The sequence below is a fragment of the Echeneis naucrates genome, chromosome 5 (genome assembly GCF_900963305.1).
Source record: "Echeneis naucrates chromosome 5, fEcheNa1.1, whole genome shotgun sequence".
Classification (NCBI taxonomy): domain Eukaryota; kingdom Metazoa; phylum Chordata; class Actinopteri; order Carangiformes; family Echeneidae; genus Echeneis; species Echeneis naucrates.
In genome coordinates, this window is record NC_042515.1 from 2712711 (window position 1) to 3222522 (window position 509812).

General features: G+C 42.7%; 37 protein-coding genes, 1 long non-coding RNA gene and 6 pseudogenes across 79 annotated transcripts; 17 read left to right on the plus strand and 27 right to left on the minus strand.

Annotated features, from left to right (window-relative positions):
• Positions 1-17646: 17646 nt before the first annotated feature.
• ccdc71 (coiled-coil domain containing 71) lies at positions 17647-39011 on the minus strand. 2 transcript variants are annotated; one of them, XR_003840736.1, is made up of 3 exons: positions 38840-39011; positions 19268-20726; positions 17647-19152 (listed from the first exon to the last, which is right to left on the minus strand). XR_003840736.1 is itself a non-coding variant. In XM_029502113.1 (2 exons), the coding sequence occupies exon 2, from the start codon at positions 20714-20716 to the stop codon at positions 19655-19657; it is 1062 nt and encodes a 353-aa protein (XP_029357973.1). In that variant the 5' UTR covers positions 20717-20726; positions 38840-39011; the 3' UTR covers positions 17647-19654. The 2 variants fall into 2 exon arrangements, 1 of the variants encoding a protein (XP_029357973.1); XM_029502113.1 differs by having other exon boundaries at positions 17647-20726.
• A 3751-nt stretch (positions 39012-42762) lies between these two features.
• Positions 42763-49182, minus strand: kctd6a (potassium channel tetramerization domain containing 6a). 2 transcript variants are annotated; one of them, XM_029502114.1, is made up of 6 exons: positions 49060-49182; positions 46520-46629; positions 45579-45748; positions 44553-44805; positions 43891-44049; positions 42763-43762 (listed from the first exon to the last, which is right to left on the minus strand). In XM_029502114.1, the coding sequence occupies exons 2-6, from the start codon at positions 46544-46546 to the stop codon at positions 43652-43654; spliced, it is 720 nt and encodes a 239-aa protein (XP_029357974.1). In that variant the 5' UTR covers positions 46547-46629; positions 49060-49182; the 3' UTR covers positions 42763-43651. The 2 variants fall into 2 exon arrangements, with proteins under 2 accessions (XP_029357974.1, XP_029357975.1); XM_029502115.1 differs by having other exon boundaries at positions 43635-43762; positions 43972-44049.
• A 7358-nt stretch (positions 49183-56540) lies between these two features.
• pdhb (pyruvate dehydrogenase E1 subunit beta) lies at positions 56541-61377 on the minus strand. The gene is made up of 11 exons (XM_029502392.1): positions 61313-61377; positions 61147-61206; positions 60113-60220; positions 59869-59931; positions 59698-59733; positions 59322-59512; positions 59022-59116; positions 58621-58731; positions 58361-58452; positions 58142-58283; positions 56541-57579 (listed from the first exon to the last, which is right to left on the minus strand). The coding sequence occupies exons 1-11, from the start codon at positions 61349-61351 to the stop codon at positions 57434-57436; spliced, it is 1083 nt and encodes a 360-aa protein (XP_029358252.1). The 5' UTR covers positions 61352-61377; the 3' UTR covers positions 56541-57433.
• An 800-nt stretch (positions 61378-62177) lies between these two features.
• On the minus strand, positions 62178-81099 carry pxk (PX domain containing serine/threonine kinase). Of its 13 annotated transcripts, none has more exons than XM_029501170.1 (19): positions 80980-81099; positions 78565-78615; positions 77704-77751; positions 76662-76848; positions 76137-76214; positions 75734-75807; positions 74243-74317; positions 74056-74160; positions 73721-73822; positions 73489-73650; positions 73234-73351; positions 73036-73114; positions 72553-72601; positions 72370-72447; positions 71443-71529; positions 70951-71014; positions 70754-70813; positions 70657-70665; positions 62178-65824 (listed from the first exon to the last, which is right to left on the minus strand). In XM_029501170.1, exons 1-19 carry the CDS (start codon positions 81079-81081, stop codon positions 65616-65618), a joined length of 1737 nt encoding a protein of 578 aa, XP_029357030.1. In that variant the 5' UTR covers positions 81082-81099; the 3' UTR covers positions 62178-65615. The 13 variants fall into 13 exon arrangements, 12 of the variants coding, with proteins under 12 accessions (XP_029357030.1, XP_029357028.1, XP_029357029.1 ...); XM_029501180.1 differs by lacking the exon at positions 70657-70665 and adding an exon at positions 69730-69758 and having other exon boundaries at positions 65689-65827; XM_029501168.1 differs by lacking the exon at positions 70657-70665 and having other exon boundaries at positions 62178-65827.
• Positions 81100-81595: 496 nt separating this feature from the next.
• On the minus strand, positions 81596-84786 carry rpp14 (ribonuclease P/MRP 14 subunit). Of its 2 annotated transcripts, XM_029503163.1 has the most exons (6): positions 84698-84786; positions 83763-83919; positions 83382-83466; positions 82917-82993; positions 82695-82773; positions 82327-82524 (listed from the first exon to the last, which is right to left on the minus strand). In XM_029503163.1, exons 2-6 carry the CDS (start codon positions 83852-83854, stop codon positions 82468-82470), a joined length of 390 nt encoding a protein of 129 aa, XP_029359023.1. In that variant the 5' UTR covers positions 83855-83919; positions 84698-84786; the 3' UTR covers positions 82327-82467. The 2 variants fall into 2 exon arrangements, with proteins under 2 accessions (XP_029359022.1, XP_029359023.1); XM_029503162.1 differs by lacking the exons at positions 82917-82993; positions 83382-83466; positions 83763-83919; positions 84698-84786 and having other exon boundaries at positions 81596-82524.
• Positions 84787-84914: 128 nt separating this feature from the next.
• LOC115044231 (abhydrolase domain containing 6, acylglycerol lipase) lies at positions 84915-90299 on the minus strand. Of its 5 annotated transcripts, none has more exons than XM_029503156.1 (9): positions 90187-90299; positions 89200-89328; positions 87651-87810; positions 87186-87299; positions 86759-86891; positions 86520-86677; positions 86345-86399; positions 85759-85859; positions 84915-85510 (listed from the first exon to the last, which is right to left on the minus strand). In XM_029503156.1, the coding sequence occupies exons 2-9, from the start codon at positions 89316-89318 to the stop codon at positions 85331-85333; spliced, it is 1020 nt and encodes a 339-aa protein (XP_029359016.1). In that variant the 5' UTR covers positions 89319-89328; positions 90187-90299; the 3' UTR covers positions 84915-85330. The 5 variants fall into 5 exon arrangements, with proteins under 5 accessions (XP_029359016.1, XP_029359020.1, XP_029359017.1 ...); XM_029503160.1 differs by having other exon boundaries at positions 89200-89320; positions 90152-90267; XM_029503157.1 differs by having other exon boundaries at positions 90152-90247.
• A 1394-nt stretch (positions 90300-91693) lies between these two features.
• On the minus strand, positions 91694-103940 carry lmcd1 (LIM and cysteine-rich domains 1). Its single transcript, XM_029502618.1, has 8 exons — positions 103559-103940; positions 103200-103380; positions 98568-98659; positions 98166-98421; positions 94998-95147; positions 94651-94902; positions 93901-94119; positions 91694-93735 (listed from the first exon to the last, which is right to left on the minus strand). The coding sequence occupies exons 2-8, from the start codon at positions 103224-103226 to the stop codon at positions 93625-93627; spliced, it is 1107 nt and encodes a 368-aa protein (XP_029358478.1). The 5' UTR covers positions 103227-103380; positions 103559-103940; the 3' UTR covers positions 91694-93624.
• Positions 103941-107351: 3411 nt separating this feature from the next.
• Positions 107352-108809, plus strand: LOC115043075 (tripartite motif-containing protein 35-like; annotated as a pseudogene).
• Positions 108810-110216: 1407 nt separating this feature from the next.
• On the minus strand, positions 110217-121608 carry LOC115043069 (tripartite motif-containing protein 16-like). 2 transcript variants are annotated; one of them, XM_029501160.1, is made up of 2 exons: positions 119769-121608; positions 110217-110566 (listed from the first exon to the last, which is right to left on the minus strand). In XM_029501160.1, the coding sequence occupies exons 1-2, from the start codon at positions 121378-121380 to the stop codon at positions 110508-110510; spliced, it is 1671 nt and encodes a 556-aa protein (XP_029357020.1). In that variant the 5' UTR covers positions 121381-121608; the 3' UTR covers positions 110217-110507. The 2 variants fall into 2 exon arrangements, with proteins under 2 accessions (XP_029357020.1, XP_029357021.1); XM_029501161.1 differs by lacking the exon at positions 119769-121608 and having other exon boundaries at positions 110217-112187.
• Positions 114440-116593, plus strand: LOC115043073 (E3 ubiquitin-protein ligase TRIM39-like). The gene has a single exon (XM_029501165.1). It carries the CDS (start codon positions 114636-114638, stop codon positions 116028-116030), a length of 1395 nt encoding a protein of 464 aa, XP_029357025.1. The 5' UTR covers positions 114440-114635; the 3' UTR covers positions 116031-116593.
• Positions 121609-122178: 570 nt separating the features above from the next.
• On the minus strand, positions 122179-130581 carry LOC115043070 (tripartite motif-containing protein 16-like). 2 transcript variants are annotated; one of them, XM_029501163.1, is made up of 2 exons: positions 129048-130581; positions 122179-122190 (listed from the first exon to the last, which is right to left on the minus strand). In XM_029501163.1, the coding sequence occupies exons 1-2, from the start codon at positions 130579-130581 to the stop codon at positions 122186-122188; spliced, it is 1539 nt and encodes a 512-aa protein (XP_029357023.1). In that variant the 3' UTR covers positions 122179-122185. The 2 variants fall into 2 exon arrangements, with proteins under 2 accessions (XP_029357023.1, XP_029357022.1); XM_029501162.1 differs by lacking the exon at positions 122179-122190 and adding an exon at positions 125023-125658.
• On the plus strand, positions 123909-126072 carry LOC115043071 (E3 ubiquitin-protein ligase TRIM39-like). The gene has a single exon (XM_029501164.1). The coding sequence runs from the start codon at positions 124108-124110 to the stop codon at positions 125500-125502; it is 1395 nt and encodes a 464-aa protein (XP_029357024.1). The 5' UTR covers positions 123909-124107; the 3' UTR covers positions 125503-126072.
• Positions 130582-138967: 8386 nt separating the features above from the next.
• LOC115043074 (tripartite motif-containing protein 16-like) lies at positions 138968-140960 on the minus strand. Its single transcript, XM_029501166.1, has one exon. It carries the CDS (start codon positions 140949-140951, stop codon positions 139275-139277), a length of 1677 nt encoding a protein of 558 aa, XP_029357026.1. The 5' UTR covers positions 140952-140960; the 3' UTR covers positions 138968-139274.
• A 4846-nt stretch (positions 140961-145806) lies between these two features.
• Positions 145807-154615, plus strand: LOC115044206 (E3 ubiquitin-protein ligase TRIM39-like; annotated as a pseudogene).
• On the minus strand, positions 148286-150301 carry LOC115044202 (tripartite motif-containing protein 16-like). The gene has a single exon (XM_029503115.1). The coding sequence runs from the start codon at positions 150265-150267 to the stop codon at positions 148588-148590; it is 1680 nt and encodes a 559-aa protein (XP_029358975.1). The 5' UTR covers positions 150268-150301; the 3' UTR covers positions 148286-148587.
• Positions 154616-157297: 2682 nt separating the features above from the next.
• On the minus strand, positions 157298-159744 carry LOC115043869 (E3 ubiquitin/ISG15 ligase TRIM25-like; annotated as a pseudogene).
• Positions 159745-168204: 8460 nt separating this feature from the next.
• LOC115044210 (E3 ubiquitin/ISG15 ligase TRIM25-like) lies at positions 168205-170164 on the minus strand (annotated as a pseudogene).
• Positions 170165-178171: 8007 nt separating this feature from the next.
• LOC115044209 (tripartite motif-containing protein 16-like) lies at positions 178172-180161 on the minus strand. The gene has a single exon (XM_029503122.1). The coding sequence runs from the start codon at positions 180150-180152 to the stop codon at positions 178479-178481; it is 1674 nt and encodes a 557-aa protein (XP_029358982.1). The 5' UTR covers positions 180153-180161; the 3' UTR covers positions 178172-178478.
• Positions 180162-182444: 2283 nt separating this feature from the next.
• LOC115044204 (E3 ubiquitin-protein ligase TRIM39-like) lies at positions 182445-184541 on the plus strand. Its single transcript, XM_029503117.1, has one exon. The coding sequence runs from the start codon at positions 182650-182652 to the stop codon at positions 184042-184044; it is 1395 nt and encodes a 464-aa protein (XP_029358977.1). The 5' UTR covers positions 182445-182649; the 3' UTR covers positions 184045-184541.
• Positions 184542-190612: 6071 nt separating this feature from the next.
• On the minus strand, positions 190613-192091 carry LOC115044211 (E3 ubiquitin/ISG15 ligase TRIM25-like; annotated as a pseudogene).
• Positions 192092-193851: 1760 nt separating this feature from the next.
• On the plus strand, positions 193852-195550 carry LOC115043875 (E3 ubiquitin-protein ligase TRIM39-like; annotated as a pseudogene).
• Positions 195551-208808: 13258 nt separating this feature from the next.
• On the minus strand, positions 208809-220544 carry LOC115044201 (tripartite motif-containing protein 16-like). The gene is made up of 2 exons (XM_029503114.1): positions 219202-220544; positions 208809-209844 (listed from the first exon to the last, which is right to left on the minus strand). Exons 1-2 carry the CDS (start codon positions 220134-220136, stop codon positions 209115-209117), a joined length of 1665 nt encoding a protein of 554 aa, XP_029358974.1. The 5' UTR covers positions 220137-220544; the 3' UTR covers positions 208809-209114.
• On the plus strand, positions 215667-224812 carry LOC115044207 (E3 ubiquitin-protein ligase TRIM39-like). The gene is given in 3 exon segments (XM_029503120.1): positions 215667-215684; positions 222872-223464; positions 223466-224812. Coding segments are annotated over 3 exon segments (1392 nt in total). The 3' UTR covers positions 224247-224812.
• Positions 224813-227599: 2787 nt separating this feature from the next.
• On the minus strand, positions 227600-238221 carry LOC115044203 (tripartite motif-containing protein 16-like). Its single transcript, XM_029503116.1, has 2 exons — positions 236899-238221; positions 227600-228107 (listed from the first exon to the last, which is right to left on the minus strand). Exons 1-2 carry the CDS (start codon positions 238219-238221, stop codon positions 227754-227756), a joined length of 1677 nt encoding a protein of 558 aa, XP_029358976.1. The 3' UTR covers positions 227600-227753.
• LOC115044208 (E3 ubiquitin/ISG15 ligase TRIM25-like) lies at positions 228232-229434 on the minus strand. Its single transcript, XM_029503121.1, has one exon. It carries the CDS (start codon positions 229432-229434, stop codon positions 228232-228234), a length of 1203 nt encoding a protein of 400 aa, XP_029358981.1.
• Positions 234413-242583, plus strand: LOC115044205 (E3 ubiquitin-protein ligase TRIM39-like). Its single transcript, XM_029503118.1, has 2 exons — positions 234413-234430; positions 240631-242583. The coding sequence occupies exons 1-2, from the start codon at positions 234413-234415 to the stop codon at positions 242011-242013; spliced, it is 1401 nt and encodes a 466-aa protein (XP_029358978.1). The 3' UTR covers positions 242014-242583.
• Positions 242584-242799: 216 nt separating this feature from the next.
• Positions 242800-248903, minus strand: gmppb (GDP-mannose pyrophosphorylase B). The gene is made up of 10 exons (XM_029502298.1): positions 248804-248903; positions 247776-247970; positions 247572-247652; positions 247148-247196; positions 246893-247035; positions 246514-246672; positions 246296-246374; positions 244971-245098; positions 244704-244886; positions 242800-244562 (listed from the first exon to the last, which is right to left on the minus strand). The coding sequence occupies exons 2-10, from the start codon at positions 247902-247904 to the stop codon at positions 244431-244433; spliced, it is 1083 nt and encodes a 360-aa protein (XP_029358158.1). The 5' UTR covers positions 247905-247970; positions 248804-248903; the 3' UTR covers positions 242800-244430.
• A 1132-nt stretch (positions 248904-250035) lies between these two features.
• pde12 (phosphodiesterase 12) lies at positions 250036-254115 on the minus strand. Its single transcript, XM_029502373.1, has 9 exons — positions 253909-254115; positions 253112-253757; positions 252074-252486; positions 251618-251723; positions 251333-251477; positions 251090-251168; positions 250856-250978; positions 250554-250759; positions 250036-250422 (listed from the first exon to the last, which is right to left on the minus strand). The coding sequence occupies exons 2-9, from the start codon at positions 253681-253683 to the stop codon at positions 250303-250305; spliced, it is 1764 nt and encodes a 587-aa protein (XP_029358233.1). The 5' UTR covers positions 253684-253757; positions 253909-254115; the 3' UTR covers positions 250036-250302.
• Positions 254116-254860: 745 nt separating this feature from the next.
• On the minus strand, positions 254861-260714 carry atp6ap1la (ATPase H+ transporting accessory protein 1 like a). The gene is made up of 7 exons (XM_029502654.1): positions 260629-260714; positions 257553-257628; positions 257227-257295; positions 256983-257137; positions 256193-256243; positions 255646-255883; positions 254861-255118 (listed from the first exon to the last, which is right to left on the minus strand). The coding sequence occupies exons 1-7, from the start codon at positions 260712-260714 to the stop codon at positions 254861-254863; spliced, it is 933 nt and encodes a 310-aa protein (XP_029358514.1).
• Positions 260715-261993: 1279 nt separating this feature from the next.
• Positions 261994-264165, plus strand: rps23 (ribosomal protein S23). Its single transcript, XM_029502483.1, has 4 exons — positions 261994-262031; positions 262916-263075; positions 263582-263702; positions 263977-264165. The coding sequence occupies exons 1-4, from the start codon at positions 262028-262030 to the stop codon at positions 264121-264123; spliced, it is 432 nt and encodes a 143-aa protein (XP_029358343.1). The 5' UTR covers positions 261994-262027; the 3' UTR covers positions 264124-264165.
• A 312-nt stretch (positions 264166-264477) lies between these two features.
• asb14a (ankyrin repeat and SOCS box containing 14a) lies at positions 264478-269988 on the plus strand. The gene is made up of 13 exons (XM_029502224.1): positions 264478-264602; positions 265018-265184; positions 265646-265698; positions 266512-266646; positions 266722-266880; positions 266968-267213; positions 267654-267825; positions 268076-268181; positions 268328-268507; positions 268624-268752; positions 268841-268969; positions 269048-269201; positions 269282-269988. Exons 2-13 carry the CDS (start codon positions 265042-265044, stop codon positions 269455-269457), a joined length of 1782 nt encoding a protein of 593 aa, XP_029358084.1. The 5' UTR covers positions 264478-264602; positions 265018-265041; the 3' UTR covers positions 269458-269988.
• Positions 269989-270873: 885 nt separating this feature from the next.
• Positions 270874-296479, minus strand: ip6k1 (inositol hexakisphosphate kinase 1). 2 transcript variants are annotated; one of them, XM_029502225.1, is made up of 10 exons: positions 296293-296479; positions 293608-293705; positions 283307-283543; positions 282193-282338; positions 281777-281903; positions 277098-277338; positions 276249-276430; positions 274842-275017; positions 274488-274721; positions 270874-274396 (listed from the first exon to the last, which is right to left on the minus strand). In XM_029502225.1, the coding sequence occupies exons 4-10, from the start codon at positions 282307-282309 to the stop codon at positions 273872-273874; spliced, it is 1602 nt and encodes a 533-aa protein (XP_029358085.1). In that variant the 5' UTR covers positions 282310-282338; positions 283307-283543; positions 293608-293705; positions 296293-296479; the 3' UTR covers positions 270874-273871. The 2 variants fall into 2 exon arrangements, with proteins under 2 accessions (XP_029358085.1, XP_029358086.1); XM_029502226.1 differs by lacking the exon at positions 293608-293705.
• Positions 296480-297486: 1007 nt separating this feature from the next.
• Positions 297487-299381, plus strand: LOC115043195 (ADP-ribosylation factor 4-like). Its single transcript, XM_029501442.1, has 6 exons — positions 297487-297879; positions 298112-298192; positions 298268-298377; positions 298468-298539; positions 298685-298807; positions 298898-299381. The coding sequence occupies exons 1-6, from the start codon at positions 297813-297815 to the stop codon at positions 298994-298996; spliced, it is 552 nt and encodes a 183-aa protein (XP_029357302.1). The 5' UTR covers positions 297487-297812; the 3' UTR covers positions 298997-299381.
• Positions 299382-300329: 948 nt separating this feature from the next.
• appl1 (adaptor protein, phosphotyrosine interaction, PH domain and leucine zipper containing 1) lies at positions 300330-309856 on the minus strand. Its single transcript, XM_029501441.1, has 22 exons — positions 309685-309856; positions 308288-308386; positions 308064-308123; positions 307723-307794; positions 307453-307540; positions 307101-307142; positions 306686-306744; positions 306295-306441; positions 305829-305911; positions 305474-305635; positions 304826-305014; positions 304670-304712; positions 304520-304576; positions 304199-304290; positions 303880-304059; positions 303694-303746; positions 303203-303377; positions 302947-302983; positions 302674-302814; positions 302530-302580; positions 302341-302430; positions 300330-302154 (listed from the first exon to the last, which is right to left on the minus strand). The coding sequence occupies exons 1-22, from the start codon at positions 309736-309738 to the stop codon at positions 302002-302004; spliced, it is 2127 nt and encodes a 708-aa protein (XP_029357301.1). The 5' UTR covers positions 309739-309856; the 3' UTR covers positions 300330-302001.
• A 488-nt stretch (positions 309857-310344) lies between these two features.
• LOC115043900 (kelch-like protein 10) lies at positions 310345-312981 on the minus strand. The gene is made up of 5 exons (XM_029502673.1): positions 312902-312981; positions 312257-312746; positions 311449-312060; positions 311096-311245; positions 310345-310689 (listed from the first exon to the last, which is right to left on the minus strand). The coding sequence occupies exons 2-5, from the start codon at positions 312674-312676 to the stop codon at positions 310345-310347; spliced, it is 1527 nt and encodes a 508-aa protein (XP_029358533.1). The 5' UTR covers positions 312677-312746; positions 312902-312981.
• A 1990-nt stretch (positions 312982-314971) lies between these two features.
• il17rd (interleukin 17 receptor D) lies at positions 314972-337609 on the plus strand. Its single transcript, XM_029502878.1, has 16 exons — positions 314972-315102; positions 326552-326606; positions 329190-329312; positions 330414-330532; positions 330610-330730; positions 331208-331252; positions 331835-331986; positions 332479-332544; positions 332639-332693; positions 333152-333262; positions 333630-333814; positions 333919-334034; positions 334460-334711; positions 334968-335510; positions 335703-335947; positions 336043-337609. The coding sequence occupies exons 1-16, from the start codon at positions 314983-314985 to the stop codon at positions 336165-336167; spliced, it is 2433 nt and encodes an 810-aa protein (XP_029358738.1). The 5' UTR covers positions 314972-314982; the 3' UTR covers positions 336168-337609.
• Positions 337610-339003: 1394 nt separating this feature from the next.
• On the plus strand, positions 339004-361144 carry arhgef3 (Rho guanine nucleotide exchange factor (GEF) 3). 6 transcript variants are annotated; one of them, XM_029502619.1, is made up of 12 exons: positions 339004-339190; positions 345123-345187; positions 349236-349298; positions 355305-355412; positions 355943-356209; positions 356306-356368; positions 356473-356569; positions 356895-356971; positions 357069-357326; positions 357718-357888; positions 357974-358163; positions 358404-361144. In XM_029502619.1, exons 1-12 carry the CDS (start codon positions 339169-339171, stop codon positions 359084-359086), a joined length of 2064 nt encoding a protein of 687 aa, XP_029358479.1. In that variant the 5' UTR covers positions 339004-339168; the 3' UTR covers positions 359087-361144. The 6 variants fall into 6 exon arrangements, with proteins under 6 accessions (XP_029358479.1, XP_029358483.1, XP_029358484.1 ...); XM_029502623.1 differs by lacking the exon at positions 349236-349298; XM_029502624.1 differs by lacking the exon at positions 345123-345187.
• Positions 361145-362562: 1418 nt separating this feature from the next.
• Positions 362563-381470, plus strand: LOC115043475 (protein TASOR-like). 4 transcript variants are annotated; one of them, XM_029501994.1, is made up of 28 exons: positions 362563-362996; positions 366051-366196; positions 366435-366527; positions 366897-366969; positions 367186-367277; positions 367786-367917; positions 368246-368376; positions 368827-368858; positions 369019-369124; positions 369816-369919; positions 370058-370161; positions 370336-370408; positions 370561-370635; positions 370915-371096; positions 371325-371624; positions 371745-371931; positions 372697-372825; positions 373096-373250; positions 373390-373567; positions 373880-374443; positions 374646-375934; positions 376112-376234; positions 377089-377248; positions 377455-377563; positions 377959-378134; positions 378223-378372; positions 378673-379312; positions 379519-381470. In XM_029501994.1, exons 1-28 carry the CDS (start codon positions 362732-362734, stop codon positions 380018-380020), a joined length of 6270 nt encoding a protein of 2089 aa, XP_029357854.1. In that variant the 5' UTR covers positions 362563-362731; the 3' UTR covers positions 380021-381470. The 4 variants fall into 4 exon arrangements, with proteins under 4 accessions (XP_029357854.1, XP_029357855.1, XP_029357856.1 ...); XM_029501995.1 differs by having other exon boundaries at positions 378769-379312; XM_029501996.1 differs by lacking the exon at positions 372697-372825.
• On the minus strand, positions 380550-387876 carry ccdc66 (coiled-coil domain containing 66). 2 transcript variants are annotated; one of them, XM_029501999.1, is made up of 20 exons: positions 387727-387876; positions 387232-387290; positions 387001-387023; positions 386659-386886; positions 386298-386562; positions 386049-386169; positions 385694-385788; positions 385285-385334; positions 385111-385200; positions 384896-385030; positions 383814-384104; positions 383574-383732; positions 383370-383430; positions 383201-383278; positions 382924-383110; positions 382634-382832; positions 382487-382539; positions 381289-381455; positions 380872-380999; positions 380571-380785 (listed from the first exon to the last, which is right to left on the minus strand). In XM_029501999.1, exons 1-20 carry the CDS (start codon positions 387735-387737, stop codon positions 380693-380695), a joined length of 2493 nt encoding a protein of 830 aa, XP_029357859.1. In that variant the 5' UTR covers positions 387738-387876; the 3' UTR covers positions 380571-380692. The 2 variants fall into 2 exon arrangements, with proteins under 2 accessions (XP_029357858.1, XP_029357859.1); XM_029501998.1 differs by having other exon boundaries at positions 380550-380999.
• A 1046-nt stretch (positions 387877-388922) lies between these two features.
• LOC115043647 (A-agglutinin anchorage subunit-like) lies at positions 388923-391791 on the plus strand. The gene is made up of 5 exons (XM_029502279.1): positions 388923-389453; positions 389655-389804; positions 390354-390634; positions 390797-390924; positions 391105-391791. Exons 1-5 carry the CDS (start codon positions 389072-389074, stop codon positions 391286-391288), a joined length of 1125 nt encoding a protein of 374 aa, XP_029358139.1. The 5' UTR covers positions 388923-389071; the 3' UTR covers positions 391289-391791.
• Positions 391792-391877: 86 nt separating this feature from the next.
• On the minus strand, positions 391878-406112 carry dennd6a (DENN/MADD domain containing 6A). 2 transcript variants are annotated; one of them, XM_029502278.1, is made up of 19 exons: positions 405747-406112; positions 404481-404519; positions 404185-404227; positions 402455-402567; positions 401837-401917; positions 401230-401335; positions 400913-400992; positions 400607-400666; positions 400220-400290; positions 399929-400051; positions 399312-399407; positions 399001-399095; positions 398833-398898; positions 398592-398656; positions 398133-398222; positions 397764-397927; positions 397498-397600; positions 397165-397239; positions 391878-396491 (listed from the first exon to the last, which is right to left on the minus strand). In XM_029502278.1, exons 1-19 carry the CDS (start codon positions 405975-405977, stop codon positions 396360-396362), a joined length of 1833 nt encoding a protein of 610 aa, XP_029358138.1. In that variant the 5' UTR covers positions 405978-406112; the 3' UTR covers positions 391878-396359. The 2 variants fall into 2 exon arrangements, with proteins under 2 accessions (XP_029358138.1, XP_029358136.1); XM_029502276.1 differs by having other exon boundaries at positions 400220-400275; positions 405747-405977.
• A 4044-nt stretch (positions 406113-410156) lies between these two features.
• Positions 410157-454330, plus strand: slmapa (sarcolemma associated protein a). 9 transcript variants are annotated; one of them, XM_029501762.1, is made up of 26 exons: positions 410157-410665; positions 411764-412073; positions 425578-425725; positions 426674-426746; positions 433687-433723; positions 436269-436331; positions 436807-436902; positions 437106-437177; positions 437285-437425; positions 437517-437654; positions 438178-438346; positions 438721-438771; positions 440197-440343; positions 441625-441690; positions 443729-443788; positions 443885-443959; positions 444745-444825; positions 445234-445293; positions 445524-445649; positions 445900-445974; positions 446085-446185; positions 446444-446648; positions 446770-446887; positions 448180-448351; positions 448449-448583; positions 452254-454330. In XM_029501762.1, the coding sequence occupies exons 2-26, from the start codon at positions 411876-411878 to the stop codon at positions 452347-452349; spliced, it is 2703 nt and encodes a 900-aa protein (XP_029357622.1). In that variant the 5' UTR covers positions 410157-410665; positions 411764-411875; the 3' UTR covers positions 452350-454330. The 9 variants fall into 9 exon arrangements, with proteins under 9 accessions (XP_029357622.1, XP_029357621.1, XP_029357626.1 ...); XM_029501763.1 differs by adding an exon at positions 449908-449995 and having other exon boundaries at positions 410158-412073; XM_029501761.1 differs by having other exon boundaries at positions 410157-412073.
• A 1436-nt stretch (positions 454331-455766) lies between these two features.
• Positions 455767-505383, plus strand: flnba (filamin B a). Of its 2 annotated transcripts, XM_029502989.1 has the most exons (49): positions 455767-456239; positions 473246-473355; positions 473466-473601; positions 473823-473920; positions 475752-475899; positions 476294-476412; positions 476535-476609; positions 476715-476877; positions 477301-477501; positions 477588-477725; positions 478015-478141; positions 480180-480316; positions 480751-480944; positions 481039-481152; positions 481334-481477; positions 485376-485499; positions 486643-486803; positions 486897-486987; positions 487076-487230; positions 487302-487419; positions 487611-487690; positions 487998-488183; positions 488648-488962; positions 489069-489186; positions 489804-490004; positions 490300-490473; positions 490572-490734; positions 490833-490993; positions 492605-492896; positions 493298-493451; positions 493579-493768; positions 493861-494108; positions 494614-494697; positions 495332-495437; positions 495666-495806; positions 496612-496740; positions 497257-497430; positions 497535-497693; positions 497803-498006; positions 498219-498371; positions 498468-498590; positions 500023-500289; positions 500379-500516; positions 500618-500733; positions 502376-502508; positions 502592-502768; positions 502923-503141; positions 503554-503766; positions 503856-505383. In XM_029502989.1, exons 1-49 carry the CDS (start codon positions 455948-455950, stop codon positions 504041-504043), a joined length of 7851 nt encoding a protein of 2616 aa, XP_029358849.1. In that variant the 5' UTR covers positions 455767-455947; the 3' UTR covers positions 504044-505383. The 2 variants fall into 2 exon arrangements, with proteins under 2 accessions (XP_029358849.1, XP_029358850.1); XM_029502990.1 differs by lacking the exon at positions 494614-494697 and having other exon boundaries at positions 455948-456239; positions 489069-489147; positions 489801-490004; positions 503856-504043.
• Positions 505384-506159: 776 nt separating this feature from the next.
• LOC115044213 (uncharacterized) lies at positions 506160-509637 on the minus strand. Its single transcript, XR_003840766.1, has 3 exons — positions 509548-509637; positions 507699-507841; positions 506160-506464 (listed from the first exon to the last, which is right to left on the minus strand). It is a non-coding gene; the product is annotated as an uncharacterized LOC115044213 (long non-coding RNA).
• Between the last annotated feature and the right edge of the window lie 175 nt (positions 509638-509812).

Here is a 509812-nt window from a genome sequence, read left to right on the forward strand (position 1 = left end):
AGGATCTACATCAAATAGGACGAGTTTACATTTTAACGGCAAAGCCAGCATACATCTAAATAAATATTCTCTTTCTCCGTCTCCTTCTGTAGTTCCTGTTGGATTACAGCAGCTCGGCCTCAAATGGAGAAAAGCTCATTGAATTTCTGTCTCACAGGAAGTCAGAGGTCACGCTCTTTGTTCCACATAATTCTGGCTTTGCACCAAACCAGGTGAAGTCCAGCCTCCACAGCTCCACACACCATTACCTTGATTACTAAAGAACCAATTGGCCCTAAACACAGACCGACGATTAAAAAGAGGTGGCTCCTGGATTGAGCCCTGAGGTACTCCAATCACCCTGTTAGTTCAGTCTGATTCGTATTTTCCAGGCTAAACTTTGTTTCCCTGTTTAACCCATTAAAGACCTTTGAAAGAAGGTTCAGCTCAGGTTTAAAATGATGCAAACGTATATTAATTTTGCGTAACTTCACTGTTTTCAGTGAACACATCTATTGAGGCTTTTTGAGTTTAAATACACACATTTTTACCGATTTCATGTGTTGCCTGCAAGATTAACCTTTTTTTTTTGGTGGATGGAACCACACCACACACAGATGAAGCTTTGAAAATGAATTTCCATCTGAATAGCAGGTTTAAAGTGACAGATCTGTTTCTTCTCCGTTTGTGTGAATAGACACTTTCTGGTAGAGACCTGGAATATCACATCTCAGCCAATAACAGCATGCGGCCATTCAGGGAACTGAGACACGAAGAAACCATCACATCGTGGCTCGGGTTCAACCTGACTGTTACCCATGGCAAGAACGAGGTCAGAGACAAACAGACGCCCCATCCTCGTCCTTTAATGCAAGCTGAGATTAATACAGAAATGTAGTGACTTTAAACATGTTTGTTATTACTGGTAATATATTTTTTTTGTCTGTAGTTCATTTCTAAGCAGCATTAAGAACATTTGAACTATTTATGACTGCAGAGTTTGAGCACAGCTGAGGGCTAAAGCAGATCCAAGCTGCAATTATTGTTTTAATTAATGGTCAATGAATACTTTACTAATATTTGCAGGAGCTGTGACCCGTTAATCAGAGAACATTTAGGTTGCCTGTTGGTTGTAATCTTTGCTGGAGGGACTTTGCTCTCATTTGAGATAATTATGAGATCTCAGATCTGCAGTTATGTTGTCAAGACTTTAATGAAGGCTGTTGACTCAGTCGGTCCAATGAAGTGTAGGCAGTCAGTGAATAATTAATAAAGAATGATTATACAATGACCATCAACAAAGAAACATTTTGGTTTTCCTTGCAGCCCTTCCTATGAAGTCATCCATAACTGATCAATAAAAATGTTAATATTTATTTTTTTATCGTTCATTGGAGCTTATAAACTTTTGTAAATTGTGCCTTGTTGGAGAACTGGTGCCAGAATAACTTCTTTGATGATGACGTTTTCGATAAAATATTTGTCTTATTGTCTAATTGTTGAGTATCAATTGTACACCAGGTCAAAACGTTTGAATCACATTTAATGTTTTTGTTTATTTTAGACCTCAGAGCTGTAAACCTGGTGAACAAACGCATGCTGTTGGAGTGGGACATTCCTGCTGTGACGGGATCATCCACGGTCATCGAGGCCCCGCGGACGGCGCCCCCGGTGAGTGACGGTGGTTTAACCCTCAGCATGAACCTGAAGCACTTTGTGTCACTAAAAAACTGAAACGTTAAATACATGATGATGAAATGGCACACATGTTGAGCTGTGGATGAAGGTGGAAATGTTATTCTCTGAATCCGTCCACAAAATCCAGGCTGTTTTTAGTTTTCGGTGTGCAATTAGATTTTATTGATAAACCAACTTTCCCATCTCAGCCAAGCCCGTTTTTCCAGTAAACAAACTCTTTAATTCACTTATCGACACCACATTTTTAAAAACCTCACACACCCACTCGCCCATACTTCAGTTTTCAGTGACATTATCGAATGTGTCCATAAATCCACTTTTATGACTCCGTCAAACGTGCACACAGCAGTCGCCGCTCTCTCAGGATCCCGATCCTGACGCCAGATGGACTGATGGAAATCGTGAAGAAGCTTCAGGAGACCCAGATGTCTTAAGGAGAAGAACAGATATGAAAAAGACAGATTTACACTGAAGGACGTCCTCTGGCGGTTTATTTAAACCGAGACAAAACTCGCATAAGTCTTTCTACAAATCAGGAGATTCTTTATGTTCCAGCAGCTGCAGCCTGCTGTGTGAAGATTTTACTGAATCACGGCCACCTGTGTCTTGTTACGTGAGGAATCTCAGGGGAGGACAGCCCGTCCCCGAGCTGATGGACCCCTGCGTTATGAGTAGTCTCTCCCTCGACCGTATCTTTATGACCTTGGTTGTTATGGCAACGGGGCCAGCCGGATCCTGGTAACCGGACCCATCCCTGACATAATACATTCCCCAGCTCCTCAACCAGAACCCGACCTTCACCACACTCACCCCCCGAAAAACAAAATTAAAAAAACCCAAACGGCTGTTTACCTCCACAAAACTTCACAAATAACCAGGGGCTCGTACAAACACAGTACAACAACCGCAGACGCACACAGACACACACAGAGGGGGAGCTCCCTATTTTCAGCTTGTGGGTGTTTTTTTTTTTTTTTAAATGCCTCTCGATAAACGATGAGGGATGAAAATATCCTCTGGAATACATCGGCAAGTTTAGAAGGCAGATTGCATGGCTCCATTCAATATAATGGCCATCAGGGGGCGACTCCACTAATTGTAAAAAATTAGTCATATTGTATTGAAGTCTATGGGAAAATGGCCCTACTTCTCACTTGCCTCATTAGCTCAGAAAACGTTTTCCTACTGAGTTTATGGTTTCAGTCTCCAGTTTCAAGGCTTCTTCAAAACAACATGGTGTTTATTTTTTGAATTATGATTCCATTTAGAAGAAAATGGACCATAAAGCCAAATTAAACACACAGGAGCTCATAAAAATTACCTGTGACGACATTACTCCAGGATTTATTTCCTGGTGATATAAATATAACACGGCTTTTGAGTGGCTGCCGTTTGAAGTCGGTTTGTGATGTCAGACTCTTTGTCAGTTTCTTCACAAGCTCGTTGTCATCAAGATTAAATATTGTCTGCGTGGTGCTCGGCCATCAGGGGGCGCCGTGGCAGCCTTCTCTACGTTTGGCAGGGAGCAGATGGCCGACAAACTCACAGATGAATATTTATGATGTGAGAAAGAGACCACGCCAGATTAATCTGAGCTAATCTGATCTTTGGCAAAATTGTGTCTTTATTTAATTAAGATGTGCTGTTATTATTTCCTCTTGTCCCTGAACACTTCTGGTCTCAGGGATGGTAAAAATCAACCCCTGCAGCGAAAGGACATTAAAAAATTAATATTTGTTCAAATGTACAGTTTGTTATATTTCATGAAAAAAGAAAATCAAATCAAAAAAATGTTTACCTGCACCCACGTTCTCTGTGAACACACTTAAGTTCTTCTCTATTTCAGTCTGCTGCTAAATGAAGCGTGAAAGCCAGAAGCCTGCCGATGTTGCTGCAGTGTGATGAAACATATTTCACACTTTGCATTTCAGATTCTGTATGACGGCCTGATTGAAGCGATGCTGCAGGTCTTGGCCACCATCACAGGTCATGTGGTGACGTCCTGCTGTGATTCACAGGAGAAACAGAAATGACTGTATCACTCAAGACAACTACATGAATAAATAATTCAATTAATTATTGCCCTGCTGTGCGTCAGTACACTCCAGCCACAATGGGGACACCTCTATTTGTGTGCTTTTGCATTTTGCGTTTATTCAGCAGCAAGTTTTTAGATTTCTTTTCTTTTTTTAGCGCTTTTAATCTTTAATTTTACAGGTTAATGCGGCATAAAGACAAATATTGTTTTGACACTTGCTTACACAGTTGCACAAAAGGTTGGAGAGGTCAAGTCAGAGCAAGCTGAAATTAGAAAAAGCGCAGATTTGATTGATTTAGGACGCCAGTCTTAAAAAAAAAAAAAATCTGCTGACACATTTATGGAGGAGCAGATTTATCAGACTGCACTTAACTGAGCTGATAGCTATCAAACATATCAGTATAAGGATGCCTTCAGCCTGTGGGAAGGCGAGCATCCTTATTTTGGTCAGTCGGGACACTGGAGGCTCCAGGAATAACCAATAAGAGGCCTTAGTGCAGCTTTTTTATGGACTCAAGGTCATCGAGTTCTCGGCGGCAGCGACATTTTTCCCTCTCTGTCTGAAAAAGCACGTTCACGGGGCCGTTGACCACGTCATGAATAACATCAGGAGACTTTCTGAAAACCTTCTGACTGCGCTGGCTCCCCCGGGGAAGTTAGTAGCTTACCCAGTTATTCTAATAAAAATACTGCACAGTTTTGGCCAACGTTGATCATTAATCCTTTGAGATTTACATTCAGGTTTTTTCTCTTGTGCTTTGTGTTTTTATCACCAAGTCTGCACAAGCTCAGATAATTATATAATTCACTCAATACATATGTCACTGTAACGGCTCATAAAAGGAGAAAAAAACATTGAAATTGAATTTTTATAGATAAAATACTATAAACCAAAATAGCCAAAGAAAGCACCAACACAGAAAGTTACACACAATTTATTTTCTTTTTTTGGAGGAGTAAACTCCAAAGATCTTATTGCCTGTTTTTATTGTGTTTTTTTCTCTATCTGAGGTCAGAAGAATACAGGATAGGTTGATTTACTCCAGGCCTCTAAGTGAAACAGTCTGATTGGCTTTTACTTCCCCTGTTGGAGCCAATAGGAGCGTCTGATAATGAGACGCGACTCTAGACATCACTATCAAAGATGGAGGAGGAGGATTGATGGATAAACAGTCAGACTGATCCAAATTTTATCTAACAGCAATAAAAATATAAAAAAAAAAAAAAAAAGAGGAAATACCAAACATACGTACTGTAGAAAGCACATATTTGTAGTTTTAGGAGGAAAAACTAGCAAATAGTTAGCTGAAATCCCCACACACAGAGCAACAGTAAGTAAACCTCAGCTCGGTGTGTAAATGTAGATTTACTGTGACTCAAAAATCAGAGTGATGTGTGGCTGAAGAGAAACGAGGAAAAAGAAACATGTCAGACATGTTTGTTTTTCCTTCACAGTGAAAACAAATCGGATTAAAAGTTTTTTGTTTTTCGTTGATATCGAGCTGCTATGATTTCTAATAAAGGGTTGTCGGTGAAGTACCTGAACGAGTTGGGACACGTGAGCTGTGTCAGCGGTCGGATTGGAAGTTCAGCATGAATTCATAATTTTTCACTGTCTGAGATTTTATCCTCCTCCTGGAGAAATAGCGTCTCCATGGCAACGGTGCATCAAAGTGTAGCCGTTGCCATGGCAGTTAGAGCCGGACAGATGCAGAGTGAGTGTGAATCTGACAGCCGGCGGCGAGGATTAAAAAGCTTTAATCTGATGTCCTCACATGTGTTTGTGTTTGTCCTATCTGTCACCCTCAGATTTCCCATGGTGCCTCCAGAGGCCACGCCCACTCCAGTGGCACAGCATCGGCCATCTTGGTGACGCTGTTGCTGTTGTGCGTGTTGACCGCACTTGGCTACTACGTGTTCAAACACAAGACTGACGCTTTCCGCTTCCACTACTTCAGAGTGAGACACACACACACACACACACACGTGCTGATGGCGACCCAAAACTGCACTGAATTTGTAAAAAAACAAAACAGCGTGAAACTGATTTAACATTTAACAAATTAGTTACCATATTACAGGATGTATTTTAACTCTGATTTATAAAGACATCGAGTCATCGTGAATTTTTTTCCAGCACATTAAAACATGAAAAACTCCAACCGGTTCAACATTTTCAGATTACAAACCATCTATTTCCAAGTTGCTTTACGATTGACTGCTACTGATGTCGTCAGTCTGCTCAGTCCAGAACTAAAACATTCCTGCAGGGCTACAAAAAGATCGACACGATGGACTGATACAGAATCTTCTACAGACATTAAAGCTGCACAACTAATCAAAATATAATAAAACTTGCTAGCTGGCCATATCTGGATTGCGAGAGCTGCGGAACTGTGTGTTACAGACAAAAAGTGTGTTTATTTGATCAAAAAAAATCCATCTGAAATCACAATTATTTATTTTTTGCACATTGTGTCGCCCTCATAAGCGTTCAGCGTTCACAGAAGGTCTGAATGATTGTGCTGGTCAGCTGGCTCCTGTAGGTCCAAACTTCATAGTCACAAGAAGGATTGGTATGGAAATGATATACTTTTAGATTCCACAGGGAATATAAATGAGGGATAATCCCTTCAGTTATCCTTCGACTTCCTCTCTGGTGTCTGAGCATAACCATTACGGCTCAAACGTCTAAACCTTCCTTCTCCTGTCGTGCTCACATCATATTGGAGATTGTATGTGGATCTAACTGAAAAGCTGCCTTTTGACATCCATCTCTGCAGAGACGGACCCCCCCGCGATGAACGTGTTGATAATTTCCTTCTCGACAGATTAAATTACAGGTTCACATTTTCCATTCATTCATCTTCTAAATCAAATCAAATCAGATCAGATCAGATTTATTTCTGTAGCGACAGATCAAAACAAAGTTACATGAAGGCACCAAACTCTTCATCATAAAATGATTGGATGATCTGTTTCCGGGTCACGGCGGATTCTGGAGCCAATCCCAGCTCACTCTGGGCGAGGGGCGGGGTCAGCCTGGACAGACCAACAACCACTCAGAATCACCGATGAAACCACACGTGAAGTCTTTGGACGGAGGGAGGAAGCCCACACAGGAACGGTGTGGTGGGGCCGTGGAGGTCAGGCAGCGGTGCCCAACATGGACCTCCAATCCCAAAAATCAGCGGCAGATGTTTTCCAATGTTTCAGGGGAAAAAGATCTGAGTCTTCAGAGTCCGATGATGATATAGTTTATTCAAAACACAGCAAGTATCTGAACAAACAGCTGAGTGGCTTGGCCCACTTCCTTATATACCCCGAGGCTCCTCCCCTTTCCTCTCAGGGGCCACAACCCATTCCTTTTTTAAACTTTATTTTGGGCTGCTACCATTTGCATGAATTTTTCAGAACTCTGTTCTACCCGTGGCAGATATCTCCTGGCTTAAAGTGGGCCGAGGTTCTGTGGTCAGGTTGAACATTTCCACTTTTAAATGCTCGACCCGGGTCAACTCTGGGCCACACCTTCTCTTATTGGACTACCAATGTGGCGAGGCCCGGCCATGACCTCTCTTCATTTCAAACGGGTTGTGGCCTCCTTCATTTGCATTACAATGTGAGCTACGTGCTCTTGTTGTGTTGCAGTGTGTACACGTGATGTCCCACATAGATGCTTATCCTGCGTGTGTTGTGTGTTATGCTCCTTCAACAACGGGGAGAACATGGCCCCAGACTGGGAACCGAACCCACAACCTTCTTGTTGTGAAGCAGCAGCCCTCACCGCTCATTTTTCAGTCTGTTATATAAAAGAAACTCAAAGCTTGTCTGAACCCTGAAACAGGTTGTTTGTCGCTCCTCCCGTCACCACCAAAACATTCTTGCCGCACTTTCAACAGAGCTGAAGGGGACGAAATCCACAAATCCTCCTGATGTGAAACTGTGTTTTATTTTTCCAGGAAAACACAAAGAGGAAATCAGGCTCCAAAGGCTCCTTCATTCTGATTCTTGTGTAACTCAAACTTCTAAAGCGTCACATTAACTCTTATTTATTCAACCTACAACGTCAATTCTGTTGGAGGGATGGCAGACAGACTGCTGCTAATAATCTGGGATTTAAAGTGAGGGAAAATATTCTGCACCTGAAGGCAGTTCGGTTGAAATGTTGAAATGCTGAAATGTTACTGTGTGATTCAGCTGCTGGCGGCTCAGGGTTTTCTTGCTAACAGCTGATGGCGCTTCCTGTTGTTTCCCTCTGAGACAGAATGAGGACGAGGACGGTGCAGCAGGCGGCAGGACCAAACCCACGCTGGTCTCCATTCCCAACCCCCTGTACAGCGGCTCCAGGGCCTTCACCGAGCCGTTTGGGGTGAGTTGGCAGATCAAATGGGCCTTTAGATGGACTACAACAAGGCTAGCTGTTGTGTTCTGTTGTTGTTGTTTTGGTTCAGGCACTGATGAGAAATTAATACAATCCAGAAAGTCCCTTTGGGTGACAGATCTAATGAAGATTTAATGAATTAGGCAGAAAACAATCAGCGTTGCTCTCACTAATGACTGCCAGGCTCTACGCCGATCTGTCCAGTGGTCTGATTTGAGTTCATATTTTTACTTTGCCTGAACTCAGAATCGTTTGCTTTCAACCGTTGAAACAACTTCTTGTGGAGCTAAAATTGAGCTTTGAGCAGGAAGAAGCTCCGCTTTGTAACATCAACCGCTTCCTGAAGTTTTAACAAGCGGCCCCGGCAGGATTATATTTCAAAGAGCCCGCCTGCCTGAGGGCCACCTTTAGCTTTCACACACACCAACAAATGTCACGCAGGCAAGAGAGAGATTGATTAAAGTTCTGATACAACACCATCAAACTCTGTTTATCAGTATATGACTATTAAAACCAAACAACAGCGAGATGAACTAAAATATACTATATTTACTATCACATGTAGTAAAAGTCGATGTTAATCAGGCAACAGATTCAAGTTTATAACGATATAAAGAAGCTGCCGCTGCTGCTTATAGCTCTTCGTCTCTTTATCACGTTTATTGTTTTATAGCTAAATTGATGGAACCATAAATTATTGTTGCTATTAATTCCTTTTCATTATGAAGCTTTTGAATGTTGCTCTTATCACTCAGTAAGAGGGAGGACTGGATGTCTCCTGACTCAATAAGATTTCATTTGATTTCATTCTTGATGATTCTCAAAACCAATGTTGTGTAAAGCGTTCCTCAGAATTCAAAAAGAGAGCGACTGAATATGAAAACGAGCGTCCGAAGCAATAAAATGCATTTCCGTGTTTTGAATCTTTGGACCATAACGGGACAAATCCACAGTTTTTTTTGGGGATCCAAATGTGAAAAACATTCTTTGATATCAACATTATGCATAATTTTAAAAATGAAAGCTGTCACATTCAGCCATGCATGAGCTGTCAGCGGCGGACGCTTCAACTTCAAAGAGATCCACTTTAATTATGACGGGAACTGAAAGTCTCGGCACTAATTCATCTGCACCGTCCGTGTTGACAAGAAGCTATCCTGATAACTGCAGACAGCTGTCGGTGTTGCTCCCCCGACAGGGACACACTAAATAAACCAGTAACTTTATATATATCTATATAGATCTAAATATATGAGATATCCACAGTCACAGTTCTGTGGTGCAAAAGTACAAGTTTGGTGGTTGTTGTTTTTTTTTTTTTTTTTTTTGGCATGCTAACACTTGCCATGTGGCAAAAGAAAAGATGAAAGTCCACTAAAATGCTCAAAAATAAACAAGTTGGCGTATTTGATGTTGATTGTTGATGCAAAAGTAAAAACCTGTGGTGGTGTAACACAGTAAGCAGGCTGAACCAGATCATGGTTCATAGTTTTTCAAACAAAAGCTGATGAGATAAATGAATTAAATGTTAAATATTTGCAAACAGTTTCGGCCCTTTTTGTGGTGAAGGTCAGCTCTTATCCTGATCAATAAATCCATTCAGGGTTTACTAATGAAGTGTTTTTGGGCTGGAAACATTCATTACTCATCTGTTGCAGCTGCCCAGAGCCAACGAACAGTCTGTCCTCGTCCCCAGCAAAGCGACAAATCGTTGTTTGTTTTCTGCACAGATTAAACAAACAAGATGTAAATTGTTAATTTGTGTGCTTTAAAGATCTCGGCAAGATAAATTCTCTTATTTCCCATGAGTTGTTTCCTTTTATTTCCCTCCTCTTAAATTCTGAAAGCTCTGTGTGATTTCAATCTTCAAATGCTGCCAGAAAGCAAATAAGTGTATTTTAGAAAATGTCAAGTATTTTGCTTAAAGGACACTTTGACCTGTGAATCTTTCTACTTTTTTAAGCAAATTGAATCGACAGTCTGAATCCGACTTGTTCAATCATTTCTGATTTCACTGAGCTGAAAAGCTCTTTGCCTCATTTTAAAGGTTAACGGTGAAGAAGTCCATAAATCCAAACCACTTCCTTCAGTTTGAGGTCCAGCAGGATACAGAAATATTCAAAAGGACGCCGTTAATGCTGTATTTGGTGTTGGTGTCCGGCTTTGATCATTTTCTCTCCTTTCAACAGGAGACCAATCAGGGGGCGGAGCTAACAGAACCCGAAGAACCTCCAAAGATCCTGGATTTGGACCAGTGAAATCAGCTGAACCAGTCAAACTGGAGCTTTCTGTTTACAAACCACGTTAACCTGCTGGCTTTGTGCAGTTCTTTTATATCCACATAAAAATGAAAAGCCGTCACTGTATCCAGATGTTCTGTGGAAAGAAAACCAAATCAGTATTTGTACTATCAATTAATCAATCAAATGATTCTGTGTTTAAAATGAAAATGTCTCTGGTAGCTACGGACCAATCAGGGAATCTCTTTTGGTTTTATGGCAGATGTATGATCGAACGTGAGCAGCAGCAGGCGGCTGTTTTCACAGAGAAAATTCTGAATAAACCAAATGTCCACGTGGCTCCGACAGTGTTAAACACCAGGCTGAACCTGAGGGAGCTTTTATCAGCTGGGCCAGTCTTTCCCTCCGGAGCTGCAGCTAAAAGAAATCAACACTGGACTTAAATTTTAGCAGTTGGATACAGACAGCTGTTTGTAGTAATAAAGTAGTCACAGCTACTTCATGTTTATTATGAAATGAATAAATTCATAAATATATTCTGTGATGGATGAAAATTAGCTTGTGGCTCGTACTTCAGTTTGAAGGGGGCTTTTATTTTGACAAAAACTTGAACAACACATTTTCTCCTGAATCAGTAGCTCTGATTTGGTCTCCACCATCTCCGGAGATTAAGATTGTCTCTTGACCTTTGACCATGACCTTTAAGGCTGATATTCGTCTGTCTCAGAGCTTCATTACTGTGAAAAACTATTAAAAACACATGAATGAGTCGAACTGCTGCACTGGATGAACACACACACACACACACACACACACACACACACACACTGGTTTAGTTTCACCCAACTCTACAAACACTGTCCTGCTGGTGGAAATTCTGTGATTTAATCCGTCATTGAAAAAAAGTCTCTTTGAGTAACGTCTGATTAAAAACTGCAGCTGTCTCAGGAAGTTACCTTTTGTTTGTCTGTTTTTTGTTGGGTTTTTTTTTCTATTTGTTTTAGGAAATAACACAATATAAAGTTGTTTTTGAAGATTTGTGTCTTCGGGTTGAGGAACCTCTGACTCGTCCTTTAGTTCTTTGATGGAGTAGCTACATTTCTTCTAACCACCAAAAATAAGTCAGTTTGTCAGTGTGATGGCTTCCAGTTTCTGTACATGAACCTTTTCTCCTGTTTGTCGTTCTCTGTGGATGTTCTTCCATAGTTACCTTTAGGTTCATTGGTGGCTTTAATCTGCCTGGAAATGTGAGTGTGACCACCCACAGCTGCAGGTGATTTAGTCACCTGCTGATCCAAAGCTGCATTAACTGAAGGAGGAAGCCCGAGTTTCCACACAGACGTTCAAACGGTGACTGACTGGTTTAAATATTACTGAAGTCATGAAGAAAGTGGACCGTCAGAAGGCCGGGATGGGGGGGGGGGGTATCTGTTGGCCAGATGGAGAATAGAAGAGAGACTGTGGATGAAGATCCAGAAACAAAAAGTTGACAGGAAGCATTGAAACAAAAATCAGCTGATTACATTGATCTTTCTAATGACAGCTGAAACGCAGCCATCAGGGATGCATGAAAGGTCGGTTTACTTCTGTTTGTACAAAAGGGCCCTTCAGATTGACAGCCAAGCTGCTGGACGTGGCATAAAGTGTGACAGATTAATTAAAATAATCACTTCCAGTGCCGGTGTCACTGCAGTTGGTTCATCAGGAACGTTTAAGTAACTAATGAATGTTAAGCCAAAGACTCGTTTCAACAACAAAACAGGAAGTTATGAACGTTTTGTTGGCTGCCAGTTTTTGTTTTTTTAAAGAAATCCTTAGAAATATATTCTAATTGGGTTGTTTGTGTCTCCCGTTGGCTTCTACAGCTCTCCTCGTCCCTTTTGGCTTCGCCACGTGGCTGCCCGAGCGGAGGAAATGTGTTTTGTTTACTCAGCCAGCTGGTTTCTTTTTTTCACCCAGGTTTTTTCCGGAGTGAGAGCAGCCATGTTGTTTACGATGGAAGGAACCAGTTTGTTTCTTCTCCTTCCCCTCTCCGACGACTCTGCTCAAATCTCCAGGAAAAAAAGAATCCAAATCGTTGTTATTCTGCTGCGTCTACAGCTGGCTCACTCTGTAAAACCCCAAATGCTTCCTCTCCCTCTCCCCCTCCAGACCTTCACTTTAAATAGCTTTCCTACACAAAACCAGCCTGATCTCCCCCCTCTGCTGTCCATGTGACTGTCAGACACTTTAATGGCCTGACAGCTCAGCAGAAATCGGCGCAGTCTTTGAGCAGCGTGACTCCACGTCTGAGTCATATTGAGATTAGAATATCTGTGATGAAGTAACCTTTCCAAAATGGAGAGCAAGCGGTTGTGGAGGGAACTGATTCAGGCTGTTTTTCTGCCTGCTGAGCTCCCTTCCCCCAACGCTCAAAGAGCTGAGCTGGAGGGCTGGCTGCAGAGCGGAGCAGCTTGGAAATGGTTTTGCCTGAGAAGCTGGAATGGGGGGGGGGTGAAGACCGGAGACCATGACCTCTGCCGCCTCAGGCTGGCTGTCGCCATCGCAGACATTATTTAAAACCTGCACGGGCTGTTCACATGCGACCTCCATTCTGAAGAAACGTGTCCTTATCAGATCTGAGAGCGAGCCGAGGTCTGTCCTTCATAGAGAGCTGAAAGTGACAGCTGGTTACCTCGGAGACAAGACCGAGAAGCCAATCTGTCTTTTGTCCCTCATAAAGGCCTGTAGCCTCATTTGCATACTAGACTCTGATTGGGCAGTCATTTTCACATCTCCAAACCACAAAGACCTTTCCTGAAAGCATTTCTACAAAAATTAGCTAAGTAGAAAAAAAAAAATCAGGCACTCTCCTCGATTTCTAGCCACAGCTTTTCTATTGGCAGACCAAGGATACTCTGAATGGAACTAACTGATGGTGTTTGGCGGATTCGACACTGTTATTTATAGAATACGATAGTTAAGTTTTAAGAAATATTCTCTAACAGCAAATGGATAGCTTGTCTAGAACAACTGCTCAGTTTTCAGAGTCCTTGGAAAAAGGAGGGTGGACCTGAAATTGAACCTTGTGGTACACCACAGATAATCCCAGGAGTTCAGTTGCATAATAACCCACGAGGCGCTGAAAGTTAGGAGTTAAACCAACCAATTTCAGTATCCTTGTTGCCAATTCAGGTTTCATCATCAATGTCAGCTGATGAAAAGAGGCCAAACCTCTTCATACTTCAAACACTTAACTAGAATTAAATAGTTCTCCCCAAATCTTTGCATCTTTAAATTATTTTAGGGAAGTGCATACTGAGAAGACCCAGTGACATGTGACCTTTTTAGCCAATCAAAAACCAGACAGACTTCCCCATCCTGGATGGATCAGCGAGGGTTCCACCAAACCGAAGAGAGAAGAGCATGGAAGAAACTGAGAGAGCTGTGGAGTCAGGTAAGGCCTGGAAAGGGGACCCAGCATGGTCAGAGAAGAACATGAAGCCCAGGCTGGCTTCTCCTGACGCTGATTGGAAGGAGGGATGATGAGATATGTTTGATAATGATATTGTGATGAAGAGAGAGATTGCAGTTCAGACCTAGAGAGGCGTAGTTCAAGGAGACGTTCCTTCATCCAGGCAGATGTGTCAGAGATCAGGCTGAGGTCTGAGGTTGGCCTGTCAGGAGCAATGAGGGTGCGTTCATTGTCGCCTGCATAGAAGTGATATGAGAATGCCAGCACATTTTTGACTCGTACTGAGCTTCTGTATTCCAGTCGGAGTGCTCCCTGTAGGGTACCTGAGGGAATCCAGTTTTCAGCAGACTGATTAGGGATTTTAGCCCTTGCCATGACACAAAGCAGCAGCCAGTGAGCTTGGATTCACTCAGACAAAGGGCTTGGCCATCATTATAGATTCTCGCTAAGAGGGTGCAGAGGTTTGCTGCCGATGGGTCCAAAACGTCGGTAATGAGCACTGAGATGCACCTCTGGCTCCCGGCAGGACTTCTGATACAGACAGCAGTCGTTTCAGCTTCTAGTCCGAGAGCCCGGCTAATTTGGGTCAAGGTTGGTCGCTGTGTAGTTGTGTGGAAAGTGGACCATTTCTCTGCCGTTTAGCACAGTGATCATTTCTACTCAGCCCTCAGAGCTCAGGGACGGATGGAAGCGCCGAGCTACAGACCTAAGTCAACATGAAGTTTTAGTGCTAAAGGCAAAGAAGGCATTTTGGGTTGAGGATCCGTGAGCCTTCTGTTTGTGACGGTAGAAATACAAAGACAGGAAGGATTCTTTGTGTGTTGAGAGGTGAAGCCCCACTGAGAACCTGCAGAGACTCACAGAGACGGCAGTCAGCTTTTTAGCTGTTAATGTGTCCAAATTGTGTTTGTTTTATATCACAGAGCACACACCAGGAGCAAAACAAGCAGTAGATGTCACGATCGCATCACCGATCTGATGCCTGAAAAACTAAACCCATAATCTGGTCAGTACACCGCCGTTGCCGGCTCCAACCAAACACAATAAAGACCCTAATCACTCTGAAACATCTGAAAGTCGTCAACTCTTCTCATTCTCAGACGTTTCCGCTGGTGCCAATACAGTTTTTTTTTTCACAAGCTAACAATGAACATAAACAAATAACCAGAGTTAGCCTTTTTTATGTCTTCTCTCTCCGTCCCAGATTTCCATTTTTATTTTTACCCTTTATATGGGAAAATAAAAATATTAATCATAGCAAAGTATATTTACTTAAATAAAAATTACCTCAAATCGCTGCTTCCTCAGATGGAAATGTATTTTTTATAACATCATTTGGTAAAAAAAATTTCTGTAATGTCCTGAATAAAAAAAAAAAAAAAAAAAGTTACTTCCTGCTCTGAGAGGTGTGAGGTCGGCTAACAAACATTACTGAAGGTAGAAGACTCAGGAAATGCCAGAACAGGCTGTTCTGAAAACACGAGTCAGGCAGCTGGTTTGTTTCAGGCGGTTGATGTGGACGTTTCAGTCCCAGTTTAACTTCAGCATTGTGGCCTCAAAGTGTCCAGATTTCTGGACCTGGAGTGTTCTGACAGACTGAATGTATCAAGAATATTGATATTAAAAAAATCCAACCTCTGTACACTAACTCTGAACTGCAAATATATTTAAATTGACAATGTTTGACCTCAGTCATGTCTTCATTGGGTCAAACATCTAAATTGGATGGAAACGCTGGCTGTTCAATTAATAGTCTGGCTTTGATTCAACGTGCAGAATTCATTCTTTTAATTTATGCCGATTTCCAGTGACCCAGTGGCAACACATCCTGCTCATTAATCTAACAAAAAGAGACTTTTCTATCACGGCTGCCGGGTCAAAACGTCTACTCTTCCAACACTTCAGGATAAATGTAAAACTAACGGCCAAATCACAGCTGTACTCTCACAGAGATATGAGCAGCTCAGGAAATGTCTAAATAAAGGAAGAAATGTTTTAACCGCTTTGTAGAACTTCTGCCAAGGATGTCACAGAACATGTGGCCGTAACCGCACACCTCAAAGACCTCTCTGAAACTTCTAAATAACAGTTTGTTTAGCCTCCGTGAGGTTAGCTGTGGAAAATGAGGAGCGAGCTCTTATAACAACTAACAAACAAACATGAACTGATTTGGCTGCCGTCAGTTATCATCTGTTAGCTGCTTCCTGATGCAACTTGGCTGCCCTGCCGTTTACCCAGATTTACTAACCTGCTTTCAATAAATTACTAAATACAGCGTCTCAGGCAGCGTTTCAGAGCTTTGGGGAGACAACTGAGTCTGAAATTAAGACCAGAACCCGACCTGAGGTTGACCATTAGTTCACCAAGCTAATGCAGAACACTCTTTCCATCTGCAATTATGAGAAGATTGGCTCAACGGGAAGAGAATAAAACATTTCGTCAAGCTAATTACATTTGAACATGAACCCAAAGCTCTGCTGTCGCTGTTGAAACTCAGAACCTTTAGGGGAGTCAGCAGATTCAGGTTCAGAGCAGCAGACGTGGATTGAACCCCGGGAGGTCTCAGAAGTTTCTATGGGAATTTTGACATATGTTCCTACTCTGTGTCTGGATTTCCATTACAATCCTCTGTAGCTGCAGTGAATCACAGATTAAGAACCGTCCAGCTGAGCGTCCTGCACTGCTCCACATTTTCCCCCCTGACTCAGATATCTGCCTCTCCACCTGCTCCTCCTCCCACAGGAGACGTCCAGCCTTGAAGCCACAAAGACACTACAGCGTGACCCAAGGCCACGGCCAATCCCCCGAGGATCACCCAGAACCATTGCTACGACATGACGCCACATCTACAGGGTAAGACCGTCACCTTGGTAACAAGATCTCACATCAACAAGATGCTTGAGGTGTGTTTGGACTGGTCGAAGACAAACACGTTGAGTTACCGTGAAACAAGTAAAGCAGATCAAATGGAGCTCAAGCTTTTAAACTGAAATCAGATATCAAGGCGATTTTTCCAGGACTCTATTTTTTTTTAAATAGAGAAAGCTACTCTTTCAAACCTTATGATGCATTTAGTCCTTATGAGAAGAAATCTTTCTAATCCGGAAATCTGGGCAAGTAAAACAAACAAACAGAAAAACTACCTAAAAGCCAATTTCAAATTTAGGTACTTCCACATTTGTGATTTACAAACGGAGAGGAATATATAATATCTGAGATAAAAGCTTTCTCTCCTAAAATGGACCAGAGTGCAGCAGGGAATCTGGTTTTCTAACCCTCTCCTGGTCAAACGGGGATTTCTGGACTGCATCATCGACTTGAACTGATTCTGCTGTTGTCTGGCACAAACACGCTCTGAAAACAGATTCGCCTCATTGGGGCCATTTGGTAGATTTTATATTTTGTAGATTATGAGACACAATCTTACAAAAAAACAAGAAGCAGCAGCTGTGAGAGTAAACGAGTGCTTCACTCAAATAGAATTTGAGGGATTTGTACTCCACTTCAGTATCCCCATTTCAGTTACTCACATTTGCAGTAATTGCTCCTGAGCATTAGTGTAATAATGCAGTAATAACAGAATTAGCAGAGAAATGACTGCTCAGTACTTGTGTATTAATGCTTAGTGCTCCTGTAAATAGTATAATAAAATCTGATTTATTAACATGGTAATGCCAACTGTGTACTAATGTAATACTGTAGTAATACCAACAGTACTCGATTCAGCCAATAAGACCACAGCGATGAAGTGAATCTTTCTTATTGTTACACCTCACCAGTCCTGAACCTGCTGAAGGCTCCAAAATGATTTGTAGCTGAGAAAAAAAAACAAACAACAACAAACAAACAGTTCAGGTTCTTTTCAGGTTCTTTTATTGAACAAAAAAGTTTTTTAAAGATCATGTAGCAAATACAGTATTATACAAGTGTTGCACAAACCAGACAAACAAAGTTCTACAAAAGGGTTGGTGGGCATGAACGTGACACAAAGATTGGGCTCAGGGAAACAAAACGTCTCCTCCTGAACTGATGTGGTGTCAGTTTCAACAGAAGAACAGCTCAAATTCCAGGACAGAGCAAAACCTTCACAGCGGAAAGCAAAGAGTTCGACATTCGGCTGAATTTGTTCTTTAAACTGAGTGGCCCACGACAGAGAACAGTTGGTTTAAACCCAAAAATTGAGGTTTGGAAATTCTGTTTTATTCTTATTCCTTTTCATGGATTCTACAAGACCTTATTTAGTTGAGTTATTTTAATGGTGAATATTTCTAGTGTAAAGTTCCACTTCATGAAAAGCTAACACGTAGAACAATGGGTAAGATTATTATATTCTTGAGGCCAAAAATAAACGCTAGATCATGAAATGATATAGCTCAAACTTTTTTCCTCCAAGGGAACACACAGGAGTTTGAACAGATGAAAACATGAAAATGGATTCAGGTGAGCCCTCACAGTAGAAAGCCTTTAGCGTGGTCATCCCAGTGTTATCAGAGGAAAACCCACAGGAAGCCGCTGAACTAGCTGAGGAGACGCAGGATGACAATCTAAATTCAGCACCAACGTTGCAGAGTTAGCATACGTAGCAAAAACAAGTCAGGGCCCGAACAGGAATGAAAAAAAATTGAGATTTCAATTGTAATAATAATAACAATAATAAAAAAAATATCAACATGTGGCAGCAAATGAAAACATGAATGACTTCTGTGATCAGGAGGAGGTTCACTGCATCACTGTCACAATCTCAAAGTGCTTTTGTCTGTTTCAAAGGAGTCACAACTGCTGGATCATTGCTGACAAACTGAACAAACTACAAAGTGGATTTCATTGGACGACACAAGCTCTGAAGGGAGGTCAGACTTTCTTATGCTGCGGTTTCAAATTTAACAGGTTAGGAAACAAACAGGCCTAACTCAAGTTAAACAACTTTTACCAAACCTTCGTGAACCAGGAATCAAAGTAAAGAACTTTATTGGACAAAAGTCAAACTCGAGCGGATTCAGACCTGCAGCTGATGGCGTTTTCTAAACCAAAGGAACACTTTGTGAAGGACTGTAGTTCAAACTAACTCTGTCTCTGTGCAGCGTGGATTCAACTCCCTGCTGTGCTAACTCAATCAGCCTTCCTGATTTCCATACAAAAAAGGAAGACAAACTAAACACTTTTCTTTTACCTCTTTTTGTTACGTTCATTTGTTTTGCTGGACACACCAACCACCACGTCTGCTCGGCTGAAGACTTCACAATGGTCATCCACCAGTTCCTCGGGGTGGAGGATGGGATCGGCCAATCACACCGCCAGCTTCATTTCATCCTTCTTTCCAGTGGAAAATACGGTAGCACAGTGACAGCACTGTTCTTAAACGCTACATGTGAAAAAACAAAACACAACAACCAACCTTGTAACCAACAGTGCGATACTTCAAATGAGTTATAAATACTCTCCAATCACACCCAGTCATTGAAGGACCAAAAATTCACCTTTGACCTCAACGCCACGGTGGATGCTGTGTCCATAAACTTGTCAGAAGTATCAGCTAACTGCCAGTCAACTGAAACAGAATGACGGTTGGTGGTTTTGGATAAAGTAACGTTGACAGTGAAAATGTACTAGCAATCAGCTGATAGTCATTTCCCAGCCTGCTAGGAAAAGCATCATCTAACTTTTAAATGCTTTCAGTGTCTAGTCCTGAACCAGAACTTTCTGCGGACATACTAACTTCTCTTCCTGTAGCAACCAGCAGAGGTCACAAAAACCCATGAAAGACGTCTGCCATGAACTCTGGGGCTCAGTTGGGAAGAGGCTAACGTATGAGGAGCACTAACATCTGCAGGAGGACATGAGGTTTGTGGGTTTGGGGAGAACTGTCACTTATTCTGGTATCTGAAGTCTCTCAACACGTGGTTGAGAGGTTGGATCTGAATCACTGGAGACAGATTGACCTGTAGGATCTTTTGCGCTTTCCTGCGGGCATCAGCCACCGATCGAGAGTCGTCCACCTTTATCACTTTCCATTTAAAACTGTTCTTGTCCTTCCAGCCGTTTCTCTGCCGGGTTTGGTTGTTCTGGTCCTTGGGGCCCCGGCCATCCCGGGGGAAGCCATTGCTCCTCCAGCCGTTGCTGGTCAGCTCTGTGTGAGTCTGTGGAAACGCCCGACCGTTAGCGTAGAAGACCGGTGCAGAATCCCCGATGAGAGCACCGTCCAGTCGGACAGGACAGGACAGGCTCTTCTGGCTGAACAAGGCCACGGCTTTGGTGGGCGCCCCGCCACCGTTCTGAGAAGGCTGCGAAGGTATTCCTGAAAGTGTCGGAGGGTGCTGCTGCCGTGAAAAGGCAACAGACGGGTCCCAGGCCGTGTGGATCTGGAGTCTGGCTGTGTGGAAGCCTGACAGACCTTCAATGTTGGTCAATCTGAGACACGGCTGCACCTGCAGCACTTGTGGCATCTCTACAGTCCGAGTGGGGGTCCTACTGCAGACAATGGCGTTATGGTCCACCAGCAGCTCTGGAGGGCGGACCCCTTGAATCCTAGGGTTGCTCCTCTCAGACGTGTTCCAGGACGGATGTACCTCTCTTTTCTTGGCTAGTCCCTTCTTTCCCCTTCTCTTGGCAGTGGGTCTGACGTTCCTGTTGGTTGGTTTCAGCATGTCTTCGGTCAGGGGTTGGTTTGTGCAGGAGCGGTAGCCATACACGTCCTTGCTGCGCAGCACGATGGGCTTGTGGCCCTCCTCACTCAGCTCCTGCAGGAAGGTGACCAACTCCTCCGTGCTCGAAAGGTCACGGGACATCGGGCTGAGGATCTTCAGAGCATCCAGGAGGACGTTGTGCCCAGCTGACGAGATCCGAGACCAGGAGTGAACCGCCCTTCGCTCTTCATTGCAGAACGCCAAAGGCCGGCCAACCACAGGACCTCGCACCGCGTCAGCCATGTTTGTAGTCCTGGTGGGGAAAAAAACCAAACCATTTTATTAAACCAGTTCAAGCAAATGAACTATGTAAAAGCCAATGGTCCGATTTTTTTGTTCCCATTTACAATTTTAGGGCTGGAGCAGTCTCGTTCTACTTATTTCAGAAGAAAGTTGGGTTGGAGGGTGGTTCCATTGTTGGATTTAGAAGTCCGATCTCACCTGGAAAACTGGTACCTTAAAATAAATTAACAGTATGTGGATTTGTTCTAGCTCAGATATCCCAAATGCTTCACTATAAGAAGAAAATGATCTAAGACTCAGTGTAAAGGTGAAGTACCACCAAAACTAATTATACGAACCTTCTTAATCAAAAGCATTAAAAAAAAAAAAAAAAAAAGTTAATAAACAAAATAAAATTAAATAAAAGAAGGTGTAATAGTCTCAGAGAGAACTGAACTTGGCAACAAAAAATCTGATGGGTTCAGTGGGAATCCTTAACCCAGACTCATGAAGTCAATAAAAGTAAATAAATTCCTTTTCAAATACTTAATTATCATCAATATATAGGACAGTGTGAAAGGTCATTATGAGAAATGATGAACAGTCAAATTGCTCCGATGTGTTCACTTGCTTGGCCAACAATGTTGGTTCTGAAGGTAAAGTTGTTAAAGACACTAGACAAGGCTTGAAATAGATCGATTCAATCAAAACAGTCTGAAGATAGGAATCATAGATCAGTGTCACCAATTCAGTGTATTCCCATTCGTGAAAAATAGCCACAGTTGCTTTATTCTACTCAAGTGAAAGCGTTGAATAATGGCCAGAAAACTATTTTTCTAAACATGGTAAAGTCGACCCTTTGGGATTGTGGGATTTGTGTTTTGTTTTTTGTTTTTTTTACATCATCTATCAGACATTTGTATGAGATTTCTTGATACTTTGCACATGAATTGTGCCGTGACCTTCGGTTTTGACCCCCGAAATCTAACTTTATGTTCCATTCACATTAGTGCAGACATGCTCTACATTTTTTTTTTATTTATTATTTTTTTTTTTACCAGACAAATATTTCTCTACCATAATGATCATTTCTGCTGGTTCTAGGTTCTGGAAATTTCTGGCCAATTGTCATTAAATGTGATTCAGAATGTTAACATTTATTGTGGCAGCTGTAAACACACAAGCGGTAGATTAACGCTCAAGGGAGAAGCTAGTTTACTGTCAGCAGCAGCCTCATCACATTGTCATCACATGCCTCATATAGTCTGACCAGCAGACAGTAAGACAGCCTGTATAAGGAAACAGTAAAGCCTCAAATCTGCTGAGGATGACCACAGCTGGCTCGTTACTCTGAGTCGACGAGCAGAAACCGCCGATTCTACACCTTTATACCCTTAATCTCAATGAGCCTCATTAACCGCCATGGCCGCTGGGAGCAGAGGGACGGGAGAAGCAACGCCCCAAGAACAACTGGTGCTGGCAGGTAGAGTCTTATGGAAAAGAAACAATCGTTACACTTAATTTGCAGCAGCAATGACGAAGAGAGATCACGATCTATAAGAAAAGCAGGAAAGGCAACGTTGGAAAGATTGAAGGCTTTGTCTTGACCGGCAGACAGAAACACAGAATATAAAGACTGCTGACAACGACCACAGCTGGTTCGTTACTCCGAGCCGATGAGCTGAAACCATCGCAGCCTGCCCTCGTTTCACCACCAGTTCAACGCTTTCACACTCAGCCTCTCAGAACTTGCAGTAATTTTCAGCTGTAATGACCAATTCAAAAAATAAAGGAACTCCCACTGGCTGCCTACAGTGGTAAACAATCTTTTCTTGATGTTTTGCCTTTGAAAAAGCCATTATTATTCCACGATATTCAATCATCCACTTTTTTTAAAGTACAGACTATAGCCAGGCTGGATAATAAATCAAACCTCGGTCCAGTTTCTTTTCTGACAGCGGTGCTTCGGCTGAGACCTGCCCCCTGTTACAGTGGCTGAAATTTCCTGGTTAAATAGTCAATGCTATGACAGATCCTGTTTCCATGCAACAGGTGGGACCAAGTTTTCAGCTGCACTTTATCAGGCTCAGTTCACCATCCGACCCTTTGAGCTGTCCTCTGGGTAAACATGATCACAAATGCTTGAGTTATAAATGTTAACACGCTAACAGTCTCCTAGGTAATGTGAAAGCTAACGATGACTTTCCAATTGTTGTGTTTTGGAAACCAGCTTTGTGACATTTAAACAATGGGGTTTACCAAGGGGCCTTAAGCATGTCAAGGAAACACTCCTTATACCATTACACCACCAGCAGCAGCCCACAGCTGACACTAGGCAGGTTGGATCAATGGATCCCAACCGCTCACGCCAAATCAGGCTATACAATCAGAGAGCCTCTGCTGAAAAAAAACAAAACAACAAAAAACAGCGCCATCAGACTGTGTGCTTGCTGCCGTTACAAGGAGTGGTAATCAGAGCATTTCTCCCACTGGTCTGAGTAAACTCCAGAGGCTAGAAAATCCCCGGAGATCAGCGATTCAGGGGCACTAAAAGCAGCCCATCTGGCACCAACAATCACTGCGGGCTCTGATTGGCTACATGATCACCTGAATGAGCAGGTGTACAGGTGTCTAATTAGGTCTTCCAGCTTTGAGGAACAGGATTACAGCCTCTAGCTGCTTTAGGAAGTTACTGATCCTTTTTGAAAATCAATCTTTATATGTCCGCATTGTGCTAGCAGCTAGTTGTCACAGACAAGAGATGTATTCTAACAGATTTCACTAGTGACTACTTTCAATCTACTCACTTGGAAAGTAAAGATGGATTTATTGAAAATGATGTACCTATCAGAGGGTGCTGCTGGAGGTTGTAAGTCAATGACGTTCAGCAGCACAAACAACTACTGTTGTTCTGAGCATTAAACAGAAGATAATATACTTAAAGCATAAATACACTGAGTCATGTGTTCTTTAACCTGTGTGGACAGCTGGCTTGATTAAAATAGAAAAGATATCTCCTGCTGTAAGAAAGATGTGGAATAGAACCAGACTTATCCTCCCAGTTTACAGCCATCAGAATTAGCGAAATAGTGAATTTGACCTGCAAAGCTCTGACTGGTTGACTGATTTTCAAACCACAGAGAAAGCACACTCGAACCCTCGGCCCAAACACTGAAGAGACAAAATCTTGGCTGTGATTCAGGAGTCTGGAGTCAGACTACATCTAGGTAGAAAGTCACCATGATTCACCCTCTGGGGGTTAGGAACATCTGCACAAAATGTATCTATTTTATGTAGATGTGTCTGGGATATTTCAGTCTGAACCAGCAGATGGCCCGACGTCATTGTGATCTTGAGGCTCAAAACTCCACACCAATTCAGGCGGACCAACAGTCTTTAATATAGTTAACGAATAAAATCCTCTGTAATGGAAAAACAGGGACTGTATGAGAACTTATCAGCTGAGACCAAAAAGCCATCAACACGGTCATGAAACAGAAGAAAAACAACGAAGACCTCCAATCTGGGGAAAAATGTCCCATGAGAAAAACACTGGAGCTGGAGATGCTTATTAGCTGCCGGCTAGAAAAGAAAGTCCTCAGCTCCACGATCACAGCATCTGGGTGGATGGTGGTAATTTTCAACCCAGGGCACAACATAATATTACAAGCCTTGTTCTGGTTACCTTTTCTCCAATCTACAGACAGGGATGAGATTGTGTCTCCATCAGGAAAAAACACAGCAACCAGAAATAAGTAATTCATCAGTTATTGATTTAACAATTAATACAGCGCAGAAGACGGATGCAGTTGCAGACCAAGGAAATCTCTGGCTGCTGCATGGTTTAACATGCGCACCATCAGGCCTATTAATCAGACGCAGCAACACAGAAACCAACAGTCCTGCTTCCAGACAGCCAGAAGGTGTGCACAACCCCCCAGATAGACACACAGGCAGACAGCAGCGTCACATCAGTTCATCTAGAGACTGCAGACTTCTCTTAGATCCCACCTCCAACCGCCGTTTACATGTGATCTGGATTTGAATAATTACAACCGATCACCAATTTTTACATCACTTCAAGTTAATTTATGTTTTAATTATCAACATTATGCTCACATTCTGTCTGTGTCTCAATTAGGGCTGAAACCCTGAATCAATTCTTTGCATCGAGGCTTCCACATCAGAGCGCAGGAGTCACCGATCGAGATGAGACGGTTACCGGTGTCACGCTAAATCACAGTAAAGATGGCAAATCGTTCGAAATTCACTTGATTAAATTATTACTGTGACTGTGGTCAATTGCTGTTAGTACTTTGTTTAATTTGATTCCAGTCAGGTACAGCCAACAACACTCTCCCGACAAACAACTTGGGGTTTGTTTTTGTCCTTTTTCATGTCCTAAAAATCCTTTCACATCAAAGTTTGCGGAAAACCAGCTACACGGGCGACTGATTCCTTTTATACTCCCAGTTTGCCTTGATGTTTGGAGTGATGTCATATGACCACACAGATCGAGGGAGTCAGCTTTAGCCACCGAGCCTCCTTCTACCAGAAACCAGGGCTGTTCAGAGTGTTGTTGACGATACAGAGCAGCCTCTTCACTGTCTTAACAGAGCTTTTCTTTTTCACATGCATATTTAGATATTTTTGTTATATTCTATAACACACACAAAAAAGTATTTCCAATGATTGCTCAGTTAATTAATGGACTGCTCAACTGCTAAAATAATCAAAAGCTGCAGCCCTAGATTTAATATTCCAAGGAAAGACTTAGTGGACATGATGCACAGATATTACCATGGAACCAGTTTGTACATGCACCAGGTCCGCGAGCAAAAACCAAATAAAATACTGCATAAAAATGTATTTATTCCTATGGGATTACTCTGGATTAGAAATTCTGTATTTTTACTTTTTATTTACTTTACTGACATGCCCCACGTGTCACAAGTTTAAATGATTGCAGTTTCTGTCTAAGCTCCATCACACCCGAGCTCAGTAAGTCAGTGTAATAAAACTAAAAAACTTCAGCAGAATTGCTGTCTATTGAATGTGGACATGACTTTTTCTGACACAATGGCAGCAGAGGATGCTTAAAATAAGAATGATGCTGGAAAAAAAAAAAAAGCTCCAAACTCTGAAATGTGGATGACTCACAGGTCAAACAGAAGATGAATGTCGTTCCAGATGTAATTAAATTCCTATGGGAATGGCAGCGCCCTTGAACTTTGTCCTTTAACCTCTAAAATCAAATCAGTCAATCTTTGAGTTCAAGGGAAAAGAAAATCTCTCAATTTGGTATTGAGATAACACTTTGAAGAGGCCAAAGAGGTTTTGTGAGGTCATTGTGACTGTGAACTTTGAGCTAATCAGGTGAAGACAGCAAAGCATCCAAATATAAAATCAGATTATCTTTGCATCAAAGTGAATTTGTGTGCCAAATTAGAAGAAACTACCTCAAGAGGCTACTGGGAGACAGACAAACATAAAGCCTGCGGCTCTGGCTAGCACAGAGGCATAAAAACGTTTTTGTACATTTCAGAGTTATACAGACAGAGCTTACTCATGTATTTTTTATTGTCTGAGACTAAAAATTCATATTACTGTGGCAGCTAAGCAGAATTGAAAATGAAGAGGTTTTGAGATTGAAGTCGGGATTTTATTTTCCTCCCTGGCAAGGTTAATATGAGCATCACATTTTGCCGTTGTGGCCTAAATATGGTCTGAAATGGACATTATCATCAAATGTGAGAATTATTTAAGATGCAAGATAAATTTTTCATTGTCAAAAGGTTAACAAGAAGAGCATGGAGAAGAAAGAAGAAGGAAGGACATTAAGATTAGAACAACAATAGACAGAAATAAGAGGAGACAGACCAGTAGGAAGAGGAAAAGGATGAAGGGGACAAAGATCCATGTTGTAGCTGTAAACAAGACAACTTGTCATGATTCACCATGACTGAGTGACACTCGCAGGAAGTCTCTCGATTAGCAGTTTCCGCCCTTGGCAGGCAGCGAGAGAGGTTGAAAAGAGGGGGTGGGTGGGTGACGGCGAGTGGGGTCATGTGGGGTGATGTGCATTATTGACAATGACGACTATGTGATGGACTGCCTGTATTCATTTTCAAAGGGTTGTGTAAGTCATCATTGATGTGTTTACATGTTAAATGTGACTTTATCTACAATGATCTTTCCAGATGCACTTTCCTGTCAATTGTGGATTTGGGTTAGCCTGGTCTAGTTTTCATACACAGCTGTTTCCCCAAAAGGCCAATTGGGGCTTTGTCGGCAGGGAGAATGGAGCATCACGATCCCACATCGATAGCTAGCCAGCTGTGCCAATGAAAAAGAAAGCAAAACTGCTAAATAAAAATAGAAAAATAGAACCAACTGTTTTCTCACCTTGGCACGGTGTCAATGCAGATTGTGACTTCCAAGAATATCAGCTGTAACATTGAAATATTTTTTCTTGGGCTCTCATAATTTTGTCAGTTAAATCAGATTTGGCTATTCAGTATCAAGATTCGACTCCTCTTTTTTCTTCATACAGACTATCTGCCAATCAGATGAATGGTTGACATTCGTTTCAGTGATGATTTCGACAGAGTTAACTTAACCCTCCTATTATCCTTCGGGTCAATTTGACCCCAATCAATGTTTATCATTCAAAAAACAATAGTTGGCTTTTTTTTTTTTTTTTTGCTCCATATTTCATGACTTTTCCTAATTTGATGGGGACAACTGATTAAGCGTAAAATTATCATGATAATATTTTTTCAATGTGCTGAACGCATATTCCACGCATCGGTGTTCCTCTGGGGTCAATTTGACCCCAAGCTGTTTTAGCTGTGTAAAACTTGTCTGTCTGTGTGTGTGACCTAACATCCCCACACCTGCAGGTGCAGAGTTGATACTTTTGAGTTGATACATAATGGGGGGAAACTTTCCCGCTCTGGGGGGGGGAGACTTTCCCGCTCTGTGGAAGGGGGTGGGGGAACTTTCCCGCTCTGTGGAGGGCGGGGTATTCCTGCAAGGACATTGGTAGTTCATGCAAAATAAGGGAGGAGCAAACATATAAAAGCTTGCATTGCAGCCCTCTATCCACATCATTCTTCTTTGTGCTCTGTGTACACTGCAATCTGCACGCTCTCTCATTTGAAAATGTCTTCTGGGAAAAGGTTTACTGTCAATGACGTTTTGGAACAGCTCTTTGACAGTGAAAGTGACATAGAGGAGAATGTTTCTGAGACAGAGGATTGTGTTGAGGAGGACCCTGATTTTGAGGCATTCTCATCTGATGAGAATGAGACTGTTGACCCTCCTGTTGCTTCTCAACCACCAGCAGACACGATCCTTTCCAAAAATGGAAAGATAATATGGTCCCTTTCCCCACTTAGACAGCAAGGTAGACTTAGCGCTACTAATATTATCAAAATGGTTCCAGGCCCCACCAGATATGCAATCAGCCATGTTGAAGACATCAAGTCATCATTAGAGCTCTTCATAACACCATCGATTGAGAATATTGTACTTGGGATGACAAATTTAGAGGGGAAGCGTGTGTATGGGGACAGTTGGAAAGACTTGGATGTAGTCGACTTGGAAGCCTACATTGGCTTGCTCATTTTGGCGGGAGTTTATAAATCAAAAGGTGAAGCAACAGCAAGCCTTTGGAATGCTGAGACTGGAAGGGCAATATTTCCAGCCACCATGTCTCTGAAGACATTCCAAGTTTTGTCCCGTGTCATACGCTTTGATGACAAACAAACAAGGCACGGCCGACGCGAACGTGACAAACTTGCGGCAATAAGGGATGTGTGGGACAAGTGGGTGCAGCATTTACCCCTGCTTTACAATCCAGGCCCCCACGTGACTGTCGATGAGTGCTTGGTTGCGTTTCGTGGGCGCTGTCCATTCCGACAATATATGCCAAGCAAACCTGCCAAATATGGCATCAAAATATGGGCAGCATGTGATGCACAGTCCAGCTTTGCATGGAATATGCAGGTTTACACAGGCAAATCTCCTGGCGAAGCACCGGAAAAAAATCAGGGCACAAGGGTTGTGCTTGATATGGCTGAAGGACTGCATGGGCATAATATTACATGTGATAATTTTTTCACATCTTATGCCCTGGGTGAGGAACTGCTGAAAAGGAAGGTAACGATGTTGGGGACAGTGAGAAAAAATAAACCAGAGCTTCCCTCTGAACTTCTTGCTGTCAAGAACAGGAAGGTAACATCTTCAGTGTTTGCCTTCACTGATAAAGCAACTGTGGTCTCCTATTGCCCCAAGAAAGGGAAAAATGTCCTGCTGCTTAGCACCATGCACAAAGATGATGCCCTGAGCAGCAGAGAAGACAAAAAACCACAAATGGTGCTGGACTACAATGAGACAAAGGGAGGGGTGGACAACCTGGACAAGGTCACAGCCACATACAGCTGTCGACGCATGACTGCCCGTTGGCCCCTTGTCATCTTCTTCCACATCATTGATGTGAGTGCATACAATGCGTTTGTGATATGGTGTGAAATAAACAAGGACTGGAACAGGGGAAAACTGAGCCGCAGGAGGATTTTCCTGGAGCAGCTTGGTAATGCACTGGTGAAACCACAGATTGAGAGAAGACGATGCCTTCCAAGAGCATCAACAGCTGCTGCAGCTATTGTGAGGGACATACAGACAGAGACAAATACCCCAACTCCTCCAATGGTACAAACCGCAGGCAAGAAACGCGGCAGGTGTCAGGTTTGTCCCACCCGAAATTATTCCAAGACCAGCATGACCTGTTCGCAATGCAAGAAATATGTCTGCAAGGAGCATGCACACACTCTCTGCACATCCTGTGTACAGTAGTGCAGACTAAAAGCTTGACTGTGGGTATAAAGAACTGTTCCATGTTCTGACTATCTGACTGTTGTTCTAATTATGGTTTCTGTTTCACAAATGGGTGAATTTTCAAACATGTAACCCCCCCCCCTACACACACACACACACACACCAAAAAAAACACCAAAAAAAACACAAAACAAAACAAAACAAAAAAAACACCAAAAAAACATAAACAAAAAAAAAAAACAAAAAAGGAAAAAAAAAACTCTTTAACTCTGCCACTGCCGGTCCCAAGCCCGGATAACAAAAGAGGAGGGTGAGTATGACTTCATAGTGACTAACCACAAATATGTTACAAGAAAAGGAGATAAAAATAAGTAAATAAATATGTTTATGAGAGGGAAGGGGGGCTTATCAACATCAGTCAATATGGTTCATTCTGTGAGAGTCATGAATGTGCACCCCAAATTAGAAAAGATTTGGATGAAAGATTTTCAAGATACACTAACTCTAAAACTGAAAGTTTGACCTGATGGTGGCGCTACAGGGAAGGTCATATCATCACCAAAACCAATAGGATTCATACTCTTGTGGTCATTAATGTTGTCAGTAAATTTGAGAAGATTTGTATGAAAAGTTTTCAAGATAAATTAATTCTAATTTAAAAGTTTTGCCTGATGGTGGCGCTAGAGGGCAGGTAAACTCACTGATAGGTTTCATTATCAAGGGGTTATTTATGTATTCAACAAATAAACAAAGTGCCTGACACAAAAACTTGGTCAACAATTTTCTGTAAATCATTTTCTGGAGGCAAATATACCTGGGGTCAAATTGACCCCAAGGGTAAAATGTGTTAGTAATATTTGAGGATAATACGAGGGTTAATCATACAACAGAATCGTGGGAAGAAATTTTTGAGCATTCAAAAATGAACTGGAAATTTGCATATCATGCAAGATTTGAATCGAAAACAATTATTACAGATTTGAACCACAACAACCTCAACTAGTATATGGCTGCATCATGTGTTTCCAATGGCAATTAACTACATCATTTAGCAGACAATAAGATGTTTAGAGCATTAGAGGCTTCAGAACTCATTTTTTGATAATTTTGATCAAACAAATGTTTGTCAAACTTTGTGTTTAGTTATTTTTTGTTACTATGGATTATGCTAATATGTTCTATAAAACAAGGAAAAATTCATCACTTTTTTCTTTTTTTCTTATGCGCTCCTACACCCTATTACAGTTAAGAGTTAACATTTAGTGATGTACAATTAGCTGAGGCATGCTGATTCTGGATATACAGAAAAGCACCACCCGAAAAAAAAAAAAAAAAAAAGACAACTGAAAAATCCAATGCTTCAAAAGTTCTTTTGTCATGTGGAATGTCACTTGAACTGAGGCCACGTAATGAAATGCTCCTCAGTTTCTTGCAGGTCAACTCCATCGAGAGAAAACGCAGCTGCTGCCTGCAGGTGCAGCTGTGGGTTTACTGATCAGCTAATCAGACCGTGATGACAAATGTTTGTGATTGGTCAGCTACTCAGTGAAAAGGGGGCATTTTACTTTATTCATCACAGCAGAAACTACATACGAAGACAGATCGTGCTAATTATACAACTTATTCTACTTTATCACAAGCAGAATGGCTTCCTGCTGCAGCAATTTCAATAAATGTGTCTGGAAAAAAAAAAAGATTGGAGAACGATCCGGAGATAACACTTAACGTAAGAGTCAGGTACTTAGAAAGGCTGCCAAATGAGACGTCACATAACAACAATGAAACGCAAAATTAAGCGCTGTTCTTATACTATATCTGATGCGCCTCTATCTAAATGTACATTGAATGAACATTAACAAAGCCTCAAACAGATCGAGGAAAAAGACTTGAGGTTTATACGTTACAGAGAATCAATTCCAAACTGTCTAAACTTTAGTAATTTTATGTCCAAACTTGAACATACAGTTTCACAAATGTGTAAATGCTAACTTGTCTGTAGCCTTTTGAAAGCTGGTTTAGCTCTCGACATAATAAGCACAGCACATAACGGCGACTCCATCAGACTGATTCATGCCTGTTTCAGATGACTCTAAATTTGTTGCATCATTTGAGCTGTGGCTGTCCACGGTTTGTCAGAATTGGATTTTGACCAGTCACATCTTGCCACAAGGTTTCGCAAACATTTTTACAACAACAAACACAACAGAACACTGTCGGAACATGAATGGGCCTCCTAACTTTGTATGTGGCATCACTTTGGCAGTAACAGACAGTTTAATGACAGCAGCAGCTGCGATGTCGTCTCCTGGCTGGTAATTTTACCAGGTGTATGAAAGAGATTGTGGAGGGGAACAACAACCCCTCTGATCTCTGATAATTCAAGCTTGACTGTGATCATTCAGAGGAAGCAGGAGAATTTTGTTCTGAATTTTGAATGATGAAAAAATAAACCTGATGCCGACTTAATTCAATATGACGAAAGAATGTGGAGTAGAGAAAGCTTTGGTTGATAATATTCAATATTTTATCACCCAATTCAAACTTTGTACTATCATCTTTGTTGGTTGTCTGATCACCAATTGAAAATACAAATGTGCTTTATTAAGAGCTGACTATGTGGGATCAGATCACTGAAGACGCAGATTTAGACAAGGTGCGAACCATAGACTGTACATAAAAGTAGGGTGGTTGCTATTTTAATAATCAAGTATTCTACTGAAAATTCCATCGATTAATCGGGTAATCGGATAAAACATATTTTTGTTTAGTGAAAGAGCAATTATAAATATACGATAAAATAAGGCATTTACTTAATAATGAACAATTACTTTCCTTTTTTTAGACAATCAACATTTATCTTCATCATCGCTTTTGTTGTCACATCTTTCCTCCATAGAGATGGAGTGCAACACGTCATACTCCAAAAGCCACGCCCACAGGGGGGAAACCAATGGTGTAACTTTGTTTTGCGTGAAGGTGTCTGTTGTTGCTCTCTGTGTGCAAGCAAACACAAACAAATGCTCAAAAGCTGCTGTGTGGTAGGGTGATCTACTAACAGGGTAAAGATCTAAGTTTTTAGAAGCTGCCAAACAGAAGAGGTTTGCCTTTAAGATGAGAAGTGGATACAGGCAGTAAGACGAAAGCCGCCGTCGTCGGCTACGCATCAGTTTTAAAGACTGGAGCGTGAAATACATGCTCTGTAAAACTTAAACAATTCCTCGAGATCATTTTTTGTAATTGAGGTACCCGATTACAAAAAAATTCAAGGAATCGTTTTAGCCCTCCTTAAAAGCACTTAACACGTTCACTCTGTCTAATGACCATGAGAGGGTGACTCCACTGGTTGTTAAAAAGAAGCTATGGGAAGGCTATGGGAAAATAATCCAACGTCCCACTTGATTTTTTAGCTCAGAAAACATTTCCTTAATTAGTTAATGTCCTCAGTTTCTAGTTTCTAGCCTTGTTCAATACAACATTATGTTGATTTTTTAAATAGCCCATAAAACAGAGTATGCATCAGAAGATGGCTGCCACACAATTGAGAGCATGTACAAGACACAAATGCCTACCAATCAGGATCGAGCATAGCGTTCACAATACAGCAGGTTATTATGCTGCACTACTTCGTCATCACAACCTGGGATTTAGTCGATCGGTACCAATAATTGCTGAGGCAGTCCAGCAAAGCCAGAGCCAGTAGAGGAAGGACAACTATAGCACTAGATGCAACAACAGTTTAATCTTGTTTTAACCAGGACCAGGAACCAGGAAAAAGAAAATTGGAACAGAAATCTGAATTTATCCAATTTTAACCATCAAGCATGGAAATATACATCAAAATCCAATGCAATCGCACTTAAAAGGTTTTGCCAGTAGGCCTTAGTGGAAGTGTTTATACTTTGTTAAAGGGTAGGTATAGGGAGGGTTATATACTACCCAACAGGAATAAATATTTTTTTAATGATTTAAGCAAATGTAGACTAAAATTTATGACAAGTACAGTTGCCAAATTATGTGAAAAACTATTTTAATAATCAAGATTACCTTAAAAAACAATTGTTAATTTCAAATCAACCATGAGACCGTGTTGATGAATTTGATCACTTGGAATTAAAATGGTCCAAATGTACAATTTGGTTTGTTTGAACACACACTGCAAGATGAACAAAGATGATATCACATATATATCTAACAATTGGGACAGTCGTGGTGAAGCTCAGAAACAGCAGATACATTGAGGTAGATTGATGCTCACTAGCTGCATTGTCACAGGAAACCTTGGCCAACACAAGAGAATAGGATATTGAGCTATTAGCAGCTCTTTGCGAAAATTCAAGCATCCTCGGTTCTGATCAACATCATCCACAACCATATTTTATAGATGTAACTCTGTTTGAAGCAACAATGAAAAGCTGATTCACTGGAAGTGAAATCCAGACTTTGCCTGCAGCTCCATGATGATGACAGACAAGCTCTCTCTGGAATTACTTCTCTCTGTAGCCTTTATTGTTGTGTGGCGCTGAGCTGCTATTTCTTCATAATCCACAATGAGGTTTGTTTGTTTTTTAGCAATAAGCAAGAAAACATCTTTTAAACTAATAAAAGGGCCAAATCTATAATTGTCTATTAACAGGTATCAACAGCATAAACAGCAATAGCTCCTCACTGATAGGTGACTACTGACCTAGCTAACTAACGTCAATTTATACTGCAGCTATTGTTGAAGGAAATTCTTGAGCAATATGTAACACACACGAGCATTTAAAATGTGTGCCTAGAGCATGATGTAACAGCTTTAATCATTATGTCACTGGAAAACATGTACCACATCTCGGAATATGCTGAGACAATTGAAAAACATATGGTACCTATTGTAAAAGCATATTTAGAACATGTAGCATGCACTGAAAAATAAGAGGCAAATAAAGGAGGTCACAACAATGTTAACCCAATCAGTGAAAAAACAGAAGGTGTGAAGGGCCAAAACTTTGAGACACATTGGCTTACGTAAAAGGGGGGCCAGAAACCCTTTTAAAAAATCTTAGCCAACAGAAATTTGCCATGGGTGAAAAAGAGTTGCCAAAGACTGACTCTGTTGGTGGCAAATTTATCAGGAGGCGAATGGACCAATGAGAAGGCTTCTCTATTGGTGGTAAATCCAAGATGGCATTTTCAAAAGAATGGGTTGTGGCCTCAGAGGAGATAGGGCCTTAAACTGAGAAGGAGGGACCTCAGGGGTATATAAGTAAGGGACTGAAGAGATACCATTCAGTGTGCTTTTCAGACCCTGGGGTCCGAAGCACTCAGCTGTTTGTTCGGAAACCTGCTGCATTTTGAATTAAACTACAACCTCCAAAACTCTGAAGATTCAGATTTTTTTTTTCTCCCAGAACATTGGATGAACTCGTTGGGCACCAATGCCAGACCTCCACTGGCCCACAACCAGGTAGTTGGGAGCCATAACACCATATGTTGATATTACTAACAGCAAATACAGCAAATAGAAATGCCTGATGCCATTTAAAATCAAAAGAGTCATATAAATTTTAAGCATTAATTGCTTATATTTGATATCTTTTTTGCCAGTGTCTAAAAAACCCCCAGAATGCCTAAGACAGAAAAGGCTGGCCATTTACATATCAACATCCAGAGGTCATATACACACCATACTCACACCCATCAAAAGAGTTAGAAAATAAGTGGTCATCCCGGTTTTCTGTTAACACAAACCTCTGACTGTCAACTGCAGAGCCATTTGTCCCAGTCTAAATACCTACTGGAGCTGTTTCCATTGCTAACTAAAGCTACGTGGTAGCAAATGCACAGACTCCCTTTATTATAAAGAGTCACAAGTAATCATCGCTGACATGACTTGAACTCTTATTTTGTCATTGTTAGCATTATATATAGCCAAAAGATAATATAATATAAGAATATATATAATAATAATAATAATAATAATAATATATATAATAATAATTATATATATATATATATAGCCAAAAGATACAACTTTTGATGAAGCTCAAAGGCCTAAGTCAACTGCAGGCGCCATTGCCATGTAGTTGTCGCTATTGCTGTGCTTCTTTCCCCCTTTTGTCCCCCTGGTGTTCACTTGAAGAAGTACATGCATATTTATTTAACTTTTAGCACAGTCCACACATACTAATAAGGGAAAATTGTGCAGTCAGCAAACATCCGCAGACGCTTGTGTTATGTCCCTCTGTCACTTACTGTTCCTCGTCACTGCTCGCTCCAACTGACGGTCATAACAGCTTGACATACACGCTCTAATGAATAAACTCAGATGACATTGACCCTAGCATATTTGCGTAGTCAGGGATAGGATAACACTAATATCACTGACCACTGCACAGTGTAGCACAGTGTTGGTAATCAGATCTTTAATCAGAGCTAAACAGCCACTAGACATTTTTGTTACACCTGAAAGACAACCTGTGTGATAGCTAGGTTAGCACATCTGCTACAAGAAGCTATCAAACATGTGTTACTGTCTGTATTTAGCCATAGTCCTGCTGTTCATTGCATTTAGGTTACTATACAGCAGCCATGCAAATCTGGTTTAGCTCTGGGTATACCGTAGTTAAAGATGGCCCAAGTGTTGTGTTTACTGTTAGAAGAGAGAAAATAAATTTTGGCTAATTTTGCAGAGCTACCTAGCTTGTCTTCTTGTGGGTATCAGCAAACACTAACAGGTATGTATAATTACATTTACAGGAAAAAGCTACAGTTTCCCATTTTTAATTACCCTGATCTTTGTATCCACATTGGCCACATGCCATGCCGCAGATTCTCGGTCTTTGAAAAACACTGCAGATTTGATTGGTAATGAAAAATTGTTTAACTAAATGAACTTGGATGTGGACATGGTTCTGAGTTAAAAGATCAGTTACCAGCTATGTTGTTATTGCACAGCTGTGTTTTTTGTTAAGCAAGAGAGGGTATCCTGTGATTGTACTCTACTACAGCCTGTTACTGTTGTTGACACTTAATGACAGAGATAGGTTTATTACCATTTAATTTAGGTCATCTCTTACATACTTTACTATTAACATGTATGTCTTCCAGCTGCATATTTTTGAGGATAGAATCTCATCCAATTCTAAAATAAAAGCTTCTGACATCTTACATGCAATGTAACCAACTTTTCAAAATTAATAATGATATATGTTGTATCTCCAAATTCAACCCAAAAACACAGCAAATGTTTGAAGTTGACATCAGCTAGCCCTAGCCTACTTTATAGAGTAAATCAACACGTTTTTTTAATCCAAAGCTTCCCAGGCAGGATGTACCTAGTTACAGGACAGCTGCTGTTCAAGTGAGGGGTTAACAAGGGGTTCAGCTTCCTCCATTTTTGATTCTCTGGTTCTTTGCTCCTTAGGAAGTCTGCACCGAAGCAGAGGATTACTGCACACAGCTCAAGAGAAACAGTGTTTCTGAAGTGAAAACCTCAGTTAAAATCCCACTCACAAAGCAAATAACCCAGATTAGTGGAGAAATTATCTTTGAAGAGAGTCTTCCTCGTTACAGAACATTGCATGACTCACTTCCTATGTAGAAATGGGTTCTCCTTTTTCATAAAAAAAAAAAACAAAAAAAAAAAACAATGCTAATATCTTGATCAAATATTTATGGTCTTTAACAGCCTTTAACACAGAGTATTTCCCTTACACCCAACATGACTGAAGGTCGAATGTTGAACGATGTGACTCAACAGAAAAGAAGGTCAGAGCTAGCTTAGGCATGTCTCTGATAACAGCGGGACAGGGGCCAAAGCACTAGATGTTTAAGACAGAAGCGTCAAAGTGACCACTTAAAATCACAAAGGTTTTGTGTTTCTCAAAGAAACTGTCTCCATGGATGCTTTTGTCTGGAGAAAGAGAGGAATGTTGATTGAAATATCTAATTCAGTCATGGAGGCATATTGGACAGAAGCTAGCCCAGATCTGACACAGTGACTTCAGCGCTTCTTTCATTTACACAATGAATTTTCCTGTCAAAACTAATCAACATTTAAGTCAATTTAAAGGACTGCTGCCACTACCCTCATGGGAGTTGAAGGAAAACCTACCCAGAAAAAACAGTGTGTATGTGCTAGCCAGAAGGCCAAAATGCTAACTTTAACGTGAAGCCAACCATCAAAGGAACTTTTTTTGAGTATTAAAAGTTTACTTTTATATACTTCTTAAACACTGTAGCAGGTAGTTTGTTTGGAAATAATAGAAGAAAGACTAAAGACTGAACTTGAATTGAACCTGAGCACATTGCCGACATGTGACACCATTAGAACTCAGGAAAGTCCCTGTTGGTCAAGCCAAGAATTACATCCAGGAAAAGGTGACACCATTATGTCTGGAGAAAGTGAATATTGGATTTTACACAAAAGGGGGTGAGCCTCCATTCCTTTGGGTAAAAAGGACAGACCTTTCCAGGCAGAATATAAAGACAAGCACAGAAGTCCGCAAGTGAGTCAGGTCTGGAAGAAGTACAGAAACTCAGTCTGTCTCAGCACCTTTAGGCCATATTTTGTTTACATACCAAACAGCATTTTTCCAACATATTCAACACTATTAGACTGTTAGTTGGTAATACCGAACTAACCCCCCCAACATTATCAACCAAGAGGAGACCTTCCTTTGAAACCAGACCCCTCGACAGTTCACAAGCCCGTCAACAGCAAAGCTCCAACATTAATAGTCAAGTTAAAAAAAACAACCAAAAACAGGCGACCTGATGTTTATGTGACTGCGAAGAACAAAGAAGCTGATGACAGTGTCCTCCAGAAAAACTGCAGATGAAACCAGATTAACCCGGCAGAGGACAGGAGGAGGGGGTTAGCTACAAAACCTGCGCAAACGTAAATCGTCGCGTTGCTCTCGAGCGCCCCCTTTACGACAGCAGCAGTCAATTTAACGTAAAGATGGTCGTTGCCTGGCACCGGCACCGTCTGGCCAGATGTGGCTGCTGCTGGAGGAGCCTTCATTTACAACTTTTAGGCTGTTTTTTTTTTTTTTTTCTTTTTGGGTGAAAGACGTCGCCATTTTTCACACCGACTTGTTAAGTGCTAGCTACAAGCGGAGCTCCGCTAACACTCCCCCCGGCTCCCCTCGCTCTCTTTCAGGCGGTTACTTGTTGGGGCTCCCCCCTTTTTTTTTTTTTTTTTTTTTTTTTTTTTTTTTTAGCCACCGGCCCGGTCCTCCGCTCCGGGGATAAATTTGCGGTGTGTCCGGAAGTCGACACAAAGGAAGAAGGAGGAGGAGGACGAGAAGGCGGAATTACCTCTCAGCGGTGCTGCCTCGGCATCCTCCGGCGGCCGCTGAGCGCTCCACGGTAAAATGGCTGCAACAACAGCGGAGTGGAAGACAGACCAGGGGCGGAGAGGCGGAGGCAGCCCGGGGAGAGGGGTGGAGGGGGGCGGGCTCCGCCGGGTGGGGGTGGGGGACGGGCCACAAGCGACGAATAAAATTGTATTATAATAAAATCCTGCCCGCAGGCGAAATCTACGGCGGATCGTGACTCGGAGTAAGCCACCGTTTGGTTTTTCCGGCAGGTAAACATACACAAACTCCCCGCCGTCCTGACTGTGGACTCTCCCAAACAGACGGTGAGTCGACCGTGACGTCACCGGGGGGCGGGGCCTGGTCGTCTACTTTTTTTTTTTTTTGTTTTTTTGCTTTTTTTTGCGTGGCTCTAAGCATTAGGCAATAGTTAGCCTAGTTAGATTTTAGATTATCTTTAGATAATCTGTATTATTGTTGCATCATAAAGACAATTACCTTTTCGGTCTGCAAATGGGACCAGCAGTTCCCGAAAAATAAGGTTTCTTGACCGTAATTGCTGGGAAATATGTCGAAGAGGTAAACATAGCAAAAACGTTGACCAAAATTGGTGTATAGTTATATAAATGAAATCCACCCCTTAAATAAGTACTTTAGTTGCGTAGTAATAAAATAAAGGTAATTTTAGTGCCACATATTGTTTATTTTTTGTTTTTTATTCAACATTTTATCACTCTTTTGCTCATAACTATCTAAATTCTGTTTGGGAGTGTGTGTTATGTGGAAATAAACCCCTTAAACTGGGTAGTAATGATCATACATTACTGTGGCTCCCCTTAGTACAGATGAACAGTGTAAACTAACTACTTTAGCATCAACAGCCAGTAAATAGTATTAATAGTGGATTCTATTTTGACATAACTGCCAGTGGAGGTGTCTGCCAACAGTTTGAAAATACTGAGGTGATAATTATAGTTTAAAGTATCTGCAGTCATAACCACCCTACCATTAGCCTAGCAAGCCAGCATGTATCTATGAGATATATTTTTATCATGGCTAGTCCTGTGTGATGACTGACTGTGGGCTGGGCCCCTTTAGGCATTCATGCTCTCCATTTCTTTAAAGGTCATCACTGTCAGGATGGTTTTCAGTCCGTTAATGTCACATATTTGTTTGCTAGAGCTGAAGAGTGGGGAAGCGAAAGACAGGAAGACCAAAGAGGTACCATATAAAAATGTATGATAATAAGACAAAAGTAGGTAATCGAATCAAATAAGAATAACGGTAATAATAATAATAATAGTAGTAGAAATAGTAGATTTTAAAAAAGTGATCACAAGTCCAGCTAGAAAAGGCCAACAAGACTAACTGTAAAGATAAGAGTTAATCAATCCAATTAGCCAATCAGAGTCAGGTTACTCCACTTCTTCCCGGCAACCAGTGAGACACCAACAACAGCTGGAGCTATGTGAACGGGCCCCCTGAGGGAGGGGCAAAATGAATAGACAAGCCACCATTTTCCCCTATTTTTTAAGCCAAAAAGGTTTTCTCAAAATTGTCTCCATGAGTCCAACTGACGTTTTCTTACTGCGAGCTTTATGAGGCTCCAACAAAGCCAACGGTCTACGTGGCTGTGTGCATGTGTACCATCTGTTTGTAGCGTAGGAGCTATTGCAACGAAAACTCCAATCATCACAATTTTTGCGTGTGAGACTTCACAGCTCAGTTTAATTTGATTTTGCACTACAACCATTTCACACACACATTTATAGAGCACTTTCTTCCATTCTACATGGCGCACTAATGCTGATGAAACAACCATCAGAGGCAGCTCGGCTTAAGCATTTTGCCAAAGGAGTTGGAAATCAAACCACCAATCTCCTGACGATTAGACTTTTATTGTACCGCTACTTGCCGCGCCAATAGGCTGGTAAGAATAGACATTTATTGATATAAATTGGCCATGAAGGTCTGGTAGCTTGGGGATTGAGCTCCTTCTCGACATTCTTTGTGTAACAACCCCATGAAAATAAAATCTAATTAGGGATTTTGAGGTTCGTTTTCAAAACACAGATTTAACTGAAGGAAGTAATCAGTTTTATGACCCATTGAAAGTTTCAACCATGTTTCTATGACAAGGCAATGTGGCTCAATGTGGCTTGTGTGATCATTTTCATTTTTCCTTCATGGGTTTTTTTTTTTTTCTTTCAATTTTATTCACTTATTTTCAAAGCTAATCTTAAAAGCAGTTTTCCTCAGTGGATGGAGGCTGGAGTTGTGCAGATGAGTTCAGAGTTTGGTTTTTGTCCTTGCCCGCAGTATGACATTTTGAACCTGTTGAGGTTCCAAATGAACAGATCTTGACCTGAGAGTCATGAGGGTAATATAACGGTTTATTGGCAGATGTGAGAAGGTTATTGGAGAAAACTGAAGCCGATTTGGTTTCAAAGCCAAATTGCTCGAGGGAAAAAGCTGCCTTGGAGCGTGAGGGCAGTAGACAAGAAGTGACAGTCCAAGACTGGGGCCATGTAGGTAACAGAGGAAAGAAAGACCGCAGCAAAGAGATGGTGAGTGAAGGACAGGACAGAGGGAGTAGAACACCAAGGCAACAAATTACTGAGGTCCAAATGCTTGAAACGGGATCCAGCAGAAGATAAGTCAGCCAAGGACATTATCACCTTTGGGTTCAACAAACCAACTGGCAAAGGCTGGAGAGAGAACGGCCAAGTTCAAATCAGAACAAGGTGTAAGTGGCAATCAGTGATAATGAGCCACAGGCTCTGTAGAGTAGATAGCACCCAGCCGAAAGAACTTTCCAATCAATGTAATTTGCCCCAAGTAGACTCTAATCAAGTTCTACACACATCTCAAGGATAATTTGAATGATTGAACCAAATTTCATGACAATCTTAATGGTTGAGACCATTCAGTCTGGGTTTGAATTAAAATAGTTGACCAAGTGATAGTTTTCAGAGACAGTCATTGAAAAGAAGATTGGTGTTTGGTTCAAGGTTTTTGATTGTTCGCCTGAGATTTGGACAAGTAACTGAACCCAGGACCAGAACTGATGGTTCAGACTGGGCAGGCCACGTAAAGGTTCTCAGGCTGGTGTTTGAAGATGAACCGGTGAACCCGGTAGGGCAGGAAAGAGGACGTGAGTGTATGCAAAAGGCAGTTAAACAGAAAATCCCTAAATGTCAAAGTTCATTGTGGTTTACCTCGCAGGTACAACACGACAATATAGGACAGAGTCGAGTGAAAAGCTGGTCATTATCTGCTGAGTCGATCTTTGTGAGCCAATCAGCTGGTCTGGAGTAGGTGGAATAACAAGAAGGAGCTGGAGAGTCACACCCAGCAGACACACAAATGTAGGGAGAGAAACTGGATAACTGACGAACACAACAGACGCACACAATGTGGAAAAAAAGCTGCACACTGCTCATCACTGAAGTTACTCCTGATAATTACTACCTGTATTCTCTTCCATCAAGCAAGAACTGGAATCTCTTTAAAGTACTGCCCAATCCAATGCAGCCTGTGTCTGCAGGAAACCGAGTTAATGTCGCCTTCATCACTTTACCGACTGAAACTACTGGAAATTGTGAGGCAGAATATTCTCGTATAGTGATGTCTTGCTGTGATTTGACCAAAAGTAACACTTGGTCTGAGTTGGAAGCAATGAGCTGCTTTATGTGCAGAATTTGTGGGAGGCTGGATATAAATATTGTGTTGTTGGTGTGCCAACTCCATAATGCTGCTATTTGATTTGCTTTCAAAACTTGTTAATCTAATTTATTTGTAAAAATCAGAAATAAAACCTTTGACCCTCTTTGGCACAGGGAGGATTCTAAGTCTCTGTTAACCAGAAATATGCTCATTATCTCTCATTCTTCTGTTGCCGAGTCACAGTATTGAATTTCTGGCAAAATGACATCACTTCATTGTTTCTCCTCAGCCCCAGAGCATAGTGAAAAAGATGTATTCATAAAGATCAGTCAGTCAGTCCTGCAAAGTTAATGAAATTTATGCGGATGCCAAGATGAACATGATCTTCTTTGCCCATTCAGTTGGATGTTTATTTAACTCTCACCGGATTTAACTAAACTCAGCCTGCGCCTGTGTACCACACAAGTATATTAAACATTTGATCATTTAAATTCTGTCTACAATCATATACAACAAGCTGTGATGTCAGCAACACCACAGCTGCATTCAGACCAACAGTAGAAAAGCATCATTACATTACAGCAAGAACAATCAGGTCAAGTTTTCAAAAATGAGCAACAAAAATTTTAGGACCAAGTCAAAAAGTCTAGACTATAATCCAATTTGACAGTTAAGCATAAAAAACATAATTTTTCAGATTGATGTTTTATTTACAGATACTCCTTATTTGCCAGATATTAAACTACCACGCGCTGGCCGAAAGTCTGTGGACGCCTGGACTTTGCAGATATATGACAGATATATGACAGCTATCGGATGTCTGGCTCACAGCCCTCGTACAATTTCATCCAAAGCTTTTGGATAGGATGAGTCCAAGAAGAATCCATCTTTAGTGTGCATGAGGGCTGTCCACATACTTTTGGCCAAACAATGTATACGTTACAAATGAAGGTAACACCTGTAAGAGGATCAGGATAATGGACCATCCACATGTAGTAACTTGGCCATGTGTTTTCACTTTGAGGGGGATGATTCAAAAACAGCACGATCGTGCAAAACATTAGCATGCAACAGCAAAACCACCACACACGCAAGTCTCTGTATGCAGACAGTCATCTGTCAGTAAGTGTATCCTTCAGTTCTTCAGTCAGTTGTTGACTTTGCGAGTTCGTCGGCAGAACGTCCAGTTGTGTTCCACCGTGTTCTCATTGGCTCGCTCGCTCATGTGGTGAACGCGCGTGTTGCGTATTGTGAAACCCTGAAAAAACAAAAACAACAGAGAAACGGAGTTACATCAGTATATATCTATTCTAAATGTCATGTTCAGCATGATAAAAAAAAAAAAGCTTTTAAATGCTTTTTGGTCAATCGATTGATGTTTCATACAGCTTTGGAGATGAAGTCAAGCAGGTGGACACGCAGACTGACTTCCTGCTGGTGGTCACATGGTCCGAAGGTGAAGGATACCTGGTAGTCTCTGGTGTCCATCATGTGTTTGTTCCACTTTGTAAAACTGCTTGAGATTGACTCCAACACTGCATGGACCTAAAGAGTACACGTTTACATGTTTACAACATTTGCTTTAAATTGTAAGATTCCAATCCTTATGTGAATTCCCTGATTTACTTAAAGCAATTAACTCATTGCATAGATTGTTACTGTTGTGACCACCACCAATTCTGGTGTACACGTCTACAAATACCAACAACACAGTGAAATATACACACTGACTGCAAATAATCACAAAGGAATTCACATTTTCCAGAGCTAAGACTTAGATTTAAAGTTAAAAGCCTCAAACAACTACTGAAACGATGTCTAAAGAAGATGTATTATATCTGTGCATATGTGATCAATGAACTATTAAATCTGTTGGTTTGTAGTCTGCAGTATCTGCATTGAGTTGACCGATGGACACTCCCGTTTTAACATACCACCATGTGTCATTTGGATTTTAAGCAAAAAGCAGGTGTAATTGTTTGTGTTTTTCTGTCTGGGCCACTGCATCTACTTATCAGCAGAACTCTCCTGGACCTGTTCCCACTGACCTTAGTGGTGATGGTGAGCTGGGTGATGATGACAGCGACAGGATTGGAATACTTGGACAGCTTTCTGGTGCTGGAGAGCTCCACCACTTCCTCATAGGTGTCAGTGGGGTAAGGCAGCACGGGTTTGGGGTCTCCCAGGCACTGGATCAGGGGCTCAATCTGATAGAAGTCAGCCTCCTTCCTGAGCAGCTCGGTCTCCTTGAAGTTGCACGGCAGCGTCAGCTCTGACGTTCGCAGGAAATTGAGGATATAGCTGAAACAGCAGATACCCAGATAGGATCAGTACTGCTGAGCTGCCAGGAGGGAGAGAGCTGCTGTACATTCACACTTCATTCATTCATTCAACCATTCATGGTGGAATCAAGTTTGTTTCACTTTTCTGACGTTTGAATATGATTCACTGCTGTCTTTGGTGTCCCAGTTCTGCTGTGGCTCTGTTTCTTCCCTCCCCTCTTTTCTTTGTAGCTGCAGCCTCAGTAGCTTCTAACCACACCAGCGTCTCAAGTAATCAACAACAGACACAGATCCCCCAGTTTGTCTGTCACTTGTTGCCAGATTGCTTCAGCCTTTGCAGTTGTTTACGCTCTTGGGCACTTAAATTCTTGTCTGAGTTTTTGATGTCTTTTGTTAAGTTGAAATTCCTGTACCTTCTCCAGCGTCAGCTCAACTTTAAACCATCAATCTATGAACCTTCTGGGTCAGTACACCTGCATCATCATTGTAGAGGGAAAATACCTGAGTTCTGCCTGTTTTTGGGTCCAGTCTTATATGTTGACATTTTGAGTCTGTCCTTTAACACGTTGACTCTCTTCCTGTTTCCAGGCCAGCCGTTTCTTACTGAACACGTAAGTGATCATCAGTCATAACACTTTGTTAACATTTAGCATGTTTATAACGTAAAAAGCCAACAAGTGACAAGTAACTTTTGATTACTGAGTTAACAGCAAGATAAATGTGATTTGATGGGCTAGCTAGCTGCAGATGTCATTATTTAAAAATCTATTATTCCACCACGCACAAACTTACCGAAACAACGGGCCGTCACGATCAATAAAGTAGTTTCCATGTGTGTCCCTCACAGTGGGGAGGTCTCCTCTGAACATGGCTCCCAGCATGGAGTCTGGGTAACGCTGCAGTGTGGACATGGACGTGCTGTACACACAGCCCCCCACGTTCAGAGTCACTGGCTCCCCCATCTGGACAAAGCAGGAAGAAGAGCCATCAGCGACAACGCAACATTTATCCACCTCGCCGTCATGTGTTGGAGCGCAGAGTTATGGCACAGTTTAGGTTTAGGGAACTTGAATCAATATGAATAATTACATGCCAAATTGAATTCTATGTGGAAATGTTGACTTCCCAGCAGGTTCTCATGCCTCCAGGTCATATCAGCTGTTGTACCTTCATAATGCACCCAGCACTCAAAGAGCTTAAAGAAAAAGGGCTGTTCCAACCTGAGGCATCCTCAATAAGTAAATCAGATATTGCCTAATCCATTACATGTAGTTCTTTTTTTTTCTCACTGCAGAACAACAGCCACTGAAATAATTCATATTTAATATTCAGTCAAAACTGGAAAAAAGCACCTCTGTATGATTCATTACAATTCAACAGCACCACAAACTGCAGTACCTTTATAAAACAGCATCAACAACACAATAACCTTCATCAAGGATGATTCATGTTAGGACTGTTGTATTAGAATGCATTAGTTTTATATTAGTCGGTGTAACTAATAAAGTGACTGAGTGAATAAATCAGCTTCCACTCTAAAGTAATACTAAAAATTATGAAATAAATGGAAACATGCCAGCGCGCGCACACAAACACACACATACACACACACACACAAAGAGCATTTGCCATCATTCAAATGTCAGCAATTGTTCAAAGGCAAAAGGCTGAACTGCCAGAAAGCAGGAAAGTTCAAATACAAAAATGTCGGCAACAAAGGAAAACGCACACACCATGTGACCCAGGTCTCCATTCTCCATCTGCAGCCTTGGGGCAGCTGGCTGTGTTGGTTCCTTTCAGGTCAGACTGTTAGGAAGATCATTTCTGCGTTTCCAACCAATACCTGCAACAAGAGGAATGAACAGCTTGTGAGATGGTTACCATAGAGATCAGTAACCAGCTGATGCAGCCGCGTTGCCGTGGCCCAGACATCATCTGGCTGATTAGTCTTGCGTCCCTGATGTGTCCGCACACTGCCAGGCAGAGAGAGACAGGAGGAGGAGCTTCTTAAATCTTAGAAACAAACCCAGATTCAGAACAGATGAATGAACCGCCCCGTGGCCGATAGACAAAACTCGCAAGGCATTTTAATGAGCCGTGACTAAATTGTGCATCAGCTGTGCGTTAAAAGGTTGGAAATTTCAGTTTTAATTTTAATTTAGCAACTGAGTACAAACCCACACTCTATTCACTGAGAGAACTCATTCACAGCAGATCGAGAGATGATGTTTCATTCAGGGCTGTAACCAAGCATTATTTTCATTATCTCCCTATCTAATGTCTTGACCAATTATTTTTGTTGAGTAGTGTTTTCAGTTTTCTTGTCTAGTTAAATGGTAAGAATCTAAATTTAATGTCACATATAAGAAACAAAGGCACCAAACCCGAAGTGAGAAGCTGAACCCGGAGAGTATTTGATTCAATAATTAACTTTAATCAAATCATTATAGCACTCCTTTTTGAAATGATTATTCTGCTCTGTTGTTCATTCTTTCTCTTGCTGCAGATTTTTTTCCTTTACCAGGTACATCCGCCGATAAAAAAAAAAAAAAAAAAAAAAATCTGCCTGGCCAAGGTCAGTCATACAAACACTGAAGATGAAACACAGCACAAAACATAAAATATCAATATACACTGCATGAGAGAAATTGGAGCGATTAATATTACCCCTATAACTTAACCACTGACAATTCAGCCAGACATTCAGACCTACTGACATTAAAATCCACACCCACATAGCAAAGCTACATGGATAGATCGACGAGGATAATGAAGATATATTGGTATCAGCGTACATGTTACCTGATAAAACACCAAACTGCTGCAGAGAGCTGCAACATAAAATTGAGGTCATTTATAACAGCGTTCCACTACAAAGACAGAGGGTGTTTTTCTTTTTTTACTGTAACACTCTCAGAACAGATCTTGGTCACAGTTGTTTCAATAAAATTTATCCAGGCCATCTGCATTACAATTGTCATCAAATACATAGAAAATATGTTGCATTAAGAAAAATATTACCAGCTACATATTGTAATTGTATTTTTCACCAGTCGGTAATGGTCTGGGTTGTTGTGAGCCACATAGTAAAGCTCAGTTCTTACTGCAGTGGTTTGACTGCAGTCCAGGTTCATACTGCACGTCAACCACAAGCTCTTTATGAAAATGGACGTAGAGTACAGGCACTAAAATTTAAGCCAATGTCGAGGCGCTTTAAACCTGCATTCTATTTAAAGACCATCAGAGGGCGACTGGACTGGTTGGAAAAATTAGTCAGGCAACCATGTGACTGACAGAGTGGGTCAAAATGGGTTCCCTCCAGGTTCTCCAGATTCTTCCCACAGTCCAAAGACATGCAGGTTTAAGTTAGATAGTGATTCTAAAGTTGCCAGTAAGTATGAGTGGTGACCTGTTCAGGGTGAACCCTGCCTTCACCCACTGTCAGCTGGGACTGGCTCCAGCCCCCCCAGTACATGTGACGGGCGAAAGGGCAAAACCTATGAGTAACATCACAGAGGGTTGCCGCTCAACCCCCCCCTCCTCGGTCATCTCTATTAATGCTATCAAATCATAAAAAGTCTCCATAAAAATTTCCATAATTTGATGATACTTAGTGTAATCTGGAGGTTGAGCACTGTAAAAAAGGTAATAATTTCAGTTGGATTTAATTTTCTCTGAAAAACATAAAAGATATGTTATTTTTGATCCCATGTCCGGAGAACATGATACACAGGCTGGGCAGCCTCTGTAACAACACAGCACTTCATCTAACTACTGATCATAGAAAAGTGAAGCTCCTGCAGTTTGATGAATTATTCAGCACCCAGTTGAATCCATAATTCTTTCCATTATCAACGCATCATTTCCTGATGCCATACAACCCCAAACAGATATGCTTCACTCCTTTAATGTTGAATATTTTCTAAAGAATAATAATAATAATAATAATAAAATAGAAAATAACAGATCATGAAAGTTTTTAACTCCTCATGAAAGTCAGTGTTACAGGGTTTAGTTATTCAGTTTTCTAGTGTTGTTGCCTTTTACACAATACCAATATGTGATATGTGTATATGTGATTGCTTCTGCACAAAATTTAACCCGTGAATTGAATTCAGCACATCAGAAACACCTGAAGGAGATGAAGATGAAGATGAAGATGATGATGATGAGCTAAGCTACACAGCAGCTACACAGCTAGCATGATGCGTTACATGAAGATGACACAGGATTACAATGGTGGATTAAACTTAAACAGCGTTTAAAATCCAACCTTTGACTGCGTCCTCGCCACTGACCGACGCTGTGACACCAAACGCAGCCGGAGTTTGGAACCTTTAACTCGGTTTTCCGTCCTCATCCATCGTTTAGCCGTCCAGCTGGACGGAGGCTGTCAGGGAGCTTCCGGGAAGTCCTATCAAAATAAGAGTTGATTTCAAGACATAAAAATAATTTCAATCATAAAAAAAATATACATATAATTCTGGATTACTTCCATTTTCTTTGATCGGACATAGACATATTTTATTCGTAATCAAAGTCAAAGTATTTTTCCATATGATTCCATATGAATGTAGTCTGAAAACGTAAAAATATAATATAAATGTGCCTTTTCGTAATTCAGTGTGGAAATTATCCTAAAAATAATCGCCATTGCGTCAGTAAGATGAAGACTAGACAGATTTTGTCGTAAAGCTTTTCAAATACTGCAGATAACGTATCATTTAAATTATTATTATCAAGAAGAAGAGAAGGAGAAGGACAACAGTTCTACTACTACTACTACTAATAATAATAATAATAATAATAATAATAATAACAGCAATATGCATACAATCATTCTTGCATGGAAAGCGGCATTAACAACAATATTTTGTGTATTCCCTGTAAAGTTATTTAATTTTTAAAGACCTAAAGTCCTGTACAGATATATTATATATAATATAAATACTCTATTACAGTTTAGTTTATTATTATTTGTTTTAACGACGGGACGTGAGGGCGCATTTCCGGCCTTCCCCCCTCCGACCACCGGGGGCAGCAGCGTCCGGCAGCCCGTCCACTGAAACCGGAAGCCATTTTGTTTATGAGCCGCTCCGTCCGGTCGGTCAGGGCGCCTCGGTTTCGTGTGCTCCGGACACATTTCCGTTAAAAACCTTCCTCTGCCGTCGGCCCCGGTGGAGACTGCCCGGCTCTCGGCCGGTGTTAGCCGTTAGCTTTAGCCCGCCGCCCCAGCAGCCATGAAGGCCGACGGACTCTTTCTTTCTGCGTGTCTTCGCTGCTGACTCGATCCGGAGACTCTCCGCTCATCATGGCGAGCGAAAACAGCGACCCCAACGCGGGGAAGGCCGCCGACAGCGGCCACCCGTCCGACGCCAACGACCACGACTACGCGCACGCCGCGGACGCGGCTTCCTTCTCCGGCTGCACGGCGGCGGCCGACAGCGGGATCTCCGCCGAGGGAGGCTTCGCTGCGCCGGCCGAACACGAGCGCTGCACGCCGGAGCAGCCCAGCGCCTCTTTACCGGTGGAGCTGCCGGGACCGGCGGTGGGCGCGGAGGTGGACTGCCCCGGTGGACCTTACGAGGGGGCTTCCCCTCCGCCGCAGCAGACCGACGAGGACCCCCCGAAGGCGGCGGCGGTGGTGGTGGTGGAAGCCGGCACCGCGCTGCCCTGCCGGAGCGGCGGCCGCCGGCGTCCCAAGCGGCCGGAGGACAAGAACTGCTGCTGCTGCAAGGCCGAGTTTGAGCGGCAGGGCCGGAGCTTCAACCGGAGGGCCGTGTACACCTTCACCAGCCCGGACACCGTGCACTGGGCCTTCCCGGACTCGGTGGTCCACGACAAGTCCTTCCTGTGCGAGACCTGCGCACAGGTGATCCGGAGCAAAGGCAAGAGGAAACAGACCGGGAGACGGTCTCTGTGGCTGAAACCACCTGACACCAAACAGGTGTGGGTGTGTGTGTGTGTCTGTGTGTGTGAGAGAGAGAAGAGTTTCACATCTGTCATATCTGACAGACAAATCCATGTTTAGTTAAAAACTGGATGTAGGCTGGATTTCTCCAAGTTGAAACTTTATTTCCCTGCATAAGCAAAAGTTGGATCTTTTTCCATACATAATACAGTATAATAGAAAATAAAAATGTGGAATATATATCTTTTTTTTTTTTTTTACAAGATTAGGGAAGTCACATGATAAAGTTACAAAACTGGTAAAGAGAGCTGCAAATAACGATTACTTTCGTTATCAGGTCATTGAAATGAGAAACTTAATAACACAGTTTGATGGCTGTTAACTAAGAAGCAGCACAGCCTGAACTTCTTCAGCTTTTCTGTAAATCTGACAGTACTGCACATTTTAACCTGAAAGTGTCACCTTTTACTATTTAGTTTGTCATAATTATTATATCATTATCTACTCAAAAAGAGGGAAGTAAAAAATATTTCTCATATTTTTCTCTCGACTCTTAATCAGCTTTTATTAGCTTTAAAAATCCAGTATTAATCATGATCGATTAAAATAATAAAGTGTTCAGTAAGGAAACTGAGATCTGTCAGATGAAAAAAGTCTTTGCTTTTGCCAGCTAACATAATGCAACACTCATACACAGCTGTTGAATTTTTTTTTTTTTTTTTTAGCATCGATGGGCTCAAACACAGAGCTGCTGACATGACTGTGTTTCATACTTAGAGAAGCTGTGAATAATATTTTTCTCTTTGTGCCGGTTTGGTGCCTGCAGTCAGACAGGAAGGACAAGAAGAAGAAAGGCCGCAGGATGGGGAAGAAGAGCAAAGCAGCGCTGCTGGTTAGCAAGTCCTGCTACAAGGCAGCTTTCAAAATGCTGTGGTCCGCCAAAGGAGCCAGGAAACCCATGATGGAGTTCTGGAGCAAACAGCTGAAGGAGGAGGTGAGGATGGTCCACTCCGGACTGATCAATGGTGTCGTCACACCAGCACCTGTTTTCTTGTAATTATTTAGTGTCCATTTGTTACCTGCTGCGCTGTAGATGAAGTTGCTGTCACGGCACGCAGAGAGTCCCTTCCACCAGAAAGTGTCAAGCAGGAAGCCGCTGACATCTTTCCCTTGGCGTCGATGTCTGAACTGGGCTCAGGACAAAGCTCCACTCGTCACCGCCTGCCTCCGCTCACTGTTCCCAGACATCAACGCTCTCTCCAAGAGCAGCCAGTAAGTTTCAGTTCACGATGTCCGCAGCGCCTTCAGGTCTCAACTTGAAAAGTTACAGAAGAGCCTCTTGTGTTTGTCTGTGTGGCAGCCAGCTGTCGGAGGACCAAGCACAAACGCTGCTGGAGCGCCGGACTGTTGTGGCGCTCTCCGTCCCGCTTTTCACCAGGAACATTTGGAAGAATAACTTCATGCAGGCTGCCCTGGGGGCTGAACTCCGCCAGCAGGGCTGCTCTGGCGCTGCCCTCGATGCCCTCAACACCATGGGACTGTGTCAAAACAAGGATACCGTCAGGTTACTGCTGCACAGGCTCAGAAATGGAAAGAAGTTGGTGAGTAACACGATCAGGGCCCTAAATAACCTTTTTACAGAAACACTGGCTGCAACCAGACGATTCAGATTTCCCAACACAGAAATGCAATTAACCCTAAAAAGCAGGAGAGTGCGGAGTTCGTGTGCAGTGGGTAATTTCAGTATAAAATACAGTTCTGCTCTTTGTTGCTGCTGGTAAAGACCAAAAAGGAGCTAAAAGGGGAAACTCCAGTTGGCAGCAAATTGGACTCCAGATGAATCATGTTGCTCTGTAGCTGCTGCATGTGCAAATAAGAAAAAGTAAAGAAGAAAGAAATTAGTTAATGCTGTCATTCAAGATTTCATTTATCAAGTTCTGATTCAGCTTCTTATTACTTTTCTGTCCTTCATTTCATGTCCTGGGGTGTAATTATTGCTTCAGCCACACGGGGAGGCTGTTCTGTGTGTTATTCTCGTTTCCTGAAGATGTGTTGTTGTTTTTTTTTGTCAGACAACACAGAACGGACGACAAAGAATAAAAGTGAGACAAGGACACATGAGAGGAGAACAGATGACAGATGTGGAGGAAGAAGACATTGAGGAGGAAGAGGAGGAGGAAGAAGAAGAAGAGGAGGAGGAGGAGGAGGAGGAGGAGGAGGAAGAAGATGATGATGATGATGATGATGTGGAAGTTGACTTGGAAGAGGAGGAGGCTGACGAGGAGGAGGAAATAGAGATGGGAGTGGAGGAGGAAGAAGTGGAAGAGGAAGAGGTGCAAGACGGAGTGCAGGAGGAGGACGAGGAGGAAGAAGAGGATCGTGCAGCAGAGGAAAAGGAAGAGAAGAAGAGGAGGAAGAAGGCAAAGAAGCAGAGGAAGGAGGAGAAGAGGAAGGAGAGAGGAAAGCGAAAGGAGGAGGAAGAGGATGACGATGAGGATGGATCGGAGCAGAAGAAGAGGCGGGTGGTGGTGGTGAGGCTTGGCCTGCTGAAGGGACATTCAGAGGTCGGGCGATCTGACCTTTCAGCTCCCTGAGACATTGGTAGCTCCGCCCTCATCTCAGAGTGATGTGTTGAAAGGCATCCTGGGATATATGAGGTCAGTAAGTTAGTTTTGTTCTTTGGGTGATGTATCGTCAGTTTGAGCTCAGAAAAACCCTGAAATGCAAAACTGTTCGACTGAAACTAAAATAAAACCACAGCTGATCGATCGCCTGATTATCTGTATTGTTCTTACGCCGGCGGTTGCGTCTCAGGTTCGCTTGACTTCACATTCATGTCCTCTTCCTCGTCGTTCCACCTTCCAGGCAGACAGTGAAAGCAGCTTCCAGAACAGATTGTCTTTCTCAAGGCATCATAGTTTTTTTTAGTAACAGAAAGATCTGATGTGTAAATGTAAAATCTTCTGAACACATCTGTGTGATTTAGTAATAATTTTAGACAAAGAATGGAGTGCAATTACAAACAGCTGATTTTTGTAGAAATAAAGTCACAATTAGAAATGTCATGTTGGAATTTTACAAAAAGTGAAGTACAAATAAAGTTGCATAAAACTTATTTTGTTATATTTAGAGAACATGTTAGTATTGTAGGGAGATTAAAACGACTGCAGGACTTTAAATATTTGGCCCATAAAAGTTGTTGGTTTTTATGTTGTGTTGGTCTGACGCCACCTGAGTGCTTTAGTGTTTATGCTCTTCCAGTGTCGTGCCATGTTTGTTTGTTTTGAACGCTTTCACCTGTTCACCTGTTCACCTGTTCGCCTCCCACCATTTAAGGATTGTTGCTCTTTTTGGGTCCTGGTTATCGTTGTCCCTGAAGTCCTCTGAAGACGAGAGTTATCACAAAATAACATGAACACATTTCCACAGAGGAAAGTTCATTTTTCATCCAAAGACTTGGACAGTTACCAGATGATCCTCAATCAAACAAAAATCTAACGGTACTTGATTTATATGATACCCGACCTATTTTTTTATATATATTTAGAGAACCTGTTAGTCTTGTAGGGAGATTAAAACGACAACAGGACTTTTAAGTATTTGGCCCCAAAAGCCAAATATTCACTGTAAGCTGTTGGTTTTAATGTCATATCGTCTTGAGTGCTGAAGTGTTTATGTTCTTCCAACGTTGTGCCGTTTGTTTGTTTGTGAGGACAAATATTGGAAGACTGAAGGAAAAAGGTGCACTTGTGTCCGACGTGGTTGGCCGGCTGGTCTGTTTCTGCAGCCTCTGTCTCCTCCCTCTTTGGCAGACAGTCAGAGCTCTCTGTCGTTTCCTGCTGAGCTTCATCTGCTGCTTCAAAACATTCAAACTCAAACACGCCATTTGTTTCATTGGAGTATCTTAAAATCTGTAAAGAAGATCTGCTGGTTGAAATATCTTCAGGCTGTCCTGAGCTAATTTGTCTGGAGCTGCGGTGATTAGTTGATTTTATTAATTAGATAATTGACCAAAAATGACTCGTTTGAAAATTGATTTGATGTTGTTTTTTCTTTTTCTGTTGTAAGTTAAAGGCTTTTGAGTTTTGCAACATTTGGGATATTGGACAAATTTGTTTGCTTTTTATATTTTGTATAATTGAAAAAGATTGATTGAATTAAATGAGCATATTAATCAGTCATTATTTCATTTATAACAGCTAAAATATTGATGAAAATGTTTAATTTCTTTTATTCTTTTTTGCAGATTTTCTTCTCAAACATTGATCTTTTCTGCTGATAAACCTGCCAATTTATTTCATACTAACTTTCCTTTCTCTTTTTCTTAAAATTCTAAAATTCCCACAAAAGAAAAATAACCTAGTAGTTATGTAGTTTTTCCGAGCTGTCCTCAACAGGAAACTTAGATATGATAATCACATGGACTCCAGATGATGTTTCGTTGTTGTTGAATTACATTTTTTGGCATTGACCCGTGGCCTTAAAGACTTTAATGCTGGTTTGGCTCCAGAGAAAATGAAGGACCCCGAACAGACTTGAAAAAAACCATGAGTTCCCACTTTAATGTTTAAATGTGAAAACGGTTTAATTTGTTTATCATCATTGAGGCTGAACAACTCTTTCAGTTTAAGTTCAGCTCAGCATGACTGATGTGGAGTTTAGACAGGAAGTGATTTTTTTTTTTTTTTTGGACACTGGAAGTCTGCAGCTGTATTTTCTGTATGAGAATTTAGATCAGTTTGTTTGTTTTGGGTTTTTGTTGTTGTTTTTGTTTGTTTGTTTTTTTAGGGGGGGGGTTGGTTGCAGTGAACCCGCCACAATTCAAGGCTCCAGTATGACCGACACTCTTTATGCTGCGTTCACATCACATGGGACTTTTGTTTTAAAGAGAATTGTTTGATCATTTCAGGCTTTAATGTTTCCTGACAAATCAAGATGGTTGTAAAAAGTCACCACTCAAACCCGTTTTTGTTAACGAGTGATATCAGGACTATTTTCTACTTTCATATTTTGACAAAAATCTTATTTAACCACAAAGTTGCTGTCACGCCAACGCGACATGAACGCAGCGATAGAGCCACATAAGAACTGGAATAAAAGCTGTATTGAAGAAATCTGAGAAAGAAAAAAATGGAAACACAAGTTTTGTTTCTCACGACCCAGATTCATTATTTTTGTTTTTTGTGTGTTTCATCAGTTAATGGTCACTTAAAATTTGAAAGTAATTTAAATGGCTAATTTGGTCAACATGCAGCATGTTGGAGACTCACTGCAGATTAACGTGTTAAGTTTTGTTTTTTCTCTGTTGTGCCAGAAAAACTTTTCCTTTGTCACAACTTTTCTCCTGATTGGAAAATATTTGTGAACTCAGACGAAGCATCAGGTTTTCCTTTCTTTTGCAAAATGGTTTTATTTTCATATTCGAGTTGAGTGGCTGATGTTTTTTGGCCGATGAGTTCAGCTCTGATGTTCAGTGACTTAAATCCTGTCAATAAAAAATGTTTTAGGCTTTTCACCTGCTCTTCTTCTTCACAACGTCCTCTCCTCTGCTGTTGCATTTTTAAATTTCATTTTTTAAATAAACTTAGATTGTGAGGATTTAACCTGAAACAAAATGTGATAATCTTAAAACAGCTTTAGATTAAATTTAAGACGAATCAGTAAAGTCCTGTAGACAAAGATGAAAAAAGTCAGCATCTAAAAATCAAATAACACATTAGCTCCAGTGACTTTCAGTAATTTTATTCTTTTTTTTTTCACAAATAAAAGCTCAGGTTCTCTAACTGGACAGTCGACTGAGTTATTAGAGAACTGAAATTAATTTGTCGGACTGGAGCAGCACGGGGGATTGAAAGGTTTTTATTTCTGTAACAGAATCATTTACAGCAACAAAAAAGTCCACAGAGCTGCTGCTGTTACAATAAATATTGTTGACAGGCGCCACCTCCGCTGCTCGGCCGCTTCTCTTCTCTGCTGATTTAAGAGCTGAGAATTTTAAGTTAACATTTAACCTCAGGGACTGAGTACAGTACAGGACGTTTTGGTGAGTATAAATATGAGTACACAAATGCACAACAGAACTACTGAGAGCAACAATTAAAAGTGTCAGTCAGTCTGCAGGTAGAAATCTGAGCATGCAGGGATTACATCCATCGATCTTCAGATTCTGTGCTCAGTCTGAAATGTTTTGAGTTTCTAAATTCTGCACTTTGTGGAATATGAACATAAATAAAGTTTTAATAGACGAGGAAATATCTGATTTCATTAAACTCTTCGAGAATCTGAAGGAACTTTTTATCTAAATTAGATGCTGGATTCTTCGGTCAACACGGGGTGTTAAGATCTAAACACAAAGTCACGTTAAACCTTCAGACTGATCGAATCCTGACTCTTTTGTGCGCACTCAGCAGTTTGGTGGTCACCAAACGTCTGGACTTTTAGGTTGAAGGGGAAAAGCAGCCAGAGCAGCACACAGCTCGGTTCAGGCCATCGTGGAGTGCCGGGGGTGAAGACGTGACCGGACTGTGTCCACTGTTCTGGGCGCAGGTCTAACAGATGTGCATTCCTCTGACCAACATCTGGCTGGATACTTTGTAGCTGGGTGTGTTTTTAGGAAACTGACTGACTGGATTTAAACCTAATCAAATATTTGAAGTTTGCAGATCAAGTTTCCACCTTCTGTGTGTTCGGTTGGGGGGGGGGGTTGTGCGTGTTTGCTTCCGTGTGTGTTTGATTCTCAGACATTGAGGGTCTTTTTCACGGCGAAGATGATGTCTTTGATCTGCGGCATGGTGTGTTCCTCCAGGATTTTGGCGTACGGCATGGGGATGTCGACGCCTGTTACTCTGGTGACCGGAGAGTCCAGGTAGTTGAAGGCAGGACCTAAAAAAAATAAAACACACAAACAGGATGTCAAAGATTTTATTGTGATGCTTTCAAATATGGATGCTCAGATTGATCTACCATCGATCACAATTCAAAATTCAAAACAAAGCCGATCATCTGACACCAAATCCCCAAAACAGCGTGAAGGGAAACCAGAAGGCAACACATTCGGCCTATGTGATGAACGTGACATCTTAATGTGTCATCAACAGCATTTTAATACGTCCAACCTCAGACAACTTTTGCCTTATTGCTTATTCATCTTATTATTTTAATTATAATTTTTTTTTCTATTTAATAGAAATCTGTGAAGTTAATTAAATGGGTGTTACCACACAGGCAGGAGCCAATATAAGACGAAACAACCAAAACATGAGTCAGTTTATCACTCCTCTGCAACCTGAGAGTGATTTTATTAGCCCGACACAAATTTTTATGTGAACATTAAATAAATCAGTGGCTCCTTCACACAGAAACAGCCCGTGTGTTCATTCATGTGCTTTTGAGATCATCGTGGGAGATGACTCAGAACTCAGATTTCCAAATATTCTGCTCGTACCTTCCATAATCTTGGCACAGATCTCGGCTCCGACTCCAGACTGGGGCCAGCCGCCCTCCACCGTCACCAGATGGTTGGTCTTCATCACGCTGGTCTGAATACACTCCACGTCCAAAGGACGGATGGTGCGCAGGTTGATCACCTGACGCGCAAAGAGGAGGAAGTTAACCTGCTGCTGAGCACCGAGCAGCTGCTCAAGTATCGAGTGCGTTTCTCTACCTCACAGTCGATTCCCTCCTTGGCGAGGACGGCGGCGGCATCCATGCAGTTACCAACGTCCCGAGAGAAAGACACCAGAGTGATGTGACTCCCTGAAACACACAGTGGACCCGGCCATTTAGATCACGTTTCAGAGCAAACTTCTAGTCTTCTAAGCCAATTTCCATCCAGGACATGACCCGATGCTGTGACTAAAAGAACTGTTCAGAAGGAGCACTGCGGAGCTCTGTGTCCTGAGTGTGTCTGTCTGTCTGTCTCACCTTGTCTCTCTACCTTGGCCTTGCCGATGGGAAGGACAAAATCTTTGGACTGTGACTCTTCTGACATCTCAAAGGAAACACCGTACAGCAGCTCATTCTCCAGGACCACCACTGCAACACAGCAGGTCAGAGTTCAGTGCAGGTGATTTAGACTTTATATGCATCAAAGACTGCTCAATGCTCAGGAGGTTATATAAAATGAAAACAACTGCCTCCTTGAAATGCACATGTAGAAGTAATTATTTCAGTAACAGCAGCAACGGCGACAATGAGATGATACCCAAACTACTTTACAATGTGCTGCAACAAATATCAAACTGTAAAAACTCTCTGAGCTGCTGGAACCATAAATATTTGGTCAAAATACTGTTAGAGGACAATTAAAAAGCAACGTCTCTCACCAGGGTTGTCGTCTCTGACGGCTGCTTTCAGGAGACCTTTGGCATCTTCTGAGCTCCAGGGACTAACAACCTTTAGGCCTGGACAGTGAGCGTACCTGCAGGGACACAAGAAATCCCACTGAGCACAGTTCTATGAGCCCTCCTTCACCGTTTCACCTACGCCTCCCACGTTTACGGATTGTTGCTCTTTTGGGGTACTTGTTATCACAGTGTGACACATTTCATCTTTTATCTCCATAGATCTCGGTTTTTAAATCTGAGCATACAGAGTCGTTTTTACTCAGGCGTCAGTGAACGCACCACGAAGCAAAGCACTGTGAGTGCTGCGCAGCGACACCCATTGCTGCTCCGTTGGGTCCCCTGAAGACGATGGGCACCGGCTGCAGACCAGCTGACATGTAACAGGTCTTGGCTGCAGAGTTGATGATGTGATCGATGGCTTGCATGGCGAAGTTGAAGGTCATGAACTCACAGATGGGTCTCAGACCGGCCTGAGGGGGGCAACACATTCACATTACTGAGAGTCAGTAGGACAAAAGCGTTACATTTTGGTTCCAGTTTCTTTCTATTGTTGAAAGCCGAGTGTCAAACAGCTCATTGTGAGCACTCGCGTTCTTAATAAAATAATGCTGTTTGACGTTTGTGTGTGTTGGAATGCAGATGAACAGTAAATCACCATAGCAGATCCCACTGCAATACCAGTAAAGCCCATCTGAGAGAGAGAGACAGAGAGAGATCAACACAGTTAGCTGAAAATCATTTCCTGTGTCCAGTTTACTTTTGTTTTTTTGACAAAGCAAAGACAAAACTCTCAGAGAAAAATATTAATGAAGGTGGACTGCCTCACCTCTGATATTGGAGTGTCCATGATGCGTTTATCTCCGTACTTCTTCCACAGTCCTCTGCTCACCTACAGTCAAACACAGATATACAGTCAAAGATTCCTGTGAGCGACGAGTCTAAAGAAAAACGACTGCATGGCTGAGGTGAAAATGTTTCCTATCAGGACTGAACATTATCTGGGCAGCATTCTCAACAGAAACAATCTGAGGAACGTTTCATCCACTGTGTTGTAACGAGGGTTTACTCACTTTGTAGGCTCCGTCATACTGAGCCACCTCTTCACCCAACAGGTAGACACGCTCGTCCCTCGTCATCTCCTCATCAATGGCCTGGTTGATGGCATCACGGACCGTCACCTGACAACAGCGGCACAGTCAGCACTGACAGCTACATCCCAGATGACTAGAATATGAAAAGAATGCCACCTGACACAATCCAGGTGACTTAAGTGTAGTTATTTTATTTTCCATCTGAGGGAAAAATCCAACAGGACCACAAACTTCTGTCCTACAACTTCAAGTTTAATCAAAATCTAAAACAGGTTAAACATTAACTTTGTATTTTATAAAAGCTCTTTTCAAATCACCATCTATGTACGTCCCATAGACAACTTCCAAATTTACAAACACAATTCTCTTTACTGACAAGCGGCTGGACATAACAACACATCCTGGAGCAACCACATCCCTAAATCCACATCTGAAGAAGAACTGACACCCCCACGCTCTCAAAATGAAAACTGTCACTAACTTCAATCCAAAAGTTTCAAACATTCAAAACTTTGGACACACTTTGCCATTCAAATGAATGAAAAGTGTGACTGGTAATATACATTAACCAAGATTTGATTTTCTTTATATGTGCTTCTGTATAATAGGAACAGATTAACAGACTTCTGTCCTCCTTCAGTACACCTGGGAAATGATCTGACACCACTAAAAGTCCAGCTGAGCAGCTTCATGAGGACAGTAATGGTCGGTGGGGTTTAGGGGGGAGAAGGAAGGAGAAGGAAGGAGACAGACCAGCGACACAGACATAAACATGAGCTCAGTCATTTCGATGTCTGCAGACCTGCATCAGCTTTAAAGTCATGGAGGTGGAGAGGTTTATCTAAACCACCAGGAAAACCTCAGTTTAACCTGGCAGGCCCCATCTCTCACACACAGAGACACCAGGGGAGGAAAACGGTGTCAATGAGACGTTTAATTTGAGTTAAGAACACAAAAAAAGCCCAAACGGAAGAGAGGTGCGGCTAACGTTAGCCTGTTAGCTGCTAGCTGACCTGCACCGCGGCCGCTGAGCTCCGGTGAAAGCCCCGCTGCTGCAGCGCCGACACGGCATCCTGTGAAGAGCAAACAGCGAGACATTAACCAGGTCAGGTTAAGAAAAACAACATCATCCTGGACCAAACAGAGGGGGAACTTTTAGAGTAAAAAACCAGTGGCGACCTTTCCTGAGCGGAGAAAGCACCTTAGAGACGCCGCCATCTTGACTCTGCCTTCTGCTGGGGAGCGGGCGGAGACTGCGTATAACTCCGCGGATTTCCACCAATCAGGGTAGAGATGTGCCGTCGCGTCAAGTGCGCGTCACGACATGGAGCCAATCGCAGCGGCTTCGGGACAGACGGAGGCGGAAGAAGGCGGAAGGCGGAAGAGGACTTCCAAGGACACCTGCATGTGTTTGGAAGACAAAACCTGCCGAAAAGATGTGTGTTTCTAAAAGTGAGTCTGTTTTTGGGTAAACTAACTTCTGTCCTCAGCGTCCTGTGTGACGAGGCGAGCACAAACCTCTGATACATGGAACAAACGTTTAGCCTTCAGAATCCACTGCACTTTATCTTCCACAATGTAATTAATACAAACTGCAACTTATTTTTAACTAACAAATGTAATCAGCAATAAGCTACAACATATTTTAGAATAAAAAAAATAGATAAAATAACAAATCACCTTAACTGTGTCGTTATTTTCCGAGTAACATGTTTAACATGTTTTTTTTTTAAACTATCACAGTATTCAATACAAAATTGCCTCTGTGCAAAAATAAACGTCTTTTAAAACGTGAATAACTCCCTGTGAATAAATAGTTTATTTCATTTTAAGCTTAAAGTTTAAGCCATAAGGCCACATGCAGCTGTAAGCATGACATAAATAAAAAATAAGTAATAAGTAAATAAAAGAGGGGAATGAATGAATCCACATCTCCTGACTGACTGTCTGACTTTTGAAGGTAAAGGCAGCAGTGGACTGTGTTTGAGGAACTGCTTGTGTCAGTGAGTGCACTAAAGGTGTTCACAGTAAATTCCACTCAGTCTCCTCTTTTTTGAACCGTTTTTATTCAGATGTACACTCGGTTGTTACAGGTGTCATTTCATCACGGCAGACTTGCTGCAGTTATTTCAATACTGATAAGGAGGAAGGTCATTTTACAGCTGCAAAAAACGTAGAGCAGATGTTTTCATCAGGAGATGACAGTCAGACAAACTGTGGAAACATTTGATGCATCAGCTTTGTGGTAACTGAAAATGGGGACTGGAGGTTTTCCCATTGTATCGTACTTGTGGTCTTACAGCATCGACGGCAAAGTTTTTTATGGACACAAACACACCTCTGGCCACCGGTCACGGGTAAAGTGCTGCAGAGAAAACATTCTGATAGAATTTAAATGGCCATTCAGGACGTGAAGACCGTTGCATCGGACCGTATTGCACTGAACAACAAAAAACAAATGCTCAGGATGCTAAACTGGAGTCATCAGGAAAAACAGCCTGCAAAAACACTTCAGCACATCAAAAAGCCAAAAAGATCAATAATGGAAACATCACATTCTGTCAATCCAATTTAAGAGTCTGAGGCCGCTGTGTCTCTACCCCTTTCATGGAATAATAATAATCTGACTTAGAGAAATCATTTTATTTGCTCTCTTTTGCAGCATTACATGATCAGACTGTGATTTCTCTTATAATTATCAATCAAATATAAAGCTAGAGCTGGAACTTAGTTTAGCATGAAGCCTAGTAAAGAGGGGAGAAAGAAATTCCTTCCAATGGTGATAAAATCTATCTTTAAATCAATAATTAGATTATCAAATGTCTGATTAGAAAAGAAGAACATTTCATGTCAAATAAGTTTAGTTTTTTTTTTTCTAAGAATTTGACTAAATTCCGTTTCACACATTTTATCTTTTGCTAAAGTCTCCCCTTCTTGCCTTTTAGTCCAGAAATATAATCGATCTCAGCAGTTTGTTCCCTTTTCTTTTTGTATTTTACAAAGTTCCTCCTCTACCTGATTATTATAATCTCCATAGTGACTTTTTATTATTTGTGCTATAAATCTGTGGTATTTACATTTTACACCATTTCCAGGCACTTTATAAACACTTTAAATTAAAAGATACATTTTTGAGTTTAAATAATAATGGGTTGATTTAGGGACACGTCTCTGATCGCTCTAAACTCCCAGGCCAGTAACCTCCTGTGTGCTAAAGTCTTAATCTGCTCACCAGACAGCTTCACACATACAGCTGAGCTGATGTCAAATCATCTCCGTGTATGTTATTGTCTCATGCAATTTTTTTTAACCCCACCCCCCAAAAAAGAAGACATTCAGAAGTCCACAGGCACAAAGATCCATATGGCACAATAACATAAAAGAATCTCAGCTGTCTGACGACAACAAACATTAAAATACAACAGAATTAAAAGTGAAGGAAAACACTTAAAACATATGGAATCATCATAATTAGAGTCTGAAATCAACCCTGAAATAAAAATAACTCGGCTCTGTGGACGGTGAACATGTTAAAGACACCTTTGTAATTCTAAATCTGCAGGTTGTGAAGGGCAGACATCCCCTCTCTGATCACTGCAGGTCTTTCCTTCAGAGAGATCAATCTATTTTAAAATATTGTTTATTTCATTTTATGTTGCGTTATTGTCACACTGAATAACAGACGTGAGCAGGAACTGTTTTGAAATGATCTCTTGATGCAATAATGGACATTAATGTGATAAAACTGTGGTCTTTTTTAAAATTTAATCACATGCTTTTGGTTTCTGCGGTTTTGGTTTTATTTATATTTTTATTTTCAACATTACAGAGTTATCCTCACCATGAATGAACATGATTCAAGGCGTTGGCCCAGTTCAGCCATAGTCCACATCAGATTTCTAGTCAAACAAATAAATCTTCTGATTATTAAACCCAAACATACTCATGTGGGAGCATTTCTGTTCTGATATTTTTAAGTTTAGTTCTTGCCACAAATTGTCCTTAGAATCATTGTAATGTTTAAGTGTGAACTGATGGACGCTTTGACTTTCATAGAAAATTATCAGCACTGGTTCCTCTTGTATGTGATTTTAAACATGCTCTTTTTTAGCTTCCTGCCACAGAAGCTGATGGAGAAGAACATGTTCTTTCAGTTTCATTTAAGATTACTGATTAACTCAGAGCACAATCACAGCAGAGAGCACCTTTCACACCAGATGTGACAGGCTGACATCTTGTGGAGCGAAAGCATTGTTGTGTCTCTGACTTTAAGGACAACCTAACCCTGAACTTCACACGTCTTGGTGGAGGATTTGTGCATCTCTAAGCTCCTGCAGTTACTGCAGAGTAGCAGACGAGGAAACCAGCCCAGACTTCCCTCCAACTCTTCAGAAAATTTGCTGAAGAAAAAAGGATCTGATGCACATTCCCATCCATTAGCATTGTGTGAACAGCAGAAGTTAAATATACTGAGATATTGTGAGCGGTCAGCAGGCTGCCGGTAAACTGCTGCAGGAGAAGAGGACGTCATACCTCAAACAAAATGTGTAATGTAGCATCAACATTTACAGGTTCGTAGGAACAAAAGCTCAACTGACCACTGTCACGTTTGGTACGAAAAAGTTATGTAATCTTTGTAGCTGGAATGAAGCTGCAGGTCAGGACTTTAACTACAATCTAAATGATGAATTAAGAAGCCAGAAGCAGCAGAGACGGTCTGATCTCACTCTTCATATTCAATCATTCATACCTGTAATGTGACTTTTGTTCTATTATAAACAAGTGAAAATAAATCTGCTTATCCTGAACGTTTAAAGTATTTTTAAACATTAATTTGAATCTTTCTTGCTTCAAATGCAGAGATCAGTCTTGTTCTTTGTTTTGAGATTTGTTGACAGGTATGTGGGTTTTTTTTCCCACTTGTTTAAAAAGATGAAGCTTTTAGGACTTACAGACGATAGCTGCTCTCTTTCTGCAGACGTTGACAGTGACAGAGCAGCAGAGTCTGGACGCTACAGGTCGATGGTTCAAGATGAATTAAAGAGTGAAACAGGACCAGGGGCCAGTTCCTGCTCTGCTCCAGGATCAGGACTGTACATTTCCATGACACGCTCAGAGCTCTGACCAACGGTTGACACTGCGTCTTTTAGAAAGAAGGAAGAAAAGCCCAACAGACTCACTTTGAGTTTTCTGCCTTCTCTTGTTTTTTCAGCGATGAAGAGAAGTGCCTGGGATTGTCACAAGATGTTCAAAGAGCAGACTGGTGCGGCACATCTTCTATTCTCTAACCTCGGCAACAGATTCAACATTTTAAAAGCAGGAAAAAAGCAGAAAATAATGATAAAAACTAAAATGGTACTTGGATTTTTTTTCTTTTTCTATTTTGTTAGCGATTCACATCTCAAGGAGCGACAGCAGGAACCGGTCCGGACCACAGCACAGAACCAGTGTGCCATCATGTCTCTGTACCGGACTGGCGGGGTCAGATGACGGGTTTGCTGCGGTCGGTGGTCTTGGCCTTCTTCAGTTTGCCTTTACTGAAGTTCTGTATGGAGCTCAACAGGGCGCTGCGACCTTTGCCTGCTCCATCAGAGGACAACAGAGGTGGAGGAGCAGGGGGACAGGATGAGGAGTCCGGCATAGGAGGGGGTGGAGGAGGAAGAGGAGGTGGAGGGGGAGGAGCAGTCTGCGCTCCTGGATCAATGAGAGCAGAGAAGAAGAAGTGAGAAAACAGCAGCAACAGTTTCCAGTGACCTTCAGTTTCTCCAGCTGCTGGTTGCACAAAGATACGTCGGGCTGATTATTCTGTGTTTCACTCTAAGACGAGTCTGATGGGCATGAAGACACATCAAACTCTCAGGGGCCAGGAGAAAGGCTTCACTTCCTGTTTTTGCCCCTGAAATTTGATGAGCCGTGAAGGTGACTCATCATCAGTTGACTGTCAGAGGTTAAAGAATTATTCTTCATCTGATTGGACTGGTCACCGTCAGTTTCATGAGAGAATCCATCTCCTTCTGAAAAGGCACCTCTTTATAAAGTTTTGAACTAATAGCTTTAATATTAATAGATAATTTACTAATTACTTCAAACTTCACTTCAAAACCATTAATGAGAACCAGTTACAGGTCAAAATATGAAGACAGGAAATCTTCCTGTTGACTAAAAAGCTAAACAGGCAGGAGGATGATAATGGAGGGTTCTGTCTCACACACGTGGACATTTGTTTGTGATAAATCACCTGCAGTGTGAGTCACATTGAGTTTAAAAATGTTTCGTGTGTCTTTGACTGAGTTATGCTTGAAGCTCTCCGTTCTCGTTAATGGCTGAGACCGGCTTCTGAAGCATTAGTAAATGATTTATCAACCACAAATAAAGCTATTAGTCTCAACCTATGAACTCCTCATATAAAAGCTGACTTCAGGTTATCTTTGTGGAACCAGCAGCTCACCTGCAGGTCAGTGTCCAGGCTCACTTCACCATCAGCTCAACCCAACCTTCAGTTCTGGGACCAACACAAACAACACAAATCCTGAGGTGTGTCTGAATGAAACTACACTTGCATGGGATTATATTAACTTTATGTTCTGAGGTGTGCAAAAGTTTTAGGGGACTTTAGATTCTTGTCATTGAGGGATAAAGTCATGAAGAACCATCCTCAGCAGGTCCGACCAGAGAGTCCTGTAAGCAGATCACTGAGGAGAACTGGGAGCCCCCTGAACTGGCCAATCAAAGCTTTCCATTATCATCTACATTCTGTAGACGTTTGCACAGTAATGTCATCGTTAGAAATGTTACCCCTGTTCCTCAGTGATATTTCTAAATACTACAATACCCACGAGTCCTGAAGTGGTCAGATTAAACCTGACGTAATTGTTTTTATCATCCAATGAATTCAATAAAGCTCAACCTCCGATGCCACCTCAACAGCAGAATCTGGAGCTCTGTGATTGGATGATTCTTACAGCAATGGCCTCTGGGAGTTGTAGTTGTCCTGTACTATTCCAGCTACTGCCACTGAGTTTAAAAACAACCAGCTGTGCATTTGTGTGTTTACTGTTAGAATCGCTTTGACAAACAGGGTGAACTGATGGTGAGTTGAACATAAACCTGGTGCATCGCTCACTTGTGCCCCTTCACATCCCAGACTGAATGAACCTCAGGGATTTACAGGCAGAAAAGCAAAACGTGTAGCTGAAGCAGAGGCCAGAAGCTGCCAAAAATCTGCTATGTAATGAAGGACGTCCATCAGCCTGAGGGATGGTGACCAGACCAGGAGAAACCCTTCACCAGAGGAGACAAGCAGCATGTCTGAAGGTACGGTCACATGTTTATGGGACTAACCTGTTTTTGATGAACATTAGAAGTTTAACAAGAGCAAGAAGATAAAAAAAATAGATTTCAATCACTTGATAGGTGCAGGACTACTACTGTCTGCAGTGGTGACAGTTTGTTCTCCAAGATGGTCGAGGAATAAACTGTCTTTCATTACATTTAGCTGCCGCCGTGGCCTCGATAAAATGATCACAACATCGGCAGCACTAAAAAATAAGTCAGCTTGGAGAGGAGTTGCATGTTTATCTGAGAAGAGTTGACCAAAAAAATTATAATTTAAATCTCTGGTGTAAGTTCATCTTTTAATGGACATGAGAGCCTGGAAGGAAACACTGAGACTGGTCCCATATTTATCAGTACAATACTGTCTGATGTTTCACCAATCGGACCCAGTTACTGTTTTTTTTATGGCCCCTTCACCCTGGTGGTGAAATTCAAATTGTAGAAAGAGCAGCGATCTTTAAATGTAGACAACTCTAATTTTAGATGCATAATGCTGAAATGAATGCACAGTTTTGCTGGTGAGCTTCTTGCATAGAGGGTTATAAGAATACACATGAAACCCGGTCACATACGGACAAAATAACCCACATGTAGGAGGCAGAACAGGATCCTGCAGGAATTTTGCTGCATTTCATACGATGTTGGAGGTCTTTTCCTCTCGCTCAAAGAATTTGTCATTAGAATTTTTTCTCTGTAGTATCAGCCGACCTTAAGAAATAAACCAGATCAATTTTATCGATCTCTAACTAATACATCCGCTGTATTAAAACGTAAAAAGTAAAAATATTACGTTTTCTACAGGACCGGATTTCATGCTGAGGTGGGAAATTCATTCTGACTGACAGCAGTTTTGTTTATTACTGCAGAAGCTGTTGGCTCAGGTCCAGTTGGTCAGTGTACTAACTCCAGTAGAATGGAAGAAATAGAAATAGAGGTAAAATAAAATACGGCTGCTTTCCACAGCTGTAAACAGCTCATGGTGAATTATAGAATATATAAATAGAGAGCTGTTGATTTTAATGTTGGCAATGTAGGATTATCTAAACTTTCAAATAGTTCCTTTATGATAAGCAAAACTATGAATGCTTTCCTCGACAGAAAACTGACTTCTTCCTCCTCTCCTGTCTCTGTGATTAAATACGGGCCCAAATCTAAGTAAATCAAATTATTGTAAAGTAAAGAAAACAACGACAACAACAACAGTAACTTGGGCAGACAGAGGAACAAGTCCAAAAATATTTCTGCTAGTCCTGCTGCACAGAACTGTCTGAATATTAAAAGAAAACACAAGAAAACGTTTCATAACAACCAAATGAAGCGTTTGTTGAATTTGTAGAGCAGCTCTATAATAATGAGAGGAAACAATCAATACACTCAAAGATCCGACATGTTTCCACTATGACACCGTCCCAAACACAAAAAGAAAAGAACAGGAAAACAAAGAGAGAAACAGACGGACATGCTGACTGACTGACAGATCACAATCTCCAATGGGGGGGGGGGGGGGGCAGCAGCCAGACCGTCTGGATGTTTGGATATCATTGTAGATTGTGAGGTCTTTGTAAAGATGTGCGTTCACCCTGCTCCGACTGCAGCGACGTGCTTCTTCACATATTTATCTTTATTTAAAAAAGTGTTTAGATTAAAAGAAAACTAAAAACACTCCTGCTGAATGTTTCCCATTCACCTTTTCTCTTCTCCTGATCACCTTCCCTGTCACTCCAAATGCTCTTATCTGATAATAAAGGCAGCAAATGGCCAAAAGAGAATATTTTTTAAAAGAAGATGCAGATTTTGAAAAAAATCAGCACTATTTTATTGCAGCTGAGTGTTACTTCAAATTTAATGCAAGTCGGAACTGACCTGCTGATTAAAAAACACACAAAACAAAATGAAAAAAGAGAAAAGGATGTGAATCATGATTGGTTTTGTAATAATTACTGAAATTCAATTTATTATTATCAGAGCTTGCACATTTTTAAATCCACTTCCAAAATTTCAGTATCAGTTCAGCTGTCATGTGAAGGTCTTGTGTCCGCACTCTAAATGAAGGACTTCCTCACACAGTCTGAAGTTTGGAGCTGCTCTGTCTTTAGTCTGTGTCTGAACCGGCGCCGTCCATTTTTACTTTCAGTTCTTTGGTCTTTTTATGGTGACCAGAAGCTCGCAGCGAAGCCAGGGTGTACGACAGCTTTCAAAAGCCACCAGAGACTTTCATCATCATCATCATCATTACCGACATCATAAATCTTTTACTTTACCCAAAGACACGGTCAGAATGGAGCATGCTCTATGGTGGAGACGGCACAGGAAGAAGAGAGAGAGGCAGATGACGGTTAACCGTTCAGTGGACCAATCAGCATTTACACAGTATCAACAGGACCAAGAGGAAAGGAGACAAGGAGAGGAGAGAGGAGAGGAGAGGAGAGGAAACAAGGAGAGGAGACTAATACCAGGGCAGGAAACTGATGTCGCTTTTGTGTCAAAACAATGAGGGTCAATGTTTCCATTTTGTCATAAAACAGAAAGCAGCTGATCTACCAACCACATCTTTTCCTTAATCATCTGATAGATATTTTGAAATATATGTAATAATATAAATACACATTTTAAACTTAAAAAAAAGGGGACAGGAGACGTTTTAAATGTCCAAAAAAAATATATATTTTTTTTAACCCTCTTTATACTCCTACAATTTTACTCTCTACAATATTTCTGACCAGATAATTCCTCCTGGAGATTACTTCAGTATTTCCGACTATGATATCAGATGGTACAGTCTGGTCTTTAATCTCTTCCTGAGACCTGAAATCTAAACGGAACAGAGTATAAAACGTAAGGAAATCAGGTTGACTAAGTGAGTGACCTCTTTTAAATTATAATTTGCTTTTAAAAATATAGTTTAATCTGTTTTTAAAGTCTAATCTTTCGTTGTTGGTCTGATTTAACGTGACCACCTGTTTTTTGAAAACAACACGAGATATTTTTTGTCACAGTAAATTATAGAACATCCGTGTTTCCCACCCTGTGATCAGCTACTTATCGACACACAGCAGAGACAGATACCTGTCTGAAAACCAGGTAATCACACGGTGAGAGAGGACGTGAAGAGACAGACAGGCAGATTAAGTCAGTGACTTTTTCACGTTTTCATAATCAAACATGCAAATTTCGCATGAAAAATAAACAAGACAAGCCTTTAAAGTTTGCGACACAGTTTGTTATTGACCCTCTGAGACAGACTACAGTCTGCCCGATTCTTCCCTGACAGACAGACAGGCTTACCTGTGGTGGATGGGGGAGTGGGAGAGGAGGGGCATGTGGGAGGGGAACTGGCTCCAGAACCTGGAGACGTAATGAAAAAACTGAATAAATAAAAATCACAGTCAAATGTTTGAAGAAGCAACAGCTGAGAGCTCAGCTGGTTCGTTGTGGACTCGTTCTCTAACTGATGAGACATCAGGCCGACTGACTGAACCTACCAGAGTTATTGTTGTTTCTGGTGGAGATGTCTTCTTCATTTTCATAAGCTGACTGTCTGGACTTCTGCAAAGACACAAACAACTATTACTATTAAGACATTATTATCAGCACACAAGATTTTCTAAAGTCTTATCATGACACATGACCTGACAAATGCACAGACATGGCCAAAGCATGACCGCTTGTTTACTTGCTGAGTTGGAATCTGACTCAAATTCAAAGAAACAGTTCTGTTCTGTTTATTCTCAGATAAACATGTAACTCCTCTCTAACAAAGGCATGACAGTCACAGCATATCCCATGATTCTTAGTCACGGACTCATGGGGTAAGTGGGTGTTTTTGGGTGTTTTTGCACTGTAATTAAATGGCGTCAGAATCATTTGTTTTACTGTGACATTGACGAGGAGCCGTTAACACGTTTGTCCCTGCTGATGTTTACACGTCAGGAGGTTTCTTTGTGTTGTTGTTAGAGAAGCACTCTGCTGCCTACCTTCCTCGCCAGGATCTTCCTCCTCTTCTTCTCCTCCTCCGAGCCGTGGTGAGACTGAGCTCTGGTCAGCCTCCTGTGCTGGTGGAGCTTCAACCAAAACAAAACAGCAAACTTCATATTTACAAGCTGCACTTTTCATAAATAGAGCGATGAGAGGAGTTAACAGTCTCTGCCAAAGAGCAGAATCAAGATGCTTTCATTGGATTCAATTTCAAAGAGAAACTCTGGTAGAAAAGGAGATTCTTGCTCACCACCTTTGATTTAAAGCCTTTAAGACTTCAGTGGTTCTCACTAACATTCCATAAGTGTGCAGCTATTACCTTTTTTTTCCATAAAGATCCTGAGCACATCTGTACAGAAAGCATCTTTTGCCTTTATCGAAACTGAAAAGTATAGACTTGATCTGCCGCCTCCATTTCACACAACTAATTCAATCTGAAGTAACGCTGTCTGGGTCTATTGTTGTGTTGTCGCTGATCATCGCAGCGGCTCAGCTTTGCTGCAGTGAGCCTGATGAGCGTGACAGTCAATACTGACAGAGGAACGATCAATAAAACAACTGTGTTCTGCTCTTTTCTGTCTGCATCACAGATACCGCCGAGATATTGTCAGTCAAGAATTCAGGTCTGTAGAGGCAGCTTCTCTACTACCTCAACATTAGAAAACATCAAAGTGTCTGTGTGTTGCATTTACGGCTTCACTGCTGCATTTGGTCAAATCTACAGGAAGAGCAGCTAAAAATAATTCCACATGAATGTCAGCACTGAGCTTTCCTTGTTGCAACATGGAAGGTTGTGGGAAAACTGTGCCGAAAGGTTTTCCACATCAATTTTGTCACAAGAGCGTCACAGTTAATCCACCTTGAAGACAGGACGTGACTCAAATGTCTCCATCAGAGACAGTTTAAAGAATGAACTGCTGACGCACCACTCTCTGCTCCTCCTGCAGTCTCTTTTCCAGACTCTCCTTCGCCGTCTTCAGTGCCTCCTTTAGTCTGCTGGGAACCTGCAGAAAAGGAGAAAGGCTCATTTATGTAACTATATTTAGATATTGATATTATTATTCACTCTGGCAATGACAGACCCTGTGTAGAGATGAATGACCTCTCACCTTGATCTGGAGTTTCTCAGAGTGTTGGAGCTGAACGTCACTGAACAGCCTGAAAAACACAAACTGTGACTCAGCAGCAGCAAAAATAAACGATAAACTCTGGCTCCTGCAGATTTTCAGACACTCCTCTAAATTAAAGAGAATCTCGACCTGATAAGCACAAAGCAGGCAACTGATGGTCCCTCAGCCTGTAAGAGTAACTTTCCATTAGTCAGTAAATAAAGAGCATGTGAGCCACTTAGACATGCTGTCAAGGCCTATTGGGCCAGTTACAACATGAGCACAGTAAGCATACATTCAGCTTCAGCGTCAAAGGATGGCCACAGTGAAGTCAAAAACTGAGGATTAGCTGGTTTAGTGTGGCTTTAGAGAGAGAAAACAAACTCAACCACAGCAATAATGTGTCATTGTGTGGTTGTACATAGACCACGTGCTTCAGTGTCCTTCAATAACTGATGGGAAATTTAAAAAAGCAAGACTCACGATGTCTGGATGAGCTCAGACACTGTCGGCATCTTGCTCTTACAGGCTTCTGTGGACAGAATGGACTGCAGCACTGAAACTGAACACACACACACAAAAAAAATCAACTGAGAACAGGACTGTGCAGACATTTTGTGATTTTTATTTAAACATCTGGAGGCAGAAAATGGACACGACAGGATCTAAACGCATACGAACCCACAGCTGTGTAGGGGGCAGGGGGGAACTGATCCACAGGGACTCTGTCCGGAGGCCGGCCATACGTCATCTCATACAGCAAGTGTCCGAAGCAGAAGACGTCAATGCTCACTGTGCTCTGCAGACACACACACACACACACACACAACCACATAAACCTCCAAAGAGCGGTTTATCTATTTTATAAAAACACAAATAAAACCACGTGATCCATCCAAATCTGACCTGACTGGATTAAAGTCACTGTTTACGTACGTTGATCTTCCTGAGCTGGGTGAAGCTGGGTCGTAGAACCGAGGGAACTCCCAGCATGCCGTTCTCCACGTCCATCAGTCGACACACACCGCCGTCCACAATGACGTTGGAGGCGTGAAGGTGACCATAAAATATACAGCCATCATGGAGCAGCTTCAGGCCCTGCACACATCCACACAGACTGTTAACTGATGAAGTCTGTGTGTGTGTGTGTGTGTGTGTGTGTGTGTACCTCCAGGATCTGACGGCCGTACAGTTTGATGTCTGACAGTTCGAGGCCCTGGCTGTTCTTCGGGTTGCCGTACTTCTTCAGGTAACTCTCTCTGGGCTTCACCTGGAAAGAGAGAGAGAGAGACGAGCTGTGAGAGACGGTGAGCAGTCCTTACTGGATCTACTTCCCGCTGAAAAAAATAGTCCCAAACGGTCTGCAGCATTTTCTTTGAATAATCCAGATTGACAGAGAGTGTTTTTGTAGCATTAACAGTTGACGTGTCCTCACAGACAGCTCTGACTGAGTTTCCAGTGTCGTAGAGTGTGTTTTCAGTTCTGTGGGTTAGATTCGTCTACCTTACAGATGTGGTCTCTCAGAGAGCCTTTCTCACTGAACGGCCGGATGAGCAGAGCGGAGGACTCACTGGTGCTGGAGAACAACAGCGGGCAGAGATACGGAGTCTGTGGAGGAGGAAGACTTTACTTATTCACAGTCCACAGTAAGTTCATGGGTTAGTGTGCGTTGACTGGGTGTTGTACGTACAGAGAGGCTGGTCAGCAGCTTCATGGCAGACTGTAGGTCTTTGTCGGACAGGAACTTGTCAGGACCCAGATCCACCTACAACAGACACATTCTGCTGTTAATGCTTCAGAGAGACGACAGCTGAGAGCTTCTTCTTGTTTTATGAGATTTAAAGGAAATTTTGTTTTCTCTCAGACGTTTTGCTGCTTCAGTCTGAGCTACTCGTGTGTGAGTCACGTGATTTCGGCCAATGTCCTTCAGTAAATCAGGTTTAATCCAGAAATCCACTTCAGTGCTTTAAAGAGGAACCTCTTTAACTCTGTTTTAAATTCAACAGAACAAACAAACAGTGTCACTGCCTTCACGGTCAGATGACTGCAGTCAATGTTTACAGTCTCTCTCTGACTATAAGATTTTCAATCAGTTATTTACATTTGAATACATTTTCCATCAACTCAAATGTCTTCTTCTCTGTGAATTCCCTCAGAAGGCCACCCATTCCTGTTCAACAGCAATCAGCTGTTGAACAGGAAGATTACTGCAGATTCTGGAGTATTTTTCTTTGTGCTGTTTCCTGAACTCCGTCGCTGCCACATTAGACAAAACTCCTCCTGCTCTAACTGCGATGAGACTCTGTGTCTGTTAAATGCTTCATTTGAATATGAGAACAAGTCGTAGCCATTTTAATACACTTGTGGTAGGGCTGGACAAGTAAAGGAATTTTGATTTTGGTTTTTCACAATCATAAAAACGTGATAATCTAAGTAAGACGATTAATGTGCTGCATGGCGCGGCATGCCCACTTCCCCTCTGTTACAGAAATTTAAGGAGCGGTGTGTTTAAACTTGAAGTCAGTTAAAATGGCAGAAAGGCTGCCGGTGGTTGAGAAGAGAAGTAAAAGATCTTCTGTCATAACTCAATGTAACATAACATATATTTATTTCTGTTTGCTTTGTTTACTTATATTTAAAGTTGAGTTCCTGTTTTTTTAATCAATGCTTATGTTTTCTAAACAATTAACAACCATGTCAAATAATCATGATGTCAATTATCAGTCAAAATAATTGTGATTTTTATTTTTGCCAATATCGTACGGCCCCAGTGTGTGGCAGGAAATCATACACTATCCTGACAAGAGAATAAACATGCTCAAATCGGCCAAGCTTGAAATTTTAATTAAAGAAAATAAGGTTCAGGAAGTGTGACTGAGGTCGAGCTCAGTTTTATACACGTAGGTTACGTAAGATGAAGATTTTACGAGCGTCACGAGTCTCCTCTCTGTTTTTTGCTGGAGGTCTGACCTCAATTCTCCTGATTTATGACAGACCTGACAGACTACTGAGGAACATTGAACGGTGGGTAAATCACTGCGACTACACGCCTCTAACAGGACAGGGATGGGACATCCAGAAGTCATCAATATAAGTAAATCAGTCCAGGTTCTTTAAACATGCTTCATATATTGTGTGTATTAAACAGGAGTGTGTCAGATTTTTTCCTGCATTGACTCACCCAGCTCAGCAGATACCGCTCTTTGGGCTGCTCTTTGTTTTTAATTAAAAAATATTTCTTCCTGATCCTCCAGCCTGAAATAAAAAAAATGTATAAAATTCATGTCATTTCTACAAATAAGAATTGAATATTACAGTCTTTTTCTTTTTTTGGAACTGAATTATTGAGAACAAATTATTCTGTTGGCTCAGTGATAATAAAAGCGACAGGAAGAGTAGGTGCAGGTTTCATAACAACACACTGTCTCCATTCCTGTTTAAAATGCGGAGAAGAAAACAGCATATTTACATCCACTCATTATTTCACTGAGTTAATATTCAGACTCAGGATGATGTTGACTCTTCCTCTGTAAAGAAACAGTCTGGTGTACGCTGACTGTGTGAAAAGTGCTAAAAAGTCTCACCGATGTCTCTGAGAGGCTCCAAGACTTCCCACTTCAGGTCCGACCTGAAGAACATGGAGACCTGCTGCAGTGCGATTTCTGAGAGAGAGAGAGAGAGAGAGAGAGAGAGAGAGCGACGTTAATGAAATCAAATGTAGAAATCAAGAAAAGAGTCTCCTTTCTTTTTTAGCTCATAATACAATCAGTCAACAGTCTGTAGGAATTCCACGTGATCACAATATCAAGTCTGACATTTTTTTTTTGACAATTGGTGTTGAATCTGTGTGGCTGCTATCATCAATAACCACCATCACAAAAATAAAAGCTGATTCATTTATGTCATTAACCTTTTTTTTGTACGTCACCACAAATCGCAGTTAGCTTCACATGTTTAATGCATTTTTTTGCTTTACAAATGTATAAGTGTAAGAAAGGTAGTAAGGACAGACATTCAGAAAGATCCAGGTTTTCATGGTTATATCATTTTGTGTTCCTCTGAAGCTGCAAGCCAAATGACAAGAAGAAGAATTCCAGGTGACAACAAACCTGTGTAGTTGGCACAGTAGTTGTTGGGGTCCAGGAACTTCTTGACAGGGAGGGAGCTTGAAAGCAGGGGATGCTGGGTAATGGAGTCGAGATAGGCCTGCAGTCCTCGCTGCCTCTCTGCTATGAACTCCCTGTCCATGTTTCCGATCAGCTTCTTTGGAGGGAGGGGGAGACTAATGCCGCAGACCTGCAGAGAAACGGACAGAAACACTTTGACATTTCCCTCCGTCCTTGTTAGAAGCTGTCAGAATGGAAGAACAGAGACAGGCAGACTTTCAGGGTTTCAGCATGTTGTGCTGGATGCTGACTTCAGACCAGGAGCTTGATTGGAGATCAGGGTCAGTGTGAGACCTGAACAGGAAATGAGCGGACACAGCCTCAGCAGAAAAGCTGCTCACTTCCTGTTATCCAGGAATGATGTGACCTGACCAGAAAAATCTGCTGGACAACACAAACTCAGCTCAGCGGTTTATGGAAGAGCAACATGACACTGAATGAAACCTCACGTTGACGTTCAAAGTTTAACGTTGTCCACATCCTCATAGCTGAACTGAGGTTGATCTGACTGTATGACCACACTAACACGCAGACACACGTCATTACAGTCATTAGGTCGATCATCTGAGGACCACGACCACAGTTCACAGAGAGCACAGCGGCTGTTTGAACAGTACTTCAACTTCTACTGCAGAACAACCTCAACCAGCTTCCCAGGACAAACAACCACTGGCCTCTCACCGGACCAGCCGGGGCTTCTGGGAAACTGATGACACAACAGCAGAGCCCTGAACTTGGCGTGACGTGTCATCATTTCCCAAACAGAAAGGAAATTTGCCAAGATGCACTGAAATGTGAGGCAGAGATTGTGTGCATGTGGAGACTTTTTAATGGGGCTGACGTTTTCACATGGAAACCAGTTATCTACAATTCAGTTACCCCTCCTTGTTTCTTCATCCTGCAAATTAATCAGCTTCTCTGCTCTCCTTCAGCTCAGTGTGCTGTAAAACACTGCTGATGTTTGACCGAAACACGTGAAACTCACCATCAGGCTGCTGTTGAGGACATCGAAGTCACTGTACCGACGAATCACCTGCAACACAAACACAAACCTGTCAGTTACTGATTCATCCATTCATCTCATCAACAGCTGGTCCAATCATCATCTTGTTGAATTGAAAGAGAATGAGTGGAAGAAAAAACAAGATTAACAGTGAATGCCGTTGGGTTTCACCCCTCAAGTGTATCTGTCTGGGTTCTAAATTATTCTCCATTACAAAAAAAAACAAAAACAGATCCATTCATTCATTAATATTAGATGGTTTGGCTTTTTTTGCGATTTATTTTCAAGTAACCGTCGAGATTCACAGCAACCAAATGCGTTCAAGCCTCCCCAACTCACTCATCTCAGAGCTAAAAATATTTTCTGTTTGAAGGACAGTTTCCGGCATGCTGTAAATTTAGTGAAATGAAACCACAGAGAGACAACTCCGAAAATACATTTGGGTCCGATTTGGGCCTTTGTTCTCGAGTCCAGACATTTTAATTGGTCCATATTTCTGCCAGAAGAGCTGATGAACTGGCTTTACAGTTTTAGCCACCCGTAGTAAAGTTTTATTTCCTCCAGATGACCTCCAAAGGTCGTGTGATTTATTATGACAGGAGTGGAAGAGGAAGGTGATGCAATATCAGGAATTTTAGGAGGAGGAAAAAACACAGGCCTTCAAGGAGGCTGCTGCTCATTTCCTTTTTGAAAATAACAATCAAGGTTCTTTCTTTTGTGACTGTAACACAACTGTAACCACCTGTTCATTATTGTAACCATGACAACAAACATCCACATTATGGGACTGTCCGAGGTGGCGACCATGCTGCTGACATCTGATGTTGTGATTGGTTTATTTACCTGCCAGTTGTTGTCTGAAGACACGCCCCTCTGGACTCGGATGATGTATTCCTGTGACAGAAGAAGAAAATTTCAATGTTTTAAGAATCAATATTAATAAATAGTAATTAGATATGGTTGAAGGAATAATGGGGGGAAAAAAATCAGTTAACATAAGAAAAACACGTATGTTATGAAAATAAAGATGAAAACAACATGAAATATATCAAAACTAAATATTCATTCTCAAGAAATTGTAGAATAATAAAAGACATAATTAGATAACGTTTTAATTTCACAAACATTAAGCCACAATATTAAACAGTTAAATGGAATCTGATGAAAAAACATCATAACAGTGATAATACATGATGACTACGTTTAGATGAATCTAATTAACATGGACATCCCAGAATAATGGAATCTTACTGTTATCAGAATGAGATAATAATTCATGGAGAAATAAACTAATAGGAAATTAAGTCATAGTAAACCAGGAAAATCTGAAATATTATGGATATATAATAACAATAATAATGATTAGAACAGCCGTTTGGTCACACAATTTTATGACTTGATTCTTACAGCAGCAAATTGCTCCTGATTAAGTCTGAATCAGCAGGAATCCTCCGTTAAAGTGCAGCGGAGGAGGTTCCATGTTCACTAAATACCGCAAAACTAAGTGACTGGAATGATAAAAATAAAACACTTTGCCTGATGAATAAGAGGGAATTTTTAATTTGTCAGCTCCGCCTTCTTAACAAATGAAAATTTAAATCAAGTCTTTTCCTTTCACTTTTGAGTTTCTCTTTCAATTCCACATAAATGACTCTGATGAGGATCCGTCTCATCATGTCTGATCTGTCATGAAGCTTCTGAGTAAAACTATTCTCATGACCAAGTGGAGAAGAACAACGTAAACAGGGAATTTTCCTTCAATCTAATCCTCTCAATCCCTTTACAGCCATCTAATTCATGTGGACAGACTGATTTCTGCTCTAATCCGGCGTTCATTCAAGAGCAGCTTCACAAACAGCCGAGCCTCATGACCGTAAACAGACCTTCAGTCTCCCTGCTCCAGACTCTCACCGGGGATTTCTTCATCTGTCTTTCTCAAACCAACCACAGTTAAAAACAGAAATGTTACACAATCTGGATTAGCAGTCTCATCAGCCTCGTTCAGTAGATCAAGTATCTGCCAGATGTGACTAATTTATACCTTTTAAATCCGTGCTAGTGTTTCAGCTACACTCATCGTCTCATGGTACTTTATAAGACAGTGAAAATAACAGATTTAAATAAGAACACTGATAACAGCAGAGCCATATCCTCTTATCCTCTTAGCGCAATTAAATATACAACATACTGGGAAACAAGGTTATGAGTGTTGTTGTGGATTGATACTAGGTTGGTTTTGATCAACTGAAAGACTGTCAGTGTTGAACTGGTTTTAAAAATGATTCCTTATGAAGGCCTGTCCTCACAGTACTGAGCTGCCCACATTTTCTGATGAGAAAAGATTCGATTTACTCTACAAATCTTTCTTTTCTAATTCTTATCTCCGATGAGATAAAGATGATTGTTTCTCCTGAGCAGCTACTCCAACACTACCTGGCTGATTCCAGCCGGACTTGTCAACAACAAACACACAACATGTGCGCCCATTATCGGACAGAGGTCCTGCCTCGTTGCCCTATAATATGATCATTTCAGTGACACACACATTGTGTAGACCGACTCTGAAGGGACACACTGGTTCAAGGTGCATAGCTGGAGGTGATTAAACAGACGCCAGACCTTTTTGTTTGTTTTCGTGTATTTCTACAGAAACTTGGCGTCCAAACCAAAAGTCTGAAAGCTTCACTCACACGTTTAATTCGGCAAAAACAGCGTTTATTCGGGTACAATGCCAACGTTTGCAGGGAGCTCCGGGTGATGGATGAATAACATCATAATCTAACACAGATGGATGAGATTTGGTCCCTTTACCACCAGAGACGGTTCAGTTTTATCCTCCTGGCTGAAGATTTGATTCCCAATCCATTCAAATCAGCACTTTTGCTGACAGAATACGAGCTTCCAGGAAATTGCTTAATCAGTGACAGCACAACAAACCGTGTCAGCCGCCTCTGTGTCCGATAATGGAGGCATGGTGCAACTCTGCGTTAAAGTGATGCTGGTTTTGTTTTAAAGAGCTGTGTCGTGTTTTGTTTTTGTCGTTTCACTTCAGAGAAAGAGACGGAATAAAGCTTTACAGCTGCGTCCGATAATGGAACCAGTGACGCAGCAATAGTCTTAAACGCCCTCCCTCCTTCAGAAAATTGTTTTTTTTTTTTTTTGTATTCACACCGGTGGAGACACGTCTGTCAGCCCCACAGGAAGGTACCGATGACAGGCTGACTTCCGAACCGGAGTCGGTTCTCCGTAAACACTCACCGTGTGTGACTGCAGGTTTTGGCTGGCTTCGATCACCGCCGTCAGGGGGACGGTGTCGTCCAGCAGCACCCTGCCCGGGGCCGGCTTCTCCAGGAAGGACATCCCGAAGGATTTACGGTAAAAAAAAAAAAAAAAAAGAAAAGAAAAGAAGAGAAAGATACGTCCGATGTGAGCGTCCGTCTGTCGCCGACTGAGGCCGGCTGGAAGTGACTGAGGCGGAGCCCCGCCGAGCGGAGGAGGAACAACAGCCCCGGAGAGCTAGCTGTTAGCTTAGCTTCACCGTAACCAGGAAGCGCCGCTCGGTGACGTCATCGGACTAGCCCGCCGTCGCGATTGGAAGTCGAAAAAGGACGCAACGTGCGTCATCACGCATTGGCCCGTTGTTGCGTGACGTCGATGCGATACCGGAAGTTAGTGGGACGTAAACACAGGCGGGCACATTCAAGGAAAGATGCGTTTTCTTCCGTTTTTACTATGAAATGTCTTTGTCTCAGTTATTTTAGCTTTTTATCGTCATCCCGGACAAATCGACACTCCAAGAAAAATACAACAACCATCGAGAATTATACAGTTAAAGCGGTGAATCCCATTTCAGAGTACATAAATGGACTGAAGAAAATCTGCAGATGATTTTATTTCCCACAAAGACACACACCAAAAACAATAATAATAATAAATCACATGCTAAACAAAATACAGAGCAGAGACAACAAAGAACATAAACTCAAAGTTAAATCATGAACTGACTACGCGTCCAAAAGCAATTCTCCATCTCGCAGTTCAAATGCATCATTAAAAAGCAAAAAAACAAAAACAAATACTAATAAATACATTTCAGCATGAAATAAACATGTAGCAATCTCCAATGACTAGAAAGGCTGCTGCAAACTTAACATGGCATCACTGCACAGTGTGAGCTGCACCACGTCATCTGATCTGGCTGCTGTGACCTCTGACCTCTGCCATTATCTCCTGTCACATCTTTTTCTGCTGATCCTCAGGCATCATCACCATCACCTCCCCCGCCATCACTACTTTGTCCTTGACCGAGCACGTAACAGTGATCAAGGCAAATGACATCTTGATCTTGAAGACCTCGGCTTCAGCCAGCACCTCCTCACCGACATAAAGTGGTGCTGGGTAACGGATCTCCTGATGCAGGAAGACGCAGCCGGGGCCGGGCATCTTTGTACCGAGCACAGCAGAAATCAGGCCATTGATCAGGACACCGTGGACGATGGGCGCCTCAAAGGAAGTGGTGCTGGCGTAGGCCGGGTCCAGGTGCAGGGGATTGGTGTCGCCCGTCAGCTTGGCGAACAGCTCCACATCGTGGGACGTGAAGGCTTTGGTAAGAGATGCTCGCTGACCAATGTGGAGGAGCCGGAAGAAGGGAGGAGCTGCTGCAAGGGAAGTGATGCAGAGCCTGGGTTTGTTCAAGACACTCTTCCATATGAAATTCATCTTGTAGAAAACCATGTCCCGCCTCCTTCAGTCCAGCTGCAACTCTCGGCTGTTTCCTGTCAGGGCCAGCAGGAAGGGAGACACCTGAAGATGATGAGAGAAACTGTTGAGGTTTACCGTTGAACTCGGGTCACGTTTGTGTAATTTAATAGAACTTTTGGCCATTAACATACTAAGTGTCTCATCTCATATAAGATCTATGACTTATCAAACCACTTTCTAATCTTAAATTAACCAAATTATGGATTTCTGACCTGTAACACCCTGAAGGCACAGGCCTGGTTCTGGTAAGAGCCCAGCAGAGTCAGGGAGCTCCACAGCTTCACCAAACCACTGAAAACAAACAGCCACACATCAACAAAAACATCTGTTCTTATTCAATGACTTAGAGCAGGTATTTCCAACAAGAAAATGACCCAAGAGTGAGAGTTTGTTCTAATCCTGCTGATGTTGACCTCAGGGAGAGTAAAACTCACCGGCTATAAACACGCAGAAAAGCAGTGAGGGTGTCTGCATCGTACTTCAACACATCAAAGTTCAGAGCTGCACCCACCTGTCAAACATGTAAAATATATGATAAATAAAGTAAATATTTAAAAACAAAAAATTCTAAGTCTGCATTGGGGCTGTTATTCTGTCTGGCCACAACTTCCTCTTTTTAACTCCAGCTAAGGTGTGTCAAATCCAAACACTAGTTCAATTCAGCTGCAGCTAACTTGCTGCTAACACAACACACTGAGAAATAAAGACAGGTGTCTCAGAGAACACTGTAGGACTGCAGACTTGCCTAAAGGCCTCCCATACACTGAGGCAGATGGATCAAGAAGAGCAGCAACACTTAAGACTTACAGAAATTACTCAACTATGAAAACTGCTTTTGTGTATTTTCTGTTGTTGACAGTGATCACACCACCATGTTCAGCTGTGGTTCTTAATCTCACCTCTCCATACAAGCTCTTTAGACCTGTGATGATGAACTGCTTCAATTCAACTGCACTCAGCCTGGTGGACTCATTCTCCAGGACACTAAAACACACACCATTGAAATATAATTTGAGATGAATGTAATGGAACAATAAATGCACAATGATACGATGACACTATGAAAATGTTGCTGCTAAAGTAGTGAGGACACTTTCAGCTATAAAGAAAAGGCAGTTTTTAACTCAGAATCAGTATTTTGTTATCACTAAGAGCACCAGTTCTCTTCAGTACACCTGCACATAGCTCTTCATTTAGTTAGCAGACAGGTTGTTCCATCATCCTGGATTTACTCTGCCTCAGTGTCTCCATCTCTCTGTGGCAGGGCAGGACAGACTTACAGGCAGACCTTCATGTAGTGGTACGGCGAGGCGTTCTTTAACACGACCCGTTGGTAAACAGGAGATTCGTCCTTCTGGTCAGCAGGTTTCATGATATTTGAGCATCAGTGACTTGGCCACCTTCGAGTGATGAGCAGCAGGTCACACACCTCTGAAGCTAAGAGATGCAGGAAAAGATCAGGCAGGTCTGTAATTTTACACAAACTCTTTGGCCCCACAGAAGGACCTGCTCAAACAAGTCTATCATGACAGCGTGTCTGCTGATTAGAACGTGATTGCAACTTTAATACATAAAAAAAAGCATAATTTAAATTAATATGGTGGTTTATGTCTAAATGTGACCGTTATCTGATTCCAATTCACTTTATTTGTACGTCACATTATGAAAACAGCAAGACTGCCAAAGTGCTGCTCAAAAAATAAAATACAGCAAAACAGAAACCAGAACCAAATAAAAATCAGCGACTCAAATAGAAAGTTAACACCCAACTCCTGCTGGAAGTGGATCAACACCGCCCTTCTCAAAGTGACAGGCCAGTAATCAACATCTGATACAGATACAACAAACAACTATTTATTTAACCCACTCTTATTTCCCAGTGTGGGATTTCATTTACAATATCTACATATTTTGTTTTGTTTTTTGTATTTGCAGGAAATTAACGGATTTCCCTTCCTGAGATAAATAAAGCAAATGACCCAGTTTTGCTGGTTTGTGGCACCTTTAAACACAATGTCACCGTGTTGTCGTTGTTGTGGTCGAACTGCAGTCAGCAGTCAGACACATGGTGTTAGCACCAGAGGCTAAAGTGGCTAACAGGAGATCACACAACGACATCACGCAGCTGCTGCACTGTGTGCTCCACACAACTAACGACGAACAGCGTGGTGTTTCCTCTGAGGGTGACCGATAAAAGCGACAGTGTTTTACTCACCAGCAGCAGAAAAACGGAGAAATGTCCGAGTTAGCTACAACATCGCGCTTCCTATCGAACGGGATCCGCGCATGCGCAATATGCGTGGTGCGTTCGCGTGTGCGTGTGTAAAGTGGGATTTTTCACAAACAAGAAGACTCAAGGTGGAACTGAACTATCTGCTGATTAAAAAAATAATAATAATAATCAAGGTCCAAGTTGTCAATTAATCAACCAGTCAAACAAAAATTCGTTTAATTCTGCAGCTCGTTGACAATCTTTGTACAGAACTGTTGTAATAACTTCATTTATCAACCTTTTTTACTTTCTAGGCAAACATATAAGATAAAAATCACACAGCTCATTCAGTTATAACGTTTTACATTAAATATGAGCTCAGGTCCTTGCAGAAGACTTAAGACACAAACATATTTTAATAACGTGGAATGCTTTCATTCAACATCTCTACAGAAAGAAATGTCCAGTTGTGGTAAGTGTAATTTTTGTGCGTTGGTTTAACCGTCCTGCATGTAAACACTGCTGTAGAAAAGTCTGAGAATAAAATTTAAAACAGAATCATCGTGGCCAATCATCCTCCTCTCCTTCATCATTCATCATAAGGTCAGGTGGCAGGGTCCAGTGCAAACGTTTACTTCAAGAACGCTTTTTAGCATCATCTCCATTCAAATTCTGTGCAGACAAGAAGTCTAAGATGAGTTTTGCAGCTTTTCTGGGTCGCTCCAACACTACAGAGTGACCGCAGTCATCCAGCAGGTCGACCTGGCAGCTCGGCAGCGCCGCCTGCAGCACTCCTGCCCCCGAAACATCCAGCACCTGAGAGAGGAGACAGGCTCTGATGCAGCTCACCTTCTTTGTCATGATTTTTAGATAAATTATTAGTCCAGACTTAAATATGTTAAAGGATAAATCCAACTGACATTGGTGTCCTGACCATTTTTCTTCTGATGCCGCCGTGAAGTTGTTGTGGTTATCAACAAAGCTTACATTGGATGAATTGTGATAAAATTTGGAATAGACAGAAATAAACCTGGTAAATGACCAAATGGCTGCGATTTATCTACCTGGTCGTTCTTCCCCCAGATGACCTGCACAGGTGCTGTGATCAGGTGAAGGTTCTCCTGCAGCGAGTGACGAGACTTCTCTCCGATGAGCTCCAAGAAAACTGAAACAAAAAAAAGCATTTAATTCATTTTAGAAAACAAAACATTTTCCAGAAAAAGCAGGGATGTGCATCTCCACTGTGCCGATTCCACCAAGAAAACAGCTGAGTTAGATCATGGTCACCACCATCTGCTGCATTTATCACCGTTTGATCAACACTCATCCACAGTTTTCCCAATTTATAAAACATACCAGGAAAAGGGGAGGATTATTCAGCTGCTGCAGAACTTGTTCAGTTTAACTGAGCCAGCACAGCAGAGCAGGAACCCAGCGTGGGGGGTTTATTATTTTTGAAAAGGTAAACTGACAGCAGTCTGAGTGCTGAGTATGACATGGCACTGATGATTTACTGATTGAGCTGGTTCTACACAAATGGATATCACAAACAGTAAAACAAAGCTGAAGCAGATCAGGCTGGTTCTCAATACTCTATTATTGACCCATAATAAAGGAGGAAGACGAAGAGCAGTGACTTCACTGACTCACGTTCTCTGTAGAAGCCATTGTTGGGGATCCTGTTGTCCAGAAGACCCTTCATGACCTGAAACACACACACACACACACACACAGCAAATGAATGCTGTGTATCAAAGAACAGCGATGTGTGAAGCCTTGAAAGAGTCCTAATCTGGATTGGAGACCCTGAATCTCAGTCCTGTACCTGCTGGGGGAGGTTGAGGGGGCGGTGGCAGCACAGCCTCAGCATGTTCTCCAGCTCCTGACAGGTGGAGGGAATCAGAGGAATCGACTCCGGCTCTTGATTCTTCTCCATCTCCCTCAGCTGGCTGATGAACTGGGAGTCTGTGGGATAAACCAGACCTGCAGGACGGAGAGGAAGAGGATGAGGAGGCCACGTCACGTCTTAAGGTTGGGGGCGGCTCCCCCGGCTGCTGGATTTACCTGCAGGGCACACCAAGCTGACGCCAGACAGCTGAGCAGAGTGAGAGGCAGCGTAGACCCCTGCGACGTTCCCACCCATCGATGTGCCGACCAGGTGGAAGGGTCGTTTATCCAGACCGATGCTCTGCACAAACTGCAGACAGAGAAGAGTCACCTCTCTGTGCTCAGGATCTCAGGGAGCTGCACGACCTGCGACCTTTGTGTTCTGACTTAATGAACTGATATTGGACCTGTGATTTAGTTTTAAAGATGTATTTTTAAATGCCTGTCAGAATGAGGCAAGCTGTTGCCTACTGTGTTCAGTGTTTATGCTAAGCTGAGCTATTTTAGCTTCTCAATAACTTCACCCCCCTCTGTTTTTTTTGTTTGTTTTTTTTTGACATTTTCCAACTAACGTCTGCCTTCCCTGAACCGTGTAGGCACAGACCTGGTGGATCCGGCCAACCTGGCCAGAGATGCTGTAGTCCTCAGCACAGGTGCGGCTCGTCCCTTCATGTCCCGGCATATCCAAACAGACCACATGCTGGCTCCTGGGGAGATACTGCAGCAGAAAACAAACACATCCAAGACTGACAGAAATGAGAGAGCACAACATGATCGCAACACTGAAAAAGTGAGAAAATATAATGGAGTGCATGTGTGTTGGCGTTTGTCTGTACAGTCACTGTTCTGTCCGTGTTTATTTTTAAAGCACATTTGGGCCTTTTTATGTCATTATTGGGAAATGACATGGCTGGCGGTCTCACTGACCACTTTTTCGTTCCATCCATTCATTAATCTCTCTTCACCTTCACTCTCGTCCTTCTTCGGTGTGTCTGCTTGCACACATTTCTGAGTGTCATTGTGTTTCTTAGTTTTGAGTCGGGCTTGACATCATGTTTGTATACGTTACCTGGATGAGGGGCAGCCACATGTCCTTGCTGGCGGAGAAGCCATGGAGCAGCAGCAGTGACGGCGCGGCGCCTCCTGGTGTCCCGCGGCTGGAATAACAGTAGCGGTAACTTCCACTGTGAGCGTAGCGGACCACCATTCCCAGTTTACAGCGCCAGTACCTGAGCAGGATTACAACAGCAACACAAGTTCTGTTGGCAGCCCAGAGGATGCAAAATTTAATACACACCCAAACAGTAAGCTGCTGTATCTGATGTTAGTCTGAAAAGATGCAACATCTGTGCATCGCCCCCTTCAGCAAATCCCTCTGAAGTATTACAGACTACATCCTTTACATCTTCAACATCACCTTTGCTTCACATTGGGCTCAAAATTATTCATTAGCTGATTGTGTTTTGGTGGTCAAAGGTCAAAGTCGCTGTGAGATCACAAAACACGGCTTTGACCTAGTGGGAATTTTTTCAAAATGGAGGAACTGAGGTCAGTGTCAAGGTCAAGTTCAATGTGACCTCAAACACACAAGAATTCACAGGGCATTTTCATTTTTTTTTATTTCACCAGTGTGAGTGCACAAGGTACAGTGGAATGACATAAATAAACTTGCCTTGCCGTAATATTAAACAGGAAAATAATGATGACGATATAACAAACCTATCACTGTGTCTGAACATAGATGTGCATTGTGTTGGCAGGCCTTGGGATTCTGCACTACACTTCATCAAGAGATCACGTTTATAATTCCAGACTTTTTGAGTCTGCGTGTTCACGATGATGTGAAGCTGAAGGAAGAGTCAGCTTTCTTTATTTATGTTGCTCAAATTGTTGAATTGAAAGCCCAAAATATTGTGAATACGTGTTCATCCGCTGCACAAAATGTTTTGGTATATTTCTCTGATTGTAGTCAAGTCAAGCGTCCTTGTGTCCGTGTCCCTGTTAGTCATATTGTCACCACATTTTAATTTTATCTTGTGTAAATATTTCAGTCACTTTAAACTTACATGAGTTACAAAGCTGCTGATAAAACTGTTGCATGACAGTGACTCAGCTCTGTGTGTGTTTTACAACCCAGACAAAGTCCATCAGACAAAGTCACAGTATTAACAGTCCTCCTTCATAAGAAGGAGCGCACCAGGCGACGCATTAGTCAGGGATTCACCACCAAACACTTGACCTTTGTGTGATGCAGGGTTTGGTTTGGTTTATATAATGGCCTGTAAAATGAGCAATACACTTTTTACAAAAAAAAAAAAAAAAAAAAATCCCTCTCAAGTACTTTTGTTGTTTCTACTCTTTGTCCGGTATTACTAAATTAAGAAATAGAAATGTATCTTTAACAAGTAGATCCAGGTAACTAACTTTGATGACATCAGTCATTTTTATGTTATTTAAAAAGTCAGATCTGTCAGTTAATTATGCTAATAAAGCCAACAGTTGTTTGTGAATTCATATATTCCTGTCTCCAGCTAAAAGCAGCAGCATTCCTGGTACCGATCCATTTACTGAGATTTATTAGATCGAAGCAATCAGAAGGCGAGTGTGAGTGTTTTTACCAGTTGTAGGCTTTGAGGAGGACTCCAGGCCAGAAGATGAAGGAGGTGATGAAGGCGACGATGGGAACAAGCACAACGCCTCCAGCCAACATTACTGATCTGGTAACACTGAGCTCCATGACTGCACTCCTTCCCAAACAAACACACAAACAAACACACAAACATCTTAATCTCAGTTCGCTTTCTGAATTGTAGAAGCTGATTTTTCACTCCAGGCTGACTAACTGCTGTTGCTTGTTGTTTACAAGTTTCTAGTGACATGTAGGAATTTTATACAAATAAGTTCATTTATCAGTGTCTATAAAACTCTATAAATGATATTTATCAAACTCCTTATAGGGTTTTATATGAATGACACAAATTATATTAATATCTCGATTTGAACCATTTATGGGGAGTAAACATTTTTGAAACATCCCAGAACAATTCAACAACATTTCATAAATCATTTTATAAATTCATTTTTTAAACTGTATACATATAATGCATATGCAGTAAATATTCAGGAAACTGGATCCTGACGTCAGAATATTGTCTCTGTTTCCAAGCTCAACAATGAACTTGAATAATTTATGAAGAAGATCGTGACACACAAAAGGAAATTAAAGGACTTTAAAACTGTTGATATCAAATTAAAAGTTGGTAATCATCAGCTGCATAGAGAAAATGTAGATTTTATATGAAATCAACGACGGAGGAATTCATCAGAGCCAAAACTGTGTTCGGTTTCCTGTTCGTTTAAAAGAAGTTATTTTACATTTTATTCTGAAGGCCCTCAGGAATAGATTTTATTTCTCAGACATTTTTTGGGGGGTTTTGGACTCTTTAAGCTTCTTTTCGACCGAGTTTGTTGGACACAGCGTGAACACAACACGGACACAGCAGCAGGTTACATAAACACAACACAACACAACACAACACAATCAGACCAGTATGAGCAGGTTATTATCACCTGGACCGGGACCGGGACCGGGACCGGGACCGTACCTGACCGGCTGCTCTTCAGTCTGCCCTCGTCTGCCCTCCTCCTCCTCCTCCTCTTCTTCTTCCTCTTCCTCTTTATCCTCCTCTTCCTCTTCTTCTGTCACCCAAATTACACAACACACACTTTGATCCGCATTTAAAGGGGAAGCACAAAGGCAGCGCAGTGCTGCGTTCAGGGAGTGCAGGACATTCATGTGAGGGCAGAAACAGCCCACAGGGGGGCGCCACCTGCCTCTGGCCACATTTACACAACTTTCCTGGGACCCATGTTTATTTATGGGAACAGTCTGACAGCACATCTCTGATCTGAGATGATTAGATGATGAGGGATTATTTTTGAATGGTGATTAATAGTTTATAACATTGAAAGAAAAAACAACAACAACAACAGCTAGAATATATAATTTCTGTTTTTCCCAGTTTTCTGACCGTAAACTCATCATCTCTGTGCTTTTGACAGTCAGATAACAAGTAATCTAAATTAAACTGGAGTTTCAGGAAGTAATGAAGGCATGCACACTAAATAATCAATTAACCGATGAAGACAACATGAGAGTTGCTTTAATGTCACAGAGAATTCCTTTAAGGTGGCAGATGATGTTTAATAAAATGATGACAGCTTTGCCTTACTTTCTTCTATTTTATGTTTTGGCCTCCATTCACTTGAGCTTTGCTCTTCTTGCATATGCAGCCTTGTATAGTCAGAAAATTAAATCATTAAATTATCTGATTAAGTTCAAAACAGCAACAAAGCAGCAGTTTTTCTAAGTTTTTCTAATTCATTCGCTAAACGTCATTTATCTCTGTGGATATGAAAGTTTCCACAGAATGCCAGCCAGGATGTGACTCTCACATTTTTATTTATAAAAAGAAACAAGACAATTTAAAACAGTGAACTCATTCAGACCGAAGTGTGACATCATCAGAGGAAGTAAAGGATGAGTCTTACAGATGGACTGTAAATCCTCCTCCATGATGCAAGCTGCTATTAAAGTCCATCACACTCAAACCAAATAGGTTTGTCTCAGTTTGGGACTAAAAATATCCTTTTCTGGATTTTCTTTCATGCTTCAGGAAACAACTGTCAGACAGTCAGCTGGCGCAACTGCCCAGGAACGCTGTCTGAGGAACCGCAGGAATACTTCACATTCCTGCAGGTAGTAGGTCAGTGTGCGCGCTCACACACACACACACACACACACTGCTGGATGGATTCAGATGAAGTGTGATCTTAACCTGGATCTTAATCTTTAGCCAAAGTTACAAGTGAAATCTTTCAATGCAACTTTGATTTACACAATTAAATCTCGTCACAGTTGGTCTTTATTGTTCTTGAAATGGAAACGCCGTCCTTAATTGTTAATCATTTTGTTTTGTTGGCTGTAATTCAACATGGAAAAAAAAAATTACCTTATTTCAAGTCAAGACACACAAAGTAAAAACTATTCAACATCTGCGGTATTCATTTGATACCTTCTCTTTGGAATGATGACCAAAAACAGGATTTCATTCAGAAGTAGCTTTTATTCTCAGCCAATCAGCTTTGAAAACATAATTTCACACTATTCCAGCGGAGAGACAACGTTGATGCGAGAACAAAAAACATATCCCGGTGTGGGCTTATCACCACAAGTGAAGACATCCTGACCTCAAATTTTACTTTTAAAAAGTGGTTTCTGGAAATGCACCGTTTCTCTGGATAATTCCAGTTCATGTGTAGAAAAAGCAGTGCGAAGCTCAAAATCGGGGGAGGATACGGGCTTCATCAGATAGAGCACAAATCTGAAGTTTATCAGTTCGTGTTTGGGATTTTTTTGGAGCTAAATTGTTAACCAATAAACATCATCCACAAAAGAGCCCAGATCCTCACTGCAGACATGGTGGACTGCCAGAGCTTTGCAGATAGAAGTGACAATAAAAGCAGACAGCCTCATATCTACCAGAGAATGTGGTGAATGAGACGTTTCAGCTACAGCCCTCCCAAACTGTAAACACCAAGTCCTGATTACAACCAGGAAAATCTAAATATCAGATCTAGGACACCTGAAAACCAAACAAACCAGCACAGCACATATCAGACAAAGACGTCCGCAATCAGACCTAAAGTTAACAGATACAGTGTTGTGTTGTCATTCTCACACACACAACAGTCTGTATAATGTTTCACTGATGTGAAGAGTGTCATTAACATGGGAATCTTCCTTTTATGGCATAAACACAGCCGTCATAAAATAAGTCTGCTTCAGTTAGCTGCAGTTTATTATTATTTTAATTCCTCCTTGTCAATTGTTAGTAACTAATGAATCTAAAAACAGAAAATGGACTTCACGCAGCACATTTTCAGAAATCTGTGTGTGTCACCTCAAATAGAAAGAAAGCAGCATCATCTCTTGAGCTTGGCAAAGTTCCTCTTCTCATCCAATTTTCATGCTAAGCTAGGCTAAACAGCTCATTAAATAGATTCACAGAGATGAAACAACTATCAGTACAGTTACTAAAATCTATTCTGGCACAGATTAATTATACTGACGAGTATTGTCTATAAACTATTATTATGCAATTAGCGTTTCCCGAGCAGCAATCCATTAAAAATGCTGAAATAAAGCTTTTAGCTTCATTAACTAAAGGAAGTCTAAGGCCATCTTTTTTCTCCAACACCGCCCTCCCTTCTATGATACACAGATTCATCTTTTTTAAAAACATCCTTTTTAGTCAGAATACAAAACAGGAATACAACTCGCATAAAGCAGCAGAAAAAGATCGACGCTCATTAATGTGACAGAGCTTTAAAGCAAATGAATGCTGCAGCTTCACTGAGCTAACAGGTCAGCAAAATTAAATTTTCGTTCCACAGTCTGACAGCTGGTGGATATTAAACGCTGAGGATTGAAATCTAGAAAGAAAATGAAGTTCAGCAGAAATTCAGAGTGCTGTTAACTGCTAATTAGTTCTATGCCTCTTTCAGCTTTCCAGTTGTCTGTTAACACATAAGATTGTTTTTCTGCCTGAAGTAAATATGAAGTAAAACACAGATTACATTAAATGGCAGCTCTGGGCTTCCATACTCTGAGCTGCTCGGGCTGAAACATCTGGCTCACTTCACTTGTCAGAACTTTAAGTGCTAATAAATCAACAAACTGGGACTTTAAGTACTTTAAGCTCTTTTGTGTCAACTAAAAATTTCATTAAGTACTCGAGACACCAGGAGGCTCAGCCAGATAAATCTCTGAGCTCTTCAGCGTCGGATGAACGTCTGAAGTAGTTTAAATACAAATATATCAACCGGAAAATTCTGACTACTTGTTCTTTAATGTGTATTTATTACTTATTTCTTTCATATAAAACAAGTCAGCTAACCGTAGAAAATGAGGATGTAATTTACTGTATCTGACCCTGTAACGCTCCTTTTCTAAAACTGAGCACCGTGTTGTGTTTGGTGTCTCAGTGCTGGCACGGTGTTTCCAGGCTTTGTCCGCACTTCCAGCAGCAATAGTGATGATGGTGCCACGTCTGTCCGTCCTTCGCCGTGTGAAAAGACTGGCAGAAGATCAGCTGGAGGATAAGAAAAGGCGGGGAGGTGACATTGCAGAGCTTTAATAAACTAAATGTGGCCTTACACAGATTAGGAGTCATGTGGTATATTGTGCTGTATCGTACAGGATGGTTGCTCTGCCAACACATTACATCACGCTCCTCTGTCTGATGATGTCATCTCACCTCATCGCAGCCCAAGCAGCGCGGCCGAACCGTCTCACAGTAGTGTCGTCCGCACATCAGCTTCTGATTGGACCAGAAGTAGACCAGGTCCACCAATCCCTGGCCACACTCTGAGCACACGAAGCAGGTGGGATGCCACAGGGCGTCGTGGTAACCTGCACGCTCAGCATACACAGCTGGTCTCTCCTTGTCCACCTCACCGTGGCAACCAGTACACCGCTTGAAGAGAGAGAAGATACAACAATTGAAAGCCATTCCCAGGTTTCTGCATCAGAGACACCTTTGGTTCAGATGTTCTGGGTGGGAAACCTTAAAATGAGGCATTTAGGGGGCAACTTTCAGCGTTACACAATCTGGTAGGAATGTGATAAGCAAAAGCAACTTCTTTGGCTCAGGGAGCGAGTGTTGGCCGGTGTGGGGAATCTGTCAGGGGATAGAATGAAGTGGTCTAAAATCCTTTTCAGAAATAGAAGGTGCCTATTTATATCCAATCCATTTCAACATTTATGATATTAGTATTGATACAGATGGGTCCATTTCTGTGTATTCATTCTTGTCAATACTGATTTTCTAAAATCAGTATTGGACCGTGTCTGTCGAACAGAAGAAACCAAATGTTCATATGGTGACATACTTGGTCTTCCTGCTGTTTTGTCAAGTGTTTGGTTTTTTGTTTTTTGGATTTAAATGGGGGCTTTTCAATAATGTAATTTATACAAGCTGGATTACCAGAATTTAAATGTCACTCACATATTCGGCCTTCACGCTGTTGTCTGTGCCGTTGGTGGAACCAGTCGGAGGGGAGATGCTGCTGTCGGTCATGCTGTGGTTCTGCTGCTCTGGTGCATCCTTCTTCTCGCTGTTGCTGCGATCCTTGGCTTCCTTCGCTGTCCTCTGAATGGCTGCGTCCCTCAGAGCGCCACCCTCGCCAGGTAAGGCCACCTCCCCGACCCCAAGCACTTCCTGTTTGTAGTGCTTCACAAACAGCAGCATGGAGGAAATCTGCCAGAAGATGTTGGAGAAGGCGAAGATCAGACTTTTCCTTCTCATGCAGATTATTCATTGTTTGCGGGGGGGCTGAAAACAGAGTACTCTACCTCCTCCTCACTGGCCAGGCTCTGACACCTCATGGGGTCCTGATCGTAGGCCGGGAGCTGGCTGAGGAGCTGCCTGCGCCGCTCCAACGCTCCATCAGTCCCTGAGACTGGACGCTGATTTTCCGGGATTAGCTCCATGTACTGCATGGCCTGGGGGGGCGGGCAGGTTGGTGTGAGCTCCACTTAAAACACCAACCGGCTGAGAATTAGCAGAAATGTTCTGCAGAAAATAATTTTGCCCTCAGATCCTCGATGAGTGCTCTCAAACACTCCTAAAGCTGAAGCAGTCCGATATTTTGTCTCATCGACCTACACTGGCCACTCATGGATGACCAACCCAGTTCTAACAGGTCTGTGGAGGTGAACTAGTCGGTTGTCTATTTCTAAAGATGCAAAATCACAAAAACTGCTAATACATTTTATGAAATTCTTTCACTCCCCCCCAAAAAAAATTAAAAATAAAAATGTAGTCTGTGAAGAAACTCCAACGAGCATTTATTGTTCTGCTAAACTGAGACTGGGTTGATTGGAACAAAGATTTTTTTTACAAAAGTTCAAGAGGATATTTTACTTTATTGACTTTAATGACAAAATTGTGTTTAACTGTATTTTTTTGTGAAGTCCCTCCAGTTCGGATGTGGAGGAGACAGTGATGAGTTCCAGCATTAAAGGCATCAAAATATTGAAAAATTCAAGTCACTAATTCCGCCTTCTGGATCTGCACCATCTATTTGAACTCAGCTCCACCAACATTGCATTCCTCTGTGAATGTGGTCTGGCATCACTATCCCTGCAAACAAGACCACCACAGTCCAGACTGTTCTGGTCTGGTTCCCCGATTATGGAACCAGCTCCTGAATCATGTCAGAGCAGGAAGCTTTTGGAGACAACACACTCTCATAAAACCCCCAAAAACGGGTCTACGTGGCGCTTTTGGTGCATTTCCACGTACAACCTCCTGCACTCATCTTTAGATGTGGAGGTTCATAAGACCTTTAAACAAAGACCCCTCATTGTGAGTTTGGATAAAAGAGCCGATAACTGTAAATGTAAATTTAAGGGGAGAATAATCAACTAAACAAAACTAATCTTGGAATGTGTTGCTTTTTTTTTTTTTTTTTTGGCGCCGTTCTAACGGCAGCCTGCAGCCGCAGCTCCTCTCGTGTTTCCTGTAAACTTGTTAATTTGTTGGTTCGCTCTTTTCTTGTTGTTGTTTTTTTTTTTCTGTTCAATCACAACCTTTCTGTTAAAGTTGTTTGGTTTCTCTCCTACTTTTCCTACTTTTTGTGACTTGGAGGATCGCCGCCGGCAGTTGTGGCAGTTGGCTGCGCTGTGTGGACCCGCGCTGTTGCCTGGAGACGGGCCTGTGGTCCCGCGGGAGCTGCGGAGGCGACGCCGGGGCTGCAGGTCCGGAGCGAAACGGAGGGAAAAAGAAGGAGAAGACACAAACCGGCGGTCCCAGCGATCATAACGGGGAACGTGAGGTCTTTGGGGAACAAGACGGACGAACTGGCAGCTTGTGAAGACCCAGAGGGAATACCGTGACTCAGTGAAACATGGCCGCAGCGTTGAGGTCCCAGGTTACAGTTTGGTACGGGGAGACAGAGCCTTTTCCAAATGTCATGAAGGAACGTCTCTATAACCCAGACATCAAACTGCAGGCTGCAGGAATGCGCCCTGTTATTTACCAAAGAAGTTCACGTCCACCATTGTTATCACTGTTTACATCCCCCCGCCTGTGACGTCATCAGCTCCACCGCTGCCAAACTACTGACTGAACACCCAGATGCATTCATGTTATATATTTTATTCCCTTTGTGTAATGCTGCTGTTACACTGCAGTTTCCCAGTCTGGGATAAATAAAGTATCTATCTATCTATCTATTTTGTTGTTTGTTGTCCCTTGAAAGTATGAAGGTAAACAGGATCTTCCTGTGAAGACTGAATTTCAGTAAAACATCATAACACGACTTCTGCTGTTAGCTGGCAGCTAAATGGTTTCTATGTGTTGTGCTGAGAAACACAACATTACACTTTGGAGGTTGTGCTTGCTGTGTTTTGTGGTTGTTTGTCAGCAGATACTTAATTTTCACATTTTTTTGTGTTTGAGGAATTACAATTCCAGCAACTCATCATTCGCTTTAAAGTGAATAAATGAGAAAAAATTCTTGTCAAATTGCAGGACGAGCTTTTCCAGAAAACACGGATTTGTTATTGCTTGCCTCCCTCTCCTGTGGCTGGACGCCAAACTTCAGCTCCAGAGAAAACGCTGACACAGCTCCCTTTCTGCCGTCATCACCTCTCGGTCCAGGTGTTGTCAGGCGACCGCAGTGACTAACAGACCGGACGTGTTCGCAGCACGGAGAAGCAGACGTGCTGAGGAAACATCTGCAGTGCAGCCACAGTGTTGGGTCTGTCTCTGCGGGTCCGACCACAGTCATGTCCCCCACAAAACTGCAGCGCTCAGTAATCACTGCCATCATCATAATTATAGGCTGACAGATCTGAGACATAGTTGGGCCCGTTCTAATGAAAACCACACAGCCGAGACAGAAACTGAGCTGAACTGAACTGAACCCTGTAAACAAGAGCAAACTAAACACTGCTGCATCTTGTTATGGACTTCAAAACAACTGAAATAATGCAGGAATGTGTCCTGTTCAATGGTTATTTATTTACATATGTTAAAGTTTTTCTGTTTGGTTTTTACTCATTACTTCTTTTTGATATGTATATTAATTCAACAGCTGATCTAATCTCAAATGGTCATTAATATTATGTATCTTACTTTAGTAATCTATCTTTTTATTTTTACCTTATAACTTTTGTTGTGTCTTCACTGCAAATTTTGTTTCTAAATTAACAATAGCGTTTCCCCAGTTCCTCTTTTAATTTACTTCTTCTTTCATTGTTTTTTATCACCTTTATTCTCAGAAGCTTCTTGAAAAATAAAGACAGATTGATTGATCCACTGATAAAAGCTAAAAGTTTGAGGAATTATTACTGATATTTAATTTTAAACAGAGAACAAAATCATTTTGCACAATTAGAGTCAATGAAATCAAATAGGTTTTTATGAAAGATGGGGTTTAAATTGTGAGTTTATGCAAAAGCTGATTTATTTTCTGTGGTTGCTTTGCATTTTTAAAAATAAATCTTTGTTCTCACCAGTTTCTGGTTGAGGCCAGCCGGTGCCCAGTCGTAGGTCGTGGTGTTGAAGGTCGGGTCTTTGCGTGAGACCACTGGATTCGTCACAATCATACGGTTTCTCTTGTACATGCGAAGGCCGCCGCCTCCTTTAACCTTTGCTGTCAAATGGGAGCAGGGGGAGTCTGAGAGCAGGCGTCCCATCAGATGGTCGTCCTCCAGATCACCTCCAGGAGCGTGGGCAACTGTGCTGCTGCCACAGGCCACACAGGCCTTCCTGCACAGAGAAAAGACAATACTGTAAAATCAGATCCCATCAGAAACACAGAAACCAGAGGCATGCTTCATTTAGTTTCACTCCTGTTTTTCTTTTTAAAGTGGAAATAAATCATCTTAATAAAGGGGCTTAATAAGGGGTTGTACCTCCAAGAATGTGGCTGAAATCCAGAGCAGCTCTCTTTACACATGAGACACGCTGCTGCTCCTGGACCTCCTGCGCTCTGCTTCACAGATATCTGAGAGGAGAAAACATAATCATGATGTACTTCTGCTGTATGCTCAAAAGTGGGAGTAACAAAGGTCAGAGGTCAAAGCAGAAACCTGAAATTTTAGGTGTGCCAAAGAGCTCAGCGTTTCCTCTGTACCACGAACACACACTGAAATTTGGTTCCTGACATAGTTTCTCAAACACTCACACATCCACCAAAGGCACACTTCCTCCAGTCGGTTTCAGGAAAGTTCTCAGTCTTTAAATTAGAGCTGCTGTTTTGAAGGGAGGAAGAGAAGGTAGTTAACACTCACACAGACGTAAAGTGTATGAGCTCACCTGATCCACCCAGTGATGTCATCCGTACTGACTAATCCTCCAGAGTTTTATCTGTGAACCAAACATTCATTTCTCATCTCCTCCTCCTCCTCTTTCATGATTCTCACTCGTCGAATTCACTCCTCTCCTCGTGTCCTCACCGTTCCCTTCCATGAACATTATCTCAGAGGCCTTTGGTATTTTCTTTTCTAATGAAACTGTCATTTTTGGCTGTGAGAGTTGGAAAACTGCGCTACAAGTTCCTTCCTCTGAAACCAGATCAGGTCTCTTTGTATAATAATGACAAAGGGGGTTGGATCCATAACGGATAAGAAATAATTCATCAATTTTTGTTAAAGGTTCAGGCTTAAGTTTAATACCTAAACGGCCTGAAGCCTTTTCCATCTCCTCCACAGGGTGTGTGCGTTTGTCTGAATGAAATGAATGAAAAAAAAAAAAAAAAAAAAAAAAAAAAAATATATATATATATATATATATATATGCTCTTTTGGTTAAAAAAAATAAAAATAAAAAAAATAAATAAAAACAACATGGCGACAGCCGAATTACAAACTCCAGGCTTCAAAACAGCCAATGACCAATGCTGCAGCATGTTACTACTTAGTGCGTGTGTGTGGGGAAAAAAGATATTGCGGATGACAATGTTTTTAAAACCTCTGGTATGAAACCTGATGACTGTTCTGCTAAAACAACCTCCTGACAGACGAGGTGTCCACCTGTCCGTCTGTCAGCAGGTATCAACACACCCATCTCTACCAAGGGTGACATTCAAACGCCCAACCTGCTGTATATTTATAGAGCACCATGATGAACTACAAAATCGGTCGCTACAACAGCCTTCACTGGTTTTGGTATTTGCTGCACAGATTTGCTCCCATTGGGGTCAAACTCTGACCTCTGGCTTGAAGAGCTCAAGGTGTTGGATGGGGCTTGAGGTTCCACGCCAGGCAGCCAATCCCCTCCATGCCTAATCAGGAGAGCCATATTTTTATAGACGTAGTTTGGGAGACAATAAACACTGTCGTGATCAGGAGTCTGTTGACTAATGCCCTGCAGCCTGATAGAAAATCTTCTGGACAGGGGCGTCCACATACTTCTGGCAAACACAGGAGGAAGCTCCAGCCAGTTGTGTTACTGATATGCCTATTAGTGGGTTCGATTGACAGAGAGGACAGATTAGTCATTGTGACAGATGAGTGTGTTTGGAGGTGTGAAGCGTGATCAGCCCGTGTTGAAAAGGTCACGGCGTTGACGGCTGAAATAGAAACAGCTGAAGGAGAACATCCCTGCGGAATACACCGACTCACACAGTGTGTGGGTTTATTGTTATGTTGCTGGACTAACACCAGCACTGAATGGCACCCACTTTAAAACTAAACTAAAACAGGAAGTGCTAATGAGATTTACATCCAAGGCAACAACTTGTCCACTTTAAGTGAAGCCCAGTTTATCTAAAAAGGGATTTGTTTACTGGTTTTGGTCAGTGACACATGATGTGACTCAAAACTTCCTCCAGATAACTGAACAGAGCTGACAGGATGCAGCTAATGGTTTGTCTTGGTTGTGGAAAATAGAAACAACTTCTTTCCAAAGTGACATCACTAAAGTTTTCGCACAGTAGGAGACCTTTAATTTTACATCCATTATAAATATAAAATAATAAGGAGTGCTAACGGTGTGAAGAGAGGAGCTTTTCTCAGAAGATATGAGTCTTAAAGACATTCGGCAGCTCGTTCCACCATCAGAGAAACACAGACCAGGACAGTCTGGATCTTGATTGTCCTGTTTTCAGGGATGGTGATGTCAGATTCATTCAGTTTCTTAGATTGACTCAGTCTCCCAGAATCTCACCAGCAGACAAGCTGCCTGACCGTCTCACATCCAGAGTCCTGGTTTAGGTGAAGGTTTGGTACATTGTGGTTTTGGTTCATTACTAATAAAAACTCTGCGTCTGAAGTCACTGTGAACTATTTCTGTATTAAAGCAGACCTGGTCTTTCAAAAACCTGAACCATATAAATGTTTAACAGGATTGTGTCATTATGTGTGTACATTTTATGGATATGTTCAGTATCAGGCTGTATTTTCTCAACATGCAAACTGGAATAACTTCAGAGAGGCTCCCTACGTGTCAGGCAACACATTCAAAATGAGTTTTATGAGACACATGATTGTTTTAATACCTCCCTCTGCTTCGAAATGCTGAGAAAGCGTAAAATTTGAATAGGCGTAGGCAGAAATCTCATGATTACTTACATTTACATTTACTAGGATAAAAGTAAGATGAAAAACAAATTATGTCTAAAATTTGATCAACTTTCACCAAAAGACCAAAAGAGCAAAATTAGACAAGTAAAGATCTCATCAGCTCTTACTGACAAAGGTCAGTCAGTCCATCAGACTTATGCTGAACTGGTCTCTTACAAGCTGCTCTGCCTCAAAGTTTCATTGGAGCCCAACTAGAAAAGCATTTTTTCAGAAAGAGGGAAACGTGCAGCAGATCTATATTTGGGATTCAGATAAGACGAGCATGTTGTTGGTGGATCGGACTCAGTTCAGCCTCACTGAGTAACTCCAAACATGTCAGCTATGTGAAGGGGAAACTGCAGGAAACGCGCTGAGATAAGAGGCTGGAGGTCAAAGGCAGTTGAGTCAACCTGATGTAGTTAAACATCTTGAGTCTGAACTCAGACCTCTGACTAATGGCATCAGTTCCTGTTTTTTTCCATTCAAATCAGAAAAGGCAGGAGAGTAAACAAACAGGTTATCAGAGAAGTAAATAAATATTTATATATTTTTGACTAGATATGATGTATGTTTTCAAATCATCAATTAAAAATGTATTTATCAAAAAAGTTTTGTATTTATATGATGAAACGCGCCTTAGATATTTATTGATTTTAAAATTCAGAATAACTTGGCATCCGTTGGCTGGCATAGTACAAAAATGTGTGTGTGTGTGTGTGTGTGTGTGTGTGTGTGTGTGTGTGTGTGTGTGTGTGTGTGTGTGTGTGTGTGTGTGTGTTGGGGGTTATTTCTATCCTGCTGATGGCAGATTTTCCATCTCCGGAGTATAAAGTGGGACAAGGGGCTCAAAGCCGGACAGGTGACACTGATCCGTCAGGTTATCTGCCTCCGACTGAGGTGACCTCTGGACAGAGAACCAGAGGGGGGATGAGGAGGGATCTCTGGGAGACAGATCCATCCTCATCGCGTGCCAGACCAGAATCCAGCAGGCGGATCAGGTCCTAATGATCCTGGATTTCCACCGACTGAATTAGAAATGGAATAAAATGAGCTTCACCCTAATTTTACACCTTAGAAACAGAAAAAAAAAGGATGATTGAAAACTTTGCTTGGTAAAAATTATTCGCTCTTCTCCAAAGTTGTTCATCAGGAAGGTCTTTCCTTTCCTGCTGTGACCCGTTAAAATATAAGTGCTGCCATCAGACAGTGGAGGGAAAAAGGGATAACTCAGTGATCACTCAGGAGAGTTCATTTACTGAGAGCTGCTTCAATAGAGACCTGATACTGACACACAGATAACTGCCATGTTCACGTTTAACTCTCATTTATTTGGGAACTTCACACAAAAGCCTCGAAGAGAAGCCGAAGAGAGCTCATTTAACTATAAGTCTTCAGTGTCATTGTCCATGATTTATGAATCCTGTTGTTTTGAAAAGTGTAAAAGCTCTTTAAGTTGAGTTCATGTTTGGACTTTCTCTTTTTGAACGGAGTGAAATCTCTTAGGTGTATTAAAAGCGCACTAGATATTTATATTTAAGTACATCTGTACTCCTGGGTTACATTTTTCAGTATTTTCCAAAAATAAAAAGCTCATCTGGGCCTGAATTTATCGTTTCCTGTTGGCTGAACACAATCATTCATCCATTCATACATTCAATCAGTCAAGGTTGTCACGTAGAAATGTTGTTCCCACAGCCTGAGTGTCGACTGATGTTGACCCTTTGAACATTTTTGTTTTGGCAAACATAAGACAGAAGAAATGAATCACCATCAAAAGAAACAAAAGGCTACCTGTGTCAGACGATCAGGTTCTCTGTCTTCTGCAAATTAATCGGCATTAAAGTTCACTGAACTCACTTTGTTCAAGTCAGGTGTTTCTCCAGATCTGCATCAGTCTACATCACTCCAAACCCTCTGACCTTTGACCTCCAAAGGTCATGAATAAGCCTTCCAGCTGTAGATGTGTAAATGTTTCTGTCCTACCTTGGCCATGGCGGCACTCACGTCCATGTTGTCCGGCGTCTGTCGGCTCCTCGGCTGTCTCTGCCTCTGCTCCACCAGAACAATGGGCCTTTAAATTCCTCTCCTGTCGGCCCCACTTCCTCAGTCCCCGCCCACCGCTCGCTCCTGCTGCCGCTCTGCTCCGCTGGCTCTCCACAGCTCACTGAAAATTACCCATCCAGACTTTCATCTCATTCCTTCTGAGCAACATCAGCTTCTCCTCTTAACTTTAAAATCTCTAAAATCTCACTGCTGAATCTTTTGTTGTTGTTGTTGTTGTTCACCCCTTGGCTTGGTCCTACTCAGGTTTCCCTTTTTAAAGTCCAAACAACAAAACTCACCTTTCTCGTCCTCGGCTGCAGACTCCCTCCCCTCTCCTCTTCTCCGTCTCAGTCCTTTTTCCTCTTCTCTCTTGCTTTCTCTTTTTGCCAGCCCTCCTTCTCCTCCCTCTGCAACATGAACTGAGCAGGTTTCTGCACCAACACGCTGCTGAGGGGAAACTTTATTTGTCTCCCAGCACTTTCTGCCTCACAGCGAAAACAGCAGCTGGGGAGGGATTTTACTCTGTTTTGTTAAATTCAACAGGTACCTGCAGCTGTGGATAAAACAGCAGCTGCACTGTTGAGTGTTGTTGAGTGAGTGTCTGATCCAGGACAGATCAGACTTTTAGGTCACTCCTAGTCTTGGACTACCTGGAGCAACGAGGCCTGACTGAACTGTTTGTGTTTTTAATCTGAGACAAAGACAGAGAAAGCCCTGAGGGATTCCCTGCTCACACCCAGCCAGCCAATCAGAGTGAGTATGAATAACTTCTCAGCCAATGGGAGCACCAGAGAGTCCTCCTCCTCCTCCTCCTCTCATTCTGCAGAGTGGCTCAGAAGAATGTAGACCACAATGCCAGGCTGGGCCAAACCGGGCTGAACTCAGCCGGGCAGGGTGTCCTACAGATTCTGACCCAGGCAGATCCAGGTCTATGGGGATCCACGCTGAGCCCGCTGAGACCAAGCCAAACAGGGATAATTAAACGAAGTGGGTCTCAACACAGCCAGGTTGGGCTGGACAAAGAGCTGACTGAGGACTGACTCCCTGTCACGATAGATCCAAACCACATCATCAGTCTGCACACAAATATTTATCGTTAATATTAAACACCAGCCAGAGGTGTTTCCTCACCAGGGGTGGACAGGAAAGAAGTACATTTACTTGAGTAATGTACTTAAGTACCACTTCTGAGTATCTGTACTTTACTTGGGTATTATTTTTGAAGATACTTTTACTTTCTCTTCTCTACATTTGAAGGACAAATATTGTACTTTTTACTGCACTACATTTCTATTGATGCTCTCGTTACTCGCTACTTTTGTGCTGGTCTAACTTTACTGTTCATTGTTTTTAAATTGTAATTGTTGTTGTAACACACACACCTCTGTGTGTGTTCCAGCTAAGAATATGACTACGATGTATAATCCTCATCCTACCTGGATTATTTGTCCACAACGATCGGCTCATTCTTCATTATACATCGCGGCCGTATTATTACCTGAACACACTTTAGCTTGTATCCAGAGTTTGGATGTCTTCTGTGGACATCACTACAACACGGTCCAACTCCTCATCAGTCACAGCTGAATTCAGGTCTGTCTTTGTGCACAAAAAAAAACAGGAACAACGAGTGATTTCCAGGTCCTTGTGTGTGTTGTGTGGAAATAAGGCCAACAACTTAAATAAATTCCTCCTCTCTCTCTCTCTGTTAGCTGACTCAGCTGGAGTCCTCTCCTCTCCGTCTCTTCCTTTCTGATGGAGCTACCAAACTCTGTTTCTGTCAAAGATAACGTTTTTTGTCGGCTTTAATACAAGCTAGGCTAACGGACGTTAGCATTAGAGCCGGACAGTTAGCTTACGTTACAAGCTAGCTGTGCTGTTTCTTACCTCGCTCTACGTTTCTCGTCGCAGCTTCACCGTCTTCCACCTTTTTAAAATATTTGTTCAAAATGTCTAAACCATTTATTTGCTTATTCTGTTTTCTTTTCCTTTCTGGGCACCGGACCGAACTTCAGACAACAGGAAACAGCCTGGCATGGCAACAGTAACCAAGGGGGGCGGGGCTTAGCGAAGGATGGGTGAGTTTGACAGATTAAATAAATTCATTAAGCAACAACACCATGAAATAATTCATGAAATGATGAAATGATGACAAGTAATTTTACATCTAATGAGCTAGTATAAGTCAATAAGTCATCTCAGTGGGTGACTCGTTCTGGTTTTTCCTGGTCCATATTCTCTGGTCTGAGGGGTGTTGTAGTTCCTTGCTGTAGCCCAGTCTATTACTGTAACCAATTAACTTAGACTTGTTCAGGTGCCCTCACCGGGAATTGAACCCCGCCCTCCTTATTGAGGGCGACTTGTGCGTAATGTGTGACGTAGTCAGCACGTTGTGTTGCGTGTTTGTCCCTCTCCCCGGTGAGGAAACTCCTAAAAGTCCTGTGTTGTGATGTCTGAATAAAGCCGGTCCATGTGTTCCACTACTGTCAGTTACCATGGTTACTGGCGTCAACGAGCTGAGCCTTACAGCTAGCTACATTAGCATTAGCTGAGCTAGCTAAAGTGCGGAGCCGCGACCCCTCCAGGTCTCCCAATCCGGTCCTGGATGTTTCCTGATTCAAACGAGTGACTCCTGATCAGACTTCAGCAGAGCTCGATGACGAGCTGTTTGAATCAGGTGTGTTGGAGCAGGAAACATCTAAAACAGGACCCTCCAGGACCGGACCCTCCACAGACCGGTTCTTGTTGGGCCTCTTTAACTGAAGGTATTTTTGAAATATCAACACGTCTGTAGCAGAATAACATCATTGTATTGTATAACAACAAAACTACTTTCCTTTCCTGTATTTACTGAGGTATCTTTTAATATATACTTTTACTTAAATATTTTAAGCAAATACTTTTATACTTTAACTGAAGTAATGTTTTGACAAAGCTACTTTTACTTGTATTGGAGTCATATTTGACAAGGAGTATCTGTCCTTTTACTCAAGTAGTGACGTTGTGTCCTCTGTCCGCCTCTGTTCCTCACACAGGAGAAGTTATCTGGGTTTGACTCCTGGGTACTCCAGCTTCCTCCCACAGTCCAAAGACAGGCAGGTGTATGTGAATAGGTGATAGGCTGAATTACGACCTCCTCCAATGTCTGCTGGGACCGACTCCTGCCGCCCCGCAACGGATAAGCAGTTTGGGAAATGGATGGATGAAATGAGCTACAGCTTCTGCCTCCTGTCAGAGAGATAAGACAAAAGGACAGAAGGGAGGAGGAAAGACAACTGAAAGCAGGAGTGAGACATTAAGGCGGAGAACAGTGATCCCACCAGACAAAGCCCAGACTTTCAAAATAAAACTAGGTGACACAAGAAAACATTTTTAAATAATTCTTACTGTCCTTTTGGCTTCCATTACACTGATTCTACCAATATTGTCATTATGGGATGCCTTTATGTGGATCTTAGAGCTAATTGAATTTATTTAATAGGCTCTGGCAGGCCTGTTCGTTATAATATTTCAGTTTAATTGTGTATATTTACTGTGACAAAAGGATGCTGAAAGATGAAACTTTATGTTTTTGGCTTTAGAGCTTCTAGAAAGGCCGTGTAGAGTCAGAAAGGCGAAAGTGATACAACCATAAAAAAAGTTTACCAAAGAAGACAGAGGGGGCAGATAGAGAAGGCCTGGGCAGGGTTAGGGTTAGACTCAGACGGATGGAGCCACCTAGAGGTCAACAAGCTGATGCAGACTGAAATATCGACAAGTAGAAATTCCATTGCTGTGTAATTGATTTTCCCCGGTCTGCAGAGATTTCCTTTGATCTCCTGACTTATTCTGCAGCTCCACCAGGAGCTTAATTTAAAATGTTTATTCATCCAACATTATGGCTCGTGACCTCATAAAAACAGCCAAAACTAGACTATTCTTTGTGTTGAATGTCTATTCAAACTAAACTGTTGACTCACTAAATATGATTTAATGTCTGACTAAAAAAAAAAAAAAAAGCCACTAAGTATACAAGTTGGTCCGGTTGTGCTGCTCAGTCAGGTGGAAAAGAAATGATCCCCGTCATACTTTTGTAGATCACAGACTTGATCACTAAACACCTGCCACCACACCGGAATAACAGGTGTGTCCATGTACAGTGTGGGTGATCAGACACTGTGGCACTTTACCATCAGTGTGTTCAGTATTCAGCATCGGACCGCTCTGATATCAGACACACTGGTGTCACTGGGAGTGCTGGATTATTGGATTACTGGACTCAACCTGCTGTCGATTCCTCATTTCAACATAAACTGGATATTTACAGGAACTAGGACTCAAACAGAAACTAACTTTCAGTGAGCCTCCTGGATTGACTGTTCTGTTTTCTGCGAAGTGCAGTGAAAAATGTCCTCTCAGTTGGAAAATGGTCTGTCCTGTTCAGTGTGCTGTGACATCTTCAACGATCCTGTTGTCTTATCCTGCAGCCACAGCTTCTGTAAAGACTGTCTGAAGACCTGGTGGGCAACAAAACAAGTTCGTCAGTGTCCACTTTGTAAGATTATTTCTTTTCAGAATGATCCTCCTCGTAACTTGGCTTTAAAGAACCTGTGTGAGGCCTTTTTACAGAGGAGAGATCAGAAACCTTCAGAAGGATCTGAGTCTGTCTGCAGTCTGCACTCTGAGAAACTCAAACTCTTCTGTCTGAATCATCAGCAGCCGGTTTGTGTCGTCTGCAGAGACTCAAAGACTCACAAAGGTCATAAATTCAGGCCCATCGATGAGGCTGCAGAGGAACACAGAGGAGAGCTGCAGAAATCCCTGAAGCCTTTACAGGAGAAACTGAAGCTGTTTGGAGATGTTAAAGAAAACTTTGATCAAACAGCCAAACACATTAAGGTCCAGACCCAAAACACAGAGCAGCAGATTAAGGAGCAGTTTAAAAAGCGTCACCAGCTCCTACAGGAGGAAGAGGAGGCCAGGATCAAAGCTCTGAGGAAGGAAGAGGAGCAGAAGAGCAAAGTGATGAAGGAGAAGATCGATGGTCTGAGCAGAGAGATAGAAGCTCTTTCAAACACCATCAGAGACACAGAAAAGGAGCTGAGAGCTGAAGACGTCTCATTTCTGAAGAACTACAAGTCTGCAGCAGGAAGAGTCCAGCAGCGCCTCCTGGTGGAGGATCCACATCTGGTCTAAGGAGCTCTGATAGACCAGGCCAAACATCTGGGCAACCTGACCTTCAACATCTGGAACAAGATGAAGGACCTGGTCTCCTACAGACCGGTGATTCTGGATCCAAACACTGCTCATCCAGACCTCCAACTGTCTTTTTTCCTGTTTTGCTGATTAATATTTGAGAATTAAAAGTAAAAAAAAGAAAGGCATAATTAAACATTAATTGTAAGGGAGTTTCACAGATATTAAGATTTATATCATTTACACCTTCATGTGAATTTTATTTCTTTGAACAAACCTGGTAGAAACACACATTGACTGGAAAGCGACAGTAAGAGCTACAGCTAACAGAAATTTAAAAGTGCACAGAAAAAGGTAATAAAAGTGTGAACATGTGATCATGTCTTCTTAAGTTTGTACAGTTCAGTCCATTCAAGTCTTTATATATCTGAGACTGTCCGAGTGTATGGGAATGGCTATACGCTCTGTGATTGGCTTGGCGGTAGGTCAGTTGTGAAAGTCAATATGTTTTATATCCAAACAGACAAAAACTAACTTCACCAATTAAGTTTGTTCCCCCTTTTCCATGACAGTGACCAGAAGCAGACAGAGGACACAAATTCACTACTGGAGTAAAAGGACAGATACAAATATTACTCCAATATAAGTAAAAGTAGCTTCATCAAAATATTACTTAAGTAAAAGTATATATTAAAAGACACCTCAGTAAATACAGGAAAGTAACTTTACTGTCATAATACAATACACTGATGTTATTCTGCTACAGACATGTTTACAGTTCATAAATACCTTCAGTTAAAGAGGCCCAACTAGAACCGGTCCTGGAGGGTCCGGTCCAGTCTGTCGTCTCTACAAAACATTTTATATGGACACAATAAACAATCTCTCCTGATGAGATCCCAGACAGCCAATCAGAAATTAGGCCATGAGGCCGTCACAAGTTTGCCTGTTCTATTTTCCTATAATTTCCACATTTCCATCCATTGACAGAATGAATTCAGCCTCATTCTACGCCCCTCTAAGGAAGAGGGTAGAAATGAAACTTCCAACTGAGCACAGTGACGATGACCGAGGACGAAGTAGTGACGAGGGCGAGCTTAAAGAATACTTGCCAGGAGAAAGGGAAACTGATGAGGAGGATGAAAGTGACATGGATGAGGATGAGGGCAGCCAAAGTGACAGTACAGTGATGGCTATTTCTAATACGGCACCAGATTTTATTGAATTATTCTGTATGTTTTTATCAATGCTCAGCAAGTTTGTTTCTTCCAGAAGCAACAGAAAAGGCCGAGGACCTGGAGTGGAAACAGTGCAGTGAAAAAGAGCATCTGAATCTCCAAAGAAATAACTATACAACGAAAAAAATAAGTAAATAAGATAAAATAAATGAATTGGCCATTAATTGTTCCCTTTTTTTCTAAATGAGCTCGCCCTCCGGAGCCACATCAGGGGCCCGACCCCTGATCTATGGGCTGCCAGGATCCCTGATGCATTTAGCCAAGAAACCTTATTGTTCTTTTTTAAGATGCTTTAAATTAAAAATGAATGAATTGTGACTTCTAGATGTTAATGAATATTTTTCTAAATGGATATTAAATAATCAATGTTCAAATTGGAAAAAAACCTTCTCTTTCACTTGGAATTCCTAAAACTTCCAAAATAAGAAATAAAAATACACTTTCTTCAGATTATGTTTATTTAGTCTATTTTGAGATAAAAACACTCCAAACATTTTTCTCTCACTGGCATCATAATGTGTTTTGTTTTTTTTTTTTTTTTTAAACACATAATAGTACAATTTCTTTATCAAACTGAAATATACCACACCTTAATGACACTATCAACCATTGCAGTGACCAATAACACAAAATAAGTCATTCAAACGGCATAAAAAATAAATTACATGCATCTTCTCAAAGCATAACATGTAAATTCAGCTTTAGCTGAGCGATTAGCTTTAGCATCAAAGCTAGCGATCTTTTCTAAAAAAATAAAATAAATGAACAATGACTCAGCAACACAGACACACTGAATACATTCAGGAACTAAAAGACACATTTAACTCACTGATGTCTATTTCAGTTTACAAAACTCAGCTGTAGCTCCAGACCCGTAAATCCTGAATCCAGCATGTAGAGGCTGACTGAATGTGGTCTGGACTCTGTGGAGGAGAGTCATGGTTTCAGAGACGCTGTAGAAGGACAGAATACCTGCTCTGTGATCCAGGTACACTCCGACTCTGGAGGACGGAGGACCTGAGACTGCAGTCTGGATGTTGTTGGACCAGAATGTAAAACTGTTTTGGTCACACTCTAAAGCCCAAGAATTGTTATTATGTCCAAGCCAACATTCATCAGAGCTCCCTGCTCTGCTGATATTCTTGTATGTGACTGCTACATAAACTCCTCCTCTCCTCTCCACCTCCCAGTAACAACGTCCAGTCAGACTCTCTCTGCTCAGGACCTGATACCAGTATGTGAATCTGTCTGGATGATCAGAATAAGACTGATCTTCACTCATTCGTGTAACTTTTCTGTTTCCTTCAGATAATAACAGACGTCTGTCTGCTGTGTTTGGATCCAGAGTGATTTCCTGTGAATATCTTAAGAACTGAGTTCTGGTCTTTGGTTCTGGTTGTGGCAGTAAAACATCCACTTCAGTCACTGTCAGTGAGACGTTTGTCCATTTCTGTGTCAGAACGTCCTGTAGCTGATCTCTGAGCTCTGACACAGCTGCTGTCACATCCTCAAAGTATCTCAGAGGACGGATGTTGATGCTGGATGAGTCTGTAGCTTCACTGAGAGCTGACACTGAGGGGTAGTTGTGTAGAAACTGGTTGTGATCCTCTGTGTGTGAGAGCAGCTTCAGCTCAGCGTCTTTCCTCTTCAGCTCAGTGATCTCCTGCTCCAGCTTCTCCTGAAGCTCTTTGACTCGACTCACTTCAGTTTCCTGCTGGGATCTGATCTGCTGCTTCACATCAGACCTTCTTCTCTCCATGAGACGGATCAGCTGAGTGAAGATCTTCTCAGCGTCCTCCACTGCTTTATCAGCAGAGCCGTTGATGGCCTCCACTTCCTGTTGAAGCAGCTTCACATCTTTGTCTCTGTCCTGGATTCTCTGCTGGATTTGTTGTCGACTCAGCTCCAGCTCTCTCTGCCTCTCAGTCCTTTCTGCTGCAGCTGAGACTGTGTCGTGGCCTTTATGTTCCTCCACAGAGCAGAGATAACAGATACACTGCTGATCAGTACGGCAGAACATCTTCATCACCTCATCATGACGAGAGCAGATGTTCTCCTGGAGCTTCTCAGAGGGCTCCACCAGCTTGTGTTTCTTCAGTGGAGCTGATTCATAATGAGGCTGCAGGTGTTTGTCACAGTAAGAGGCCAAACACATTAAACATGACTTGACAGCTTTCAGTTTTCTCCCGGTGCAGACATCACAGGCCACATCTTCAGGTCCAGCATAGCAGTGATCAGCAGGAGCAGCTTGGAGTCCAGTCTTCTTCAGCTGCTCCACTAAATCTGCTAACATGGTGTTTTTCTCCAGAACAGGCCTCGGTATGAAGGCCTTCCTACACTGAGGGCAGCTGTAGATTTTCTTCTCATCCTCTCCGTCCCAGTGGGATTTAATACAGTTCATACAGTAGCTGTGTCCACAGGAAGTCGTCACCGGATCCTTCAGTAGATCCAGACAGATGGAACAGGAGAAGGTTTCCTGGTCCAGCTGAACTCCTTTCTGCTCCATTTCTCCTCTCAGTGACGGCCGTCTGAGTTTCTGTTATCAAAAGTGAAACTAGTTTTCTGTCTGCTGTAAAAATGTCTCCACCCCCTTCAGACTGTAGCTCTGAGGAGACACGTGATCAGAGCAGGAAGAAGAGGGAGGATCATCAGGAGGAGGAATGCTGTGACAGCATAAAGTTCACAATGTGACCAATAACAGTGGAGCTCTGTGTTGGTACATTTTGAACAGATGACACTTCAATATGCACAAATAATAATACACATTAACAGCTTGGCTGTATTCTTATTGACGGAAATAACCTGCCACAAAATAAAACAAAGAGTCCATAGAAGTCGAGCTCTCCAGCTCCACATGCTGCTAAGTTCAGTTGTGTATCAATGTCCACTCAATGACTTCATCCTCAGTTTGTACTTCTTCTACCCAGGTAGGTGAGGAGTGTGTGTGTGTCTTATCTGTTCTCAGAATGTGATACAGATGATCTGGAGTCATCAAGGTAGGTTCTGCAGCGTCTCCAACTCTGTCTCTCTGAATCACTGAGCTGGACTCACCATCTTAATCGTCTCTGTTTCTCCGACAGCAGATCAGACTGCAGAAAAAACAAGTTGTCAGGATCTTCATCTGATTCTGTCTCAGTTTCTCACTTCAAGGCATGAAATGAACTAAAAATATTAGTTTTAAACAGAAATGTCACCAATTATTCATGAATTACCAGACAAAATATGATTTTTAATAAACACATGATTCATTTATCCTTTTAGAACTGTTTGACTTATATCATTAATTGTCAGCTATTTTAATTCATCTTTTGAATATTTAACTTAACATAAAATGAATTATTTTTTATACACAATAATGCAATTTCTTGATCAAACTCAAATATACCACACCTTATGACACAATTACCCATTGCAGTGGCTAATAACACAAATCGAGTAATTCAAACGGCAAAAAATAAATAAAAAAGTAAAATAATAAAATAAATTAAATGTATCTTCTTGACGCAAAAACATGCAAACTTAGCTTTAGCTTAGCCATGCCAGGCTGTTTCCTGTTGTCTGAAGTTCGGTCCGGTGCCCAGAAAGGAAAAGAAACCAGAATAAGGAAATAAATGGTTCAGACATTTTAAACAAATATTTTAAAAAGGTGGTGACGGTGAAGCTGCGACGAGAAACGTAGAGCAAGGTAAGAAACAGCACAGCTAGCTTGTAACGTAAGCTAACTGTCCGGCTCTAATGCTAACGTCCGTTAGCCTAGCTTGTATTAAAGCCGACACAAAACGTTATCTTTGACAGAAACAGAGTTTGGTAGCTCGTTTCTCGTCCTAAATTCACAGTCACAACCTTTTTAAAAAACATTTGTATAGAAAATTTCTCAACCCTTTATTTTCTTGTTCTTCTTTCTTTTCCTTTCTGATCAGTGATGCTAAACGGACATTTTCCTACCCAACTTCAGACAGCAGGCTAGCATAGCAACAGTAACCACTGGGGGCGGGGCTTAGCGAAGGCTCGGTGGCCAAACCATTTGTTGCGAGAGGGGGGTGGTTAAAATTAGGAAGAAAACCAGAAAATATACTGAAATATTACATAATCTTTCACTAAAATAGTTCATTTCAGTGGGTGACTTGTTCGCTTTACTGGTCTAGTCTGTGGACGCGTCCTGTCTCCGGTCTGGTGTGGTTCGGCCTAGGTCCTGGGGGGGGGGGGCCGTATCTGCATTAGCCCAGTCCATCACTGTAACCAATTAACTCCGTAGTTCAGGTGCCCACACCGGGAATGAGCCGATCTTTGTGGACAAATAATCCAGGTAGGATGAGGATTATACATCGTGGTCATATTCTTAGCTGGAACACACACAGAGGTGTGTGTGTTACAACAACAATTACAATTTAAAAACAATGAACAGTAAAGTTAGACCAGCACAAAAGTAGCCAGTAACGAGAGCATCAATAGAAATGTAGTGCAGTAAAAAGTACAATATTTGTCCTTCAAATGTAGAGAAGAGAAAGTAAAAGTATCTTCAAAAATAATACCCAAGTAAAGTACAGATACTCAGAAGCGGTACTTAAGTGCAGTACTCCAGTAAATGTACTTTGTTCCTGTCCACCGCTGACAGTGACTGAATATAAAAATGTTTTCTGTTTCACACTAAAGAACATTGCACATCACGGCAGCTCAAAATGAGCCATTTGGCTTTCCATACTTGTGCCTGTGTGGGCATGAAATGAACCCCGCCCATCACACATTTTCACATTGTAAGTGACGAGTTTGACCTCCGGACCAGAACCAGGAGTTCCACCTACAGAGAATACGGGGAGCACTGAATCACTGAAACTCAATTCACTGCTCATCGCACATTTGAAAAGGAAAGACAGAAAGTGAAAGTAACCCGCAAGGAACTTCCTTATTTACTCTCGTTGTCATTGTTCTGTCTGCTGAGCTTTCTGCTGCTTTCAGTGACAAAATGGCCTTTCAGTCCTTAAAGGATCTGTCCTGTTCCATCTGCCATGACATCTTCAACGATCCTGTTGTCTTATCCTGCAGCCACAGCTTCTGTAAAGACTGTCTGAAGACCTGGTGGACAGAGAAAGTAGTTCACGAGTGTCCGGTTTGTAAAGAAATTTCTTTTCAGAGTGATCCTCCTCGTAACTTGGCTTTAAAGAACCTGTGTGAGGCCTTTTTACAGAGGAGAGATCAGAAACCTTCAGAAGGATCTGAGTCTGTCTGCAGTCTGCACTCTGAGAAACTCAAACTCTTCTGTCTGAACCATCAGCAGCCGGTTTGTGTCGTCTGCAGAGACTCAAAGACTCACAAAGGTCATAAATTCAGGCCCATCGATGAGGCTGCAGAGGAACACAGAGGAGAGCTGCAGAAATCCCTGAAGCCTTTACAGGAGAAACTGAAGCTGTTTGGAGATGTTAAAGAAAACTTTGATCAAACAGCCAAACACATTAAGGTCCAGACCCAAAACACAGAGCAGCAGATTAAGGAGCAGTTTAAGAAGCTTCATCAGTTTCTACAGGAGGAAGAGGAGGCCAGGATCAAAGCTCTGAGGGAGGAAGAGGAGCAGAAGAGCAAAGTGATGAAGGAGAAGATCGATGGTCTGAGCAGAGAGATAGAAGCTCTTTCAAACACCATCAGAGACACAGAAAAGGAGCTGAGAGCTGAAGACGGCTCATTTCTGAAGAACTACAAGTCTGCAGCAGGAAGAGTCCAACTTCACCCCCTGAAGGAGGATCCACATCTGGACTCAGGAGCTCTGATAGACCAGGCCAAACATCTGGGCAACCTGACCTTCAACATCTGGAACAAGATGAAGGACCTGGTCTCCTACAGTCCGGTGATTCTGGATCCAAACACTGCTCATCCAGACCTCCAACTGTCTGCAGATCTGACCAGCGTGAAGTGTGGAGGGCCACAGAAGCTTCCTGACAATCCAGAGAGGTTTGACTATCATAAGTGTGTTGTGGCCTCAGAGGGTTTGAACTCTGGGACTCACAGCTGGGATGTTCAGGTTGAAAATCATACAATCTGGGCCGTCGGTGTGATCGGAGAGTCAGTCAAAAGAAAAGGAAAGATAACGACTGGAGCCTGGGAATTATGTCTCTATGACGGAAAATACGTGGCCGCTTCTCCACCACAACCAGATAAAGTTCTCTCAGTGAAGAAGAAGCTCCAGAGGATCAAAGCTCAGCTGGACTTCACCAGAGGAAGTCTGTCCTTCTATGATCTTGATACGAACACACACATACACACCTTCAAACACACTTTCACTGAGAGGATGTTTCCGTACATCGACGGTGAAAATAATCTCCAACTGAAGATATTACCAATGAGAGTGTCTGTAAAAGTAGAATAGTGCACACCCTCCATCAGCAGGGCCTTTATCCTGAGCTAAACCTGCTGTATGCTCTTCATTTCAGGTCAGGTCAGGCTACTCTGATGTACAGAACCACTGACAGGTCAGGTGATGACATCACAGTTTGGATGGACGCAGGTCCACAGGTCAGGTTTTCTGTAAATCAGTGAAGAAAGGAAGAGTCGCTTTGTCAGAGGTCGTGTAGATTTATGTTTTACTTTTTACATATCAGAAGATATTGATGGTAAAAACATAAGATTAAATGTATTTTTAGTTTAGTTTAAGTTTAGCTCATTGGTTATTTTGGGTTGAGGGTCTAAATCAAAATGAAGAATAATTTCTGAAAAACTGCTTTAAGGGTTGAAAAAAACTATAAACTGATATTCGTTGATTCTGTAACGTTCCTTTTCATGTCCTGTGAATGATGACAGATCAGAGCAGAACTCTGAGCTTTTGAAAGCTGATGATATATGATCGATAAAATCTGATTTATAGTAGCATTTTTTTCTCACTGTAGGCATAAACTTTATTTTAGTACTAAAGATATTATTTTTCCTGATCTTTTTAAGATGTCACATAATTTTTTAATCTGTTACAAACAAAAAAAGAAAAACAGAATAGGTAAATTCTTAAAATGAACAATAAACTGCTATTAAAGGAGCAATTTGTCTGTTTAGTTATTACTTCATTTGGATTGTTTCCATTCATTTCACAGGGCGAGCTGTAAACTGATTTCATGTTAGTTACACTTTGATGAGAGAAAAAAAAAAACAAGAAGAGACAAGATGTGGTCAGTAGATTATATTACTCTCTTAAAAAAAAAAAAAAAACTTATTACAAGAATTCAATGTTTTGGCATTGAACTGACCAGTCTTCAAATGGTAAACCTTCAGAGAAACACAAGAAACTTGTGCGAAAAAAAAATGGACCAGACTCAGTGATCACCTTCCTAGCAACAAACTTTCACACTGCTCTAAGTTCAACTATCCAACTAGGCCAGTGAGCAGTGATAGCTATCATGTCTTTGGGGTCATCAGGTGGGAACCTCCTTTCACCGGTGTTTTGTCTAGTTAGGCCCACAACACCTCCAGGAGGCTAGACCGTGAACACTGGCGTCCCAGAGTCACCCCCCTAATGGCAGCCATCACCACTCCTCACACAAAGACAACTATCTCAAACAGCACCACTATCAACTATTCTGACCTCTCACCAACTGCACCAGTGAAAGCGGGGTGGGGATACAGACCCTGGTTCGGGTAGGGGGCATGAAATTATAGAGGGTGCAGGAGGTGGAGGCAATACAAGCTGCATTAGTAGATTAAGCAATTAAACTCACCTAAATGGTCCTATACTCAAACAACACTCCAACACAGGCCAGCTCACCTGTACTAACTACATGGTGTCAAAGACGCACAAACACAAAAGGAACTATCTCAAACACCACTGTCGACTACTCTAACCTCTCACCAATTGCACCAGTGAAAGCGGGGTGGGGATACAGACCCTGGTTCAGGTAGGGGGCATGAAATTATAGAGCGTGCAGGAGGTGGAGGCAATACAAGCTACGCTAGCACACTAGCAGATTCAGCAACTAAATTCACCTGAACAGCCAAAGCCAACACTCCAACACAGGCCAATTCTCCGAGGCTAACTGCATGGCGTCGAAAAGGCACAAACACAAAGAACTATTTCAAGCAACACCACTGTCAACTATTCTAGCATGATTAAATATCTGTAAAGACAAAAAAGCCACTAAGTATACAAGTTGGTCCGGTTGTGCTGCTCAGTCAGGTGGAAAAGAAATGATCCCCGTCATACTTTTGTAGATCACAGACTTGATCACTAAACACCTGCCACCACACCTGAATAACAGGTGTGTCCATGTACAGTGTGGGTGATCAGACACTGTGGCACTTTACCATCAGTGTGTTCAGTATTCAGCATCGGACCGCTCTGATATCAGACACACTGGTGTCACTGGGAGTGCTGGGTTATTGGATTACTGGACTCAACCAGTAAGAGCTACAGCTAACAGAAATTTAAAAGTGTACAGAAAAAGGTAATAAAAGTGTGAACATGTGATCATGTCTTCTTAAGTTTGTACAGTTCAGTCCATTCAAGTCTTTATATATCTGAGACTGTCCGAGTGTATGGGAATGGCTATACGCTCTGTGATTGGCTTGGCGGTAGGTCAGTTGTGAAAGTCAATATGTTTTATATCCAAACAGACAAAAACTAACTTCACCAATTAAGTTTGTTCCCCCTTTTCCATGACAGTGACCAGAAGCAGACAGAGGACACAAATTCACTACTGGAGTAAAAGGACAGATACAAATATTACTCCAATATAAGTAAAAGTAGCTTCATCAAAATATTACTTAAGTAAAAGTATATATTAAAAGACACCTCAGTAAATACAGGAAAGTAGCTTTACTGTCATTATACAATACACTGATGTTATTCTGCTACAGACATGTTTACAGTTCATAAATACCTTCAGTTAAAGAGGCCCAACTAGAACCGGTCCTGGAGGGTCCGGTCCAGTCTGTCGTCTCTACAAAACATTTTATATGGACACAATAAACAATCTCTCCTGATGAGATCCCAGACAGCCAATCAGAAATTAGGCCATGAGGCCGTCACAAGTTTGCCTGTTCTATTTTCCTATAATTTCCACATTTCCATCCATTGACAGAATGAATTCAGCCTCATTCTACGCCCCTCTAAGGAAGAGGGTAGAAATGAAACTTCCAGCTGAGCACAGTGACGATGACCGAGGACGAAGTAGTGACGAGGACGAGCTTAAAGAATACTTGCCAGGAGAAAGGGAAACTGATGAGGAGGATGAAAGTGACATGGATGAGGATGAGGGCAGCCAAAGTGACAGTACAGTGATGGCTATTTCTAATACGGCACCAGATTTTATTGAATTATTCTGTATGTTTTTATCAATGCTCAGCAAGTTTGTTTCTTCCAGAAGCAACAGAAAAGGCCGAGGACCTGGAGTGGAAACAGTGCAGTGAAAAAGAGCATCTGAATCTCCAAAGAAATAACTATACAACGAAAAAAATAACTAAATAAGATAAAATAAATGAATTGGCCATTAATTGTTCCCTTTTTTTCTAAATGAGCTCGCCCTCCGGAGCCACATCAGGGGCCCGACCCCTGATCTATGGGCTGCCAGGATCCCTGATGCATTGTGAATTGTGACTTCTAGATGTTAATGAAGATTTTTGTAAATGGATATTAAATAATCAATGTTCAAATTGGAAAAAAAAGTTCTCTTTCACTTGGAATTCCCAAAACTTCCAAAATTACAAATAAAAATAAAATTTCTTCAGATTATGTTTATTTAGTGTATTTTAAGATAAAAACCCACATACACATAATAGTACAATTTCTTTATCAAACTGAAATATACCACACCTTAATGACACTATCAACCATTGCAGTGACCAATAACACAAAATAAGTAATTCAAACGGCATAAAAAATAAATTAAATGCATCTTCTCAAAGCAAAACATGTAAATTTAGCTTTAGCTTAGCGATTAGCTTTAGCATCAAAGCTAGCGATCTTCTCTAAAAAAAATAAAATAAATAAACAATGACTCAGCAACACAGACACACTGAATACATTCAGGAACTAAAAGACACATTTAACTCACTGACGTCTATTTCAGTTTACAAAACTCAGCAGCTGTGTCTCCATCAAAACAGTAAAGTCCAAGTCCAGCATGTAGAGGCTGACTGAATGTGGTCTGGACTCTGTGGAGGAGAGTCATGGTTTCAGAGACGCTGTAGAAGGACAGAATACCTGCTCTGTGATCCAGGTACACTCCGACTCTGGAGGACGGAGGACCTGAGACTGCAGTCTGGATGTTGTTGGACCAGAATTTAAAACTGTTTTGGTCACAGATTAAAACCCAAGATTTGTTATTATGTCCAAACAGACATTCATTAGTGAGCCCTGCTCTGCTGATATTCTTGTATGTGACTGCTACATAAACTCTTCCTCCTCCTCTCCTCTCCACCTCCCAGTAACAACGTTCAGTCAGACTCTCTCTGCTCAGGACCTGAGGCCAGTATGTGAATCTGTCTGGATGATCAGAATAAGACTGATTGTAAGTCATTACTGTAACTTTTCTGTTTCCTTCAGATAATAACAGACGTCTGTGTGCTGTGTTTGGATCCAGAGTGATTTCCTGTGAATATCTTAAGAACTCAGTTCTGGTCTTTGGTTCTGACAGTAAAACATCCTCTTCAGTCACTGTCAGTGAGACGTTTGTCCATTTCTGTGTCAGAACGTCCTGTAGCTGATCTCTGAGCTCTGACACAGCTGCTGTCACATCCTCAAAGTATCTCAGAGGACGGATGTTGATGCTGGATGAGTCTGTAGCTTCACTGAGAGCTGACACTGAGGGGTAGTTGTGTAGAAACTGGGTGTGATCCTCTGTGTGTGAGAGCAGCTTCAGCTCAGCGTCTTTCCTCTTCAGCTCAGTGATCTCCTGCTCCAGCTTCTCCTGAAGCTCTTTGACTCGACTCACTTCAGTTTCCTGCTGGGATCTGATCTGCTGCTTCACATCAGACCTTCTTCTCTCCATGAGACGGATCAGCTGAGTGAAGATCTTCTCAGCGTCCTCCACTGCTTTATCAGCAGAGCCGTTGATGGCCTCCACCTCCTGTTGAAGCAGCTTCACATCTTTGTCTCTGTCCTGGATTCTCTGCTGGATTTGTTGTCGACTCAGCTCCAGCTCTCTCTGCCTCTCAGTCCTTTCTGCTGCAGCTGAGACTGTGTCGTGGCCTTTATGTTCCTCCACAGAGCAGAGATAACAGATACACTGCTGATCAGTACGACAGAACATCTTCATCACCTCATCATGACGAGAGCAGATGTTCTCCTGGAGCTTCTCAGAGGGCTCCACCAGCTTGTGTTTCTTGAATGTAGCTGATTCATAATGAGGCTGCAGGTGTTTGTCACAGTAAGAGGCCAAACAAACTAAACAGGACTTGACAGCTTTCAGTTTTCTCCCGGTGCAGAAATCACAGGCCACATCTTCAGGTCCAGCATAGCAGTGATCAGCAGGAGCAGCTTGGAGTCCAGTCTTCTTCAGCTGCTCCACTAAAACTGCTAACATGGTGTTCTTCATTAGAACAGGCCTCGGTATGAAGGCCTTCCTACACTGAGGGCAGCTGTAGATTTTCTTCTCATCCTCTCCGTCCCAGTGGGATTTAATACAGTTCATACAGTAGCTGTGTCCACAGGAAGTCGTCACCGGATCCTTCAGTAGATCCAGACAGATGGAACAGGAGAAGGTTTCCTGGTCCAGCTGAACTCCTTTCTGCTCCATTTCTCCTCTCAGTGACGGCCGTCTGAGTTTCTGTTAGTCAGAAGTGAAACTAGTTTTCTGTCTGCTGTAAAAATGTCTCCACCCCCTTCAGACTGTAGATCTGAGGAGACACGTGATCAGAGCAGGTAGAAGAGGGAGGATCATCAGGAGGAGGAACGCTGTGACAGCATAAAGTTCACAATGTGACCAATAACAGTGGAGCTCTGCAGACTTCCTCAGCACACACAGACAACAACAGGACAAAGAACTGATCCCTCTGGAGGCAGCTGTGGACCAAACAAATGTCTGAATGAGAGCAGAGACAGGAGGAGCTTCGGATCGGTCTGGATATGAACTTGGTGTCGCACCTTTAGTCCTGACTTTTAGGTTAAAGAGATGCTCACATCGCTGTCAGTCCGGTAGCACCAGCAAATTACTCACAAAAGGAGTGTGTGTTGGTACATTTTGAACAGATGACACTTCAATATGCACAAATAATAATACACATTAACAGCTTGGCTGTATTCTTATTGACCAAAATAACCTGCCACAAAATAAAACAAAGAGTCCATAGAAGTCGAGCTCTCCAGCTCCACATGCTGCTAAGTTCAGTTGTGTATCAATGTCCACTCAATGACTTCATCCTCAGTTTGTACTTCTTCTACCCAGGTAGGTGAGGAGTGTGTGTGTGTCTTATCTGTTCTCAGAATGTGATACAGATGATCTGGAGTCATCAAGGTAGGTTCTGCAGCGTCTCCAACTCTGTCTCTCTGAATCACTGAGCTGGACTCACCATCTTAATCGTCTCTGTTTCTCCGACAGCAGATCAGACTGCAGAAAAAACAAGTTGTCAGGATCTTCATCTGATTCTGTCTCAGTTTCTCACTTCAAGGCATGAAATTAATTAAAAATATTAGTTTTAAACAGAAATGTCACCAATTATTCATGAATTACCAGACAAAATATGATTTTTAATAAACACATGATTCATTTATCCTTTTAGAACTGTTTGACTTATATCATTAATTGTCAGCTATTTTAATTCATCTTTTGAATATTTAACTTAACATAAAATGAATTATTTTTTATACACAATAATGCAATTTCTTGATCAAACTGAAATATACCACACCTTAATGACACAATTACCCATTGCAGTGGCTAATAACACAAATCGAGTAATTCAAACGGCAAAAAATAAATAAAAAAGTAAAATAATAAAATAAATTAAATGTATCTTCTTGACGCAAAAACATGCAAACTTAGCTTTAGCTTAGCCATGCCAGGCTGTTTCCTGTTGTCTGAAGTTCGGTCCGGTGCCCAGAAAGGAAAAGAAACCAGAATGAGGAAATAAATGGTTCAGACATTTTAAACAAATATTTTAAAAAGGTGGTGACGGTGAAGCTGCGACGAGAAACGTAGAGCAAGGTAAGTAACAGCACAGCTAGCTTGTAACGTAAGCTAACTGTCCGGCTCTAATGCTAACGTCCGTTAGCCTAGCTTGTATTAAAGCCGACACAAAACGTTATCTTTGACAGAAACAGAGTTTGGTAGCTCGTTTCTCGTCCTAAATTCACAGTCACAACCTTTTTAAAAAACATTTGTATAGAAAATTTCTCAACCCTTTATTTTCTTGTTCTTCTTTCTTTTCCTTTCTGATCAGTGATGCTAAACGGACATTTTCCTACCGAACTTCAGACAGCAGGCCAGCATAGCAACAGTAACCAATGGGGGCGGGGCTTAGCGAAGGCTCGGTGGCCAAACCATTTGTTGTGAGAGGGGGGTGGTTAAAATTAGGAAGAAAACCAGAAAATATACTGATATATTACATAATCTTCCACTAAAAGAGTTCATTTCAGTGGGTGACTTGTTCGCTTTACTGGTCTAGTCTGTGGACGCGTCCTGTCTCCGGTCTGGTCTCGGTCCGTTCCTGGAGGGGTGCCGTCACCGGTCTGGTGTGGTTCGGCCTAGGTCCTGGGGGGGGGGGGGGGCCGTATCTGCATTAGCCCAGTCCATCACTGTAACCAATTAACTCCGTAGTTCAGGTGCCCACACCGGGAATGAGCCGATCGTTGTGGACAAATAATCCAGGTAGGATGAGGATTATACATCGTGGTCATATTCTTAGCTGGAACACACACAGAGGTGTGTGTGTTACAACAACAATTACAATTTAAAAACAATGAACAGTAAAGTTAGACCAGCACAAAAGTAGCGAGTAACGAGAGCATCAATAGAAATGTAGTGCAGTAAAAAGTACAATATTTGTCCTTCAAATGTAGAGAAGAGAAAGTAAAAGTATCTTCAAAAATAATACCCAAGTAAAGTACAGATACTCAGAAGCGGTACTTAAGTGCAGTACTCCAGTAAATGTACTTTGTTCCTATCCACCGCTGACAGTGACTGAATATAAAAATGTTTTCTGTTTCACACTAAAGAACATTGCACATCACGGCAGCTCAAAATGAGCCATTTGGCTTTCCATACTTGTGCCTGTGTGGGCATGAAATGAACTCCTCCCATCACACATTTTCACATTGTAAGTGACGAGTTTGACCTCCGGACCAGAACCAGGAGTTCCACCTACAGAGAATACGGGGAGCACTGAATCACTGAAACTCAATTCACTGCTCATCGCACATTTGAAAAGGAAAGACAGAAAGTGAAAGTAACCCGCAAGGAACTTCCTTATTTACTCTCGTTGTCATTGTTCTGTCTGCTGAGCTTTCTGCTGCTTTCAGTGACAAAATGGCCTTTCAGTCCTTAAAGGATCTGTCCTGTTCCATCTGCCATGACATCTTCAACGATCCTGTTTTCTTATCCTGCAGCCACAGCTTCTGTAAAGACTGTCTGAAGACCTGGTGGACAGAGAAAGTAGTTCACGAGTGTCCGGTTTGTAAAGAAATTTCTTTTCAGAGTGATCCTCCTCGTAACTTGGCTTTAAAGAACCTGTGTGAGGCCTTTTTACAGAGGAGAGATCAGAAACCTTCAGAAGGATCTGAGTCTGTCTGCAGTCTGCACTCTGAGAAACTCAAACTCTTCTGTCTGAACCATCAGCAGCCGGTTTGTGTCGTCTGCAGAGACTCAAAAACTCACTCAGGTCATAAATTCAGGCCCATCGATGAGGCTGCAGAGGAACACAGAGGAGAGCTGCAGAAATCCCTGAAGCCTTTACAGGAGAAACTGAAGCTGTTTGGAGATGTTAAAGAAAACTTTGATCAAACAGCCAAACACATTAAGGTCCAGACCCAAAACACAGAGCAGCAGATTAAGGAGCAGTTTAAGAAGCTTCATCAGTTTCTACAGGAGGAAGAGGAGGCCAGGATCAAAGCTCTGAGGAAGGAAGAGGAGCAGAAGAGCAAAGTGATGAAGGAGAAGATCGATGGTCTGAGCAGAGAGATAGAAGCTCTTTCAAACACCATCAGAGACACAGAAAAGGAGCTGAGAGCTGAAGACGTCTCATTTCTGAAGAACTACAAGTCTGCAGCAGGAAGAGTCCAGCAGCGCCTCCTGGTGGAGGATCCACATCTGGACTCAGGAGCTCTGATAGACCAGGCCAAACATCTGGGCAACCTGACCTTCAACATCTGGAACAAGATGAAGGACCTGGTCTCCTACAGACCGGTGATTCTGGATCCAAACACTGCTCATCCAGACCTCATCCTGTCTGAAGATCTGACCAGCGTGAAGTGTGGAGGGCCACAGAAGCTTCCTGACAATCCAGAGAGGTTTGACTATCATAAGTGTGTTGTGGCCTCAGAGGGTTTGAACTCTGGGACTCACAGCTGGGATGTTCAGGTTGAAAATAATACAATCTGGGCCGTCGGTGTGATCGGAGAGTCAGTCAAAAGAAAAGGAAAGATAACGACTGGAGCCTGGGAATTATGTCTCTATGACGGAAAATACGTGGCCGCTTCTCCACCACAACCAGATAAAGTTCTCTCAGTGAAGAAGAAGCTCCAGAGGATCAAAGCTCAGCTGGACTTCACCAGAGGAAGTCTGTCCTTCTATGATCTTGATACGAACACACACATACACACCTTCAAACACACTTTCACTGAGAGGATGTTTCCGTACATCGACGGTGAAAATAATCTCCAACTGAAGATATTACCAATGAGAGTGTCTGTAAAAGTAGAATAGTGCACACCCTCCATCAGCAGGGCCTTTATCCTGAGCTAAACCTGCTGTATGCTCTTCATTTCAGGTCAGGTCAGGCTACTCTGATGTACAGAACCACTGACAGGTCAGGTGATGACATCACAGTTTGGATGGACGCAGGTCCACAGGTCAGGTTTTCTGTAAATCAGTGAAGAAAGGAAGAGTCGCTTTGTCAGAGGTCGTGTAGATTTATGTTTTACTTTTTACATATCAGAAGATATTGATGGTAAAAACATAAGATTAAATGTATTTTTAGTTTAGTTTAAGTTTAGCTCATTGGTTATTTTGGGTTGAGGGTCTAAATCAGAATGAAGAATAATTTCTGAAAAACTGCTTTAAGGGTTGAAAAAAACTATAAACTGATATTCGTTGATTCTGTAACGTTCCTTTTCATGTCCTGTGAATGATGACAGATCAGAGCAGAACTCTGAGCTTTTGAAAGCTGATGATATATGATCGATAAAATCTGATTTATAGTAGCATTTTTTTCTCACTGTAGGCATAAACTTTATTTTAGTACTAAAGATATTATTTTTCCTGATCTTTTTAAGATGTCGCATAATTTTTTAATCTGTTACAAACAAAAAAAGAAAAACAGAATAGGTAAATTCTTAAAATGAACAATAAACTGCTATTAAAGGAGCTATTTGTCTGTTTAGTTATTACTTCATTTGGATTGTTTCCATTCATTTCACAGGGCGAGCTGTAAACTGATTTCATGTTAGTTACACTTTGATGAGAGAAAAAAAAAACCAAGAAGAGACAAGATGTGGTCAGTAGATTATATTACTCTCTTAAAAAAAAAAAAACTTATTACAAGAATTCAATGTTTTGGCATTGAACTGACCAGTCTTCAAATGGTAAACATTTAGAGAAACACAAGAAACTTGTGCGAAAAAAAATGGACCAGACTCAGTGATCACCTTCCTAGCAACAAACTTTCACACTGCTCTAAGTTCAACTATCCAACTAGGCCAGTGAGCAGTGATAGCTAACATGTCTTTGGGGTCATCAGGTGGGAACCTCCTTTCACCGGTGTTTCGTCTAGTTAGGCCCACAACACCTCCAGGAGGCTAGACCGTGAACACTGGCGTCCCAGAGTCACCCCCCTAATGGCAGCCATCACCACTCCTCACACAAAGACAACTATCTCAAACAGCACCACTATCAACTACTCTGACCTCTCACCAACTGCACCAGTGAAAGCGGGGTGGGGATACAGACCCTGGTTCAGGTAGGGGGCATGAAATTATAGAGGGTGCAGGAGGTGGAGGCAATACAAGCTACACTAGCACACTAGCAGATTCAGCAACTAAATTCACCTGAACAGCCAAAGCCAACACTCCAACACAGGCCAATTCTCCGAGGCTAACTGCATGGCGTCGAAAAGGCACAAACACAAAGAACTATTTCAAGCAACACCACTGTCAACTACTCTAGCATGATTAAATATCTGTAAAGACAAAAAAGCCACTAAGTATACAAGTTGGTCCGGTTGTGCTGCTCAGTCAGGTGGAAAAGAAATGATCCCCGTCATACTTTTGTAGATCACAGACTTGATCACTAAACACCTGCCACCACACCTGAATAACAGGTGTGTCCATGTACAGTGTGGGTGATCAGACACTGTGGCACTTTACCATCAGTGTGTTCAGTATTCAGCATCGGACCGCTCTGATATCAGACACACTGGTGTCACTGGGAGTGCTGGATTATTGGATTACTGGACTCAACCAGTAAGAGCTACAGCTAACAGAAATTTAAAAGTGTACAGAAAAAGGTAATAAAAGTGTGAACATGTGATCATGTCTTCTTAAGTTTGTACAGTTCAGTCCATTCAAGTCTTTATATATCTGAGACTGTCCGAGTGTATGGGAATGGCTATACGCTCTGTGATTGGCTTGGCGGTAGGTCAGTTGTGAAAGTCAATATGTTTTATATCTAAACAGACAAAAACTAACTTCACCAATTAAGTTTGTTCCCCCTTTTCCATGACAGTGACCAGAAGCAGACAGAGGACACAAATTCACTACTGGAGTAAAAGGACAGATACAAATATTACTCCAATATAAGTAAAAGTAGCTTCATCAAAATATTACTTAAGTAAAAGTATATATTAAAAGACACCTCAGTAAATACAGGAAAGTAACTTTACTGTCATAATACAATACACTGATGTTATTCTGCTACAGACATGTTTACAGTTCATAAATACCTTCAGTTAAAGAGGCCCAACTAGAACCGGTCCTGGAGGGTCCGGTCCAGTCTGTCGTCTCTACAAAACATTTTATATGGACACAATAAACAATCTCTCCTGATGAGATCCCAGACAGCCAATCAGAAATTAGGCCATGAGGCCGTCACAAGTTTGCCTGTTCTATTTTCCTATAATTTCCACATTTCCATCCATTGACAGAATGAATTCAGCCTCATTCTACGCCCCTCTAAGGAAGAGGGTAGAAATGAAACTTCCAGCTGAGCACAGTGACGATGACCGAGGACGAAGTAGTGACGAGGGCGAGCTTAAAGAATACTTGCCAGGAGAAAGGGAAACTGATGAGGAGGATGAAAGTGACATGGATGAGGATGAGGGCAGCCAAAGTGACAGTACAGTGATGGCTATTTCTAATACGGCACCAGATTTTATTGAATTATTCTGTATGTTTTTATCAATGCTCAGCAAGTTTGTTTCTTCCAGAAGCAACAGAAAAGGCCGAGGACCTGGAGTGGAAACAGTGCAGTGAAAAAGAGCATCTGAATCTCGACCCCTGATCTATGGGCTGCCAGGATCCCCGATGCATTTAGCCAAGAAACCTTATTGTTCTTTTTTAAGATGCTTTAAATTAAAAATGAATGAATTGTGACTTCTAGATGTTAATGAATATTTTTCTAAATGGTTATTAAATAATCAATGTTCAAATTGGAAAAAAAAAACGTTCTCTTTCACTTGGAATTCCCAAAACTTCCAAAATTAAAAATAAAAATACAATTTCTTCAGATTATGTTTATTTAGTGTATTTTGAGATAAAAACCCTCCAAACATTTTTCCCTCACTGGCATCATAATGTTTTTTTTTTTTTTTTTTTTACACATAATAGTACAATTTCTTTATCAAACTGAAATATACCACACCTTAATGACACTATCAACCATTTCAGTGACCAATAACACAAAATAAGTAATTCAAACGGCATAAAAAATAAATGAAATGCATCTTCTCAAAGCAAAACATGTAAATTTTGCTTTAGCTTAGCGATTAGCTTTAGCATCAAAGCTAGCGATCTTTTCTAAAAAGAAAAATAAAATAAAATAAATGAACAATGACTCAGCAACACAGACACACTGAATACATTCAGGATCTAAAAGACACATTTAACTCACTGACGTCTATTTCAGTTTACAAAACTCAGCTGTGTCTCCAACAGACCAGTAAAGTCCAAGTCCAGCATGTAGAGTCTGACTGAATGTGGTCTGGACTCTGTGGAGGAGAGTCATGGTTTCAGAGACGCTGTAGAAGGACAGAATACCTGCTCTGTGATCCAGGTACACTCCGACTCTGGAGGACGGAGGACCTGAGACTGCAGTCTGGATGTTGTTGGACCAGAATGTAAAACTGTTTTGGTCACAGTCTAAAGTCCAAGATTTGTTATTACGTCCAAACAGACATTCATTAGAGCTCCCTGCTCTGCTGGTATTCTTGTATGTGACTGCTACAGAAACTCCTCCTCTCCTCTTCACCTCCCAGTAACAACGTTCAGTCAGACTCTCTCTGCTCAGGACCTGCCACCAGACAGTGAATCTGTCTGGATGATCAGAATAAGACTGATCTTTCCTCATTACTGTAACTTTTCTGTTTCCTTCAGATAATAACAGATATCTGTTTGCTGTGTTTGGATCCAGAGTGATTTCCTGTGAATATCTTAAGAACTGAGTTCTGGTCTTTGGTTCTGGTTCTGACAGTAAAACATCCACTTCAGTCACTGTCAGTGAGACGTTTGTCCATTTCTGTCTCAGAACGTCCTGTAGCTGATCTCTGAGCTCTGACACAGCTGCTGTCACATCCTCAAAGTATCTCAGAGGACGGATGTTGATGCTGGATGAGTCTGTAGCTTCACTGAGAGCTGACACTGAGGGGTAGTTGTGTAGAAACTGGGTGTGATCCTCTGTGTGTGAGAGCAGCTTCAGCTCAGCGTCTTTCCTCTTCAGCTCAGTGATCTCCTGCTCCAGCTTCTCCTGAAGCTCTTTGACTCGACTCACTTCAGTTTCCTGCTGGGATCTGATCTGCTGCTTCACATCAGACCTTCTTCTCTCCATGAGACGGATCAGCTGAGTGAAGATCTTCTCAGCGTCCTCCACTGCTTTATCAGCAGAGCCGTTGATGGCCTCCACCTCCTGTTGAAGCAGCTTCACATCTTTGTCTCTGTCCTGGATTCTCTGCTGGATTTGTTGTCGACTCAGCTCCAGCTCTCTCTGCCTCTCAGTCCTTTCTGCTGCAGCTGAGACTGTGTCGTGGCCTTTATGTTCATCCACAGAGCAGAGATAACAGATACACTGCTGATCAGTACGGCAGAACATCTTCATCACCTCATCATGACGAGAGCAGATGTTCTCCTGGAGCTTCTCAGAGGGCTCCACCAGCTTGTGTTTCTTGAATGTAGCTGATTCATAATGAGGCTGCAGGTGTTTGTCACAGTAAGAGGCCAAACACATTAAACAGGACTTGACAGCTTTCAGTTTTCTCCCGGTGCAGAAATCACAGGCCACATCTTCAGGTCCAGCATAGCAGTGATCAGCAGGAGCAGCTTGGAGTCCAGTCTTCTTCAGCTGCTCCACTAAAACTGCTAACATGGTGTTTTTCTCCAGAACAGGCCTCGGTGTGAAGGCCTTCCTACACTGAGGGCAGCTGTAGATTTTCTTCTCATCCTCTCCGTCCCAGTGGGATTTAATACAGTTCATACAGTAGCTGTGTCCACAGGAAGTCGCCACCGGATCCTTCAGTAGATCCAGACAGATGGAACAGGAGAAGGTTTCCTGGTCCAGCTGAACTCCTTTCTGCTCCATTTCTCCTCTCAGTGACGGCCGTCTGAGTTTCTGTTAGTCAGAAGTGAAACTAGTTTTCTGTCTGCTGTAAAAATGTCTCCACCCCCTTCAGACTGTAGCTCTGAGGAGACACGTGATCAGAGCAGGAAGAAGAGGGAGGATCATCAGGAGGAGGAACGCTGTGACAGCATAAAGTTCACAATGTGACCAATAACAGTGGAGCTCTGTGTTGGTACATTTTGAACAGATGACACTTCAATATGCACAAACAATAATACACATTAACAGCTTGGCTGTATTCTTATTGACCAAAATAACCTGCCACAAAATAAAACAAAGAGTCCATAGAAGTCGAGCTCTCCAGCTCCACATGCTGCTAAGTTCAGTTGTGTATCAATGTCCACTCAATGACTTCATCCTCAGTTTGTACTTCTTCTACCCAGGTAGGTGAGGAGTGTGTGTGTCTTATCTGTTCTCAGAATGTGATACAGATGATCTGGAGTCATCGAGGTAGGTTCTGCAGCGTCTCCAACTCTGTCTCTCTGAATCACTGAGCTGGACTCACCATCTTAATCGTCTCTGTTTCTCCGACAGCAGATCAGACTGCAGAAAAAACAAGTTGTCAGGATCTTCATCTGATTCTGTCTCAGTTTCTCACTTCAAGGCATGAAATTAATTAAAAATATTAGTTTTAACCAGAAATGTCACCAATTATTCATGAATTACCAGACAAAATATGATTTTTAATAAACACACGATTCATTTATCCTTTTTGACCTGTTTGACTTATATCATTAATTGTCAGCTATTTTAATTCATCTTTTGAATATTTACTAATAACACAAATCGAGTAATTCAAACGGCAAAAAATAAATAAAAAAGTAAAATAATAAAATCAATTAAATGCATCTTCTTAACGCAAAAACATGCAAACTTAGCTTTAGCTTAGCCATGCCAGGCTGTTTCCTGTTGTCTGAAGTTCGGTCCGGTGCCCAGAAAGGAAAAGAAACCAGAATAAGGAAATAAATGGTTCAGACATTTTGAACAAATATTTTAAAAAGGTGGTGACGGTGAAGCTGCGACGAGAAACGTAGAGCAAGGTAAGAAACAGCACAGCTAGCTTGTAACGTAAGCTAACTGTCCGGCTCTAATGCTAACGTCCGTTAGCCTAGCTTGTATTAAAGCCGACACAAAACGTTATCTTTGACAGAAACAGAGTTTGGTAGCTCGTTTCTCGTCCTAAATTCACAGTCACAACCTTTTTAAAAAACATTTGTATAGAAAATTTCTCAACCCTTTATTTTCTTGTTCTTCTTTCTTTTCCTTTCTGATCAGTGATGCTAAACGGACATTTTCCTACCGAACTTCAGACAGCAGGCCAGCATAGCAACAGTAACCAATGGGGGCGGGGCTTAGCGAAGGCTCGGTGGCCAAACGGGGTGCCGTCACCGGTCTGGTGTGGTTCGGCCTAGGTCCTGGGGGGGGGCCGTATCTGCATTAGCCCAGTCCATCACTGTAACCAATTAACTCCGTAGTTCAGGTGCCCACACCGGGAATGAGCCGATCGTTGTGGACAAATAATCCAGGTAGGATGAGGATTATACATCGTGGTCATATTCTTAGCTGGAACACACACAGAGGTGTGTGTGTTACAACAACAATTACAATTTAAAAACAATGAACAGTAAAGTTAGACCAGCACAAAAGTAGCGAGTAACGAGAGCATCAATAGAAATGTAGTGCAGTAAAAAGTACAACATTTGTCCTTCAAATGTAGAGAAGAGAAAGTAAAAGTATCTTCAAAAATAATACCCAAGTAAAGTACAGATACTCAGAAGCGGTACTTAAGTGCAGTACTCCAGTAAATGTACTTTGTTCCTGTCCAGCCCTGGTTTTAGCTCACAGCTGGTCCAGCTCTCTGAAATCAGTGAAACCAGCTGCTGAGTCCTGAACAGCTCTCACACACATCAGGGTTAAATCTCAGCCATCCCGAATGTCAAATATCCTGTTTTTAATCATCCACAGTAAAAAGAAAAATGGGTTGATGTGATTAAACCTGATATTTATTCAGTACGAAGCCACAGAAAAGAAGCTGAATGAGAATGTGACAGAGATCTGTCAGACCTGGAGGCCTCTCTGGTCCGAGGCTGAGCTGCTTTCAGGACTCGTCCTTCCAGTTTTCATGACTCAGCGTGTAGAAGTAGAGAAAGCAGAGCTCTGTGTTTCCACCTTAAAACTCTTTCAGGGTCCACATCAGAGCTCCGACTGAATCTGCCTTTGGACAGACGGGTAAAGTCTGCCGATGGAAATGTATTCAGTGATTTCATCAACAGATTCACTCAGGATTTAAAGGATTCTGCCACCCAGCCAGATTTCCTGTGTTGGTGAGTGAGTCCTGAACGAATCGTTTGAAACTCCAGAGTGGTTTTACCGACTCAGGAGTCCTGATCTCTCCTTGTTTGACTCGTCCCTGCTGCCACAACCAGCTAACTGCAAAGATGACTCCAGACAACAGTAGTCCCGTCCCTCACAGTAGTCTCGTCCCTGACAGTCATCCCGGTCCTCTGACCGTTGTCCCGTCTCTGACAGTAGTCCGGTCCCTCACAGTTGTCCCGTCCCTCACAGTAGTCTCGTCCCTCACAGTAGTCCCGTCCCTCACAGTCATCCCGGTCCTCTGACAGTTGTCCCGTCTCTGACAGTAGTCCGGTCCCTCACAGTTGTCCCGTCCCTCACAGTAGTCTCGTCCCTCACAGTAGTCTCGTCCCTCACAGTCATCCCGGTCCTCTGACAGTAGTCTCGTCCCTGACAGTTGTCCCGGTCCTCTGACAGTTGTCCCAGTCCTCTGACAGTTGTCCCGGTCCTCTGACAGTTGTCCCGTCCCTCACAGTTGTACCGTCCCTCACAGTTGTCCCGTCCCTCACAGTTGTCCCGGTCCTCTGACAGTTGTCCCATCTCTGACAGTAGTCTCGTCCCTCACAGTAGTCTCGTCCCTCACAGTTGTCCCGTCCCTGACAGTCATCCCGGTCCTCTGACAGTAGTCTCGTCCCTCACAGTTGTCCCGTCCCTGACAGTAGTCTCGTCCCTCACAGTTGTCCCGTCCCTCACAGTTGTCCCGTCCCTGACAGTTGTCCCGTCCCTCACAGTTGTCTCGTCCCTCACAGTCATCCCGGTCCTCTGACAGTTGTCCCATCTCTGACAGTAGTCTCGTCCCTCACAGTTGTCCCGTCCCTTACAGTAGTCTCGTCCCTCACAGTTGTCCCGTCCCTGACAGTTGTCTCGTCCCTCACAGTTGTCCCGTCCCTGACAGTCATTCCGGTCCTCTGACCGTTGTCCCGTCCCTGACAGTAGTCTCGTCCCTCACAGTTGTCTCGCTGTGGGCCTGTGACATCATCACTGTCCCACTCTGAACCAGAGTGAGGATAGTTTGGCGGAGGTGACAAGATGAAGATGCAGTCCTTTAAGATGCAAAATGAAAAAGTTTATTCTAATTCAGTCTTCTTTTGCCAAAATAAAAAACAGCACATTTAGCCTCCACAGCAGCCCTTTTCCCACTGGCCTCAACACAGAAACTTCAGAATTTAAAGGCTAAGTCCGTCCCACTGGACTGTACTATCTCCTGAGGGCATCAATTCATTCATCAATCTACTAGCAAAAGTTGTTTCCCACAGCAGAAACATTTGGACCTGTTATGACTGGAGTCATTATGTTTGTGAGAAGTGTATGGTAGTGTGGGTTGGACCTGGTGTGTGTGTGTGTGTGTGTGTGTGTGTGTGTTCTATCCCCTATGTAAATAGGTGTGTTCCATAGTCGGTAGCCGATTGGTGGATGAGTTCCAGCCTGGCCTGTGATAAGCTGACGACCAGAGCCACCTGATATAAGAGGAAGCAAGGCGGCGGACGTAACGAGGCAGCTGGCATTCACTCATCTTCCTGCTCTCCCACCCGGATACGCTAGATTTTTCAGGCCTGTTCACTTCATCTACACAATCAGTTAATGACGACTCATAATCTGTTTGATTAAAGCTCATAGACCCTTTTTCACAACAACACAACAACAACATTTCTTTGTTTACACGTCAACACAAATATCCAACAGACATTCAGGACGCAGACAAGTTTGTGTTTTCATGGTGACAAATGTGAGTTTAGGTCAAACTAACAGCATGAGGAGCAGTGATCTCCTCCACGGCTCCAGCTCCACCTGAACACACTCAGACATCAACACAACAACAAATGATAGCAGGTCAAAGAGCTGACAATGACTCAGCAACACACAGACACACTGAATACATTCAGGAACTAAAAGACACATTTAACTCACTAACGTCTATTTCAGTAAAACACAAAAAATGAAAAAATGCCTGTTTTTTTATATTTCAATTTTAGGCTCAGATCAAAAATACCGGTATTTCAAAAAAATATCTCCAGATGTTTTTCTTACAACTGCTAGGCCAAATATAGCTGTACACTCAACACTTGCACATATACGTACTTATAATACATCTTTTTTCACATCTAAATATTTATTAATTCTGCATATTTTGCATGTATACACAATATATTTATCTTACTGTTGTTCTACTGTACTGAATTACCGCAAGGTTAAAATATAGAAAATAAACAGGCAAAGTTCTATTTCTCAACTATCTCAACTATTCTCACTCTACCCTACTTGGAACCGCAAAAGGTAGTCGAACCTACATTTTGCATAAACTCTACGTTTTCAAAGGTTCATGGCTCCAGTCTCTACATCACTGATGCCGTCACATCCCCCTCCACAAGAGCGATGTCCCACCTCTGACCCTGCAAAAAAAATAAAAATATTCAACTTCATTTACTAAACACCTGTCTAATCCGTTATTTACCAACCACCAGTGAAACATTTTCTCTAAATGCAGATCTTAAATCAAAAGGGCACGTGACAGTGCATCTGCAACCACATTTTGCTGGTTCCGATTCACCCTTTGTTTCCGCAGTAGAAGCTGCTAAAACTGCTTGCTCGGTTTCAGGGACTTCTTGAGATGACAAGGAAGCAACAGCTGTCTTACTTTGTTGGTTTGACACCTCAGAAAGCTGCAGGATATCAAATTCGACATCATCTGGCCATATCCGATGTCCTGCCAGGTCATTTCCCAGAATGATGCCAACTCCTTCCACTGGCAGTTGAGGGCGAACACCAACTTCAACCTCCCTCTGTACCAGATCACATGACAGGAACATTTTATGTACAGGCACAAAGAGTGTCCAAACCCATCCCTCTGACCGGAGTTCAGCCCCCTGTATCTGAACATGGGAAAAAAAAGCACAAAATTGCCTGCCTCACAAATGTGCGTAAAGCTCCCGAGTCCCTCAGTATTTTGACTGGAACCTTTTTGTCACCTCCACTTAGCCTGACAAATCCATCAGACATGACGGGGGCAGAACCCTCATCAGTTTCAGTGGATTCTACGTGTTTAACTTCCATTTGAAATGGAGCTGACAGATTTTCATCATCTCCAAAAATGGGAGTATGAATAGTTGAAGCCAAACCAGCTGATTTCACATTCCTGTGACCCTTTTGATGGCAATAATTACACATATTTGGATCACCTTTCCCAATAGGTGGCTGATCCAATTTTGGGGAAAATGACCTGTTTTCTGATATTTATCCTGGCTACGTCGCTCACCAAAGAGGCGCTTGTTTTTAAACACACATTCATCGGTCAACACTGCAGCCTCATTAGGACAGGTGACTTTGTGCTCATTAATATAGGTGGCAGTCTAATCAGGCACAGATTGTTTAAATTGTTCTAGAGCTACTAAATCACACAGTTTATCGAGTGTTGTTACCCCAGATGAAGAGCAGCAGCGACTGAAATGTGTCCAAATCCTGTGCAAAGTCCACGTGTGTTTGTTTACCAGTCTTTCTCCAGCTCCTAAAACGCTGACGATAGGCCTCAGGAACTAACTCATAAACCTTTAAGACAGATGATTTCACGACACTGTAATCTTTACAGTCCTCCAAAGAGAGCACAGAATAGGCTTCTTGAGCTTTACCTGTAAAGACACACTGTAACATTAATGTTTTTACCACATCAGGCCAAGATCTGGAATCGGCCACACGTTCAAACAAACAGAAGGAGGTTTCAACATCATTCTCATTAAACTTTGGCAGCAATCTCAAATTACTGGCAACATCAAAATGCGAACCAGTGGCTTGCCCATTTAAAGCAGATGCAGAAATTTTTCCTTCCTTAATGCCAATTTTTGTACTTCCAACTCCAATTTCAGTGAAATCAACTAGCTAACTAAAACTCATCCCTAGTCTTCGGACAGGTACCGGTGGCAGGTATTTATTCACTAAAACCCAGTGGCCTTGGAGAGAAACTGCAAAAAAACAGCGACCCCCCCCCAAAAACCCTGGACGTGATCCTGAGAGACAAACGCTCTAACCACCTTCCCCGACACCATCCAACGGACCGGCTAGTGGAGCCTGCTGCTTTGGCTAACCGAGGAGAACACCAGTTAAAACACTGCCACATCAAACAGTTTATCACAGTTTGTTCAAAATGATGAGCCCCAAAATAAGAGTAAAAAAGAAAAACTGATTAGAATAAAGCTCCTCCAAACCAACAAATCACGACAGCTATGTGCAACACTCCATCCAAAATTAACACAAAAAGACGACCAAAACACACAACCTGCTCAGAGGTAGGACAAAAGATGGAGACCACACGTAACTATAAACTATAAAACAGACATTCATTTAATTAAACTACTTAAAGATTAACTGTGTATGTCAGTTCATCAGTAATGTTTATAATGTATGGGTGTGTGACAATATGTGTAAATGTAAGATAAAACTAAATATAAGTAACCAAAGCTCAAACAGGAGAGAGAGAGTGAACGCTCAGAGCTCTTCTTATAACTGAGCATTTACACCAATTCAGGTGTTGACCATCTCTCCTGATGAGATCCCAGACAGCCAATCAGAAATTAGGCCATGAGGCCGTCACAAGTTTGCCTGTTCTATTTTCCTATAATTTCCACATTTCCATCCATTGACAGATTGAATTCAGCCTCATTCTACGCCCCTCTAAGGAAGAGGGTAGAAATGAAACTTCCAGCTGAGCACAGTGACGATGACCGAGGACGAAGTAGTGACGAGGGCGAGCTTAAAGAATACTTGCCAGGAGAAAGGGAAACTGATGAGGAGGATGAAAGTGACATGGATGAGGATGAGGGCAGCCAAAGTGACAGTACAGTGATGGCTATTTCTAATACGGCACCAGATTTTATTGAATTATTCTGTATGTTTTTATCAATGCTCAGCAAGTTTGTTTCTTCCAGAAGCAACAGAAAAGGCCGAGGACCTGGAGTGGAAACAGTGCAGTGAAAAAGAGCATCTGAATCTCCAAAGAAATAACTATACAATGAAAAAAATAACTAAATAAGATAAAATAAATGAATTGGACATTAATTGTTCCCTTTTTTTCTAAATGAGCTCGCCCTCCGGAGCCACATCAGGGGCCCGACCCCTGATCTATGGGCTGCCAGGATCCCCGATGCATTTAGCCAAGAAACCTTATTGTTCTTTTTTAAGATGCTTTTAAATTAAAAATGAATGAATTGGGACTTCTGGATGTTAATGAATATTTTTCTAAATGGTTATTAAATAATCAATGTTCAAATTGGAAAACAATTTTCTCTTTCACTTGGAATTCCCAAAACTTCCAAAATTAAAAATAAAAATACGATTTCTTCAGATTATGTTTATTTATTGTATTTTAAGATAAAAACGTGGTTAATGGTTATTAATAAATAAATGGTTATTAAATATTCAATGTTCAAATTGGAAAGAAACCTGTCAGGTTTTGGGTTAATGCTGGTGTTTAGTGTTCTGTCATGTCACTTCCTGTTTTATTTTGTAGTCCTGGTCCCTTCGTGTTCCCGGTTATTTACTTCCTGGTTGTGTCCCCTGTTAATTGTCTGCCCTGCCCTGATGTGGATCACCTGTGTCTTGTTTACCATTCTGTATTTAAGTAAGTCCCGTTTCAGTCTTGTCCTGGTCGGATCATTGTTGTTATTTCGCCGTGTCCTTGCCCATGCCAAGCTTTGTTGTTTGTCATATTGTCATTTCGCCTTGTCATTCTGTGCTACTTCGTCCTTGCCTTGTCCATGCCCTTGAGTTTTTGCTCTGTCAGTTCATGAGTAAAGTCTTTTTTTTCACCTACCTGGTTTTCCGGCTCCTGCATCTGGGTCCTCCCAGCAACACGCGCGCACCGCGTTTTATTCCCCTCCTGACAAAAACTCTCTCTTTCACTTGGAATTCCCAAAACTTCCAAAATTAAAAAATAAAAATACAATTTCTTTAGATTATGTTTATTTAGTCTATTTTGAGATAAAAACAAGCTCACTGGCATCATGTGTTTTTTTTTTTTTTTTACACATAATAGTACAATTTCTTTATCAAACTGAAATATACCACACCTTAATGACACTATCAACCATTGCAGTGACCAATAACACAAAATAAGTCATTCAAACGGCATAAAAAATAAATGAAATGCATCTTCTCAAAGCAAAACATGTAAATTTAGCTTTAGCTGAGCGATTAGCTTTAACATCAAAGCTAGCGATCTTTTCTAAAAAAATAAAATAAATGAACAATGACTCAGCAACACAGACACACTGAATACATTCAGGAACTAAAAGACACATTTAACTCACTGACGTCTATTTCACTTTACAAAACTCAGCTGTAGCTCCAGACCAGTAAATTCTGAATCCAGCATGTAGAGGCTGACTGAATGTGGTCTGGACTCTGTGGAGGAGAGTCATGGTTTCAGAGACGCTGTAGAAGGACAGAATACCTGCTCTGTGATCCAGGTACACTCCGACTCTGGAGGACGGAGGACCTGAGACTGCAGTCTGGATGTTGTTGGACCAGAATGTAAAACTGTTTTGGTAACACTCTAAAGCCCAAGAATTGCTATTATGTCCAAACAGACATTCATCAGAGCTCCCTGCTCTGCTGATATTCTTGTATGTGACTGCTACATAAACTCTTCCTTCTCCTCTCCTCTCCACCTCCCAGTAACAACGTCCAGTCAGACTCTCTCTGCTCAGGACCTGCCACCAGTCAGTGAATCTGTCTGGATGATCAGAATAAGACTGATCTTTCCTCATTACTGTAACTTTTCTGTTTCCTTCAGATAATAACAGACGTCTGTCTGCTGTGTTTGGATCCAGAGTGATTTCTTGTGAATATCTTAAGAACTGAGTTCTGGTCTTTGGTTCTGGTTCTGACAGTAAAACATCCACTTCAGTCACTGTCAATGAGACATTTGTCCATTTCTGTGTCAGAACGTCCTGTAGCTGATCTCTGAGCTCTGACACAGCTGCTGTCACATCCTCAAAGTATCTCAGAGGACGGATGTTGATGCTGGATGAGTCTGTAGCTTCACTGAGAGCTGACACTGAGGGGTAGTTGTGTAGAAACTGGGTGTGATCCTCTGTGTGTGAGAGCAGCTTCAGCTCAGCGTCTTTCCTCTTCAGCTCAGTGATCTCCTGCTCCAGCTTCTCCTGAAGCTCTTTGACTCGACTCAATTCAGTTTCCTGCTGTGATCTGATCTGCTGCTTCACATCAGACCTTCTTCTCTCCATGAGACGGATCAGCTGAGTGAAGATCTTCTCAGCGTCCTCCACTGCTTTATCAGCAGAGCCGTTGATGGCCTCCACCTCCTGTTGAAGCAGCTTCACATCTTTGTCTCTGTCCTGGATTCTCTGCTGGATTTGTTGTCGACTCAGCTCCAGCTCTCTCTGCCTCTCAGTCCTTTCTGCTGCAGCTGAGACTGTGTTGTGGCCTTTATGTTCCTCCACAGAGCAGAGATAACAGATACACTGCTGATCAGTACGGCAGAACATCTTCATCACCTCATCATGACGAGAGCAGATGTTCTCCTGGAGCTTCTCAGAGGGCTCCACCAGCTTGTGTTTCTTCAGTGGAGCTGATTCATAATGAGGCTGCAGGTGTTTGTCACAGTAAGAGGCCAAACACATTAAACAGGACTTGACAGCTTTCAGTTTTCTCCCGGTGCAGACATCACAGGCCACATCTTCAGGTCCAGCATAGCAGTGATCAGCAGGAGCAGCTTGGAGTCCAGTCTTCTTCAGCTGCTCCACTAAAACTGCTAACATGGTGTTTTTCATTAGAACAGGCCTCGGTATGAAGGCCTCCCTACACTGAGGGCAGCTGTAGATTTTCTTCTCATCCTCTCCGTCCCAGTGGGATTTAATACAGTTCATACAGTAGCTGTGTCCACAGGAAGTCGCCACCGGATCCTTCAGTAGATCCAGACAGATGGAACAGGAGAAGGTTTCCTGGTCCAGCTGAACTCCTTTCTGCTCCATTTCTCCTCTCAGTGACGGCCGTCTGAGTTTCTGTTAGTCAGAAGTGAAACTAGTTTTCTGTCTGCTGTAAAAATGTCTCCACCCCCTTCAGACTGTAGATCTGAGGAGACACGTGATCAGAGCAGGAAGAAGAGGGAGGATCATCAGGAGGAGGAACGCTGTGACAGCATAAAGTTCACAATGTGACCAATAACAGTGGAGCTCTGTGTTGGTACATTTTGAACAGATGACACTTCAATATGCACAAACAATAATACACATTAACAGCTTGGCTGTATTCTTATTGACGGAAATAACCTGCCACAAAATAAAACACCACCTACTGGTGCCACACATCATTACATTCCCTTTCCAAGATTGTTGGTTAACCTCCAGTAACAGAGTCACTAGAAACAACATTTTCACTTTGATAACACTTGGTATCCAATAACCTTAGAGTTGTTTATTTAACAGATAAGAGTGCCAAACATATCAATAACCTTCTTATTAACTTCAAACAGGCAGATCTCAATAGTTAAACAGAACTCCTCCATGAACAGTCCAACACTTCTACCTGTTCAATCAGTCTCTCTGGTGGCCTACTTGGCCTTGTTGACCTTCTCAAGACTGGTGTTGAACTAGTGTTGTTTGGTAAAGTATGATTACCCACATCATGTGTGTCAGCAGTCTCTCTGCATCGCTCTCCTCCTGACCCCGTTCCTGTGAGTCCTGCTCCTGAGTCTTGAGTAAACTCCTGCGGTTTCTCCCGAGTACTTGTCCATCATCCGTTTGTACCTCATATGACCTGGGGCTCACATCCTTGAGGACTGTGGCCTTTCTCTCCCACATGCCTCGATCCTCAACTCTCACTGTTCTTTCAGAGCCCCCAGCCTCCTGGCTGCTTTGTCATAGTTCTCTTTTTGTTTCTGCTTGAGCTGTTTTTGCTTTTCGGCCAGCTTTTTGGTGTCAGTCTCTTGTGGTATGTGTGGCAGCGTTGTACGCAGCTTGCGACCCACGAGGAGCTCAGCTGGGGAGAAGCCACATGCCAGCGGTGCAACGCGGTAGCTCAGCAATGCAAGGTGAGGGTCAGATCCACTGTCTCTTGACTTCTTTAACAGTCTCTTAATGATCTGGACACCCTTCTCAGCTTTCCCATTTCCTTGTGGATGCAATGAACTGGACGTGATGTGCTGAAACCCATCGTCCTGTGAAAACTGCCTGAATTCTCTGCAGTTGTACTGTGGTCCATTGTCACTAATGACAACTAAGGGAATGCCATGTCTGGAAAAACAGCTTTTCATGTGAGTAATTACTCCAGAAGCTGATGTGTTACGAAGCTGGGCGATTTCTGGAAAGTTAGAGTGATAATCTATGATTACAGGATAGTCTTTTCCATTCAGGTGGCATAAGTCAGTTCCCACTTTCTGCCAGGGTCCTGTGGGTACGTCTGGGACCAGCATGGGCTCCTTTGCCTGTTTATAGTGATGTTTAAGGCACGTGTCACATGTGGATATCATATTGTCAGTGTCATTATTGATCCCCGGCCAGTACACTGCCTCTCTGGCTCTTCTCCTACATTTCTCCACACCAAGGTGCCCCTCATGAATGCGGCACAGCATATCTTGTCTCATTGACTTTGGGATAACCATTCTGTTCTGTCTGAGCAAAAGGCCATTTACCAAACTCAGGTCAGCTCTGACTGGATAATATTGTGGACAGCTGCCCTTCTTCCAGCCATCTTTGAGGTTGTCCATCACTCTTTTCAGAGTAGTGTCTTTTCCTTTTCCAGTTTCCTGTTTCTTCTGCAGCATGACATCCGACACCGGCAGGGATGACATCACTGTGTCCACGTGTACAACAACATCATCAGCTGTGGAGGGAACTTTTGCACCAGTGTCAGGTAAGGAGGCCCTGGACAGTGACAGTTTTTTACAAGTGAAATCAGCAGTTTGTGATCTGTCCATAGTGAAGGTAGGTAATCCATACACATCGCAGTGAAACTGCCCAAGAGTCTCTTTCTCTATCTGAGCATATCGTTGCTCAGTGTCCGTCATAGTTCTGGAGGCATAGGCCACAGGCTGCCAGGTTTCATCGACTGGTTGCAGTAACTCTGCACCTAAGCCATTCTTTGTTTATTCAGAAAGGCTCATCTCCGTCACATATACCACTATACACATACATTAACTCAGATTGTCAAAGACAGAGTTCAACAAAGTTTCAGTGATTCTGTCCATAATATTGCCCTTCTGGAGCTTTCCTTTATGGACCCAAATTTTTAAGCAATAACACAAAAACAACAGAACCGGGGAGTGCACCTTACATACACCATATAAAAAATCTAAATAAAAAAAAGGAAAAAAGGGCAAATTCACACAAAGCATGGATATAGTCAGATAAAGTCAGATCTGATTGGTTTTACATATTCATGATCTTTCTCAACTTTAAGGGAAAAAGAAATCTTTTCCATAACATAAATCTCATAAACGATCCATTCGTCGATGATGGGAGGTTCCACTTTTAACCATTTCCTAGTAACACATTTCTTCCTAGCTGCCAACAATATCGTCAATAGTTTTTTGTCTTTAATGTTCCATGTTTCAAACATTATATCACCCAAAAATTCACTGGGATGTTCACGTTAAATATATTTTCTGTTTGTGGATCTCTTCCCAATACGGTCTTATTACTTGGCAGTCCCAGAAAATGTGGAAGTGGTTGGCTCCATCGGACCCACAGAGTCTCCAACAAGCGTCCTTGATGGCGTCCTTGATGGCGTTTTTGGATTGGTGTGATAAAGAATCTTGTTATACTTTTCCAACAGAACTCACGCCATATGTTTGACCCGGCTGAGATCCACTGTAGCTGACATATTTTCTCCCACCTCTCTTGTGTGATTATTATCCTTATTTCTGTTTCCCATTTCCTCTTTATGTATTCTGTATTCTCTTGTTTGGATAGTTGTATAGCTTTATATAATTTGGAGATACTTTTGTTGCAAATCTGGACTTAATTCATGACAAAAATACACCCATGAACCCTGATTCATCTTTTCCTAACCCCTCTTTAATGTTTTTGTCATATTAATGTCTCACTTGTAGGTACCTAAAAAAATCTTTCCCTAGACCATGATCTTTCTGTCGGCTCTCAAAACTCTTAAGTGCCCCCTTGTGAACAAATGAATAATATGTAGTTAAACCTTTTGTGATCCATGTCTTAAATTTACCATCAGTTTTATTTGGCATAAAGTCTGAGTCATAAGCACACCACCTCATAATCCTAGATGTGTCTTTTAATCTGCAAATTTTGACTATTTCCTGCCAGGACTTCAGGAAGTTGATTGATATAGAGTCGTCTGGGACGTCCTGTTCCTCTTGTAGTTTATTATCACTTAATAAAGCTGTTATTGGAATTCCCTTAAACATCGTTCCTTCTATTTCCTTCCATGCTGCAGTGTAAGTAGGTGAGCACAGGCAAACCAAAGGCCTCAGCTGGGCTGCGTGGTAGTAGTCCTGTAAGCAGGGAAGGCCCATTCCCCCCTGATCTTTTCTTCACTGATTTACCTGGTCCAGAAAAGCATCAGTCCCGTTGTCGTTGTTTATCTGTGCTTGTGTATATAATAATCTATAGTATCTTTGAAAGCACTCTCTAGGTTGGTTTCAGAGTTTCTTATTTTATACATAGTTCTACCCGCTTGTTGTTTTCTTAATCTACATGATAGAAGTTTCAGTGATTTCCCACCTGTCTCATAGTATTGTTGCTTTGTGAAAAGGAGCTTTTTCTGGATGTCCTGAGTTTTTATTTCGTCTATTTCTTTCTTTCATTCTTTTATCTTGTGTTTGTCATCCTCTTTGAAAGACTTTGCATGTTCTTTCTGTAGTCTCTTCAAGTCCTCTTCTGATTTTTGGAGTTTTTGCTCCCTAATTTTCTTCTCATATGAAGAGATGGCTATTATTTTGCCCCTCAACACCGCTTTTAATGCGTCCCAGAGAACGGGTGGGGTCACCTCTTCATTATCATTATTTTCTAAATACAATTTAATTTCACTTTTCAGTTTATCTGTAATAACAGGGTTATTCAGAATGTTTGAGTTCAGTCTCCAGAGAGTGGTTTTCTTGTTATCATTCAGATGGACTGACATAAAGATGGGACTGTGATCTGAGATGGTACTAGGTCCTATTTCACAAGACCTCCTTTAAGCATAAGAAAGTAGTCGATGCGTGAGTAAAAAGGTGAGCGTCTCGAGAGTCGTCTCGGTTTATCTCTCTTCATACGTCCACAATCCCACTTCACGCATCCAAGTATTTCATCTTCTGTTCGTGTTTTTTGCGTCAGATTTCCCGTTTCATGAGTCAATTCTGGGATTTAATCGTATGTTAAAGTCTCGGCCACATATTAAAATCCCTTGGCTTTTTGTTGCCATTAAATCAGCCATATATTTATAGAAGGACCAGTCACATACACGTTAAGGAGACCAGTCACAGTACCTTCTATTTTCCCTGTCAGCATAACAAATCTACCCTCCTTCTCCTTATGTTCTGTTATGTGTTCAAAATTTACTGCACTGGATATCAGAATCACCACTCCTCTCCGCCTTCCCCAATCAGGTGAAGAAAAGTAAACATGTTCACATCCTGATTTATTCAGTTTAGCATGTTCGGAGTCATTGAGGTGTGTCTCCTGTAACAGAGCGATTTGGATTTTATCTTTCTTTCATTTTGACAGGATTTTGCTTCTTTTAACCGGGTTGATTACTCCATTTATATGAAATGATGTTATTTTTAAAGACCTGTTCTGCATCTGTGTGATTTCCCCTTCTGTCACATTCAAAAACCCGGTGCCCTTCCCCCTCCCTGTGTGAACCGGCAGGGGATAAACAATGAACACGCTGAACAACGTGAATAAGAACACAATCGGTCCGTGTGACTCCCCACGTAGGGGTCTGATAGTCCGACCCGGCTCGAAGGGAACAGGATTTTCACCACTGATTACAGTCAGTGCTTTATAGGTTATTTCACCATTCACTCCGCCGTTAAATTGTCTAAGTCCCGGAGGGGGTGGTGTCGGTCTTCTGAAGGTCCAAAGCTTCTCCTTGTAGCTCTGCTCCCGTTCGGCTGGACCCTTCTTTGCTCGTCTGTCCACTCTCTTCCAGCTCAGCCGCTGCACCTGCTGCATGAGCGTCTCCGGAGGTGTGATGGCTGTCTGGGTGTAGCCTCTCCTCCGTAGGTCCTCTGAGGCCTCCTGTCTCGTAGGTTCTGGTTCTGGGAAGAGGGTCTGGAACTGAACTCTGTTTTCCTTCAGCACTTTGCGGATCTCCGTGTATTCTTTTCTTCTCTTGAGTATTAGAGGATCCAGGTTTATACGCTTTTCATGCCAGGTGAAGCCCTTCTTCTGCCATGCCTTGCGTAGCAATGACTCTTTTGTTTTGAAACTCTGACATTTGATTATAATGGAGCGAGGCGGCTGCTGTCCCAGCGACCTGTGGGCTCTTTCCATCTGCAGGTCGGGCATGTCCTGCGTCAGCTCGAGACCTTTGCGGAGCAAATCTTCCACAAATGAGACCATCGTGGCTGAGTCCTTCTCGGATCCCTCCGGCACTCCATAAATCCTTATGTTCCTTATAATCCAGCAGCTTGTCCTCCATCTTGGTGTGCAGCTTTAGCCTAGCCGCGACGACATCTTCTACGTTTGCATCCTCTCCTCTGCTTTCTCGTCTAGTCTGGTATTCGCCTTTACAATTTCTTCTTTTATTGACTCCAGCTGTCCTTTGTTTTCTTGGCGAAACCCTCTTAACTCTTGCAGAATTAGTTCCCAGTCGGCCATTTCTTTGCACTGCTCGGCGTTGTTTGCTAGCTCTAGCCTGTTAGCTGCTAATTGTAGCTGCGCTCCGTCTTCAGACGACGTTTACTGCTCAAAGCGGGGATATCGCTTTTTATCCCCTTTCTCTGCGCTTTTTGCTGAATGAATTACTTGGTTTGCCTGGGGATATTTTCCTAATTACTCTGGCTCAAACGTGAGCTCTCTCGCCATGCGGCCATTTTGGCGGTGTTCCGACCGGAAGTCTATTCTGTATATTTTTATGAATGCTCGGCAAGTTTGTCTCTTCCAGAAGCAACAGAAAAGGCCGAGGACCTGGAGTGGAAACAGTGCAGGAACATCCTTCCAGTCCAACAATAGAAAGGTCTCCTCCCAAAAGCCACAAAAGTGAAGACTCCCATGGAATACTTCAGGATGATCTATGAACCCACGGCTCCACTGACAACACGGTCGCCTGCCATGAAATGGAGCCGTTCATTGGCATCTGTTTCTTTATGTCCATCTATGTAGGGGTCTGCAACCTTTAGCACTAAAAGAGCCGTTTGGACCCATTCCCACCAAATTAAAAGCCACTCAGAGCCACAAAACCTATTTGACCACTAAATTGAAGCTATTACATGTAGTTTCTTTAGACTGATGCTTTATGAGAGTGTGTTACCGTTAAAATAAAATAAAGCATGAACAGAAAATTCCTGACTTTTTTCATTTCCATTTATTAAAACCAAAATTCTGAAAGAAACTAAAAAACACCGGCTATTATACTTTTTCAACTAATGCAGGCCTGATGGATTCATTGTAAAATCCTAAAATAATATTAATAAGGGCAAACAAGAAAAGCCAGTTTAAGTCATGTGCCGTAATTCTTTCCTCAGGTGACGTGCAGCAGCCAACAGCCAACCTGAACATGAAACACAAATACAGGACATCAGTTCAGAAATATATATTTTCAAAATAATAGCCCATGAAATGAAATCTGCTCTCACAGGTATGTGGCTCCAAAGATCGACAGGACTTTTTCATGTTCCCATAAGTGTCTCTGTGGTTTTTCAGGTTTGGGGAGGCTTTCAATGTCGCTCCATTTCTGTTTCTGTGCAAGCTGTTCAGCTATTCAAATAAATGTTATTTTAAAGTCACAAGAGCATCTGAATCTCCAAAGAAATAACTATACAATGAAAAAAATAACTAAATAAGATAAAATAAATGAATTGGCATTGATTGTTCCCTTTTTTTCTAAATGAGCTCGCCCTCCGGAGCCACATCAGGGGCCCGACCCCTGATCTATGGGCTGCCAGGATCCCCGATGCATTTAGCCAAGAAACCTTCTTATTGTTCTTTTTTAAGATGCTTTTAAATTAAAAATTAATGAATTGTGACTTCTAGATGTTAATGAAGATTTTTGTAAATGGTTATTAAATAATCAATGTTCAAATTGGAAAAAAAAGTTCTCTTTCACTTGGAATTCCCAAAACTTCCAAAATTAAAAATAAAAATAAAATTTCTTCAGATTGTTTATTTATTGTATTTTAAGATAAAAACCCACATACACATAATAGTACAATTTCTTTATCAAACTGAAATATACCACACCTTATTGACACTATCAACCATTACAGTGACCAATAACACAAAATTAGTAATTCAAACGGCATAAAAAATAAATGAAATGCATCTTCTCAAAGCAAAACATTAAATTTAGCTTTAGCTTAGCAATTAGCTTTAACATCAAAGCTAGCCATCTTTCCCAAAAAAAAAAAAAAATAAATAAATAAATGAACAACGACTCAGCAACACAGACACACTGAATACATTCAGGATCTAAAAGACACATTTAACTCACTGACGTCTATTTCAGTTTACAAAACTCAGCTGTGTCTCCAACAGACCCGTAAAGTCCAAGTCCAGCATGTAGAGTCTGACTGAATGTGGTCTGGACTCTGTGGAGGAGAGTCATGGTTTCAGAGACGCTGTAGAAGGACAGAATACCTGCTCTGTGATCCAGGTACACTCCGACTCTGGAGGACGGAGGACCTGAGACTGCAGTCTGGATGTTGTTGGACCAGAATGTAAAACTGTTTTTGTAACAGTCTAAAGCCCAAGATTTGTTATTACGTCCAAACCAACATTCTTTAGAGCTCCCTGCTCTGCTGATATTCTTGTATGTGACTGCTACATAAACTCTTCCTCCTCCTCTCCTCTCCACCTCCCAGTAACAACGTTCAGTCAGACTCTCTCTGCTCAGGACCTGAGGCCAGTATGTGAATCTGTCTGGATGATCAGAATAAGACTGAACTTCTCTCATTACTGTAACTTTTCTGTTTCCTTCAGATAATAACAAACGTCTGTATGCTGTGTTTGGATCCAGAATGATTTCCTGTGAATATCTTAAGAACTGAGTTCTGGTCTTTGGTTCTGGTTCTGACAGTAAAACATCCACTTCAGTCACTGTCAGTGAGACGTTTGTCCATTTCTGTGTCAGAACGTCCTGTAGCTGATCTCTGAGCTCTGACACAGCTGCTGTCACATCCTCAAAGTATCTCAGAGGACGGATGTTGATGCTGGATGAGTCTGTAGCTTCACTGAGAGCTGACACTGAGGGGTAGTTGTGTAGAAACTGGGTGTGATCCTCTGTGTGTGAGAGCAGCTTCAGCTCAGCGTCTTTCCTCTTCAGCTCAGTGATCTCCTGCTCCAGCTTCTCCTGAAGCTCTTTGACTCGACTCACTTCAGTTTCCTGCTGGGATCTGATCTGCTGCTTCACATCAGACCTTCTTCTCTCCATGAGACGGATCAGCTGAGTGAAGATCTTCTCAGCGTCCTCCACTGCTTTATCAGCAGAGCCGTTGATGGCCTCCACCTCCTGTTGAAGCAGCTCCACATCTTTGTCTCTGTCCTGGATTCTCTGCTGGATTTGTTGTCGACTCAGCTCCAGCTCTCTCTGCCTCTCAGTCCTTTCTGCTGCAGCTGAGACTGTGTCGTGGCCTTTCTGTTCATCCACAGAGCAGAGAAAACAGATACACTGCTGATCAGTACGGCAGAACATCTTCATCACCTCATCATGACGAGAGCAGATGTTCTCCTGGAGCTTCTCAGAGGGCTCCACCAGCTTGTGTTTCTTCAGTGGAGCTGATTCATAATGAGGCTGCAGGTGTTTGTCACAGTAAGAGGCCAAACAAACTAAACAGGACTTGACAGCTTTCAGTTTTCTCCCGGTGCAGACATCACAGGCCACATCTTCAGGTCCAGCATAGCAGTGATCAGCAGGAGCAGCTTGGAGTCCAGTCTTCTTCAGCTGCTCCACTAAATCTGCTAACATGGTGTTTTTCATTAGAACAGGCCTCGGTATGAAGGCCTTCCTACACTGAGGGCAGCTGTAGATTTTCTTCTCATCCTCTCCGTCCCAGTGGGATTTAATACAGTTCATACAGTAGCTGTGTCCACAGGAAGTCGTCACCGGATCCTTCAGTAGATCCAGACAGATGGAACAGCAGAAGGTTTCCTGGTCCAGCTGAACTCCTTTCTGCTCCATTTCTCCTCTCAGTGTTGGCCGTCTGAGTTTCTGTTAGTCAGAAGTGAAACTAGTTTTCTGTCTGCTGTAAAAATGTCTCCACCCCCTTCAGACTGTAGATCTGAGGAGACACGTGATCAGAGCAGGAAGAAGAGGGAGGATCATCAGGAGGAGGAACGCTGTGACAGCATAAAGTTCACAATGTGACCAATAACAGTGGAGCTCTGCAGACTTCCTCAGCACACACAGACAACAACAGGACAAAGAACTGATCCCTCTGGAGGCAGCTGTGGACCAAACAAATGTCTGAATGAGAGCAGAGACAGGAGGAGCTTCGGACCGGTCTGGATATGAACTTGGTGTCGCACCTTTAGTCCTGACTTTTAGGTTAAAGAGATGCTCACATCGCTGTCAGTCCGGTAGCACCAGCAAATTACTCACAAAAGGAGTGTGTGTTGGTACATTTTGAACAGATGACACTTCAATATGCACAAATAATAATACACATTAACAGCTTGGCTGTATTCTTATTGACCAAAATAACCTGCCACAAAATAAAACAAAGAGTCCATAGAAGTCGAGCTCTCCAGCTCCACATGCTGCTAAGTTCAGTTGTGTATCAACTGTCCACTCAATGACTTCATCCTCAGTTTGTACTTCTTCTACCCAGGTAGGTGAGGAGTGTGTGTGTGTCTTATCTGTTCTCAGAATGTGATACAGATGATCTGGAGTCATCAAGGTAGGTTCTGCAGCGTCTCCAACTCTGTCTCTCTGAATCACTGAGCTGGACTCACCATCTTAATCGTCTCTGTTTCTCCGACAGCAGATCAGACTGCAGAAAAAACAAGTTGTCAGGATCTTCATCTGATTCTGTCTCAGTTTCTCACTTCAAGGCATGAAATTAATTAAAAATATTAGTTTTAAACAGAAATGTCACCAATTATTCATGAATTACCAGACAAAATATGATTTTTTAATAAACACATGATTCATTTATCCTTTTAGAACTGTTTGACTTATATCATTAATTGTCAGCTATTTTAATTCATCTTTTGAATATTTAACTTAACATAAAATGAATTATTTTTTATACACAATAATGCAATTTCTTGATCAAACTGAAATATACCACACCTTAATGACACAATTACCCATTGCAGTGGCTAATAACACAAATCGAGTAATTCAAACGGCAAAAAATAAATAAAAAAGTAAAATAATAAAATAAATTAAATGTATCTTGACGCAAAAACATGCAAACTTAGCTTTAGCTTAGCCATGCCAGGCTGTTTCCTGTTGTCTGAAGTTCGGTCCGGTGCCCAGAAAGGAAAAGAAACCAGAATGAGGAAATAAATGGTTCAGACATTTTAAACAAATATTTTAAAAAGGTGGTGACGGTGAAGCTGCGACGAGAAACGTAGAGCAAGGTAAGAAACAGCACAGCTAGCTTGTAATGTAAGCTAACTGTCCGGCTCTAATGCTAACGTCCGTTAGCCTAGCTTGTATTAAAGCCGACACAAAACGTTATCTTTGACAGAAACAGTTTGGTAGCTCGTTTCTCGTCCTAAATTCACAGTCACAACCTTTTTAAAAAACATTTGTATAGAAAATTTCTCAACCCTTTATTTTCTTGTTCTTCTTTCTTTTCCTTTCTGATCAGTGATGCTAAACGGACATTTTCCTACCGAACTTCAGACAGCAGGCCAGCATAGCAACAGTAACCAATGGGGGCGGGGCTTAGCGAAGGCTCGGTGGCCAAACCATTTGTTGTGAGAGGGGGGTGGTTAAAATTAGGAAGAAAACCAGAAAATATACTGAAATATTACATAATCTTTCACTAAAAGAGTTCATTTCAGTGGGTGACTTGTTCGCTTTACTGGTCTAGTCTGCGGACGCGTCCTGTCTCCGGTCTGGTCTCGGTCCGTTCCTGGAGGGGTGCCGTCACCCGTCTGGTGTGGTTCGGCCTAGGTCCTGGGGGGGGCGTATCTGCATTAGCCCAGTCCATCACTGTAACCAATTAACTCCGTAGTTCAGGTGCCCACACCGGGAATGAGCCGATCGTTGTGGACAAATAATCCAGGTAGGATGAGGATTATACATCGTGGTCATATTCTTAGCTGGAACACACACAGAGGTGTGTGTGTTACAACAACAATTACAATTTAAAAACAATGAACAGTAAAGTTAGACCAGCACAAAAGTAGCGAGTAACGAGAGCATCAATAGAAATGTAGTGCAGTAAAAAGTACAATATTTGTCCTTCAAATGTAGAGAAGAGAAAGTAAAAGTATCTTCAAAAATAATACCCAAGTAAAGTACAGATACTCAGAAGCGGTACTTAAGTGCAGTACTCCAGTAAATGTACTTTGTTCCTGTCCACCGCTGACAGTGACTGAATATAAAAAATGTTTTCTGTTTCACACTAAAGAACATTGCACATCACGGCAGCTCAAAATGAGCCATTTGGCTTTCCATACTTGTGCCTGTGTGGGCATGAAATGAACCCTCCCATCACACATTTTCACATTGTAAGTGACGAGTTTGACCTCCGGACCAGAACCAGGAGTTCCACCTACAGAGAATACGGGGAGAACTGAATCACTGAAACTCAATTCACTGCTCATCGCACATTTGAAAAGGAAAGACAGAAAGTGAAAGTAACCCGCAAGGAACTTCCTTATTTACTCTCGTTGTCATTGTTCTGTCTGCTGAGCTTTCTGCTGCTTTCAGTGACAAAATGGCCTTTCAGTCCTTAAAGGATCTGTCCTGTTCCATCTGCCATGACATCTTCAACGATCCTGTTGTCTTATCCTGCAGCCACAGCTTCTGTAAAGACTGTCTGAAGACCTGGTGGACAGAGAAAGTAGTTCACGAGTGTCCGGTTTGTAAAGAAATTTCTTTTCAGAGGGATCCTCCTCGTAACTTGGCTTTAAAGAACCTGTGTGAGGCCTTTTTACAGAGGAGAGATCAGAAACCTTCAGAAGGATCTGAGTCTGTCTGCAGTCTGCACTCTGAAAAAACTCAAACTCTTCTGTCTGAACCATCAGCAGCCGGTTTGTGTCGTCTGCAGAGACTCAAAGACTCACAAAGGTCATAAATTCAGGCCCATCGATGAGGCTGCAGAGGAACACAGAGGAGAGCTGCAGAAATCCCTGAAGCCTTTACAGGAGAAACTGAAGCTGTTTGGAGATGTTAAAGAAAACTTTGATCAAACAGCCAAACACATTAAGGTCCAGACCCAAAACACAGAGCAGCAGATTAAGGAGCAGTTTAAGAAGCTTCATCAGTTTCTACAGGAGGAAGAGGAGGCCAGGATCAAAGCTCTGAGGAGGAAGAGGAGCAGAAGAGCAAAGTGATGAAGGAGAAGATCGATGGTCTGAGCAGAGAGATAGAAGCTCTTTCAAACACCATCAGAGACACAGAAAAGGAGCTGAGAGCTGAAGACGTCTCATTTCTGAAGAACTTCAAGTCTGCAGCAGGAAGAGTCCAGCAGCGCCTCCTGGTGGAGGATCCACATCTGGACTCAGGAGCTCTGATAGACCAGGCCAAACATCTGGGCAACCTGACCTTCAACATCTGGAACAAGTTAATGGACCTGGTCTCCTACAGTCCGGTGATTCTGGATCCAAACACTGCTCATCCAGACCTCAAACTGTCTGAAGATCTGACCAGCGTGAAGTGTGGAGGGCCACAGAAGCTTCCTGACATCCAGAGAGGTTTGACTATCATAAGTGTGTTGTGGCCTCAGAGGGTTTGAACTCTGGGACTCACAGCTGGGATGTTCAGGTTGAAAATAATACAATCTGGGCCGTCGGTGTGATCGGAGAGTCAGTCAAAAGAAAAGGAAAGATAACGACTGGAGCCTGGGAATTATGTCTCTATGACGGAAAATACGTGGCCGCTTCTCCACCACAACCAGATAAAGTTCTCTCAGTGAAGAAGAAGCTCCAGAGGATCAAAGCTCAGCTGGACTTCACCAGAGGAAGTCTGTCCTTCTATGATCTTGATACGAACACACACATACACACCTTCAAACACACTTTCACTGAGAGGATGTTTCCGTACATCGACGGTGAAAATAATCTCCAACTGAAGATATTACCAATGAGAGTGTCTGTAAAAGTAGAATAGTGCACACCCTCCATCAGCAGGGCCTTTATCCTGAGCTAAACCTGCTGTATGCTCTTCATTTCAGGTCAGGTCAGGCTACTCTGATGTACAGAACCACTGACAGGTCAGGTGATGACATCACAGTTTGGATGGACGCAGGTCCACAGGTCAGGTTTTCTGTAAATCAGTGAAGAAAGGAAGAGTCGCTTTGTCAGAGGTCGTGTAGATTTATGTTTTACTTTTTACATATCAGAAGATATTGATGGTAAAAAACATAAGATTAAATGTATTTTTAGTTTAGTTAGTTTAAGTTTAGCTCATTGGTTATTTTGGGTTGAGGGTCTAAATCAGAATGAAGACTAATTTCTGAAAAACTGCTTTAAGGGTTGAAAAAAACTATAAACTGATATTCGTTGATTCTGTAACGTTCCTTTTCATGTCCTGTGAATGATGACAGATCAGAGCAGAACTCTGAGCTTTTGAAAGCTGATGATATATGATCGATAAAATCTGATTTATAGTAGCATTTTTTTTTCTAACTGTAGGCATAAACTTTATTTTAGTACTAAAGATATTATTTTTCCTGATCTTTTTAAGATGTTGCATAATTTTTTAATCTGTTACAAACTAAAAAACTGCTATTAAAGGAGCTATTTGTCTGTTTAGTTATTGCTTCATTTGGATTGTTTCCATTCATTTCACAGGGCGAGCTGTAAACTGATTTCATGTTAGTTACACTTTGATGAGAGAAAAAAAAAAACAAGAAGAGACAAGATGTGGTCAGTAGATTATATTACTCTCTTAAAAAAAAAAAAAAAGAACTTATTACAAGAATTCAATGTTTTGGCATTGAACTGACCAGTCTTCAAATGGTAAACATTTAGAGAAACACAAGAAACTTGTGCGAAAAAAAATGGACCAGACTCAGTGATCACCTTCCTAGCAACAAACTTTCACACTGCTCTATGTTCAACTATCCAACTAGGCCAATGAGCAGTGATGGCTATCATGTCTTTGGGGTCATCAGGTGGGAACCTCCTTTCACCGGTGTTTCGTCTAGTTAGGCCCACAACACCTCCAGGAGGCTAGACCGTGAACACTGGCGTCCCAGAGTCACCCCCCTAATGGCAGCCATCACCGCTCCTCACACAAAGACAACTATCTCAAACAGCACCACTATCAACTACTCTGACCTCTCACCAACTGCACCAGTGAAAGCGGGGTGGGGATACAGACCCTGGTTCAGGTAGGGGCATGAAATTATAGAGGGTGCAGGAGGTGGAGGCAATACCAGCTGCATTAGTAGATTAAGCAATTAAACTCACCTAAATGGTCCTATACTCAAACAACACTCCAACACAGGCCAGCTCACCTGTACTAACTACATGGTGTCAAAGAGGCACAAACACAAAAGGAACTATCTCAAACACCACTGTCAACTACTCTGACCTCTCACCAATTGCACCAGTGAAAGCGGGGTGGGGATACAGACCCTGGTTCAGGTAGGGGGCATGAAATTATAGAGCGTGCAGGAGGTGGAGGCAATACCAGCTACACTAGCACACTAGCAGATTCAGCAACTAAATTCACCTGAACAGCCAAAGCCAACACTCCAACACAGGCCAATTCTCCGAGGCTAACTGCATGGCGTCGAAAAGGCACAAACACAAAGAACTATTTCAAGCAACACCACTGTCAACTATTCTAGCATGATTAAATATCTGTAAAGACAAAAAAGCCACTAAGTATACAAGTTGGTCCGGTTGTGCTGCTCAGTCAGGTGGAAAAGAAATGATCCCCGTCATACTTTTGTAGATCACAGACTTGATCACTAAACACCTGCCACCACACCTGAATAACAGGTGTGTCCATGTACAGTGTGGGTGATCAGACACTGTGGCACTTTACCATCAGTGTGTTCAGTATTCAGCATCGGACCGCTCTGATATCAGACACACTGGTGTCACTGGGAGTGCTGGATTATTGGATTACTGGACTCAACCAGTAAGAGCTACAGCTAACAGAAATTTAAAAGTGTACAGAAAAAGGTAATAAAAGTGTGAACATGTGATCATGTCTTCTTAAGTTTGTACAGTTCAGTCCATTCAAGTCTTTATATATCTGAGACTGTCCGAGTGTATGGGAATGGCTATACGCTCTGTGATTGGCTTGGCGGTAGGTCAATTGTGAAAGTCAATATGTTTTATATCCAAACAGACAAAAACTAACTTCACCAATTAAGTTTGTTCCCCCTTTTCCATGACAGTGACCAGAAGCAGACAGAGGACACAAATTCACTACTGGAGTAAAAGGACAGATACAAATATTACTCCAATATAAGTAAAAGCTTCATCAAAATATTACTTAAGTAAAAGTATATATTAAAAGACACCTCAGTAAATACAGGAAAGTAGCTTTACTGTCATTATACAATACACTGATGTTATTCTGCTACAGACGTGTTTATAGTTCAAAAATACCTTCAGTTAAAGAGGCCCAACTAGAACCGGTCCTGGAGGGTCCGGTCCAGTCTGTCGTCTCTACAAAACATTTTATATGGACACAATAAACAATCTCTCCTGATGAGATCCCAGACAGCCAATCAGAAATTAGGCCATGAGGCCGTCACAAGTTTGCCTGTTCTATTTTCCTATAATTTCCACATTTCCATCCATTGACAGAATGAATTCAGCCTCATTCTACGCCCCTCTAAGGAAGAGGGTAGAAATGAAACTTCCAGCTGAGCACAGTGACGATGACCGAGGACGAAGTAGTGACGAGGGCGAGCTTAAAGAATACTTGCCAGGAGAAAGGGAAACTGATGAGGAGGATGAAAGTGACATGGATGAGGATGACGGCAGCCAAAGTGACAGTACAGTGATGGCTATTTCTAATACGGCACCAGATTTTATTGAATTATTCTGTATGTTTTTATCAATGCTCAGCAAGTTTGTTTCTTCCAGAAGCAACAGAAAAGGCCGAGGACCTGGAGTGGAAACAGTGCAGTGAAAAAGAGCATCTGAATCTCCAAAGAAATAACTATACAATGAAAAAAATAACTAAATAAGATAAAATAAATGAATTGGCCATTAATTGTTCCCTTTTTTCTAAATGAGCTCGCCCTCCGGAGCCACATCAGGGGCCCGACCCCTGATCTATGGGCTGCCAGGATCCCCGATGCATTTAGCCAAGAAACCTTATTGTTCTTTTTTAAGATGCTTTTAAATTAAAAATGAATGAATTGTGACTTCTAGATGTTAATGAAGATTTTTGTAAATGGATATTAAATAATCAATGTTCAAATTGGAAAAAAAAGTTCTCTTTCACTTGGAATTCCCAAAACTTCCAAAATTAAAAATAAAAATAAAATTTCTTCAGATTATGTTTATTTAGTGTATTTTAAGATAAAAACCCACATACACATAATAGTACAATTTCTTTATCAAACTGAAATATACCACACCTTAATGACACTATCAACCGTTGCAGTGACCAATAACACAAAATAAGTAATTCAAACGGCTTAAAAAATAAATTAAATGCATCTTCTCAAAGCGAAACATGTAAATTTAGCTTTAGCTTAGCGATTAGCTTTAGCATCAAAGCTAGCGATCTTCTCTAAAAAAAATAAAATAAATAAACAATGACTCAGCAACACAGACACACTGAATACATTCAGGAACTAAAAGACACATTTAACTCACTGACGTCTATTTCAGTTTACAAAACTCAGCAGCTGTGTCTCCATCAAAACAGTAAAGTCCAAGTCCAGCATGTAGAGGCTGACTGAATGTGGTCTGGACTCTGTGGAGGAGAGTCATGGTTTCAGAGACGCTGTAGAAGGACAGAATACCTGCTCTGTGATCCAGGTACACTCCGACTCTGGAGGACGGAGGACCTGAGACTGCAGTCTGGATGTTGTTGGACCAGAATTTAAAACTGTTTTGGTCACAGATTAAAACCCAAGATTTGTTATTATGTCCAAACAGACATTCATTAGTGAGCCCTGCTCTGCTGGTATTCTTGTATGTGACTGCTACAGAAACTCTTCCTCTCCTCTCCACCTCCCAGTAACAACGTTCAGTCAGACTCTCTCTGCTCAGGACCTGAGGCCACACAGTGAATCTGTCTGGATGATCAGAATAAGACTGATTGTAAGTCATTACTGTAACTTTTCTGTTTCCTTCAGATAATAACAGGCGTCTGTGTGCTGTGTTTGGATCCAGAGTGATTTCCTGTGAATATCTTAAGAACTGAGTTCTGGTCTTTGGTTCTGGTTCTGACAGTAAAACATCCTCTTCAGTCACTGTCAGTGAGACGTTTGTCCATTTCTGTGTCAGAACGTCCTGTAGCTGATCTCTGAGCTCTGACACAGCTGCTGTCACATCCTCAAAGTATCTCAGAGGACGGATGTTGATGCTGGATGAGTCTGTAGCTTCACTGAGAGCTGACACTGAGGGGTAGTTGTGTAGAAACCTGGGTGTGATCCTCTGTGTGTGAGAGCAGCTTCAGCTCAGCGTCTTTCCTCTTCAGCTCAGTGATCTCCTGCTCCAGCTTCTCCTGAAGCTCTTTGACTCGACTCACTTCAGTTTCCTGCTGGGATCTGATCTGCTGCTTCACATCAGACCTTCTTCTCTCCATGAGACGGATCAGCTGAGTGAAGATCTTCTCAGCGTCCTCCACTGCTTTATCAGCAGAGCCGTTGATGGCCTCCACCTCCTGTTGAAGCAGCTTCACATCTTTGTCTCTGTCCTGGATTCTCTGCTGGATTTGTTGTCGACTCAGCTCCAGCTCTCTCTGCCTCTCAGTCCTTTCTGCTGCAGCTGAGACTGTGTCGTGGCCTTTATGTTCATCCACAGAGCAGAGATAACAGATACACTGCTGATCAGTATGGCAGAACATCTTCATCACCTCATCATGACGAGAGCAGATGTTCTCCTGGAGCTTCTCAGAAGGCTCCACCAGCTTGTGTTTCTTGAATGTAGCTGATTCATAATGAGGCTGCAGGTGTTTGTCACAGTAAGAGGCCAAACACATTAAACAGGACTTGACAGCTTTCAGTTTTCTCCCGGTGCAGAAATCACAGGCCACATCTTCAGGTCCAGCATAGCAGTGATCAGCAGGAGCAGCTTGGAGTCCAGTCTTCTTCAGCTGCTCCACTAAAACTGCTAACATGGTGTTCTTCATTAGAACAGGCCTCGGTATGAAGGCCTCCCTACACTGAGGGCAGCTGTAGATTTTCTTCTCATCCTCTCCGTCCCAGTGGGATTTAATACAGTTCATACAGTAGCTGTGTCCACAGGGAATAGCCACCGGATCCTTCAGTAGATCCAGACAGATGGAACAGGAGAAGGTTTCCTGGTCCAGCTGAACTCCTTTCTGCTCCATTTCTCCTCTCAGTGACGGCCGTCTGAGTTTCTGTTAGTCAGAAGTGAAACTAGTTTTCTGTCTGCTGTAAAAATGTCTCCACCCCCTTCAGACTGTAGATCTGAGGAGACACGTGATCAGAGCAGGAAGAAGAGGGAGGATCATCAGGAGGAGGAACGCTGTGACAGCATAAAGTTCACAATGTGACCAATACAGTGGAGCTCTGTGTTGGTACATTTTGAACAGATGACACTTCAATATGCACAAACAATAATACACATTAACAGCTTGGCTGTATTCTTATTGACGGAAATAACCTGCCACAAAATAAAACACCACCTACTGGTGCCACACATCATTACATTCCCTTTCCAAGATTGTTGGTTAACCTCCAGTAACAGAGTCACTAGAAACAACATTTTCATTTTGATAACACTTGGTATCAAATAACCTTAGAGTTGTTGTTTTTTTAACAGATAAGAGTGCCAAACATATCAATAACCTTCTTATTAACTTCAAACAGGCAGATCTCAATAGTTAAACAGAACTCCTCCATGAACAGTCCAACACTTCTACCTGTTCAATCAGTCTCTCTGGTGGCCTACTTGGCCTTGTTGACCTTCTCAAGACTGGTGTTGAACTAGTGTTGTTTGGTAAAGTATGATTACCCACATCATGTGTGTCAGCAGTCTCTCTGCATCGCTCTCCTCCTGACCCCGTTCCTGTGAGTCCTGCTCTGAGTCTTGAGTAAACTCCTGCGGTTTCTCCCGAGTACTTGTCCATCATCCGTTTGTACCTCATATGACCTGGGGCTCACATCCTTGAGGACTGTGGCCTTTCTCTCCCACATGCCTCGATCCTCAACTCTCACTGTTCTTTCAGAGCCCCCAGCCTCCTGGCTGCTTTGTCATAGTTCTCTTTTTGTTTCTGCTTGAGCTGTTTTTGCTTTTCGGCCAGCTTTTTGGTGTCAGTCTCTTGTGGTATGTGTGGCAGCGTTGTACGCAGCTTGCGACCCACGAGGAGCTCAGCTGGGGAGAAGCCACATGCCAGCGGTGCAACGCGGTAGCTCAGCAATGCAAGGTGAGGGTCAGATCCACTGTCTCTTGACTTCTTTAACAGTCTCTTAATGATCTGGACACCCTTCTCAGCTTTCCCATTTCCTTGTGGATGCAATGAACTGGACGTGATGTGCTGAAACCCATCGTCCTGTGAAAACTGCCTGAATTCTCTGCAGTTGTACTGTGGTCCATTGTCACTAATGACAACTAAGGGAATGCCATGTCTGGAAAAACAGCTTTTCATGTGAGTAATTACTCCAGAAGCTGATGTGTTACGAAGCTGGGCGATTTCTGGAAAGTTAGAGTGATAATCTATGATTACAGGATAGTCTTTTCCATTCAGGTGGCATAAGTCAGTTCCCACTTTCTGCCAGGGTCCTGTGGGTACGTCTGGGACCAGCATGGGCTCCTTTGCCTGTTTATAGTGATGTTTAAGGCACGTGTCACATGTGGATATCATATTGTCAGTGTCATTAATGATCCCCGGCCAGTACACTGCCTCTCTGGCTCTTCTCCTACATTTCTCCACACCAAGGTGCCCCTCATGACTTTGGGATCACCATTCTGTTCTGTCTGAGCAAAAGGCCATTTACCAAACTCAGGTCAGCTCTGACTGGATAATATTGTGGACAGCTGCCCTTCTTCCAGCCGTCTTTGAGGTTGTCCATCACTCTTTTCAGAGTAGTGTCTTTTCCTTTTCCAGTTTCCTGTTTCTTCTGCAGCATGACATCCGACACCGGCAGGGATGACATCACTGTGTCCACGTGTACAACATCATCAGCTGTGGAGGGAACTTTTGCACCAGTGTCAGGTAAGGAGGCCCTGGACAGTGAATCAGCCACAACTGTGGTGTGTAAACAAGCTCAAAGTCATATCTTTGCAACTTCATCATCAGCCGCTGGATTGGAGGAGACACATCATTCAGATTTTTTTTTACAATTGAAGAGTCTCTTTCTCTATCTGAGCATATCGTTGCTCAGTGTCCGTCATAGTTCTGGAGGCATAGGCCACAGGCTGCCAGGTTTCATCGACTGGTTGCAGTAACTCTGCACCTAAGCCATTCTTTGTTTATTCAGAAAGGCTCATCTCCGTCACATATACCACTATACACATACATTAACTCAGATTGTCAAAGACAGAGTTCAACAAAGTTTCAGTGATTCTGTCAATAATATTGCCCTATTGGAGCTTTCCTTTATGGACCCAAATTTTTAAGCAATAACACAAAAACAACAGAACCGGGGAGTGCACCTTACATACACCATATAAAAAATCTAAATAAAAAAAAGGAAAAAAGGGTAAATTCACACAAAGCATGGATATAGTCAGATAAAGTCAGATCTGATTGGTTTTACATATTCAGTCCACTTGGTCCAGATCTTATAAAAATGATCTTTCTCAACTTTAAGGGAAAAAGAAATCTTTTCCATAACATAAATCTCATAAACGATCCATTCGTCGATGATGGGAGGTTCCACTTTTAACCATTTCCTAGTAACACATTTCTTCCTAGCTGCCAACAATATCGTCAATAGTTTTTTGTCTTTAATGTTCCATGTTTCAAACATTATATCACCCAAAAATTCACTGGGATGTTCACGTTAAATATATTTTCTGTTTGTGGATCTCTTCCCAATACGGTCTTATTACTTGGCAGTCCCAGAAAATGTGGAAGTGGTTGGCTCCATCGGACCCACAGAGTCTCCAACAAGCGTCCTTGATGGCGTCCTTGATGGCGTTTTTGGATTGGTGTGATAAAGAATCTTGTTATACTTTTCCAACAGAACTCACGCCATATGTTTGACCCGGCTGAGATCCACTGTAGCTGACATATTTTCTCCCACCTCTCTTGTGTGATTATTATCCTTATTTCTGTTTCCCATTTCCTCTTTATGTATTCTGTATTCTCTTGTTTGGATAGTTGTATAGCTTTATATAATTTGGAGATACTTTTGTTGCAAATCTGGACTTAATTCATGACAAAAATACACCCATGAACCCTGATTCATCTTTTCCTAACCCCTCTTTAATGTTTTTGTCATATTAATGTCTCACTTGTAGGTACCTAAAAAAATCTTTCCCTAGACCATGATCTTTCTGTCGGCTCTCAAAACTCTTAAGCGCCCCCTTGTGAACAAATGAATAATATGTAGTTAAACCTTTTGTGATCCATGTCTTAAATTTACCATCAGTTTTATTTGGCATAAAGTCTGAGTCATAAGCACACCACCTCATAATCCTAGATGTGTCTTTTAATCTGCAAATTTTGACTATTTCCTGCCAGGACTTCAGGAAGTTGCTTGATATAGAGTCGTCTGGGACGTCCTGTTCCTCTTGTAGTTTATTATCACTTAATAAAGCTGTTATTGGAATTCCCTTAAACATCGTTCCTTCTATTTCCTTCCATGCTGCAGTGTAAGTAGGTGAGCACAGGCAAACCAAAGGCCTCAGCTGGGCTGCGTGGTAGTAGTCCTGTAAGCAGGGAAGGCCCATTCCCCCCTGATCTTTTCTTCACTGATTTACCTGGTCCAGAAAAGCATCAGTCCCGTTGTCGTTGTTTATCTGTGCTTGTGTATATAATAATCTATAGTATCTTTGAAAGCACTCTTGTATTTTCTCCGGACTTGGTTCTATTAGGTTGGTTTCAGAGTTTCTTATTTTATACATAGTTCTATCTGCTTGTTGTTTTCTTAATCTACATGATAGAAGTTTCAGTGATTTCCCACCTGTCTCATAGTATTGTTGCTTTGTGAAAAGGAGCTTTTTCTGGATGTCCTGAGTTTTTATTTCGTCTATTTCTTTCTTTCATTCTTTTATCTTGTGTTTGTCATCCTCTTTGAAAGACTTTGCATGTTCTTTCTGTAGTCTCTTCAAGTCCTCTTCTGATTTTTGGAGTTTTTGCTCCCTAATTTTCTTCTCATATGAAGAGATGGCTATTCTTTTGCCCCTCAACACCGCTTTTAATGCGTCCCAGAGAACGGGTGGGGTCACCTCTTCATTATCATTATTTTCTAAATACAATTTAATTTCACTTTTCAGTTTATCTGTAATAACAGGGTTATTCAGAATGTTTGAGTTCAGTCTCCAGAGAGTGGTTTTCTTGTTATCATTCAGATGGACTGACATAAAGATGGGACTGTGATCTGAGATGGTACTAGGTCCTATTTCACAAGACCTCCTTTAAGCATAAGAAAGTAGTCGATGCGTGAGTAAAAAGGTGAGCGTCTCGAGAGTCGTCTCGGTTTATCTCTCTTCATACGTCCACAATCCCACTTCACGCATCCAAGTATTTCATCTTCTGTTCGTGTTTTTTGCGCCAGATTTCCCGTTTCATGAGTCAATTCTGGATTTAATCGTATGTTAAAGTCTCGGCCACATATTAAAATCCCTTGGCTTTTTGTTGCCATTAAATCAGCCATATATTTATAGAAGGACCAGTCACATACACGTTAAGGAGACCAGTCACAGTACCTTCTATTTTCCCTGTCAGCATAACAAATCTACCCTCCTTCTCCTTATGTTCTGTTATGTGTTCAAAATTTACTGCACTGGATATCAGAATCACCACTCCTCTCCGCCTTCCCCAATCAGGTGAAGAAAAGTAAACATGTTCACATCCTGATTTATTCAGTTTAGCATGTTCGGAGTCATTGAGGTGTGTCTCCTGTAACAGAGCGATTTGGATTTTATCTTTCTTTCATTTTGACAGGATTTTGCTTCTTTTAACCGGGTTGATTACTCCATTTATATGAAATGATGTTATTTTAAAGACCTGTTCTGCATCTGTGTGATTTCCCCTTCTGTCACATTCAAAAACCCGGTGCCCTTCCCCCTCCCTGTGTGAACCGGCAGGGGATAAACAATGAACACGCTGAACAACGTGAATAAGAACACAATCGGTCCGTGTGACTCCCCACGTAGGGGTCTGATAGTCCGACCCGGCTCGAAGGGAACAGGATTTTCACCACTGATTACAGTCAGTGCTTTATAGGTTATTTCACCATTCACTCCGCCGTTAAATTGTCTAAGTCCCGAGGGGGTGGTGTCGGTCTTCTGAAGGTCCAAAGCTTCTCCTTGTAGCTCTGCTCCCGTTCGGCTGGACCCTTCTTTGCTCGTCTGTCCACTCTCTTCCAGCTCAGCCGCTGCAACCTGCTCCATGAGCGTCTCCGGAGGTGTGATGGCTGTCTGGGTGTAGCCTCTCCTCCGTAGGTCCTCTGAGGCCTCCTGTCTCGTAGGTTCTGGTTCTGGGAAGAGGGTCTGGAACTGAACTCTGTTTTCCTTCAGCACTTTGCGGATCTCCGTGTATTCTTTTCTTCTCTTGAGTATTAGAGGATCCAGGTTTATACGCTTTTCATGCCAGGTGAAGCCCTTCTTCTGCCATGCCTTGCGTAGCAATGACTCTTTTGTTTTGAAACTCTGACATTTGATTATAATGGAGCGAGGCGGCTGCTGTCCCAGCGACCTGTGGGCTCTTTCCATCTGCAGGTCGGGCATGTCCTGCGTCAGCTCGAGACCTTTGCGGAGCAAATCTTCCACAAATGAGACCATCGTGGCTGAGTCCTTCTCGGATCCCTCCGGCACTCCATAAATCCTTATGTTCCTTATAATCCAGCAGCTTGTCCTCCATCTTGGTGTGGCAGCTTTAGCCTAGCCGCGACGACATCTTCTACGTTTGCATCCTCTCCTCTGCTTTCTCGTCTAGTCTGGTATTCGCCTTTACAATTTCTTCTTTTATTGACTCCAGCTGTCCTTTGTTTTCTTGGCGAAACCCTCTTAACTCTTGCAGAATTAGTTCCCAGTCGGCCATTTCTTTGCACTGCTCGGCGTTGTTTGCTAGCTCTAGCCTGTTAGCTGCTAATTGTAGCTGCGCTCCGTCTTCAGGCGACGTTAACTGCTCAAAGCGGGGATATCGCTTTTTATCCCCTTTCTCTGCGCTTTTTGCTGAATGAATTACTTGGTTTGCCTGGGGATATTTTCCTAATTACTCTGGCTCAAACGTGAGCTCTCTCGCCATGAGGCCATTTTGGCGGTGTTCCGACCAGAAGTCTATTCTGTATATTTTTATGAATGCTCAGCAAGTTTGTCTCTTCCAGAAGCAACAGAAAAGGCCGAGGACCTGGAGTGGAAACAGTGCAGGAACATCCTTCCAGTCCAACAATAGAAAGGTCTCCTCCCAAAAGCCACAAAAGTGAAGACTCCCATGGAATACTTCAGGATGATCTATGAACCCACGGCTCCACTGACAACACGGTCGCCTGCCATGAAATGGAGCCGTTCATTGGCATCTGTTTCTTTATGTCCATCTATGTAGGGGTCTGCAACCTTTAGCACTAAAAGAGCCGTTTGGACCCATTCCCACCAAATTAAAAGCCACTCAGAGCCACAAAGCCTATTTGACCACTAATTGAAGCTATTACATGTAGTTTCTTTAGACTGATGCTTTATGAGAGTGTGTTACCGTTAAAATAAAATAAAGCATGAACAGAAAATTCCTGACTTTTTTCATTTCCATTTATTAAAACCAAAATTCTGAAAGAAACTAAAAAACACCGGCTATTATACTTTTTCAACTAATGCAGGCCTGATTAATTCATTGTAAAATCCTAAAATAATATTAATAAGGGCGAAGAAAAAAAGCCAGTTTAAGTCATGTGCCGTAATTCTTTCCTCAGGTGACGTGCAGCAGCCAACAGCCAACCTGAACATGAAACACAAATACAGGACATCAGTTCAGAAATATATATTTTCAAAATAATAGCCCATGAAATGAAATCTGCTCTCACAGGTATGTGGCTCCAAAGATCGACAGGACTTTTTCATGTTCCCATAAGTGTCTCTGTGGTTTTTCAGGTTTGGGGAGGCTTTCAATGTCGCTCCATTTCTGTTTCTGTGCAAGCTGTTCAGCTATTCAAATAAATGTTATTTTAAAGTCACAAGAGCATCTGAATCTCCAAAGAAATAACTATACAATGAAAAAAATAACTAAATAAGATAAAATAAATGAATTGGCATTGATTGTTCCCTTTTTTCTAAATGAGCTCGCCCTCCGGAGCCACATCAGGGGCCCGACCCCTGATCTATGGGCTGCCAGGATCCCCGATGCATTTAGCCAAGAAACCTTCTTATTGTTCTTTTTTAAGATGCTTTTAAATTAAAAATTAATGAATTGTGACTTCTAGATGTTAATGAAGATTTTTGTAAATGGTTATTAAATAATCAATGTTCAAATTGGAAAACAATTTTCTCTTTCACTTGGAATTCGCAAAACTTCCAAAATTAAAAATAAAAATAAAATTTCTTCAGATTATGTTTATTTATTGTATTTTAAGATAAAAACCCACATACACATAATAGTCCATTTTCTTTATCAAACTGAAATATACCACACCTTATTGACACTATCAACCATTACAGTGACCAATAACACAAAATTAGTAATTCAAACGGCATAAAAAATAAATGAAATGCATCTTCTCAAAGCAAAACATTAAATTTAGCTTTAGCTTAGCAATTAGCTTTAACATCAAAGCTAGCCATCTTTCCCAAAAAAAAAAAAATAAAAAAATAAATGAACAACGACTCAGCAACACAGACACACTGAATACATTCAGGATCTAAAAGACACATTTAACTCACTGACGTCTATTTCAGTTTACAAAACTCAGCTGTGTCTCCAACAGACCCGTAAAGTCCAAGTCCAGCATGTAGAGTCTGACTGAATGTGGTCTGGACTCTGTGGAGGAGAGTCATGGTTTCAGAGACGCTGTAGAAGGACAGAATACCTGCTCTGTGATCCAGGTACACTCCGACTCTGGAGGACGGAGGACCTGAGACTGCAGTGTGGATGTTGTTGGACCAGAATGTAAAACTGTTTTGGTCACAGAATAAAGCCCAAGATTTGTTATTATGTCCAAACCAACATTCTTTAGAGCTCCCTGCTCTGCTGATATTCTTGTATGTGACTGCTACATAAACTCTTCCTCCTCCTCTCCTCTCCACCTCCCAGTAACAACGTTCGAGTCAGACGCTCTCTGCTCAGGACCTGAGGCCAGTATGTGAATCTGTCTGGATGATCAGAATAAGACTGAACTTCTCCTCATTACTGTAACTTTCTGTTTCCTCAGATAATAACAAACGTCTGTATGCTGTGTTTGGATCCAGAATGATTTCCTGTGAATATCTTAAGAACTGAGTTCTGGTCTTTGGTTCTGGTTCTGACAGTAAAACATCCACTTCAGTCACTGTCAGTGAGACGTTTGTCCATTTCTGTGTCAGAACGTCCTGTAGCTGATCTCTGAGCTCTGACACAGCTGCTGTCACATCCTCAAAGTATCTCAGAGGACGGATGTTGATGCTGGATGAGTCTGTAGCTTCACTGAGAGCTGACACTGAGGGGTAGTTGTGTAGAAACTTGGTTGTGATCCTCTGTGTGTGAGAGCAGCTTCAGCTCAGCGTCTTTCCTCTTCAGCTCAGTGATCTCCTGCTCCAGCTTCTCCTGAAGCTCTTTGACTCGACTCACTTCAGTTTCCTGCTGGGATCTGATCTGCTGCTTCACATCAGACCTTCTTCTCTCCATGAGACGGATCAGCTGAGTGAAGATCTTCTCAGCGTCCTCCACTGCTTTATCAGCAGAGCCGTTGATGGCCTCCACCTCCTGTTGAAGCAGCTCACATCTTTGTCTCTGTCCTGGATTCTCTGCTGGATTTGTTGTCGACTCAGCTCCAGCTCTCTCTGCCTCTCAGTCCTTTCTGCTGCAGCTGAGACTGTGTCGTGGCCTTTATGTTCATCCACAGAGCAGAGATAACAGATACACTGCTGATCAGTACGGCAGAACATCTTCATCACCTCATCATGACGAGAGCAGATGTTCTCCTGGAGCTTCTCAGAGGGCTCCACCAGCTTGTGTTTCTTGAATGTAGCTGATTCATAATGAGGCTGCAGGTGTTTGTCACAGTAAGAGGCCAAACACATTAAACAGGACTTGACAGCTTTCAGTTTTCTCCCGGTGCAGAAATCACAGGCCACATCTTCAGGTCCAGCATAGCAGTGATCAGCAGGAGCAGCTTGGAGTCCAGTCTTCTTCAGCTGCTCCACTAAATCTGCTAACATGGTGTTTTTCATTAGAACAGGCCTCGGTATGAAGGCCTTCCTACACTGAGGGCAGCTGTAGATTTTCTTCTCATCCTCTCCGTCCCAGTGGGATTTAATACAGTTCATACAGTAGCTGTGTCCACAGGAAGTCGTCACCGGATCCTTCAGTAGATCCAGACAGATGGAACAGCAGAAGGTTTCCTGGTCCAGCTGAACTCCTTTCTGCTCCATTTCTCCTCTCAGTGTTGGCTGTCTGAGTTTCTGTCAATCAGAAGTGAAACTAGTTTTCTGTGTGCTGTAAAAATGTCTCCACCCCCTTCAGACTGTAGATCTGAGGAGACACGTGATCAGAGCAGGAAGAAGAGGGAGGATCATCAGGAGGAGGAACGCTGTGACAGCATAAAGTTCACAATGTGACCAATAACAGTGGAGCTCTGTGTTGGTACATTTTGAACAGATGACACTTCAATATGCACAAATAATAATACACATTAACAGCTTGGCTGTATTCTTATTGACCAAAATAACCTGCCACAAAATAAAACGTCGAGCTCTCCAGCTCCACATGCTGCTAAGTTCAGTTGTGTATCAATGTCCACTCAATGACTTCATCCTCAGTTTGTACTTCTTCTACCCAGGTAGGTGAGGAGTGTGTGTGTGTGTCTTATCTGTTCTCAGAATGTGATACAGATGATCTGGAGTCATCAAGGTAGGTTCTGCAGCGTCTCCAACTCTGTCTCTCTGAATCACTGAGCTGGACTCACCATCTTAATCGTCTCTGTTTCTCCGACAGCAGATCAGACTGCAGAAAAAACAAGTTGTCAGGATCTTCATCTGATTCTGTCTCAGTTTCTCACTTCAAGGCATGAAATGAACTAAAAATATTAGTTTTAAACAGAAATGTCACCAATTATTCATGAATTACCAGACAAAATATGATTTTTAATAACACATGATTCATTTATCCTTTTAGAACTGTTTGACTTATATCATTAATTGTCAGCTATTTTAATTCATCTTTTGAATATTTACTAATAACACAAATCGAGTAATTCAAACGGCAAAAAATAAATAAAAAAGTAAAATAATAAAATAAATGAAATGCATCTTCTTAACGCAAAAACATGCAGAGAGGGGGGTGGTTAAAATTAGGAAGAAAACCAGAAAATATACTGAAATATTACATAATCTTTCACTAAAATAGTTCATTTCAGTGGGTGACTTGTTCGCTTTACTGGTCTAGTCTGTGGACGCGTCCTGTCTCCGGTCTGGTCTCGGTCCGTTCCTGGAGGGGTGCCGTCACCGGTCTGGTGTGGTTCGGCCTAGGTCCTGGGGGGGGCGTATCTGCATTAGCCCAGTCCATCACTGTAACCAATTAACTCCGTAGTTCAGGTGCCCACACCGGGAATGAGCCGATCGTTGTGGACAAATAATCCAGGTAGGATGAGGATTATACATCGTGGTCATATTCTTAGCTGGAACACACCCAGAGGTGTGTGTGTTACAACAACAATTACAATTTAAAAACAATGAACAGTAAAGTTAGACCAGCACAAAAGTAGCGAGTAACGAGAGCATCAATAGAAATGTAGTGCAGTAAAAAGTACAATATTTGTCCTTCAAATGTAGAGGAGAAAGTAAAAGTATCTTCAAAATAATACCCAAGTAAAGTACAGATACTCAGAAGCGGTACTTAAGTGCAGTACTCCAGTAAATGTACTTTGTTCCTGTCCAGCCCTGGTTTTAGCTCACAGCTGGTCCAGCTCTCTGAAATCAGTGAAACCAGCTGCTGAGTCCTGAACAGCTCTCACACACATCAGGGTTAAATCTCAGCCATCCCGAATGTCAAATATCCTGTTTTTAATCATCCACAGTAAAAGAAAAATGGGTTGATGTGATTAAACCTGATATTTATTCAGTACGAAGCCACAGAAAAGAAGCTGAATGAGAATGTGACAGAGATCTGTCAGACCTGGAGGCCTCTCTGGTCCGAGGCTGAGCTGCTTTCAGGACTCGTCCTTCCATTTTCATGACTCAGCGTGTAGAAGTAGAGAAAGCTGAGCTCTGTGTTTCCACCTTAAAACTCTTTCAGGGTCCACATCAGAGCTCCGACTGAATCTGCCTTTGGACAGACGGGTAAAGTCTGCCAATGGAAATGTATTCAGTGATTTCATCAACAGATTCACTCAGGATTTAAAGGATTCTGCCACCCAGCCAGATTTCCTGTGTTGGTGAGTGAGTCCTGAACGAATCGTTTGAAACTCCAGAGTCGTTTTACCGACTCAGGAGTCCTGATCTCTCCTTGTTTGACTCGTCCCTGCTGCCACAACCAGCTAACTGCAAAGATGACTCCAGACAACAGTAGTCCCGTCCCTCACAGTTGTTCCGTCCCTCACAGTCATCCCGGTCCTCTGACAGTTGTCCCGTCTCTGACAGTAGTCCGGTCCCTCACAGTTGTCCCGTCCCTCACAGTAGTCTCGTCCCTGACAGTCGTCCCGTCCCTAACAGTTGTCCCGGTCCTCTGACAGTTGTCCCGTCCCTCACAGTTGTCCCGTCCCTCACAGTCATCCCGGTCCTCTGACAGTAGTCTCGTCCCTCACAGTTGTCCCGTCCCTGACAGTAGTCTCGTCCCTCACAGTTGTCTCGTCCCTGACAGTCATCCCGGTCCTCTGACAGTAGTCTCGTCCCTCACAGTTGTCCCGTCCCTGACAGTAGTCTCGTCCCTCACAGTTGTCCCGTCCCTGACAGTTGTCCCGTCCCTGACAGTTGTCCCGTCCCTCACAGTTGTCTCGTCCCTGACAGTCATCCCGGTCCTCTGACAGTAGTCTCGTCCCTCACAGTTGTCCCGTCCCTGACAGTAGTCTCGTCCCTGACAGTTGTCCCGTCCCTGACAGTTGTCCCGTCCCTCACAGTTGTCTCGTCCCTCACAGTCATCCCGGTCCTCTGACAGTAGTCTCGTCCCTCACAGTCGTCTCGTCCCTGACAGTAGTCTCGTCCCTCACAGTTGTCCCGTCCCTGACAGTTGTCTCGTCCCTCACAGTAGTCTCGTCCCTGACAGTCATCCCGGTCCTCTGACCGTTGTCCCGTCTCTGACAGTAGTCTCGTCCCTCACAGTTGTCTCGCTGTCTTGTGTTGCTGTAGGCCTGTGACATCATCACTGTCCCACTCTGAACCAGAGTGAGGATAGTTTGGCGGAGGTGACAAGATGAAGATGCAGTCCTTTAAGATGCAAAATGAAAAAGTTTATTCTAATTCAGTCTTCTTTTGCCAAAATAAAAAACAGCACATTTAGCCTCCACAGCAGCCCTTTTCCCACTGGCCTCAACACAGAAACTTCAGAATTTAAAGGCTAAGTCCGTCCCACTGGACTGTACTATCTCCTGAGGGCATCAATTCATTCATCAATCTACTAGCAAAAGTTGTTTCCCACAGCAGAAACATTTGGACCTGTTATGACTGGAGTCATTATGTTTGTGAGAAGTGTATGGTAGTGTGGGTTGGACCTGGTGTGTGTGTGTGTGTGTGTGTGTGTGTGTATTCTATCCCCTATGTAAATAGGTGTGTTCCATAGTCGGTAGCCGATTGGTGGATGAGTTCCAGCCTGGCCTGTGATAAGCTGACGACCAGAGCCACCTGATATAAGAGGAAGCAAGGCGGCGGACGTAACGAGGCAGCTGGCATTCACTCATCTTCCTGCTCTCCCAACCGGATACGCTAGATTTTTCAGGCCTGTTCACTTCATCTACACAATCAGTTAATGACGACTCATAATCTGTTTGATTAAAGCTCATAGACCCTTTTTCACAACAACACAACAACAACATTTCTTTGTTTACACGTCAACACAAATATCCAACAGACATTCAGGACGCAGACAAGTTTGTGTTTTCATGGTGACAAATGTGAGTTTAGGTCAAACTAACAGCATGAGGAGCAGTGATCTCCTCCACGGCTCCAGCTCCACCTGAACACACTCAGACATCAACACAACAACAAATGAAGCAGGTCAAAGAGCTGACAATGACTCAGCAACACACAGACACACTGAATACATTCAGGAACTAAAAGACACATTTAACTCACTAACGTCTATTTCAGTAAAACACAAAAATGAAAAAATGCCTGTTTTTTTATATTTCAATTTTAGGCTCAGATCAAAAATACCGGTATTTCAAAAAAATATCTCCAGATGTTTTTCTTACAACTGCTAGGCCAAATATAGCTGTACACTCAACACTTGCACATATACTACTTATAATACATCTTTTTTCACATCTAAATATTTATTAATTCTGCATATTTTGCATGTATACACAATATATTTATCTTACTGTTGTTCTACTGTACTGAATTACCGCAAGGTTAAAATATAGAAAATAACAGGCAAAGTTCTATTTCTCAACTATCTCAACTATTCTCACTCTACCCTACTTGGAACCGCAAAAGGTAGTCGAACCTACATTTTGCATAAACTCTACGTTTTCAAAGGTTCATGGCTCCAGTCTCTACATCACTGATGCCGTCACATCCCCCTCCACAAGATGTCCCACCTCTGACCCTGCAAAAAAAATAAAAATATTCAACTTCATTTACTGAACACCTGTCTAATCCGTTATTTACCAACCACCAGTGAAACATTTTCTCTAAATGGAGATCTTAAATCAAAAGGGCACGTGACAGTGCATCTGCAACCACATTTTGCTGGTTCCGATTCACCCTTTGTTTCCGCAGTAGAAGCTGCTAAAACTGCTTGCTCGGTTTCAGGGACTTCTTGAGATGACAAGGAAGCAACAGCTGTCTTACTTTGTTGGTTTGACACCTCAGAAAGCTGCAGGATATCAAATTCGACATCATCTGGCCATATCCGATGTCCTGCCAGAAAACTGTCATTTCCCAGAATGATGCCAACTCCTTCCACTGGCAGTTGAGGGCGAACACCAACTTCAACCTCCCTCTGTTCCAGATCACATGACAGGAACATTTTATGTACAGGCACAAAGAGTGTCCAAACCCATCCCTCTGACCGGAGTTCAGCCCCCTGTATCTGAACATGGGAAAAAAAAGCACAAAATTGCCTGCCTCACAAATGTGCGTAAAGCTCCCGAGTCCCTCAGTATTTTGACTGGAACCTTTTTGTCACCTCCACTTAGCCTGACAAATCCATCAGACATGACGGGGGCAGAACCCTCATCAGTTTCAGTGGATTCTACGTGTTTAACTTCCATTTGAAATGGAGCTGACAGATTTTCATCATCTCCAAAAATGGGAGTATGAATAGTTGAAGCCAAACCAGCTGATTTCACATTCCAGTGACCCTTTTGATGGCAATAATTACACATATTGGATCACCTTTCCCAATGGGTGGCTGATCCAATTTTGGGGAAAATGACCTGTTTTCTGATATTTATCCTGGCTACGTCGCTCACCAAAGAGGCGCTTGTTTGTAAACACACATTCATCGGTCAACACTGCAGCCTCATTAGGACAGGTGACTTTGTGCTCATTAATATAGGTGGCAGTCTAATCAGGCACAGATTGTTTAAATTGTTCTAGAGCTACTAATCACACAGTTTATCGAGTGTTTTTACCCCAGATGAAGAGCAGCGACTGAAATGTGTCCAAATCCTGTGCAAAGTCCACGTGTGTTTGTTTACCAGTCTTTCTCCAGCTCCTAAAACGCTGACGATAGGCCTCAGAACTAACTCATAAACCTTTAAGACAGATGATTTCACGACACTAATCTTTACAGTCCTCCAAAGAGAGCACAGAATAGGCTTCTTGAGCTTTACCTGTAAAGACACACTGTAACATTAATGTTTTTACCACATCAGGCCAAGATCTGGAATCGGCCACACGTTCAAACAAACAGAAGGAGGTTTCAACATCATTCTCATTAAACTTTGGCAGCAATCTCAAATTACTGGCAACATCAAAATGCGAACCAGTGGCTTGCCCATTTAAAGCAGATGCAGAAATTTTTCCTTCCTTAATGCCAATTTTTCTACTTCCAACTCCAATTTCATCGGTTCCTTTTTGTATTTTATTTTTTCCAATTCTTTTTCATGATCCAATTTGAAAAGCAGCAATTCTTTCTGCTGTTCAAATATCAAGCCGGTCCCAGAAATACTTACACCAGTCTTACCACCTTCATCCATCAGCACACCACATTCCTGCAAATTAGCCTTGATGATACTCTTCAGATTGTCCTTTGTGTGTTTGGGCTCCACTTCAACAGAGAAATGCTGAGCAATCTTAATCAGCTGCTTCAGCAATTCCTCAGAGGGATGTTCAACAAACTCCTCCACAGTGTTAGCCAGAACCAAAGATCGATCAAAAACAAGGTAAACTCAAACAGAACACGCTACGCAACAAATGGCAAACAAAGACTGGCGCCTCCCCTTACTAAGTGACTAGTGAAATCAACTAGCTAACTAAAACTCATCCCTAGTCTTCGGACAGGTACCGGTGGCAGGTATTTATTCACTAAAACCCAGTGGCCTTGGAGAGAAACTGCAAAAAAACAGCGACCCCCCCAAAAACCCTGGACGTGATCCTGAGAGACAAACGCTCTAACCACCTTCCCCGACACCATCCAACGGACCGGCTAGTGGAGCCTGCTGCTTTGGCTAACCGAGGAGAACACCAGTTAAAACACTGCCACATCAAACAGTTTATCACAGTTTGTTCAAAATGATGAGCCCCAAAATAAGAGAAAAAAGAAAAACTGATTAGAATAAAGCTCCTCCAAACCAACAAATCACGACAGCTATGTGCAACACTCCATCCAAAATTAACACAAAAAGACGACCAAAACACACAACCTGCTCAGAGGTAGGACAAAAGATGGAGACCACACGTAACTATAAACTATAAAACAGACATTCATTTAATTAACCTCCTCAACCTCCTCAGGCCCCAAGTGCAACATGCCCAGGACCCCCTACAGTTTGCCTATCGGGCAGGTGTTGGTGTGGAGGATGCCATCCTGTATCTTCTGCATCGCGCCCACTCGCACCTGGATAAGGGAGGCGGCACGGTGAGGATCCTTTTTCTGGATTTCTCAAGTGCCTTTAATACCATCCAGCCCCTTATGCTTCAGGACAAACTGCTGAGGATGCAAGTGGACCCCTGCTTGGTGTCCTGGATCTCCAACTACCTCACCGACAGACCGCAGTATGTCAGGCTGACGGACACCACGTCTGACACTGTGGTCAGCAGTACAGGAGCACCGCAGGGGACAGTGCTGGCCCCCCTTCTCTTCACCCTATACACCTCAGACTTCTGCTACAGCTCGGAGCTGTGTCACATCCAGAAGTTTGCAGATGACACAGTTATCATGGGGTATTAGGGATGATAGAGAAGAAGAGTACAGGAGTCTGGTGAATGACTTTGTTGTCTGGAGCCAAAGGAACCACCTGCACCTCAACACCTCAAAGACTAAAGAGCTAGTCATGGACTTTGGGAAGTCCAGACCGTGTCCACGTCCAGTGCTGGTCAGGGTGATGAGGTGGAGGTTGTAGGTAACTACAAATACCTTGGGGTTTGGCTGGATAACAAGCTGGACTGGTCATGTAACTCAGAACACCTGTACAAGAGGGGCCAGTGTAGACTGTACTTCCTGAGGAGACTGCGATCTTTTAACATCTGCAGGAAACTGCTGCAGATGTTTTACCAGTCTGTGGTTGCCAGTGCCCTCTTCTATGCTGTGTGTGTTGGGGTGGCAGTACATCCACAAAGCACTCAAACAGGTTGGACAAGCTGATCAGCGAGCTAGCTCTGTGGTTGGCACAAAGCTGGACTCTCTGGTGACAGTTGCAGAGAGGAGATCCAGAAACAAACTGCTGGCTATTATGGACAACGCCAGTCACCCTCTGCAGCCTGTCATCAGTGCACAGAAAAGCCTGTTGAGTGACAGACTGCTTCTCCCCAGGTGCAGAACCAACAGATTCAAAGACTCCTTTGTCCCCCGAGCAATAAAACTGTATAACTCTGCACTAGGTGGGAGGGGGAGGAGTAGCAGGAAGAAAGAGGGATTGGAGAAGATGGGACACTAAAAAAAAACTGAATATTTATGGTTGTACATTTGCTGTTTATATATTTCAAACTGTGTGCTTTCTTTTACTGTTCTTGTCGGTGCTGTACCTGCTGGAACAACAATTTCCCTGACGGAGACCTCCCAAGGGATTAATAAAGTCTATCTTATCTTATCTTATCTTATCTTATCTTAATTAAACTACTTAAAGATTAACTGTGTATGTCAGTTCATCAGTAATGTTTGTAATGTATGGGTGTGTGACAATATGTGTAAATGTAAGATAAAACTAAATATAAGTAACCAAAGCTCAAACAGGAGAGAGAGAGAGTGAACGCTCAGAGCTCTTCTTATAACTGAACATTCACACCAATTCAGGTGTTGACCATCTCTCCTGATGAGATCACAGACAGCCAATCAGAAATTAGGCCATGAGGCCGTCACAAGTTTGCCTGTTCTATTTTCCTATAATTTCCACATTTCCATCCATTGACAGAATGAATTCAGCCTCATTCTACGCCCCTCTAAGGAAGAGGGTAGAAATGAAACTTCCAGCTGAGCACAGTGACGATGACCGAGGACGAAGTAGTGACGAGGGCGAGCTTAAAGAATACTTGCCAGGAGAAAGGGAAACTGATGAGGAGGATGAAAGTGACATGGATGAGAGGGCAGCCAAGTGACAGTACAGTGATGGCTAGTTTCTAATACGCAACCAGATTTTATTGAATTATTCCTGTATGTTTTAAATCAATGCGCAGCAAGTTGTTCTTCCAGAAGCAACAGAAAAGGCCGAGGACCTGGAGTGGGAAACGTGCAGTGAAAAAGAGCATCTGAATCTCCAAGAAATAACTAGACAACGAAAAAAATAAGTAAATAAGATAAAATAAATGAATTGGCCATTAATTGTTCCCTTTTTTTCTAAATGAGCTCGCCCTCCGGAGCCACATCAGGGGCCCGACCCCTGATCTATGGGCTGCCAGGATCCCCGATGCATTTAGCCAAGAAACCTTATTCTTCTTTTTTAAGATGCTTTAAATTAAAAATGAATGAATTGTGACTTCTAGATGTTAATGAAGATTTTTCTAAATGGTTATTAAATAATCAATGTTCAAATTGGAAAAAAAAAACGTTCTCTTTCACTTGGAATTCCCAAAACTTAAAAATAAAAATACAATTTCTTCAGACTATGTTTATTTAGTCTATTTTAAGATAAAAACACTCCAAACATTTTTCCCTCACTGGCATCATAATGTTTTTTTTTTTGTTGTTTTTTTTTTTACACATAATAGTACAATTTCTTTATCAAACTGAAATATACCACACCTTAATGACACTATCAACCATTGCAGTGACCAATAACACAAAATTTGTAATTCAAACGGCTTAAAAAATAAATGAAATGCATCTTCTCAAAGCAAAACATGTAAATTTTGCTTTAGCTTAGCGATTAGCTTTAGCATCAAAGCTAGCGATCATTTCTAAAAAAATAAAATAAAATAAATGAACAATGACTCAGCAACACAGACACACTGAATACATTCAGGAACTAAAAGACACATTTAACTCACTGACGTCTATTTCAGTTTACAAAACTCAGCTGTGTCTCCATCAAACCAGTAAATCCTGAATCCAGCATGTAGAGGCTGACTGAATGTGGTCTGGACTCTGTGGAGGAGAGTCATGGTTTCAGAGACGCTGTAGAAGGACAGAATACCTGCTCTGTGATCCAGGTACACTCCGACTCTGGAGGACGGAGGACCTGAGACTGCAGTCTGGATGTTGTTGGACCAGAATGTAAAACTGTTTTGGTAACACTCTAAAGCCCAAGATTTGTTATTGAATCCAAACAGACATTCATCAGAGCTCCCTGCTCTGCTGATATTCTTGTATGTGACTGCTACATAAACTCCTCCTCTCCTCTCCACCTCCCAGTAACAACGTCCAGTCAGACTCTCTCTGCTCAGGACCTGCCAGCAGTCAGTGAATCTGTCTGGATGATCAGAATAAGACTGATCTTTACTCATTACTGTAGCTTTTCTGTTTCCTTCAGATAATAACAGACGTCTGTATGCTGTGTTTGGATCCAGAGTGATTTCCTGTGAATATCTTAAGAACTCAGTTCTGGTCTTTGGTTCTGGTTCTGACAGTAAAACATCCACTTCAGTCACTGTCAGTGAGACGTTTGTCCATTTCTGTGTCAGAACGTCCTGTAGCTGATCTCTGAGCTCTGACACAGCTGCTGTCACATCCTCAAAGTATCTCAGAGGACGGATGTTGATGCTGGATGAGTCTGTAGCTTCACTGAGAGCTGACACTGAGGGGTAGTTGTGTAGAAACTGGTTGTGATCCTCTGTGTGTGAGAGCAGCTTCAGCTCAGCGTCTTTCCTCTTCAGCTCAGTGATCTCCTGCTCCAGCTTCTCCTGAAGCTCTTTGACTCGACTCACTTCAGTTTCCTGCTGGGATCTGATCTGCTGCTTCACATCAGACCTTCTTCTCTCCATGAGACGGATCAGCTGAGTGAAGATCTTCTCAGCGTCCTCCACTGCTTTATCAGCAGAGCCGTTGATGGCCTCCACTTCCTGTTGAAGCAGCTTCACATCTTTGTCTCTGTCCTGGATTCTCTGCTGGATTTGTTGTCGACTCAGCTCCAGCTCTCTCTGCCTCTCAGTCTTTTCTGCTGCAGCTGAGACTGTGTCGTGGCCTTTATGTTCCTCCACAGAGCAGAGATAACAGATACACTGCTGATCAGTACGGCAGAACATCTTCATCACCTCATCATGACGAGAGCAGATGTTCTCCTGGAGCTTCTCAGAGGGCTCCACCAGCTTGTGTTTCTTCAGTGGAACTGATTCATAATGAGGCTGCAGGTGTTTGTCACAGTAAGAGGCCAAACACATTAAACAGGACTTGACAGCTTTCAGTTTTCTCCCGGTGCAGAAATCACAGGCCACATCTTCAGGTCCAGCATAGCAGTGATCAGCAGGAGCAGCTTGGAGTCCAGTCTTCTTCAGCTGCTCCACTAAAACTGCTAACATGGTGTTCTTCATTAGAACAGGCCTCGGTATGAAGTCCTTCCTACACTGAGGGCAGCTGTAGATTTTCTTCTCATCCTCTCCGTCCCAGTGGGATTTAATACAGTTCATACAGTAGCTGTGTCCACAGGAAGTCGTCACCGGATCCTTCAGTAGATCCAGACAGATGGAACAGGAGAAGGTTTCCTGGTCCAGCTGAACTCCTTTCTGCTCCATTTCTCCTCTCAGTGACGGCCGTCTGAGTTTCTGTTAGTCAGAAGTGAAACTAGTTTTCTGTCTGCTGTAAAATGTCTCCACCCCCTTCAGACTGTAGATCTGAGGAGACACGTGATCAGAGCAGGTAGAAGAGGGAGGATCATCAGGAGGAGGAACGCTGTGACAGCATAAAGTTCACAATGTGACCAATAACAGTGGAGCTCTGTGTTGGTACATTTTGAACAGATGACACTTCAATATGCACAAATAATAATACACATTAACAGCTTGGCTGTATTCTTATTGACCAAAATAACCTGCCACAAAATAAAACAAAGAGTCCATAGAAGTCGAGCTCTCCAGCTCCACATGCTGCTAAGTTCAGTTGTGTATCAATGTCCACTCAATGACTTCATCCTCAGTTTGTACTTCTTCTACCCAGGTAGGTGAGGAGTGTGTGTGTGTGTCTTATCTGTTCTCAGAATGTGATACAGATGATCTGGAGTCATCAAGGTAGGTTCTGCAGCGTCTCCAACTCTGTCTCTCTGAATCACTGAGCTGGACTCACCATCTTAATCGTCTCTGTTTCTCCGACAGCAGATCAGACTGCAGAAAAAACAAGTTGTCAGGATCTTCATCTGATTCTGTCTCAGTTTCTCACTTCAAGGCATGAAATGAACTAAAAATATTAGTTTTAAACAGAAATGTCACCAATTATTCATGAATTACCAGACAAAATATGATTTTTAATAAACACATGATTCATTTATCCTTTTAGAACTGTTTGACTTATATCATTAATTGTCAGCTATTTTAATTCATCTTTTGAATATTTAACTTAACATAAAATGAATTATTTTTTATACACAATAATGCAATTTCTTGATCAAACTGAAATATACCACACCTTAATGACACAATTACCCATTGCAGTGGCTAATAACACAAATCGAGTAATTCAAACGGCAAAAAATAAATAAAAAGTAAAATAATAAAATAAATTAAATGTATCTTCTTGACGCAAAAACATGCAAACTTAGCTTTAGCTTAGCCATGCCAGGCTGTTTCCTGTTGTCTGAAGTTCGGTCCGGTGCCCAGAAAGGAAAAGAAACCAGAATGAGGAAATAAATGGTTCAGACATTTTAAACAAATATTTTAAAAAGGTGGTGACGGTGAAGCTGCGACGAGAAACGTAGAGCAAGGTAAGAAACAGCACAGCTAGCTTGTAACGTAAGCTAACTGTCCGGCTCTAATGCTAACGTCCGTTAGCCTAGCTTGTATTAAAGCCGACACAAAACGTTATCTTTGACAGAAACAGAGTTTGGTAGCTCGTTTCTCGTCCCAAATTCACAGTCACAACCTTTTTAAAAAACATTTGTATAGAAAATTTCTCAACCCTTTATTTTCTTGTTCTTCTTTCTTTTCCTTTCTGATCAGTGATGCTGAACGGACATTTTCCTACCCAACTTCAGACAGCAGGCCAGCATAGCAACAGTAACCAATGGGGGCGGGGCTTAGCGAAGGCTCGGTGGCCAAACCATTTGTTGTGAGAGGGGGGTGGTTAAAATTAGGAAGAAAACCAGAAAATATACTGAAATATTACATAATCTTTCACTAAAATGGTTCATTTCAGTGGGTGACTTGTTCGCTTTACTGGTCTAGTCTGCGGACGCGTCCTGTCTCCGGTCTGGTCTCGGTCCGTTCCTGGAGGGGTGCCGTCACCGGTCTGGTGTGGTTCGGCCTAGGTCCTGGGGGGGGGGGGGGGGGGGCGTGCATTAGCCCAGTCCATCACTGTAACCAATTAACTCCGTAGTTCAGGTGCCCACACCGGGAATGAGCCGATCGTTGTGGACAAATAATCCAGGTAGGATGAGGATTATACATCGTGGTCATATTCTTAGCTGGAACACACACAGAGTGTGTGTGTTACAACAACAATTACAATTTAAAAACAATGAACAGTAAAGTTAGACCAGCACAAAAGTAGCCAGTAACGAGAGCATCAATAGAAATGTAGTGCAGTAAAAAGTACAATATTTGTCCTTCAAATGTAGAGAAGAGAAAGTAAAAGTATCTTCAAAAATAATACCCAAGTAAAGTACAGATACTCAGAAGCGGTACTTAAGTGCAGTACTCCAGTAAATGTACTTTGTTCCTGTCCACCGCTGACAGTGACTGAATATAAAAATGTTTTCTGTTTCACACTAAAGAACATTGCACATCACGGCAGCTCAATGAGCCATTTGGCTTTCCATACTTGTGCCTGTGTGGGCATGAAATGAACCCCTCCCATCACACATTTTCACATTGTAAGTGACGAGTTTGACCTCCGGACCAGAACCAGGAGTTCCACCTACAGAGAATACGGGGAGCACTGAATCACTGAAACTCAATTCACTGCTCATCGCACATTTGAAAAGGAAAGACAGAAAGTGAAAGTAACCCGCAAGGAACTTCCTTATTTACTCTCGTTGTCATTGTTCTGTCTGCTGAGCTTTCTGCTGCTTTCAGTGACAAAATGGCCTTTCAGTCCTTAAAGGATCTGTCCTGTTCCATCTGCCATGACATCTTCAACGATCCTGTTGTCTTATCCTGCAGCCACAGCTTCTGTAAAGACTGTCTGAAGACCTGGTGGACAGAGAAAGTAGTTCACGAGTGTCCGGTTTGTAAAGAAATTTCTTTTCAGAGTGATCCTCCTCGTAACTTGGCTTTAAAGAACCTGTGTGAGGCCTTTTTACAGAGGAGAGATCAGAAACCTTCAGAAGGATCTGAGTCTGTCTGCAGTCTGCACTCTGAGAAACTCAAACTCTTCTGTCTGAACCATCAGCAGCCGGTTTGTGTCGTCTGCAGAGACTCAAAGACTCACAAAGGTCATAAATTCAGGCCCATCGATGAGGCTGCAGAGGAACACAGAGGAGAGCTGCAGAAATCCCTGAAGCCTTTACAGGAGAAACTGAAGCTGTTTGGAGATGTTAAAGAAAACTTTGATCAAACAGCCAAACACATTAAGGTCCAGACCCAAAACACAGAGCAGCAGATTAAGGAGCAGTTTAAGAAGCTTCATCAGTTTCTACAGGAGGAAGAGGAGGCCAGGATCAAAGCTCTGAGGAAGGAAGAGGAGCAGAAGAGCAAAGTGATGAAGGAGAAGATCGATGGTCTGAGCAGAGAGATAGAAGCTCTTTCAAACACCATCAGAGACACAGAAAAGGAGCTGAGAGCTGAAGACGTCTCATTTCTGAAGAACTACAAGTCTGCAGCAGGAAGAGTCCAGCAGCGCCTCTTGGTGGAGGATCCACATCTGGACTCAAGAGCTCTGATAGACCAGGCCAAACATCTGGGCAACCTGACCTTCAACATCTGGAACAAGATGAAGGACCTGGTCTCCTACAGACCGGTGATTCTGGATCCAAACACTGCTCATCCAGACCTCATCCTGTCTGAAGATCTGACCAGCGTGAAGTGTGGAGGGCCACAGAAGCTTCCTGACAATCCAGAGAGGTTTGACTATCATAAGTGTGTTGTGGCCTCAGAGGGTTTGAACTCTGGGACTCACAGCTGGGATGTTCAGGTTGAAAATAATACAATCTGGGCCGTCGGTGTGATCGGAGAGTCAGTCAAAAGAAAAGGAAAGATAACGACTGGAGCCTGGGAATTATGTCTCTATGACGGAAAATACGTGGCCGCTTCTCCACCACAACCAGATAAAGTTCTCTCAGTGAAGAAGAAACTCCAGAGGATCAAAGCTCAGCTGGACTTCACCAGAGGAAGTCTGTCCTTCTATGATCTTGATACGAACACACACATACACACCTTCAAACACACTTTCACTGAGAGGATGTTTCCGTACATCGACGGTGAAAATAATCTCCAACTGAAGATATTACCAATGAGAGTGTCTGTAAAAGTAGAATAGTGCACACCCTCCATCAGCAGGGCCTTTATCCTGAGCTAAACCTGCTGTATGCTCTTCATTTCAGGTCAGGTCAGGCTACTCTGATGTACAGAACCACTGACAGGTCAGGTGATGACATCACAGTTTGGATGGACGCAGGTCCACAGGTCAGGTTTTCTGTAAATCAATGAAGAAAGGAAGAGTCGCTTTGTCAGAGGTCGTGTAGATTTATGTTTTACTTTTTACATATCAGAAGATATTGATGGTAAAAACATAAGATTAAATGTATTTTTAGTTTAGTTTAGTTTAAGTTTAGCTCATTGGTTATTTTGGGTTGAGGGTCTAAATCAGAATGAAGACTAATTTCTGAAAAACTGCTTTAAGGGTTGAAAAAAACTATAAACTGATATTCGTTGATTCTGTAACGTTCCTTTTCATGTCCTGTGAATGATGACAGATCAGAGCAGAACTCTGAGCTTTTGAAAGCTGATGATATATGATCGATAAAATCTGATTTATAGTAGCATTTTTTTTCTAACTGTAGGCATAAACTTTATTTTAGTACTAAAGATATTATTTTTCCTGATCTTTTTAAGATGTTGCATAATTTTTTAATCTGTTACAAACTAAAAAACTGCTATTAAAGGAGCTATTTGTCTGTTTAGTTATTGCTTCATTTGGATTGTTTCCATTCATTTCACAGGGCGAGCTGTAAACTGATTTCATGTTAGTTACACTTTGATGAGAGAAAAAAAAAACAAGAAGAGACAAGATGTGGTCAGTAGATTATATTACTCTCTTAAAAAAAAAAAAAAGAACTTATTACAAGAATTCAATGTTTTGGCATTGAACTGACCAGTCTTCAAATGGTAAACATTTAGAGAAACACAAGAAACTTGTGCGAAAAAAAATGGACCAGACTCAGTGATCACCTTCCTAGCAACAAACTTTCACACTGCTCTAAGTTCAACTATCCAACTAGGCCAGTGAGCAGTGATAGCTATCATGTCTTTGGGGTCATCAGGTGGGAACCTCCTTTCACCGGTGTTTCGTCTAGTTAGGCCCACAACACCTCCAGGAGGCTAGACCGTGAACACTGGCGTCCCAGAGTCACCCCCCTAATGGCAGCCATCACCGCTCCTCACACAAAGACAACTATCTCAAACAGCACCACTATCAACTACTCTGACCTCTCACCAACTGCACCAGTGAAAGCGGGGTGGGGATACAGACCCTGGTTCGGGTAGGGGGCATGAAATTATAGAGGGTGCAGGAGGTGGAGGCAATACCAGCTACACTAGCACACTAGCAGATTCAGCAACTAAATTCACCTGAACAGCCAAAGCCAACACTCCAACACAGGCCAATTCTCCGAGGCTAACTGCATGGCGTCGAAAAGGCACAAACACAAAGAACTATTTCAAGCAACACCACTGTCAACTACTCTAGCATGATTAAATATCTGTAAAGACAAAAAAGCCAATAAGTATACAAGTTGGTCCGGTTGTGCTGCTCAGTCAGGTGGAAAAGAAATGATCCCCGTCATACTTTTGTAGATCACAGACTTGATCACTAAACACCTGCCACCACACCTGAATAACAGGTGTGTCCATGTACAGTGTGGGTGATCAGACACTGTGGCACTTTACCATCAGTGTGTTCAGTATTCAGCATCGGACCGCTCTGATATCAGACACACTGGTGTCACTGGGAGTGCTGGATTATTGGATTACTGGACTCAACCAGTAAGAGCTACAGCTAACAGAAATTTAAAAGTGTACAGAAAAAGGTAATAAAAGTGTGAACATGTCATCATGTCTTCTTAAGTTTGTACAGTTCAGTCCATTCAAGTCTTTATATATCTGAGACTGTCCGAGTGTATGGGAATGGCTATACGCTCTGTGATTGGCTTGGCGGTAGGTCAGTTGTGAAAGTCAATATGTTTTATATCCAAACAGACAAAAACTAACTTCACCAATTAAGTTTGTTCCCCCTTTTCCATGACAGTGACCAGAAGCAGACAGAGGACACAAATTCACTACTTCAGTAAAAGTACAGATACAAATATTACTCCAATATAAGTAAAAGTAGCTTCATCAAAATATTACTTAAGTAAAAGTATATATTAAAAGACACCTCAGTAAATACAGGAAAGTAACTTTATTGTCATTATACAATACACTGATGTTATTCTGCTACAGACGTGTTTATAGTTCAAAAATACCTTCAGTTAAAGAGGCCCAACTAGAACCGGTCCTGGAGGGTCCGGTCCAGTCTGTCGTCTCTACAAAACATTTTATATGGACACAATAAACAATCTCTCCTGATGAGATCCCAGACAGCCAATCAGAAATTAGGCCATGAGGCCGTCACAAGTTTGCCTGTTCTATTTTCCTATAATTTCCACATTTCCATCCATTGACAGAATGAATTCAGCCTCATTCTACGCCCCTCTAAGGAAGAGGGTAGAAATGAAACTTCCAGCTGAGCACAGTGACGATGACCGAGGACGAAGTAGTGACGAGGGCGAGCTTAAAGAATACTTGCCAGGAGAAAGGGAAACTGATGAGGAGGATGAAAGTGACATGGATGAGGATGAGGGCAGCCAAAGTGACAGTACAGTGATGGCTATTTCTAATACGGCACCAGATTTTATTGAATTATTCTGTATGTTTTTTTTCAATGCTCAGCAAGTTTGTTTCTTCCAGAAGCAACAGAAAAGGCCGAGGACCTGGAGTGGAAACAGTGCAGTGAAAAAGAGCATCTGAATCTCCAAAGAAATAACTATACAACGAAAAAAATAACTAAATAAGATAAAATAAATGAATTGGCCATTAATTGTTCCCTTTTTTTCTAAATGAGCTCGCCCTCCGGAGCCACATCAGGGGCCCGACCCCTGATCTATGGGCTGCCAGGATCCCCGATGCATTTAGCCAAGAAACCTTATTCTTCTTTTTTAAGATTCTTTAAATTAAAAATGAATGAATTGAATGAATTGTGACTTCTAGATGTTAATGAAGATTTTTCTAAATGGTTATTAAATAATCAATGTTCAAATTGGAAAAAAACGTTCTCTTTCACTTGGAATTCCCAAAACTTCCAAAATTAAAAATAAAAATACAATTTCTTCAGATTATGTTTATTTAGTGTATTTTGAGATAAAAACCCTCCAAACATTTTTCCCTCACTGGCATCATAATGTTTTTTTTTTTTTTTTTTTTTTTTACACATAATAGTCCATTTCTTTATCAAACTGAAATATACCACACCTTAATGACACTATCAACCATTTCAGTGACCAATAACACAAAATAAGTACCTCAAACGGCATAAAAAATAAATGAAATGCATCTTCTCAAAGCAAAACATGTAAATTTTGCTTTAGCTTAGCGATTAGCTTTAGCATCAAAGCTAGCGATCTTTTCTAAAAAGAAAAATAAAATAAAATAAATGAACAATGACTCAGCAACACAGACACACTGAATACATTCAGGATCTAAAAGACACATTTAACTCACTGACGTCTATTTCAGTTTACAAAACTCAGCTGTCTCTCCAACAGACCCGTAAAGTCCAAGTCCAGCATGTAGAGGCTGACTGAATGTGGTCTGGACTCTGTGGAGGAGAGTCATGGTTTCAGAGACGCTGTAGAAGGACAGAATACCTGCTCTGTGATCCAGGTACACTCCGACTCTGGAGGACGGAGGACCTGAGACTGCAGTCTGGATGTTGTTGGACCAGAATGTAAAACTGTTTTGGTCACACTCTAAAGCCCAAGATTTGTTATTACGTCCAAACAGACATTCATTAGAGCTCCCTGCTCTGCTGATATTCTTGTATGTGACTGCTACAGAAACTCTTCCTCTCCTCTCCACCTCCCAGTAACAACGTCCAGTCAGACTCTCTCTGCTCAGGACCTGCCAGCAGTCAGTGAATCTGTCTGGATGATCAGAATAAGACTGAACTTCTCTCATTACTGTAACTTTTCTGTTTCCTTCAGATAATAACAGATCTGTTGCTGTGTTTGGATCCAGAGTGATTTCCTGTGAATATCTTAAGAACTGAGTTCTGGTCTTTGGTTCTGGTTGTGCAGTAAAACATCCACTTCAGTCACTGTCAGTGAGACGTTTGTCCATTTCTGTGTCAGAACGTCCTGTAGCTGATCTCTGAGCTCTGACACAGCTGCTGTCACATCCTCAAAGTATCTCAGAGGACGGATGTTGATGCTGGATGAGTCTGTAGCTTCACTGAGAGCTGACACTGAGGGGTAGTTGTGTAGAAACTGGTGTGATCCTCTGTGTGTGAGAGCAGCTTCAGCTCAGCGTCTTTCCTCTTCAGCTCAGTGATCTCCTGCTCCAGCTTCTCCTGAAGCTCTTTGACTCGACTCACTTCAGTTTCCTGCTGGGATCTGATCTGCTGCTTCACATCAGACCTTCTTCTCTCCATGAGACGGATCAGCTGAGTGAAGATCTTCTCAGCGTCCTCCACTGCTTTATCAGCAGAGCCGTTGATGGCCTCCACCTCCTGTTGAAGCAGCTTCACATCTTTGTCTCTGTCCTGGATTCTCTGCTGGATTTGTTGTCGACTCAGCTCCAGCTCTCTCTGCCTCTCAGTCCTTTCTGCTGCAGCTGAGACTGTGTCGTGGCCTTTATGTTCCTCCACAGAGCAGAGATAACAGATACACTGCTGATCAGTACGGCAGAACATCTTCATCACCTCATCATGACGAGAGCAGATGTTCTCCTGGAGCTTCTCAGAGGGCTCCACCAGCTTGTGTTTCTTCAGTGGAGCTGATTCATAATGAGGCTGCAGGTGTTTGTCACAGTAAGAGGCCAAACACATTAAACAGGACTTGACAGCTTTCAGTTTTCTCCCGGTGCAGAAATCACAGGCCACATCTTCAGGTCCAGCATAGCAGTGATCAGCAGGAGCAGCTTGGAGTCCAGTCTTCTTCAGCTGCTCCACTAAACTGCTAACATGGTGTTTTTCAGAACGACTAATATATAAATAAATGAATTGGCCATTAATTGTTCCCTTTTTTTCTAAATGAGCTCGCCCTCCGGAGCCACATCAGGGGCCCGACCCCTGATCTATGGGCTGCCAGGATCCCTGATGCATTGTGAATTGTGACTTCTAGATGTTAATGAAGATTTTTGTAAATGGATATTAAATAATCAATGTTCAAATTGGAAAAAAAGTTCTCTTTCACTTGGAATTCCCAAAACTTCCAAAATTACAAATAAAAATAAAATTTCTTCAGATTATGTTTATTAGTGTATTTTAAGATAAAAACCCACATACACATAATAGTACAATTTCTTTATCAAACTGAAATATACCACACCTTAATGACACTATCAACCATTGCAGTGACCAATAACACAAAATAAGTAATTCAAACGGCATAAAAATAAATTAAATGCATCTTCTCAAAGCAAAACATGTAAATTTAGCTTTAGCTTAGCGATTAGCTTTAGCATCAAAGCTAGCGATCTTCTCTAAAAAAAATAAATAAATAAACAATGACTCAGCAACACAGACACACTGAATACATTCAGGAACTAAAAGACACATTTAACTCACTGACGTCTATTTCAGTTTACAAAACTCAGCAGCTGTGTCTCCATCAAAACAGTAAAGTCCAAGTCCAGCATGTAGAGGCTGACTGAATGTGGTCTGGACTCTGTGGAGGAGAGTCATGGTTTCAGAGACGCTGTAGAAGGACAGAATACCTGCTCTGTGATCCAGGTACACTCCGACTCTGGAGGACGGAGGACCTGAGACTGCAGTCTGGATGTTGTTGGACCAGAATTTAAAACTGTTTTGGTCACAGATTAAAACCCAAGATTTGTTATTATGTCCAAACAGACATTCATTAGTGAGCCCTGCTCTGCTGATATTCTTGTATGTGACTGCTACATAAACTCTTCCTCCTCCTCTCCTCTCCACCTCCCAGTAACAACGTTCAGTCAGACTCTCTCTGCTCAGGACCTGAGGCCAGTATGTGAATCTGTCTGGATGATCAGAATAAGACTGATTGTAAGTCATTACTGTAACTTTTCTGTTTCCTTCAGATAATAACAGACGTCGTGTGCTGTGTTTGGATCCAGAGTGATTTCCTGTGAATATCTTAAGAACTCAGTTCTGGTCTTTGGTTCTGACAGTAAAACATCCTCTTCAGTCACTGTCAGTGAGACGTTTGTCCATTTCTGTGTCAGAACGTCCTGTAGCTGATCTCTGAGCTCTGACACAGCTGCTGTCACATCCTCAAGTATCTCAGAGGACGGATGTTGATGCTGGATGAGTCTGTAGCTTCACTGAGAGCTGACACTGAGGGGTAGTTGTGTAGAAACTGGTTGTGATCCTCTGTGTGTGAGAGCAGCTTCAGCTCAGCGTCTTTCCTCTTCAGCTCAGTGATCTCCTGCTCCAGCTTCTCCTGAAGCTCTTTGACTCGACTCACTTCAGTTTCCTGCTGGGATCTGATCTGCTGCTTCACATCAGACCTTCTTCTCTCCGTGAGACGGATCAGCTGAGTGAAGATCTTCTCAGCGTCCTCCACTGCTTTATCAGCAGAGCCGTTGATGGCCTCCACCTCCTGTTGAAGCAGCTTCACATCTTTGTCTCTGTCCTGGATTCTCTGCTGGATTTGTTGTCGACTCAGCTCCAGCTCTCTCTGCCCTCTCAGTCCTTTCTGCTGCAGCTGAGACTGTGTCGTGGCCTTTATGTTCCTCCACAGAGCAGAGAAACAGATACACTGCTGATCAGTACGACAGAACATCTTCATCACCTCATCATGACGAGAGCAGATGTTCTCCTGGAGCTTCTCAGAGGGCTCCACCAGCTTGTGTTTCTTGAATGTAGCTGATTCATAATGAGGCTGCAGGTGTTTGTCACAGTAAGAGGCCAAACAAACTAAACAGGACTTGACAGCTTTCAGTTTTCTCCCGGTGCAGAACACAGGCCACATCTTCAGGTCCAGCATAGCAGTGATCAGCAGGAGCAGCTTGGAGTCCAGTCTTCTTCAGCTGCTCCACTAAACTGCTAACATGGTGTTTTCATTAGAACAGGCCTCGGTATGAAGGCCTTCCTACACTGAGGGCAGCTGTAGATTTTCTTCTCATCCTCTCCGTCCCAGTGGGATTTAATACAGTTCATACAGTAGCTGTGTCCACAGGAAGTCGTCACCGGATCCTTCAGTAGATCCAGACAGATGGAACAGGAGAAGGTTTCCTGGTCCAGCTGAACTCCTTTCTGCTCCATTTCTCCTCTCAGTGACGGCCGTCTGAGTTTCTGTTAGTCAGAAGTGAAACTAGTTTTCTGTCTGCTGTAAAAATGTCTCCACCCCCTTCAGACTGTAGATCTGAGGAGACACGTGATCAGAGCAGGTAGAAGAGGGAGGATCATCAGGAGGAGGAACGCTGTGACAGCATAAAGTTCACAATGTGACCAATAACAGTGGAGCTCTGCAGACTTCCTCAGCACACACAGACAACAACAGGACAAAGAACTGATCCCTCTGGAGGCAGCTGTGGACCAAACAAATGTCTGAATGAGAGCAGAGACAGGAGGAGCTTCGGATCGGTCTGGATATGAACTTGGTGTCGCACCTTTAGTCCTGACTTTTAGGTTAAAGAGATGCTCACATCGCTGTCAGTCCGGTAGCACCAGCAAATTACTCACAAAAGGAGTGTGTGTTGGTACATTTTGAACAGATGACACTTCAATATGCACAAATAATAATACACATTAACAGCTTGGCTGTATTCTTATTGACCAAAATAACCTGCCACAAAATAAAACAAAGAGTCCATAGAAGTCGAGCTCTCCAGCTCCACATGCTGCTAAGTTCAGTTGTGTATCAATGTCCACTCAATGACTTCATCCTCAGTTTGTACTTCTTCTACCCAGGTAGGTGAGGAGTGTGTGTGTGTCTTATCTGTTCTCAGAATGTGATACAGATGATCTGGAGTCATCAAGGTAGGTTCTGCAGCGTCTCCAACTCTGTCTCTCTGAATCACTGAGCTGGACTCACCATCTTAATCGTCTCTGTTTCTCCGACAGCAGATCAGACTGCAGAAAAACAAGTTGTCAGGATCTTCATCTGATTCTGTCTCAGTTTCTCACTTCAAGGCATGAAATTAATTAAAAATATTAGTTTTAAACAGAAATGTCACCAATTATTCATGAATTACCAGACAAAATATGATTTTTAAAAACACACATGATTCATTTATCCTTTTAGAACTGTTTGACTTATATCATTAATTGTCAGCTATTTTAATTCATCTTTTGAATATTTAACTTAACATAAAATGAATTATTTTTTACACAATAATGCAATTTCTTGATCAAACTGAAATATACCACACCTTAATGACACAATTACCCATTGCAGTGGCTAATAACACAAATCGAGTAATTCAAACGGCAAAAAATAAATAAAAAAGTAAAAATAAAATAAATTAAATGTATCTTCTTGACGCAAAAACATGCAAACTTAGCTTTAGCTTAGCCATGCCAGGCTGTTTCCTGTTGTCTGAAGTTCGGTCCGGTGCCCAGAAAGGAAAAGAAACCAGAATGAGGAAATAAATGGTTCAGACATTTTAAACAAATATTTTAAAAAGGTGGTGACGGTGAAGCTGCGACGAGAAACGTAGAGCGAGGTAACAGCACAGCTAGCTTGTAACGTAAGCTAACTGTCCGGCTCTAATGCTAACGTCCGTTAGCCTAGCTTGTATTAAAGCCGACACAAAACGTTATCTTTGACAGAAACAGAGTTTGGTAGCTCGTTTCTCATCCTAAATTCACAGTCACAACCTTTTTAAAAAACATTTGTATAGAAAATTTCTCAACCCTTTATTTTCTTGTTCTTCTTTCTTTTCCTTTCTGATCAGTGATGCTAAACGGACATTTTCCTACCGAACTTCAGACAGCAGGCTAGCATAGCAACAGTAACCAATGGGGGGGGGCTTAGCGAAGGCTCGGTGGCCAAACCATTTGTTGTGAGAGGGGGGTGGTTAAAATTAGGAAGAAAACCAGAAAATATACTGAAATATTACATAATCTTCCACTAAAAGAGTTCATTTCAGTGGGCGACTTGTTCGCTTTACTGGTCTAGTCTGTGGACGCGTCCTGTCTCCGGTCTGGTCTCGGTCCGTTCCTGGAGGGGTGCCGTCACCGGTCTGGTGTGGTTCGGCCTAGGTCCTGGGGGGGGGGGGGCCGTATCTGCATTAGCCCAGTCCATCACTGTAACCAATTAACTCCGTAGTTCAGGTGCCCACACCGGGAATGAGCCGATCGTTGTGGACAAATAATCCAGGTAGGATGAGGATTATACATCGTGGTCATATTCTTAGCTGGAACACACACAGAGGTGTGTGTGTTACAACAACAATTACAATTTAAAAACAATGAACAGTAAAGTTAGACCAGCACAAAAGTAGCGAGTAACGAGAGCATCAATAGAAATGTAGTGCAGTAAAAAGTACAATATTTGTCCTTCAAATGTAGAGAAGAGAAAGTAAAAGTATCTTCAAAAAATACCCAAGTAAAGTACAGATACTCAGAAGCGGTACTTAAGTGCAGTACTCCAGTAAATGTACTTTGTTCCTATCCACCGCTGACAGTGACTGAATATAAAAATGTTTTCTGTTTCACACTAAAGAACATTGCACATCACGGCAGCTCAAAATGAGCCATTTGGCTTTCCATACTTGTGCCTGTGTGGGCATGAAATGAACCCCCCATCACACATTTTCACATTGTAAGTGACGAGTTTGACCTCCGGACCAGAACCAGGAGTTCCACCTACAGAGAATACGGGGAGCACTGAATCACCGAAACTCAATTCACTGCTCATCGCACATTTGAAAAGGAAAGACAGAAAGTGAAAGTAACCCGCAAGGAACTTCCTTATTTACTCTCGTTGTCATTGTTCTGTCTGCTGAGCTTTCTGCTGCTTTCAGTGACAAAATGGCCTTTCAGTCCTTAAAGGATCTGTCCTGTTCCATCTGCCATGACATCTTCAACGATCCTGTTTCTTATCCTGCAGCCACAGCTTCTGTAAAGACTGTCTGAAGACCTGGTGGACAGAGAAAGTAGTTCACGAGTGTCCGTTTTGTAAAGAAATTTCTTTTCAGAGTGATCCTCCTCGTAACTTGGCTTTAAAGAACCTGTGTGAGGCCTTTTTACAGAGGAGAGATCAGAAACCTTCAGAAGGATCTGAGTCTGTCTGCAGTCTGCACTCTGAGAAACTCAAACTCTTCTGTCTGAACCATCAGCAGCCGTTTGTGTCGTCTGCAGAGACTCAAAAACTCACTCAGGTCATAAATTCAGGCCCATCGATGAGGCTGCAGAGGAACACAGAGGAGAGCTGCAGAAATCCCTGAAGCCTTTACAGGAGAAACTGAAGCTGTTTGGAGATGTTAAAGAAACTTTGATCAAACAGCCAAACACATTAAGGTCCAGACCCAAAACACAGAGCAGCAGATTAAGGAGCAGTTTAAGAAGCTTCATCAGTTTCTACAGGAGGAAGAGGAGGCCAGGATCAAAGCTCTGAGGGAAGAGGAGCAGAAGAGCAAAGTGATGAAGGAGAAGATCGATGGTCTGAGCAGAGAGATAGAAGCTCTTTCAAACACCATCAGAGACACAGAAAAGGAGCTGAGAGCTGAAGACGTCTCATTTCTGAAGAACTACAAGTCTGCAGCAGGAAGAGTCCAGCAGCGCCTCCTGGTGGAGGATCCACATCTGGACTCAGGAGCTCTGATAGACCAGGCCAAACATCTGGGCAACCTGACCTTCAACATCTGGAACAAGATGAAGGACCTGGTCTCCTACAGACCGGTGATTCTGGATCCAAACACTGCTCATCCAGACCTCATCCTGTCTGAAGATCTGACCAGCGTGAAGTGTGGAGGGCCACAGAAGCTTCCTGACAATCCAGAGAGGTTTGACTATCATAAGTGTGTTGTGGCCTCAGAGGGTTTGAACTCTGGGACTCACAGCTGGGATGTTCAGGTTGAAAATAATACAATCTGGGCCGTCGGTGTGATCGGAGAGTCAGTCAAAAAAAGGAAAGATAACGACTGGAGCCTGGGAATTATGTCTCTATGACGGAAAATACGTGGCCGCTTCTCCACCACAACCAGATAAAGTTCTCTCAGTGAAGAAGAAGCTCCAGAGGATCAAAGCTCAGCTGGACTTCACCAGAGGAAGTCTGTCCTTCTATGATCTTGATACGAACACACACATACACACCTTCAAACACACTTTCACTGAGAGGATGTTTCCGTACATCGACGGTGAAAATAATCTCCAACTGAAGATATTACCAATGAGTGTCTGTAAAAGTAGAATAGTGCACACCCTCCATCAGCAGGGCCTTTATCCTGAGCTAAACCTGCTGTATGCTCTTCATTTCAGGTCAGGTCAGGCTACTCTGATGTACAGAACCACTGACAGGTCAGGTGATGACATCACAGTTTGGATGGACGCAGGTCCACAGGTCAGGTTTTCTGTAAATCAGTGAAGAAAGGAAGAGTCGCTTTGTCAGAGGTCGTGTAGATTTATGTTTTACTTTTTACATATCAGAAGATATTGATGGTAAAAACATAAGATTAAATGTATTTTTAGTTTAGTTTAAGTTTAGCTCATTGGTTATTTTGGGTTGAGGGTCTAAATCAGAATGAAGAATAATTTCTGAAAACTGCTTTAAGGGTTGAAAAAAACTATAAACTGATATTCGTTGATTCTGTAACGTTCCTTTTCATGTCCTGTGAATGATGACAGATCAGAGCAGAACTCTGAGCTTTTGAAAGCTGATGATATATGATCGATAAAATCTGATTTATAGTAGCATTTTTTTCTCACTGTAGGCATAAACTTTATTTTAGTACTAAAGATATTATTTTTCCTGATCTTTTTAAGATGTCGCATAATTTTTTAATCTGTTACAAACAAAAAAGAAAAACAGAATAGGTAAATTCTTAAAATGAACAATAAACTGCTATTAAAGGAGCTATTTGTCTGTTTAGTTATTACTTCATTTGGATTGTTTCCATTCATTTCACAGGGCGAGCTGTAAACTGATTTCATGTTAGTTACACTTTGATGAGAGAAAAAAAAAACCAAGAAGAACAAGATGTGGTCAGTAGATTATATTACTCTCTTAAAAAAAAAAAAACTTATTACAAGAATTCAATGTTTTGGCATTGAACTGACCAGTCTTCAAATGGTAAATTTAGAGAAACACAAGAAACTTGTGCGAAAAAAATGGACCAGACTCAGTGATCACCTTCCTAGCAACAAACTTTCACACTGCTCTAAGTTCAACTATCCAACTAGCCAGTGAGCAGTGATAGCTAACATGTCTTTGGGGTCATCAGGTGGGAACCTCCTTTCACCGGTGTTTCGTCTAGTTAGGCCCACAACACCTCCAGGAGGCTAGACCGTGAACACTGGCGTCCCAGAGTCACCCCCCTAATGGCAGCCATCACCACTCCTCACACAAAGACAACTATCTCAAACAGCACCACTATCAACTACTCTGACCTCTCACCAACTGCACCAGTGAAAGCGGGGTGGGGATACAGACCCTGGTTCAGGTAGGGGGCATGAAATTATAGAGGGTGCAGGAGGTGGAGGCAATACCAGCTACACTAGCACACTAGCAGATTCAGCAACTAAATTCACCTGAACAGCCAAAGCCAACACCCAACACAGGCCAATTCTCCGAGGCTAACTGCATGGCGTCGAAAAGGCACAAACACAAAGAACTATTTCAAGCAACACCACTGTCAACTACTCTAGCATGATTAAATATCTGTAAAGACAAAAAAGCCACTAAGTATACAAGTTGGTCCGGTTGTGCTGCTCAGTCAGGTGGAAAAGAAATGATCCCCGTCATACTTTTGTAGATCACAGACTTGATCACTAAACACCTGCCACCACACCTGAATAACAGGTGTGTCCATGTACAGTGTGGGTGATCAGACACTGTGGCACTTTACCATCAGTGTGTTCAGTATTCAGCATCGGACCGCTCTGATATCAGACACACTGGTGTCACTGGGAGTGCTGGATTATTGGATTACTGGACTCAACCAGTAAGAGCTACAGCTAACAGAAATTTAAAAGTGTACAGAAAAAGGTAATAAAAGTGTGAACATGTGATCATGTCTTCTTAAGTTTGTACAGTTCAGTCCATTCAAGTCTTTATATATGAGACTGTCCGAGTGTATGGGAATGGCTATACGCTCTGTGATTGGCTTGGCGGTAGGTCAGTTGTGAAAGTCAATATGTTTTATATCTAAACAGACAAAAACTAACTTCACCAATTAAGTTTGTTCCCCCTTTTCCATGACAGTGACCAGAAGCAGACAGAGGACACAAATTCACTACTGGATAAAACAGATACAAATATTACTCCAATATAAGTAAAAGTAGCTTCATCAAATATTACTTAAGTAAAAGTATATATTAAAAGACACCTCAGTAAATACAGGAAAGTAACTTTACTGTCATAATACAATACACTGATGTTATTCTGCTACAGACATGTTTACAGTTCATAAATACCTTCAGTTAAAGAGGCCCAACTAGAACCGGTCCTGGAGGGTCCGGTCCAGTCTGTCGTCTCTACAAAACATTTTATATGGACACAATAAACAATCTCTCCTGATGAGATCCCAGACAGCCAATCAGAAATTAGGCCATGAGGCCGTCACAAGTTTGCCTGTTCTATTTTCCTATAATTTCCACATTTCCATCCATTGACAGAATGAATTCAGCCTCATTCTACGCCCCTCTAAGGAAGAGGGTAGAAATTGAAACTTCCAGCTGAGCACAGTGACGATGACCGAGGACGAAGTAGTGACGAGGGCGAGCTTAAAGAATACTTGCCAGGAGAAAGGGAACTGATGAGGAGGATGAAAGTGACATGGATGAGGATGAGGGCAGCCAAAGTGACAGTACAGTGATGGCTATTTCTAATACGGCACAGATTTTATTGAATTATTCTGTATGTTTTTATCAATGCTCAGCAAGTTTGTTTCTTCCAGAAAGCAACAGAAAAGGCCGAGGACCTGGAGTGGAAAACAGTGCAGTGAAAAAGAGCATCTGAGATCTCGACCCTGATCTATGGGCTGCCAGGATCCCCGATGCATTTAGCCAAGAAACCTTATTGTTCTTTTTTAAGATGCTTTAAATTAAAATGAATGAATTGTGACTTCTAGATGTTAATGAATATTTTTCTAAATGGTTATTAAATATCAATGTTCAAATTGGAAAAAAACGTTCTCTTGTCACTTGGAATTCCCAAAACTTCCAAAATTAAAATAAAAATACAATTTCTTCAGATTATGTTTATTTAGTGTATTTTGAATAAAAAACCCTCCAAACATTTTTCCCTCACTGGCATCATAATGTTTTTTTGTTTTTTTTTTTTACACATAATAGTACAATTTCTTTATCAAACTGAAATATACCACACCTTAATGACACTATCAACCATTTCAGTGACCAATAACACAAAATAGTAATTCAAACGGCATAAAAAATAAATGAAATGCATCTTCTCAAAGCAAAACATGTAAATTTGCTTTAGCTTAGCGATTAGCTTTAGCATCAAAGCTAGCGATCTTTTCTAAAAAGAAAAATAAAATAAAATAAATGAACAATGAACTCAGCAACACAGACACACTGAATACATTCAGGATCTAAAGACACATTTAACTCACTGACGTCTATTTCAGTTTACAAAACTCAGCTGTGTCTCCAACAGACCAGTAAAGTCCAAGTCCAGCATGTAGAGTCTGACTGAATTGGTCTGGACTCTGTGGAGGAGAGTCATGGTTTCAGAGACGCTGTAGAAGGACAGAATACCTGCTCTGTGATCCAGTACACTCCGACTCTGGAGGACGGAGGACCTGAGACTGCAGTCTGGATGTTGTTGGACCAAGAATGTAAACGGTTTTGGTCACAGTCTAAAGTCCAAGATTTGTTATTACGTCCAAACAGACATTCATTAGAGCTCCCTGCTCTGCTGGTATTCTTGTATGTGACTGCTACAGAAACTCCTCCTCTCCTCTTCACCTCCCAGTACAACGTGCAGGTCAGACTCTCTCTGCTCAGGACCTGCCAGCCAGACAGTGAATCTGTCTGGATGATCAGAATAAGACTGATCTTTCCTCATTACTGTAACTTTTCTGTTTCCTTCAGATAATAACAGAGATCTGTTTGCTGTGTTTTGGATCCAGAGTGATTTCCTGTGAATATCTTAAGAACTGAGTTCTGGTCTTTGGTTCTGGTTCTGACAGTAAAACATCCACTTCAGTCACTGTCAGTGAGACGTTTGTCCATTTCTGTCTCAGAACGTCCTGTAGCTGATCTCTGAGCTCTGACACAGCTGCTGTCACATCCTCAAAGTATCTCAGAGGACGGATGTTGATGCTGGATGAGTCTGTAGCTTCACTGAGAGCTGACACTGAGGGGTAGTTGTGTAGAACTGGGTGTGATCCTCTGTGTGTGAGAGCAGCTTCAGCTCAGCGTCTTTCCTCTTCAGCTCAGTGATCTCCCTGCTCCAGCTTCTCCTGAAGCTCTTTGACTCGACTCACTTCAGTTTCCTGCTGGGATCTGATCTGCTGCTTCACATCAACCTTCTTCTCTCCGTGAGACGGATCAGCTGAGTGAAGATCTTCTCAGCGTCCTCCACTGCTTTATCAGCAGAGCCGTTGATGGCCTCCACCTCCTGTTGAAGCAGCTTCACATCTTTGTCTCTGTCCTGGATTCTCTGCTGGATTTGTTGTCGACTCAGCTCCAGCTCTCTCTGCCTCTCAGTCCTTTCTGCTGCAGCTGAGACTGTGTCGTGGCCTTTATGTTCATCCACAGGGCAGAGATAACAGATACACTGCTGATCAGTACGGCAGAACATCTTCATCACCTCATCATGACGAGAGCAGATGTTCTCCTGGAGCTTCTCAGAGGGCTCCACCAGCTTGTGTTTCTTGAATGTAGCTGATTCATAATGAGGCTGCAGGTGTTTGTCACAGTAAGAGGCCAAACACATTAAACAGGACTTGAACAGCTTTCAGTTTTCCTCCCGGTGCAGAAATCACAGGCCACATCTTCAGGTCCAGCATAGCAGTGATCAGCAGGAGCAGCTTGGAGTCCAGTCTTCTTCAGCTGCTCCACTAAAACTGCTAACATGGTGTTTTTCATCCAGAACAGGGCCTCGGTGTGAAGGCCTTCCTACACTGAGGGCAGCTGTAGATTTTCTTCTCATCCTCTCCGTCCCAGTGGGGATTTAATACAGTTCATACAGTAGCTGTGTCCACAGGAAGTCGCCACCGGATCCTTCAGTAGATCCAGACAGATGGAACAGGAGAAGGTTTCCTGGTCCACTGAACTCCTTTCCTGCTCCATTTCTCCTCTCAGTGACGGCCGTCTGAGTTTCTGTTAGTCAGAAGTGAAACTAGTTTTCTGTCTGCTGTAAAAATGTCTCCACCCCCTTCAGACTGTAGCTCTGAGGAGACACGTGATCAGAGCAGGAAGAAGAGGGAGGATCATCAGGAGGAGGAACGCTGTGACAGCATAAGTTCACAATGTGACCAATAACAGTGGAGCTCTGTGTTGGTACATTTTGAACAGATGACACTTCAATATGCACAAACAATAATACACATTAACAGCTTGGCTGTATTCTTATTGACCAAATAACCTGCCACAAAAATAAAACAAAGAGTCCATAGAAGTCGAGCTCTCCAGCTCCACATGCTGCTAAGTTCAGTTGTGTATCAATGTCCACTCAATGACTTCATCCTCAGTTTGTACTTCTTCTACCCAGGTAGGTGAGGAGTGTGTGTGTCTTATCTGTTCTCAGAATGTGATACAGATGATCTGGAGTCATCGAGGGTAGGTTCTGCAGCGTCTCCAACTCTGTCTCTCTGATCACTGAGCTGGACTCACCATCTTAATCGTCTCTGTTTCTCCGACAGCAGATCAGACTGCAGAAAAAACAGTTGTCAGGATCTTCATCTGATTCTGTCTCAGTTTCTCACTTCAAGGCATGAAATTAATTAAAAATATTAGTTTTAACCAGAAATGTCACCAATTATTCATGAATTACCAGACAAAATATGATTGTTAATAAACACACGATTCATTTATCCTTTTGACCTGTTTGACTTATATCATTAATTGTCAGCTATTTTAATTCATCTTTTGAATATTTACTAATAACACAAATCGAGTAATTCAAACGGCAAAAAATAATAAAAAAGTAAAATAATAAAATCAATTAATGCATCTTCTTAACGCAAAAACATGCAAACTTAGCTTTAGCTTAGCCATGCCAGGCTGTTTCCTGTTGTCTGAAGTTCGGTCCGGTGCCCAGAAAGGAAAAGAAACCAGAATAAGGAAATAAATGGTTCAGACATTTGAAACAATATTTTAAAAAGGTGGTGACGGTGAAGCTGCGACGAGAAACGTAGAGCAAGGTAAGAAACAGCACAGCTAGCTTGTAACGTAAGCTAACTGTCCGGCTCTAATGCTAACGTCCGTTAGCCTAGCTTGTATTAAAGCCGACACAAAACGTTATCTTTGACAGAAACAGAGTTTGGTAGCTCGTTTCTCGTCCCAAATTCACAGTCACAACCTTTTAAAAAACATTTGTATAGAAAATTTCTCAACCCTTTATTTCTTGTTCTTCTTTCTTTTCCTTTCTGATCAGTGATGCTAAACGGACATTTTCCTACCGAACTTCAGACAGCAGGCCAGCATAGCAACAGTAACCAATGGGGCGGGGCTTAGCGAAGGCTCGGTGGCCAAACGGGGTGCCGTCACCGGTCTGGTGTGGTTCGGCCTAGGTCCTGGGGGGGGGCCGTATCTGCATTAGCCCAGTCCATCACGGTACCAATTAACTCCGTAGTTCAGGTGCCCACACCGGGAATGAGCCGATCGTTGTGGACAAAATAATCCAGGTAGGATGAGGATTATACATCGTGTCATATTCTTAGCTGGAACACACACAGAGGTGTGTGTGTTACAACAACAATTACAATTTAAAAACAATGAACAGTAAAGTTAGACCAGCACAAAAGTAGCGAGTAACGAGAGCATCAATAGAAATGTAGTGCAGTAAAAAGTACAACATTTGTCCTTCAAATGTAGAGAAGAGAAAGTAAAAGTATCTTCAAAAATAATACCCAAGTAAAGTACAGATACTCAGAAGCGGTACTTAAGTGCAGTACTCCAGTAAATGTACTTTGTTCCTGTCCAGCCCTGGTTTTAGCTCACAGCTGGTCCAGCTCTCTGAAATCAGTGAAACCAGCTGCTGAGTCCTGAACAGCTCTCACACACATCAGGTTAAATCTCAGCCATCCCGAATGTCAAATATCCTGTTTTTAATCATCCACAGTAAAAAGAAAAATGGGTTGATGTGATTAAACCTGATATTTATTCAGTACGAAGCCACAGAAAAGAAGCTGAATGAGAATGTGACAGAGATCTGTCAGACCTGGAGGCCTCTCTGGTCCGAGGCTGAGCTGCTTTCAGGACTCGTCCTTCCAGTTTTCATGACTCAGCGTGTAGAAGTAGAGAAAGCAGAGCTCTGTGTTTCCACCTTAAAACTCTTTCAGGGTCCACATCAGAGCTCCGACTGAATCTGCCTTTGGGACAGACGGGTAAAGTCTGCCGATGGAAATGTATTCAGTGATTTCATCAACAGATTCACTCAGGATTTAAAGGATTCTGCCACCCAGCCAGATTTCCTGTGTTGGTGAGTGAGTCCTGAACGAATCGTTTGAAACTCCAGAGTGGTTTTAAACCGACTCAGGAGTCCTGATCTCTCCTTGTTTGACTCGTCCCTGCTGCCACAACCAGCTAACTGCAAAGATGACTCCAGACAACAGTAGTCCCGTCCCTCACAGTAGTCTCGTCCCTGACAGTCATCCCGGTCCTCTGACCGTTGTCCCGTCTCTGACAGTAGTCCGGTCCCTCACAGTTGTCCCGTCCCTCACAGTAGTCTCGTCCTCACAGTAGTCCCGTCCCTCACAGTCATCCCGGTCCTCTGACAGTTGTCCCGTCTCTGACAGTAGTCCGGTCCCTCACAGTTGTCCCGTCCCTCACAGTAGTCTCGTCCCTCACAGTAGTCTCGTCCCTCACAGTCATCCCGGTCCTCTGACAGTAGTCTCGTCCCTGACAGTTGTCCCGGTCCTCTGACAGTTGTCCCAGTCCTCTGACAGTTGTCCCGGTCCTCTGACAGTTGTGTCCCGTCCCTCACAGTTGTACCGTCCCTCACAGTTGTCCCGTCCCTCACAGTTGTCCCGGTCCTCTGACAGTTGTCCCATCTCTGACAGTAGTCTCGTCCCTCACAGTAGTCTCGTCCCTCACAGTTGTCCCGTCCCTGACAGTCATCCCGGTCCTCTGACAGTTGTCTCGTCCCCACAGTTGTCCCGTCCCTGACAGTAGTCTCGTCCCTCACAGTTGTCCCGTCCCTCACAGTTGTCCCGTCCCTGACAGTTGTCCCGTCCCTCACAGTTGTCTCGTCCCTCACAGTCATCCCGGTCCTCTGACAGTTGTCCCATCTCTGACAGTAGTCTCGTCCCTCACAGTTGTCCCGTCCCTTACAGTAGTCTCGTCCCTCACAGTTGTCCCGTCCCTGACAGTTGTCTCGTCCCTCACAGTTGTCCCGTCCCTGACAGTCATTCCGGTCCTCTGACCGTTGTCCCGTCCCTGACAGTAGTCTCGTCCCTCACAGTTGTCTCGCTGTGGGCCTGTGACATCATCACTGTCCCACTCTGAACCAGAGTGAGGATAGTTTGGCGGAGGTGACAGATGAAGATGCAGTCCTTTAAGGATGCAAAATGAAAAGTTTATTCTAATTCAGTCTTCTTTTGCCAAAATAAAAAACAGCACATTTAGCCTCCACAGCAGCCCTTTCCCACTGGCCTCAACACAGAAACTTCAGAATTTAAAGGCTAAGTCCGTCCCACTGACTGTACTATCTCCTGAGGGCATCAATTCATTCATCAATCTACTAGCAAAAGTTGTTTCCCACAGCAGAAACATTTGGACCTGTTATGACTGGAGTCATTATGTTTGTGAGAAGTGTATGGTAGTGTGGGTTGGACCTGTTGTGTGTTTGTGTGGTGTGTGTGTGTGTGTGTGTTCTATCCCCTATGTAAATAGGTGTGTTCCATAGTCGTAGCCGATTGGTGGATGAGTTCCAGCCTGGCCTGTGATAAGCTGACGACCAGAGCCACCTGATATAAGAGGAAGCAAGGCGGCGGACGTAACGAGGCAGCTGGCATTCACTCATCTTCCTGCTCTCCCACCCGGATACGCTAGATTTTTCAGGCCTGTTCACTTCATCTACACAATCAGTTAATGACGACTCATAATCTGTTTGATTAAAGCTCATAGACCCTTTTTCACAACAACACAACAACAACATTTCTTTGTTTACACGTCAACACAAATATCCAACAGACATTCAGGACGCAGACAAGTTTGTGTTTTCATGGTGACAAATGTGAGTTTAGGTCAAACTAACAGCATGAGGAGCAGTGATCTCCTCCACGGCTCCAGCTCCACCTGAACACACTCAGACATCAACACAACAACAAATGATAGCAGGTCAAAGAGCTGACAATGACTCAGCAACACACAGACACACTGAATACATTCAGGAACTAAAAGACACATTTAACTCACTAACGTCTATTTCAGTAAACACAAAAAATGAAAAAATGCCTGTTTTTTATATTCAATTTTAGGCTCAGATCAAAAATACCGGTATTTCAAAAAAATATCTCCAGATGTTTTCTTACAACTGCTAGGCCAAATATAGCTGTACACTCAACACTTGCACATATACGTACTTATAATACATCTTTTTCACATCTAAATATTTATTAATTCTGCATATTTTGCATGTATACACAATATATTTATCTACTGTTGTTCTACTGTACTGAATTACCGCAAGGTTAAAATATAGAAAATAAACAGGCAAAGTTCTATTCTCAACTATCTCAACTATTCTCACTCTACCCTACTTGGAACCGCAAAAGGTAGTCGAACCTACATTTTGCATAAACTCTAACGTTTTCAAAGGTTCATGGCTCCAGTCTCTACATCACTGATGCCGTCACATCCCCCTCCACAAGAGCGATGTCCCCCTCTGACCCTGCAAAAAAAATAAAAATATTCAACTTCATTTACTAAACACCTGTCTAATCCGTTATTTACCAACCACCAGTGAAACATTTTCTCTAAATGCAGATCTTAAATCAAAAGGGCACGTGACAGTGCATCTGCAACCACATTTGCTGGTTCCGATTCACCCTTTGTTTCCGCAGTAGAAGCTGCTAAAACTGCTTGCTCGGTTTCAGGGACTTCTTGAGATGACAAGGAAGCAACAGCTGTCTTACTTTGTTGGTTTGACACCTCAGAAAGCTGCAGGCTATCAAATTCGACATCATCTGGCCATATCCGATGTCCTGCCAGGTCATTTCCCAGAATGATGCCAACTCCTTCCACTGGCAGTTGAGGGCGAACACCAACTTCAACCTCCCTCTGTACCAGATCACATGACAGGAACATTTTATGTACAGGCACAAAGAGTGTCCAAACCCATCCCTCTGACCGGAGTTCAGCCCCCTGTATCTGAACATGGGAAAAAAAAAGCACAAAATTGCCTGCCTCACAAATGTGCGTAAAGCTCCCGAGTCCCTCAGTATTTTGACTGGAACCTTTTTCTCACCTCCACTTAGTCTGACAAATCCATCAGACATGACGGGGGCAGAACCCTCATCAGTTTCAGTGGATTCTACGTGTTTAACTTCCATTTGAAATGGAGCTGACAGATTTTCATCATCTCCAAAAATGGGAGTATGAATAGTTGAAGCCAAACCAGCTGATTTCACATTCCAGTGACCCTTTTGATGGCAATAATTACACATATTTGGATCACCTTTCCCAATAGGTGGCTGATCCTATTTTGGGGAAAATGACCTGTTTTCTGATATTTATCCTGGCTACGTCGCTCACCAAAGAGGCGCTTGTTTTTAAACACACATTCATCGGTCAACACTGCAGCCTCATTAGGACAGGTGACTTTGTGCTCATTAATATAGGTGGCAGTCTAATCAGGCACAGATTGTTTAAATTGTTCTAGAGCTACTAAATCACACAGTTTATCGAGTGTTTTTACCCCAGATGAAGAGCAGCAGCGACTGAAATGTGTCCAAATCCTGTGCAAAGTCCACGTGTGTTTGTTTACCAGTCTTTCTCCAGCTCCTAAAACGCTGACGATAGGCCTCAGGAACTAACTCATAAACCTTTAAGACAGATGATTTCACGACACTAATCTTTACAGTCCTCCAAAGAGAGCACAGAATAGGCTTCTTGAGCTTTACCTGTAAAGACACACTGTAACATTAATGTTTTTACCACATCAGGCCAAGATCTGGAATCGGCCACACGTTCAAACAAACAGAAGGAGGTTTCAACATCATTCTCATTAAACTTTGGCAGCAATCTCAAATTACTGGCAACATCAAAATGCGAACCAGTGGCTTGCCCATTTAAAAGCAGATGCAGAAATTTTTCCTTCCTTAATGCCAATTTTTGTACTTCCAACTCCAATTTCAGTGAAATCAACTAGCTAACTAAAACTCATCCCTAGTCTTCGGACAGGTACCGGTGGCAGGTATTTATTCACTAAAACCCAGTGGCCTTGGAGAGAAACTGCAAAAAAACAGCGACCCCCCCCCAAAAACCCTGGACGTGATCCTGAGAGACAAACGCTCTAACCACCTTCCCCGACACCATCCAACGGACCGGCTAGTGGAGCCTGCTGCTTTGGCTAACCGAGGAGAACACCAGTTAAAACACTGCCACATCAAACAGTTTTATCACAGTTTGTTCAAAATGATGAGCCCCAAAATAAGAGTAAAAAAGAAAAACTGATTAGAATAAAGCTCCTCCAAACCAACAAATCACGACAGCTATGTGCAACACTCCATCCAAAATTAACACAAAAAGACGACCAAAACACACAACCTGCTCAGAGGTAGGACAAAAGATGGAGACCACACGTAACTATAAACTATAAAACAGACATTCATTTAATTAAACTACTTAAAGATTAACTGTGTATGTCAGTTCATCAGTAATGTTTATAATGTATGGGTGTGTGACAATATGTGTAAATGTAAGATAAAACTAAATATAAGTAACCAAAGCTCAAACAGGAGAGAGAGAGTGAACGCTCAGAGCTCTTCTTATAACTGAGCATTACACCAATTCAGGTGTTGACCATCTCTCCTGATGAGATCCCAGACAGCCAATCAGAAATTAGGCCATGAGGCCGTCACAAGTTTGCCTGTTCTATTTTCCTATAATTTCCACATTTCCATCCATTGACAGATTGAATTCAGCCTCATTCTACGCCCCTCTAAGGAAGAGGGTAGAAATGAAACTTCCAGCTGAGCACAGTGACGATGACCGAGGACGAAGTAGTGACGAGGGCGAGCTTAAAGAATACTTGCCAGGAGAAAGGGAAACTGATGAGGAGGATGAAAGTGACATGGATGAGGATGACGGCAGCCAAAGTGACAGTACAGTGATGGCTATTTCTAATACGGCACCAGATTTTATTGAATTATTCTGTATGTTTTTATCAATGCTCAGCAAGTTTGTTTCTTCCAGAAGCAACAGAAAAGGCCGAGGACCTGGAGTGGAAACAGTGCAGTGAAAAAGAGCATCTGAATCTCCAAAGAAATAACTATACAATGAAAAAAATAACTAAATAAGATAAAATAAATGAATTGGACATTAATTGTTCCCTTTTTTTCTAAATGAGCTCGCCCTCCGGAGCCACATCAGGGGCCCGACCCCTGATCTATGGGCTGCCAGGATCCCCGATGCATTTAGCCAAGAAACCTTATTGTTCTTTTTTAAGATGCTTTTAAATTAAAAATGAATGAATTGGGACTTCTGGATGTTAATGAATATTTTTCTAAATGGTTATTAAATAATCAATGTTCAAATTGGAAAACAATTTTCTCTTTCACTTGGAATTCCCAAAACTTCCAAAATTAAAAATAAAAATACGATTTCTTCAGATTATGTTTATTTATTGTATTTTAAGATAAAAACGTGGTTAATGGTTATTAATAAATAAATGGTTATTAAATATTCAATGTTCAAATTGGAAAGAAACCTGTCAGGTTTTGGGTTAATGCTGGTGTTTAGTGTTCTGTCATGTCACTTCCGTTTTATTTTGTAGTCCTGGTCCCTTCGTGTTCCCGGTTATTACTTCCTGGTTGTGTCCCCTGTTAATTGTCTGCCCTGCCCTGATGTGGATCACCTGTGTCTTGTTTACCATTCTGTATTTAAGTAAGTCCCGTTTCAGTCTTGTCCTGGTCGGATCATTGTTGTTATTTCGCCGTGTCCTTGCCCATGCCAAGCTTTGTTGTTTGTCATATTGTCATTTCGCCTTGTCATTCTGTGCTACTTCGTCCTTGCCTTGTCCATGCCCTTGAGTTTTTGCTCTGTCAGTTCATGAGTAAAGTCTTTTTTTTCACCTACCTGGTTTTCCGGCTCCTGCATCTGGGTCCTCCCAGCAACACGCGCGCACCGCGTTTTATTCCCCTCCTGACAAAAACTCTCTCTTTCACTTGGAATTCCCAAAACTTCCAAAATTAAAAAATAAAAATACAATTTCTTTAGATTATGTTTATTTAGTCTATTTTGAGATAAAACAAGCTCACTGGCATCATGTGTTTTTTTTTTTTTTTACACATAATAGTACAATTTCTTTATCAAACTGAAATATACCACACCTTAATGACACTATCAACCATTGCAGTGACCAATAACACAAAATAAGTCATTCAAACGGCATAAAAAATAAATGAAATGCATCTTCTCAAAGCAAAACATGTAAATTTAGCTTTAGCTGAGCGATTAGCTTTAACATCAAAGCTAGCGATCTTTTCTAAAAAAATAAAATAAATGAACAATGACTCAGCAACACAGACACACTGAATACATTCAGGAACTAAAAGACACATTTAACTCACTGACGTCTATTTCACTTTACAAAACTCAGCTGTAGCTCCAGACCCGTAAATTCTGAATCCAGCATGTAGAGGCTGACTGAATGTGGTCTGGACTCTGTGGAGGAGAGTCATGGTTTCAGAGACGCTGTAGAAGGACAGAATACCTGCTCTGTGATCCAGGTACACTCCGACTCTGGAGGACGGAGGACCTGAGACTGCAGTCTGGATGTTGTTGGACCAGAATGTAAAACTGTTTTGGTAACACTCTAAAGCCCAAGAATTGCTATTATGTCCAAACAGACATTCATCAGAGCTCCCTGCTCTGCTGATATTCTTGTATGTGACTGCTACATAAACTATTCCTCCTCCTCTCCTCTCCACCTCCCAGTAACAACGTCCAGTCAGACTCTCTCTGCTCAGGACCTGCCACCAGTCAGTGAATCTGTCTGGATGATCAGAATAAGACTGATCTTTCCTCATTACTGTAACTTTTCTGTTTCCTTCAGATAATAACAGACGTCTGTCTGCTGTGTTTGGATCCAGAGTGATTTCTTGTGAATATCTTAAGAACTGAGTTCTGGTCTTTGGTTCTGGTTCTGACAGTAAAACATCCACTTCAGTCACTGTCAATGAGACATTTGTCCATTTCTGTGTCAGAACGTCCTGTAGCTGATCTCTGAGCTCTGACACAGCTGCTGTCACATCCTCAAAGTATCTCAGAGGACGGATGTTGATGCTGGATGAGTCTGTAGCTTCACTGAGAGCTGACACTGAGGGGTAGTTGTGTAGAAACTGGGTGTGATCCTCTGTGTGTGAGAGCAGCTTCAGCTCAGCGTCTTTCCTCTTCAGCTCAGTGATCTCCTGCTCCAGCTTCTCCTGAAGCTCTTTGACTCGACTCAATTCAGTTTCCTGCTGTGATCTGATCTGCTGCTTCACATCAGACCTTCTTCTCTCCATGAGACGGATCAGCTGAGTGAAGATCTTCTCAGCGTCCTCCACTGCTTTATCAGCAGAGCCGTTGATGGCCTCCACCTCCTGTTGAAGCAGCTTCACATCTTTGTCTCTGTCCTGGATTCTCTGCTGGATTTGTTGTCGACTCAGCTCCAGCTCTCTCTGCCTCTCAGTCCTTTCTGCTGCAGCTGAGACTGTGTTGTGGCCTTTATGTTCCTCCACAGAGCAGAGATAACAGATACACTGCTGATCAGTACGGCAGAACATCTTCATCACCTCATCATGACGAGAGCAGATGTTCTCCTGAGCTTCTCAGAGGGCTCCACCAGCTTGTGTTTCTTCAGTGGAGCTGATTCATAATGAGGCTGCAGGTGTTTGTCACAGTAAGAGGCCAAACACATTAAACAGGACTTGACAGCTTTCAGTTTTCTCCCGGTGCAGACATCACAGGCCACATCTTCAGGTCCAGCATAGCAGTGATCAGCAGGAGCAGCTTGGAGTCCAGTCTTCTTCAGCTGCTCCACTAAAACTGCTAACATGGTGTTTTTCATTAGAACAGGCCTCGGTATGAAGGCCTCCCTACACTGAGGGCAGCTGTAGATTTTCTTCTCATCCTCTCCGTCCCAGTGGGATTTAATACAGTTCATACAGTAGCTGTGTCCACAGGTAGTCGTCACCGGATCCTTCAGTAGATCCAGACAGATGGAACAGGAGAAGGTTTCCTGGTCCAGCTGAACTCCTTTCTGCTCCATTTCTCCTCTCAGTGACGGCCGTCTGAGTTTCTGTTAGTCAGAAGTGAAACTAGTTTCTGTCTGCTGTAAAAATGTCTCCACCCCCTTCAGACTGTAGATCTGAGGAGACACGTGATCAGAGCAGGAAGAAGAGGGAGGATCATCAGGAGGAGGAACGCTGTGACAGCATAAAGTTCACAATGTGACCAATAACAGTGGAGCTCTGTGTTGGTACATTTTGAACAGATGACACTTCAATATGCACAAACAATAATACACATTAACAGCTTGGCTGTATTCTTATTGACGGAAATAACCTGCCACAAAATAAAACACCACCTACTGATGCCACACATCATTACATTCCCTTTCCAAGATTGTTGGTTAACCTCCAGTAACAGAGTCACTAGAAACAACATTTTCATTTTGATAACACTTGGTATCCAATAACCTTAGAGTTGTTTTTTTTTAACAGATAAGAGTGCCAAACATATCAATAACCTTCTTATTAACTTCAAACAGGCAGATCTCAATAGTTAAACAGAACTCCTCCATGAACAGTCCAACACTTCTACCTGTTCAATCAGTGTCTCTGGTGGCCTACTTGGCCTTGTTGACCTTCTCAAGACTGGTGTTGAACTAGTGTTGTTTGGTAAAGTATGATTACCCACATCATGTGTGTCAGCAGTCTCTCTGCATCGCTCTCCTCCTGACCCCGTTCCTGTGAGTCCTGCTCCTGAGTCTTGAGTAAACTCCTGCGGTTTCTCCCGAGTACTTGTCCATCATCCGTTTGTACCTCATATGACCTGGGGCTCACATCCTTGAGGACTGTGGCCTTTCTCTCCCACATGCCTCGATCCTCAACTCTCACTGTTCTTTCAGAGCCCCCAGCCTCCTGGCTGCTTTGTCATAGTTCTCTTTTTGTTTCTGCTTGAGCTGTTTTTGCTTTTCGGCCAGCTTTTTGGTGTCAGTCTTTTGTGGTATGTGTGGCAGCGTTGTACGCAGCGTGCGACCCACGAGGAGCTCAGCTGGGGAGAAGCCACATGCCAGCGGTGCAACGCGGTAGCTCAGCAATGCAAGGTGAGGGTCAGATCCACTGTCTCTTGACTTCTTTAACAGTCTCTTAATGATCTGGACACCCTTCTCAGCTTTCCCATTTCCTTGTGGATGCAATGAACTGGACGTGATGTGCTGAAACCCATCGTCCTGTGAAAACTGCCTGAATTCTCTGCAGTTGTACTGTGGTCCATTGTCACTAATGACAACTAAGGGAATGCCATGTCTGGAAAAAACAGCTTTTCATGTGAGTAATTACTCCAGAAGCTGATGTGTTACGAAGCTGGGCGATTTCTGGAAAGTTAGAGTGATAATCTATGATTACAGGATAGTCTTTTCCATTCAGGTGGCATAAGTCCGTTCCCACTTTCTGCCAGGGTCCTGTGGGTACGTCTGGGACCAGCATGGGCTCCTTTGCCTGTTTATAGTGATGTTTAAGGCACGTGTCACATGTGGATATCATATTGTCAGTGTCATTATTGATCCCCGGCCAGTACACTGCCTCTCTGGCTCTTCTCCTACATTTCTCCACACCAAGGTGCCCCTCATGACTTTGGGATCACCATTCTGTTCTGTCTGAGCAAAAGGCCATTTACCAAACTCAGGTCAGCTCTGACTGGATAATATTGTGGACAGCTGCCCTTCTTCCAGCCGTCTTTGAGGTTGTCCATCACTCTTTTCAGAGTAGTGTCTTTTCCTTTTCCAGTTTCCTGTTTCTTCTGCAGCATGACATCCGACACCGGCAGGGATGACATCACTGTGTCCACGTGTACAACATCATCAGCTGTGGAGGGAACTTTTGCACCAGTGTCAGGTAAGGAGGCCCTGGACAGTGACAGTTTTTTACAAGTGAAATCAGCAGTTTGTGATCTGTCCATAGTGAAGGTAGGTAATCCATACACATCGCAGTGAAACTGCCCAAGAGTCTCTTTCTCTATCTGAGCATATCGTTGCTCAGTGTCCGTCATAGTTCTGGAGGCATAGGCCACAGGCTGCCAGGTTTCATCGACTGGTTGCAGTAACTCTGCACCTAAGCCATTCTTTGTTTATTCAGAAAGGCTCATCTCCGTCACATATACCACTATACACATACATTAACTCAGATTGTCAAAGACAGAGTTCAACAAAGTTTCAGTGATTCTGTCAATAATATTGCCCTATTGGAGCTTTCCTTTATGGACCCAAATTTTTAAGCAATAACACAAAAACAACAGAACCGGGGAGTGCACCTTACATACACCATATAAAAAATCTAAATAAAAAAAAGGAAAAAAGGGTAAATTCACACAAAGCATGGATATAGTCAGATAAAGTCAGATCTGATTGGTTTTACATATTCAGTCCACTTGGTCCAGATCTTATAAAAATGATCTTTCTCAACTTTAAGGGAAAAAGAAATCTTTTCCATAACATAAATCTCATAAACGATCCATTCGTCGATGATGGGAGGTTCCACTTTTAACCATTTCCTAGTAACACATTTCTTCCTAGCTGCCAACAATATCGTCAATAGTTTTTTGTCTTTAATGTTCCATGTTTCAAACATTATATCACCCAAAAATTCACTGGGATGTTCACGTTAAATATATTTTCTGTTTGTGGATCTCTTCCCAATACGGTCTTATTACTTGGCAGTCCCAGAAAATGTGGAAGTGGTTGGCTCCATCGGACCCACAGAGTCTCCAACAAGCGTCCTTGATGGCGTCCTTGATGGCGTTTTTGGATTGGTGTGATAAAGAATCTTGTTATACTTTTCCAACAGAACTCACGCCATGTGTTTGACCCGGTTGAGATCCGTTGTAGTTGACATATTTTCTCCCACCTCTCTTGTGTGATTATTATCCTTATTTCTGTTTCCCATTTCCTCTTTATGTATTCTGTATTCTCTTGTTTGGATAGTTGTATAGCTTTATATAATTTGGAGATACTTTTGTTGCAAGATCTGGACTTAATTCATGACAAAAATACACCCATGAACCCTGATTCATCTTTTCCTAACCCCTCTTTAATGTTTTTGTCATATTAATGTCTCACTTGTAGGTACCTAAAAAAATCTTTCCCTAGACCATGATCTTTCTGTTGGCTCTCAAAACTCTTAAGCGCCCCCTTGTGAACAAATGAATAATATGTAGTTAAACCTTTTGTGATCCATGTCTTAAATTTACCATCAGTTTTATTTGGCATAAAGTCTGAGTCATAAGCACACCACCTCATAATCCTAGATGTGTCTTTTAATCTGCAAATTTTGACTATTTCCTGCCAGGACTTCAGGAAGTTGATTGATATAGAGTCGTCTGGGACGTCCTGTTCCTCTTGTAGTTTATTATCACTTAATAAAGCTGTTATTGGAATTCCCTTAAACATCGTTCCTTCTATTTCCTTCCATGCTGCAGTGTAAGTAGGTGAGCACAGGCAAACCAAAGGCCTCAGCTGGGCTGCGTGGTAGTAGTCCTGTAAGCAGGGAAGGCCCATTCCCCCCTGATCTTTTCTTCACTGATTTACCTGGTCCAGAAAAGCATCAGTCCCGTTGTCGTTGTTTATCTGTGCTTGTGTATATAATAATCTATAGTATCTTTGAAAGCACTCTTGTATTTTCTCCGGACTTGGTTCTATTAGGTTGGTTTCAGAGTTTCTTATTTTATACATAGTTCTACCCGCTTGTTGTTTTCTTAATCTACATGATAGAAGTTTCAGTGATTTCCCACCTGTCTCATAGTATTGTTGCTTTGTGAAAAGGAGCTTTTTCTGGATGTCCTGAGTTTTTATTTCGTCTATTTCTTTCTTTCATTCTTTTATCTTGTGTTTGTCATCCTCTTTGAAAGACTTTGCATGTGCTTTCTGTAGTCTCTTCAAGTCCTCTTCTGATTTTTGGAGTTTTTGCTCCCTAATTTTCTTCTCATATGAAGAGATGGCTATTCTTTTGCCCCTCAACACCGCTTTTAATGCGTCCCAGAGAACGGGTGGGGTCACCTCTTCATTATCATTATTTTCTAAATACAATTTAATTTCACTTTTCAGTTTATCTGTAATAACAGGGTTATTCAGAATGTTTGAGTTCAGTCTCCAGAGAGTGGTTTTCTTGTTATCATTCAGATGGACTGACATAAAGATGGGACTGTGATCTGAGATGGTACTAGGTCCTATTTCACAAGACCTCCTTTAAGCATAAGAAAGTAGTCGATGCGTGAGTAAAAAGGTGAGCGTCTCGAGAGTCGTCTCGGTTTATCTCTCTTCATACGTCCACAATCCCACTTCACGCATCCAAGTATTTCATCTTCTGTTCATGTTTTTTGCGTCAGATTTCCCGTTTCATGAGTCAATTCTGGGATTTAATCGTATGTTAAAGTCTCGGCCACATATTAAAATCCCTTGGCTTTTTGTTGTCATTAAATCAGCCATATATTTATAGAAGGACCAGTCACATACACGTTAAGGAGACCAGTCACAGTACCTTCTATTTTCCCTGTCAGCATAACAAATCTACCCTCCTTCTCCTTATGTTCTGTTATGTGTTCATAATTTACTGCACTGGATATCAGAATCACCACTCCTCTCCGCCTTCCCCAATCAGGTGAAGAAAAGTAAACATGTTCACATCCTGATTTATTCAGTTTAGCATGTTCGGAGTCATTGAGGTGTGTCTCCTGTAACAGAGCGATTTGGATTTTATCTTTCTTTCATTTTGACAGGATTTTGCTTCTTTAACCGGGTTGATTACTCCATTTATATGAAATGATGCTATTTTTAAAGACCTGTTCTGCATCTGTGTGATTTCCCCTTCTGTCACATTCAAAAACCCGGTGCCCTTCCCCTCCCTGTGTGAACCGGCAGGGGATAAACAATGAACACGCTGAACAACGTGAATAAGAACACAATCGGTCCGTGTGACTCCCCACGTAGGGGTCTGATAGTCCGACCCGGCTCGAAGGGAACAGGATTTTCACCACTGATTACAGTCAGTGCTTTATAGGTTATTTCACCATTCACTCCGCCGTTAAATTGTCTAAGTCCCGGAGGGGGTGGTGTCGGTCTTCTGAAGGTCCAAAGCTTCTCCTTGTAGCTCTGCTCCCGTTCGGCTGGACCCTTCTTTGCTCGTCTGTCCACTCTCTTCCAGCTCAGCCGCTGCACCTGCTCCATGAGCGTCTCCGGAGGTGTGATGGCTGTCTGGGTGTAGCCTCTCCTCCGTAGGTCCTCTGAGGCCTCCTGTCTCGTAGGTTCTGGTTCTGGGAAGAGGGTCTGGAACTGAACTCTGTTTTCCTTCAGCACTTTGCGGATCTCCGTGTATTCTTTTCTTCTCTTGAGTATTAGAGGATCCAGGTTTATACGTTTTTCATGCCAGGTGAACCCCTTCTTCTGCCATGCCTTGCGTAGCAATGACTCTTTTGTTTTGAAACTCTGACATTTGATTATAATGGAGCGAGGCGGCTGCTGTCCCAGCGACCTGTGGGCTCTTTCCATCTGCAGGTCGGGCATGTCCTGCGTCAGCTCGAGACCTTTGCGGAGCAAATCTTCCACAAATGAGACCATCGTGGCTGAGTCCTTCTCGGATCCCTCCGGCACTCCATAAATCCTTATGTTCCTTATAATCCAGCAGCTTGTCCTCCATCTTGGTGTGCAGCTTTAGCCTAGCCGCGACGACATCTTCTACGTTTGCATCCTCTCCTCTGCTTTCTCGTCTAGTCTGGTATTCGCCTTTACAATTTCTTCTTTTATTGACTCCAGCTGTCCTTTGTTTTCTAGGCGAAACCCTCTTAACTCTTGCAGAATTAGTTCCCAGTCGGCCATTTCTTTGCACTGCTCGGCGTTGTTTGCTAGCTCTAGCCTGTTAGCTGCTAATTGTAGCTGCGCTCTGTCTTCAGGCGACGTTAACTGCTCAAAGCGGGGATATCGCTTTTTATCCCCTTTCTCTGCGCTTTTTGCTGAATGAATTACTTGGTTTGCCTGGGGATATTTTCCTAATTACTCTGGCTCAAACGTGAGCTCTCTCGCCATGCGGCCATTTTGGCGGTGTTCCGACCGGAAGTCTATTCTGTATATTTTTATGAATGCTCAGCAAGTTTGTTTCTTCCAGAAGCAACAGAAAAGGCCGAGGACCTGGAGTGGAAACAGTGCAGGAACATCCTTCCAGTCCAACAATAGAAAGGTCTCCTCCCAAAAGCCACAAAAGTGAAGACTCCCATGGAATACTTCAGGATGATCTATGAACCCACGGCTCCACTGAAAACATGGTTGCCTGCCATGAAATGGAGCCGTTCATTGGCATCTGTTTCTTTATGTCCATCTATGTAGGGGTCTGCAACCTTTAGCACTAAAAGAGCCGTTTGGACCCATTCCCACCAAATTAAAAGCCACTCAGAGCCACAAAACCTATTTGACCACTAAATTGAAGCTATTACATGTAGTTTCTTTAGACTGATGCTTTATGAGAGTGTGTTACCGTTAAAATAAAATAAAGCATGAACAGAAAATTCCTGACTTTTTTCATTTCCATTTATTAAAACCAAAATTCTGAAAGAAACTAAAAAACACCGGCTATTATACTTTTTCAACTAATGCAGGCCTGATGGATTCATTGTAAAATCCTAAAATAATATTAATAAGGGCAAACAAGAAAAGCCAGTTTAAGTCATGTGCCGTAATTCTTTCCTCAGGTGACGTGCAGCAGCCAACAGCCAACCTGAACATGAAACACAAATACAGGACATCAGTTCAGAAATATATATTTTCAAAATAATAGCCCATGAAATGAAATCTGCTCTCACAGGTATGTGGCTCCAAAGATCGACAGGACTTTTTCATGTTCCCATAAGTGTCTCTGTGGTTTTTCAGGTTTGGGGAGGCTTTCAATGTCGCTCCATTTCTGTTTCTGTGCAAGCTGTTCAGCTATTCAAATAAATGTTATTTTAAAGTCACAAGAGCATCTGAATCTCCAAAGAAATAACTATACAATGAAAAAAATAACTAAATAAGATAAAATAAATGAATTGGCATTGATTGTTCCCTTTTTTTCTAAATGAGCTCGCCCTCCGGAGCCACATCAGGGGCCCGACCCCTGATCTATGGGCTGCCAGGATCCCCGATGCATTTAGCCAAGAAACCTTCTTATTGTTCTTTTTTAAGATGCTTTTAAATTAAAAATTAATGAATTGTGACTTCTAGATGTTAATGAAGATTTTTGTAAATGGTTATTAAATAATCAATGTTCAAATTGGAAAACAATTTTCTCTTTCACTTGGAATTCCCAAAACTTCCAAAATTAAAAATAAAAATAAAATTTCTTCAGATTATGTTTATTTATTGTATTTTAAGATAAAAACCCACATACACATAATAGTACAATTTCTTTATCAAACTGAAATATACCACACCTTATTGACACTATCAAACATTACAGTGACCAATAACACAAAATTAGTAATTCAAACGGCATAAAAAATAAATGAAATGCATCTTCTCAAAGCAAAACATTAAATTTAGCTTTAGCTTAGCAATTAGCTTTAACATCAAAGCTAGCCATCTTTCCCAAAAAAAAAAAATAAATAAATAAATAAATGAACAACGACTCAGCAACACAGACACACTGAATACATTCAGGATCTAAAAGACACATTTAACTCACTGACGTCTATTTCAGTTTACAAAACTCAGCTGTGTCTCCAACAGACCCGTAAAGTCCAAGTCCAGCATGTAGAGTCTGACTGAATGTGGTCTGGACTCTGTGGAGGAGAGTCATGGTTTCAGAGACGCTGTAGAAGGACAGAATACCTGCTCTGTGATCCAGGTACACTCCGACTCTGGAGGACGGAGGACCTGAGACTGCAGTCTGGATGTTGTTGGACCAGAATGTAAAACTGTTTTTGTAACAGTCTAAAGCCCAAGATTTGTTATTATGTCCAAACAGACATTCATTAGTGAGCCCTGCTCTGCTGATATTCTTGTATGTGACTGCTACAGAAACTCTTCCTCTTCCTCCTCCTCTCCTCTCCACCTCCCAGTAACAACGTTCAGTCAGACTCTCTCTGCTCAGGACCTGAGGCCAGTATGTGAATCTGTCTGGATGATCAGAATAAGACTGAACTTCTCTCATTACTGTAACTTTTCTGTTTCCTTCAGATAATAACAAACGTCTGTATGCTGTGTTTGGATCCAGAATGATTTCCTGTGAATATCTTAAGAACTGAGTTCTGGTCTTTGGTTCTGGTTCTGACAGTAAAACATCCACTTCAGTCACTGTCAGTGAGACGTTTGTCCATTTCTGTGTCAGAACGTCCTGTAGCTGATCTCTGAGCTCTGACACAGCTGCTGTCACATCCTCAAAGTATCTCAGAGGACGGATGTTGATGCTGGATGAGTCTGTAGCTTCACTGAGAGCTGACACTGAGGGGTAGTTGTGTAGAAACTGGGTGTGATCCTCTGTGTGTGAGAGCAGCTTCAGCTCAGCGTCTTTCCTCTTCAGCTCAGTGATCTCCTGCTCCAGCTTCTCCTGAAGCTCTTTGACTCGACTCACTTCAGTTTCCTGCTGAGATCTGATCTGCTGCTTCACATCAGACCTTCTTCTCTCCATGAGACGGATCAGCTGAGTGAAGATCTTCTCAGCGTCCTCCACTGCTTTATCAGCAGAGCCGTTGATGGCCTCCACCTCCTGTTGAAGCAGCTTCACATCTTTGTCTCTGTCCTGGATTCTCTGCTGGATTTGTTGTCGACTCAGCTCCAGCTCTCTCTGCCTCTCAGTCCTTTCTGCTGCAGCTGAGACTGTGTCGTGGCCTTTCTGTTCATCCACAGAGCAGAGAAAACAGATACACTGCTGATCAGTACGGCAGAACATCTTCATCACCTCATCATGACGAGAGCAGATGTTCTCCTGGAGCTTCTCAGAGGGCTCCACCAGCTTGTGTTTCTTGAATGTAGCTGATTCATAATGAGGCTGCAGGTGTTTGTCACAGTAAGAGGCCAAACACATTAAACAGGACTTGACAGCTTTCAGTTTTCTCCCGGTGCAGAAATCACAGGCCACATCTTCAGGTCCAGCATAGCAGTGATCAGCAGGAGCAGCTTGGAGTCCAGTCTTCTTCAGCTGCTCCACTAAATCTGCTAACATGGTGTTTTTCATTAGAACAGGCCTCGGTATGAAGGCCTTCCTACACTGAGGGCAGCTGTAGATTTTCTTCTCATCCTCTCCGTCCCAGTGGGATTTAATACAGTTCATACAGTAGCTGTGTCCACAGGAAGTCGTCACCGGATCCTTCAGTAGATCCAGACAGATGGAACAGCAGAAGGTTTCCTGGTCCAGCTGAACTCCTTTCTGCTCCATTTCTCCTCTCAGTGACGGCCGTCTGAGTTTCTGTTAGTCAGAAGTGAAACTAGTTTTCTGTCTGCTGTAAAAATGTCTCCACCCCCTTCAGACTGTAGATCTGAGGAGACACGTGATCAGAGCAGGAAGAAGAGGGAGGATCATCAGGAGGAGGAACGCTGTGACAGCATAAAGTTCACAATGTGACCAATAACAGTGGAGCTCTGCAGACTTCCTCAGCACACACAGACAACAACAGGACAAAGAACTGATCCCTCTGGAGGCAGCTGTGGACCAAACAAATGTCTGAATGAGAGCAGAGACAGGAGGAGCTTCGGACCGGTCTGGATATGAACTTGGTGTCGCACCTTTAGTCCTGACTTTTAGGTTAAAGAGATGCTCACATCGCTGTCAGTCCGGTAGCACCAGCAAATTACTCACAAAAGGAGTGTGTGTTGGTACATTTTGAACAGATGACACTTCAATATGCACAAATAATAATACACATTAACAGCTTGGCTGTATTCTTATTGACGGAAATAACCTGCCACAAAATAAACAAAGAGTCCATAGAAGTCGAGCTCTCCAGCTCCACATGCTGCTAAGTTCAGTTGTGTATCAACGTCCACTCAATGACTTCATCCTCAGTTTGTACTTCTTCTACCCAGGTAGGTGAGGAGTGTGTGTGTGTCTTATCTGTTCTCAGAATGTGATACAGATGATCTGGAGTCATCAAGGTAGGTTCTGCAGCGTCTCCAACTCTGTCTCTCTGAATCACTGAGCTGGACTCACCATCTTAATCGTCTCTGTTTCTCCGACAGCAGATCAGACTGCAGAAAAAACAAGTTGTCAGGATCTTCATCTGATTCTGTCTCAGTTTCTCACTTCAAGGCATGAAATGAACTAAAAATATTAGTTTTAAACAGAAATGTCACCAATTATTCATGAATTACCAGACAAAATATGATTTTTAATAAACACATGATTCATTTATCCTTTTAGAACTGTTTGACTTATATCATTAATTGTCAGCTATTGTAATTCATCTTTTGAATATTTAACTTAACATAAAATGAATTATTTTTTATACACAATAATGCAATTTCTTGATCAAACTCAAATATACCACACCTTAATGACACAATTACCCATTGCAGTGGTTAATAACACAAATCGAGTAATTCAAACAGCAAAAAATAAATAAGAAAGTAAAATAATAAAATAAATTAAATGCATCTTAACGCAAAAACATGCAAACTTAGCTTTAGCTTAGCCATGCCAGGCTGTTTCCTGTTGTCTGAAGTTCGGTCCGGTGCCCAGAAAGGAAAAGAAACCAGAATGAGGAAATAAATGGTTCAGACATTTTAAACAAATATTTTAAAAAGGTGGTGACGGTGAAGCTGCGACGAGAAACGTAGAGCGAGGTAAGAAACAGCACAGCTAGCTTGTAACGTAAGCTAACTGTCCGGCTCTAATGCTAACGTCCGTTAGCCTAGCTTGTATTAAAGCCGACACAAAACGTTATCTTTGACAGAAACAGAGTTTGGTAGCTCGTTTCTCGTCCTAAATTCACAGTCACAACCTTTTTAAAAAACATTTGTATAGAAAATTTCTCAACCCTTTATTTTCTTGTTCTTCTTTCTTTTCCTTTCTGATCAGTGATGCTGAACGGACATTTTCCTACCGAACTTCAGACAGCAGGCCAGCATAGCAACAGTAACCAATGGGGGCGGGGCTTAGCGAAGGCTCGGTGGCCAAACCATTTGTTGTGAGAGGGGGGTGGTTAAAATTAGGAAGAAAACCAGAAAATATACTGAAATATTACATAATCTTTCACTAAAAGAGTTCATTTCAGTGGGTGACTTGTTCGCTTTACTGGTCTAGTCTGCGGACGCGTCCTGTCTCCGGTCTGGTCTCGGTCCGTTCCTGGAGGGGTGCCGTCACCGGTCTGGTGTGGTTCGGCCTAGGTCCTGGGGGGGGGGGGGGGGCGTATCTGCATTAGCCCAGTCCATCACTGTAACCAATTAACTCCGTAGTTCAGGTGCCCACACCGGGAATGAGCCGATCGTTGTGGACAAATAATCCAGGTAGGATGAGGATTATACATCGTGGTCATATTCTTAGCTGGAACACACACAGAGGTGTGTGTGTTACAACAACAATTACAATTTAAAAACAATGAACAGTAAAGTTAGACCAGCACAAAAGTAGCGAGTAACGAGAGCATCAATAGAAATGTAGTGCAGTAAAAAGTACAATATTTGTCCTTCAAATGTAGAGAAGAGAAAGTAAAAGTATCTTCAAAAATAATACCCAAGTAAAGTACAGATACTCAGAAGCGGTACTTAAGTGCAGTACTCCAGTAAATGTACTTTGTTCCTGTCCACCGCTGACAGTGACTGAATATAAAAATGTTTTCTGTTTCACACTAAAGAACATTGCACATCACGGCAGCTCAAAATGAGCCATTTGGCTTTCCATACTTGTGCCTGTGTGGGCATGAAATGAACCCCTCCCATCACACATTTTCACATTGTAAGTGACGAGTTTGACCTCCGGACCAGAACCAGGAGTTCCACCTACAGAGAATACGGGGAGCACTGAATCACTGAAACTCAATTCACTGCTCATCGCACATTTGAAAAGGAAAGACAGAAAGTGAAAGTAACCCGCAAGGAACTTCCTTATTTACTCTCGTTGTCATTGTTCTGTCTGCTGAGCTTTCTGCTGCTTTCAGTGACAAAATGGCCTTTCAGTCCTTAAAGGATCTGTCCTGTTCCATCTGCCATGACATCTTCAACGATCCTGTTGTCTTATCCTGCAGCCACAGCTTCTGTAAAGACTGTCTGAAGACCTGGTGGACAGAGAAAGTAGTTCACGAGTGTCCGGTTTGTAAAGAAATTTCTTTTCAGAGGGATCCTCCTCGTAACTTGGCTTTAAAGAACCTGTGTGAGGCCTTTTTACAGAGGAGAGATCAGAAACCTTCAGAAGGATCTGAGTCTGTCTGCAGTCTGCACTCTGAGAAACTCAAACTCTTCTGTCTGAACCATCAGCAGCCGGTTTGTGTCGTCTGCAGAGACTCAAAGACTCACAAAGGTCATAAATTCAGGCCCATCGATGAGGCTGCAGAGGAACACAGAGGAGAGCTGCAGAAATCCCTGAAGCCTTTACAGGAGAAACTGAAGCTGTTTGGAGATGTTAAAGAAAACTTTGATCAAACAGCCAAACACATTAAGGTCCAGACCCAAAACACAGAGCAGCAGATTAAGGAGCAGTTTAAGAAGCTTCATCAGTTTCTACAGGAGGAAGAGGAGGCCAGGATCAAAGCTCTGAGGAAGGAAGAGGAGCAAAGTGATGAAGGAGAAGATCGATGGTCTGAGCAGAGAGATAGAAGCTCTTTCAAACACCATCAGAGACACAGAAAAGGAGCTGAGAGCTGAAGACGTCTCATTTCTGAAGAACTACAAGTCTGCAGCAGGAAGAGTCCAGCAGCGCCTCCTGGTGGAGGATCCACATCTGGACTCAAGAGCTCTGATAGACCAGGCCAAACATCTGGGCAACCTGACCTTCAACATCTGGAACAAGATGAAGGACCTGGTCTCCTACAGACCGGTGATTCTGGATCCAAACACTGCTCATCCAGACCTCAAACTGTCTGAAGATCTGACCAGCGTGAAGTGTGGAGGGCCACAGAAGCTTCCTGACAATCCAGAGAGGTTTGACTATCATAAGTGTGTTGTGGCCTCAGAGGGTTTGAACTCTGGGACTCACAGCTGGGATGTTCAGGTTGAAAATCATACAATCTGGGCCGTCGGTGTGATCGGAGAGTCAGTCAAAAGAAAAGGAAAGATAACGACTGGAGCCTGGGAATTATGTCTCTATGACGGAAAATACGTGGCCGCTTCTCCACCACAACCAGATAAAGTTCTCTCAGTGAAGAAAAAGCTCCAGAGGATCAAAGCTCAGCTGGACTTCACCAGAGGAAGTCTGTCCTTCTATGATCTTGATACGAACACACACATACACACCTTCAAACACACTTTCACTGAGAGGATGTTTCCGTACATCGACGGTGAAAATAATCTCCAACTGAAGATATTACCAATGAGAGTGTCTGTAAAAGTAGAATAGTGCACACCCTCCATCAGCAGGGCCTTTATCCTGAGCTAAACCTGCTGTATGCTCTTCATTTCAGGTCAGGTCAGGCTACTCTGATGTACAGAACCACTGACAGGTCAGGTGATGACATCACAGTTTGGATGGACGCAGGTCCACAGGTCAGGTTTTCTGTAAATCAATGAAGAAAGGAAGAGTCGCTTTGTCAGAGGTCGTGTAGATTTATGTTTTACTTTTTACATATCAGAAGATATTGATGGTAAAAACATAAGATTAAATGTATTTTTAGTTTAGTTTAGTTTAAGTTTAGCTCATTGGTTATTTTGGGTTGAGGGTCTAAATCAGAATGAAGACTAATTTCTGAAAAACTGCTTTAAGGGTTGAAAAAAACTATAAACTGATATTCGTTGATTCTGTAACGTTCCTTTTCATGTCCTGTGAATGATGACAGATCAGAGCAGAACTCTGAGCTTTTGAAAGCTGATGATATATGATCGATAAAATCTGATTTATAGTAGCATTTTTTTCTCACTGTAGGCATAAACTTTATTTTAGTACTAAAGATATTATTTTTCCTGATCTTTTTAAGATGTTGCATAATTTTTTAATCTGTTACAAACTAAAAAACTGCTATTAAAGGAGCTATTTGTCTGTTTAGTTATTGCTTCATTTGGATTGTTTCCATTCATTTCACAGGGCGAGCTGTAAACTGATTTCATGTTAGTTACACTTTGATGAGAAAAAAAAAAAAACAAGAAGAGACAAGATGTGGTCAGTAGATTATATTACTCTCTTAAAAAAAAAAAAAAAGAACTTATTACAAGAATTCAATGTTTTGGCATTGAACTGACCAGTCTTCAAATGGTAAACATTTAGAGAAACACAAGAAACTTGTGCGAAAAAAAATGGACCAGACACAGTGATCACCTTCCTAGCAACAAACTTTCACACTGCTCTAAGTTCAACTATCCAACTAGGCCAGTGAGCAGTGATAGCTATCATGTCTTTGGGGTCATCAGGTGGGAACCTCCTTTCACCGGTGTTTTGTCTAGTTAGGCCCACAACACCTCCAGGAGGCTAGACCGTGAACACTGGCGTCCCAGAGTCACCCCCCTAATGGCAGCCATCACCACTCCTCACACAAAGACAACTATCTCAAACAGCACCACTATCAACTATTCTGACCTCTCACCAACTGCACCAGTGAAAGCGGGGTGGGGATACAGACCCTGGTTCAGGTAGGGGGCATGAAATTATAGAGGGTGCAGGAGGTGGAGGCAATACCAGCTACACTAGCACACTAGCAGATTCAGCAACTAAATTCACCTGAACAGCCAAAGCCAACACTCCAACACAGGCCAATTCTCCGAGGCTAACTGCATGGCGTCGAAAAGGCACAAACACAAAGAACTATTTCAAGCAACACCACTGTCAACTACTCTAGCATGATTAAATATCTGTAAAGACAAAAAAGCCACTAAGTATACAAGTTGGTCCGGTTGTGCTGCTCAGTCAGGTGGAAAAGAAATGATCCCCGTCATACTTTTGTAGATCACAGACTTGATCACTAAACACCTGCCACCACACCTGAATAACAGGTGTGTCCATGTACAGTGTGGGTGATCAGACACTGTGGCACTTTACCATCAGTGTGTTCAGTATTCAGCATCGGACCGCTCTGATATCAGACACACTGGTGTCACTGGGAGTGCTGGATTATTGGATTACTGGACTCAACCAGTAAGAGCTACAGCTAACAGAAATTTAAAAGTGCACAGAAAAAGGTAATAAAAGTGTGAACATGTCATCATGTCTTCTTAGGTTTGTACAGTTCAGTCCATTCAAGTCTTTATATATCTGAGACTGTCCGAGTGTATGGGAATGGCTATACGCTCTGTGATTGGCTTGGCGGTAGGTCAGTTGTGAAAGTCAATATGTTTTATATCCAAACAGACAAAAACTAACTTCACCAATTAAGTTTGTTCCCCCTTTTCCATGACAGTGACCAGAAGCAGACAGAGGACACAAATTCACTACTGGAGTAAAAGTACAGATACAAATATTACTCCAATATAAGTAAAAGTAGCTTCATCAAAATATTACTTAAGTAAAAGTATATATTAAAAGACACCTCAGTAAATACAGGAAAGTAGCTTTACTGTCATTATACAATACACTGATGTTATTCTGCTACAGACGTGTTTATAGTTCAAAAATACCTTCAGTTAAAGAGGCCCAACTAGAACCGGTCCTGGAGGGTCCGGTCCAGTCTGTCGTCTCTACAAAACATTTTATATGGACACAATAAACAATCTCTCCTGATGAGATCCCAGACAGCCAATCAGAAATTAGGCCATGAGGCCGTCACAAGTTTGCCTGTTCTATTTTCCTATAATTTCCACATTTCCATCCATTGACAGAATGAATTCAGCCTCATTCTACGCCCCTCTAAGGAAGAGGGTAGAAATGAAACTTCCAGCTGAGCACAGTGACGATGACCGAGGACGAAGTAGTGACGAGGGCGAGCTTAAAGAATACTTGCCAGGAGAAAGGGAAACTGATGAGGAGGATGAAAGTGACATGGATGAGGATGACGGCAGCCAAAGTGACAGTACAGTGATGGCTATTTCTAATACGGCACCAGATTTTATTGAATTATTCTGTATGTTTTTATCAATGCTCAGCAAGTTTGTTTCTTCCAGAAGCAACAGAAAAGGCCGAGGACCTGGAATGGAAACAGTGCAGTGAAAAAGAGCATCTGAATCTCCAAAGAAATAACTATACAACTGAAAAAAATAACGTAAATAAGATAAAATAAATGAATTGGCCATTAATTGTTCCCTTTTTTTCTAAATGAGCTCGCCCTCCGGAGCCACATCAGGGGCCCGACCCCTGATCTATGGGCTGCCAGGATCCCCGATGCATTTAGCCAAGAAACCTTATTCTTCTTTTTTAAGATTCTTTAAATTAAAAATGAATGAATTGAATGAATTGTGATTTCTAGATGTTAATGAAGATTTTTCTAAATGGTTATTAAATAATCAATGTTCAAATTGGAAAAAAAACGTTCTCTTTCACTTGGAATTCCCAAAACTTCCAAAATTAAAAATAAAAATACAATTTCTTCAGATTATGTTTATTTAGTGTATTTTGAGATAAAAACCCTCCAAACATTTTTCCCTCACTGGCATCATAATGTTTTTTTTTTTTTGTTTTTTTTTTTACACATAATAGTCCATTTTCTTTATCAAACTGAAATATACCACACCTTAATGACACTATCAACCATTTCAGTGACCAATAACACAAAATAAGTACCTCAAACGGCATAAAAAATAAATGAAATGCATCTTCTCAAAGCAAACATGTAAATTTAGCTTTAGCTTAGCGATTAGCTTTAGCATCAAAGCTAGCGATCTTTTCTAAAAAGAAAAATAAAATAAAATAAATGAACAATGACTCAGCAACACAGACATACTGAATACATTCAGGATCTAAAAGACACATTTAACTCAATGACGTCTATTTCAGTTTACAAAACTCAGCTGTCTCTCCAACAAACCAGTAAATCCAGAGTCCAGCATGTAGAGGCTGACTGAATGTGGTCTGGACTCTGTGGAGGAGAGTCATGGTTTCAGAGACGCTGTAGAAGGACAGAATACCTGCTCTGTGATCCAGGTACACTCCGACTCTGGAGGACGGAGGACCTGAGACTGCAGTCTGGATGTTGTTGGACCAGAATGTAAAACTGTTTTGGTCACAGTCTAAAGCCCAAGATTTGTTATTACGTCCAAACAGACATTCATTAGTGAGCCCTGCTCTGCTGATATTCTTGTATGTGACTGCTACAGAAACTTCCTCTCCTCTCCTCTCCACCTCCCAGTAACAACGTTCCAGTCAGACTCTCTCTGCTCAGGACCTGAGGCCACAGCAGTGAATCTGTCTGGATGATCAGAATAAGACTGATCTGTCAGTCATTACTGTAACTTTTCTGTTTCCTTCAGATAATAACAGGCGTCTGTAGTGCTGTGTTTGGATCCAGAGTGATTTCCTGTGAATATCTTAAGAACTGAGTTCTGGTCTTTGGTTCTGGTTCTGACAGTAAAACATCCTCTTCAGTCACTGTCAGTGAGACGTTTGTCCATTTCTGTGTCAGAACGTCCTGTAGCTGATCTCTGAGCTCTGACACAGCTGCTGTCACATCCTCAAAGTATCTCAGAGGACGGATGTTGATGCTGGATGAGTCTGTAGCTTCACTGAGAGCTGACACTGAGGGGTAGTTGTGTAGAAACTGGGTGTGATCCTCTGTGTGTGAGAGCAGCTTCAGCTCAGCGTCTTTCCTCTTCAGCTCAGTGATCTCCTGCTCCAGCTTCTCCTGAAGCTCTTTGACTCGACTCACTTCAGTTTCCTGCTGGGATCTGATCTGCTGCTTCACATCAGACCTTCTTCTCTCCATGAGACGGATCAGCTGAGTGAAGATCTTCTCAGCGTCCTCCACTGCTTTATCAGCAGAGCCGTTGATGGCCTCCACCTCCTGTTGAAGCAGCTTCACATCTTTGTCTCTGTCCTGGATTCTCTGCTGGATTTGTTGTCGACTCAGCTCCAGCTCTCTCTGCCTCTCAGTCCTTTCTGCTGCAGCTGAGACTGTGTCGTGGCCTTTATGTTCATCCACAGAGCAGAGATAACAGATACACTGCTGATCAGTACGGCAGAACATCTTCATCACCTCATCATGACGAGAGCAGATGTTCTCCTGGAGCTTCTCAGAAGGCTCCACCAGCTTGTGTTTCTTGAATGTAGCTGATTCATAATGAGGCTGCAGGTGTTTGTCACAGTAAGAGGCCAAACACATTAAACAGGACTTGACAGCTTTCAGTTTTCTCCCGGTGCAGAAATCACAGGCCACATCTTCAGGTCCAGCATAGCAGTGATCAGCAGGAGCAGCTTGGAGTCCAGTCTTCTTCAGCTGCTCCACTAAAACTGCTAACATGGTGTTCTTCATTAGAACAGGCCTCGGTATGAAGGCCTCCCTACACTGAGGGCAGCTGTAGATTTTCTTCTCATCCTCTCCGTCCCAGTGGGATTTAATACAGTTCATACAGTAGCTGTGTCCACAGGAAGTAGCCACCGGATCCTTCAGTAGATCCAGACAGATGGAACAGGAGAAGGTTTCCTGGTCCAGCTGAACTCCTTTCTGCTCCATTTCTCCTCTCAGTGACGGCCGTCTGAGTTTCTGTTAGTCAGAAGTGAAACTAGTTTTCTGTCTGCTGTAAAAATGTCTCCACCCCCTTCAGACTGTAGATCTGAGGAGACACGTGATCAGAGCAGGAAGAAGAGGGAGGATCATCAGGAGGAGGAACGCTGTGACAGCATAAAGTTCACAATGTGACCAATAACAGTGGAGCTCTGTGTTGGTACATTTTGAACAGATGACACTTCAATATGCACAAACAATAATACACATTAACAGCTTGGCTGTATTCTTATTGACGGAAATAACCTGCCACAAAATAAAACACCACCTACTGGTGCCACACATCATTACATTCCCTTTCCAAGATTGTTGGTTAACCTCCAGTAACAGAGTCACTAGAAACAACATTTTCATTTTGATAACACTTGGTATCAAATAACCTTAGAGTTGTTGTTTTTTTAACAGATAAGAGTGCCAAACATATCAATAACCTTCTTATTAACTTCAAACAGGCAGATCTCAATAGTTAAACAGAACTCCTCCATGAACAGTCCAACACTTCTACCTGTTCAATCAGTCTCTCTGGTGGCCTACTTGGCCTTGTTGACCTTCTCAAGACTGGTGTTGAACTAGTGTTGTTTGGTAAAGTATGATTACCCACATCATGTGTGTCAGCAGTCTCTCTGCATCGCTCTCCTCCTGACCCCGTTCCTGTGAGTCCTGCTCCTGAGTCTTGAGTAAACTCCTGCGGTTTCTCCCGAGTACTTGTCCATCATCCGTTTGTACCTCATATGACCTGGGGCTCACATCCTTGAGGACTGTGGCCTTTCTCTCCCACATGCCTCGATCCTCAACTCTCACTGTTCTTTCAGAGCCCCCAGCCTCCTGGCTGCTTTGTCATAGTTCTCTTTTTGTTTCTGCTTGAGCTGTTTTTGCTTTTCGGCCAGCTTTTTGGTGTCAGTCTCTTGTGGTATGTGTGGCAGCGTTGTACGCAGCTTGCGACCCACGAGGAGCTCAGCTGGGGAGAAGCCACATGCCAGCGGTGCAACGCGGTAGCTCAGCAATGCAAGGTGAGGGTCAGATCCACTGTCTCTTGACTTCTTTAACAGTCTCTTAATGATCTGGACACCCTTCTCAGCTTTCCCATTTCCTTGTGGATGCAATGAACTGGACGTGATGTGCTGAAACCCATCGTCCTGTGAAAACTGCCTGAATTCTCTGCAGTTGTACTGTGGTCCATTGTCACTAATGACAACTAAGGGAATGCCATGTCTGGAAAAACAGCTTTTCATGTGAGTAATTACTCCAGAAGCTGATGTGTTACGAAGCTGGGCGATTTCTGGAAAGTTAGAGTGATAATCTATGATTACAGGATAGTCTTTTCCATTCAGGTGGCATAAGTCAGTTCCCACTTTCTGCCAGGGTCCTGTGGGTACGTCTGGGACCAGCATGGGCTCCTTTGCCTGTTTATAGTGATGTTTAAGGCACGTGTCACATGTGGATATCATATTGTCAGTGTCATTATTGATCCCCGGCCAGTACACTGCCTCTCTGGCTCTTCTCCTACATTTCTCCACACCAAGGTGCCCCTCATGACTTTGGGATCACCATTCTGTTCTGTCTGAGCAAAAGGCCATTTACCAAACTCAGGTCAGCTCTGACTGGATAATATTGTGGACAGCTGCCCTTCTTCCAGCCGTCTTTGAGGTTGTCCATCACTCTTTTCAGAGTAGTGTCTTTTCCTTTTCCAGTTTCCTGTTTCTTCTGCAGCATGACATCCGACACCGGCAGGGATGACATCACTGTGTCCACGTGTACAACAACATCATCAGCTGTGGAGGGAACTTTTGCACCAGTGTCAGGTAAGGAGGCCCTGGACAGTGAATCAGCCACAACTGTGGTGTGTAAACAAGCTCAAAGTCATATCTTTGCAACTTCATCATCAGCCGCTGGATTGGAGGAGACACATCATTCAGATTTTTTTTTACAATTGAAATCAGCGGTTTGTGATCTGTCTCCATAGTGAAGGTAGGTAATCCATACACATCGCAGTGAAACTGCCCAAGAGTCTCTTTCTCTATCTGAGCATATCGTTGCTCAGTGTCCGTCATAGTTCTGGAGGCATAGGCCACAGGCTGCCAGGTTTCATCGACTGGTTGCAGTAACTCTGCACCTAAGCCATTCTTTGTTTATTCAGAAAGGCTCATCTCCGTCACATATACCACTATACACATACATTAACTCAGATTGTCAAAGACAGAGTTCAACAAAGTTTCAGTGATTCTGTCAATAATATTGCCCTATTGGAGCTTTCCTTTATGGACCCAAATTTTTAAGCAATAACACAAAAACAACAGAACCGGGGAGTGCACCTTACATACACCATATAAAAAATCTAAATAAAAAAAAGGAAAAAAGGGTAAATTCACACAAAGCATGGATATAGTCAGATAAGGTCAGATCTGATTGGTTTTACATATTCATGATCTTTCTCAACTTTAAGGGAAAAAGAAATCTTTTCCATAACATAAATCTCATAAACGATCCATTCGTCGATGATGGGAGGTTCCACTTTTAACCATTTCCTAGTAACACATTTCTTCCTAGCTGCCAACAATATCGTCAATAGTTTTTTGTCTTTAATGTTCCATGTTTCAAACATTATATCACCCAAAAACATAGTCTCGCAATTCAATGGGATGTTCACGTTAAATATATTTTCAATCTGTTTGTGGATCTCTTCCCAATACGGTCTTATTACTTGGCAGTCCCAGAAAATGTGGAAGTGGTTGGCTCCATCGGACCCACAGAGTCTCCAACAAGCGTCCTTGATGGCGTCCTTGATGGCGTCCTTGATGGCGTTTTTGGATTGGTGTGATAAAGAATCTTGTTATACTTTTCCAACAGAACTCACGCCATATGTTTGACCCGGTTGAGATCCGTTGTAGTTGACATATTTTCTCCCACCTCTCTTGTGTGATTATTATCCTTATTTCTGTTTCCCATTTCCTCTTTATGTATTCTGTATTCTCTTGTTTGGATAGTTGTATAGCTTTATATAATTTGGAGATACTTTTGTTGCAAATCTGGACTTAATTCATGACAAAAATACACCCATGAACCCTGATTCATCTTTTCCTAACCCCTCTTTAATGTTTTTGTCATATTAATGTCTCACTTGTAGGTACCTAAAAAAATCTTTCCCTAGACCATGATCTTTCTGTCGGCTCTCAAAACTCTTAAGTGCCCCCTTGTGAACAAATGAATAATATGTAGTTAAACCTTTTGTGATCCATGTCTTAAATTTACCATCAGTTTTATTTGGCATAAAGTCTGAGTCATAAGCACACCACCTCATAATCCTAGATGTGTCTTTTAATCTGCAAATTTTGACTATTTCCTGCCAGGACTTCAGGAAGTTGATTGATATAGAGTCGTCTGGGACGTCCTGTTCCTCTTGTAGTTTATTATCACTTAATAAAGCTGTTATTGGAATTCCCTTAAACATCGTTCCTTCTATTTCCTTCCATGCTGCAGTGTAAGTAGGTGAGCACAGGCAAACCAAAGGCCTCAGCTGGGCTGCGTGGTAGTAGTCCTGTAAGCAGGGAAGGCCCATTCCCCCCTGATCTTTTCTTCACTGATTTACCTGGTCCAGAAAAGCATCAGTCCCGTTGTCGTTGTTTATCTGTGCTTGTGTATATAATAATCTATAGTATCTTTGAAAGCACTCTTGTATTTTCTCCGGACTTGTTTCTATTAGGTTGGTTTCAGAGTTTCTTATTTTATACATAGTTCTACCCGCTTGTTGTTTTCTTAATCTACATGATAGAAGTTTCAGTGATTTCCCACCTGTCTCATAGTATTGTTGCTTTGTGAAAAGGAGCTTTTTCTGGATGTCCTGAGTTTTTATTTCGTCTATTTCTTTCTTTCATTCTTTTATCTTGTGTTTGTCATCCTCTTTGAAAGACTTTGCATGTTCTTTCTGTAGTCTCTTCAAGTCCTCTTCTGATTTTTGGAGTTTTTGCTCCCTAATTTTCTTCTCATATGAAGAGATGGCTATTATTTTGCCCCTCAACACCGCTTTTAATGCGTCCCAGAGAACGGGTGGGGTCACCTCTTCATTATCATTATTTTCTAAATACAATTTAATTTCACTTTTCAGTTTATCTGTAATAACAGGGTTATTCAGAATGTTTGAGTTCAGTCTCCAGAGAGTGGTTTTCTTGTTATCATTCAGATGGACTGACATAAAGATGGGACTGTGATCTGAGATGGTACTAGGTCCTATTTCACAAGACCTCCTTTAAGCATAAGAAAGTAGTCGATGCGTGAGTAAAAAGGTGAGCGTCTCGAGAGTCGTCTCGGTTTATCTCTCTTCATACGTCCACAATCCCACTTCACGCATCCAAGTATTTCATCTTCTGTTCGTGTTTTTTGCGCCAGATTTCCCGTTTCATGAGTCAATTCTGGGATTTAATCGTATGTTAAAGTCTCGGCCACATATTAAAATCCCTTGGCTTTTTGTTGTCATTAAATCAGCCATATATTTATAGAAGGACCAGTCACATACACGTTAAGGAGACCAGTCACAGTACCTTCTATTTTCCCTGTCAGCATAACAAATCTACCCTCCTTCTCCTTATGTTCTGTTATGTGTTCATAATTTACTGCACTGGATATCAGAATCACCACTCCTCTCCGCCTTCCCCAATCAGGTGAAGAAAAGTAAACATGTTCACATCCTGATTTATTCAGTTTAGCATGTTCGGAGTCATTGAGGTGTGTCTCCTGTAACAGAGCGATTTGGATTTTATCTTTCTTTCATTTTGACAGGATTTTGCTTCTTTTAACCGGGTTGATTACTCCATTTATATGAAATGATGCTATTTTTAAAGACCTGTTCTGCATCTGTGTGATTTCCCCTTCTGTCACATTCAAAAACCCGGTGCCCTTCCCCCTCCCTGTGTGAACCGGCAGGGGATAAACAATGAACACGCTGAACAACGTGAATAAGAACACAATCGGTCCGTGTGACTCCCCACGTAGGGGTCTGATAGTCCGACCCGGCTCGAAGGGAACAGGATTTTCACCACTGATTACAGTCAGTGCTTTATAGGTTATTTCACCATTCACTCCGCCGTTAAATTGTCTAAGTCCCGGAGGGGGTGGTGTCGGTCTTCTGAAGGTCCAAAGCTTCTCCTTGTAGCTCTGCTCCCGTTCGGCTGGACCCTTCTTTGCTCGTCTGTCCACTCTCTTCCAGCTCAGCCGCTGCACCTGCTCCATGAGCGTCTCCGGAGGTGTGATGGCTGTCTGGGTGTAGCCTCTCCTCCGTAGGTCCTCTGAGGCCTCCTGTCTCGTAGGTTCTGGTTCTGGGAAGAGGGTCTGGAACTGAACTCTGTTTTCCTTCAGCACTTTGCGGATCTCCGTGTATTCTTTTCTTCTCTTGAGTATTAGAGGATCCAGGTTTATACGCTTTTCATGCCAGGTGAAGCCCTTCTTCTGCCATGCCTTGCGTAGCAATGACTCTTTTGTTTTGAAACTCTGACATTTGATTATAATGGAGCGAGGCGGCTGCTGTCCCAGCGACCTGTGGGCTCTTTCCATCTGCAGGTCGGGCATGTCCTGCGTCAGCTCGAGACCTTTGCGGAGCAAATCTTCCACAAATGAGACCATCGTGGCTGAGTCCTTCTCGGATCCCTCCGGCACTCCATAAATCCTTATGTTCCTTATAATCCAGCAGCTTGTCCTCCATCTTGGTGTGCAGCTTTAGCCTAGCCGCGACGACATCTTCTACGTTTGCATCCTCTCCTCTGCTTTCTCGTCTAGTCTGGTATTCGCCTTTACAATTTCTTCTTTTATTGACTCCAGCTGTCCTTTGTTTTCTTGGCGAAACCCTCTTAACTCTTGCAGAATTAGTTCCCAGTCGGCCATTTCTTTGCACTGCTCGGCGTTGTTTGCTAGCTCTAGCCTGTTAGCTGCTAATTGTAGCTGCGCTCCGTCTTCAGGCGACGTTAACTGCTCAAAGCGGGGATATCGCTTTTTATCCCCTTTCTCTGCGCTTTTTGCTGAATGAATTACTTGGTTTGCCTGGGGATATTTTCCTAATTACTCTGGCTCAAACGTGAGCTCTCTCGCCATGCGGCCATTTTGGCGGTGTTCCGACCGGAAGTCTATTCTGTATATTTTTATGAATGCTCAGCAAGTTTGTTTCTTCCAGAAGCAACAGAAAAGGCCGAGGACCTGGAGTGGAAACAGTGCAGGAACATCCTTCCAGTCCAACAATAGAAAGGTCTCCTCCCAAAAGCCACAAAAGTGAAGACTCCCATGGAATACTTCAGGATGATCTATGAACCCACGGCTCCACTGACAACACGGTCGCCTGCCATGAAATGGAGCCGTTCATTGGCATCTGTTTCTTTATGTCCATCTATGTAGGGGTCTGCAACCTTTAGCACTAAAAGAGCCGTTTGGGCCCATTCCCACCAAATTAAAAGCCACTCAGAGCCACAAAACCTATTTGACCACTAAACTGAAGCTATTACATGTAGTTTCTTTAAACTTATGCTTTATGAGTGTGTTACTGTTAATATGTAAAATAGAGCATGAACAGAAAATTCCTGACTTTTTTCATTTCCATTTATTAAAACCAAACATCAAATTATTTTGAATTCTGAAAGAAACAAAAGACACCGGCTATTATACTTTTTCAACTAATGCAGGCCTGATTGATTCATTGTAAAATCCTAAAATAATATAAAATAAAAGCCAGTTTAAGTCATGTGCCATAGTTCTTTCCTCAGGTGACGTGCAGCAGCCAACAGCCAACCTGAACATGAAACACAAATATAGAAATATATATTTTCAAAATAATAGCCCATGAAATGAAATCTGCTCTCACAGGTATGTGGCTCCAAAGATCGACAGGACTTTTTCATGTTCCCATAAGTGTCTCTGTGGTTTTTCAGGTTTGGGGAGGCTTTCAATGTCGCTCCATTTCTGTTTCTGAGCAAGCTGTTCAGCTATTCAAATAAATGTTATTTTAAAGTCACAAGAGCATCTGAATCTCCAAAGAAAAAACTATACAATGAAAAAAATAACTAAATAAGATAAAATAAATGAATTGGCCATTAATTCTCAAAACTCAGCTGTGTCTCCAACAGACCAGTAAATCCTGAGTCCAGCATGTAGAGGCTGACTGAATGTGGTCTGGACTCTGTGGAGGAGAGTCATGGTTTCAGAGACGCTGTAGAAGGACAGAATACCTGCTCTGTGATCCAGGTACACTCCGACTCTGGAGGACGGAGGACCTGAGACTGCAGTCTGGATGTTGTTGGACCAGAATGTAAAACTGTTTTGGTAACACTCTAAAGCCCAAGATTTGTTATTATGTCCAAACAGACATTCATTAGTGAGCCCTGCTCTGCTGATATTCTTGTATGTGACTGCTACATAAACTCTTCCTCTCCTCTCCACCTCCCAGTAACAACGTCCAGTCAGACTCTCTCTGCTCAGGACCTGCCAGCAGTCAGTGAATCTGTCTGGATGATCAGAATAAGACTGATCTTTACTCATTACTGTAACTTTTCTGTTTCCTTCAGATAATAACAGATATCTGTATGCTGTGTTTGGATCCAAAGTGATTTCCTGTGAATATCTTAAGAACTGAGTTCTGGTCTTTGGTTCTGGTTCTGACAGTAAAATATCCACTTCAGTCACTGTCAGTGAGACGTTTGTCCATTTCTGTGTCAGAACGTCCTGTAGCTGATCTCTGAGCTCTGACACAGCTGCTGTCACATCCTCAAAGTATCTCAGAGGACGGATGTTGATGCTGGATGAGTCTGTAGCTTCACTGAGAGCTGACACTGAGGGGTAGTTGTGTAGAAACTGGTTGTGATCCTCTGTGTGTGAGAGCAGCTTCAGCTCAGCGTCTTTCCTCTTCAGCTCAGTGATCTCCTGCTCCAGCTTCTCCTGAAGCTCTTTGACTCGACTCACTTCAGTTTCCTGCTGGGATCTGATCTGCTGCTTCACATCAGACCTTCTTCTCTCCATGAGACGGATCAGCTGAGTGAAGATCTTCTCAGCGTCCTCCACTGCTTTATCAGCAGAGCCGTTGATGGCCTCCACCTCCTGTTGAAGCAGCTTCACATCTTTGTCTCTGTCCTGGATTCTCTGCTGGATTTGTTGTCGACTCAGCTCCAGCTCTCTCTGCCTCTCAGTCCTTTCTGCTGCAGCTGAGACTGTGTCGTGGCCTTTATGTTCATCCACAGAGCAGAGATAACAGATACACTGCTGATCAGTACGGCAGAACATCTTCATCACCTCATCATGACGAGAGCAGATGTTCTCCTGGAGCTTCTCAGAGGGCTCCACCAGCTTGTGTTTCTTGAATGTAGCTGATTCATAATGAGGCTGCAGGTGTTTGTCACAGTAAGAGGCCAAACACATTAAACAGGACTTGACAGCTTTCAGTTTTCTCCCGGTGCAGACATCACAGGCCACATCTTCAGGTCCAGCATAGCAGTGATCAGCAGGAGCAGCTTGGAGTCCAGTCTTCTTCAGCTGCTCCACTAAAACTGCTAACATGGTGTTTTTCATTAGAACAGGCCTCGGTATGAAGGCCTTCCTACACTGAGGGCAGCTGTAGATTTTCTTCTCATCCTCTCCGTCCCAGTGGGATTTAATACAGTTCATACAGTAGCTGTGTCCACAGGAAGTCGCCACCGGATCCTTCAGTAGATCCAGACAGATGGAACAGGAGAAGGTTTCCTGGTCCAGCTGAACTCCTTTCTGCTCCATTTCTCCTCTCAGTGACGGCCGTCTGAGTTTCTGTTAGTCAGAAGTGAAACTAGTTTTCTGTCTGCTGTAAAAATGTCTCCACCCCCTTCAGACTGTAGATCTGAGGAGACACGTGATCAGAGCAGGAAGAAGAGGGAGGATCATCAGGAGGAGGAACGCTCTGACAGCATAAAGTTCACAATGTGACCAATAACAGTGGAGCTCTGTGTTGGTACATTTTGAACAGATGACACTTCAATATGCACAAACAATAATACACATTAACAGCTTGGCTGTATTCTTATTGACCAAAATAACCTGCCACAAAATAAAACAAGAGTCCATAGAAGTCGAGCTCTCCAGCTCCACATGCTGCTAAGTTCAGTTGTGTATCAATGTCCACTCAATGACTTCATCCTCAGTTTGTACTTCTTCTACCCAGGTAGGTGAGGAGTGTGTGTGTGTCTTATCTGTTCTCAGAATGTGATACAGATGATCTGGAGTCATCAAGGTAGGTTCTGCAGCGTCTCCAACTCTGTCTCTCTGAATCACTGAGCTGGACTCACCATCTTAATCGTCTCTGTTTCTCCGACAGCAGATCAGACTGCAGAAAAAACAAGTTGTCAGGATCTTCATCTGATTCTGTCTCAGTTTCTCACTTCAAGGCATGAAATTAATTAAAAATATTAGTTTTAACCAGAAATTATTATTCATGAATTACCAGACAAAATATGATTTTTAATAAACACACGATTCATTTATCCTTTTTGACCTGTTTGACTTATATCATTAATTGTCAGCTATTTTAATTCATCTTTTGAATATTTACTAATAACACAAATTGAGTAATTCAAACGGCAAAAAATAAATAAAAAAGTAAAATAATAAAATAAATTAAATGCATCTTCTTAACGCAAAAACATGCAAACTTAGCTTTAGCTTAGCCATGCCAGGCTGTTTCCTGTTGTCTGAAGTTCGGTCCGGTGCCCAGAAAGGAAAAGAAACCAGAATAAGGAAATAAATGGTTCAGACATTTTGAACAAATATTTTAAAAAGGTGGTGACGGTGAAGCTGCGACGAGAAACGTAGAGCAAGGTAAGAAACAGCACAGCTAGCTTGTAACGTAAGCTAACTGTCCGGCTCTAATGCTAACGTCCGTTAGCCTAGCTTGTGTTAAAGCCGACACAAAATGTTATCTTTGACAGAAACAGAGTTTGGTAGCTCGTTTCTCGTCCCAAATTCACAGTCACAACCTTTTTAAAAAACATTTGTATAGAAAATTTCTCAACCCTTTATTTTCTTGTTCTTCTTTCTTTTCCTTTCTGATCAGTGATGCTGAACGGACATTTTCCTACCGAACTTCAGACAGCAGGCTAGCATAGCAACAGTAACCAATGGGGGCGGGGCTTAGCGAAGGCTCGGTGGCCAAACCATTTGTTGTGAGAGGGGGGTGGTTAAAATTAGGAAGAAAACCAGAAAATATACTGAAATATTACATAATCTTTCACTAAAAGAGTTCATTTCAGTGGGTGACTTGTTCGCTTTACTGGTCTAGTCTGCGGACGCGTCCTGTCTCCGGTCTGGTCTCGGTCCGTTCCTGGAAGGGTGCCGTCACCGGTCTGGTGTGGTTCGGCCTAGGTCCTGGGGGGGGGGGGGGGGGGCCGTATCTGCATTAGCCCAGTCCATCACTGTAACCAATTAACTCCGTAGTTCAGGTGCCCACACCTGGAATGAGCCGATCGTTGTGGACAAATAATCCAGGTAGGATGAGGATTATACATCGTGGTCATATTCTTAGCTGGAACACACACAGAGGTGTGTGTGTTACAACAACAATTACAATTTAAAAACAATGAACAGTAAAGTTAGACCAGCACAAAAGTAGCGAGTAACGAGAGCATCAATAGAAATGTAGTGCAGTAAAAAGTACAATATTTGTCCTTCAAATGTAGAGAAGAGAAAGTAAAAGTATCTTCAAAAATAATACCCAAGTAAAGTACAGATACTCAGAAGCGGTACTTAAGTGCAGTACTCCAGTAAATGTACTTTGTTCCTGTCCACCGCTGACAGTGACTGAATATAAAAATGTTTTCTGTTTCACACTAAAGAACATTGCACATCACGGCAGCTCAGAATGAGCCATTTGGCTTTCCATACTTGTGCCTGTGTGGGCATGAAATGAACCCCTCCCATCACACATTTTCACATTGTAAGTGACGAGTTTGACCTCCGGACCAGAACCAGGAGTTCCACCTACAGAGAATACGGGGAGCACTGAATCACTGAAACTCAATTCACTGCTCATCGCACATTTGAAAAGGAAAGACAGAAAGTGAAAGTAACCCGCAAGGAACTTCCTTATTTACTCTCGTTGTCATTGTTCTGTCTGCTGAGCTTTCTGCTGCTTTCAGTGACAAAATGGCCTTTCAGTCCTTAAAGGATCTGTCCTGTTCCATCTGCCATGACATCTTCAACGATCCTGTTGTCTTATCCTGCAGCCACAGCTTCTGTAAAGACTGTCTGAAGACCTGGTGGACAGAGAAAGTAGTTCACGAGTGTCCGGTTTGTAAAGAAATTTCTTTTCAGAGGGATCCTCCTTGTAATTTGGCTTTAAAGAACCTGTGTGAGGCCTTTTTACAGAGGAGAGATCAGAAACCTTCAGAAGGATCTGAGTCTGTCTGCAGTCTGCACTCTGAGAAACTCAAACTCTTCTGTCTGAATCATCAGCAGCCGGTTTGTGTCGTCTGCAGAGACTCAAAGACTCACAAAGGTCATAAATTCAGTCCCATCGATGAGGCTGCAGAGGAACACAGAGGAGAGCTGCAGAAATCCCTGAAGCCTTTACAGGAGAAACTGAAGCTGTTTGGAGATGTTAAAGAAAACTTTGATCAAACAGCCAAACACATTAAGGTCCAGACCCAAAACACAGAGCAGCAGATTAAGGAGCAGTTTAAGAAGCTTCATCAGTTTCTACAGGAGGAAGAGGAGGCCAGGATCAAAGCTCTGAGGGAGGAAGAGGAGCAGAAGAGCAAAGTGATGAAGGAGAAGATCGATGGTCTGAGCAGAGAGATAGAAGCTCTTTCAAACACCATCAGAGACACAGAAAAGGAGCTGAGAGCTGAAGACGTCTCATTTCTGAAGAACTACAAGTCTGCAGCAGGAAGAGTCCAGCAGCGCCTCCTGGTGGAGGATCCACATCTGGACTCAAGAGCTCTGATAGACCAGGCCAAACATCTGGGCAACCTGACCTTCAACATCTGGAACAAGATGAAGGACCTGGTCTCCTACAGTCCGGTGATTCTGGATCCAAACACTGCTCATCCAGACCTCATCCTGTCTGAAGATCTGACCAGCGTGAAGTGTGGAGGGCCACAGAAGCTTCCTGACAATCCAGAGAGGTTTGACTATCATAAGTGTGTTGTGGCCTCAGAGGGTTTGAACTCTGGGACTCACAGCTGGGATGTTCAGGTTGAAAATAATACAATCTGGGCCGTCGGTGTGATCGGAGAGTCAGTCAAAAGAAAAGGAAAGATAACGACTGGAGCCTGGGAATTATGTCTCTATGACGGAAAATACGTGGCCGCTTCTCCACCACAACCAGATAAAGTTCTCTCAGTGAAGAAGAAGCTCCAGAGGATCAAAGCTCAGCTGGACTTCACCAGAGGAAGTCTGTCCTTCTATGATCTTGATACGAACACACACATACACACCTTCAAACACACTTTCACTGAGAGGATGTTTCCGTACATCGACGGTGAAAATAATCTCCAACTGAAGATATTACCAATGAGAGTGTCTGTAAAAGTAGAATAGTGCACACCCTCCATCAGCAGGGCCTTTATCCTGAGCTAAACCTGCTGTATGCTCTTCATTTCAGGTCAGGTCAGGCTACTCTGATGTACAGAACCACTGACAGGTCAGGTGATGACATCACAGTTTGGATGGACGCAGGTCCACAGGTCAGGTTTTCTGTAAATCAATGAAGAAAGGAAGAGTCGCTTTGTCAGAGGTCGTGTAGATTTATGTTTTACTTTTTACATATCAGAAGATATTGATGGTAAAAACATAAGATTAAATGTATTTTTAGTTTAGTTTAAGTTTAGCTCATTGGTTATTTTGGGTTGAGGGTCTAAATCAGAATGAAGAATAATTTCTGAAAAACTGCTTTAAGGGTTGAAAAAAACTATAAACTGATATTCGTTGATTCTGTAACGTTCCTTTTCATGTCCTGTGAATGATGACAGATCAGAGCAGAACTCTGAGCTTTTGAAAGCTGATGATATATGATCGATAAAATCTGATTTATAGTAGCATTTTTTTCTAACTGTAGGCATAAACTTTATTTTAGTACTAAAGATATTATTTTTCCTGATCTTTTTAAGATGTCGCATAATTTTTTAATCTGTTACAAACAAAAAAAGAAAAACAGAATAGGTAAATTCTTAAAATGAACAATAAACTGCTATTAAAGGAGCAATTTGTCTGTTTAGTTATTACTTCATTTGGATTGTTTCCATTCATTTCACAGGGCGAGCTGTAAACTGATTTCATGTTAGTTACACTTTGAGGAAAAAAAAAAAAACCCAAGAAGAGACAAGATGTGGTCAGTAGATTATATTACTCTTTAAAACAACAACAAAAAAAACTTCATTACAAGAATTCACTTCATTCATTCAGACACAAAGTTGTTACATGTTCAGTATCCTGAATACTTTTTAATCACTAACTGCATAAGAACCACAGACCCACCGCATCGTGTTCAGACCGGTGAGTAACTAAGTGACTAAAACATGGAAACATGGCCGCCCTCGACTGTAAAGCCTGAACAGGTTAGTTTACTCTTCTTTACAACTTTAACTCATCTTTGTTGAAAATGCATAATTTGTTTGTACAGTAAAGATGTGTGGGTTAACTCCTGCTCTTCATGTGAGTGGAATCTGTTTCCTTTATGTTCGCTATTACTGAATTCACATTGAAAATATGTCAAAGTCTGATGGGGCACAACTTGAGGAAGAGTGAGATATCACAACAACCGCTGGAAGGATTGCCATGAAATCTGGTTCTGACATTCATGGTCCCCCAAAGAAAGAACCCTAATGACCCTGATTTCTCTTTATTGAGCGTCACTGACAAAGATTTAACTTCTCCAACAATTCATCTCATGAAAAGATCCCTTTACAACTAAAGAGTGACTTCTCTCAGCTGGAGACGAATTGCTTAAAAAACACCAACAAACAAGTAAAACACAGACTGAAACAATATATGATTGTAAAGTAAAGTATCTGCCCTGCAGTTGAACTGTCTGACTCACAAATCTGAACTTGGTAAACTGTTAAAAACAAAATATATATATATATATATAAAAAAAAAAAAACTACCACATCTGCTGTGTTACAGAGCAGTAAAATGTTTTGGCATTGAATTGACCAGCCTTCAAGGTAAAAAAGGAAGAAGAGAGAAACAGATGAAGTTCACCAAGGCAACGAGAAAAAAGGACATGTATCTGACAGACGATTAAAGCTGGACTGATCAATACTGTTATTAAAAAACAGATGAAACTACATTCATCACACTGACATGAACGTGACTCCAGTTAAAGGATAATCGTGTTTCTCAGCATCTGCTGGGTGTCTCAAAATAGCAGCACTTAGTTGAAATAATATTCCAGGTGTTCAGTTGTGTTTGGATCTGACTCTGCAGCTTTAGGAATCTATTCCGCATCAAGTTGAACACGTCGTCAGTGATGATTCTTCTGCTGCAGAGAAAATGTGTCGGTGTGGTATGATCCTACACTGACACGCTGTAGCCGTCCAGGAAATGTAAGTGCATAGTGAATTTAACAGCAGTGTTGATTTCACCCTCGAAGCCCCTTCTCCCTAAATCCATCCAAAATGCTTCCCTCCACCTGCCGCCCTGCCTCACCTTCTCTCTTAAAAGCAGATATCAGGACGTGTCCGCCACTTCAGGATTTCACATTGCACCTGAAGCTGTGGCAGACGTTTGAAAGGCCTGATGATCAGACGCTCGTACTCACACCATTGTTTCTGACAGATGGAAGTTGCAGCCAAGCAGGGCTTAAAAAAAAGTCCAAACTAAAAAAAAAAAAAAAGAAGGCTTTTTTTGTTCATGTGTCTCTCCTCCTCCTCCTTTCTCGCTCTCTCCTGGGCACAGTTCGGGTGTTCGGTTGAGTTTGTACCGCAGATGCTGAGCTCGTCTTCCTCCCGCTGACACTACATGATGATTCGTGGCTCTGGGACCGACTCGTTGATGGATTTGTGAGGTAGGACGTTTGCACCGTTCAGGTAAAGCTCGTCATTCACGATCACATCCTCCCCCAGCACCGTGACATTCTCCATACGGACCTGAGAGAAACACAGATAATGACTACAGTAACACATCCGTTCTGTTGTGACGTTTTTCTAAGGCTTTGTTGAAATATGCGTTCGATTGATAAAAGTTTAGATCTGAGAGCAGACAGCTGATGACCACCATCCCTTGCTCACCCATTGGCCAACAGAAGAGCTCCACCCCACGATGCAGCTCTCCAGCCAGGAGTGTGATCGAACCCGTGCCCCCTTCAGCACCGTGCAGCGTTTTATCCTGACGCCGTCCTCCACGACCACGCCGGCGCCGATGGTCACGTTCGGGCCGATGGTGCAGTTCTCCCCGATCTGAGCCGACGGGTCCTGCAGGGGGAAGAAAGGCGGGTGATGGGATCATCAGGGGTGGAGTGCTTTAAACTATATTTCACTTACTGCAACTGCACTCACCACCAGAACGTTGCCAAGGAAACCGGGCCCCGTGCGTAGCCGCTCGGGGGCATGTTGTCGCACCGACTGAAGGTACATACACATCCCTGTCAGGAAGTCTTTAGGCTGACCAATGTCCATCCAGAACCCTGCAGACAGGCGGAGACACAGATACAGATGGTGAGAGCTGTTAGTTACCATGGAAACTAGGAGGCAACACCTTGTGAGTGTCCTTGGGATCTCCTTCAGGTGAGTTACTGAAGAATGACAATATGACCAACTTTAAAAGACTGCAGACAGTTTGTGTATTTTATTTCATTCGCTGCCACCTTCCCGAGAACAATCCCACAAAAGAAGTTTAGTTGAAATTTTTTATCTTACAATATTTAAAAACAATAAACTATTAAATAAGAACAGATACAAAGAAGAAATTAGATGATTATTTAATTTAAATGGATCTTTTAGTCAAACTTAAATTCTGGACTGATTTTGTTTCGTTGTTTTTCAGCCAGTGTCTGTTTTGCACATCCTCATCATGAGAAATTCGCCTGGAGACTTGAACTTAATGGGTTTTTGCTCCCACAGCAGATCCAGATAAACTGGGCGCCACATCACTGGCACACTTAATTTCACTTGTGGTTCAGTAAATCCTCTGTGAGAAACCACAAGGACCTTCAGTCATCCTCTGACACTTTCATCACAGATTCACAAGGTCTTATGAGGGAAATGAAGCCACTACGACCTGGATCAGAGTCAGAGACTCAGACCGGTCCGCCTGCCTGGACTACAGGAGGAGAGGGAGGTTTCACTGCCTGGTCGCTCTCAGAGAGGGATGAGCATCTAGAGAAGCACAGATAGCAGATCCCACTGATTTGGATCATGCCCGACTAAGAACAAGAATTTGCTGCCTGTTTTATGACGTGGATTAAGAATTCTGAACAAACAGTGCGGAAACTGGTATCAGAGCTTCTCTACATACTAGTCTTGTTCAGATCTACATGAACTCAGGTGTGAAAGAAAAGCCCAAACACTTACGTCTGGTGGAGCTGTGAGCTGGAGAGACCAAAGAAGGCACACAGAATCTCCTATTACGATGTTACCAATGTGACAATGAATTCTCTTGTTTTGACATCACATAATTTCCATTTTGATACAGACTGTGGGAGGAGTGCCTGCTGTCATTCACCTGAATGAGATCTACAACTTTGACACAGCAGCAGTGATGGTGGTGGTGTCGTTAAAGAGCACAGCAGGTGAAACAGTCAGGTTGGCTCCTGGACTGAATGGTGTCAAATGGACCAGTACACCTGCAGAGCATTACAGTGGTGTGTTGTGCTGATAGTTACCCTGCAGCTCCATGGCGTACAGCTGCCCCTCCTCTGCCATGACAGGAAATATCTCTTTCTCAATAGATGTTGGTCTCAGCTGCAGATACAAACAGGAAGTTGTCACAGGCATGAACCACAGAGATGTGCATTCTCAGAGTGAAACCTCTGTTTGTCGCGTGGACATTGTATTTAAAAAGTAATATGATGATTCTTGAAGCTGCGTGTATGCGTGTCACCTGGATCCTGCTGAGCATGCTTGGATTGAAGATGTACATGCCAGCGTTGATCTTGTTAGAGACGAAGACCTGCGGTTTCTCAACAAAGCGATGGATCCTCCCACTCTCCGCCTCAAACACTACCACGCCGTATTTAGAGGGCTCCTCCACCCGAGTGACCTTCACACAAAAGTCCAACATCATTATCTCAGTGGAGGGGGAATTTGGACACATAAAAAGACCGTAGGAAAGAAGAAGTTGTCTTCGTACAAACGATACCTTCTCCACTTCACTACACAATTTAAGATAAACTGAAACCCACATCAAGCCAAAGAGTTTATCACTCTGCATTTGACCATATCTAATCTGAAAAGACTGTCAGACTCCGTGTGTGTCTCACCACTATGGTTCCTTCCTTGCCATGGTTGCGGTGGAACTGTAGCAAATCCTTGAAAGGAAAATCACAGATGACGTCTGAGTTGAGGACGAAGAACGGCTCATTGTCCACATTCAGCAGCTCTCGAGCCAACGCCAGAGGACCCGCTGCACAACAGCACATACATCAATGTCTCATTTTTATGAGTTAAGTGTTCTGTTGTGGCACAAAGGAAGTTCCCCAACTGTCTGAGTTTGTCTGGAATGAGTAGAAACTCACCTGTTCCCAGAGGCTGCTTCTCATGAGACAGAGAGATGCGAATCCCAAGCTGAGGAGAAACATTCAGAAAACTGCAGGCTGACACACAGCACAATAACCAAGATGGATAGATGTGTCAATGGTTACATGGTTTGTTACACTACCTGGACAACTTGATACCACTGTGGGTATGTTCATCTAAGTTTTATAACTACTGTACAGAGATATCATGTCAGATTCTCAACTGTTTGATGGTTGTATTTTTGAGTTTGATTTATTTTATTACTGATTGAGAAGCACTTTGAAAAGTGCTGTATAAAAAAACAACGGTAATGTGTGTTTAACAAGTGTGCACAGGTGTGACATGTACACACCAATAAACCATCCAGTGTGTTGTGTGTCACAGGTGTAATAGTGCGTCATTGTATTGGCTTGTTGTACATACTCTTTGCTCCTGGATTCTCATCTCTCTCTCCAGCAGCTCTGACATGTAGCTCACTGCCAGGACCACATGGTCCACCCCAGCCTGTAAGCAACCACACACACACACACACACACACACACACACACACACACACACACGGTTTACCTCCAATACTCCAGAGCTCAGCTGGACAGTTAAATCCCCCCCTGGGCGTTTCCTCCGTACCTTAACCAGAGCCTCCACCTGGTGCAGCAGGATGGGTTTGTTGCAGAACTCCACCAGAGGTTTAGGGACACTCAGGGTGAGCGGTCGCAGTCGGGTCCCGTACCCCCCCACCAGGATTAAAGCCTTCATGCTTCCAGCAAGTTACTAACCTTCACCAGAAGCCACAACTCATCAATAAGAAAAACCAGGACGAGCCTGGATGGGAGAGAAGGGAAACACAGTGACTGGGGATGTTTACCAAAGCAATGAGCTGACATCAGCTAACGTGTTTTAGAAAAATATCCAGAAACACCACATTAATAATCCATCCACCTCATGGACCACGGAACATTTCTCACTATTTTATGGCTGGCTTGAACAATGAAAAGTGTTAATGTGTCCTAATGCAGATTACATGATAGGATATTGTTCTGATTACTCATTTCCTCCTCCCATCTCTCCTCTCGGCTCAGCCGGACGAGCCAGACAGACTGAGACAAAGCTTTTATTTTAGTAGGAACATGTCAGCTTCTCTCTCTAATACAGACTTCATCTTCAGCTCATGGCACATAAAACTGAACTGGATGAATTATGCTTTGGCCCCTGATCACCCAATCCTTAATAAAAGTCTGCAGCTTTATGTTAATATCCTTGTGTTGTTTTAGTTTCTGTGTGAGCTCAACAAAACAACAACACACTCAGGCAATGAAAGGAGAAAGAGACTGAGGAACAAATCAGGATTACTCTCATCATACTAACCTAATATAGCCACCAAACAGACCAAAACGGGAATTCAACAACCATAAAACAGCAACTGTTTGAGTAGGACCATCGGCCCGCTTTAGTCGGATCATTTGGGCAGAATCATGTTGATGTTTGACTTTCTGACAGATTAACTTTTAGTGAAGGCAGCTAGCCGTCGCTAGCTAAACAGGCTAACAAGTTAAACTCACAGCCGTTAACAAACAAACCACCGGCTAACTACAGTTAGCTTCCTGCTCCAGGCTTCGGTCTGAGCGGAAGTGGTTAAAAATCGGACAAAGACTTACTGAGGTTTGTTCTCTGAGGGAGTCCAGGAGATTTACGAATCACTGAAAGTCTGATAGTGACACGTAAGACTGTTCAAACCCCAACTCACTGCGAGACAGCGTGACACATCCGGCTTCTGCTCCGAACTTTCAAAAGAAAAATCCTACCGCGTTGGTTTAGGTTGTTGGTCGGATTTGAATCACCGGATCTGCCGTTTGTCACCAAAATAAAAATAATAATAAACACCTGAACACTTTGACTCAAAAGAATCCTATTTTAGTCCGGTACTTTTTTGTCTATATTTATCTTTTTCACCTAATTAGCTTTTATTCTGAAAGCCAGATCACCCATTTTTCCGGTCTACGGCTCGGAGTTTCTAAAATCCGTCGGAGCGTAATAAAAAAACAATATTACTATATATTTTATAGTATTACAAGAAAAAATAACACAAGTGTGATTGTATTTATTTATTTTGCGTCAGTTAATGACAAACATCATGAGCTTCAAATTTGCACAGTAGCTTTTGTCAAAAGTTTCTGGGAGCCCCCAAAAAACGACACGGTGGTACTTTCCAAACACTCTGGCTCCGCCTACTCGTCACTTCTACCCAATCAGAGAAAAACAGCGTGGCGGAGAGCGGTGGGTGGGCGTGGCTGTTAAATACGTTTAAATATGAATGAAGTAAATATTATCAGTTAAAGTCTAACCCGCCTGTCTACACTGTTAAAACTCATATCACTCTGATGTGTTGAATTGTTAATTTGACTCATTTAAGTGTATTTTTGTCATTTCTAACATTAAACTGAGCTTTCTGCTGACAGTAATTGGTTTCCACAACTTTGAAAGCAAAAAAACTAAAGCATCTTTTGCCCGCCTTTTAATGTGGATGAAGCAATCAGAGTTGAAAACAGATCCCCGAAAGAGCCAACAATCTGACTGTGGATCGACATTCGTCTCTGTGTTTGTTTAACGTTTTATAGGACAGCTGAGCTCCTTGTTTGACCAAGATATTTCTTAGAATCATTGATGGTTATGTAGAATTAGCAGGAGCCATGTTCCTCCTGCTACAAATATGAGTTACAGACTAACAATAATTAGTAAACCAGCATGACTTCAGCCTCCATGCACTGCTTCAGTGCAGCCATACATGGCTGTGTATGCAGCCTTCAATGGAATTTCTTTGGTATTGGTACCAACTACCAAATCTCTCATACTGTGACATCTCTAAATAAAATCCGCCAAGGCAATCATCTCTAAGAAAAAAAATTTAACAAACTGTATTTCATTACTTTCTTAAAGTAACAAACAAACACTGAATATCAGTGATGTGAAATCATATTGTTATATATTAAGGGCCATTAAAAAACACAACATGGACTTGACATATTAGTCGTTGTTCAGTCGTATCATAAAATCTGTAGTAAACCCAGGAACTCTGGAAGTGTAAAGAAATTCAAGATCAGACGGCACTGGCACAAGTTCTCTGACGGATTGTGTCCAAGAGAATGGAGGTCAGAGGTCAGGGGTTCCAGCGCAGGTCACAGACAAGGGCGATGTGGTCAGAGGGGTGAGCCACACTGGGGAGAGCCTCGTAGGTGGTGACCTCTTGGTGGCTGGGTAGAGGGATCACCTGTTCCACCTGAGTGGACACACATCAGATAATTTGTGGCACCGACCATTTGTCTTGGTAAACTTATCAAACTGAAATTAAATCTGTGGATGGAAATTATCATTCAAAATAATTTGTATGGATTTAGTCAATATTCGTACCTGCATGCGGTCAGGCTGTATGAAGATGTAGTCCAGGCAGCCATGAAATCCTCCCACATAGTTGGTGTAGGCTGGCTGGTTGCAGGCACTCAGCAGTGGGGGTAAGGTGGAGAGCAGCTCCATACTGCAGGACTCCTCTGGCCCTGAGCTGCTCCAGTCGGCATGCTGCTGAGGAACCGCAGCCTCACTGACCAACTGAAACACACCTGAAGGAGGAGGAGGGCATGAACAAAGAAAACTCACCACTAGAGCGACAAAATGATATTGACTCTTTTTATTGTGTCTCCTGCTGGTGGAGTTACCTGAGGTAGGGGAGGAGTTGAAGTCTCCACAAAAGATCAGGGGAGCCCCAGGTGCAAACTCATCGATCACATGAGTCAGGTGTTTCAGAGCCACACCCATCTGGACCAAACGAATGTTCCCTCCTTCAAATGACATTAATTCACTTTTCAGACATTTGTTCTAATGTAAATTACAAAGATACAAACTATCACTCTGCTTCTTAATGTCACTGACTTCTCTGTGTGTTGTTTTACCTTTTGGGTGCCAGTACAGGTGAGTGTTGGCCACACAGACCTTCCTGTCTGGCTTGTTCAGGTCTTTCAGGATACTGACCTGCAGAGAGATGAAAGATTCATAAATGTAAGAGGTGTTTTTAGAAATTCAAAGATTCAGTCTTAAAATAAAGATTTCTTTATTAAAACCACCAAACTGTAAATGTTGCATGAAGCAGGCCTGATTCTTCATCCTCCAAATTATTCTTCTGCAGTCTGACATACCTGCAGTGTGGTGGATCTCTGCAGTATCCTCTCCTTCAGGGCACCGACAGCAGAGACCTTCTCCAGCAGCTCAGAGTGGGTGGGGTCAGAGGTCAACGCCTCGCTCAGCATGATGTCATGACAACTCAGTAGCTGGAACTTTGACCTAATTAAAAAAAAAAAAAAAAAAAAAAAGGTGAGGTGACTTTTTAATTACCTGATATAACCTGGATTTACATTTTAAAAAATGTAGCAACAAGAAGATGAAGACATTTTCTTCAAATTCACACAGCCAGCAGATCTGACCTGCGGTAGAAAGTGCTCAGTCCTTCATGCTGCTTCTCTTTTACCCTGAAAACACCGTCCAGACCGAAGGCATCCAGAGCTGGAGTGAGAATGTCCACAAATACTCCTGAAAAAGCCAAAGTAGTCAAAAAGAATCATTAAAGTATCCACTATAAGACCATAATTAACAGAAAAAGAAAATTAATTTCATGTCAGAGCTGCATGTTATCTTTGAAAACCTCAAGCTTTCAAAGCTTCTGGCAACGATGATCACTGTCTCATACCAATCTACCTTTGATCACGATTATTCTTCTGATGGATTAATCTATCCAACATTTTTTCCTTTGATAGACTGATTGACTGTTTAGACATCACAAAACTCCTTTAGCTGAATCAGGTCTTATATACATTAATTTGGTGGATGCATTTCCCTGATTGACAAGAATAAACACTGTCCCCAACAAATTAACTGATTACCTTTGTCGACCTCCTGCAGACAGATAATGTCGGCATTGTATCCTGCCAGTTCTTTCTTGATCAGGTTCTGTCTGTAGTCCAGCTGCAGGGCGTAGGGGGCGCAGTACGGGTAAAGCACCGTCTTAGACAGCTCCGTCTGGGCGTAGACATCAGCGAGGATGTTGTACGACACCACCCTCACCGACGGCCACTCCGTCTGTTTGACCGTGTATGCGTGTCGGTTGTCAAACGTGCACACACCTGGTCCGGCCTCCACAGCTCCGGCAGAGACCAGCTCCTTAGTCAGGCCGCTGCGACTTCCATCTTTGGGCGTGCAACAGAGTTTCAACCTACAGCCAATGTCCTGATTGGACGGGACGTGGACTCTCCCGCTTCCTACCTCAATCCAACCTGGTTCTTCAGCACTTTCTGGCCTGGAACAGGAAGTAGGAGGAGAAGATAATGAAAGAAGAGGAAAATGGCTCAACCTCCAACACTTCTTTAACTCGATTGAATTAAATACGAGACTGTTTTTCTATTCTGACAATCCTATAATTTATAACAGCCTTTCATACTACGTTTATACTTGTCAAGTGTAATCTAGAGAACACAAAGAGGATAAAGATGTTTCAAATATTGTATATAACTTTTATAAATATAAAACTTGTCTCTGGAGTCCATTAGATTATACAGGTGTTTTTTTTTCTATACACGGTCTCCAGTGATCTGGGGATCAAAATAAAAAAGTGAACTCCCCCTTTGTGTTTTCACAAATCTATGACCGCTCCTGCACCACTTTACACTCACATTGTCATTACAGTGATATGATATGTGGTGTGATACGTGTTTAACCTCAAACTGGTCTCAAGCAGTCTAGATAGGGATTTCTTTTTGCCTTCATAAATGTAAATACAAGGTTTAGGAAAATCTAATCATGTCACATAGCTTTAAATTGGGGGTTTGATCTTGATTCTCTTCTACCACCAATGACTCTGGTGTCAGGAGGATTTATTACTGAGCTTTTTCACTGGGTTGCATTAAACTTTGGGTTTTTGTTACCTCGTGTTCGGGGCCTTTTCTTTGTACCAAGTGAACTCGCAGTCCCGCAGGTTTCCAAACTCCACCTCCAGTTTGGGACAGACGGGGAACCCGGCCAGCAGGGACACCGGCAGCTCCGCGGTGGTGAAGGTGGGCGCGTTTCTGTTCACGGAGTATCTGACGTCTCCCACCTGCAGCACGGCTCCGTCCCTCCAGGCCTCGGAGTTCAGCGCCGTGCCGGGCACCTCGTCCCCGCCGTAGAACAGCTTCACGGCCACCGGCTCCGGGGCTTCACTCGGCTGCTGCGCCCGCTGCTTCTTCGACTTCTTGGCCTTTCCTTGCCCCTTGGCGAAGTTGTTGGAGATCCGGGTCAGGACTTTCTCCAGCGGTTCGTCCTGGTCCCGCAGCATGTGCTTGTGGCTGCCGTCCAGACAGAAAGCGATGGTGAGTTTGGGCTCCCCGGGGAGACACCTCACCACGACGGGCTCCATCCTGCCGAGGAGGCGGCAGGCTCGGCTCAGGGATCTCGGCAGGGAGGAGGAGAGCAGGCGGCCGGGGAGCAGCGACAGAGCAGCGGAGAGGTGGTTCAACATGAAGACCCAGGTGGCTTCAGGTGGAGGACACAGATCAGATATATCAGGCCGACCGCATCAGATGACAGTAAAACCTTCAAGATAACAAGTCACCTGTTAGCCATTACCTGTCAGCTCACTTTAGACTCACTACCTGACAATTTAAACACAGGCAATCACGTCAGCCAACCAAAACACAAATTACTAACCGTCCGGTGAAAGGTAAACAGCAGGTAAAGAGCTCACCTGGTGGCTAAAGCTACGCCGGCTAGCTCGATGCTAACAGTGGAGGCCGCCTGTTTAATTTGAGCTCCAGCAGTTTGAATAACAGCTAAAAAGAAAACAAAAACGACCCAGAAATAAAACGGCAGCTTAAAACGACCCGCAGTATTTAATATTTACAGAATTAGAGCATCAGCTGTCTGCACTTCCACGGCGTGTAGCTGCCGCCGTTTCTTCTTCGGTTGTTTAATTCTGGTGGTGTGAAACAAACAAAATGGCGCATCACCGCCGCCAGCTGGTGAAGACTGTGAACTACAACAAAAAAATTACCCGGTAAATAAATGAAAACCAAATTGTTATAATTCTAGAAATAATAAAAAAGGACATGAAATTAATACTAAAAAGAAGTAAAATGTGTTAAATTAGCTAACAAAAGACAAATTCAGAGGAAGCAGGATTAAATAATATGTCATAATGAAAGCTGAGTTTAAATTAAATTATATTCTGTTGTTTCACATTTTCCTATTAATGCTTTTGTCACATGGACTATTACATTGATGTCATTATTATTTAATACTATATTAATATCAATCACAGAGCTGATAAATACTCCCATGTGTCTTTGTTTGTTCAGTTTCAAATATTACAAACATTATAAATAAATTGACCAAATGGAAATTTCACCATTTCACTTTTTTTTTTACTTGGACATGATAAAGAACCAGAGTTACTAACAGTCCCCAATGAAACAAGAGATGCTTTTCAATGTCTACTTTTTTATTTAATTAAATTTTTTTACAAAGACAAATACAGAAATTCACAAACAAAAAAATACAAAAACACTATTAATATATGTTTTTTTAAAAAAAGATATCCTGAGCTGAAAGCACCATCAATCCGGAGGTTTGCCGTCAGTTTTTAGCATCCAATCATCCTTCCTTCTCATAATGTCATAATGTCATAATGTTTGTTTCCACTACAGAATATTTTTCTCAGCCTCACTTTCCATACAGCAGTGTTCAGACTCTTCGATGTTTTGCGGGAAATAGATGTCTTCCTTGTGTTCGTCGTCGTGCTCAATGTGTTTGAGGTGGATGACCATGTGCAGGGCGTAGGCCAGGACCAGCAGCAGGATGAGGGAAGTGACGAGGCCCATCAGGATGGCCGGTGTCAGGAAGGTGGCGCAGTCACTCACAGGAGAAAACCTCCCGGAGGTGACGTTGAATGCCTGAATCTGAGGAAAGGACAGAGGACAACATTTTCAAATTTATGAAGAAGATACAATTTTTTATGTAAAGGCCTCACCCACGCTGCAACCCAGAAACGGTAGGTGGTAGGAGATGAATGAATGAATGGATGAATGTTTCAAAGCCATTCATTCTTACATATTTTCAAAAGTAAAATCATCAATGTTTCCATTCTAAGAGTGAAATGTTTCAGTTTTTAAGGTAATTGATGATGTTTCAGAGGTGTGATTAACTGTCCTGGGAATATCTAACCCTAACCCAGCCTGAAGTTAAAAGTCTAATTTGAAATCAGATTGAAACTGAGTGATCTGCTCAGCTCACATTAACCCTAACCCTTATTAAAAATAAATGATCTAAATAGTGATCATGTATCAAAATGCACAGTGAAATGGAACAAACAAATAAAAAAAAAATTTTCTTTTTTTTTTTTATACATAAATTATGCTTTTGTTCTTGTGTGTTTTTTGTTTTTGGAATACAAAGCTTGCAGGGTTTTAGGGTTGGGGTAACAGACCTGGAAGTCGGTGAAGGTGATGGCCCAGCGGCGGGCGTGGTTGGTGCTGGGCAGCAGCAGGGTGCTGTAGCGCTGCAGGCTGCTGACATGGAGGCAGTGATAGGAGGAGGAGGCCGGAGCGTACACCTCACTGGTGTTGAACACAGCCTCTTCAGAGACGTTGTACATCAGAGAGACGCTGTCCACCGAGAACCACCACTGACCTGAAGACTCGTAGAAAGTGTTGGACAGCTGCAGTCTGACCACGGGGGGGGGGGGGGGGGTGATTCAGTCAGCCCAAACCTCACTGTTCTCCCACAACAGATCAACAGATCAGACAATTTTCTTCTAAATGAGACCATAAACGCATCAGAAAAACTGAATGAGCAAACGAATAAAGTGAGATGGTTCTCCGTTTTACCATAGACTTCAATTCAACCTTATTTCTGATCTTACCAGTGGAGTCGTCCTGTGATGGTCATCAGGTAGAATGAAGGTTTAAGGCTCGTCAGCATTGACTTCACTAACTTTACAGTTTGGTGTTTAATTATCAGGTGAAACAGCTAACCTGATGGAGAGGCCTCGCAGATCCTCCACGTCTCCAAAGCTCATGACCAGCCTTCAGACAGACAGGCAGGCAGACAGGCAGACAGAGGGTCAGACAGACAGACAGACAGGCAGGGGGTCAGACAGACAGACAGAAAGGCAGACAGACAGGGGGTCAGACAGACAGGCAGGCAGAGGGTCAGACAGACAGACAGACAGTCAGGGGGTCAGACAGACAGACAGAAAGGCAGACAGACAGGGGGTCAGACAGACAGGCAGACAGGGGGTCAGACAGACAGGCAGGCAGGCAGGAAGGCAGGCAGAGGGTCAGACAGACAGACAGACAGACAGGCAGGCAGGCAGGCAGGCAGGCAGGCAGAGGGTCAGACAGACAGACAGACAGACAGACAGACAGACAGACAGACAGGCAGGCAGAGGGTCAGACAGACAGACAGACAGTCAGGGGGTCAGACAGACAGACAGAAAGGCAGACAGACAGGGGGTCAGACAGGCAGGCAGACAGGGGGTCAGACAGACAGGCAGGCAGAGGGTCAGAAAGACAGACAGACAGACAGGCAGGCAGAGGGTCAGACAGACAGACAGACAGACAGGCAGGCAGACAGGCAGGCAGGCAGGCAGGCAGGCAGGCAGAGGGTCAGACAGACAGACAGACAGACAGACAGACAGACAGACAGACAGGCAGGCAGAGGGTCAGACAGACAGACAGACAGACAGGCAGACTTGTTATCCTGACCTTATGGACTCATTGTGATGTGCAGGATTTTGGACAGTCATCCTGAAGGTTTACATACGTGGCCTTGTCCTGGTGGCAGACCGACTGGCTGGTGTCGACGGGCTTCTGAGGAGAAAAGGCCAGCTCCGTCAGGTCCAGCTGCTTCTGCTTGTCGTAGCGGAGAGACAGTTTCCTGGCCTGGAACAAGACACAGGGCACCCCGTTGGACAACACCTGGTGGACGGTGGAGGATGATGAGACAGTTAACGAAGGTGAAAGCTGCTTCTCTCTCTGTTATGTTTTCTCCGTGCTGGCTACGTCACCTTGAGCGGAGAGAACGGGACTGCAGCTCGTGGCATCTGAAGCAGCTTCCTCCGCGTCACCTCTGGAGGCTGAAAGAAAGAAATCATCTGTAAATGAGATAAACTCACGTGGAGGCAATTCTGGTCTTTAAACAGGTAAAAAAATGATGCGTGTTTTCCTTCAAAGCATGTTATTATATGTAAGAGTTTTTTTATGTGTTTTATGCTTTTTTTATGTGTTGTATCTTCACTAATTCTTTCCTGACATTCTACCTCCTTCCCTTTCTGCAGATGATTTTACCAGCAGCGGAGCTAAAATCTCTGTTTGAACAGAGGAGCCGGTTTACCTGCAGCATTCTTCTGAACGGTTGGTCGGCAGGCACCAAACTGTCCTGCAGCTGCAGTACCAGAGAGACGGCAGCGCTGCAAACGGAAGTGACAGGAGAGGCAAAAATAACTCAAATGAATGTGTTATTTATTTTTTAAATGATCAAAAAATGTTTTTTTCATCACAGCTTTAGCTGTCAGTAGTGCTGCTGAATTTATCAGATATTACATAATAAAAAGTTAAGCCTTTTTCCATTCTTTTAATTTCACATTTGTAAAGTTAATTTAATAGTTACTTCTCTGCTCTTATTTATCTTATTTATCTTTATATGCTGAAAATATTCTTTCGTTTAAAAAATTTTTTAATTTAAAATGTAAAAAAATTGCTGCCTGAGAATCTAATTATGACTCATAATCAACATATGGACACATAAAAATTAGTGACAGTTGACACAGAAAAGATGATGGGACATAATGATGACATGTCAAAGGGTCATCAACAAGATTTTATGAAGGTTAGAGGAAGAGGAGAGTACCCAGAATGCACCTGTGTAGTCCAGTGACCCAGCCTTTCGCCCTGAGGATTAGTATCTAAGGTAACAGACAGTCTGGCACAGAGATGAACGGTTGTTGTGAGGACTCTCTCTGAGCCGGATTACAGAGAAAGAAATAAGTGACAGAAAATAATGATATAGAGTTATTTTTTATGACAATCAGCTCGATACCAAACAAAGACAAAACCTTCAGCACAGAATCTGCTACAGATGAGAGACGCCACGATGGGGACGGAGCTTTAATAAATCATCCTCAGAAATAGTCTGGAGATTAAAGCCCCAGTTAACTTTCAATCTGAAATATTTCTCTGTAACATCAGATATTAAAGAGGAAAGAGGAAAACATTTAAAGAAGGAAAACACGTCCTTGGTCGCTGTTTATTAAAGAGTGCAGGACTGAAAAACGGTTTCCGCTTCTGAGGATGAAGTTCGATCACCTTTGGTTCTTCTTAAATTCTCGCAGGTTAGCTCTGGATCTTGGTGTCTGTGAGCTCCAGATCAAAACTACTCAGCAACCACAAAGAGGACTAAAAGATCATCAGCCAGGTCAGTGGACACGCAGCATCATGACACACCACAACCTGCTAGCCCAGCTGTTAACTAACTAAACCGTCCCCTAGATAACTGAGCAACTCCATCTGCTGACGAAGGCCGACAGATCGGCTGAAAGCTTCAGGGACAATAAGTGATTTGGACCTGCTGCCTGGAAGTATGTGACGCTGCAAAGTTTGAAGTCAGAGGCGACAAACCGGAGAGAAGGAAAAGAGGAGGGGGCATTTTAAATCATTTGATTTAATGTTTTGTCACTCTGAACTGACTCCACATCTGTGTTAGAGTATTTATTCTACAGATGAGTGAAGGGTTAGGGTGTGAAGGGCTTCCTGAGGGCTGAAGGGAAATAAATTAATTCCATACCCTCAAAACAACGACAGAATGTAAAGCTTTTGGTCATCACTTTTGTAGTCAAAAGTCCTGATCAGAGGGACGGCAGTCAGAACGTACAATATTTAATTAGAAAATCTGTAAGAAATCAGATGAACTCAAAACAAAACTCTCACTGAGGTCATTAAGGGAGGAGCCTTCAAAATGTCCAGGACCAAAAACAAGCTCATCTATACGAGGCTGGCTCATGTCCCAGCTCTGTGGAAGGACGTCCTGCCCATCAGGATGAAATATCTCTCAGTGAATGTGGAATAAAACGCCTTTCAAATGGTTTAGAGCGACACACAGTGCTGCCAAATGCAGCCGGACTCACTGAGTCCCCAAAGCCCTACAAAGACAGGTTTAGTCCCTGCTGAGTACTGGGTGAGAGGGCGGCTGTGGATTGTGCGATTGCACTGATTACATAATAATGCATGTTCGCATTTTTACAGACACACACCCACACACACTGGCTGTGAAGGACGGAGGGGCTCCTGGCCACGAGGAGATGTTGCAGCTTCCCTCTCTTTTACAATGAACATCTGCACACTTTAAAAAGTGACACATTGCAAACAGTTGTCTCTTTACACATCCATCCTCATCACCATCATCCTCATCATCATCATCCTCATCATCATCATCATCATCATCCTCATCATCATCATCATCATCATCATCATCATCATCCTCATCATCATCATCATCATCATCATCCTATTCCTCATCCTCATCATCATCATCATCATCATCATCATCCTCATCATCATCCTCATCATCATCATCCTCATCATCATCATCATCTTCATCATCATCCTCATCCTCATCATCATCATCGTCATCATCCTATTCCTCATCCTCATCATCATCATCATCATCATCATCATCCTCATCATCATCCTCATCATCATCATCATCATCATCCTCATCACCATCATCACCATCATCACCATCATCATCATCATTCTCATCATTCTCATCATCATCACCTCACTTGCATCTCTCAGTAGCCTTGGTACCGAATGATTAGGTTGATAAATTAACTTCAGACTTGCTTCACTTCCATTCTCCATCCTAACCTCCACCTTATCCTCCTCCTGAACACTATCTGTCCCTCTGCATGAGAAAGCTGTATTTCCTGTATTGACATCAGACATTGGCAGTAAGTGGAGGTCATGAGATGCAGTAACATCTATAACAGACCACTGGAAACGCTGGAGAACTGTCTCATGTCCACCCACAGCAGCTCTACGATGCTTTTTACTCTGACTCTGCTCCCCATTTTATCTTTTTGGTACTCGTGCAGCACCGTTTGGTCTCTGAGCTCTGAAATGTCAAACAGACAGGAACAGAAAATCCTCACCGTCAATAAACCAGTCGTTTCATTTCTCGCTGAGTTTCGATTCTTTTTCCACCGGCCTCAAAGGACCAAATAAAGAAATCACATAATTCAGGTTAAAAAAAACAACAACAAACAAACACAATCTGAAATTGCACCATCAGTGGAAACACATCAGTAATCTCTGAGCTGAACGTGTCAAGAGTCGAAGATTAGAGAGTCAGCAGAAGTCAAAATCAGCATAAATCACTGAGGCAAAGCTGCTTCACATCTCTGCCCGCATACCTGTCAGCAGGCTGTCGCTCCAGGCAGGTCGACGGCTGCAGGTGGAGGAAGAGGAGGCAGCAGCAGCATTTCCACGCCGAGGCCATAGCTGTGCTGACCAGAGAGTGATGCCAGCGCACGCTCTCGCTCCCTCTCCTCCTCGTAATCCACTTTAATCAGCCCACCGTCCATAAGCCCCCCTGACAAGCTCACGGACCATCCAATCAGAGAGAGACTCACTCACTGGTGAGTGACATTTGCTGTTCCCACATTTTCTCATTTTCAGGTCAGCTCAGTAAAAACTCATTTAATTTCATCAGATTAGAGGTCATACTTACACTGTCAGACCAAAGTGTGTATTATGTGTTTGTTCAACCGGAATAGTTAAACATGTTCTGACAAACCCTGAATCCCTTAATTGCATTTCCCTGTTGGTCATTCAGTCCTACGAGCGTCCGCTGCATAAATGCTCGCACTTGAAGGATTTCTTTCCCCCTCTGTTAGTTAAAAGTGGAGGATTTTTCTGTACTCATCTAAAATCTGAGCCTTCAGCTGGTACAAACACACCTATTAAGACCTGCTCCAAGCATCCAGAGGATAAATCCTATAATGAGTCTATAATCTATTGACTTTTCATCAAGCTGCATCATTTGGTGAAAGATTTAATTAGTCCAATTGTTAGCTAAATGGAAAATACATACAAAGCAATGATGTTCCCAGCAGCCTCTACTGTGGTTTTAATGTAGTCCTGATTAGTTGGTGCTGAAGTTAAGTAGCCTGTTTGGATGCAGCTGCTGGTGTTGCTCCAGTGTTTGTGTTTAATAAAACACATGAGGCTGCTGCAAGTGATTTTTATTGTGTCAGAGGAATGCTATATTTTATAGTAACCTTCACAGTGAGTTACATTGATTTTATCATGATGAAAATTTTAATCAGTCATGATTTACAAAACATATAATATAAGTGTGGTCATACTAAAGACGGGCATTAAAAGTTCAATAGTTCAGTGCAAAATTAATGAAAATAAATAAGTAGACTGCACAATCACAGCAATACATAAGAAAGAATTCCCTGTATTTCATCAACCAACAGAAAACAAAAAAAGACAAAATTCTCATTATGGCTTTTAACTAATTATTTACTATAAATAAACTGCTACAAACATTCGATCATGCATGAATAAAATGTGTTAAAAGTTTGGAGCAAACGTTAACAAATATATGTATGAGCTGTTAATGTGTTAAGTCATTCTTCTTTAAAAGAAAAATAACGTTTTTATGGAAAACCAAACTTTTATTATCAACGTGATAATTCCAGTCAGGCATGTTGTGTGGGCAGACCCGGCCGGGGTCCCCAGACTCCTCTTCACCGCGGTGCACCCTGGGAACTTCCTTTCGATCCCAGGCTCGCTAGTGAAAACATGGGTACGTCTCAAACTTCATCAAAAATGTTGAATAATCCCGTTTCTTCCACCGAGACTTTGCATCGGTGCTGTGTGTGAATGTCTTAGGAATTTATTTCGGTGTGTTTGTTCCGGTAAAAAAGTCCCAGTGAGATTAAAAACGAGTCATTTTTACGGTTTTACGTCGCCGCAACGTGGAGCGGCCATAATGTCAGGGACAGGCGGCGAGTTAGCACGATTAGCTTAGCACAGAAGACCCTCTTATTACCGTTTAAAAACTCCTGCTGGCCGTCATCTCTACCCGATTCAACTGCAGCCTGATTTATTGACCTAATATTCTGCATCATCTGCCCAAATAGCCAGGTTCTGGTCGTCCATTGGCGCAGTTGGGCCTCATGTTAGCTTCTCGGTGCGGTTGGTCACAAACTGCAGGCGTTTTGGATGAATGCAGGTAGAAAATGATCATTGGACATTTGTCTTAGTTAAGGTGCTTTTATTTAGTGCATGAACACGCAGTGAGTTCTGTCAATCTGCAGATCTGAACTGGGTCCAGTCTTCCTCCAGATAATCTCAGGACTCCACATACAGATGATGTTGCAGTAGTAAAATTGTTTGTCAATCTGGATTTATTAATTAGTGATATATTTCTGTGATTTAATTGATGCTGAGCATCACTCACCCATTAATCTAACCAGGAAAACTCTTAGTAGCATTTTCTTAAGTTCGTATAAATTGTCTGTGAGGGTCTTCCTCTGACTGGAGTCTAGAAGTCTTCGATTTAAAAAGTTAATCTTATAGAAAGCTGTTTGCCAGAAATGTAAGTTTTTGCACCCGTTGGACAGCGAAGCCAGTTCAGGTAAAAGCTGTTCTCTGTTTGGACTCATTTGCTGCTGGTCTGGTTCCCAGGAAAGTGCCGCGGTCTGCGTACAGCCAGGAAGCTCCGTAATCACCGCCGTGAGCAGAAATGGCACGACAAACAGTACAAGAAGGCCCATCTGGGCACTGCCCTTAAGGCTAATCCCTTCGGAGGAGCCTCTCACGCCAAGGGCATCGTGCTTGAGAAAGTGTGAGTATTGTATGACCTGCTGAATTGTTGTACTTTGGGGCGTTTTGACTGCTCCTTCTTAGGGTGAAGTAGACTGTCAATGATGAGTTAATTTTCCAGCATCTTACATGATTTCACGAAGTCTGAACCTTCTGTGGTGCGACTGGCCAAGTTGTTCCTTCGTGAGGATGAACGTTGTTTATTTGGCTCCTTAAAACTACAATTTTGGAAAGTTGATTGAAAATTTGAGGTGTTTCATTGAGGGGTAAAGTTTTTGACTATAATCTTTTAAATGTTTAAATTTTTGCAGTTTTTGTTATGAAGTATTTCTCCTCATAAATCACACGGAATAATGTAGATTTAATTAAAATTTTTATTCGAGGTTAGTTGTCACAACATAAATGCCACAGACATGAGAATCTAAGAAATAGGTTTTAAAAAGAAAGAGCATCAGTACTTATTTACAGCACTGATATCTTAAGATTTATACTGAAGCTTTGTTGGTGCATGATGTTTTTCATCCACAGAGGTGTTGAGGCTAAGCAGCCCAACTCTGCCATCAGGAAATGTGTGAGAGTTCAGCTCATCAAAAACGGCAAGAAGATCACCGCCTTCGTCCCCAACGATGGTTGCCTCAACTTCATCGAGGTAAATACACCTTTAACGTAACACTGAAAAAATAGCTGTGGGGACGACCAGATTTTAAAAATACAACATTGTATTGGTGCAGCTGTATGTCTGCAGCTTGAACCAAAAATGTTTTAGTTTTCTGGAATCTGAAACTACTTTGAAGACCACTCAGACTTTTTCCCCCTTCTTAATCATAAATGTTGCTTTGGTGCATGCTAAGAACACAAGGTTGGCATCAATCGGCTCTCTGCCTTTTGTCCTCCTAACTTCTCTCCCTCCTCCCGTCCTGCAGGAGAACGATGAGGTTCTGGTGGCAGGATTCGGACGTAAAGGTCACGCCGTGGGAGATATTCCCGGAGTTCGTTTCAAGGTGGTCAAGGTGGCCAACGTGTCCCTGCTGGCTCTCTACAAAGGCAAGAAGGAGAGACCCAGGTCATAAACAGTTGAGGCAGAAAATAAAATAAACGTGTTTTCAGTTCCAGTCTGGTTGTTGAGTGTCCTCATTGGTTTGTCAGTTTCATACACTGTCTTCTCAAGGATGCACAGGATTATACCAAACACACTGAGATTTTATTTAATGGAAGTCAAAGGTGATGATGGCAGAGGATTGTGCGTCGGGCTGGGCAGTGTGTCAACCGTGGGCCGTCCTGCAGAGACACACTCGCTGTCTGCTGATCAGGTCTCTCCACAAACTTAGCTGGAAATGTTAAATATAGTAACAGGTGTCACATCCCCCACAGCCAGAGCTCTCCAGAGCTGGGACCGAGGTCTGGGACTCGTGATCCTCCACTTCCAAACAGATGCATTATTGCAGTTTCTGCTGTCTGAACGTATTGGTGTGTGCAGCTGTGGGTTCACTCAGCAGCAACCAGAGATTGAAGACCTTAAGGGAGTCAAAACAACCACCGAAATCTGAAGGTAATGAGATCTAAAGCTGCCTGTCTGCATGGAAGCCTACAGACGGAAAGTGCGTTTACTATTAATATAAAAATGTTGTAATATCAGGTTACACACTGAAGATCTGATTTGACTCAACACAAAATCAGGCCAGTTGGATCAAATGTATTTCTCACCTTCCCTTTTTACTGCACTCTGAAAATGTCACATGGCTTCTTGGACGTTGATGTCAACAAACTTGTGAACAGGCTGTTTTCAGGGTTTCTTTGTTGATTTGATATTTAATTACTTTGCAGACAAATTAATAAATCGGCTCTTTATAACTGAAGCACAGAGAAAAGAAGAGATGGATAGATTATGCGAATGCTTCAAAAGCCTCCTGAACAGATTATACCCAGTAAAGGTCTTGTGTTGGGTGCCCGTTCGTTCTGTTCAGGTCTGGGCCCTTTCTGTGGACAACATGGACTTCCAAAGATTCGGTTTGGAGGAGGAAGATGGTGATGAAGACGACGCAGCGATTCAGTTCATGATTGAACAGAGTCTGCTGGAGAGCAGCAAGCAGAAGGAAGCTCTGAGAGAGTCCACAACACGAGGCAGCAAGAGGTCAAAGACAGAGCAGCTCAGTTCGTCACTTTTATTCATCAGGACTTAGTTTTTACTTCACTGCTCTCATTGTTAGTGAATCTTAGTCGAAACATTTCTTCATCTAATTACTATTTTTAGTCTCACATTAAAAAGCCCTGAAAAAAATTCACCTATTTCATAAGCAAATTTTTTTTAAATGACTTAATATATTTATTCAAATTATTGATGGCAAATTTTCACCTACTGTTGGAGTTTAAAGCAATTTTGATCAATTTTTTGTTATTATTGTGTTTACATATTTATAGAAGTCACTTTTATTTGAAGAATTACAAATGCTGCATTATTTATGAAAACACAGATGATGTTGGTGAAAATGGTCGAACTGGAGCCATAATTGAATTCTTTTTGCGTCAATGTTATTGTCATTCCCAGTTTTATTTTTCTTCACTTTAATTGAACTCTGCTCTTTGATTTTCCAGCTCTGGGCTGAACTACGCAGACAGCAGCATTATCTTCACTGTGATAAAACAAGGTGAGGCAGTCTGTTCTCTTTTATTTCATCCAAATAAACGATCGAGTTGCTGTAAATAACCGATACTATCCCATTTAAAGGTCAGGTGGTCGGACAGCTTCGTGTTCAGGATGTTTCTGCTGCTCCTCCATCTTCTGAAAAATTTCTGCCAAAACTGTCCAGGTCCAGCTGGTTTGTGCTTTGGTTCAGATCTCTCTCTGACTCATGGATGAAGGTCAATAATATTTCCTGAGGTCATTTTGGTGCTTATGAATGTAATCAGATGTTGATGTTAATCAGCCAACAACACAAACACACTAACCTTTGTTTTATCACACTAATAGGCCTGACAAGGAAAAAGAACCAATTCATTTTGAATCATTAATGTCTTTTGAATAGATTATGAGTTGTTGACCTACTTGCAATACCTGAGTGCCCCACGAGTGGGCCCCAGCACACAGTCAGGCTCCGCCGTCCTACCAGAATCAAAAGGGAGCAAACTTCCATATCATTTACTAACTGAATTATTCCTTCAGCTGCCCTCAGGTGATTCAAAGTGGGAGATGTTGAGTTGGATGTTGAATCATTATGTGATGAATAACTTCCTGTGTTTTGGGGAAAACTGTTGTTTTAGATTTCAGTTTACAGACTCGCGTATAAATAATAACTTCACTTCTACTGAAAATGGGCTTTAAGAGTCGCTTCTCTTTGGTGCTCACCTGGATACAATGTGAGGGCAGTTCAAGTTCACAGCCTCAGTATTTTTGGCAGAAGGAGGGGGAGAGGATGTGACTTTGAAGAATTGTTGATGTAGAGACTGAACTTTTTGTGCAGGAGATGAGAAGCTCCTGAAGGATCTGTGTGTCAAACACAAAGACGTGTTTTCGCTGACGGACAGCAGAGGTTGGATTCCTCTGCACGAAGCAGCAGCTCAGAGCAACCACAGCGTCCTGGAGCTCACGCTCAGAGGTGTCTATCTGCGCTGCCTTCTCTCACTGATCGGCCTCACATGATGAATGACTGACTGACTGTCCTGGTCTCCAGCTTCGGGCCCCGGCGCCGTGGAGTGCCGCACCCTGCGGGGTCAGACTCCGCTCTTCCTGGCGGTAGAACAAGGTCTGATGGAAAACGCCTCCTTCCTCCTCAAACATGGATCCCAGCCGGACTGTCAGGACCAGGACCAGGACTCACCCCTGCTAGTAGGTAGGGTGTCCTGTAACACAAGGCCCTTCCTGCCATGCAGCATTTTAACCATTTTCAGGGCCTCAATCATCAGATATCTCTCTGCAGCGATCCGCTCAGACCGGGCTGACCTGGTGAAGCTGCTGCTCCTCGGGGGGTCAAAGGTGAACCAGGAGGGGTGCTACGGACGCCATCCCCTCCACGAGGCCTCACGGCTGGGCAAAGCGTCGCTGGTGACTCTGCTGCTGGAGGCCGGAGCCCAGGTGGACCCTCGCAGCCACTACGGCCTCACCCCGCTGGCTCTGGCGGCTCAGGCCGGTCACCTGCAGGTGGTCGAGACTCTGCTGCAGAGAGGTGAGAGGACGTTTAAGAAGTTAACAACAGACTGCAGAGGGAGCTGATTTCGTTTTCTAATCTTCACAGTTAATTTCCATCTTTGTCTGTCAGTCAACTTTGGGCTGTGAAGTAAAAAATAGAGGCTTCAGTCAGGAAATAATCTGAATGGGGTCGTTAACATAAACGTCACAGATTCGTGAGAAGAACACACATCACAACCACAGCTGAATGTTTCCTGTGATATTAAAAGGGCAGAACTATCTATGAACATGACTCCCACCTGGACGAAGTTCAGCTGATCCTGGTGAGTCTGAGGTCATTACATCAGATGTGAGGTGACAGGAAACAGAGCCCAGCTGAAAAGTACCTTTAAGGAAGTGTCATGTCCAACCAGAGTAATGAAATCTATCGTTGTTTATTCAATCTTGACAGACGCGCCTCTGTTGTGTGTTGCTCAGGCGCAGACGTGCTGTCGCAGGCGCAGGATGAGGCGTCCATCCTGTACGAGGCGTCTGCGTCAGGGGACCCGGCTGTGATCGGCCTGCTGCTGGAGTACGGAGCCGACCCCAACGTCCCCAAACGCTCCGGACACATGCCCATCCACCGCGTGGCACACAGGGGACACCAGGAGTGAGTCTGTCACAGAAGACAAGCCGATGAGGCTGAGCTGATTCAAACAGTACAGAGTAGAGAGAGAAAATCATCATCATTTCAAAATAAACAATGGCCATAAAACATTTTAATGACGGAAATAAAGGAGACCAAGCGCAGAAGGCGTGATCCAGCTGCATTGTGGGAGATGTAGGATCTGTTTTGTTGATGACAGTATTTGAGTTTTCAGCAGTTTTCGAGCTGTGTGTGTGTCTGTGTCTGCACTCAGAGCTTTACACCTTCTGATTCCTGTGACGTCGAAGGGAGAGGTCAACGACAGTGGGATGAGTCCTCTCCACTCTGCTGCTGCAGGAGGACACACACACTGCATCAAGGTGTGTGTTTGTGTTTTGTTTGTTTTGTGTGAAAATCATGAAAAACACAGAAATACAAAAGAAAAATAGTCAGATTTTATCCAAATTAAAATGTAGAGCAGGAACACAAACGATTCGAGGAGACACCCTCTCCTGATTCCCATCAGGCCTTGCTGGATGCCGGCTATGACCCCAACTACATGCTCCATCCCTGGGTTCGCCGTAGCTATGACGACGAGAGGAAGTCAGCTCTCTTCTTTGCTGTCTCCAATAACGACGTGGCGTCTGCTGCTCTGCTGCTGGAGGCCGGAGCCATGGCCAACCAAGACCCGGTCAAATGTCTGCAGGTACCTGTGATGTTGCCAGATTTGCTTCCATGTGGTCAGCCCAGATCAGGCCGGTTCTGGATGAACCTGCAGATCATCTGGTGTGGACCAGATGAACGGATGACTGTGTCTTTCAGGTTGCGCTGCGGCTGGGAAACTATGAGTTGATCCAGCTGCTGCTGAGATTTGGAGCCAACGTGAATTATTACAGCAGAGTGAACACGACACACTTCCCGTCGGCGCTGCAGTACGCTCTGAAGGACGAGGTGGGCTGCTGATGGAGCTCAAACATTTCTGATCATAGGATCTTATGTTCAGTCTGACCCGGTATGTGTGTGTGTGTGTGTTGGACAGGTGGTTCTGAGGATGCTGTGTAACTATGGTTACGACGTGAAGCGCTGCTTCGACTGTCCCTACGGCAACAGCTCCCATGTCCCTGGAGACTACGAGGGATGGACTGACTCTGTGATCAGAGACACCATGGTAATGACCAGGTTTGATCCAGACTGGGGGGTGTGTTAGTTTGGGGCACTTAGAGGGGAACTCTGTGTGTCGGTGCAGTTCTGCGAGGTGATCACCGTGTCCTGGCTCAGGCACCTCTCAGGCCAGGTGGTCCGGATCCTGCTGGACTACGTGGACCAGGTGACCTTCTGCTCCAAGCTGAAGGCGGCTGTGATGGAGCAGCGTCAGTGGGCCGACATCTGCAGGCTGCAAGGTGAGTCCCACCTGACAAACACAAGAGCAGAAGACAGCCGGATCCTCCTGCTCCTGCCCCCTTTCTTTTTTCCTCCTCAGAAAACGCCCGCTGTCTACAGCATCTCTGCCGCCTGAGAATCCGGAGCTGTCTCGGGCGCCTTCGTCTCCGTTCGCCCACCTTCATGAGTTTCCTCCCGTTGCCAGGGCGACTGAAGGACTACATCCTGTACCGGGAGTACGACCTGCATGGCCAGCAGACCATCCGGCCGGGGTGAGCCCAGTCCAAGAAGATCAGAACATCTGCAGATACTCCATCACACGTGTTCAACATTAAAGTCATAATAAATTAGATTTTTTTTAATTTTATTTTTCTATGTTTTAAACCAAAACAGTATCTGAAAGTAAATTACAGATCAGACACAGCTACAAAAAAGGAAAAATGACTCCAACAGCAAAGAGTCCTCTTAAATTAGTTTTATTTTGTCAGCTTTTCAATGAAGTGTTGCTTTGATTATGAATTTTGACAACACAAACGAGGAATATTTCATCTAAACTCCATAAGGATGTAATTTTTTTTGGGAAAATCAAAGATACAGACTCTTTCTCTCAAACACACACACACTGTGATGAGATCCCATCATCAGTCCAGGAAGCTCCACACATCAGGTCCTGATCCTGGATCAGTCTCCTCCCAAAGGAAACCAGCTCCAGTCACGAGAAACACTCAGTTCAGGACCTCCCTTCTTTCTTTTCTGCTGTTTTGAATAAATGAGTGACCTTTGAACTGTTGTGAAGAAAGTCTTATAATGTGTGTGTGAAGGAATTCTCCAGTTTGGCCAACAGAGTAAAAAAAAAGATCCAACCATTCCTGTTATTTGTTCTACAACCGTAAAAAAAAAGATTAAAGCTTCCTGATGGAAGCTCCCAGATTCAGCGAAGAAGTGACAGTGACGATAATTTGGGGACTTTGGGGACTCTGTGGTCTTCAGGGTCTTCGGGGACTCCGGGGACTCTGGGGACTCTGGGGACTCTGGGGACTCTGTGGTCTTCGGGGACTCCGGGGACTCTGTGGTCTTTGGGGACTCCGGGAACTCTGTTGTCTTCGAGGTCTTCGGGGACTCTGTGGTCTTTGAGGTCTTCGAGGACTCTGTGGTCTTCGAGGTCTTCGGGGTCTTCGAGGTCTTCGGGGTCTTCGGGGACTTCGAGGACTCTGTGGTCTTCGAGGTCTTCGGGGACTTCGGGGACTTCGGGGACTCTGTGGTCTTCGAGGTCTTCGGGGACTTCGGGGACTCTGTGGTCTTCGGGGACTTCGGGGACTCTGTGGTCTTCGAGGTCTTCGGGGACTCTGTGGTCTTCGGGGACTTCGGGGACTTCGGGGACTCTGTGGTCTTGGTTTTGTTGCTCAGCTCCTCAGACTATGAGGTCAAACAGAGTCATTAATGAATAACAGCTTTCCCTCGACGCTCACATTAAACTCTGAAGTACGAGTTCACTCGGTTGCTTCTATTATTAATTATTAATCATTGTTGAATCCAAATAAAGCACAACTTTGCTATAATTTGTCCTCACAAACACACAACAGCGTTCACATCCTGCTGAAGATGATGATGAGGAGGATCATGGCGTTTTCAGGCCCTCTGATGTCAGAGCCAGATGTGTCGTTTAGTCAGAAATTAGCACACGAGGCCAAAAGCTTCTGGAAAGATTTAATCTCACTGTTCTAACAAACAGTCAGGATGAAGTCAGATGCAGAAAATGCTGCTAAGTAACTCTTGATCAATCGTTGAGGCTAATATGAATAAATATCACGATCTGAGAGGACAGGTGGAGCGTGGCTGTGCTGCAAACCGACTCAAACAGGAGGATGAGAATGTGCATGCAGTTCTTTACCAACTTTTTAAATGTGAAGTGAAACAAACCAAACACTAAAGATGGCCACATCTGCTCACACACACACACGCACACACACACACTTTCAGAAGAGCAGCGGTGCTGCTGCGCCTGCATCCTCTGTAACAGTCTGGATCAGACCGGAGCCGAGTCAGCAGACAACAAAACCAAATTATAATACTGACTTTTCACTCTGTGTCTCTGACGCACTTAGTTTCTTTACATTTTGTACATTTAGGGCGAGAGACACGTAGAAGATAAAACATTTACCCCCACACACACACACACACATACAGGTGAAGGTATATTAAAAAAATAAATTATCACCTCCATAAACCAAAAATAAAATATTCATCTTTCTCTCTCTTATTCCTGGAAAATAGTGAGCTGTGATTGGCCACATCATCATCAGTGGAGACAGCACAGCCCATCCGATGACACTGACAGGATGATCATTTATGTCATATATATATTTATGTCCGGGCTCGGGGAATTCATTTTAGTCGAATAGATTTCACAAATGTTCTCCTTTGTTCCAATCAACTGGCCCCCTGCAAAGAAAACGTCTGGAGCTACTCTGTACTTTTGTTTCTGTCAACAAATCCCATAAAGACCAAAACCAGCAGCATCTCTTTTAGCTGCTCTGACCTGTGAGACGACTACACGCTTTACTAATATCATTTGTCCGACCCGTTCGGGGGCTTCCTGTATCTGTGAAAAAAGAGAACAGATTGAAATTAAGTGATTGCCAATGTGAAGTACGATTTGATGAAAACAGGATTAACACAAAGCCAAAGCAGCAGCTGATCTGCAGCTCTGGATCTTTAAAAAGGCCAAAAAGTCTGAACAGCGTTACAGTTTTCTGAAGAAAAAAGACGAGTGAGTACCTCCACCAGCTGAGGCGGCCTGAAAGCTCAGGAGGAGGAAGGTTATTGTTTCCTGAGGTCAGAGCTCAGGAGGTGACACGTACACACCCGCATACACACACACATATAGATATATATATATATATATATATATAAAACAATTTTCACAAATATACAATTTCATTTTTTAAAAATGTTGTACTTTTCCAAAGCAAGCAAGCATCACTCAAACACAAAGAAATAGTGCATGTGCTGGGGACTACTTTTAGGTATTTTGGAGCTCTATGGCACAAAAGAACGAGACGTTATCAGGACTTTATAAACACTGATGAATTTCGTCTTTTGGGATTTGTTGACAAGATGAAAAATACAAAATAACGCCCGGCCAGATTTGGGAAACTGACACTTTCTCTTCGATTATTACACATTAACCCAGAGGATGATTTTCACAGGACAACAAAAAGTAACATTTGTGTATTGAGCCCCAAAAATGGACATACAGCTTTTTAAAAATGCATCTATACTGTCTCCTTAAAGTCTACTTCTACTGCTGTCCCTGGGGGGGTCAGGCGGGCGCTGCTGCCCTCTGCACTGCTGAAGGAAGAAGACGAAAAACAAAAAAAAAACAAACCAAACAAAAAACAAAACCATTGCTGTCTGTCTTCTCCATCTATTGCTTTAACAGATGCATGGGTGTGTGTCTGAGTGTGTTCTCCGCTCCAGGTTTGGGTTCTGTAGAGAAAGGGGAGTCAGAACGACTGGGGGGGGGGGGGGGGGGGTCATGTGACTTTGGGCCAACTCCAGTGGGCGGGGCCTGGGATTCAGCTGATTGGTCGATCGCAGAGGACGCTTTGTTCCACAGACAACTGTTCCCAGGGTGTGCGTGTGAGTGTGCCTGTTCTTGTTTGTCTATCTTTGTGAGGACCAGCAGGTTTGACCTTGACTGTGAGGACTGATCTCTGCAGAGTTTGACCCTAAACTGCTGTTTTCACCGTTTAGGGTCAAACTGAAGAGGGAACTTTTAAACAGCCAAATCAGGACACGTTTTCAGATACACAAAAAACACAAACTGCATCTGAAAAAAAAAAACAAAAAAAACAAACTGCAGTTAAAATTGTTAAAATCACTTCCTTCCTCAATGAAAGCAACAAACCATCTGTAGTCTGTGAACATTTTCATTAAAAGACTTCAGAGAGATCTCCTACTTCATTCAGCCTCAGTGTTTATGAGCTGGGACTCTGAAGTTTCCACATCAAATCAAGACTGACAGTCAGACTAGTTGTGATGTCAGAATCCTGTGTAGACGTCTGCACTTCACTTTTTTTCTCTAAATTATTCAGACATCATCAAGTTAATGTTAGTTCTTTCAGTTGCTTCCTTTAAATTCATTTTCTCTTCAGAACCAGTTTTAGCTGATCATTTGTTTTACTAATGTGCAAAAATCCACTTTAGGTTTGAATTTACTAGCTCCTCATTTGGGCCGGCTGTTTTTCTTTTGGCTCATCCTGTGAAATGTTCCTATTACAAACTAGCGCCTGCCATTTTTTAAAAAAACCTCCACAACAGCGACGAGTGGCATTAACCCGTCTCCCTGAATCTTACCTCTGAGACCTTTACTGTGATGGTTCGGGTTTGAGTCGGGGCCATATGATGTCAGAGGGTGCTCACAAGTATAGACAGACAACGAGTGTGTGTGTGTGTGTGTGTGTGTGTGTGTGTGTGCGCGCGCGCAGAAGTTTTTCACTTCAGCTCCACTGTCCCACCTCCTGCCGGTTGCCATAGTAACTACTTGACTGTAGAAGGTCCATGTTTCCATGGTGACGTCCTGGAGAACCCTGTTCGATATTTACAGTCTCAGCAACACGACCTCAACGACAAGCTCTTTGTGTGTGTGTGTGTGTGTGTGTGTGTGTGTGTGTGTGTGCGTGCAGAGCTACGGCAGGTTGTCGTCCCGCAGACTCTCCAGGATCTTGACCAGACTCTCCAGCCCAAACACGTAGCCCCGGTCCGGACCGTCGTGCACCGCCGTGTCGCCACGGAAACCCTTAAAGGTGGAGTGGGCAAAGTCGATCATACGAACGTCCACCAGGGGGGGTTGGTTGGGTGGGGGGGTCGGAGGAGGGGGGAAGGAAATTAAACCCGGTGAGGAGTGGGAGGAGGAGTCCGGATGGGAGTGAGGCGAGGGGGGAGGGGGGAGGAGGGCGTGGCAGTCTGACTTTGTGGGCGGGGCTTGTGGAGGGGGATGAGGAGCGGAGGAGGGCGGGGCCATTAGTCCAGTTCCCTGAGAGGACAGCGACCCCGGATCCGGCTTCTGGATTATGTCCGTTTCACAGGGGTTGTCAGTGGCTGCAGGAGGATGGGGCCCGGGGCCACAGTGGGACTCTGTGGGGGCCACCGATGTCTTCTGTTGCCAGGATGGATGCTGCCCAGAGCTGAGGCCTGGGGGGCCCTCAGGTTCCTGCAGACAGTCAGACACAGTGACGGACTGAAGGTCCACGAAGAACACGGTCAAAGTGCAGATGTGTGAGTGATGGACTGAACCGACTCACCTTTCCCTCATAGATGATGAGCAGTGAAGAAGAGTAGAAGCGGTAGGACGCCTGCCTCTCCAGCACCGCCTTCAGGCTGCGAAGCTTATTCAGGATTGGCTCAAAGAGGTCCTGCCTCAGGCCCTTTCCATTGTGCATGTACTGGTAGAGAGCCTGGCGGAAGCCTTCGATCGACAGGCCGCGGCCGTAGTACTTGTTCCTGCAGAGGTAGTGACCAGTGTTCAGCTGGTACACCTGCAGACACACACGGGAAACAGCTGACGTTCAGGATTAATCGTGTAAACAGGAAAATTCATCATGTAATTAAGATATTTCTAAGATTCGTCCACGTCCCCAGACGAGTCGAGGGTCTACCTGCATGCCACACACTCTGACTCCCAGTGTCGCTGAAGTGCTCTGTTCACATTTCTTCATCTGCCTGGCCGCCTTCTCCTCGGAGGCGTCGTCTCCGTGCTGCCTGGTGCCCATCTTCAGGTCCAGGATGCAGGGGTAAGAGAAGTGGTGAACCACGTTCTCCAACAGCAGAAACTCTGGGTAAGACACCGCAGTTAGGGAGCAAACCTTTTCATGTTCTACAGCTCAATCAGAGTGGATTTTATTTCTTGCGTAAGAAGTTTGTTCAGATTCCCCAGCTCTGCTTTTTAAATACCACAAAGAGAGACGGGCCTCGGTGAGGACAGCGCGTGCTGCTTATTCACTTTGCTCAGCTGTGTTTTTCTGGCAGCTGCAATCCGCTCTTTGAATCTGAAGATCACAACACAACCTTTAACCTGATCAACAGTCTCCACAGTCTCACTCATATGTGGATCCAGTGGTGATTATTGTACAGGTCAGTATTCCCCTTCGAATCAGAGACTTTTTATATAGAGCTGGATTCATTCAGGTGTGCTGACACGATTGATTTAATAATCGCCATGTACCGAAAAAAGTGAACGCCCACTGAATCAGAACAAATACTAATTACATACCACGAAGCGAAAATGCAAAATAAAGAGATAACACAGAGTTTCACTTAAAAACCAGACAACTTCACGAGCTGTCTTCATTATTCTAAGCTTTGCTGTTGCTGCAGAGCTTGGAAAAATAATTATACGATTTATACACAGAAATAATTTAGTTTGTCTGCTCAGTGTGCTCCATTAGTCTTGATTATTTACTGAGACTCATTCTGTAAACTGTTTAAACATTATTTTAATATTTACTCTTCATGTTTTCAGAGCCTCTGAAGCCTGATGTAGACGCCTCTGGGCCAAACAGTCTTTACTGTTGGAGTTAATGTACTGATGTTTAGTTCTGGACTCCAACCAACTCTTGTTTTTCCTTTTTTGTGTAATTCTTTGATAACTAGAGGCACAAACAACTTTTCTGTTTGCAAACTGATCGATTTGGGGGCTGATTTCATGGCTGAATATGAGAGTCAAAATAAGGCTCATGCACAGATGTCAAATTTTTCAAAGGTTGAGATGTATAAAAAGGGATCATGTGAACAGATGCCCTTATAATTCTGACGAACAGGATGGAACAGGATGTGCCTGCATATTTCTGGTTTTGTGCACAGACATAATTTTAGTCATAAATCTATACTGAGTTTTATGCTTTCTGCCGCAGGTCAAGTTTATTTTTGACCTTGGAAACAATGTGACAAAATAAATCTTAATGTCAGGTCCACTTCCTTGTTTTTTTTCCCCCCCAGAGCTTTAAACACTTCTCACGTTCTCCTTCAGTGGATGGAGTTAGACACGAGCAGCTGAAGAAGGATACTGAAGAGTTTGCGATCCTTGGACTCGGATCTCATACGGCTGAGCTGCTGTTTGTGACAGCGGAGGCTCCAGGGGTTGTGGCTGATCTTTTCTGATGTCAAACCACTGTTCCAGTCCAACATCTGGAAGGGAACGTCAGAGTGGATCTTTGGGTCCAGCCTGGGACTCTTCAGCTCTCCAAGACTGTGGGAGGAGAGAAGATAATGTCAGTGATCCTCTGGGGTCAAAGTGTTGTATGTGCAGCAGATTTAAATATTCACATCTGCACACACACACAAAACATTAAGCAGGCTGTACAGACTAAAGCTGCAAATGTCAAACTGTGCGTTCTTATGTGTTCAGCTCACCAAAACACTTTTTCATCCAGTCTCCACGTTGATGACGCAGAGCTGACAGACCTCACATGGGGCTTTTTTGTTTTTAAATTAGATTCATATTTTCATTCAAATTCTTTTGTTTGTCCCACAGTGAAGGAACCTGCAATTGTTCCAGCAGCACACCATACGACAATCCATCTAAAAGCTTTTGTGAGTCAAACGAATTCCTCATCTTCAGAGCTGATGTGAATGAACTTTTCAGGTAGTTGTTGGAACAACAGGTGAAACCATCCAGACCAAAGTGGAGAACCTATTGACACTTTAGTAATCATCATTCACAAATCAATAAATATCCCCAAAAGGTCCGATGATCATTTGAATTTCCCAGAATCCAAGACATTATTTTTTTATGTTTTATTTTAACTGCCCAACAATGAAAAGCATCTAAAAATAGAAAACAGAGTAAAGCAGCAAATCTAATCTGTTTTCACTGCACTTTTATTTTCTGTTCTAATCTTCCTCTACGATCTTACGTTTCAGAGGTGTCGGTGTCGTGCGATTCCCTTCTGTCGGGCCTCTCCTCCTTGTGGTCAGAGGAGGAGGAGGAGCGATGGAGGCTGCGGCGGGAGTGTTTCCTCCTCGGCTGCTCCCTCTCGGGGGGGTCACGCTCCTCGTGCTCGGCGGGCCCTCCCTCGGTGAGGCTCTCCACGTACGGGTAGGCCACCAGGTTGATGTAACCGTCAGAGTCACCTTCAAAACAAACCAGCACCACACCTGAGGAGGCAGAACAGAAACAGAGCATCTCATGATATGATGTTCTCATGATAAATAAACTGCAGCTCACATAACACCTTACATAATGTTTACCTCTTCTCAGGTTTAGTCAAAACAGAGTTTGGATGAAGGACTAAAAAAACTACTGCTGCACTTTAAAGGTCAGCTCTTTCTCCGTGTTACTCTCAAAAAAAACTGGAAACAAAGACCGGACACCAGCTGGCCTGATTCACAACCAGTGTTCAATCTGATCTAGAAGGTTTTTTGTATCGACATAATATTGGCGCCAACATGTTTAATACTGAAATTGATGCAGGCAGAATGTCCGCATGGTGCATCATCCTCATCATCATCACCACCACAGGAGAGTGCAGGAAAAAAGGGCACGTACTGCTGCTGCCAGTTCTGTCTCTTAATGTGTCTGGTCATCATTTTGAGCCAGCACTAATTAATCTGGTACTTCCTGATCAGGTCTATCATTTAAAAATTTTAATTCATGCATATTAAATCTTCATTGGAACATTTGGGTTAGGGTTACTTCCTGTCAGTGCAGATCTTGATGCTGCCGTACATTTTGTACATTTATGCAGCGAAAACCATTCTGAAAGTTGATAAATGCAGCAGATTGGTCAGGTTAAATTCTTCTCTACAGCTGCTGAGAGAACATTTATACACCTACACGAGGAACCTCTGTTCACTTTTACTCAACACTGAGACATTCCTTTTGTTGAACAACAGCTACTTCGGCCCAAAGTGACAAAATAATTTTAAAAAGGACTCACAAAGGCAGCGAACTGAATTTAACAGTAACTAATTTAAGGCTGGCTCTTCAGGCTGTTTAAGTTTGTCGTGTCATTGTGCCGTTCACGGCATTCACCTTTGGAAAATAGTTTTATTGGTGAAGTTCAGAGTTCAGAGACTGAAACTCGGTCCTGGCTTTTCTTTTGTCATGCACCTGTCTATCAAATGTTCTGGAAATTTTATTAAGTATTTGTTAATTGACTAAACAAACATGCACGTCTGACAACATCTTCTTGAAACATTAAGCTGTTATTTTTAGCTCTACAAACTCATCCTCTGCCGATCAGTCCCCATGTTTCACTTTTCTGTCAGTTTGCTCGCTGGTGGGAAATCAACTCCACATATCAAGGTTAAATTAAGGAGTCAAATCTTCCTCTGAGCAGGAGAGTGGCAGCGAACGCTCTTCACAGATAGAGGTCGAGGTTGTTGCCGATACCTCAACACAACACGTGGAGAAACCTAATCCAATGACACCGGTTTGTGGATGATACAACCTTGACGGATTCAGAAAGTTGTTGTTCAGCAACTGACTGACTGCCTGTCTGTCTGTCTGTAGTTATTCAATCAGAAGGACAATGGTAGCTGGGCAGAGATCCAGGGTTAAATATAGACTCCTCATGGACCAGTGTTGTCATGGCACTGGGACCCACAACACCAGCAGGGAGGATAGATGGGAATACAGACATACATGCAGATGAATGTACTGGGAATATATCCACCAGATCACTGAGGGCTGAAGACAGCAGACGGCTTGAAGTATTGAAGCAGTGATTTAACAAAATAAAATCTTCATATTATATTTAGTTGTTTTTGGTTTTGATCAACTGATTAGTTGTTCAGTCTAAATGGATTTATAATAATAAAGACTACGAGTCTACTGCCGTGCCAACAGCTCAGGGGGGCTTTGAGCTCACTAATGACGATGAGGCCAACAGGCTGAAGCTTAACAGGTTAAGTTAAATTTAAAGTCAACTTCAGTGGCATTTGCAGTATCTTTTCTGGAAAGCCTGTTTTTGTATCTGTAATATTTCTTCAAGGAAGGTTTTCCATTTCAGATGTCCCAAACTTTATCCTGCTAACAGGAAATGATTCAACATGAGCAGCGTCGTTCTTTGAACTACTTCATCTTCACTTCAGGATTTTGGAAAAAGCATTTATCAGATGTTCAGATGTAGCCCTTCAACATGTTGACATTCTCGCCACAGTAGTTTTCATTGTTTGTGGCAGAGTCTATCATCCTGAAATGGATTCAGACACACAACCCGCCCTTCAGACACACAACCCGCCCTTCGACACACAAGGGGCTCAGAGGAAATGATGAAGTGTGTAATCTAACATTTCTCTTTGTAATGTTATCTTATTTACATCATACTTACTGTTCGTTCTCTGAGAGCCTTTCAAAGCTTTCCTACAGCTGCAGCTTCACGTTCAGTGATGAACTGACAAAAATGCCAAATGGCTTTTATTTTTTAATGTGTCCATTAATGACAGATTGTTCATCCAGCCTGTTTCTACAAAACAACTGCATTTCCTGACATTTTTCATTATTATATTACACAAGAGAATGGCAGAACAAGAGGGACGAGACTCTACTCTGTCCTGCTCTTGTGGGGAGAAGAACGTCGCTGGTCAAACTAATACAACTGTCATATTCAACACCATTCTGTGATAAAAAGCCTGAGCAATGCTCTGGCTGAAATTGGGCAGAGCTGCAAAGGGAAAATCTCATCTCATCAAAGCCCAACAGTCTAATAAGAATGATAAGGGTACAACAGACAAGGCAGGGAAGGATATATCAGCTGGATGACACACACACACCAGTGTGGGTGCTCTGTGGCTCTGCAGGGGATTTCACAGCAGCTTTCCTCACCACTCTGCAATTTATTCATATATTTTTGGCAGCTGTGAATGACACCCCAATATCAATGGAGCAATGCAAGAAGGGAGAGAAGTTACATTTCTTCTGGGTAATTTTGAAGGTTTTATAGTTCTTGCATTCTTTAAACCTGTTTAGAATCAGTATGCCGTGTGAGACCAGGACACAGCTCATGTGCTGCAGCACTTTCCTGACAGACTTTCCTCATTTCCCTGTCAAAGGGATGAACTAACTAATATATCAAAATAATAGCTGCCTAGATTCCATTTCTTGGTGCTTCAGTGTCAGGGCCTTGATGTTTTGTTTTCTTGCTCACTGTCGTGACTTAGAGGCACGGCAAACTGGAACAGAGCCATCGTTAATGTTATTAGTTCCACCCGCTCCACCCACCATCTGTCTCTCTTCATCTTTGTCCTTATCTCGTTTCTTACATCATTTGCCAAAATGGTAAATAGGCCACATACATGTAGGTGAGGTGCATGCATGTCTGTCTGTGTGTTCGTTGGCTGTCAAAGCGTGTTTGGGTCTGTTTCTACAGCAGAGGAAAGTAGAGGCAGCTTCAGTATGTGCCTGATGATGAAGAGCAGAACAGCTAACCCACTTTACTTCCATTAAACATCCGTACTTCCTTCCTTCGCTTCTGTCCCTTTCTCTCTCCTCCACACAGACAAACATTCAGAGCATTAGATGTTTGACCAGTGTTTGAATTACAACCTCGCCATCTCTCTGTTTACTTTATATTTAAAACAACATTTCGGTGAAAGAAATAAAATTAAATGTGCAGCAGTAATTGAGACATAGCGTACAAGCCACTTGTCAAAACCTTTCTTATCCAACGATGAATGATAAGACATAAAAATAAAATCGAATAAAGGTAACTGTGATAGTTTAGAATTTTTGAGCTGGTCTTTACTTTCTGTTCTGAACACAATTCAAATGGACAAGACATGTTCCTGTGTGTGTGTTATTATTATGACTGTGGGCTATTTCATACTAATTTTTTGGGTTGGTCCGTGTATGTGTGGCTGTGATGTCGGATTAGACATGGATTCATCTAAAGTGAGCTGATTTCTTATCTTGTGGCTGTGCTGAATTGGCCACAATAGGAGAGATGTTGACAGAGTTCTTGATGCCATCTTAGTGTGATAACGTTTCATATTTATTGAAAGCCACCGAACCCAGATTCACCAAACTGGACCTGTACTAACTAATTTTCAGCATTATTACTGATCTGGGTCCATTTTGTTTTCTCTTTTAGCTCTGATTTTGGTCTCTAACAACTCCTGATGTGAAATATTCATCTATTAAGCTTCTAAATGCTGCACTATCTTTGCCAGCTGGTCCCTAATGGATTCTGGGTGTTTTAGATCTGTTGCACTGACAACAGAAATTGTGTTCCTGGAGCTGAGACAGTGAACAACTGCATTAAATTTACAAACTATCTGCTGAAACTATAAAGCTATAAAGCAGAGCGAAGCTGCAGATTCAGGTGATAATCTTCTGTGTGTTCATCACTGTCAGTGATGTATACTGTCATTATAAAATGTTAAAAAGCGCAAAGGATAAAAAAACAGAAATGCTAACTTGACCAAACCAACTGAACAGAGAGAAAAATAAGAATGGGTCTTAAATCAGACAATGCCAGGAAGCTCTTCTGAGGATTGGGATGAAGGAATAAATCAGACAAAAAGGGTTGGGAGGGGAAGATGAAGCAAGCGTTCATGGCTCCACTGATATTAATCGGACTGAGTTATGACTGACCTTTATACTCCGGAGTAAACTCCTTCATCTCTGGAGGCAGAGACTCGTAGAAGCGCTGCTCTCTGCTGATCAGAGGCTTGCACACTGTGTGGTCATCATAACGCATCATACTGGTGTGACCCCCCACCTACACACATTAACACACACACATTAAGTAAAACGGGTGAAGGCAGAAACAGAACAACTTTAATGGTGTTCAGCCACAGTTCATCTCATCTGATTACACAATCAGTATAGTTACTGAGACATTTATGTGTCCTTACTCTGCATTATAATGTGCTGTAGAGATTTATCAAGTATTCATATTCCTGCCCATGAAAAGTTTCAGTGAAGGTGTTACAGAGAAAAACGTTTGTGTCAACGTGGAGCTCTCTCTTCATGGCAGCATCTCTTGGACACACACTGCTCCTTCTCACCTGGTGTACGAAGGGCTCCAGTGGAACGCCTCCTCCTCGTGATCGAAGTGAAGCCCCTCCCCCCTGCCCCGCCCCCTGTAGCTTGCTGTCCATGTTGTTGGTGTGAGGGAGGCACATGGCTCCTGGCGAACGCACTGGTCCTCCTCCTGCAGATGAGGGGGAGAGATTTAAAAAGAAACTTAATTGATGGGATGCTCTGGAATGAATCTATTTCCTTCTAGAGTCACAAAGTGTGTCCATCAATTAAAATGTTTTTTCGAAAACTGAAATTTTCTATAAAATCCTTTACAGAAAGAAACTGGTGGGAGAAAATAATTATAAGCATAACCATAATTGCTTTACGGTTAATTTTCTGGTTCGATTAATCATTGCAGCTCTGGTCTAAACACAGAGACAGCCACATTTGAGTAGTTCACAAATGGAAAATTGATTATTTACATCAGGAACTATGAAAAAAAGAAGTATTTGATGTAAGCTGCTGGCATAGGTGGGGTCTTCACACTGACAGTGCCATGATGTAGATCAGGTATATCTGTGAGGTGTTCAGGAGATGACCAGCAGATATTCAGTGACATTTGGACAAAAAAAAAAAAAAAAAAACCTGATGTAAGCATCATAAAATCTCTCACTGTTCTTGTTGTCTGCTGCTTATTTAACCTCTGTGTAAGAGATGGTGTGTTTCAGGTTCAGTCAGCGAGTGGCTTCGGCTGAACCTGCTGTCTGTGGCGTGTGTTTTGAGCAGGAGGCAGCAGGATGCAACTCTGCACTCCTCAGCTAACAGCCTGTGCCATATGCTGAGGTCGCTGCCATCAGCCTTATTCATTATATAACGTTGTCATAGCTTCATGTTCAGAGTGTGACACAATTCATCTGCAGAAGGTGTAGCTGGCTTCATTAACACTGTTCATGAGTTCTAAACAGGTTATCAAACTGGGAACCTGCTGCCATTTTACTCCAAACCACTTTGTTTATCTATGTGTGTGTGAATTTGTGAAGACCTCTGACAACAGTATTCTTCTGTGTGTTTTGTTTTATTTTTTCTGGTTGCCATGGCCACACGTTCAATCAATTATCAATCATTTGGCATCTGCGACACATCAGGTCCTGGACTTACCCTGGGCATGGGCTCTGGTGTGCAGTGACGGGGAGGGGGGAGCACAGGGCACCACGGGCTGCTGGGAGCGCACGCCGGCCCCGGGGGGAGGCGGCGCCAGACCGAAAAACCACCCCGCAAATCCTCCAATCAGAGTGCTCTAATCCACCGCCAGCAGCACAGACAGCCAGTCAGGATGAGGGGTGGGGTGGGGGGATAGATGGAGAAGGGGGTGGGGGTGGCCACAGTCACCACTTCCTGCAGAGAGAGGAAACAACTATTTATTTACTATGTATTTAACCTTTTTTAGGTGGGATGGGAAATGTGGGGAACACCCAAAACTATGAGCTCAAAGATCCTTTGAACAGGTGAGTCGGCAGCAGAGAAAACTGATTCTGAACCAGGCAGCTTCACGCCTGCTCATAAAAGAATAAAAATAAATCGCAATAAACAATTTTCTGGGCTCATCGCCACAAACAGTTGACATCAAATGTTTCAGCGCGTTGGCACTCGACAGACTGTCTCAAATACACAAACAAACACAAAGCATAAATAAACACTGACTCACTATGTCATTGTATGTGCAATTTTTTGTGGTAGTAGTGTTGTTTTTTTGTCAGTTTTTTTTTTTTTTTTTGTTGTTGTTTCCTTCAGTCTTGATTTTATACATTAATGCTTTAATGCTTTGCATTTTTATCCAATGTTAGCCCAGGAAGAGTAGCTATCCTCAGTGGAGCATCTGGGTATCCGCTCAACGCGTGGAATAAACAGCAGACCCAGTCATGACAACTTTTGTTCAATCGTGAAAATATGTTCATTCCTGGTTTCTCTTTGTATTTAGAGCCAAACTTGACTGTTTTCAAATGTAAAACACAGTGAGGAGTCTGAGAGGACACAGTGTGCTCTCAGAAACACATTTTATCAAAAAGAGACTGAAATCAAAATTTAACATTTAAAATAAAACTATAATCATAAGTGATTACCATTTGGGGAAAAAAAGGAGATAGAGAATAGAGAATGATGCCACTTCTCCCCCCCCCCAATTACCACATCAAACAGCTGAAAACACAACTGTGATGGAGCTTATTTTTTAAAAGCATGCGGATTTAATTTGGAGCTCATGTAAATTTTTTTATTTGAGGCTGATCATTTAACAGACACAGCCTTTAAAATTCTCCCAATTAATCAGCTGAAGGTCCCTGGAAATAATTATATGCTCTGGTTCAATACTGCGCCCAATTTATAATTGTTCTTTGGGATTATATTGATGCTTTTGCTGCTGATGCAAAAGGAGCACGAGAAACATTTTTATGATGTAAATTAGAAGAAATCTGCATGAAAATGTGGTTTGGTTTTAACAGTGTTTAAAATGAACAGGGATGACAACAATGCTTCATTTTTATTCAGTGAATGGATTAAAGTATGTGGACAACCCTGCCATTTCATTTTTTTGTCCTTCTGAGATGGAGTTTTCTGGTTTGATCTGTTCCATTATCCCCATTCAGTTCTGCAGAAAACAATCTTTGTCTTCCAGTTTATGTTCTTGGAAGGCCCATTTTCTACTTTAATAAAGCAATACCTACATGAACAAAGTCAGAATGGGGTAGAAACATAAACTCATTCATTCATTCATCTTCTACTTTGCGGGTTGCGGGGGGTGCTGGAGCCAATCCCAGCTCACACTGGGGGAGAGCGGGGTCACCCTGGACAGGTTGCCGGTCCATCACAGGACCAACACACAGAGACAGACAGAGACCTTTGGACGGTGGGAGGAGACTGAAGTACCCAGAGGAAACATGGAGACTCCATACAGAAAGGCCCCAGGCCGGGAACTGAACCAGCGACCTTCTTGTTGTGGGGCAACAGAGCTAACCACTGTGACACCATAAAGAAACAGGTGTAGAGAATTTGCAGCAGCCCTGACTTCAACACCGTCCAGCACCTTTGGGATGAATTTGAACACACACTTTCTTTAAAGAGGTAAATCCCTGAAACCTGATTCCAAAACCTGGTGGAAAGTCCATTATTGGGAGTATTTGGCCGTTTCCTCCCCCCATCATGCACCTCAAAGCTGCTCCAGGACGACTGCACACTGACTGGCTCAATTCAACACAAGAGAAGACAGAAAGGAGGAAATAAAGAAGAGGAAGTTGGAGGAGAGAGTCTGGCTTTCTGATGATGCCAGTCACCTTGTGCATGCATGCAAGTGTGTGTACGTGCGTTTCTGATTATATCATGTGGTCAATGTCAAGGCGATTGCGTGGCATGATGCTTGCTAATCATATCATGATGTAAGCTCAGACTAAAGGCAGCACAGCCTCCGTACACAGCAGTTCAGGCACATTGGACCATTTTTCTCTCATAAAACTGACACAGCATCTAAACAAGCTCTGATTTGATGTTGTGACCGGCTGAGAAATGCAGAAAGCTACGTGGTCCTTAGAATAGTTAGAATTTCGGTCAGTCAAAGTTTGAGTAGAGCAGTAACTGGTTCATCTGTCTGCCGGAGAAAACCAGGCAGCAGTGTTTTACAGGAACTACTGAACTCGTCAATGATCCATTATTGTGCTCTCAATTACACGGAATGAGGACAGTCGCCAGTTTTTGTCCTCAGCGCTGCTCCAGCAGGAGCACACTTTGTTCCCTGTGTCTGGATTAGAGCTGCAACGATAATTCAATTAATTGTTTCAGTGGACCGTAATAAAATCAATCAGCAGCTGTTTTTATAGCCGTCATTTCTCCTGCGAGGAGCTGGAGCCAGCTGAGGAAGCTTTGATTTGTCATTTCTAGTATATTAAGTGTGGCTGAAACGCTGGTCACACAAAACAAGCCTACCGTAACATTTTACAGACTAAATATTTACTTTAGAAAAGCCTCGGGAGATTAATTGATGCAATATATTCTGCAGAAAAATGGGCTCTGCATTCATTGGGCATGGCTGGATCCGATCTCAGCTGACATTGGGTGAAGACAGAGCACACCGGGGATGACTTCCATTCTTTCTCAATCAATTTTGAGTCCCTAATTAACCTCAGCTGCACATCTTTGGGAGGAAGCTACAGAAAAGTAAACATGTAACCTCCACAGAGAAGGCCTCCGTCGGCTGGTTGGTTCAGACCCAGGAGGTGACAGGACTAACCGCTCCCCTACACAGACACAAAACTTTAAAAGGGGGTGAGAAGCTTTCTGTTGTCAAAAGCCACAAACGCCTTTAAAAAAAAAAACAAGCAGGAAATAGTTTTTTCCACCACCGTGACAAAAAGTTTCAGACATGAGGAGTGTCAGTTCCATCACCAGATTTCCATCACCACTCAGCTTCAGGTATAACTTTCAAATATTTAGTAAGTGAAGATCTTAATCACTGGAAGGCTTTTACTGTGACTTTATAGCTGACGTCAGCCACTGACGCTCCTATTCGTTTAGAGTCTGGATTCTCCTTTTTCATCTAGACAGTTTTGGCTTTCGTTGTCTGCCTGACTGGTAAACATTTCAAGGGAAAGATGAAAGGAATGAATACCAACAAGAGCCGCTTACGTGAGGAGCTCCAGGAATCGAGACTCGCGCCTCAAACCTCAGACTTCCAACATGTCATCAAGGTATGAAATGCCTCTAACTACCCTGTTGCTGCTGAACGGAAACACACTGGACTCACATCACGGGCTCCAAAACATGACCGCTCACAGCCCGGTGCATATATTTAACCACCATGGAAAGCCAGCATCCAACGGTCTGATCTTCAAGTCACGATCCAAGCGTGACCAACCATGAACCCCAGAGCGTGTAAAAACACACACACACAAACACACAGAGCGTGAACAGTGTTTCCCATGAGCAGTGAGTTCTAAAGTTAGCAGTAAACATCAGGCCGCATCTGTTCTTTTCTGGGTTCAGTGAAGTGACCCTGATGATCCACGACCTCTAACACACACAAATAACATTTAACATTTCAAAATGCGATATCTCAACAGTCTCTGAGGTCTGTGAATATTCCCATGTTGAGAATTTGCCAAAAGTTTCGGAGTCAATAACATCTATTTTTCTGAGTTAACATTTTTCACTTCAAAATCTAACAAAGTGTGGAAATAGGTTTCAAATGGTTATTGCCTTTCAATAATTGTTTGGTATCAAGTTGAGTTTTTACTGAAAATAAATTGAAACTGAAATCAGCATTTGAGATTTTATCACAGAAGTATAGAGTCTGGTTTAATACAGTCAATCTTACAGACTAAAATTACAATCCATGAAACTGCGATGATAATATGGAAAAGGTCAAACTGTCATCCACACATCCGTCTTCAACCATCACAGAGGCTCAACATTGGTGAAACCATGAGCAAATTTAAATTTCATCACTTCTCACCTTCAATGGTTGAAACACAGAGTTTTACCTAAAGAATGAACTGATGGGAAGAGAAAACTACAGACTGTCTGAACAGTAACAGTATCGCTGGTCCAGATAAATGCAGTCAGAGGTGAGCAGTGGGGTTTTCAGTGAACAGCTGGTGTTTGGTGACCTCTGTACGGTGGTCTGGTCTCTCCTAGTGAATCTATATGTGTCTCCAGGCCTCCTGGCACACAGACAACAGGTGTGAGCCTCCAGCAGGCAGAGTCCTGAATGCGGTGTGATGCAGACGGCTGGTAATAGGCTGGTGGAGGACAAAGTCAAGGACAACCTGCCGCCGCCGCCTCCTCCTGTTTCTTTCATCCTTCTTACAAAATCTCCTCACCTCCCAGCCCCCCTCTTATCTCCTCCCCTCTTTCACCACTTCATTCTCCTCATACTGTCATTCTGCAGGATTTCGATATGTTTTTTATGTTTATGCACCTTTCATTATGTGGATTATGAATATCCTTCAAAATAATTCATTTCATTAGCTGGTTATTGTTGGGAAAACAGAACAAGTAATACCACAATATTACCTGCTGAAACACAGCAATCACTGCTCAAACATATTCAAGTTATTTCACATGGATTTGGTTCAGTGTGAAAATTAGAGGGCTGATGAGACCTAAGCTGATTATAGCAAAGTATTTCTAATATTTGTTCCTATCCTGGCCAACTGGCACAACTGAAATGCCAAATTAGCAATCAGCAGCTTGTGTCTGTGATGCATCCATGAATATATAGAGAAATTGGTACAAAGGAAAATATGTGGAAAAACATGATGAGTCTCAGGAAAATTAACAGCCATAAGGAGTCTTTCTTTCTGTTTTCCATGTATTCTTAAGGAGATTTATGAGCAGGTGTATTTGCAATGTGTATCTGGCAAATTAACATCCTCAGAATGTAGCTCACACTGCAGGCAGCATGATTTTTATTATTCTAATTGTTGATTCGGGATGCTAGGGGTTTTAAAGTAATCCTTAACTGCCTCTGCTGCTGCTACAACTCCTGAACATGTTGACAAGCGAGGCCAAAGCACATGAACAAACTTCCTGCTGCTTTCACAGGCCCAGCATGCACCTGGGCCATTCACCTCACGTCTCTCCCTCTGTTCCATCCTTCAACCTGTTACTGTGGAATAGATCAGCGACACACAGAGAATATACAGTCTCCGCCTTTAGTGCCAAGACAGCTGATGACTTTAGTTCGTATTTTTCCCGCTCTGCCTCACCGCAGACTATCCCATAGTCTGGTCTATCAGCAGTGAGAGGGAGCTGTGCAGGAGAAAGTCCACGGTCAAAACAAGCAGACAAACAACCCAATCTCTAATCGTACACCTTGTTCCACCAGGTGTGGTGAATGACCTGAGCGGCTGGCCAACCAGCTTAGAGGATCTGTGTGAGCATATCTTACGTCATCAGCCATCAGTGGGACAAAGCTGTGGGCTCACTACAGCTCTATGACAGTGACAGACTGATTAAGATGCTATTTCTGACTCACTGACCGTGTGTGTGAGGGAATCCTGCTGTCCTTCAAGTCGGGATAGAGCCAATTAAGGACTTCCAGGAATATCTAAGAGTTGAGGCGAGTAGTTGAGCAGCAACTCGCATCTGTGTTGTGAATTTTAAAAGCTTCAATGAGGCTTTGCAGAACATTCATCAGCAGCCTAGTAGAGCAGGTTTAAGAAACGGTTTCTGAAGAACATCATTCTGGTTTATCAGAAGCTTCTGAGAACAGAGCAGCTAATTAGAACCTTTACACTGAAAAAACAAAAAAAAACCAAAACATTATTTAACTGAAGAAAAATGAATCAGACCAAGAGTGTTATTTATTCCCTTGACCAGTTTTTCCAAAAAAAAAGTGGGAGAAAAAACAACAACAAAGAAACAAAAGTATAATTTAAAATGTTTCACCTATCTGATCATTTGTGTTTTAAGTTCTTGGAATCTCAGCCTTTAGTTTGGGATATTATTGTTCTACTGCCCTTCTCTTAATGTGTGCCACAGCTGCTTGCTACAGATTTAGTGTAAGAATATACATACTATCAGTAACAGACGATGCCATCTAGAATTTACTTTAAATGTGTTGAAGAACAGATAGATATGTGTATTTGAGATGGGACAAGGATCAGAGCAAAATGGTGTTACACTGTCTGACCAGACAAGTCCACATCTATGGATAATTTCCAAAAGGTAAAAAGCATTCCTGAAAGAGCTGCAAAATTAAAGTTTGCCAAAGAAAATGGAGGGATGCTTGATGAATGTTTACAGTACATTCTTGGCTCAGATGAAACCAAACTACATTTTTGTTCAGCTGGTTTTTGAAGACCTGGCCAGAACCACCACAGTGATTGCACAGTGATGCTGGTGAAACATGGAGGCGGGCATTTGCTGATATTTGCATACATGAGTCCAAAAGGTATACAGGAGATGACATTTACAGATGGCACTATGAATGTAAGTTTGTTTATCCCAACACTGAACGAAAAGGTGACTCATGGACTGAAGGCGTTCAGCAGGAGGGGAATTTTTCAATGACAACGATCTCAAACATTGCAAAAGTCAACGGGTTTGGGAAAGGAAAAAGAAATAAAAGCGATGTCCTGGCCAAGTGTGTTCCCTGATGTGAATCCAATATAACACTCTCTGGGTATTTTAAAGTGTGAGGTAGAGCCACAAAGCCCCTTCAACAACCCGTTATCGCCTGTAATGCTGACCAGAGGTATACTCACTGTTTAACTGTATCTTGTAGCAATTTTTCCTGCTCAAATGTGACAAACACCAGGAAACTAAAGTCCAAACTATCCCAACACACAAACCTCTTTAATACGACATCTACATGCTAACTATTTAAACAGTTTTTCTCTAAAATGTATCCAAAAAATAAAAAAGAAAAGAAATGCCATAAAAAAAGAATAGACACCTAAAGATTGAGAAATTTACTCAAAACTCATTGTGCACCAGATCCAGAAATGAGAAATGCAGTTACGTTAAAGTAAATGTAGATTTGTTGTGCTGAAACCATCATTACATTCACAGGAGGTAATCAGATTACAAACCCCACTGAATACATGGGCTAACTGACTCAACATGCAGTACGGTCATGGACACGTTAACAACAGCTGAAGTGGAACAAATCTCCAATCCAGACAGTCCACACAGGCCTCACACTGGGAGCGCTGGGTCGTGGCACACAGGCATAGAGGGCATAGAGTGCATACATATAAATATGTTTTCTTGTCTGGGAAAAAAAAAACTTAACAATCAGAGGTTTGTGGGTACGATTAGATTTGATTAGAGCAGCTTCCTGTTCCAAAACCAGAAAAACGACACCAGCAAAATGTTCACACGAATTATGTCAAACGTCGATGAGATTCATGTAGCTGCCCTCAGAGAAAAAGAAATAACTACTATTTAATCAGCATATTTCTTCATTTGACATGACAAACTGTTTCCACAGTTCACCGCCAGGAATGAATGCATCAGCCTGACACTCCCTCAACACCACCCATCAAAAAGAAAACGACAACTCTTGACAGCTCTTAACTGCCAAAACAAGATCAAATAGTTCTGATTATCTTACAAATAGTCTTGGTTGTCCTGAAAAAAAGTGCGAAACAGTTTCTTTAATTTGAGAGTTTGCTTAATTTTCTTATCTCTAATTACAGAAAATTGAAAAACAACTGAGTTTAGAAATTGTTTCCTGGATAAAACAAGACATCACAAATGTCCGATTGAGAAAATAATCATCACATGAATCAATAATAAATTTTAATGTGTTTTACACCAGCTGTGCTAAATCACTGTAAACACATTTTGACATTTAAAGTCCTTTTTCCTGCTGTCATCTCATACTGTTCCCAGTCATTGTTGTGTTTGAAGGGCCAGGAGGTCACGACCATCATCATCCTCACCCACAGCATGATGTCTTAACTCAGCAGTTTGTACGTATGTTAACGCTGAGTGGTTGCATTAGTGAAGCATAGCATAACTGAGCTGCATGGTGCTAAATAAGGGCTGAGGGTTACTACTGCTGACATGTGCTCCTATCCTGGGAATTACCCAAACATCCAGAGAGGCACCATGTTCAGGCAGAGAACATGTGATGTATACCAAAAAAAAAAAAAAAAAAAAAAAAAAAAACACACACACACACAAAAAAAAAAGAACCCAGAGCCTCAAAAGATTATCAGTTATGAGAGCAATAACAGTGCGAGTCACATTTCTTATTCATTTAGGTAATGAGCTAATGAATGAAAGGAGATAATTAATAGGAGGCAGTTAAGGAAAGAGGGCTGGGAGGTCATTAGAAGAAAGTGAAGGAAAAATAGTGAAAAACTAACATCCTCAATTTCCATTGCTGATGGTGCAGTCTTGAAAAACTCCTCTTTGACTCGAATAGGCTCAGTTTGTCACAATTGAACACTGATAAAAGCCTCAAAACATTGAGTGTTGGGAAAACCGTCAAATTCAAGGTATATTTGATTGATTACTGATAAACTGACTTGTCGATTTATTTAAACTCAAGTGCCAACAAATAATAGATAGTGTGAAAATATGAGTTAGTAATAAGACACAAGGAGACAGGGAAGGAAGAAAGGAAAGGAGCAGACGACAATGTCATGCAGCTCTGTGGGAGGCAAACCCCAAACACATCAGTCTGCCTCAAAAATCACAAACTATAACTGGGGAAAACACAAAAACACTCACACAGCTGCTGCCAATGTCCCCTGATAGAATGGAACAGCTGCTGAGACACACACACAAGAAAAATATGTCCTGTCAATTGTCTGGGTGACACAACAACTGAGATCAGTCAAAACAAGTACCGGGATCACGCATGTCCACCATCTGGGTTTGTTTCTTACCACTGTCTCAAGACCCAGGAGTTACCGTGGCAACCACAACTCACAACATATATGTCAGCTGATAGGACGACCATGTCCACGGGAGCGTGTGCCTTAATGAAGTTGGAAGACTTTGATCAAAGCAGTAACTCCAAAAGCCAAATATACTGACCGCGCCTTGCTGAACAACATTAGATATCACAGGTGAATCTAAAGATTCGGTGGAAGGAAACTGAAAACATGAGGAAGCACCAGGTGATCGACAAAATACAGAATGGTCTGTGTGACTGTGTGAATAAATTATTCGGAGTTCATTTTCATGCACATACACCCTTTTTTATTTCAAGAAAAGTTACTTCCTTCAGAGTTGAATATTTTTCTGATTCCTTCTAGAAAAAACCTTTTATTCATCGGGTCACCTCCTGTTACTCAGAGCTGGTCTGAAGGAATATGAACAGTCTGCACTATAAATTCACATCAACCTATTTCCTAATTTTATTTGGTGTTTTACTCGGTAAACTGTATAAATCAATACTGCTGGCAATTAACTATAATTACTGAGAGACCATTTTTGACGACCGGCATGGAACTCGAGTTGTCAGAAAGTTATTAATACGTCCAGGTACAATGGGCAAGAAATAAATAAATAACATCATATTGTGATTATTTTGTGTGATAGCTTGATTTTTCAAATTGTTGTGATTTCAACTGCAATAATTATTTCATTTTTACTAGAAAAATTATGTGGATGTGATTTTTGTTGGGTTTGCACTTAACACGCTGGTTCCCTTTTATTTGGAAAATATGGTTTGTAGGTTGAGGGAACTCTGCTCTACCACACCAGTTATGGTTCTAGCAATTGTGGCATATTTAAAAAAAAAAATTGCAGCTCCTGTGATTTCTATATTACACTTAGCCATATTGTGATTTTGATCAAATGTTCATTAGTTATGCAAACATTATTCTGAATATTCAAATATCTTCTTTTAGACGATGTTGGAAGGTAAATATGTAAACCTTATTTATAAAAGCCAGGCTAAAGCCCAAAAGTAGTCAGCCAATTTACAAATGGGCTAAATAATCTAAACTCACCCATTCATACTGAAGGCATGTGCAGGATTTTCCAAGGTCCTAGCTTTGACAGGATGGATGGACCTGAAGCAGAAATGCTTCAGATGTTGGTTGGTTGCCTGGAAAAAGCCAAATTATCAAATTATAGACTATCAACTAAATTATACTTCAGGGAGCAGACAGAAGTTTGCCACATAATTTTTTTTGGCGACAGTATCTGCCGGTTTCCTTGCGACAGACGCTGCTGAGGTTTGTTTACATTCCATTAAAGAAAAAAAATATAAAAACAAACAAACAATTCATAAATTGTAGAAATAATTTTGCAGATTGTTTTTCTGATGATTCTGATGATGATTTCAATTGAATATGTCAATATTCAGATACTGAGATATCTGTAAAAAGGTTTTTCGATTTTTATTGATCTTATAGAGGTATTGAATTCAGCATCTGGAGACAACAAGTGCAGTCTAGGCATCACTCAGCATAAATTCATCCCAGTCCAGTTCATGTTTTAGAATAGCTGCCTTTATGTTCTCATCAGGAACATTTTTCTCAGTGACCAACCCCAACCCGCTGGTTATGATGGTGTCAGTAACTTTCCATAAAGGAAAACTGTCAAATTTGAATTTATGTCTCAGGTCAGATGATTTTTTTTTCTTCTCTTGCTTAAGTAGATATCAGTTTTTAATACAAACATTTAAATGGTGTCACTGACGTGGATTAGCCCGCTCTGACTAAATCATTGTTTGACACGGTGCCGGTGGCATAGTGGGTTGAGCATGTGCCCCATAAACTGGAGGTTCAAGGCTCCCGACGGCGTCACTGGTTCGGCTCCGGCCAGTGTTATTTACTGCACGTCGCTCTCTCTCTTTCATTTCCTGTCATGCCTCAAGATGTCCTATCTAATAAAGCTACAAAGGCCAAAAAACAACAAAAAACATTGTGTGACAGACGCATGACCACAGTCAACAATTTGCTTCTACCCAACAGTTACACAAACCCATGTCTACATACTTAGTTCCCTATACATAGTTATTAAACCAAATCATTAACCAGATACTATTTCTTTGGCCTAAAAAATTTAACTATTAAACCACCATTCTGAAGGATTTAAATAACTATGAAAATCATAGAAACATCTCCTATAGTTGTACATTTAATCCTTGTCCAACTCATTTGGGCTTTCGATATATCATCACATTTGCTTTCTGTGTTTCTTGAAACAATATTATTGGAAATTTGTTGATTGTTCAACATGTGCCACTATTCTGAAGTTCATCCAGAATCCTCAAAGATAAAACTAATCTGCTGTAAAATAAACATGAGTATTTATCATGTTGCAACTACATATACTCTTACTCTTAAAGTTCAAATAAGTGCCTGAAGATTTCATTTTGTGTGACAACAAAATATGAACACTGATTAAAACCAATTGCATATTGTCAAAAACAGCTTAAATTTTTATCCATTTAGCACAAAGTTGTTGTTTCACGCTGGCATCTTTGTTTGGCTTAATAAACAGACCAACAACTGGGACACACGTTAACTACCGCACTGACGACAGAATCATTTTAGAACCAGATGGTTAGGAGCATTTTGAGGACTAGAAAAACATATGTCATGACAATACACAAGAGAAAAAAAGCTACGGCTTAATGATCATGCAATGCTTCTGCAGATACCACACTGATTGCTGTCATGTGGCAAACCATTTTCTTTAGAAATTTCTAAAATAAAATAAAAAAATACTGATGATGAAAGAAACTAGGCACAGAGAAGGGAAGTGACCCTTTTTTAAGAATCTCTCCTCGATTGCTTACAATAATGTTGGCATTGATGATAAGCTGAACTAAACCCAGCTGACTGTTGTTTTGTGGTAGTTTTCAGCCTTCCACACACCATCAAACCCTGACAGACATCAGCCTGCAGAAGCAGAGAGGTGTCCGTCTGGTTTACCTATTTACTAACAGGATGGTGATTGTGCAGCTGCATGATGAGGCAGTCCTGTAGCTGTAGTCTGACAACAAATAAACACGAGTAGCAGCATGCCCATCATCACACCCAGTGCAGTGGCCGGTTAAATCAACCAAACCTACACCTCCAACGGGCCCTGCAGCGATCACCGATGATAACCTGTCATAACACATCACATCACAGCAGGCTGTCAACATCACAATTATGTTCACCCCGAGTTAGCATTGAGCTAATGAAACTTTTAGGAGCACACCTCGGTATATTTAGATAAAACAACCCCAGAGGTCCAGTGTTGACCCCGGAAGGTTGTGTTATCTTGTTACTAGTGGAAATGTTAATGTGTCTGACTGCCCAATAACACGTTTATGGAGTCTAAAATAGCATGTTTGTTAGCGTTAGCTGTCAAGACTGGCGAGCTTCTTGACCTTAGCTTGACAACACGCTAGCCGGCTAACTGTGCTACACTCCTCTTAAATCAGCTTAGAACAAGAAAATAACAATAATAACAACAATAATGAATAAAATCGCGCCAATTTCGTGTCATCTCGCCTTCAAGCTCCCTCCGCGTCTTTTCTTTTTACTGCCCCGGACATTGGGGGAAAACACCGGCGTTAGTTCGCCTCCAACCGCCGTTAAAGTAGCCTCTCGTGCTAACGGGAGCTAACTGAGGCTAACGGGCTAACCTGACGGTTGGACGGCTGGAGGCGCCGAGCCGCCCCGGTGTCCACTTACCGTCAGCCGGGGAGGGGGGGGGACACCTCCAGGAGTTCACGGTGGATGTGCTTCACACACCGGAGAGGTTCACGGATGTCGGTCCCCGGTGTCCAAACTCATTAACGGAGGAGAAGAGAGAGAGAGAGAGAGAGAACATCCCGGAGGCTAACGTCATTTCGGCGGAGCTCACGCAGCCTGTCCGGGTTTGACGCCTCATCTGCCGGACTGCGGCCCGCTGCTGACACCTACAGTCCGTCCAACACGTCTGGATCTGTTCACCGTTTTAAAAATGTTGTTTTAATACTAAAATGATCTGTAAACCAGTCAGTCCATCTGAGTTGGCGTCATGTAGCTGTTGTGTTTATTGACCGAATTATAATTTTTATTATGGATCATCTTTACATTTTAAATAGATAGATTGATTTACTTTAATGATCCCAAACTGGGAAATTATTCTGTTACAGCAGCCAGATATCAGACAAACAGATGAACTGCACAACATAAAATATGAATGCAAAAAATATTTACAAGAGCAAAATATACAAATGCCCAAGCCAGCAGAAATATTTAGTTATAGTCATAAAGTTATAATAGAGATGGAAGGGGGAGAATAAAATAATAGAAGTATCCAAAGTGCGAAATGAAAAATCTAAATGTAAGTAAAGAATGTGTGGAAATAACAAAATAAAAAAAACAAAACAAAAACCCAAACAATTATTTGTTACAGATTTGTTTATATCTCTGTCGTTGTCACTTTTTGGTGCGAGGTGCATTCTGGGAAACTTCAAATGGGCGGGGCCACAACACTTCCGGACAGTCATGTTTCTAACCGCATGTTTTATTTTTATTTTAATAACATATAAAGGGGAGAGAAAGACACAAATCCACATCGTTGGATTAAAGTTACCAAGTTCTTGGCACATGGAGACATTTTTGTAACTTTATTTATGTGACTCGTCTGAAACCGGAGATGTATCTGAACTCTAGTCAGCTGTTATATTTATTATTGGCCTGTATGTATTATTTCTTTATATGGAACCTCTTTATCTAATTCCTCTTATATAAGATAAAAACCCACGTTTTCTCTGGCTTTGGGGTCTCTTTAGTTCTAAATCTAAATCTTAACTATATATATATATATATATATATATATATATATATATATATATATATATATATATATATATAAAACAAAAAATGGCCTTATTCTGTATTTTGTGCTGCCAACAACAAAAAACAAGTAAACCACATCATCGTTCCTAAATTGTGTCCACCTTGATAAATTAATTTCACATCCTAGAGAATGAAAACAGCAAGTCCTTATTTTGAAATTCATGCGGAAGTGGTAAGTCCAGGTGTGCATTGTTGACATCGGTTATGCTGCAGTTGCCAGCGTGTACAAACATGACACACCATGGAAAACACTGCTGTGATGACACCGTGGATAACACTCCGACACTGCTGCTCCATAAAAGCCTGCACACTCACACACACTGACACACACCGACACACACACTCGGAGAGCTTTGGGAAACATCATGGGTGGAATCATCTCACAGATCTTCTCCAGGTTAACCTCGAAAACTCCTGTCAGGATTTTAATGGGTGAGATCTGTTTTCAGCAATAACAATGTTATTATAATATAACTGCTTATTTGATTTTAGCTGAAATAGTCGTAAATAAGTTGTTAGGTGCCCTATTTAGTGATTAATAAATAATTTTTGCCATGAAATTTTTTAAAAAAAAAGGAATTTTCTTTAATTTGGGAGTATTTAACAATAATAAATAATAATTATATATCTCTGTTGTGTTTTGTGCATTTGTGTGCTGCTGCAGTTGGTCTGGATGCAGCAGGTAAAACCACACTGCTGTACAGGCTGAAACTGGCAGAGGTCGTCACCACCATCCCAACAATCGGTCAGCCACTTTCATCTGTTATTTATTAAGCACATTTATGATGTGAAATAATACAAACTCTTTGTGTGTGTGCAGGTTTTAATGTGGAGACGGTGGAGTATAATAACATCAGTTTCACAGTCTGGGATGTTGGTGGTCAGACTATCATCAGACCTTTGTGGAGACATTACTACACAAACACACAGGTAAAACAGGAAGAACAGCACAACCACAAACACACAGTTTCTGCAAAAATAGGACCTACCATGATGTTCATCTGTCTCCGTCTCCTTCAGGGTTTGATATTTGTGGTCGACAGCAACGACCCTGAGAGGATTAAAGAGTCTGCGGATGAGCTGCACAGGATGGTAAACCTAAGCCTGCAGTATTTTTATTTTATTCATCACTTAACACACACGCACACGCACATTAATGTTTTAAGATGCCATAAAAAAAAAAAAAAAGGAACTCCGACTTTCCTGTGAGCTCACCAGTGTTTTTTGTTTGTTTCAGTTGGAGGAGGATGAGCTGAGAGGCGTCTCTGTCCTGGTTTTTGCTAACAAACAGGATCTACCCAGAGCCATGTCTGTCAGTGATGTCACTGCGGCCCTGAACCTGTCAGCAACCTCACATCCTGTGAGTGGCACATTCGCCCTTTTCTGATCTTTGACGTCATTTCAAACACGCCCTCTTCAACGTGAAGACTTTGTCCCTGTGTGTGTGCAGTGGTTTGTCCAGGCGTCCTGTGCTGTCAGTGGTACCGGCCTGGCTGAAGGTCTAGACTGGCTCTCCAACCAGATCCTGGAGCAGAGGGGGTCCACATGAAGCGCATGAGTTCACCTTTATTCTATTTCCTGCTGTGTCTTCTGTGAGCTGAGCTGAGAATCAAGTGAATCCAGCAGGGACAGAAATGATCTGTAAAATCCAGCTTCAGACATTTTCCTGCTGCATTCACAGCATGCAGGAAATCCTGTAGATCCCAGCTCTTCCTTAAAACTCTTTAATAGTGAAATTCTAAATGTTTTTTGATTTGAGGGAATTTATATGTGAACATAAAAGAGTTAGGAGGAATTGAGACTCCTCTTGTTTTTTATTTTATACGTCTCCATAAATTGCTATATTTGTACAATCATTTGTTATATGTATATCAGAGGCGTTAAAAGCTACAGTTAACCTTTTTTATACATCTTAAGCTGTGCAAATGTGAAAATAATAAAAAAAAATGAATGTGTTCTGCAGCTCCAGGAGGTTTGTTTGATCTGCACACATCAGCAGACTGACTCAGGCAGGTGGAGTTAGTGCTTTATTTATCACTGAAAAGCCTTTTATTAATCATGACACTGGAACATTAACCACTGAAACATATTTACAGTTCAGCATCGTCGACCCTGTCGTGTTCTGTTTGTCGATAAAGTGCAGCTCATTTAACATGAGTTCTTCACCCAGAAACAAACAGAAAACCCTTCTCCAAAAAAAAAAAAAAAAAAAACAAAACCCAAAAACCCCAAATACCCCAAATACCCCAAATACCAAAATCATCGTTAGTAACTGTTGATTTAAAGACTTCCCCACAGCCGACTGAAGAGATTCGGTCTGTTGCACATGCAAAGTCTATGATCCTGAAGCAGAAGCTTCTTCGGTTGTTTGACCTTCAGATAAGATATTCTTCTGATCGATGAATAAAACCTGCGACAAGCATTAAAGGCCCCAAACAAAATCCACACGGTTCAATGTTTTACTATCAGGAGAAACACACAGGATCAGCTGCTGATTTATCAGTCTTCAGGAAAAACGGTTCCCGTTTTCATATGTCAAGATGCTAAGTAGTGCGAAATTTCTTCAAAGGTTATTAAAATGTATCAGTTTAGCAGAGAGCCTAGAAGTTCAGACAGAGATATCTACTTCTCTCTTTTTGAAGAGAGAAAATTGCAGGTTGTTTCGCTCAAACCGTCGTCAAAAAACGCAAAAGTGAGGAGAGCATTTCATCGAATTTGTGCTTCAGTTGAAAAGATCTCCACATTTTCCCCAGTCAAGATGAGGAAACCAACATTTCACAACAATTAAGGAGACAAATGCGAAGAGAGCGAAGCGTCTTTGGCCCAAGATCTAAATGTTTGTCATTAAGGAGCATTACCTCATGCAATTATTCGTTTTGTAAGAGGCAGAAGTTGCAGATTCTTATTTTGGAGAGAAACTATTAAAGTTACATTGATTTAAAACATTTTTTTTTCTTTTTTCTTTTTTTTTTTTTACTCCACACCTTCTGTTTGGTCTGTTTGGCTCCAGCCGTCACGACAAGCTGATACACACGGCACACAAACTGCATGAGAAGCTCAACGCTGCTAATGAAGCTTCACGTGAAACATAAAAAAATCATAAAATAAAAAGTATTAGTTTGACACTGACATTGTTAAGCTGTTGGGCCCATAATATTTTCACTGCTGCTAACTTAAAGCCGACCTTTCACCTCTGACCACAGGTGAAATCTCTAGTCACATTTTTCATGCAGCCGATAGAATCAGAAACAACCTGTGAAACTACTGAGTAACATTTGGATCCTTTATCAGAAAAATTCAGGTTTATGAATTTTAACTCGAAGGAAAATGTTCATCCAAACACTGATGTGAAGAACATCTGCCAACAGCTGGAGCTGATTTTGGTAGAAAGGTGAAAAGAGAAAAGTCAGTAACTATAACATGCATTTTGTTTCAACAGCACTAAGCCTCCTGTTTCCACTTTTAAAGGGTGAGTTTCACTGATTTCTTTTAATATACGCAATTTCTTTTTTTTTCCAAGATTAATTGTGTGTACAACATCCGAACTACAAACCAAAAAACACCAAGTTACTAAAGCTCCAGGTGATGTCATCAAATGCCTTTTTTTTCTTCTTTTTTTGTCAAAAACTCTGAAAATATTTTATTTACTCCAACATGAGATCAGGAAGTCAACTAATTCTCATCACTGAGATGTTGAAACCAACATTGTGTTTTCTTTTTTGAAAACAAATTGCTAAGTTGTTAATTTTGCTAATTATCTTCATTATTACTTGAAATTGTTGCCACATTATCTTTTAAAAATTGGTTAATAGATTAATCACCTAATTGTTTTAGCTCTACTGTGATGATGATTCAGCAGGTTTCAAACTCTGACAGTAAATGAATGAAAACAAACGACTGTCGCGGGAGAAGATGATCATTCTGGGAAAAAACAAAAACAAAACAGTCACCCTATGAATACTTCACCACAGGAAGGACCCTTCAGAATAAGACTCCCTCCGCACTCCCTGTCTTCTCATCTTCTCTTCTTGTTTTGGAGTCTCATATGTCACATGTTCTTCAGATCTCCTCAGTGCCAAAGTGCCTCTGAGCAAGAGACACTGTCCAGTCCTGCATTCTGCATTTTCTCAGGCGTCCTGGTTCACTGCTCATCACGTTGTTCTGCTTTATATCCTCTGTTGTTATTCTTAGCTTTTTTTTTTATATATAAAATAAACATATAAAACAGAAACGGGTTAATCTATATGTTGTGTCCTTCTCTGGATAGCGGCGCCGGTATAAAAAGCAGCGTTTTTACACACAGAATAAAAGGAGTCTGTGACAAGAGGTTGCTTTGCCCACTCCTCCTCAGTGTGTTTAGTTTATCCTCCGTTTTCAGAGTGACAGGCTCCACCACAGACTTCAAACAGAGTCCAGCAGGGAGGGAGGGCATGTTTTTTGGTCCCAGGCAGCCCGGGGGGGCAGGAGAGAGGCAGGTGGTGTTCCCCTCCTCTGATTCCCGAGCAGCTGCCGTGACGGTCCTGGGGCGGTAAAACATGCATCCTCCGCACGTCGTTAGGCTTCAGACTCTCCCTTCTTCTTCCCCTCCTCCCCAGCGTCGCTGTCCTCCGATTGGCTGTTGCTGAGCACCAAGAACTGTCCGTCGGGGGCAGGAGAGTTGGCAGGACGACTAGAGGCCGCAATCAAACGGCTCTGCTCCTCCAGATCCTGGAAAGACAAAAGTCAGTCATGCTCTGAAATCAGCGACACTGTGAAGAGCAGAACTCTAATAGAGTCTGAGCGGCCTCACATCAGTTCAGCCCCCTCCCCTCTTTATGTTAGTATTCGGTACACACGTCACTGCTCGACCCAGTTATGAACCTTTGACAGGCAGGGTTAAAGGTTAAAGGTCACCTTCTCTATCTGTCTCTGTTTGCTGAGTTCCTCCTGCTGCTTCTCTTTGGCCTTGTCCTGCTCCTTCTTTTTCTCCACCGTTTTACGGTCCTACACAAAAAAACAAAACAAAAGTAGACTGATTAACATCCACCACAACATTCCCCAAACTGTTCCCTTCAGCTTCATTTAATGGATTTTCACTCTCACCATCTCAGAGTGGAAGGCGATCTGCTTGGCCAGACCGATGCTGTCACAGATCTGCAACACATGAAGGAGACAGAGAGGTCAGGCGAGACAGGACAGGGAAGACGAAACACATGTCCGACGGTCAGACAAGCAGATTAACTGAACCTTCTCTCCATCGTTGTTGGACTCAAAAATATAGCAGACGACTCGGCTGTCACCCCGCGAGCTCGCTGACTGCAAAACGAACCCGAACAGCCGCTTGTTGTCCTGATGGGACGAACACTGGACCACACTGGACAGAGGGAACTAAAGCAGGAGGCAGGAGGGATGGAAGGAAAGAGGAGAAAAGGTAAGAGGAGACTGGAAGCAAACTTAAACCAGTAAAAAGATATCAGAAAGTAAAACAATAATCTGGTCTGATAGGACAGATCATCTTACCCTGAGTCGAGTGACCTGAGTCTGAGGATCGATAAGCCTGAAAAGAAAAACAGACACCAAACTGAGAGACTTCTTCATACACGTTATTAATCAATATCAGCATCAGTGTTTTAAGATTTATTGAGTGATATTGTGCAATTAGAGGTCCAGCCAGTTATATCCCACACTTCTCTCTGGAGAACTCTCACTACATGTTGTCAGGATTTAGATTCACCATTAATCTAAAGTCCAAACTCTCACACACACACGAACATACTTGAGGCAGTCACAGGTGACCAGCAGGTGAGACTCAGTCATTCTGAAGATGTTGTGGATGGCTCGGGCCGCCAGGATCTGCCTCATGGTCTCAGAGATGACGTCTGCCGACTCCGCACTCCTCACCTCCATGGAGCCCAGGAAGCGAACGATGAAGAGCTGGTGGAGGATCGAGTCTGGACAACATGGACGTGGGTAGAACAAATAAGCATCTGTCTGCTGCTGCACTGAAAATGGGCTTAAACTATATTATTGATTTATTCTTCGATACAGATTCTAATGTTAGTAATTTATAGAGCTGGTGGTGATACACATATATGGTTGTAAAAAACAATAATGTTATTTTCTAAAGTCAAGAAGAAGGAGGAGAGAAATCACAGCTTGGTGCATCACACTGCAACCTTTTAAGTAATAAAAAAAAAACAAAACCCAAACAAACAGTGACTCGTTTGTAGTTTTGATTTTAATCCATGAAATACAGAGACACTTCACCTTCACTGTCATCTGAAGTTCCGTCTCCTGTCTCTCCAAATGGATTACTCCGTCTGGAGGACACACGCACACACAGGTTGGTTAGCGTTCATACTTTGGTTGTTGTGAAGGTCAATTTTTGGATTGATCCCATTTTGTAAACTGCTCCTTTACTCACTCTGTCTCACACACACAACACACACCTACCTGCCGGACTGCGCTGCCGTCTTGTTCTGGCCCGAGTTTTCCTCGCTGACGGGGGAAATGATGTCAAACTGGATGGGCATTTCTGGAGCAACCAGTGCGTCCAATGAGAGCACAGAAAGCGCAGATGATGGCTCTGACCCCACAGAGCTGATGCTGCTCGCTCGGCCCGAACGCCCTTTACTGGAATGAAGAGAGAGAGAGAGACAGATCGTCCAGTTTAGAGATCCGACTGGCCAACAACCAGACGTCTGTCGTCCTCAAATCTGGCAGCTGATTGGTTACGAGGCTGCTGGTCACACCTTGCCAGAGTCTCTCTTACCTGCTAGGTCTCATGCTCTCGTGTCTCTGCTGGAAGGACGGAGACGGCGTCACAGCTTCGATAGCTGATTGGTTCACTCTGGCTGCCAGCTCCTGCCAACAAGAAGACAGTAGTGTCAATGTCAGCTAACTAGAGAACGAGATATGAAAGCATGAATTTAAAACCACAAAAGCACACAGCTGTTATCCAATTTGTGCTTCTTTTTGTCTTCTTGTGTGTTTGAGTTGGTGTGAGTAAACCTAAAAATATCTGCCAACATTTCCTCTTTGACCTGTGACATGAACGTAACGTAACGAAGGGACGAAGTGGACAAACACAGACCTCTGCGTTTTCACTCAGGTAGATCCTCTTGGAGATGTTGTTTATGGTGGAGATCCACTGGTGGAGGAAGCAGCAGAAAGATGAAGTGTGAAAACAAGAGAACAGAACAACCACCGATCAAAGTCACAGGACAAAAAAGAAACTATTTACCTCCTCACAGTCCTTCCTGCTCTCTGCCTGTAGTGTCACCACCCTGACGGAAGGCGAAACAAGAGAGAAGTGGCATTAACCCTGAACATTTAAAAATCTGTGAAGAGATGAAGTGGTTTTGTGAGGTAAGGAAGTAAAAACACGGGGCTTGCTTACTTCTTGCCATCAAAGGATGTGACCTGGAAACAGAAGCGGCGGTCGTCACTGTCAACCGCCATGACGGAGCAGTTGTCGAGGTCTGTGACCAGCCCGCCCGCCACCTCGCCGCGACCCTGCTGCATCAGGTTACCGCCCTGCGTGAAGAAGTACTGTCGCTCCCAGGATGTCGACACCAGCCCCGTCTTACTGAGTGACAGACACAAAGCTCAAAATCCAAGTTCTGTATTTGTCATTCTAAATTTATATGAATTCATTTTTAAAAATATTTCTTATTTATAAATGCTCATATGGTCATCTGCTTTCTTTGTTTAGTGTTCTATCTTTTTTCAACTGTCATTAGTTTTTTCTCACAGAGAGCTTTCCATCTGCTTCATTGTCTTTTTCTCATGCTTATGTGTATTTTGCTGCTTCTGAATGCTTACAATTCTGCTCGTCGACCCTCTCTCTCTCTATCTGTCTATCTATCTATCCATCCATCCATCCCCATCTTGGCTTCTCTAACTGTATCAAGCAATCTCAAGAGCAATGACATGAATGAACAGGAAGCTTAACTGTTATAATGAACAATCATACAACCACACAGAAACTCTTTTATGTGAACAATAACACAAGGATTAAAATGTGTGTGTGGGTGTGTGTACCTACTTGCGGATGTACAAGTAGCCCTGTTTCCTGGTCAGGTTGCGACAGACAGGTGAGTGGGCGGGGTCAGGGTCACAAGGTGCATACAGTGAGTCACATGATCTCTCCATCTGCTGGATGGTCTGCTGCATCTGCCCCACCTCCTCCTCCATCTCCCGACGGACACTAAACACACACACACACATTCTGTATTCAGATGTTTCCTTCTCATCTGCAGTTCACAGCTCATGTTTTCATCTCGATGTCCTTCCACCTGCAGCTTCTTCAGAATTACTGTAGCTTCACTGCTGACGTATAATCAATGAAACGCAGGAAAGGAAAGGAAAGGAAAAGTCAGAAAACATTTAAAGGCTCTTACTTCTGGACGCTGGTCCCTATAGTTCCCAGGAAGTCCTCCCACTGCTGCGTGAGATTTTCTGACCCCAGTTTAAAGAAGCTGATCTAAACAAAACAAAGAGAAGAAGAAAAAGACACATCAGGACATTCCACTGCAACATCACAGCAGTGTGATCTTTTGCAATGACGACGACTTCACATGCAACACACATACAAGCAGAAATATTTAGGTTTGTATGACGAATGTTGCTCAATAGACCAGGAATTTCACCACCACTTCATTCTTATTAATTAATCTGGGGACGTGGAGCACAAAAGTCTTAGTGTGAGATTTCGGTGCTTTATTTCTGAATCTGGAACAAAATCCCCATAGTTTTAAATAGGTCACTAATTAGCCAAAGTAGACCTTACAGTGAAAGCTTTGGGTGTTTGTACAAAACAAAATTACAGTTTTGATAAGATAACTAACTGGATAATTGCGTGTGTACCTGGGCCTGCATGTAGCCCAGCAGAGGCTCCAGGAGAGCTGTCTTCTTCTTGTACTGTAATGTGTTGAGGGAGCAGAAGTAATGCATCATGGTCTGGTGCTGTTTCTTGCGGGAAGTGTAGACATCCTCCACAGCCTCAGCCCGCAACTGCAACACACAAGACTCCACTCATAATTACGATGCAACATAATATTTCCTCCTCAAAGATATGATATAACTACATAGAGATGGCATTACTGATAACGTTGTTAGAGTATCTCTGTGAGGACTCTGAATGTTCAAGTTATAGAAAAAACTCCTACTTTTTAACTGTATACTGATCAAAAGAAAGAGTTCAGTAGCAAAGTGAAGCCCTGAATAATAAACCTTTGGCTGTCACTGGTGTGGTTACCTTGTCATTGTCCCTCCGCTTGGACAGGCGGCTGTATCGATTAATGGCTGTGTCGTGATCTACACACAGACACAATCAGAAATGAGTCAAACATAATGTGATTGAGACACACGGGCTGTAAATTATATTTGGATGGCCCACACTCCTTATCAAGAAATCAGCACAGATAAAAATCTGTTCCGGCAAATGTTAATCTACAAACTGCCAAACATTTGAGAACCAATTTTTCTGTAATTATTTAAAACTGAACAAAATAGGAAATAGGGTGATCCTCTGCATCTGTTGTCATGTGGAAACTTTAACTAACTTAGTCTTGTCAAACAAATGCACTATTGGCCTCTGATTTTTTTTAAATAATAAATAAATAACACAGATGCAGTAAATCAGGAACTTGTGATGGACATAAAGAACTTACCATCACTGGCTATCTGGAAGACTTCTTTCAGAGTGAGGATCTCTGGAGGAAGACAAAAAGAAGTTACAACGCAAGGACGATATTTTATTTTCCCTGTTTAGGACAATGTTCAGTAAAGTCTTCAGTTTGTCTTGCTCTGTCTCCTGTTTGGCTCTGAAGTTCTTCTCAAGGAAAATCTTAATGCGTTAGACAGCTGTTGGCTCTCAATCTGCTGCATATTCCTGCTGTTTTTTTTTCCCAAAAGCTGTTGGAATATTTTGTTAAATCATGTATTCAACAATCATATTTGACTGAAATGGACAACCGTCCACATACTTTCAGCACTGTAGTGTTTTTGGTTTGTGTTTCCTACCCTTCAGGTCTCTTTCTTTAAACTGAGTAATGGGAAACATCATGGCATCTGCAAGTTGGGTGGATAAGACTGCATGGCAGGAGCTCAACTAGAAAGAGAGAGTAATAAATCAGCATTAACAACCACAGCATCCTTTCTCTCACAGATCAAGAGGAAATCAACCATGATGTCCTGTCAGCTAAACGCTGCTTGTACAGCACATTCAGAAGAGTAGAGCAAACTAGTCTGACAAAACACAAAGATCTTGTGTCTTTTTGTTCCTTCTCTCACCTCATCTATGACTTTGGCAAACTGCTGCAGAGTAGAGCTCATCACCTCATCATCACCCCCTAAAGGGAAACGCTGTAGATGAAAGCAGAAAGAATGGGGGAATGAATTAGATGGATTTCCACAAATGAACATATAACGCACATTGCAGCACTTTGTTGAGTGGTGATTTATAAAACTGTTAGCTGGTGTGATAAGGTTAGCATTAACTGTGTTTAATGTTATTTAGAGTTTGGCTTTAGTTGGGAGAATAATGGCTAGAGTAAGAAGACTTGTGTTTAGTGTTGACAAGCAGCTGACTTCGATTACAAGGCTCATGTTTTGTGTTATAGTGTGTGCCCTACCTGTTTGTCATACTCTTTCAGCAGCCTGGAGGTCAGGTGTGTTGCAGCACTGAGCTCATTCTGAATGCAGCAACAACAACAACAAAAAAAAAAACAGACTCTCAATAGAATCAGCAGAGTAGATGGGGATACATTATTCCATCATAAGCAGTTTAGTAATGTTGCATTGCTCCAATCTACACATGCAATGTCAGTGGCACTACATCTGTCAAACATGTGCGTACCTGTGCATCATAAATCCGATGCATGGCCTGATAGAGCTGTGTACAGTAGTTGGAGATAGCTGCAGTGTCCTCCTCAAACACTCCCAGCAGAGAGCGGGTCTAAAAACAAATCACAAAATAAAAGGAGGTAAATAAAAGTCTTGATAATTCATCCCATACATAAAACCGAAGCAAGTTCCCAAATGATCGTTTGTTAAACTGCCGAAAAGCCAGCCCAGTTCTATCTATGTAAATCAAACACCTGCAACCTGTGCAATTCTGTTATCATGACGCATCTTAACTAGCCTGAAGCAAGCCAGCACTCTCACCTGCCACTGAAACTCTTAACTGATGTGTCATCATGACAGATAATATGAATAAAGATGTATGGATATCCCATTGTGCTCCTGCAACAATCAAATTTTTCTCAAAGCGTCATTCAATCTTACCGTCAGGGTTCTCATGATGTTTTAAATCAGCTACACAGGAAATGTGTTTCACTTTAAACAAAACAAATTAACGGAGCCTGTTGATTCACCAACACTTACCAAAGCCAAGTGAAATCCTAACCATGACACATTTTATCAATTCTTCTTTCCTCAGTTAATCAGCTGGTCAATACAATACAAAAAGAACTGATCCTCTTACAGAGTTACACAATCCTACCTCCTTTTTGAGAGAGACAGGGAGTCCAAAAACAAAAACCAAATTAAAGTTTATGATACCTTGATGTGACAGGACACAGAGAAAGAAAACTGAATCAGGGAAGTGGTTGGCCTGTTTTCTAGAAATAATAAAAACTGACTGTCAGATCATATATGATTCATTTTGCTGCCAATCTACTACTCCAATGTTTGACTCATCATTTCCCGTCTCACACTGGGCAGAACTAATGGCCTTAACTGAATAAACCTAAACCTCCTACAGTGTGTTTATGGACCTGTCAGGTGTATCACACTCTGGCCACGCCCTGCTCGGTGACGTCACGGTAGGTGTTTTTCAGCTCAAATTGTGGCGTTAATAGTTGTCAGCACATCTGGATGTGTGCAGCTGCTGCAGCAACTCTGTGTGAAAACGGCAAAAGGCAGCAGCTCGGTGAAATAAGACCGACAAATAAACACTTATCACGCCTTTAGCTTAGAGGCTAAGGAAGTAGCTAACCCATTTATAGGGTTCATTTCAGTGCGAGCCAGCACTGAATGACTTCTGGCTTTCCTGCCTCCGTGTCTTCCCTCCAGATGAGGTCAGTTTAAGCCCGACATGCAGCCGGCGGCTTCGGGTCAGCCGGGCCGTTAGCAGCCTCTCTCCGCAGGGATGTCGGCAAACAACTGAGCCCACAAAGACGGCTAGCCTAGCCGGAGACGTGGCTAACGTTAGCTCGCTAGCCAGCTGAAACCTCCAGAGAGGAGCTGCGTTACCTGCGGACTGTCCTCCAGAGTCTCCTCTATCGGCAGCTTCTCTATCCCGGGCATGTCTGCGGCTGGCTGCGAAGAGGAGTCGGTGCCGATCGACGGAGGAATTCACAACAAATCGGTTCCGTCAACTCCCACTCCGGATATTTTTTTTTTAAGCTAACACGAATTCACAACACCCCACACAGGTCCACCCATCTGCGCATGTCCCGCCCCTTTTGATTGGATAAACAATGACTTCAATGAATTTGATTGGCCTATTGGTTTTAAAGGGATAGACGCCATTTTGGCTCTTTTTGGACTCCTCGGTTCAACGTTTAAATGTGAAAGTTTGAGCCAAAATGGCGACCTATCGACTGATTTTAGCACTTTAGCACTCAAGTAAACTTACTTCGATATATATTTTTTATATATGCACATAAAAAGTGTAGTCATACAATTCACCAGTGACATGTTATCAATTATGTTGGAATAAAAACAGCTAAAAAGTAACCTGTAACATAAATAAAGCTAAATCTATAAATAGTAAATACAATACACATGAGAAACATTGGAAATTTTAAAATTTACATTCGAACAATAATGGAGTGACAAAACTTGTTTAAGAATGCAAATAAATTCTATTCCTTTATTTAAGAAGAGATTTAATGTTGACCAATGTAGCTGTTAGCACTGGGTTTTCTCCACCTGGGGGGCCACCGGCAGACCTCGAGAGAACAACTTCTCTGCCAGACTGTGGAATCCACGCAGCACACAACAGCTTAGGTCGTTGTGGTACTTCTCGATGCTACACGCACTTTGCCACATAGAGGTGTCGGCATTGTAGCATTCCACTGATGTCAAAGTGAAGCTGTTGTGTCCTCCGACCACAAAAAGCTGGTCATTCAAGACCTCAATGCCAAAGTAGCTGCGGGGGGTGGTCAAGGTCGGCATGGGTCTCCAGGTGTTGGTCTCAGGGTCGTAGGCCTCGACACTGCGCCGATGGTAGGCTCCGTTTTGGGTGCCACCAACCTTGGAAAGTGAGTTCAGTGTTTCAAGTGTAAATAAAAACAAACTGAGATTGGACACCTTATGTTAATATTGTCTCTACATTCAGTCTGCAGACAGTTATGAGACCAGAACAATAGTACATATTTGTCTCAAAACTTATGTGTGTTGTTTATTTTACACCTGCCAACAGTTAGCTAGACTGACACAGACTTGTGCCTTTTTGGTTTTACATTAGTTACATTTTCCCTTTTATTGCATTAACTGATCATCATCTCACAAGTTTTCCATTCAAGATTACTTTGACTGAGTGAACATTTTTGTTTGTAGATGTACTATAATTGATAATGTAAATGTAATTGCAATGTAATGTAATTGTAAATGTGGAAAACTGAGGGTGATGTATCTACATCCGTTGAAGCAGACTTACAGCATAGATGTGGTCTCTGTAGGCAATGACCCCCAGCCCACATCGGCAGGCCCTCATGGGTGCAATCACCGTCCACACGTTGGTGTCTGGGTCGTAGCATTCAGCCGCAGAAAGGCTGAAATGCCCATCAAAACCACCACAAATGTACACCTACACAGAGGTTTAATACAGCTACATTCATCTTCATCACCATGATTGTTTAGGACAAAACAAAACAAAAAGTTACATAAAACAAATTGGCCAACATGAATAAGATGCCAGACTGGATATTGAGGTGAAAATAACATCTAATTTTCCACTTTGGTTGTTTAATTGACATCATCCACTGCTCATTCATTACTTATTTTACCCACCTTGCCATTTAGACTTGTGGCACCGGCCCCACACCTCTTCCGAGTCATAGGTGCTACCGGAGTCCACAGGTTAGTCTCAGGTGTGTAGCACTCAACACTGTTGTAGTTAGTGTGTCCACCAGAGCCCCCCATGGCATAAATGTAGCCATTCTCTACGGCAACGCTGACGTAGCAGCGGCGGGAGTTCATGGGTGCCACCTGCTGCCACGTGAAGGTGGTAATGTCAAACCTTTCCACCGTCTTCAGGTAAGTTTCATGGTCGCAGCCACCTATCAAGTAGACAAAGTTGTCGAGAACAGCAGCGCCGTGGTGAGTACGGGAAATCTCAGCGTTCACAGTGACCCATCTGTCCGTTCGGACGTCATATGCCTCGAAGTTGGCTGTGGCGCTGTGGGGATTTCTGCCTCCAGTGACAAACAGTATGTCAGCAGGCAGGCGTGGACGACTCAACGGGTTTCTGAAGACGGATTTTGAGCATCTGCTGGCCCTGAAGCGAGCACATGCTGAGATCGCTTTGTCGACGATGCGTTGACATTCAGTCCTGCTTGTTACCAAAGAGTGGCCCATTACGACCCCGTGGAGGTATTTCGGAGTCATCAAGCCCAGTCGCATCTAAATAGATGTGAGGGGACAGTTAGAAAAGAGTCTCTGATGTGGTCTTGTGTGATTCTGATAAGTGAGAGGGTGGAATCAGGATGTGGACTGGAAGGAGGAGTAAACTGTTTGCCTATAAGGGAATCAAAACTGTATGATGCTGTGGGAGTTTATGTCAATAAAAAGTAGACCTAACGAGCTGATCGTAAGTTACCTTTGACAGCAACTCAGAGATGTGGTTTTGTCTTTGGTCAGGCTGGTGGCTGATCCACTGGATCACCGTGTCAAACACTACGTTTTCTTGTTTCATGTTGAGATGGTCGTTTTCAATGATGAGGCCTAGCTCCTGCAGAGAGAGCTCCAGGAACTCCTGGGAGACACAAACTATCTCCTCAAAGTGGTACAGGATGTAAAGGAAGACCTTGTGCTTCAGCTCGGGGCAGTTGTAGAAGTTCACCAGCCTCCAGATGCCAATGGAGTTCGTCAGAGACAGCTGGTCCTCCAGGAACAAGCAGCAGGCCTGTACGATCCCCGGCACCAACAACTGGTCGGCAGCTGCCAAAACCTCCACCACATTACTCTCCGTCACCGAAACAGAGCGGGTGTAGGCATAATTGATGATAAGGCGCATCATCTCAGGCGACAGCCCGGGGATGGTGTACGCCTGCCTCCCTGAGGTTGTCCAGGCGCCGGTGAAAAGAGTGCTGTGGGATCAGGGATATCAGGTTCAGCAGAGTCCAGCACCACAGCGCTGACATCTGGCCTGCTCTCCATATTTATAGAAATCAGTTGGCTTCATTTGCTGAAATTGCTGAAACACTATTTCCGGCCTCTTTTTTGGTGCGTTTCAAACACTCACTAGAAGTAGCGGCTGCAGCTGCAGAGGATGATCTTATGGGCGTTGAACTCTGTGTCGTCCACCTTGATCACCACATCACATAGCTTTTCCTCCTGGACAAATTCAGTCAGGACTGCGGTCATCATGTCACTCATGCTCTCCTTCATTTTGTTTCTCTGAGAATCCAGACTGAAGGTGGAAGCAGAAAACTGTCCCAGCTCTCTCATTTTTTAACGGCAGTAAATTTTCACAGGAGGAAATTCACAGATAGGAGACAAATGTGGAGAGTCTTGCACCTTTTGTGAGCCAGCGATCTGATTCTAGAGTGTTTCATTGTGACTTCACAGATTCCGAAGCAAAAGATTCTGGAACTGGTTTAAGTCTGCAGACTGTGTTGGTCTCTCACCATCTTGATACCAACCTGCCTTCCTTTTGTTCCTGATAGTGACCGACCAGCCTTTTTCCTGCAGTACAGCTCAGATAACGGTTCAGATGGTTCTGCATTAACACATATTTTAATGCAGACAGAGCGTTTTGAGCTAAATTATAGCGCCTCTGCATTGTTGCATCAGCTTTCAGGATTTCATTGACCTCCTTTACAACAGAAAAGTTGGAAATCATTAACTTGAAGCTTCAGATTTTATAACTGAAATAACTTTAATCAACTTTTGCTGATTTTTTTTTTTTTTTGAAGGTAATTCAATTGGCAATTCAATTCAATAGTTAAATATCACATATTATGTTTTAGGAAAGACTTTACCCCAAATGACAAATGCTGTTCTTGTGTTGGTTGTTGATTTAACTGTGCGATCATTGTGGAGGATGTAGTTTGTGTGCCTGTTTGAGCTACATTTTACAGAGTTGTGTTTTTGATGATCCCACCAATCCCCATTTATGTAAGATAGCTTTCCTGTTAAAGAATAAATTCTTCTTCAATGTCAGATGTTATACTTTTTTGCAACACTGAGTGTATTTTCTCCTTGTCTTCTAACACAACAATAGCAGCAACAATAAACAATCCAGTACAATAAAACGTAACTTTACAATAGTTTTTATTTAGTTTGTTGTTTTTTCAGATTCCTTAAATTCCCTGAAAAGTTTGTAATAACATTTTGCCACAAGAGGGCGGAATAGGCTGCACTCATGAAGGGATGGACAAAAACTGAATAAAATACACAACTTTTGTTGTTTATCATTTCTACCTGTTTCATAAGGTTTGTGTTGTATTTGCAACAGGCCCAGATTTTTAGTTTAGACAGAATAATGAATTGTGTTGACGTCTCTGCTTGTTTGCACTTAGATGGCATCCACTCACTGCTGGGTGACGTAATCAAAATCATTCAGCTCTATAAATGTCTTTGTGGAGGAGACGCTGTTAAATTAAGCCAAACATCACTTTCGATCACCGTTTGAAAATACGGACAATTTTTTTAATGCGTCAGTCCAATGTCTGATTGGCTCCCTGGGCTAAAAAGGGTTGTTGCACCTTCTGACCTCAAACATAAATGGCAGTTTAATTATCTGCTCTTCCTTTCCTCCTGTGCTTCTGAATGTGTGGGTGACACAGTTGGTTTTGCCTCCCTCCCCATCCAGGCCCAGACTGGGCTCATTATCTGCACTACAAATCTACTCTGATGTTTATTCTCCTGAATGGTTTCCTCATCTAATCCAAGGACAGACTGTCTGATGACGGACAAACTGTTTTAATAAAATTAGACTTTATTTGATTGACAGAACATTTCTGACTCACAAAAAAAAAAAATCATTTAACCAGCACCAGTGAATATTTGCGAGTTTTGCAACGTTTACCTCACCAATATGTTGTTGTTTTGCTTTTTATTTATAATCAAAGGAGTCTATTATATAAGAATAATAATATATAATAATAATATTAATAATAATGTTCATATTCAAACAGTTTTTCTCAGTTATTTAGAGGACATGTGGTGACCCTGGGGGCCTCTGGGGGACAAAATGCTCTGACCTATACAGTGTCACAGTGAAAACGGACACACACACTCACACACACACACCCCTCCTAGCTCCTAGCTCCTTCCCTCCTCCCTCCTCCGTCCTCAGAGCTGTTCAGACTTGAGGGAGGAATGGCGGCCCCTCGGAGTTTCTTCACCTCTCTCTCCGGTTTCTTTCTGCTTTTCTGCTTTTTTTCTGGATCTACGACTTCGAGCAACAGAAGAGCAAACCAGGATCGATGTGGTTTCAAGGTAAAGTAAAAAAAAAAAATATTTATATAATAATCACTAAAGAAATAAAGACAAACTTCTGCTTTGACGGTGATGTCTGATCAAACCTCTCCTCCAAAAAATAAAAGTTGGCTTTCTGATTTATTCAGGTTGTATTTTAGTAAACACAGCAGCTGAAACGAGCTGAGCTTTTGAGACACGTGTGCTCCCAAACAGCAGAGTTTCGTCTCAGCAGCTTTACCTTTCTTACCTGTCCGTCCGTCCTGACGCTCAGGTTGGGGTTTCTCCCCCTTCAGACCAAACTCCACTTCAGAAGTCCTCATTTTTAACGTCACTCATGCACAGAAAGTTTCTGCACACTTCGGAGAAGAGATTTTAATTTGTTCTGAATAAATTCGGTCTTCTGTTGAATTCGGCTGACATAATAACTAACCAAACGCTTTTTATTGTCTCCCAAATCGACGCTGTTAACGATCACCTTGATGGGAAAAGACGCAAAGTGATTGTGGTAAATTTAGCAGAAATTGAATGGAAGTTTTGTATTGCGGTGCAAGGAAACATTAATACCTCACGTTTATTTGATTTGTTGGCTTCGGATATGTGTATTTTTGAGATGTCACCTTATTTAAACTGTGCTAAGTTTATTTCCCCCACCTGTCCTGGAGGTGATCTCTAATTTAATCCAAACGCCTTTTTAAAGAAAATGATCTTCCTGATAGTAAAACATGATTTCTGGCTCAGGTCTACATGTAGTGACATTTGACATAAACACTTAGATTTAAACCAATCCAGAGCAAATGGAAAGGAAACAGCTTCTGTTTGATGCTCCTGGATTATTTGATGTCAGATGTCTGAAATGGGGAACTTCCCGTCTTCCCATCTGAGTTTTGTGGTTTAGGTGGATTGCAGCTGGTAAAGCTGATTTCCTGCCTTTTGTGTGTTTTGGTTGAAAAGCATTTGATGTGGAAAAGAGTCTGTGAACTGACCCACCGCCTCCAAACTGCTGTCCTTCTGCTGTCTGTTTCTTGGCCGTGAATGGAGCGTTTTGTGCTCTAAGCCGCCTCGAAGAGTCCAGAATCTGTGCGTAGTCTGAAAAACTGAACTTTGACTTCACTTAAACCACTCAAAGGTTACAATATGTTATTTATTTATTTTTTTTTTAAGAGAAAGAAGTACAGATTGGTTTTTATTGTGTGTATTTGGGGCTGCTTGGAGTTAATATTTTCTTCACCAAATTATCTGCTGATTATTTGCTCACGTTAAGATGTCTGAATCTAACCAGGTTTCTGTCTGACAGTCCAAACATGTGGAGACGAAGCTACGAGCTGACTGATCATGTAGTGGATCGACTACATGAAACATCAGCAGCTCTTTTGGTGAAAGATTGAATGTTTAAGTCATTTTAAGTAAAGACAGAAAATATGATGAACAGTGGAAACAATCACTGGCTTCTGTCCAACTTTAGATATTTACATCATTAATACACTGAATTTAGGCATCAGTCAGCATTTATTCTCATTTTTTGTGTATGTGTGTGTGTTTGTGTGTTTGTGAGGGACAGATAGTGTATGAAGTATTTCTTTTTCTACAGTGTGTGATGTTCAAAAGAGAATTATCTGCTGTGTGTGAGAGCACACACACTCTACAGGTTTTAATTTTCCTGTGTTGATAGACGACTCCTACCTGCCTTTGATTCTGTGTGTGTGTGTGTGTGTGTGTGTGTGTGTGTGTGTGTGTGTGTGTGTGTGTGAGATCCTGGTTTCCTCTGTCTGGCTTTGAAGTGTTTTCTACAGGAAGCTTCACACTGTTTACTCTGAAGAAACATTCCTTCCTGCAGCCCCAGCCCCCAAACACACACACAACCCCCCCAAGCTTCCTCTTTCTTTTCAGAAACACACACATCAAAGGCTGCTTGATGGGGGTGTGAGGACCTGCTATTCTACAGGTGTGAGGTTATTAGAGCCCTGTGTGTGTGTGTGAGAGCCATAAATGCTCTGCTGGTTTTACATGCCTGCAACATTATGAAAAGGGCCTTTGGTTGGACTAGTTATACTCAGACTGAGCTAATTAGTTAATTAACTGGTCTGTTCTTTGGAAAAAAAAAAAAGTTCATCTGCAGCTTTTATTTTTCCTTTCAGGCCGTTAAACTTATTTATTAATCACTCACAGTAGCCTGATGCACACAGACGAGTTTTAACTTTGATGCAGTAAGAATTTATGGAAGTTCTGACATTTATGGAGCAAATGAACTGAGAACAGTAGAATGAATTAATGATAAAGGAAATCAGGTGGAGTTCTTCTAATTTTTCCTCATTTACGTGTTTAACGTCTCTCCTGATACTTTTTACATCACAGCTGGGACTTCTCCTTTGACGCTTTGACGTTTGCATGAACAAAACTGGGTGATTCTGGGTTTTAGTCAGAAACTCAATCCATGTCCAAACTAATTGTGAAACAGTGAGGAAACACCATGTCCTCATTAATATTAATGAGGGGCTCTGTTGGCTCAGTGGGGACACAGACACACGGGTTCGTCTCTCTGACTCTGACTTTTCCCACAATGTCGCGCTGTTGTTGTCACACATTCCCAGTGAAAGTGTGTTTCTGCCATGTCACCGGAGACATAATTATTGTCTCTGTATTTGAGATCCGGTCTCATGGTGTTATAAACTGCTGTGCAGCGTTTTGGCGTCTGGAAGCTCAGCTCAGATCTTTTCCTGTGTCATCAAATATCAGCAGGGTGAGACTTTCACCGTCACTGCCCTTTTTGTTTTTTCTTTTCCTGACTCTGAAAGACAAAATGTGACAGTAGAACAAATACATGAGACATAGATACATTCTCATCTCGGTTTACTTTTTTTGTCCAGCGTCTTTCTTCTTCTTCCTGAATTTCATGTTGAGTTTTTGTGTGAGACTTCAGCTTTAGACTTGTTCAGTCTTGGCATTAAACGCGCTGCCTCTAATGATGTGATCTCAAAGTGTGAACGTACCTAAGATCCGTTGGTTCGATCGCTCAGACCACATTCAGAGCTGGTCTGCACTGAATGTGATCAGACCACCTGAGGCACATGCCAGCACCGGATCTGAACAAGGCCTTTGTGTAACCGTAGATTTGAACACTGCCAGGTATCTGCCCTGCCTTGAAAACCCTCCCCAGTGTTCCCCCTGCACAGAGAAAGGCACATACCATAATGTCCTATATGCATTTACGTTGTCTGGAACAATGTGAGGCTTTACTGTGCTCCAGAGAACAGGAGGACTGCAACTATTTATGATTAATCCGATAAATATCTGCTCAGCTAACCATTTAATCTTTGAAAGGATGCATGAAACCTGTTGAAGCTGACGCCTTTAGATGTCATTTCGTCTCTCACGTGTTGTTGAAAGCCCAAATCTATTCAATTTACAAAGATGTTAAACTGAAAAACTTGAAAAATGCTCTGGCTGATTTAGATTTTAAGGTGTAATAATCCTTTTCTAGCAGTAATCTCTTTGTGTTAGTGGTAGCATTTTGATTTAAGGACATTTTTATTCCACCTTGCTGAGGCTCGATGTCCCACATTCTGCCCCCGACACACAAAGACAACTCTGAAACTTGTATCACTGATAAAAATCGATGCAGCAAACCTGGTGTGTCCTTTACCCACAATGCAACTGTCAGTTCATCAAAGATTTGGGTGTTTTACTGCCACAAAAAGAGCACATCCATTCTGCTACATTTACATTTTAAAGCACTGTTTTTAAAATGTAAATGATCTCCATTCAGACGAGCTTTTTGGCCTCCTACCAGAAATGATCTGTCTATTTACAGACACGGGACATGCATGAGTCGCTTTAAGCAGGAAACGGGTCCTCTCCTCTCAGCCGTACTCAGCTCGTAGAAAGAACTACCAGCATTTATCGACTTTACAAACAACAAGGCCAGTAACATGCTGTCACTCGTGTCTCCTTCGAGGCTGATGTGAAATGACGTGGCTCCGTTGTTGTTTCCCTTTTTGCCCATCCAGACTGCAAGACAACGCTGGAGTTTTTAAAATAAAACAGAGCTAACAGCGTTTCTCAAACCCGAAAACTCCTGATGATGTGGATGGGAAGTGAAAACGTAGTGCGGATGCAGCCTGATAGATAGATGGATACTTTGAGCCGTTCGTCTCCAGCAGAGATGATGAGCGAGCTTGAGAAATCTGTTAACTTTACTTCCCATCACACCCACAGACCTTTTTTTTCCCCTCTGTGTTTTTAAACTTGTTGTTTTGAGGCCCAACTGAAGCTGAGTCAAGCCACTTGATCACTTTATCAGACTTCATTCGGCTCCCTCTGGAGCCACAAAAAGCTTTCTGGACTCTCTTTCACATGCAGTAGGAACTCCCCCAAACCTGGAATCAAACTTTAACATGTAACATCGGTGGAATTCCCCTTTAAGAGTCTACATGGACAAATAATCATGTTTTGATACAGAAGATATGCAGGAATCACTTGATCCCTCCACCTGATGGAGGAAATAGCTTTTACTGGATGTTTAAAGTTGGTGAGAAGACCATGATGATGGTAGAGATGTAAACCCTTCCAGGTTAAACACATCTGCTGAAGTCATCACATCTGTCTCATGGGAGGAGGAGGAGGACGCATCAGGAAATCACTCAACTTCCTCTTCACCCTCTTTTCGACTTCTTTGTCCCTCTCTCTCCCTGTTTTAAAGCAGGTTTCCACTCTGTGAGCACATCACGTATCCCATCAGGCTTCAGGACTCTGGTGCGCTTTTGCCTTCACGGAGCCTGAGAGGGCGTCACGGCCCGGCAGGCGTCCGATGTAAAACACGTGTGTTTTCTGCTTTTCTGGCGGCTGAATTAGGCAGAAGACGACGGATCGATGCTCGGCCTTCACTTCTTACATAAAACATCTCCTGGACACGTTTCCTCCATCACCATCCCCCCGAGAAACAAGGTTCAAATGACTCAAATAATTACTTAAGCTGTTTCCTGTTGCCTTTGGCCCTTTCTACGTCCATCCAGAATCAATGGCTGATGTTTTATTTTGTGAATAAACAGAACTGAGTGCTTGGCTCATCACAGGGAGGATCCGGTTCAGATCAGGAAGTCAGTTCAAACCTGGTTTTAACTTCCATCTCCTCTTGAGATTTCAATCTCCACTTTATCTGCAAATAAATCCTGTAATAAATGAGACGAATAGGACTGTCAGTGGAGGGGACAGTCCTCCAGTGTGACTTGGATGAGTTTTCATCAACGGTTTAATGTGGTCTGACTGCTCATGTGCGTTCACGCCTGTAGAAGGCGTAGAAATGATGAACCAACAACTAAAACAGTGTAATCACCAGAAAGAGTTTATGTATAACACAAGAGGGGAAAAACAGAAGGAACAACACTGTAGAAAAAATTCTGTTCTTTTAGTTCAGATTTACTGTCTGTAGTTTCAAACATGGTCTTCTGGGTTATTAAGACACGACCTCCCGACCTGCTGCTTCTAAACATCCATACATTAAAAAGTTTGGACACGTTGTGCGTTTTGCTGCATGTATGCATGCTGCAGATATAATGTCTTCCAACTGCTTGTGACTGTTTTTGTCTGATCACAATCTTGTGATCATGCCTGCGGTAAAAGATAGGCTGGTGTAATTAGCTCAAGATGGATAATAACCCTGAGATTGCAGCCCCCTCCCCCCCCGGGGCACACTGAGGCAGTGTGGGAACATACTGGGTCCTCCTGTTGACCGGCAGCTTCTCCTTCGCTAAACTCAGATAAACCTGTCCTGGATGCTGGATTACTCGGACAGTGTTGTTTGTTTGCGTTCGGTTCTGGACAGACCTGGTCCAGGTCACATGACCCGGCCCTTCTGTTGTTCGGGTTAGACTCTGACCCGGTGCTCAGGTACAGTCCGGCTCAGTTTATTTCTGCAAAAAAAGAGGAGTGTTTAAAGGACAAACTGCCTCAGCAGGAGGGGAGCAGCTCCTACTGGGTGAGGAGGAGGAGGATGGGGGGGCTGTGATGAAGAGGAGGGGTGGGTGGGGGGTTATTGAGGAGCAGTCATGCAGGAGGAGGAAGCTGCAGGTTTTGTTCATGTGGTGGGAAATCTCTGGTTGGCTGCTCCCGAACACACACACACACACACACACACAATTTTTTCTTGCTGCACCTCATTTCTCTTTCCAGCTTTTTTTTTCCATCCTGGACTTCTTCCACAGATGAAATCAAACAAAAACAGATAAAAAAAAATTATAAAAAATGGTGAATACTCACCAGTATAGTTATTCACGTAGAGCGTCAGTGTGGACTGAGTCGGTGTACTTTTTTTCCTGTGACGATGAAGAAGATGCACAACAATTACACATTACACAATTTGCTTTTAGTCTTGCACAAACATTTTGAAATCACTTACATACAGGGCCAGATTCCTTTGAGGTCATTTCGCATCTGGTGGAAGTTTGTTCCTTTGCTCTTTCAAATGAAAGTATATAAAGTTAGTAACTAAACACTGTAATGATCATGAGCCGCTCCTAAAATCTTTTGACTTCATTTATCATTTCCTTTTTTTATTTTGAATTGATTTTCCTTGTTCAGTCACCCATGCCCCTAAACAACCTGTACCACCTCAGCGTTGCCTGCGTGGTCATTTCCTGCTGTTTGTACTTCCTGTCTGGTGCTATTGAGCATCACGAGCCAAGACTAAAAACTTTATTCAGTAAGTTTGATTTTTTTTTTGTTGGAACATCAAACAAGAGAAAAGGGTCCATCACCCTCCGCCTCACTATCGAGCTGTCATCAAGTTTTATCTCTGACGGTGAAATCCTTTAGAAATTTGGTTCTGTCTAAAGCCACCTGTGCACACCAAGACCTGAGAAACCGGATATAACTCCGGTGGCCAGCAGGCTCCAGATCCCAGAGACACGATGTGGTGTTGGAGAGCTAACCCCTTTAAACTACACACCCAGCCTTTCAGGGCACTCGTGATGTCCCATATGGAAGTGTTTGGAGGTCTGCGTGTGTTTGTAAGAGACAGGAAAACATTAAGAGGAGCAGGGCTGAGTTTTTAGCCCCGAGGCCTTTGCAGGAACAAGACCCTCATCAACGCAACACACAAACAAACACCAGCACACGGTGTTTGTGTTAAGGTCTTTGATGCTACCCAACAAATTGTCTGTGTCTTTGAGAATTTTACATTTCTGAAGCAGGTGCCTTTTTTTTTTTTTTTTTTTTTTTTCAAGTACATCTGCAACTCTTCAGGAAAGCTCAGAGACCTGTGGAGTTCTGGCTGGTTGAGCGAGCGAAAGCCATTCTGTCCGATACACTAAACACAAAGTCTGGTTAACGGCCAGTGAACGTTAAAGCACAGCGTTGTTTCACAAGCTCACAGGTTGGATCCAAAATATGCCTTTGCGTCTGAAGCATAAGAAAGCTTTTCCACAATTCATGCTGACCGTGACTTTATTTCCTCTGCTTTTGATTTTGAGATGTTACACAATATCACTGACAAAGCATGAGCGCTGCTGTATGCAATTACCGTGACATGAAAATAAAGGAATAAAATAATAATAATAATAATAATTCCATTTGCACTAAAGTACTGATGACTGGTTTGTTGTGAGTAACTGGGCTGTACTAGAAAATGTGATGTAAGAAGACGTGCTCCTGCTAAACCTCATTGAACCGTAAAAGTGTTGAAAGAATAGACCGTGTATGAAGTGGGTGTGAATGTTCAAGCAGCCTTTTAAGAAATGAAAACTAAAATGTCAGAAATAAATCAGCACTTCTGGGACTGAATAATCGGCGAGGTATCCGATCCAGATTTCCTGTTTTGCTCAGTACCCGGTTCTCATCCTGGTTATCTCTGGCTGTTTGTATGAGAGCATGTTGATTAAAGGTCAACTGCAAGTGCGTCCCGTGTTTTCTGTCCCACATCTGGAACTGGTCTGGTCGCCCCAAACAAAATGAGGGAGAGGAGAAGTCTGCTCCATGAACCCTGACAGCTGTAATTGAAGGAGTTCCTGTTTAATCAGATTCCTCCCTCTCTTCTTCCCTCCTTCCCTGCAGGCCCGGTGATTACGTCTCCCACCCCTTTTCTCTGTCCTCTCCTCCCTCCTCCTTTTCTCCTTCCCTCCATCGCTGTGATTAATTACTGTTGATGTTCAGCTAACTGAGGCTGCAATTAGCTGTCTGATTACAGCAGGAACTGGTGTTGTGTGTCAGTGTGCGCTCAGGGATTCCCCTGTGGACTTTTTTTTTTTTTCTTTAGTGTTGAAATTCTTGTGTTAACTTCTTTGTCGTTCCCCTGGTGAATTGTAGCGCAGTTTAACTTAATGTGTTGGATCTGCAGCAGCTGCTCTTTAGTCCTTTTATTACTGAAAATGAACTGCTTCCTTTTTTTTTTCTTTGGTTTTACTTCTTTTCTTTAGAGTTGTTTACTGATGGGACTCAGTCTGCTCAGACCTCGGGGGCCTGTGTGTGTGTGGACTATAATGATTATTACTAGTCAGAAACACCTGGCATCAGGAAGGAAGAAAAGCCTCTTTCTCTGTTAGTCTGTTTGGAAAATTATCAGTTGTAAAGCATGATGGTTTGGCCTGTGGCGGTGGGCGGTGCCAGCAGCCTGACCTCAGAGTCCACCTACTCCTGATCTGGAGATCAAAAAAGGGAGAACTAAGCCTCAGACTCAGTCAAAGAAGACATAAAATTATGCTTTTTTTTTTTTTTTTTTTTACATCCTAGCTTCGAAATTAGACATTTTGCTTGTGTGGATGAATGTTACTTATCTGACCCGGCCCAAAGTGAAATGTGACTCTCAGTGCAGTGTGACGTAAAATAAAACGTCACAGTCTCCCACAGTTGGAAGTAGCTTGGAGTGTTAAAGTAAAGGCATTGAGCTGACTTTGAGTCTGCAGCGCTGAACCTGTCAGTTTAACGTGCTGCTTTGAAAAGCTGAGTTAGTGTGGGGACGTCCGCCACCAATCTGTGAGCTGACGCTTTGAAACCTTGAGTTTCTGATTTGGCCGTTTTTTTTTTTTGTTTGTTTGTTTGTTTGTTTTTTTGTTGTTGTTTTTAGTTTTTTTAGCTGCGGACCAGTCCAATGTCTGGTACAGTTAACTTAAAAAAATTTACATTGAGTTGTGTTGAAGAAGACTTGAAACTAAAGACTGAGACCATAAACTCATGAGTAAAATGATTACTGAGCTAGTGTGGCCATTCTCCCATTGACTTCAACACAATCTCACTTCTTTTCCACCAGATGGTTTTAGACTTTTGAGTGTTGGCTTCACCTTTTAGACCTGGAGCTCACGTCCATTTTTAGATATCTTTTATAGTCATGACAGGAGCTGTTGGTTGTGTTTCATGTACAGTTGTGTAGGAAAAACCAACTAAACAAACTTCGATAAGGCTACGACTCAACTTTTTAATCTCCCTATCACATCAGCCACAGCTGATCTGAAGTCTGTGCAAAGTGACTAATTATTGCTGCTCCTTCTTTTATAAATTCTGCTATTGACTGTGGGAAGTGACGTGGCTAATCCCATCCTGTTGGTGTGTACAGATGCTTAAGGGTTGTGTTTGGACAGACAACAGCACTGCATGAAAAATGCTTAACCCTCATTCATTGGAAGGAGGCCAGGTCATTGACACAGCAGGGGTCCAGACACAAAGGGCCCCAGCAAATAAACCAAAAGATGAAGAAGAGTGGAACCCGGCTCGGCTTTTGTCACATCGCAGTGTGGCGTCATCAACAAATGAAACAACAAGGATGCCGACCAGAAAACAATGCAAGCGGACATTCCTGCTGGATCAGTTTGTAATGTGAACGACGTGTTTCCGGAATTCACCTGCTGACTGTCGTGATTGTTGGCTTTAAAACGTACAGAAATGCCAAACCTCTCCTGCAGTGTGTTTGGGGGGGGGGGGGGGGGGGGTTGATTTATTCCACAGCCCAAACACATTCAGGTCAACCAGGCAGCACTGAATTTGGATTCAGTTCCTGAGACCCTGCAACATTTTCAAGCAATCCAACTTATATGTTAACTTAAACGTCTTTGCTGTGACGCCCCCACATTCATCTCTCGGGCTCTTTGTTGTACCGGTGGGGGGGGAGAGATGAACTGGAGGTGAAATATGTAATTAATAGGAGCGTGATACAACTGTGTGTGTCGGTTTGCTGGTTTTAGGGTCCCTCTTGTTTGTTTTAAATACTGGGGGGTGTATGATGTGGCTGAGGCTCTTCACAAGTTTCTAATTACAAACGTGTGTGTGTGTGTGTGTGTTGATGAGGTACAGTGGCTGCTAACAAGCATGGCACACCTTCTGTAACACACATGCACACAGAAGGGGGTCTGTGTGATTGGTTTCAGGTGCGTGTATGTGTGAGTGTGGTTGTTGTGCGTGACCACAGTCTGACACCTCTGTAACAAGCTCTCTGTGTGTGTGTGAGAGTGAGTGTGTGTTTTTTGTTGCACAGCAGGGCAACATGAAAACAGGGTCAAAACTATAAAACAGCTCCACTCAAACAAAAACTAAAGCAGGACTCTGGCTCAGAGAAAGGGATTCTGGGTAACTCCCGAGGGGGCTTATCTCCAGACTTATCGTGTCCTTTGTGTTAAATGGATCTGGGGACGGGCCTGAGGGGCGTAGGAAGGAGATCCAGGTCCTGTCAGTCACATCAGTCCAGTTAAAGCTTTTGTGTTTTTTTTCCTGCAGCCTGTTGTTGTTGACTTTTACATCCTTTAATCATGTTAATGTGTCAGAATAAAGCTGATGAAAGTTGCATCAGTTTCTTTTGACATCAATTCTCTCTCTCTTCAGTTGAACTGGCCATTTTATTAGCTGTTTAGTTATTAAAGTTTAACTAGAAAAAAGTAACCGATTCATCCAGTAATATTTTACACACTGATTAATCTGTAAGAAGTTGGTTTGGGTTCAGGGAGATAACATGGTTTACTGTCTTCCCATTTTCGAAACCTGTCAGTGAACACAACACCTCAAATTTATTCAATTGCTGACCTTTTTTATCAATCGCCAAACTGCCTGCTTCTGGAAGTGTTGTTATGTCTTAGCTGTCATTATCATAAATCTAACATTTAAGGGATAACCTGAACACATAATGGTGTTGCCCCTCTGATCTTTCTGATCTAATAGACAACATTCTTAATCTGTGAATTGAGAAAATAAGCAACAGATAAAAATGAAACAGGTACGTCCATTTACTGAAAAATCAGGATGAATATTTCTGAATTTTGATCCACATACATGGCAAATACACAACTAAGAACAAAATAAAACACACTAACATTGGCTAAAAAGATGTACAATGAATCCACAATCTATTTCTGAAGTTTCTTCATTAATAAATCACAATCAATAGCGTCACATGGTTTTCAATAAAGGTCAATAAATGCTCACTCTTGTATGTCCATTTTTTCCAGATGATTTTAGGAGAATTACTGACCACACTCTCTCTCTCTCTCTTTTTCAGGTGCAGTCTGGTGCAGATGGAGGTCGCAGGTTGGCCGTCACCTTCAGAGCTGACAGTGAGTCTTCCTTTAACTTTGGATAATGTGGAGTTGTAACTCTGCTGTTGCCTGATGGCTCCTCTGATTGGCAGCTCACTTCCAACTCATTTTATACTTCAGCATCAAAAGTAAATCCCAGCTGACATGTTAGAAGTCACTTCTTTTTTTTTTTTTTTTTTTTTTTTTGTGGATTCATGTTTCTCTGAAAGTAAATTATACCTAAAATCAATCACCTAATTTGGTCGGACCTCAAAATGAATTTTTATTTTCCGTCACATCACCTAGCAAACCCCTCCTCTCTGCAAACCCCCTCATCCCTGCATCCTCCTCCTCCTGCTCTTTTGTTCCTTTCCCTCAAAAAGTCAAGTTCCGGAGCCATGGCCGATCCCTGCCTGCTGCTTTTGTCCGTGACCATGAGCGAGAAGCACTTTCAGCTTCCTCTCTTTGTGTGTGTGTTCACAGTCTTGAGATGACTTTCATATAAACCTGCAGTTTAATTATTTTAAAAGCATTTTTGTCCAGAGAACAGAGAAAAGGGATAAAAATGAGATGAGTTCAACGCAGCGTGACGTGAATCAGTAGCCTCGGTGGTTTACCAGGAGGAGGACATTCAGGACTGTGTTCTCGACCAATTATTTTACCAATCAGTCATTTATCAAAGCCCATTTCATTGACTAAGTTATGACTTTCGAAGATTCCCGACAGACCTCTGCTGGCCGTTTCCAGGCTTGATGCTAAGCTAAGCTAACACTCTCCTAGCTGTTCCTTCAGATTATCATTATCGATGCCGCACTCTGAAAGCAGACTGTTGTTCTTTTCCTGTGAATTTAAAGATTCAGCTGCTCCCACAGCTTTTTTTTTTTTGTTAATACATATTGTGTTACCAATCATAAGGAGGTCAGGGGTCAGAAGGTCATGAGACTAAAATGATACATCCTGATTTTGATAAAACGTGTTGAAACCCACAAAGTTTAAGTCAAAGTAACGCACAGAGGTGTTTTAGCATGACAATCAGAATCCACTCATTGTGTGTGTTTACTGAGGTGTGTGTGTGGGCAGTGACACACCTCACTGCTTCCTTTCCTCTGGACCTTCAGCTGTTAGAGGACGGAGGGAACTCTGTTTGCAGTGATGTAATGGCGACTATAAACCGGGGTGACCTTTGACCTGCAAAGATCAACAAATTGCTGCGCACAAGTCTGGAGACGTTTGGTATTTCTCTGACATCAAACAAATCCAATATAAAGTCTTTTCATCTTTGTGTTGTTCCTTATAAAATCAGCTTCTTCAAAAATAAGTGTTTCCCATATTCAAAAGAAGCACCGCAGCCTTATCTGCACAGCCAGTCACATGACTGCCTCAACTTTTAGATATCAGCTGTGTAACAAATGCTCGTGTGATTTTTTTTTTTTTGATTGAGCGGCTTCAGGAAGTTTGTACACTTTGGGTCTTCAGTAATCTTCTGCTGATTCAGTATTTATTTCTGTATGAGTGACGTGTTGTCAGAGGGCGTAGCTGAGGTCGTCCTCTCGTCTCTCGCTGATTTTCCTCAGCCTCTCACCAGCTATACTTAAATATAATAAAAGCATAAAAGAAACTAAAAAGATAAACCGTTTATGGTTTCACATCACGACTGTCTTCTTGCTTCTAAATTGAGAGGACGACAGGAGGAAGAGGAGGAAAAGGATAAAAGCTGTGACCCCCGTACTCCTCTTTCATCCTCTCCTTTGTCTGAATACAGAGAAGGGAAGGAGCGACCTGCGACCTTTCCCTCCTCCTGACATCTTAGAGAGGAGCGACCAGCCGTGAGCTTCTCCTTGAGCCCTGAACATGACCCCACTTGAAGGAGGAAGGAAGACGAGCAGTGGCTCGTGCATCCCATGCTCTCCTGACCCCTTCTGTCTCCTCCTCCTCCTCTTCCTCACCACCTCAGTCCTCTCCATCAATAGGTGGCTGCCAACAGGAAAGAGGTGCAGTCAGTCGTGTCTGAGCTCACGCCCCCTTTTCTTTCTCCGTCCTAAGTCCAACTTTTCTCCTCCAACCCCGGTCGGTTCATGGCTGGCTGCTCTTCCTCCTCCTCTGCACTTCCATCCTCGTCTTTCACAAGATAACACAAGAGACGTGTTGGGAACAGGAGGTGTTGGTGGGATTAGAGCACACATGGAGAATGAATGAGTGAAGGTGTGCTTATTAAAAATGGGAACGACCGGACCGAGTCGAGCGTGCCACGACAAAGACTCAAAACCTTTGAGATGAAGGTGACATTTTTGTGTACAAAAAAAACCAAATATGAATTTTATTTTCAGTCATCTGTAAGATACAGTGTGACAGTAAAGTCCCACTGAAGTGCAGTTTATGGATCACTTTGCTCTCCTCGTTGAGGGAGAACTTTTCTTTTTCTAATGTGTTGAAATACATATGAAACAATAATAATCTCTCACATGCGCCATTGTTCTCTCTCTCTCTCTCTCTCTCTCTCTCTCGCTCTCTCTCTCTCTCTCTCTCTCTCCGCTCTCTCTCTCTCTCTCTCTCTCTCTCTCTCTCTCCCTCTCTCTCCCCCCCCCTCCCTCCCTCTCCATCTCCATGTCTCTCACCCTGCAGACTGCTCATTAAACTACCCGCTGGGGAAGCACGTGATCCACGAGGTCACCAACGTCTCCTTCAGTCACCTGGCCTGTGAGGATCAGGCCGCCGTGGTCGTCCACTGGTCCGCAAGTCCGCTAGGTAACTTTGTCCTTTTAGGTGTCTTCTTTACTTTTCCCGCTCGTTTCCATCTCTGTCTCCTTCTTTCTCTTCTTCTGTGAGAGAGAGAGAGAGAGAGAGAGAGAGAGAGAGAGAGAGAGAGAGAGAGAGAGAGAGAGAGAGAGAGAGAGAGAGAGAGAGAGAGAGAGAGAGAGAGGAGAGAGAGGAGAGAGAGAGAGAGAGAGAGAGAGAGAGAGAGAGAGAGAGAGAGAGAGAGAGAGAGAGAGAGAGAGAGAGAGAGAGAGAGAGAGAGACTGACTTCAAAGTGCTCAAATCTGTGTGTCTTTGATCAGCCCAACAGAGAGAGGATCACATCTTACAACAATACCCTGATTTGACCGTGAAGGAATGTGTGTTTGTGCGTGTGCTCAGTGTAAGGGGAATCTCTCCCTCTCTCTCTCCCTCCCTCCCTCCCTTTCTCTCTCTCTCTCCCTCCCTCCCTTTCTCTCTCTCTCCCTCGCTCTCTCTCTCTCTCTCTCTGTGTGCTCAGACTTGCAGCTCATAGATTAAAAACGAAATGGTTTCTAAGTTTGGTAAACAATGAAAAGACCCCCAATAAAAACAGCATGAATGCGTCACTGTCTGTAGAAAACTTGGTGGATAAATAATAATTGACTGTCTCATTGTTTTGGACTCGAAAGTGAGTGTAGGAAGATGGAGAGAGAGTCTGGTTGTTCGTCCTAAGAGCTGTGGAACAAACACTTTAAATCAGGGTTTAAACATGGAGGCGGCAGGAACGGAGCGCACACCTGCCATCACACTGCAGCTGTTGTCAAAGAGCAAAAACATCCTCGTCTGTCCTCGTCTCTGCATGAGAGAGGGAGAGTCAGGAATCTGCCTCAAGACAGAAAAACCGGTCCTGCCGCTCCGTCTCTTTCTCTTTCTTTCTTTTCTCTCTCATAATAGGAAAAACATCTCCTGTGGGTTTTAAGATGTAATTACAAAGCAGACCTGTTTTTAAAAAGCAGACAGGAGGAGTGGAGGAAACGAGAGGAGAGAGCGTGCCAGATGAAGGAGATAGGGAAAGGAAATGAGGAGACAAGGGTGCGTGCCGAAGCTTAACCTCCTTCTGTGTCTCTGCAGGAATCGAACACATTAAAGGCTTCAGAGTTTATCTGGAGGACAAGAATCCAGAAGGGAAACAGTGCCAACACCTGATCCTCAAAGACCCCCGACAGCTCAACTTCTCCTACAGGAACACGGTAGGGCCAAAAACAGGTGGAGGTGTTGAACGGCAGAAACACCTCAATGATTGACACCTCATCATTGTCTCACACAGAGGCTGAGCAGTCAGCCGTTCGGCGGTTTGACCTTTGACACCGACTACATGGTCCGTGTCGTTCCTTTCCCGTCTCTGATGAACGAGAGTTTCTTCCCTCCGTCCTTCCTCAGGACCAACTGTGAGTTAAATCCTACCTTCGCAGGTTCAACGGGCCTCAGCTCCGGAGAATAATCTGAGAGGTGGTTGAATGATGAGATAAAGAAAAAGATTTTTCTCTAATATTTCCCCCAATACTGTTCAGTTGTACCTCTTTGCGGATGTAAACCTGATTATAATTAAAAGGGCTACTTTTTTGGAGGAATGCTTATTTACCTTGTATCATACTTAGGAAACCAAGTTTGCCAACAAAAGCATACACAGACAATAAAAATTACTTCCAAAACCTCAAAATACAATGCTCTCAGTTTAGTCTACTTATCCTTTAGGATCCTGTTAGCCTCGGTCTACAAGAGTACGGACTACTGAATGACAACAGATCACAGTCCTCAGACTTCCTTAAGTCAGCGATGCTAAGCTAATCAAAGCCGGTCCCTCTTAAATGTCTCTGATCATCGAGCTGAAGGGGACAAACGCTCTCACCTTTTCTGTTTTACAGCCTGTGAAGTCCTCCTGGGATCAGACAACCTGGTCTGCAAACCATGTAAGTTCCTCAGAGCTGTCGTCATAACCAGAGCCACATGTAGACACAGCTAGTCCATCGTTTGATGGTCTTGTTCTTAGACTAGTTACATTTAGGTAACGCTTTTCCACGAAAGGTTTTCATTTAGTTAAGATAAAAAAAAAAGAGAGCAGAAGAAACCATTGTTTCGGTTTTAAAGATGTATTTACTTTATTTTCACACCTGCTAGAACTAAAGAGGCGGGTGCAAATGTTTCACATTAAAATCAGAGAAGAAAAGAAGGATTGTGTTTATCATTAGTGGCATAACTTTGAAGGTAGTGCTGAGTTAGACAGTAAATGAGAACCAGTCGAAAAACAGGGTTAAAGTGCAAGACGTGAATCTTTTAAAACAAGAGGTAAAGAAACAAACAAAAACAAAAACTGCAGTTTAAACCAGAAATAGAAGACATGTTTCTAGATAAACTATCATCGACTCTACTGAGCTATTTGTAAATAAAGATCTCCTCTTCCTGAGATGTTCCCTAAAGATCAGGGTGCGTGGTCCCTTTTGTTGCACAGATTGTCAAATTGTGTGTGTTTTGTTTTGTGTTCGTCTGTGCAGTCTGGAAGCCAAAGTCCCTGAATGTGTCCCAGCTGGGCTCAAACCTCCACGTGGCCTTCGAGCAGGCTCCGGCCTCCTTCGGCTTCCACTTCTACTATCTGTACTACAAACTGCGTCAGGACGGCCTGTTCAAACTGCAGCGCTGCAAACCGGTGAGACCAACAGTGTCAAGGCTACAATCACGGCTTTAAACAAACTAGGTGTGGTTCAAACACATTAAAGCTTAAAATAAGGAATAAAAAACACCAAAGATGATAATTAAATTAAAAAAAAAAAAAAAAGGTGGTTTCACTTTGATGAATTAGCGCTGACTTTGGAACAGTCTGATCACAGATGTTCATCATGCTGCTTTAGTGTGAATGAATGAATAAAGATGACATTTCCTTCGCCCTGCTGTCTGTCGGTGAGTGGTGGACCTTACTGTTTTCCTCTGGTCCATCAATCTGACTCTGTCCAACCAGCCCTGTGATTAGACAGGAGACCGTTTTCTGACCTTCATCTGCCCCAGGAAATGAGCATCATGACTCTTGGCTGCTTTGCTAATTGTCAGAGTTAATGATATGATATGGGGCTCCCTGTTGTTCTGGTCCTTCAGTGTCCAGCTGTGTCTGTCAATGTTTTAACAACACATTTACTGTGTGCAGGACGTCAACCAGCCCAGAACTGTGTGTATTCTCCAGGACGTCACTCCAGGGACCTACACTGTAGAGGTACCTAAACGCACCACAGGCTTTATATTAAGGTAGAAATGCTTTATGTTAGAATAATTTTCTCTTGACTTATTGATTCTTTTATTTTTCTCAGCTGAGAGATGACAACAACACAACCAGGAGGCAAACTCAGTACCATGTCAGCCAGGGTAAGAGACGCACAATAGAAACACTTTAGTAATCTTTGTGACTGCCTCGGGCTGTCATTCTGATTTTCCTCACAACTAAATGATTGTTTGGTTTGTTAAATATTTACATTGAAGAAAATAACTCCCAGTTTTCTGCCAGTCAGTAATTTCAGTCTCTAAAAAGCTGCGCAGTTCTTTTTTAACATTTTGTCTGATAATACATAAAAAGGGAAAAAGGTTGTTTTTTTGCACCATGGCAGCCTTCGTTGGCCTCTGGGGGTTGATTAGGTACAGCCTGGAGTTATGTAATAACACTTTGGATTGATATTTACTAACTGTATGACTACTGTGACAGGACAATTCAGCACCAACTAATATCCCCCAGTTATTTTGTAATTGTGTTAATTGCGTTGACACACACTCTTACTTCGAAGGCGCTGCTGTTGTCTCATGCTGGGTGTGTTTGTTTCATCCTTCAGTGCACTCCCCCTGGGCCGGTCCTATCCGTGCCATGGCCATCACGGTGCCTCTGGTCATCATGTCAGCCTTCGCCACTCTCTTCACCGTCATGTGTCGTAAGAAGCAGCAAGGTGGGCGCTTTTTATGTGAAGTAAAGTTGCCGTGAATAGTCAAGAAATCAATTTATATTCCGACTGAAAATTCATCAAGTGGTCGTTTTTGGAAGTTTGGAAGTGAAAGCACCAAATATTTGTTGGTTGCAGGCTCGTAAGGTGCAGTTTCAGTATTTTCGGATTTTTAATAAGATAGAAGATTAAATCATCAAATGATTTATCAAAAAATGATCTGTAAATTCAGCAATGATTAAAATAATCAGTGATTGAAGTTATGAGTTTGAACCAGTGATGCCTTCTCTGGTGCTCCGTTATTATCAGAGATTTCACAGATATAGTGTCACAATGATGCATTAACCCGTCTTATCCGTTTCTCACCCTTTAGAGAACATTTACAGCCAGCTGGATGAGGAGAGCAGCGAGTCGTCCAATCACAGCGCGGCGTTGAACGCGGAGCGCCCGTGGCCTCGTCCCAAAGTCTTCATCTGTTACTCCAACAGAGACTGTCCCAAACACACCGCCGTCATCCAGAGCTTCGCCTACTTCCTGCAGGACTTCTGCAACTGTGAGGTGAGACGGCGACGCACAAACTGACAGATAAACAAAAATACAAAGTAAAATTCAAAAAAGTTCGGCATGGTTCTCAAATCAAATCTGCCTTTACTTCTGCTCAGGTTGTGTTGGATCTGTGGGAACATCTGGAGATGTGTAAAGAGGGTCAGATGTCGTGGCTGAGCAGACAGCTGGACGAAGCCAACTTCATCATCACCGTCTGCTCCAGAGGCCTTCGGTACTTTATTCTACGTGACTCTCCCTCCCTTCTCTCTGCTGTCCAAACTGCTGCTGATTCAGCAGTGCCTTCGACCTGCCATCCCTTCAGTGACCACAAGATGCTGCTAAAACGCTGACGTGGAGTCACTCAAAGTTAATGAGGCGTAAACAGGTTTATGTCAGGAGGCCCCTCACTTTGTCTCTTCACACTCTGACTCAGATTCAGACTAAAAAGTGATATTTTCTCTGCCGATGGGGAGAGTAAGCATGTTAACACAACCATTATGTCATCTAACAAGGTGACATAGTGAATTTATTAACTGATCACAGTGAAGTTTCAGATGTGAGCCGGAGCTGACTGTCGATCGATAGACAGATTCAGGTGGTGAACGAGCTGCACCTTTCTGAGTTTACTCATTTTTCTTTTTTCCCCTCTTACTGCAGCTACTACGTGGAGAAGAAGAGTCGCAGGGGGAAGACACCGGTCGGTCGCCGCAGTAACAGCAGCAGCAGCTCTCCGAGCGGCGGATCCGGTGGCGATCTGTTCATAGTAAGCGTGGCCATGATCGCTGAGAAGCTGCGGATGGCGAAGCAGAGCGAAGGGGGCGGGGCTCAGGAGCTGAACCGCTACATGACGGTTTACTTCGACTATTCCACCGAGAACGACATCCCCACCATGTTGAGTCTGGCCCCCAGGTAACAACACAACAGCAACAGCAGCTGATTGAGTGGAGAAATAATTGGCCGAGACATTTAACATTTAAGTTCTTATGTTTGAACACAAAAACGTTTTTATCCGGACTTTGTCTTGGTAACAGTTTCCATTATGGATCCAGTTCCTGCTGGAACAAAGATTAGGTTAAACAAATCTTTAACCTAATCTTACCTTTTATCAAAGAAATCATCCAGAGCCACAGAAAGTGATCGAGCGGTCATTTCCTCCCGTGTTTAGGTTCAAGTTGATGGACCAGCTGCCTCAGCTCTTCAGCCGGCTCCACTCCAGCCAGTCCAGCTTGGCCGACCGCGAGCAGCAGCCCGTCAACGTCTCCAGGAGGAACTACTTCAGGAGCAAATCCGGGCGTTCGCTCTACGTGTCCATCTGCAACATGCACCAGCACATCAGCCAGAACCCCGACTGGTTCGAGAAGCAGCTGCCTGCCGCAGGAGGGTCCGCAGCTTCTTCCAGCTGCTCCTCAAAACACTCCCCCCTCCCCGCCGCCCCGGCTCCGAGCCCTCCTCCGAAGCCGCCCTGCTTGTCCTCCACCCAGCCGGAGCAGAGGTTCGACTCCGGCTTGGTGCTGAATGAGGTGGTGGCGAGGACGCCATCGCTGGACGGCGGTAACGGACTCCCGAGGAGAAACCTGCTCCTGCTGGCTCCCACCTCCACGTCCAGCCTCAGCATCGACCCCAGCAAAAGTCCCCTTCCCAGTCCTGGTTTCTGTCCCAGTCCGGCCCTGCCACACTGCTCTCTGCCCATGCAAGGATCCACTTCAAGGTGAAGAAACCTCTAATATACTTTTCTCTTAGTTTGTTTTCCTGTAAACGATCTGCTTTCCATTTGAATTAAGATCCTAAAAGATGAGATTCCTTTTTTTTTTTTTTTTTTAAAGCAAATCTTGATGCTAAACTCAAACGACCAGCCGAACCTCAGTGTTGAGGCCGCTCACAGTTTTTTGTTTCCTCTCAGGTCGACTTCCGAAGAAGCTTCATCTTCGGCTCCGTCCGTCCTCCAGGAGGAGGTGTGTCCTGCCTCCACCCACACAGAGGACACCCATCTCTCCCCCCCGGAGCTCCCTCCTCCTCGTGATTCGGGCATCTACGATTCTTCTGTGCCTTCTTCGGAGCTTTCCATTCCCCTGATGGAAGGCCTGTCACATGACCAGGCTGACTCCTCCTCCCTGGCCGACAGCGAGTCGTCTTCTTCGGGGCTCGGTGAGTCTGGTGTTGCTGTTTTGGCCGTATAATGCTTTTGATTTCTCCATGTGACTCCCTGGAGAAAACCTAATTGGATGACTTCTGTCTTCCAGGTGACGAAGAGCCGCCCGTCGTCTCGTCGCTCCGCTGCAGCGCCGCCACAGTTTGTAAAGCTGAGCTGCACCACCATCACCACCTGGAGCACAACGACGGACTGGCCCCTGTAGCGTCGTCGTAGGAGACGCCTCCGGTCGATCAAAAGAGGACAGAATTGTTTCGGCCGTAGAGCTAATTCCTTTTCCCAGAAGTGCCGTCCTCCGATCGTCATGGAAACCAAACTGGAACCAGTAAAAGACATGGGTGTTGGTCACATATGACAATATTAACCACTGATGTAGAGCGCATACATCACCAGTCCCTGGTAACTATGGTAACCACTGCGGGCTCGAACACAGTCCGTATTAACGGCGGTACTTTCTACCTGGACCGGGTCTGGAGATCCCGGCAGACCCGATGAAACCAAAGACCGCTTCAGCACCGTGTCCTGATCGATGAAGTTTGGTACCTTGTGCGGTGCTGAAGCTGTTCAGGCACTTTTTGATGCGTCGACGCAGGAAGACGCGTTTCCGATTTTCTCCAGCTAGAACACCCAGCTGAGACTTTAAGAAAAGCTGCTGAGTGTCTCAACACATTAGAAATAATCATGAGGATTTCTTTTGCAGTATTCTCAACGCGTTGGCGTAAACATGAAATACTTTGGGGGAAACCACACATTCGTCGGTGAATGCTGCCCTTTCAAAGGAAGATGATTTTCATGTCATGTCCCTATTTATTTCAGGAGGAGCATTTTTCCTTCCAAAGTGGATTTCCCCAGTTGGACCAGTCGGTGCTGCGACAGTTTTATCAACGTTCATTTTTAGGAGTGCCGTTTTAAAACGAATATTAATCCGTCTGAAATGTACTAAAACCTCGTAATGTGATATAAGATGGTGGAAGAGTTGTGTGAATGACAGTTTATCACATATTTAAAATGTACAACTCACACTATCATACGTTGAATACGGCGCCTCCTGTGTTGAGTTCATGATTACATGTATAAATATTGAGATTGCATTAATAGTTATATATTTCTTTATGCTTTGTAATCATTGTTTTGACATAGTTGCAGGAAGCAGCAGGAATGAGTGCATTATAAAACTGAACCACTATCGAAGCCGACGACAGGAAATGAATACATGAATAATTTAAGTCATCATTTTGATCTACACTTTTAGGGATAATCTCATAACTGTGTCTGAGTCACTACGACTTTTGATTTGAATTGTTTTATTTTCATGGCGTCTGTGCGTCATCGGTGTCCGTGTCACATCTGAAGGACACCCACTGTTTATTTGGTCTGAGTTGTTAAAATTTTATAAAAGTATTTGTATTTTCTGACAGACGTTTCAGTCGCTGCTGGAACTTCTCTGCAGGTCTGAGTGTTTCTGGAAGGGAAGAGTCAGCGTTTCCTACCTGTAAATGTTATTTGTATATTCCACTTTTTCTTGGAAATGTCGACTCTCTTTCAAATTTTGTATAGTTAGACTGTTATTTTCCTATTTTTCTACTTTTTAATTTTTATTTTTTTAGGACTGTACTGTTTTATAGTACCCTAATGTAGAAAATAAATAAGTTCATCTCATAAAACCTTCCTCCTGTCATCTTTTCGGTCGGTGTCTGGCTGTAGAACTCTTATTATCGGGTAATAAAAACGAAAGCTCAGTTTGTAAGTTGCTGCTGAAGCTGCCAGACAAGTTTTGATTTGTTGCCATGAAAGTGTTGAGTGAGTTTAAAGCAGCTGACAGCTCTTCAGTGTTTGAGCTGTGAAGCTTTAACGCCTAAATCAACAGCAGCCTCTAAAACTCACACAGCCTGTCAGCAGCTCAGCCTGCCTTCAAAATAAATGTCTCCACGCCGACACATTTCCTGGTGGTGGATAATTAAGTTTTCGCTTAGTTGTTGAATTTGTGTGTGCCTGATGCTGAACCTCGGTCATGTTTAAGTGTAACTGGAAATCAAATGTCTGAGCAGACTTAGATTCTTGTTGGCCTGTTCTTTATAGTCACAGATATTAATTATATTAGACTTATAATTATATTAGATTTAGAAATTGATCAACAGTTTTGGGGAAATCTCGACATGTCTATTTCTGAAAAAAGAAAAAGGTGTTTACTTCTCTGTGTCCAAATTTGAATGTTGCATCATTATTAGAATTAGAAAAACTGAGAGAAACCAAAAACAGCCAAAATATGTCAACTACAAAAAAACAAATATCGAGCTTGGAAAAAAAGATTATTCAGTTTTATTTTAAAGATTTTATTTCTAGATCATTTTCTGTTGAACAAATCTGAACTAATGTTTATTATTATTTTACCAACTATTTCATTAGTGAATTCATCTGCTTTGTTTTAACTGGACTATGAGACGTGTGTCTTTGTGGATGTTTTGTTCATCGTGTATGATTTTGTTCCTCTGTGGTAGTTTTGTTTTTTTCTCTAGACTTTGTGTGTCTTTTTCATTTCTCTGTGACACAAAAAGGCAAAGACAGATTTGACCTGGTGGCCTGTTCAATCCACAGGTGTCTTGTTTTATCTTTTTTTTTTTTTTTTTTTTTTTAAAGCAGAGAAAAACAGATTTGGACCAGAAGGTGGAGCTGAAGAGGATCTGACCTGCTCTGGTCCAACACTGTGTTTTGTCTATTTTCCTCTGAACGCAGCACAAAGACTTGAAACTAAAGATTAAAACTGAAGAGTCATTAGAAAAACCCACTTTTCCGTCCCAGCTCTGTGAGGTGTAAGATTAGGTAGGTTTTCCCATAGACCTCAATACAATCCTCCTCCTTTTTACACTTACAGTTGTGTCGTCTCCTGTTTGTTATCTGACAGCATGCAGATTTTAGGCTTTTCTCTTCTCAGACCTGCAGTTCGAATCCATTTTCATGACCGGGGCTCTTATTCTGAAGGCGCCGCCGGAAGTGTTTCCATGCCCTCAGCAGAACTTGACTTCTGTGATCCGGATTAGTTGAATCTCAGCTGCTCAGTTTGTTCCTCAGCTGACTCCGCGGACTGAAGTTTTTTCTCTCCAGAACAACAAGCTGACACCGTTTATTTGTTTGTTTGTTGTTTATTGGTGTTATTTGTTTATTCAAGTCGGATTGTGTGTCTGCGCCGGCGGGAGCTGCTGTCTGATGCGGACAGGTGATGGATGCCAGCGGGGTCCAAGGTGAGAGGCTGGAAAAGTTTGGGTTTGTCAGAAATAAGAGGAAAAAATGCGCATTAAAGTTGTTGCTGCTGTTAAAATCTGAGAGGATCCGGACTGGGAGTCTGCTGGTCCTCCTCTGGTTCTCCTCTGGTCCTCCTCTGGTTTTCCTCTGGTTCTCCTCTGGTTCTCCTCTGGTCCTCCTCTGGTCCTCCTCTGGTTTTCCTCTGGTTCTCCTCTGGTTCTCCTCTGGTTCTCCTCTGGTCCTCCTCTGGTTCTCCTCTGGTTCTCCTCTGGTCCTCCTCTGGTTTTCCTCTGGTTCTCCTCTGGTTCTCCTCTGGTCCTCCTCTGGTCCTCCTCTGGTTCTCCTCTGGTCCTCCTCTGGTTCTCCTCTAGTCCTCCTCTGGTTTTCCTCTGGTCCTCCTCTGGTTCTCCTCTGGTCCTCCTCTGGTCCTCCTCTGGTTCTCCTCTGGTCCTCCTCTGGTTCTCCTCTAGTCCTCCTCTGGTTTTCCTCTGGTCCTCCTCTGGTTCTCCTCTGGTCCTCCTCTGGTTCTCCTCTAGTCCTCCTCTGGTTTTCCTCTGGTCCTCCTCTGGTTCTCCTCTGGTCCTCCTCTGGTTCTCCTCTGGTTTTCCTCTGGTCCTCCTCTGGTTTTCCTCTGGTCCTCCTCTGGTTCTCCTCTGGTTTTCCTCTGGTTCTCCTCTGGTTCTCCTCTGGTCCTCCTCTGGTTCTCCTCTGGTCCTCCTCTGGTTCTCCTCTAGTCCTCCTCTGGTTTTCCTCTGGTCCTCCTCTGGTTCTCCTCTGGTCCTCCTCTGGTTCTCCTCTGGTCCTCCTCTGGTTCTCCTCTAGTCCTCCTCTGGTTTTCCTCTGGTCCTCCTCTGGTTCTCCTCTGGTTTTCCTCTGGTTCTCCTCTGGTTCTCCTCTGGTTCTCCTCTGGTCCTCCTCTGGTCCTCCTCTGGTTCTCCTCTGGTTCTCCTCTGGTCCTCCTCTGGTCCTCCTCTGGTTTCCTCTGGTTCTCCTCTGGTCCTCCTCTGGTTCTCCTCTGGTTCTCCTCTGGTCCACATTATTTATCTCTGAACAGAATCAGGCCCTGAAGCAAACAGACACTCAGAAATAAGACTTTTATTGCAGCTCAGTGAGTCACAAGTTCGCCTGAGAGTGACTTATATAGCCCGCAAATACACACACTGACATAAACACACACACACACACACACACACACACAGGCCTCTGGTAAGAGTGTGTCATTATAGCTGCTGAGCTGCTTGTTTCTGAAGTGAACTGTACGTTCAGATGAAAAAGCTGAAGTCTGAGTCGCCTCGTGTTCACCTCAGACGGCTGAACCGTCCCAGATCCAACATGATTGAAGAAATCATCAGCTCCAGCTTTAAACCTGCTGATGAACAGAAGGAAGTAAAGATGGTTCGATGGATTTAAGAAGGAAAAGTCAGGAAAGCCAAAGAACTGGGTTTGTTTGGGCCGCCGTCCAATCAGAGCTGGAATGGAAAAGTACTGTAGAAGTAAATGAACCCCCCTTCAGACAGGACGGGGGGACGCTGATGAGTTTTTGTGGATTGAAAAATATAAAAGATGGATGTTAGAATAGGAATTTTCACAAGGTCGGAAAAGTTCACCTGATTTAAAATTTGGTTTTCTGTTGTGTCCAGCTGAGGGCGTGAACTGGGAAGTATCCGCACTCTACGTGAAAACAAAGTATCGTCTGCAAAGAGAAACGCTTCATGGCCACTCGTGTTATCGATCAGGAAACAACCGGCTCAGTCAGCAGAGTTCACTGGCTGACACTGCTGAGAGTTAGTGAGGATTAAAACTGGGCAGAATAAATAAAATAATTCATCTAAAATCACAAAAGAAAATCTGCCCCCAGAGAAAGGATCAATAAGAAACAATTTTCTTTTCTATCACAGCTCACAAACTAGTTTAATCTGTAAAATTGCAGTAAAATATTTAGGATGAGCTGAAAAGTTGGCAGTTAATGTAGGAAAAAAATAATGTGAAGGTAAAAAAATTTGACATGAATGAATAAGAGAGAAGTGAAATAACAGCTGAAGGGCTGCCAGGCGACTTGAGGCGGTCGGCGTCGGAGGAATGTGGTTCTGCGACAGTCGAGGGACAATAATGATGTTGCTCGGGTGATGTTTGTTCTGCTGCTTTGTTCTGTCACTAATCACGGCGTTTCTGCCGGCACGATGCTGCCCTGCTGGTTCCACGAGGTCCTTCAACGTGTGTGCTCATGCATGAGTAAGACTTTGATGCTGCTCCCTCCGCCGTGAGCTCCGCAGCAGATCACGTAAACTGATCAAAACAGCAGAATGCAGAAGACAGATGGCGCTAAGAACCGAACAGAAGCCCCCTAAAACAAAAACATTTAGACTTTCATTTGATAAAATTATATTTTGAAAATCTTAAACGAATCGTACAGATAATCTGAGCTCTGACTCTGATTCATGAACAGCGGTTTTGTTGGTGTTTCAGTTCATCTGAAGTTTTTCTCCTCATCCCAAATAATTGAACTTTAAATAACTTTAATTAACTTTGACAGCCAGCAATTTAGAAAACGATCTCCACCCAAATTCAACTTAGTCTGTTAACCTGAGAAGGCAGTTTTCATCTCCATCCATCCATCCATCTATTGTCTGTGCTTCTTATCTGTCGGGGGGGCTGAAGTTCATCCCAGGTGGCATTGGGTGAGGGTGGGGTTCACTTCTGGTTCCTACTGGAGACCTAAATCACACATTTGATTATCACTTTTAAAAAAGATTCCCCTCAAACAGGTGAAATAGTGCTTTTTTTTGGGGGGGGGGGGGGGGGGGGGGGGGGGGGGGGGGGTATGTGATAATAAACAGCAGTGTGTGAGTTCACAGCGATGAGGTCACTCAGAAAATGTTCCAAACAACCGGCACCGATAACGGAGAGAGTTTCAGAGAGTTTCTTTGTGGAGGCAGAAATGCCTGCTGGGTAAAAAAAAAGGTTCAACGGGACAGAATCAGAGTAAAGCAAAGACAAAGGAGAGTGAGAGTGTGTGTCTGTTGTGTGTTGAGGGTGGGATGATTTGTGCTCTTGGAAAAAGCTCTGCAGCTCCCAGGAATGGATGAGTCACACACTGTAACACACACACACACACACACACACACACACACTTGGCCTGTCTGCAGTGGTCAGGTTTGTTGATAAAGCTCCTGTGTGTCTGATTTGTGTCTCCTCACAGACGGTTAGTTGTGAGTCCAACTGAACGCGGCTCGGTGTGCGAGTCCTGCTCTCTGATGGATCACCAGAAAACAGCTCGCTCTTTTGCTGCTGGGGTCTGTTTTCCTGCCGGTGCACGTTCAGCACTGAAGCAATCACAGATGTTACGTAATTTTCCTCAGGCATTTGTGTTTTCGGTGGTTTTTCTGGCTCCACCCGGTCCGACTTACATCAAGGTGGGAGGGGTGGAGCAGCTGAGGACGTCCGTGCGTTAAGATGGATAGCTGCGTGCACAGCTTTGGGAGAATGACATCACCGCTGAGTAGGAAAGACAAAAATACCCCCCCTGCAGCTTCTGGCTCTTCTTTTTATGAACTTTTCATGGAAATGTAAACAGAAACAGTTTGGGCCAGACAGAGACAGCACATCTTAGAAACACTTCCTGATGAGTTTTCTCCACCTCATGTCGTGTTGCAGGATTAAAGTCTGTAAATAATATTGTGGTTGTGTTGGCAGGCATCTGCAACTGCGACATTTGATTTTCATTAAAGTTTGAATGATAATTTTTGGATTTTGTTTTCACCGAAAAACATAAAAAATGGTGATGTGATTTTTTTTGGGGTATTAAAACAAACAAAACTTGCAGCTCCTCCACTTTGGATATTGTGCTTGGCCACGTTTGGTTTGAATTAAATTTGGTCCAATCAGGAGAGAATAAAAAGATGAACAAGAGAAGTTTAAGTAAGACCAAATTTTCAAAATCTTCTAAACCAAAATGATGAAAAACTGTTTGATCAGTGAGAAGGAACTTCTGATTGGAGACGATCTGGCGCTGCAGAGGCGGGTTGTGTTGCTTTGAGACGTGATTGGCTGAAGGCCACCGCGTCAGGCTGTGATTGGTCGAAAACGGGCGGCTTTTATAGACGGCAGGAAGAAGGCGAGCACGAGGGGAGGACATGGTTCCTGACTGAACTCTCACTAAGTCTCATCTCGCAGACCTTTTGTCTGGGCGTGCGTGATGTTCTCCCAAAATGCAGCGCCCAAAGTAACATCCAGCTAACCCCAAGTTTGCAAACACTTCGATGTAAAACCGGAATACCGACAGAATTTGCTGACAGTTCAGCGTGTAACGTCCACAGAAAAGAACGAGTTGATGCGTCTGCTAATCAAATCTTCAGTCAGATCTGGTCCTGTCTGAGGCCAGAGGGGCTCCAGAGCCCGGCGGAGCGGTTGGGAGGTGATGTCACCTTCTGGGTGGTGTCATGTCGGGCCTCATTTGTTCCTTCGATGGTTGAGTCATCATGAAACACAATAAGTCAGTGGGCTAAAAAAAAAAAAAAAATCAGCTTGAGTGATGAAAAGAAAAGAAAGAAGGAAACAACCTTCGTGGGAATACAAGTCCCAGAAGGCATCGCTGTGAGAGCCGCCAATCACAGCCACGTTGCCGTGCAGCTCGTAGCGAAGGTGTGTGCGTTTCCTCCCTCAGGTGAGGTGACGCAGGGCAGGAAACAGATCCACTGTGTGCTTCCTCTCAGTCGACTTCTCCCCCGTCTCGTGTGATGCGATCCTGTAACCCCATCCAGCCGGCAGATTTTCAGAGCTCTTTATCTGCGTCTCCTCGTGTCCATGATGTTGAGATCAGGACTCTCTTTCCTCTGGTGTTTGTTAGTGCTCGCCGTCCTGCTGCAGAATAGAATCGTAAGCGCAGTTCTGCTTATGTGCTTTAACCAAACTGTGATATTTCCTGCTGCCACATCTAATCTCCCTCCTGGTTTCTTCACTGGCAGTTCTTGTTGAGAACAGGTGCGGCCTTTTTTGAAATGTGGCCAAAATGGCCGGAGGAGAGGAGTACTTCCTGTGGGGCACTCTGTCAATCACACTGTAGCCACGCCCCCTTTGTGGTCTGTTTTTCCACTAAAAGATGAACACCATGATGCATTGAAGACGACAGGAAACTAGAGATGTGTGTGTACACACAAGGGGAAACATTTGCGATGAGGTAATAAAGCCAGTGAAAATAGTCATTTCCTCTGACTTTCCCATCAGCTTCCCCCTTCTGTCTGCATCCATTTTTATTTTTAGTGGATTTTTAATTTGGTGCAGTCGCTGCCCTTGACCTTTTGGCTGTACCGACCAACAGAAACCACAGGGAGGAGCTCTGGTCCAATGCCAAACCCGATCCACAAGTACCAAACTGAGCGGGGGTCTGGTTCCTGGTTCAGGAGTTCAGTTCCATTTCTATTTGATCACTGAAGAGATCCAGAAGCAACAAATGGGTTTCTGTAGTTTTCGTCCTCATTCGTCCTGCTCACAGACCTCAGAACAGATCTGCACATCAGTGACCATCATAAAATCAAAATAAATCAAAATCAGAGTAAAACTCACGAGAAAACATTTTGATATATTTCCTTTCTATTGTGATGAAGTTTCTTAAAAATAGCAATAAATAATAAAAGCAGACAGAGCTGTGATACAGTTCAAAGACACACAAATAAACTTTAAAATGAATGCTGTGGGTTTTATTTTAACAGAAACTAATCTTGTGTCTTTTTTTCTTGTGCTTCAGTGATATTTTGAGATTTTATTGCTCGTATAATTTGAAGATTGAAATTGAGGATTGATAATCTAATCTTCCTTCTCGTCTGTTTTTATTACCCTCCTTCCTCTACCTTCCCTCCGTTGTCTCCTTTTGCTTCCTGCATTCCTCCCTTCCTCCCTTCCTCCTTTTCCTCCATCCTTACATCCTTCCATCAGGTCGAACCTGCAGAAGAAAACTTCCTCCTTCGCTCTTCTCTCCTGACAGTTGGTCCCTCAGAGGGGTAAGAACGAATCTTCAACAACGTCCAGTCACATCGAAACACACACACACACACACAACATCAGATTTGATCATAGTTAGGTTTCATTAACAAACTGTATCTTGGAAAGCAGCACTGAACGTATAAGAGGAGGTCGACTGTCAAGTTAAAAATCTGTGTAGATGGCAATAATTAAATTTTTTGTGAAAAAGCACATTGGTTACTTTTTAAGGTCAAAAACAATGAACTTCAGTTTCATATGCTGTAATGACTCCAGGAGGGTTCGTCCTCATCTACAGAAAATCTTCTGATAATTTTTGTGGAAACTGCAGGAACTCATTGTTGGACAGCACGGAGGTGCGATGTTAGTGCTCTTCCTGCGTCTGTGTCGGTTCCTCCACGTTCTGCAGCTTTGGGATCAGCCCTCCGCTGCCAAATCAATCTTTCTCACTAGGATATAAATCCAATGTAAATAAAAATAGCGTATTTCAGTTTTAAGAACTTAATATGTAGATTCTTATGGATTAAATCCAGTCGTGGAGCTGAATGAGCCGGTCCTGGAGTCAACATCCAGACAAAGTGCTCTATGATCAGAGATCATCTGAAGAGTGGAACCCACGGAAGTTAAAGTCACAGAAAATACTGATTAGGTTTTGTTTTTGTTGTTGTTGTTGCACTGTTTATGAAGTAATTATTAATTAAAGCCTGAAAGCTTCTAACCTTTGCACAGAGCTCTTTGGTTAAAGAGATCTTTGCCATCCGTCGGGCTCATGAAGCTGAAAGTGATGAAATGAGACTCAGTGTCTCAGTGTCTCCTGCAGCCCCTAATTATAGACGTCTGTTTCCCCCGACGACCGTCACTTCCTGTTTGTCCAATGGGAACCAAGTGGACACACAAACACACACACACACACACATTGTGAAGGGTTCCTGTTCCTGAGGGTCTGTAGATCTACTAAGACTGTGACCCGATGAGGTGAAGGAGGAGGAAGGAGAGCGGTGGGCAGAAGGAGGCAGAAAACAGGAGAAGAGCGATGTGACTGAGCAGAAGGAGAAATACGGCTGCAGAGGCGGACTTGGAGAACAGAAAGGAGCGCTGATGTGACTCTGTGGGGGGGGGGGGGGCCTTAATCTGAGACCTGAACTGATGATGGGCTGCTGTCTGTTTGTTTACTATCGGGTGAGTTGGAGTCTGTGTGCGTTCCTTTCAGTGATGAATGAGGCTGGAACCTGCAGAACCTTCTTCTTCTTCTTCTTCTTCTTCGTCTTCTTCTTCTTGTTGCTTCATATTGAGGGTTTATGTCCATCCTTAGTCCGGTGCGTCCTTAGCGTCCGCTGAAAGTGTCTCTTGTGTCCACGAGCTGCTGTGGCCGTCCACGTCTTTTTGTGGTAGTTATACTGATCAGTGTGACATGTTGATGATCATGGACGCCGCAGAGATAAGATAAGTGGAGACTGACAAGCAAACAAAGCAGCAAACAAAAAGAAAAGGCAGTTCTTTACCACACTTTTCATTTTGACCTAAAAATACTTATTTGTCACTTCCTGTCCAGAGAGATTCCTTTGCAAACTGATGAGGAGATAAATTCCTGATTGTTGAGTTTGTTGAAGATGAATCTCTGTGTAAAGTGTTCGATGGTAAATGAGCCCAAACAGACAGACTGAAGAGACAAACTGATGACGCCGTGATCTATCAGTCCTTTTTTCTAAATGCAAATTAGTTGTTTTTGGAGAATGAAATAGTCAAATCATGCAGGATCTATTTCTAAATGTCATTCTCTGTGTAGAAATTCAGGCAGAAGCTGTAAATCCCGGATCAGTCAACTCTTCATCATTATTTATTAAGATTTGTTGGCCGTCATTGTTAATTTAGGTTGCCGTACAGGGAGATGTGATTTTTGAAGGAAAACCCTTATATGGATGAGAGAAACAGGCCCCTCCTCCTCCTCTTTGGTTTCCATAGCGACAGGGAGTTAAAGGTAAAGTCTGAACAGTTATATAACATCCGGACAACAGCAAAGTCTCAACACAATGCTGAACAAACAGCAGACTTCCTGCCATTGTTACACTCAGCTACACTGATCACACATCCTCCGCTCTTCCTCCTCTTCCTCATCCTCATCCTCCTCTTCCTCCTCTTCCTCCTCATCCTTCTTGTCTCTTCTTCCTCCTCTCTTTCTCTCCCACCCTCTTACTTCATCCTTCTCCTCTCCTCTCCTCTCCTCTCCTTCTCCTCCTCCTCCTCCTCTCCTCTCCCCTCCTCTCTTCCTCCTCCTCCTCTCCTCTCCTCTCCCCTCCTCTCCTCCTCCTCCTCCTCTCCTCTCCTCTTCTCCTCCTCTCCTCTCCTCTCCTCCTCCCCTCCTCTCCTCTCCTCTCCTCTCCTCTCCTCCTCTCCTCCTCCCCTCCTCTCCTCCTCCTCCTCCTCTCCTCTCCTCTTCTCCTCCTCTCCTCTCCTCCTCCTCCTCCTCCTCTCCTCTCCTCTCCTCTCCCTCCTCTCCTCCTCCCCTCCTCTCCTCCTCCTCCTCCTCCTCCTCCCTCTTCTCCTCCTCTCCTCTCCCTCCTCCTCCTCCTCCTCCTCCTCCTCTCCTCTCCTCTCCTCCTCTCCTCCTCCCCTCCTCCCCTCCTCCTCTCCTCTCCTCTCCTCTTCCTCTCCTCCTCTCCTCCTCTCCCCCTCCTCCTCTCCTCTTCCTCTCCTCTCTTCCTCCTCCCCTCCTCTCCCTTATTCCTATCCTGTCCTCCTCCTCCTCCTCTCCTCCTCCCCTCCTCTCCCCCCCCTCTCCTCTCCTCCTCTCCTCCTCCCCTCCTCCTCTCCTCTTCCTCCTCCTCTTCTCCCTCCTCTCCTCTCCCTCTCCTCCTCCTCTCCTCCTCCCCTCCTCCTCTCTCCTCCTCCCTCCTCCTCTCCTCTCCTCTCCTCCTCCTCCTCCTCCTACTCTTCTCCTCTCCTCTCCTTACCTCTCCTCCTCCCCTCCTCCTCTCCCCTCCTCTCCTCCTCCTCTCCTCTCCTCCTCCTCTCCTCCTCCCCTCCTCCTCTCTCCTCCTCCCCTCCTCCTCTCCTCTCCTATCCTCCTCCCCTCCTCCTCTCCTCTCCACCTCCCCTCCTCTCCTCTCCTCTTCCTCTCCTCCCCTCCTCCTCCTCCTCTCCTCTCCTCTCTCCTCACCCTTTTGTCCTCATTGACCTGTCTCATCAGGTGTTTGTGTTATTTCTTCCTGTTGTTGTCCTCATGATTGTGTGAATTGTTTTGTTCATTTTCATGCAGCACCACCTGCAAAGCTTCCCACCAGACAAACACCAAAAAACAAAAACATGATAACATTATCACTGAGTGCTGAGTCACCACTTTGTGTACTTGTACTTCATTGGAGTATTAATATATACAGTATATAGAGTATCCCACTGCATTTCTGAGGAAAATCCTTTTCTTTATAGCCACATATGTGTTTTTCTATAAACATACTCTATGTAAATATCATCAGCATCAGCAGTCAGTTCACTTTTCTGCTAATTAATTTCCAGACAGTCTGATCCAGGTGAGATGATACTTAAAAGATGGAGTGACACGATACGAGTTATATTTTTAAAAAATGAATCGCAGCCCCGGTTGTGGCAGCAAACTTGATTGAAACAGAGCGTGAAGCTGCAGGTCAGCAGGTCGTCATTAATGGGTTTGTCACTGCAAATGAAGCGTCATTGTATTTATTTAGTATTTATTTATTTATTTTTTTTGTTTTTTTGGATGGGAGTCATGTGATTCTGAGTGTTCAGCTTGTAAATTAGCCACATCACACATCACATTGTCGGCTATCTGAGGCCAGAAGAACTCTGACCTGCTCTGTGGAGCCGTTATTTAAACAGTTAGCATTATATTTTACTGAGGAAGACGTCAAACTACAGGTCGTGCAGTAAGTGAGAAGTAGGGCCATCTTCCCATAGACTTCAATACAATCTGACCTCTTTTTACAGCCGGAGGAGTCGCCCCCTGATGGCCGGTAGATAGAATGCAGGTTTAGAGCGCTGACTTCAGTTTGTAACTCCCATGTCAGCGTCATTGTGTTGTTTTGTGCGTTGCAGAAAAAGAGGAAGCAGGCGAGCAGAGATGCCGACTCCCTCAGTCTCTGCAGTCTGGACATCAACGTAAGTTCAGCTTCTTTAAACTAACTTAAACTAACTCCTGTCGTGTTCTCAACTTCAGCTCCACAAAAACAACAGCCTCAGTGTTCGTTGGGTGTATGTGGATGTTGTTCATTCAAAAAATTTAAAAATCTGACTTTCTTTCTGAGAAGATTTTACATCAAGCCTTAAAACTTAAAACCCACTTTTGTGATCTATTGTGTTACATAAAAACACAAATCCTGCTTCCAGTCATGATACTTAAAGTTAAAGTTAGGGTTGACCTAACGTGACCTCTGTAGACGAGCTGGCCAGCACACAATATAACAGAGATATTTATTTCACAAGACTGAAAATCTTCAAGCGTAATTCTGTAACATGGTTGATGCAGAATGCGGATGTCTAATTGTTTGATTGTCACGGTAACATTTTTGTGTGTTTCTGTGGTCATTTTGTTGTCAGATGTGGCACTGGACACACCACAGTGACTCGGTTAGCAGGCTAACATCAGAAGAAGAGGAGAAATAAGATAAAGCAAAGCAAAGCGAATTAAATACTTGTAACGGCCGTCGACAGCTGTAGCGCCTGGCGATTAAAGGACCTTTCCACTAGTTTGGCAAATAAACTATAAATATTAATGCTGTCGCTCTCACAACAAATAGCTAATGATCATCTCACTCTCAGCCTGTAAAGCGCTTTGAACCCCAACCTGTTCAAACGTTATTTTGATGCACAGGAGAAGACAACGAGCTCAGGCAGCTACATATAACAGCAGTATTCATATTTTGCTGCTCATTTATTGTTACACTCACAGTTATTACATTCTGCTGTGAAAAAGGAATGCTGACGAAGAGAAATGTCGTTGTACAGCAATCTGCAATGACAATAAGGAGTCTGTCTATCAAGTTATAAATATCTGAGGTCATTATAATGACAATAGCAATCATAGAAAAAACAAAAACTATACATAAATCTGTTTCTCTGTAACTGTGGATTATTGTTCACTCGGCCCCTCAGGGGGCCTCGGCCCTCACTTTGGACCCCCTGTCTGTTTTTAGCCCTCTGCCAGCAGCCCGTTCCTTCCCGGGCGTTTCCCTCCCGCCTCAGTCGAACACAGGATGTCCACCCTGCTCGCTTCAGTCCTCTGTGACAAACAGAGCCAAACACACCGTCTGTTTCATGAAGGCTCAGGCCGACGTTGGCAGAAAGTGGAGCTGGAATAAATGACCCCATTGTTTCTCTGCTTTTGCTCCCCGTGGCTCCGTGAGTCACATACAGTCACATTGTGCTTTTACTGAAAATCCACGACCCGCGGACCATTTTATCTGATTTATGGGTCGAAGGTTTCATATTTTTGAAATAAAACAATTTAGTTGTGGAGCAACGCTGTCTCTGCCTGGAGTGGAGGTGAACGAAGTCAGATTAAATCATGCTTAATTCTTTTATAGGTGAAGTTTTTCGCTCGTCCGTAATACGCAGTGTCATTAACAAAAACACAGTTCTGAGGTATTTCTGATTTACTTGTGTAGTTTAATTAAGAAATATTTCCCTTTTTATTCCATTACATTAATGAACTTTACCAGCTGTGATTAACACATCATTATGATCCAGCCATGTGACACTAACAGTACTGATACTAACAGTACTCTTCTTTATTGATCAATCTGCTCACTAATAGATCAATCGTCCATCACATCAATTTTTTTTTTTCTCTGTTATGAGTGCATTATATAGAGAGTATTTTATTGACCTTTGAAAAGACGCACTGGAAAATCTAAACAGAGTACAAACAGACTATAGAAGGTATAAAGTAAAAAACAGTTAAAGACAACTAAGTAGATCGTCAAAACAGTTGGAATAAGTTTCTGAAACATCGATAAGCTGAGTGGTTGAAGGAAAGATATGAAACATTCAGGTTTCTGTTTCTGTCGAAGTGATTATTGACTCTGTGTGCTCGGCCTTTTGTGGGCTCAGATGGTGGGTCATCAGTTGATTGATTGATTTGGTTCAGTGAGCCAAGATTAGAAAGCTGTTTATTTGGACCGGAAGACTTCTGCTTTGGCAGAATAAAGACAGGGAGGTTTGTTTTCTTCGACAGTTTGAAGTGATGTCATTTGATAGAAACCTGTTTTCAATATTTCATGGTGATTTCACGATTAGGTTTCAGGTTTTGGTGTTGCTTCGCTGGCGGACGCTGTAATTTTCCCATCAATGTTTTTGACTTTAACACATATGGTGTGATGCAAAATATAAAAAAAAAAAAATCAGACTATGTGTTTGTGAAGAGCTGGAATAAAAATGATGCGTCAACAAAGACCTGCCCTTCCGTTCGAATCGACTCATGCTTCACATCTCTAATGAATCTGAAGATGTCACTCTGATCCTCTGTGTGCTTTCACCGTTCTGATAAAATTAGTCTTTTCTTGGAGCGCCAGTTGACCGTGGTCGTGTCTGGGCGTCCACGTCCTACCGTCCCATTTACAGACAATGGAGTTGAGTCAGGGAGGCGACTATTGTCAGCTGAACATGAGGCGTGTTTCTTGACAGGTCAGAGGTCAGCCTTGATGCCCTGACTCATATTTTACAAAGGAAATCATGGAAACATATTTAAAAAATCCTTTATTTTCCACTGATCCAGGACCTCTTTCTTTATATTGACTTTTATCACTTTAAATAATATTATTATTATTTATTCCCTGCAGTTTCAGCATTTATTATTGTAACTTATTATTACCTCTGTTATCAGTTATCTATATTATCCTTGCCTTCATGTCTTACAATGTCTGAGCAGTGAAAATAATAAATTTAACTAACAAAAAAAAAAACAAAAAAAAAAAACCTTCATATTCTGGGATCTAAATAAAATGATCCATATTGTTTAAACTTTATTTTCTAAAGTTGTTTTCAGAAAAAAAGTTGCTTTAATGTGCTGCTCATGTAGAAATAAATAATGAAGTTATTATTTTCAGCTGTGAGTTTTAGCCCTGATATATTCTGATGTTGCCCTCAGATGGGAGCTCAGCCCACAGTTACCCCATGAGTAATACACACAAACACACTCAGTAATTAACTTGAGAACAACTGGAAAACCAGGACGGAGCGTTTGGCCGCCTGCAGGCAGCTCTCCTCAATAATTAGAGCTCAGATTGACATTGATCGAGGACGAACTGGGCGGTGAACTCCCAGCAACACCAGCAGTCCCAGAATCAGCTCCAGTATCGGCTGAGAGTTGCTGCTTCGCTCATGTTGCTTGTAAATCCTGTGATGAGACTGAAACACGAGACGTTACGTCAGAGCAAAGCCAGCACACACAGCAGAGAGCAGTATAAAGTACATTTTACCACAAACACCTGCTTTTTATTTCCTAAACTCAAATTTTTAGCAAACTTTATTTGGACAGCAGAAAATTATGGCTTTGCTTGGGATTTTTTTTTCCAGCAGCAGGATGGACTGAGTTAAAATAAACTTCAGTGCGTACTCATGGGGACAGAACGTTTCTCCCAGTTTGTCACATTGATGTGTTTTTAATAGTTATATGTAACAATGGAGCTTTAATGCAGAGGGGAAAAAGACATTTGAGGATGTGACACTTTTTAAAAGGAGCAGTTTTGGAGCTTTGGGGTTTGTTAATAACTTAATTTTATTGTTAATGCAAAAGCTCAGAATAGTGGGTGGTTGGAATAAAGAGAAAGAGAGGAAGGAAGTGAAATGAGTGATGGGATGAGCGAACCAGTGAACAAGTGAGTCAGATAGAGAGAGAGAAAGTGCATGAACAAGCTGAGGGGAGTCAGAAGGACGACCATCACAGCTGAGAGAGAAACTCTGAGCAGGAATTTAAAGAAGAAGAAGAAAGTCCAGAGCTCTGGATCCAGAACCAGAGACCGGCTGGTGTTGATTGGCTGCTCTTCTTGCTCTGTAAGATTCACACTTTCTCTTGACGTCTTACCGCCTTCGTCTGATCGTTCACACCTGGACGCTGTCTTGGCTCTGGGAGCGGTCCAGATCCCGTGCTGGGCTCTGGTGCGAGCAGTATGGTGGCGGGGCAGAGCCCCGTCATCCTGCTGGTGCAGCACTTTAAGTCTGGATGTTCTGTGGAGCTCAGCAACAGGAAAGGCAAGATGGGAAAAGAGGTGGAGGTAAGACGGACGGAACGCCCACAACAGAAATGAGTTCAGGTGTTTTAGTTGTTGGAGGAGAAATTGGTGATTTTCTGTTGTATTTTCATCATTACGATCTTCAGTCTTTAAGTGAGTCTGATTTAAACGCTTTTCATTTGACGTTATTGATATAAATGTCCTGAACGTCCTGATGTTCCCTAATGTTGTCTGATTTAGTGAAATTTGATCTAATGTACTGTCGAGGAGGACTCATGAGTTGACAAACTTTGGTCGTAATGAGCTGGACTGTTAGTTTTTTTGTTGTTGCTCATATTGATCAGTCAGAAAATACTGATTGTTATTGAATTCCAAAGCACTTTTCACTTTTGAATCTGTTTGTGTGTAAACTCAAACTTTTTGGGGACTTTTCTTTGGTGACTCGGACCCGGAGCAGAGACTCAAGGCCCGGCTCGGACTGGAGCTTTGGTGACTTGACTTGACAAAGATCTCTAATGAATGTTCTGAGTGGAGAAGGCTCAATCAAAGCTGTTAGTCCATGTTAATCTTCTTTATTAATCAATATTAATATTAATGTCAAGTTTTATTTCATATCAACTTCAATTATTAGATAATCATTTTGGCTTCTTTCAGTGTAGTTTATGTTTTCTAATTAATATCCAGTCAGTTGTTGACCAACTGCACTGAATCGATCTTTGTCAGGTCGAATCAGTCGAATCGCCGTCACACAGAAACACCAACAACATGTCCAATGGAAAGTTGTGGAGCACATAAAGAGAAAATGTTTAGTCTTCACTTCTCTTTAATGAACACAACATCATCACAAATGAGAGAAGACGCTCTTTACACTTAAAATGTTCAATATATTTCAATATTTCAGAGACTCATCAGACCAACATCTACAACTGCACACATCGACTCCGTCTTAGTTTTAGATAATTAGTCTCCAAGAGAGTGAAACAGGAAAATGTGTAGACCAATTCAGGACATGAGCAGAAGCTGAGAGGTAAACTCTTGACTCAGAGCAACTGAGGACAAAAAGAAAGAGCAAAGAAATCGTCCATCAGAGGTTGAGTTATTTTTGGTCGACCAATTCCTGACCGAGCGCTGATGGAAAAAAGATTTGATGGTTCCTGTATTCCAGCAGGTCAGCTGACGGTGTGCTGCAGGGCAGGCTGAAGATATACAAACACACATTGATTTATTGTGAGTCTGTATCCAGGACAAGCTGCTGATTTTCATACCCAGAGATGGACTGATATCTGTGCGTGTGTGTGTGTTTTGGCAGAGAGGTAACGTGTTTGAATCACACTATTGTTTTACATGCAGTATATCAACAAAACAGAGGGAGCTTTCCCGAAAACTACTACAACACACACACACACGCACACACACGACTGTTCAACAACCTCAGACTGCACATCAGTGTTCAGACTGGCTAGATTAATTCTTTCCCAAACATTTCATCAACAAATCAGTGAGTCCAGGTTTTCTAGGAACTGTGACTCAGACTGAGATACAGACACACTTTTTTTTTTCAGATGATCTAATGTAAACTTCTTTGGTGTTTGTTGTTATTGCCTGGACTGAACAGGCATTCATAAGCTGCCTGGTTGGACACGGACAATGGAGCAGAAAAAAATACGAGGACGGAGAAACATACCAGAAATGTGTCCTTTGCAGAAGGCTTGCACCTTTTAAAGGTCAATGTTGACTCTGTGGTCTGCGCCTGGGGATTTCAAACGAAGTGTGTTCATAAATTCACAAACAAAAAACGCTATCATGGCAGGATTTAGATGGCATCAACACCAGCTCTGCCACCTGGAGGTCATGTGAAAGTCAACTGAGCATCATAGACGCCATTCCTGTAGTTTCTGTGTGATGGTGTGGACCTAAAAAGCCTTTTCTCCTGCAGGAGCCCAGCACCAAGCGCAGTAAGCCCGTGTCCAGGGTGACGTCTCTGGCCAGCCTGCTGCCGCCGGTCAAGACCACACCGCTGAAGAGGATTGGCCAGACGCTGCAGGTGAGAACAGCACGGTGCTGACTTCATCCAAAATTTATGCATAATGCAGATTTTGTTGTGCTTTCATTGACCCAAATATTTTTGAAGCCAGTTAGTCGCAGTCTATTTACGTCACATTCATTCACACCAGAAGGGACTCTCCTAATTAGAGAAGCCCGGATTTATGTTGTTTTTGATTCACGGACATCAGCCATCGACCTGATCGATCTCCCTCATAAACATTTTGTAGTTGTTGCTGACATTAAGTCATTGATTTGATTTGTGTTGCTCATTTTTTTTGTGCAGCCTCTTTAGATTTTGTTTTATCTTGACTGCTGATCATTTTTCAAACTGAAGCCAGTAAAAACTAAGACAGATCTGTTGTCGTCCATTTTTATCTGACCATAACAAATTCATTAACATTCACCAACTCGTGGCCAGAACTAGTTTTTTTTTTTCTTTTTGTTTTCACCAACTTCCTGGAAAAGACTGTTTAGAACAGCTGATGCAGAAAAGGCAGGAAACCTTGAACCTTCTCTCTGTCTCTGCAGCGCTCCATCAGTTTTCGGAATGAGTGTCGACCAGAGAGAGCCCTTCCTCCTCCTCCTCTTCCTCCTTCCTCCTCCTCGACGATGAAGACGCGAGTTATCTCAGCGACCGTCTGCAGCCCCTCGTCCTCCATGTCGTTGGCCCGGGGCTCCACGGCAGCAGCAGCAGCGGCCGCCAAACGGCGGGACAGCAAGCTTTGGAGTGAGACGTTTGATGTCCGACTGGGGGCGACACAACCTCTGAGCCCGAAAGAGATAAAACGACAAGAGGTGAGACAAACGCTAACACGTCTGGTGACTGCAGGAACATTACTTTGTTTTTTATTTCGTCCTAACTTTACGTGAACGCACTCTGTCTCCCTGCAGGCCATATTTGAGCTGGCTCAGGGCGAGCAGGACTTAGTGGAGGATCTGAAGCTGGCTAAGAAGGTAGACTGTCAGCTTTATTCATCCTCGGAGGACGAACGAATGCCGACTCCAGCAGGGATTTTAGAGTGCTGCTGTTTTCTAAGTGCTCTCCTTTGTCTGTGCAGGCCTACCACGACCCGATGCTGAAGCTGTCAATCATGACCGAGCAGGAACTGAACCAGATCTTTGGCACTCTGGACTCGCTGATACCTCTGCATGAAGGTAAGACGGAGCCGCTCGTGTCCATCAGAGCTCACAGCTTCTCTTTACCTTGATCTGACGACAGGAACGTGTGAATGAGCTCCAGGTCAGATCTGGGGTTCGTCTCTTTCACTACTTTTTCCACATTCTGCAGTAAATTTTGAGGATAAAATAAAACATCGGTTTCATGAGTGCTGTCTTTCTAAGAGTAATATGAACTGACTCATTTTCCGAGGTTGCCGCTCTCTCTGATTTTCTGATTGCCACTAAGAAGACATAATGCCGTCCTTGTGTCTTCTTTGAGGCGGCTCCTCATCTCGTTTTAAAACCGTCTGTCCCTCCTCAGACCTGCTGAGCCGCCTCGGAGACGCCAGAAAACCTGACGGGTCCACAGAGCACGTTGGACACATCCTGACTGACTGGGTGAGGCCTTTTCTTCACATTATAAGAGATGAAGTGTCTGTCCCTTAGTCTCAGAACTCTGCAGTAACCAGGTCTCTGTCCTCCTGTCCCCCTGCAGCTGCCCTGTCTGTCCTCCTATACCCCGTACTGTAGTAACCAAGTGAAGGCCAAGGCCTTGTTGGACCAGAAGAAGCAGGATCGGCGGGTCCAGGACTTCTTGCAGCGCTGCCTCATGTCGCCCTTCAGCAGGAAGTTGGACCTGTGGAACTTTTTGGACATTCCCCGCAGCCGGCTGGTGAAATACCCGCTGCTGCTCAGGGAGATCCTGAAGCACACTCCTAATGACCACCCGGACCGGCAGCACCTGGACGAGGCGGTGAGGAAAAGCAGCCCTTCGTGTCTGGTTTATTGATTTAAATTTAAATTGTGGTATCATGACCCTGAAAATTCAGTCTTGGTGTTGATCCTGAAATGTCTGCAAATGATTCCTTGTTTTTATTTATGAATCTGCCCATCAGGCTTCACTTTTACCAGACTCGGGGACAGTAATAAATGATGGACGACAAGGACGACATTATGTCTTTTTGTCTGTACTTTTCATCACTGGCACGGAGTTTGTGTGCGTTTCTTAATGAAAACAGAGACCAGGGGATGTGAGCTGATCTGAGCCTGGTGTTGGACGCTGGTCCACATTCAATGGATTGGATTAGATTAAAGGAGATCAGATGTGTCCATGTGGAGTTAGACTCTGTCTGTTTGCTCCCCAGATGCTGATGGTTCAGAGTGTGGTGGCCGACATCAACAGGCGGACGGGGGAGTCGGAGTGTCAGTACTATAAGGACCGCCTGTCGTACACAGAGGACGGACAGAGGGACGACCTGATCGACCGGTCCAGGACGCTCAGCTGCCACGGAGAACTGAAGAACAACAGAGGACTCGTCAGTATTTATTCATTTTCTCCCTCTCTTTAATTTAGAGGATTCACATTGTGCTTTGACACACCGCTGATCTGTCCCTTTCCAGAAACTTCACGTTTTCCTGTTCCAGGACGTCCTGGTCATCACCAGGTCCGTCACGCTGAACGACCAGCCAGTCAGCTACCAGCTCTGCCGTCAACCAATACCCATCCGGCAGCTCGACCTGGAGGACCTATTAGACGGAGAGATGAGAGTGGGCGGGTCCATCAGAGGCGCCTTTAGCAACAACGAGCGCAGTAAGTGCTTAATAAATATCACAGATGCAACAAAGACAGAAACATTTCTTGTTAACAAGAGGAAATGGACAATTCACTCACTCTTTTTTACTGTGAAGTACCAAAATACATTTTTGTGTACTTTCGGTTTGATAGAATTCAACATCAGTGCTTGAAATCATAAAAATACATGTAAAACCTGCAGCCACAGACATCTAATATAGCCCTCCTCATCTCCTGCTGCCGCTCTCCTCCTCACAGCCAAGAACTTCTTCCGGGTTTCGCTCCGTAATGGAGGTCCGCTGCAGAGCCACTGCTTTCAGGCCAGCGACGCCTTCAACAAACAGCAGTGGATTAACTGCATCCGACAAGCCAAAGAGGCCGCAGCACAGAGTGGAGACTTCCCACCGCAGACACAACAGTGTCTAGAGAAAGAGCTGGGCCAACAGATCAGGCCGCTTGGTGGGACGACTCCCAGTTTACGAGGAGATTCGGGGATTGGAGATGAAAAGGGAATGTGGGCGGGGGAGGAAACTGGTCTGGGTATGGATGGAAAGGAAGATCTTAATTCAGGTGATGAGGCTGAGGTGGGTTCTACTGGAGAGACATTGGCAGGTGTGGACCAGGCTCTGGATACTGGAGCAGGTTTTGAATTAAATGGTGAGACAGAGACCAGGGAGATGGAGACAGGCCAGAGTCTCTATGCTGAGACAGGATCCAGAGCAGACCGGACAGCCGATGGAGGAGAGAGAGAGACTCTCAGCACAGGTGGCGACGATGCTCCGACCGCCCTCCTCCCCCCTGCTTCTCCCACCCAACAGCGGGCGGAGCAAGAGGTAGAGGGAGGTAGGAGCTGCGTCGAAGAGGAAGTGGAGGAGGAGGTCTGCATGGACACTAGCAATGTGGACTCGGAGGAGGGTGAGGAGCTGATCCTCAGGTGCTGATATGGGACCAAACCAAAAGAAGGACTGACACAATGTCATTAAACCGCTAAAGGAAATCTAACACACTGTGACTGCTGTATCCTGTCTGCTGGTAACCAGGGTAACCGCTGCAATCCAGGTCACCACGACAACCTTCTTCACCCAACCCACCCAACCCGCACTGACCACACGTAGCTGTGGTCTATATACGGATGCTTTGTTGAAAGCTGGGTATCGATGGTGCCCCCTTTCACTCCACTGAAGGTCTTTCCACATAGATACATGAAAACAAACAAGAAAAAAATTCTCTTCAAAGCCAACATGAGCTCACTCTCCCACATCTTGCACTACACCAGCTTTGGACAAGGATTTTTCTGTCTTTGCATATTTGCATAATAGTGTTGCCTCTTAATTAAATCCACAATTCTTAGTTGTTTGGACTGTCCAAGCTTCAGAACAGAGTGCGTGATCACTATTTGGCACCAAAAATATGTTGTTTGCATCTTGTGTATTAACATTAACATGCATGAGCTCAGATATTATGTAATACCTATTTTTGCTGATGGTTTCAAGCTGTTGGCACTGACATCTGACCACGCTAACAAAGTCCAGAAAAGCAAGGAAATGCATTCAGCACATCTCTCAGACCTCAAGAACTCCAGAGAAAATAATATGTTTACATAAAAACTCCATGGGGATGGGAAAGTCACAGCTCTCAGAATTCAACTGAAGTCACTGGTTGGCAATTAAAGTCCTTTAAACCTTAATCCTTATCAGTGAATCAGCACTCCATGCTAATTCATGTCTGTTGTAGAGATTTGGCAGATCCAAACAGACAGATAAGAGCCATTAGAAATGTCATCAAACTTGAATCTCCAGGAACTCTGTTTTTTTTTTTCAGGCTCCACTGAAGGATTACATTCTCCACTTTCTAAAACTCATCATTTTTAAATCACTTGTCAGGAAACTCTCACGTTCTCACGAGTATCAGAGCTTTAAATGACTCAGCCTTCTGTGGAAAAAATGTTCACGTATAACTGCTCTGCAGCAGGAAATACATTTTAAGCGGAACCAGGTTTCAGTGATCACAGTAAGTGTGATGACAAGCGAAGGGTGTGTATGTTGTTTTGTGTAGGTTTTCCTCTCAACACAGCAACAAGTCCAATCTCTGACAGCCGCTATTGTGTCTAACCATGACCTTTGTGTTTCTGTGAAAGACCTTTAATAACTTATGGCCTCAACTTGCATAAAAAAATATTAATTAACATTAAATGCAACAAGCTTAAAGTATAATACATTTTTAGTGATTCCAGTTGCAGCAGGCAGCTGTTTTCATACAACCAGTGGAAGCAACTTGACCTGCACCAAAGGGCAGACAGGACATTTGGTAACTTAGCTGAGACCAAATCCATGCAAAAAGAAAAGTGACTATTGGCCTTACACACATGAGATGGACACAATCGTGACTCGGCCTGATTGAGTTGGAGTTGGCACTGGCTGCAGAAAATAAAACAACAAAAAATGTTGGTGGGGAATATTTTTGCAGGAATATGCTCCATAAATGCTCTTGAACAAAACCTTTAGCAGCCAAATGCAGTTTGCGTACATTAGATTGTTGTAAATCTTGAAGGCAATCATCTAGTTTTGACCATTTAGCCCATTACAAATTGCAATACGGTTGAAATTGCATCAGCTTAAGGTGCTTTTATAAAGCAGCTGATGTGTTTTGTTGTGGGAATCAGAGAAGTCCTGAAGGAGGAGCTTGTTGTGTATGTATTGTATAAAGAATGTAAATGAAGTCTGTATATGAATGTAGGAATAAAGCCAGCCACGTGTGTGTTTGTTTGTTACTTATGTGTGTCCTTACACATTGCATGTTAAATCTGGCAATGCCTAGACAATCAGGTTGGTATTGTAAATGACCGTTGTTAAGATAGTTGTGACGGTGATGATGATGATGGATTAAAACTACCAGACTACTACCAAACGTTTAAAAGCAGGTTATTTGCACAACTCAGAGAGGACTAAAGATACACCAGACAAAGCTTCTGCTGTAACGTGTGTATTGTCACAAGACCAAAGCACCAATAAATAGTTTTGAAAGAAGCCTGTCGTTGAATGGTTGAATGGTTATTGGTGGCTGTAAAGAATATGTTGGCATCTTTAAATCTAAATTTTAAAGGTATTTCTCCTAGAAATGGGGTTTTGAAATGTATCAATATTAACAGTAATAACAAAGTTAAATAGCACATATTGTTAACTATGACACACTTTAACAGACTCTTCAGGATATGTCTTAGGTATTTTCATGAAACAACTTATGGGAAAGTAGAAATGGACAAGGACAAGTCAATCAATCAAGCTTTATTCATATAGCACTTTTCATACAATAAATGGTAGCACGGAGATGTAGACATTTATACACTCACACACACACACACACACACACAGCCAAAGTAACAAGAACAAGAGCTTTACTGAGGAGGCGCCATCATATGTAAGAAAACACTAGAGGAAAGATAAAAACGCAAAGTGAAGTTTGAAGAAATAAAATAAGTAACAGATGGTAAAAACAACAAAAAATAAAAAGGAAAGAATTATTCACTCAAAACAACAAATGTTACTGTGAAAATAACTAACGTGTGCAGCTGCATGCTGTCTGAAACTTCTGTGTAGCAATACTTCCCTGTCAGTCAACATAACCTGAGCCTGGGGAAGATGTGCCCTCTGACCATCCATGTAGGGATTTATTTAAAATGATCTGGAACAGGAATGTGGTAAAAAGCCCTTTATATCACTGTTGTGCAGAACTCTGTGACACTGTGCGCATGTTTTGTCTCTTATATTGCACGACATACACATTCCTTCCAACCAATCAGTGGTCTTTGTGTGTTTACTAAATTATTGTTGTTCAGGGTGCTTTTAGTTTAAAACTTCCACAACAAAATTTAAGAAAGCCTTTTCCATAAATTAAAAAAGACACAACCCGTTCAGAAAACAGATTGGCAGATAAAAGTTTGGGGGGAAACAGCCTCAGGTGAGCAGCCTACGAAGGACTCAAGGTTAAAAAGGGCAGAGCTTTCCACACAGAATAGACAGACCAGAACTGAATCCAGCAAGTGAGTCTGGTCCAGAACAGGCTCGGGCTTTTGTGTTGCTGAATTTCAGAATCATCTCATTTTAAATAGGAAATAGAGACAAAAGAAGATGAAAGTACAAACATAAAAAACCTAAAAGTAAAAATAATAAATGAGAGGAATGAGAGAGAGAGAGAGAGAGAGGGTTAGGGTTTCATATTTTATTTTATTTTATTGTACTTTATTATATTATATGATATTGTGTTTTATTTTATTTCATGATTTTATATTGTATTATGTTATGTTTTACTATATTATATTCAGTTTTATTTTGTTTTATTTTATGCGTGTCCAGCAGGTGGCAGTAAAAGCGCGTGCCTCCCGGCAGCTGCATTCAAACGTCAGAGAAGAAGATCGCGTCTTCAGGAAACATGGCGGACTTTATGTGTTGGTTTGATTCTTTACGTTGTTACTTCGTCCGGAGGTAACAGCGGTCTCTCTCCCGGAGCTCTATTGGAGACACGGTGACGGGGCGACGGACAAGGAGGGAGTCCCGGGTCGGCTGGGGAAAAAAAATAAATATCCGACCATGGACGACAGCCTGGTCCGGAGGGAGGCGGCTCGACCGAGGCGGCTGTCCGCCGCCGCGGAGCCCACAGCTAACGTTAGCTGGCAAGATGGCGAGGTGATCGAGATCCAGGCTCCGAGAGAACCTCCGAATGGACAGGACCGACCGGCCGCTGCTCAGCCGAGGATGGAGAGGAGGAACTCGGCGACGCAGGGCGTCTACCAGCGGCATATGCCGATGGAGCCGAACAAGTTCCACATACCGAGGAAAGCCAAGGAAAACAGAGGTGGGCTGCTCCCCCTGATTGTTTTTTTAACGATATCGTCCAATTATTAAAAAAGCATAAAAAGTTTGACATTTTTTTTATCATTTTATTCGTTTTGATCCGAGTCTTATTCGACCGTTAGTCTGAAGTCTGAGGGAGTAACGGACAAAGATGCATTATCGGACAGGAACGTTTCTCTGACCGGTTTGGGTTTGTTAGTTTCCCCGCACAGCTCTCCGGATCCACCGTTTTTATGGAAGTGTTTGGTATTCACTTAACTCTGCTGAAATGTGTTCGTTTCAATCCACCCAGGAAAAGTTTTGTGTACAAGTTTAACCGTGTTTCGGTGTGCCAGCTAGCAGCTAGCCAGCTAACGCTCTTTAAATGCTAATCGTGCCATTAATTAATCAGATTTAAGCTGAAGATGAATTTAGTGTGTGATGCAGATATCTGATTTTAGCTCTTTGCCCCGGCTTTGTTGTGATGCTGGTGACTGTTAGCTATCATGTGGTGTCCACCCCCTTGTTTGTTTACACTTCAGTGAGCATTAGATGTTGATGCACATGTCAGGGATTTAACTTTTGCTTCCTTTCCCGTGCAAACGGCGTGACTCTTCAGTCAGTTTATGTAAATATTGTGTCAGTCTTCCCCTTTTCGCTGAGTCAAGGTTTGACTGCATGATACAGGCGCACAGTTGTGCATAAACCCATGCAGGACTGTCGTGATTGTCGGTGCAGCTCACTCTTCAGTCTGCAGGCTTTCAGGGCTTTTGCTCAGAATAGTGTGTGAAATGGGGAAAAAACAAAAATGCAGTTCTTTGGAGGGAAATGCAGATGACAGGAGCTGTTGGTTGATAGTTTCTCAGAAAACTACAGCTGTGTGAAGGGGAGTGCGGAGAGCGTATGTCAAACCTGGAGGTGGATGAGCTACAACAGAAGGTCAGGTCAGGTTTCCCTCCTGTCAGCCAGGAACAGAAATCTGAGGACACTGAAGACTGGACAAATACTAAAAGGGGTCCAGGTTTAGCAGACCAGGCCCAGTTTGGCATGAAGACACAAATCTGTGGACCAAAGCTGCCATGTGTCTGTCAGAGCTGCTGCTGCTGGTCCAAGGGTGTGGGACCTTTTTTTTAAATACCATAAATACATTATTTACACGGTAAATGAGGGTTTTATCGTCCCAGTTTACCACCTTCTAAAAGGTACGCCATGATTATGAATCATGTTACAAAGCAGAAGCTTTCATGGACATGTCAGGGATTTCACTGTGAACCTCAGGAAGAGTAGCTGCTGCTGAGGTGGAAGATTACGAGGATCAAATAAACAAAAACAACAACTCTCCAGATCTCAGTCCACTAGATCTTGAATTTGGTACTGACAACTCAGAGGAGCATAATCTGAAAGGAAAGTGTGGAGAAGAAAAAGCTGTTCTGAGAACAAAAGTATGGTATTCCTAATAAATAGCTCACTGTCTGGAAATGTGTTTGGTTTGATTGAGCTTCAGGTTAAAAGACTGCTGTGTAGACACTGCCCTGGTTGATGTATGCTTTTCTTTACTTGAGCTCAAGCCCAAATGTATTCTCAATCCCAGCTGGTAATTTTCTGTCAACTTTAACTCAAAAAAATATCAGACAGAGGTCAAGTGTGCTTGACTCGCAGTCTGCAACAAAGGAAAAATAATCGGTCGGGGGAAATAGAGCTTGACATGTGAGGGGCACCAATTTCAGTTTAACAACAGAAACAGTTAGCTGGTAAATCAATAAGTAGATTGACAGAAAAGTATCAGGTAACTAGTTTGATCATAGATTCATTGTTTAAGTCAGTCAACTTGTCAAGTGTGAGAATTTAATACTTTTTCTAATATAATTTTAAATGTAATATTTTGGGGTTTCTGAAGACACACCTGAGTGTGCCATTTACAACATTTTAAGGAGCATGTTTCCTTGTTGTTTGATAATTAATACTGACAATAATGGTTAATTGCAAGCTTCTTTGGTTTACTCGTCATGCTTGGTGTTCTGTGCTCCTGCATTATTTGGGTCTTGACCCATACAAGGACCTTAAAGTCAGCATATGTCTGCATTATTTCTGTCCTGACATTTGCCTTTTAAATCGTTAAAAAAACACAAAACTTAATTCATCAATTACAACAGATTCATGCGTGTCATCGCTAATAATAATATAATATAATATAATACTAATATGGAGGAAAACTGTTGTATGCAAAGCACGTGCATTTACAGACAATACGATGACAAACATGATCTTTTGTTTAATTTCCGTTCCGTTGTTGGATTTCTGTGTGGATGCAGTTGCACATGGACAGCATAGAGCGCAGGTGCTCCAACTAAGCCCTCTTCGCTACATTGAGGATGGCAGCTGCTTCAAAAATTTTAATCTCCTGAGAATTTGGCAGAAAAAGGGCCCAACTGGTGCTGTTGTAACTGAGGTGGGTCCCCAGCTGCCGACACCTTCTGTTTGGGTGTGGGAAAGGCTCACCTGAAAGGTGCTAAGGCTGCATAAGGGACTAGCAGTATCAGGACATTTATTACACATTTATCTGTGATTGTGTGGAACCCATTAAATGAACTCACTCAAAACCAAGTGTTGTGAATGAGCTCTGGATCATTTATCTTTGTTCCCTAAAGCCGGAGAATAAATGATGAGGAGCCAGTGTTTTGTAAAGAGTTCTCTGCAGTTCTTTCCTTGTTTGTGCTCCTGAGTTCCATTTAGGGGAAATCTGAAGGCTAGAGTGATGACATTTTAGACAATACAGTGGTTTGTGTTTGGCCTTTCCTGTTTTACCACAGCAATACCCCCGTGTACAAAACCAGGTCCATGAAAAACCTGAACTGGACCCTGATAATGCCCTTGTAGCTAAATGAGCATCAGCTTCCAAAATCGTGTCACATATACAAAGTGGAGGTTCGGTTTCCACATACTTGTGGCCAAGTGGTGTGTGTGGAAAGCTATGGAATCATATTTATTATGATATGCATGATTATTGTTGGAAGTTGTGTATGATTTATTTATTTATTTTTTTTTTAAACCAACCATCTGTCATCCTTTCTTTCAGCTCTCTTTCAGTACGTCTCAACTGAGTCCAGGGAGTTTGAAGACATGATGTCCATCCTGACCTCTAGTTACATTGACACTGGCTCTGCCAGCTGCTTCACCTACAGCAAACCTCGCCTTGTCCACAGTGAGCTGCTGGAAAAAGAGGTGAGTGCTGGATTGCTGTTAGTTAACCTGTCAGCTTATTCAGACTCTGAAGTGTTTGGAGGTGCATTTATAGAGAGAATGATGGATACAAAAAGTCTAAAATAACTGCGTTATTTGTGTGAGTGTGAGAAAAGATCAACCACAACCCTCATTCAGAAAAACCTGAATGTGCTGGTATTGTTCAGTAGGGAGCAATATTTGGCATGAGCAGCTCAATTTCAAATTTACTGTGTTTCAGTTTGTGGAGAAGAGGAAAGAGCTGAAGACAGATGGAAGGACTGATAAGGAGCTGGAGGAGAGCTATGGTTTCCTGTTGGCTGATGCTGTCAAGGTGAAATGGGATTCTGTTAAGTTTCATCTAATTATGTTAAAAATAGATTTTCATCAGGAAAATTCAACTGAGCAACACTTTTCGCGCTGGTACTGTTTTGTAATTTATCCCAAGCTCCAAGTTTTTCACTTGCTGAACAATTTAAAAAGAAATATTTGACTCTTGTGTCTGAAAACATTTTCTCAGAAAGGATTACTGAATGTTCTTCTGGGAAATACAAAGCGCTGCTCTTTCAATAAAATCTTGAGATTAGGACGAGGCTCGAGCAATGATTTGATAACCATTAATAATCATATTTCTTCACAAATGATGCGTTCTTCAATTTGTGGTCTGAAGTTTTAGTTTTTCTGAAACATTTGACTGTTGCAGTTGCCCATGCTCTGTGAGAAGGGGCTGTATGTGAGTCACACCCGGATCACACTACTGGGAAATCCCACCAAAGGTGAGAAAACATATCTATGCTGATAAATAACACACAATTGCATTTTTTTTTACCTTTTTTACGCCCATTTTCCCCCAATTTTTGTTGATTCTGAGCTAAATCACTTAAAGCCGTTTTTAAAAAATATGCACACTGAATCTGAACAGAAAAAAAAAACTGATAAAAAAAAATAAATGGTCTTGATGTAGTTGCGCTCTTGTGTGTGTCTGTCCTCAGGAGTGTATCTGTCGAGATACTCAGACATCCTCCAGGTTAATGCCCTCACTCCGGGAACTACAGGAGAGATCATCATCTTCAAAGTGATGAAGGTAAATCATCATCATCATCAGCACTGCCTTTGTGATGCACTGCTGTTACTGTGAAACTGTATAGAGCTGGATCAGTTCTTTTCTCAGCATTAATCTGAAAATACGCTTCAGTTAATAAAATATATTGTATGCTTAATTTTTTTAGGAAGAGAATTGCATTAACATTTTTAAGTGCATTTAAAGAACATAACGAGATAATCACAATTTGGCTAAAACTTATATAGAGGAATATAGAAAGTAGACTATGCGAGATAACTCTACACGCTAGTGTAATTTAGTGTTACTCATGTAAACTAATTTTGTAATAATGAAACGGTAAATTGAGGCACAGTTGGGTGCTATTGCTGCGAGAACTGTATTTATGTACTTTGGTGTTACTGGCTGAGCTTGATTTAAGGCTCTTTGTATCGGTTAGCCTGTTTCTTTTTCCCTTTTTTGTGTTGGATGTAGTGATGGAATAATAATAACCAGTTTTAGGCACATAAATTATCTCTATTTGTGCTTTCAGGGAAAGATTAAGAGCATTTACGAAAACATGAAAAACCTTCTCGATCCAACGCCTCGCTTTGACAGCCACGTATCCAAGAACTTCAGCAAAGTCACCTCGCTTAATTCCTACCGAGCCTTCGAGCTCACACAGGTAAATACACACACTGGGAAAACATCTGGATAACTGGGGGCTCTTTTCTCAAACACTTGATAAATACATAGGAACGGACCGGTTGTGTCTGGATATTGTTACATTCACACAGTGAATCAGTGGGATGCTGACATTCAGTATAAATGGTTTAAATGATCTCTGCTTCATGTTGGGAACATCGTGGCAGAGACAGCACTCCTTTAAGTTTTACGTTTTCAGTGCACAGTGAAATTCAGCTCTTTGCTTTTTCAAAAATATTTCATTAAATCCAGTTTAAATGATGCAAAAGCACGTCTTTAAACGCTTTCTGTTTTTGTTCTGTCTTCAGCACTACTTCTACGAGTATTCCTTTGATGAATTGCGTCAGAGGCCTCGCCAAGTTTGTCCATACGCTGTCATCAGCTTCCAGTTTATAGGAAAGGACACCCCACTTCCTAGCAAACCTCTGGCCCCCCTCAGGTATGTGGATGTTAAAACCTCAGCTATGTTTTATTCTATCAAGTCATCTTTAATGTCACCAAATCAAAGATGGTTTTAAAAACAAAGAATAAGCCACATCAGAGGACAGACTGAGCAGAGAAAAGAGCTGCTCATTGGAAAGTTAATCCTCAGGATTGTGGAGCTCTCACAGCCAAGCCTTCCTCCTGTTGGGGTTCCAATAACAAAAGTTTATTTATATGTGTGAAACCACCAGCATTCAGTTTGGTGCTGCTGAAAGAAAGAAAAGTTGTAACCTTAACTGTGCTGTTCCAGGCCTTGGCTATCTTTAAAACATGTCAGACATTGTTTTGCGGCTTTATTTTCTACTTTGATGTTAAGTCATTAAAATCTCACAATGAAATCAGTGCATTTGTATGTATTAATTAATTGTGTTAATTTTCACTTTTGTCTGTTTTGTTTGTTGAACAGGTTGAACAGTCAGTCTGCAGAAGGGAGTAAAGGTGAGCACTGCTCCCTCTTTTCCAACGAAGCATATCAAAGCTTGAAGATTGTTCACACTCGCAGTTTGAATTTAAAACATAATAGCACTCAAAAATGAGTGAGTTTCCTCTCTTTCTTTGGAGCTGATACTTTCTCTCTTGCTGTGTTTTGTCCTCTAAGAGCGAGCGCAGTACACTGTGTGGAGCGGGGATTTAGTGAAAGGTGACCAGGTTCTCCTCCAGATCTCCCTTCGCTCTTTCTCTCCTCCTCTCCTGCCCCACAGATTGTGAGTACGGACCTGACATCACATTAAGTTCATCTGTGTCCAGAACGTTTTATCTCACTTTATCTCACTAAAAACTGGAAAATGCTGCTGAGGACAAAGGCCTTAACTTATGAATAAGTGAATAATTACACGTTCAACTCAAACTCAACTTGAATGCTGTTTGACTGAATTCAGGAAATTCCTATTTAAAGACGTAATGAGTCGCCTTGATGCTTTTGTTTTGAAGCAACTGCTGCAGCTGCTTCAAAACTGCGGCAGTTGTTGATGGAATCCTTCTGGTTGTTTGCTGCGTAGCGTGGTTTTACTAAAACAATGTCCCTTCTGTTGTCACCTGTTGTTATCCGGAATAGTTTTGTGTAACAGCATACTGTGATCTGACGGTCCGACCTTCAGAAAGAAATTTGTAACAAATAAAAATAAGTCCATTATCTCTCCAAATATCAGTGCGCAAGTGAACCAGGGACAAAATTCACGAAGACAGTCCAAAAACAAGATACATGCATTTACATTTTAGAGGCTTCATGATTCTTCTCTTCGAAGATTAATTGTTACCTCAGGGAAACTTTCACAAGAGGAGGGTTGTAAAACAGTTTGCATGTTCCCAAAAACAGGATTGGTGTATTAGGGCCCTTCTTCAAACTTTGAAATGATTTACTGATTGACTGTGTTTTTCACTTTGTGTCTCTCTCAGACCAGAGAAGTTGAAAATTGGCTGTTTAATGAGGCTGGACCAGCTGACAAAGCGCCTCCCTGCTGACCTGCTCTCCTACAACCTCTACGACAGCAGCCAAGAAGGTGAGGTCAGATAAACCCTCCCACCTTAAAGGTGTCCATGGTACTGAGATTCTCTGAGCTTTACTTCACTGATGAAGGCCAAACACGTGTTTCACTGCTGTGTTACCTGTGAGTTAAAGTGTTTTTGTGTCTGTATAGTTGTGAAGAACGGTTATTACTGCAGTCTCCTGGAGGTGGTTGACAGAAACCGGTCGACAACAAGCGTAACAAAGCTACTGAATGAACTGGAGATAAAGAGAATGGTGGGTTGTTCTGCTTTAATATTTTAAATCAGTAAATTTGTGATTCATTGTGAGCAGCTGGAAGATTGGAACAATAAAGGGAGGAAGAAAAAAGAAAGGAGGAAAATGCAAAGGAAGGGAACAAAAGGGAAATTACACAAAAACTATTATATGAATCATCCGCTCTCCCTTCAGGTTTTGGTGTTTCCGCTAACAGAGAGAGGATTTCTCTTTCTACTCTCCAGTGTGCAGATGGCCACACCCTCTGGTATGACATGGGACATTTATTTCATGACCAGATGTTCAATTATATGTCGCGTCTAATATAAGCAACACACAAAATTAAAACATTTTGGATGCTAAATACTGATGAGCAAAATATCTGCTTCTTAGTATTAAATGATGTTTTCCTCTTCTCAGAGAGAAAAAAGAACTGGAGCAGGAGTCTCCAGGCCTTGTTTGTTTTCCCAGAGACCAGAGATGTAGCAAAATCCAGTGAGTAACTCTTTTTTTAATGAATAATAAGACGACCAGTTTTTGCTTCCACATCAGAATTTATCTCCATTCAGACTAACACATCTGAAAATGGACAACACTTGACCATTCACAAACACCAGGAGTGTGCATACTGTTGTAAACAGAAAGCGCATTGTCTGCTCTGGTGACGGTGGCAGTAAACAGCAGGGATGTGCAGGAGCAAAGACAATCTACCGAACTGCATAACAGCTGAAAAAAAGACAACGAAAATGTAGGTTTTTCCATTTCTCTCCACAGGATCTGCCCAACAAGCCTCAGAGTCCTTGACATCTGTCACCGCGGTGATGCCACATCTGGGCCACTTTATCCCCGCATTGCATCACGCCCTCGTCAAGGCCCGTGCTAACCCTCCTGCTGAGCTGTCTGCTGGTGTGGAGCGGCAGGCACAGGAATACCTCAGTGGCCTGAATGATGGCAAGGTATCACACAGTTGTCCTTGTAATTCAGTTTGGACGATTGCTCTCCCATGGGACTTTGTTATGATCTGAGCAGTGGCTGCTGATGCCCATTGTCCAAATTTCATAAGATGGCTAGCTATGATTACTTTAAGTTGAGTGTATTTTGTTAATGTACTTCATTCCGCTTCATCGGTTTCTTTAATTCTTCCTCATAACGTTAAATTCCATTTTTCTGTGGTTGCTGTCCAGGTTCGACAGTACCCCATGGGCGAGTACGACTCCAAACAAGATGAGCAAAAGACATTCCCTGCTCCTACACACCACCGGCTGAACAGGGAAGGCTACCTGCGCTCCTACCTGTACAAACCTGCCGTCTACTTGCTGTCAGTGGCCAGGGCCAGGCAGTTGATGGAGGTGTACTCCGTCCCTGAGGAGCCACAGGTGAAGCCCAGGAAGAGCTGTGGAGGCAAGAGAGCGTCAACAGGGAGCACGTTGACTGGCAACACCCGAGATGATCAGACAAACACTCAGAAGGCCAAAGATATCAGGGTGAGCGTGACAAATGGTGTATTGTGTGCATTTCTTCACTGGTATGTTGTTAGCATGGTTTAAAGAAGAAATACTACATTCCTCATGATTGTCATGCTTATCTTTTTCTTTGCTGCTCAGGTCCAGCAGCTGATTGACCTGGTTTTGACATCAAAGAGAAATGCAGAAAATGAGGTGAGGAGAGAGCAAGGGGAAGGAATGCTGAAGACACCGGGCAGGAAAAGGAGGCTGGAACAGGAGACAGCAGAGAGAACACTAAAATACCTGAGAGCATCACAGGGAGCAGGAAGCCATGACAAGGTTCCAGGTGGGGAGACCCTGAGTGGAAAAGTGCCAAAGTACAGAGCGTTGGTTGATTTAGTGTGTGTGCTTTGTGCATTAAAAGTTTGTCAACAGGTGATTTTTTTTTTTCTTCTCCCCTCTCTTCTCCAACAACCTCCCTGTGGAGGCTGATTCAGCTGGTGGGAGATTAGAGCAGATAGAGACGAGCAGGGCTCGTGTCTCTCTGTTTGAACACAATATCTCAGAAAATTTGATTACAGTTTTCATAAAAACTCATTTGGGCTCAAAGATGAACATTTTGGTGGTTAAAGGTCAAAGTTTAATGCTCCCCATGTTCTGAGGAAATTGCATTACATCTGACACAAACATTCACTTAAACTCAAACGTCTGATTAGCATTAGATGGTCAAAGGTCAATGTTACCTCAAAAGCCACATTTTTGCCCATAACTCAGAAAGCCATACTGTTATTGGGACAAAACTGAAATCAAATGTCCATGGAAATAACATTAAGTGATTACATTTAGTATCTAAACTGTCAAAGGTCAGCTTCACTGAGGCATCGTGGTGGTAAATGTTCTTCAAAAACACCTCTGGCCATTATGAATGCTGTAACCCAGGAAATGCTTTTAATGTGCATGGATGCATCTTTACCCCAATTTCTGTGTTCTGTAGTCAGCTCTCATCTGTTTGTGTATAAGCTTTGCCTGTAATTGTCATTTTGCTTTGCGTTATCTGGTTACACCTTAGAGATGTTTACCAACATGTTTTCATTTTGCTTTTGGCTTCTAGTTGAGGGGAGCCAAGTTCCTGCCTTTCCTGGCACTCTTGCATCTGTGATTGGCTCAATGGGTTTGAAAGATGTTGATCTGAGAGAAGATGGATCAGAACTAGCTGGCAAACTTCTCAGATTGCTAACAGGTGACAGGACTTTCTGACACAAAATGTACTAACTGACTAAGATGGCGCCTTCAGCTACTGTTGGTTCTTTTCTACTCTTCGGTTCAGCCAGTATTTGTCTCCTTTGTTGCGGCGAAGCAGCTCTTTCTTTTCAGGCTGCATTCACATCCTGTTTCCGTTGGTCTTTTCTCCTTAGTACACAAGAATAAGCTTGCACAAAAAGAAATGTTGCGCTTATGTTGGCAGCATCTTGAAAACTCTTGAAGATGAAGGTTCTCTGCCCCCTGACAGGCCTGTTCAACGCTGCCAAGGGAACACCTGGTCAAAGCCCTGGTGAGATGCAGGAAGAGGAGCTGAGGGAATCCTCGCCGTTTGATAGACTTGCTGCCAAGTTGGGTCTTCCAACGAACTGTGACATTGACCTGAGGAAGCAGGAGGAACTGGAGGTAACTGAACAGGAAATTTTTTCTTACCTTTTAGCTTTAACTTATTTTCTTCAAATCACAGATGCATGGCAAGAACAGCCGTTGTGGCTTTGTACAAAATGCCCCCCAGAGTATATTCAGCCTCTGTCTGTGTGTGTAGGAGCAGACGGCGGGCAGCATCAGTAGTTTGGAGGGATTCAGTCCCAGCTCCCACAGCGGGGACACTAATCACCACGGAGCAGCAGGGAGAGGAGGTGGAGGGCTGGGGAGGAGAGTGGGAGGATACGAAGAGGATGAAGTGGAGCGGGAGATCCCATGGGTCCTCATTCCCATATCAGGTCTGTCTGTCTCTTCAGGGAACATCAGGTCTTATATCAACAAAACATGCGTCATACGTCATCCATGACATACATCAAGACATATTTAAGAGAACAAAGAAAAGCTACGTTTTATCCAGCTGTTGTTATGAAGTAATACCTCAGACAAAAAACGGGAATTTTACTTTACTCTGTGCTGGAGTTAAAAGCTGAAGATGTAAACTTCCTCTAAACCAACAGGGAGTCATGTAGACACAGAAACCACATAAGAAATGTAGAGCTTTGATTCAAGTTAAAGTCAAAGTTGATTCCACCTCTGAATTATGTCTGCAGGTCTGTGTTCAAAGCGGTACACTCAGAGAGACAGAAACATCCCTCAGGACCCTCGATTCAAGCGCTTCACCACGGCAACAGGCATCACCACATTAACCAAAACCCACAGGAAGAGCCCCGCCCAGTCTCTTGAACCCAGCCCTACTTCATCTCCCGGTGCCTGCCCATCCCCCGAGCCCAGCCCCCCTCATTCTCCCTTCCAGTGCCCGTCACCTGACCCCAGCCCCCCGTGTTTACCCTCCCAGAGCCCGTCTCCAGAGCTCAGTCCTCATTTTTCCCTGTCTCAGTGTCCGTCCCCAGAGCCCAGTCCTCTGCGCTCTCTCTCTCAATGCCCATCTCCACAGCCCAGCCCCCCCAACTCTCCTTCTCAATGCCCATCTCCACAGCCCAGTCCCCCCGCCTCTTCTTCTCGATGCCCATCTCCACAGCTCAGCCCTCCTCCCTCTCTTTCCCAGTGCCATCTCCTGGGACCCAAAGAGCATATCCTACTTAACAAGGGTAAAGTGCACCTCGTTGGTGCTAACAAGGAGTACTCAGCCCCCACAGCCCCCAGAGGGTTTGCAGGTAAGACTCACTGAACCTGAGCTGGATTCAGGTTCAACCTCATGTTTTAGATGCCAAAACCACCCCTTTGACTGCCACTCATGCAAATACAGGCCCATTAACAGGCTCTAGTTAAGTCAGGAATGTTTTCTGTTGCATTTTTTTTTTACCAATAATTATGTCATTGGAAAGGCTCTCATAATGCTCCATGTGTCCCCTGCAGGAGTGTCTAAGGAAAGACAAGAGAAGCATCAGGGGAGAGAAAAGAAGAATGAAGAGCAATTTGATTTAACATCCACCAAGCCATCTATTCCTTCAGCTCCAAAGAGGGGAACAAACTCCTCACCACTCTCTAAACAAAGCAAGGAGGATGGAAAAGGGGAGGTGATGGAGTTTGGTGCACAACGTCTACAGGAGAGAAAAGAAACTAAGGAAGATCACCAGCGGGAGGATGTGGCAGGTGGCCCTGTGTTTTCACCATCCATCTCCTCACCTCCTTCATGTCCTCTAACAGACATCGACAGCGTTGTGGACAAACATCTAAGTGACTTCTCCTCAGACATTCAGCTCCTCCTGCGGGATGAGAGTGTTCATTACAGCTGCCCAGAGTCCCCACACTCCACTTCAAACACAGGAAATCTCCCACACAGCTCCATATCTCAGTTTTCACAGTATGTATCTTTCTACAACCCCTGTCCGCCTGTCCAGGACTACATGAGTTCTCTACAGGAGAGCATCAACGGGATGTTGATGGAGTTTAGTGAGGACTGGCCAAACCACAATGTAGGCACCGGCTTGACTGAAGCCAAGACCGCGTTGGCTAGCTCGGTAAGTGCTTTTGTGGCCAGCATCCGAGCAGCAAACACAAAAACGGACAAAGAGGATGACAGTTCTGCTGCCTGTGGCGAAGCCACAGCTGCCGATGCCACTGCTTCTACCAGTCAGGCTCCTGCACTCCCCGGAGGAGGTGAAGTGTGGCAGCCAGATGCAATCACAAGACAGTTTCCTGAGGATACAGACAGCAGGAATCCCTCGGCTTCTCACGTCACTTTATCTGTTCCTACCTCTCCATCTGGTTCTGTTTACGAGCCCACTGACACTTCCGTCAACAACTTGCTAACCCAGCAAGGTCAATCTCTAGACGTCAACAGGACAGTCACGTGCACAGTCAGACTAACACAAGACAACAGCACTACCAGGACTGTATATTTCACAGCTGGTGCAGAAGGCATGGGTAGCCCTGCAGGGTCAAACTCTGATTTGACCCCCCCAGCGTTATGTCGTGTCTCAGAGCCACTAGCAGAACCTTCACACCCTCCTAAGCTGGTCTCCGACTCGGCCTGTGTGTCCATCCCTGCTCCACCAGCCACAGCCCTGAGCTCCCTGATCAGTCAGCTGCAGCCTGAGGTGTTCAACAGTCTGGAGGAGATCATCAAAGACGTCAAGAAAAACTCCCTTCAGTTCTACATCCACAGCTCAGGGCCCGTGGACCAGGCTCACGAGGACATCAAGGTAACTTCAGGGGAAACACGCTTCATAGTGAGAAAAGACTCCAGGTGGTTCCTCCAGGTGCTGTATATGGAGGCAGATGTTTTAACAATTGCAATTTATTTCAGATTGTGGTGGGAAAAAAAAGTGATTTGTACAGAAATAAAATGCATATTAATCCCCAAATCTATGTTTGCACAGGAGCACCTGTTGAAGCAGGGAAACAAGGAGCTGAATCCTGTCTCCTTTCTCAGCCAAGAAAGTTCTGACAACAGACTGCTGGTCATCATTAAGAACAAAGACATCGCTGCACACATACACGAGGTGAACAATCAGTTTAACAACCAAGTGTGTGAATATCACCTGTGATCTTGCTCACTTGCTGGTTTATCTGTTCAGGTTAACTGGTCTGTATGTCAGTGGTCCTGACATTGACAGGCAGGCAGCTGTTAAAACTCTCCATCCTCCCAGAGCAGATTTCTCTATGTGCCGTTTGCTCACAAACTTCAGGCCTTCTAGTTGTTTGTGTTAGTTTGTCTTGATGGACTTCCACTCTGGCAGCAAAGCTTCTCACGGTGGTGAAGGGACGAGGCCGTGCCAGACGTGCATGCAGACTGACAGGATCAAACCTGTCTGTATGTCTGCAGCAGCTCTCTACAGTCCCGCTGGCCCTGAAGGTGCTTTGGTGCAAATTCCAGAGACGCTAACTAGATTACAAACTTGGCATCACTTCATTATCAGCTGGCGTGAGACGGCCGACAGCCCATTGTTCCTGAACAAAGCAGCTGCCTCTGGAGAGAATCCTCTAATCTGCCTGTCTCCCCTTTATGCCACTTTTTCTCTTCTCTCTCACTTATTTCTTTGTCTTGCGCTGTTTGTTTTGGAGAAGAAATCAATCAAAAAAGAGACATTACATTTGTTGAGAGAATTTCAGCTTGATTCACATCAGATGTGAAAAGAACACTTTAAATCACAAAGCTTACAGCAGTTGTGGAACTCAGCACTCTAAGTTAGTGTAAGAGAAGAGTGTTTTACTGCTCGTCTGGCCTTTTTGTTTGTTTGATCTAAGCTGCCACCTTTGATCACAGTTGGTATTTTTAAAGCTGGATAGATTTAGTAACAGAAGAAGTGTGTACCTGCAAATCAACTAACAGGAGGTGTGATTGTGTACACATCAGATCCCGAGCCTGGTGTCTCTGAAGCGACAGCCGTCTGTTGTGTTTGTGGGCATCGATACTCTGGATGACATCAGGAACAACAGCTACAACGAGCTCTTTGTGTCCGGAGGCTGCATCGTTTCTCATGAGTCAATCCTCAATCCGGACTTCATCACTCAGGGTGGGTCAGGGATTCACATCCAATCACAGGATCCAACAAAAAGCATCCTTTTACACACATCCTGAAAAAGTCACAGAGGGAAATAACGTCTCGCTGTGATTATTTCAATCTGCCTGCTTTAAATTGGTAGACAGTTTAATTACTAAGTGGACCTGCTGCATGAGTTGTTTAAAGGATGAGTTGCTGAATAAGACGTTGTTCTGCAGGTCGATTGGCTGCACTGCTGACGTTGCTGGAACAGCAAAGTTCTCCTGAAAGTGTGTGGAAATGGAAGGTTCACTGTAAAACTCACAAGAAGTTGAAAGAACAAGCCAGGTACTGATTGTGTGTGCACAGCAGCTAATGTCAGTACAAAGGAAAAACATCTCAAGTGCATTCAACCAAGTTCTCTTAAGAAACAGGTCTTATTTTTCTCTTTCAGTACAAATTGCATGACTTGAGTTCAGGGTCATAGATTCACTTTAAAAAACACCAGGCAGACATGGCAGGCTCTTCCTAAAAAAACATGATAGGCTGCTGTCTGTCGGTGACGCCTCAGGACAACCCACATAACCTTTTTTTTTTTTCTTATAATCAGAAGTCAGTCGGCCCAGAAACCTCCACAGGTTCCTGATTACCATCTGTTCCACCCTTTGAATGGAGATCTGGGCTCTGACTTTGGAAGGCAGACGTGAGGGAGGTTTCTTTAACCGTGTGTGGTTGGTCGTCAGGTTCAGGAAAGATGCAGCACACATACTGGACTTAGTCTCGACCTATCACAGGCGGCAGATCGTCGAGCTCCTCCCCTATCATCACTGCGACATGAACCATCAGTCACCTGACCTGAACTGTCTCATCGAGCTCCAGGCCCGCTACACACACTACCGACACATAATCTTCCTGACCGGTACGTGGCAGCGCCGACTCTCTGTGACTGACCCGGTTCACTCCTGAAGTGTCCAACTGACGCCACTGCTCTTGTTGGTTTTATTCAGACCGTTGCTTTGAGACATTCCCCACATACTCCAGGAGCGGTATCGTGGTGGCTGGCATCGAAGAAATTCTGCAGAGCTTCACCAGACTGGTTGGTAACTTTAACGTCAAAGACAAGCAGCCAATCGTGGATGACCTCCTGGCCACCAGAGGTTAGTTTGTGAATAAAAAATATAAAAATCTACATGACACTTCACTTTACAAGCCCAGACCGTCACCACACAGCTTCGCACTGCAGTAAGTCACCATGGTAACTGGCTGAACTCCCAACTGCGTAGGCCCAATTTCAGATCCTCAGATCAACGCCTGTCAACGGTCAGACTTCTGACCAACTGAAATGTAGACAAACGGAGAGTTCATTCAGTTAAAACTAAGTCTGCAATGTGAAGCAGAACTAGGCTCCGGACACGTCGGGTCTGAAGCCTCCTCTGGTGACTCTTCTCTGTCCTCAGGTCTCAGCAGGCAGCTGAGTCACGGCGACTCAACCGTTTCAGGCTCCGATCGATCTCCCTCCATCTTCCCTGAACACATCCACCCTCTGTCTGCAGGGGAACAGCCTCCAATGCTCCTCCAGCAGCCCGGCTCCGGCCTCGTCCCGTTCCCTCACCTCTCTGATCAGCTGGTCCCGGACGCCTCCTGTAAGGACAGCATGCCGCAGCCTTCAGATGCCGCCCTGGAGGTCCTTAGGATGGCCATCTCTCAGTTTCGGGCTCACCGTCAGGCTCAGCTGAAGCAGGAGCAGCAGTCTGACTTCCAGGCTATGGCAAGCACCGCCCCCTTTATCTGCCTCCCCAGTCCCGCTCATACGGAGGGCGGCCTCGTCCCTCCTCCTGGTCACGGAGCTCTGCTGGAGTCATTCCAGCTGCATCCTGACAGAATAGCAGCGCCTGCCACTTTGGAGATAATTCACTCAGGGCTTCAGCCAGAACAGGTGGAGGAGCCTCCCACAGCGAGCGGGGGGGGTCCGGCAGGAGAGTCTGGACTTCATATTCCTTCATCCAATCCAAGCGTGGCTGCAGTGACGGGATCATGTGACCAGACAGACCAACGAGGAGAACCTGCTGCCTGTCCCACAGACGGAGACAGACCGAGGTGAGCCAGAGTCTGAGTTTAAATGAAGCAGTCCAGGTAACAACTGAAGGATGAAGTTTTTACATTCCTGATACTTCTTAGTGTTCGTAACAGAGCGACGTCACTTGATCTTTTTCTAGAGACCGTTTAACAAAATAAAGATGTCCAAACTTTATCAAGAAGAATGAGTTAAATGGCGATCCATCATCTGCTGTTTGTCTCTACAGAGAAGCACAGTCTGCCCAGGAACAGCTAATCAGAGGAGAGGCAGCAGCACCTGGAAACAGCGCGGCGGTGACCGGGGGTGTCACCACGGTAACGGGGCACAACAAACCAAATCCTGCTCAACCTCGACTGCACCTGCTCCCACTGCCCCAACAGCAACATCTGCAGCAACTCCACAACCCGCTGCAGAGTCCGACTCTCCCCCAACCAGCAGCTCACGGCGAGCAGCAGCGGTGGAGGGGGGTCGGCCTCCTGCAGCCCCCCATCCTGCCCCGACCCCCCCGTCAGCACCTCATGGTGGCTCCCATGTTCAGGCCCCTGACCGGTCTGGGTGGGACCAACGGCCTCCTGGGGCCCCCGCCTGCCTGGCCGGGGGGCCTGGGCCCCACGCTGTGGGGCCACCAACCAGCTGGCCCTTCACTGTTCGAGGGGTATCACAACACAGCAGGTCAGGGCCACACCAGGTACCCGGGGGGGCAGAGAGGGGACTACCATGGGAGGTAAAACCACTTCAGGCAGGAACACGAACTGAAGAGACTGAACGCCTTATTCGTCTTCCAGTTTGACTCTTTAAGACTGTAAAAAATCATTTTTCTGGGAGCGGTTTGTTTGTTTGCTGTTGTATGTAGGAAGTGACAAACTGATTTTAACTTAAAAGCATTTTTTATGTTCTTTTTTTTACAGAAGAGGAATTTTGTATTAAACTTGCCTGCATAAACCAGCTTTTCCCTCCATGTTTTCTTGCTCTCAGCTTGAGCTCAGGACGTTAACAGATGATCGATCAGAAAGTCCACGACACCTCTGAGGACTTAAGTCTGAAACACCATAATTTGATTTGATTTTAGTCAAATGTCTCTGATCAAACAGGCGCTGAGGTCTTTAGTGTGTCGGTGGAGCAGCTCCTCACAGTGCAAAGACTGATAACGATGCTTAAGGTGACGCTGCCCAGACCGGCAAACTGTCAGCACCCATCACCATGACAACCCTCATCTGACCTGGGAGCCCCAACCCTGACTTCCTGTCACTGCAACCCAAGAAGAAGACGTCGCTTCAATTAATCATCGCCGAGAACATAATTTATTACATTTACAATAAATAAAAACAGTAAAAACAAAAAACTACAGGACACAAAGACGAAGCACCTCAACGGGCAGGAAGCCCCCAAAATCTGTGACATCACAACTGTGAGGGCGACTGGCGCTCCACATCCTGGCACTTCAGCAGAGGATTGAGATCCGCCTCTAACTCCTTCTGCTTCTGTAACAAACCCTGAAAACACACAAACATCTGGGATAAAGATTAGACATCCAGCTGGGATGGCTGAGGAGCGGACTGTGTGTGCGTTTGTGTGTTACCTGCCGCAGCTGGGCCAGACCTCTCAGGATCTCCTGCTGTCGGTGTGTGTGTGTTTTGCGGAGCAGCTCCGGGTGGAGGAGGAAGTCTCTCTGCGAGGAGGCCGGGGGAGACGCTGAGCTCTGAGGAGCTTCAGAGGAGGAGAAACATAAAAAAGATGACGACCCGACAGTCATTCCCTGACTTCAATTTTGTATTCAAATGTTTTAACTTTTTATGGATATGTCTAATTTTCTGATGATGTATCGGACCAGACACGACTACTAAAGTGGGTTTTTTTGTTTGTTTTTGCTATTTGTATATCGAAGATTTTTGAAAATGAAATAAACACAAAAGCCCACATTCAGAAATAATGAACAGACTGAAGGTCCTACACATTAATATCAATGAGAAACACGCTGTAAATCTGACAGAAAAACCTGTGAATGTGCGAGGTGGGGGGGTGTCAGCGGGCTCTGAGGGGTCCAGGTTGAAGACTTCGTCAGTCCGGACGTAAGGAACGAAGTCCAGGGCTGGAGGAAGAGGAGCGCAGCGCTGCTGACTCTGCACTCCGTGTCTGACAGCAGGGACGAGGGGAGAGTGTCCTCTGGAGGACAAGACATCAGGACGGGGGAGGGAGGAGGAGGAGGAGACATCAGGATGGGGGGGGGAGACATCAGGACGGGGAGGGGGACAGAGGAGGAGGAGACATCAGGACAGGGTAGGGGGGATGTAGGAGGAGGAGAAGACATCAGGACGGGGAGGGGGACGGAGGAGGCATCAGGACGGGGGGGGGGAGAAGACATCGGGGGGAGGGGGGGACAATGTTCAGGTGGGTGAGCTAATTGAAACTCACTGAACCAAGTCGAGCAACAGTTTTTGCAGAGGTCAAAATATTTACACCATCATGTCACCTGTTTATCTGTAGATGGACATGTCCGTCTGTCTGTCTGTCTGTCTGTCTCCCTCCCTCCCTCCCTCCCTCTCCCTCTCTCTCCCCCTCCCTCTCCCTCTCTCTCTCCCTCTCTCTCCCTCTCTCTCTCCCTCTCTCTCTCCCTCTCCCTCTCCCTCTCCCTCTCCCTCTCCCTCTCTCTCCCTGCCCCCCCCCCCCCCACAGGGACCTGTTCCTGCTCATCAGGTCAAAGCTAAAAAAACATTAAATAATAAAATAAAAAGTTCTCGACACTCCCTCATATTGTTCTATCAGCTTTTCAGGAGAAAATCATCTGCAATTTGTCCTTAAAACAGATAAAACAGACATTTTCTTTTCTCCACATCTTAAACTGAAAGACAACATGGAGGCAAAGTTCTCTTTGGGAAACACACACACGACTTCTCATAGTGGCGTCAGATATCGTTGTGCTTGCGAGGAAACAACACACCGCTCAGCCTGTTTTCATTGTCAAAGGGCTTTTGTATATTTCTTAAATTGTTACACTATAAATGCGACATGTTTCTGAATTCAGGCGTCAAAACAATAAATCAATTTGAAGATAAACATTTATCGTGCTGACTTTTGGTAATTCGTAATGTAAAATGATGGTTGACATTAAATGAAGAACTCATCAGATGGTGTGGAAATGGAATCGTACCGTACTCTCTGAGTTTAGATACTAATGGATGGTCTGTGCTGCTCACCGTTCACTGTTGGCAGCTGCAGAGATGTTCTGTCCTCTGAAAACAGACTCCACCTGAATATCAAACATCCAGCCAGCAGAGAAATCCGACTCAGTGTTACTTCACAGAAGGGAAAAAAAAAGTCTAAGCGAGCGTTCAGGAATCTACCTTAGTGCTGGTGCCCGTCCTGGTCTGTGTGTGGGCTGCCGGGGGCTCAGGAGGAGGAGCGGGGGGGTCGGTCCTGGACTGACAGGTCCTCTCCTGCAGGGCGAGCAGCTCGGCCTGCCGCTTCAGTCGGCTCTCCTGTCTGTTCCTCTGCAGAGCGGCCGGATAACGCTCTGAGGCCGGGACGAACCGCCGGCTCGGCCTGGGGGTAGTATGGTAGTATGGACAGTATGGATGAACAGAATCCCGCCCCCCCGTTTCAGCTGTGGTGAGGTCTGTTTGTGTGTTTCTACCTCTGTGTGTTCCACTCCGGCCTCTTCTTGTCTCTCCGGCTCCGGTCAGTCCGGGCGAAAGCGTCGTACGGGTTGTCTCCTGCTCCAGCTGCTGGCAGACAGATGTTCTCCTTGCCTGTCCTCCCCGCTCGGCTCCTGCTGGTTGGAGGGGCGGCGGACTGAGGGGGGGGCAGCTGCTGCGCCGCCTCTGCTCGGGGAGGAGCAGAAGCTCAGATCAGGTCCAGGAGCAGCAGCAGATCCGGTTCAGTTCTGGTTGTCAAAGTGGAGCTTCACTCACCTGTCTGTACAGCAGAGTCTTTGTAGGGGGACACAGAGGTCCTGAGCTTCTCCTCCAAATCCATCTGTCCTGTAAACGCTGAGCACACACAGACACACAGTTTTCCTTGTGTGCTGTTGTGCAGTGATTTGGCTCTATACTATAAAATATTACAGTGGACTGGACTCACCGTCAGGCTTCAGTGTCTCATCATCATGACTTTTCTTTGGCTCCTCTGCCTGGTGGCTCGGCTGCACACAGACACACACAGACACACAGACACACACGTTGCAGATCGGACAAAATTCTGCTATTTTTGTGCCCTCATCAGAAAACAAAGATGATGTGACTGAGAGCTCTGAAGGATTGTGGTGATGTAATGTTGCTCTCTGACCTTCTGCCTCTCCCTCAGTGTGTCCAGCTCATACTGTCTCTGCAGCATCTCCCTCTCCAACATCACCCTCCTCTCCTCCTCTTCCTCCTCCTTCCTCCTCCTCTCCTCCTCTTGCTCCTTCTGCCGCCGACGCTCCTCCATTTGGGCTTCGATCGCTCTCTGCAGGATGATATATTCAGGAAACCTGGGCCATGAAAACCAAAGTGGACCCGTCCTCCCTTTACTTTGCCCCCCCCCCACCTGCTGCTCCAGCTGTTTGAGCCTCCTCCTCTCTCTCTCCTCTATCTGGGCCGGGTCCAGCAGGGCAGTCATGGACCTCAGGAAGCTGCTGGGCTGTCCGCTGCCGGTGTCCACGCTGGCTCTCCCTGCGCTCTCCGCTCCACAGCTGCTCGTGGCCTCCCAGAGCAGGGACAGGCTGGACGAGGGATCCAAGTCGCCCCGCTCAGAGCTCCTGGACGGAGCTGCCGCATGGACAGGAGGCCTCGTTTGCAGGGAGTCGAAGTGGGAGGCCCAGAGCTCGTGGTCCTCTGTCTGAGACACAGCCACAATAAAACACAGGTTCTACTCCGTCTCTGCCGTACCTGTCTGAAGTCTCTGGTCTCTGCCGTACCTGTCTGAGGTGTCTTCAGTACCTGTCTCTGGTCTCTGCTGTACCTGTCTCTGGTCTCTGGTCTCTGCTGTACCTGTCTGAGTTGTCTTCAGTACCTGTCTCTGGTCTCTGGTCTCTGCTGTACTTGTCTGAGTTGTCTTCAGTACCTGTCTCTGGTCTCTTCCGTACCTGTCTGAGGTGTCTTCAGTACCTTTCTGAGGTCTCTGGTCTCTACAGTACCTGTCTCTGGTCTCTTCAGTACCTGTCTGAGGTGTCTTCAGTGCCTGTCTCTGATCTCTGGTCTCTGGTCTCTTCAGTACCTGTCTCTGGTCTCTTCTGTACCTGTCTGAGGTGTCTTCAGTACCTGTCTCTGGTCTCTGGTCTCTGGTCTCTGGTCTCTGGTCTCTGGTCTCTTCTGTACCTGTCTGAGGTGTCTTCAGTACCTGTCTCTGATCTCTGGTCTCTGGTCTCTTCAGTACCTGTCTCTGGTCTCTGGTGTCTTCAGTACCTGTCTCTGGTCTCTGGTCTCTTCAGTACCTGTCTCTGGTCTCTGGTCTCTGGTCTCTGGTCTCTTCTGTACCTGTCTGAGGTCTCTTCAGTACCTGTCTCTGGTCTCTGGTCTCTTCTGTACCTGTCTGAGGTGTCTTCAGTACCTGTCTCTGGTCTCTGGTCTCTTCTGTACCTGTCTGAGGTCTCTTCAGTACCTGTCTCTGGTCTCTGGTCTCTTCAGTACCTGTCTCTGCAGCTGTTTCTCTCGTCTCCTGCGCTCAGTCATGTCTTCTCTCTGTCGGTCCAGCTCCTCCAGCCAGCGTCTCCTCTGCTCCTCTCTCCTCTCAGCACTCAACACTTCCTCCATCGGTGTGACCTCCTGCACAGAAAACAACGCTCACAAATTAATGAAGGATTTTTGTTTTGGTAAAAAAAAAAAAAAGCCTTTCATTCATTTACCCCGAGCTTGAGGCTGGACCTGATGGCTGCAGGCTGATCTTTGTGGTTGATGGAGCTCTGAACTGATGACACTCTCTCTGTGTCCTCAGCCTGGAACATAAACACACGCCAGCTTTACTAATTGTTATGAATGTAACGGTGGAAGAAAGACTCAGGTGGTGAAACGTTCTGTACCTGCAGCCTGCTGGGGGCCGAACGCTGCTGCTTCAAGGCCACTTGCTCGTCTGACAGACACACACATAAGAACTGAATCATTTTGTTTGTCAGAATAATTTATTCATTATTTTCATCAGAATATAAGTTTTTGATCTGGCAGTGTGTGGGAATAAGCTCCCACAGTGCGGCCTGCATTTAGTCTGAGACACAAATCATCTGTTGGGCTTTAAACGTGTATTTGTGTGCGTAAGGAGAGCAGGCAGAGTAAGTAAAGGTTAAAAATTGAGTTCACCCCACATTTTTGGACAGTTTAAACTTAAAAGAGAAGCAAAAAGGGGATAAAACACAAAGACTTGGTGTGAATTCTGTGGATTTGAGACTGGAACTAATATGCAGTAAATACAGTTAAATGTGTGTGTGTTTGTACCCAGATCTCTTTTCCATTGAGCCTTCTTGGCATCGATGGCTGATCTGCTGTCTGACTGTCGATCCTCCATCCAGCTGAACAAGCTTCCAGACGACCTGGACAACAGTAACCATCTTATAGATTTCACACCGGCACACGATGGATGATGGAGCCAACCTACATTCATATGCCTCTGATACTGGACCTCGGCACTCTTGTTCTTTCGCTCATGACCACAGGTGAGGGTAGGAGCGAAGATTGACCGGTAGCTCAAGAGTTTGCTACATGTCTAGAAAAAAAATGGGCTGTTTGCTGCTCAATAAATATTTAAATGTGTTAATCCTGAAAGAAAAATTGTCTGTTCAGATGATCTCACCTGCTGTCTTTATCCTGAAATGCTCCAGTTGTGCCGTCTCCTTCTCTTTTCCCTCCTCCTCCTGTGTCTTCCTCCTTCATCTCCTCTCCTCCTCCTTTCGTTAAGGTGAAGGATTGTGAGCCTGGTTGATTTTGGAGAAGTAACACATTCATAATGACTCAAAAATGAACAGACTCAATATATTTTTGTGCTCACATTGTGGATTTTGGTCTTTTGTGTTTCTGATGTCTAGTTCCTCCTGTCTACTACCTTCGGTGCTGTTTCCCTGCGTCCTGCAGTCATCCGATGGGTGCTGGGTACTGCTGGAGGTCTGGACAGTTTTAAGGATCTGCTGTAGCTTCTCACTGGTCAGAACCACCACGTTGTCCTTCAGTCCTGAATCCCCGCTGACCAGCTTGTCCTTTAGCTCCGCCCTTCCACCAGTTCCAGCTTGTGTCCTGCTGTTCTGTCCTGTTCTCCCACTGACTCGTAGGGACCCAACAGTGGAGGTGTGTTTGTGCCTGTCTGGTTTCACCTTCAATGCGCACACACACACACACAGTCAGAGCAAGTGAATGTGAAATCAAATCAAAGGATAACAGGTCGAAATGGGATGCAGCATGAGAGCCACCTTGGCCACAGCTTTCTGATGCTCATGTGCCTTTGATGATGTCAAACTGCTGCTGTCCCCTCCAGCAGCGTTGGAGTTGCAGGGGACAGATGCTGCTCCTGCCTTCGCCCTGGCCTCTCTGCGTTTCCCTGCCTGCTGCCGGGCCAGACGCTCCTCCACCTGCACGTCCTCCACACAGGAGGGCTGCCGGGAGCTGAGGATGTTCGCTGCTCTGGGTCTGATTGACAGCTGCAGCATGTGTGGAATTAATCAGATAAAAATGAAAACAAAGACAACGTGACAAAGAGACATTTAAGAGTAAACGTAATTATGGAATGGGACAGAACAGAAGAGGGTTCCTACCTTTGCTGGATTCTTTGCAATGCCTGAAATGGAAGAAAATGATCATTGTGAGCAGCTACACCTCTACATACAAAGGTCGATGTCACTAATACCTCTGCAGAATAGGGCAGTGCTAAAAACTAAGATCTGAATGTGCATGTCAACAATTATTTAGCATTTAAGACCAAAGAAGAACAGCTGCTTGGTGAATGAATGTTCCCGAAAAAACAAGTGCAAACTGCAATGTCTCACCGTGACTGAGTAAAATCAACCTGGGTTTCCCATTTTCAAGTTCAAACAGCAGCCCATCTCTGTTCGTGAAGAGAAAAAATACCAAAGTGAACAACTGAAAAATAAATGCTGAACTGCTTGTTTGTTTGTTTTAATGTCTCATTGTGTCGATGTTTTCATGCTGCCTTCCTGCTGAACGGATGTCTTAGAGCACAGATGACAGACACACCAACCCTCTGTGTGTCTGGTTAGCTCAATGTTTACATCTCATCGTTTTTCTGTCATGTCTAGTTGACAACAACAACAACAACTGGCTGGTTTACAGCCACAGCAAGCTGTTTTCATATGCTCAGTCACGTCGTGTCTGTTTTCAAAGCGGGTTTGTTGTTCGGTCGCAGCTCTGTTGGAGGATATAAAATAATCCCTCCGTATTTTCCTGCGACACGCTCCGTCAACGCGCTAGCTTAGCCTGCTATTGTTCATTAAAAATAGGCAAATAGATAAACAAACACTCACCCAAGATTCATGCTGAGGGGTGGTATTTACTTGGGCGGCGGCAGATTTAACGACAAACCAATAAGAAAACAACAAAAGCGGGTTAAAATGGTAAAATAAATGAATAAACGCGGTTTGATGGGACGCTGCTCTGAGCGCGCTGCCGCTGAGGCACAACACTTCCTGGATACGGAGCTGTGTACGCTGGTTGCTGCCAACGACCAACAACAGCGTCACTGATTGGCTCATGTTTCCTTTGCTTTGAATTCAACAACCAATCAGATATCTTCTTTTGATGATGCCTTCATGGACACTGGGAATGTGTGCAGTTTTTTAAAAGGCTCACATGGAACAAAATATAATACATAATATTAATATACAGTAAAATATATTACAAAATATAATACAAAAAATCATTAATGATGTTAGAAATTACTTTAAATTACAACAATTTCTTATTTTCAAACATATCGCAGCAAATATATTTCCTAAAATTGAATCCCCATAAAACATATTTTGTTAAGTTTTTTGAACATGAAATAAAAAAACAAAAAAGCTATTAGAAATCAAATTTATTTAATTAATTTTAATTTTAATTAATTAATTTATTTTATTTAATTTTATTATATATTTATTTATTTATTTGTTATCAGCGTTTCTGTATAATGTCTCTTCAAAAGCTAATGAAATAAACTCCCCAGCAGATGGCGGCAGGTAATTACTTTATGATTTTCTTGTTTTTAACTGACTTGGTCATCTTTGAGCATTGTTAAAACTGCTCTATAAATAAAATTCATTATTACTGTTATTATTATTATTACTCCTACAGGATTATTTGTGGCCAAATAAAGACACCAAACCCTGAAATCCAGATGTTCAGCCCCAATGAAGCCACTGATGAAGTAAGTTTGGTTGTAAAAATAAATAAATAAATAAATAAATAAATAAATAAATAAATAGTTTAGTCTTTTAATTTTTTTGATGAGACCAAAACAGGAGGTGGTCCTATTATAAAAAAAAAAAAAGACAAGGGAGTGAATCACTGGTTCAGTTTCAGGAAACCAGTTTTTTTATCTACACAGAGCGTCTGTGCAGTTACAGCATGACGCTGACTAAAACTTTTATATCAAAGACACAACAGAGTCGTTGTGCTGCTAAATCTAGTCTCCCAGCTCCTGGCCAGACAGGGGGAGGATCCTTTGCACAGAAACGAAACTGCTGCTGCGAACACGTGAAAGAGGAAATAAGAGAACCACAACTGCTGTTCAACATTTTCGACATTCTAACAGAGAGACAAAGACCTGCAGCAGCGAGGACACACAGACTGCAACAGACTGCAGAGACTCGGTCAGTCTGACTGAAGAACATGGAGCTGAAGGGCAAGCTGCTTTTTGTTCCTGTGGTGATGGTAATGGTGACAGCAAGTACACTTACTACTGCCACCCCAAAAACAACAACAACAACAACAACTACCACCCCAAGAACAACAACTACCGCCCAAAAAACAACAACTACCACCCCAAGAACAACAACTACCACCCCAAGAACAACAACTACCGCCCGAAAAACAACAACTACCACCCCAAGAACAACAACTACCACCCCAAGAACAACAACTACCGCCCGAAAAACAACAACTACCACCCCAAGAACAACAACTACCACCCCAAGAACAACAACCACCACCCCAAGAACAACAACTACCACTTCATGGACAACTTCTTGGACCACCTATCCATGGACAACAGGTATACACACACACATACACATACACATACACACACGTCAGATGGTTCAGTGCAGTCAGGCCCAGACTTACACACAACAGATTCAGAGTTTGTCATTTAGATACAGATAATACTCATCACATGGAAAACCAATGTGGTCGTCTATTCACAGTGAGAAAAAAAGGGGGTTTGTGCCGTATTCATTCTTCTCTTCTGTTCCAGGTCGTCCTACAGTCAATTTAAATGGGAAGATGTTCACTTTGTCTAATGAAGGAGGCGGGGTATCCCTCTATCCTCCATATTATTCTCCTTCCACTCATGACTACTCCACAAGTTCTGCCCCCTCCTGGACCACAGCGCCCCCCACCAGAGGTGAGAGCATCTGGATGAGAAAAGCAAAAACAACAGCAGAGACAAGATTATTTATGTTTTGTTTTTGTTTCTTTGTATTAAATTAAAACAATGTTGGTTTTGGTATGAGCAAGTGGTCATGAACCGAATCATCTCAGGACCAGAGAAATTGTTCTTCATTATGTCGAAGACATTTTGTAATTACTAAATCTCATCTACAGTCTCTTTGTTACGCCATAATATTAATGTTCATTCAAAATCATTCAATTCTGTCCTCTAGACCAAACTCTGCTAGCTCTGGGGGTGCTGAGGGGGCACTGATGTTATTCATTTTTTCCCAGATTAAATCAAGCATGATATCTGAATGTTTAAAAAGTAATTTCAAATATGCAGTTTTATATTTTAACCAATATTTCGTCTGAAATGTCATATCTGTGTGACGATTGTTTTAAAAATGGAAAAGATTGGGAGGCTCAGTAGTGTGTAGTTTATTTTGTGTGTCTTAGATCGAGCTGAAGTATGAAAATGATGTGGCAGCCTGTCCGTGTGTTAACTTTGTAAACCCTGCAGGTTTGTCCGTGTGTCTGCGTTATTTGGCCGAAGACGGCCTCACGCTCTTCACCCTCAGTCCGGGCAGCAGCAGGAGACTTTCTCTGAGTACGAGCGGCAGTCGGTTTGTGCTGGACTACGATTATTACGCCAGCGTGTCCTTCCAGCCCAACATCAGCCTGCTGCCGTCAGTTGCACCGGACCTGTGGAGAAGAGTCTGCGTCGTCATCGACTCCCAGAGGAGCGTGGCCCAGGTGTTCAGCGGCTCCTACGGGAGCATCAGGAAGATACTGCAACGTCAGGTACGACCGAACGGGGCTTCACGTCACATCACATCACAAAACAGTTCTCAGGCTCTCTGGCACAGCGAAGCCCGTTTGATAAAGACGGATATCAGATTGGGTTTTCTGAGAGGGGAGACGTGTAACTCTGCTAACTCTCGTTGATTCTGTGTGTGTGTTCAGTATTCATGGACAGGTGAGCCTGTGATGGACATCTCAGGTTTTGATGGTCAGGTGACTGACGTCCAGGTGTGGGATTATAATCTGCAGTACAATGAAGTCTTCAACTACATGAACGGGGGTGTCTACAGGTGTGTGTGTCTGTGTGGTTTCAGCGTGGGACTTTTTGTTTTTAACCATCTTAGTGGCACAACAACAGAACAGTTGTTTTTATTTTTAACACTAACATAGTTTGGAATAGATGAGAGACAAACTTATTTAAAAGAATTACGTTGTTGTTTGGAAAGTGAAGTTTGTGTGGTAATTTTTAGGCTGTACAGCGGCTCCGTCCTCAGCTGGTCCTACATCAGCTACTCCCTCCGAGGAAAGATGGTGTTGGAGGACGTCTACGAGATCCAGGCGAAGAAGGACAGGAGCAGGAAGAGGGGACACAACAAGACCAGGAGGGTTTTCAACCGGTGGCAAAATGAAATCAGTGAGAAACAACGTCTCTGATCACACAGCTGCTCCCTCTGCTCCTCATTTAACCACAATCAACAAACAATCATTAATCACAACTAAGATTGAACTGATACGGATCTATTAAAAGATGATTTTATTCAGGTGACAGCGCAGAAGTGTCATCTGATTAGTTACATTTTTAATCTTTTTTTAATTCATTTTTGATGCCTCATTGAATGCAAATCACTTATTATGGAGCAACGAGCAGATTATTTCTTGACTTCATGTGCAAACGTAAATAAATCAAACTTTGAACTTTCCAAAAACATTAAAGAGAGTTTTGTCTTATGTAACATGCAGCTTGGACAGACGAATTGTTAAAGTGATGAAGATTTTGTTTTTTCTGTCAGAGTGATGAACACACGTCAAACTGAAAGCGACTCCAACATAAAATAAAATAAAATCTCCATCTGCCAACTATCGCTTCACAGTTCCAGATGTGTTTCTAATAATTTCACCATGCAGTCTTCTAACTCTGCGTTTTCCTTCATATATACTGTACATGTAAGTAGTATCCAATTAAAGTAATGTCAACACAATGTAAACACAACAATTAGTTTATTGCTGCCCCCATGTGACCAAAAATGAAATGACTGCAGTTTGAACCTCGTGGTTTGTAAATACACTCCACCCTCAGGATTCTCTATCAACTGTTTAAGTCTTGTGCTGTCTTATGGACAAAAAAGACCGGAGACCATGTTTAACAGCACAGAAAACAAGACATCTTCGAATAACTGCTTACTAAGATAAGAAATGACATCAACATAAGAATAAAATTAAATGAAAGGTGCTGCAGATGACAGTATACAGGGAGAGAGCTGTAACTTGGCCTGTTCCGCAGACATCTGACAGGCCATAAGTCCAAATGTTGCTGTTCAGCTTCAATAAAAATACATTCAGAAGTACTTTCTGCACATTCCTGCTACTTTCTTAGGCTGTTAAAGCGCCGCCTGTTGCTGCAAAATGAAGGTTTACACCTATACATGAGAACATTTATTAATCTATCTATGCAGCACCTTTGGCAAGAATAATAATAATAATGCACTGAATTTGAATTCATTCTCAATTCCTCTTTATTGTTGGAGTCCTTGTTATTAAATATATCTTCGATAAATAAAAATGGCATGAGTGTGTTATGTTGGCTGGTAGATAAAACTGAGCTGCTGCGTCAAACAAAAGATAGTTAAGAGCAAATTCAGACAAGGTTGAAATAAAGTTAAAACAAGATTTTAATCAGCTCACATAAGACAATGAACTCAAGGCTGTGGAGGAGCTGTTATCCTTCAGGCCATCAGAGTGGTTGAGTTTAGTGGTTATGTATCCCAAAAAAACCCCAAAAAACGAAGAAATAAAATGAGCAAAACGTATTCGTGCAACATAACGACTGTATGTGCTCGTTTAAACTCACATTAGCTGTTTGAATTTGTGACATTTTCATTTGCTTTCAGACACTTGATAGGAAAATAAGAGATTTCATTCCTTTGGCACTTGAATGTTTTGTTATTGTTGAATTAATTTGACTTTCTTAAAACAGCTACAGGTTTCTCAATTTAAAAGTAAAAAGTAAGAACAGGTCCAGGAGCTCCTGTTCCAATAAATCTACTGATCCTTGTTACAGTAAAGGTCAGATTCATTGTCAAGATTTAATAGTTTGTTAATTCAATAATGTGCATGTTTAATTCTGATTACAACATTTCCTTGCAAAGATATATTTTCTGAAATCCCTCAATAAATATAAAATTAGCATGTAAATAAAAGTTTTAAGGATTTACAAATAAATTAGCTATTTTGAGTTCAGGTCTCTGACAACATTTCCTGTAAATTGGGTTTATTAAGTCCATCATAAATGGACCACCAACGTTGTTAATTAGCCAGATTTGTTCAACATGAGTGTTACTGATAGTTGCAACGGTTCGATGTTCAAGGCCAGTGAAGAGAAATGCTAAAACCTTTATTTTCCAAAGTGTCTGTTAGCAAACAAGCCAAAAATTCAAAATATTTTCAGCATTGTAAGAAAGTAAATTAACATTTCTTACTTATATCATTCTTATTGAAGACATCTGTTGTAATAACAAAATAATTATTGTACATCCTCATATCAGGGCTAAATACACTTTACATTATTATGTACAAAACTCTTCATTCTCTACAGAGTGGAATATGAGAATAGCCCTCGATAAAAATATTCAAAGATGCTAAAATATGTGGTTTTCTTTTACAAATATAAAATTTACATGGTTGCCCAACAACCAGATGTCAAAGGTTTTTCCAACCAGCAAATGTTTGTTATTCCTCTTTAAAGTTATCTGCTGAGAAAAAAAAAAAGACAGCCAAATCTTTCATAAAACATGTTACATGATGGCTTAAAAGAAAATGACCCAAACAGCATAATCTAAAAAACGACCAGAAATCCAATAAACATTTCCAAATAAGTCATATTTTGAAATTTTAACATCAATTTAATTCATATGCAGATGTGTGTAGCCAGTAACTACAAAAATCTGGCATTATAAAAATACAAATTGCAATAATAAATAAAATTACCTGTTAAAATGTTACTATTGCTATTTTATACCGTGTTAGGGATCCAGGAATGTTCATGAATTTAGATATTTAAACCCAAAGACGCCGAATTCTTCTGATCAGAAAAAACAAACCAAATAGACACGCTGAGGGTTTTTCCTTTAACCTGCTGCGTTTACAGATTATATTAGATTACATACATGCCTAATCCTGAGCAGGATGGAGACCTGTCACCAGCAGAAGACGGAAGCCTTCAGCAGGGAGCAGCAGATAAAGAAGAGGAGCCACTTTTTATTAGTTCACATTGAGACTTTGGTTCTGCTCTTTTAAGGCACCAGCTTCATTTTTAACGCCCTCTGTGCATCATCTGTTCGCTGTAGTGTTTCTAACATTGTCTGACACCCTGTGATCACCTGGTCCTGGAAATATCTCTCCTAAAATGAACCCCAGCGTTAGAAATCTTTGTTGCGGGACTTTTTAGTATCAGTTTGCAGCTTGGGTTGCAACAAAACCTCAGTGACAAGTGAAGAAACCCTCCACTTACGTACAGGAGCACATTTCTGCCCAAATAAATATAGAATGACTTAAAACTGCTCTGACTTTGTAAGTCAAAATGATAAAATTTTAATTTAGCATTAAATTCAGACATAACTGATTTGAAGTGGTTTTCACTGCATTAACATTTTTTTCTATAAGCAGGACTGCTGCACTTTGCTGTTAGTTAGGTTTTGTTTTTGTTGTTCTCAGGAACATAAAACAAGAACTAGACAAAAAGGATGGTGGACTGTTGACGAGACAAACTGTAAAACAAACTTTGGCAGAAAACTTTGTTTAGCAGCGACATTTGGAGACACATCTCATCGGCTTGCTTTGTTCTGCCCTCCCGTTGCAGCTCTGGATGACACGTTTTCTGGGAGATAATAAAATCTGTGTCTGACACACAAAATGCATCAGCTCTACATCATTCAACGTGTCAAAGTGTCTAATCCGCCCTGTACTGTCCCGGATGTACTGAGCAATGAGCAGTTTGTGAAGTGTGAGTGCAGATTCATTTCTCTTAACGCAGCTGGCGAAGTTTTCTCCATTTGAAATATGAAAAAACTGCTCTCACAAACCAACCCAAAATGAAACCTGTAATTTATATATTATTTGTAGACCGCTTTCAACCTTCACTCATCGTAAAGGTGAAGTAAAAATTAGGAGAACATTTCTTGTGCTTCTCCTGCTGCCAAGTGAAAACTTCCCACAGACTGAGGAGAGTGGTATTGCATTGAGTTGAAGTTTATCAGAGAAATGAATGAAACAGTTTCACGATAACAGCTCGTCTGTGCCAGGAAATAAAATAAAGAACAGAGGAAACGCTAGAAATGGCCAAAACAGAGATTTTAGAAGTCACCATGACCAGACTGAGTCTTAATGATCCCAAATTTAGTTTCAGTCGCAATAATTGTTAACTTAAATCCTACGTTTGACTAAATTAAAAAATGTAACTACAGTGCTGAATTTGTGTCCTTTGATTTTGATTTCCTGTGATTATATTTAACATTTCTAACTTTTCATCAGTTTGTTGTTTCATTCTTAGCAGATATGGGCCTCTGAGGTTTCACAGTCCAGCGGGCCAGAGATTTCTTCTGACCCGAGGTGGAGCTCAGGATTAGGAAGTTGAAATAAAAATAGGTTTTCACATAATAGTGACACACAACTTTTGAATTCAGTCCTCAGAAGAATACAAATATATTCACAACCCGCACCAACAACAATGTCTGACATGGACACGGGTAATTTCATCCTGATCCCCACAGTCGTGATAATCGAGGCTCGCTGGTGCTCAATGCTGTGTGTGTTTTCATCAACATATTAGTAAAACGTATTCATAAAGCACTGCTTGGCTCCACTTGCTTCAGTTTGTTTGCATAAAAGTGTCAGTGTGTATTAATGCATGAAGGGCACATCGGTCCAGTTAGACATGAAGTGCACTTCTTTTAAAAAACATTTCTTAAAAATGGTTAAAAAGCTCCCCAGTCTGTTCTGCAGCAGTCCATCATCAAATAAAAAAAAAAAAAAAGGTAAATCTGATAAACATCAAGAGGTAAAAATAATGAGTTAAAGGTCAGCCGGGGTCGTCTTCCGGCTCTTTCATCCCAGGTGCAGATGGACCGGCTAACCTTCAAGTGCACTCGTCTTCGCTCGATAACGGCTCTGTGATGACAAACCATCCATGCAGGTTTGAAATGATGGTTCAGAGAAGTTCATGACGAGTCGCTGCGGCTCACCGACACGTGATCGCAGACACGAGACACCACAGGAGCAGCGTGGAAGGGAAAAAGTAAATACAACTCAATGTGGATATTCGTTCAGGTGGGGAAACAAAAATGCGATGTGCTTTCCATGTTACACCCGACTGGAGGTCCTCAGTCTGGGCCTTTAGAAGAGTAAGCTGGGGCCCCTGAGCCGGGGGGCCGACTGGGAGGAGAGCCACTACCCCCCCAAACTTTAAAACAAGCTCAAAGTGGGGTTAGTGTTGCAGATGGAGGGTTAAAGGTCACGGCGTAGAGGGCTTGTGGAGGATGCCCTGCAGGTCCTCTGGTAAGGCCAGGATGACCGCATCAATGTGGGCCCTCAGTTTGAGCAGAGTCCCCGGACGCACTGGGAGCTGCTCCCTCTCCGCCTGACTCTGCAGCAGAGAGCACCGTGAGCCGGAGCACATTCATCAACCTTCAGTTTAAACTGTTTTTCTGCAGCAACTCAAGTAAATGGAAGACTCTTTCAGGCCTTTTTAAATTCACATAAGGGAATTTAATGTCCAGCTCTCTGCGGCGGAAAACTCATGGAGGCTATTTTGGCCTATAGTTATTATTTCATAATACATCACCTTAAAGATAAATTAATAATTCATAATGACTGCCAAATTAAAGATGAATTCATTGTAACTGAGATCTCCCACTTGTGTATCAACTCCTGATCACGTTTTATCGACAGGATGAATGTAGGAGGCAGCAAGTTAAGAAAATGCCAGTGCTGGTTTCAGTTTTCAAATATTAAAGAGCTGTTGCTTTTTATTTTGTACCTAATCGACAGGAAATAAAATATATGAACTGAACTAAGAGGATTTGAAAGACTTTTGGTAGCTTAGAAGGATTTTTTTCCCGCGAACTATGAATAAGATCTTTTTAAGACTTTTCAAGCCTCATCACTCCCAGTTAACAACTGTAGGAGCATTAGTGAGAGCTGTGGTATAGCTGGAATCAGCAGTAGTATCATCAGTATACATAGTGGTAGTAATTGAACTAGCAGTTGTATTTGCAGCACTGTTGCAGAGCTTGAGTCTCGGATGAGTCTGTACTTACCAGTTTATCCTTCAGCTTCAGAACCAGATCAACTGTCTCCACCTCTGTGTGCTTCTGGATTCTCTGCTGCAGATCCTAAAGAGGAAAAACAACAAACAAACAAACAAACAAACAAAAAAAAGACAGATACAAATAGATAAAGAATAAACAAGACAGAGAAAACGGTCAAGGAACACTGAGCTCTACAGCATTTTTTAATTAACCCGAAATTATAAAAACCTGCAACTAAACCCTGCTTGTTTGTAGCTAAGAGTAAAATGAGCGTGAGAGGTTTACGGCCACGTTGTCTCTGCAGTTCTCCGTACAGCAGCAGCTCTGGAGTTAGATCCTCACCTCCTCACACAGCGCCTCGAGGTGCAGAGCCTCCAGTTTCTGGGTCATCTCTCGCCTCCTGTTGCGGAACCAGCCGTCAAAGTTTGGAGACTTGAGGAAATGTCTGAAGACAGAGAAAAAAACACCCGAGGAGGCCACATGAAGCTCTGGATCCACAACATCAGGTCCATAATAAACTCAAAGCACTCCTACTTTGTCATGCCTAAGTTCTGTGCTACTCTACGATCAACCAACTAACAGAAAGTGAGAATGTGTGAGTGTTGTACCTGTAGAGTCCAATCCAGTCTCCTTTAAGTCTCGACGTGAGCTGAGGTCCGGCTTTCTCCAGCGTCTTCATGAAGTCCTGCTGGATGAACGGCCGGAGCTGAGGAGGACTCTTCCATGGACTGATGGACTTCTGCAGAGGCATCAGACTGGCCACGTAGCGCTCCTGCAACACACACAAACCATGATTTAATGATGTGGTAAAAACCGGCACCAGCAGCATTGATAGAAGACACGAGGAGTTGATTCAGAACCTCCAGAAGGGCTCAGAGAAAATTAGAAAATATCTAGTGCGCATAGATGATGAGACGATAAAGATACTGCTGACATATTCTAGTGAACCGTTGACAGACCCAAACAGAAGCTGTTACCAGTGGAATGATGAAGCTCTGTGTCAGTTCTAAGAAGTAGCGTCGAAGAATTGCATTTTGGGCCGCTGAGGGTCTCTTTTGTTGGACACCCTGAAAATCATAACATTTTATCATTAGATTTTAGTTTCTTACACATCTAAAGTAGAGTGACAACACACAAAACATTCTGCTTCAGGTCATTTTTCATTTCTTGGTTTATGCATTGTGTTTTATTGGTCGTAATTTCTTCATTACACGGTTAGTCTGCCAGAGAAATAATGTTTATTTTTACTGTAAAAAGTAAAGCTGGAGTTAGAGTGTAGTTTCGCCCTGACAAGACAAAGTTTTATAATCTGGGATCAATAACAGAACCAACTGTGTAAACTGTAAACGGTCAAAGACTTTTTTTCCCTCTCTCTTTACATAAAACAAAACAAGTTAATACATTTTTAAAATTCAAATGGATCAGGGAGAACTTACCTTCTGAAGCTGTTTGATGATGTCTTCATCTTTATTGAGATAGGGTTTGTATGCAGTGTACACCCCTTTAAAACACACACACACACACACACACAAACATCACACACATCAGATGGCAGAAGCTGATAATATCTCCCCTTGGTAGAGACTTTGCTGCCTAGAAATCTGGAGTCTGTTTCAAGCTGTCTATGAAATATTAACACCAGGACAAAGGCAAAAATGAAGAGAATGAAACATTTACCAGGTTTAGAGTCCAGAGTTTTTAGGTTTTTCAACTTCTTCACTTTCATCTGCTTGGCCATCTCACCTGAGAAGAGCAGACATGTGGAGGGGACAGATCAACCAGAGATCAGCCTTCTTCCAAACCACTTCGTCATTCAGACACATTTAAATTTTTCTGTATCTCTACCTGCTTGCTTCATGTCCCCGATGCGGATGATGTGCGGCCAGTGCTGCAGAGTTTTCGCAAAAAACGGATTGGTCACTCCCAGAATGACCGATGGCCTGTAGACAGAGAACCGAGACACAGATCACAGGTGATTCTACAAGATTTAACTTTGGCAAATACTGACAAACGTCTATACACAGGAACAAGGACTCAAACAGCCACCTTACAGGTCAGTGGTCAAAATCCCTGAACCAGCAGGGCTCACACAGGCTGGAAAAGTACCGAGACAACAACTTGCTCGAGGGCAGCATGGCTGGCTCATCTTTACTTACGGAGCCTGCGTCCTGGTGGTGTACTCCTTAAATTCGCTGTCGTGGATGGTGAAGTACGGCCGGAAGTCACTGCAGTAACGCAGCGGAGAGATGCAGCTGCAGAGAGAAGAGGAATAAAAAGTAACATTAGTGTTTGAAACCTGACCAACTACGTAGGACTGACCGAAAACCCGCCTTCTGTTGCCACCACCCTGAGAGCAAAAGACTGGGAGAGGACACAGCAACATGAGCCTCACTTGATGAAAGAAGATTTATCCCCATTATCTTAATGCAATTTAATATCAGATAAATATATTCCACTAAAACAAACAAAAATAACAAAATCTAACAGGTCTAACATCAGAGAGAATAAGACCTAAATATCTGTAACCAGTCTGTCTGCATTCAGTCTCTGCCAAACATTTCACCAAGAAAAAAACCCAGAACAGTTTATGCGCAACACCTGAAGCTGAATTTAAGACGTTGGTTAAAGGCACAAAGGCATATTTGCAGACGTTTTAAAAATTCAGACTACATATTTAATTAAGTCAAATGGAACTGCATTTAAATTAGCTATAAAATGCCTAAAGATAGTTTTTTTATTCTGCCCTCTGTCCTTCTGTACTCCTCAGACTCACTTGACCAGCGCCAGCACAGTGTCTGATGACTCCGCCGGTGATGGCGCCATCACGACTAGTGCCTCTCCCAGCAGCACCAACTCCCACAACATCTGGATGTGGAAGAAGACCGGATAGAAACACCTAGGAAGCGAGACAGTTAATTAATTAATATGCGGAAGAGTTTGGAGTGTGAGTACAAGACAGTTTCCTGTTCTGCCAAAGATAGTTTTCAAAGGTCATTTGCTGATTTTTAGAAAATGTAGAAATTTCCTTTTCACTTTTAAAATGATGAATGATGTCAAGTCTCACCGAAAAAGGTCGACTTCGTGGATGGTTGGGAGCACGATGGACACCAGGCTGTCACTCTGAAATAAAACACACTCCCTTTTAGCTGAGATATTCATGTTTGAAGTTTTTTCACAAGCTTCAGTATGAAATCCAAAAAAGATGATGAAATTAACTTAATGATTAAACGAGCCTGCGGCAGAACACGCGGTCGGGGTTAGGACCGGTTACGACTGCTGCTATGGGTGGTACTACCTGCTATCTGTTGTTTGCTTGTTTGTTTGTTGTTCTCTCCATCTCTAAAGTTAAAAATCTTGCTGCTGTAATGTGAATTGTTACAGCAGCAGCAGCAGCTTCTTCTTTTTATGTGTACAAGGGTGTCTGATCATGTGTGATTTTTTGCGTCATCACCTGGGTGGACTGGACCAGCTGTGAAGTTCCTGGTTTGTCGTAACAGGTTGGGATACGAACCTGCGGAACCAGCGGAACACAGGTCGGGGTTAGGATCAGTTCAAATACTCATCAGAAACTGGTTTAACACTGAGGCCATTCCTCCTCACACTTCTGTTTGCTTTAACTAAAGGGTTAGGGTTAGGGTCAGATGGGTCAAACAGTAGATGGTCTGTTTGGTATCTATATATATTTTTGGAAAATCAAAACCAGTTTAACTAGAATCAATTTAATTTGTTATCTTTGTTTGGGTGAGTGTTGGTTTACCTTGATGACCACACCCATAATAGGCAGCGTTAGGATTCGCCCAGGATGGGGTGTCAGCCAGCGATCTATGTCATTACAAGCTGTCAGTCAAAAACAAAAACAAGAGCAATCTGAACCACGATCCACTTTAGAACAATTATGACATTTTGGATAAAATATCATCACATCATCGTGTTATCTTATTAGACATTTGCGCCTTACTTAGTGCATGAAATTTGGAGTTCTGTTCTTGGTGCCAGGGTAAAAGAAGAGTCATATTTCCAGTGAATTTAGAGTTTAGAAATGTAGAATTTATAGACATTTAAGCACAGACTGACCGGCCTCCAGACAGGGTTCCTGTTTCTCAAAGTACTCAGGAGCCATGATCTTCAACAGCGAGTGGAAGAAGTTCACGTAGGGCAGCTTGCTGATCAGCACCAGAGACTGGTAGAGAGAGAACCCAATACTCACAACACTGTCCGATAAAAAGACATCATCATGCCTGTTAAATCTGTGGCCACTAAACGCTGTTCATCTGTCAGGTTGGCAGTTAAAAAGGCTTCGAAGAAATACTCCAACACAGTAACATTACGGCTGCATGTTATAATCATTCTCCTCATCAGTAACTTCCTCAGTTATTTGACTGTTAGGTCTGTAAAAGAAAACAATGCAAAGTGTTTTTTGTCAAAGTGTCTCAGAGAGAGAGAGATAATTCACTTTGGACTTTTAGCAACTCAGTGTGCAAATCAGATCTTTCCCCTTATCACTGAATGTGAAAAATGTTTATAACTGTTTGGTTTAAATTAGCTGAGCAATGATAGGAAAGAAAACGAGGAAGTAGAAGTGAGCAGAACTAATTAGGAAGTGAGATGGTAGCAGAGACGTTGTGCGAGTTGTGTTACCAGTTTAAAGATGATGTTAAGGTCCTAAATCTGAAACACTGACCTTCTGGAAGTATCCTCTCTTCAGAGATTTGTCTCGAACTTGACGGAAGTACACATATCCGTAGTAATGACCCTGCTCCCTCTGCAACACACACAGAGTCAGAGTTAAGTTTTGTGTCACTAAAGCAGAAATTCAGTCTTCACCCACAGGATGAGTTATAGTGAGCTGCAGAGCTGTGAAGTTTTTTTATTTAAGAATTAACCAGAAAATTGATGTTTTTGGATCGAGCGGCACATTTCCCCATTGGTTAGTTGTAGAAGCGTATGTCATTGTGTAAGCACATGTATCTCATGTGAAACTCATTACACAATGAGATCACTTATACAAAAATGTGCATGCTTGATGTTGCAATGTGAGACTTAAATTGCTCAAATGACGCTAATCCACAGACAAATGAATTGACCTGTTTTATTTGTGGTTGAGAGGAAATATTATTTTTGCACAAGAACACTTTAACAGACGGCTCATTATTAGCAGCTGAGATGCATATCATTGATTATGTGTTGCACCAACTTGAACATGAAGTGTATATGCATAGTAGCATTCAGAAAATGTGCAAAATAATAATATATGCTTTTTAATATGCAAAAATGTTTGTGTGTGTGTGTGTCTATGGACCTTCAGACAGGCCGGTGCGTCTCGGTCAGTGGTCTCCAGGAAGCAGCCAAGTGATGACTTCCTGTTGGAACCCTGACGGAAGCGGAAGCAGAACTGGGTGTCGCCAAGGCAACCTTTAAAAAAAAAAAAAAAAAGGTTGCCTAAAGTCAATATAATTACTAATGTTGAATAAGATTTTTTTAAACGTGAAATAAAAATGGATGCTCTTAACCGCTTCATGAAGCTGTTTTTGGGTTAGTCTATTGTTGAAAACAATTCATGACTGGAGTGCTCCAATAAAATGTAATAAAGTGATATTAGTTAGTTTCTTTCCAACTCAGACAAATTGACTGAATTCTCTATCAGCACTGAATTAAAATGGAGACGCTGCTCTTTATTTATCTGTTGCCATGGTGAACCTGAGTATACAAACTCCATTGATGAATTTTAGTTTTCCATGTGTTCACTGAACTAACTCTGATCAGCGAAGTTTCCCATCAGAAGAGCAGCCAACTCAGTTCAGTTTGTTGGTCCTGCTCCCTGGAACTTGAATTTTTAATAGAGTTGAAGGGTCAAAACACACAGTGTGCATCGTTCAGCACACCACAATAACCACTTCATAAACGAGCCAGCCAGTAAGTAAACTCTTTAACAACCAAACTTAGATGCTTGTGTTGACCGAAACACAACATTCACAGCTTCTTGTCAATGGAATATTTTATATCATTTATCAGGTTTTTATAATCAAACCCTGTGAATTTTTTTATTATCTAACATTTCCTACATGTTAGTTTTTTCCAGTGCAAATAGCGGAGCATTTCAAAATGCACAAGCACGTGAAAAAAAAATATCCTGGCGGCTGACAGTTTACTTCAGATGTATTCTGTCATGACAAGCAGCTCCTAAGTGTCTTCATTGGTTCCTGCCCAGTTTTGGACAAACTGGAAGAGGAAACGGGCAAAATGGTGGAAAAAGGAAACGCGCAGCAAGTCATCGCCCAGCTTTTAACCTCTACATGACCTCCGTACATACTTCAGCACACAAACTAGAAGAACTCAAGTGTTTCAGAAGAGAAAATTAGCTAATGGTATTCACAAGGGAGGGAGTGTGAGGGAGTGTGTGTGATTGTGTGTGTGCCACTTCCATCACAGAATACACATACACACTTCCAGGCACTCATCCATAACTCCATGACATCCTATAGTTTTGATTTGTTTGAAATCCATCCGGCATGAAACGGGCCATCGGCAGTTGAGTGACTCTGGATTCTTTTCATTTCATTTGTGCGTTTCTGTTTACTTTAACCAAAGTTGTACACCGCAAGATGGTTCTAAAACCAACAATTCAACATTCACACTCACTTCACACAGTGACTGGCCAACAGTGAGGAGGTGATACAGTAAGCACAAATATATCTTTTTCCTTTGGCTTTCTTTTTTCATTCTTTAAAAAACTATTTCTGTCCCTTCTGTTCTGAACAACAGTGTGCAAAACTATGAAGGTCTTTGAGGAGAGACTGCCCCAAAACGTGTGACTTTGTCTCCATATTTCACCATGAACCCCTCCTACTCTCCTTATGAGAGCTGGATTTTTACTGCACTATTCAGCTACACCCATCAGAACAATCTTAAAAACTTTTGGCTTCTGATGTGGTCAGATAACACATTATAAATAATTATTTTCAGTAACCTGACTCACTGCCTAATTCTGCTGGTTTCATGCATTTATCTCAGACAAAAGAAGGAGCTCACCTGAATTCGAGTCAGGGAATGAAAGGTAGCAGATGCTTGTTTTCTGAAAGAAAACAACAAGAAGATTATAGTGTTTTTATAGTCTCTTTGTTGTCATCTAGATTGATTCAGGTATACAACAATCAGTAGACAGCAGAAGATCAATGATTATCATTACAATGTCCAAATATGACAAACATGAAGAAAAATGTACCCAATTCTTTTCTACATTTACAGCTCAGACCTTGTAGGATTTTGAAACTTGTTCATGAAAATGTTATTTCCAGAATGTCTTGTATTAGGTCGGCTTGACTCACCTCTTTCTCTGACAGTTTGGAATGATGAGGATAAATGACCTGGAAGACAGAGGACTAGAGTTACCACACAGCAGGAGCTGAAATCTCTGTTCACCTTCTGCCAAACTAAACATCAGCTCCTCTCATCAATGATTCTTTCACACATCTTTAACAATGTTTATTTCTTTCTCCAGTCGCTGGATCTTTTTCTGTGTGTTACTCCTGTCATTTACTTTATTGCACCTGATGTTATTAGTTTGTACTTGCTGTATAACAAGAAAGTTAACTTTGGTGATGTTTTAATAAACTTTATTACTTATTTGCCTGAGCAAATCTTACTTATTTTTTTTGTGCAATAGAGTGTGAATGAAATTTTTTATATAAAGTGATTGGATGAAAATATATGTTCGTGGCCCGGAGAATTTAAAACCTTCAGGCACTCCCAAGCTAAAATGTCTGGCGTGATTTATAATCCTTTCTCAGTAACCTAAATATTAAGATAGATCAATATTTTTCAGAATTGTAGAAAAACATGTTCATATTCCACAAATTAAGGTGCCAAAATAAAAATCTATCTAAAATCATAAAATTAATCTGCAACAATGTTAATGATACTTTGCATTCTTCTTTCCAAACTAAAAACCTTCACACTCTTGCATTAGTCTGACAAAGTAGTATATTTATTAATGTCTCTGTGGTTAGGGTCACTTAATGATTAATTCGTTCAATCATTAGTTTAATTAAAAAAAATATTAATGATTACTCAATAATGAAATGATTTAGCTATGATCCTTATAAAGTTTATACCTGCTCATATAAAAGACAACAAGAATCTGCAGCTCTGTGTGGCTCAGTTCATCAGAGAAAGTGAAACATAAACGGATTGCTGTTAAGGAGCTTGTTAAACACGCATTGTGTGGTATTGTTATAGAAACTATTGGGCCTGCTGTCTCCGGGGGGAATCGAACCCTCCACACTTTAAGGATGTGATGTGTTTGTGTCAGTAAAATGGAAACAGAGAGATGCTGCTGCTGCTGCTGCAGACTAACTGCAGGAAAGGCATCAAAACACAGTCCACCGTGGCTGCAGAACACAAAGTCAGGTCATGAGCCCACCAGCCTGAGAGGCGAAAGGTTAAATCTGTGTGTGTTAACGGGTCAGAGAAGAATCAACCAGCTACATGGAGGTTTGTGTTCCTGGTGTCCGGTCCAGGAACTAGCCTGAGCCACAGATAACCGCCGCCAACTCGGACACTTTGGCCGGACTGCGGAGACCCGTGTGCCTCACCTCCACCGCCTGTCCGAGCTCCAGGTCGAAGCCGACGACACAGATGCAGTGCAGCCAGGCGGAGAAGCGGTCCCAGGGCAGGAGGAGAGCCTCCTCCGGCTCCTCTTCGCCTCCGGGCCCGGGGGGCAGCGTTATCTCCTCGGCCGGGGAGATGCTGCTAGCGTCCTGGTCGTCCAAATCCTCCGGCTCTTCGACCTGCTCCCCCAGCTCCTCCGGGCCTTGCAGAGCCATGGCGACGGCCCGACGCGGACACTCGCTTGCTCTCGGTTGAAGGCTGCCGGTTTTTCGGAAGAAGTTTGCGGTCACTCCTCGTTTAGATTCCCCCTCAGCCGACAACAGCAGAGGCGGCGGTTCGGGCAGCAGCCACCAAGCTAGCGAATTAGCATAGCAGCAGGAGCGTGCGTGCGTACGTCGTGACGGAGAACACGTAACGTCATGACGTAGGACGTTCCGGGCACCGTTGTATTCAGGTGAAGATAGAAACTCCGAACTATCAGAAAAGTTTTATTTTGATTAAAATAAAAATAATAACACGATTAAAACATGATAAAAAGTAAGTCACGTTTAACTTTTAGTGCGACGATTAATGCAAAACAGCAAAACCTTTGGCCCGGATCAAGAATTATGACATTCACAATGGTGAATTTCCCCTTGGGGATTGATAAAGTTCTATCTATCTATGTATTTTAGCTGTTAAGACTGAAATGACAAACCAAAATGTTCACGTTTTCTTGTGTAATAAATCTATCGACAAATGCTGTCGTTGTACTGAAAATTATGTGCTATGTAACAAAATTGTTGAGTTAATACATCAATGGCTTTCTTTAAAAACGAATATGCAGTTAAAATATTGGCTTTCTTAATCAAGATTGTGAAATAATAAGTCAAAATTAAAAAAAAAAAGAAAAAAGAAAAAAAAGAACAACAAATAGCGCCTGCAGCAAGCTTATATGAAAATTTAGACAAATTATCTAAGATTGAAATACTGAGACTTTATGTTCAAGCTCCATCCAGGAAGGAAGCTTGAATACATTGGAACGGGTGAAACTCACTAATTTACCGCTCTTTTGAAATGAGGGTAAAATGTTTTTATTGAATACCATCATTGTGTTTCTTTGCATCTTTGTTTAGATACAGATTCTTGTCATTTCTTATGTTATTCAGTATTCGCACCTGTTGCTGGAAGCAAGAATAATCTAGTCTACTGAGTCTCTTCCCCTTCATATCCTCACTGAGAAAAAAAGTTACATCTCTCAAGGAATTATTTAGTCAATTACAGTGTGCTCTGAAGTTTTAGTCAGGAAGAAGGTAATAAATCAGCTTTATCTAAATCCTTTAATAGCTCCATCGCTGAGAAAACAGATGGGTGGGAGGGAGCACAGATGGAAGTGAGATACCCTCTGATGGTCCAAGTTGTGACACAAAACCACCTTATTAAAGATAAACAGATAGAAGGGAAACAATGCACAAATCAGTCATTTGGACATTGACATAAATGTAATTAATATATGCAAAATGGACTATACGCTTCGATAAAATTATACTTAATGAGAATTAGATCGTATCAAGTGACTTTCAGTCATATTGGCTTAAATTGTGGAAATTAATTACTTCCAGACAAATGCAAGTTAATGCCAAATAGTTTACATAAATTAATAAACCGAATGCATGACTTAATAAAAAGCACAAATGGCTTTTGCATCCTCAAAAACTAAGAAAATAACTTTACAGCTGAACCGATAATGTTAATGATACAAACCAGAATTTCAGATCAGCAAACTGAACAACATTCAACAAACCCCAGCATTTATAAAATGACTGAAAAGTCTTAACAGGGTCAAACTGAGCTAAGAAGCTAAACGCAGTGGGATGCTGTTCAATCTCAAATAACAGTCAGACTGTTGCAGTGACAGCTGGTTGGCTCTGTGGGAGGGCTGGGCAGGGCTGCAAGGGACGAGGACCAATATCTACACCATGAGCATGACCACAACTAGACCTGGACCAGGCTCAGGCTACAAGACCTTCCGATTCTTCAACAAATTACCTGCTAACATCAGAGGACAATTCAGTTCTTGTGATTGTGTTGACAAACTGTCCAAGTCCCTCAGTCCCTGTCAAATCCCTCTCTCTGGTATATTTGGGACAGGCCGATAATCAGTCTGATCCTGAAATGAATACTGCATCAAATTTCAGGCTTCTCAGTTGTGCCAGGACCTTTTGCAGGACTACATTATGGATAAACATTTAAGTTTTCATCATACATATTGTGTTTAAATATCTTATCTGCACATAAATGGTGATTTAATGACAGTTGTGAACAATAATCCAAAACATAAATGGATTGTTTAAAACAACAGTGAATCATTTTGGCAGCTATATTAACACTGTCTTGCACAGACTGATTAGTATTTAGTATTTCAACACTAAATGTGAAGCCAAGTGAAGGAACTTCTTTAGGTAAAGGCAGATTTATCATTGGACAGACCCAAACTATTTGTTTCACCCTGATTTTTCTCTTTATGCCGAAGCAAAATAACAGATACTTGCTATAGCTTCATATTTAATTCATATGCATACATAAATATGTCTATTTTAAATGTGATCAGCTTTCCAAATGGGGGCGCTATTGCAGCCATCTGAGACTTAGAACTCCATTTAAAAACCCTTTAAGGTGAGGGGCCATTGTTTCAAATGTTACCATTAATCAAAAAACTAAATATTTCATAAAACTTATTATCCCCTCTTTGGAGTTGTTCCACTTATTTTAGTGTCTGTAGTCAAGAATGATTATTTATAAATGTCTTCTACATGTGTCTTTTAATCCACCAAATAGACACAAAGGTTGTGAAAAGTTTGCATAGACAGACAAAACTGTAAATATTTAATTCTAAATATTTTTTTGACCTTTCTCCTCTTAAGTGATGGCTGAACTGAACAAACTGAGCGACAGTGATGTCTCATTGTTTTTTTATCCTCTCCTACTTAGCTATTCTCTTGTCTCATCCAGCATTGATTTGGTCTCAGCTGTCTGTCCACTAGGACACAGCAGGGACGTTTCTGGAGCCCTCAGCAGAATTTGAACCCCTTCTATGTCACCCCACACCACCATGCTGTGCCAGTCCATAAACCACTAAAATCACCTGGATAAAATCGTATGATGGAAAGTTAAAGTTGTGATTTCATGAATGTTGTCTGCTGAAAAGAATTGTGGCATAATGATGGGTAACTGATAGAAAAACAGTTTCAACATCCTCTTACTGAGATTATTGAATCAATAAGACATAACTCCCCGTATGTCCTTTTCTTTGAAACCTAATAATAATCAATATCACAGGGCAAGATATTATACTGTCTGAAAAGAGGACAAAAAGCTATCTTGTAGTAAAGTCTGACAATATTTTTTTTATTCTGTCATCATATAATTGCTTCCTTTTCATTTTTGAAGCAATATTAATTTACTATTTTACTGCTTTGACATCTGTAATACACCAAAATATGTAAACATACATATTCAAATTCATACGTTACATTTTTGCTGCTGTAGGAAAAGGTAAAGTTTTAGTGGCCATTTGTAATATTGTAAATCTACTAGTATATAGACTAATTTTTGTTATAATTTAAGTTTCAACTTAAGTCTATTGCATGACATTTCTCCCTTAAAATCATTCATCAGAGTAACTAAAATAGTAAATTAAAATGAGAATTACATAATAAATCAGGCATGAAAATTATCTTTGTGGCAAAATTACAAATATTCAACTTAATCAACTTAAGCCCAGCAACATGTTCTGACTAATGGCCCTTAAACACTCACCCGAGATAATTTGGCACTACATCATTTAATGAACTGAAATTTAGTATGCACTTCTTTAAAATGCACTTCTATCCATTCAACTAGATCCTCCATCTTGATGTGATATGTCAAAATACAATTAAAGTAACGTAAGGCTGCAACCTACAATTATATTGATTGTGCCTTATTGTGTCCAGGATTTTATAATTATGGGGAAAGCCGCCATTACTGTCTGCATAATTAGCCAACTCTATTATATAATACTCTGATTGCTTTCGCCTCCTGATCATTAATAAAAACTACAAAACAAAACAAAAAACTCTCTCGATTTATCATTTATCAAACTTTAAGCCAAGTAGGTCTTCCGCACTGTCGTAATAGATAGATACTTTATTTATCCCAGACTGGGAAATTGCACTTGTTTTTATATGCACTAATTATAATAACAATTCAATACTTTTTATTTGCGAAAGACTCCTATGAACTTCATGCATTAACCTCTAAAATGAAAATAATTGCAGTTATTTTTCTCCTTTTTGTTTCCTCCTCCGCTGCAGCCTGTTTGAGACGCTGTGAGCGGTGAGCGGAGTTGGAGCCACTCGGGCCGTGAACGCACCACGCCTGTCTGCTCTCTCGTTACAGTATGGCGGCCGGGACTCGCGGAGGAGGACAACTTCTTCTAGATTCCTTCCAGAAAAGCGGAGCGAGGCGACGGCTCTAGTTGAAAACAACCCCCGTCGCGGGAAACGCCACCCGGGGGCTGAGATAGACGACGACAGCTCGGCAGCCGGCTTGTTCCGAGCCGTTTTTTTTTTTTTATCACCCCCCCCCCGCTCCCGGATGATAATCGGGCTGGTGTGATGCGTGAGGAGCCGCAGTCGAGAAACTCCCCTGATTTTTTCCGCGTCCGTTCCTGCCCTGACTGTCAGTTAGCCGGCTAGCCGCTCGTTAGCTCACCGCCCCCCCCTCCTTCCCCAGCACACACACACACACACACTTCTCTCCCTCCCTCCCTCCTCCTCGATGCTAACAGTCGCCTGCAGGGCTCCGTAGTATCCAAACTACGGGCTAGCTTGTCGCTTTTAATCGCCCCCCGGAGACAGGGATGGCATTTCGCCACCACTCGGTAAGCGAACTGGTTGAGAAGGGCGGAGAGAAAACAATCGGGGACTCGGACGATAAGTTTGTCAGCACTCATTAGCCTAGCCTAGCTTAGCTTAGCTTAGCCTAGCCTAGCCTGCTGGTACTACGCCAGAAAACGTTGGCCGACAGTTAGCGCTTGTGCCACTAGCGGGCTAGCCAATTAGCATTTTTAGTTGCACAAGAGGACCAGCTAATCCCCAGTTCATCCCGACAGTGTGTTTTAAAGCCTCGGCACTAACTAAACCAGCCGAGGAGGAGGCGGACAGAGCAGCTCAGCTGAGGCACGTTAAAGTCACCGCTAATATATGAACAACTCGGTGGTGTTTTGGGTGTCTTGCTAAGGTGTCGTTAGCGATCCTAAAGGTGTTCTCTGGAGGGAGTGGTAACGTTAAGGTAGCTATCCAGGATTCCCTGTATCAGGGCAACAAGGTCACTCAGATTATGACAGGCTATAAATGACGAAAAGATTATAGACGACACATCACGGCACGCCAGACGTGTGCGTGTGTCTGTGAGAGAGCCGGCTGTTGTGAGGCATATTTGGGGTGTGTGCGCCTGTTAGCTCGCTCCAAGACCTCTCTGAGCTGGAGAGCGCGCAATTATTTGCAGATAGGACTTCAGTCATAGTTTCCTGCAATGACCAGGCTTTCGATCAATAGTCACAATTGTTGATGTGAGCTGCTGTTATCTTGTGGGGGCTGAAGATCAAGTCTGTGGTGGCTGACTGGCTTCCTTTGCCGACTTCAGTCCTGGGAGAGTTTGATGGACGTGGAAGGCTGTTTGCCAGACTGTCAGTGCTATACTCAGTCATGTATGTCTTGACACATGGCACCTTGGTCTTCACATGCCTGCTGTCAGATATAGGTGTCGTTATGTAGCTTTGGTGGACAGTCAGTGAAGGGGAATGTCTTGTCTTTTTTATACCTGTTGGTTTGTTTTTTATTTTCATTTTTTTCAAACGCAGAAGAGTCTTGCCGAGACCAAGTGCGAAAGCAGTACAGCCCGGGCTGTGTACAGTGGACAATGTTTATTAGTTAGTGCCTAAAAAGCTGCAAGGACTAACAATTTTGCCTACATACAGGCCAATGATATTGTAGGTTTTTCATTGGGGATCGCAATAGAAGCCCGCCACTCTGGATCAAGAAAACGCGTCCCTCGTGTCCGGTTGGAGTAATACTCTCAAGCCAAAATCAATGCCTTCAGCACTGGCTGTGTTCGCCTGCCGACCCAACTCGCATCCATTCCAGGAGCGACATGTTTACCTGGATGAGCCAGTCAAGATCGGCAGGTCAGTGGCACGATGTCGCCCTGCCCAGAACAATGCCACCTTTGACTGCAAGGTGCTGTCCAGGAATCATGCCTTGGTTTGGTTTGACCACAAGACTGGCAAGGTAAGAGAAGTTAATGACAATCTGATCTTGAATACTATACTTTACCCACCTGATTGACTTTCTTCCAGATTTTCAGATGAATAGGCTGGAAATCTACCTACATGTTCCTGTAGATCTGTGTACTGTTACCAGTGCTGTCACAAACACACACGATATATTACACAACAACATTCTGGAAGAAGTTGTTCTCTTGAGTGTGAACTTTGTAGATCCAGTTTGTTTAAGGTTGCATTGACATAATGCATGTGTTGCGTTAACTGTCAAAACTCTGGAGCGTTTCTTTCTGCAAGCATATTCAACACTGTACTTGGAAAGTAGCACGTAATCCCAGTTGAGGACAGGAAATGTTTGTAAAACTCAAGGGACTATGGGTAGAAAGGCACAGATGCTTCTCCTCAAGCTAGGAAAGCTGAAAAGCAGCAGAACCCAGTAAAGTCTGGATCATTCATGGCTTTATGTTGCACCCTCTGCCAGATTATCTATCCTGCATGCAGAACAAATGCTGTGCAATTAAAATGCTGGATGTAATCAGTATGACTTCTGTTGACAAAATCTATCTGAATGAAATACAACAAATGCCCTCTTCAAATCTCTGCTGGGGCGAATCGGAACTTTCTATACCTGTTTTGTCGTTTCAAATTTACTTGATCTTGTTTCAGACACAAGGTCTTATTTTGTTATTTGTACTTCCTCATTAAATTTTACAAATATTTTGAAAACAAAGATGTTATTTTGGGTTCACTAAAGCCAAAACCTTCAACACAACAATTCAAAGCACAACAAATAGAAAAAAGCCAAATTCCTGTGAGAATAGCTGTCACCACTAGTGCCTTCCTTTTTTAATACTCTCTGACCTGTTGAAATATTTAAATAATTTCCATCAATAGCATGTTGAAGAGAGAACTGAATGTGAAACAAGCTGTGGATCTAATTTCTCCGACAGGTTAAACTGAGCCCTGACCTAAAGAAAACTCAATGCACATGTCCATTAATGAATTCCCTGAGTTGAGTCTCGGCCTAAGTCTTAATCCATGTCAGTTTTTTTCCACAGGTCTGAGATCTGAAGCAGACAGATCAGATCTTTGTGTTGTAGCATCTGTTGTTGTGTGCCTGCAGTTTTTTTCCGTAGAACAGGTTGAACAAGATGAGACAGCTATGGGATTACCCAGCTATGTGGCATTCAGGGACTTTGAAATACTCAGTGTGTGTTTGCAAGTTTGTGTGTGTGCACACAGTGGAAGCTATTTATAACGACACCAGTAGCGTCATCCTTTCCTCCTCTTCAGGGATAAATGGACACACGCTCATGGATTGTCCAACATGCACACCAATGTACACCAATTTATTGGCATTTGTGATTTACAGACGTTTTGCAATAGGCTGAAGGAAGGATCAATTGGCCTTGTCACTGATTTATCACCTGAAGTTTTATGGCTCAGAAAAAGGCTGTGCTGGTATTTAGATGAGCTGATTAACACAATAGGGAACCTGGTCTATAGGAACCTGTTCAGTGACTGGCTCTAAATAATTTCCAGGGCTGAAGTAGCCTGATATGATAAGGCAGGCTTGACCGGTATAGTTTGAATCCCAATTGGCACGCTATTTAGGTCTGCAAGATTCATTCTTAAGCGAAACCCAAATGATACTAGCAACATGGGCTTATCATGTTGATGGTGACTTAGTGGTGTGAATTGGCATTTTTGAATTTGGCTTGTTGGCAGATGGAGAGATGAGTCAAAAATTTGTAATTATTATTATTATTTTTTTTTAATTGATTCAAATTCAGTAACATCTGGAAATTCTTACAGAATTTAAAGTGTACAGAATTTGTAATTTTCAGTTTTTTCTTTGGTGGAAATGAATTGTTTAACCCACATATGCTTGTTAGAATTCCTAAGACTATTTTTTGTTTGTTGTGCAAGGGAGCATTGACAAATACAACACAATATTTTGTTGACTACACAAAGGGCTTTTTAGACCACTGTTTAGTATGGTTCAGCTTTTGTTTACATTTCATTTTCACAATGAATTTACAACCCAGATTTAATGTGGCTAGTATTTGTGTTCAGTGGATAACATGGTTAGTGCAAATAACAAAGCACAAATGCAAAATACACTTCATTCAAGTCATGGGAATTACAGATTCAGTGTTAAAAGATAATGTCTCAGTGTTTGCTCTTTGTCTCACTAAACCACACACACACAGGAATTAAGCACATAGACCTGGGTTGCTTAACCAATACCTCATAACTGTAGGTTCCTCTTGCAGTAAGATCTTTGTCACACAAGTCTGCAGTTTAAATTTGTTTGTCCAAACCAGCCAATAGTTTCACAGCAATATGGTTTCAAAACAGTTTGATGCAGGTTTGTTGATTTCAGTAGAATATCACTCAGGAATCTTCAGTAGTATAAGGTATTGCTTCGTAATCTCTTATCAAATGCTACTGACATTGTCACGGATGACTTTGCTGCTCAGAAAGTGTGCCCCTCCATTTTGACTGCAGGACATAAACGAGCAGAGGAGAGAAACTGGTGTGACTTGTTGCACCCTGTGATTAATGAGCCAATAAGTCGACTCAGTGATCCAGCAGATTGCTTCATTATTGATCTGTATCATGCTGTACACCAGAACACTGTCTTACTGTAAGACTGGAGGAGACTACATGGACTCACACAGGCACTGACAGCAGATCTTTCTTAAGATTACTTAAACATGTTCATTTCTCTGACTCCACTGGAGCTGCTGGAAAAGTCACAACACGATGACATCATAGCCTTAACATTGGGTCAGATTTGTTGTTTTGCAGCCAGACTGAAATGTGATTAAGGACTGAGACCTGTAACACTGGTAGATGTTATCACATGCTGTTACCATCTGATGTCATGGCTTCCTGCTAGGACTGTTGCCTTGACACTGACTACTGTGAAGGAGGGATGAACTAATTGATATAACCACAGCTGTTTGGATGAATATCTAAAGGGCTCTTTGAGAGAAAATAATTGTGTTGTTATTTAAGCAGCAGCCAGCACAGGAAGGTCAGACCAGACCCAGCTGTTGTTCTCCTAACCCTGGAGGTTTTGGGATCTCAGTTTGGGAGCACTGAGCTAAAAGAGCTGAGAACCTAGCCTGTCAGACAGCTTGTAGTCAAACATTGGGACCAGACGGGCCGATGAAATGTCTGTGCTTGATTGCTTACTTCCTTAGCACCTTTTGTTATTAAAATGTGATGTCTATGATGATACATTTATATAAATACAATACATATTTTTATTTATCGTTCTCTGTGTTTATCTCAATAGTTACATCTGTGCATAAATGCGTAGCTCAATTTGTTTACATTCCATGAAAACAAGATAAAATCCAAATAACCATCCTGTTGGCTCAACATGTTGCAACTGCTGCCTGGATAACATTTTCAACATGTAGATGTTGAATGCAAAGTACTTCTCCTTCAGTATTGCTGCAAACCCGCACACACACACACACACACACACACACACATCCTGCCTGATCATTATTGAGGATGGGTGTTGAATTTCAGTGCTTTTATGGTTGGAACTGTCAGTAGCACTGACAGAAGACCCACTGTTGCACAGGGTGACAAGTTCTTTCATTAACATGAGCACATGCACACACTGAATCCCACATACACCATCCTGCTGCTGGAAACCCAAACTAGAGCACCAAATGTGTATTAATACACTGCTGAAAATAGTCCCTAACAAATGCACTGTTGCATCCTGTTGGAGCAATTTTTTTTTCTATAAACTGCAGGTCCCAGTTGTTGGGAATTTCCAAAGAGTTCTAAAACATAAAACTACACATTTGTGGCTTACTAGGAAGTATTGAAAAATAAAATTAACACAATGTGGGCCTTTGTCTTTGCATGGATTTGTTGACAGTAATTAAACAGTAGAATGACACCAAACTTGAATTTGATATCACGGAGCTGAAAGATGAGCATTGTAGATATTGTTATTGTTTTCATGGTAAGATGGTAAAAATAGGTGCTTGCTATTTGCATCAGAGATCACTTCCCACTCAGAAGTGCTGTCTAAGAAGTATCCTTGGACTTAGAATAACTACCATTAAACCAACCAGCCTGTCAGTAAGCCACTCAAGAGCTTGTCAGGCAGTTGGTGGTGTGGTCAGGCATATATGTAGCTGCTTAAGCCAGATTTGGGATTCAGTGGAGATCTCTGTAATTCAGCTGTGTCTGTGAGTGTATGCTGAAGCTCAACATCCACCAGTTGACTGGATCAGACCAGGTTTATCCCTCTAGCGAAGTGGACTTAGTTGTAACATGTCAGAACCGTGCCTTCACACGTATGGTACACACAGCTCTTACACTGAATAAGAAAAAGCTAATGGAGTATCATATGATTGTGGCTTTAATGAAGTATGTGCAGATGAGTTTGTTTATATCAGCAGGTTATTCTGTAATTCTCCAGCTTCTTGCATTTCTTTTAGTATGAAGGTAGCAAGTGTTCATTCTGCTGCATCAGCGCTGCTGTGTTGGAGCTAAGTTTGTTTCCCTGCTACTGGCCCACAGTATATGTCTCCATGGACTCCAGGAGAGTGTCATGCAGGAATTAGGAGTTTAGAAGTGAAAAGAATGCAGAGGAAACCTAAACTGTAATCATACTATGGATTTACGATTTCCAAACTTTGTCTGCTTCAAACCTCATGAATAAAAACGGCTGTAAATATCAGTAAGCAAGTAGAAGCACGTGCTGAGCTGAATTCTTGTCATTTTATGTTTAGTGTTTCTCAGTCTTTGATGGGAAGTTATGGACTCCATAAGCTGTTGAAAATTTTTAACCTGTTAAGAAGTATTTTCACCAAAGGAACAAAGGAACAAGTTTCTCGTAAATAAAACTAATGGTCATTTTAAATGTTTGCAAGCTGTGTGAAAGTTCATCAACCTAATGAATATAAAAGGAAGTGGGGAAAGCTGTTGGTGTGACTCAAGCTATGGGGACAGCATATTTAAGTTTTTGTTTTGCAGCTCAATTATGCTATTGTGTTGCTGTTTGTAATATTTAACATGTCAACATGTTGGTTAAGAGCTGACTTAGGGACTGTTAGAACTAGCCTGTAAGACGTCCGGTTTTAAAAATCCATCACGTGTATGCCTGATCCAGCCTCACTGCATTTGTACACTGCTTCAGACTGTCTTATGGTCCCACTGATGCTACCATTTCATCTTTTGAGGAAAAATGTTAATCTAAGTATGATCTATTTTTAACCATTTCTGTTTAAGGTGTGTATTTGACTCAACTGTATCAGAGCTTGTCGGTATGATGGATTCTTTTCTCTGATAAGTCACAATGCAAATCAGCACTGCTTTGTGATTTTATTTTTTTTTAAAGCCCACACTGAACCACTCAACCCCTGCTGTTTAGATATATATGACCATATGCACACTCTGTTCCCTTTACTCAAGCCAATCCACTCTCTATGTTAACAGTTAGCTATATTGCAAATGGCATCACTGTAAACTGTCTATTGGAAGGTGTTGTGTAACTTATGCTGTGTAACCATTTTAGTTTTTATTAGCATTTATTAGTGTCCACAATAGAATGTGTTCTAAAGCAATTCGTTATTAGACTTGAGAGTTAGTCTTGTCACAACAGCAGTTTTAAGGACGTTTCATCATATAGAAGTGCATGATGAGGTGGAGATCTTGTCACTTTATCTTTTAGGCTATGAGAGTGCACAAACCCACAGTAGATGAATCAATAGATCATTTTAGGCCTCAGGTTTGGCTAGATATACTCTGAAATAAGATCTACCTCTACTGTTGAACTGAGAGCGCCCCCTGACAGTCACTGGCAGTGAGCACAAAATCACTGAAAACGGATGGAAAAGCTTGTAGTTGCATGACCAGAATAGTGAATCTCTGAATAAATGCATTATACATGAAAGCACCAATCAATAAAATCTGTTTTGACGATTCTCAACCGTCCCAACCTGCCATGCAAAACACACACATCTTCACTGATTCATCCTCACAGCTGTGGTAACACTGCTGGAATACAAAGGCTGCATTTAAAGAATCACCTTTTTTTTAATAGATCTCCACTCACCGGCCGCTAGTTGGGTAGTTTTTGTGATAAAGAAAGAACTAAATAAGTTGGTCAACCGTGCTGCTGGCTGAGAGCAGTGCTGACAGCAGAGCAGAGCTGTTGTCTGGTGTCACTAGTCCACGGCATGGTAATGACCAGAGTCTGAATACCGACACGGCACAGGAACGCCGTAACACAAACTGGACACAGCTCTATAACTCTCTTTATATCTGAGTGTGTGTGTGTGTGTGTGTGAGAGAGAGAGAGAAGGAGTAAGACACTGCTGGCAGGAAACCCACCCTGGCAGACAAAGCTCAGTCATTGTGCATGATTGTATTCAGCGATAGCAACATTGCCTCAGACACGCACAGTGGAACATTGGAAGTGAAATTGATTACGGTTGTGAAACTACCACTTATAACCAATTTTCATCTTTGTTGTACATGTGTTGTTCAGTTAAATGTTCTGTTTCCTCTAACTTACCTTCAGGTCAACAGCGGAATATGCTTCACTTCTGACATTAGTGACGCTCATTACTCCATCCATCGCAGAATCAAAGGCAAAAAATTAGTCCTGGTCTCGGTCAGTTTGACGTATCAGTACTTTTGATTTAACAAGGTATTCATTGTGTTTTAAAGGTCAGCCTTTTCCTTCTGGGTTGGTTACACTTTTCTGAAATCTAGAAATGTTTCTGCCATCATGAAAATTCACAGTGATAAAGGGCGGCCTGCGGAAAAAGACGACCAAATGTGGTCATATGTCTTGTGGCTCAAAACGATGGATCAGCATTGTACTGGGAGAGCAGTTCAGCGTTCAGACAATTTAATAAAATTAGGGTGACTGTTTTATTTTATTTATTTATTTTTTTAATAGAATTAACCAGCCAATAGCAACATGGCATGAAACAGCATCCTGACCAGCTGGCACTATTGGATAGTTTACCACCATAGTGTTGTAGATTGAAGACCCATACTGATCTTTGTTAACCAGCATTGTAAATTGTGTTTCAGTGTTAGCATTGTGCGCTCCATATCCATCAAACCCAATGTTGTACTCAGTTTCATTAGCTCCATGCTGCACAGTGACGTTTGCAGTGAACTTAACTTAATTGCTGAGCTCTCGCAGGCCGCTGGTGCCTATATGGGTGTGTGCGCTTTGTTATGATTCTGACTAAATTTCACAATTTTGTGCCTGATACCTGAACATGCTTGGTCAGGTTTTATAACTTGCTTATTTATGATGCAAGTTCTTAAGAATATTTATTTCAGCACACAGAGGTGTGAAAGTCCCCTCTAATAATTATATCTGTTGCATCACCCTAAATGAGGAATTATGTCGACCTGTTTTTATAGATTTCTGCTTGACCGCTAAACACTGAAATTATCTTGTAAAAACCTTTGTACAAGTGGAAGGCTATATTCTAGAGACGAGTCTTCTGATGAAGTTACATCCAATACAAATGTTCTACATGTTCTATAAAATAGCTACAGTATTTATGAATACATTCACAGTTTTAATTAATTCTTTTTTAACTCTTGCTGCCTAGTAATACTAGGATGAATGAGAAAACTGTTTATGTAAGCTCCTTAGTTTAATAAAAAAAAGCATGATTTTTTGAAGATTATATTTTTGAAGACAACAGATTTGTCTTTTACATTGGTAAAGTAAATATTCAAAAAACTGTCTTAAAAAATATTAAACCTATTCCTCTAGTTTTTACTTCAGCTACTAATCAGCCTTCTGTAAGACCAGTAAAGTGACCCAGCAGAAGATAAGCCACTAAAATCTTACCTACCAAGGATATGCACACTCTGGTGAAGGAATATTGTCACATGCTGCCTGATAAATCCCTCTCTCTGTTTGCCAGTAGCAGCAAACCGCCTCATTTGGAAATGGTGGAAGGAGTCCAGGCTTTAGTCAGCTGGCTCTCTGCACAGACACACAGTGGGATCAATAAACTCTCCAGCTCTCTTGGTGTCTGCAGTCTTTTTCAGACACACTCACTGTAACCTGTAGATGCTCTGCCAGTTTTACATGTTGTCTTCCCGATGTAAAACGACTCCAAGTCAAACTTGAGTAGGATTCTCACATTAAGAAATGGACAGTTTCAATGTGAACTCATCACCGACGTGCTGTACTGTAGAGGGTCTTTCACCAAAAACATTAAACATAACTATCACTGCTTGTATGTTGAAATCATAAAATGCCATGTGAGCACTGCAGCACACTCCAGACTGGCTCCACTGTGTTTGAACTAGATATCCTGATTCAAATCCAACACTTCCTCTATTCTACAGTTTTATCCCCTCAGCTGCTCTCAGTTACAGTGGCTGAGCTGTATGTACAAATTACAGTGTGTACATACAAAATGTTATTGGGGGTTAATTTAATTAAGCTCCAACACAAATTATCGTTAATAAAGAGCAGCATACAAAACATTTGTGTAGCAGCTTCTTGTTAAAATGACATCACCAACTACAGCTCATTTCAGGTATCTCTAATTAATGGTGACTGTGAGTAGCTTGGTGGCAGGCCAAAAAGAAACTTGCCTGTTGTCTAGCTTGTGTGCTACCTGCAAACTGTTTTTGCTTGGTCAAGTAGTTTGTTAGAGAAGAAGCTCCAATCTTGAGCTTTTCTGTTGTCTTCTTCCAGTTGAGCTTTCATTCATGTCACACCAGTAATTATATATTTAATATTTCTGAATCAGATAAATCACATAAATCACACAACTTAGGCTTAGCTATTATTTCAAAGTTAATATATATTAACGGTACAGCTTTTTATATCCAAATATGAGATATTAACTAACTTCCAGCATCTTTTCCAGGGGTACAAGTTCCTTAAGTGCACTTTGATTTGTGTGTTTTGTTTCAACAGCACAGCCAAAGTGCTGTGAAGATTAAACAAATGAATCTAAAGTATCAAACGTAAGCCCTTTTACCATGCACATTTAATTTCATTCTCTGCCTTGCCTTTGCTCATTGTAAACACTGTCAGACTGCTCCATCCTGATTGTTGTTCACACACTGCAAGCAAAACCACCGGACACTCCTACCCAAGACTTGGGGACCACAGCAGGAAAAATTTGGTGGAAACATCAATTTAAATGTTGACATAAAACCTTTTGAAGACTGATTTTCGTTCTTTGCCGTTGTGTTTCTTTCTATAAAGCCCAAAAGTCATGCTGTCCATCAATCTAGTGTTAATGAAACAAATTTTCCACACCAGTCGTGACTAATTCATTCAATAACGCAAAAACTGACTCTCATTCCTATTCCTGTGGTGTGACCAATCCTTTAAAACCAACTCCACAAAGGGCCCCTTTTCAGACGTGTACTGTCAATAATTATTAAAACAAATTTCATGGCTTCTTCTTTGTTTGCTATTTAACTTGCGCATTATCTCTTGAGTATAGATTTAAACTCTTGGACACTTGACACGTAGTTGCTCTTTGTGCTGTAAACACAATTATATTGACATCACATTGCAGTTTTTGCTATCTGTCTCTAATGCAGTTTGCACAAATATTTACAGGATTCCTTAATTTCTGCCATTCTCTATTCTCTTCTGTTGCTGTGGTTTTATTATTAGGGCATCATTGTGAATGTTCAGGCTGTATCAGATTCAAATTTCATGCAACATTTTTTTAAATTGTAGGGAAGATAATTATTGAACTAATGTGAAATATTTACTACCCAAAGAGCAGTTTGTGTGAATAATTAATTATTAGAAAAATGAAATGAAATCTGAATTTTAGTTGTTAGTAGCACATGATCCTTTAAATGGATCTGGTGGATAGAATATACAGATGTGGACCAAGAGAACAGACCATCAACAGAAACATTTTCATTATTGTCACCGTCACTAAGAACATGAATTAGAAATTTGTGCTTAAATAATCGAGCTTTGGCCCAATAAATGGCCATCATTCATTTATTTCAGATCTGTGTGCTTTAAAAGATTTTTTTTTTCTTCTCTCTTGCAGAGTAAATGTAGGACATGAGAAATAATCTGAGGTGGAAATATTTTTAGTCATTGTCAAACTTTCAGCAAAAAAGAGAGAGTCATTCTGAGTGACTTGATAAATACAGGCCTGCTTTCTTATCTCAGCGGACTGCCACTATCTGTTTAATAACAGACATCTGTGTGTGCGCACAACACCAGAAAACTCTCACCAAAAACAACTCGTGTCATGTGTCGACCTGCTGACTGGTTAAGTGGTTGTCTTGCCTGTTGACTTCCCACCGATGGTTTGCACTGTTTTCGAATGCCGGGGGCAAATTAAAATCCAAACAGAATTACGTGGCATCGTTTAGCTGGCACTAATGATGGAGGAGAGAGAGAGAGAGGTGAGACAGAGAGAGGGAGGAGGAGGACAGAGGGATAAATGGATGCAGTGTTTCCCTGAGAAATGTTCTGCTGGTGGGTGGAGATGGAACAGGAATTCTGGTTGTGCTGAAAAATCTGAAGATAAAAACTGGCTTGAAAAGAACATGTAACACTTATGGGACGCTGTAAGGGCTGAAAAGTTACATCTCTGATCAATTATTTTCTATTTTATTTAGTGTTTTAATTCAAGAAGCTTCTAGAGTTGCCTTTGTCTTTTTTTTACTTTTATTTAGTAGTGTTGGTCTTAAAGGTGATGATATATCACACATAAGGAACGCTGTTCTGACGACCGCCTTATGTTTTAATTTTACCGTGACACATTTTTAGCTCAGGTTTTCAGTATTGTTAAATACCTGCTAGCTAGCCTGTACGGTTTTCTTTCCGTTACTGCGCTGCTTGTCAGTCACAGAGTGATACGTGTCTGCGATGTCACTGCTGTTGATTGTACTCATTGTACGTATTAGCCAATCAGGTTGCTTGCTTTGGGCTACCTGTTTTACAATGGAGCTTAAACATGATATTTTTCATACACTCTGAATAAAAGGTGTAAATACACGTGGGAATGGAGATTAATCACTAATGACTGCAGCAGATAAATGCATGAAGGTGAGACTAACTGTGAGCCACTTTGATCAACTCTGTCCTGACTCATTGATCCCTTAGCTGGGAGGGGGAACCATTCTCAATGTAACCTTTTATAAACCAGATATTAAAACACAGAATCTGCCCCCCCCCCCTTGAATTTAATGCTTGGAACATTTAAGCATGCCTGCCAAGTTTATTGTTAATGTTGCTGAAATGCAGTTTGTTTGTATACATCATTGGTCCTGAAAAGAGAAATGAACAAAAGTAGATATGATTAGACAGTAAGCATCAATGAAAGTTTGATAAGTGTGTCTGGGCGTTTTGCTGACTTTGAACTGGGATTATAAACCGCCTTGTTGTTAATTTTGCTGATGATGCTATGAAAAAAGCGAATGTCCAAAAGAGAGACATGACAGACCATGATGTTCACTGGACTGAGACTGAACATGCGTTCTGCAGGTCGATGATGTCATATTTTCTATCGATGTATGTTTGACACACTAGGTGTGTGTGTGTGTGTTTGTGAGATAGCACCATATGTGAGAGGTATGTGGTATGTGACGCATAGTGTGTGTGTGTGTGTGTTGTTGCTGGGTGAAAAGCTCTATAGTTAGGTCCCTCCCTCCATCTCTAGGTTACCATGGGGACAAGAGGTAACTGTGTGTGCATATGTGTGTGTTTGTGATTGTATAGCTATGATGAGCTAGGAATTAGTTTTTTTGTTTTTGTTCTTTTGTTTTTTTTTTAGGTTGCACACTGCAGTTGGATAAACACTGAAGTCAACCGCCCAGTCTCGTCTCGTGTCGTGTCTTTCTCTCTCTCTCTCACACACACAAACGCACATGCACACAGACTCTCACTCTGCTTGTTTTTTGCTTTCGCTGCGTTCAGTCTCCTCTTCTGCTCCTACGTTTTCATTCTGTCTCTGGTAGCTCGACAACGGTTTTCAGTCATGACGGAGCTGATGAATGAAACTCCAGGAACGACAGGCAGACAGGCCTAAGGCTAACACTTACTATGTCTGTGTGTGTTGTGCGATTTCTTTATTTAAAAAAAAAAAAAAAAATTTAATACCTTGCTCTGTGTGTGTGTGTGTGTATGCGTGTCTGTATGCCAGGCTTGTGTTTCTATGTTAATGCTTCATCTTGGCTTATTTGTATGCACACACTTTTTTTGGTTAGTTCGTGTCCAGTTTCCTACCTGACATCTGAATGTGTCCGCGTGTATGTTGTGTCCACTTTTTTCTCTCGTGTGCGTGTGTTTTCTGAATAAGTGAATGTAACATGGTGTGATTTTTGAGGAGTTTGTGTTTTACAGTTCACAACCTGTTCACAGGTTTGTGCTGTGAGTTTGTCTCTGGTTCTTTATACAATGTGCAATTTGCTGTATTGTCACTCATTGTGTATTTCTCAGCTGTAAACATCATGAAGTTTCTGGAGTAAACGATAGACCAATATTTACGCAGGCCTGAATGCTGATGACATGAGAGGTGTTGAGTTTTTTATGATTGTGAATGCAGTTTTCCAAGGGTCCATTAAACCCTTCAGTTTTTAATTTTGAGGAAAGAAATCCAAGTCCTTGAATATTTTTGAAAATAAGCTCAAGCACTTTTATTGACCCATTTTAGTTTATGTATATTTAAAAGTGCAAATCAGTTTATTTGATGTTTTTATCACTGGCTGAATGCTGTTGTTTCCTTGTGTCCCTTGCTGTCTCTCAGCTCTTTATCTGGTGAATAAGTCTGTTATAACTCAACTTACACAATATATGGCTTTACTGCATTAGAGAAGATAAGAGATTACATAGTCAGCCATCTCTATAGCACAGCAGAAGGTGTTGACACAGTCAAGCAGTTTTTTTTATAAAAGTAATTAACTTCAATCTTTTCTGTACCTTCAACTTGTATGAGGTGTGGGAATCCTGGGCTAAAATAGTAGATACAGCAGTAGCTCTATGTTTATGTGAGGACTAAGGATGAAAGGAAATAAATATTTTAGATTCTGTAATGAGTGACCCCGAACATCAGACCTGAGGAATGCCAGTGTGGTTTTAGCAGTGTGGCTTCTTTGATGGCAATATAGGTCAGACTGCCCAGCACTCTGCTCTACAGTGAAATGGTTCACTACATACCTGCCATTATATATGATGAGTTATTGTTACATCATAGAATATATTATAATTATCCAGCCTGGTGACTTGCTAGGTATGGCAGCTCTTGCCTGCTGTCAAATGACAAATACAGGTGTGATGATTGAAGTTCATAAATTGCTATTGACACTTGAGTTGTTTCATTATGAGCTGCATCTGAAAGCCTGCTGTCATCCTGTGTCATTTATTTTTCTGGCTTCTTCTCGTGTCGTTAATGATCTGAACTTAACTTCATTCCAGAATGAATAACAATCTATTTATCTTTTGGTTGTCCTTGCACACAGTTCGCATCTGATTTGTGTTTGTGTGTCAGTTCTACCTGCAGGACACTAAAAGCAGCAATGGGACTTTCATCAACAGCCAAAGGTTGAGTCGCGGCTCAGAGGAGAGTCCGCCCTGTGAGGTCCTCTCCGGAGATATCATCCAGTTTGGTGTTGATGTCACAGAGAACACACGCAAAGGTATATGTACATACAAAATATGTTTACACACAATCCATCTTTAAAAACCACAACACAGACAGTTTTTATTGAATGCAGACGCATAATGTAGAGATGGTTATGGTGAGGCAGGTCATAGAAAGGGTTTTCCCTCCTCTGCCAGCCCTGCAACTCATAATCCACTTATATAACCCTGAAATTATTATACTCGACTTACCCTAAAGGTACCACAGGGCTTAAGGTCAGAGACTGCATAATGTACATAGACACAAAGGGCACAGCGGATATTGAGGTCATATTTTCAGCTCCACTACCATCACTTTAATGCTGGAGAATTGCTATGAGATGTCAATGTGTAAACACCAATCACCATTCACTAACTGGATTAAAATAAATTTGGACGCGCATCATTTATTTGGTTTAAGTTGCTTCAAAATTGCTGTATTAGATTCTGCATCCATCTGGATCTAAAATACCTTATTTAATTAATTGTTTACTTTGATTACTAAAATGTCAAAAAAAATCAGCACTGCTGTTTCGGCTTTGTCCTGGCTAATCAAAATAATGCAGACTTTTTATTAATATGTTGAAATAAATACAGCAAAAATGATTGCTGGAAAATATTCAAATGTATTGTTGTTAGTAACAGTTAACTCAATTGTGAGCCGTCTTATACATTACCATGTTGAGGTATGATTAATATTGTCTTTGCCAAAAACAAAATATGATTGCAGTTGTGACACCAGTGAGATGAGTGTGAGAGGGAGGATGTTGGTTCCTTTTGAAAGCAGATTGATGATTGATCAGCGGGTCGTAGGGGTTTTATGTCAGACTCCTCCTGTCCACCTGTCCCCTTCTGTCGTTGAGCAGGTCTCTGAAATACAGGACATCTCTCTGTGGTCTCTGTTGGCTGATGGACCGTGTGTTGATGTGGACACTAATATGGTTGTTGTCTGTTTGTGTTTCCAGTCACCCATGGCTGCATCGTGTCAACAATCAAACTCTTTCTACCTGATGGGATGGAGGCACGTCGTCGAAGCGAGTAAGCGGACGTTTCAGTATTACTCTGGTTACTGTAAATGATGCTTACTGTCCATCTGTCTGCACAGGCAGACACATGATACACACTATTTCTGCTTGCATAGTAATGTGATTATTGTCAGTCTAGTTGTTCGGGACAGCCATTCTGTTAACAAGCTGTGAGGGAAATGGTGTTTACGTGTTTGATCTTTGTTAGGATAATTTGAACAGTAGTAGTGTTGTTGGTTTTGGTCAAGTGTTCGTTTGGTGTTTACTTTTGATTCATGCTGAGAGTTGGCAACGGACGGTTGTCATATTTTACAACCACAAATGTGTGTGCGTAGACAGCTAAATGGGCAGTACCAGACCAGCAGGTGACCCTGCATGGAGCTTCCTACTGTATTGGGAGTCCCACCTGAGTGTGTGTGTGAGTGTCTGTGTGTGATTGGCTACTGTAGATGCCAAGTGGAATCTGTGTGTGGCACTTAGCCACGGTGGGCAGAGCCATCTGCTGCCTTCCTGTCCTGCTCTCGGTTTGAGAAATAGAGAGGAGCGTCCTGACCTCCATAAATGTCTTTTGGGTCCATTCTTCTCCTCCAGTCTTGCAAGTAAAGAATCAATTCCCATCCACTTGTTTCAGGAAAAACACGTGGTTAACCCAGGTGAAATCATGCGTGAGATTGCTATGTGGAAAAAGTGCTTAGATCATCAGACAGCTGAAGCTGAGTGATGATGTGCGAGTGAAAAGCTCCTAACGCTCCGTTTCTAGTTTAGATCAAAATTCTAGGCAAAGATCGAAATCACAGTTTCTACCATTTGTATTCCAAGCTGCCCCACCCCCTGAGCATGCAACAACAGTGAGTTGGTCAGATGGAGTGTCTGCTTACTTAAGCTTAAGCTAACTAAAGCCTCCAATCACAAGACATCATTTTGTGCAGCCTCCCAGAACCCCAAATGGATTGGAAATTCAAAAACCGAAACATCTGCACGGACGTCACAGATCTCATAGAAGTCCACAAATAAATACATTTATAAGACATTTATTCTAATATAAGTACAAATAATCTGGATACTATTGAGTATAGATCATTAAGTAATCATAAACATACCTAATTAAAAAAATATGGAGGAAGTTTCACCATGTTAGATTTGCATACTAGTGATGCCAACCACCATCACAAATCCTTATATTACCTTCCCCAGTCTGTGCGGCTCTGTCTCTAATGAAGTGAAGCTGAAAAGTGATGTGAAGCTAAGTTAGACAGATTTATTAATAGCTGAAGAATGTTTGTTCGCCCTGGTGATAGGATTAGCCACCTGGACATAAGCCAAACATGGCTTTATACAGTTACCCCCTATGTGTGAGTGAAACACTTATATTTAAACAGTCGGCAAAATCTGCATCCTTCAAACTCATCGCTGAGAAATGTAGGTGAAAATTCCAACAGTTTGAGCAACAAAACAAATAAAAAAAGTGAATCTTTTAAACGGCATTGAAGCAGTCTGAGCTACAGGCACACACCTCTGATAGTTTTTATGTAAAACAGGCAGTGGCTGATCAGAGGAAGAAAAAAAAATACTCTGAACACACCCATACTATTTTGTTTTCCTCTAATGCAAAACACCTGCTGTGAGATCACTGTGTGGCCAGAAAGCCTGAAAACGTGCAGCAGCTTTCTGCCCGTGAATCAGTGTGGAGTCAGCAACCCGATAATGACCACCAACATTTAGACTGCAAATCTAACTCTATATATTAAAAATAATTCATAATTCCATCTTTGGGAAAAGAAAATACTTACTTGTTTTCTACCAGGCAGAAATAAAATCTACTCTAAAATAATTAAAATGCGTCTGGTCTAACCACTTTTTTTTTTTTTTCTCCCTTGCTGCATAACAAAAGCTATGGCTTTGTTTCCGTCTGTCTCTTATCGCCTGCCAAATTTCCTTAAAAGACACACACACACACACACACTTGCCAGGTAGATATTTTGTTTTGAGGTCCGTTGCCATCTCTCAGGAGAGTAAAGCTTTTGACCATCAACTTGTTGATGCGATTTATCGATTTTTATATAAGTAAGATTGACAAACATGAAAAGTCTGTCCAAAAACTCTAACCCCTTAATGCAGCATGAGGTTGCGTATCAAGCGTACCTGTAGTCCAAAAGAGAACACAAAGGTAGCGAACAAGCAGCAGGGAGGAGAGTTTGTTTCCTCACAGTCAGAGCCAGGAGGGGCGGAGCTACAGTAACTTGCACAAGTTAAAGGAAGAAAATCAGCTGTTTTCCTCTGAGGAGGGGGAGGAGCAAAGAGTAGAAAGACAGAAAGTTTGTGTTATGGGATGACTTTACTCACGCTGCGGAAAAGCAGAAAGGAATCAGCTGCTCTGCCTGAAACAAGAAGAGAAAATGAAGTAAGGAGTTGGAAAATTTGTTTTCTTGAAAGAAAAGCTGAGATTGAGGCTGTACTCCGACCTTTGGCCTGTGAAAAGACGCCAGCCTACACACAGGAAGAAGACGTGACAGGTAATATCTCCAATGTCAAGAACCCGAGCCAGGGCTTTTAGACTCAGATCCTTGGATCAGGCTGTGGCACGTTGATTTTTTTTAAATACATGCTCAAAGCTTAATACAGTGATCACGTGCAGGTTGTGTTACATTACAATTAGAAGTGTTAAAGGAGCTGTGAGTGATTTAAATTCCATCTTGAGTTGAGGCTTAAAACCCCTGACGGACCGGGTTTGTTCAGATGACTGAACAACCCTAACCCTCGTAAGGAAACCCCACAGGACTGTTTCCTGTGTCTTCATTAAACTGTCCAGTTATTCTGAAGGACTAGGGCCTAGGTGTTGAAATTGTGTGATACTTAAGGGTTGATATAAACTGAGCTGCAGCAAACACTTTTTCTGTTATGTTTTTACGATTCATTGAATATTTAGTTTGAAAACTGAAAGTGTATTTTACTAAATATCTCTGGTTGTTTTAGTTGTAGTCTTATGGATATCCAATTAACACTGAAATAACATAGAATAAACAAGTCTACAGAACGTTTCAATGAAAATCATTGATTATCAACATTGCTTTTTTGTTAAGTGACTGATTGGTTGCTTCATTGGTCAGATGCTTCCAACATGAGTATTGCTAACTAAATGAAACTTTCTGCGATATCTAACTAAAATACACACTTGTTTTTCTTTAAAACAAAAATGGACAAACTGCCTTTATTCGGATTATTATTCAATAGTCAGGAAAGAGAGGGGGTGGCACGCAGTAAAAGGCCATGGGTCAGATGCTGCAGAGGATCTGCCAGGTGAGCCACTAGGGCATCTCAAAACCAGACCACAGCCTTTCTAGCTGATGGTATTAAATAGGCAACATTTTCATTTGAAATCAGAACCTTGATGAGAAAACGAATGTGAAAATATTTGACTAAGTACTTTACTCAACAGTTTAGGGTAGACATATATTTGTCAGTGCTATATTGGCGGCCGAGCTGTATGGACAGTTTTTGAAAGGTTCCCGATGATGGCTTCATGTCCTTTAAAGCAGGTCTGAGTTGTGGTGTGATCGCTAAACCTCTTTACTGGTTAAAAATATGTGAGCAGGCCACAGATGGAAACTACTGCCAGTGTTTTCCACCATCACTGTCTGCTGGACTGCTTGCAAAACACACTCAGATTTGATGTGGATGACTGATTTCTGTGGACCGGCTGTGTGTGTGTGTGTGTGTGTGTGTGTGTGTGTATACATACAGTCTTGATGATCTTTTGAGGCAGAGTTGGAAGAGCTGTGAATGTTGTTATGCTGTGGATGTGTTCCACCTTCTTAAAATGTTATTTTGGGTCAGTGCTCATCTGGTCTCTCCTCTGTGCTAAAAGAAAAATGATTGATTTACTTGATGTAGGGAGAATCAGCGGTGAACACCTGCTGTGGAGGTTTTCCTTCAGGGCAGCCTTTCCCACACCCTGAACCACGCCACCTGTCACCTGACTCCATCTCTTTCTTTTTCTTTTGCTGACCTGCAGAAATAGTTAGGGCAACATCAGGTCTCATGAAAGACCAGCACATTGTGTGTGGAGTTTTGTTCTTAATGACGTACATCTGACACATTGCAGTGTGTGAAACCAAGTGGAAATGCAGGGAAGAAACCTCAAAGGTTCATGCTAGTCACGCTGGAAAAGGCCTGTTTGAGTCATGAATAGGGGAAAAAAAAAAGTAATCTAATGATCAGTTGGCTTCCTGCTACGATCAGGATGTCTGTAGAGTTTTAGTGATAGAGCTGCTGCTGGTATTTATGCTAAATAAGCATTATTCACAGTGATTAGCTGTGGTGATGAAAATGAAAGCGTGACAGACTGCTGTGACTTAATCAATGTTGCAGTGACAAACTGTTGGGCATACACAGTAAGGCGGAGTCTTTAAGGATAAGGGAGTCCTCTTCAGCGACTCCCTCCACCAGGAATCAGACAGAGTTGTTATTCTAAGGCAGTAACAAGAATACTGATTGCATATTGCGTATTAATCGTGTTGTCTTATTAATTTTAATTTTACTTGACTATGTGCAATGCAGTCGTCAAAGATTATTTAGACATATAAAAGCTCCTGTGTCAATGAAGTTTGGTTTTAGAGGATTGAAGTATTTCCTGAGGAAAGGCAGCAGAGTCAGTTCTGATATGAAAACACTGAAGTCAGCGCCGTGAAATCAGGGCCAAACATTAAGTCTTTGACATTTACTCTGATTTTTTTTGGTCACAGTAAAGGAGAGCAGCAGCAGAAACTGACGATGCTGACAATTGATGGTAAACAAACTAAAGTCCCTCCAAATGAACCGAATGAATGGCCTATTCTCTCTTGTCCATTCACTTTGGCCATGAGTACTGCAGAAAAGCACTAATCAATGCACTCTTCCCACCCGACTCCCTCACTCTGTCTCCATTTCAGCTTTTTGTGATTAATAATAGCTGCTATTGTTTCATACTAGCAAGCAAGTAGAAACAATATATGAGATTATACTCAGGATAAGGCTGTACCAGCTCTGCCCACCGTGGCTAAGTCCGTCACTGTTTGTGTATAAAGTCTTCCCTAATCATTTTGTAACTGCCAGCTGCCTTCACATGAGTTATTTACTAAATGTGATTCCATCATTAAGGAATGTCTTAGTAAGTCTGTAGTAGAAAGTGGCCTTTAGAGAATCCTTTACTTATGATTTTGTTTTTATTATATACTCATGGAAAAATAAGTTTTTCAGAACCACAGTAGTAAAGTTTATTTAGAACAACACGAACAACCTTGAATAACTATTCAGTTTCTTATTGACATGTTTTGTAATATAATGCATACAGTATACTAAAGCAGTTGTTCCTCTCCTTGGTGGTTATACATTAACAGAGGCACTCTGCCCAGAGTCAAGTTTACCTTCATTCCTGGACTCTGACTCTTTCTTGGTAAATTCCGGATTATCTTAACCCAGACTAAAACAAAGCTATGTGACCTTGTGGTGCTTACAGATACCGTATCTTCACAAATGGCAGAGGTCATGCTGCTGCAGGGCACCAGCTGAAGGTGGCCAGTTTTCCCCGCAATGTCGGTGTCACCTAGTCGTATTTTAATACTGTGTGAATGGAAAAAACGTACATGTACTCCAGTCTTTTTGGTTTTATTGACCCCTTGAATGTTAAATCAGTGTAGTCTGGTTTTTAAATCCCTATCAATGCAACTGCTGTCACACAAGGTGTTTGTGACTGTGATGATGCATATGGCCTTAATTAATATCATTAAAACGGGCCAAGTTGTTTCTTTGAGAAGACGTTGGTTCAGATGTAGGTTTTTAAATTAGTGTATTCATTATCATACCTTTTTTTTTTTTTTTTTTTTCCTCCCCCCCCGACATCTTGCTATTTCATCCTTCTGCACTGAATCCACAGTCTAAATGTAGCACGTGTCACAGATTGATCAGTTCCTCACTTACTTTGTTCCAGCTGCTTGATTGTGTTCTGAGATTCCCTTTGAAAACCAGAGATGGAATTAGTCTGTTTGTGTTTTATACTTGGAGCAGTATACATACATAAATATGGTTAAATTAGCCGATCAAACCAAAGTGATGGGATGTCTGGGAAAAGAAAAGTGCGTAATGCACCTAAAATCATCTGCCATCTCCTGATTACTGTCTGTGTGTGATGATAAATGAGACTAGTCTTCGCTAAGACCTCTGCATCAAACCTTTCAGCGAGCGCAGCAGTATATTTAATTCGTCATTGATCACTCTTCACCTGTCGATGTGATGAGTACGTTGTTGTGATTGGCGTAGCTAAATGAAGGCGCTGTACTGACGGCTCGTTGTGCATCTCTGAATTCCTGTACAGAGATTCCTGTACTGCTTAATGATTCACTGACGGTCTTTGACATTGACTCATTTCTACAGCACAACCACACCACAGTGGTGTAAAACCCTTGACAGCCAGTGCAGTGTTTACCTTTGAACTGAAGCCTGTTCAAACAGTATTTCCTCTTTGGGTGTGCATCATCTCTTTTTGAAATGATACAGCGGACTGAATGACAAATATCTTTACAGTACAAGAAAGGGAAAAGCTCATGAATTCACATTTCATTGAGACGGTTAGAAGTGTTGCTTGAACTTGATGGTCAATTTTGTAAGTTTAGGAATTTTCAAGTTAATCCATTGTTGCTGCTCTGAATGAGCAGAGACCTTCAGATCTTTCAGACCCTCGACTCACACACTGCTCCAAGGACTTTATTTTCCGCAGCTGGTGGTGCAAATGACTTTGTTGCGCTGAGGTTATTGTTCAAGGAAGAGGTGAAATGTGAGCATCACAAGACCTTCGAGAAACCACGTTATTTTTATTTTTTTTTTCCTTCTTCTTCTGTCGCTGTGGTTACTTCATGTGTCTCTCTTCCCTGCTGTTTCTATGGCGACTAACTGTTTTCTCCTTTCTCTTCCTTTTTCAGTGTCATCCAGACTCCATTACCACTACCTGTAGACAAGGTAAGAACAGAAATGTGTCCGTGCTGTTGTGCTGTTGTGCTGTTGTGCTGTCCTGTCCCAGATGTCCCAGATAAGTTGTGTGTGTGTGTGTGTCTCTTTTTTTTTATTTTTTTATTTTTTTTATGGAGGCCTCCTTCTCAGTGGTGTGTGTTTTGTTTTTTTTTTTGTGTGTGCGTGTGCATGCAAAGATCACTTATGTGTCTGAAAATGAGCACACACAGGACACATGCACACACTGTAGAGTAGTCAGCTGATAGAGGAATGCAGCGAGTGCTGCCAGTCTGCTGTTAAACTACAGAAATCTTTCATGTGGATCAGAGGCAAAGTCTTTTTCTCATTATGTGCTCTTAGTGTTTTTATGTTTTCAAAACCCTTGAAAGGTATGTTCTTTTAAGACAAAATGATTGGCCCAACTGTATTGTGATACTGCAGGCTTGCGTTTTGAGGTTCCATTATAAATAAGTAGGTCACCAACAAACGAGAAAGATGTCAACGCACCTGAATCCAGCTGCTTGGTTCATCCTCTGCAGTAAAGTTTTAATAAAGTATTTTATTTTTTCGGTGGAAAGGCGCTGACAGAAACCCTGAACAGCAACTAAACAGCAAAATTGGAACTATAAAATGCATAAAACTATATAGTTTTATCTTGTATACCTAAATGTAACTAAATGCCTTAAAGCTTGTTAAACTAAGAAAAAGTAGGTGGCCCATTTTATTCATTAACACACAGTTGACGTATCATCAGCCAGTGAGTTATTTAAAACTCAAGGACTGTCCTCTTGCTGGGGAAACTCTCAGAGTAGCAAGTTGGAGAATTTTGGTGGATGGAATATGGAAAACGTTTTGGGTTCAACACTCAGCAACTCGAAAACCCACAAAAACAAAACAATTAAGGACAGACGTCAATAATAAAACTCCAGCAATCTCGCTTTACAGCACTTCGATGTAAGTATACAAACACATAAAACTTTGGGCATTGAACATGTATGGCAGCAGTCCTTCCTCTGGGTCCACTCCATGCGTTTTTTTTTTCAGTTTAAGGGCTAAATTGACCCCTATGCACTACCTACTATATTTTAAATTAAGGCAATATGATGCAATAACTTTATTATTCCATTATTCCAATTCAGCATGCAGGCTAATTATACGTTCACTCTCATGTTAGCTTCCTCTGCTGCCTTGTCCTCTTCTGTCTCCTTCCAACAGTGAGAACAACAGGGCCTCAGTGTAACCTGTCTGAGGAATGTAGGCTGAAGCTAACTAATTGTGTGTGTGTGTGTGTGTGTGTGTGTGTGCATGTGTGTGCGTGTGTGTGTGAGTGAGTGAAAGTGAGAGGGTGAGAGAGAAAGGGAGGAGCTGTGATTAGATTTGAGCCACTTCTCTAACATAATTAAGTGTGTTAAAGCAGGGTCCTTACACCTCCAAAGTCTCAAAAGAAACACAAACACACACTGAGTCACAGGCTCAAACATGCACACACCCAGGCTGTCTTATTGACTTAAGGAGGAATTGTACTGATTGTGTGGGTTTTGGACAAGAGTAGATGTACCAGTGGCTTTGGTTTCACCATTGTGCGCTCAAGTTGGAGCCCAAAATATTGAAAATTATGGAAGCCAAATAGTTTATTTGATGCCTGCTTTTTCTGTCATTTGTTTCATTCGTTTTATTTTTTGTGAAGCTCAGGGATGGTTAGGAAAACACTTAGCTGTTCACAAGGATTCCATCCTCTGTAAAGTGCAAAGCTGGAGTGAGGATGTGCTTAGCATTGAAGAAGAGGAGACTGCTCGCAGGGGGAAACGGTTGGAGTTCAAAGTTCATAACTGCACCTGTCAACACGACTAAAGCTCATGCATGTCTTTTTGATTAATCTTTACACAAACAGAAACGTTAAACAAGAGGGCAGTAACCAAAGATTGCTTTCTTTATTATTATATTTTTGGTTCGTAAAATCTTATAAACACAGGGTGACGTTATATCTGAGTCTGTTCCTTCAACCTGGTGCATATTGGGGGAAATCCCCCAATATAGGTGTAACAAGCACACAGGTATGTGGCCAGATGATTTGTGTCACTTTGCATTACATTACAAAGAATAATGGCAACAAATGGGAACTGACTGAATGAGCACATTGCATATCTGAGTGGGACAGAACATTATATCCAAGCTGTCCAGGACGGGATCTCGTTCTTGACCTGCACGTGACCTTGACGCATCTAGCCAGCAGCTAAAATACCCAAATATATTCAAGAAACTACAATGTCAGACCAGGAAAAAAAAGAAGAAAAAGATTGGATTGTTTAACTGATTTCTTAACTCACTGGATTGTGCCATTTTTCAGGTGTTAGAATTTAGCAAAGCTCATTCTCTGTAATGCTAAAATCTTTTTATTGTCAAACGCTGATTGGCTCAGTATACATAAATGCATTCATCTCTTCCCCTGGTTTTGGTACACTGACTCTGATGTGTCTGTGTGTACATGCTTTCGCCCTTCACAAGGCTGAATGAACTCCACACAACTATCAATATGCTGGTGTGTGTTTTCCAGGTTGCTGCCAACACTCCCACTATGTATTCTCAGGAACTGTTCCAGCTCTCCCAGTATCTACAGGTAGCACACTGACATCCACTGGCCATCCCATAGAACTACAACTAAAAATAACAATGACATCGTTATTGAAGTTGCTTTTTCATTCTGCGTCAAACATGGCAAATTAAAATTTTCACATCATTGAGTCAAGTCAAACAAAGTTGACGACTGTGAACACATGAAGTAGTTTTGGGTCACTGATCCTTAATTAAAGACATTTTCTAAACATTCACCCCAAAATCTGAAAATCTCAGCTGAACCAAGTGAAAAAGAAACATACACATGGTGAAATTCATGATGTGTGTAATTGTTATGAACAGACAGCCGTAAACAAAGATTATCAGATTGACAGATGATGGTTATGTTAAAATAACACACGGTCATGGTTATTAATGGCTATTTGGTGGAATTTGAAGTTCATTTAGTGAAACATTTTTGCCAGGCAAGAACATTTTTCCCTGATCTTTTGTTCCATCTGATGTTTTTTCTCCCCCAGGAGGCCTTACACAGAGAACAGATGCTGGAGCAGAAGCTAGCCACTCTGCAACGTCTGTTAGCCACCACTCAGGAGGCCTCAGAGAGCAGCTGGCAGGTAGGTAACACCTCCAGTTTACTCTTTGGCCACTTTGTTTTGAAAAGGCTCAGACACTCATTGTCTCACTGCTCTGAACGAATAAATGACCTTCAGTCAGTGCAAGTCCGTAATGAGCCGTAGCTAAACTCATTTCATGGTAGTTTCACTCCTTTTTTTGCACATATGATGCAAACAAATTACTGAGTGTTTGTCTCCATCAGGCTCTGATTGATGAGGACCGTCTGCTCTCCCGATTGGAAGTGATGGGCAGCCAGCTACAGGCTTACTCTAAGGTACCACTCACACAGCGCTGGTAGAATATATCATCAAATTGTAAATTATTAATTATTAATTAGTGTAAAGTAATAACTGGATGAAATCATTTCGCCTCCCGTCACAGTCCCAGACGGAGGAAGGGATCCGGAAGGAGCTCTTGGCTCTTCAAGAAGACAAACATAACTACGAGACAACGGCGAAGGAGTCTCTCAGGAGAGTCCTGCAGGAGAAGATTGAGGTGGTCAGGAAACTTTCAGAGGTGGAGGTAGGACACATGCTCATGTACTGTACTCATCATCACACAAAGCCTGAAATCACCATCACCAGAGAAATATACGGCTTCTACTGTCCTGCAGCGCTCGCTCAGTAACACAGAGGACGAGTGCACACACCTGAAGGAGATGTCTGAGAGGGGCCAGGAGGAGCTGAGGGAGCTGGCCAACAAATACAATGCTGCTGTCAACGAGATCAAAGAGCTCACAGAGAAAATCAAGGTACCTGACTGCAGAGACGCAGAGAAATTATTCAGCACGCACACACAAATAACAACATGCATAAACAGATTACATTAGAAACTATAAACAGTCAAGCAAACAAATAAAATATTACTTCTGCACTTCAATCTAGAATGACCAACACTGCAGTTGATTGCATTGCTTACTTATACATTCAGGTGTTGACCTACAAAAGTACTCAGGTCCTGAAACACGTTGGCTGGGTCGCCTCACCTGAGAGTCCATCGTCTGATTGGATGAATAATAATGATTTAATTATTAATTCATGTTGTAAGGTTACGTTATACAATATAAATTAGCTTTTCTTCTTGATAGTATTTGCTGTCAAACCTGAAGGTTGCTCTTACCCCCCCCTCTCCTTTTTACTCTTCTTCACTCTTCTTTCCTCCCTAAATACTCTTTTGCCTCTAACACTCACGTTTTATTTCTGGCTCCTTGGTGTTCCACCTCCCCTTCCTCACCTCCTTTCCTTTCTCCCTCTCCAACTTGCTTCCGCTTCCAGGCGGCGGAGGGCCGGCAGGAGGAGCTGACCCAGAGGGGAGCGACAGAAAAGAGGGAGTTGGAGCTGCGGATCGAGGAAATGGAGGAGAAGGAGCAGGTTCTCCAGGCTCGTATCGAGGCTCTGCAGGCCGACAACGACTTCAGCAACGAACGGCTCGCCGCTCTGCAGGGTACACACACACACACACACACACACACACACACACTTTAGTACCTGGAACATCTTTGTGAGGACACTCATTTACATAATGCATTCCTAATCGCTGACCTCAACGCAAAAAAATTTATGCCAAAGTAAATTTATACAAGTCTGAACCTTCAAACAGGCATCTCCCCTACCAAAGTCTAAAATTAAAACTGGTCCTCACAAAGATACACACAACTTTTAACAAGCTAACGTACCTGCACCCTGTAAGCCAATCACTTTAACACTACCTTTACCATAACTACCAGTGGAGGGGTCAGAACCAATCAGGAGGCTCAGGTGGTTGACTTCCTGTCTGTCAACGCTTCTCTCTGCTATTGTTGTTGTTGTTGTTTACAGTGCGGTTAGAACAGCTACAAGAGAAAAGCATTAAAGAGAACAACAGTCTGGGTGAGTCCTCACGTCTCCGGACTGCTCCGGGACACTCGTCCTCTTCGTCGCTGTTTGTTTCTCTGTGGCCACTAACTTCACATCCTCATCCTTCACTAATGATGCATGACATCTTCCTGCATGATGTCCACGTAACTACATGTTGCTTGCTGCTGTCTTTGCTCTACTTGTTCATCTGTCTCCCTGTCTGTCACAGTGGAAATCTGGCTCGTCTCCTTCTTCTGCTTCAGTCTCGTTTTTATGGCAGCGTGAGGTGCAGCCCTTATGTGTCCTTCAGAGGATGCATGACATTGATTCAGGGGAAAAAAAAAAGATTTTTCTGACTGCAGAATCAACATTAAATCAGTCAGTAGCAATCAAATGTCACCTCAGTACAGTCAGTACTGTCAGGAAAACATGAAAAAACCACTTCTTTATTCCGGAAATATAATTCCGAACTTTGTTTATAGACATACAAGAACTTGGTTTCAAATCAGTTTCACTCCAAAGGGGGGAAAAAAAAAGGAGATTGATAGCATGCTTTAGCTCAAGCTATGAAATAATACACAAACAAATATGCTAGACCTACATGTAATCTATAATGTCGATCATGGCAGTGGAGTGTAAACTGTAGGTAAAATGCAAAACAACAATTATTCAGCACAGATGATGTCTCATAAAAACAGCGTCAAACTGCATCACTTGCAGTGAACGCCGCAAGTTGTATTGAGAGAACAATCACTCATGTGTTCATCAACACAAAGCAAAAAGTGTCTCGTTCAGATGGCACGTGTAGGAATAGGACCGGACTCCTCCTTCCAAGATGGCATCCCATTTTTTTCATTTCACTGAAGAAATTCCTCAGTTTGCACGTTCGTGATCTTTATTAATTGGACACAATGTGTGTTTTTCAGATGCTCATAAAATTAGTAATTATTGTTGAAAGCAGTTTATTGTATCGTGATAATGTACATTACAAAAGTATTTCTGAGCTAAAGTCTGTCATGTGACCCGCAGTTTCAACTGCGGCCACTTTGCCAGGATCACCAGCCCGGTCCCCCCGGGTCAGGGCCTGGCTTTGAACACATGACTTTCTGAATGATCTGATGGCTTCCGTCTTTGACTTAGAGACAGGTTGTCTGTGGGGATGTGGTGAAACACTGTCACGTCTGGATGGGGCTTGTTGGACAATCTGGTTGCCAAACTGTCCACTCCTTTGTTTTTCTTTGTCTGGGGAAAAAGAGCTTTTAGTCACTGATTGACTTCTGGTGATCGAATGACAACACCGAATAGAATAGCTGGAGGTGACTGTCTCAATGCGCACTTTTCCACAGTAGCCACTGTGTGAGGGAACATGCCATCATTTGGACTCTTACTCTGTACTGAACATGTCTGGCTCGTAACGTTTCGACAAAATCGTATAAATCTGATCTGGTCACATGACAGATGTCAACAATGTCTCCCACGGACCGCTAGAGGAGCCTGTCGAGGTCAAACAGAGCCAGGAGACACCCGTGAGCCACGAGGAAGACGAAGATGAGGAGGATACAGACACCGATGATGGTGCAGTTGGTGAAGATGAAGATATTGATGGTAGTTAGTTTGATTATCATAATAATAAACAGTTTGATTTATATACAGCGCTGTTCTATAAAAGATTTGCAGAGTATAGAGTCCTACATAAAACAGAACATAAAACAAAATATCCCATAAGAGACAAACTTAATACTCTAGTGTCCTCTGCAATCTTTCAACGCTCACCTGTATTCATCAGGGGCCTTTTCAGTCCTTGAGAACAGTTCAACAGAGAAGATATAAATTCTGTTAAATAAATAGCCAATTTTAAAAATTCAGATAAAACTGAACGTGCTCAACAAGATTTCAACAAGGACAGATTTTGTTACATTATAAACGTGAGGTGATTCCCAACTTTTTTTGTTTCTAGTTTTCCATGTTTTGGAAATGAAAAAATGCTTAATGAATGAGAAGTACAGATTCTCTTTTTTTGTTAAAACTTGAAGTACAGCGTTATTTGGCAGTTATTTTAGTGTGCATGAAGTAGCCAATAAATCAGATATTTAAAATTTCCAAAATATAATGAAGATTTTATTTTGTGGAGTAGTGAATTTCTCGCTGACGCAGAAACTCATCAAGCTTTAAGTGATGAGACTGGAGGATTTTTCTCATGAAGCGGTAGAGCAGTTGAGTTTGAGCAGTCGGGCTGGTAAATGCCACATTTCGTTGGTAAACTCTTATAGAAAGACTTAAATATACACCTGAGCTGTCTGTCTGCTGTTGCAGTGTTGTGGTATAGTTAAACCTTTTATCTAATATCTGCCACGTTTGGCTTTGATATCTGCTCTGTCCGTTTGTTTATTGAGCATCTTTCTGTTCATTAGTTATCAGTCTCTCTCTAACTGGATAGTTCTGTCATGCTTTCTGCTTGGTTGTATCTGTCTGTCCTTTCTCTGTCGTTTCTGTCTGTGCGCTGTCTGTCTTCGGCTCTTTCTGCCTCCTACTCTCTAATACTGAGTTGGGTATTTAGAACCAATTTTGAATTGGAACCATTTCCTTGTTTATTTCAGCTGAGTTCTCATCAACGAGTACAAAAGACCAAAGTGTGTGTTAGTGATTAATCAGACAGTAAAATCATTTTACAAAATAATCTCTTGACGAAGCACTTCCTGTCGTCTCCCTGTCATAGCATGCCGTTAGCTTAGTGTGAGGCAGTATAATGATGTCTATGATTTACTCTACAAAAGAATCATTTTCAGAATGGCATTTAACACTCCCACTCTGCACCTAATAAAGATAAATACCCAACTCAACTCTGACAGGCTTCATAGTAATGTCAGTTCTCTGTGTTTCTATCAGACAACTGTCATGTTAACAACAGCGGAGGAGACTCGACTAGAATCCAACAGTTGATTGAATGTCCGCGTGAGTACAAACGTTCCTTCCTGCTGTACGCGGTTTCACAAAGACACATGCAAAGATGGTGAACTTTTGGCTGAAAAATTTTCATAAAGCACAATTATATCTGATAAAAGACAGTAGAAGTACAGTCAGACGGATGAGGAGTTGCTTGACAGCTACTTGATTTTCTGTTTTTGAACCAGAACATGGCAGAACTAGTTCATTGTCAGGAAAGGGCAGGGAAACAGGTTCTAAACAAGCCTGATAGATTGGAAAAGGATTGTCTTCTAGTTATTTAGATATATTTAATTTATTTTTTAATTATATTTAACAAGTTTTGTTGGAACATTTGTTGCACACACTGTGGTCTGGTGGTGGAAAGATCAACTCACCTTCAGCGGTTTCTTTGCATCAAGATTGTTTTGAAATATCTGCCTCTAGCTTATCGCGATGAGAGTGAAAGGTATTTTATTTCTAGTGCTGGAGACAACGAGAATTAAAATCTTAAAAGCAGCTCCTTGTGCCAGAAATAATGGGCTAGTTATTCATGCTGTTTTTTTTTATGTGGTTTGACTTTATATTGATTTAATATTTGTATGAATAGCATGTACTTCCATCTTGGGCTTGTGTATGTTTTTCTCGTGGTTCATCTTTCTGTTGCTCGACCACATGAGCTCAGTAAACTTGTTGTCTGGTTAGTAGCAGGTTTTACTTTTAGTTTTGTGATTTATGTATTTATTTTTTTACTTTTATTTATTTATCTTTTTTAGTTTGGTGTTGCCCTTTGTTTCTGTGACTGGTTGGCTTTTCAAAAATCACTTGCGCTCCTGTTTCATCTTCATCGGCAAATGTTTGCATTTTTGTTTTCCTCTGCATGTTTTTCACAAGATAAGTTCACTAATCCCAGTGTTTCTCTCTTTTTGTATTTCTGTTGTCATCCTTCTCTTTCTGTCTTTGCTTCTGGCTGCATGGAGAGAAGTTTGTGCAGCAGCTTTTCAGTTAAAATCCAAACCACCATATCATACATGAAGCAGCTCAACTATCTCATCTGTGGAAACATCCTTTTAATCGTCCGCATTTCTTATTCATGAGCTCATCTTCACTTCTTTTTCTTTTCCTTTCTTTGTTGGCTTCAGCAACATGTGCCATCAGTTACTTAGAAGAAATGTTGGTTCTTAGAACAGCCAATTACGTTACTAGTTGAAAGGAAAATCAAACATTTAAGTGTAAATTAAAAATCACAAATATTCTCAGATTCTGGTGTATGGAACATGAGACTGTGCTGAATAAAATAATGACCGTCAAGGAGAAACTGTAATGAGCATTTTCATACATTAAGGGATTAACTCTGAAAATGTCTGCTGATTAATTGGTTTTGAAGATACTAGATAGTTGCAGTCTTACGGGGAATCTCCTCCTCCTTAGTGCTGTTTAAATTAACTGCAGTAAAATATGAAGGTCTTCCATTCTACCTTTGCTGGTTGTTGATAATTTGACCAGCGAAGATTGTTCTGGACCGGTCTGACTGGCTGGTTGTGGCGATAAAGTTTGTCTTAAATCTTGGCTTTAGACAACACAGCCACCGCTGACATACAGAATGGTGTTTGTTTGAAAAGTTAAGATTTCTGCTTTTTTGTCATTTATCTGTTCCCTTTATAGAGAAGAGAAACTACAAAACAACCTGATTTATTCGCAGAAGATGGAAATACATTTTTATGTATCTCCTGCAATAACACAAAACTGTCCCAGCTGTTGTCACTGATTCGTTTTAATATACACAAGTAGAGCATCATTCCAGTTCGAGTGAAACATTATTTCAGTGAGTGTCTGCATTTCATAATAATTAATCAGCCACTAATCCAGATGAAAACTCTCCCAGAGTCAAAGTGTCTGACTGATTTCTGCTTGTTGTGTTACAATTGTGGCCTCTCAGTTTTGCTGAGTTTGGCACAGATATGAATCGATTCACGCTCAAACTCTTTATTCTTCAGAAGATGTTCAAATGTTTTATTAACAATTTTTTCTTTTCTTTGTGGATTTCTTTTTTAACCCCTCCCTGCAGCCGTGAAACAGCTGAAGGAGACTGTAAGCTCTTCAATCCACAAACTGGCCAACTTCGATGGTAAGAGCTAATAAAAGCTGCCAGTAGAAAGCACCTTATAGGAGTTGTATTATCTGAGTCAGTCTGTGTTCTGAAGTTTCTATGTTTGTTTTGTAGAAGTGATGGACGCCCACCTACAGAACAACCAGACGGCAGAAGACGACCTCCTGGCGAGTCCTGATCGACTCAAAGGTAGAGGGCACGCTGATTTCAGCAGCATTTAAACCTGACAAGAGTCACCACTGATGTTATTAATTATGTCAGCATCCCCTTAACACCATATAAACACAGCTGCCAATGAACCATGTTAATGTTCTCTTTACTTCGGAACAGTGATCATCTTAACTTTAGATTTTAGCTTTTCAATCTCAAACACAAGGCTCCAAAATATCCCATAAGAGACAAACTTAATACTCTAGTGTCCTCTGCAATCTTTCAACGCTCACCTGTATTCATCAGGGGCCTTTTCAGTCCTTGAGAACAGTTCAACATTTTTGTGCAGAAGCAGTCACAAAGGGAAAAACCTGCTGACAAGGAGAAATCCTTCTACAGTGGCCTAAGACCTTTGACCCTGTCTTTTGCAGTTGTTAGGGGTCTGACTGTCTGTGACCCTTTGATCCTCACTGTGCATGTGTGAGGGCTCTGCCTCAGTACTGAAATAAGGCTTCTCTGAACAAGCGGACAAAACCGCAACAAGAAGCACTTAGCGGTGTACTTTCACTGACCTGTGGCCTTAACCCAGAGCGAACTTCCCCTTTCTCTAGTCAAGTTTAAATCTTCAAGCAGTTTTTCAATGAAATCAGGAACAGACGAAATGTCCTTAAACTACAAACTACTTCTTGTTAGTTGGATTGTTTTTGTATAGTTTTGGCTGTAAATGTGTAAAAGCGTGCCCCCTTCTTTACTGCTTATGACTAACCCCTCCTTCTGTGCATGTGTCTCTCTCTGTCTCTGTGTGTGTGTGTGTGACACCACAGGGAATCAGATGGATGCCAAAGAGTCAGACATGTCAGACACTCTGAGTCCCAGCAAAGACCGCAGTAGTGACGACACATCAGGTAAAACACACGCATGTCATGTTTTTGACCTTTACATTTAATTATTTGTGTCAAATAATTTAAATTTTCTAAGTTTTGCTTTTTTAACTTTTCCTTTCTAAGTCTAACTTAGAGCTTTCACACTTGGAAGCTTTCTGTCAATCTGCTCAGTAATAAATGAATCAGGGAAAATGGCTCATTCTAATTTTATTTACTAAAAAAGTAAAAATTATTTGTGGAACACTAGCTGAAATAAAATTTTAAAACTAATGTTTTGGGTTGTTTTTTTTTTAACTAATTAATGTTAACTCTGTCTGATCTGACTAAACCTTAAACGATTCAGTTTTTAAGTTCTTTATGAATGTTTTCTTTTTAACTCTGATGTGATTTGTGTGTGTTTTGTTTGTATTTTTTTTTTTTTTTTTTTAGATGGCAACATGGATGACCAGGAGTTAAATGAACCACAGAACAGAGTAGCTCTGCTCAAAGGTAACAAAGACAGCTCATCTGTGCTGTGTGCTACACCTATGAATCAGTATAAATCTGGATTAGGAGACATTAGAGGGAGCAGTTCAGTTTCTTTGGAGGCTCCAGGTCCCTTTAAAAGGACTTTTGCTTTGAGTTCATTTTCAGTCAGGAAAGTTCAGAGTTATGTGGTTGGAGTTTTTCATTTCAGGACAATGTTAAAAACATGTTAAATCACTGTTTTTGGCCTATAGCTGAGTTACATCGGGCCGGTCTAGAGCCTGGAGACACGGAGCAGGTCATCCACCATCTCCACAGAGAGCTTCTGGAGGCCCAGGAATTAGCCAACACCGGCAAGCAGAAATGTCTGGAGCTACAAGGTGACTAACAGTATGAAGCTGTGATTGAACTATAGCTCATTTAGCTGCCACACACTTTCTACCGTTTTCACCTGACGTTTTGAAAATTGAATGTGAATAGTTAGAAGAGAAATTCTTTCTCTAATATTTGACATTACAGTTTCTGACATTGTGATGAAATTTAATTCAAATATTAATCTCATGTCACATGATGCCACAGCACATGAGTGAGAGGAAGATGGTGACTATGTGACTGTCTGTGTCTCTGTAGCTCTGCTGGAGGAGGAGAGGAGGAGTAACTCTCAGCAGACTGAAGAGTCAACCAAACAGATCCAGTACCTGCAGAGTTAGTACACACACACACACACACACACACACACACACACACTGTCCCCTTGCATGCTTGATGATCGGCCTTGTTCCCTCCTCATTCCATGTTTTGTTTGTGTGTATTAGCTCAGCTCGGGAAGCTGCAGGCTGACATGGAAGCACTGAGGGAGCAGAGAGAGAGCACCATCTGCAACACCAGAGAGGAGCTTTACTCTGCCCAGGAGGAGGTACCACTACACACCCCCTCAACCTTTTCTGAACCCCATCTGCCTCTCAGCACACCTATGACTTAATCTTAATCCTCCCTCCTCAGTCCGACTCCTCCTGTGATCCCCTTATACTTCCTTCTTACTCCCTCCAGCACCTCCCGTGACATCTGACTCCCCCCTCTGTTCTCCACAGCCTGACTCTGCAATGATTGTGCTGTAAATCTCATTCATGTCTCTCATATCACTGACCTCCTGGTTAATTTCTTCCTCTGTCAGATTCTCGTCCTGCGGCATGCTATGGAGGCAGCCACAGCAGAGCGTGAACGAGAGATTGCTGCCCTGCAGGCCGACCTGGGCACCGTACGCTCAGAGCTGGAGCACTGGAGGACCACGGCCGCCAAGTATGAGGAGGAGATCAATCGGCTGCAGGACGCCTTCACACAGCAGCAACAACAGCAGAATACTGCCAACCAGCTGCAGGGTGAGCTGAGCGCGTGTTTCTGTGTGCCAAAAACTATAAGGCTGTAGGTTCATGTGGATTCGATGTTTTGGTTACTCATTATGCTAATTATGAACCCCCCCCCTCTCATATGTTCTGTCAGTGGACTGTGTAGCGTTGCAGGAGCGGTGTGTGTGTTTGCAGCAGGACTGTGACGGGCTGAGAGCTGAACGGAAATCTCTCACAGACAAACTGCACCGCCTGGAGGCTGAGCTCAGCAGGTGCACACACACACACACACACACACACAAAGAGTTTGAGGCCAGCATTAAAGGCTGACAGGAATCCAGCTGATGTGGGACGAAGGGACAGCAGATGACTGACAGCTGCCTGAACTGGACCGAACTGAGCTCCATAGAGACAAAACATCACCATGTGTCCATCACCACTCAGGACGCCTGACTCTTAGCATCAGCTGCATTTTTGCTGGTTTCCAATAAACAGCAGGTGCTATGAGTTGCACTTTTCATGAGCATCTTTAATTCTCTGCATCAGTAAAACTGCAGATGTCTGCTCAAGCGCGCTGCCCCATCCCTGCTGAGATGCAGAATTTATCTTAAACATCTTTAAATGCTCAAACACAAAGCGTAATTCAACAATGACCCAGTTCACTGAAAAGAAAAAACCCCAAACCACAAACTCAAAACTCTGTACTTTGTGGCATCACACATGTATCTCTGTAAGGACATAATCACATTTGAGAGCTGCACCAGAAAGAATTTCCTTGTGAGGTCGGACACAGCGGGGAGGCCTCTTCTAGTCCAGCTGAATCACTCGCCCCATCAGATCAAAATCAGTCCCGTCAAAATATGTCCGTCAAGTCAACAGAGAAAATCTCAGATCACATAAATGTTAGACAGATGAGTGAAGAGGGAAAAACAACACTGATCGTAACCCAACACACTCAGCATCCTCATAACTTTACGACGGCATGCCACTCCTCTTACATGTTGACAGATATTGAATATTGATACAGGTCCTCAGAGCAACTTCTGGATCTGCACCATCTCCTTGAACTCAACCAGTCAGCCCCATGCTCCTTCTTGGCCACTGCCTTTCTCCAAGGAATGTGGTCTGGCATCACCACCGCTGAAAACAGGGCAAGCACAGTTCAGACTATTCTGGCCTATGCTTCCCAGATGGTGGGAGTACGAACAGTCCTCTCCGTCCTCAGGATGTTCTTGAAAACACATTTCTTCTGAGGGCACTTTCTCTAATGAAGCCCTAAAATGTCTACCCATACTTTTAATAGATGTTATTAGTACTTACACCGAGGCCTCGACTGCTCTGAAGTTTTACCGATGTCCCACAGCTGTGAATTGATTAGGATAAAAATGAGTAACTACACACACAACATTTTGGGAACTGCAATTGAGGTGATGAAATGAAATCCTTGTTAGATTACAAATTTGTTGTGGAATGTCTCAGCATCTTAGCACTTCATGTAGATGTTGTTGAATGTGTTTTGTCTGTTATGAACCGGGTCTTTTTGTCTTTGTGTGTTTGTGTGTAGCACCAGGGAGCAGAGTCTGGTCCTCAGCACCAATCTGGAGTCTCTGGAGAAGAGGGAGGAGGTTCTTCAGGGAAAACTGGGTTCTCTGGAGAACCAACACCTGCAGGACGCAAGCAGGCTGAAGAGCCAGCTGGACCAGGCCCAGGCCCGCACACACACATTGCAGAAAGAGGTACACAATCATGTGAGGCTGTGGAGTCACTTCCCTACATGTGTTAGATGACCTGGCTTCCAGAAATGATGCGATATGACGCTGCTATGTGCTGCAGTATGAAGACACGCAGTCGCAGCTGCTGGATCTCCGTCAGCGCTATGAGCGAACAGAGCAGGAGAAGAGGAACATCCACCAGGAGCTGGAGCAGTGCAGGAGCAGCCTGAAGCTGCTGCAGGACAAGACGGGCTCCGTGAGTGCACACACACACACACACACACACACACACACACACACACTTCCATTTTAGTGATGCCAAAGATAAAGATGACCAACTCTGTATAGTAACTTTTATTTCTGTGTTTGTTCCGCTTTGAATTCAGATGTTTTGGTTGATGATTTATTTTCCCACAGGTTTGTTTTTCCCCTTGTTTGTGTGTTAAGGTGAATGTAGAAGCACCAACTTAGCTCATGGACACTCAGTCTTGGCGTTCACAGCCTCCCTCCTCACTGTTAACTCACTAACTCCGGACAGATATGCATCTCACCAGCCTGTGCTCTTTGGATTTCCAAAGAAATCTATGATCAGCTCTTCCAACCTGATGAATAACAGAGATGATAACAAAGTGTGGTGGAGGTGAAGGCAAACAGGATCTATTATGAATAACACTTAAAAATAATGATGGACCAAATGACAAGAATTCAGTTTGAGGTGTGATTGTAGATGATCGATGCATCTTAAAAAAAAACAAAAACAAAAACAAATGTGTGGCTCCTCCACACTCTTCAAGCCAATAGGTCACATTATTGTCTTTTTTTTTTTTATTTCAATTCTAAGCTGATGAAAAATGTGATAATGTTGGTTTGTCTCTGCCGCTGTCATAACTAAAGAATCTGAAATTCTTCCGTCCTGTCGATGGGACAGTCGACAATGTCTTGTTCCTCAGGTTTTGTTTCCACAGAGATTTGCTGATCTTTCAGCAGCATTATGACGCATTCATTAACTCCGTCCTGACTCATTTCCTTTTTGCCCCGAGGGAGAATGGTGTCCGCTTGTGCTGCAGGTGCAAAAAGCTGCACAAGCTAAATTGTATAACTAATCAATTTCCATCAGTTTGTAAATATCAATTAAATGCAGTGCTAAGTTTTGCATGGAAAAGGCTTTAATGTTGCTCTGCTGCATGTCACAGATTGCAGGAGGCTTCTGAAGTATTCTTTATCTTTATCATGATGATCATTAAAGATCACACCAGATTCCTAAAATTTTACAGTTGCTGTATTGATAACGCTGAGCAGCAGCTGATGAAGATCAGTTTGTGACGTCTTGTTTAAAAGGGGCCTGGTGAAGGATGGCTGTTCTTGCTCTGTGTTTTTTTTGTTTTGTTTTGTTTTTGACTGTGGCTTCGTAGGAATGGCTGTTTAGATATAAACCTGCCTTCTTAAACACAACCCCGTCTCTTCTCTCTTTCTCTCTGTCCCCCCTCCCTCGCTGTAACTGCTCCATCCTCCATGTTGGTTTTGGTTGATTTGCCGGCTGATTTCTTCTTATCCCTCTGCTCTCCCCTCCCTCCCTCTAGCCATCCATATTGCAGCCTGTCCAAGCCATATTCATGGCCCTTGTCCTGGGTCTGCTCTACTGGTGTTTCGGCCAGTTGTGGTAGAAAGGTACACACCGACATAACATCAGTCTGTCTCTCTGTCTGTCTCCACCTGTCCATCTTTGTCCACCACCTTTGGAAGGGAAGCTGGCTGAGGTAAAAACACTGTCCTAGCTTGTGATGAATTCAGGGTCCAAGGATTGAGAGGGAAATCTAAAACCTAAGAGGAGCTTTGTTTTTATTGACACATCTGTAGGTTCACTTCAGATACCAGAATACTTTATCTGGTGCCAAACGTCCAGAAAATACTGTCATATTGAGTTTTCACTCTGAGCTGCCTCTGTCAGGAGGTTTAATGCACAGCCTCAAAAATTAGCAGGGATTTGAGTTTTGGGTTCATTTAACAGTTTTCTCTTCCTCACAATTCTAAAATGCAGAAGGAAAGTGAAAGTTATTGACCAATGAATTTGTGAATTTTAAGTTTAAATTCAGTTGTCTGCCTTTTATAATAACGACACTAAATGAAGGGAGGGGGCGAGTAGTTTGGGGTCATGCGGGTTTAGTTTTGTTGCTGAACCCTGAATTCAGATCAGCAGGACTCTCGTCACCTCCTACACTTCCCTTTTTAACTGAGCGTCATCGTCACCATCGTGGTCGTCTGTCTTCATCTCCTGGTTTAAGCAGCTCTAACTCAAGCATGGCTGTCCGTCCGTTTGTCTGCTCGCCTCCTTCACTCTCCTGCAGCTGACACTGAACTGTCATTTTTAAAGGGATGCACTCACACCAACCTCAGACCTTCCTGCTCAAAGGGATCCCTCAGTCTCTTTAATGCCTGCTGATATAAATCCATCCAAGTGGTTGTGCAAAACTTCAGCAGGCTTTTTTTTTTTTTTTTTTTTTTTTAATTCACAGTCATAAATAAAAAAATTAATTAATTTAATTAATTAATACAATTAATTAAAATGAATGAATGAATGAAATGCATGAAAACTAAATTAATTTGCGCACTGAAGGGTGTATCACCTGCTGTGAAGATGAAGGGATCCCTTTCAGGCGTCAGGAGTCGCCTAACAGCGAGTCAGTGACTCTCCTCACTGCTTCCCCTCACCTTCAGGATGTTGGTGCTTTGTTTTTATTTTACTGGCTTCATTTACTGTATTTTATGCATCATTTCCTGCATCTCTTGAAAAGTACTTGTGGTTCATTTATCTTCTTTTTTTATTTTTTAAAGCTTTGTTCTGTTTCTTGCATCCAGTCTGCTGCTCCATCTTATTCTTTACCTGCTCTCAGGTTGGGTTTTCTTTTGATCTGACGCTCTTCCATCCATTTGTCTTCAAGCTTTTTTTTTTTGACTCACTGCTATTTTTCTTTTTTACTCTCCAGCCACTGAGACTTGTTTTAAAAGCATTCATAATTCTGTCCATCATGTTTGTTCTGTGTTGTTTTTCTGCCTGTCTGGTTACTCAGAAATGTCTCACCAGTGTTTCCACTTGAACACTGGTCTGTAACTGTTCTGTTTCTCTACTCAGGTAACCTCCTCAGCCTTGTTTTTCTTTGCTGCTTCTACCTGTGTTTTATTTTGATTTACTCCTTTCTTCAGCCTCTCCTGAAGTCTCAAAGAATGATATTATTTATCCTTTTTTTTTTTTCCCCCATTTTCAAGTTTTTTGAGTATTTAAGTTATTTCAAGCATGAGTTGTGGGTTAGGGCTTGATATTAATTTGTCACATTTGATGTGCAGACAAGCTGAACACTTAAAATAAGTAACAATACACATTTGTCTTATAATGAAACAATGACAATAATCTGATGTGTAAGTTTAAGAATAACAAGCTCAGCTGATGAAGGTCCTGGTCATCTGTTATACTGACAGGAGGACAGAAAGGCTCATGAGCCAAATAGGTCACATCTACAGAAGTCCCTTGACTTCTACTCTCCTTGACTGCCCTTCAAATTAACAGCACCGACACTGAATGCATGTCGACCAGGACTCTTATTTTGTGTCAGCATGGGCTAACTTCTTTAGTCTCAGACCGTCTTAAATAAGTCAAACAAAACACCTTTTAATAACTTAAAAATCCTGCGTGCACAAAGATATCATCTTTATGGACTTCAGTAGCTTTTTACTCAGCTTGCTTTTTGTTTTCTCATTTAATTTCCGTCATCTTTTTTTCTGCAGTCCTCTCTTCTCCCTCTTCTTTCTGATCCTCCTTTTTATTCTCTCTTTCCTGGTTTCAGTCTCGGTCCAGTTCAAGTGAAATCTTTTGCACAACGGTCAGACTGACGTGATTTTTTTCTGTGTGTGTGTTGTCGTCTCGTGGACAGAGCGGCTGGAGCCCCTGGATGCCGGTCATCGCAGTGATGGTCGCCGTGACGGCAGCCGTCCTCTACCCCAACCTCTCCAAGAGCAGCTCCACCTAGGACACACAAACAGACACACCACACACTCAGCGCTGTGAGGAGAGCATCACTGCTTTACTTGTATAAAGTCAAATTGTACATAATTGTAGAGGGAATATAAAGGTTGTGGTTTCTACAGAGGATTCAGATGCTTTTTTTGATTTATTTTAGTTTTTTTTCTTTCTATTTTTGGGGGGGAGGGGGCGACTGGAAGTAAAGTTGTTGCTTCTATTCTCGGCTCTCTCTCAGCTGTGGTGGGGGCTTTTTGGTTTTCGTCTCTCTGCTGATTTCTGGTTAACGAGTCAATCTCCAGCAGCACAAGCTTCCACACAAAAAAAGCCGCCTGAGGTGACCGACCTTCATTCCCGTCCCGTTGTAGATGAACTGGATGGAGGTGAATGCAACGCTTTCCAGCAGCCTCAGTGAAGTTGGAGGAACACGAGCCGCTGAAATCAGCTAATGGGGCCGGTTTTGCCGTTTCACCGGCCAGTCGGGGCTTCAGTCTGCCACAATATTCAGTAATTCTACCTTCAACTTTCAACAAAGTCTTCATTCTGCTTTAATTCCTCAGATTTTGGTTTCCTCATATCGACAAGTTGTCACTTATAGCATCAAGGCACCTTTTGGGTCACAGCTGCTGATATTTGGTCAGGGGCAGGAAGTGAACCGGTTTTTTTAAAGTCAGAAGTTTGTGTGTCCTGTTTGGTCTGAACTAAGAAGTTCAGTTTACTGTGTCATACAGGACGATGAAGAGCAGAACCTGGAATCAGTCTGAATTTAAATTATAGACAGGTTGACTATCTGAGTCTGCTGGAAAGTGTTCGCGTTCAGGTGGTAACAGGACGTCCTGCGTTCTGGTTTTAGTCGCCATGTTTGATCTAACATGGTGTGTTGTCTGTCTTTTTTTTTTTTTTTTTCTGGGACAGTTTCTGGGGTCGGGGATGAAACTTGAAGCCAAATTATTAAAATAAAAATCGTGATTTATTTTCTTAGTTTTTTTTTTTTTGTTTGTTTTTGTTTTGTTTTTTTTTTCTTTCCTATTTTGGGGACACAGAAAACGGGGTCAAAGTGCCTCTGATGTAACTAACACCATAGTTTGTGTATGTGTGTGGGCAAACACAACAACACACACCCACACACACATGCACACATTATCTCTGATAAACACACACGCACTTTTTCTGACCATCACAGATCTGACGGTGTTGAGGGTGGAGGGAAGCTGAATGGTTCGGCCAGAATGTCCCAGCAGCTTTTTCCGGAGCTTTCAGCTTCTCCTCCTGGTCTTCATGGCCGTATAGAGCTGACCTGAGCCGATAATACGGTTGGTCAGATCTGATTTGATGACTTTTTGCCACATTAGCGCTTCTTTAGGTCTTTGGTCCAGACTGAAACATGTCAGCAGCTCCTGGAGGGTCAAAACTTGGTTTTAAATCTTAAAGATTTTGTTGATTTTTTCTATCTGGTCAAAAATACCCACAAGTTCAACACAAAAACCACTGAATGTGTTGGATGTTAATGAAATAATTTCACTCATTGAAGACCCCCCTCCCCCCGTGGAGACACAATCAGTGAGCCGAGTCCTGTCCTCTGCACAACATCTAGAAAAGCTTAAAACCGGTTCTCCACTCAGAGACCAATATTATAAACCAGGAAACTTATTTTGTACTCATGATGAAATAGAGATCTCTTTTTTTTTTCCCCCTCCAGTTTCTGCTGAGTAACAGTTTCAAACTTTCAGTCTGGTCCCGAGTGTCACTCCATCTCCTCTAAAAACACATTTTATCACCTCAGGCCGTTGCTCAGATGTTTTTAGCAGATATTAAATTATTTCAAAATGTGTGTGCGTGTGTGTGTGTTCACACTCTGGACTCTTGAGCAGCGTTTGTCATCATTCGTGTACTCTGTCTTGTCTCTGTGTTTAAAAAAAAAAAAAAAGAAAAGAAAAAAAAACAACGAACAAATATTCCTGATGTTTAAAGAGAAAAACACTACAGAGAGAGATTTGTAAAATAAAATGTTATTGAATGATGCGCTACTAAACTTATTTTGTTAAAATTGTTTAGAGATATGAGAGGGAGCTATGTAGAGGAGATGATGATGATGATGATGATGGTGTATTGGTTATTCAGAGTGATGTTTGGATTAAAGTTGTAGCAAGCTGACCCACCAAAATAACTTTCAGTGTTGTCATTCAGGTGTCAGAATTTCAAAATAAAGATCTGCACAACGTACAAAATTTACCAAATCGATCTGAGGAGTAGCAGCTGTGGTTAAAATGTCATCAGTGTGAGCTGATATTTAAAATTTCCCCCTCCTCTGTCCCTCAGCTGGAGCTGGTGGAGACCAAATTCTGAGCTATTATCGGACCACAAACTTAAAGTTTGAACAAATTCCTGCTGTGTGATTAAAAACAGTTTATTCTCAGTGAACACTCAGTGAAGTATGGACAGGAGGCAGAAAGGATCTCCAGGTCTGAGCAGCTTCTTTGGAGCCTGAAGATGGACCAGGACCAGAGGCAGGAGACGGTGAGTGCAGCAAGGTCCTGCTGAAAGAAATCAGAATCAAGAACCAACAGTGATCAGCGGAGTCGGCCTGCTTTTTACCCCTGAAGGTCCCACATCAGAGAACTAAAACTGCCTGCATCTCATCAAATTATTGGGATTATGCAAAAAAAAAATATTTCTGGTGTAAAAGAAGCAGATTTTAATGCAAACAGAAATGAAGTTTTTATCTCCAGAAGGGGGAGCAAAGTTCATCCCACATTGATGCTGCATTCAAGGCTGTCGGAAATATGAGCTGCTCCTTTTATCTTTTTTTTTTTTTTTAGATCCGCTGCCGTTATCTCTTTAACCATTAAAAATTTTAATGAAAAACAACAAGCAAAAACAAAATAATGAGCCTGAATCAGGCAGTTAACCCGAGAAGATGGCATGATGTGTTTAATTCACAAGCTCTTTTTCACAAAAATATTGATCAGATTGGAAATTAAAGATGTTTAAACAACATGCATGTTTCAGGGTTTGTTTAGAATAAAGATGTGTAACTCTGTCTTTTATATTTTTGTCTTTCCTCCCTCCATCTTTTTCTTCCCATTTGTATTTTTACATTTTGTTTCGTAAACTTTATTCCTGTTTCTTTGTTAATCTCCATATAAGACTATAAAAGGGAGAAAAGAACAGGAACATTAAATTTGGCACAAAATATTCTGATTATTAGAATTAGTTATTTTTGAAAACCTTTTTCTGAATTGTGTTCTTCTTTCATCATAGTGTCTCTTTGAGAATTATTTCTTGATTTTCTTTTTCTCTCTCAGTTTAACAAAAGAAATAATTTTTTTCTGTCGTCAGTGGGAGGCAGCAGCAGCTGCGGCTATAAGAGGAGCCAGGTTTTCCGAGCGGCCCCTGAAGGCAGCAGCAGCCAGGCAGTCTGAGTGCGGTTCAGAAAAACTTCAAACCATCTTCAGTCTGCACCGAGACCAGACCGGAGACCGAACCGGAGACCAGACCGGACAGCAGACCGGACACCAGGGCCAGACAAAGCGCCTCTTCCTGCCCCGCTTCACCGCTCTCTGCCCCCGGGACGCGTTCAGGATCGTTCCCCCGGAGAGCCGCTCAGCATGCCGGCCACAGAGAAGGACCTGGCGGAGGACGCTCCGTGGAAGAAGATCCAGCAGAACACCTTCACCCGCTGGATCAACGAGCACCTGAAGTGCGTCAACAAGCGGATCGGGGACCTGCAGCTGGACCTGGGCGACGGCCTGAGGCTGATCGCCCTGCTGGAGGTCCTGAGCCACAAGAAGATGTTCCGAAAGTACCACCCGAGGCCCAACTTCAGGCAGATGAAGCTGGAAAACGTGTCGGTGGCTCTGGAGTTCCTGGACAAGGAGAACATCAAGCTGGTGTCCATCGGTGAGTGAGTCCGTTAATTCATCCGTTCATCCGTTCATTAGTCAATTCATCCGTTCATTCATCCGTTCATCCGTTCATTAGTTAATTCATCCGTTCATCCGTTCATTAGTTCATTCATCAATTCATCCGTTCATCCGTTCATTCATCAATTCATCAATTCATCCGTTCATTCATCAATTCGTCAATTCATCCGTTCATTCATCAATTCATCCGTTCATCCGTTAATTCATCAATTCATCCGTTCATTAGTGAATTCATCCGTTCATTCATTCCCTGGTCCCAAACACACCCCCCCCCCAAAAAAAGAGAGAGAAACTGGTTAATGAAGAGTTAAAAACTAATTAAGGAGGAAATTTAGGAATGTCATTAATCCCAATTAAGTCTCAATTTAATCCGCCGTCACGCGGACCGGCCATCTTAAACGTACTCTGATTCGGTGTGTGTTTAATACACACTGATTATTTCACACACAATCCGGCGTTTTGTGAGTCCTTCCACTTGGTGAGATCCGCTTAAACGTGTATTTGTCAGCGGAGGTTTTTCGTTGTGAATTTCTGCTTTCAGCGGGTTTCTTCTTATTTTCTGTGCCCACATGCCTCATGGAGGTGTGACACGGACTGTGTGCCAAAGTGTGTCGAGGAATTTCGCAACTCGTGTCGCTTTTCCCTGCAGCGACCCCACAATCACCACAAGCCCCGTTTAAAGTGTGGAAACCTGCTGAACTTCACACCGACACACAATCAGTCCTCAATTTAAAATAAAAAAAAAAACAAAACGTTTTTTTATGTAGCTGTGAAGTTGTGTGTCCTGTTGTGACTTTTTGGGGGAATAACAGGTTGTGTTGTTGTCATGAAATCACCTTCTTTAAAGTGAATTTATCAAATCTCCATGTTTGGGTGATACTGATGTGTGTGTGTGTGTGTATCACAGTGGACAGCTGTGATGATCAGTCTGGACTCATGTGGGGGGGGTGAAGTTCGGCTCCTGATTGAAAAGCCCCCCATTAAAGTGGATTATCAGTCTCACTCATTCAGCTTTTTTCCAAGCTGCTTGCTGTTGTGTTGTAATCACACAATCAGCGCACAGCCAAAGTTAATGAATAATGTTTGGTCTCCACTCACAGTTCAACACGTCATCATGACATCAACTTTATGAAAAGGAACAACTTTTAGTTTTAATGTGAATAATTAGAACTAATAGCAGCTGCGGCCTTTTTTAACTGTCTGCTGCAGTTTTTGAGGGATTTAAAGAGCTTTTCCTTTTTATTCCCGCAGAATCGGGGGCAGCCAAAGTCCAGCTTTCGAAGCACGTTGAGCCACATCCGTCTTTTAGCCCCGTAATCCTCCTCATGTCGTCACTTCCTGTCGTTTTATTGTGGCACAGGTTATTAAGTTCGCCTTGCTGGTACCAGTTTGGACGCTTCTGCCTTCACAGCTGCCTGAATTCTTTGTGGCGTCGATTCAACGAGGTGCCGGTTGTGGTGACTTGTCGCCTCTTGGCTCTCAGCAGTGTGGTGCTCTGCGGGTCGACAGGTTGTGCGTTCGGAGATGATCTTTTTGGGAGCTCAGCAGATCGGCGGTTTCACTTAAATCACCTTCCTTCCTCAGATTGTCTACAAGCCCAAACACACGAGGTGATATACGAGCAGGCAGGTGTACCTAATAAAGTGGTCGGTGGGTGAAGCCCAGTCAGCTGCAGAGCAAACAGACGGAGCAGCTGACGACACCAGACGCACAAAGACGCACACATGCTCGCGCACACTGTTGTTGTAGGAAACATGTCAGGCCTTTAACAGTGACCTCATCTGATCTCTGTGGTTGGACCCGTGTGGCCTCACAGCTCAGGACTCCTGTTTCCTGGCAAAGTGTGTGCGACTGGCATCGAGTCGACACATCCAGGATTCAGAGGGATCCACCTCAAAGTCAACTCAAACTGTCTCTCTGTCTCTCTCTGTCTGTCTCTGTCTCTCAGAGGGATCCACCTCAAAGTCAACTCAAACTGTCTCTCTGTCTCTCTCTGTCTCTCTCTGTCTGTCTCTGTCTCTCAGAGGGATCCACCTCAAAGTCAACTCAAACTGTCTCTCTGTCTCTCTCTGTCTGTCTCTGTCTCTCAGAGGGATCCACCTCAAAGTCAACTCAAACTGTCTGTCTGTGTCTCTCTGTCTGTCTGTCTGTCTCTGTCTGTCTCTGTCTGTCTCTCTCTCTCTCTCTCTCTGTCTGTCTGTCTGTCTGTCTCTGTCTGTCTGTCTCTCTCTCTCTCTGTCTGTCTGTCTCTGTCTGTCTCTGTCTGTCTGTCTCTCTCTCTCTCTGTCTGTCTCTCTCTCTCTCTGTCTCTGTCTGTCTCTCTCTCTGTCTGTCTCTCTCTCTCTCTGTGTGTCTCTGTCTCTCTCTCTCGCTCTCTCTGTGTCTCTGTCTCTCTCTCTCTCGCTCTCTCTCTCTCTCTCTCTGTGTCTCTCTGTGTCTCTCTCGCTCTCTCTCTCTCTCTGTGTCTCTCTCTCTCTCGCTCTCTCTGTGTCTCGCTCTCTCTGTCTCTCTCTCTCTCTCTGTCTCTCTCTCTCTCTCTCTCTCTGTCTCTCTCTCTCTCTCTCTCCTCTCTCTCTCTCTGTCCCTGTGTGTCTGTCTCTCCTCTCCGCTGTGTCTCTCTCTCCTCCGCTCTCCTGTGTCCTGTCTCTCACCTCGTCGTCTCTCTCGCTCTGGCTCCCTCCCTCTCTCGCCTCCTCCCTCCTCTCCTCTCACTGTCACTCTCCCTCTCCTCACTCCCTCCTCCTCCCGCCCTCTCGTCCTCTCCTCTCTGTGTCTGTCTCTCTCTCTCTCTCTCTCTCTCTCTCTCTCTGTCTCTCTGTCTCTGTGTCTGTCTGTTGTCTGAGGAACACCAACACATGTGTCACGCCCTTTTGTGCGACTTAAACGTTTGAAAAGCTGAAGTGTTAAATTTGTTGTGCTCTCACAACAAAATGCTGTTTTGTGTGCTCCGTCCTGCAGCTGTTTACTTTCTGGGCATTGAAATTGAGTTACATCAGTGATTGAGTTGAGTGAAGCTGAGTGCATTTCTTTCAGTATTAAATGAATTAATTGGAAAACAGATTTGGAGATCGAGGTTGAAACTTGGATTCAGGACCTTCAGGCTGTTTTTTTTTTTTTTTGTTTTTTTTTTTGGGGGGGGGCACAATAATCAACAGACATGAAGCCGAAGTGTAAATCGGCCTAAATGTTGTCGTCAGTTTAAACCTCACAGTAAACTCGTCACCAAATGTTAACTGAGAGAATAAGAATGGGCTCTTCTGAAGAACCGGCCCGACGATCCTCCTGATAATTTAATATCTGAATGCTGTGGGTTTTTTTTTTTTTTTGTTTTTTGTTGGAGCTCATTTTTGTTTTCTGACTCGAACTGTACAGGCTGCTGGTCGATGCAGATAATCAGATTTTCTATTTGTGTGTGACAGGATGTGTGTACGAACCCAGCGTGTCCCAGTGAACGCTGATAAACTCCCAAAAGTCTGCGGTCTTAACGGGCCCTTGGACTTCTGCGGCGGTTAAAGGAAACGCGTCACCGCTGTGGACCCTGAACGTCCTCTGGATGCAGAAATGAATGAATTTTTTTCATTTTGTGTGTTTGTGTGGTCAGATATTCAGACTCCTCTTTGGGTGTTTTGACGTTCAGGATGAATTCTGCTGAAGGAGAACACAAACTCACCGTCTGTGTGAAACAGTCCGGCGTCGTTGGGCTGGTTGGTGATTTAAAGTGGACTTTTTTTTTTTTTCCACAGAGGAAATGACTGGGTGGGTGGGACGCACACAGCGAAGCAGACTGGTTGTGTTACAGCTGTGAGTGATGAACCTCTCAGGTTGTTGTTATAGAAAATGATTGTGTTGTGTTGTTGTGTAGACTCTTGTGGAGTTCTGATGGTCGTGTTTGAACTTCGAGGCCTCTCACTCGTCCGTTGGGGGGGGGGGGCTCCGTGATCTTTACACGAGGCGTGCTGTGGAAATGTTAAAGGGTGCAGCTTATATCTGTGTTTGTTTGTGTAACTAAAACGTTAGATTTATATAAATGATTAAATAAAAACAACAACCTGTGAGTGAAGCCGTGATGTTGGACATTCGACAGGTGGGGGTAGTTTGTCAAATGTCTCACCTGCATGAGGGGCAATAATATGAAACTGTGAAACAGCAGCTTTATGACGACTGGTGTGTTTGTGTGTGAGACACAAACTGCTTCACATGAGCTGACAGAAACCTGCAAAATCCCCAGAATGCTCCAAACATTTGGCTTGTAAAGCAGATTGTGTGGGTGTGTGTACAAGTTGTGTAATAAGGGTGTTGGCCACCTGTCTGTGCTACCAGGTGTGTTGCAGCAGGAGAGCTTTTGGCCGCTCTGTTCACTTGACTTTTACAGAAAGGCTTTATCAGATAATTAGATAATTCATTTTGATCAAAGGAAGTCAAATAGGTGGCGACAAAGTTGTGATTGTTGGTTAATAATGACTAACGCGTTATTAAACTAAGCAGACGGAGCAACATGATCCTCCTCCAGCTGGACTCGTTTCCATCCGCCCAACGAAGCAGACTTCTCTGCTGTTCGTTCTGGTTTGGTCTCCACCAGCTCGTGTAGGAAACAGTCTGTGTTGTCTCGTAGGAACACCGGAATGACGAGCTAAAAGGGAACGAAAACAGAGATGGGAAATGTTTAGCAGCGATGCAGAAACAAATAAATTCCACGATCGTAAAGAATCCAAAGTGAGAAAAGACTCTCAGGGGTCATGAATCCGTCGTCCTCACACTGAAATGATAACCGTGTTCACCGCTTGTTGTGGCTGAAGCAGGCGAAGGTGGAGAACACCAGCAGGTCGTCGGTTTGGTGTCTGTCCAACCGTCCAAAGACGACATGTTTGGGTCTGTCTCTGTGAGGGACACCCAGAGTGAGCTGGGATTGGCCCAGAAATGGATGGATGGATGAATGAATGAATGAATGAATGAATAAGGGCCCTGCTTGTAGTCGGTGTGTGTTTGAGGGTGAGAAAGCAGGTTAACTCTGAGAACAGGCCCGACAGGATCGGTAGCTTTCAGCTTTGGCCCTCATCAGAGAGTGTGAGCTCGAACTTACTTTCTTTTTCTCACACACACACACACACACACACACACACACACACACACACACACACACCCCCTCCCGAGGTTGGTGCCTGTGGCTGTGTTTTTAAGGACGACAGTCGGTCACACATCGTGTGAGGAGCTTTTTGTTCCTCTGACTGCTGAAGTTCACCTTCGTGGTCTCGTCCTGTGAAAACGGCTCTGATGTGAACATGCTGATAGCCGATCGTTTTTTTTTTTTTCAGCTGTAACGGTGAAACACTGTTCATATAATCCTGTCTGCAGCTCAGTCACTGACACATTAACCAACAAAGACTGCTGCTGCCTGACACACACACTCTCTCTCTCTCTCTCTCTCTCTCTCTCTCTCGACCTCTTGTTGCTTTAGTTCTGTGTCAACAACAGTCCTCAGCTCCAGTTAGTGTGTGTGTGTGTGTGTGTGTGTGTGTAGTTGTGTATCTGACACATCAGTTTCTGTTTCGAACTTCAGATAACAAACAAGTAAATATATTTTAATCTGTCCGTTCGTAGCTGACTGATGAGATGACCCCGTTTGTCGGACTCTCCTGACTCTCCACTACATTTAGTGGAAAAGTGGACGTTTTTAAACATCCTGCAGCTCTGAACTAAAATTAAACTAAAACAAGACCCGAGCCAATCTGGACCAGGTCCAACTCAGGTCCTGGGTCGGCTCTTTGGGTGTGAAGACAAGAAGCAGATCGAGGATCAGATTCAGCTGAGACTGATTTGGCAACACACACGCACACCTTTTTCGCAATAAGGAACAAGAAGTGTGTGTCATGAAAACACACATTCAGGAGGGTAGCGTACTAAGGTCAGCATGGGATGCGGTGCGTTCCACCTGTTGTCAGGGCAACCCCAGTAAACACAGCCTCCGATTGGCCGAGGCAGACCGGGTGGGGGTGTGGCAGCTTTGAAAGGGAAGTGTCACATAACTTCAATGACCCGGCGCTGCCTCATGCTGCGTTCAGGTTCCTGTGAGAAGCCGACAGAATGACTTTATTTCTCAGCAGGTCAGACCTCCAGCTCCCACAATCCTTCAGTGCACATCACACTATTAACCACCGTGAATGAGTCAAGATCAGGCTTCAGGTCGGCCCGTGTGCCACAGGGAGGGCTAATTCTGGTTCAAGTGAGAATAAAAGGAATGTGAAGTAGCTACGGGAATATCAGAAGGTGGGACTGAAGTCATTTCATCCTGCTCAGATGTTTCCGTCTGATGATGGAGATCTGCAGTGAACTGGAGACCGACTGAAAACAATAATACAGACGTGAAGCGAGCGTTGAGTGTGGAGATGAGTCCAAACCGCTGAGGAGTTCAGCAGCCACTTTCATTTCCTTTGGAAATCCGAGCCATGAGGACTCAGTAATGTGCAACGCATGTCTATAAGTCATAGTTGGCAGGAGTGTGTGAATTGTTCTCACACACAGAGCTGTGAGGTGTGTGTGTGTGTGTGTGTGTGTGTGTCTGGCAGCAGTCCATTTTCTTCTCAGGTGTTGCGTTCACTCTTACGTGTTTCATGTTTCATTTCTCCGGTTTCGCTCCAACGGGGAGTTAAATAATAGCAATAATAATTTAAAAAAACAAAAAACAAAGTCCAGAGCTGGAATCATTTCTGCAGTGAGCTGATTCTCCAGCTCGGTGCTGTTGGCACGAAGGTTGGAGCTTCTGTAGAGAGACTATCAGAACAAATCCCCTTCGCCCGCCTCGTTTCCTGCAAAATCCCAAATATTGAACTGAACTATGAAATTTCTGTCAGCGTTATTTATTTCTTTTGCAGAGAAGCTTGTGAAGACTTCAGATCATTACGGTGGTGCTTTTCACCATTTCTTTAAATCTCTCCCTCTCCTCCCCCCTGATTTGCTGTTTCGGTGTCACTGTAATAAAGAGGAAAAACGCCCACTAAAATAAACAGTTGGTTCTCCAAGTCGGGCCCTTGAGGGGTTTCTGGGGGCTCCAGAGGAAAAAATCATCATTCGTTTTCCGTACAAGTCCATCTGTACGTAACACACTTTGGGCTTCAGATTGTTCAAACTCTGTAAAAGCTGAAATCTTATCATGTTACATGTTTTGATGCTGTGGGATTTGTCATGAAAAGTTGCGGAACTCGTCCAAAACTGAATCTGAAAGAAGATTCAGGCGTTTGTTTCTTCTGTTTTTTTTTTTTTTTTTTTTTTTCTTGCAGTGAAGCTCTTTTGCAGACTAGATATTTATAACAGTGTGAAATAACTCCTCCCCCTTTTCACGGCGACCGTCGCTGCCTCGTGTTGGTTCCAGGAATTCACCAGAACATTCAGAAAACCATTCACATGCAAATGGTTTTGTCTTCAGAGGGGCGAACTGAGTTATGCAGCGACTTTGGACTGCTTTGGCCTGAGTCTGGAGTTTAGTGATTGGTAAAACCAACCTGACGGATTATCTCTGTGTGCACACAAAGAAAAAGCTGAGGTGTTTACAGTCACACTGTCGCCTCCGTCCCCACCACAAGGCCAGACACAACACACACAGAGCCTGTGTCACTGCAGAGAAGTAACATGAGAGAGGCCAGGATATAGACTTACACACGCCCTGTCTGCAGAGAAAGCTCTTTTGTTGGGTTCAAGCCTGACTTTGTGGAGGCTTCCAGGAGGCTTTATTCTAATCTAACATTGATTTCTGTGAATATTAATCTGGTGAAATGTCAAAAATCGCAGCAGCCATTGTCTTTGACAGCGGCTGTAAAGAGGAGGGGCAGCCTGCGGCCTCACCTGGCTCCTGGTCCTTCGCTTTGGTTATCAGTGCAGCTGTTTTTGTGTGGCGACACATCCAAACCTCAGATGGTTGACGCTGCTCTTATCTGTCCGAGAATTGTTAGGATGCAGCCGGCGGGCCACCTTCTTATCTGAGCAAACAGGAGGAAGCTGCTGTCATGGTTTTGTCCACAAGTCGATCGATCACTCCTCCGAATGCGTCTCCCACCACCTCTGAAAATCTGCGTTTAACCTGTTTGGTGAAGGAAAAGCTTAAATTAATAACTGCTCCGAGCTTAAAAAAAAAAAAAAATCTGTTTTCCCTTGTTTGTGCTGAGCGAAGCTAACTGGCTGTAGTTTTATATCCAGTGAACAAATGTTGCAGTGATGTTGATCTGTCAGGAACAACATCCAGATTGTCCCCAAATGTAAAACTGCTTCTTTAAGAGAAGAAAAACGTGAAGCTGATGATTCTTCGTTAAAACTTATCAACACTGACACAAATCTGTTTTCATGCTCGTCAATGAAAATGGAAAATCTTTAGCTTTGGGGCGGTTGAAAGGAAATTATTGGTGTTTCAGTTTAAAGGACAGTTATTTCCATCTTTAAAAGGAGGAAAAAAAAGAAAAGCATCTAATAGAAACCAGTCCATCACCGATGGGAGGAAAAAAACGTCACAGCAGCATCGCAGCTGCTTCAACAATAGTTCACCCGGATCACAAGAGTTGATTCTGAAGCTCCCGTTCAGATGAGACGTCTGATTTCATGAATAAAACTTTGTGGATCAGAACAACACGCCCACATCGGCTTTGTGTCCTCGTTTCCATCGCTGTCCCACAACAGATGTTCCCGTCTTTATGAAGGTGAACTGTTGTCGTGTTGATGTCTTTTGTGAGGATGTAATTACACACACACACACACACACAGTCTCTTGTCTGGTTGATGATGCAGCAGACATGACGCAGAGTTCAGGACATTCACAAAATGTTTGGTTAATGATCAGGCTGACAGAAAGATGAGAGAGAGAGAAAGAAAGAGACAAACAGATGACGACAAAACGCACAACAGACATTCTAGTTTTATTCTCAGAGAGACACACACACACACACACACACAAACACAGAAGAGAAAACCCTCTAAATTTAACCAACACTCAACTCCAACTTTGCACACACACGCCGATGTTGAGCTGTGTGTGTTTGTGGTTGTGGTGGCTTTCAGAGGATTATTCAGTGGTGAACCTCCTGCAGCCTGGCTCAGCAACAAACATCTCAAACTGCTCCGTCTCTCTCTCGCTTTCTGTTTTTAGTTTTTCCTCTTTTCTTTGCATCGTCTCTCTTCGATTTCCAACCCGTCTGTTCACTTGTTCGAACATCTTTAGGAGGGGAGAAAGTGTTTAAACAATCAATATCAACTTTAAATTTTATGTTCAACACAACACTGCCACTCATATTTACAGCCACATGACAAATGTTTTTTTTTTTTTTAAATCTCTGTGTTGGGTCTCCACCCCCTCCTCAGGCTCTGATGTTTGAAACTTTTTTTTTGAGCGGCTGGTTTCATCGCAGCTCAGTGAGTCTCTGTGTTAAGATGCTCCACACAGTGTGCAGGAACAGATGGATAAATTCCTCTAAACGTCTGAAAGTCAGGGCAGAATATCAAAACACAATCTGCCAACAGTCGCTGTTGGCAGCAAAGGGCGATCTTTCTTTTCTTTGAATGAATAAAGTTTTGTTTTAGTCCTGAGGATTAGCCTTCCTGTCGCCTTGTTTCAGGAAGTGAAAGTTTTGTGATAAATGTTCTGAAGGTGAACGGAGAACTCTTTCCGCCATCAGCCTGCAGCCGTGCAGCCTGTTGGACTCTTCTGCTCCTCTTTTTTATTTTATTTTATTTATTTTTTTTCTGTTTGAAGTTTTCCTCCTCCATCACTTGCCCCCTCTCTTCGTCCTCCCCTTCCTCACCACATGGCCGGTCTGGTTCTGATGACATCATAGCCTGGGAACCAGCAGGATGAGGTCATGCCAGGCTAAACGCTGCAGTGTGTTTGTCAGTGTGTGTCCTGTTTATGCATGCAGACGTAATGCCAGATGTGTGTGTGTGTGTGTGTGTGTGTGTAATGACAGGGCAGCACTGGGCTGGTTACTCAGCTCTGTTCATGTTTCGACCGTCTTCCTGCTAAAAACTGCTCCAGTATCCACCGTCTCTCCCTGCTCATCTCTTCTACATCGTCAGTTGTTTACAGTGTTTCACAGCCAATCACGTTGTTTCCCCACAGAAGAGACGCCAAAGACCGTTTTCAAACCCGTTTAAGTATTCCCACCTGCATTTTTTTTCCCCCGTTTGCTCCCAGTCTTCCTCCTCGTCGCCTCTTTGAATACGACTATAAAACCACCAACTGCTGAAGTGCAGAATACCATGAAACCACCAAAGTGTGCCGAATGCGTTCACGCTCGTGATACAAACGATACAAATGCTTGCTTGATGAAACATTGTGGTGATAAGAAAAACAAAAAAAACAGGATGAGGTCAAAATCCATGCTGTTAATAATTGGAAGCAGATTAGAACCATTTTCTTTTCAGTCACTTTTTTAAAATGTGGTCTCAAATCTTCCACAGAATCAGCATCCTTCAGCGTAGAGACTTCGCTTTTAAACTTTAAATTAGAACTTCCTACAATGTCTTATATATTTAAAAGTGCTTTATTTTTATTCCCCCGATTCTTACTGCAGTGATTATTAATAATTTGATTTAGGATTATTAACGTAACGTCGTACTTCACAAGGATCATTTTTCAGTTTGGATCCAGAGAAAGCTGTTCATGATTTTTATTTTGTCTCGTTTGGGCTTCCGTACTAAACGGCTGCAGGAGGATTACGATGATCTGAGTCTTCCAGGTTCTCCTGGTGAGGAAAGAGGTTTGCCTCCGAACCAACGTGGTTCCGTTCTCTCTTTGGCTCTTTGTGAATGACTTTTTTTTTTTTTTTTCCCTTCCCCCCCCGTCGTCTTTGATGTTTCTCTCTCTTCGTCTCTCTAACCGTCTAAACAGTCACCAGATTAAAGAGAGAGGCGGAGTGACACAGGCTCTGTGCCTCGCTCGCCCCCTCATTAAAGGCCTCTGCCTGTAATCTGGGGTTTTCGGTGGGATTGCCTCCACTGAGCTGCTGCTGGCTGACTCATGTGACTCCCATTAAGTGGCGTCGTCGTTACAGCGATGCATCATGGGGTGATGTCAGCTCGGGAGCGCTGACTCTTTTGGAAACCGCTTAGATGTTTGACCTTGAAAGTTCAGAGACTTTTTTTTTTTTTTTTTTTTTTTTAAATGAAACTTCGCTGGAGCCAAAAACTGTTAAAACATCTAAACTGTAAAAGGTCACAGAGGAATTTGATTGAATACGAGTCTGATCAGCTGATCACTTTAATTAAATTGGTAATGAAGTTAAACTTTGACAGTAAATGAACTCGTCTTTCAGGTTCATTCTTTTTTGTCTGTAAAAGAAAACTTTACTAAACTTCATTTTGATCATTTGAAGTTTGTGTTGACTTGAGTTGATATTTAGGGGGAAACATTTAATATTAATGTACTTATTGATTTTTAATTATGCGCTGCATAATTTGCTGAAAGATGACCCAAATCTCAAAAAGTCTAATATCCAAATTGGATGAGCTGTAATTTTGCATTTGAAGCTAAAATGTGTCACAACATCCTGAACCTACAAACTTAATCCTCCGGACATAAAGATGTTGAAACTACTTTTATTTTAGCAGAAATGAAATGGGAACGACTGTTACACAACATTTTAATCACAACCCCTCAGCTATGACTGATGATGATGATAGTTTGTCTCGCAGCACGCAATAATGTCACACACCTGGTGTCTTTTTTTTTTTTTTTTTTTTTTTTTTCCCCCCCTCATGTGTTGAGTGAAAAATGTTTTAAAAACAGACCTGACAACTTGAGCCTACCTGTGTGTGTGTGTGTGTTATTTGTGTTAAAAAGCTAATGTTGAAAGTTTAGAGTGGTCCCCGATGGCTGTGTATGTTTTTTTTTTTTTTTTTTTTTTTTTTTTTTGTGTTAGTTTGTGTTTTGGTGTGGCTTTTGTTTCCTTGCCACCATCCGTTGGGTCCTTGGCTGGAGGGTGTGTGTGTTGAATCAGGGGGTTCGGGGGGCGGGGTGATGATCTCACTGTTGAGGAATTTGTGTGTGCCATGGGTCAAAGACACACACACACACACACACACACACACACAGTAGCTCTACTTCCTGTTTACTGCTGCAGGTACCTCTCGCCTTCTGTTTTGAAGGACGTTTCCACCAAAACTCACTTTTCTGTCTAATTAAGCTGGTTCCAAACACAACATCCATCCTCTTTCGCTCCAGATATAATCAGCTATTTGCTGAAACGGATGGAAGACTGGATGTATCATAAATTCAAATATTCCTTCCTTTATGTTCTTGATATAAGAAATAGCAGGTTAATCATAATGAGCAGAAAAGCAGCCAGTTCAGGTGTGATGTGACAGAAGTCGTCACACCTGGAGACAAAGTGAGTGAGTTCTGAGCAAAGTCAGATCAGTGTGTGGAAACCAGAAGGGCTGCGTTTGTTTTTGGATGAAATTAAAAGCCTTAAAGTTGAAGCCACATCTGCAGTCGTTTTGCTGCGTTTTCACCTCCTGCCTGTAAAGTTAGAGGGGGAAAAAAAAAAAAACAACTCATTGTTTGGAAGTGTCTCTGAAAATTGCACAACGTCTCCCTTTAATCATAATTTTGAGTTTATGGATTCCGTCTTCTTCAATACAACACGGAGCTCACTTTTTAAAGTGAGGAAAATAAAACGGGATGTATGATTCACAGATCCCCCTTCTCGTGTCGCGGCTCGCACACTGACGGCTTACGTCATGCTGGGTTGCCACAAAAACAGACCTTTGGATGCGATGATGTAGTCACACACACCCGTCTCTCCCTGATTCACAATCATCGCCCTGGATTAGTAATGTAATGATTTACAGGGGTCACCTCCTTTCCTTAATTTAGCAGGCCAACACAGGATGAGCCCTCGTTCTGCACTTTAATCAGGTGATTCTGAGGAGAGGACACTTTTCCAGCTTTATTTTTTTATTTTTTTAAACTCCATCTGTTGTCTTGTTTCTTCGTCACTGACTCGGTCAGAAGGTCGGCCCACAGCAGGTGTTTCTGTTGTCTGCTGGAGACTCATTACGCAACTTCCTGTACTGGAGAAGGTGTGTCGTACTGATAAGAGAGGCATTTTGTTCCAACCTGTTTCACCTTTACACACACACACACACACACACACACACTGACTTTATCTCGCTCCCTCACTCCCTGTGCTTCCTTCTACTCATTCTCTTGCTCTTTGTTTCTCCTAAATACCACTTGAACCTCTCCCTGCCCCCATTTCTCCTTTAGCGCCCTTATTGTCTGGATGTTGTTGTGTCTCCATGGCGACGGGTCAACAAATCAACAGGTATCGGCAGGAATAGCGGCTGCCTGAGAGGCTCCAACGCCATTTATCTGACGCAGGTCCGGGCTGAATTTAACAGGGATCTTTTGTGAATGGACCTGTGGACAGATAAATCTGAGTGTGAGAGAAGGTGGTTTAATGTGGGGGGGGGGGTCCAGGCCAACAGCTGTAGGACTGTAGATGAAGACTAAAGCCAAGTGATGAGTTGATGCAGTTTATTTATTTATTTATTTATTTTTTATTTAGTGATGAGTTGATGCAGTTTTATTTATTTTTTATTTAGTGATGAGTTGATGGAGTTTATTTTTTATTTAGTGATGAGTTGATGGAGTTTATTTATTTATTTAGTGATGAGTTGATGCAGTTTATTTTTTTTAATTAGTGATGAGTTGATGCCGTTTATTTATTTTTTTTTTATTTAGTGATGAGTTGATGCAGTTTATTTTTTTTTTTTTATTTAGTGATGAGTTGATGCAGTTTATTTATTTTTTTTATTTAGTGATGAGTTGATGCAGTTTATTTATTTATTTTTTTATTTATTGACGCCTGTCGTACTCATCCAGGTGTAAAAACTCACTGACCCTTCGTTACGTCGAACCTGTGAAACACCAACTCTGAACAATGTTCTCACTGAACATACAACCTGAGGAGGGGACCGCCGAACGTGGCTCTCTGCTGACTTCCTGTCTGATTCTTACTTTAACAAGTCACTCACTCGTCTGCACAAAATAATTTTTCTGCAGCGAGCAGCTTGTATAAGACAGAGCACAGGAAAGTATTGAAAATCAGGACATCTAGTGGTGCATGTCTCCTGACTCCTGATCCAGGTCTCTGAAATCCACCGGAGCAGTTTCACATGTGAGGAGGTTTATTTGCGTTGGGTGGAATCAAGTGAAATTAGGACACGGCTGTTTAAGCCTGAAGACATGAAGGAATGATTGATTGGTGTTACCTGTGCAGGTGTGCGAAGTGTTTCTGCTCTCTGGAACAAACTCAACTTACAAACTTGCATCAAGATTTGTCTGTTTGGTTTTCAGTCCCCAGTCACAGGTCACATGGAGGGGGGGTCAGGTTTTAGGTTACAAAAAACATGGAAGCTTACATTTACATGAAATCCAGTGTGTAATGTTGTTTTCTCTTCTATCAACATTTTGACTCAATGTCTCTCTCTCGCTCTCTCTCTCTCGCTCACTCTGTCCTTCTCCCCCTCCCCCCCCCCCTTTTTTTTTTTTTTTTTTTTTGTGAACAATAAGTTACCATGGCAATAGCCTCGTTACTCACAAAACTGTGTCGGCAAGGACGCACACACGCACACTGGAGCCGTTAAAAAGCAGAAACTACAACTTGAAGGGATAGCCCTTCAAAATAAAAGCTTTAAAAGCTTGTATGTTTATAACTTTGGTCAAAGTCGAATCAGCTAGATGAAGTTCAGTTTGGCGAAGCCAGCTCCGATCTTCTGTGTTGTCATGTGACTGACTCCATGATGTGGGGCCCCCACCGTGTGTTTCTTGAAGTCGGTTCTTATCGTTTCTGCTGCTGCAGAATGAAGTCTGTTCTGTTCGCACCAGACAATCTGAGGGGGGGGGGGAGAACCACCCACATGGGGAGATGCACTAAAATATATTTACATTGTTCAACTGTAGTCCTCCCCCTCAGATTCAGGAAAGTCTAAAACATTATTTATTTTTGTTGTTGTTGTTAACAAAAGTATCTAATGAATCCCAAAATCAGGAACCCACCAGAAAAACCGCCCCTGTTGAGCTGGACAGAACCTGCAGACCTGATTACAGTGAGTCAGAAACACTGTCTGCGGTTTACAATGAACTGAGGGAACAACCCTCGTTTGCTTGAACCATCAGGCTAAAAATAGCAGCTTAGAGTTACATAAATACCGTTTTAGAGATAAAAGGAGAATTTGTATTCCTGTTATGTGCTGACTAAACATTCCTGTCTGTTGGATCTTCACCGGGTCTGTATAAACTGTGTGTGTGGAGGGTGAAGGCCATTGTGTAGTGTTGTTCACTGACAGGATGTTTGCTGGAGAAGCGGCTGGTAGTGACACACACACACACACACACACACTCTGTCCTGCAGGTGTGGCAGGACGGCAGCTAAAAGAGGAAATAAATTTGGCTGGGAGGAGAGAGGAAAAGGGAACTGAATGAGCAAGCAATAAAGAAGAATCAAACAGAGCGAAAGAGTTTGAGAAAAATGAGGATTGTAGAACGGTGCATGTCGCAACCCCCCCCCCCCCACACACACACACTCTCTCTCTCTCTCTCTCTCTCTCTCTCTCTCTCTCTCTCTCTCTCTCTCTCTCTCTCTCTCTCTCTCTCTCTCTCTCTCTCTCTCTCTCTCTCTCTAGTCATCCTAGTGTTGTCACCCGTGGGTGAGGCGGCTCCACCTAGACCTGAGCTGCTGAAACATGTTTGAACCACAGCTGCTCTGCTGACGGTGCAGCAGATCTGCAGCTTCACCAGGTGGATTACAGGATTTCCCGTAGACACACAGTGTGGACGCGACTCACATCTAATGATTTGAGCACAACGCACTGTGTCAACAGTCAGCTCACAGCAACCGGGCAACTTTTAAGGCTTTGTGAGATTTGTTTAATTATAATGAAATGGAAAAGTTGAACACTCAAGTTACTAAGTTACTTTTTATAAATCACCTTCGCCTTGTTAAAGTTCAGGAAAACGCACACAGACATGACATCACGCAGCAACAACCAGCTATTTAATAAGAAACGTGATAATGAGACGAGATGCACGTCTGCTTCAGCCTGCTCATCGATCAGAGGTGAAACGATCGGGCAACAGCTCCACCCAAAGAACATTTTAGCGTTGTCTCCTAATCAGAGCTCGTCTTCCTGCAAAGAAGAGACTGAGCTTCTCAGTTGGAAGTCGTCTTTCAGAAAAACTAAAACCCGACGAGGCCCAGTTACGATTTCTAGTGTTTTTTTTTTTTTTTAAATGTTTATCTTTGTGCCTTTTTTTTATTTAGAGTAAGACAGTAAAGGCTCTGGGTCGGAGAGAGTAGAGTCTGAAACCATGTGATGGATCATGAAGTAAATAACCACCAATTTGTAGCAGCAGTATTTAGTATTAACAGAACACAGTAATGTCTGTTTCTGTTCAGTGACGACTAACAGCCATATTTATTAAATCATTGTTTCATTTAAAATGAAGTCAAAGGCTGGTTTGAAGTTGTACTGAACACTGAGCCCTCTGGTGTGGATTATTTCCTGATTTCATCGTGGCTGACTTATCTGTGTCCTTGACCGTTTTGACCCCACGTCCGTCTCTGACGTCATTTTGGGAGAGAGAAATGGAGGCAGATTAAAAATGACTGGAATGTTTTGTCTGCCTCACTCTGAACTCTGTACTGCAGCCGAAGATTAGTCCGTCCGTGTGTGTGTGTGTGTGTGTGTGTGTGTGTGTGTGTGTGTGTGTGTGTACCTGCTGGTACAATGAGGTTTAACCCAGCAGCTCTCTCCTCTGATTTGTCGAACACAGTGAATAACTCTAACGGTTCATTTTTAATATCCACAGTAAACTTGGAGCATATTTATCGCTGGCTCGTGTGGGATGTCAACAATAAAAGCTTCGTTGAAGTAGATTTAATGTCTTATATTTTGTAAAACGGTAGCAGAATCTGAAACTGATTTCCTCAATCTGTCCTTCAGACTCTAAAGCCATTGTGGATGGGAACCTAAAGCTGATCCTGGGTCTGGTCTGGACTCTGATCCTGCACTACTCCATCTCCATGCCGGTGTGGGAGGGCGAAGACGAAGAGGTTTGTCCCTCCGCAGGGATGTTTGGCCAAAAAAATATATCAGAAAACAAAGAATAGATTATGTGCGTTTGTTATCACATGCTGTGTTGTGTTGTTGTCTTTGTGTTCAGGCAGAGTCTAAGACACCTAAACAGCGTCTGCTGGGCTGGATCCAGTACAAAGTCCCGGATCTGCCCATCACCAACTTCAGCCAGGACTGGAGGAACGGAAAGGCACTGGGAGCGCTGGTGGACAGCTGTGCACCGGGTACGCTGTGTGTGTCTGTGTGTGTCTGTGTTTTAAGGCTGCAGGACTGTCTGTCTCGCATTAACTAACAGTGTTGACATGATGAAATGTTTTCTGTTGTGCTCCACTCCGAGAACGACGGAGGATGCGGTGCCGATGACGGTTGTGATTTGTGTGCGTGTCCTCCAGCCGAGCTCCTGCTGTTGTGTTGCTGTTAACGGTGTTTCCTCTGCGGCTTGCAGGTCTGTGTCCAGACTGGGAGACCTGGGATCCGGTGAAACCGGTGGAGAACGCCACTGAGGCCATGCAGCTGGCTGATGACTGGCTGGGCATCCCGCAGGTTCGATTCCCTCTGATGGACACGGATAGCTTTATGATCCCAGCTCCTTCACAATAAAAGCCCTCAGGCCACCAAATATCTGAACGTAAACAGTTTGGACTTTCAGTGTGTAGCAGGATTTGTTCTCCAGAGGTCAAAGGTCACTGGCAGCATCTCACACAGGCTCTGTCTGGTTTCCTGAGCGTCCACAACAGAGGAAACTCTGAGCTGGAGTTTGTTTTTAGCACGCTTCTGATTGGAGCTGAGAGGACGCTGACAGCTGAAGTGGAAATTTTCTATAATGTTTATCTGTCAGGAAGTAATTAGTCAAATAATTAATGTACATCACTTCAGAAATGGAGAACAGATAGTCGCTGCTTCCTCATCACAGCTGGAGTTTCACCTTTGTTTCTGGTTTTTGTTCATTATGTAGAAAGATGAGCATTAATTATAAAGAACCATTTATTCAGATTTCTCTCTCTCACAGTGGCTGTATTACATTATGCTCCTGCTTCCTATCAGTCAGCTGACACCCTCTGGAAGTCTCCGCCAGAAAAAACATTACAAACTCCTCTGACACCTATGACGTCAATTTAGGACTTTTTTTTTTTTTTTTTTTTGGAAGGTGGTAACTATTATCCAAATTGAAATTTTACTCTGCTGAGTTTTTATCCCATGGAGCCGAATGCTTTGGAGTAAAACTTGAACATGACGTGAGTAGAAAGAAAGAGCGCTGACTGTGAAAGACGTCGGTGCGACTCAGAGTTCAGTGTCCTGGACTGAACCGAAGCGTTTGTCAGATTTCCTTCACGGCCTCATTTCCTCCTTGACTCATTCTTCATCTTCCTCTGTTACACACCTCTGCTGCGGACTGAAAGTTCAGCCGGGTCGCTGCGGAGTGTTTTTAGGGTCACTGATGAGGGTTTGATTTCTGGTTCAGCCTGAACAGAACGGGTATGCTGGAGGACGTGGACCTTTTCTCTGTTCTCTGGCTGGGCTGAGTTTGGGGCCTTACTTTAAATGATGGGATGTTTTCATGTTGCAGAATACAATGATATTTTAGACAAAAGTGTTCCTGCCAGCTTTGTGTCAGCAGTTTGCTGAAGGTCATTTCCTGTTTCAAGATAACAATGCCCCCCCCCTCATCCAGGACCACAGGGATCAGCTTCAGACCTCATTAATGCTCCGGGGGCTGAATGGGAACAAATCTCTGCAGCCAGGTTCCAAAATGTGTTGGGACAAAAACCTAGAAGAGTTGAGGCTAGAAATGAGAAGTTCAGGTGTCCAAATTCTTTTGGCCGTCTGTTGCATGCCTGTTACTGTGCGTCTTCTTTACAGTAGATATTCATTTGCTACCGTGGCTGGTGTAGTGTAAATGTGTTTTGGCTGCACACTGAGCTGTGTGAGGTTTGATACTGAAACTTTTCTAAAAATCTCGAGGTGTGGAGTCAGAAAACCTTCCAGGCGACATTCGATGCTATAAAGACTAACTTTTTTTTTAAGTGAGTCTGATTAGATGAGTGTTTATTGGAAGCCAAAGTTGAAACTGTCGTAAAGCAGTTTGGGGTTGAAATGAAGAACAGTCACTGATTAGACAGCAAAGATTTGTATGTTGAATAAGTTTATCTATCCAGTGTTTGTTTGTTGATTGGCAGCAGACACTCTATAGATTCAATGAAGGATCATCTGAACGCTGGTAAAAATATCTATCAGGGGAAAAGTCCAAATGGAGAATCATTCTCTATCAGGACCAGTTAGAGTTGAATACCTGACACAAGCTTTATCACACCGATGTAACAATCCATTTTATTATCATGAACCTGATTTATCTGAAGTGTGCGTTTGTGTTCAGGTGATCGCCCCAGAGGAGATCATTGACCCCAGCGTGGACGAGCAGTCTGTGATGACTTACCTGTCTCAGTTCCCCAAAGCCAAACTGAAGCCTGGAGCTCCACTCAAACCCAAACTGAACCCCAAGAAGGCTCGTGCATATGGACCAGGTACACACACACACACACACACACACACACACACACACACACACACACACACACAGCGTGTGCAGCATGAATACATTTATATAAAGAGAACCACACAAACTTCATCAGATGAGTTGGAACCACGTTAGAACCAACAATAATACTGATCCTTAATTAACGGACTAATTCTTGAAGGGCCATCTGTTCTTCTGTCTTTCTGTTGGCAAATGGAAACACAGCTTGTCTGACAATGTGAGGAAGTCGGCAGCTGTTATTCTGAACAATGGTCATGGTCATAGCACGCACACAGAAAGATTGCGATCATTACTCGTCCTCCATGTTGGACTGTAACCCCGACGAGGAGGAAGGAAATGCCTTCCAGATCTCACTCACTGTTCCCGTTCTTGTTCTGCAGGTATTGAACCGACGGGGAACAGAGTGCTGCGCCCCGCCGTGTTCACGGTGGACACGTTCAGTGCAGGTCAGGGTCAAGTCACCATCTACCTGGATCATCCGGACGGCACCAGAGAGGAGGTACCCACCAAATCCTCCTCCTGCTCTGGTTTTTTTTTTTTTTTTTTTAATGTTGAATCGTGTTCCTCAACTGCGATCTGAAGGCTTATGAAAAAAACCTCTAACGTTTGTCTGTCGTTCAGCTGAAGCCGGAGCCCAACGAGGGCAAGAAGACGTACAGCGTCAGCTACGTTCCTCAGGTCATGGGAACTCACAAGGTGAACTCCCGCTTTGCTTTTAAAATGCAACATGAATCAGAACAGGAAGTGTTTTCTTAGAGGTCAGAGAATATGAACAGTTTTTTTTTTTTTTTTGTTTCTAAGGTGACGGTGATGTTTGCCGGGCAGCAGATTCCGAAGAGTCCGTTTGAGGTGAACGTGGACAAAGCGCTGGGCGACGCCACCAAAGTCACAGTCAAAGGCCCGGGAATTGAGCCCGTGGGCAACATAGCAAACAAACCCACCTACTTCGACATCTACACTGCAGGTCAGAGACGCCTCAGTCGGCGCCGTCTGACTCAGAGCTTGATTCTTCAGTAAATACTTAACGGTTCGAGTTATAACTTCTGTAAGACCTGAAGGTTCAGCTTTCACTGAGTTCATCAAGGTCATCAGGGGTCAGCGGGAGAGCTGGCGATGAGGTCGGTGCTTCAATATCCCGGCTCCTTCAGCAAGTGAACCCAAAAATCAGTTTTGTGTGTAAAGGTTGAAGTAGTGTAAGATCTGATTGGGTGGATGTTATACTGTACAAAAAAAAATCTGTTTCTGAGAAAGACAGAAAATAAGAAGCTCAGATTGTACATCAGCCAAAAATCGCTGTATTAGGAGTTTTTTTCTTTTGTTTTTGTTCCATAAGAACTTCTGTTTGTCTCTTCAGTAAAGTTTCGTCTTCGTCTTGTCTCTTCTGCAGGAGCCGGCACCGGAGACGTGACGGCCATGATCCGAGACCCTCAGGGCCGCCAGAACAGCGTGGAGGTGATGATGGAGGATAAGGGCGACAGCACGTACCGCTGCTCCTACCGGCCCACGCAGGCCGGGCCGCACTCCGTCACCGTCACCTTCGGAGGCGTGGGGATCCCCAAGAGTCCCTTCGGCGTAGACGTGGGGCCTGGTGAGTCTCTTCAGCTTTGCCTGATTCTCCAAATGGACTCGTGTTTGGTTGTGAACGCCATGTGTCCTCTCTCTTTGTGTGAGCAGCCTGCATGCCGGGGGCCTGCAGGGCGACCGGTCGGGGTCTCCAGCCGTCAGGTCTGAGGGTGAAACAGGTCGGTGACTTCAAGGTGGACACCCGGAGCGCTGGCAGCGGAGACCTGAAGGTGCTCGTCAAAGGACCCAGTGAGTACGGTTCACTATGAGGCTCCGGTTGAACTGACTGGACTCTGGTCCTCTTTCTAATACCGAGCTCTGTCGTAGCTGCTGCGACGCCTTTGAGACATTGTCGTGACATTTTTTTTTTAGTTTTGATCATGATACCTTAAGAAGCCCCCTGACAGGTTCTTAGTTCAGCTTCTCACATCCGTTATGACCTGCTCGTGTGGATTTGTGTCAAACGTTGCAGCATTTTCCCAAATGTATTTATTTCATTCTTTTTAAACCGCTCTTCTTATTGTGTGCGTGTGTTCAGAAGGCATCGAGGAGCCGGTGAAACAGACCTCCAGTCAGGACGGTGTGTTCTCCTATGAGTATTATCCAAATGGTCCTGGCAAATACACCGTCTCCATCACCTGGGGGGGTCAACACATCCCGAAGAGGTGAGCTGTAAACTGTGTGTGTGTTAAGGCATGACCTCAGCACATGACTTCATCTGATCTGAATGGCTGGATCCACGGGGGAATGAGGACGCTCATTCATTCTGTGTCACTTCTACGTAGAGCGGATTGTTGTGGTTCCTTATAGCAGATATTAGCAACAGTGTTGTTTCGGGGAGTTTCCCAGATTTCAGAGACGCCGTCTAAGTGCTTTTTGGCCCGGAGACAAACTCATCCAGTGACGCAATTTATTTTGTTTTTAAATATGTGTACGTGTACACACGCGTAAAGGAAATACCTGTGTATGCATCGTTAAAGAAAACAGACGTCTCTCTGAGGGCTCAGTCCTAATCCAGACCAGGCTCCATCAGGGGTCACACGAGGTCTGACAGTTCCCACAGTGAAGGCGCAGGCTGTAAATCTTCGGGGTTTTGAGAGGCTCAGTCCTGGTCCTGGCTGTCAGCTAACGCACAGGAAACACTCTCCTCCTGGTGTTTGTGCTCTGAACGCTGAGTTTTTGTGAAAGGAAATATAAATGATACTGGATGAAAGGAATTTAGGATACGTACAGGAAAATACAGCCAGCGGGGCCCAAAAGGATGACGTCTGGACCGCCTGTGGGTTTACTGGAACACCATCACCGATGTGAGGACATCTTTGTTTCCCGGTTTTAATGGTGGCTGACATTAAACGGTCAAATGGACGCTCCTTAAGCTCCCGCTTCCTTGAATCAGGAGACGTGAGCTCACCTGAAGGACTGAAATGAGAGATGGATGTGTCACACCTGCAGAGCTGAGGAGGAGGCCTGTCCTGGTGTTGGAAGTCAGGAGATTCTAAACAATTTTAGTGGCTCGTTCAAACACACACGTTGCACCCATGTGTTGGAAAGTAGTTAGCCTCGTAGCTGACTGCATGCTGTGTGAGCGGAGAGCTGATAATGAGCTGTTAACACGTCGTACTAATTCCTCCTGAGCGACGTAACGGCAAATCTACAACAGGTCCTGTCGGTTCACTGTGAACTTAAAGACTATGAACATTTAGGTTAGGCTGTTTAAAAGGTGACGCGCTTCATCATTCAGACCTCACAAGAAGCTTAAATATCCAAATAAAACATGAGTAGACACGATGGACAATTGAGACATAACAAATGGTCCTTCATGTCAGTTTTAATGATAAGGCACTGAAGTGGTGGAGACATGAAATCAGCGCAGAGTAACAACACATAAAAAAAACTGTAGCAGCAGATAAAAACCTCTTTACAGCAAATCTGACACAGTGAAGGCTGATTCAGACTCTGACCTTTTAAACTGAATCCTTATCGAGCTCTTTTGTTCAAGTGACATTTTTCAAAACTTAAAATGTGAAAATTGCCTTGAAAAAGTTACGAAAAATAAATCATAATGTTTGAATTTTGGGAATATTACTAATGATTGCAATTAGTTTTATTAATGCAAAATTCTTGTGTGTAGTTTCTTTTTTCGCCTTCACCGTGCAGACGGCGAAGAGGCCGACAGGAAACTCGGGTTACTGCGGCTGACCTGTTGATGTTGAAGGTTATACGTCACCTTCTGTGACCTGCCGAAACTCGGGTGTGAGTTTTAGACTTTTTGGAGTGAGGACAAAATGAAGGTCGAGGATTAAAAGACTCGGTTTGAGTTTAAAGTTTGATTCTGTTGGAATTCAGTATTCAGCTGTGAGGACTGAGATCCAGATAAAGGCTCAGGGAACGTACATGTGCGTGTCAGTAAATCAGAACAGGCCGTTCTGTGTCAAATAAAGCCAGTTTCCATCCGAGCATATTGAAGTATCAATCACACACTTCGACTTTCTCTGCACACACACAGCAGCCTTGGTGCCTCACAGAACTGTAATCCAATCTTCTGCTTGTGTGTGTTTTGACAACCTCATGGTTGAGCTCAAGCTGTGTAGTGTTGCTCTCACACACACACACAGTTTTTCATATAGTTGTTTTAACGTTACCACAAAGACTACAGAGATATAATTTCCCTCATTTTGACACGTCCTCTTTCTCCTTTTTCAGTCCGTTCGAAGTGGCTGTGGGCCCGGAGGCGGGGCCTCAGCAGATCAGGGCCTGGGGTCCAGGCCTGGAGGGAGGCATTGTGGGTAAACCTGCAGCCTTTGTGGTGGAGTCCATTGGCACTGATGTTGGGGTGCTGGGTGAGTCCGCCATCCGACTCCGCTCAGCTGACGTTTCACTTGTAATCATGTTAGAGAGTAACTTTGTCATTTGAAAGGCTTGAATCTGGTTCTTTAGTGAGGATGAACAGAAAATGAATTTATACGTGATTCCTGTTTCTGCTGTTTTGTGTTTGACTCCAAATCGTTTGAGTCTTCTTCTTTCTCCTACTTGGCTACCTTCAACAACAACCAGATCTTGAGCCGTATTTGTATTATTAGAAGTTTGTACTTTTCTTCGGCCTCCTTATCGACGCGTTCTTGGATTGTGTCTCCAGCCGTGGACTATCAAACAAAACGCCGTCCAAACACGAAGCGTTTGTAGAACACGGTGAAGGTTGTTATGTCCCAGAAACGAAGGTGATGATTAGGAAAGGACTTTAGGTCCGATCTAATGTGACCCGTCGCCTCCTCAGGATTCGCCATCGAGGGACCTTCTCAGGCTAAGATCGAGTGCGAAGACCAGAACGACGGGTCATGTGACGTCCGTTACTGGCCGACGGAGCCTGGCGAATATGCCGTCCACGTGACCTGCGACGAGGAGGACATCGAGCACAGCCCCTTCATGGCCCTCATCGTCCCTGACAACAAATCCAGCGAGCCCGACCAGGCGAGTGACTCGACCACACGGCGGACGTCGGCTGCATTCATGTGAGGTTCAAGTTTAGAGTTGAAGGTAACAACTCCTGGTTTCACGGTTGTAGGTCCAGGCGTACGGGCCGGGGCTCGAGAAGACCGGCTGCCTGGTCAACCAGTCCGCCGAGTTCACTGTCAACGCTAAGAATGCTGGGAAAGGACCTCTGAAGATCATGGCTCAGGTAGGAAGTTTAATTCATCTGCTCCTCTAGATGATTATTACGTTTCTTGTGACTCTGCAAGAACCTTTTTAGGGATTCAGGCATTTGAAATGTGTAAATATAATCAGTGGACGTAGAAGAAATCAGGGTTTCCTCGACGGTCTTCAGTTTTTGACTGGATTTGTTCTCATTCGTCTGTCAGGACGTTGAGGGACTTCCTGTGGAGGTGAAGGTGAGGAGTAAAGGTGAAGGCCTGTACTCCTGCTCCTACACGCCCAGCTCCCCTCTCAAACACACCGTGGCCGTCGCCTGGGGAGGAGTCAGCGTCCCCAACAGCCCCTTCAGGGTAAGCTGCCAATCACTGCACCCCGTCACCACAGGAAGTGAAACCCCGCCCAAATCTGGGGATGTGCTCGAAGCAGAAAGTGTTAAAGTTGTTCAGATCGAAACGTCGGTCAACAGCGAGCGCGTCAAAGCTGTCCGAGCTGAACCGACGGTGCAGTCAAAGAACGCTACTGAGAGCCGCAGCACTAAGAAAGCTTTGATTATCATCACGACATGCACTGAGGAGAGAAAGACTAAATTCATGTTTTAAAAAGGAAAACAAAACAAGTTGAGCTGCTTTAAAAAAAAAAAAAAAAAAAAAAAGCCATGAACAGTAAAATATGAGATATAAAAACATTTTAAATAATTTAATGAACACATAATAACAGAATGCCTGAAGTGTCTGAATTAATATTGTTAGATTATTATTTTTTTTTTTTTTAATTAACTGAAGTACTGTGCAATCTACTAAAAACACCATTTAGTTGTGTAATTATTGTTCCATCGACAATGTGTCTCCACAGACTCAGCATCTGTAACACACACACACACACACACACACACACACACACACACACTCTCTCTGGATTGATATCCATGTTATCTAACTCTGACTCATCAGTAAGGCTAATTATCTTCTATCAGGTAAAGCTGTGCTCCTTAATCAGATGTGCGACCGTCAGAGTGGAGTGTCATGTGATTTGTGTTGTCATTAACTTTGTCATTGTCGACTAAAAACTGCCTGTCAGATTGTGACTGTTTAACTAATCATTCACACTGTCTTATTTTAATTAGCTTTTTGTTTTAGTTTACTCATTAACAACACTAACTGTAACCCGTCTGTGTGTGCGTGCACTGTAACAAGCTTTGGTTTGTTTTGGTTTGTTTTTTTCACAAATCGAATCTTTTTTAATTTTGTTTATTAACATAATTAATTTTAGACTGAAGCTGATTTAATCATGTACACTAAGCTGCCTTCTCTGATCTGTAACAACTGTCCACGCATCGTCATTCATTCATTCATTCATTCATTCATTCATTTTGGAGGCCTCGCAGGAACTTCACTAAACTGAACCGCTGTGATCCGAAACACAAACCAGTCAGGAGCTTCTTTCGTTTAGAACGCCAATAATATTTATTTGCTCTCAGAGATAATTTTTTAGGGGGTCCTGATGAAAGTTCAATAGATGAAATCAGTTAATCATGATGTGATGTGTAAATGTTCATTTGTAGCTCAAACGCTGAAATAACATCTGTGATCGACTAAACTGCCACATCTGGTTTTTACAAAGCTCTTGTTCAAAGACATTAAGTTTAATTTCAGCTTAAATGGTTGATCTGATTTGAGCAAATTGGAAAATGTTAAATGTTTGTATGAAAATAATGATGCAATGGCTGAGACATTGTTTACCATATTTTTCCCTTTTTGTCAGTCTTTCCTCCTCAACAGCGACCAATTTCCCTACAGATAAATGTCACGCAAGGAAAAAAACAAACACAAAAATAATGGCATTTTAAGAAAAAAGATTTTGGATCACGTTCACTTGACTGGTCTGCGGCACAAAGAAATGAGCTTGGGCCGCTCGGTACACTAACACAGCTTTCTCAGTTTGCATGTTTCCTTCAGATTCAGTGTGTTGAGCTCTCTCACCGCAGCGTTTGACATTTCCTTTAAGAGCCAGTTCAACAAAAGCCACATCTGTAGTTGGTGTCCAAATAACACAACCGTAAGTGCATGTTGGTGGGCAGTCAGAAGTCAGAGGGACGGAGTCTGTGTTTCGGACTCACTTTGAAACGATCTTCAGATGCTGACTGAATGAAAAAGAAATAATTGGACATTTTTTTAAGATGAATTTTTAAATTTTTGAGCGGTTCAGTTGAGTGAAGCTCTGCTGTCATTTTAGCTGCTCTCAGGTCGAGCTCTGTTTTGTTTGCAAAGTCATCTTTGCTCCTGGTAAGTGAAAACATTTTCACTTCATGTGGTATTCTATTCTGAAACGAGAGAAACAAACCAAACGGAGTGAAAATGGTTTTCCTTCACAGATGTACGATGTGCCAGCCGTTCTGGACTGCGCTTGTAACCACCTTCAGCTTTGTGTCTTTAATCACAGTCTGGGACTGATTTGCTCTGCAGTCGTTGGCTGTAGTGTTATGATTTTGTTTGTCAGCCGTCTTCCCTTCCTTGTTGTTTTAAGGCGTTTATAGTTCCACCCGCAGGGTAAATATATGTCATGAGAAACTGCCAGTGGGCCTCAGATATGTTTGCTGACATGTTTGTGTGCTGTTCAAGAACGCATGCTGATGCCAACAGGCTTTAGGAGTTGACAAAGACATTCCTTTCTTATAAGACGGCAGCTGTACAAAATCCAAAGGTTGCAGGATAAAAGCCATTGATTGAAATTTGCTCGTGTGATTGAAGGAGAATGAGACTTTGTGTGTCCCGACCTGAAGAGTCTACAGGGCAGTGCTTCCTCGTCCTCTCAGGGCTGAGGACGAGCTTTGTGCTGGTCCACAAACATTTCATCTGGTCCCGTGAAGTTTCTACTTGTCTGAAAAGTATTATTCCAGGTTTATGGCTGATGTCACTGTGATGAATCAGCAGGCTTGTTGCGAGCTGCAGCAGGCTGCCTGGCTCCGACTGCACCTTTTTAATGTTAGCGCTGGAGATGGAAAGAGTAAACGGTCACACCCAGCAGCTCCCAGCTCAGCACGGCTGGGAACCAACAGCTACAGGACAGACACCTTCAGCAAGCCAAAGTAGACGAGGGGTTTCAGTTTGGATGGAAAACAGCACCAACCTGCAGCTGTTTGATGGCATGAAACCCAAACTAAAAACAAAATCTTCTAAAGTAAACTCAATCCACAAAGAGCTTCTGCAACAGCATTTTTTTTTTTTTTTAAATAATCCGAGTGTTTGACTGCTTGTGACGGAAAAAGAAGCTTGTTGAAGGATGGTGATCTGTGTGATATAAGTTTACAGAGTGACTTTAGAGCCAAAGTATTTTTTTTTAATCATGAATCTTTTTGTAACTAACATGTTTGATTGAAACTTTAATCATCAGTTGTACTAAAATCCGTCCAATCACATTCCCTTAAAAATCCAAAACTGGAGGTTAGATTGGTTTCAATAAATGCTGAGATGTAATTTAAATGTTTTACTGTGTTGTTTGGTTCATTGTCTTTAGTTTGGAGGAACTTGTAACCTAATTATTTCATTTTCATTGTCAAAGCAGAGATATGGGACTGATGTCCGTCAGGATCTCACACACTGAAACGACACTCTGACCTTTAAATATGACCTCAACATTTACATAAAATACTGTGAAGGGGGAAAAAAGAAAATGGTGGTTGCTGTGTGACTGACAGTACATTTTAAGGAATTATAATTTCATTTGGATGACAATTAAACCTCTTTAAAAAAATGAAAGCATCCCTTCAAAATGAATATCAGCCACCTCCTTACATTTCTGGCTTATTCTTCCTTGTGTTTTGACTTACTGACTTATTTTAGGGCTAAAACTTAAATTAAATGGCCGTAAAATAAATTTTGTCAGCATCTTCTTGGAATCGTTGATTTGTCTTTCAAATTTCTTTAACATTTAGCAACAATGCTTGATAGTCGTCAAGTAAATATTCCCTGGTTCAACTTTAATGACCTCATAAAGACGACATCTATCATTCCTGTTATGTCCAAATCCAGCCAGAATCCAAATGAATCAAAATAAAGGACAACTTTCTACAGCAAATCTCAACTATAAGTATTATGAGACTGAGAACTAGTATCTCCGTGATGGAGCCTTGCGGTACTCCTTGTTTTGTGTTCAGTGTTTGTAATAACACAAAACACCTAACAGTTGACTAACCTTTTTAAGTGACTGATGTTTTTCTTTTTTTTTGTTTGTTTGTTTCTGTGGTTGCAGGTGACTGTGGGTAAAGGCAGCCACCCCAACATGGTGAAGGTGTTCGGTCCCGGAGTGGAGAGAACGGGACTGAAGGCCAACGAGCCCACACACTTTACTGTGGACTGTTCAGGAGCTGGAGACGGTAACACACACACACACACACACACACACACACACACACACACACACACACACAGGGTAACAATTAAGGCAGGAAATCCCAACAGATTGTTTTATTTGGTGTGACAGCAGTTTCCATCTGTGTAAGAACAACACAGAGGAACAATCACACACCAAACAACTCACAGCTACGAACATTTATACACACACACGCACTCACCCATATATTGTCTGGGAGTGATTACAGACACACACATATTCCTTTCCCTGGTATGTCCTGGCAATGAGCTCAAGACAGAAACATCCTGACAGGAAATTCATCACTCTGACCTTCCTGAGCAGAGAAGCGAACACGCAGGTTTCAGCTACCTGCACAAAATACAAAAGCACATTCGCTGCTCACTTTATCAGGAATACCACACCAACTTTGGCTCAGGCCTCACTTTGCCAGGTCTCTGTTGGAATCGGGGGACTGAAACCAGTTTTACATGAATGATCAGGCTAGAAGTAAAAATGGTGATTGTGGCCATCAGGAGATGCAAGTAGTTAGAAATAATGTTCAGGTAGACGAATGCTACAATGCTAACACGTGAAAATAAAGTGGTGAACATGGGAAGCAACACAACAGCCTTTTCTGCGCAGAGCTGCTGTTGGGTTGAGCTTTACAGACTCATGCAAACGTCTGATACATTATTCTCTAATCTGACTTGGGCTTAGACCTGCAGAAGGCCTCCTTCTAACGCAGGAGGAAAACGCCCTCACTGTTGTTGTTTTGCTTCATGCAAGTCCTTTAATGTCTCTTCGTGGACTTTTGAGGTCTTTTGGGGTCCTAGTTGTTTGAACTGTCAGGAGCCAGTCTCACTTGATTTTCAGCTTTGCTTTGCGATTGCGATATGACCCGTTTCTTGGTCTCATTCCTCTCATACTGTGAGTCCCTCTCTGCTCTGATTGACGGCTCAGACATGCAGGTCGTTGTTCACACTGGAGATGTCGTCAGCGCAGCATCCAGCAGGCGAAGTGTTGCTGGAATGAATACGTCAAATGAACGGACAGCCGGAAACCAAATCAGTCCAGCACCCCCTTGTGTCTCTACACTGAAAGTTTGTCTCGTTCTTTTGTTTTGGGGGGGAGTCCAGTAACGTGTGTGTGTGTGTGTGTGATTCAGGTGATGTCAGCGTGGGCATCAAGTGCGACGCCAACATGGTCGGAGACAAAGAGGCGGATGTGGATTTCGACATTATCCCCAACGCCAACGATACATTCACCGTCAAGTACATCCCTCCTGCTGCTGGAAGGCTCACCGTTAAAGTCCTGTTCACTGACAAAGTACGCTGTCTCTCTCGCACACGCACACACACACAGCTCAACGCCACACATTCAGTCATTGCGGTAAATTTCAATGTGTATGTTTCCATGCAGGAAGTTCCACACAGCCCCTTCACAGTCAAAGTTGATCCTTCCCATGATGCATCAAAGGTTAAAGCAGAAGGTCCTGGACTGGCGCGCACTGGTGAGAGAGAGAGAGAGACACACACACACACACACACACACAGTCCTGATGACCCGCTGACTGTTGCACTTTTCTTCTACCCGTGCAGGTGTGGAGAGCGGGAAGCCGACTCATTTCACAGTGTTGACTAAAGGAGCCGGTAAAGCGCCGCTGGACGTCTCCTTCTCCTCTTCTGTCAAAGACTTTGACATCATCGACAACTACGACTACTCTCAGACAGTCAAATACACACCTGTACAACAGGTACGTCCAACCCGCAGCTGTGCAAAACTTTACTTCCTGTCCTCTGAGGTAACTCTTCACTCTGCGTTCAGGGGGAGATGACGATCTTGGTGAAGTTTGGAGGAGATCCCATCGCCAAGAGTCCTTTCACAGTCGGCGTCGCGGCCCCTTTGGACCTGAGCAAGGTCACCGTGGACAACCTGGAAGGACGTAAGAAACCTCACTTTTTCTTCTCCTTTCAGCAAGATTTTTTTTTTTTTTTTTCCCATCAGCAAACACAGAGGATAAAACGTTTTAATTTTGATTACAAAAGAAGTGTTTAGTGTTGATGGACCCTCCCCGGGAGGATCTCCTCTGATGATGGATGGATGGATGAATGAATGAATGAATGATCATTTCAGGAGTGGAGGTTGATCAGGAGCAGAAGTTTGTGGTTGACACCAAAGGTGCAGGGGGTCAAGGTCACCTGGAGGTGGAGGTGGTGAGTTTTTTTTTTATTTTTATTTTTTTTTTATTATTATTATTACTCTTGATCTCATGCTTTAGTAAACAGGGTGACAACATCAGAGACTGTGGGGTAAATAAAGGATGATTAGAGCAACAAAGCTCCTTCTTTCCTGATACGATGATAATCTTTTTTTGTCCCTCGGATGGTGAGATTTGCATCTTACAGCAGCAATGAAAACAAAAAACGAAAACACAGATTTTAAATGGCTAATAAATTTAAAAACAAAATTAACCACCAAATTTTTGCATAAATGTTTGACATTGACCTTTTTGTTTTGTAGCTGAGTCCCAGTCAGCGGACGGTGCTCTGTAAAGTGGAGCCTCAGCCCAGTAAAGCTGAGGTCAGTTTGGTCCGTTACACCCCCACAGAGGAGGGGGTGTACGGCGTCAACGTGTCCTACGACGGACACCCCATCCCCGGGAGCCCCTTCCCTGTGGAGGCCCAGCTGCCTCCGGACCCGAGCAAGGTAACATCGTTCACCATATTCTTTTACTTTTGTTTAGATTTACTCTGTTTGGCCTTTTTCTTTTTCTTTTTTTTAAGTTTCAGTAGAACTAGAAAATCAAAAGGAACAATTTCTTTATTTTGATATTTTTATTTATTTCCACGCATTGATGTTCATCAGAATGAATGTTTACAGGATAATGTGATCAGAAAAAGAGAAAGCATGTCAGTAAAGGTTGAACACCATGCAGTGGTTTTGATTTCCACATAATTATGTCATAGTTTTAGTTTGATTTGTTTGTTGTAAATCCAGAATGTCTTGTAGCTCTTTCTCTTAAATTAGAAGGAAAAACCACATGAGGTTTGGAATGTCAGTGAATGACGCCTGGAGACAAAATAAATGGGGGAAAAACATCAACAAAAAATACAAACAATGCAATAAAAGTGGCTGCACCCCTTCGTCATTCCCTCCTGCCCCTCCTCCAGGTGAAGGCCTTCGGTCCAGGTCTGAAAGGAGGTTTGGTGGGAAATCCAGCGGAGTTCACCATCGACACCAAAGGTGCCGGCACCGGAGGTCTGGGCCTGACGGTGGAGGGGCCGACTGAGGCCAAAATCGAGTGCTCGGACAACGGCGACGGTACCTGCTCCGTCTCTTACCTGCCCACCGAGCCCGGAGACTACCTGGTTAACATCCTGTTTGAGGAGGTCCACATCCCGGGCTCGCCCTTCAGAGCAGACATCCAGATGCCCTTTGACCCCACCAAGGTGGTGGCATCCGGGTCAGGGCTGAAGAGAGCCAAGGTGAGAGCTGGGAGACGTAAACACTCTGACTCATTCCACCTCTCAGCTCCGTCGAACATTTTTCCGAGCTCAATGAGGAAATTCTGTATTTGGTGTGTCCGTGCAGGTTGGAGAGACCAGCGTGGTGAATGTGGACTGTTCCCGGGCCGGACCGGGTCAGCTCACCCTGGAGGCCGTACCGGACTCCTCCCCCAGCAGCCCGAGCGGCTCCACTCCCGGTTCAGGTAACAAAGCTCTTCGTTCACCACCACTGACCTGTCACCTGGGGGCTCATATTTTAGTTTCAGTTCATTTCTATGAAAGTCCAAACTTGCGGCAGACACGGCCATCGTCTGCTTTGAAAGGAGCAATTCAATGTTTAGGAAATGAGCTGTGGCACAAAGAAGGTTGATACCAGCTGCATGTTTCACCACTGAATATGTGACTGAGTCTGGAAACAGAGGAAACTACAAGGTTCTCCAAAGGTAACGAGATCTGCATCTCAGAACCTCGACAGCTTGAATGAAGTCACTTTGTCTTATTAGATTAATTTGTACCAAGAGTCGGACTATTTCCTGGCCAGACGCTGAAACTCGCTGGTGTCTCCACTGGTTGAGTAGAAGGAAATAAGATCTAATGTGTTTTAAGTGACATGATGATTTACTGTAGCTGGATTTTATTATGGATCATCGCATGAAGAATGTGAATCGAGGCTGTTTTCCATCACGAATGCTCGTTAGTTGTTGGAGCATCGTGCTGCAGCCTGTTGGTGGTCTGTCCCTGTTTTTGGGGCTGTTCAAGTCTGATTCTCCTCCAGGTTGTTAACGAATCTTCAGTTTCATTTTCTGTCGTGTTGTTCCAGGTCTGAAAGCTAAGACGGAGGTGGTGGACAACAAAGATGGGACCTACACCGTCACCTACATCCCTCTGACCTCCGGCATGTACACTCTGCTGCTGAAGTACGGCGGAAAGGCCGTCCCCGGGTTCCCCGCAAAGGTTGTGGTGGATCCTGCCGTCGACACCTCCAAAGTCAAAGTGTTTGGACCTGGAGTGGAGGGTGAAGGTGCCGTTTTGATCCGTTGGCAAATAAAATCTTAAAAAATAAAATATTAAATCAATCAAGTAATAGCTACGCAAGAATTACAGATTACAGTTTAATGCTACATAAAAAAAAAAAATGACGGAGACCAGATCATTATGAATGAGTTAAATATTTATTGACTTGACCATTGAACTTCAGGCTTTAAGGCCTCTTTGTGGGGCATTTATTTCTTTATCAGACAGTCGAGTGTGAAGAGACAATGAAAACAAAACTAATCAACTTCTGCACACAACTTCCTCCCTCTGTTCTTCTTCAGCTGTCTTCAGAGAGGCCACCACAGAGTTCACGGTGGACGCCCGTCCTCTGACCCGGCGAGGAGGGGACCATGTGAAGGCGGAGGTCCGAAACCCGTCTGGAGCGCTGACGGACTGTCAGGTGACAGACAAAGCGGATGGCACCTACGGTGTGGAGTACACTCCCTTTGAAAATGGTAACGCACCTCATGGCTGTAAAGCTGCCGTCGTTTCCTCTGCGACCCGTCAGGGCGTCGGGTTCATCAGCTGCTGTCCGTCCTCATTTGTGTTTCAGGCGTCCATACCGTCCAGGTTCTGTATGACGACACGCCGGTTCCTAAGAGCCCCTTCCAGGTGTCTGTGACGGAGGGATGTGACCCCAGCAGAGTCGTGGCCACCGGCCCCGGGCTCCAACAAGGCCTGACCGAGAAGCCCAACAACTTCAGCATCATCACCAGGTAACGCCGGTGGACCGAGTACACACTTTGCTAAAGGAAGAGTTGATGAACTTCAGAAGAAGCTGTCGCTGATTTCACGTTCGTTGACCTTCTAACAGGGGGGCCGGTATCGGTGGCCTCGGCATCACCGTGGAGGGCCCGTCAGAGTCGAAGATTTCCTGTAAAGACAACAAAGATGGCAGCTGCAGCGTGGAGTACGTTCCTCTCACCCCCGGCCTCTACGACGTCAACATCACCTACGGCGGCGAGCACATTTCAGGTCAGATTCAATTTCTCTCTTTCACGTCCAGTTGAAGTTTGGCAGGACGCTCTCTGTGGCAAACTGGGAGATATCTCTCTGTGTGTGTGTGTGTGTGTGTGTGTGTGTGTGTGTGTGTGTGTGTGTGTGTGTGTGTGTGTGTGTGTGTGTGTGTGTGTGTGTGTGTGTGTGTGTGTGTGTGTGTGTGTGTGTGTGTGTGTGTGTGTCAAATGTAAAAGTGCGTGTTTATGGTGATGACGGGTGTTTGTAATGGTTGTTGGAAACGGAGGAGCTCCATGACAATCAGGAAGTTATCAGGCTTTGGGTGTACATGTTAATTTATCAGTTTATTAGCTGGTCTGACGGTTGATCTCACTGAGATGTGGTACGACATAATTATAAAATCTAATTAATGACTTCCTTTTGGATATATGAGAAGGAGGGCTCAAACAGCTTTCCCCCACACGCCTTCTTCTTAAAGGCACTTGACTTTACCGTCAGCGATTCCTTCAACACTTTGTTGGCTTCGCCCTCGTTTCCGTGTATAAACAAGCGCTGGAGTTAAAAGTTGCGGTAAATGTTTTCTGTTAATCTCAAAAAGATGTTGCCGATGTTATGGGCTGATAAAAGACGTGCCAAGTGTTTCAGCGTAATGATTTTAAGATGTGGCTGGAGTTACTGGCTGAAGTTAAAAAACCGCAGCTCAGTTTAATTGACTTTGTTCAGGAAAAGCTCCTCAGTGTTTCCTCTTTCATAGACAGCTGTGGCTTTGTGGTCGGACCCACAGAGAGCTGCAGCAGGATTCACCCAGCGGAGACGTAGCGAGGACTTTATTGTAAAGACACAAAGGTTAGAGGTCTGTCAGGTATCATCACCACAGCTGAGGAGAAGGAATCCGGAGATCTTTGAGAAATGTGGCACGGGAACAATCAGCTATCAACAGCTGCTGATTATTCTTTCTGCTTTAAATGAGAAAAATTAAAAAGAAGAAAATGTGTAAAGAGGAGTATATACCCTGAAAACCTGGAGAGGTGGTTTTGGTTTGCTTTTATGAAACTGATGTTGAACAGAATATCTGAGGTGCCGTACAGGCCGTGAAGAAGAATCGATTGTTTCGGGGATAAACAGTAGTACTTTTAACAAGCTGCTCTCTGCTCATATGCTCCACTGTATTATTTATTGTAAGGCTTGTTGTGTGTGTATATATTTATTTTATGGTATTCTGAGTTTGTAAGGTTTTTATTTTTCTTTGGGAAGAGATTCCGAACAAGGCGGACAATAAGTGAAAGGAAAGTGTGGCGACTATAAAGATGTGATCACTTTTAGAAATGGGTTATTTAAGTATTTCCAAAAGTTTGTGTGTAGTTCTGAAGGTGTTTTTATTTTTCGGACTTCTGGCTGATTATTTACTTTGGGAATCATGAAAGTCGGTAGTGAATTTTGTAAAGGTTAAGATGTTTTAGTTTATGTTGGGTCATTTCAGCGTCTCATCTCATCTACCAGTTCATTTCAAATGGCAACTGATTGATTTTAAATTAAACACAATCAACATGGTGAAACGTGTCCAAGGTGAAGTTGGTATCTGCTGTGTCAGCATTTTTCCAGCTCCTGTTTGTTCGCTGTTCTTTCCAGGAAGTCCATTCAAGGTCCCAGTGAAGGACGTGGTGGACTCCAGTAAAGTGAAGGTCTCCGGTCCCGGTGTGGCGTCTGGGGTCAGGGCCAATATCCCACAATCCTTCACTGTGGACTGCAGGAAGGCCGGCGTGGCTCCCCTGGCTGTGGCCGTCACGGGTCCCAAAGGCGTGGCCGAACCCGTGGAGGTGACGGACAACGGGGACGGGACTCACATCGTGTCCTACACCCCGACCGTGGAGGGGCCGTACTCTGTGGCCGTCCAGTACGCCGAAGAGGAAGTCCCCCGCAGGTACGCAGCTGCAAAACTGACGTGAGGCGAGTTTAGAGATCAAATCAGGTCATTTGACTTTGAGCTTTATCTGATTCATTTATAAAAAATCCTCAAGAGCATTTAGAGCAGTTAGAGGAATACAAACTGTTCAACTATATAAATAAATAAGTGTGCACATCTGTAATATAATGTAATATAATTTATATATTCTTTGTCGACCTCATTTTTTTTTCTACATCTAGTTATTCTTGGTGTTTCTGTGCACTTAAACTCTCTCACTTACATCACTGCTGCTGCTGCAACCTGCAAATTTCCCCACTGAGGGAAAAACATTGTGCTGCATTCATAGAAACTATGTAAAGCTACACAGGAGCCTCGTGTCCGTTCTGCCTGTCTGCAGTGACTCTGTCTCTCTTCAGTCCCTTCAAGTTTCGGGTCCTGCCCACTCATGATGCCAGCAAAGTGCGAGCCAGCGGTCCCGGGCTGACCAGCGGCGTCCCCGCCAGCTTCCCTGTTGAGTTCAACATTGACGCCAAAGATGCCGGCCAGGGCCAACTGAGCGTGCTCATCACTGTCAGTGTCACAGACACACACTCGTGATTATACGCACAATTATAAAAGATATCCATCAGACAGGACCACCAAGAAGACGCACTCACACAAAACGGAAAAAAAAAATTCTTTTCCTTTCCTTCCTCAGGACCAGGACGGTAAAACTAAGCAACCCAGTATCCATGACAACGGTGATGGCACATACCGAGTGTCTTACATCCCTGACCGGGCCGGCCGGTACACCATCGTCATAAAATACGGTGGCGACGACATCCCCGCCTCCCCGTACAGAGTCCGCGCCACGGCGACCGGAGACGCCAGCAAGTGCACCGTCACCGGTACGTAACCACCAACGCCCTGTCGCCGCGGTGAGACAAAATAAGCTTTAAGTCTCCTGGGGGCAGAAAACCTGATAGTGTGCTCCCCTCAGGTCCCGGTGTGGGCCCCACCGTGGCCATTGGCGAGGAGCTGGGCCTGGTGGTGAACGCTAAGGGTGCTGGGAAGGGGAAGGTGAGCTGCGTGGTTGTTCAGCCGGACGGCAGCGAGGTGGAAGCCGAGGTGCTGGAGAACGAAGACGGCACCTTCGACATCTTCTACACAGCTCCGGCACCTGGGAACTACGTCATCTACGTGCGCTTCGGCGGAGAGAACATCCCTCGCAGTCCCTTCAAAGTCATGGTGAGAGCAGACGGAGGATTTTCTGATTTTCTTTGATTCCTGGCAGCGGTTCTTTTCCTTTTTACTCGCATGCACGATGGAAAATACTTCCTTGACTTGTATAATCCATCAGAGAGCCGACCACCCACAGACCGCACAAATTCTCCCCGGTTGGGAAACTTGTGCACAAGCCTCTTGTTACAGCATCCTGGATTGTCTGCGGGTTTGGTCTCAGTGTCTGTGTCCCGTCACGTGATCCCGGGCTGCCTCCACGATGTTGAAATCCGGGACTCTGTGGGGGGGCAGACTATCTGTTTCAGGACTCCTTGTTCTTCTCGTCTCTGGAGACGGTCCTGTGTGACTCTGGCTGGATGTTTTGACTTATTGTGCAGCTGCCGAATGAATTTTGACGCCTACGGAGAAACCACACACGTGCACAAACGAAGGAGTGTCTGTGTGTGTATGTACACGTGTGTGTGTGTGTGTGTGTGAGGTCATGTGTTAACCCTTAATGTTGTGTCTTCAGGCCACTGATGAGGTACCCATGATCCAAGAGCAGACGTCCCAACAGCAACAGGCTGCTGCCCCTGGAGCTGGCTTTCAGCCCTGGGTACCCCCAAAACACACACACACACACACACACACACACACACACACACACACCTCTGAAAGAAAACCACACAACTACCCTTAATAGAGACAGACACACACACACACTCTTCAACAATCATTAGCATACACTTGATGTATGTACACAACATAAACACAGTCACACATTAAAACACACACAACCTGACACCACTCTTCCCTCTCTCTCTCTCCTTATTCCAAACTGCTCCCGCTCGACCGCTTTGCTTCCTCCATGTCACTGCTTTACTTTTACGCCTCAGCCAACGGGATCGCAGCAAACCTCTAACATCATTGCATAAATAAAACCCAGGTGTTTGTGATGGAGACGGCGTTGCTATGGTTACGGGCCGTGTGAAGGTTAATTTTGTTGTGGTGGTTTTCTCTCTCTCTCTCGGTGCACTCTTCATCGCTGTGGCTGCATCACAGTCACCTCCTCATCATCATCATCATCATCATCGACCACCCTCTTCCTGCTCTATCGCATTACTCCTCCCAGGATGCCCCTGCGTGGGCGGGGCTTGGATTCTGCAGCAGCATGTTTCTAACGCAGATTGCCGAGAAGGGCAGGAGGTAGATTTTAAATCCGTCTGTCTGTTTGTGTCTCCCTCATCCAGGTGACATCAGAAAACTACAAGCCAATCAGCAGCGGCGTCAATGGAAGCGGCTTCAGGCCGTTCGACATGGTCATACCTTTCTCTTTCCGGAAGGGAGAAATCACTGGTGAGAGAGCGGCAGATTCTCAGGACATTTCATCTGTTTTTAGAGATGACGCCTTTCAGATACCGAGTTAAATGTCGGAATTTAAGGAAAGTTTATTAATTTGAGTTAAAATGTGTCCATACAGCTCCTGCAGCCACCTTAAATCATCACAAATAAACGGTTGTACTGTAGTTCATGGAACTTTGTAATGGCCTGTGAAAGTGTCTGCTCTCCCTCTGTCTGTCTCAGGTGAGGTGCTGATGCCTTCAGGTAAATCAGCTCAGCCGCTGATCACAGACAACCTGGACGGGACGGTCACAGTGCAGTACTCGCCCACCGAGGCCGGCCTGCACGAGATGCACATCAAATACAACGGCACACACATCCCAGGTAAGCGCACAAGGCTCACACACCCTCGAGGCACAGCAGAACTGCAGCCCGTGTTTCCCACGCTGACGTCAATCTGCCGTCAGGATGTTTGGGTGGTGATGTCACAGTCAGGCTCAAACATGGTGGATTTGTGTGATCCATGTTGGTGAAAGTGTTAGTTTTGATTGATTATCATTAGGACTGTTTTCACAGTTGATTGCATTAGAACAAACAATATCAATAACTCAGTCCCTACACCTACGTTTGATTAGGAAGTGTGTGTGTTCAGCCAGCTGCAGAAAACTATTAACCACCAGCCTGTGATGACATCACATCCTGAGAATGTGTGTGCGTTTGTCAGAGAGTGTGAGACATGGTGTTTGGTTGATGTCATTGCCTCCACATGGCCAAAAGTATGAGGACATCTGTACATTCCACCCAAATGCAAACCCACCAACCGTTAATCTGCCCGGCGCCTGTTTTAGCTGCAGGAACACAGAAGCATCATTGATGCAGGAAATGGCCAAAAGGGGGTTGGAAGTTGGACCCTTTTTATTTAAAAAAAACAAAAAAAAAAAACAATTTAAAGACAAACACAGGCCCCGACCCTGAAGGATTTGTATTAAAGATGATCTAATACCATATGGCTGTCATTGTTATTCACCGGAGCCGGCTCACGCTGCAGCACTGTTCACCTTTGAGTGCAGAAAGAAGCATTTTAAGTTATTTATCTGCAGTGGTGCCTTACTGGCCTCCGACAGAGCACGAATCAGTATGTGACTTCAGTCTGGTCTCACTCTCATTTTAATCCTCATTCTTTGTGCAGAGTCGCCCCTTCAGTTCTACGTGAACCACGCCAGCAGTCCCAACGTCACGGCCTACGGTCCTGGTCTGAGCTACGGCGTCGCCAACAAGATGGCCACCTTCACCGTGTACACAGAGGACGCCTCTGAAGGTAGGAGGAGGAGGAGGAGCTGGTGGTTTTAGTCACAGTAATGTCAGTTATGTTCTGAAATGGTAAACATGGCATTTAATGTAAATGCTGCCTCTTCTGACTGCAGCAGAAATAAAATCAATAATAATTAAAAATTGCAGAGAGGTGACTTTGGCATCGCTCTGTGGTTGTTTGTCTGCAGTCGATCTCAGCTGACGCTCTCAGTGAGGTTTAAAGGAAAATTATCTTCAGTTTCAACAAGATTAGGAGTTTCTGTTTTAGGTGCAGCTTTGATCGTTTTTGGGATTAAACATTTTAAATTATCCAGCATCTCGGCTGTGTTTGATCAAAGTTGAAAATCTGTTCTGTAAAATGATAGAAAGCAAAGAAAAGCATCTCAGACCAGGACCAATAAATGCTTAGCATTCCTTTCTCGATAAAAGATAAAATTGTGATTGGTTTTATGTGTACTGCTACATAAATTTACATCTTTCTGTAGTTTTTAGTGACTTCAGAATCATCTCTCTCTGTCTGCAGGTGGTCTGGACTTGGCCATCGAGGGTCCGTCCAAAGCCGAAATCAGCTGTGTGGACAACAAGGACGGGACGTGCAGCGTCAGCTACCTGCCCACTCTGCCCGGAGACTACAACATCCTGGTCAAGTACAACGACGAGCACATTGCCGGCAGCCCGTTCACCGCCAGGATCACCGGTCAGTCTGCACAACAACACACACACACACAATGTGTAGCGGCTGGATTAAGCCCTCCGTCCTCAGCAGCGTCTCACCTGTATGTGTGCGATTGTTTGTTTCAGAGGACAACCAGAGACGCTCTCAGATCAAACTGGGCTCAGCGGCCGATTTCTCCCTGGACATCAATGAGACGGACCTCAGTGTGCTGACCGCCAGCATCCGGGCGCCATCAGGCCGGGATGAGCCCTGCCTGCTGAAGAGGATGGCCAACAACCACATTGGTAACCGCCAGAAAAATACTCGTTTGGAAGTGATCCGTTAGTGAATTACATTCTAAATCCAATTTTTCTTCGTTCCTGCCCTCCTGTCTCCTCCCCCTCGTCCTATCAGGGATCTCCTTCATCCCCCGGGAGGTGGGTGAGCACCGAGTCAGCATCCTGAAGAATGGCCGGCACGTCGCCAACAGTCCCATCACCATCATGGTCGTCCAGTCTGAGATCGGCGATGCCAGCCGGGTGAAAGCCCACGGCGACGGCCTCGTCCAGGGAACCACCTTCAACAACGCCAGCTTCGTGGTCGACACACGAGAGGCCGGTCAGTAAAGCTTTATTTGATGAAATTTGCAGTAGTCAGATAGACACGCTGCTCAGAGGACGAATCCTGCTGGATTTTGGAGATTCATGGACTTTTGTGCTTCTTGATAGAAACTCATAGAATAATCTTATTGTGTTCGTACTAATGTTTTACACGTCGAGGCGACCTGTTGTTGGCCAGCCCGTCGTAGCTTCATGCATCTTTATTTTCAGGTTATGGCGGCCTGGCTTTGTCCATCGAAGGTCCCAGTAAGGTGGACATCCATACGGAGGACATAGAGGACGGGACATGTGGAGTCACCTACTGTCCTACTGAACCTGGAAACTACATCGTGTCCATCCGCTTTGCTGAAGAACACGTCCCGGGTAAAAAAAAAACAAAAACGGGCCTTTCACTTTTTCCAAACTCCAGATTATTTCATCCTCAAGCTGCTTTTGGGGGCTTGTTTGTTTTGTCAACAGGAAGTCCGTTCACAGTGCGGGTGACGGGCGAGGGTCGCATCCGGGAGAGCATCACACGGCGGCAGAAGGCAGCATCGGTCGCCAGCGTCGGGAGTGTGTGTGACCTCAGCCTGAAGATACCAGGTAACCGTACACACACACACTCGTATGATGTCCAGCTCGTCTCCAACAGTCAGATCAGGGTGCGTTTGTCTGGTGTTGTCCGACAGCGTCGTCGCAGCTTTTCTAACTGTTTCCTGTCTGTGTCAGCTTTTATTCTTTATCTTTCTCTTCCTGTCTTTCCTTCCCTCCTCTTCCCTTTGCCTCACTTTTTCCTGTCCTGTTCTTGTTTCCTAACTCGCTCTCCTCCTGCTTTTTTTTTTTTTTTTTTTTTTTAAACACACCTTCTCTTCCTCAGTTTCTCTTTCTCATTTCCTCCTCTGCTTCCTGTCCCCTTCTCTAATTTCCTCCTCTGTGTCTTCCTTCCCCTCTCCATCTTCATCACCCTCCTCTTCCTCCAGTGAGCTGGTTCCTCCTGGTCTTGTCTGGGCAGCTTTTCTCTCACGCCTCCTCTCGCTCCTACTGCTCCATCTGGTGGTCTGGAACATCCAGCAGTCAGTCTGCCGTTTCCCCGGATCCAAGCCTCTCGCCGAGGCGTGTCCGTCTCATCTCCGGCCTCTCCGGTGTCGTGCTGACGGGCGGGGCGAAGCCGGCTAGGGCTGTTTGGGTCGTTGATGCCCGCCGCTCGGTGGGCGGTGCTGGGGTGGAGGGTGCGTCATAGATTAGCAGATAATATAAACTCAAGTCCTGTGCAGTAAATTTTGAGGTACTCTTACTAGTTTGCTTTTCATTGCATTTCATTTATTTCATAACTATAGTTATTAATTTTCCCTCAGTAAGGTATTCAATGCATATGTATTATTATTTAACTTTTTTACATCGGAGCATTTCTACTTTAACTCCAGCACCAAGATTTTTGTTTGAGGGCTTCTGTAAACAGGCAGGAACTGGGAGTGAGCGAAGGGAATAACACGCAGAAAAGACCGCCAGGCGTCTTTAATCAGTGACCTCAGTAATGTTTTACACCTTCATCATTCAGTTTGCCCCAAAAATCTTCAGACACCGCTTCCAGCTAAGTCTGATCCAACAATAACTTCGAAAGGACTCATTGAAGAAATTAAATACGTGCAACCCTCAGAAATGTTGTACAATGTTGTAATTGTTGTGCACTTGGTACAAAACTTACTCAGCCCTGTTTGTTATATTATAAGCAGGTTTGATTTCTGCACCGCAGAACAAATCAGAAGAGAATCATTGTCACTTCAGATTAAAACAACTTTTTCTTTTAGAACATTTCTGAGGCAGCACAGAAATGGATTCCAACTTTTCGGATGTTGGATGATTAAGTGGAAAATCTGAACTTTTGTTCTTTGTCTTCATGAACACTGCTCTTGTTGTCTCCTTCCACCTGCTTCTCGTGTTCTCTCAGTTTTTCCAATTCAAAGATACAAAACCATGATGGTTTATAATAAATCGGTCCTTATAAACGCAGTAATAAAACATCACCTGTTGACAGCGATCGACATGAAGGACGTCACCGCTGAGGTCACGTCCCCCTCAGGAGCCACTCAGCCTGCCGAGCTGGTGGCCGTTGGAAACGACACGTACTGCGTGCGCTTCGTGCCCACAGAGATGGGCGTGCACAGCGTGAGCGTGAGGTACAGGGGCGTGCACGTGCCAGGCAGCCCCTTCCAGTTCACCGTGGGGCCGCTGGGAGAGGGCGGAGCCAGCAAGGTGAGAGCAGGAGGTCCAGGACTAGAGGGAGCACAGGCAGGAGAGCCAGGTAAGTGCACGCACACACACACAGACACGCACGTACGCACACACGCACAAATTTGGATTTGTAGCTCTGCTCCCTCTCTCCCTCACCAGCTGAGTTCAGTATCTGGACGAGGGAGGCGGGCGCCGGCGGTCTGTCCATTGCCGTGGAGGGGCCCAGCAGGGCGGAGATCTCCTTCGATGACCGCAAAGATGGATCCTGTGGCGTCTCTTACATCGCTCAGGAGCCCGGTAAAGAGAACGCTAGAGCAGATCCCTCTGATGGGTGTCCAGTGATGTCTCTCTCTCTCTCGCTCACTGAATCACTCTCTCCCTCTCCTCCCCGTCTCCAGGTGATTACGAGGTTTCCGTGAAGTTCAACGACCAGCACATTCCCGACAGCCCCTTCCTGGTTCCCGTCGTCGCCCCGGTGAACGATGCCCGCCGCCTCACTGTTACCAGCCTTCAGGTGAGGCACGAGGAGACACCTCCACATCCAGCCTGCCCTGCCTTGCTAAAGGGCTCGGGGGCACAGTTGCATAAAACTGTGATGCCACACAGAGCAGATGAAGTGGATGCGAGGCTTCGACTGATTTGGGATCATGTTCAAAGGCAGATGATGATTAATTTAGTTCTTATCAGTCACTTTCCAGCTGCTGCTTTTTAAAACAACCCTGAACTGCACTGCACTTAATGTGAATTAAGAGGTCCTGTGGTCGCTTTGGAGATCCAACCACAGAATTTGTTTCTTATTTAAAACTGGAAATGATTTCAGATATTGAAGTCGGGGCTCGGCAGCAGCTAAAAGTAACCCACATCAGTCGAACACTTGCAGATAGTCGGGTTAACGTTTTCTTTATGCAACTGGCCTCGTGGACATGGCCACAGTCAGGCAAACACGTTGTTCCTGTGTGACGTTGACCTTTGACCTGAGAGACAAGCTTAGAGATAAATTACAACTCTTATTCAACTTATTGTTAATAACTGAAGTATTATCGCACTTTTTATTGTGAAGTCATCTTAAAATGACAAACAAAAACTATCCATAGATATTTTATTGTAAAAAAAAAAAAACAAAAAAAAAACGCAGTAATGTCATTTGAGGAATAATTCATTATTATATAATTAAGTCATTCCAGTTAACAGATGAACTCGTCATCCTCAGGACAAAATGTCAACTGAACAAATAAAACGTCGTCTTCTTGCCTGGCTCTGGCCATCCTGTCGTTTGTCTGGTGTGGATCTTCTGGTGTTTCTCTTGTGTTTCATTTAAAGGCTTTTAACAGCACCACCAGCACTGAGCTGCAGCAGACAGAGACGGGGAGCAGCAGACGTCTGTAGCTGTAGTAGAAACTCTGTTTAGCCTCCATCGCTCTGTTAAATCTGCGTCTTATCGTACAGTCAACACATGAAGGGCCGCTCTGTTATAAGAATAAACTGCTAGTGTTGAGGAGGTGATGGAAATTTAATTTGCCAGAAATTAGTCTGATTGGGTATCCCTTTAATATCCATAAAAAAAAAAAAATCAGATTTAAGCCAAAACTGGATTTACAGCATTTTATCATTAAAACAGAATAATATTTAAAAACTCAATTCTTAAAATAGACCCTTTAAATGTCCTCAACATTCTAGTCTAGTGAGAAATTCAATTCATGAATCAACTACAATTACAAATCCTTACAATTCTACATTTACAAATACAATTTCAGAGCTTAAGTCTGCAAAACTAGTGTAAAATCACTACAGAACTAAATTTAACAGCGTTATTTTCAACGGAAATGGTTGTAAACGTCTGTAGAAGTCATATTAATGGAGGCCTTCCTTTAAGACTGTACCATAACACTTCAGCACATCGTCAGTGTGTAGCGACTCTGATTCTGCGGCCGTCTGCCTCTGTCTGCTGGAGCGTCACCAACAGGAGCTCAGGTAAGAGTAGAGAAAGTAGAAATCGAGTAGACACAAAGTGACGGTGCCTCTTTGCTGACACCAAAATCATTGCGTTTTGTTTTTTTGTATGTTTGTGTGTCTGTCAGTGCTTTAAAGTGTTACCTTTACCTGCCATTCCTCAACTGTTCATCCCTCTACAATGTCTGTGTGTGCGACCTCGGTAGGAGTCTGGTCTGAAGGTGAATCACCCAGCATCCTTTGCGGTGCGTCTGAACGGAGCGCAGGGGAAGATGGAGGCCAAAGTCCACTGCCCCTCCGGCGCACTGGAGGAGTGTGTCGTCACTGAGCTGGAAAAAGGTAACCAAGGCAACTAAAGAAGTCGTACATCATTGAAGAATCTTTGACGCTACAGTGACAAATCTCTGCGTCCTTTCCTGCAGACAAGTACGCAATCCGCTTCATCCCCAGAGAGAACGGCGTCCACGCCATCGACGTCAAGTTCAACAACTCTCACATCCCCGGGAGTCCGTTCCAGGTCCGAGTAGGCGAACCAGGACAGACTGGAGAGCCCGGTCTGGTCACGGCATATGGAGCTGGACTGGAGAGAGGCACAACAGGTGGGTGACCCCTGACCTCTTAGAGTGTGTGTGTGTGTGTGTGTGTGTGTGTGTGTGTGAGATATCTGCAGCTCTAAAACAACAAACCTTAATCACACATAAATGAGACATTCCAGACTGAACCACAACACTCAAGTCAGTTGTAATCTTGCAGGCACGCAGTCAGAGTTCATCATCAACAACACAAAGGCGGGTCTCGGGGCCTTGGCCGTGACCATCGAGGGTCCATCCAAAGTAAAGATGGACTGCCAGGAGGTTCCAGAGGGCTACAAGGTGAACTACACTCCCATGGCGCCAGGAAACTACCTGATCAGCATTAAATACGGGGGACCCAACCACATCACCGGCAGCCCCTTCAAGGCGAAAGTCACAGGTGACATGAGCTGTCCCATTTCCAGATACATCCATTTCTCCAAAAAACACTAATTCATTTAGTGGAAACATCAGTGTAGAAGCTGAATAATGTATCATTTATAATATCATGGCTTTGTTTTAAGTTTCCAACCTCATCTCATGGTCGGCCATCTTGGGTTTTTTTTTTTTTTAAACCATAAAGATCCATTCGTGGAATAGAACTAATAGGGACCCAAAACAATCTAACTTGCTTTTGCAACCAGAGCAGTTGCCTTCTGATGGTCATCTGATTAAACAGCAGGTTTTCAGGCTTCACTTTTATATTTAGTCTGTGATGGCCTAAAGTCGGCTTTAGTTATTTGTTAAACTGCTCTTTAAAACACGAGCAGAGAGGACAACGATTCTTCCTGACTTTTTTCTTCCTCTCTCAGGCAATCGGCTGGTTAACGTGACCAACGCCAGCGAGACGTCGACGCTGACGGTGGATCCAGCGGTGCGGGCCTCCAGCAGCAGCAGCTTCGTCCAGAGCGCGATGCCCAGACTGGGAGACTCGGACGCCAGCAAGGTACTGAGCCGAGGCCCCGGCCTCAGCAAGGCCTTCGTGGGCCAGAAGAGCAGCTTCTCCGTCGACTGCAGCAAAGCCGGTAAGAGCGCCATCAGCAGGACGATGAGTAGCTGAGTAAAGATAAATCGTGACGCCTTGTTGTGACGCTTGTTGATGTCCCGCCCTCAGGGAAGAACATGCTCCTGGTCGGGGTTCACGGTCCTCAGGTCCCCTGTGAGGAGGTCCTGGTCAAACACCTGGGCAACCTGCAGTACAACGTCAGCTACGTGCTGAAGGAGCGGGGCAATTACATCCTGGTGGTCAAGTGGGGTGACGACAACATCCCGGGCTCCCCCTTCCACGTCGTCGTCCCATGATGCACCACCGTAAAAACCTTACACATCCGCTCCTCCTGTGCCGTTTTGCGTCCCTGTTTGAGTTGAATGCGACACACTAGCTGCAGTCTTATGAACAAGTTAGCTAACAAAAGCTTTGTGTGAAACATTTTCAGTTCAAATCGCGTCATTTCTTTATTTATTGAAATATTCTTCATCCTGCCAAACTGCCCATATAAAAAAAATAAATAAATAAAATTATATTTCTCTTCAGAGTACATTGAGGCTTGTCTGCCAGATGGACACTTGTGAGTCAGGCAGGCAAAGTGGTGAGTGGTTGACAAGATATTTTGGCCTGAATCTGAGGGGGGAAAAAAATGGAGAAATGTCACTTGATGGGAAAAGAGATGCCACCTGTTGTTTTTTTTTTTTTTTTTTCTTCCCCTGAAATGATCAATAAACTAAAGTTTTTAAACTTGATTGGTAAATTAAAGATAAAAAAAAATAGCTGGTTTTAGATTAGTTGGAGAGAAGCTTGGTTTCGGCACATCTCCATAAACGTTTAACTGGAACGTAGATTTGGAGAAGAGTTGAACAAATGGAGCTAAACTTTCAAAGACCTGATTGGGAATAACTGGAACAACTCGGCACTTTCCTTCAGGTTGAACACTGAAAGGACCAGCAGATGTTTCTCTGCTGGGCCGAAGTGCAAAGTGCTGTGAACAAAAACAGTTCCACATCTGAATAATGAATAAAAAAATAAAAATAAAAAAATTTGAGTTCTCCGTTCGGTTTACTGTCACGAAGTGCGATGGACGGGTTCACTCCAACAAAAAGCGCCAAACTGCACACGACTACTGATTGTTGATTTGTCCCTTTTGAATCGTGCCTCCTAAAAGCCCATAATAACGTTGCCATAGCAAATCGAGGACTGAACCGCCTTCACACTGCTGTTTCCTGCACTGTACACTCGACTACTCGTCGTTCCTTCATCTGCCTTTCCACACGAGCTGATCTGACCTTTTTAACGGAGGCTGGATGACAAAGAGCTCAGACTTCAATGATTAGTCTGATTGTGCTTTTAACTGCTGGTAGAGAAAGACGGATCAGACACTCTGCGGCCACATTAATTATATACATCAGATCTGAGCTGGAGAGTTGGTCAGGTTTCTGCTTTGTGTGGAAATGCTGTATAAAGGATCTGCCCTTTTGTCTAACCTGGATGTTGTTGCCTAATCACTGCTACTTTTGATACTTAAGGGAGGATTACTTGTTTTTTGTAGGGGAAGAAAAATTCTCATTTTGTATCTGGGAATGGGTGATTTAATGTGAAATTAAACTGAGATGATGTACATTTGATAATTAAAAGTAACTGGAATGAAGATGACTGACTTCTGAATCTGTAAACACTTTGATGTACACTGATGGGAAACTCATTATTTAAAAAAACCTTGCTGAATAATAGAGCTGGGCAATTATAAAATGAAAATGTATTAACACAACTTTAATGAGTTGGAAAAAAAAACAATTACTACCAGATGTTTTAGTTGCTGAATCAGTTATTGCAGAAAACAATTGCCAAATGTATTAATGAAAATGATCAATTTTTTTTTTTTTTTTTCTTTCTGTTTTATTCTTAAAGAAATCAAGCAGAACAAAACAGTGCAGCTGCTGGCAAGCCTGTTTAAACATACAAACACTAAAATACTAATCCAACTGTTGGATTTATGTAATATAGCTATGTCAACAAGTTCCACACAACTGAGTAGAGTTCATAGCAACTGACTCATCAGAGAGGAAATAAATAACCAATGTGAAACCAACACGAGTGTAGTAAACCATTTCAGTGTTATCTTTGTGTCTTCATTCAGCTAACAAAACAGACATTCATTAGACTGAACTAACGCACTTATGTAAATTTAGCTAACACCAGCAGAACTACTTAGTTAACTGAACTTAACTAACTTGAATAATAAGTACTTTTAAAAGTTTTGAATAGTAATAGTTTTGTATAAAAAAATTTGTTGGACTTACTAAACCTGGTGATGTCAACAAGTTCCACACGTGGTCAAGTAAATTCAAATAATACTTTGGTTCTGTTAAAACATTTTATTTGGAATAAAACACATTTAAAGCCACAAAGTTGAGTGAAAACAAACAAATCAAACAAACACCTTTAAAAATAAATCTTTAAGCTACTGTACACAACTTACATTATTGGAAGTCCTACTGTTCCATCACAAGTTTTTGCAGAACCTCAAATGTGTACTTCAAGTTTGTTGGGTAGTTCAACACCAGTGAGTACATGACGCCAAACAAAACGGCGAGTGCATTTGCAGTGTTACCGAGGTCATGGAGCACTTCAGCATCTGCCAGGCCATCTGTGGGCTCTGCACCGTCCATCTTTATGCCTAAGATTCCCAAGACTGTCTGGTTCGTAGCCTCCTGGTCGTCTTCAACATCCTAAAAAACAGAACAAATAAACCTTCAGTTACAACAAACACACCAGGAAAGCCTGATATGTTGTTCTTTGACAAGTGACATCTTCAGTTTCTGCAGAGAAATTATGTAGGAAGCAGAAGCCATGTAGCCTCTTATGAGATTTTCAGGATCTTCTTGTTCCAACAGCATCATTCTACAGCAGAGACCAAGGAAAATGTGTATGGGTGGTCATATCACATAATGTAGCTGTATCACTCAACTGCTCAGGCACTTTTTTGGGCCGCATGAGAGCTCACAATACAACAAGGCTCCACACACACAAGTAACATGGCCAGTATGGATGTTGGAGATGAGTTAAGAGCAAAACTCTTTGAAATACATTCTTCAGTGCATTGGGCTGAGCAATAAGACTTAAATTCAGATTCAGTATCATGATTAATTTATCCGTACCTCAGTTTTTGATTTTTTTTGCCTCTCTGCCCTCAATCCAATATCCAGCTGATCAATTAAAACTAGGATTTTTTTAAATCAAGGAGTCCATATCTTAATGAGTTTAAAATAATTTAGAAACACATGAAATATTTATATCTAGGCTATTTATTGCATATTTCAAAATGACAAAAAACATTTAAAGGTCTAACTAATATGATTTTGCTCATGTTGGTTATTTTGGTTAGAGGTTCAAATGTCAGTACTCAGATATTTTTGGCTAACTGACCAGCCTAGGGCTGGGTAATATATTGATATCGATATCGTGACATGAGACTAGATATCACAATATCTGGAGATGGCATTTAAGTTATCTTATCCTGGTTTTACAGGCTGCAGCTGAGTAAAGTGATGCAATTTTCTGACCTCACCAGACTGCTCTGTTTTATTTGTCTTTACCGTTTTAGTCATTATATCCACATCTGATGATTATCAAAAAATCTCATTGTGTAAATATTTAGTGAAAGCATCAATAGTTAACTATACAGAAGTGATGCAATATTGATAACAAGGTGTTATCCCGATATCTGGTTCTGTTGGTATTGCCCAGCACTATGCAGTGCTTTTTCATGTTGATAGTGTGGAGCTGGCTGTTAGTAGAATTGCTTGTGTGAAATTTGGCACATGTGGCTTTAACCAAGGACTATTTGTTATCACTTTACAAAAAAAAATATATTGAAATGTATCATACATCACCATTAAGTTAAAAAACATCACGATATTAACAATAAATTTAAGTAGAAATGAGTATAATAAATAAATATACCTTGTTGATCTTTATTTTAAGTCCTGTAGATCCTCCTTTCCTTTTGATAATTGTCATCAGCCGCACAGAGCGATGATCCGGCTGTTGCATGAATCTCAATCTCAGAGGTGGACAGTGGTAATGCGAGTGAACTCTGCTTCCACCTACAGATATTTAACAAAAAGTATAAAATAACAACACAATACAGGTTCATGAAAACTAGACTCAAATGGCTTGACCAATGAAATGTTAGTTACCAAGATAAAAAATAATGTTTGGATGTTATGATCCCTTATTTTTGGAAGTTCTAATTTTCACAGGTATGATTCTGCAGCCCAGGCCCAATGACCACCACATGCTTTAAGTGCACATAACACATTTGCTGTTTTTTGCTTTTTTTTTGTTGTTGTTTGTTTGTTTTGTTTCCTCTGAGGCAAGTATATAACATGAATAAAGATGAACAAAGTTCACCTTGCATTTACTAACTCATTTAATTACAATTTTCTCTTTTGGGAGGAACGATCTACCCAACAGTAAAACCAGACACCCAGCCACTCTTTCACCCAATCATGAGGGAAGCAACAGCGGTCTGCGACGGAGTGGTTGGTGGAGGAATGGTTCGTTTTTTTTTAAAAAGAAAACACCCAATGGCTCCTCAGTAATTTGCAGATGGCTCTCAGGTGAGCAATAAAATCACATTACTATGGAGGGGAGTGCCTAATAACAATTACAACCGAGGCGTGTGGAAGCACTACAACACTTTTTCACCACCTAAGTACGAACCAAGTAGCTGTGTTTGTTGAAACTGCTGCAACTCCACCAACGAAAAGCTCCAGCCCCAAAACAAAGCTCACCTTACTGGGTGTTGTCCTGTTTTGTTCTTTTGTAATGTTATTTGCACCTGTGGATTTGTTAGAAAGGGGAAGAAATCTGTGATTTGTTTTTAAGAAGCCACTTATACTTGTCAAATAACAAAAAATGTTTATTGTACTTGAAGGACTGGCCTATTTTATTTTACAGGCTATTTCTATTTAAATTTACACCTAACAGAGCTTGATTTAGGAAAAGGTACTCCTTGTTATACAGTATTTATGTGTAAACATTCTACTGTTATTTCTACAGCTGAGTATTAATCTCATAAACCAGTTTATTATCCAATTCAATTTGATTTGCAACTGTTCACTGAAGTAGCCGGATACATAAACTACTTGTGACGTGTCACATTTGGCTTTGTGAGTGATATACTGACTTGAGATGCCAGATGTGAGTGACAGCCTCGCTCTAATAAATTAGAACCTACTGTATACCTTGAATGCATTCAATATTAGTGTAATTCTGTGAGATTAAACTTCAAACCTTGGTCATTAAATGCTAAGAGATAGTCACTGTGCTACTCCTGAAGAGCCACAAATATCCAGCAGATGTAGGGGAGACCTGGAATTGGACCTGTGATTCGAAAATAGAAAATGGAGCCACAATTGAAAATAAAATTGATCATTTGCCCAGCCTTTGATTCAAAAACAAATATGGAAACACATTTTCTTCCATAATGCTATGAGAATATAGCACATCAGTTAACAAAAAAAAAAAAAAAAAAACACCATAAAATTAAACCAAAGTATTGTTCCATTCAGGAAGTCCCTAAATTATAATTCCTCACTATAGTTCTAAAGTTATTTTAATGTATGTTTCATCTATTTTGCGTTTTTAGATAATGAATGTTAATAAACGTGCGTTAACTGGCTAGCTTGTTAGCTAATCATAGCTAACGGGGCTCGCGTGCTCTCTGCTACATTTTCCAGACAATGACAGCAGCAGCGGAAATATCGCCACCAAACCTCCGTCACACAATGCTTAAAAATATACACACCTACTCAGACAGGTAGATTTATGTCTTTTGACAACGCTGATTTTTTAGACCTTGATGATTCACCCGCCAACTTTCAAAATGGAGTCAGTGGCACCAGCTTCTGGGCGTGTTCAATGTCCGACCTACGGAAACCCATCTGGGACAAACTTAGTGTGTACAGAGGCGATTGTGCGATTTATTAATCCGTGTTATGTTGTATGTTGTTATGTTTTAATATGAACTTCATGCAGCATCATATTTTAATTTTTAACTTTGCGCCCCCTCT

What these genes read in the sequence shown, in the direction of transcription:
- ccdc66 (XM_029501998.1), bottom strand. An exon ending in TGAGACACTGAAGCCTGACG is followed by an intron (nt 383,279 to 383,369) that starts GTGAGTCCAGTC and finishes GTGTGTGCTCAG; the next exon opens with CGTTTACAGGACAGATGGAT. An exon ending in GGACGGGCACCAGCACTAAG is followed by an intron (nt 382,540 to 382,633) that starts GTAGATTCCTGA and finishes TTTGATATTCAG; the next exon opens with GTGGAGTCTGTTTTCAGAGG.
- pde12 (XM_029502373.1), bottom strand. Translation starts at nt 253,683, where the DNA reads ATGTTGAACCACCTCTCCGCTGCTCTGTCGCTGCTCCCCGGCCGCCTG. An exon ending in TCTGCAGGAGGTCGACAAAG is followed by an intron (nt 251,724 to 252,073) that starts GTAATCAGTTAA and finishes TGGCTTTTTCAG; the next exon opens with GAGTATTTGTGGACATTCTC. An exon ending in AGAGATCCACCACACTGCAG is followed by an intron (nt 251,169 to 251,332) that starts GTATGTCAGACT and finishes ATCTCTCTGCAG; the next exon opens with GTCAGTATCCTGAAAGACCT.
- LOC115044231 (XM_029503156.1), bottom strand. Translation starts at nt 89,318, where the DNA reads ATGGAGCTCAGTGTTACCAGATCAGTAATGTTGGCTGGAGGCGTTGTG. An exon ending in CAGCTTGGTGTGCCCTGCAG is followed by an intron (nt 86,678 to 86,758) that starts GTAAATCCAGCA and finishes TCCGTCCTGCAG; the next exon opens with GTCTGGTTTATCCCACAGAC. An exon ending in CCCTCAACCTCCCCCAGCAG is followed by an intron (nt 86,400 to 86,519) that starts GTACAGGACTGA and finishes TGTGTGTTTCAG; the next exon opens with GTCATGAAGGGTCTTCTGGA.
- appl1 (XM_029501441.1), bottom strand. Translation starts at nt 309,738, where the DNA reads ATGCCCGGGATAGAGAAGCTGCCGATAGAGGAGACTCTGGAGGACAGT. An exon ending in TGGGCTACATGCAGGCCCAG is followed by an intron (nt 305,912 to 306,294) that starts GTACACACGCAA and finishes TGTTTTGTTTAG; the next exon opens with ATCAGCTTCTTTAAACTGGG. An exon ending in ACCTGAGTGAAAACGCAGAG is followed by an intron (nt 304,291 to 304,519) that starts GTCTGTGTTTGT and finishes TCTTGTTGGCAG; the next exon opens with GAGCTGGCAGCCAGAGTGAA.
- LOC115043475 (XM_029501994.1), top strand. Translation starts at nt 362,732, where the DNA reads ATGGACGACAGCCTGGTCCGGAGGGAGGCGGCTCGACCGAGGCGGCTG. An exon ending in GAAAGCCAAGGAAAACAGAG is followed by an intron (nt 362,997 to 366,050) that starts GTGGGCTGCTCC and finishes CCTTTCTTTCAG; the next exon opens with CTCTCTTTCAGTACGTCTCA. An exon ending in CAGAGATGTAGCAAAATCCA is followed by an intron (nt 370,636 to 370,914) that starts GTGAGTAACTCT and finishes TTCTCTCCACAG; the next exon opens with GATCTGCCCAACAAGCCTCA.
- atp6ap1la (XM_029502654.1), bottom strand. Translation starts at nt 260,714, where the DNA reads ATGGCCTCGGCGTGGAAATGCTGCTGCTGCCTCCTCTTCCTCCACCTG. An exon ending in CTGCGAGGCCTCTCCATCAG is followed by an intron (nt 255,884 to 256,192) that starts GTTAGCTGTTTC and finishes CCCCGTGGTCAG; the next exon opens with ACTGCAGCTGTCCAACACTT. An exon ending in TCACCTTCACCGACTTCCAG is followed by an intron (nt 255,119 to 255,645) that starts GTCTGTTACCCC and finishes TCCTTTCCTCAG; the next exon opens with ATTCAGGCATTCAACGTCAC.
- gmppb (XM_029502298.1), bottom strand. Translation starts at nt 247,904, where the DNA reads ATGAAGGCTTTAATCCTGGTGGGGGGGTACGGGACCCGACTGCGACCG. An exon ending in GTACGCCATGGAGCTGCAGG is followed by an intron (nt 245,099 to 246,295) that starts GTAACTATCAGC and finishes GCCTGTCTGCAG; the next exon opens with GGTTCTGGATGGACATTGGT. An exon ending in GCTCTTCTGTTGGCCAATGG is followed by an intron (nt 244,563 to 244,703) that starts GTGAGCAAGGGA and finishes TGTTTCTCTCAG; the next exon opens with GTCCGTATGGAGAATGTCAC.
- LOC115043069 (XM_029501160.1), bottom strand. Translation starts at nt 121,380, where the DNA reads ATGGAGCAGAAAGGAGTTCAGCTGGACCAGGAAACCTTCTCCTGTTCC. An exon ending in CACATTCAGTCAGCCTCTAC is followed by an intron (nt 110,567 to 119,768) that starts ATGCTGGACTTG and finishes GTCAGCCTCTAC; the next exon opens with ATGCTGGATTCAGGATTTAC.
- LOC115043071 (XM_029501164.1), top strand. Translation starts at nt 124,108, where the DNA reads ATGGCCTTTCAGTCCTTAAAGGATCTGTCCTGTTCCATCTGCCATGAC.
- LOC115044208 (XM_029503121.1), bottom strand. Translation starts at nt 229,434, where the DNA reads ATGGAGCAGAAAGGAGTTCAGCTGGACCAGGAAACCTTCTCCTGTTCC.
- arhgef3 (XM_029502619.1), top strand. Translation starts at nt 339,169, where the DNA reads ATGGATGCCAGCGGGGTCCAAG. An exon ending in TCTGCAGTCTGGACATCAAC is followed by an intron (nt 349,299 to 355,304) that starts GTAAGTTCAGCT and finishes TTTCTCCTGCAG; the next exon opens with GAGCCCAGCACCAAGCGCAG. An exon ending in TGAAGAACAACAGAGGACTC is followed by an intron (nt 357,889 to 357,973) that starts GTCAGTATTTAT and finishes GTCCCTTTCCAG; the next exon opens with AAACTTCACGTTTTCCTGTT.
- ccdc71 (XM_029502113.1), bottom strand. Translation starts at nt 20,716, where the DNA reads ATGGCTGACGCGGTGCGAGGTCCTGTGGTTGGCCGGCCTTTGGCGTTC.
- asb14a (XM_029502224.1), top strand. Translation starts at nt 265,042, where the DNA reads ATGGACTTCCAAAGATTCGGTTTGGAGGAGGAAGATGGTGATGAAGAC. An exon ending in ACCCGGTCAAATGTCTGCAG is followed by an intron (nt 268,508 to 268,623) that starts GTACCTGTGATG and finishes TGTGTCTTTCAG; the next exon opens with GTTGCGCTGCGGCTGGGAAA. An exon ending in CGACATCTGCAGGCTGCAAG is followed by an intron (nt 269,202 to 269,281) that starts GTGAGTCCCACC and finishes TTTCCTCCTCAG; the next exon opens with AAAACGCCCGCTGTCTACAG.
- dennd6a (XM_029502278.1), bottom strand. Translation starts at nt 405,977, where the DNA reads ATGGCTCTGCAAGGCCCGGAGGAGCTGGGGGAGCAGGTCGAAGAGCCG. An exon ending in GGAACCCTGTCTGGAGGCCG is followed by an intron (nt 400,993 to 401,229) that starts GTCAGTCTGTGC and finishes TTTGACTGACAG; the next exon opens with CTTGTAATGACATAGATCGC. An exon ending in GACTGGATTGGACTCTACAG is followed by an intron (nt 397,601 to 397,763) that starts GTACAACACTCA and finishes CTCTGTCTTCAG; the next exon opens with ACATTTCCTCAAGTCTCCAA.
- flnba (XM_029502989.1), top strand. Translation starts at nt 455,948, where the DNA reads ATGCCGGCCACAGAGAAGGACCTGGCGGAGGACGCTCCGTGGAAGAAG. An exon ending in AATACACACCTGTACAACAG is followed by an intron (nt 487,231 to 487,301) that starts GTACGTCCAACC and finishes CTCTGCGTTCAG; the next exon opens with GGGGAGATGACGATCTTGGT. An exon ending in GATGGCCAACAACCACATTG is followed by an intron (nt 497,694 to 497,802) that starts GTAACCGCCAGA and finishes TCGTCCTATCAG; the next exon opens with GGATCTCCTTCATCCCCCGG.
- LOC115044202 (XM_029503115.1), bottom strand. Translation starts at nt 150,267, where the DNA reads ATGGAGCAGAAAGGAGTTCAGCTGGACCAGGAAACCTTCTGCTGTTCC.
- pxk (XM_029501170.1), bottom strand. Translation starts at nt 81,081, where the DNA reads ATGTCCTTCCTGGAGAAGCCGGCCCCGGGCAGGGTGCTGCTGGACGAC. An exon ending in GGAGCCTCTCAGAGACATCG is followed by an intron (nt 75,808 to 76,136) that starts GTGAGACTTTTT and finishes TTTTTATTTCAG; the next exon opens with GCTGGAGGATCAGGAAGAAA. An exon ending in AGCTGCTGACCAGCCTCTCT is followed by an intron (nt 74,161 to 74,242) that starts GTACGTACAACA and finishes CCTCCTCCACAG; the next exon opens with ACTCCGTATCTCTGCCCGCT.
- LOC115043647 (XM_029502279.1), top strand. Translation starts at nt 389,072, where the DNA reads ATGGAGCTGAAGGGCAAGCTGCTTTTTGTTCCTGTGGTGATGGTAATG. An exon ending in CACCTATCCATGGACAACAG is followed by an intron (nt 389,454 to 389,654) that starts GTATACACACAC and finishes CTTCTGTTCCAG; the next exon opens with GTCGTCCTACAGTCAATTTA. An exon ending in GGAAGATACTGCAACGTCAG is followed by an intron (nt 390,635 to 390,796) that starts GTACGACCGAAC and finishes GTGTGTGTTCAG; the next exon opens with TATTCATGGACAGGTGAGCC.
- LOC115044201 (XM_029503114.1), bottom strand. Translation starts at nt 220,136, where the DNA reads ATGGAGCAGAAAGGAGTTCAGCTGGACCAGGAAACCTTCTGCTGTTCC. An exon ending in CTACACAACTACCCCTCAGT is followed by an intron (nt 209,845 to 219,201) that starts GTCAGCTCTCAG and finishes GTCAGCTCTCAG; the next exon opens with TGAAGCTACAGACTCATCCA.
- LOC115043073 (XM_029501165.1), top strand. Translation starts at nt 114,636, where the DNA reads ATGGCCTTTCAGTCCTTAAAGGATCTGTCCTGTTCCATCTGCCATGAC.
- LOC115044204 (XM_029503117.1), top strand. Translation starts at nt 182,650, where the DNA reads ATGGCCTTTCAGTCCTTAAAGGATCTGTCCTGTTCCATCTGCCATGAC.
- rps23 (XM_029502483.1), top strand. An exon ending in GGCATCGTGCTTGAGAAAGT is followed by an intron (nt 263,076 to 263,581) that starts GTGAGTATTGTA and finishes TTTCATCCACAG; the next exon opens with AGGTGTTGAGGCTAAGCAGC. An exon ending in GTTGCCTCAACTTCATCGAG is followed by an intron (nt 263,703 to 263,976) that starts GTAAATACACCT and finishes CCCGTCCTGCAG; the next exon opens with GAGAACGATGAGGTTCTGGT.
- slmapa (XM_029501761.1), top strand. Translation starts at nt 411,876, where the DNA reads ATGCCTTCAGCACTGGCTGTGTTCGCCTGCCGACCCAACTCGCATCCA. An exon ending in CACAGAGAACACACGCAAAG is followed by an intron (nt 425,726 to 426,673) that starts GTATATGTACAT and finishes TTGTGTTTCCAG; the next exon opens with TCACCCATGGCTGCATCGTG. An exon ending in GAAATGTCTGGAGCTACAAG is followed by an intron (nt 445,650 to 445,899) that starts GTGACTAACAGT and finishes GTGTCTCTGTAG; the next exon opens with CTCTGCTGGAGGAGGAGAGG.
- LOC115044209 (XM_029503122.1), bottom strand. Translation starts at nt 180,152, where the DNA reads ATGGAGCAGAAAGGAGTTCAGCTGGACCAGGAAACCTTCTCCTGTTCC.
- pdhb (XM_029502392.1), bottom strand. Translation starts at nt 61,351, where the DNA reads ATGGCGGCGTCTCTAAGGTGCTTTCTCCGCTCAGGAAAG. An exon ending in TCACAGTGCTTTGCTTCGTG is followed by an intron (nt 59,117 to 59,321) that starts GTGCGTTCACTG and finishes GTGTCCCTGCAG; the next exon opens with GTACGCTCACTGTCCAGGCC. An exon ending in GGCCAAGGTAGAGAGACAAG is followed by an intron (nt 58,453 to 58,620) that starts GTGAGACAGACA and finishes TGTGTGTTTCAG; the next exon opens with GGAGTCACATCACTCTGGTG.
- il17rd (XM_029502878.1), top strand. Translation starts at nt 314,983, where the DNA reads ATGGCGGCCCCTCGGAGTTTCTTCACCTCTCTCTCCGGTTTCTTTCTG. An exon ending in AGGATCGATGTGGTTTCAAG is followed by an intron (nt 315,103 to 326,551) that starts GTAAAGTAAAAA and finishes TCTCTTTTTCAG; the next exon opens with GTGCAGTCTGGTGCAGATGG. An exon ending in ATGCAAGGATCCACTTCAAG is followed by an intron (nt 335,511 to 335,702) that starts GTGAAGAAACCT and finishes GTTTCCTCTCAG; the next exon opens with GTCGACTTCCGAAGAAGCTT.
- LOC115043195 (XM_029501442.1), top strand. Translation starts at nt 297,813, where the DNA reads ATGGGTGGAATCATCTCACAGATCTTCTCCAGGTTAACCTCGAAAACT. An exon ending in ATTACTACACAAACACACAG is followed by an intron (nt 298,378 to 298,467) that starts GTAAAACAGGAA and finishes CGTCTCCTTCAG; the next exon opens with GGTTTGATATTTGTGGTCGA. An exon ending in CGGATGAGCTGCACAGGATG is followed by an intron (nt 298,540 to 298,684) that starts GTAAACCTAAGC and finishes TGTTTGTTTCAG; the next exon opens with TTGGAGGAGGATGAGCTGAG.
- lmcd1 (XM_029502618.1), bottom strand. Translation starts at nt 103,226, where the DNA reads ATGGACGTGAGTGCCGCCATGGCCAAG. An exon ending in CTGGCCTCAACCAGAAACTG is followed by an intron (nt 95,148 to 98,165) that starts GTGAGAACAAAG and finishes CCGCCCCCCCAG; the next exon opens with GCCATGCAGTACATGGAGCT. An exon ending in GCCTGGCCAGTGAGGAGGAG is followed by an intron (nt 94,903 to 94,997) that starts GTAGAGTACTCT and finishes ATCTTCTGGCAG; the next exon opens with ATTTCCTCCATGCTGCTGTT.
- LOC115043900 (XM_029502673.1), bottom strand. Translation starts at nt 312,676, where the DNA reads ATGATGCGCCTTATCATCAATTATGCCTACACCCGCTCTGTTTCGGTG. An exon ending in TCTCTGAGTTGCTGTCAAAG is followed by an intron (nt 312,061 to 312,256) that starts GTAACTTACGAT and finishes ACATCTATTTAG; the next exon opens with ATGCGACTGGGCTTGATGAC. An exon ending in CCACAAGTCTAAATGGCAAG is followed by an intron (nt 311,246 to 311,448) that starts GTGGGTAAAATA and finishes ACCTCTGTGTAG; the next exon opens with GTGTACATTTGTGGTGGTTT.
- ip6k1 (XM_029502226.1), bottom strand. Translation starts at nt 282,309, where the DNA reads ATGTGCCTCCCTCACACCAACAACATGGACAGCAAGCTACAGGGGGCG. An exon ending in GTTTACTCCGGAGTATAAAG is followed by an intron (nt 277,339 to 281,776) that starts GTCAGTCATAAC and finishes CTGCCTCCTCAG; the next exon opens with GTGTGGTGCTGGTTTGTTTT. An exon ending in TCAGAGTGTGTGGCATGCAG is followed by an intron (nt 274,722 to 274,841) that starts GTAGACCCTCGA and finishes GTGTGTCTGCAG; the next exon opens with GTGTACCAGCTGAACACTGG.
- LOC115043070 (XM_029501162.1), bottom strand. Translation starts at nt 130,581, where the DNA reads ATGGAGCAGAAAGGAGTTCAGCTGGACCAGGAAACCTTCTCCTGTTCC. An exon ending in GTACCTGGATCACAGAGCAG is followed by an intron (nt 125,659 to 129,047) that starts GTATTCTGTCCT and finishes ACTGATTTACAG; the next exon opens with AAAACCTGACCTGTGGACCT.
- rpp14 (XM_029503162.1), bottom strand. Translation starts at nt 82,455, where the DNA reads ATGGTTTTCTACAAGATGAATTTCATATGGAAGAGTGTCTTGAACAAA.
- kctd6a (XM_029502114.1), bottom strand. Translation starts at nt 46,546, where the DNA reads ATGGAGAATGGAGACCTGGGTCACATG. An exon ending in ATGGAGACCTGGGTCACATG is followed by an intron (nt 45,749 to 46,519) that starts GTGTGTGCGTTT and finishes TGCTTTGTCCAG; the next exon opens with ATGGGGGAGCCAGTGACTCT. An exon ending in AGCTCACCATCACCACTAAG is followed by an intron (nt 44,050 to 44,552) that starts GTCAGTGGGAAC and finishes TGTACTCTTTAG; the next exon opens with GTCCATGCAGTGTTGGAGTC.
- LOC115044203 (XM_029503116.1), bottom strand. Translation starts at nt 238,221, where the DNA reads ATGGAGCAGAAAGGAGTTCAGCTGGACCAGGAAACCTTCTCCTGTTCC. An exon ending in CTGGACGTTGTTACTGGGAG is followed by an intron (nt 228,108 to 236,898) that starts GTGGAGAGGAGA and finishes TGTTACTGGGAG; the next exon opens with GTGGAGAGGAGAGGAGAGGA.
- LOC115043074 (XM_029501166.1), bottom strand. Translation starts at nt 140,951, where the DNA reads ATGGAGCAGAAAGGAGTTCAGCTGGACCAGGAAACCTTCTCCTGTTCC.